This window comes from Helicoverpa zea, chromosome 17 (assembly GCF_022581195.2).
Source record: "Helicoverpa zea isolate HzStark_Cry1AcR chromosome 17, ilHelZeax1.1, whole genome shotgun sequence".
Classification (NCBI taxonomy): domain Eukaryota; kingdom Metazoa; phylum Arthropoda; class Insecta; order Lepidoptera; family Noctuidae; genus Helicoverpa; species Helicoverpa zea.
The window spans coordinates 5,560,364-6,080,436 of record NC_061468.1 but is presented as its reverse complement, the minus strand read 5'-3'; the positions used below and the strand labels follow the sequence as shown (position 1 = coordinate 6,080,436).

The window sequence follows — 520,073 nt, the reverse complement described above, 5'->3', positions numbered from 1 at the left end:
TAAATATAAACCGTAGTTAAAATAAAATTTTAATAATTAGTTTAACTTGAGCATTTCTCCTCAAACATGACGGTTAGCTAAATCAAAACGCCAGCTTACTCTCGCAACACATACTTTTCACTTTAGACAAAGGGTCTTTTTTTTTTCCGACGTCAAAAATCATCAAATGACCCCTCCCGCTGTGGCAGCGGGTCGCAGCGGCGAGGGAGTGTCAGACTCTTACTGACTAAAAACCGTCGTGTTCCGTCATAGGCCTTATGTACCAGGGCCGCGGTATCTCTTTCGAACAACCCGCAGCCCCGGCAGGCCTTGGCCCTGCTGGGCCCCGCTGGGGTTGTTGACATCTCTTTGAGGAGCGCGTGGAACAACGCGCGCCGTCGACACGGGTCTGTCGTCTAAGCAGACAGAGGGACGATGAGCCACCCAAACTCACCGCCCACAGACCCACGCCTACGGTGGCCGGGAGTCATCACGCGACACCCGGCGCCCATGGTGTCTACCTGGTCCAGCGCGGCGGCCGGGATGAGAGGTGCGTACTCTCTGGCGTTCCGCCTCCTCCTTCTCGAGCATGACCGCTTCGCAGAAGGAGGCGACGGCATCCCATTCCCTCTCGCCCCGGACCATGGCCTGAACCAGGGCCGGACGCGAGAGGTCGCCGCCGCCCAAAGCCTCGACGAGGACCCGGCGGTGCCCCTCCCATGCGGGGCACACCTGGACTGTGTGGTCCATCGTGTCCTCGGGGCTGTCCGCACAATGGTGACACCCGGGCGCCTCCTCACGACCGATTCGGTGCAGGTACCTCCCGAAACAACCGTGTCCGGTGAGGACCTGCGTCATGCGGTACGTGAGGGCGCCATGACTCCTCCCGAGCCACTCCTCAAAGAGCCCTGCACTGGGTTGCGACAGTCGCTCCCTCCAGGCCACCATGAGATCGCGCCGGAGCTCTGCCCGCTGCGCGACAACTTTCCCCCCGGCGCTGAGCCTCCTCGCGCCCGTCGTACAGGCGCAAGAAGACTCTCGCCTCCAGATCCCACGGTGGCAGTCCGGCTAGTAGGCCAGCTGTTTCGCGGGAGATCGTGCGGTACCCCCGGATTAGCCTGATGGCTATCACCCTTTGGGGCACGTTCAGGTAGTGTACGGCCCGCTTCCGTACCGAACGTGCCCATACCGGGGCCCCGTAAAGGGCCATGGACCGTAAGACTCCCGCATAGAGTTTACGGCAGGGGGCATTTGGGCCTCCCAGGTTGGGCAGGAGCCGCCTGAATGCAGCACCTGCCTTCTCCAGTTTGGGGCCCAAACGTCGGAAATGCTCGACGAAGTTCCAGCGGCTGTCGAGGACGAGTCCCAGGTATTTCATCGCCCTCTCGACGCCGATGGGAACCCCCCCCCCCACCGTGACTTGGGAGCCTGAAGGTGGCGCGTTCCGAAGCCCATGAAAGCACATGGCCTCGGATTTGTGCAAAGCCACCTCCAGGCCCAGCAGCTGTGTCTTTCTAGACGACAGACCCGTGTCGACGGCGCGCGTTGTTCCACGCGCTCCTCAAAGAGATGTCAGCAACCCCAGCGGGGCCCAGCAGGGCCAAGGCCTGCCGGGGCTGCGGGTTGTTCGAAAGAGATACCGCGGCCCTGGTACATAAAAGGCCTATGACGGAACACAACGATTTTAGTCAGTAAGAGTCTGACACTCCCTCACCGCTGCTAACCCACAGCGGGAGGGGTCATTTGATGATTTTACGTCGATAAAAAAAAAAAAAAAAAAAAAAAAAAAAAAAAAGGCCCAGCAGCTGGATCCTCTCGATTACTGTCGCAACCCCGCGCGTCATTATGTCGGCCGCCTCCTGTGCGACCTCCCCTGTGCCAGAACCAGCGTGTCGTCAGCGTAGCAGACCACGCTGACGCCGCTAGGGAGGTCGGCGCGCAGCACCCAGTCGTAGCCGATGTTCCACAAGAGCGGCCCCAGAACCGACTCCTGCGGAACACCGCACGACATCTCTCGCCGGTTCTAGACAAAGGGCCTCGCATAGACCTGCCGCACGTAGCCTCGCAATGGCTAGGGCCGCCGCTGTACCTAAATAACTTAATGTTAATAGTTAGTCCTATTAACTACTACCTACAACTATGCGGACCTCTTACTTAACCACAGTTATTAAATGTAGGCATCTCATTATCGGAATACTAGATGGTTTAAGAAAATATGTATGTAGTTTTCGCGATTTAGTTGGAACGTTTGATGGCCAAAAGTTCGGTAGATTTGTGTCTTCTTTTTAATAATAAAAGACATTCAAGTGATCGCGAACCCCTAGAAGTAAATTACGAGACCAAGAGTATTTTATAAATACGAACAAACAAATACCTTAAATTCTTAGGCTGAATGAATGCACGTTATTTATGGAGTAGATACGGAATTATTTACCATTCAAATGCAGAGAAGGCGACATTCTATTGATCATTAATATGTAGTTTATAAATTCACCGTTTTTTTTGTGCAAGGCAGAAACATTCTAAAAGAACACAAAGTAGTTCTATCAGTACCTAAAGAAATGATCTAAACTATCCAATTCAACATTACCAACAGCACTTACTGGAAGTGCTCAAGCTTAAGCTCTAGAGAATACCACACAGCTATACATTGCACTTGCATTATACGGCACTTGTTGATCAAGTAGCAAACAGCTGAGAGCTCGGGGGACATGCTTCGATAGCGAACTTACTAACTGTGATTGCCTGTAATTACGACGCGGTGGCGTGGCGTGGCGTAGCGTAGCATAGCTACCTATGTATCTGTTTAAAGGATACTGTTTACTAAAGTGTTGGCCAATAGTTAGCGCATAGTAGAAATAGATAGCATAGGTTAGCCATCTTTTTTAGGGAATAATCATCAGCAATTTATGGCAGCATAATTTAAGTTGTACTTTTATCGTTCTTCGTTCGTTTATTATAGTTCTCCCGGGAAGCTTTTGAAATTGAGGGCGGAAGCTAGATCAAAATATTTCAAGTTGATAAGAAAGTAGCCCAATAATTTTCATACTTACCTGATGTCCATAAACACTAGGAGATGCAGAGGAACTTACCTATTTTCAAAATCAAGTATTTCATCAAATACCCTTCAGTAAGGACATCATAAAATAACTGAAATAAGATAGGTTTTTGCGGGGTTTTGCGTAAGAGTACCTAATACCACATCAACTGTCAGGTATGTTGAATTTCCACATAATTTGTGCAAATGTGACTGACAAAATGCTAGCGTGTCGCGAATACTGAAACTAATTTGAATAACGCGTCGGAATGTACAATTTTATGTCAGAAATGGGTTTCGAGGAATGTTTTCATTATTATTTTATCATGGTGGTACTTATAATACTTACTTATTGATACTAAAAAGTCGTGGTGGCCTAGTGGGTAAAGGACCAACCTCTCAAGTATGAGGGCGCGGGTTCGATCCCAGGTCAGGCAAGTACCAATGCAACTTTTCTAAGTTTGTATGTACTTTCTAAGTATATCTTAGACACCATTGACTGTGTTTCGGATGGCACGTTAAACTGTAGGTCCCGGCTGTCATTGAACATCCTTGGCAGTCGTTACGGGTAGTCAGAAGCCAGTAAGCCTGACACCAGTCTAACCAAGGGGTATCGGGTTGCCCGGGTAACTGGGTTGAGGAGGTCAGATAGGCAGTCGCTTCTTGTAAAGCACTGGTACTCAGCTGAATCCGGATAGACTGGAAGCCGACCCCAACATGATTGGGAAAAAGGCTCGGAGGATGATGATGACTTATAATACTTACTTGTACTAACGTTTACACGAAATCTAAAATTAATAAATTATGATAATTATAGTAACTATCTGGTAACTGATAGATCGACGCACAGCTAAAGATACACATTTTAGAAGTCTGAATTCAAGTGCCCTTGGGTTAAGAAGGATAGATTCCAAAAGATAAGCAAAGGAACCGGGAAATAGCTTATCGCATATTACTTAGTGGAAACCCCATTCCATCTACATTTGTGTGATTGCCTATCTCTCATTATGAAAAGCAAACGCGCGCATCACATCAGTACTTTTCGTACACAATATTGAAGAGTCCGATTTCTTTCATTTCCCTCTCCACTATACAGTTTCAAAAACACTGAAGCATTAAACAGCCCCTTATCAATAAAAGAGTCAATCGACAATATTTTAAAGTAATCTTTGTGAATGAAACATTAAAAACCAAATTCCTTTTCATTGACGAGTCAGTTTGTTACGCTTGTTAATGTTTTGGCTCTGACAGGGTATTTCTGCAAAACAGTGTGTACGATATATCGATTTCCTACCTCCTTGAACATAACAAGTGTGCGTTTGGGACCTCTGACGTCCCCATAAGGGTCAAGAGCGCCATAGTACAAACATTAACCCGTATTGGTTTCGCTACACGCTATTATTGGTTGGGGACTCCGCACGTAATTGACCTCAATTTTAAATCGTCTCCAACGAAATGGTCAGAGAGCGTGTAAGTCAGAAGGTTTACAAGTAAACATGATTGTGTGCTAGAGCCGTGGTAACTGCTCCAAACAATCCGGTAGTTCCGGCAAACTTGGGCTCTCAAAACGCCCTACAGAGTTTGCCGACTGCTTTTTGTAGAACACAAACAAGAATCTTTCGTCACTAGCGTGACGGATTGCAAACAGCCCGTAGGCCCATCAACCCGACCCTTAATTATAACATGCAATTATTACTTACGAGGCTGTGATAACACAACAGCGTTCAAGCCTCAAACAAAAAAAAAATAAGTAATAAAAAACTTTTTTACATAAAAATTAAACCGACTTCCAAAAACAAACTAAAAACCAAAAAAAAAAAAAAACAAAACAAATTTTAGGTGCATCGGCTTAGTTTGTTTTTGGAAGTCGGTTTAATTTTTATGTAAAAAAGTTTTTTATTTACAGCTTTTCAGTGATACGAATAGTTGTCACTATCCATATAAGTGGAAAGTTCTCATGAATACAAAGAATATAAGCCCAAATACAAGGTATTTTACATATTCAGTTGTCGAGTTCCCTCGAACTTTTCTGGTCTCCATCATCATGTCAGCTCCAAACCTTCACTGTTGCAAAGGTCTAGTCAATACAAATAATATAAGCCCAAACACGAGGTACTTTACATATTCAGTTATCGAGTTCCCTCGACCCTCTCTGGTCTCCATCATCAGGTCAGCTCCGAACCTTCACTGTTGCAAAGATCTAGTCAATTCAAACAATATAAGCCCAAACACGAGGTAGTTTACATATTCAGTTGTCGAGTTCCCTCGACCCTCCATCTCCATCATCAGGTCAGCTCCAAACTTTCACTGTTGAATAGTGCTTTCAGGCATACGGCTGAGTGTCAAGTTTTTACCTTATATATGTATGCCTACAACTTTCGAAGGTTGCCCTCGATTTCTCAGGGTTTCCATCATCAGATCCTGATCTGATGACTATGGGACCAACTGGCAGCTATTCCGCGTCGAACAAAAAAAGAATCACGTAAATCGGTCCATAAACCTCGGAGTAATCGATGTACATACATAGAAAAAAAAAAACATACCGGCCGGATTGAGAACCTCCTCCTTTTTGGGAAGTCGGTTAAAAAAACACCGACACCTGAAAAAATCTTCATTATGTCACTGCAATATCGTGTTCGATCGAGGCATTAGGCCTCCAAAGCTTAAGTCCGTTTTAGTGTTTTCCATCGACTCGTCAAAAAGTAGAAGGATAAGACACTCAACGAAAAATCCATAATAATTTTTTTTTTATTTGTTTATATTTAGTGATTTATTTTTAGTGGAACTTTTGTGTTCCTTGCCCAACAAGAATATAAACTACATTATATGTGTAGCAGAGGTTCTAAGCGCGTCTGTCTTGGCGTCAATTTAAAGCTGCTTGGTAGCTACGTGATTATATTGTAGCAGTTGCAATACAACTACATATAGGGAAATTCTTCTTTTTCCAAGAAGGTAAGTCAGATATACAGAGGCTAGGTTTCAAGAAGGTAGGTTGGATTTAGAGCGACGTCCTTTATTGCATTGTATGTTTTTTTATCAGCCGCGTTTTCCTTATATTATATATTCAATAACTAACTAGCTTCAGCCCACGGTTTCATCCTCGATCTACTGAAACTTCTCCACGCACCTGGATTTTTGTCCGTTCTAGTAGAAAGAACTTTCCAAATCGGACCCTTAGTTCCTGAGATTAGCGTCAAACTAACTTCAGTTTTATAATATTAGTCTAGTATGTACGTAAGGTATAGATTGCGAAACATGGAGTTTGCCAGATTATTAGATATATTTATGCTACACAAAGTTTCAAAAAATATGTATGTTACGTTTATATGGTCGGATATTGCCTATATTCTTGCAATTTCTGTTTAATAATGGAAGTATAGGTACATCTTTCACATTATTTAATATCCTGTAATAAAGATATTTTTAGTAACATTACTTTTATAGGACAGATATTGTGATGCTATTTACGTCTTATTGATTTTAGATTAAATATACGGATAATGGTGAATTTATATAAGCAATCCATCCGTTCATTGGCGATTAGGGATTGAATTTTCACATAAGCTCCTATAACCTACTAGTTATATTGAACCTCTTCCTATACCCGGATACAATATACCTTTTTACCTTTTTTTTAACGACGTCAAAAATCATCAAATGTCCCAACGAAATTAGCGCGCCAACATGCGGTTGTGAGGGGGACGAGGAGCGTCGTTACTAGCTCCGCCCTCACACGTTTTCTATGGATCCCGCCTATTATATTGAAAATAAAATCAATCTAGACCAATCTTAGAGCTTTTTTTAAATATGGCAAAAATCATCAAATGTCCCCTCCCGCTGTGGGTTAGCAGCGGTGAGGGAGTGTCAGACTCTTACTAACTAAAAACCGTCATGTTCCGTCATAGGCCTTTTATGTACCATGGCCGCGGTATCTCTTTCGAACAACCCGCAAACCTATTTTACTTGGGGATATGTAATACCCAACTAACAATTTAACGTCGTTTAAAAGTTTAATAAACGTTATCTTAATTCCATCGATCGTAATACCTAAGTCGCACTTACGTTATAATAACGTTTACTAAACGCGAAAATGGCCCCAGTTATATGACCAACATTGTCGTATAACGGACATACAAAAGTCACAAGCTGACTTCGTTAAGTCATTCAAAAGTCGTATGAACGTTATGGAATTACCACTTTTGTTGCGCAGAAGTCGCATCATAACTTTACAACGGCTAGTTTGTTGTATTGTCGTCATAAGGGCGTTTTTGAATGATTAAAACGTTTTATTTGAGTCAAGGAACAACACCTGTAAAACTTATTCATTTTTCTTGATAGTGACGCGGTGTTTGTGGTTTTGTAATAAAAAATACAAGGAAATAAAAGGTGATGAGTGTTATTTAACTTATATTTATATATCTCGCTAATAAATGTATCTGTCTCTCATGGCGTTTAGTTCGACTTGGTATTAAAGTTTTATGATACTATACCTATATGTATTTATTTCAGATTTTCATGCCCCCTCGCAATTTTGTGTTTTAATGATTATATTTTTATTAATAAAAATATTTTTATTTCTAAAAATGTAGGACATTGTTGCTTTTGTCACACAATTATCTCTTTACGACGTTTTAAAGACATAAAGTCGTATTAAGGTTATTTCAAGACCATGCAATACGCCATGACAGCTAGTTATCCAAGGATCCATTAAGGAAATCTCGATTTACTTTCCTTTTGAAAGTTCCACTACGTTTAAGTCTACTCCACATTTTTTTGCTTCCATTTTTCGTAGTAAACTTAATCAAATATTCCGTAAATAGAGCGGCCTAGCCGTTTTAAAGTCAAAAACTGACTTAAATGCGACTACAAGTTTGATTAAAGTCAGGGCATGACATTAAACGGACATCATGTAATATATATGTTATATTTGAGTATTAAATAAACAACCAAGTCATTTAAGAGTCTCCAATTGACCGCTGTAAAACAGGATAGTGATCGTTATATAAACGTCACCGTGAAAACGTTTATACAACTGCTACATTACATAGATGTCATATAAAGGTTTTCAAAGACCTAATTTGGTCAGTTCAAAACGTTTAATATACTATAACGTTAGTATGACTATTGCGTTGTCGTAAAAACGTTTTAGCTAAGACTGTAATATAACGTCGTTTAGTTTGGTCTTATCAACGTTGCTAAGACCAGCTTATTATGACATATTCGTCGCACTACTATAAAAATATATATAATAAGTTAAATTAAAGACGTCTACAGGACCTAGTAGTCATCTCACTATCATTATAAGACTGCTATCCAACTTTATGTCGTATAAGTTAAGACTTATATGACGTTTTTGTTTGTTGGGTAGAATGTGTGTGAAAATATTACTTTTTAAAAGAGTGTCTATGGAGTTTCTTGCCGGCTCTTCTCCATGAGACCAACTTTTTGGAACCGTGCAATTAATTTGACGTTTCATAAGAGCCTGCAAAGGCCTATTTGAAATAAAACCAATTTGATTTTGATTTTGAATGATAGTCTATCTAGCTTTCCAAAAAAATAATTCTTTCTAATTGGTTCAACAGCTTGGTGCCTTATAGGTACAAACAAACGTGTAAATAAACAACAAATGTTTCCTCTTTATTATATCTATTACTCATAACTTTCCTAGTATTTATATTCTGATGAATTTACACGTTATTGATTTATTAGATTAAATGTGCGGCTAAAAGAGCGATCGCAAACAGTCTTTTTCCTTAAGCGGAAGAAGTAATTAGTCTTGGTGTCCCTTCCCCGCTGAGAAGGGATAACTTAATTAAGTGCGCTGGCTAGTGTCGTACATAACTTGTACCTACAGATGGCTCGACGGATTTAAATCAGTCCTGCGATTCTATAAAATTCGAACAACAACTCGCATTTCACTTCGATTCGAAATGTCATTTCATACTTTAGGGGAGGTAGGGGAGGGATGGGCAGTTTTTCACATTTATTGCATAAAAAATCAGATTTTACAGATAATCAACTTTTATTGCCATTTCTTATGTTTGGCTAGATAAAATCAAAGAGCTATCCTAAAAATTACAATCAGTTTCAACATTACGAGATATTTAAACGGTTTAAATAAAACCGTCGACACGTCAAAATTTTGTTTAGTCTGACATGCTTTAGTTGGTACTTACGTAGTGTTTAAAGTTATTTTTTGCTTTTTATAGGGTTTATCGTTTATAACATTTTGTCATAATAATTGCGTACTTTTTTGGGTCGGGGGTTTTTTTTAATTTATAATTTTATTTTATTTCATCGTTTTTTAAAGGAGCTCCTTAATTTTTCCTTCTTCTTATGATGGGTTCGCTATATGCGATCTCAGCCAAAGGAAGCTGTTTAACAATCCTCATGACAAACTGGCTCTGGGAGAATTGCACAGATTGAGAAACAATAAAGATTGACCTTTGTTGATCCAGGGTTATATACCATTCTAGGGTTTCATCCGCCACATCCCATTTCCAGCATTAGGTTCTCGTCAATTAGAAACATGAAGAAAACTAGTCAAGACAAATTAAACGAGCCCAAACTCGATGGGTTTACTAAAAGGCAGTTCAGGGTTACGTCTCCTATCTTCGTGTTCTAACAGCAGACCAGCTCAGTGGTTCCAGAAGACATTAGTATTTCAAATTTTAGATCCCACATATGCTTGCAAGTAAACTGAGCGTGTAACATTCCTATCACACCTAACAAACGAGCTGATGACCTTGAAGACCTGAACCGATTTCCACCAAACATAGCTAAGAACACTCCCGAATGACATTCCTTTTAAACAAAAAAAACGCATTACAATCGGATCATCCGTTTGGGAGCTACGATGCCACATACACACACACACACACACACACACATACACAGACACGTCAAACTTATAACACCCCGTCGTTTTTGCGTCGGGGGTTAAAAAGAATGGTTTGCGACGGGAAATTCCTAAAGATTTAATATAACGAGCAATACAAGAGGTATCAAAAGGTTAAAAAATAAAATTAACAGCTGATAAATATGGAGTCCCTAGATCAAGTTGGCAACGGTACCTGAAACAAGATTCTATATTGGATATTTAGCGCAGATTTATAACCTCACAAATTTTCACTGACGAAGAAGAACAAAAATTTACAAATTATACATTACATGGTATGTCCAAGCCTCCCTACCATAGGGAGCATTGGACACTTTTGACTTAGTTTATAAAAAAAAATCGGTAAAAAAACTTTTAAGTAAAACGGTTTTATCTTATGTGCACTGAAAACTAGAAAATAAAAAATAGTTACTTATCTGTCAACCTACGTAGGTGGTCCCGGTCATATTAGACTAAAATAAAAACGTGGGGCCCATAAACTATTGCTGTAGTACCTCTTCTAGAGGTATAATAGGTGTGGATTGCATCGACTTACAATAATCGTAACTGGAGATTTTGACAATCAATCATTAATAATAGAAAATACACATACCTTCATTAGTTTTCTCTTTATAACGATCCGAAACCGCAACAAAATATTTAAGTACTTTTACGAGTGTTTGTTCTTGACAACTCACAGAAATGACAGATAGTCTATGGATGAACACCGTTACCAGTCGGTAACGTAAACTACCCAATAAAAAAAACAAAACTAGAACAAAAACAAAACTTTGATCATAGTTTTGTTTTTTTTTATTGGGTAGTTTCTATCTCTCCCCTACCTCCCCTACTGTCAAAATCTCGAATTTAATTTAGTTCAACTTGTCAACACGCTCGAAAGAGTAGCGCTAGTGTAGTTTGACAATGTCAATCACGAAACTTTAAGGTAGAATTCCGTGGGTCGCGATTGTCGCAGCCGCGCGCGACAATAGTCAACCTATGAAAATGTATGGCACCGCAGCCGAGGGCCGCGACAGTCGCGCGCGGCCGACGAATCTCGTGAGCCGCTCGCGGCCGTACGCTTCTCAACATGGTCTAGCGCTTAATAACATCTATAGAATTTTAGTAAAACCAGAATTAAATAGTTGACAATGCCGCGAGCAGCTTACGAAAACGAACGGTTAAATTAAATTTTTCTATGAATTTTGCTGTCACTTTAGCTTTGAAAAAACAAATTTGACCGTTGCTTTAACTTTAGACATTACTTTAACTTTAACTTTTGATGAAAAAACTGGCCGTTAGTCTCTAAGCTTTCTGTAAAATGAAATAACATGTTATACATAATATTCAATCGTTATTTAAAGCAAGTCCAAATGTATTGGGAAATTCGAATGAAATTCATAAAATATAGGTCAGCATTTAAATGAACGTTTTCAGAAATATATTTGGCTGTGAAATACCATATCCGCTGCATTCAATACATCTGATTGTTTTCCATTTTCTAAATAGAATTTTCTATGAGAAATGCGCGGTATGCATTGATATGAAAATATGCTTAGTATATGGTTTTATTTTTATAGCTAAAAAGTTAAAAATGGTAATGACGTATCATTTGATAAACGGATTTTAGAAATATTACCTACTTCCCATTTTCCCGCGGTTTTCAGCCGCGTCTCGCCGGAGCTACTGCAAGTACCTGAATAATATCTAGCCCGTATTATTTGAGAAGAGTCTAGCTTTCTAACAGATAAAGAATTTTTAAAATCAGTCTAGCAGTTTTTGAGTTTATCCATTACCAACAAACAAATTTTCCTCTTTGTAATATTAGTATAGATACAAAAATAGCATATGTATCTGCGTATAATAACGGTCATAACATATATTACCGCTTAAAATATATTTTTAAATCTATAGTAATATTATAAAGCTGAAGAGTTTGTTTGTTTGTTTGAACGCGCTAATCTCAGGAACTACTGGTCCGATTTGAAAAATTGTCCTTTTCCTTTCAGTGTTAGTTAGATATCGAGGAAGGCTATAGGCTACTTTTTATCTGGGTTCGTGCAGAGGTTCCCACGGGATGCGGGTGAAACCGCTGGCAGAAGCTAGTGTGTTATAAAATACGTCGTTATAATTGTAGGCAGGTAGTATAACCTTCAAAGTTAATTGCAATTCTAAATAAATACTGCTAAGTTAATATAATCTCCACAATGCAATGAATAAATAAATATAAATTATTATTTTGCATTGACTCAACAACAAGCATTTTTTTTAAGTCCCCAAGATGAAACTTATAGTTTCTTGTGGATTAATTGACACTAAATCAAAGACCAGAATGCATAATTGAATACACGTCGGAATTTAGAGATATAACAATCTTGATGTGCCAAAAACTAGTCCTTTTTGTGTAAACACCAATTTATTATGACTTTTTCTAACCACATAATGTAAAAACATTCTGGTAAGTTCACGCTTCTTTTATGTGATTTACTATTTCTGATGTATTTTTGAAAAAACCAAGAATATCTGTGGGTTCATTCGTCTAAGTAGGTATATTTGAGTTCATTCATGTGAACTATGGATGGTTATTTTATAGACAAGGGACTGATAACATACGTAGAATTTAATGTTTATTAATGTAAGTTTTTCTCCTGTAGCACCTCTGTTGTGACAATAAGGTATTCTTATCAGGAATATTTCGAAAATATCTCAGTTATTTGAAGTGACATGTTCAAAATATCCTCCGAGCCTTTTTCCCAATCATGTTGGGGTCGGCTTCCAGTCTAACCGGATTCAGCTGAGTACCAGTGCTTTACAAGAAGCGACTGCCTATCTGACCTCCTCAACCCAGTAACCCGGGTAACCCGATACCCCTTGGTTAGACTGGCGTCAGACTTTCTGGCTTCTGACTACCCGTAACGACTGCCAAGGATGTTCACTGACAGCCGGGACCTACAGTTTAACGTGCCATCCGAAACACAGTCAGTGGTGTCTAAGATATACTTAGAAAGTACATACAAACTTAGAAAAGTTGCATTGGTACTTGCCTGACCTGGGATCGAACCCGCGCCCTCATACTTGAGAGGTTGGTCCTTTACCCACTAGGCCACCACGACATGTTCAAAATAATGGTCCGTAAATGGAGTTGACAAAACAAGAAGTAGGTGCTTCTTATAATAATTTGTATGCAAGCGTCATCTATTTGGCACTACAATGGAAAAATAATTCAAAAATATCTAGTGAAAGAAAAACCAATGCTAAAAAATATTATAGCTGCAATTTTTTGCAGCACTTTACTGCTCTTTCCTTTTTATTTGATTTAAAACGAAACTTGTCAATCGAATTCGTTGCTTCATATGTCTCACTTTTCCAATCTTACAAGTGAACAGTCTATAGATATAGTTCATTATACCTATTGATCAATTTTTATGAATTCAATATAGTTCTCGCCTCGATAGTCGATAGTCTAGTAGTCATGTAGCGTAACTATTGTGTACAGGGTTTTATTCCCGCGTCATGACGGGACAAAAATGAATTGTGGATTTTACCTCTGTAACACTTTATTAAAGCTGCCTCTTCTATCAGCCTTACTACAAAAACTTAAACATCTGTTGAACACTTGTCTAAAAAAAGTGTGGCTGCAAAGTGGACCATTTCAACGTCATAATCTGTATTTTTTTTGTCTAAAAAAATTTAAACACTTGTCTAAGTGTTTAATTAAGTGTTTAATTTGTCTAAATAAATTTAAACACTTGTCTAAGTGTTTAAAAGTCGTGGTGGCCTAGTGGGCAAAGAACCAACCTCTCGAGTATGAGGGCGCGGGTTCGATCCCAGGTCAGGCAAGTACCAATGCAACTTTTCTAAGTTTGTATGTACTTTCTAAGTATATCTTAGACACCAATGACTGTGTTTCGGATGGCACGTTAAACTGTAGGTCCCGGCTGTCATTGAACATCCTTGGCAGTCGTTACGGGTAGTCAGACGCCAGTAAGTCTGACACCAGTCTAATCAAGGGGTATCGGGTTGCCTGGGTAACTGGGTTGAGGAGGTCAGATAGGCAGTCGCTTCTTGTAAAGCACTGGTACTCAGCTGAATCCGGTTAGACTGGAAGCCGACCCCAACATAGTTGGGAAAAGGCTCGGAGAATGATTGTCTAAGTGTTTAATTTTTTTTTGTGGAACGACGGTATGAGTCTAGAAGTTGGCGATTAAGTCATCCGTGCATCGGAAAAATAAACTTATTTGGAAGAAACTGTATTTTGCATACCTACTTTGCATTTTGCACTGAACAAACATATAATACACATTTTGAGTGGAACTGCAGAAAAACCTAGTTGCCGAGGCAAAACATTGGAAGGACCTGCAGAAACTTTCATGCACTCAATAAACACAAGGAAGACGTATTTCGTTCCACGTAATCTATATTTAAACAGGGTTCAGTTTTGATTATAGGCTTTCTCCTACCTTTCGTAACGTAGCTATATCACTATTTATAGGTACGTTTAATGTAATCTTTTTACTGCTGGTACTATGGTTTCAATTCTGGTATATAACTCTGAACGACGGAATATAATCTGAATCTCGGATATAGTTTCCACGATTTTACATGAAGTTTAGTATGCAGCGTTTTGGGCCATGCATCGATTGAATTAACGTGTTATAAAAAAAAAAAAACTGAAAATGAAGATGGACCTGGCCTTCTTTCTAGTTGTACAAAATAGCTTCCAAAAGGTCAAAGTGTTTCTGAAAACCATTAAAAGCCTGCTGCCAGAAATTCTCACAAATTGGAGGTTTACAAAATGAGATTGTATTATGACGAATACCTATGTATATAACTATGCAGGTTGCAATATTGTGCAGAAATTCTAGTCTCCATATTGCGAGTTACCTCTGGTTTCTGGTTATTGTTTAACCTTTGATTATATATATGTCTAGATGGAGTGTCACCATATAATCCCAACAAAGAAGCAGAGACAAAATTGTTATGCATGTGTGCGTGTAGATGTCATTTTGCACTGCGCGTTGACGTAAATAATGATACCAGCTTCTACGATTCTCCCATAAATAATAAAAAAAAATAGACTAATTAAATAAGTTTGTATACATAGTGTTATTCGGTTTAACTATAACTTTATAGAAAATTGAACCTTGCTTGGCACTGCTCCTTTTGTAAGTCTTCGGCGCCTCATCTTGTCGACGGTACTCATGTCCTTGCTACGGAAGTGATCGGAACACACTACGGTATTTTTTGTTGGTGTCCACATCGCATCTCCGCGGCTTTTTTTAATGCAGTCTATCCACTGACTCCTAACAATAGGATTACTTGGAATTCTATTAAAAAATGATGTTACGTTGATGAGCATAATTTACTAATCAATTAATAGTAGATAATATTTTGGAGAATCAGAAAATGTCTATCCGAGCAATAAAAATAGAAATAATACCTATTATTTTTTTGCGCAATGCTTAAAAAAATATCCTTTATACATAACATAAATACGTGAAGTTGGGAAAATGAAAAACAGAAACTGGCAACACTGATACAATATGGCGTGATTTATAACTTCGGCCGTTCAGAGAATGCGTTCCTGACACCTATCAGTTAGTCACGACTAGTGATGGGCACAACATAACACTGAGTTCGTTACCGTTCCTTCAAAATGAACCGCCGCATTATTTTAAGATTATTTTCGTTTTAAATTGGCGGAATCATTTGTTTTATATTTTAGTTATTTAAGTGGAAACCAAAAAAAGGTAATATTCATATAATAAAATTGTTTTATTTATTCTTTGTTACAAGTACATTGAATTGAATGTGCGAACAGAATATTAATCAGACTCCGATTTGCTTGAGGAGGTGGTGTCTTCATCATCATCTTCGCCTACATGTATAATTATATTATTATCAATAACAGAATCAATCCTGATATCTCGGTCTAACAAAAGCCGGGTAATCAAATAAAAACAGATCGAAAACACTTGAAAAACGTGGTCTATGCGCACGAAACGACAACGGACGACTGTTTTAGCGTCACAAAATGGCGGCCCATAACGCCATTTGGGGTTACCATTTTTAATCTAAGTATAAAAATGCGGTTTGGTCATAGTTTTATTTTTATATTTCATAAACGTTATAATTAAGTCTTATAGTCCATTATTTTCCAATTCTTAAAAAGAAAATCAAAACGTATTATTTTATATTATAACTGTATAAGAACAGATTACGATACTTGCCTGTTATTTTTAGCACAGCACTACAAAATATAAACCGCTGACATAACCTTGTAATAGCGCAGTATAGATTTAGAAAAATATTGTTTACCAAGTTATTTGACACTCAGTTTGGCACAAAATTATAACATTCATTGATTATTGATATAATAATGTTGTTTTAATGCTCCTCAATTGTTAAAACGGTAAACAACCAGCAAAAATATTTTTATCGTAACTGCAACGCCATTGCAAAGTTACGTCGTCAGTTCAATCGCGACGTGTCAGGAACGCATTCTCTGAATGGCCGAACTATAGTAAACATAATTACAAAAAACAAATATTTATTTTCTGGGTCAGTTACCGATGATAGGTGATGTTATTGGAACTTTTTAGCCTTCCTTTATAATTCCGGCAGACTTTAATTGCACATGTCGTCATTTTATCTCTGTTATATGTATTTTAGTTAGCGCGCGTAATACGTTTTGACAGTTAAGCGGCACGATCTGTTCTGATTGACAGGAAAGCTCCTGTCGATGAGCAGTTCATCGACATTTTTTTTCCACGCTTGCGTGCACTCGACGCTACATCTAGACATATATATAATCAAAGTGTTGATGTCTCGCCACAGAGTGTCTTTGGTTAGCACGTGTGCCTAGAATTTTCAGCTGTTTTCTGTGTTTTTGTGACCTTTTGTGACTTAATTTTGTGTCTGTGTGTTGTCCCTGTGTTTGTTATCAGTGGTGTATTGTTATTTGGGTAAATAACTAGTTTTAGTAAGCACTATGGATTGGAATAAACCCCCCGACCCCGATCCTCCTGACATCTCTGTATTTGCTCCTCTTTCCCCCAATTATCCCCTGTCCCAATTCGCCGATGTTGCTTGCAGTATCGCGGACTCCCACACCTCATCACCCTCTAATGCCAGGAAACGCTGCGGAGATGACTCAAACATTGCCGTGTCAACCCCGCCACCAAAACAACAAAGAAATTTAGTTGGCCGCAGCAGGTACTCTGCTACAGATAGGGCACCGTTCATTGTCCACGTCTCTCGATTGGAACCCCAGCCTAACGCCGGTACCTCTCTCCATCCAGTTACTTTTGGGATATTTCTTCAAAAGCACAATATAACAAACATTGTCCGCGATGGCGTTAAAAAAGTCGGCAGGAATCGTGTATCAGTAGAATTCAAATCCCCTCAGGATGCGAATTCATTTATCATTAATAATATCCTTCCCAAAAATAGTTTTGTGGCCTCTATCCCTACTTTTAATATTACTCGCATGGGTGTTGTTACTGGGGTGCCCACTGATCTGAATGAAGAAGAAGCGCAAAGATACCTACAGGTCCCTTCAGGTTGCGGTGAAATTCTTAAAGTTAGACGGATAAATAGGAAAGTGGTGATTGATGGAGTGGCCGAATTTAAGGCTACAGAAACATGTGTCCTTACCTTTGACGGTCAGGTATTACCGCAAAGAGTATTCTGCTGTTATACTTCCCTTCCAGTCCAACAGTATGTTTACCCCACCATCCAGTGCCGTAAGTGCTGTAGGTTCGGTCATGTGGAACTTGTGTGCCGGTCTAAACCTCGCTGCAGTAAATGCGGCCATGATCACCCTGGTGATGGTTGCAGCATTTCTGAGGCGGAGGCATTCTGTGTGCTCTGCTCGGGGAATCATTTTGCGAATAGCAAATCATGCCCAGAGTTGGGCAGACAGAAGGCCATTAAGACCGTTATGGCTGAGAAGTCCCTTTCTTATGCTGAAGCTAGCAAAACTATCCCACTTGTTTCTCGCAACTATGCAAATGCTACAAAAGTAGTTCCAGCTCCCACTCAGTCATACCGCAAAACCGTTTTTCTTAAGCCAAAGACCCATGCCCCTCTATCCCCCTCTTACGATAAAGCTGCTCATCAGCAAATCATTAACTCCCCTGCATCTTCACAACCTGATGGCTGTGCTCTAAATAACCCATTCATTGGCAATAATACATCATCACTTATAGATATCCTTATTAAACTTTTGACTACAATTTTATCTACTAATAATGCTGAAATACCGTCCAACGTTGCCTATCAACTAGTTAATCTCCTCCCAAATATTAGAAATGGCGTCCCGCCAAATATTCCTGCAATGGAATGTGAGGAGCGTGTGGCATAAGAAACACGACCTCATATTCCTTCTAAATAAATTCAAGCCTCTGGCTTGCTCAATCGCTGAGACTTGGCTCACACCGAGTCTCAGTTTTAATATACCACTTTTTAATATTCTCAGATGTGACAGATCTGATGGCTATGGAGGGTCGGCTCTCCTTGTTAATAATCGTGTTCCACTGTCGACCTTGACACTTTCTGCTCTGGATGGTGATATGAATATAGTCGCAGGTAGAGTAGAAGGTATCACAGTCCTATCTGTATATATCTCCCACCCACAGCACAGGTTCTTAGCTACCATTAGGGAAATCTTAAATAATATTGTAGGACCCGTCCTTGTCATGGGTGATTTTAATTGTCACCATTTTAGATGGGGTTCCAATCGCTGCGATTCCTTTGGGGAAGGTTTAGTAGAAATCTTGGATGACCTAGACCTTTGCATCCTTAATGATGGTAGCCCTACTCGTAGATCCCTTCCCGGACAGCAAAAGAGTTGTGTAGACCTCACATTCTGTTCAGTAGAGTTGGCGGCATCAATTCATTGGCAATGTACTACCCTTACGCATGGTAGCGACCATTACCCCATTGTTATAACATTTCTTAATAAAACCTATTTAGAGAAAACTTCTCCTCCACTATTGAAGTACAACTTGTCCAAACCCGATTGGTCGAAGTTTTCATCTTTACTGGAGGAGAAAATCAGTATACTTCCAAATTTAACTTCAAGTTACCAAGATACTTCTGGTCACTGCCATGCTAAGAGATGTTACGATGACTTTATCTCGGCCATTACTTCAAGTGCAGACTCATCCTTCCCGTTGCGTAACTGTGCCAAAAATAAAATTCCGTCTCCCCCTTGGTGGGACCAAGAATGCACATCGGCTGTTAAAGAAAGGAAAGAGGCCGAAAAACAGTACAATGAATCGATGAATAGCGACAATCTGATACGGTACAGACGAGTGTTTGCTCAATCTCGGCGGCTTCTTCATAAGAAGAAACGTCGTGGTTGGGTTAAGTTTTGCACTTCTCTATCCCCTTCCACTCCCATATCAGCAGTATGGAAGAGCATTAATCGTTTTAGGCGAGGCTGCTCCCCACCTATCTCTTCCCCCATAACGAGAGAAACTGCTGAATCCTTCTTCGACAAAATTGCTCCAGCCTATGTTCCTTCATTTCCAGAACTTCTGCTACCGTCTGTAAATATTTTGGATGATCCTATGGATGAACCATTTTCGTTGAAGGAACTTGATGCGGTGTTACGTCATGTTAAGGATTCCGCTCCAGGCATGGACGGAATACCGTATTCATTTGTAGCTCATTCCGGTTCTAAAGCTAAGCAATACTACCTTGACATTGTTAATTATTGCTATCAATATGGTTGGGTTCCTGACCAGTGGAAAGTACAAATAGTCATTCCGCTCCTAAAGCCCGGCAAGACTGCTGATGACCCGAATGGCCTTAGACCAATTGCTTTGTCCTCCGTGTTGGCCAAGTTACTGGAACACTTAATTAAAAATAGGCTTGAGTGGTTGGTTGAGTCTAGGGATTCACTGCCGAGCCATCAGTTTGGCTTTAGAAAGGGGCTTAGTACCATGGATAGTGTGGCAATTCTGGTAACCGACATCCGTACAGCCTTTTCTAAAAATGAATCTGCTGTAGCCGCATTCCTTGACATATCTTCCGCATACGACAGCGTTCTTCTTCCAGTCCTCAGGCAGAAATTGCAACAGCTGAGGATTCCAGGTAAGATGGTACAATGTATATGCGCACTCCTCATGTCTCGCTCATTAATGCTCAGAGTGCAGGGGGAAGTATTCGAGATGAGGCAGACGTGGAAAGGCCTTCCGCAAGGCTCTGTTTTAAGCCCTCTACTTTACAACCTCTATACGGCAGACATTGGCTCCAGCCTCAATGCTGATTGTCACTTACTGCAATACGCTGATGATCTGGCGTTATATGTTGTTAATCCTTCCATAGAGGATGCTGCCTCATCCCTCTGCCTCTCCCTGGACTCTCTGCACACATGGCTTCTGGACCATGGTCTCTCATTATCTGCCCCAAAAAGCTCGGTAGTGATTTTCTCCCGAAAACGACTGATCCCTCAGGTCTCAGTGAACATCCAAGGACAAGGCATCCCTATAGCCCAAAAAGCAAAATTTTTAGGAGTTTATTTAGATTGTAAATTATCCGGTATTCACCACATAAATTACCTAATCAAAAGATGCGAACGAGTTATCTCCATTTTGAAAGCTCTCTCTGGGGTCTGGTGGGGGGCACACCCCTTCACTATGAAATTAATTTACAATGCTTTAGTCCGTAGCATTCTGGATTATGGGTCACACTTGGTGATTCCTGGCAACAAAGGTGCCTTGGCCGGCTTAGATAGGATCCAATCTCAATGCCTCCGGATCATCACAGGTTGCATGAAGTCGTCGCCTATTAACGCCTTACAGGTTGAATGCGCTGAACCTCCTTTAGCCCTGAGACGTCAGTACCTTGCTTCCCGTTTCTTGTCCAGGGTAATTCCTAAATCATCCCACCCTCTCATCCCAAAACTCAGAGAGCTTGACACTCTTTGTCACAGCTCAAAATATTGGGAACATAAAGAAATCCCCTTATTCCTGAAAGCATTCCGATTTTTTCAAAATTTAGAATCCCCTATTGCATCACATCCCAGACTTCCTTTATTTAATTACCCCTATGATGTACTTTGCTTCACCCCTAATATATTTTATAACATTGGCATATCTAAAAACTCCCCATCGGCAAATTCGACCTTTAATGCGGTTTTGGGTGAACGATGGATTGGGTTTCAAAGGTTCTTCACGGATGCTTCCAAATTGAATGGTGGTTATACTGGAGCCGCGGTTTATTACCAGAACTCGAAAATTATTATGAAATTCAGATGCCCAAAGGAGTCTTCTATATTTACAGGCGAGTGCGTGGCATTATTGGAAGCTTGTCACTTTATAGAGTCCCATGAGATCAACTTCGGAGTTATCTTTACTGACTCCCTTAGTTGTCTCCAAGCCCTATCCCAGAATCCCTTTAGAGCTAAACTCCATAGTCCTATTATCCTGGATATCAAAAAGTCCCTTTTCTCCTGCTCTCGGCAAGAGAAAGTTGTTCACTTAGTTTGGATCCCTAGCCACTGCGGTATAACGGGAAATGAATGTGCTGACGCATTGGCTAAAGATGCATGCACGTCTGAATCAGCGGACCTTGCACACTTCTCCCTTCAAGGGCATGACCTACTAAACGTTCCTAGATTGAGTCTTGAGACGTCGTGGCAGGAATGGTGGAATATCTCCAGCAGAAAGAAGGGTAGTTCATATTACACTATCCAACCGGTTGTAAAATCAAAACCGTGGTTCACTCATTTTAAAAAATACCCTAAACAGGTTATTTCAGTCCTGTGCAGAATACGATTAGGGCATTGTTGTACTCCGGTCTTCTTGCGCAAAATTCGGGTGCAGGACTCATCCCTCTGCGAGTGTGGACTGGATGAGGGTACCCTGGACCATATATTCTTTAATTGTCCCAATAACTCATCTTTTGATCTATATGGTCGTCTCCAAAAACTTAAGATTCCTCTCCCTGCTAATTTCCGTTCCCTCTTAACTTACTCCTGTCCAGAATTGCTCCAGGCGCTATTGATGACTATCCATCGAAATAATATTAAATTATAAACGGTGGCCTAGTTATCTAGACCACTGTTTGTATGGTTGTGGTATATATGTTATTCGTTTTATGTTACTAACATATTGTTATTATTTATATATGTAAATGTATTTCTGTTTGTTTCAGTGCCGTCCTACTAACACGTTAAGTTACACAAGTTTGACTTCAAGATCAATTTAATTTTATCCTTTGCCAATCACAAGCACTACTTGCTTCTCATCCCACTTGTCATTGGCAGAATCGTCGACGTATGCATCGACATGGATTGCCATAAATAAAAATAGAATAGAATAGAATCAAAGTGTTTAACCCGAGGTTTCCTGTGTAAATTCGGTACCGAAACGGAACGTCAACCATTGAGATAGAATGCAGGTTGAAATTAATTGATGTTTGAATATTTTAGGTATGCGACGCAAATTGTAATTAAAGGAACCTTACATAGATTGGATTATGAAAATAATAAAGAGTCAGCTACATCAGGTAAGAGCCCATTGCGAAGAAACCCATACATTTACTTCAGTAAAAGTTTCGATGTGTAGAAAAAGTGTCACTCTTTCGGGTGAAAAACATGGAGTGGATTTTGATGGCCGCACAAAGTACCTATCAAGGTTTAGTTTTTACGTCAACATAACAAAAACGCCCATTCTTATCCGGATGCGGGAAACAGGAAATCAAAGCGAACAGCTACGACATAACATATTTACGTTTTTCTAACAAAGTAATAATGGCGGGCTCGAAAGAAAGCTGCATCCTTCACACAATTTCTCGCCAACAAGCAAATGATTAATTATTATCACCATGACAACGGGTATTTTTGAGCTTCCCGCCTTTCACGGCTTATTAGTTTTTCCTGTCGCAACAGGACACAGAAATACTTCGCCAAAGTTAGGAAAAAATAAATGGGATATTCCAAGAAAACTGTTTTCAGACATTTAATAAGAACTCACTTATCTCTTAATGACAGTAGGTACATCCTTCGTCCTAAGTGGACAAGTTAATTTCGGAATGTGAAAGTGATTTTGAGAAGAATATAAATATTTTTTCCTTTCTTTTTAATTTCATAGCTCTATGGTGTGATATTGGTTGTTATTTTGGTTATTTACATAGTAATTTAATCACTTATTCCAATATCCATTTTTAAAACTAAAGGTATTGCCAGTAAGTACCTTACCATTTTATAACGGCTAAATTCTAAGTCTAAAAATAAAATATAGGTGTACATAGTTGATTTTATAGTATACCTTCTGAGTTGATAAAGGAAAGCCATAACCGCACCGGAAACTTTCAACGTTATGATTTTAAAAGCAATAATAATAAAGTGCGGCTGAGAATGCTTTCAGAGATAAAAATAATAGGGAAGTATATAAAACTATCTATTTCGCACAGTTTCCCATACATTCTGTAGCAACTACCAAAATCACTCGGATCAAAGTAACAGCCTAAAGTAATTTGACAAGGTCCTAACTATGTCTTGACCCTTGTTTAGTCGTTCAAACGTGAAAGCGTAACAAACAAACTCCTATACACACTAAATTAGAGTGCTAATTAAACAGGCTTCTTTTTCATATCATTATTCGCCCCCAAAAATGTATGTTGCCTTATAAATTACTAAGTCAGCCACAATTAACGAGCATCTAAATAATACTATCTTAGCCACTAGTTATCTTCTAAGTAAACCTTATATTTGTAGCATGCATTCTAACTATTTCCCATTAAATTATTAGTAAAGTGTTACTCGAACATTTCAGTACTTACTGAAGGTAAGTGCTTGAAGTGTCTTGTTGATTATTCCGAATTCCTTATTTGTACATCTTTCGTGGAAATCGGTCAAACGTGCCTCCTTCTCAATCCCTGTTTGAATTTCAACGTTTGTCGCAAATATTCCGGGATTTGGAAATTGTTTCGCAATTATTCCGATAATTCTATATTGAATTCCCGTAATTCCTAACTAAATATGGCTTTATTATAATTATGTACCAAAATATCGCTTGAGTTTATCAAATCTCTAAATTATAGGCCAGTCCCTGGCTACCGGCTACGTGTTTCGCAAGGCACGTTTTTGTGGGTCTTACCTTTCTTTTGATCTTTAGCCATTACTACGGTACATCTAGAAAGCACGACTGGTTGTCAGACTTTAGTCTAGGGGTATCCGGTTCACTGGGTAACTTTAATGATACTAGGTACTGGTATTCAGCTGCATACCTACTCATCCTCCGAGCCTTTTTCCCAATCATGTTGGGGTCAGCTTCCAGTCTAACCGGATTCAGCTGAGTACCAGTGCTTTACAAGAAGCGACTGCCTATCTGACCTCCTCAACCCAGTTACCCGGGCAACCCGATACCCCTTGGTTAGACTGGTGTCAGACTTACTGGCTTCTGACTACCCGTAACGACTGCCAAGGATGTTTAATGACAGCCGGGACCTAAAGTTTAACGTGCCATCCGAAACACAGTCAATGGTGTCTAAGATATACTTAGAAAGTACATACAAACTTAGAAAAGTTGCATTGGTACTTGCCTGACCTGGGATCGAACCCGCGCCCTCATACTTGAGAGGTTGGTCTTTTACCCACTAGGCCACCACGACTTTTTTTTTACCACCAGCTGCATACCTACTGTTATACTTCGGCCGTTCAGAGAATGCGTTCCTGACACCTATCAGTTAGTCACGACTAGTGATGGGCACAACATAACACTGAGTTCGTTACCGTTCCTTCAAAATGAACCGCCGCATTATTTTAAGATTATTTTCGTTTTAAATTGGCGGAATCATTTGTTTTATATTTTAGTTATTTAAGTGGAAACCAAAAAAAGGTAATATTCATATAATAAAATTGTTTTATTTATTCTTTGTTACAAGTACATTGAATTGAATGTGCGAACAGAATATTAATCAGACTCCGATTTGCTTGAGGAGGTGGTGTCTTCATCATCATCTTCGCCTACATGTATAATTATATTATTATCAATAACAGAATCAATCCTGATATCTCGGTCTAACAAAAGCCGGGTAATCAAATAAAAACAGATCGAAAACACTTGAAAAACGTGGTCTATGCGCACGAAACGACAACGGACGACTGTTTTAGCGTCACAAAATGGCGGCCCATAACGCCATTTGGGGTTACCATTTTTAATCTAAGTATAAAAATGCGGTTTGGTCATAGTTTTATTTTTATATTTCATAAACGTTATAATTAAGTCTTATAGTCCATTATTTTCCAATTCTTAAAAAGAAAATCAAAACGTATTATTTTATATTATAACTGTATAAGAACAGATTACGATACTTGCCTGTTATTTTTAGCACAGCACTACAAAATATAAACCGCTGACATAACCTTGTAATAGCGCAGTATAGATTTAGAAAAATATTGTTTACCAAGTTATTTGACACTCAGTTTGGCACAAAATTATAACATTCATTGATTATTGATATAATAATGTTGTTTTAATGCTCCTCAATTGTTAAAACGGTAAACAACCAGCAAAAATATTTTTATCGTAACTGCAACGCCATTGCAAAGTTACGTCGTCAGTTCAATCGCGACGTGTCAGGAACGCATTCTCTGAATGGCCGAACTATAGAGTTAAAACCGACTTGAACAAAGTTAGGAAAAGGGTGTTCAGGTGACAACGATAATTAAGGATTTATCTCATCTATAATATTGATAAGTGTATAAGATCCATAAAAATATTTAAGTAGATAAAATGACATTACATGTCACTAAACATTCTTTGGAGAAAATGGTCGTGACATAATAACACGTTACTGAATATGCAACAAAGTAAATCCAACATATTGTGTTTTCTACGATTCAACTTATTCCCAACTTTAAATAAACTGTATGTTGTTTTGACAACGTCCACAATGTCTCTTTGGAAGAACATCTTAAAAATAAAACTACACGAGTATTATGTTATCACGGTTGAACACACAAACAAACTTCTTAGTACATTGAAACTGTTCGCAGATAAAGAAAAACATAAGATTTTCTACGACAAAGAGAAATAAACTACTAAAGTTATGGATAAGTGAAAAGATATAACAAATCCACTTTGTCTTTACAAATATTTTATTGGGTAGTGATGACTTATGTTAGGTATTATTTATTCAATTTTGAGTAGTACAAAAATATAATTTGACCTTTTTGAAATAATAAGCATTTCTCTCTCTTTTAAAAGTTGTATTAGGAAAGTTAAACACGAGTGTGTTGCTATCGATTTAACATTGAAATCAGATTATATTACCTAATCAATAAAAAATTACGCTAGCTGCATATGTTTACATGAATATTTACTAAAACAAAAATTAAACCTGAATGTTGTCTAATTTTAGTATTAGAATTAACATTGAGTCTTGATTGTTTTACAATCAAGCCAGCTTCACAAAATATAGAATTCTAAAAATATTTTAATAGGTCTTGATAATCCATAAGGTGTGAATCAAATATCAAATTCAAGCCCCATTGAGCCGTAAATTGAGCAATTATTTACAAGAGCGCCTGATATAATTCATAAACACAATATTCACTTTGAAGTAACTGTAGAGAGTGAAGAGGTTCAAAATTATAGTAGGAGTTTCTACAAGAGGTCCATAAGATACAATCATTACGATTATACTAATACCTTTAATATTATAGTAGCACTGAACTTTAGTGTTAATTATTTATTTTGAGTTATTTATAAGTATTATCATCCACAATAGTAGGGATTTCCTTTTTCCCGTTTCTCGATAGAATTTTGTTTCGATATTTATGATCTATCTTTCTAAGCCGTGTAGCGACGGCTTAAGAATACATATGTCGCTACCCCTTCGTTCTTCTTCCAGTGGGTGTCGTAGAAGTCGACTAATGGAGTCAAAAATGCACCGAACACCAGTGCGAGAGAAGGAAAACTCGAAAAAAAAACCCTCTATCAACCCGTCTGGCCAGCGTGATAGCAGTAGGCTAAATACCTCTATGAGCAGCTCAAAAAAGCCACGGCCCCTAGTTCCCGGCAGTCCCGCTATTCCCGGTCACGGTGGCGACCGTGGTTACGGCGGGACAGGGGGTGCGAAGAATCTCCGGGTTACGGGAGGCCACCAAACACAACTGACTCTTGCGACGTACAACGGCCGCACGCTACGGCTTGACTCGCATCTGGCGCAACTCGAGGTGGAACTTGGGAAGATTAGGTGGCACATATTAGGGTTATGTGAAGTTCGAAGAGAGGGGGAGGACACCATAACCCTCGAATCAGGTCACCTAATGTACTTCCGAGAGGGAGACCAACAATCCCAAGGTGGCGTTGGGTTTCTGGTTAATAAGTCCCTAGCTGATAACGTTGTGGAGGGAGTGTGTGTCGAACAGGGTAGCGTAACTTATCATAAAGCTCACCGACAGGTAGGAGTGTTGTCGTCCTGTTCTTCAAAAAGGGAGACAAAACCCAGCTGAAGAACTATCGACCCATTTCCCTCCTAAGCCACGTCTATAAGCTGTTCTCAAGAGTGATCACGAACCGACTTGCGCGAAGACTCGACGAATTCCAACCACCGGAGCAGGCTGGGTTTCGGAGCGGATACGGCACCATAGACCACATCCACACAGTGCGGCAGGTTATACAGAAGACCGAAGAGTATAATCAGCCCCTGTGTCTAGCATTTGTGGACTATGAGAAGGCCTTTGACTCGGTTGAAATCTGGTCTGTTCTGGAGTCCCTGCAGCGTTGTCAAGTAGATTGGCGATACATCCAAGTGATGAGATGTCTCTACGAAGCCGCTACAACGTCGGATGTCTTGGACGGCCAAGTACAGAATCAACAAACAAGGCCCATACCGTTGCATCGAGGAGTGAGACAAGTGGATGTTATTTCCCCGAAACTGTTCACTAATGCAATGGAGGATATGTTCAAGACGCTGAACTGGAAAGGACGCGGCATCAACATCAATGGCGAACACATCTCTCACTTGCGATTTGCTGACGATATCGTCATCATGGCGGAAACGCTGCAGGACCTACAACAGATGCTGAACGACCTGGCTGAATCTTCTCTACGCATCGGCTTACGGATGAACTTGGACAAAACCAAGGTCATGTTCAATGAACATGTTCTACCGGAACCGATTGCGATACACGGCGCCGTTCTCGAAGTTGTTCGGAAATATGTATACCTCGGGCAGACATTGCAGTTAGGTAGAAACAACTTTGAGGACGAGGTGAATAGGAGAATTCAGTTGGGTTGGGCTGCATTTGGGAAGCTACGTCGAGTCCTAACATCGTCGATCCCACAGTGCCTAAAGACAAAAGTCTTCAATCAGTGCGTCCTACCTGTCATGACTTACGGAGCCGAAACGTGGACACTGTCGGTACGGCTGGTTCACAAGTTTAAAGTCGCTCAGCGGGCTATGGAAAGGGCTATGCTCGGCATTTCTCTGAGGGATCGCATCAGAAATGAGGTAATCCGTCAGATAACCAAGGTCATCGACATAGCCCACCGAATCAGCGAGCTGAAGTGGCAGTGGGCTGGCCATATTAGCCGAAGAACCGATAACCGTTGGGGTAAACGAGTTCTAGAGTGGAGACCACGCCTCGGCAAACGTAGTGTAGGACGTCCTCAGGCACGGTGGAGTGATGACTTGCGCAAGACGGCTGGCAGGAGCTGGATGCGAAAAGCCGAAAATCGATCTCAGTGGCGTGCACTTGGAGAGGCCTATGTCCAGCAGTGGACTGCGATAGGCTGATGATGATCTTTCTAAGTACTAACTATTGAGAAAACACCGTCTTCGGCTTATTTAAGTAGGTATGGTAAAAACAGGGAGTTTTACCAGGGCTACACAGTGACCGGGGCTGCGGGATTGTTCGACAGAGTTACCGCGGCCCTGGTACATAAAAAGCCTACGACGAAACACGACGGCTTTTAGTCAGTAAGAGTCTGACACTCCCTCACTGCTGCTAACCTACAGTGGGAGGGATCATTTGATGATTTTTGATGCCGATGAAAAAGGGCTATACAGTGAAATGTAAGAAAAAGGATGATGGGCAATTTTGTATGAACCCTGGCCTGATAACCAATAAAGTTCTAATGAATATTATATTATTGCTTATACCCTATAGTTACTGAAATAAAACGGTTCATGTCAAGAATCTACCGGAAATAAGTACAGTCGGGCACAAAAGAGTTATACTTTTTGCACCGATTTTTTTTTGTTTAAAATAAAATCCATACTAGAAAAATTCATTGTATGATGTATTTTCGTCAACTTATCACTTTTTTAAATAAGCCTAGGGTAGACTATCAATAAAAATCGGTCTTAACTACGCATAATTGTTTTAATAGCAAAACAAAACATAAAAACTTTTACTTCTACCACCGTATACTATTTCCATTATTGGAGATAGCATTTCCTCGTTCTGCGGCACCAGGATAGTCGGCCTTGGGTTGTCGAGTTATTAGAAAAGTAGCGACCCACCCCAGCTTCGCACGGGAAAACAGAATTTACTCACTATTTAACGGATGTTATTACACATACAAACCTACCTCTTCAATCACTCTATCTTTGAATATAATAATATATTAAAAAAACCGCACGGGTGGTCAGGTCCGCAAAGATAAATGAGGGGTTTAATCAGTATTCTTAGACTAAAGTTATTTAAGTTGTTTATCAGCTTTCACAGAGTTCTCATCATATGGCACATCAGGCTTGTTAGCCAGGACAGTCGACAGTCATTGATGATGATAGCTTGATGCCAGCACACCTCCAATTCCATAGGATTATATTTCAAAGCAAGATTATTATCCTGGCCATTAGATGATGTCATGCAAGTACTCACGACAAGTATTTGCATGAAATGGGCTACGGACTTGACTGAACTGATTTGAAAAATCTTTCAGTGGTGGAAAAGCTTCGTTATTTATAATAAGAAGATAGGTAGGTTTTCTTTATATACCATACGTGCCAAAGTGGTTTAATTCCATAGGCAGTCGTAGGCTTACAAGACTGATATATTCCTTCCCCAGTGGTTAACAATGTTCCACCCATAACAAAAATTGAAGTTTAGGGTATAAGCTATCATTTGATGTGCAAATGGATATTATTGGTTATGCCGGTTAGACTCACTGAAACGGCGGAATACGTACACCTTATGTTGTGAATGCTGCCTGTATTTTTTTTAATATGGACACATGCACCTTCTGTGATACGTCCTGACTGATATTGGCAATAATAATGGCACTTAAACATCTCTCCCATACAAAATGAAGTGTTTCAAGTCCATACGCTGTGCCACGCTACCAAGTGTCATATCTTCGTTCTCCGGTGGTTCACAATGTTTTGCCCATAATAAAAAATGAAGCTTAGGATATGCTATCATTTAGCTATCATTTGATATAATCTTTTTTTTTTTCAATAAACTTGAAAAATATGGGCACAGACACTTTCTGCGACTCGTTCTGACAATTATTGACAATAATATAATGCACTTAAACATCCCTCCCATACAAAATGAAGTGGTTCAAGTCCTTAGGCTGTCCTGTGCTATCAAGTGTCATATCTTCGTTCTCCGGTGGTTTACAATGTTTTGCCCATAATAAAAAATAAAACTTAGGGTATCAGCTATCATTTGATATGCGAATTGTTTTTATTGGTTATGCCGGTTAGAGCCACCAGAACGGTGGAGTACGTACACCATACGTTGTAAATAGGTAATACCTGCTAAATAATCTTTTTTATAACCTTGGAAAATATGGGCACAGACACCTTGTGTGATACGCCCTGACTAATATGGACAATAATAATGGCACTTAAACATCTCTCCCATACAAAATGAAGGGTTTCAAGTCCATACGCTGTCCTACGCTACCAAGTGTCATATCATCGTTCTCCGGTGGTTCACAATGTTTTGCCCATAATAAAAAATGAAGCTTAGGATATGAGCTATCATTTGATATGCAAATGGTTTTCATTGGTTATGCCGGTTAGACTCACCAGAACGGCGGAATACGTACACCATACGTTGTAAATACTAAATGCTAAATAATCTTTTTTTTTTCAATAAACTTGGAAAATATGGGCACAGACACCTTCTGCGACTCGTTCTGACAATTATTGACAATAATAATGTACTTAAACATCCCTCCCATACAAAATGAAGTGGTTCAAGTCCTTAGGCTGTCCTATGCTATCAAGTGTCATATCTTCGTTCTCCGGTGGTTTACAATGTTTTGCCCATAATAAAAAATGAAGCTTAGGGTATAAGCTATCATTTGATATGCGAATCGTTTTTATTGGATATACCGGCCAATTTTACCCATCATCCTTTACCGAAACATTGAAATTGGAAAAGAGTCTAAAAGTATTTCGTCGTTCATCTCATTTCAGTGATGTGCATATTTTATTCCAATTGGATTTCAATTTGTATTTCTTTCAAAACATCTCTATGGAAAAAAGTTACTCTAAAGAATTCCAAAAATAGGTCTCTCCCTTCCTGTTTTGTGTCAAATTGCTCCATTAAACTTTTAGGTATAAGTAGGTATTAAAATGCTACTTTCTTCGTCTTTACAGAAACTTTAGGTTATAACACCAAAGACGAGTGGGAAGTTCTGAAACAAAGTTTTTCAATATTAATTTTTCACTTTGTGAAACTTATTTCAAGTATTAATTGAACTTGCCGCTTTTGGGTATAGAGTGTAAAACAATCATTATGAGGGTTACCTAAGTTTTGCGGGTTTTCGTAACCTATATTTATTTTGAAGATCTAAGTTCTGCGAATCGGGTCAATATTTGTTGCGTACCGAATATTGTTTCAGATCAGAGATTAAAGTTTATTGTTCACGTAGATGGTTCCCTTGAAATATATTTGTTTATGTCGATAATCGTATCTCTTCATGATAACGGTGATTCATAACATGAAATTTCTATAAACCCTACAATGTATTAGGTGTTAGATCTTAGAGCCTGATGTATTTTAATTTAAGAGAATAATAGGCATGTGCACAGTTTTGCCAGTTACACACACATTGTTTTGTCAGTTATTTACAACTATTGACATGAAATGACTGAAATCCAAAAGACTGGCTAATATACTAGCAGCCTCCAATCTGGCTAATTCTATGTTTTATCCAAACCGGCAGCAGTTCTTACGGGACTCGGGATGCAAGTGAATCTGCGGGAATACAGCTCGTGGTACATAAAACGGCAACGTCCATATTGTACCTACATACAAAGTGACATGAGGAAGTGGTAAATATATCGATATGTGTAGTCAATCGATACGTTAACGAAGTTGCTGGTGGATATTGCATCTGTCGCGCGAGGGCGGACGTCGAACCACACTGCCGGAAAATGTATATTGCCTTGCAGAAAAGTTATTGCTCTTTCTTAGCTGGCGTGTTTGTTTATTGCGTGTGTGTTATGTGTAGTTTCGTATTAACACGTTTTGCTCGAGGCTTTTTCAGAGATGCCGTCCTTAAAATGAATGTATTGAATAAATTGAATGGACTGGAAACAAGGACGACTTGCGTAAGTAAAGTCTACTTATAGGATATGGATAAAAACTTGAAGCAGTAAAAACGTAACATAACATAGTTGATAACTAGAGTATGGAGTGCCTCAAGGTAGCGTGCTAGGTCCCTCGTTATTTTTGACCTACATAAATGATCTGCCTAAAGTTTCACAGCATCCAATGATTCTTTTCGCGGATGACAGCACAGCTATATTTACTGGTCAAAATACTGATACTTTTGAAAATGAGATAAATTCTACTCTTTGCAATATAATTAATTGGCTGACGTATAACAATTTAATTATAAATTTAGAAAAAACGAAACTAGTAAATTTCGGGCGTAATACGATAAATAACAACTTTAATATTAATCATAATGGGACGAAAATTGAACAAGAGAACTGCGTTAAATTTCTTGGGATATGGATTGATAAGGATTTGTCTTGGCAGGCACACATTGACACTATATGCAATAAACTTAATCAGTACTCATATGCTCTATATAAATTATCCAAAGTAGTTGATCAGTCAGTTCTTTTGACCGCATACCATGCTTATGTTTCGGCGACACTGAGATATGCCGTCATTTATTGGGGCAATGCAACTAACAGGGATTTAGTGTTCAAAGCGCAAAAAAGATGTGTACGTGCATTGGTTGGTATCCGTGTTCCAGATTCATGTAAGCCCTATTTCAAAGAATTAAAAATATTGACCTTCCCTGCAATTTACATCTATGAAGTAGCTGTATTTATAAAAACAAATGAAAATCTATTTGATAAACTTAAATCGGATAGATATAAGTTAAAAATTGCTAATGTGCCACATAAAACTGCTCTATTTAACAAAAGCTTCTTTGAAATGGCATCAAAAATATACAACAAAATACCTATTAAAATACTAGACACTAAGGAACTTCCAGTATTTAAAAATAAATTAAGAACATTTTTAATTGATAAAGCGTACTACACGATCCAAGATTTCTTAAACTGTTGACCAAATATTAATTGTAGTGCCAATACCTACCCATGTAAATTATTGTGTGCCTATTAGGCAGGACATATTGATACTCAAATATATTGTTAAGATCTGTAACTTACATATGCCCACAATAAAGATACTTTGACTTTGACTTTAGAGAGAAACGTTGAAGACCATTTTATTATTTTCTACTGAAAATGCACTGTTATTCACAGCCTAATAAGAGATATATTCAATATACTTATGCAATAGATTTCATTGAAGTTACTAATATTAAAAATAATAAAATAATGCAAAAACAAAATCACGCAGTGTGGACTAAGCCAACAGAACAAAGTTAGTACTTCCATTTTTTGCGGAGTTAGAAATTATCTTTGTAAAGGAGATAATAAAGTTTGTAAGGAAGTTTATTAGTTTTGATTCTAACTAGTTGTTATCTACATACACGTGAAGTGCTCACTATAAGTTCGTATTGTAGTTTCAATACTTAAGTTTTCAGTGTTGAAGCAACTGAGCTAGTTCTCACATTATGAGCACGAGGGGCTTCTTTATTTACGTTGGCTGTTTAGTCTTTTTGAATAAAGTATTGAATTGTGGTAAAACATAATTATAAAAAAAGCTTACCTTATGTAAAATTGCACGTTCTTAGACACCACAGACTGTGTTTCTGATAGCACGTTAAACTGGCAGTCGTTACGGGTAGTCAGAAGCCAGTAAGTCTGACACCAGTCTAACCAAAGGGTTGGGTTGAGGAGGTCAGATAGGGCAGTCGCTCCTTGTAAAGCACTGGTACCCAGTTACATCCGGTTAGACTGGAAGCCGATCCCAATATAGTTGGGAAAAAGGCTCGGAAGATGATGACGTAAGAGATATGATGACGTCGGTAGATAAGTATATTATTGCAAGCATCGTAAGTATTTTATGAGTATTATTTATGGGCAAAAATCTTAACATCTAAGTGCTCAGGTATATTAGTGAACTGCTGTGACCTACCACTGTTTAACGACTCGTTTTAATATAATGTGCTAACATTTAACAATAAAAACAACTAACAGCTATATTAGTTATTAAAATCTAAGTAATTACTTACATTTTATGGCATCAATTAGATTAATTGTTAAGTGATTTCACTCTTTGAACATTATTACTACTTGACGCATAGAGAGAAAATAAAAATGTCGTAAAGGCAAATTATTGTACATAGCTATGTACCTACATAATTTGCACTTTTTACACCTAGAAGTTTCTAAAATATGAGATTTACATAATAATGGCGTCCACGGCCAATTTCGGCCATGTCGGCTGTTCTCATGTAAGAAGATCAGCAAACTCCGCAGGACATATTATAGTGCACAAGCATTTGCGCAGACACAATTGCATTCACTATTCCTTCACTCTCATAACCCGATGGGACGGCAATCAGACACGACCCGAGAGAGATTTACATACATAAAATGGTAATGGTAGCATTGCAAGGTTGCATAGATTTTGCATGTATTGCAAGCTACTCTTACTACTATCTATGTCAGAAGAACAGATAAAACTAAGTCTAACTTCAGCTTGACTAAATCCAATGCAAAACTTCGTACATGCTTCATCTTAACTTCATTACACGACATGAGAGCTCTCCTTTTGATACTACGTCTAGTTTCAAATTCCCTTCGCTGTCATAAAACTTTATATCAAGTTACACTCATGGTTAAACTATCCCAGGACGACAATACATGTCAGTCTTACTAGAAACGGTAATAAAATTCAATTTGAAAAGTAAGGAATACTTGGTAAGGGAGACGGCAATACGGAGATTCCTAGTTGTAACGTGTTCTTCAGAGCAAAGGTAAATATGAAAACTGTAAAAATAATACATGAAGCATTTAAATTAAAACACTGAAAAACAATCAATTCACAGCATACCCTAAGCAACATCCTTTACCAATGAATATTTATATCAGAATTGAACGTAACAGAATGTCCAAAGCATTTAAGTTGGGAAAGACTTGCCTAAAGCTGCAAAAAAAACTAGTTAATAACGTAATAGAGGTCGTTTATCCAATGACGTGATTCGTTTAACCACCTCTAACAGCGCCTTCCTAAAGGCACTCTCAAATTAACACTAAATGAAAGAGAGCAAAAGGTATTTATTGCCATAAAGAGAGTTTCAAACTTCCAATGGCACGTGGAAATATCATTACTTTACTCAGTTCCCCCTTGCTGGGCCATTCAGGTACGTTGACGGAAAGCAAAGGGTGCTAATGGACGAAATTGGACGGAAACGTAATTTCAAATCTCTCACAGCCCTCGTGCGAGCCCGCTCGATAACTCATCGGTGTAAAAGTGGATGACTATCGAATACTCGTGTATTTGACGTGATTTCTTATGATATGATTCTGTAAATTATACCTCGCCCTAGATATTTTGGAAGAATTTTCTAAGATTTTTGTGGATTTGGAGGTAGAGTCTGAACCCACAGCCGATTATTTCTTTTTGCGTTCAATAAGTTACCGAAGTTCTCCGGAATCACCATCTCCAGTTTTCCGGAAATTTTATTGACTGGGAAAAAATGGGATCAGCACACAACTTCATTTTCACAAGTGCAAAATTTAAAGTAAGATTGTTAAAGATAAAATGACCGGGAATGCATGATGTAAGGAAAAAAGTTTTTTTATACACATACTAAACTCTGGCGTGTGTGACAAAAGCTATTAACCGAAACACGAACAACTATAAAATAATGATAATCACAAACCGTCATCGGTTCACTCGATAAAATCGCCACTCGATATCTAGTATCGAGTAAATTATTCTATCAATCGTCGTTAAGCGGCTGTCACACGAAAATCGGGTCGCATCGGTTCTCATTGCCTGTCGAAGCGGACTACTGAACTGTCAAAATACAATTTAGTATCATCATCCAGCTTAATGGGCAGAAATCTGGTCATGATAAATGGGTATAATGAATAGTGACGGTTTTAGACAAGCGAATTAATGAAGTTCCCTTTCAATTAATTGTTGTTGTTTTTTTTTTTTGTAGCGTATTTTAAATGGCTTTGGAAAAAGGAAAGAGGTTGGGTTACTAATGTTTTGATCTTTTTTTCTGGCTGTCAGGCGTGTTTAGCAAATATTCGATGAAGCAAATTGTTTCAAGTTAGATTTACTTAAAATGCAACTTAATTATTTTGTCATTAACTTAATAATGATAATGGTTTAAAACACATCGGAAAAGAAAAATCTTCTAATGTCCATCTGTAATTTGACATCTTTTTAGGTTACTTTGAATTGCAAAATTTATGTTAATTTATTATTTATTTGTATGTGAAATTATTAAACACACAATTCTTATGTTTAGAGTGAGATTTACGTCTCCGTTCAATATTCCCTAGTGTCTCACAAATCGTTGCGGGTCTAGAGGATACCCCAATGTTTCAAAGTCAATTGAAAGTTTGGGGCCAAAAAAAAATCCATGCTTACATACCCCACTGCAATACATATCGAATGATCTTTAGAACATATACATCTGAACATATCTTTGAGATGAAGAAATATTTTTAAGCTACAAATGTACACTAATCTCCATATAAACCCAATATGTACCACAACATTTTAACGGTATGCTAACACGAAAGCCCAAACAGATCTATTACTGTATTTTCTAAGGCCTCCTTGAACTTCCCTAAGATAACAACCCTTATAATATTGCCGATTATATTTAGCTCTGTATACATAGAATCCTTACAATATCGAAACGCCTGAACTGTTCTAGATAAAGTCTATGTATAGAAATGGAATACCTCGTTGGTACAGTGGTCGCATAGGGTGACTGTTGTGCCCATCCTGGGTCCGACTGAAATGACTTGCACAAAAAAGCCCATAGTCTGGAAATTGGTTATGATAAACCCATGGATCGGTCAGTCTTGTGAATGATCTCTTTCCCCGGCCGTGACAGATTACCGTCCCATCGGGCTATGAGAGTGAGGGAATGGTGAGTGCACCTGTGTCTGCTCATTCGTAGTATATGCAGGTTTGTCCTGCGCAGCCAGCTTGTCTCCTTAGGTACAAGAAGAGCCGTGACCGAAATACGGCTTTGACGTTAACATTACAAGAAATACGGGTACATTAAATCTTAAGGAAAGGCAAACTAAAGATTTTTCGGGTAACTCTTTTCGAATGAAACGGCAAAAGTAGTGATAGAATTACAGCGATGAGTCATGACATTTTCACAAGGCTTCTTACTAGAACATAACTCACTTATGATCTAGTCTCGAGTTTAATATCCAGGATTCCCTGATGCGGCAGTCTTTATTAATGTTATAAGAAAACTCATTTTTCAAACGCGGAAAAGGCTCTTTGATACACACGTAAAGGAAATGAATCTATGAAAGGATGGGCGGATAACTACGTACAGATTATCAATCAATTTTTGAAAATGTTTACGAATGGTTCAACATGTTTGATCGTTATTTGCTGATTTACCGGAAAGCGAAGGGTAATGAACGATAAATAAACCAACAAAGGTAATTCCACGGTATTTTTAAACGGTTTTATTTAGCTTACCCTGTTTGTTTTATTATTTATTCTTGGGTCAAATTTAGTAATTCAAATTTAAGTACCTTGCTGTTGTCAGATTGATCTGAAATTTGGTACACACCTTTAATTCCGATGACAATACAATATACTAATATCAATAACACTGTAAATCCAAGATGGCCGCCGGTACAAAATGGCGGATTACATATTTTTTCCACAACCCCCTCAATATTTAAACGGTTTTATTTAGCTTACCCTGTTTGTTTTATTATTTATTCTTGGGTCAAATTTAGTAATTCAAATTTAAGTACCTTGCTGTTGTCAGATTGATCTGAAATTTGGTACACACCTTTAATTCCGATGACAATACAATATACTAATATCAATAACACTGTAAATCCAAGATGGCCGCCGGTACAAAATGGCGGATTACATATTTTTTCCACAACCCCCTCAATATGGGTATCAAATGAAAGGGCTACTCAAGTAGAATACTGTCAGCAACCCCAGCGGGGCCCAACAGGGCCAAGGCCTGCCTGGGCTGCGGGATTGTCCTGGTACATAAAAGGCCTACGACGAAACACAACGGTTTTTTTTAGTCAGTAAGAGTCTGGCACTCCCTCACCGCTGCTGACCCATATATAGAATGAGGAATATTCGGTAGGCATTTTCATTAAATACTAAAAACTAGAAAATAAAAAATCGGTAAAAAAACTTTTAAGTTAAACGGTTTTATCTTATGTGCACTGAAAACTAGAAAATAAAAAAAAAACTGTTGCTTACCTATAAACCTACATAGGTGGTCCCGGTCATATTAGACTAAAATAAAAACGTGGGGCCCTCTGAAATCCTACCTATGGCAAAGCATATCTTTATACTTTGGTAGATCGTGAGCTTGGCGTTCGCTGGTGAAGCCGCTACGGCTGATTATTGATTGTCAAAATCTCCAGTTACGATCATAGTAAGTAGAAATCCACACCTATTATACCTCTAGAAGAAAGTATTACAGCAATAGTTAGGTAATGGGCCCCACGTTTTTATTTTAGTCTAATATGACCGGGACCACCTATGTAGGTTTATAGGTAAGCAACAGTTTTTTTTTTTATTTTCTAGTTTTCAGTGCACATAAGATAAAACCGTTTAACTTAAAAGTTTTTTTACCGATTTTTTTTGGGATAAAAAGATAGCTGTTTACACGGAATACGAGCACATATTACGAATCGTTTGATCAGGCTGTGCTTGCTGCGGTCATTTTGCAGATGAGAAATCACGCATTTGGTATGCTTTTTGGTTTGCGTTGCTGTGTTTTGGTATTGACTTTTAAAACTGTATTTCATGTTTTGAAAGCCGAGTAAGCAAACTAAGTAAAACCTACAGCGGGGGGAACCTTTTTCAGAAGCCATAAGTATGTTGAGTCTCTAATTTCAAACTCGCTATCCAATATGTCGGTATATTTATTTTCTATAAATAGGTATTGGATGAATATTAATAGATAATTCTTAAAATAAACCTTCCTTAAGTAAAACTTAAATTAAAAACACGGATCCAAGTAATTACCTAAGTGTCTTCTAAGAAATGTGACTTTATGAAAAATATTTCCATCTAAAAGAAATTAAATAGGTTCTAAATACACCACAGTTTGCATTCAGACTAATTTTCTTTTTAAATTCTAGCTATCGGGAAGATCTGTTCTCAAAGGAAATACTTGGAACTGGGTTGAAGCAAAGAAATAGATTAAAATGGAATGACTTGGCAAAGGGAAAATGTATGGGATTCTACGCAGAATTATCTTTCTTATTGCATGTCATTTGTCTACTAACATTTTGAAAAGAAGTCATGGTAGCTTAGTGGCCTTGTATTTGCTATGGGCCTAGACCTAGGCCATAATGTCTGGGTTCGATTCCAGATCAGGTAAGTACTGGACGCGTGAGGGAAGACGCCAAAAGCGCCGGGTGTCGAGAGATGACTCCCGGCCACTGTAGGCGGGCGTATGTTATTTTAATAACTGTCTATTAGTTAATCTATAGTATACCTACAACCAAAATTAGAAATTAACTACTCCTACATTTATTAATGTACGATGTGACCTAATCTTCCATAAACTTTATTTCCGTGTTCTGGCTCGATTCTGCCGTACCCGAATGTCTTCACCAGACGTCGTTATTGTAAAACTTTTCTGCCTACCAGTATGTTAGCAAATAATTTAAAAACTAGACCAAATATTAGATTGAACTGTCTATCTATTTTATTGATGCCAGTTTAACTTTATAGGCTCGAAGTTTTAACATTTAATGGCGCAATAAAAATAGAAACGTATAACTTATCGCGCTTGTGAACATCACTTTCTTTGCACATCAGTCTATAAAAACCTAAGGATACGTATCTTAGTTTAAGCTGTGTGAATTTTATTGGGACAGGGGAGCACATAAACAAACCTGATTTTGCAAAAGTGACTACAAAGATTATGTATATACCTACCTAGGTAATATGTATGTATATATGTCTTACGGGACGTATTCCTCAACTCAACTAAAAAGTTTTCACTTCAAAAATGACATTCTTTTCACTACATTTACTAGTGTAGCAAACCTATATTTCAGAAGTAAAATGTCACTCAAGAACCCTGAATCTTTCTATACAAGAGAATATTCTATTGTATAGAAATATAGCTGTCAGGCGAACAAGAAGTAGACACAACAGCGATTTGTGTGTTGATTTATAGAGAAAATTTAGCGCTCTCAGGAATTTCTGATCGTTTATTGTTTGGTTATGACGTGGGTACCTTTATCTAAAACGTTTAGTATGTTAGTATGATGCTTTTGTTTCTGTTTTTAGTAGTAACCACAGAGGAAGGAAAGATAGCGGAGATGCTATAGGAAAGGTAGGCCAGGCGCCTTCTTGTAGGTCAAGCAACGTACGGTAGGCGTGATCATTTATTTATAAGAAAACTGAAAACTAGGGCTTGTTAGGTGATTCAAAATACACATAAGAATATGTATACGTAGAAGAAACTAAATGTTGGCTGTTTTGTTGTAAATACATAACTAATCAAATTCTATGAATTGCTATTTTAAACTTAAGTACATAAATGACTAGTTTATTTTAAATGTTTATAGTTATAAATCTTTTTGACATGTTGCTTTATTCTCAACAGTAATCAAATTCTATGAATGACTATTATAATTAAATCATGGTACCTAAATACTCACTTAAGCCTCTAGGTTTTAGAAATTCTACAAAAAAACAAAAGATCTTTCAATGTCAACAAAATTGAACTAGATTGAACTTACTTTAACATCTCAATTACTTTTGCATGTTAAAGACTTTTTACGACCGAATCACTTACGGCCTTCCCAATACTCTATCTATCTTTTTTGCTAACTAGAGATAGGTATAAGAATTTGACATGACATTTATGGGGCTTTTTTTAATTGTATGGGGCTAATATCAAAATTTTATCTCTGGTATACAAATCAACGGTAGATAGAATACTGGGATCGGCTTTTGTAAATCTTAACGATATGTGTCTGTAAATGTCCCCAGTCATTATCAAAATTAAATTCAGAGTACAGACGTGTTCACGTCGTTTTTCGTTTAGACTTTATGTGCGCGACAGTACCTAGAGGAAGATAAGTCTAAATAAATGACTTTCCACCTTTTCTTCTCACCTGTACAGTCGTATAATCTCGGATCGTAGTATTGTTATTAATGTCTGCTATCAATCGTGGGGCTTAAGATTTTAAAAATACTTTCGGACTGTAGAGATATTATTATATACTGGTCTATGTACTTTCAAATTGATATGGAGTATTATTTTTCAAATAACGTTCAGGCCAATTATATGTCCATTCCTAAAAGTTAGAAGGTGGTATCGGTTTAGAAACATCAGTTAGCAACAGTGCATTCCGTAGTTTTTTTATGTGACGCATAAAATGTTGGAAAGAATCCATTAAAACCTCAAACAATAAGGCACTAAGAAACAAAATCACTTAAAATGCTCATTAGTGTACATACTAGTCATTACTCGCTTATATATTACATATTATTATGCTATAAACTTTACGTCTGAAATACTAAGTAAAGTCTATTGTACAGAAAATCATGATGTCATTCTGACTAGACTTTCGTCTTATCAAATAACGCGTTAGTTAGATAATAATGTGAAAGTAAAAACCAGAATTATTAGGGTATTTACAAATGACAATGGTTTACAAGCATAGATGAATGTGATATTTACAGAACTTTTTATTTAGGCTATAAAGTGTCATACGTTGTTTGCGCGCTGGCTCTATGAGTGTCTATGAATCATTCTACATCCATCGTAACACATAGTTTTGCTTTGTGATTTGATACTTATGATATTTATTAAAAATATATATTATATATATATTTATTGACGACCTCGATGGCGCAATGGTCATCATGCCGGACCGCCGAACCTGAGGTCCCGGGTTCGATTCCCGGTTCGGTCGACATTTGTGTGATGAGCATGCTTGTTGGCCGTGGTCTGGGTGTTATGATATGTATTTATAAATATGTATATATGTAGCTATATGTAGTTTATCAGTTGTGTTAGCACCCATAACACAAGTTAATTAATAACTTACCATGGGGCTAACCGACCGTGTGTGAAAAGGTGTCCCGACAATATTATTATTATCTTGTATGTCTCTACCAGACCTCGGGACTATAGAGTCCCGGATTTTTGGGAGGCGAACGTGGGGCCGAAGCCAACACGCTGAAGCCCTTTTGAGACAACTTTAATGAAATGGTGACACAAAACCGACGATTATCCCTGTATACACTATAGAAATGTACCCAAGGACAATCCCCGGTTCTGTGCTAAACTATTGCTAACTATGGATGAAAACTACTTGGGCTATTGTGATGGGATGCTAGTGGACTAGGAATGGGGAAACTACGGGAACTATGGCACCTGCCGATAACAATGTAATAAATACACGTAAAAATGGCAGGTGGAGACTCGCCAACTCACTTACTGGGCCCCCGGGAATCAGTCGCTAAATCGCAACAAGGGGGCAACAGGTACATGAGCGGCTGAAGGGTGAGGATACCTCAGCGGACTTTAAACGCAGATCACGCGCTCCCTGTGGGTCCAGCATCACCGGCCCACTCGCCACTTACCACGAGGCACCTACCCTCCGAGTGGGCTGTTAACCCTGCTCTAGCGACTCCACTCTGACCGGCCGATGAAGGCAAGCCAAGAGGCGGGAGACCTATCCCCCGTCATGCTTCACTCCGGCAGGCCGGAGATGGGGGACAGTATACTCTCCCTGGAGCACTCGGATATATAGCCCCGCGGGGTCGCTACTCCCCGTCATCCGCCTCAGATGCCCTGCGGGGCTTATTATTATTATTATTTCAGGCATTCATTAATTTTAGCAGATGTACATAAATGTACGTTCACGTACGTATATTGATAGCAATTTTTACCTTATTTGTAACTACTTAGCTTCCACCCACGGCTACGTCTGCATCCCGAAGAAACTTCTTCACGCACCCGAATAAAAACTAGCTTACACTGAAAGAATTCTTCGTTTTACCCAATCATACACACAAAGTCATTGGATAAATCAGTTTACAACTTTCTGTAAAAGTTAAAAGGACGTTTGATACGTGTTTTAAAAGATGTATGCGAATTTTCTTATTTTTTATTTTTCTTACTTTACAATTTTACTACCTATTTACATCTTGTAGGTAGGTAGGTACATTTTTAAGCATTGCAAATACAAATACTGAAAAAATAATATTTCGATGCAAAAAAAGGCAAATAAAACCTTTTAGCCCCACGTGACATTAACGTTTAACACAGAAATCTGCATGTAAATAGATTTATTTGGGCCTGCATTTGAATTCAAAAAGAATCCTACAAAGGTCTACTCCTGAAAAAGGTTCTATCGCCAAAGTAGTGCGATTGGTACCTATTACATGACGCGAATTTATTAGGACCAACACTTTAAGGGTTTATGACATGTTAAAAGGTTATGAAAAATTGGTTTGTTTATGTATGCATTTGTGGCAGTGATTTTTATGATGGCCACTAGGTGGCGTTGTGTTTCTATGGTTTGAGTCTAATTAGATAGGAAATAAATACAACGTGTTTGACACTTGCCTTTATTATTCACAAGGATTATTTAATTGTTTGTTTTGGTTAATGGAGTTATTTTGGCAGTCTCTTTAATTAAAGTTGCTCAATATGTTTCACTCTCTAAAAACCCTTCAAACATAACATAAATATCTTGTCCTATTAAAATATCTTATTATAATTTTAGCAGTAGACAACGATTTCTTATCTGCAACACCAAAAACCAGATTTTTCCAGACACAGATAATTAAAATTACTCTTCAATTAGACAAGGTCATATCTAATTCCACATTGTTCCCATAGCAACACATACTCAAACAAAAGAAGAATTTTCGTCTACTAGATTGTTGCTAATCGTCATCACTTCATACTATTTGCAAACAGATAATAGAACATTGACTTGAGTTCTCATCTAAATAAACAAACGACTACACAAATCCAAGATAACAAAACGTATATTTCATAGAGATTTCCTTTTATAATTGTTTAATTAATTACAACAAGTATAACATAGCACAGTCTTCGCTTATTTTTCTTTTACAAACACTTTTTATTTAAACATTGCACAATTAACGCAAGACGGACTTGCTTTTACATTATTTAGAAATTCTTTTTTATTTAGTTTCCGCCATCTAAACAGGTAAAATTGAACAATACATTTTGAAAAAAAAAAATACAAGCGTTCCCATAAAGGTTCTCATGAAATCTGATACCTCTAATTTCAGTCTAAATAAGTTCACTTTAAATGCAACTCACGAAAGATTCAGAACTAAATACATAGTTATTTTAAGAATTATAAAATCACGGCAGACAATAAAGTGCTAAACCTTAACTAATCTACTTATTTACTAACTTATGGCAATTTTACAAACAATAAAACATAAATTCTTTCATCTTCAGATCATTCATTTCAAACTAACTAATAATATTAGCATAATAATAGTTAAAAACGAGACACTTCATTAGATCGTGCAAATTCCTCTTTCTTGCTTGGATCCGTGACTGTAGCTCTGATTCTTTTCCTCACCAACACGTATATGAAACTGCAAACAAAAAGATAAAAATCTTATTATTTTTCTTGTTATCGAGTGAGCTGCAGGTTTAATCACCTAGCTAGCCCTGGTGTTAGAGTTAGTTTGCTCAAATCCGCCTGACGGCCGCTGACGTGGATTTTAACAACGACTACTACGGAGGAGTAGCATTCGGGGAATCAGATTTTACGTTCCCTCCCAGTCCGAAGATCCCAATTCTAAACTCCGGACTGCCTTACGAAAGTCCCTAAAACCCACAATCTTATTGTTGAAATCAATACATACAACTTGCATACAAACAGGACTTATTTTTTATTTCCAAAAGGACAAGAAAATATGTTTTTTTTTTTTTATCGCAGATTTAAACAAAAACTGTGTCTTAGAAACAGTGGGTCAAAGTAAAAACGATAAGGAAAACGTTTTTGTGTACAAAAAATATTGTGATTAATTGCGAAAATTATGAAACGCGTTCATTTTAGGTATAATTTGTTAATTCCTGGTTAGAAAAGATCAACCAGTTTTTTATTTGTCTGGTCCAAAGGTTTCGTGGCTATATTTTCTCCGGGTACAGAGAAACCGTGGAAAAATGCTAGTCATCAATATAAGGATAGTCATAAAATGCAACAGTGACAATCGCCGCTGAACATAGATGATCGAATGAATTGAAAAACCATAGGAGGAAATTATGAATTGCCATGTAATAATATTTTATACTGCCTAAAATGAAGGAACTTAAGGATACTTTTGGAAATTCCTGGCATATTTTGATTGCTAGGATTTAGTCATCAGCAAGCGGTATTTACTCTTTGAATAAATAATGAGTAGATTTCTGCTTCGCTTGGGTTTACCTAAATACTTGCAACTAACATTCTAGGTTTATGTAATTAGGACATCCTAAAAGCCAGTCTAACTAGTCATAAACTTGTGTATATGCACTGTAGGATATGTATTTTACATTCAAAAGTTGTCTAAATAGGATATAATGTAAATATTATGTAGTTTAGTACCACCATATTTCGTACAAGCAATCATAGAGATATAGGTACCTAGAAATAAAATAAAGAACAAGAAAATAATGCTATACATATGTAACTAAAACTTAGTCTGTTTATTTGAGATTTCTAAAAACTGAAATATTTATTATCATTACATTTAAACCCAAATGAAAAGGCGTTCCATCTAAATATATGGCTCCACCTATTGTTTTTAATACTCCCGACCCCACGATATATACATAGACTACCATTTTTAGCGCTGTATAATATTCAGTTTTTCCCTCAAAACAAAAAAAAAAAGCCAGTGTTATCAGTCCCACCCGCATGCAATTACATAACCGATAACCGAACTATTTCAGGTTAAATCGCAATTGCCGAAGCCAAAAACATGAATGGATAATACTATCGAAACACTTCGAACTTCATTACTTATCTTTATGCGCTGAACATAATAAAGATTTTGTTTTAATTCATTTTATCATTATGCAATCAAAACAGTTTTTTTTTTCACAATTTCAAGAAATAATATCAGTGATGAATGTCAGAAGGTCGTGGGTTTTTATTTTGAATGGATGCGTAAGAATTATTTTTACTAATAAAAGCATGATTATTTAATGGTACTCATCAACACCAATTCAATTAAAATTCATAAAAAGCTAAATAGGATTTGTGGTCACTTTTTGTCCTAAGAAATATTTACGGATAACAACTAATGCTCTTAACTCAAGGTTTTCCAGTTTTATTGACAAAAGTCCACAAATCTTTTGATCATTTTAAATTCTCATAAAACACCACAGCCACTGTAGAATTGGGTGCTAACCACTTCGATTGTCAAATGTACGAACCAACCTACGGTATCAGGAACCGCATCCAAAGTAATCATAATAGCTAGCCGTTTCTCTGCGGTTTCATGTCCATATATGTTACTTGATGATTTTTTCAAATCGCTTAAGTAGTTTCCGAGCCTCTAGGGAACACTAGGGAACAAACAAAAACAAAAATGATCCTCTTTAGTATTAGTAGCTTTAGATAATAGATATTTACCCAAAAAGTCCTAAAGCGACGACAGTTAAGGCGGCATCGAACATGTAGAAGGCACCAGGAAAGCTGTCGATGGTCATCATGTAGATATGACTCGTTGCTGGCATATATATCGACGGGGCTACAGCCTCCATCACTCCTACGAGGGCACTCAGTTTGGCTGTCGGAAAAGATTATTGTTAAGGTATATCGTAAGTTTTTTTTAGATTTCTGTACATCTGTCAAAATTTTAGACAAGAACAAAATAGTATTGAAAATATAACATCTTGTAAAAATTCAGTGTGGGTATGGAAGCACATAAGGCCCTCAACACGCGGGCACGGCACTGGTAGTATCAGAAATCAGCGAAAGAACCTATTGAATATTTTGCTTTATGCCACTTATAGGACCTCAACAAGGAACTTATAGTGTCAGAATGTACTTAAAATGAACTGCAAATTTTCATGTGACCCTGACCTGAATAATAATCAAAACAGAAATTCTTAACTGGAGATTTTCTTTTCACAAAATTTCTTAAAATGGACCAGCTAAAGTTAATCAATGAGGCGTGAACCTCGCAATCGAAACGGGACCAAAGCAACGTCTAATTCCCACGATTCTTCTGATTCATTAAGTTTGTCTACAAAAATTTAAGCAAAAAGGAATTCTATGACTTAATAGCAACAGGTGCTAATCCTTTGAAAAGGCTACTCTGCCTTTTGCAAACTGCTGTTCTCGCTTCTTTTAGCAAATTTTCTCTTATCAAGTCGTTACGTTTTATTGAGCAATTCCTTCCGTCATTTGTTTTGTGTAAACGCTCCTGGTCGGTTTGCTACCAGATAAATAGAGCAATCAAAGATTCCCCGGATTGTCTTACTAAACAGAAATTCAGAGATAGGATTACTACGAAATACTTCAAATTCAATTAAGGAATTAGAGTTGTTTAAACACAATTAGCCTTTTTGGTTGGAAAATTGTAATTTAGTTTTGAAATACACGTGCCGAGGTCAACGGAAGATGTTTCTGAGGTAAGCTACTTACAATAGCTGCGGAACTAAGCAGCTTACCTGCAAAAGGCTGCAATACGAATTTACTCTCTATGGTAAAGAAAAACTAATTAAGAGATACCTATCTATATAACGCGGAGGACGCGTTCTTATTTTATCGTGATGACAGATCAGTCACGGGTGTTCAGACAAGAATGACCGAATGGCTGACTATTTATTTTTAAGAAAATAACGTTAATTTGGAATGCACTCTTACTAGATACTACTAATGACGCAGCAGAGTTCACGCCTCACCAGATAAATTAAAACTATTGAAAAAATAAACTATTATTGTAAAACTTTAAAACATACTAGACACACTCCCAAAAACCCTCTTATAGGAGCTCCACTTTTTCGAGAAAGAGAAACTTATAAATAAATGATCTTACCAACTTCCTCAGTAGGAACACTCTTCGTAATCAAAGACCTGACAGCCGTCAAGCCAGTATGACTGAAGATATTCAGCAGTGGAGCCGAATAGTACCACGGTCTCGTCGGCGCAAACGCAAACATGAAACAGCTAGCTATCCTGCTCACTCCTGCGAGGACTCCTATAGCGCTGTCCTGCACTTTCAGTCTTTTGCTGAGGACTGATATACAGAAGACGGTTCCTGGGGAGGAGAAAATAAAATGTATTACCAAAAGTTGAAAGCATCGTCAGTAGGAAATGGCGTCATGTAGTATCTAAGGAAAGAAGGGCCTAGATACCATAATGCAGGTAGATCAGGCGCCTTCTTCTAGGTCAAATTCGTGTGGTGGCGTACGAGTTCTTTGAGACATCTGTCAACTATTTTTAGAAGGTATTACAAAAAATGGTCGGGTCCAAGGAGTATAAGGGCGAAAACAGTAACATTCCTCGTCCCCCGAACAAACGCATTTTGGCGCGCTACTCTCTTAGGAGATTCTCCGTTATGGCACCTCCGCTAGTAATTTTGTTCTCCATGATTGGTTTGATTGATTGTGTACTTAATTTTTAAGTCTCGACGGGAGATGAGTAGTGTTACAAGTTTATTATATACTTTCTCACATATTCAGAGCTCCGATAACATTAAAATCCAGAACTAATAAAGTGCATAAAATGTTAAGGGTCTTAATAAGATAATTTTATGTTCTGAGACCTAAGTAAGTATTCCAGCGCTTCTCAAAATTCAGAATAAATTACGTACATTTTGTAAGCATTTTAGCATTAATTCGCGGATTTTAGGTAAACGACCCCCAGTTCATTGACATAAGGCGATTGTCTTTTATTTTAAAATATTTTCTTGTAGTTTGAGTCGAGTCTTTCAACTAGTTTGTCATAAATCGATATGGAAATTCCTTGAATTGAATCGATATAATCTAGTATCGATTCTGTTCTGCAAGTCTGTGCTGGACTAGTAAATAAACTGTTGCTAGACTCATGCATTATGCAGTGCAGTATTTGGACACCAATGATACTACGCAGAATAAGTACAGAAGGATTGCTATGAAAGTAAATTGAAAATTGTGAGAAAATAATTAAGTTCCCAAGTTCACCAAACGTGACAACGATTATGATGTGGTCGTGAAACGGTGGTCATGTCAAAAATCAAAGTAGTGTTATTAATTTATTAATGTAACTATGTATCATACATTTAATTTGAAATAAGTTACTTATAGGTTAAGGCGCAAATAGAAGGAGCCACACCGACTATAGTTCGGCCATTCAGAGAATGCGTTCCTGACACGTCGCGATTGAACTGACGACGTAACTTTGCAATGGCGTTGCAGTTACGATAAAAATATTTTTGCTGGTTGTTTACCGTTTTAACAATTGAGGAGCATTAAAACAACATTATTATATCAATAATCAATGAATGTAGTTACGTCGTCAGTTCAATCGCGACGTGTCAGGAACGCATTCTCTGAATGGCCGAACTATAGAGCTCTTAAATTAAAGAAGGAGAAGGTTTTTGCCTACTCAACCTTCTGTGGGTTACATTCTTAATATTGATTGGTTATAGATTAGGAATTATTAGTTACGCCAAGACTTTCAACTGCACCTGTTTTTGACTTGATTGCACTAATTAATCGCCTTGATCGAGCAGGAATGAATTTCTAGGCTAATTGTTGAGATTTATATTTAAAATCATTAAATCTGAATTAACTTAAAGTACCTTCGTGATCAAGTTAATCGATAAAATTGATCTTTTTTTAATAAAGCAATGCAATTTGAGTTCTAAACATTATTTATAGTGCTGAGATGAATTGTTAATTGTTATTAATTGAAGGTAAACATTAAAAGGTCTGAAAGGGTTCAGGGATTATTAGAAAACAAAACTCTATTTGAAGAAATGTAAATGAGTATTTAGTCAGTAAGAATATGATACTAACGCACCATAGTGGTAGGAATAATTTGACATTGTAACCGAAATTCAAGCAGAAGTGACCTTAGTAGGAAAAACAGATAACAATAGTTTCCCCCAAACCTCAATAACACTACTGAATCGCTCACACATCGCATACAAATGTACGTAGTTTACAGAACTTCATCATATAAATCATACATCGTATCGTGAATTTCCGTACTTTGGGAACTGTAGTATTGCATAACGCACATGATATATGTATTATCTGGTCAGCATACAATATTGTGAGAGCCAGGAATATGTAACGTATGGGTTAAGCACGTGATTCTGATATTCTGCTCTTATTGAACACATCATCTTCCGAGCCTTCTATGTTGGGGTCAGCTTCCAGCCTAACCGGACTTCCGGACCACCGGGTCGGACCTCGGTAACTTATTGAATACCATTGAGAAAAAAAAGAAGCGGAGATATCATACTAACAGTATCATAGTAGCGCGCCAAAATGTGGATGTTTATCGATGAGGTTACTGATGCGCTCTCATGCGCCTTCTTTGGAACACGCCCATTTTTAAAACGGGTATAATTTAGGCGATCACCAAAAATATTTTTAAGACTCTAAGCTGAGGCACCAAATAAAATAAACAACTCCAAAAAAAATAAATTGACTTTATTAAAAGGGCACTAAAGTATATAATATTATGATCCAAAAAAAATAAAATAACATCAGAAAAATCGCAAATCTCGCACAAATATTATTTTTGGTTCCCAAAATGGATTAATGGTCACCAAATTCTATCCAACTAAAAGATTAATATTACTACCAAAATCAAAGTTAGTGACGAAAACGAATCGCTGCAAAACCGACTCCACGTAGTCTTGTCTGCCCTACCCCTAGAGTGCAATTCAAATCCGCGTAGGCGCAGAGGGGCGAGGCGGCCTGCGAGCTGAGGCGCAGGTAGTTTTTAAGGCTCGCCGCCGCGGCTGAGGCTGGCCGGCTGAGCCGGCCAGCAAGCCGAAGCTGCGGTGGTGAGCGTGAAAACCATCTGCGACGATAAGCTCGCATGGGACCGCCGGAGCCCCGCAGTGCCGGAGCCGTGACAGAAGCCATGCTTGCTGCATGTTGCGTGCTTACATTTTACTACTGAGTTACACACAAATTCATATAACAATAAATAAGCGACGTACGTTTGGGAACCCCAGTATATTAATTGGTATTTGGGAAATATTTTAGCGATCGTTAGTTTTTTTAGTCTAACAAAAATGACCAAATTAGGAGTCATGGTATTACATAATTGGTAACATCTAAGTAGTGACAATATATAATATTTGGTCTAAAGTGTATTTTAAAGGCGTCCATATATTTTTTTAGTAGTCAATAATACGAAAAAATGGTTTTACCTAATAATATTTTTGGAAACGTTATTTGGTGACCATTTATCCATTTTGGTAACCGTTTAGAATTTTTTTGGTAGTAAAATAGGTACTTTTTTGGGTGGTGTTTAAACACAAGCCTTTTAAAACCATATCACCAATCTTTGATACATGTCTCAAGGAACCCGAACATCTCTTTAGTACACCTAGTAACTGATCGTTTTCATGATGCCCACTGTACCTAGTTGGCCTAGAAGAAGGCGCCTCACCTCCCCTTACTTATGGCATCTCGGCTCATCTTTACTTCCTCCGTGTTGAAAACGAATAAGCGTGAAGTATTTATGAAAAAGGTCCCAAGGTTAACATTATCTCTCATTAAAACTAAAGAGATAAACATTTTCAATATAAGCGTAAAAAATCTGTGCAACACAAACGCAAGTAATTGCATAAAATCACGTTATCATTAATTAAAACTTTAATTCATGCCTATTCCGCAACAATATTTATTTAATGATAAACTTATATAAAAATACATAAAGATAACGTATTGAACTTGCGTCGACCTTTCCGCGTTTAATGCAACATCTGCGTTTCAACAATATTTTTAATTTGTAGGCAATTTATCAAAAACATCGTAGGTAAGTTGAAAAAAAAACAAACCAATAAATCCGAACTAGGTAGGTAATAATCGATATTAAACAAAATTGTAATCTGTTATGTTAACTAAAGTTCAATAACCTCAGCTGCATGTATATCCATTTAACTGGATGTACCTACCTATGTATGCATATCCTAAGTACCTGCGTAATTAAAGGCACCCAGTCAACGACCCAAAATTAGGTTCAACATTGAAACCATAATGATTTTAAGTTAATTTGTAGAACATCACCTGTTCAATACATAAAACCAGTTTTGATAAAAATAATTAGTAAATTAATGAACGTCAGCCTGTGTAATGAATAAAGTACCCTATGTTGTGAGTTATAAGGTTTATTTCAGGATGGCAGGATATCGGTTGCGTGATAAATGCACTGCTCTATCGCGATCCGCAATCCTTGACCTAGGTTGATAAAGATGGCGTTATACCAACTCGCACGCAACGAGATGCGTTTCTTAATTTGTTGTAAAATATAGTGAAGTACTTATAGTTCTACGTAAAAAGGTCACTTTGAATCCATCAATGTATGTTCGGTTCTAATATTGTCAATTTGGTTCACTTAATTTGGTATCAAAATAAAATGGCATTTGACTTATTTCGAGTCAGCGATAACAAGACTTGATACAAAATCTCATAATATGCACTGAAGTGTAACAATAACATTACGCTCCGAACTTTAGTATCGGCATTAATTTAAATCAATAAAATTGAACCCGAATGAAATAAAATAAAAAGCCCAATCAAGGATAAAATTTTACGACCAACATTACCTGTACCTTTGGTGCGTATACCTTTAAAAAGTAAGTATTAAATTCAAGAATGTGTTAATTGTACTTACCAAAGAGTCCTAAGACGATGTTTATTGTACCATAAACGCTGTATTCCACCTCCGTGAACCCGAATTTGCGAATCACGTAAAGATATGCCACTTGCGAGTCGCCTGAAAAAAAAAGGAATAAATATTTGCTCTTTTGTTTAGCTACTGGCTGGAGGAAAGATGAGTGGAACGTCAATAAAGAAAAAAAAAATGAGAGGGAAATGCGATCAAAAAGGTTGTAATAAATAGGGTTGATGCTGAACCTATCTTGACGTTTGGTGAACTGGTTACAAATTGTCGTTAATCAGTATGTTGCTTGCAAAATATATTTTGCAAGGCAGTTTATGTTTGGCTCACCCAGAAGTGACTTCTATGTAGGTATCTACTTATAGGCTTACTTTTATATGTGATTTTTTGTATATTTAAGTTAACATTAATAATTCGGAATGATTTTAAGTAAGTACCTATATAAGGTGCTTTAATATTACCTGCCAGGACTTGAATGGGGGGTAGTATTGCGTTTATAGATTACAATAGTGAAGAAATTTCGTTTCCCGGAACAGTCAATTCAATTTGAGACATTAAACAAGTTAAATTAACATTGGCTCTACTCTGCATAACGTGGTTCGCAAATTACGCGCGTAGTGTCGCTTCGTCAATGAAAACAATTGCTATCTCTTTCTATCTGTTCTGCAAGAGTGGCAACGCGCAACTCTACTGGATGGTTTTAAATTAATAAATTAGGTCAAATTTATACGTATTTTTTTTGTATGAAAAAAATATGACAAATAATCAATTATTTATCTTTACTATTGTAATCTATAAACGCAATTCTACCCCCCATTCAAGTCCTGGCAGATAATATTAAAGCACCTTATATACAGTGGATTTGTAAATATATTTTTAGGTCATTTAAAGTGATTCACGTTTCACTATTCCAATTTCTACTTCCAATGGATTAACTACATAATAATCACAATAGGTACGTGTTGATTGGCTTACGCACTTATTTTTTATTATTTTCTCTATCTGGCTGACATTAAACACATAAGATAACTATAGTAACTGGGAAACCCCAATAACATACACCTTGTTGGGAGTCGAACTGTAGGCTCTTATCACAGACATGAAAATAAAGGTGAAGGGCAGTAATATCCTATACTCATTTATTTTTGAAGGTGTGATTGCAAGCATGTATTTTTAAACGACTTCAAAAATGGTAAGTTCTAAGTTTGACCCCATTTTAAACCGAATTAAAAAAAGGAGATTCTCACATTATGCTGAACGGATTTTGATGCAGTTTTCAGCATAGTATTTGACAGACATAGGAAAAGGTTTTAGATACCTACATTATTGAAGTCGTTTTTGTTTTTTGGAAAAAAAAAATCTACGTAACATGTGTGTTCTAATTACAATGTAATCAATTAATTCTAACTGAATTGAACAGAATTTAATTTGAACAATTAAATGATGCTTGCATTGCCAAATAATTAATTCGCCACAACTGTGTGTAATTGCTAATTTCGCTGTGGGTTACTACGACTAATTACCTGGTTGATACGTTCCAATCTAGTGTGATTTTAATAGGATTATCATTGCTTATTACACAAATTATTATTATTACTTGAGGAACATTTAGATACTATATTAATTTTAAAGCAAATATTTTCTTATTTTTTTTTTATGTATTCATTGCTGTTGGCACTTAGAATTCAGCAGATAAAAACAAAGTGGCTAGGAACGCAAAATATTTATTTTATCCAGCGGGCAATTCCAATTTCTTAATGAATTCCGCAAGATACTGCTACACTTTTGCTACACTTGAAATAATTAGGTATAGAAGATTCCATGTTAAAAAAAAGTGAGATTTTAGGCTTCACAAGAGACAAGCCAGTTATCCAAGTTACTGAAAAAATAATTCTCCCTGACAGATCTACTAATATTCTGAATGATGCAATACGTCAAACAACTCTTCGCCCTCTATTGCAAAGAAGGACACAAAACAATTGAATACAGGTGTACAAACATGTTTCTTTTATGTCAGCAAACAAAGAAATGTGACATGAACAATATCAATATTGGCGTCGCTTTACATTTAAAAACTAATTATGTTGCTACATCTATGATCAATCATTACAGATGTGAATTTATTCTAAGTTAATTAGCCAGTAACTAAAATATCATTTTACATGATTATTTATTTCCATATTTTTTTTATTTTCCACAGTACTGTTAGAGAGTTGTTCAGAAATATTTCGAATTATTGGTATCTTAATCTTTATTCCGCAGGTGCGATTCTTGTGCAATTTTAGATTCCACCGCAGATAGTGGTGGTAAATATGACAATTATCATGTATGTGGGGAGCAAGAAATATAGTATTTTATTTTCTGAACTGCAGCTCTCGTAAAAATAAAATATTTTGTACGCTTAGGTTTTACGATTTCTATGATTTAATTCGACAAACACCCACAAAGATTTCATATTAAGTAAATTCGGGCTAAAAGATTTTGTTAGTTTTGACGAATTCCAAACTGGGCAGTTTTAATATTTTCTTATCAGCCAGCATTATTATTTTGCTAGATATACGAAAAAATTAACAAGAACTATTGTAGTATTATGTATAAATGCACCACGTCCAAGGTGAGTGCTGGCCACAAGAAGACTTTTAATTTTATTTGGAAGGTACAGAAAACGAGTTTATAACAAAAATGGAATTTATTTTAAACTTTCATTTTTTTCGCTTCTCGTTTAGGAGTATTGCATTCCGATTTACAAAAGTCGGTCATTACTTATCATGCGTTGAAAAGTTGCTCTTCATACGACTTGGAACTTTGAATCTTAGAGTGCTACTTAGTACATATATATCGATGGTTGAGTCCTAGTACTATGACTTTAGGGTCTGAATTAGTCTTGTCATGTCTCTGTAACAGAGAGGAATTATTGTCTCGTATCGGTCAAGGCCGAACGCACTTTGTTTCACAAATGAGGTTCTGTTACATGCACGTGGCGGAAATTTTAACTCGACTCCCCTACTTCTCACGGGCAGACACCTATTGCGAATAATAGTAATGTCACACGTCAATATTAGGTACAGTTGATATGCTGCGGGATCGAAAGAGTTACCGGGGCTCTGGTACATAAAGGGCTTAGGAACATGGTGGGTTTCAGTCTGTTAGAGTCTGATACTCCCTCATGCTGCACCCACAGCGGGAGGGGTCATTTGATGATTTCTCAAAAAAGAGTACAGTTGATAATCCAAACCCAGGACAATGATATCAGGCAATGTTCCAGGGAATTTACCACACCACTTGGTTTTAATCATCATCATCCTCCGAGCCTTTTTGCCAACTATGTTGGGGTCGGCTTCCAGTCTAACCGGATGTAGCTGAGTACCACTTGGTTTTAGTGGTGCGTGATAATAGAATCAGAAAATTGTCTTTAGTGACGCACGAAGGGTTTTTGCGCGTATTGCAGTTTGTCATCTAGGACACATGAATCAAACTATCGAAGTGCAGGTAAATAATGAGTACGTCACCGCTGCGGGATTTTTCGAAAGAGTTATCGCGGCTCTGGTACATAAAAGGCCTACGACGGAACATGATGGGGGTACGTTTCCCTGGTTTTACTTTATAGTATTCGTTACGTTTGATGTTTTGAGGACTGAGATTATGATCTATTCTGCCTGTCTATCTATCCAGCTGAGTGGTTCCCAAAAGGACCGATTAACGCATTCTAATGAAATCGATCTGCGGAAGGAAAGATAAGGATCTAAGTACTCTATCGAACTAAAAACATAGGTACCTTGACAGCCAAAATTAATTTGAAAAAAAGTAGGAACAAAAGAAAGAACGATTAACATTATAATTTGTCATTCAAGAAGTAATCAAAGAGTTTCCTTCGAACCTTGCTTGTCAGTTTGCAAGTCAGCGGATTGTCGACTTGAACCTTTTTATTTATTCAGCTGTCCTTACAATGTTTTCCTTCATCATTAGTTTGTGTTTAACGTTCGAGATAAAAAGAGCATTTAGTTAAAAACCTCGTATTTTTATATTGAAAACACGTTACGAGATGACATATACGTTCGTTATTGAAAGCGGTTTTTTATTTATGTTTTTTAATAATTCAATTTATTATGTACAAATTGATTATGTAACTCTTCAGACGGTCTGACATTTGAGAGATTTTATTTATTCATTCGTCAATCTTCTGCTTTTGTTACACAACATACTTGTTCCCGTTAAAAAATAAGTGAAAGTGGGCGTGTTTTTCGTGATTTTTAGGGGTCCTCGATCGAATTCGAAAATTGAAAATTTATTACTTTTCCTCGTAATTTTAATGTAGGTAGGTAGGTTTAAATTACATTTACGTTGTTTTAAAACCTTTTTCAATCATCATTTAATCAAAAAGTTTAGCTAAAGAGAAAGCATATATTAAATAAAAACACTAATGTTACTAAACGCAAAAAAATAAACACTCATTTAAATACTGCTGCAACTGTACATCAGTTTAATAGTTTCTGGAAAACAAATGTGGGATATGTCGGACACTTTCTTGCTACCTACAAAGTAGTTTACTCTTAAATGGATACGGAGCCCTCATTGCGAAGTCCAACTTGCACTTGACCAATATTTTTTAACGATTCTCAATTAATCAGCGCAGTGTGGTCATAAACGGAAGTCGTGAAACCGAATCGTTCGTTTAGTTAAACATTGGTACATTTTAAATGAGTAGGTAATAAAAGGGTAACTGTTTTTTTTGCTGTAACTTTGTTGGTGACCGTACAACCGGTTTATTGTTTTGAATTTTTCCCCTACCTTTGTTTTCAGTACATCAGTGTATGCAAGTCCCACATAATGAAATTGCAACGATTTAGCCACGAAATAAAAAGGAGTATTTTTTTTTAACTTTAGACTTGAAAAACCCGAGATAAAAATTAAATGTCGTGATAATAAAATAGACTCTTTACTATTCGAGATACATAACTGTTGCAGTAACAACTGCAACTGATTGCAACTGACCATTTGTTAATTTAAAGAATATTTATTTTTTGGCGCTTTTTAGTTGTTTGTTTTACTAGGATAGTTTTTAAAATAAAAGTAAACTAAATATTATACATAAAAAAAAGAATATTATATAGCCGAAATTGTTTTTTTTTTTTATATTATAATAACTACAACTATTATGACTAAATACTAACAGGACTTAAACAAAACTGGTTTAGTGTCAATTTATAATTCGTATTTGTATAAAGTGCAAAAAAATCAAGGATACGAAGTCAATGACTTGTTTATTCCTAAATGTTTAATGTTAATAAAAAAAATTACAAAAAACAGACAAGTAAATTATGTAAATACAAAAACCTGCTTGTAACACGAATTTAAAATATTCTCAATCAACAAAAATTTAAAACGTTAATACAAGCCATATCACTTACATAATTCAAGCACCTACAGGCTTATCACGGATTCCAATACATAAAAAAATATTAAGAGGTTCTTTAGTTTTTTTTCAACGTTAAAGTAAGTTAACAGGAAAGCAATGGGAGTCAAGGATGGCCAGTTATTACCGGCTTACCTTCTAGATACTAGGCTAGTGAAACGGGTCGCACTGTACGTATAGACAATGTTCGATTGAATTGAACCTTTATAATATTACCTGTAGTTCTTAATGGCCAGCATGAGTACTTTTATTTTTTAATACAGTTGAGGTATTTCTGCAAGGCGATTTTTAAATGTCGAATTTAATGTCTGGACTTTTTGGAATTGCGCTTTGTTTTTTTTTTACTTTTTATATTTCAATTGTTTTTTATTGAGTACCTAATTGAGTAACATCGTTTAGGTATCTGGAGTTTTAAAAATATTTTTTAAATTTTTATTTACCTTTTTTTTATAAAATTTTGATTTAGCATAAAGGTTTTATAAACAAGTAACATGTCAGGTATTGTACCGCAATATCGAATAAATATTATTACCATATTTTTTCTGTTCCGTTTTAAATAAACGAATTGCAAAAGGGCCCACATCGGCCATGAATATACACACTCAACTCTTAACGAAAATTTATTAACTGAGAGCCAAGAACAAATCCAGACGGAGTAATGAGTTAATGACCCACTTTCGACGTCTCATTGTGGCAACAGCAGTCTTTAGTATTTTTTTAACAATACGTTTATAAACGAACTTTAAGTATTCAGTAATTTTTATAAATAATTCTTAGGTGATGTCAAACCAGCTCACTTGTCAAGAAAAAGAAAATGCTCTTTGAAAATGTAGAAATAAAATTATTCAACGAAACACTTACCATAAAGAGGTCCAACCATAAGCAGGTACAATAGTAACACACAGAATATCTGAGTCCTCCCTGCAAACGCACGAGGTTTCACAGCCACCATCACAGTGTTCCCCACAAGTTGAAACACGTCCTTCAAAACATTCCATTCTTGCTTCTTTTCGGGAGCAACGTACCTCGCCTCCTCAGGATTTACTACATCTTCCAGTCTGAACAAGCCATATAAAAATGACATTGTATATAGCACTAGCAGTAAGGAAAACACCCCATAGTATCCCAGTGAACGCAACAATATACCACTCAAAGCCGTCCCGGTCGGTGTCCCCGCCGTCACACATATCGTCACGAGCCCCAGTCTAAAAGTCCTGTTTTCTATCGTAGTTCGGTCGGTCATAAAACTGAACATTCCCATAAATATAATAATGTACCCGCCGGTGAACGCCGCGGGCAACGCTTCGATCAAAGCTGTCGCTGTCAGTGATAATTCCTTAAAAAAGTACGTAGCGAACAACAGTCCTATATTACAAATTATTTCTCCAATAAATGGGAACAGAATGCATATTTTTCGCTTTTTGTACTTATCGCTCCATGCTCCAACAAATAGCACCATTACTGCAGGTATTGCTGTCTGAAGAGGGAACTTCCAGGCCACCACTGCAGCGACGAGTGATTGAATTTCCTTGTCTTCCTCATCGAGTCCAGTCGTATTTCTTCTCGAGATGCGATCGCAAATATCAGATCCATAATCAAAGTTCACCCTACAGGCTTTATCCAGGTGCATGTTCATGACAGCTAGAGAAGATATCGCGGTGCACAACATGTAAATAAACAAACATGGTTCCACCGTAGTCTCGCGGAAAATATTCTTCACGTATTTTAATATTTTTTTGGATTGCTCCTTCCATGACGTCCGTGGTGGAGCGCCCGTCAGACGTATGTTTGATCTGGTGAGCTCGTTGACACTGCTTATGTTTTCAGTGCTCGTGATCATGATCGCTTGGCGCCAGGAAAGTGAGAGTCAGTAAAAGTTCTGTGGCTCACTGCTTATATCACACACTGCACTGTACAGCACAGGAACCCGAAGGTGACTATACGTTTAATCCGAGTTTATTTGTCTGTCGTTTCCAAAAACCTGAGCAGTAAATGTCAGGTTGTAAAATTAAGCGCGATATGAGAGTGCGTCGGCGCATACGAGTCGCTCGCATCTCGCCCGATACGATAACACAGGTCTCACTGTCGACGACACCACTTTTAATAAATATGTAGCTCATTTATCTTGTACCTTGAGTTACGCATCGGCCAACATTGTTCCGATAGCTGAACGAGTTGCAAGCTTAAACACTAAATTAGTAATCTTAACGGTTGTGCAAACACTATTTGTCAAAACGTCTAATTTTAAACTATTTATTATATTTAATTTTAGACACCCGATAAGCTGGTAGTAAAATTACTGATAGCAGTCATTAAGACGTGTTGACTTGTGTAGTTAGATATTGTTAGCGTGGTAGTGGCATTAACGGGAGGTTGTTCACCTTTTTATGATTCAATAACCATTGCTAGACGAAAGTCTTTTACAGCTATTTGGCAGATTTTTAAGATTTTTCAACTAGTCATTCTATGAGTGTACCTACTTTTATAAAATGGAGGTGTTCTAAATTAAGAAGAATGGTTCCAGCCATGATTTTTTTAAATCGGTTCTGTGTAGTGAATAATATTTTTTTTTAATATAAAAATCGTATCGGTGTTTAATTAAGTAATTCAGAAATTATTGCGTACTACTTTGGGCAAATTGGATGTGTCAATTAATATTTTGGTACCTATACTTAAAATAGGTTTGCTCATAATAGCATATTGTAAAGAAAAATATTTATTGTTATATTCTTAACATTTTATTGAAGCTGGACGTCGAATTTCAATTTTAAGAAAAAAGTAATTTTGATTGTATGTATTACGTAAGGAGATTGAATACTGATTTCGAAAACCAGTTGATAAAAACGGAGCTATCATTATTTAAATGAAAAGTTTTTTTTATTGAAGTGAAATAAATTAGACACCAGATTAAAACATACATTTTAATAATTCTTGTTTTATATTAAATAAGATTTTTTTTGGGTCAATCACGATTTTCAAAATTGACACTGTTTTCATCACACTTCAACTTTTATCAGGTTTTTCCCATCATATTTAGTATAGTTTTGTTTTTATCCGGGTTCTGGAAGTGATTACATCGGAATACAGATAGTTTCTATTATATAGATAACTCTACTTTGGGGTTTACACGACTTACATGACTGGCGTGTTAAAAAGTATAATAATATCTTGTAGCGTTTTATTCTCACTAGCTTATTCCTTGTTACTGAAGAGTAGTTTTCAGTGTACCAATTTTACGATTTGATCCCAATTTTTACGATGTAATACGCTTTATGTTAGTACTCGTATTTAACTTCTTAAAGTCTACTAATAGGCATCGTTCACACCAAACGTATTGTCCGCCGCTGACTGTGAGCGCGCGTTACGCAGTTTATTGCTTTTCCATATATATTGAAATTGTCGTTCACACCGAACCGACTATACGCTGTTACGTCGTCTGTTGTAGCTGACTCTCAGTAGCCGATTATTTTACTACGCGACTATGCACGGCGGACGCGGATTGGCTACGCGGACGCAGTTGCCGAATAGCGCCGCTCCGCCGCGTACGCACCGCCGCTCCGCCGCGTCCGCACCGCCGCGCAGTGATGCCAGATTGGGGGGATTCCCCCCAAATTTGGGGGTATTTTCTGCCCACGGGGGATTTTTTGGGGGGAACAATCCTTTGGGGGGATCAGCGGGAAACTACACAAGAAACTGTAAGAATTTTCACTGTACATGAAATATTTTTATTGAGCCTAAGTTACTATGGACGTCTGACATTGTTCTTTTCGCAATTGTTTAAACGTGATTGATTTGATTATAATAAATAAGTGTTGATTACAGTACAAGTTGTTTTCCTCTTACCTTAAAGTAATTGTCAATCTTTCTTCTGGCTGAATAGCACGTCGATAATTAGTGTCCCTTTTATATAAACTTATACGTATTAAAGATAGTAACTCATCGAATGTTTTTACTGTCATACGAAAATATTTCTTGAACTTATTTGGATAAAGTCTATATTCGAAATATAAAGTATGAAATTGACCAAGAAAACATCTCTTCAAATTTAAGGGATGTACCCACAATCTCTTCTTTTTATTATTTTCGTCTTCCTCTAGAGCTTCGCAAATGGCAACTATCTGAATGCGCATCATTTAATTGAAATATCAGTAAACGTCCGATTTTTTTTAAAAATACACTAGTTTTATCGTATGGGAACCACGAGTGATCTCAGAGATCGTTTATAAAATACTACGAGCAACTTCAAATACTGAGCTCTTTTATGTGTAGAATAGTCGGCCGCTCAGCGTACGCATCTAGTGTGAACCTACACGAGCGTATTCTTTTGTTCACACATGTAGCGCATCGTACGCTATAGCCTATTGTCGGCTTGGTGAGTACGCGTACTGCAGATTGAGTCGACGTTCACACTGAGGCCGACTGTGAGTATACTCACAGTCAGCGGCGGACAATACGTTTGGTGTGAACAATCCCTGGCATCGTTCACACCAAACGTATTGTCCGCCGCTGACTGTGAGCGCGCGTTACGCAGTTTATTGCTTTTCCATATATATTGAAATTGTCGTTCACACCGAACCGACTATACGCTGTTACGTCGTCTGTTGTAGCTGACTCTCAGTAGCCGATTATTTTACTACGCGACTATGCACGGCGGACGCGGATTGGCTACGCGGACGCAGTTGCCGAATAGCGCCGCTCCGCCGCGTACGCACCGCCGCTCCGCCGCGTCCGCACCGCCGCGCAGTGATGCCAGATTGGGGGGATTCCCCCCAAATTTGGGGGTATTTTCTGCCCACGGGGGATTTTTTGGGGGGAACAATCCTTTGGGGGGATCAGCGGGAAACTACACAAGAAACTGTAAGAATTTTCACTGTACATGAAATATTTTTATTGAGCCTAAGTTACTATGGACGTCTGACATTGTTCTTTTCGCAATTGTTTAAACGTGATTGATTTGATTATAATAAATAAGTGTTGATTACAGTACAAGTTGTTTTCCTCTTACCTTAAAGTAATTGTCAATCTTTCTTCTGGCTGAATAGCACGTCGATAATTAGTGTCCCTTTTATATAAACTTATACGTATTAAAGATAGTAACTCATCGAATGTTTTTACTGTCATACGAAAATATTTCTTGAACTTATTTGGATAAAGTCTATATTCGAAATATAAAGTATGAAATTGACCAAGAAAACATCTCTTCAAATTTAAGGGATGTACCCACAATCTCTTCTTTTTATTATTTTCGTCTTCCTCTAGAGCTTCGCAAATGGCAACTATCTGAATGCGCATCATTTAATTGAAATATCAGTAAACGTCCGATTTTTTTTAAAAATACACTAGTTTTATCGTATGGGAACCACGAGTGATCTCAGAGATCGTTTATAAAATACTACGAGCAACTTCAAATACTGAGCTCTTTTATGTGTAGAATAGTCGGCCGCTCAGCGTACGCATCTAGTGTGAACCTACACGAGCGTATTCTTTTGTTCACACATGTAGCGCATCGTACGCTATAGCCTATTGTCGGCTTGGTGAGTACGCGTACTGCAGATTGAGTCGACGTTCACACTGAGGCCGACTGTGAGTATACTCACAGTCAGCGGCGGACAATACGTTTGGTGTGAACAATCCCTAAAGATTCAATTGATTATGTAATCGTTAAATATTTTACTATTTACATTGACTTTTAACCACATTTTATTTTTAAACCGAGTCTGAAATAAAAGGTCATACCAAGATTGTTTATCTATTTCTCAAATAGATATCAATCACGGAAATCAATTCAAATTCGACACTTCTCCTTTATTTAATTGCCTATTAGATACTCTCAAATCTGTTACAAGGTAGATATAGAATTTATACCTATGTATATTTTTTATACAAATAACATTGATTCTCATCCGCATTCGTAAATGTACATTGTCACTTGAGATATGTACCTTAACCACTTGTCCGCCGAAACTACTGAACTAATTTTAATTAAAATGATTACAGAGATAGCATTGACCTTGAGAAAGAACATAGGATCGTTTTTATCAAGTACTTCTGAAGAATTCTCTTGGAAACGCGATATAACCGAACTCTACGCGGGTGAAGCCGCGGGTGGAAGCTAGTAAATAAATATGTAATGCAATTATGTTCTAATGACTTTCACTAATTTTAGTTGTTTTTAGTGATAAGACTTCTGACGGAAATCCACTATCAGTAACAATTCCTTTATTGGTTGTTTGCCTAGCAGTCAGTGCTTCAATCATAATGATAAATTAACGACTAATCGGTGATTTCAACGTTTTCAAATGGGTTCGTTTCAAGGAGGGTTTTCTATAGGTTAATTACTATGAGACTAGCAAGTAACTAAGTAGTAAAGTAACATAATTAGTTATTTTAGAAAAAAACAATTTTTCAAATTACACGGATAATAATGATAGTAATACCTAGGTATCAAGGACCTCAACCCAATTATATCTTTCAGTAAGACTGCTAGGCGTTGACTTCTGACTACGACAGCCGAGGCCCACCGTGCCATCCAAAACATCGAAGAACTTGATATGACGTAGTTGGTTATCCATGGACCGTACGCGCCAAGTGTTGCAGCTCCTAAGCACATAGTTAATTGCATCCAAAAGTAACTTGAAGTCCATTCACAGGAATATCTTACTAATGATAGGTTTTGATCACCATTATACCTACATGGTTTTCCGTTTTGTTTTCCCTTAAAGAATAATAAATAGTTAAATTACCTATGTGGGTGTTCCGAAACCATCCATAACAAGATTAGTGTGTGGCCACACTAAACTCTACGAAAGCCTAATGACTCAGTTAGGTACTCACCACTAGATTCCAAAGCAGGTATAGGTTAGGTATACAGCAAATGGGTAGGTCCATTTGCTGTTTCAACACTCAGGTGCGTGTAACTAACTTAATGGACCAAACATGTCACTGCACCCAGTAGACATGTAGACTTTTAGTGCTTAATATGTCCAAACGTACGTACTTACGTATTTTGACTATGTTTCAAGGTTGTCAGAATTTTATTTTTGATGATAGGACATGAAAAGAGTTTGAATTATAAAGTAGGCGCTCACTTGCGGCTTTTGCGAAATTTAAACCCCTAAGGGGCAAACTTCACTTCAAGGGAAGAAAGTCGCGGGCAAAAGCAAGTACTTAATCGTATTAATGAATAATACGATTCTAAACGAACTACACAATATTTCATCACATATTACAGTACCTATATCATGCAAACATATGTTTAATTCCGTCCCAATTGTTAGTAGCCTTGCAAAGGACTCAAATCCGTCGCGCCTAATTTCATTTGTCACTCGGTATTGCAATGAGAAAAAATAATTTCATCAAATGAGATCAAGGCCGGCTGCATCGTTTCTTGCAATATTACGTATGTAGGTATTATTATCGACTGCACATGTTGTGTTGCCTTTATTTTTAACCGACTTCATTGATAGAGCGTTTTGCCGTGAGATATTTTGTAGGCGTTTCACTCTAACTGGCGTCAACTTAGTTTCGTATTAGGTACCTACTTTAACAGGAAGAATGGAAATAAAACATTTAAAAAAATACACAGTAAAGTTCTCTAAATAATTTCATGACACAACACTTGAATCATAATCTATTCCAACATATAGAAAACACTTCAGATTAAAACCTGTAGGATAGGTATATCATATGCAATTTGAAGGATGATCTCATTTTATTGTGTACTAATTAATTACTTAACAAATCTGAGTTAAAAATAGCACGATAAAAATATAAAACAAAACGATAAAGGGAGGATCAATGGCCAGTGTTGCAAAGGGACCAACAGAGTTGATTGAATCGAGACCTTTATATTATATTCACTAAGCGACCGATATTGGGTTGATTGTGCTCCCTGACGTTAAAGGCTGATATAACAGGTAAGTAGCTAAGGGTAGGGTGCACCATGTAACTATACCGATAAACAAACCATAATCAATCACCAAATTGCTATCAATTTGTTGAATCGGTGATTTTACGTCTTACGGCTTGGTTATCGTTATAGTTTGATGTTGCAACCCACCCTTGATGGATGTTTACGAAATTTTATTAAGGCGGATATTAAGCATAGACCCGCCTTTATATCGTCCATATTCGCCAAGAGCCGCGAACTCACTGCGGAAAACTACGTTCGAGAAAAGTGATCGTTGTACGTCCACACTTGACGCCGCAAACAACGAAGCCGAGAACGGCTCCGCTTGTGCTTCGCTCGTGCTCGGTTCGTCTAGCGTAAACCCGCCTTTAATAATTTTGCAGTAGCCGCTGCTGTTGCAACCAACCAAGCCCTTTTTTAAAGGGCGTCACAAGGGCAAAACCGACAACAGGCGGAACGCAGCCGAGCACGAACGAAATGCTCGCAGCGCGCTCGTAAGAGGCTTGTAAGTTGGTCCACACTAGACGAATTGTGTTCGGCTCGTGCTCCGCTCGTGCTCGGCTTTTCTAGCGTAGACACAGCTTTAAACAAAATTGCCATCGTCCGTACTCATTTTGGCTCGTTTCCTAGAAACTGTACTTAAAACCGATGTTCTTCGAAAAGTTTGTCATTCGTATCGACGTACCATTTCCAGTATTTGCGTTGAGGTTCTAAAATTCAATTTCAGCGGACGTATCGAGATCCGTTCCGACTTTGATACGAGGGAGATCCTTAAAGCCACGTTGTATTTCGAAGATGTGATTGAAAGAAGGTTATTTTTGAAAGAGGTTTTTATCACAGTTTATCAATAAAGAGGATGCATACTAACTTTTTGAAAGTGGTAAGTATTGCAAGTAGAATTGTATAAACCTGGTGGTCATGTTTTCCAAAAAATCGATAGCCTTGTAATGTTTGTTTCTGATAAAACTAACGACACCAATATTTGCATATTCTAACTCGATGGCAAGTGTTTGTAGGCAAATGCCGTCATTACGAACGAACCTTATCGAAATATTCTCACTAAGCAGTCTAGTTGTCTTTTCGATATCACATTTAACACTTGTCGAAAAGGTTAATGTATAGGTAAAGGTTAAGGTATATAAGACATTTAAATGAAACTACTTTTACAGATTTTATCGCTGTTGTATTAACATTATTTAATCCCGACGCTTAGGATCCTTTACAGCATCCATGGTCACGGTAGGCTAAGGTGTTGATCGTCTTGATATTATAGTTACAAACAGCTATCCTACACTTTGTTGATTATTGGCAATCCAGTTCACGTAGAACGAGCTCACCGTATCATTAGGTCTGGCACAGGCAGTTTTCGGCTTGAATTTAGATTTAAATTTTTGTCGAAAATGTTTTGCCACACTTGTAAGAAGATGTAGGCAGATTGATCGCAGTGAGCAAATAGTCGATGCAAATGCAATTGGTCCGAGTAGGAGTGCAAGCAACTGGTTGCGATTACACTGGTTTGCTATTACATTTTCGAACGTGGTTTCACTCATGTTAAGGAAGTTAGGTACAGTAAAGATTAGTTTATTATAAGATATTACTATCACTTCCACTTTATACTTTCTTTACCATGAAAATACACCTGACCCAACCTACCTTTTTATTTTTACGACAAATCATCAAATGACCTCTCTGGTCCCTCAGTCCCTAGATGGAGCGGGACTACGGAAGGTTGTGACAGACTTTTACAAACTAAAACTCACCTTCGTCACTTCTCTCTTTGTTTACTGGGGCCGCGATAACTCTTTCGAACAATCCAACAAACCCGGCAGGAAAACACAACTATGTAAGTACCAGAGTGTGAAAAACGGGATCAGGTCATGAGGTCTAAAAAAGAAATGGTATACCTTTGTATAACTTGACAACCTCACAAACATTTAAAGATAAGTCTTAATGAAAATAATGATCTATTTGCCGTTCTTTATCAGGATACCCTAGACGCAGCTCGAAGATGACACTGCTTGCACCATTGACATTGTATTAAGTAACATTATCCGCTCATTAACCTAGGGAAGGATGAATAGAGGTGTCTTTGTCCATAGAGTCAATGATCACATGGGAATCAAGCGCTTGATTGCTAATTAAGATAAAGGGACAGATCTGATTGCAAGGTTTCGAAATATAGATAAAAGTGAGAATGATAATACTTGGGTGGTTGCACTATTTCAAGGACGGTATGGATGATAAATTGTGTTTTAATCAATTAAAATGCATTTGATGGGTTACGAAAATAAGTAAGTAAATAGTTCCATCTTTAAAGTTCAAAAGAAGTGATGGGAAGTTTGTCAAATCCTTTATTTTGAAGTGTTGTATGTAACAGAAACTGTCTAGGCTTTTTTGACTATTGAAGTTGTATTACCTATTCTACCATTGGCCTAGTACTTCATTAGCTTTGCTAAATATGTAATGTTTTTGGAAAAATGTCTAATAATTAAGTATCATATTTAATAACGTTAGGGTGTTTCGCTGGCTATCGCGATTAAAACTTTTATAGGTTTCATCACCAACAGAATTAGATGTGCAAATAAACGTAATAAATAACTTACAAACACAACACTAAATCAAAGTTGGAATAAACGCCCATACGTATAGCACTGGCTATTTGTTGCGTGGGTGCAGTTCAATATTTCTAACCGAGTGCATTGTTTTGGCAGCACCAAGCATGCGCTGTCACGTAACACTTACATGATTGTGGTGATGCACTCGTAAATGGCACATATTTTATGTATGAAGTTCTATGATCTATAGAGAAACAGGTTTTGCGTGGACAGACCCCCATGAAATGGGCGGACGATCCTGCCTAGGTTGCCGGGAAGCAGTCGATGCGGGTTGCTGAAAACGGCGCAAAGTGGCGAACTTTTGTCTATGATTCTGAAATCACCTGATTTTGAAAATGTTGGTTATATTTAATACCGGAGAGAAAATTATTTGCGTTTAAGTACTTGTAACTGCTTTTTTGCCTGTGCCCATATAAGACTTTAGTCCTTTGCCCTCTGTTACATTATAAGACAGTAGGTATTTCTTGTTATAGAGGTAAAGGAAATAATAAAATTCAATCCAATTTTAAAAATAAAACCTTATCTACAACAAGATTTATTAACAATATCATTTTGTTTGCATAATTATATAATAATCCTAATGTTAATCATTCAGGTTTCTAAAACCTGTTACAATATCAACCGTGACTAACCGTGAAAAACTAAAAATATTATAAGGTTTTTTTATTTATTTTTATAAACTAGATACCCTATCTATGATATTTAAAAATATAATTTATCACAAATTACTTACAATACAAAATATCTATCCATGTTACAAATATATGTTAATATAGGTACAGACATGTCTTTTACCAATCGATCATTAACCTTCCGCTATTGTGTGTATAAGGTTGAAAAGCTATTGAAGGAATTTGACATGTCGATGTGCTGTCTATACATGACTTGTTATATCAATAGTGTGTCGAAACACTGAAATGTGACAAAAAAATTCAACATAAGACTTTGTACCATCTGTCCTTAAATTTAAGACCCTTCAAGGATTGCTTATCTCAAGCAACTTTAGGGCCCCTGGATTCTTATGATGACGAAAATAAAAATTAGAACTTCTAAAGACTTAAAATTAATCAATTCTCAGATAGTTAATTATGGCGGTATTTTTTCTTACTCTATATTATTATGTATTTGTATGTTCATCTTTACGAAACTATAATGCGGTGACGTCGTTGTCATGAGCATACATCTCCTTCGCAGCTGGGTTCTTCACTGTGTCCCTTTCTTGTCGCCTGTGCATGACGTACAGAGCTCTGGAAAACATCAATTTAAAAGTTTAAGTATTATACAGAGATAGTTGTACTAAAGATAATCATTTTTCCGTCTATAGATTTTAATTAAAGTAATACAGGTAGCTTTAATTAATTACTCAAATACCTAAATGAGCAAGAGTGACTTTTTTTCAAACGGAATGCGATGTTTTTTGAATAACTTGCTATATTTTTAAAGAATTTAAGCTAACATAAATTTATTCAAATATTGGTCCTCGCGCATCTTTTAAACCTTCACCTTTTAACCAGTTACTCCGACATCATTCTGCACTTACCGCAACTTAAACCATAAATCTCAATTATTTTCTCCACCACATACACCCCTAGAAATAATATTTACCTCCATACATTAGAAATCTGTCCATGAGATCGGCCTTTGACCGAATAACGTGACCAATTTCAAATGACGTGAGTTCTCAAAGAGCTCGGTTGTCGGACATTGTCATCACAAATCGCCAGCAGAATTCCATCATGTATTAAACTGATTACGTGTTTGAAAACAACCTCGACCTTTTCAAGTCTTTGAGGTTTTTCTTAGAGCTATCAATCGGTTTTTGTCGGTTAAGAAGTAGCATTGTTGATTAATTTGTGGTTTTATAGGCTTTGGTTATTATTTGAGGTAATGGTGTAAAAAATTAAGTGAGCTGTGGTATTTAATTTCCTTAACAACTCTCTCGTCTCAAATTCATTATCTAAGTGTGTTTAGAACTAAAATTGATATAAGCTCTTGGACCAACTTAACACAAAAAAATCTGTTTGTCCAGGCCTCAAATACAAATATTTTACATGAAAAATCTGTCCAGCGGTCTAGGTAATGGGAAATATGGATCTGCCGTATTCTAAGAGATAAAATGTTTCTGAATTAAGTACATGTCATACGTTTTGACTGATTGTGTAACGAGATCTGGAATATGAGGCACGTAGGATCCTGAAAAGCTATGGCCATCTATCTCTATACCGACTATGACATTGTGAATCCAACTTTTATATCATGGCATAGAATTAAGCTGAGCGATGGGCAAAGGTGCACGCACGTATTAGATAGTAAGAATGGTTTGTACTTTTTAACTGACTTCCAAAAAAGGAGGAGATTTAGAATTCGTATTTTATGGTTGCACGTTTTTTTTTTTTTTAATTTTAGATATTTTATAGTTGCTCCACACATTTATACGTTTTTTTCAGAATGCCGCTGTCGCGTTATTTTTCTCGTGTCGCAATAAATGTGTCAGAATTGTTTACAAACAGACGCTTGCTTGTTTGCACAACGTATAAGGTTTCTGATCTTATTTCGCAACCCTGCTTGGCATGAAATGTAAGCCACTTCAAACGGTTTTGGCGACTTATATTTTTACACACGCCTCCAATTTAGGCCATTCTATTTAATGATTAAACTAAGTATACAACCTGCTTGAATTTTACAGTTCAGGATACGTTTAACTTAGGGACTAGACTAAATGTCCCACTTCAAACTATTATAACCAGGTTTTTTTTTTCACCCAGCTCCAGTCTAGGCCATATTTTATCACCTGACTAAGCTAGAATGAAACATTTCTGGTCATGTTTATTTAGGTTCTCCCAATAAACCATTTGAATCTTCTATAACCTTGTCAAACACTTACTAACTACGTAAACCTATAGAAATTAGTGTACCATACTTACATAAATATCAAAAATGCCGGTATAGTCATGGTTCCCCCAAGCAGGTACACAGCTCCGGGCAAAGTTTCCACAGTATTGGAGAATAACTTGCTATACAAAGGTATGTATATCACAGGAATCAGAGTTTCCACGAAGCCAATCAATGAACATATTTTACCTGAAAACAAAAATGTGCATACAATTTTCTATGCCGAACAGCAAAATCTATTCAGCCATTGTCGCTTTGACATATGTACTCTTTTGTTTACGAAACAAATGAAGTCTATGGAAGCTAAAGCCAAATTACATGTAACCGCAGGAATGGTAACTATTTTGGTGTAAATTAAACATAGGTATAGACTGACATTAATTGATAAAAAAAAATCTAAAAATATCCTTTATGAATATTAAATACATAGTACCCAAATTCATATAACTTGGTCTTTCTTTCAGCATTGTAACTCTTGACAAACGATGCAATTAATATAAAATTCGAAAAGGCATCGTGAACTTAATTTTGGTATATTGTATCTAGACAAATGGCCAATGAATCACTGAAAGCCGTTGATTGAAACGACTCGCTTTAAATCAATCTTATATGGCTTGATATCATCAATTTAAGTGGCTTTCCTCATAGACTAAAAGCTTCGAAGGATTTACTTCGGGGTTTTGTCTTCTAAAAATAAAATTACCCATGTGCTGGGATGAAGGAAGTCAAATATTTTTAGAAGTCTTATTTATTTACTTTCTGTAGTTCATTGTTTTCGTCATCCAAATGCGTTGGTATAAAGACCTAAGTTTAATTGTTTTATTTGGAGATCATGGGTTTTCTCATTCCTGATCTTGGGTTGTCTCCATTTATGTAAAGTGGAAAGTTTTGATATCCTCAATTACGGAATTAACCATAACTGGTGCATATAAAGATACTTAGGTCTCAAAAAACGACGCAAAACTTCAGCTAACTCTTCATAAATCAAAGTAGATTTTTCGATCTTTTTAATAACTGAAATATTTCACCAGCTTTGATATAATCTAGGGAGATCCTACGTGGCAGGGAAATGCAATCCACTGGTGCATAAGTTAAATTCTCTCAGCTGAACTGACATGCAGTGTCCGCCCCGCTTGGCAAGAGCAAGAATTTAGGCCAAACTTTAAAGAGACGGCCAAGAATTTTACTTAGCTACGTACGAGGGTTTTTTGGGAGGAGCGCTGTAATTTATTGTTTTAGGGACTTGAAAGTGACCTTGCAGGCTAAAATACTTACACGTATTTTGATACATTCTATACTGTGTTTTTGGTTATTTGTACTCTAGAGGCTACGAAACTACAAACCTATGTTGGAAAGCTACATAACCTATCTCTATAATGTTTTCGGGTGCAGGAAGTATTTTCATAGGGTGAGGGTGAAACCGCGGAAAACAGCCGGTTTCTCAAAAAATACTTCAGTCAAGTGTTGTTTGCTACACTATACTATGCGAACAATACTGATATACCTAATACATTCATAAAAACGTAGGTAATAATTAAAAAATATTGATGTTCTACTAAGCGTAAATGTACCTAGTATCTGTCTACAAAGTCATTAAATGTTGTAAGCGCGTAATAATTATACTCATTGATTAAAACAACGTGTTAACGTAAATAATACTCCAAACAAATTAATACCACATAATACACGAACTTAATGACGTTCCAAATTATATTTCGTTAGATCAGTCTTATAGAATCCGGTTACGTTTTATGTGGTTAATGATTATATTATAATAATAATAGATTTCCCCACACACCTTGAAGCTGACATCAGCTTTACGGTAAAAAAACACAAGCTTTGATTTTTTAGAATTCCGCTAGGAAATGAGGCATCCTTATTTTGTTGATAAATATAACTTTATTTGCTGGTTCTTCTCCATGAAATTCGCTTTTTAAAACTATGTAACTAAGATCATATTGTGTTCATAAGATCCTGTAAACTTTTCGATATACAATACACGAGTTTTACGTTTGGCGCATGAAAGAAAATCAATGACTATCTTTGTCCTTTTACGCGCCTTTCTTAGCCTCTATTACTTAATTCCCACTAACTTAGCTTTGAAATCAATGAAGCCGCTAAAAGCACAATAATGCTTGACAAATGGTGAGATTTTATTCTAAATTCACTTCAAAATGTTTAAGTAAATCACGATCCCACCAAAAACATTAAATGTAAAATAAAGCCAATCCTCTACGCAATTCCTCCACCGTAAAAAGTTTTGAGATCGCATAGAAGCCAAGTCCTGTTCTACTTTATTTGTAATAATAAATCAATATTTTGTGACTATATCAATAGTTTCGTTCACTTTACAATAATATTGACTGATAGGTATAACAAATTAAATTAACTGACATGCAACTAACTCAATATATAACAAACTAAATATGTACACCTAAAGTAGCACGTAAACAATATTTTTTTAACCTAAAAAAATTCGAAATTGTCGATTTTTTTAATCGAATATCTTTTAGAATAAAAGAGATTTATTTCAGAGGTAGATGACGCTATCACATGAAATTATTTGATTTTTTTAAGTACTACTTATACTAAGCTATGTAACGAAACCATAGCGCGATTTAGACCAGGACAACGCCATCTATCGAGCGAGCATGCAGTGTTTATCGCACTGCATTAATATGAAAGATTTTATCATTATTCATTTCATTTAAACCTAGCTTTTTTATTCATATGTTGTATATTTAATACATAATAACAATATACCACTACGTAACAATAAAACAAATAGTAACATTTTGTACATAAATAAATAACAAAGTTATCAATGCAGTCAAAATTCATACACAATGTTCTTGAAAAACCGCAAATATAAATTTGTTTCCTATTTTTTTATTAAGTTTTAAGGTTTTTATAATTTTCCCTTTATATGTAGCTAATAACCTATCTTGGTGCCAAATTTGAAGGTTCTATGTTTTCTAGAAGTACCTTAGACTTTTGATGATCGGTCAGTGAGTCAGTGACAAAATGGTGTAACTATGATCGCTCATAACTCGTAAACTATTTATTCAAATGTCTTGTAATCTTGAGACTGAGCTTGTTCTAATACTTACTCTTGGTCATCGAAAACCTAAACTCCTAGCTTTGTTCACATGGAAGATACAGGGGGCTGAAATAGCCGCGAAACGCTTCGAGAAAAGATGGTACGGCCGTGCCCGCTTTGCTCGAGTCTTGGCTGGGGCACTGCCGTGCCCTCAGATAATTTCAAAAGATATTTAAAAGCTTTACTTCTCTAAGGAACCCCTTCCTTGCATGGGCATAGACTTGACTGGTTTGAGAAATGCTTTTTCTACCCACGCTTTGTAATTTTTTATGTATCCAAAATCGTGTGAAGTATTTTTTACTATCTGTTATTATAACTAATAGGTATCCGTATAGTCTCAATTATTTTTTAATTATTCTTATGTTCATGAAGGTTTGTTTACAAATATATTTTTTGCATTAAATAACAACGAAACCCTTATTATTCAAAAGTTTTAATGCAGTTAAATTCAAAATGAAATCAGTTTAAAATCGCTTCTGGTATCAAATTCACGAATCACGAATAGATTAAATGCCATGTTATGGTTTTCATTATAGATGCAACGAGACTTAGTACAATAATTTTAGGTAATAAATTAGCGAAATATTTAATTATGTGTAATAAAACCTGAGTCATAGGAGAAAAACAATACCGTAAAATTGGAGTGGTAAATATAAAATAGAAATTTAAATAAATCTTCGAGTAGGTACTCAATATTAAAATGCAGATTTTTTTTTTTTTATAATATAACGAATTGCAACTAAAAATATTTATCGTCTTATCTCTTGCAATTCGCTAAGTAGGCATTCTGTATAAACGTTTTCTTAAGTAATCCCTAATCTGCAAGCTTTCACAGTCATTTGTCTTTCAGAGATTTCTGCTAAAGTAACAATTCTTTGCAAATTGTCTGGAATTTGGATTAATCAAATTGCTTATTTCATATTTGAGACTAAAAATAATAACTTAGGGTCCACAAGTATAACTGTTGAAGTCTAAGCATGATAGATATTGTTTTGTTTATTACTTTTTCAAGACATTAATCAAACTTTTTAAATTACTTGTAGTTCTCATTACGATTCAAACTCTTTGGTCCTAAGATCTATCACACTCTAGGGGAATTCTGAGTCTTAGCTCGTACTTAATTTATTTTGTGAGACGAATGAATATTTGGGTTCTAAATGTAATTAACTTATTTCAAGAGTGTCTGCTGAATACAGAAGTATGGGTTATGTAGTAACCGAGATAATTTACGATACTTTAATGTTTCTTAGAAAATATCAAACAACTAGCCATGCCGACATACTCTGAAGGGTATAATTTAAATTATTTTCTACTCAAAAGTTTCCTTATTTATCCGACTTTTACCCATCCTAGCACAGATATTGTGACCTCCTAGGACAAAAAAAAAAAACAATTTATATTGAAAAATAAAACTTACCAACTTTATCCTGCTCCACAACTTTAGTACCAAGAGACCTGATGGCAATAGCTCCAGAATTGCCAAAGAAATCGAACACAGGAGCTGCATATAACCAGTTTCTTGTTGGAGCCAGCCCGTAAACGTATGCCGAGACTGTCTTGCATGCTGTGGCTATGATGCCTAAGAGTGTGTCATGCATTTTCAGCTTCTTACTGAATAGCGTTACTGCTACTGCTGAACCTGAAAGGAAAGATTTCTCATAATAAATTGGAGTAAGATTTATTAGACCTTGCTAATCACGGGGCTGCAGGATTGTTCGAAAGAGTTACCACGGTTCTAGTACATATATAAAGGACTTAAGAAGGAAAGTGCTGAGTTTTAGTCAGTAAGCGTCTGACACTCCCTCATGCGGCACCCACAACGACCCTCGCTGGCACACGGTTGCGAATGCTCCCACACAGGAGGGCTCACTTGTTTTCCATAAATAAGGCCGGGCAAATTAATGGGAGGAATTTAATATATATATTAAATTAGGAAAATAGAAATCATTGCTTTTGTTTGAAGTAATGTCCAGTATTTAGGTACAAAACAGCCATTTTAAACACTAGCTAAGTACAATGTGGACTGCACATTACGACTACATTTATCGACCTCTCCAACTAAGACTAAAATGCTTCTTTCTTGAGGACGTCAATAGTGCAGTGTGTGGGTATCGAACCAATAACCTTTCGACCGCCAAGCTTCAACTATTGGGACGCCTTGTTTTCTTTAGCCAAAATAATATGTTTTATGAAAGTTTCCATGAGAATAAAGCTCTAATTTATAGGTTTCTAAGATCCATATTTCTTTCAAACCGTCCGTGTGATTCCGTCCTAATTGGTATTGAAACCGGTAAGTCCAAAAATATTCCTAAATATTTTTGGAGATATATGTGTTGGGTTATCCCACTGCTTATTAATATTTTATTTAATGTCATTTATTAAAAAACGGACCCACTTAAGGTTAATAGTTTGCAGGTAGACTTACATATATTTTTTAACCTTTCAACGTCCTATAGTTTGTTACTGTGTAAATAGATTTTCACTTAATATAATAGCATTTGTAATTAAATCAAGTTCGCCATTCAAATCCTAAATGGATTTATTAGGTTTAAGATAGGTTCTAGATGCAAGCCCATTTATCTATATTTATTTAGGTATAATTCTATAAACTTCTGAAACGCAAAATTGTGTGAAGGCGAAATTACTGAGAAGGTCTACGTTGAGTCGGGGCCCAGCAGGGCCAAGGTCTGCCGGGGTTGCGGGATTGTCCGAAAGAGTTACCGCGGCCCTGGTACATAAAAGACCTACGATGGCACAGGACGGTTTTTAGTCAGTAAGAGTCTGACACTCCCTCACCGTTGCTAACCCACAGCGGGAGGGGTCATTTAATGATTTTTGACGTCGTCAAAAAAAATATGGTCTATGTTGAGTAAATTATTGATATGTGTTTTTTTAATTATTTAATTTCGTTACATCATCATCATCATCATCCTCCGAGCCTTTTCCCAATCATGTTTTGGTCGGCTTCCAGTCTAACCGGATTCAGCTGAGTACCAGTGCTTTACAAGAAGCGACTGCCTATCTGACCTCCTCAACCCATTAATTTCCTTACATTATTACTTTTTTACTTTGATATTTTTAGTAAGTGTAAGTACGTTCTGTTTATATAATTAAGTAGTTACAAAATAGTTTTGGTCGATGTTTTCTTAGGTTGAAAAGCATAAAGTTATACGCTTCATTGTACAAAATAAGGTACTCGTTCGTTATAGTTATGTATTAATTTCTGCCAAAGCGTGCCAGTAGTTTCCATAGCCCCTGGGTATATGAAACAATTTAAATGAAATAACATCGTGATTTAACTTTTTGCTTATTATTGTTGCTAAATTAGATTTTGGCTTGTTTCTAACCACATAATAATGTTGATGATACTCAGTCAAGTATATTCAATCATTTTTGATTAGGTATGAATGTTTTGTTGGAAGATTATTTCTTTGTTATATAGGGCTTATTTTACGCTTATTTTATGTGATAGGTATGTTAATTGATAGGCTGATGATGATGATGATGATGATGATGTTAATTTCCAATTATTTTACTATAAAATATATAAAGTCAATAGGAATATGAAATTGAATAATTGGTAATTGATATAATTATTTATGTTGTTAAAGTCATAGTTAATAACGAAAAAGACAAAAAAATATCTTACCTGCAGTGCCCATCAATATAGAATAAGTACTAAAGAAGCTGAGATCTACGACACTCATGCTAAACTTAGTCAAAGCATACAAGAAAAGCACCGCCGATTCACCTGAAAATAAAAACAATACTCATGTAATCATATATTAGGTAATCAAGGTTATATTTAATTACGACACTTAATTATATACAAAAGCTAAAGAAACAATTATAAATAATTGTCCGTTTGATGTAAACAAAGTTGTATTTGATTGGAATACATTAAATGTTGGAACCATTAGCATAATTTACTAAGTAAACAAAAACATTTTGACTGCCGAAGTTTCGGGTCTTAGGCTTACAGGTCAGAGCAAAACGTGTTCAATTTTAGAGTAAATTAACAATCAACAAATTGTAATGACTGAACTTTGATTAGGTACCGAGATTAAATATCAGATATGTGGCGAAATTAAATAATTCCACTCTCTTATTTAATTTCGCCTTTAGATTAGCCCAAGATTTCTTATTAGAAAAAGCAAGTAATGTTACATCTAATAATTAGCATCTTAATGTAGATAATATACCTACATGAAATAAACATTGACCACTTTGTATTAAAATGTAGCAAGGGACATATTATAAATAAACCTTACCGAAAACCGGTCCCATGATGACGATATGCGCACAAATTACCAGAATTATTTGTACCAACTGCTTCCCTCGAGACATGAAGACTAATGATACCGTATCCCATACATTTCTGGGATGGAAGAAATCAAGCAATTTCTGCATCCTAGTTCCTTCCAATTTAACCGTTCTCACATTGTGGATCTTGAAGTAAGCATATATAAACGCGAACAAGTATATACCCAAGTTGATGCCAAATATTCCATAGTAACCAACTGCTTCTGTCAAAACGCCACTGATGGATGTACCAAATGGAACACCTAATGTCACAATAATGCCAACTAATCCGATTCTAAATGTTCTCGATTCAACAGATGTTAGATCTGCTATGAAACTGTATGAGCCCATCAAAGCGATTGCATAACCTCCTGTCAGAGCTGAAGGCAAAGCTTCTATTAATGCAGTCGCCCACAATGGCCATTCTAGGAAGAAGTATGTTGCAAAGAGCAGACCAATTGACGAAATAATTTCGCCTATAACAGGTATCAGCATCAAAGCTTTTCTGTTGCCTGTCTTGTCACTCCACGCTCCTACATTCAGAATTACAATAGCAGGGAAGCTACTTTGTAAAGGATTCTGCCATGCTGTCATATCTGCTACCAGTTTTGTTGCATTAAGTTGAGCTTCTGTTCCCAGCGTGTCATTCTCACTAACATCACCATTCACTGCTCTAAGACATATTTCTTCAGACATATTCAAGTCTACGCGACATGCCTTCTCTATATTCAGCTTTTGTACTGCTAATCCAGAAATAGCTATTGGTAGAATGTAACATAGTAGAAAAGGTTCAACAGTAAAGAAATTGAAGAATCTTTTTATTAATTCACCACAAGACACTGGTTCTTTTTCCTTATCTTTCACACTATTTCCATTTGCTTCTACGTTGCTCTTAATAGTATTTCTAAGTTCTATATCCTTATCACTTTTTCCGTTCATTTTGATTATATCATGTCACTCACTAGTTTATTTGAAATATTCCGTCTAACAAGTGTGTTTGTTTGTAAATACTTGTATCGACTGGCAGCTCGACCGTAGGTCACCGAAATCATCACGGAAACTTGTTTCTTATAATCATGGCTTCAAGTATGTTGATTATGGTCATATACCTGTGAAGATCCTATTTTATGATTACGACCTTGAACCGAGCGTTATAAAAGTTTAGCCGCATTCTTTATCGTTTTTTTTTTCTTTCATATTTCTTGAAATGTCATCGAAGCTTTTAAATCTGTACTAAATCATTGTAAAGAAGATAGGAGAGACTTCGAAAAATATGAGAATGTGGGTGCTAAAGTTATTTCACCTAAGTGATATTTGATACAATCAATGTTCACCTAAGTGAAGGAAAAGCAATATTCTATCTATGCACAGGTAGTAATTTTAGTATGAACGAAATAAACACTTAACTTTGAAAAAATAAAACTTACTATTACCTAGTTGTCTAAAGGAAAATAATCCTCTACTACGTATAGTATAGAGCATAGTATACCTGTAATAAATTCCCCATTTTATTACCGTTACGACATTTCATTGTGCTGAAACTGATGCGATCACCAATTGTTCATTTGTTCAGTGTCATGTTATTGTTCAGAAATATTTTAACAAAAGGAGATCATGTGTGATGCTGTAATGAATCGATTTAATATGGATTGCGCCTGTTTTGGCCGACATTGATGTGACGGACGAGCCATTGATATTAGTAATGCAACAGGCGTTTAGTTCCAATGCGATACTTTACGGTTTTGTGTGAGAATTTTGTAGTGTATTTGATGCTGTATTTTCTGGTATCCTGTTACATAATGTTTTGTAAATTGTATTTAACATATATTTTTATACGGCGACATTATGGCAATAATTAATGCCTATTATTTGATGGTTTGCTTTGAAAAATACATTTTTATATGATCATATTTGTGGGGATCAGGGTTCGTGGAGTACTTGCGTAATTCAATAATAACCGTTGAATTTCAATCTAAACTATTTATTACTATTTTTTTACATAAAATCGTTAGGTACATCGTCTAATCTCTTAACTCCTCCATCTTTAAATCCAAATTTCCAAACCAATCTCTCACTCTCATTCATTCATTCCCTCTTACTCCCACTCATTCGTTTAGAAACGTCCATCATCTTACACACATCTCAATCGTTCAGAAACATTCAATCCCACATATTTTAAAACCGTTGTTAAACCTATCTTATTACTTAGAAGGAATCCTAAAGATTGTGTGTAGAGAGGTTTATGAAAAAACAACATTATATCGTGAGACTCTTGAAGAACTACAGCAAAACCTTGACTAGAGATTAGTTTAATCATATCAACATACTGCTATCGACTATTGAGCACAGGATCTACCCCAATGGGTCTACGGATTGTTCAAAAGAGTTATGGCGGCGGTACCCAAAAGGCTACAGAAGGAACATGGTAGGTATTAGTCAGTACCAAAGAATTTGACACTCAATCACGTTGCACCCACAGCAGGAGGAGACATACATATATAATCCATGAATGCAGCACATTGTATACAATCATGAAGTTTTAACATTTTTATCCTAATTGATTTTTAAAGTGTTTTTTCTTCAATTTAGATGTCTGGAACCCTAAAAAAAACAAATCAAATAGTGGAGTTTATATTTGAAGTCCTCTTGACAGCCAAAGTGCATTACATACGCTTTTATATTGACACCAGACTATTTATTTATTTATGAGTTCTTATTTCTACTGTCAAGTGTCAATGTGTGTAGCGAAGTAATTCAACAAGTCAATTTGTTCATGAATATTCGATTTTCGTTTTTAGAGAAAAAAAACTTACAAAGAAAACGTATCTTTGTGCCACAAAATATAGTAAAGAAAATCTGACATTGACTTAAACTTTTGTAATTATAAATTGGTTACAAAAAGGTACTTACGGCTCTAGACCAAATTACACACACAGACATTTATATCGGTTGTTATTTTCGCATTTATAATTTAGTAAGAAAGTGAACATTATTATGTAAGGCATTGTGAACACTTGAACACATTACAAGCACAAACTATTTCATACCATCGACTTGACCATTCATGAAATATAACAATAGGCAGCAATTTCCATCAGGTCATTGGACCACTTATATATCTAGAAGAAGGTTATGACCGCTTTCTAGAATGACCTTAACTCAAGGATAAGGCTTTAGGGCCCATAGGCTCAAATACGTGACTATCACAAAATAAGGGTGCGTCTACACGGTGCATGTAGCTGGAGCAAGTTAACATGCGCAAGTGACAAGTGAGAAGAGCACGCGGGTGGGTATTTTGCTTTGGTACATGTGCGAGTCGCTGGACCCGCACGTTTTTAAAATGCATGTAACCTGCGCATGTGCCTCAATATGCCCAAGCTATTTCACCGTGTAGATTCACCCTAACCAATTTCAGATATCACGTACTTAAAGTGTGTGGTTGAGATTACGTTTCAAGAACGATATTACCATGGGCCTAATACAAGTTATTGGTTTTTTGCAGTTGGCAACATTTAGGGCCGGCTACGTGATAGAGACGTGGTGCAACGGTTCATTTTGTTTGTGAAAGAATTGCAAATAACAACTTTGGTATTATTTGAAATTAGCCGTATTCCCGCGGTTGCACTCGCATCCCGTGTGAACTACTGCCCGTACCGGGATATAATGAAAATGCCTATATTACTCGGAAAGAGTGCGGCTTTCTAACAGTGAAATATGTTTTGAATAGGTTCAGTATTTTCATAGTCTTTAGGGTCACAAACAAAAGAAAAATGATTCCTCTTTACTACTTTAGTGTAGATGTATAAATCCTACTTCCTACTTATATTATAAATGTGAAAGTTTGTGAGAATGTATGGATGTATGTTTGTTATTCAATCACGCAAAAACGGCTGGACCGATTTGATTGAAATTTGGTATGTAGATAGGTGATACCCTGGATTAACACATAGCTAGGCTACTTTTTATCAATACACCACGCGGGCGAAGCCGCTGGCGGAAGCTAGTAATACAATAAATGTATTATAGTTCGGCCATTCAGAGAATGCGTTCCTGACACGTCGCGATTGAACTGACGACGTAACTTTGCAATGGCGTTGCAGTTACGATAAAAATATTTTTGCTGGTTGTTTACCGTTTTAACAATTGAGGAGCATTAAAACAACATTATTATATCAATAATCAATGAATGTAGTTACGTCGTCAGTTCAATCGCGACGTGTCAGGAACGCATTCTCTGAATGGCCGAACTTTAAATGAAGCCAAATTAACTTGAGTGATTGTCATCTTAGTGATCTAATAAGTGATAATTCTTTTGTTTTTCGTAATATGTCTCACCTACTTTTGCCCTTATTGCCACAAAGAAGTCAGCAACACAGTACCTACTATAGATTAATCATTAATTTTATGAAAATGTGCCAGTATTAATTTGAATCGGGTTATTCATTTTACTGACGCTAATACACAAAGAAATGAGTAGGTAATTTCAAATGTATATAACCACACAATAAAACACCAAAATACACATTAACTCAGTATACTTTAGTGGATCTAGTTATCAGTTATAAACCAAATACAAAGACTTAGCAGTATTTGTCACAAATATTTTACAGAATATTGCAAATAATTGTTGTTGTATTCCGATATAAGCACGAGGAAGCAATTTGACACCTGGCATAATAATTTACTCACTACCTTGACATGCACAGTTGTCATATACAATGTGTATGCTGCACCTATATAGTAACTAACACAAAGATTAGGCACATAGTCATTAATTATCGGCCTAGCCTTTCCCCAACTATGCTGCGATCGTCTTCCAGTCTAACTGAAGGCGGACGAATACGAGTAGTTTACAGGGAGCGACTGCCTGTCTGACCTTCTCAATTGAGTTACTCGGGCAACCCGATGCCTCGTCGGTAATACTGGTGGTCAAATTTAATCATGCCATCTATTTTTTATTTAACATTAGTATAAGAAGATACGGCAATATAGAACCAATATAATAATCCCTATGTTCTACTTTTATGGGCCTCGAAATCAAAATTATTTATAACATAAAGACAGCCACAGAAAGCTTAGTATAGGACGATAGGTGTTTCTCAGAGTCTATCCTACTTATGAACGCTGAAAATTATAGTAAAAACATCCCCGATCAAACATCTAAAGGACATCTGATGACAGATTAATGATTTAAACGGTGTTAACCAGAAACATTACTGGCCTTAACCCCCTTAACACAAAACGTTTTTGACATCCACCATCATTTGTGACATTAAAACAATAGGCAGAATTTGTAATAAGGTGATTATGTTTATAATAACCGATGCTTGATTTAATGGTATCGAGTGTTGTAAACAGCTTCCAGAAGAAACTGAATCCATAAAATAAGTGTTAAATTACATTTAAAATGGGAGGAAAAACTTGTCGTTGAATAAATTGTATTGTAGCTTGAATGCAAGGTGTTTAAGATCAGGATGATTATAATTATAAAGTGAATGAATCTAGATTATGAAATTGATTCTTCTCGTTATGATATTTCACAGTTGCATTTAAATAAATAAATGTTGTTTTATTGACAAAAATTCTTCACTACGACTTGATTGACCAATATTTTTTAACGACTTACATTTTTGATTTTTAATTCATTACAAGCGATGAAAGCATGGCAAGTAACTGCAGCTTTCAATAATTTATCCCTCTAAACATTAGCATATTATTAGTGGCAGATATTAAACCCATTCCAGGAATGTCGATTCCTATCTCTGGTAAATAAATCAAAATATAGATACGTTATTGAAATCATTATTTTGTTTTGTTAAGTCCTAATGTCATATCAGTACTAATGTTTTATGCGCCATTACCATTAATTACCTCCGACAGAAGCCATAGTATTTACATAACGGTAATCAAGATAATTAAATGAACCAGCAAAAATTGCTGTGAAAAATTTCCTTTTTACGAGCGGAAATAATTCTGAATGAACCTCGTTGCTTTGTGATAGCTAATAATATAACCGTCACAAAAGTGTCTAATATTAGATTATAATGAACAGGCAAAATATTGTTAAGGGATAGCATTTTTATAACGAAATAAATCAAATAATCTGACTTGAGGAAATCTTCAAAGGAGGACTGAAAGCATAATAAAAAAATTCGCCAAAAAGTTAGAAAATAAATTACTTAGTTACAAGTTACATTCTTCTTGTAAGTTAACAATAATTCACTTAAACATGTTTCGACCTAACTAAGTTACGCTTCCGACAAGAGGGTCCCTGTCAGTAAGTTTTTACCGTACTTAACAATTTACTTGTATCTTTTCACTGATAGACTTATAAACTCTGCAAATTTCCGATAGATGTCACTAGCTAATTCAAATCATGAATATAATCAATACAGTAAAAAAAATATACAGTAAGAATTAAGTAATAAATTAATCAATACAATATCTTGGAATAGGTACCATTACATTTACGTATAATAACATTATATTTTATAGCTTATAAATTCCCACTCACATAACATTATATGAAAATTAATGCACTTTTCGCGTTAATTTACAAACATACGCGAATCATCCAAATTGATATGCTGTGTTTGCCATTTATCCACTTTGTAAGATCAATAAGCGCAGCGTAGGACGTCCACCAACAAGGTGGACAGACGACCTTATAAAGGTTGCCGGAAGACGCTTTATGCAGGTCGCCTCCAACAGGTATCTGTGGAGATCAAAGGGGGAGGCCTATGTTCAGAAGTGGACGTGGACGAAGATCAATAAAATCAGTTAACATATTTATGTCAAATATTTAATATGAATATTGCTTCACTTGGAATAAGGATGTACATTTTGAAGAGTAGATGAGTTTTAGTCTAGAGGTGAAAGAGGTCAAATGCAATCATAGATTTTAGGAGTATTTTAGAATTTATTTAGTTTTCAGACTTAATTGAATAATTAAATCTGTCTCAATATGACACATAAGTAGTATCTAAATAAGGGCAACTTATATACTTTGACTTACCCTTCCTGAAATAAGGATCAAATATATACCAATACAATGAATAGGGAAACTTATGCCGATAAATACCACATGTATGTACATATGTGGTTCCTACTTATTGGGACAAGTAATAAAATTATAGTTAACTCTTTCCTATTAATCCTTTATTTACGCTTTGCGAAAAACATATGCAGAAGTAAGTACCATTACAAAAAAAAACATGGAGTACTTTGCCAGACTATTGCAACACCGTTTTGAGTTAAAGCCTTGAGACAAAAAAGTGCTTTTTGATTGTTCTTTCAATTATAAAATATGGTCATTGTCAAAGCCATCTAATTTATTCGATAATATACACATTACGCAACTCTGGCAAGCCTCTTGACCGAGATTTCGGAAAAATTGGAACGTATATATTACGTGCTCCACAAATGTCATTGGCTACTTTGATGGCGGGGTATTGTCCACTAAATGTAATTGAAAAATATAAGAAAAAGCATTTATTGTAATGTAGGTAAAATAGAGAAATGGGAATTTTATTAATTCTAGTGATTTTGGTTTGCAGTTGGTTTTCAGGTATACTTTGAAGAGTAAACTCGGAGGCCTTTATTTCACTCATACTTAAAAATTGAATCAAGTTATGTACTTACTTACTTTTATGTCTATAATATTGTATTCAATATTTATTATTATGTTCAATGATTATGATAGCAAGTAAAATACGAGATTATAGTAATTTCTTAACGATTAACTTCTGAAAAAGTTTTTATACTCAGACTGAAGTTAATTTTCACTTGTATGTATTGTACACAATGTATTTCGAGCATTAATCAACACACAAACCATCAGAATTAGTGTCGTCGAATTCGTCACAAAAGTCACAAAAGGTTTATTGATTCATATACAGTCGTGACTGATGCTCAAATAAACGAAGGTCCCAAAAATGTCCACAATAATTTTATTAATGACCTGATTATTATAAAGTTATATACCTACCTAGGTATTCTACGTAGACTAGTAGGCACGTCGACGCTTACCTAGACTCGACGTTTTCTGTTTATTGTTATTTAGAACATACAAATAAGTATCTCAATTGTGCACCTCCTCGTTTTTGGCAAGTCGGTCAAACATCTTGTTCAATTAATTTGTACTTTCTAAAATTCTAACATAGATTACTTATTTATATCTTAGTTTTGATTTACCCTTAACAGTTTATTATGAGAAATTATAAATCATATGCATAATAACCGCATCGCTACCTAATTAAGCATTGTGGAATATTCCTCATTATGTGAATTACTTATAAAAGAGTTGCGGTGAGGATTTGGTTAGCTTATAATGTTGCATATGATCAATTACAAATATTAATGGAAGTTTGAAAACACGCGAGTAGGAGCCCAGCACGGCCACGTGATAACATAATAAAGTACAAATTAAACTGTACCAACGGCCAGCTGATAGCCAGTAACAGAACTAGTGTCGCCCGCAACAGCCGCCGCGCGCTCGCAATCTGCCGTCGCACGCGCACCCGAACGCTCGCCCCGATATACGTTACGTGCTACTGTGATACTACACAAACAAAACATTTCAAATTAATTTAATAATAATAAAAAAAAAAACATTTTTTACTCATTTACAAACACAAATAAACTTTAAAACAATTCTCGTCTAAATTATGTTAAAAAACAAATGAACGATAAAGTGGTAAACTGTTGTCAAAATGACGTTACGGGTCGAAGTGCCCGGAGAAAAGATCGTGAGTGTGGAACCATGCAAGTGCAACAAACAATACGGCACCGAGCTCAAGAAAACAGAAACGAAATTGAGCAAAAGACTGAAACAATTCCTCAAAGAGTCCTGGGCTTTTAGATCTAAAGTTACAGTGGAACCTTTTGTTATTTGTTACGTGTTGCCGAGTGTGCTCGCCGGCTTAGCTGTCCAAAATCTGTGCTTAGAGAAATCATGTCTAGTAAATCTACAATACGACGAGCGGACCTGCAGGCATATAATGCAGGGCCGCACGCACAACTATACGGAACAAGAGAAAAATGTGCAGACCATGGTGGCTTCAATGACCGCTTGGAGCTTCCCATTGCAGACTGCTCTGCCAGGAATACTAACACTTTTCTTAGGAGCATGGAGCGATCGAACAGGGAACCGCAAAGCCTTTATGGTGTTGCCTATCCTAGGGAAACTGATATCCGCCATCGGTATTATACTGAGCACGGTGTTCTTCCTTCAAGTTGGGTTGAACGAGACGGCGTTGATAGAGGGTCTCCCACCAGCGCTGGCCGGGGGGCGCGTTGCTATGACGATGGCTGTCTACAGCTACGTCACTGACATCACGAATGACAGCGAGAGGACTTTCCGTTTAGGGATCATAACGGCAATATTAACTCTAAGCAGGCCCGTAGGGCTTGCGCTCAGTGGTATCATGACGCGTCGTTTCGGTTACTACGGAGTGTTCATAGTAGCGTGTGTGTTTTACTTGTTCGGGTTTGTTTACATCGTCTTAAGACTTAAAGAGAAAACAAAAAAGACGAAGGAAGTAGAGAGCGATAAGTCCCCGAGTGTATTGTCGTTGCTTTCCGTGAAGGACTTTGTGGCGACTGTGAATGTGGCGTTCAAAGTGCGGGAGGGATCTCGCAGACTACAAATAGTACTAATTATGCTTGCCTACATGTTCATCGTTGGACCCGTATTAGGTAATCAATTTTTAATATTATTTATCTATTGTAAAATTCTATAAAACTCATTTTAAAAACTTGAGATTCTTACCTTATCAAGCTGTTAAGCCCTTTCTTACTTATTTATTTATGCTTTGCGCACCGTTCTATTGTTATAAGATCAAATAAGTCACCGAGACAAAAAAATCATAACTCACATTGCTTTACTAGTTTCACCCAAAATTTTTTTGCTCAGGTCAATGCCTGTATTTCAGAACGTAAATGTTCAAATATTATTATCGCGACATAAAATGGAATTCACCATATGTGCTCGAATCGGTCGATTTTATCGTGATTTTATTGCCGAATGTAAATTTTCTTCTTTCTCTTGATATTGCAAATGCCGATCTAAAGCGATAGAATTACGAAAATGGTGAAATCTTTGTAATTTATTTATTTTTGTTGCTTATGGACTGCGGTACTCAGCTAAGTTCAGTTAGACTGGAAGCCGACCCCAACATAGTTGGGAAAAAGGCTCGGCAGATTATGCTTTAATCAAAGTGACCATATTAACAACATTTTCTTACACACAATATTACGTTAAATCTTTGTTCAATATTGCATAATAAGTAGTATCGCCATTGTTACAAAGTAGGTTCGATTTGTAACCATTTTTGATAATACGAGTTAGAAACAGCAGTAAAAGTGGGAAATATTCTGTATTTTTTTTGTATGTGGAATGTAAAAATCTTAAGGTTTTATACTACTATATTGTAATAAAATATAGCCTTAAATAACAACTTTAACTATTCATAATATGAGTAAATTAGAATTGATTAGGAGAATTAAAAAAAAAAAAAAAAAAAACATATTTTTAAATTTCTGAAAATAAAATCAATATACGACCTTACTAAATATTCCAAAACAATATTTTTTTAGTTTTTGCACTAGGTGTATTATAATGACCATAATTTAAGGCAGAAACCCCGTTCTACGCTGTAATTTTTACCCATGTATTTATTCATCTATGTAGGCAGGACAATATACATAATATGGACTTGATAGGTAACAGGGAAATATAATATTTTAGAAATATATAATTTCAACATAGTGGTTTAAAAATAAGACGTCAATATAATTTTAATATTCATCATTTTTTAATTAATTTCCGTGCGGAAGAAATTGTTAAAATATATTTATCGAAAATACGCAGATGTTCGGAATAATATATTATTAAGTAGGCTTGAAACGTTTAATGTTAACTATTAATTACATGTAGCCTTTATCGTTAATGATCTGATCAATAATCTAACTTTGTTTTGACGGCGACAGCAGCTAGGCAAGTACTGTTGCTGCTGAAAATCTTATTTTATGACTTATATATAAGAAGGCAATAAAATATTGAACGCCAAATTATTATCTACATGTATGTTTAGTAACAAAAATCCATTAAGCCATAGTTACGAAATTCTTGAACACTAAAATCTCCTAGTATACTTGACTGCGACATGATTTACATTCTAGGTAAACTGAAGACTTGTAAAAGACACTGAACACAACATTTTCAGTTGAGATTTTACTGTTCAGTTACTTTGTAAATAAACATGTTTAAATGAGTTAATGAACTTTTTTTGCTGACTGTACAATAAATAAAAATATTCTGTCATCAAATATTACATTTAAGCATCGACCGCATTATTCGCATCTCTCTCAGGGATTAATTAACGTTTTCACTGTAGGTGAAATTTAAATGAAACTAATTGGTTTGTTGAGCTTTCATGCGGCGAAAACATAAAATAATATAAATACGCCTGCAGAACCATTGCCATTTATACATCTATATATATAAAAATGAATTGCTGTTCGTTAGTCTCGCTAAAACTCGAGAACGGCTGGGCCGATTGAGCTGATTTTAGTTTTAAAATATTTGTCGTAGTCCAGGGTAGGTCTAAACGGTGAGCAAATAAGGAAAAAAAAATTGCGAGTAAGATTCCCGGGACGGGAGCGATTAGACAAAAACCAACTTACGGAATGCCGCAGAACCACAAAAGTAAAGTACTAGGACAGCATAATTCACCTTAGTAAAGTATACCAATAACAAAATTTCGATGCAACTGCTCACCATGTACCAGGGTAGCATAACTTATATGAGTATACCAATACCAAGTGTAGGTAGACGCTACTGCTCACCATGTACCAGAGCGGCAAAAAATACACCGGGCGCGGGTAATACCGCGGGGAACGGCTAGTTAAGAATACAATTTAAAATTTTATTGGTTGCAATCTTGTTTGTTTAGGTACTTGATGTATCATGAGTAAGTTACAAGAAACGCATATCCTTTCTAATATAACAAAAGGTAACAAAGAGGAACATTTTTTTATTTGTTTGTATCGTTAATTCTCCGAAACTACTGAACCGATTTGAAAAATTCTTTCACCGTTAGAAAGCTACATTATTTGCAAGTAACATTGGCTATATTTAATACCCGTTAAAGCAGTAGTTCCCATGGGATGTGGATGAAACCGCGGGGAAACGTTTAGTTTACTTATAAATAGATTATGTCGTGGTGTCGAAAAGTCATGGTGGCTTAGTGGGCAAAAAACCAAACTCTCGAGTATGAGGGCGCGGGTTCGATCCCAGGTCAGGCAAGTACCAATGCAATTTTTCTTGTATGTACTTTCTAAGTATATCTTAGACGCCAATGACTGTGTTCCGGATGGCACGATAAACTGTAGGTCCCGGCTGTCATTGAACATCCTTGGCAGTCGTTACGGGTAGTCAGAAGCCAGTAAGTCTGACACTAGTCTAACCAAGGGGTATCGGGTTACCCGGGTAACAGGGTTGAGGAGGTCAGATAGGCAGTCGCTTCTTGTAAAGCACTGGTACTCAGCTGAATCCGGTTAGACTGGAAGCCGACCCCAACATAGTTTGGGAAAAGGCTCGGAGGATGATGATAAATAGATTATGTATTACCTAAGCTACTTAGAACTTAACCTTATAGGAAAAAAAAATCTTAGTGAGTAATCGTTTTAATTGTATGCATAGTGCACGTGCGTATGTCGTTGATACTTTGATGTCGCATACTTTAGGTACTTACTATTAGTGATAGAGTATGTCACGTTTGATCCAGTCCTAGAACAGTTAATAGGGGGTCATGACGTAGAACAATAACCTGAGAATAGTGGATCTAAAGTTCATTATCATTAGTACTTTATGTCTATCGATCCGTGAAACGCATGCTACAAAGAGTGTGCTAAGTATGAATGTGGAAGGATGGAGAGGCAGAGGTAGACCGAGGAAAAGATGGATTGATTGCCTGAAAAAGGACGTGAAGCAGAAGGGAGTGGATATAAGTATGACGTCTGACAGAGAGGAATGGAAGAAAAAGACATGTTGCGCCGACCCCAAATGACTTGGGAACAGGGCAGGAAGATGATGATGATGATGTGATGATGATGTCTATCAAACTATAATTGCTTATTGCTGGGGAGTTTGTTCTACCATTTCTTCTTCCCATCAAAAACACATAGGAAGTGGTGAAGGGCGGGCGTTTTGGGGGTTGTTTTTCATAAAGGACAATGGGCACTTTGTATGGGATTTGGTACCCGCTCCAACAGCAACGTATTATATATCATTAGAAAGGTATTTACGTGAAGAATAATAAAAACTATGGAGCTTGCCTCAATTAGCTGTCCGATCCAAGAACGATAAAAATTGAATCGACATAGAAACAAATATGTCATCCATATATGCAAATTCATTAAGAGGCATTTATGTCGTCAGTGTAATAATTTTAAACTCAGTTAACAGACATCTTACATTGATTGATACACTCTATTATAATCTAAAGGTTGTAATAGTCTATGGAGTCATACTACGGAAACACAATCGTCATCTGATTTGACAAAAGTTCAAAACATTTCTATTCATCTTTTTTTAAGAAGAAATTCACCATTATCTCAGCACCTCTTGAGGAGCAAGATTGAGTCGTAATATGGACTATGTAAACATCGTCTCCTGACTTTTTAACCTCAATTGATTGTAAATACTGAAAGACTTTCATCAAATACATAAGCTGGTTCTGCGTGAACTGCAAAGGTTTGCACAGTCTTTTTTTAAATCAATCGGCAGGCAAACATTCTAAAAAGGCCAAATTCCTGTTTTTTTCTTACTTTACCAGTTTTTATTCATCATTTATTTTATTAATCTACGTTGATGATTTATGAACATTACACATTCTATTAGTCGATGTCACGGGAAATGGACAAGGATTTCGGACTAGTCGTCATAGTAAACATTTTTTGCCTTGCCAAGACCTACGCAATGGTACTAGATTCAACACTGTTGGACAGGGTACCAAAACGCCCATCGTCCTTTCACATTCAAAAAGTGCTGATTTTAAGCCTACTTTTAACAAATGCTTTTTTATCTTTATCTTTCATACATATGTAGTCAAAGTCACGTATGGATTCCTTTTTGCAAGACGAAGTTGTAACTCAATGTTCATTAAAGATGACCAAGAATATAATACAGCAGTTTTGACTCCTAAGATTTTGTATCTGTAAGATTTTTAACGTTTTGCATATAAGGGGAGATAACAGATAATCAATTTTTAATCGAATACCTTCGCTGCATCTTTATTTAAATTATCCAATTAGGTATCGAAAGTTTATGACCCCTTATAAGTTATTGAAGAATATTTCAAGTTATTTTTGGAACGTAAAAACCAGATGTCAAGGTACTAAAAATAAATATAATAAAATGTTGTCTGATAATGTTGCCCCTGCTTTTAGAGATGCATTGTGCCAGTTCTGCAATGCAATGGTAGTAAAAAACAACGGATTTTGTAATCATGAATGTCGATACAGTTACCTATAGGAAAATTTGGCGAACAATACCTACTCTCATTGTTATCTTAGTGTAGTGTGACACAAGACAATATTATATGAGTATGCCAATAGGTATATTTATAGGCATTTATCTATAAAGAGAAACTGCAGTTCTAGCACTAAGTTTTTGTAAGTAACTTTCTTTTGTTATTATTGATTTTGATCATGACTAGGTAAATATTACTGAATATTACATAAAGATGAAGACAGTTATAATATGCCTAATTAGATAATATGCAAGTATTATTGCATCGTTAAAACGTCTATCCAATTATTTTCAACTTTTAAAAGCTATAAAATACAAATGCAAGTATAAAAAATATATAAATTATACAAGATGCTTTTATTACAAACTTTTCGCATCCGGATTAAGGTCCAATCCTGTCAATTTATTTTGTCACTTTTTTGTGACAATAAATTCTTGCATATGCAAATGACATTAAAATAAAATATATGCAGTATTTTATTTCATTTGTAGTTAATAAGCAAAAGACGTATCTACCTATTAGTAGGTAAGTAGGTAAGCTAATATTATAGTTTGTTCATTAACTTCTTCACATAGAAAAAAAAATACTGTTAACCGTTAGACCTATAAATGTAAGGAGAATTTAGCAAGTCACTACAAAATAACAATCTTTTTATAAACTATCTAAAAGAAAAAAAGCTAAAAATGTTGTTCAAGTCAAACACGTTTGTCAAATTCTAAAAGTTGTCAAGAAATAGTTAAAAACTAGAAATGTATTTTTAGTTTGTACGTTAACGCGACATTTTTCTTCTTAGAAATCATAAATACTCTACCTACCTACTAATTTTGTATAGAAACTCAAACAAATTAACTTATGGTACCAAAGCACCTAAGTATTCAAAAATAAATTAGGTAGATCATTACTAATTACGTTTACGAAAACTATCAAGTAAACAAACATACAGAAAATTTTCATGTCAAAAACTGTCACGAATAACCGTGGTAATTCACCTCTGAAACTATTATTTCATAGTTTTTTTATTCGGTAATTTGGCTGAAACTGAAATTTTGAACAGCATAGGGCGTGGGAAATTTCATGGGTAGATTATTTTCAATTAGTACTGCTGCTTATTGTGATATGAATTCAATAACATATACAATTTATGAATTGCTAGATTGTTTTACAAAATTCTTCTACGACATAATGTTTTATGTCGTTTGCTTATCCATGGACCACAACTACCTTTCTATCGCCTGACTATAACAGGGGTATTATGTATTTACTGAAAAAATATAGTGAATAAAACATTTTCAGTTCAATAAATTATATTTCTGAGGCCAAAAATACACAAAAAAGGTTACTAGCAAACACTTCAGCAGTAATTCTGATTTGAGCTCAGTAATTCCCTGAAGTCATTTGTCACACCAAAACTCTTTAATTACAGCTAAGATAGAAAAACTTCACGATTGCAGAAAGATAAAGTTTCTGTGAGAAGATTAGGGCAAAGCCAGTCCATCAATTAATCCAAAGCCTGAATCCACTGACAAAATAAACGTCGGTTTATTCGAAAATTTGCTGAATATTTAAAAAATATTGAAAAAAAGAATAGAATGGAGAGAGTATATAGAGAGATAAGAATATTGAAAAAGTCGTGATAGCCTAGTGGGTAAAGAGCCAACCTCTCGAGTATGAGGGCGTTCGATTCCAGGTCAGACAAGTATTAATGGAACTTTTCTAAGTTAGTATGTACTTTCTAAGTGTCTCTTGGACACCAATGATTGTGTTTCGGATGGCACGTTAAATTGTAGATCCTGGCTGTCATTGAACATCCATGGCAGTCGTTAAGGGTAGTCAGAAGCCGCTAAGTCTGACAACCAGTCTTCAAAGGGTAACTGGGATGAAGAGGTCAAATAGGCAGTCGATCCTTGTAAAACACTGGTACTCAGCTACATTCGGTTAGACTACCCCAACATAGTTGGCAAAAAGGCTAAGCAGATATTTGAAAAAATGAGAAAATTCATAGCTAACCGTCGTTATGAGAAAACTGACGTTTATGTTGTCGGTGAAATTCAGCCATAGTTTATTATAATATCTAAGTTCATAATGGCCTCACTAATTTGTTTGGTTTCTATTTATTATCAACTTTAATAAGTAAACACTTTTTGTTTAGATAACGTGATTAATGGACGAAGTTTTGATTTGATTTTGACATACGTTTGCTTTTATCAAAATAAATAAATTATCAAAAGCCTATATGGTTATGCAAACTGTATATACCTCATGATAATTTGCATTTTAAAACCGCCTTGACGTTTTAAAATAATACCTTGTGCGTCACTAAACCATGCTACATTTGTAAATTAATTTACACTCATCTACATATGTGGGATATTTCAAAGAACAATTATTTAAATTATAGAGTAGTACATGTTTTTTTCCTACAGTTAACTATGTAATGCAAATTATTATCATGTTGTATAGTGAGAAATACCAACCACCCGCACCGCTCAATACATTAATATACAATACAGCATATTGTTTTAAAACGTCCCCAAACGAGACCGTCCTTCTATAAAACCATGTTTCAGTTCTCATTTGTTTTATTTGGTCCTTTATTGAGTCCATCTCTGTCACATATAGAGTATCTGACTATATATAACTTTGTTTAGGGTTGAAATTCGTTCTAATTCCACATATCTTCGTGAAGCTACATGAAGATACACTCTCGGATAAGTTAATAGCTTGAGTCTGTTGGTTGTGACTAAGCATAATTTATCCTTCGTGTATACGGGGTGCTTTATTGAGAAATGGCAGCAAAACACTAGATTTATGAGCGGTTTTCAAAGACTTTGATATAAGATACATAAGAATTTCATACTTAAACGCGAGGCAAATTATTGATTTATAGAAAATAAACATAGCTTAGTTCATTATTTTGGTAATTGATACAAAGATATATTTTTCTTTTCCTATACCTACATGGGATTCGTGGTATCGATTTTCCTTAAAATACTTGAATATCTTTGTAAATTTTCCGCCATTATTTAACTGTTTCCTTATAAACATCCTGTATTCACTTGTTTGGGGTAGCTGCACTCGTTAGTAGCGTACTCTTACATTTATATCAATTTACGTTCGAGCAATCTTGTTTGTCTCCAGACAATATTTCACTGAAATAGATTTCAGCGTTTTCATGAAAATACATACATACAATTAACTCTCTTCAATTTGGTTTGCTTGTTTTGCATTTTAAGTGGGAGTTTTCAAATAAACTTTGAAATCCAAGTTAATTAATGTTATAAATGTTTGCACTGTAAAATAGCTGAGCCAATGTAGGTATATTTAGATAAGACCTTAGATCCCGCTGTTAAACATCTTTGGCAGTCGTTATGGGTAGTCAGAAGCGAGTAAGTCTGACAACCAGTCCTAGCATGCCGTATTGGGTTGCCCGGGTAACTGGGTTGAGGAGGTTAGATAAAATACTGGTACTCAGCTACATCCCGTTAGACTGAAAGCCGACCCCAACACTGTTGGGAAAAGGCTCAGGAAACGATGAGGACTTTAGAGTCCGCTATCGGATGATTCGAGTGACTCCATAAAAAGGCGACAAAAGGTCGAAAATAAACCTTTTTTGCACTACTTTGTTACACGTGGCAATGACCACGTGTAATTGAGATGAATGATATAATGTTAATGTACTAAGTTATGTTTTCTAAGGAAAGTTTTGACTTATAATAAGTGCAGCTAATGAAGTGTATTATGATTTATAGAGACGTAATAATGTAATTGAGATTGATCTAAATTTATGTAATGTAGGTATAAGGTATAAGTTGCTTACAACCAAACAATAACTTAGGGCATTGTCTTGTAACGTCAATTTTAACCGTCTTTCAAATAAGGAGGAAGTGCTGAATTCATCGGAATATTTTATTATAAATTAAAAGAGACAATACAATCAATATCATTAACAGATAAGAATACCACTGGAATGAAAAATAAAATTATAAATATAATTAATATTTTTATATAAATTAAATTACCTATGTGTACTATCTATCGATATCGATTAAATAAAAATGTTACGTGACTAATCTATAAAGTTTGAAGGATTTGAAAATTTCACGTCGCTCACGTAAAATCATACGTGTTGATTATGAGATTATGCAAATGGTCGATAGATATTACTTTCACCTATTTTAAAATAAAAATTGTCTCTTATCTAGATTCTATGCAATGCTGACAAGGCATGTCTTGTAATATTGTGTGTGTACCGAAATAAAATCCAATGTAGGCCTATGTTAAAGGCATCATGAATTAATGCCATACGGGCGATTCGCTCCGAATCCTACTGGTCAGTGCACTGACGCCAATGAAAATAGTGTTTATCGCCGTATATAATATATACGTAGTACGTAACAATATATTTACTTAGCATCTTGTAACTCTTACAATACGTCATACCTTTAGCAATAGGTACAATATGGTGACGAATTTATGACGTCCGATTGACACTGATGATTATGATTATAATACTTTATATGATTATATGTGAATAGAAACGCGATTGCTTCCCATTTATAACACAATGATTTTGGTTACATTCCTTAATCCTAAACTCATTTTCACAACAATTATTGTAGTTTGACCTCAAGATAAGCAGTTATTTTGGACTAAATTCGTTCAGAAATTGAGTCAGTATGGCGTGTTCTATATAGCTTATCAGTTGCTCTAAATATGGTTAAAAACAAAAGACGGCAGTATTGAAATTGCTTGTATACCAAAAGGGCACTGCTCCGAATCTTTGCGGTTTATTTGTAGGTCCTCTAGAGATGTCCTTTAAGGCAATCAATAGTCATAGTAACGGAAAGGATAACTGGTACAAACATTTTCTGAGCAGCCTGCATCATTTTGTTTAATTTCTCACTTATGAAATTTAAATAAGTAATACAAAAAAATGGCTCCTAAATCGTCCTTCCTTCGTCAGGCAGAAGTAACGCAACAAACTCCCCAGCAATACATGCACAATAAATCCAAAATCAAATTAGGTAGGTAGGTATAAGAAAATAGTTATTTGTTATACAAGAGTGCAAAGTTGCTTTTTAACCGCGGGCTCAATTTTGATGACCGAGCAAGCGAAGGATTCTAAAATTAGAATCCTGAGCGATAGCGAGGGAATCAAAAGAGCACAAGGTGAAAAATCTTTGCACTCGAGTGCAACACGTAACTTTTCATCCCACCTCATCGAGGAAATTTCTAAATGCAAAAAACAAAATGGCGCGCACATATGAGTATCAAATTAAAAAATAGTACCTATTAAAGTTTATTTATTTGAAAACTCAGTTTAAAAATGAAACGAGGATAAAAATCTATGTTAAAACAATAATAAAAATTACTTAATTAATTGAATAATTATTTTAAGCAGTATTTTATTTTTTAATATGTATTTGTTTGAAAAGTCTTATCACGATTGTCACAAATGGAGTATTGCACACGATGTTCTAAATTCAAATCACTTTGCCGCTCTAGAGGATAAAAACGGCTTTTGCGCTCAGATATCAAAGGGTAAAACTACTCTTTCCGAGATGGTGGGATGAAAAATAATTTTCATACATTAACACAACTACAAACTCTTCTTAGTTGTTCAAATTAAGTCTACGCCATATATCATCTAAATCGATTCAACCGTGTAAGCATAACAAAAATCTAGAACTTACATTCTCGTAAGTATTAGTAAAGGTCCATTAGGTGCCTTTACTCAAACTAGATTTTTCAAAGTAATGACTAAAAATATGTGCAGTGCTGAAATTATTCCTAATGGCCTTACCATTGATACGTTTGTGATCGATTTAGCTTAATGACTAGATAATGATAGATTGATGAAAGCATTTTTTTTCTAATTTCTTTTGATTTGAAAATCGAACATCGTCTTTATTATAAGGCGTTTTCGTAAGTTTCATTTGTTTTTATTTAGGGCGAATACTTAAAGACTATTGGTTTTATAAGTAAAATGATTTACTGATTGACACCTACCTATATAATTTTAATTGTATGTTCTATGCATAATTAGCTTCCACGGCTCTAAGAATTATACATCGTGGCAAAAAATAAAAATAATAGTGAACGGTGAATCTTATCAGCTGTGTAACAATAATTTCCGTATTTTTATGACCACACTTACCTAAATTAAGTAATTATTATAACCTCACCACATTATAATAGAAATTTTACTATTTCAACATAACCAATTGCAATCCAAAATTATATTTCGATATTTATATTGGAGTGATCTATCAATCAAATCCCAAAATATAATGAGACCTCTTTTAAAAGGGATTAGATTAAAATTCCTGCCCAATACAAGGCTTTGTTGCCTAAAAGTCATAACTTAGCCACAATAATGTCATCCTTGAACATGACATATTACTCCGAAGACACGACGGTAGCGGTGAGAAGGTCAGTGATCTCAAACTTTAGGCTTAAGACGGAGGAAAAAAGTATTAAAAATAGGCTATGGATGTCTATAAACAAAACTATAGATAACTAACTTTTGCTATGACTACATAGGACGAAGTAGTTTGTTTTCATAATTATTGTAGGAAGTAATATTTACCATAACTGATTCTGAATAGATTTACTCATCACAAGCTTGTTGTGATCCCACGATTGGACTAGGCAAAAGTCTATGCCTATATAAAGAAATTATGGGTACTATATGGTCACTTGCAAGCAGTCTAAAGGCAAACTCTTAGCTAACTCTTAGCACGGGCCGATCGAACATAACATTAAGCACGTTATTTATGGATACATTTTTTGAAAAGCATTTTTTTGGCTAAGCACTGGTGTCCAGCTACATCTGGTTAGACTGAAAGCCGACCCCAACATAGTTGGGAAAAAGGCTCGGAAGATGAGTCAAAAGCCAAGAAGTCCTACAACTAGGTCAGTCTGACCAAGGAGTATCTGATCGTCCAGGTAACTGGGTTGAGGAGATCAGATAGATCGCTCTAGTAAAGCACTGGTACTCCGACCCAAGCATAGCCGTCTATAGGCTAGGCAGATGATGGTCACCCTACAGTCTGTTCCTAATATGATTTGAGATTTGCATTGGTATTTGTATCAATCTATAGTAAGTAACCACACAGTCGAACTTGAAGTGCAGGGGTCTACAACCTTAGGCTGCAACAAATGTTTTTGGTCTGACGGTTAATTTACATGCGGTCAAATTGCCTGCTCTGTGACCTCTTAAATGACTTAGGACGACTTAAAACCGATCTATTATACCTTTGTCTAATTTATTACTAACAGCAATTCTAGTCATTAGAATTCACAGAAAGTCTATCCATCTTAGGATTGATTAAGTACCTTTGGTCCAAATTGTTATTGCTCTCTGATTGGCTTTCAAGTCATTGAAAATCTACTTTCAAATGATTAATCTGTTCGAATAAATTGTAAATTTTCTTTTTAGTCTTGTTACGTTTAGGACGAAGTAGCGCAGTTTATAATATATCATTAATGACATGACAATGATAGTAGACTAGTGTCTATTTCGTTTTTTTTTTTTTTATAAGAGCATTATTATTCCAATCAAATCTTAGCAGGTACTAAATAATTTCACATAATTGCTATGTTTATTAAAAGGCACGAAGTTCGCGTCAACAAGTTACATTTCAAAAGTCTCGGGTTGCAACTGAAAATTCCACGAGGAAAATACCCAAAGACCTCATTTATTATTTTGTGATCCACAAACTTAATTAACCCTAAATAAACTTGATTTTGAATTTTTGATATTTATCTGATCTGAGAGGTCAGATAAAATCTAGATTTAGTGTGTGGTATATAACTTCATATTGCGTTGTATAATAACGCTATAAAATACATAGCAGATACTTGGTGTTTCTTTACTGAATAGCTTATTTATACTTCGTAAAACCACAGATTACTCAAATACTAAGTAAGTAAAACCATGGTTCACGATACTACAAAAATTTTCCCAGTCATATCATAGTATACCTACCTACACCTACCTATAATTATATTGATACAAAAAGAAGAAACAGTTGCTTAAACCATTTTTTTACCCACCTAAATTGGTGATTTTTGTGTTAAAATACACAATAATACGGTTGTCAAAATCTAATTAAAACTTACCGTCACGTGGACTTTAAAAGCCCTTTATGCTTTGTTCTTTTTGAAGGACAAAACGTTTTACCTGCAGGATAAGTACTTGCGTAGGTATTTGTACTAAAATAAAATGTATCGTGCAACGTAGGTAACTTAGGCACATCTATGAATGGCCCAAGGTTCAAGTTCACCGTCAATGTAAACGTAACTTTTCCTAAAAAACTGCTTTTAAGAAAAGTTACGTTTACCTATGAATTGGCACCTTAAATTACCAAAGTAAACAGCTGTTTTAAGAAAAACTGACGTTTTTGCTGTCGGTAAACTTCGGCCTTGGACTCTTCTGGCTAAATTAAGTTACTAGACATAAGATTCACTAAAGGTCTTTATTTTTTTTTTTTTGTAAATACTGATATATTTATAACTGTCTATCGAGCACTGTCTTAGGTTTGCTTTTCAGCAAACACTAACGCTTCTATTTATTTATTAACCGCATCACAGTGATTTGCACTTAAACTTAGGTTTCACTTATTCATGATTGACTTGTGCGCCACTTTTGACTTATACGACCAAGGTCAGATATTCTAAGGTTAATAAAAATTCATGAATTCAATTTCTTTCTGAAGTCTATTGTATAAGGTGCCATTTTTATTTGAAGTCAATGACACAAATATAGAGCTGCAGTTGTTTATACAATCCCGTTTGTTTGTTGTAGAATAGTAAGAATGATTTAGAAAATGATTTCGGTAAAATGTTACAATGGTGTGTACCTACCTTTTTGTAAAAACTCATTGGTACTGGCCGGCTGGTTTGACAGCTACGTGCTAGAAGACAAGACTTGTTAAACCTTTCGGTTTTTCGTTTCGTAGTGAGCAATGTATGTATCATTTTTTTGTTTTACTTTATCATGTAAATATGAGTTGTACATACAAAAGTTTTGTTTCTCCTACAGGTGTATTATGATATTTGAAATTTGACATTTTATGCTAGCAAATAAAAATTTCAAGCAATATATTGGTACCTATAAATCAATTTACAACAATAGTTCGGTCATACAATATAAATATGATGTCACAGATCCAAACTAGATTATACCAATGTGTGTTATGAAAATACGAAATTATTTAATCGACATGGTATTTGCAAATAAAGAGAATTGGTCAATAAAATAAATGTGCATGACAGTTGTAATATTGACCGATAACATCAATTTAGATTCGAGTATTAAATAATAGTATTATGATATAATTATGATTGTTTTATAATATTAAATTTTTCCAATCAAAATTGGTATCTGGTAACCCTCATGGCCTACAGCAATCATATATAAAATTAATTTAGCCTTTGCGAAACTGCAAGTAACTTTAATAACTTCTGGATCATAGGTATCTGGATATACCCATCTTTCAAGTCTTTTTGTTGAAACTATGTGCAATCATTTTTATTATATGTACCTATTTGCCAGATTTTTCTATATAGGTACTAGTGTGCCCCTATTCACCTATTGGGTAAATACAACTATTTGTTCCTATATATGCTCTATTTTCCCCTACTGTACAATGTATTCCCACTCAACTTCACCTCTTTCTCCAAATGTTTTCCACTTCACCCTCGGCAGTCTTTCCATCTAGAACAGAGCCTTTTACAGGTGATGTTTACAGATTGCCGTCCCACGGTGGCTGATAGACTAATACCTGTTTCGTTTGGGATAAAGGTGAGGCGCAGATGACCTACTGGTTCACTCGGTACAAGTTCAAATTCACCGAGGTCGACTACAGCTTGTTTCTCACTTACTCCGTCCTTGTGGGGAGCGTTGGTAAGTTTTTTTATTTGTTTGTTTTTTATAAGATAAGCTTAATTGTCGCCAAACTTAATAGCGACTCGCAACTAAGTACTAAGCTGAGGTATGCTCAAGAGATCCATATTAGAATGCATCTCTGCGTCCCGGAAGTATCTTAAGATGTGTTTTGGAAGTGAGCTGCAAATTATGAAACTGCTGATCGCACGTGCAGCATGTGACAGCATGAAATCCGTCGATATCTGAGGGTGACTGCACGTGCAGTTGCCGCTTCGACCAAAACAATTTCATGTAAATACATACAAACCAGACTGTTGCAGACAGAAGTTCGCTTCCAAAACGCACTTTAAAAATGGTGCCTGCGAAGCGAGGTTCCAAGCCGCCATTAAGTTTGGCACATTTAAACTAATGCTATGTTTATTTCCAAAGTGATAGTTATTAGTTGCATTTAGAATGATTTTCAATTGTGACTTTATATCTCTGACGTATTTGAGTCAGCAAGCACATTCTTTGTATCCCTACATTTTATTGTATGTTAGTAACTAAGATTTTTAATCTTACTAAGATAATCCATGGTTTCATATCATAAAATTGATAGTCATGTTTGTTTGTCTCTTAAAATTAAACAGAATACTGCTGTTCTTAGAAGCCAGTTTGAGTAAATAGACTTAGTTCTTTTGTAAAAATATGAATAATATAAGTTACAGCATTAAATAAATAAACACCTATCTAGATGTAAACCAATATCTTTTACCAAGAATAAAAACACTATGATTGTGATAAACATCTGAAAATAATAAAAAACAATAGCATTCTCAATGCCCAAAAATACCGATTTAAAAATTCGAACTCATTTATGACATGCATCCATCCCAATAAAAAAAGAAACCAAATTCAAAATTCGAACATGTCCAAACACAAAACGTCAGTCTTCAATTGTGACGTATTGACAGATGACGTTTAAAAAAAAGTACCAAGGCAATGAATTCACTGCGCACACCGTCTGACATAACATAGTGGTCTAGGCGGAAAAGGCCATAAATTCCGTTGCACGCACGTTCCATACATCTCTGTACTCCAAGGAGATAGATGGTTGCCCGTCTAGAAAATCGCTGCTATTTTTTTTCTATGAAATGGATATTTATTACTATAAAGAATTGTTTGTTTGTGTTTACTTAACTACAACGTGGTTAGTTTCAAAATTGACTTTCATAATGTAAGAACTGTCTTTTGGCAATGTCAAATCTTTACCCACAAAAATAACTTCGTGTGTTCGAAAGGGGCCATTTTTTTTCAAACAATGACAAAAAGCATACTCATTAGTATATTTTGCTACGTCAGCCAAAGTAAAGAGTTTTATCAAGGCACCCAGTTACAATCCTTGCGCAACACTAATGAAATAAAACTTGCTTAAACAAGAAATTTTACAACGCATAATTAAAATGCAAATATACCTACAGAGATTTTTCGCACCCCTCTTAGAGTTGAATCAACAGATAAACCGTAAAAATGGTTTCTTTATGGAAAAGTACACGGTGAAAAAGACTTATTTTAATTCTTACGATAATTGGAACGTAAATATTATGACAGCGTGCGATTTCAAGTAGTTCAGAAATACATATTTTTAAGTAACATCATTGTGTAGGCTCGTTGATAACGAAAATTACCTTGTTAATTATCACATAGTTACACAAAAATCTACGTATCGTTTTATTGATAATTTTATGAAAAGAGACTTGGTAATGTGTACTGTGAACACATTTTTGAGGCGTTGTAAAGAAGATTCAGCTTTTGGTAATTGTGAACAAGGATTTCTGAAGAGAACATCTTTATTTGAATTTGAAATTCAGTCTACGAAAATCGCTATAAAACGACAAAATGTATAGGTATCAACTAAAATCTAAAACAGCTACAATAGGTACATTGTCTTCAAATTCGTCTGTGGTTTTCTGACGGCATCTAAAATGCGCAATGAAGCAAAACTCATAACTTTGTAACAAATAAAATTCTGTTGGCGTACAAAACAAAAATAAATAAAAGAAAAGCCCCATAACGATGTTTCATGGAGTATTGCTTGTTTTGTTCGAAACCAAACAACACCGTGATTAAATATAAACAACGATTAATATTAATTTCTCTATATGTACCTAAATTATGTTCGTTCGTCTTTTATACTTCTCCTACCATGTGTTTTGTTTTATGTGTTTTTGTTACATGTTTTTTTTTATTATTATTTTATAGTTTACAAACTAAGTACTAAGTATATGAATGTCAAACTTTTTTGTTGCATCTAGTTATCATTAGTAAATGCTGTGGTTTCCTGTAATTGGGGGAACACAGTAATCAGTTCCTATATATTTGTGTTTAATATATGTGATCTGTGTATCTTCTGTTGGAAATCCTATAAATAAATAAATAAATAAACGAACAAAAAAGTTTTTACCGAATCAATTTTGTCAAAAAGAACAATATTTTCGGGAACCATTTTGTCAAGAAAATTAACTATAACGAACCAAAAGAATTATGTAACTTACAATAACGTTATTTATATTAATTTATGGTTATTTTGTTCTGTTTCCCATCAAACCTGTTCATCTGGTCAAATCACAATTAAAAAAATGTTTGAAAAATTCCACTCAGAACCAGTTATGCAATAAAATAAGGACACTTTTTTTAAATGATACCCGATAAAACAAATGAAGAAATTAATTTATGTGTGTATTCTGCGTATTAAATTGGTAAATTAACATTTTAACGACACAACGGCTGTTTGAGTTGCGTATAAAATCTATCAATAGTGAATACCTATTATATATTTATTTTAAGGCTGTATAAAACCAAAAACTGTATAAAAGCATCAGCCTTTTTACTGTCCCAGTGCTGGGCACAGGCATCCTCTCACACAAAGAAGGATTGAGCGTTAACCACCACGCTTGCTCAATGTGGGTTGTTTCAAAACTGTACATTAATACAATAATCACGTGTATAAGTAAGTATAAGTATTAATAAATTAATGAAGTGTACTGAAAGGTGTATAACAGTACTTTCAGCGTATCGAATCGAATCACACAAGTAAATCAAATTTCACAGTTCACACTCGCATCTACCGTTAAAAGTACTACGAAATTCGATTAATAAACACGAGGAAAATATTACATTATGGATATTAAAATTAATTAATAAGATTGTATAATACACAAGTATAGACAGTTCACCAACCTTCCTCAATCTGTATTACTTCAATAGATTTTCAACCTCATCACAACGTTGGAATGTTAATGTTTGATAGTTAAAATTTGACAGATTCCTGTTGGTTGACTTGCTGGCGTCTGTACTTTTAAAGTTTAATTAACGGGTAGATCCTTCTTAATTAATTATTATAAATCAATGATCACCTTGATTTAAATAATAGGTATATCGCAACTTGACCTTCATTTGTTGTCATCGTGCAATTTTATAAACTTGATAATCCACTAGCTGATTCTAAAATAGTGTTTATTGACAACGTATAAGTATACGTATGGTATAGGTAGGTACGTAGTAATAATTCATTGGGAGTAATAAATTGTACGTTTCAACAAAATTTCATAAATGCTCCAAACCCCTTTTAAAAAAACCCTTAGCCCAGGAAAAACAATGACCAGCTCTTAACATATAAAATGTCCTAAATATTAATTAACTAATTACGTACTAGCCTACATAGTCCGTCTTGCGTATCTTCTCTATGACATGACAGTTTTAAGCCCCGTTGACACGGGACAAGTGAGTGAGTAGGGGACTATGGGACGAGTGAGTAGGGGACTAGGATACGAGTTATGTCCAAATCACGAATTCTGCGTACGAGTGATTGACGTGTGACGACGATAGGAGATAGTTTTTTGCTCTATTCAACTCTATTGGATCAGTTTTTGTGGTGCGTTGTTTGCATTTTGAGGAAAGTTAGTTTAGGCTCATTGCAACGTGGCTGAAATTTGGCATTATTTCAGTAGTTTCCCCTGTCATCAAAATTAATTGCGTAAGAGTATATCGAGATACAAAAAAGTTTACCTATGATAAAAATTCCAAAGAACTTTAATCAGTTTATAGACTTAACAATAATATATTCTAACCTACAACAAGTCAATGTATAACTTCGCCGTCACTTAGTAAACCATTCAAGTCTAATATCGAGTGTACTGGATCAATGTAAACGCAGCATTAACCGACTAATTTGTCTTCTTCTGTCTAGCAGTGGTTCGACCTCAAAACAACCGCCCGTCTATCTTCCAACTGTCAACTCAAACTCGGCAAACAAAATGAGACAAACAACGCTCACAATTAAATGATAGTGAAAACATGGAGTATCTTAGATAGATCGAGAACAATAAATACTTCGTTGCCAAGAATTTTCGTAAGATATATTCGACATCCTATCACAATAGTACAATGATAGATACTGAATAGATAGTTTGCTTGCCTATCCTATCTATCCATAAATAAGGTTTTAATGTGCCCCGAACTGATTTAAAAGTGGAACAAATTATAAATAGAACTTTTTCTTAATTTATACAAAGTACACTTTGTAACCGGCCAGTATTGTGACACAAAAAAGTCTTGTTACTGTAAAACCTATTTAAATATTGTTATATAGATGTGACTTATCTTACCTAACCTGTCAGTCATGTTATGACAGAAAAATAATGCAGTAAAACAATACAATAAAAAAGACAATACTGTTTTATTAAAGCTAAGGTATTTATTTCCCACAGATGTGAATATTTTATAACACTTTACTTAATATCTTTTATGGAGTAAACTTTCTTTGTCTATGTTGAAACATATACGTTTTAAAAGTAAGCCTACTTTAGATGACCAGCTGTTTGAGTCTCTAGTTGATTGTTTTTCGTTTTTTTTTATCCTTAATATAGAAAGAACAATTTCAGGCCATATACACGCAGAAACAGCTCGGTTAAAATGTCGTTGCGGTTTGCAATGACTGATATTTTAACGTCGTTTATTGAAATAAGTTTGCTACTCTTCCCCAACAGCGTGCCTTTCCTTAGGCAGAACTGTCCCATTTCTGGGTAAAGGTGTGGGTGTGGGTAAAGTGGGTGTAAAAGTGAAATGGGGAGGCCAATTTCACTTTTACACCCACCGATCCTTCAAATTTAGTCTAGATTTGTTTTAGTCTCTAAAAATCAAAAGAAAATATATTATGTCATGATTTCTTTGTACAGGTTCCTTCATAACAATATATTTGTTCAGCAAAAGATGGAAGATTGAAGACAGCATCATTGGCGTCGTGGCCTGCTTCAGTAGGATAGCTGCCAGCGTGGTGTATGCCATGGCACCCACTAGGACTGTGTACTTCTTGGGCCCAGTCTTGGACATGTTCAGTTCCGCTGGGGCCACTTCTCTGCGATCAATCGCCACTAAGCTGGTCAATGATGATGAAGTCGGTGAGTACCTACCTTTATTTGTAAATTGCAAGATCGCGTTTTTCATACTACATGCAAACTTCAGATTGCATTGCTCTTTAACTAGTACCTTTTTTAGATAAATGGGAAGTATTTTAGAAATATTTTACTAATGTCTTCTGCGAAGTATTTTCTCTCTTTCTTTCTTGGGACGTTGTTGCCAGAGGTTCTGGCTTTTTACTAGACCTTTAAAAGAAGAGAAGAGAAGACCCGTAACTACTGCCAAAGATGTTCAAATTGTCTAAATAAGTTGCTTTGTGAACATTATTGACGGAGACATGACTCAAGTACCTACAAATCTTCTTAATGAATTTGTATTAGCATGGCAGCTACATATATTATTAATATTTGTTTATTGTTCGTTATCTCAACTTGAATAGCCGTAGAATTTCCTTAATAAATATTTAGCCTTTAATTAATACACAGAAAGTTAATTAACAACTCATTCTAATTTGCTTTTCGCTTAACGTACACAAAATATTGACATGAACGCATAATTATTATTTGTAAACATTCTATATCATATAAGAGCAAAGTTCAAAATAAATGCGTTGAAAGAGATTTAGCCTATCACATAATAACAGTCTCTCGCTAATGTCTCGCTATTAATTTATCGGAATCGCATGATTAATGTTCCTTCACTTAATTGGTTTCTGATTAGCGGATTTTGTCGATCTTAGACAAATTGTACATTAATCCTTTTGTTACGAACGTTGGAACTCGTGTTCACAGTATAACCACAGCAAGAAAGTTATGCCTACTTATACACATTTTTAATGAAGACAGATAAAATTGATGATCAAATAATGTGATGATCTTGCATATATCCTTAAAGAAATACAAAACTTTGAAATTATACTAATTAATAAACATTTATTCAAGACACCAATATCATATCTACTTTAAAAACATGTCTACAAAGGTAACATTTGGCTAGGTCCAATACATAGGTCAAAAACTCGTTCTATTCACGAAAACTATCTACCGTTTGACAGTCACTTCAGTCGGACCGTCCATCCGTTCTGTCCGTTGGTCAAGGTCTAACACCTTATGAAATATTTTCATTACAAAACCGACTGAAATCGATTACGATGCATGAATCAATGCAAGACAAAACTGCAGACAATTTATTTTGCTTACAAGGTACATTTTATCTGCCAAGCCTTTTCACAAGTAATGTCTAATCGGATGCATCTGAATACCAGCGGTTATTAAGTAGCGACTGCCTATCTCACCTCCTTAACCCAGTTACCCCTAAGTAAGATTGGTTATCCGAGCTACTACTGGCTTATTATTACCCGTAACTAGGCAGTGTTTCGGAGAGCACGATAATCTGTAGTTCCCAGCTGTCATTTGAACATCTTCGGCAGCCTTTAAGTACTTGACTATATTTTTCGATTTTGTTTTCAGCGGTTGAAGACATTCCGTGTAAGCATGTCGATTCATTTAAATCGATTCGTAATTCACTCGATTTAAAATCGTCGATCTAGAGAGACGGTCTTTGTGCCATCAACTATTATTCCATTTAACAAGTCAACTAGGGTAATTGCACAGTTTTACTGCATCCAGTCATTTACTACTCAAGAAGAATTAGTAAGAATTGTAATTTTAGTTCCCACGTACAAGAAAAATATTTTTAGTAGACTTTCATATCATTGTTGGTCCTTAGACCAGGAAAATATTCTATTACTGTAGGTATAACACTATCCCAACTAGGTTTTTATTATCTAAGTAGAAACGTAGATATCTTTAAATATAATAAAGTACTTAATCACGATGCTTGCTTAAATTACCTAACCATTTCTCTGAACAAATAAAAAACTATATCTCAGAACAATATTTTTAGAAAATCATGTACCTACTTAAAAAAAAAAAACGAGATTGCTCTATCGTACAATGTACGTCGTATACTTATTAAACTACTTTTGAGGTTATCATTACGGTTTTTCAATCATATTTAGTGTTAATTTGCCTCTTCCCATTCCAACATGCACGCTGAAAAATCCAGAAATTTTAGATAACCTAAAAATGTACCTATTCTAAAAACACTCACTAAGATATAGGTAGTTTTGTTTATATGACATACTGTTGGTGTACAAAAAAATAACAAATAAGTAAAGAATTTTACTTTACACTAAGATATGATACGAATATTCAAAATTGTAGGATCGATTATTATTTTTTTGGAGTTTATTAGGGTTTAAAATTAACATTGTAATTTATCATACAAAAGCTTTTTGATGCTATTTTGTATTTTTTTTATTTCAATGTATTTCATATTAGATGGTCGATGTATATAGTTTGAATGATAACAATGGATCGGAAATAAGTGCCTACACTTCCTATTTTAGATCATGTAACTCTTCAAGCAATTGATCTGACACGCTTCACTGGCTTTCCATTTCAAGTACCTAACAAAACAGTCGTAGACAATTTTAGACAAAGTTTAGAAACCTGCTGAATATTCATTCTACATTACTAGGTATATCTAACTGTTTCTTGCTACTTTGCCCACGTCCTTAAGAAACTTTTTGAAGACACGTGTAACTGCACAGAACCATTTTTTTCTTGCGGTAACTAGTTTTGCTAAACAAACAAACTCTCCAGTTATGCAAACCCTATCCTTACTTAATAATGTTCTAAATGTGTGTTTTTTCTGTCTAGCGCGCTTTCACGCCAAAATTCTGATCCTATTAAATTTTTTGTTACAATGATACTACAGCTGTAAAAAGGACATAGGCTTTATTTAAATGTACCTAGTTCTCTCGGGACACGTGTGAAACCACTGGTGGAAGCTAGTATTACTTAGTATAGATACAAATACACGCAAAAGTCAAAGGTTAATTATTTTTAAACAGCTAATGTTACAAGTGTTTGCACTTGGCATTGATAAGAAACTAATCAATATTGTGATTTTAAATTACATTATATTATGTCTATGTATTAACATGATATTAATAAATGATTGATAATGTACCTACTTATTTATTTATATAGCGTTGGTAATTATAACGTAATGTGTTTAGCTTTGGTGACAGAATAATACACACTGTAGTATTTCATCGCTCATACGTATAGGGTTTAAAAAGAATCTGGACAGACATTTTTATGGTTACCTGCATTCTTTGAATACTTAAAAGAAACCTTGATATCATTTATCAATGATACATACAATTTAACTTATTCAATATTCAGGTAAAATTAATATAGGTACTTAATGTTTGCTTAGTATCGGAACTAAAACCAACTAACCTATTATCTACTCACGATATTTAAAACATATTAGCCGTGTATTCCTACAACTACATAAACAATTATAATACAGTAATTATATAGAACGTGCCACATAACATCCTCAATCAACAAAGATTACAATAACCAGTTAAATCTAATTATTTATCTCTAACAAAGTTATTGTATAATAAGCAATAATAAATATGATTATAAATGTCTTTAGGTATGCATTTTGATGCGTCTGTAATGTTGTAAACTGCGTCAATTCACTTCAATTCTGTCTTGTTATTACATGAATTCATTTTCACTTTGCTGATAAACATACTTACATGACGTCACCACAAGGGCTGAATATTTTCAGCTACATTCACATCGTACCTTAGAGCATTTAACTAACCGGAGTCGTTATGAACACATACGGTACTTAGTATTTCGTACGTGTACGAAAAAGTCTGTCAATTTATGTGAAGCGAGGCAAAGTAACAAATAGTGACAGCTTACTCATGCATTTTTGATCTAATCGTTACGCACGCACACACGATAAAATTACAATGAAATAATATAATATACATATGAAAGACATGTAAGAGTAGCGCATTCGTTTCCTTAGATTCTTCAAATCTAGCCCAACATAGGAAGTGATAGAGGATAATTTTGACGTTTGAAAAGTGCTGTGTTTCGTCCTATTTTTAATACTTAAATACTTTTTGTCCTATTTTCAAGCATATATTTTTTGTTGGTATAATGGTGTCTCCTGTTGGTTAACTTCTCTAAGCTTCGTGTAGTCACATTTCATCTGTTTAGCGCGTGACGTGTTTGTGGTCGCGTGGCGTGCGGTTAATGTGTCTCGAATCTAAGGGTAATGGCTCTTTGGGTGGCACAGCACATTAAACACTAAAGTAATGCATTCGCTTCACTGGATTCGTATACCTATTTGTGTTAGAATAACCCTATGTGTTATCAGATGAAGGTTAACAAATGATTATTGTATGAAGTTATTTAACTGAAGGTGAAAATAAATTAATTGTAATCATTAAACGCGACATTTCTGAAGTACGTTTTTACACCTATAAGTACCTATCTCATAGAGTATTTTTATTTTTTTTTCGTTTTTGACAAGCTTATTATATATTTATGTGTGTAACTAATTAACTAGACGAGGTAGTAACTATTTAAACGAGTTAATAATTTTACGCCACAGACCTATCAAGTATGACTAGTTCTTGTAGTAAATGCTGTAGATTTTCCATTCACCAGTAACTGAGTAACAATACTAGGAAAATTTAGCTCATACCTTTATCTTCCAAGAAATAATAAATATACATTGTTTAACATACGCATAACTAAGTATCTAATGACTCAATAAGAAAATCTTTTTATCGTGTAATCACACCAACTGAAGAGGCAAACTAAACAATTTAACCGACCTTCAGTCATTTAGAGCATTTTTAGAACAAATATTTTTTCAAGATTATTCCAAGTCTCATCAACTTCCTCTGATATGAAACATTTTTAATGCGCTATTCACAAAACTTTACATGATTCATAAATGCGCAACGGAAATGTTCTAATAGATATATCATAAGTAAATAGCAAAAATGAAAGATGTAAGGTCTATGCTTTTAGTTGTCATTAACATTATTACTTTTTAATACTCATATCAAGAGGTTTTATTGATAATCTTCCGAAGTCTCCGTAATTTAGAAGGAAAATAAATTATACCTATTAAACTCTAAGCAAAAATGTTCCTGTAATAGCTAGATTGAAAATCTGTTCTAGTATCTTTACACGCGTTCATCAACAATTTCTTTGCATAACATAGAAAGATGCCGCTGTGTTTTGCCTTACATTTCTATATTTGTATAAGTTTTCATAAAACAATGATGTTTACCCGCAATAGTTACTTCAGATGCTGAAGATTGCACGTAAACGTGTCCTGCAGTCATAATTATGTAACTTAAGTGTGAGACCAAGAAAAGTTATCTAATTACCTAGATCTGATGTAACCGACCTACATATTGTTCACGGTAAAAGAAAATACTTACAGGTATATATGTATATAAAATTATGTCAAATAGATATGTTAAAAGGTCACAAATTACTATCCTTGACATATTTTTGTTTTAATATTTTAAAACTAAAATAATGACAACTTAAAATAATCATCACTTTACACACATAGGTAACTGAAATAGAAAACTTCGTAGATCAATCAATGAAAATCCAAGTGAAGTAAAACTTACATCGGAGGAAACGAACGGAATTTCTAATTTACGATAACGTGTACCATGCTTCATTAAAATTATAGGCTAACACAAACTCAAAATGTAATCTACTCCATAAGTATTTACTACTTGAACGACGCGTTGAAAAACCAATCAACGAAGTCTAAAGTTCTTATTTAGTAGGCTCATTATGTCCTACTACACGATTATTGGCCACGGCGGCTGTTCTCATATAAGGAGATGAGCCCGCTGCGTAGGACGTAGTAAACCAGCATTTGCGCAGACACAGGTGCACTCTCTATTCGTTCACTCTCATAGCCCGATGGGACGACAATCCGACACGACCGGAGAGAGATCAGGCGCAGGACCGACATTTATTTTACTTTGAGATGTGGGCCTTGAGCAGTACAAAAATCCACCATTTTTAACGACTCTAAATATACCTTCACACATTATTGATTATCATCAGATGAAAATTTACCTAAATGACCAAAAGCCGTGCCAATCAGTTTTAAAAAAGTTACTAAAGGCAGTCGATCAGTGTTTGCCGTAACTGCATTACCTAATTACCGAATGTTTACTTTCTTCCTTTATTGTTTAAACTCGTTACATTAACACTTGGCTAAACCCATTCATACTTTCTGCACAATGTTGACTGTTGACATCTAGTCTGGACGCACTTCAGCTTAATATGATGTCTGAGCTCTTAAGAGTTTTATCATCGCCAAACAATTTTTGGTAACTAGTTATAAAATACTTTAAAATGTTATTTTTGTAATAGAGTAAATAAGTACGTTCTTACCATGTACGACAACAAATGTTTGTAAACAGTTGTTTTTCTAGTTATGTGTGGTTTCTGACTAGATACTTTTGTCAGCGGTTTGGCTATTCATTTTTTAAGTCCTCAGTCACATACCATATTCATGCTGTTTCCTAGCTCTTGTACCGAGTCTGAGAGCCATTATGCACGAGTTAGGAAACAGCTGTGCAGTTTATGACAACTGTATCCTTAGTTTTGACCTCTATAGTACAAGTCCTTATTGGCAAACAATGACCTGATAACAGGTAACTTTAAGGACTAATAATTATATAAATTAATCATATTATTCCAACATTCTCACGCCATATTGTTTGCCATTTATCTACCTGCAATATTTACTGGAAAAAATGAAATACGCGCTAAACAAAAAAAGATACAACATAATTTATTGGCTACCCATAAAATGACAAGATATTTTTTATCATTTAAGTTTTGGCAAATATTTTTAATCAAATGCAAATAATATAAATACCGTGGCCTCATATTTTTCCCAGCCTTGCCAAATAAGTGACATAAATATTATTCATTTGATTAAAACACGTAAAATATTTGGAGATAATGTGTGGTATTTACAACAGCTTGAAAAACGAATATTTAAAATGAAGTTATACCTAATTTTTCAATTTCTGAGGTAAAATTAGGTACCTATTTTTCGGCTCCATTACACAAATCAAACCGGCTTTTCACAACGGATTTTCATATTTTTCAGGAATATATTGTGACAGGCTTATGAGTAGGTATGCGAAGTATTTTCTCCATTGCGAGTCGCTATTATCTCTTAATTTCGTTCATTATTTTTTATTCACTTATGGACGGAAAACAAGTTACTTACAACTTAATTCTACATATATACTTAAAGTTGCCGTAATCTCTGCACCTACTGCACAGATTTTGAAAATGTATTAACCAATAGCAAACTACTTTATATGTGAGTATATTGGGTTTTTTAAATTATTAAGTTCATAAAGTAGTTACAAAGTTGAACTGTCGCAAAATTATCCATACTTAACTTTCTTCTTCTATTCTCTCTTTCTTCTTTTTCTATTTCAACAAAATAGCGAAAAACCTCAGAAAGTCGTGCAAGATTTCAGTTTGGTAATTCATTATCAGTTTACAAACACTGCGCTATTGTTTCTACGAAACGTTAACTATTACTGGTACGTTTTGCGGGTATTTTGTATTTACTTACGTGCTTATTATTATGGTATTTCTTAAGACATTGAATGGCACTGATAACTGTAAAGATTCACTGATAAAAACTGTCATAGTTGTGACTTTTGTTTGCATAAATCGCTGAGATTTTATTCAGGCGTTGCGTAGTTGGAGATGTAAATAAAGTCTAAAGATAAACAATATGTGTAGGTATGTATCATAGGATTTTTCCAAATTACAGTTTTCCTCACATCCGGAGGAAATTGATAATAAATTAAGTCACTGAGCAAACTGTGATTGTTTAGCTGAAGTAAATGTTGGAAAGCATACTGACGAGTAATTTTAGCTTTGTTCATACTTATAGCTAGTTAAAATATCAACGAACGTACAACTTAAGTGAGTACGTAAGCAATTTTCTTGTAGCGTTTCAATACCGTACACGGTCTTTGTAGCTCGTTTGTGAAAAGGCTTGTGTTCTTTGTACATTTAATATTCTTACTCTCAAATGCTTTAATATCTTATGCTTTGGAAATTGTTAGTTTTAGCTGTTCTCTGTGGTTTCACTCACGTTGAAACTAACCAAGTCCGTTATCATGCTAAAATAAATCTTATTAGATTTTGCATAAAGAATTAGACAGATATTTTATTTACAGACTGACAGAGTAACTTTTTTTCGTCAAATCTAAAATTCCTGTATGATTCTTATTTGACAAAAGGATGGAAGTTATTGTTAATAGATCCAACATTTTGAGATGTCTGTATGTATAGGTACAGTGAACTATAGTTAAGTAAACTTGAAGATTAACCCCCTTACTTATAAAATCTCTAATCACCTTCTAAGCAACGTTTTAACTAATCACTACTTAACGTCTTAAGTAGTGATTAAATGTTAGTTAAGACGTGCTTAAGCAACGTTTAGAAGTAAGAATTTTCTTAAACAGCCCTTAAGTATTACTTGTTATTAATTCACGTTTATAAGTAAGGCTGCTAGTAAATAAATTGTTGTCTTTCGAGCAATAGGTAGTTCTAAGTTAGCATAATCATTAAACCGAGACAAGCGACACGTGGTTTTACAAGACATAATACTAAATGGCGATTATTTCCCATAATAATAGATGTATTGATTACAAATACTTGTTAAAGCAACAGATATTATGTCAATAATAATTACATGATGACTTACCACGTAGCTAGTTTAATAAATAAAATAATATTACGTTGTCACATCTCGCATAATCTCGTCTTTATCCTTGGCCTTGCAATATTAACAGTGAAATATAATAATTGAACTATTATAGTCATACTCATAATATATAAACATGATGTTTCCGACAGGTTTACTTACCAATACCAACCTAGTTAATATTAAGTACCAACCTAGCTAATCCAACCTTATATCCGATTTCCGTATTGGTAAATATTTTTTATGACAATAAATAGATTAAACACATTACTCATTATCCTGTTTTTTCTGTCAAATTATAAATATCTGAGTAGAGTAAGAAATCTAAGTAGTTTAAGAAGATAACATTACAACATGACGAAATGTGTCTAGAAATTACAGTTTTCATAAAGATTAATGTAAAATTAACAGCTAAATGATTCATTATTCTGTAAAATTGAATACAATGGTTAATTCTGAAATAGATTGTCGGCATTATTGTTAAATCAAAATAAGCCGCAATAGTTTATTCTAATTATAATAATTTCCTTGATTTAAAATGTTTTAATTGGTCTTAATCTCTTCATTAACCTTAGAGTCATTTGTGAATGGCAACACTGTAAACGTTCTATTGTTTCCATTCATCATTTCCACACAATAAACAATAATATAGATTTTTTAATCTGCATAAAGAACTGATTGGCTAATTAGCCGCGCAATATTGGCGCGAGGTCATTATCAAATTATGAAAGTATTTTTATAACAAAAAGTGTCCTAATAATACTGGAATTTTTCCATCGTCTTTAACTGCTGTGAATGAATAGATACCTCAAATATATTTTTCAATTGCAAGTATTTTATATACACAGTTTAAGGCACGTTAAACTGTAGGTCCCGGCTGTCAGTGAACATCCTTGGCAGTCGTTACGGGTAGTCAGAAGCCAGAAAGTCTGACACCAGTCTAACCAAGGGGTATCGGGTTGCCCGGGTTACTGGGTCGAGGAGGTCAGATAGGCAGTCGCTTCTTGTAAAGCACTGGTACTCAGCTGAATCCGGTTAGACTGGAAGCCGACCCCAACATGATTGGGAAAAGGCTCGGAGGATGATGATGAAGTATTTTATATACTCTCTAATTATTCACGTAGTTCTTTCCAAACTCCTCTAATAAACATATACCTAATAAATATGTACAGATTTAATACTGACTAACCTATAAGTACCTACCTACACGAATAAACATCAATTAAATAAATAATTATGAATAATCTATGTAACATGATATGCCTAGGTACGTACTTAGGTATATTTCCAATAAATAATCGTTTAGGAAAATAACCTACCAACAGGTTAGATGCAACTTTATTTACTTGCTCTATGATTACGATTAATATAATCGATATAATTGATCATTGTATGCATAATGTATTAATAGGTAATTATTAAGAGGAGTGCCTTGTGTAGGCATAATTTATAATTTAATTTATTACGGCTATTTATTTATGTAGGTAATTAGTATAGGTAGTTTGCAGAGGAAGATTTAGAAATGTTTCCTTTTATAGGTACTTACTTCTTATTGATATATTAGTCATAGATAATAGAACAAGACAATAAATTCAACTTCATGTATGATGTATTATGTACAATATATAAATAGTTCGTTCTGAACCATAGTCTATACCTCATCATCAGCCTATAGCAGTCCACTGCTGGACATAGGCCTCTCCAAGTGCACGCCACTGAGATCGATTTTCGGCTGCTCGCATCCAGCTCCTGCCAGCCGTCTTGCGCAAGTCATCACTCCACCGTGGCTGAGGACGTCCTACACTACGTTTGCCGAGGCGTATAGTAGTAGTAGTAGTCTATACCTACTAAAAAGAATATTACTTATTTTTTGTTTGTTGGTTAGTTTGTCTAAAGGGTCTAAAACTACTGAACCGTTTTGGAAAATTATTTGACTGTTAGGAATAAAAAAGTATAGGCAAGAATCTTGCTAATAAAATTATTGAAAATAATCTCAATCTGTTGACCTTTATTCCAAAGAAAGATTTGTAATTTGCCTGACATTACACGAGTAGGCACTTTATAGAGTTTTTGAGGTCATCTAATCTGGGATATGCGAACTTTAAAGGTTAATATAATTGGTGATAACCCTGTGGAATAATTTCCTAATAATATTAGGTCAATTAGTTTTAGCGTTCATTGTATTGTTTCTAAGTATTTTATTTTTATCTAGTTATTTTCCCGCGGTTTTACCCGCGTACTGTGGGAACTGCCCGTACCAGATTAAAATATAGCCTATTTTACTCAGGAATAGTGTAGAGCTTACCTCCAGTGATTTCTTTAAAAAATCACAATTATTATAGGTATCAGTGCCTATAGACATAGATCCTACTAATATTATAAACGCGAAAGTTTGTATGTATGGATGTATGGATGTTTGTTACTCTTTCACGCAAAAACTTCTGAATGGATTTTAATGAAACTTTACAATAATATAGCTTATACATCAGAATAACACATAGGTTACAATTTGTAAACATATTGTTCGAAATACTAAACCTACGCAGACGAAGTCGCGGGCACCAGCTAGTTATCTATAAATAATAATCTGTATTGTAGGCATATAAAATATCTGAGAGGTTTTTGTACGTTATTCCCGATATTTTATGAGTTTCTTTTTCAGTTTTTAAAATGAATAAACAAATCCAATAGTTCTTGATACAAAATCAACTTTTTGATTAATTGAATAGCTGAGTTTTCATCAAATGCCAATCCATTAGCAACAAGGTCAATGACATTTAGATCCCTTAGCCATATTTAAAGTCTAAAACCTGTTGTCTGCTGCATCACAAACAAAAACAACTACAATAATATTACAAGCTTAGCCATAAACTGGATATGTATTAACATATTAATAATTATTTTCGTATGCATGCACACACATACATTGCCATTTATTTTTATTAAACAATTATGAATAGATTCTGTATTGAATTAGCTTAAGATCACGTTTGTGTTAATCGAGTGGCAACTGGAAATTTATGATTAGCTAGTGTTTGTAAACAAACTAAAAATAACTACATAGATATAGGAATTATTATCTAGAATCTGAATGAATAATTCACCAGAACTTAGTCATAGAGGCAGAAGTATACTTGAGAACTGTCTTTTGCTCTCGTAATAAACAACTGGAGAGACTCAATTCAATTCAATGTTTTTATTTGTGAGCATACATTCTTAGTTATGTTTTTGATAAAAACATATAACGTTTTCATAAAAATCGATAGGTATGTATACGGTAAAAGAGTGCCTGTAATCTGGACATCAAAAGTTCGTAATGCAGATAAGACTACCTTATTCTGTCAAACTATTAACTACAACCTTCTCCTAAGTTTGACAACCACTATTCCGAAACGACATCAAAATCGGTTCGGACAAACGTGTGGTAACCACATCAATCCAACATTATGTACATGCAGGTTAAACCGAGAACCTCATTTTTTTAAGTCGATAAAAAAGACAGACTTCATGAATCACTATAACCCATCACGACCTTATCAAGCAACTTTTCTTCAACGTCCTTTCTCTCTGTTCCAGGCAAAACAAGCTCTCTAATAAGCATATCAGAGGCACTGGTGCCTGTGATATACTCGCCCGTGTACAGCAAGGTGTACCTGACTACACTGTCCACCATGCCCGGCGCCTTCTACCTCATCAGCGCCGCGCTCGCCGTTCCTGCCATAGCCATATTAATGTGAGTTGATATTAAGACTTTATGAAGAGTTTTTAGGTTCAGTAATCAGTGGGTAAAAGGGGACCCTATGGTCTTGACGAAGAGCTCACAAGGCAGCGCTAAGACTGCGCTGAGGGTCTGTCACCAGGCTGTGTCTTATGAACCATGATGGCCTAAACAGCCAAAACATTCACAGATGATGTTTTTGATGGGAAATAATTAAAATAAGTATTTTATTCCCCTAAACGGGATTTTATACCGAACGCTGCGTGCGTAGGTAAATCTACTGTAATTACTTTCTGAAAAGTCTCTAATAATCTGAAGTCTAAAACATCTTATTTTGTTAATTTCTGCCTCATTCTCAATCCTATTCCTAAGCTAATTACGGTCGTCGCAATATCTTTTCCCAGTATCTCAATTTTTACAACGAAATATGCTTCCATGTCATAGTTTCGCATCTGGTTTAGAATTTTAATTAATTTTGGATCGATTTTTACCGGATGGATTTAAAAGGTCCATCTAAAACCACATAGGTAATTGAAACTCCCCGAGTTTACCTACTTAATGTACTTTGCATGTCCCACACAGGACTTCCCAAATAGTTGGATACCTCTCGTAAACTTTTATCTTTAACACTATTTAGATAAAGAGGTTCTTGTGGTCAGATCATTAATCACAATAAGTACACTTACTAGACTCTTTGATCCTATACTTGATTGAAAGTATAGTTACAACCGACGTGTTTAGACGTGGTCTTTAGATCCAATGTTAAGGATTATCCTAAAATGAAGCAATCAGTGCTATAGCAATTTATAAGGCAGATCAATTTATGAATTTAGTAGATCTATCTAAAACAGTGGTTCTTAACCTTTTTGACATGAGGGACCATTTTAACCAAAGTTTGTCTTGCCGGGGACCACCTCATCGGTTTACCTAAATTAGCACTCAGTTCTTTATTATTTATCAAAAAAAAATCAAAATGAAATCTTTATCGGACTTCAACCAAATATTACGTAAAATGTAGCCCAAACATACATTTTCATGAATGGGGGTACTAGGTACGACACACCCGATATACGTCCATGCGAAAACCCCCGCTCGCAATCATAAGTCGATAAAAAATAAGTTAGATAACGTATAGCAACGTCGCGAAGCTAAGCTTCGCGGACCACTTGGAATGCCTCCAGGGACCACCAGTGGTCCGCGGACCACCGGTTAAGAACCACTGATCTAAAAGCAAACAAAACAAAACATTTTTGAAAACGATTAAAGTATATTTTTGTGTTTCCAAAACTCATCCTCGATTGAAACATAAAATAGCTCACAGTTTAAAAAAAGGTCTGTTGTTTATATTCATTTCACAAACGAGGCAAAATCTCACTATTTTGGTAGATTCTAGTAGACACGTCCCGTCTGCAACCGCTCGAACATTTCAACATCGCGACAAAAAATGACCTTGCGGTCAACTCGAGAGTTCGCCCTTACTATAATTTTGTCATCTGAGACCAATGATCGATTTCTAATCGCAGTAGTAGCCTTGAACTATTATCTATTTTCTATTTATTTCCCTTTGCACGACCTTCAAGCCCTACGAAATATTTAAAAGTAATTTTCAACATTTTTTTTCTACTTTTGTTTTTTTTCTTAAACCTTGGAACGCGAACCTCCATTGATCTTTCGATTTAATAATAAAAGTAGGTATAGGTACTCTTTGGTATTCTCGTAAACTAATTTACGTCTATTATTAACTGTGACTGGTGTACCGTAAAATAAAAGTAATTGTACAAACCTAATGGTAATAACACTTTTTATTCCCAAATTAGAAAATGATTTATTGAGTTCTAAAAGTTGGCATTTTCTTTTTATTTTATTTAAATTAGTGTGATTTGTGAATGGTTTTTCTTAAGCCTATAAAGAGATAGATGATTGTGGTATTAATTCAAATTCTAACAGGTTTACACGTATACCCAGCAGGTCGTCCTATCGAACCTCGAACATTCGAAACAATAAATAAATTGCTTATTTAAAAGTATCTATTATTACATCATGCCACAAAACAATAAAATTTAGAATATATCACTGGAATTCCGATAGCGACTGGTCGCAAAAAACTCAAATTTCCGTTAAAAAGATTCCCATAAATAAATAAATTACTGGTTTCCTAACAGTTTTAATGACATAACACCTTAGACATTAGGATTTCTTGTGCGATTCTTCGAATTGATACCGCTAAGGCCTTTCAGAGCGAACATTAAGTATTATTGTAGGTAATTTATTAAGAAATGTTGTTAAAAAAGTTGTTTTTGCAAGCCTGTCTAGTGTATGTCTATTTATCTTTTCTTATCTGCTCATTATACAGTGAAATCATCGGTCTTCCATGCTTTAAAACAAAAATTTTCTCACGCCTATTCTATTTAATAAATAATACTTTTTTACGGTTGTTTGTTTAACTGTTTGATCGTTAAATATCACTTACATACAGTTTACAAAGCTTAAATTAATTTTGAATCTTAAAGTTAAACCGGGGGTTTATCAATATTGTCCGTAGGTATCTACTGAAAACGTACCTTTTTCATTTGTAATAACTTTTTGATGTAACGAAATGTAAAGCAAGAGATCCTTACCTGAACTCTGATGACAAAGACTGTTAATTTAATTATGTGTAGATACATGTTTTCATTATACCTACCTAATATTTTACGATTCTATTCTTAGAATCTATACCTAACAACCAGTTTTATTTTTAATTTATTTTCTAAGCCAACCTCTTTGTTTTATCGTGGAGCTGTCACCATTCTAACTGGCCGGTAATTTGAACGATAACCTCCGGCTTTCGCTATCTTCTTTACGTCCAGCCATTTATCACTCGATTGTGTTCTATTTACATAATAATAATTTTGCACGAAAGTGTCGTTATGGATTTTGAAAATAATTTATCTTTGAGAAATTTTGATTAAATTATTTAATAAGTACCTTTTGTATGGATCTTCTCTAGTCTTTTTTCACCTGAAGCTAGGCTCAGTGATATGCTGTAATGTTGCCTTAAATCTGTTTTTTAAAGCAATTGGGTAGTTACCTCCAACCCATAATTGCAAGACATTGTTTTTACTGGTTTTGTTGCAAACAAAATAAATGAAGCCAACAGAATATCATGACCATTAATTGAGGTTTAGCTCAACACTTCAAAGTGCCAACCTTCATAAATTTCAAAATATATTATGCAAAACTTTGAACAACGGTTGCCAAAAACTATCCGTTAATAGAACATAAATCGCTCAACAGTCCAACTCATCCTCCGAGCCTTTTTCCCAATCATGTTGGGGTCGGCTTCCAGTCTAACCGGATTCGGCTGAGTACCAGTGCTTTACAAGAAGCGACTGCCTATCTGACCTCCTCAACCCAGTTACCCGGGCAACCCGATACCCCTTGGTTAGACTGGTGTCAGACTTACTGGCTTCTGACTACCCGTAACGACTGCCAAGGATGTTCAATGACAGCCGGGACCTACAGTTTAACGTGCCATCCGAAACACAGCCAATGGTGTCTAAGATATACTTAGAAAGTACATACAGACTTAGAAAAGTTGCATTGGTACTTGCCTGACCTGGGATCGAACCCGCGCCCTCATACTTGAGAGATTGGTCCTTTACCCACTAGGCCACCACGACTTTTCAACAGTCCAACTACAACCATTTATCTATAAGTTTCCTCAATCCGATTCAATTAACTGCACGAGTCATCCCACACTCATTGAACTACAAATTTTTATCGAGTGAATCGACAGAAAATCGTTAATTGAAATCGATACCTTCGTTACGTCCAAGGTTAATCTAGATATGTAGGTAAGCATTTCATACAAGAATGGTTCGTGTCACTCGTTTCATATTTGTAGGGACCTCGTAAACATGATGGGGGAATAGGAAATATATCGAATATCGATAGATTGAAAGTGGAAAACGAATCAAATCCTGCTTCAATCTCGTTTGGTTTACGTATCAAGAATGTTGTGTTGTTTTCTCATAGGTGTAGATAAAGGAGCTGGATGTATCTACTGCTACAATATCTTGACTGCGATCATACGATTTTCTGAGTCCAATAAAATTATTTCGAAATCTGTTATTTAAAAATAAGAAATAGGTAACGACTTCGTAACCGAGACGATTCTCAGCAACCAGTATATTCAAGTCTTTGCACTTATTAAATAATAAAGTATATAAGTATAAATAATAAAGTATATCTTACAATATTGTCACTACACTCAGTAACTTAACCTTCCTGTGCATAACAGTGATAATTAATTCAAATTCAAATTCATTTATTTGCAAAAACATGTGTAGATAATATACATACATAGTGTGATGCTTATTAAAGGTGTTACATAGTATTCTTTGGCTCAACATGTTTGACCATAACTGGTGTACAAATTAGTTTGAAACTATCATAAGATTATTAAAACAACAAAAACAAAGAATAATAATACAAATAAGTCAAAAATTAGGAATTAATTTAAAAAAAAAAATGGTATAAATGTCATGCAATTCAAAATACTTAAAATAGAAACGCTTCAGAAGGTGCATTTAGGTATAAGTAGGTAATTACGTTATAATAAACAAACATGTGTATTATTGTTCTACAACATTTAATACACGTGGAATGATTTAATATCGTTTCAGTTCAAAATTACAGATTTGTTCGTGGATGCCTCTAACACGAACCTTATAGGTAATTGGGGTGTTAACAAGACTTTCATAAAGAGAAAACGATCAGACAAACGTACCTTCTGATAAACCCAAACGTTCTATCCTTAGGTCCTCCTTTATTAAGACTTCCAATAATAATCAAGACTTGAATATTAGGTGGATCCTATACGTATTTCAACTTAAGAAAATTAAGTGACCTCAGGGTATTTTCAACTTAGGAACTTATTGGATACTCCAAAGATTTTCCCCTGTAAATACTGCATCTGAATGTATTAGGTAATGAATACCGTACATATAAGTATCTAACCATTATTTTTTTCTCTTTCACAGATCAATATTTCTTCTCCGGAGAAAGGACGAGCGCGAACTTGCGGCGCCCGAGCCTAAACCGAAGGAGAATGAAATCACTCGTTTTTGATAAATATTTATTATTGTTAAGCGTTAATGTTAGTTATAAATATGCGAAAAATCTCAATAAAATTAAGGTTTGTATAGAATCGTGTGTATTTTTGTTTTACGTGCCCGAACTAATAGGTAGGTTATCCACAAAACCCAATAAAGTTATCCAAAAATGTAATTGTGTTTTTTATTAAAAAATGTAATTGGTATATTGTATCGTATGGGAATCACACAATAATTGGGCAGGTAAGTACCTAAGTAATGTCGATATGGACATGATTTCTAAAACCATCCTTAGTGAAACCGCCCCAAAGAAAAATGAAGTCTGTGGTCTCAATAATGAAACGCAATACCTAGATACTCGTAAACTGTTATATATTTAGTATCCCATTGGGCTGTAAGAGTGGAGGAATGGTGAGTGCATCTGTCTCTAGCAAACGCTTGTGCACTATAATATGTCCTGCGCCGTTGACCAATCTCCTTAGTCCTTATGTGAGAACAGCCGCTATGGCCGATAATCGAGTAGAAGGACATCATCGTCATAATTTGGTATATGTAATTTTCTTGTAACTATAAAGTAGGCAGGTAAGTTAGCTTCTACGTTTACAGGCATAGTTTTCAATTCAAACACGACCCGGAAGAGCCCTATCAGTATTACCTATAGTAAAACATTTTATTTTAATTAAGTTTATTGAGTCTAACAAATTATCATTGTTAATAATGCTTTATTGAAGATAACCCCTCTTGATAATAGTCAGGTCATTGCCTTTTTTACACAAACGAGACCTTACATCTCGGTTGACAATAGGGTCCTTTAAATGTTTCCTACAAATTTATCGTACGTTTCCAATTTTCTATAATATGTAGGTGCTTAAAACAGCTATCCTATAACACCGGAAAATGGTTAAAGGATATTTCCCTTAAAATTAACTGAAAAACAAAGACCTTTGATTTGTAGAAATTCCTAATAAGTTGAATCTATGACAATTTGGTAATTATTACCGTATTTAAATATTACAAATAACTATTTGCCTAATTCGTGAACAAAGAAGTCAATCAGAAATGTACTCATTATACGGATAACCGATTCAAATATTTACACAAGATATAAATAATTGGGTCATTTAAACTTAATTTAATTGTAAACAGTATTACTATCAATTCGTTGCTTTATCAAGGGTTAGAGACACGTGATCAACATTTGTTTTAGATAAGAATTTTTAGTTTTTAGTCATTCCGAAGTAGGTTTTATGAGACCCCGATTAGGGTAGGTACGTGGAGCGGAGTTCTGCAAGTCTACCAACAGACAACAAATGTGTCAAGATGGGGAACGGCAGAAAAAGAATTAGCTTAGTATGGAACAAACCAATTCAAATGAATCACAAACTTAAAATTGCAGTGGCTACAATACTCCACCGATGAAGGAACGGATATCTTAGTCTACAACTGCCTGGTTAAGAATTGTCTTGGTGGGCTCTTTGATAACTATTGACAATACATATCTATCTAATTAAAACAGCTGGTAGGTAATTGATCGTATACAATTTACCTAGGAATAAGTAAGTACATAACAGGGTGGGAAATTTATTTTCGCGAACGTCAAAGCAATTTCGTATGATGTCCCCAGCTATATGGCAAGTAGACAAATATAGGTAGACTCTTACGTAGGCGTTCAGAACCACTAATTGGAAGTGCCTATCAGTAAATTAGTTCCTTAATCTAGATAATAACATTGTACTGTATTGAGTTGCCAAAATCCTTAGTACTTCGTATGTTTGCAAAGTGCTATCATATTTCAGCAGGAGTATTAACTCCGTTTGTCAAGCAATCCAATTTTCCGTCAATGCTATTAATTTGGAGAATGTATTTTCTTTTGTTTTATCCAATTTCTTACGAGAAAATCTACCTACTGAATCTATTTTAGGTAGGTACAGTCGACTTCAGGTCAGTGGTAACAATTTTATAGGAAAATCGTACTTATTACTATTAAGGTGCATGACAGTTACCACTGATGTGCAGTCTACCGTACAAGTAAGTAGGTAGGTATAATTAAGCGTGGTTTGCAGAAAAGTCCTCAAGACTTTTTATATCCCTTTTTAATTTCTTTCTTTAGGACAATCTACTAACATGATACAAAAATATAAATAAAAATACTCAATTTGTACTACGCTTAAGGTTTATTATTTTCTTTAGTCTACTTAAATATAGTACAAAATATTATATACACACGATTCTAAAAGGAACTGTAGAAAAATACTAAAACTTAAGTTTGAAGTCTTTAGACGCCGTCTTCGTGGGTTCCTTGGGCAACATGGTCTTACCGCCGGTTATGAGCATCTTGATGTACCGGCCCTGCTGGTCTGAAGGGAGCTTCACACCGAGAGCTTCACAGTTTCTTATAATCTCTGTACACCCGCGAATATCTCTGTTCCTTACTGTAACAAAAGAGAAAGAGTTATGTACTTTTTGTTTACGATGCTTAGACTAGACAGCTATCAAAACTGCCTAAGCTCATTCACCTCATAAAAATGGACATCACCCAAAAGTCGTTACCATTGTTATCATTCTATTATTGTCTAAGGCCGTCTAAGACCTATGTACCCCGCCTAGTGACCAAAGTACCACTATCTAAGGAATTGTCTCGCCAAATGTTATACCTAACATGTGTTGTAGGTATGATAAGGTCAACAAACAGATCAAGTAATTGTGAGTTCACGAGGGCACTTGATTAAGAGCAAACATTCAACATTATACGCAGTAGGTATACTTACTAATCTCTTGTATAAGTACCTACGTAGGTATGGTGTCATTCAATGCATTTAGTTCTTTGGTGCACTTTTTGTCTTGCAAAGAACACCAATTGAAATTCATAGCATCATGTACTTCTTAATCAAACTTTATTTTCTTATTTAATATAGGTAGGTACAGCTTTTTTTTTAACGACGTGAAAAATCATCAAATGACCCCTCCCGCTGTGGGTTAGCAGTAGTGAGGGAGTGTCAGACTCTTACTGACTAAAAACCGTCGTGTTCCGTCATAGGCCTTTTATGTACCAGGGCCGCGGACGCCGCGGTATCTCGTTCGAACAACTTGCAGCCCCGGCAGGCTAGGTAGGTACTGCTTGAATAAAGTTTTTTCTGTTATGTACAATAATTTTGATTTTCTGTCCATGTTTCGTATGCAGTATTTAGGTACTTTTTTACATATAAAAAGTTTTTTTTTCCTGTACCTATCAGATTTAATGTTCCGAGAATAAAAGATCCAATTAGTGCATATCTGTCAAAAATCGTAAACAATATCAATACAAATTCAGGAAATTCAGACAGGAAAATAATTATTCATTATTATTTTCATCTTGAACCATAATTATTATCGCGCAAAACACAAGGGATTTAGACAGACAACATAAATGCTAGGATGTTATACATATTATGTATAAAACTAGCTGTTGCCCGCAACTTCGTCTGCGTGGGCAATATAGAATAGTCAAAATACTACTTATCCCGTAGGTGCATTCTTTCACGTGACAGTATAATTATGATTAGCACTTAGCAGTCGCATAGATTCATTGATCAAGGTTGTGTTGTGGATGTGACCATTTATCTAAACAAAAGAAGTAAAGTTTGTGACGTTGTGAATATCTCTGGATCTAGTCAGCCAATTTGGAAAATTATTACGTATGGTGCGTAAGTAATTTTCACAGGAAACAGCTATAATCTATGTCTATCAGTGGCGAGGCGTCCTTATAAGCCGATTCCCATCGGCTTCCCTTTCGAATTTCAAGAAAGAAGCGTAGGTATAAGTTATAATATAGGTATAGGTATAATTAATATAATCATTTAAACCACACAATTTAAATATGTAGGTATAACAAAACGCCTACCACCGTAAAAAAATATCTATAAATTACTTGAAACATTTTGCTCCTACTAAACAAGCCGCGGCTTCCTCCTCCATACAAAACTACGCTTGCGTGACGTCATCCACGCCGCGCCGCGCGATGTTCGCGGCATATGGGCGAGCGGTAAGCCGGCTCACGGAGCGGCTTCCACCACGAGTGAACGAGAAAGAACGCGTCAAGAGTAGAGTAGCTATATCTGTCTACGCGCGAGTGACAGCGCTGAGCTCTCAAATATGTAAACAAACAAATCAGACAAATTCACTCTCATTGTTCTTATTTTGTTTTAGATAATACCATTAACAATTTGTTCTTTGTATTACTTAATTGAATTTATTAGTGTGTGTATCATTTGGAAATAACATAGTTCGTGTGTGTACAATATTTTATGTTAGTTTAAGTGTTTTAGTTACATTATGTCAACATAGATGGCGTTGTGCATTTTTATGCAAATCCTGAATCGCGGTGTTAAGATTCTCCGCGATTTAATGACCCTAGTTGGGATTGTTTTTTTTTTAATTCACCAAGTATATAATTTTGTTTAAGTAGTTGGCAGTATCATTACTCCCTACTAATCCCCGCGATCGCACTGTGTGACCTGGAACTCAGTACAAGTACAGTACTACAGTGTGTGTACCTATTGAAAATAGATTATATACCGACGTTGAATTGAGTTATTTGATACGTAGACAGTTGGCATCAGGTTTCTTTTTAGTGTACCTACTTTTAAAACTTAACTAGGATAGCATTTATCGCATTAGACTGTTTTCCGACAGATTATTTACTTTAGGAAGGAACTTATTTTTCAAGGTTAAGTTTTGAGAATAAAAACGTGTTATAAAACTCGGGCACGCCGCTCGGGTGAATTACCTACCAATATTACGTCTACATTAAAATTACTAACGTCCTGACGGATAAATACCTTCGATAAATATCAATGGCTAACAGGCCGTTGTAAATTAAATACTTAAAATGTATTGTTTCTAGTGCCAAGTTTTCTCAGATTCTAGTAGTTAATATACCTAACTAAAGATAATAAAGTTTTATAGATATTAATAATCTGCCGAATTCCTCGAGAAAACATGTTCAAACTATCAGTCTCTCAGTCAGTGCTAAAAGGTGGACTGAGAAATTACCTCCATCACCTCCCCCCCCAGTTTTTTTTTTGCTGCGGCTTCCCTATTTCATTAAACCACCCTTCGCCACTGATGTCTATATGCTTTGAGTCTGACAAAGCTGTCATTTGTACATTTTCTGCAGCTGCTGCGACTAATCAGAAGCCAGAAAGTCTGTCAGTCTTACCATGGATATCGTCTTGTGTAGTTGACTGGATTGAATATAGGTAGATAGGTAGTCGCTCCAAGCAAAATATTGGTACTCAAACAGATTCGGTGACTGGAAGCCAACACCAACATAGTTGGGGAATAGCTGGATGGATGATAAAATGAGTCATCATCATCAGCAGGCGCATAGGGTAGGATAGTTTCACTACTGGGGAGAAACACTTGTATGACGGGGATTTTCTGTGCACTTACTCACTATGGTAAGGCTGACCCCACTAGGGCATGCAATTCCGGTAAAATAAAAATTACCGGTAAAAATTCGGTAATAAAAATATTTTTACCGGTAAACCGGTAAAACGGTATTTTTTGTAATTTTAAAAATGTGATATTATAACAATAACATTGGGTAGTCTAAAAGCAAAAAAATAAATAAAAATACAGGGTATAAGGTGGTAACCATTTTTTGTGACGTGGGCCGTAACAAAAAAACATGTCAGTACCATCCGTACGCGATGTCGCCGACAATATGCAAGAGAAACGGCTGCGATAGCACGGACATGTAAAAAGGAGACAGCCTGAATACATCGCCAATGTTATGTACTCAATCTCGATATACCCGGTCAAAGGCGCACAGGCTGGCCGAAACTGTGGTGGTTGAGTGTCGTAATGAATGACATGAAAATCTGCGACCTCGAAGAGGAAGATGTCCTGGAAAGAACATCTGAATGAAATGGAAGAAGAAGATACGGAAAGCGGACCTCGTCACAAGACGGGATAAACGCTACGAATTACTGGGATTTTTTTTTTTCATTAAAGTAAATCCTAGGCATTTTCACCAGGGTCGGGGTAACTCTTTCGAACAATGTGTAAAGCTGCGTCTACGCTAGGAGAGCCGAGCACGAGCCGAACACAATTCGTCTAGTGTGGACCAACTTACAAGCCTCTAACGAGCGCGCTGCGAGCACTTCGTGCTCGGCTGCGTTCCGCCTGTTGTCAAAGGGATTTGCTAATAGTGATCGTTGTAGGTTCGTTGTGCGTCCACACTTGACGCCGCGAACGATGAAGCCGAGAACGGCTCCGCTTGTACTTCGCTCGTGCTCGGTTCGTCTAGCGTAGACCCGCCTTTACAACGCGCGAAGCCAACACAGGTCTGTTATCTATGCAGACGGAGGAACGATGAGCCACCCGAACTCACCGTCCACAGACCGACGCCTACGGTGGCCGGGTGTCGTCTCTCGACACTCAGCGCCCGTGGTGTCTGGTCCTCTACAGCGGTTGGGCTGAGAGGTGCGATCTCGCAGTCACTCCGCCGTCTCTTTCTCGAGCATGACTGCTTCCCAGAAGGAGGCGACGGCTTCCAATTCACTCAGGACCATGGCCTGAACCACGACTGGACGCGAGAGGTCGCCGCTGCTTATTGCCTCGACGACGATATGGCGGTACCCTTCCCAGGCAGTGCACATCTAGACTGTGTGCTCCACCGTGTCCTTAGAGCTGTCCGCATGGTGGTGAAGTAAAAGCCCTTGCTCAGCAAGATCATAGAGTAGGTAAAATAAGCATAAGCTACATTTTTACCTAATATGAGCTGACAGCTATGAGGGAAATCGGAATAACCGAATGAATAAAATTTGTTTAGATATTATAAAATAAAATGAGAATGAAGATTTGTATCTAACCTAGAGCTAGTTAAGGAGACACAAGTTTACTTTCCTAAAAAACAGCAACTTTAACACTCTTAGAATATGTAATGTATGCAATATTACATTATATTCAGGCTATATAATAAAGATTTGACGTTAAATGAACAATTGCTATATTTTATCACAAAAACGTAAAAACCGGTAAATTACCGGTAACATATTATTTTTACCGGTAATTTAAAAATCCCGAAAATGGGCGGTTTTACCGGTAAAACCGAAACCGGTAAACCGGTATTGCATGCCCTAGACCCCACATTAGGCGTGCGTGATCCTCGGGCGTGTGAGTAGCGCGGGCGTCGCGAGCGCGCTGCGTGAACGTCGCGTTTTGCTGCCCTGCGGCATGTGTGAAGAGTGCAAGCGACGCGCTCGCGGCGAGCACGCGGCGCTCGAGTTGCGTTCTTACCCCTTCGCCCGCTATCCCCGCCGCGCCGTCCGCTAAACGCCTTAGCAGTTAAACGTCAAGGAGAGCGGCGCGTGCGCGCCGCGAGCGCGCTGCAAGTGCCGCAGGGCAGCAAAACGCGACGCTCACGCAACGCGCTCGCGACGCATGCGCGGCGCCCGCGCTACTCACACGTGTGGTGGCCTAAGCCGGGACTCCACCGAAATGTTTGCATTAGTTCACGAATAGGCAAAATGTACGTATCTGTGCGAGTCCACTTCATGTGTTCGTACTTGAAACCTGCAGTTTTGCCAAGATTTTCAAAATGTACGCTCGCTATTTGCCATTTCTTGGTGGAGCCAGCAAATCAAAAGAAACATAAGTGTTGTATACTGTGCGTCACTACCGCACACCGGGAAAATTTCGCTCTTGCGGAGGACGTTTATATACCATATTTTGTGTCACACGTAAACAGGACGACAGTAAGTATCCACCGAAACACTTTCAAAGATCTGATGAACAAACAAATCAGACCTGACTTGGTCACCTGGGGCCAATCAGAGCTCTATGAAGCGATCATACGCTTTGGCTCCTACTGTTATTGTGGTTTCTGAAAATTTAATCACCTCATTCAACGATGAATGTAATTCTGATGGTTCTATTAAGAACACTTGCTTAGCGCAGAAGCTGACGTTAGCAGGTCAAGTCTTTTGACTTCTCGAATAGGATACCATTGGTTTTTGTGCAATGCACACCTGCAATGCATTCTGGATTAGGATAGGATATAGGTGGATAGGATTTGCAACAGAGAACAATTCTGTCTTTGTGATTAAATGACATCAAACGTAGTTTTATATAAAAGGTGTTTTTTAGGGTTTTTAGACTTGGCTCGGGTCTTACTGAGACTGTTCGTAATCGTGAACAGTGTATTTGCGATCAGAAGTTGAAAGTAAACATGTCTTTGGTATGCGGCGCGTAATTTGTACGTTTTCAGACGCATAAAGCATTTTACGTGTGTATGGTATTAAATCGAGAAAGCTCCCATTCTTATCTGCACTTTGTATCTGGGCTTGTTTTTAAAGCTACAGAATCCTACATTACCTACCTCACGCTTAGCAGCGCTTGCGAGAGATAGATCCTCATTTCTTCTAGGATTAAGTTTACATATTTTGCATCAGAAAAAATAATTAAGGTCTACTTAATACAACCCCAGCGGGGCCCAGCAGGGCCAAGGCCAGCCGGGGCTGCGGGTTGTTCGAAAGAGATACCGCGGCCCTGGTACACAAAAGGCCTATGACGGAACACGACGGTTTTTAGTCAGTAAGAGTCTGACACTCCCTCACCGCTGCTAACCCACAGCCGGAGGGGTCATTTGATGATTTTTGACGTCGGAAAAAAAGGTCTACTTAATACTACTCACTCAAAGTAATTTGTTTTAAGGTCACCACATTAGTGGAAGATAAGCTAAACTATGTTTATGAAAAAATCCTGATATGAACTCCATCTGTAACTTTAAATGATAATTAATTGTTCCACTAAAGTCATCATTTTTGACATTATGTTCAAAAAATAATTTAGATGGCACCGTTTTAAATTTGGCCGAGAACTATTTATTTTCCTTTCATCAAGGTAATAATATAGTTGGATTTTGATGTGGCACGGCAAACTGACAAACACTATTGAAATGTCTATCGAAAAATTACACTTCGTGTTAAAATATGGTGAATTACGGAAAATACACAACTCCATCTCTTGAAATAATAATCCTCTATAAAGAATGTATTGTCATTTACCACCTCGCTCCTTTGACAAATTGATGGTGTATTTTATTTACCACAGATGGAGCTACTTTAACCTTGGCTAAACAAAATTTTCATATTTTTTTTTTTCTTCCGAAGTTACTCATAAAGGTGTGATTTTCTGTGTAAAGATTAATAATAGGCCGATCAACTAATATAAGTACAACATTCAAATGTACAGTTTTGACAAATAGATTGTGTGTCGTAATATTTTACATCTTGAATTCACAAAATTAATCATATCTTTTGATAGAGTGAATCGATTTCGATGAAACAAAAACTAAGTAATACCCCAAGTTACGTAGAATTTTTGTATATAAGCATTGTCTGCATTTAATTCGTAGTTTTTACGTGAATCCCGAACAAACAAACAGATAAACAGACAAACAGACAAAAATGACAAAAATGATGGAAATGGGTTCTGTTAGTTATCCTTTAACATGCTGGCTATTTTTTTTGTCAATTTCTTCAATGTACAAAAATTACTTTTCTACAGATTTATTATATGTATAGATAATCCATGACTTAGACGTCAGGTCCTAGCCGTCATAAAATTTGAGGAGAGCTGTACCATTAAGTTAGTCCTAATATGATTAAAATTTTTGAATAGGTAGACAAAGCAACTCAAGATTGGTAGCCATCAAACATTAAATACTGTTCTACAATTAAATATAAAGTCCAACATTGTACCAGATTTATTACAACGTCGCTATAGAACGCCGGGATCACAGACCTGACATAAACTAGAACATGCTGATAGTGAATAAGTTTGCCTTTTAGATAATGTGTTGGAAAGTGACCTATTTCCATCTATCTATCTGCTGTGATGTCGTACTGACATTATCTTAGCTAATGTCTAGAGCTAAAAAGACCACCCTGGCTTTGGTAACTTATCATAAAAAACAAAACTTATAAATATCATGCATTCTCTAAAAGAGTTCTGTTTCTCATTCCCAGCCATAACGCTAGGATGCGGTGAAAGGGGTGAATTTTTGGAGGTGTTATCCAATTTAATTTGCAGTGTGAAAAGTGTCTTTTAATAAGCCTTATTTCAATAAATGAATTTGAATTTGACTTTTTGACAACTACTAAATATGGATACTTCAAACGTGCAGCGAGCGACTGTATGAAATCGGTGGATATCTAAGAGCACGTGCCGCTGCTACTTCGATCCAAAATAATTTCATAACTACATACAAATCAGTAGTTCAGCTGCGGCACGTGCGGTCGGCAGTTCCAGTCTGCAGCTCGATTTCAAAACGTACCTTATTAGAGGGGCATTTTGAAGAATAAACCCAATTGGTCAATAAAGGCTTAAATAGAAACTGCGACATAGAATGGCCTGAAGACTTATATGACGCATCAATGAAAAAGTATACGTCACACTTGTTGACAATCGAAAATAGCTTCTTTGCCAGGCCCCCAAAACATCGTAATTGCGTCGCATTTTTCTATATATTGTTGATAAACAACTTTCGTCATCTACCTTTTGCCAATATTGTTGATGTTGGCTTGTTGTCTAACCAGATACAGCTATTTGAGTCTGTCTAACCTGGTCAAACTTCCTTTGACAAAGGCTTTCTGGTTTCTAACTTGCAACATACTGCCTGTGTACAAATGACAGAAGGGGCCCGCAAACTGAATGCCTTTACAAATCATAAAGGAACTTTATGTGACATACTCCTTAGACTGACCGAGCCTAGCACTGCTTAACCTTATGATTGATTGACCTATACAGCTGTTACCCACCGCAACCTTTAAAATTACTGTCTATATTGCTCATAGAACATTTATCAACTTACACTTATAATTGAAAAATACTTGAAGAACGGCCACATACTCCTTCATCAAGTCATACTTGAGGAGCGTCTGCAACAGTCTGACAACTGCATCTTCATTGAAGTCTTTTAGTGCCATTATACTGAATGCTGTAGCTCTGGAAAGTAGAAACAGAAATATTTATGTAAACTTTATTTACATAAATTATCAACATATGAACTACTGTAACTATGTAATTATTTTTTTGTAATTGGGACTTTTACTAATTTAATTATTTTACATTCATCGTACTAGGTTTAATAATACCTAGGTGTAATATATAGGATTTGATACTTACTTGTCTGCTACAATATCCAGAAGGACATCAGACATCTCCAGAAGTTCATTACCCAACATCTGGTCAGAAAACCAGGAGCTTGCCCAACATATATGCCAGAAGCAGACCAGCGGGTAATGATCCGACCATTCTTCACTAAACTCCATCACATACTTCTTAAATATAACTAAAGACGCTTCCGATCTATTCAATACTGAGTCTTGTATTAATTCTCTAAATATTATCCTATAAAAACTCCTTAGACTAGTATATTTCTTATAGGAACTCTTTAGTATTGACAGCCCTTTTTCAGAGTTACCTTTGATACATTCCGCTTTTGCTAAATAATGTAAGAACTCTCCATTTGTTCTGTAGGACTTGGGATCAACTGTTGCACAATAATTTTGTAATACAGCTACCATCTGAGGTTTACCATTCATGCTGTAGTATCTAAAGAGCTTTTTAACTGTAGCATATGTGAGAAGTTTACGAAAATTCTGACATTTTACAACCAGTTCTTCAATCTCTTTGTGTTTGTTTTTAGTAAGTAGATCTGAAAATACATTCTCTAACTCTGTGCTGGTCAGGTTGGGTAGACTTCCAGCATCGTTGGCGGACGTGCAGTGCTGTAGTCTAGTCTCAGAAAAGTCACTGTTTTGATATTTTAATGACTTATGCCTTTCAAATATCTCGCTTGTAAATGCATCTAATGTAAATGTGGAGTAATAACCACAGCTTGGATTCAATCTCTGTAGCCTTTGAACGTTATTTATAAGTCGTACGTAATTTAGAAGCTGCTTTGTCACATGCAATCTTGTTATGTTCATTGTTTACCAGAAAGTGTCAAAAGAATCTCGATGACCTCTCCGAAAGTTAACCTGTGAGGTTCTATAAATAAATTTGTACTTATCTCGCTGTATTTTGTGGTTTTTGCTTCATTTTCTTGTTAGATCAGTCTTAATATTTATATAAAAAATAGATTACACTGGTAAAAATAGAAATTGAAATCGTAAACAGATAGGAGATAAGTTGACCGTGAATCGTGTATTGTTGCGTTTTGGTGACAGTGACAGCGGTCAATGACATTGACAATCACCAACAACTCATTTTAAAAAAGTTAAAAAAAAAAAACAATAATTTGATATATTTTTCATTTAAATAAAGCTATAATATATAACAACATTTTAAAGATTTTTCCTAACAATTAATATAGTTTTTCGTTTTAATTTGTTAATAATACTGCCATCTTGTGATAATATTTGAGACTGGCTTACTTGAAGTGCTGGTTTATACAAAGTAAATTTTGCTACTCGCCGACAGATGTCGCTATGTAATAAATATTCGTTTTCTTTTCTCAACTATGCTTTTGTTTTTTTTTATCATAATAAATATTGTTTTCATTCGATTCATATTAACTTTTTAAATTAACATTTACTTAAAAACGATTCTATTTGCAAACCTAAACCTAAAAATAAATTAGAAAGTAAATAAAAAATCACCTTTAGAAATAGGCCATTCAACCCTATCACCTATTTTTTTATCTATTGCTTATTTTGAATAGGTAAGTTGTGAGGTGCATACCTACTACTTGATATAAGTATCTAGTATTTTTTTTAATAGTCCCCGTAGTAGTAGTCATCATAGAAGCAGGTAGCTCTACCTACTTAAGTAGGTAGTGTATTTTTAAGTGTAAAAGCTTCATTCACACAATCGTTGATATCATTCCTTACTCACCTAGTTAGACTTTATTGATGACTTTGATTACAAAACAGACGGGAAAAAAAAGCAAAGCAACAATCGTGTTATATCTATCCATCGATATTCAATACGTGGAACGGATTACGAATTTTATCTTTCGAGATATCGTATGACGCTCTAGTTTTTTATTTTCCGAAATGATTGCCGACAATGATCGGTTGTCGATTAACATAGAGCTATTAGTCGTTAATGCCAAGTGCACAGCGGGGGTTTGAGGCAGACGCTAGTTCAAACTTACACGCCACGCTCCGTGTTTCGAAGCCAATTTTTTTGAGGCATAAATTAGTCGGCTATTTTGTTAACAGTGAGACACGTGCCTTATTAGATTGAAATGGCCTTACTACAAAAACTTTAACAAATGTTTTACACTTGTCTAAAAAAAATGTGTCTCCAAAATGAACCTTATGTCAACGTCATAATTTGACATTTTTTTAGACAAGTCTTAAACTGACGTTAAAAAGTTTTTGTGGTAAGACGGTAGATATTTACACTTTTGTAAAGTGACTTTAAAGACACTAAAACATTTTTTTTAATAGGCTGGCTTGGTTTAAGTACCTAAGGCATAGAGCATTTCTTAACTTTAGAATATTTTTCTAGGTAGGTACCTAGGTAGAATATTTGATAAAACATTGCCTAGGTACAAACAAAACTTGTAGAACAAGCTCTTATTGACAAGCTCTGCAACTAGCTAACAGAGATCATGATTAATTCACGTCAGTCCAATAATAAGCGTCATATCGATGTTAATTGGTTAGAAGTAATTGTGGTCTAATCTGTGCATCTCATTAATCTCAAATCGGTTGATATATCTCAGTTAACTTACGATTGATATCTTATTGAAACTCAATACACCTACGGTAGATAAGCTTTTTACATAAGTCACGATTGTAATACGTTCACCTTAAATAATCGAATGAGCATTGATCGATCGGTCTAAATATAGCACTTGCTTGAAGAATAGTAGCTGATAGGAACTTGCAGGTAAATACTACCTACTCTCTTCAAAAAACTAAGTACGACACGAAGCTTCATAAATATTAATAAATATATTATGGTACCTATGCATTTTTATATGCAAAGATATATTAGAGGAATCTAATTTTTCCTGCTCGAAAGCATTAAAAAGAACAGTCAACAAAATTCCGAAATGTAAATCTATAGACCTACCATTCGAAGAGTCAAATACGTAAGTCTTCTGGTTAAATTCTGAATCCCCAAAATTATTACAGTACCTACCTAGTAGTAGTATGCTGGGCACGGTTCGTCTGAAATAATTATTTTTAAAACACATATGTTTTAACGACACTAATTTTTTTAAAGTCTTACTAAGTCCACAATACAACCCAGTAAAAAAAAAAACATTCATGAACATTATATAAATACAATGACAACACTCACATGCAGGTAATATAGGCCGGCAATCACGTTCCTTGCAACACTGAACTAATCGTGCCATTAAACCTTACCTAGCACTAAAAAATAAAACCGCATACTACATGTACCATTTAGAGTCCCGCAAACTACAGACTAAATAGTCGGCCGACAGTTGACACGATAGTTGTCAATTTTTTTTTAAAGAAAATCTGGATTCCAATCAAAGCTTTCAGTCGGTGTCCGACCAACTAAATACCTGATCTTTGTAATATGCGTAGGTACCTACTAACTACCATTCATCTTCATACTACTTTGTCAGCCCAAACAAACTATCGGCTGACTAAAAGTTGGCAGTGTGTGGCTACTCTTAGATAAACACGAAATCACCCAATAAATAAAGTCGACTATATAGCTCGTGCATGTGGTAACAACACTCATAATTTATGACTTCTTCTTCTTCTTCTTTCTCCTGCCCTGTTCCCAAATATTACTTGGGGTCGGCGCAATATGTCATTTTCTTCCATTTTCCCCTGTCACTCGTCATACTGACACTCACTCCCTTCCTATTCATATCATCTTTCAGGCAATCCATCCATCTTTTCTTAGGTCTTCCTCTTCCTCTCCATCCATCTACATTCATACTTAGCACACACTTATGACTTCTCTATGGTAATTCAGAAAGGGGCGCGTACCACACTTATTTGGTCAATTAAACGTTTTATTAATAGGTTTTCGTTATTATTTTAATATTAAATTGCAGCTCCTAAGCGAATGTCAATAAATTATTCACACAGTATCTTTAAATTATTATAACTAGATTATAATTTGTGCAAACTTTGACGTTCGGACGACATCCCAAATCAGGCAATTTCCGAAGAATTGTGTTTAGGACAGTGGGCGGGGCACATTGCAAATGCACCTAATGGTTAATTGTAACGAGAAACGTAGTGTAGGCAGACCAGTACGAAATGTACCGATGACACAGTTCAGCTCTTGGGACTTGACCAGCAGTGGTCTTGGATCATACGATGCGAAAGAGAAAGTCCTGTTAGTTTGATTCGGAAGATCTTTTCTTCCTTCCAGATTAACTTTAGGTCACTTTAGAGGTCTCAGAAGGATTTTAATATAAGTTCGTTTTAGTTAGTTAAAGTCTGAGCTACTCCCACAGCGGGAAGGATACCTAACTTTTGATGATTTTCTAAAAAAAAGAGGTCACTTCGAGGTCTGTGTTAAATTAAGGAGCTGACGAAAAATAATAGAAGAGGAAAGAAAATCGGTTAAAAAAGAGATACCGAAGCGTTCTTGCATGAATTCATCTATTTTAATGCATTGCCAATGTATAATTACAGTGTAACTATGAAGTAAGTACACAAGTACTTTGACTAGATAACTTGGAAAGTTCAATTCTAAGGTCACGAGCCCGATATCTTTACTTCCGACGTCTATTTCATATATTTAGAACAGTTTTATGAATATCCGCTTGCCATAATATTATTACGTAAGTAAACTGATGTATTTTCAGATTATAGTGTAAACAGAACATTTTTGAAGGTGTTGCTGATATGCGATCGGAATTAGGAAAAAATATAGTGTAATCACTGAAAGTTAACTGACTGGTTAAAGGCAGTGTGATAGAAGAACGTAATCTGATTGTCAGTTGCACAAGCAATTACCAAACGATACGGCAAAACTTCATACAAGCTATAGGAATGCGGCAAAAGTGTTAGCTGATGCAGCAAAAGATAATAAACCTGCAGGAACTCCCCTCAAATGAGATGTAGAAATTGCGAATTAACACCTCAGTGCTGGGTGCTAAATCGTAACAAAACAGGTTTTATCGATCTTATTACTCCACAAAATGTCCTTCGTAAACACGAGGCACTACCGTTAGGTAATATTAATTGCACTTCCACCCACAGACGTGCCGGAGTCACTAGTCACCGTCAACTAAGAGACAATTAGTCATATTAAAATGGGATTAACACTTTCTTGGCGTCACTAATATCTGCTTAGTCGTCGCCGAAGATTAACGTAACCAGTTCTGTTAGAACCGTGAAGTCTGTCGAGATTAAGAAAGAATTAGCAGAAGATGCATCTTTTAGAGGTCTTGTTATGATGGTTTTTATTCTTCGTAGTGTTACAATTAACCCGACCCGCAGTCGGTAAACCCACAGTTTAATCGAATGAGTTATGCTTCGTTTCTCCCAGAATGCAGTTATCATTGTTAACAAGGGTTTTCGAGAGCATTTTGTTAATGGAAATGTTTGGCGTCAGCACCCCTCCATTATGTTGTATCGGCGTTAAAAGTCTAAATTGTCCGTTACGAATTGCTTGGTGTTTGTGAAACAATGCGAGAAATTATGGAGATTACGTGAACGGTGGCTGTTGGTGCGTACATTGAACAACTTGATTATTATGATAGTTATGGTAGATAAAGTAGGGCAAAAGAGTGGACCTGACAATCAAATTATAGAACTTTAACAAATAAATAAAACAAAGTTGGGAAATGACAATATGTTAACAAATGCTCATCGATTTTGAAGTATTGGGTACCTACTTAGATGTTTATATTTTTTTTTATAAAGTCATGTTTCTATAACAAAGAGTTTTAAGAAAAACAATAGGTGTCTCAAATCCAGACCCTAAAGTTCAAAAGTGAGTTCGTCTTGAATCTAGAATCTACGAAATAATACTTCCAAAAGATAAAACCCAAGAGAACTTTAATACGTACCAGGAAGAACCATCAACAACATACTCACTCACTTCAGACCTCGTAACATAATACATTTCTAATTCACTTAGTCGAATCAAGCCTTAAATTAAGTTACCCGAGATAAGGCGGCAGGCAGTATCACCATGAAATATAACGTTGTTACAATTTGATACTCGAGTCATGGCTGTATATCAGTAGCTAGTTCCTTTTGTTGATCATTATCTTCATCTACCAAAAGGATTTCTTGATGATTTCATTAATAAATATTATTGGGATGGACGTATTGTGTTTCTTTAGTGATTCGTGCTTTTGTTTTTGGTGGTACACTAATTTGATTGATGTTCGTTTGTTTGTCGTTTTGATTAGTGATGTAGAGTATGCGGTGAAAGTCTAATATCGGTTTGTAAAGGTAGGTACTTGTCCTTATTGGTACTTATGGCAGGTTTATTTGTATTTGTAAGTATTTAACCCGATTTATCCAACCAGGAAGTTTAACCATGGGTGTCCTTAGGTGTTATGAGATCCTATACCTAGATTTTTTCCTTCATCATGTATTGTATCTTTAGTTTTTAATGTAGCATAGAAATAGCAAAGTGTTTAGAAGTTCAATAGACGTTAATTTTAGCAGTCTACTTCAATTTTACAATGTGTACACAACTAACGCTACACGGGTGTATTTACTTTATCTATTTGGTTTTCTTTTATCGCTAAATTATGGTTCACTCGTTAAATTGAACTGTTAAACGTATAAAGATTTTTTTGAATCCTCTAGTTACGTGTGAAGAATAAAAGTTTGTAAACAGTAATTTCCGGTCTTTATTTACATAATCATCCTTTACGTCAGTGTGAAGGTTTGTCTCTTTGTACTTAGTATTATCTTCTACCCATTCATAAATTGTCCACTATTGCTGAATTGTACCTGGTATCTTTATTGTTTTTGGATATGAATCCTACTTAAATTGGTGCTGAGATCTTAGGTTTCATAATAATTCCTGATCAACAATCTTCACGTACTTATTCAGTAGGTTGGAACAAGAATTATTACACAACACTGGTAACCCTATTGAATATCCAGTACATTAAACCTATTGAAATCGACACCGAGTCCAACAATCGATCATTTACCACCTCAAAACATTACGCATAATCACTAAAGATAGAAATACCGACCATTTATCTACTAGACAACTATTAAGGCTGCCTGTCACAACTCTTTACCCACAATGGCTTGTCGATGTAATCGGAAAGGCTGAATATATCGATTAAAGATCGTATAGTCGATGGTACCCTTATTGTACTGTCTTCACCCCTATCATTGGAAACTGCTAAACTATGCCGCGCTGGAGATTGAACAAAAGGTTCTGTTACATCGTTGTCCACGGCGACATTATCCTATCTAGAGATTGTATTCAGATAAGCGTATCGGTCTTGCTTTATTTAATATCGATCAAGTTTATATTGGAATATATTTGAGTGGTGACTAGTTCGCCCACGTGGTTAGGTTTAGTGTTTGTAACAACTTTCTTTTAGGAGTTATGAAGAGAATTTATCATAGCGTGCTCACGTAGGCACAAGACAAAAAGATGACACGCCCTCGCAGTCATCATTCTTTACACACCAAAAATGTAACTGTGACTTATGATAAGTTTCAAATAACTAATGTCAGTGACCGACAATATTTTATGCAAATTAACTACACAACATTCGGTCTTATCTGATTTTGCAATCGGCTTATTTAAACTTCCTTCTTCCTCTTTGATCTTTTCGGTAGCTTTTGAAGCAAGAATTGCTTATACAGACGTAATATTGTTATTAAATGGTAGCTAGTTTGCATAAAAGATAATATTAATTTGTAGATTAAACAGTTATCACTGATTCTTCCTTAAATTGTGAATCCAAAAGTTCAAAATTGAATTCAATACTCCTAAGCCCGTATTTCTTTCCTGTTTTACGCAAACCTTGTGCGTAACGTTTTATCAAGATTGAAACCACGAGAAATAGGAAGTTAGTGATAAATATAATAAGTCTTCCTATATTTTTACTGAAAAATCTTCCCCTATATACATTCCCATACTGCACACACTCACTAAGAAATAAAGGAATTTCAATACCATCCTCACAGGACGGCCGACCCGCCTGCAGCGAGTATTTCCTAGCCCCGACACCTAATACCGTGCACAGATGATTTGTACGATTACCCGATGCTATCTGACTGATTGTCGTGTGTCTGACGTGTGTCTGCTAGCCATCCACTATCGGGACTGAGATCGAAACGGGACTCTTTGAGTGGGCTTGTTAGGTTATGATTTTGCAAATTGTGTTACCTACGTGATTAGTTTATTCAATGGGTATTAGTTATTATTTAGTTCAATGTCTGAAACTAATTTCAAAAAAATTAAGGAGTAGTTCGACAGTTCTTTTAACCGACTTAAGACCAAAGGCTTTAAACTTCAAAAGATACTGAAAAAACATTGGTTTTTCAAGTCAAATCTATTCAGTAGTCTTCAAGTACCTATAATAACAAAGTCCAATAAAATGATAGCTGTTTTGTGTACAGAAATGTTCTAAAACTAAATCGTTCATGTTGTTCTTTTGTTAAATCAAAATGGCTGACAGGTGAGAGTTATCACGCGTTAATGGATACCAATCTATTTTATAATATGATGGCTATTTAAAATAACACATACGTCTTTTAATAAACGGGCGGTAATAAACTTTCATTTTCAACGATATGTTGTGAAGTAAATTACGACTGTAGATAAGTAGGTATAGGTAGTGTAACGGTAGCGGTAAATATAATCGGGTCTGTTTTCGTTCCTTTGTTGGTTCTATTTTAGCAGGCAGTTAGATCAAGCTTTTGACAACTTATACTCCTCATTGGACTTAGGTTCATTCAGTGTATAATGATAGTATACTGTGCTGTATCTTGCCCGATCCCAGTACCGTAAGGACAACTGTGATAACATAATGTAAGGTACGCTACATTATGTTAAATTATTGTTTTTAATTATTCTTTTCATTCCCATGCCTAGTTTAAGTTTTAATTAGCGAATAGAAAAGATTTATACTCAGGCAGTAGTTAGTTTACTAGCTGATTATAAATCAAATCTGTCGCCTGTATTTAAGGCACCAGTAAATATTCACATTTCCGACCTTGGGCACTGGGGCATCTGGGCACTTTATCTTTAAACGTACCTAATTACTTAATAATAAATCTGTTTATCTGGTCATAAATCTTTTTCGTTTTTATATAACACAATGTGTGATCTTTTTTTCTTTATTAGTTTGATAACTGAATAGCCCCATTTTAGACGTAAATTATACTCAAAGGACAATTTCATGTTGATAAAATTAATTCGAATTTATTTTTGCCTTATAAAATGTGACCTGATCACTGCTTGACCATTATGAACTTAATTCATCACGTAATAAGGTTGATTGTTGTGTGGGAAAGAGTTATAGTGATGTACCAATAAATCTTCTGACGATGTTACTATAGAATCCCGGAAGTCCAGATGGTGACTTTTGTGTGATTTCAATGAATTTCGGACAATCGCTCAGAGAGTATTAATGAACTTTTGTTGAATACACTTTTACTTTGGACAGCTCTATTTTGACTTCTGTCACTAGAGTAAAAATTATTGTTACTGACCGGTTATTTATTAGTTTGCTTAAATGGTACCGTTTTGTATTTTAATGGTAGATTTTTTGAAATGAAGTGTCAAGCTCATAAATTGTAAATTGCACCCATTCGAGAACGTCACGAAAGAGAAGGTAGCAATTACATATCTCTTGTATACCTAATGTAATAAATGCTATTAGGCATTATAATTTTATTGCCTCAAAATCTTGTTTCTTAAGCTCGTAGATATTTTTCTAGAATTAAAAATATTATTAAAACAATATTTCTATTATTTTTTTTTATTTTCCCATCTTGTTTCCCATTCCATATTTATTCCCACCTTGTCACCTCACTAGTCATATCTGTCGTTCGGAATGTCCAACATTGTGTTGATCCACGTCTGAGAGGTCAAACCGCGGCGCTGCGGTCGCGATGTATCGCCCGAGCTAATAATAGACTGGAATGAGGCGAGAGGAATCAACCAATTGATTGGAAATCTGCGAAAATATTTATTTGTTTATTTTTAGGTTTTCGTCTCAAGGGAACTATTCCCGCATCCTGATAAAAAGTAGCTTATAGTTATCGGCACGGATAATGAGCACTCGGCGGAAGAGTGGGATCGCTTTGCGCACTGTACATTTAAGGCAATGAACCAATAAATCACTTCTGCGCAGGTGAAGGTCAGGGCTCAATATCCTTGCCGATGATTATACCTCCGACTCCCGAGTAGATGCCTACCTGCAAACAACAAATAAACAAACGTTGGAATGAGTACTTAGGCATTTTTGGTGTTTGGAATACACTTTGAGAATGTAGAAGAGGCTTTCTTAATTCACCATGACAGGTTGTAGCCTCCGATAAATTAACAGAACTGTCACCTATTCTGCCAAGCAAGAAGTTGGCAGTAACATCGTGTATTAACCCAAAATAAGTAGAGTCATGACAATTCCCGTGATGATTGTTTGCTCACTTTTTTCAGTACACACCAGAAATAAACGAACAATTAATACAAAGTTCATCAAACCCTGAACGGCATACAAGGTAGATAATAGTTCATATTAATTCCATGTAATAAGTAGTCAGAAACATCTTGATTTATTGACTAAATGAATTACGACCAACCACAAAATATCAGCTTGAAGTGAGTACTCATAAAAATCTGCCTAATTATTTTTAATTACTGGAATACCGTGTCTCATTTATATTCATCTATTGAAACAAAGTTTGGCCAACAGAACAGGAATGGAAGTGTTGCCATATTGCCAATTAAGCGAATCAGTGTTCCGATCATCGTCGCAAATAGAATTTCTCAAATGTAAGTAGATAGCATTAGAATCAACGCTCATTGTTAGCATTAAGTATTATTGATTAGTTGACCTGCATCTCCAGGAAATTTCTTCCCGTAGGTATCAGAATAGAATGTGACCTAGGTAGCTACTAATCCAGTATACATTTTATTAGTTAGAGAATTTTAGCTTTTCACATGTTCCTTTCTCGTTAACCCTATTGAAGAACTCTGCCTTACTGACTCTGAGTGATTATTTCCTCAATAGTTCCTTAACTCTCTCTCAAATGAAGTTATAATAACAAAAGAACATAGCAGCGCTACTTACACACAGCTACCATAAAAGTTTTCTTCACACATTTTTACTACCTCAGAAGTTTGCAAACACAACACAATCGAGTTATAAAGCTCTTAGATTTCTCCAAGCGTGCAAACTTTATGAAAAGGGCCGTTAGTTCTCTAGATTAGCGGCATATAAGACGAACAGTATTTCACCATGATTTGGTTAGCACCTCTTCTGGATCCGTCGCAAAGGCGCCGATCGCATAAACTGCTAAAGAAAACAGACCGCCCACAGACTTGCAAATACATTGCTATTAAAATGACGCTCGCTAACTGTTTGTTTTGAACCGATACTAAAATTTTATTGACAGTCCTTGAGAACTTTATGCGATTGATGATAGGAATCCGTAATTGATTCTTCAATAAAACCTAGATGACAGTATGTTTATTTGTCTTTTATTGCCCAAATCTGCGTTAAGTCAAGGCCCGTCAATGTAATGTATACAGGAAAATAATGCAGTGTCTTTAGATATACATCCTTTAAGTGCAATTTTATGCACCCGACACCCAATATAGCATGAAGCAGTAGCCATTAATTCACCATATCAAACGATTGTGACTGCAACCGTCAGCTTTGTTTATGACGCGGCGCAATCAAAGACATCGATAAGATACGAGATCGTGTAGTTAAATTAACTTAATTAATCGATTTCCACTCTAAATGAGATTACATTGAGAACTGTGGCATATTGTTTCACAATGATCGAGCCTTATCGATCACTATCTGAGAATTCGCATTGATTCTCGATATAAGAGATGTATTCACTGATGTCGGTTTTATCAAAGAAAAGATCGGAGGTCGTTAATTAATTGCTGAAACTGTTCGTGCATTAAAGAGTGACGTTGTGAGCAAAAGTTGGAAACTTAAACGGGCTTTATTTCTCTCTATGTTAATTCACTGTTTCGGTTTTGGGTATACCGAAAGTTTGTGATACAGTAAGTTGAGATAACCTATTGTATACTTATTATAACGGAATGCGAGATATTTTATAGCTTTGGCTGCATTTTCGTTGTTCACATTCACTTTACCACATGGATATATTGTAAGGGTAACCCTTAGACACAGACTGTAATTGTACTTTTAGATTTTCACCTTAACATGCTTACATATATTATTTTTATTACTTTGACCATTATTACCGAATTATGAACGCTGCATGCACTATCAAATATTCCGACAATTCATAGTGTACTCATTAAAGAGCCGACAGTTTATGCAAATGTTAGAACACCATTAAACGAATAACACGGCCATTTGTTACGGGTGTTTCGCGTAGTTCGTGCAAATTCTGTGATATTTAGAAATTTCAAATTATTGTCAAATAACTTTGTTTTTTTTTCTAATATCGTCAAAATATAGGTAATCCTTCAACTTTGTGTAGTTTCTACCTTCCTTTGATAGAAAACAATGGAATTACAATTATGTTAACTTTTCGGAGTGAGATGGTAATGAGAACTTCAACGATGGTAATGATTTTGTTTAGTTTCCAGAGGAAAATCGAGAAGTTAAGGTTATGAAAATGAAAAAAATCGACTGATATAAACTTGGATAAGAAAGATTTATTTTTATATTCAATAAACTAAATAAAGAAATTAAAATTAGACTTCTAAATGATCGGATACTATTGATAAGGGTATTTTTCTTGTCTTTTTTAATTTTTTACTTATTTTTCTACACAATAATCATAATCTTTGAGAATAATGAGACAAAAATCAGAAGCTTTTATTTTTCTTCTATAAGCTAAGAATTAGTATAATATGGAAAAGCGTTAGGGCCAGGTGGAATACGAGTGAAAGTGTGGAAGGTATTAAAGATGGATGGATGGAAATGGCTGACTTTATTCTTCAATAAGTGTTTGCAAGAGGAAACAATACCAGACGAGTGGTGCAATAGTTTTTTTAAGAACAAGGGTGAATCTGAGTGTTGGCCACTGAAAAAGGGGGATGAGAAGACAGTACATGTAGCAGAAATGAGAAAGTTGAGATGGATGTGTGGTGTGACAAGAATTGATATAAGTGAGGAATGGTTACATTAGAGGAAGTCTGAAAGTAGCGCCAGTTACAGAAAAGATGAGAAGTAAGAAGGTTGTCATGGTATGGGCATGTAATGAGGAGAGATGATACGCATGCAACATAGTATGTGCTAGGTATAAATGTAGATGGATGGAGAAGAAGAGGAGGACCTAAGAAAAGATGGATAAATTGTCTGACAGATGACACAAAAAAGCAGAAGACATATTGCGCCGACCCCAAATAAAATTGGGAATAGGGCAAGATAACCTAAGAATCAGACTACAAAACTAAAATTAGACTTCTCGCAATGTAATTATATACTTTTAAAAAAATATTTCGAAAATATGATATCAAAAACGAATGAATTAAAATAACTCAAAGTATTAGAAAATATGTTCATCGGAATCATCATCACAAAAATTTTGAATTTCTCTCTTTGCGTATACTCCTTCTACATTTTCTTTGGTATCATGCTCTGGTTCGCTATTGGACATGATAAATTTCCCTAAATCGGTCTGAAAATTTTTGTCAACGGGTTCCTTTATATCAACATAAAATTTTCTGTTTTCCCAATCAGTCACATTAATATCAGATAATTTTTTGACTTTCGGTGACTGCGGCCCTTTCGAACACTGATCTTCTTTATACTTTTCAGGACCTGCCTTAATTGCTGCATATTTTTTTTTCTTTTGAAGTCTATCGTGCTCTCGTTTGTGTTTAGTTTTTCTCGGCATTCTTAATTCTTGGTCCTCTGCGAAAATAAATACCTTACACGTAAGTAGATTCACAAGTTTATCAAAAGTAATTTATAATGTAATTAAAATTACTTATAATTATATTAAAAACAAAAATGAAGCACAAATCGCAATTAAAGTATTTATAGATTCTAAATACCATCGTTTTAATCTCATTACCATCGCTAAAAAAAACGAAGGTAAACGAAGGTGGTGAGGAAGAAGGTAATGAGGTTTCAATCCTTTTTTCAATTTATATCATAGGATATCAAACTTACGGAAATCTTAAATACTTTAGTAATCGAAGGTTATTATTAGAATCTATAATTAGTAACATAATAAACTAAGTCATAAATACCTACTTAATTATGGCAACGATAGGAGAGAGAACAATTCCAGAATAATCACCTCCTGCGCAACTTTACACGAACATATTTTATTATCACAAGCATGCGTGCACCTGCTGAGACGTTTACTGGCCGACTGAGGGATGTGCGCGGGGTGTGTTGTCGGTGTATCAACGTTAAGGGCAATACGCAGAGTATAATTCATAGATCCGTCCAACCCGATGGTAATGACAAAAAAAAAATGAGAAACATTTATGAAATAAAAAAAATATAAAATTGCGGAGCTAGCTTTGTTTATGGAGATGAAAAAGTTGTACTTTTTAATGTAGTTTTTTAGTACGGTTACTTATTCATAATTAATAATGATACTTTTGAATAAAATACAAGTATATCTAGGACGATAGCATATGGACACCGAAGGAAATGAGAATTAATTATGTTTTTAATTTATATTTTGTTAATTAGGTTACTTTCATCAGTAAACATTACATGCATAGAAGCCTAACTTTATAACTTTTGATTTCCTGTATAAAAAACATAGGTATTCAGTTAGTAAATTAAGCTTTTTAGGCTGGACGCGTAATATGCACGAAAAAAAAGAATCACCCTTACATGCACATCCTTATAATTTTAACCTCATGACTTGGAGAGCCACACACTACAAACTTTTAGTCGGCCGATAGTTTGCTTACACTACAAAATCTAAGAAAGTGAATGGTAGTACACATATTACAATGATCTGATACTTGGCCGATATCAAAACGACTAAAAACTTTGATTGAAATAAAAAAAATCACTGAAAACTTGTCTTCAACTGACATTTAAAATACTCTTTAAATTTTTTTTTTTACAAACATCTGGTCAACTGTCGAGCCGACTATTTAGTCGTCGGTCTGCGAGTACTCTTACTCTAGGAATATTCTCAAGCCACACGTTAGCTCTGTCAACGGGCCGACTTCGACGGGCTCGTAAAATATTATTTTAAAACATATCTAAGTTTCTTAGACAATGAACAATGTGCACGACCGCCCCAAGCTAGGAGAAACAATGGCTTGCCCTTAACTTTCATACGATTGAGTTAGATCTAGCAACGGGACAATTTATGCAAATATCTAGATTTTGTTGTACCTATAGACTTTCGTTGATTTAAGAGGCGTGGCTGTAAGCTATCTTCGATTGCTATCCTCATTCTAAGACGTGTTATATCAGTCATTGTTCTTTTTAAAACAATGTTTCGTGTATATGCACTTATGTATGTTCAATTTATAGTTGGGATTTACCTATTATATTTGCACATACGTTAAGTTTACTAACAAATAAATACCATTACGGATCTTTTCTTCACCTAAAAATACTTCTAGGTGAAATATGACCTGCTACTCCGCTTTTACTAGTCCCAGACCGATTTTATCCGTAAAATATGTACACATATTTATATTTTCAGCCAGAACGTGAGCACTATAACAAAAGGAACTCATTTATAATTATAAAACTAGCATATAGAAACTTAACATAGAGACGGAGATCTGTTTATGCACCAAAAACATCCTCGGAGCGACTGCGGCTTTGGTTTAGCTTTGTAACTTAACTAACGGGTGTATTCGTGACTTAACTTCAAACATTTGTATCAAGTTTTGTCTAATTGTGGTGAAGTTATGGGTAGTCTGAAAGGTTGGCTCTGGTTTTAACTGATTTCATCAACACTCAAAATTGTTTTTAAGCTCTCTGTATAAAAAAATATAAGTTATAGGTACATCTATAAGCCTTTAAAGTTTACCCAAAAAGAATTAGTTATAAAGTGGTCTAAAAACCGTCTTCGTTTGTGCATCAAAAAAATGCAATCTTTCAGTAAAACAAATTAAAATAGAGACTCTTGAGCGTCTATCCTACATATTTTCTTGTGCTAAATTAGGTATTCAAAACAGAGCATTTTCCTACAATTTATTATTTACACTTCACTAGTGCTTTTGGACCGAATTTTTAGCTCATCTTTCACAAATCCTACGCGCAAACGAAAATAAAGCGGTCGCAACGCTGACCATGTTTACAAGCGCCATGGCCGACCTTCGTATTCATCTCTCCAACATATTGCAACCTTTACACCCCGCGGTATAACTGCACACAACTCATTCCCTTGCATTCCTTATGGTAACGTTATAATTTGTGTAACTAGCAGTCTTTTTGCTATTTTGTTGCCGAAACTTGGTATTTTTGAAACATGTAGAGAAATGAGTGAGTTGGTAAAACATTTTATTTGAAACGAGACTTCACGAGTTTTTGATACTTAATTTATTGAATAGTTTATGGGTTGTGTCTATATCGTGGACAGTGAAGGCTTCCTGTGTAAAGAATATTTTCTTTCAATTTTTCAGGGGAAATAATTCAGGACATCTTTAGGGTACATGCGAAAGGAGATAATGTTTATTTTGTTTTTTTTTTTTTTTTTTTTTTCAATTACTGTATAGGCAGTGCCGTAACTAGGGCGGTGCCAGCGGTGCCCAGGCATAGGGCGCAGACCCTGGAGGGGCGCAGAAATGACCAGACCAGTATCTAGTTTTGTTTCATGCATGGTAGTTAGTAGGTACATTCTGTTTTATTGCGAATATGGTGTAGACGCGCCCTCTGTACTATCTATATCTATATGGCATTTTTCAAGCGATCTTGAAACAACAACACTTGTAAAGGTGGTTTTATATTTGTCTGATGTGTCGTGACGTGACGCGTCAGAACGGTATCGGTTTCATACATTTAGTACTAGCTGGTGCCCGCGACTTCGTCTGCGCAGGATTAGTATTTCGAACAATATGTTTATAAATTGTAGCCAGTAGCGGCTTTAGGGTAGGGTGCGGTTGGGCGACGGCCCAGGGCGCCGGACATAAGGGGCGCCGCAGGCGCCCCCAACCAATCCTTGATCAGAATTTTACTCCTATTTTTGTTTTAATTTTCATCAAAGATCGCAGCTTACAAGAACTGTATCCAAATGTATGGATAGCATCAGGGCCGCCTTAACCTATGGTGCATGGTGTGCGAATAACCCGGGCGCCGCGGGCTCAGGGGCGCCGCGGTACGCTCCTGGACCAAGAAATTTCAATTAAATTAATGTATTGTCAATGCCGGGCGCGTTAGATACACTACTTTTATGTCCCAAAACTCAAAAATGTTCGCGCTCGCTTCGCTCGCGGTTTCTTTGCACCTACGTTTTTTTCACATATAGCTACTTTGAATTTAATGTCCCAATACTCAAAAAAATTCGCGCTCCCTTCGCTCGCGGCTTCTTCACTTCACAGTCGCCTTTTATTATATATGTTAAGGACTTTTAGTAATCCAAATCTCAAAAAAGCTTTTTCGGGCTTGCTTCACTTTATAGTTGTTTTTATTTTTCAACATTTTTTTGTCTACCCTAGCAAAAAGGTAGCGTCGTTTTTAAGTCCTTTTATTAATTAGAAAGTAACTTCTAGTTTCTATTTATGGTACTACTTTAAGTCCCAAAATTTTAATTCATAGGCGCCAACACCAACAAAGAGTTATCTACGTTTGGGCAACATTTTAAGTCATTTTTGTTTTGAGTTCTAAAATATAACAAAAAATTTCGAGCTCGCTTCGCTCGCGCAATCAGGACCTCTGTTCCCGTGTTTTTGCATTCACCAACCAGCAATAACTTATGTACGATTGGGCTACATTTTAAGTAATTTTTGCTTGGACTTGTGAACTATGAAAAAAAAATTCGCGCTCGCTTCGCTCGCGCAATCGGTAACTACATATATTATGTCTCTGTTTTTCGTATGGGTTTGAATTGCGGTTGGGGGCGCCGTACAAATCTCGCCCAGGGCGCTAGTAGAATTAAAGCCGGCACTGATTGTAACCTATGTATTATTCTAATGTATAAGCTATATTATTGTAAAGTTTCATTAAAATCCATTCAGTAGTTTTTGCGTGAAAGAGGAACAAACATCCATCCATCCATGTATACAAACTTTCGCGTTTATAATATTAGTAGGATGGTAACGTTCACTAGTGCGTAACGTGTTGTGTTGTGATGGCTTATGTATGGAACCGATACAGTTCTGACGCGTCACGTCACGACACGTCAGACAAATATAAATCCACCTTGTCTTGCTCGCAATATTACATACACAAACAAAAGTACCTATACAGTAACTATGAGACCATTTCTGTCTATATTCATTTGGAGGGCGCCACTTCTAACTTAGAAGTTCAAAGCAAATCTGTCAATCTAGCTGAGGAGATGTACATATAGTTCACGTTACGCTATCATTGCTGTCAGCCACATTCATTGGTCCTCCCTTTATCTTTGATTTTATTCATTAAGTACGCGTGCGGCGTTACTGACGCACTAGCGTGCGAGAGATAGATTTTGAATAAACAATTTTTATCTTAAAGAAATTTACTAAGTACCTATACCTTCGTAAACAAAAAATAGATAGATTTATGTTTATGCACATTTGTCCACTTTATTGTCAGAGCCTGGTTAGAGCATTTTTCAAGGGCGCAGTTTTGAAAGCTCGCACCGGGCGCATAAAAGGCTAGTTACGGCACTGTGTATAGGTGAAGTATAGGATAGCTCGAGCTTCCCGGGACGCCTGTGAAACTGCGGAAACCGCTAGTTCAACATAACCAAAACCTCTTCGACAAAAGAGTCTTTGTCGCAGACAGCGGAAAGCTGCCGTTTCCTTGAAATTTAAAAACATCTTCATTGAATAAGTATTGAGCTAGACAAACAACAAACTTGTCGTCTTGTCCAAGCAATAATTTACGCCCATGTTATTCCGATGAATACAGCATTACCCATACATACGGGAACCAAACAGTTACTGCATAAAGGCAGAATGCACTTGACAAACTTGTACTTTGTTCATCAAAAGAGACAATATGAAAGTGAGAAGAAATACTATAGTTCCTAGAACAACATAATTACATTTTATTGCAAGCCAGTGTACTGATGGCTACAGGTATGCATGCAGAATATTATTGATTTTCCAGTATAAGTATGCATGGGTCATGGTTCAATTTTTTTTTTCATGTTTGTATGTATTAATGTTTGCCAGCCAGCCTTTATTACAGGTATTCAGGCCAAGGATAGGCTGAAAGGTTGGTCAGTCATAAAACCTAGTACTATTAATCAAACAATTTATAAAATGAAAAATTCAAATTAAATAATTATATTGCTTGAAATATGAAGATACAGGCATCAGAAAATGTTAGTGTAGTGTCTTCTTTTCTACAAAAAGAGTACGACATTAACTTAGTTGCCTACAGAAAAAGTTTTATCAACATTTGTTTATTGAACTGAGTTAACCATAAATACTACAACCTCTTTAGTGAGAAATACTTTTTTTGATCATATAAAAATGTTTTGAATAGGTACACAATACCATTTAAATGCCTACTTAGCATTCTAATTGTGATAATACTTATCTTTTGCACATTAAAACTAAAACCTTTGCTCTAAATTCGCAAAATTTTGAAGAAACACTAAAAATCTCTGATTATACAGCAATAAAAGGTTTATTTGGATTGGGTTTTAAATACATTTGTATTTCAAAATATGCCGCCAATGGATATTGGCAAATTCCTATGTTAATTTTGGTAAAACTCCTTTTAATAGCTTGAAATATATTAAGATATCGTTATTTCTCTATTAAAACAGACCAGTTGAAATGTGTGTAAAATATATCAATAAAAATAAAATTAATTGTACTATTAATTGGTTTATTATTTTAATTAGTTTGGGTATATCATAAGCTTTGTGTGATATATCCTATAAGTATTATTAGAAGATTTATTCAATTTAACTATAAAAATCGTTAAACAATTTCCGTGCTGGTTTTAAACAGGTCTTTAGCATGTCTAGTCTCCATTACAAGCATGTTGACATAGTTACAAATAAATTAATGTAAAATTAAAGTTATATTTTTTATCTTCTTTTTTTGCTTAAGAGTACCTGCAGACTAAACAGTCAGCCGACAGTTATTAACCCGATATTTGTATCCAATGAAAGTTTTCAGTCGGTCTGTTATAGTAAGTTCAATTCAGTCTTGCGCGCGGCCTTATGTGTGGGTAACCCTTGTACATATACAGTGACTTTGTGTGCGTGACAAGAGGTACAGTCGGGTTTATGAGTTTCATTATTTCCGTCTTATTTTGGTCGACATTATGCGAAGCAATATAATTTTTTAAAATTCCCCACACATTTTGTTTACATTATTATACTAGACTAACCGTTTTTCCGCGGTTTTACCCGCGTCCCGTGGGAACTACTACCCGTACGGGGATAAAATATAGCCTATGTTACTCGTGGATAACGTAGCTTTCGAATGGTGAAAAAAATTTTAAAAACGGCCCAGTTGTTTTTGAGCCTATTCATTACAACCAAACAAACAAAGTTTTCCTCTTTATAATATTAGTATAGATTATACGTCTTTTTACATTCTTAGTCCACACTTTTATTTATTGTCCGCGTACCCCGAGCTAGAAAATATGTAAGGAGTATTTAATTCATCTTAGATATTTCACCTCATTTATTTCTTAGATATTGTCAATGTCAATTTGAAAAAAACGTATGAAAAAATAATGAAAAACTGTAAAATGTAATAATAAAAATAAATGTTGTTTCATTTTTTGAAACGCTACCTTTTCAAAAAAATTTCTCCGTGAAGAACTAGACATTTTCGTAAACGACTGTACCCATAACAAAAAGCGATGCGAACACGTCATGCTCGGACGACGTCACTGTCACACGAATGAAAGTTGTATATTTACAAGCCGACGCACACATAGGGCCGCGCGCAAATCTGAGTTGAACTATCTATACCAGCTAAATGCCAGATCGTTATAATGATCAATAACGCGAACAAACTATCCGCCGACTAAAAGTTTGCAGTGTGCTAAAGCTCCAAAAGTAAATAAAGCTTTCAGTGAGTTTTATTTTCAAAATTGATAATTTTGAAATTTCAGTAGGAATCACATAAAAAAATGCCAATTTTCACAGGACATTCTTCGACAACCTATTTCATCAACGCATCAGCATGTTTATCAGAGACGTTCATCTCAAGTGCGTCATATGGAAATGGCAGATCGCATAGCGGGACAGTCCGTGCCATGTAAATGTATGTGTCGTGCGTAGTCTTATGGACACCCTCGTTATACGACAATTAGCTGTCATCGGCGCTTCTTGCTGCAAAGAGATAGAATCGAGATACAAGATGCGTGGAGTCGAAGGAGTGGAAATATTTGATTAAATAAAAACAATAGAGGAACGTTTTTTTCTTGCTATGATTTTTAGGTATCTATGTATTTAGGAATCCATAGGATGTCCTTGCCGTATCTGTTTACAAAAATATTAATTAAAAAAAACATCGTGCGTAAATCTAATTCTTATCTGCTTAATTATCATTAATTTTCGTTCTTCAAATTATACATTAAAATAAATTCAATCTATGTTGTAGGTATCTCTGTGTTTCGAAGTGTGATCGTGGGAATATTATTTCTAGCTATAAGTTATTACCAGTGCATTGATCCGAGTTAAATTAATTACTTCCTATATTGGTTTTGTTTATTTATTATGTAAATTAATATCTGTAGGTATAAGTTTTGGTCGCAGGCATTTGATGCATATTAGCGACTGCAAAATTAAGTTTCATAGATTTTATTAGAAAAGAACAGGTTTTGCTTAGAAAAGAAAGAAAAACTGTCCTCCTCTCTATAATTATAATTTTCAACACACAGTACTCAACAAAAAAACTGAAACAGCTTTTAAGGGCGCGTTCCCACTATGTCGTAACGACTAATTTATCGTTCGACGACTGTTGTCTCTACCTGTTCCCATTATAACGATTGTTCCCACTGTCACGACAAAGTGCCGTCACTGCAAAAATGTCGTAGACGACAGTAAATTGTGTCGTTCTAAATGTGAAAACCTCCATTTAAACATATAAGCCACGACGCTTAAAACTACACGATTATCTGTCGTCACGACTCGGTGGGAACGCGCCCTAAGAAAAGAATAATTTTACACAAGGCAACTCCACCCCGCTCCCTGTTCGATTCACGCACAGTCGGCGGCTAGTCGCAGCGCAACGCTGGCGTCACCCGCGGCGGCTCCTTAGATGCTGCTAGCGCGACTTTCGCGACACATCACCGTGACACCACAGTTCTACCCCGCCTAATGAACACGTATGCTCTGGAAGTCTGACACTCCTTGTTTAGCTTAAATATCTGATGATAGCTTTAATATTTTGGGCATAGGTACTAAACTTTACCCAAAAAAAAAACTGATATAAAAAAATAATATTACACAAGGCGACTCCACTACATCACCTGTTCGATTCACGCACAGTCGGCGGCTAGTCGCAGCGCAACGCTGGCGTCACCGCGGCGGCTCCTTAGATGCTGCTAGCGCGACTTTCGCGACACATCACCGTGACACCACAGTTCTACCCCGCCTAATGAACACGTACGCTTTGGAAGTCTGACACTCCTTGTTTAGCTCACATAGATGATAGCTTTATTTGATACTTGGTTTTGAAAGCTCAGGTTCGCATGGAAAATGCAAATGTCAAAAAAAAACTTTGGTGTATCTCCAAATGATACAAAAGTCCACAAATCATTAAAAAGGACTCAAAACTTACTAAAAAAATAAGTTGCAAAAGCAGGTTTTAAATTAGTTAGTGGTGATGAAAAGCGGTAGACAAAGTAATAGGTACATTACAAAATTTTATACGCACAACTTTGTTTTAAAATATTAACGTAGACAGATCGTCCATAATACTATCAAATTAGCTATAAAACAAAGGTTGAGTGACACACAACCTTGTAATTAAATGTTTTCGTCCTACTCTAAATCCGTTCCCTTCCTTTGTGAAAACAATGGCAATTTGCAACGATTGTAAAACTTTCATCTTAACATTAATTAATCAGAATTGAGAAGTTTGTCGCTTTTAATAGGACGCGAACAAAGAACGATCTGCTTTTCATGTAACAGTTCAATTAATTTCAAAACTCTTAATTTGACAATCTAGTTAAAATGTACCTATATGGTAAAATATAGAAGTAAAGATTTATTAGCCCTTGTATTGAGTAATTCACAATAACATTGTTAGCATACGGATGAAGGATTTTGCAGCAATCTAAGAGGGGAAGGGAATAAATAGGGGAAGTTTATTTTGCACTGGAGTAATCTCCGGAAACAGTGAACTAATTTAAAGTTTTCTTTCAGAAAGCCAAACTAAGCCGGATACTTATGCCGGCACCGTATAGGCAACCAAAATCGCGGAGAAGTAGAAGTATCTAGTTATATCACAAATCTTCCTTGACAAATTAAATCTTAATTATTTCACGTAAACCAATTATTATCGCAGATTAATATCATTCGGGATGAGTCTTTATATAAAGTTTTCCGAGGAAGTTACCTCTCGAACTCACTCCAAAATTGTGAACATTGAGTCATCTTTCAACTTCGATATTCAATTTTTATCCCACAAATCAATAATGTATCGATAAGCACCTACCTACTTTTAATCGACCAAGTACCGTTTTCCGAACTCCTTTTGATGCTTTTTTAAGTTCGTCACCACAAACCACAGCTAATGGTTATATTTAGCGATCAAAAGCACTAATAAGGTGTTGGAGAATTCGGTAACGAATGTGATAAATGATATCGCTCAGTGTTGTGTTACCCGACGCGCCGTGGGGCGTGAGAAACAACACGTCTTTGGGCTGTATCTCGTGTTTCAACCTACTCGTGTTAGAATTGGTTTGTTCTTTACTGCGCTTATGATACCTTGATAATTGGTCCAGTTGTTGCCAGTATATTTTTGACGTTTACCATACTAAAACTAAGAAATTAATCAACTGCCGTGATGGGTTTTGATGCTAGAACCTACAAAGTCAACCTGACCAGTTCGACGATTCAAATAGTCAGACGTCTCCTTGTTGATGTCATTCAAGATTTGTGAAATGGTCTACGTATAAGAGAAATATTTTTAACGCATTGCAGTTTGAATACATTGATGTCCTGGATAGAGCGAAGTGGAGGAAGAAGATACCTACGGAAAGCTGACCCCGTCACAAGACGGGATCGTTTATTCCGTCTTGTGACGGGGTCAGCTTTAGCTAAGAAGAAGAAGATTGCAGTTTAAGCACATCGGTGGCAAAAAAATACTTCGTTGAAATTGAAATATTCAAACACTCCAAGATACTAAGTAAAAAAGAAAAATAAACATGTAGTACAAAACTTATCTTTAAAAAATAAATATAAATAATGAATGAAATGATATTACTATTTTTTCCAGGAGCGCATTCAAAAGTCACAAAGCAGCACAAACCATTTAGTCCACAGAAACGTCACGATTGTCCAGCGCTCACGTGTCAAGTGACGATCAATTATTGTGGCCAAGTAAAGGCGAACAAACAAGTTGGGCGCACTACGGATTAGTTTACTGAACAACGCGCAGGAAGGAATCGACGTATTGACACACTGACCCTACAGTATCAGGTTATTGCGAACGACTGTTTTTTGTTTTGTTTTGCTATTTTTGTATTTTTACGTGAATCGTGTTGGAGTTGTGTATGTTATGAAATAAATTGCATTACATTGTCTTCTTCTTCCTCCTGCCCTGTTCCCAATTTTACTTGGGGTCGGCGCAATATGTCATTTTCTTCCATTTTCCCCTGTCACTCGTCATACTGACACTCACTCCCTTCCTATTCATATCATCTTTCAGGCAATCCATCCATCTTTTCTTAGGTCTTCCTCTTCCTCTCCATCCATCTACATTCATGCTTAACACACACTTTGTTGCATGCGTATCATCCCTCCTCATTACATGCCCATAGCATACGTACCGATAGCTATAAATAGATAAAACTACGTTTTTCAGTTATTTGGCTAAAAGATTTGTACATTAAAATCTTTCTCAGAATAAACACTAAATCAAATTTAATATCCCAGATACGATAAAGTTATAAACAATTACCTGTAATTTGCATATTTTTGCCGCAGATTAAAATATTTTCAGCATTGTAGCAGCCAGACGTTCCCAAACATAGACTTTATGATTTACTAGACAAGAACAATAGACAAGCTTCATTAATGAGGTTAAAGTTCTTATACCTAGACTATGGAATGGGTGCAATGTTCTACATTTATTAAGACGGTATATCCAACACTGTTTTTAATGGTTACCTAATTATAAATATTTTGTTCTTGAATTATAGTGTGCTAATATACTTTTTGCAGTCTTTACATCAGCGGATTTTCCGTTCGCTTTTTCTAAGCGACATCACTTGGTTCGTACATAACATTTAAAACCAAAGATAATAAACAAAAAATAATGAAAAGGTTAGAAATCTACATTTTTATTTTTTTACAGCCAATATTTTTTTTATAGAAAATGATTTCATGAAATGTGTAGGCATACCTATATGGCTTAGGTCATCCACACTAAAACAATAGGAAATAGTCATTAAACAATTTAATGTGACGGAGCTATGATGCCATGGTATTGTCATTTATTTAATGGCCCATCAGATGAATTAAAAACATACGGAAGAAAAGCGTTGATCCACGAAGTTAACATTTTTGGTCACCATGAGTAATTTGATGATCAGAATATTTTACTTCACTATTATCTCTATGACCCTTTGTACGCTTAACTCTTCAAAACTACGCAACCGATTTTCAAGCGGTTTTTTAAATAGATAGAGTGATTAAAGATGCAGGTTTATATTTATAATAACATACATGAAATAGTAGGGAAATACTATTATCCCGTGCGAAGCCGGAGCGAGTCGCTAGTCTAATATAAATTGCAAATTAGAATCGTCGTTTCAGCCGAAAGGCGTCTATTGCTGGGCAAAGGCGGGGTCTTTGTTTGGTCTTCAACAACACATCCACTGCTTCCCAGAGACCTTGGCTGGATCGTCCGTCCATCTAGTGGTTGCTGCTCACAGTTCGACTTACAGTCCAGATTAATGCCCTTATCCAGGTCATATTTACCTACGTAAAGTCTCCGTCGTTATTAATCATAAAAATGGGTTAAAGCAGCTAATATAAAACTAGTGTTCTGGTTTGTATCTGTTGTATAACAAAAGTATTATACTAACCTATTTATAATTATTACTGTTTCCTGCGGATGGAAGTAATTTTCTTAAAGATTGGTAAATTAAATGTAGGTAAACATTTAATTTACTAATTTTGTTAGTGAAAGCAAAAAGTTACAGTATTATTTGCCTTTATACTTACTTTAACAGATACCTTATACAAAAGGTGATTTTTATTAAAATCTGTAACAAGCAATTCAATATATTTTTAACTATACCGATTACTCAATCTCGTCAAATCTCAATCTATAGTAGCAATAATGTAATATTTATTGGCTATTGAAAATAAACTGGTGTTTGTATTTAATGTTTCAGAATATTTTATTGCCAACACTAAACTGTAGAGAAGAGCATTGCGATGAAAACAGTTCTTCAGTAATAAATTCTGTATAGAACCGTTAATGGCTATTTATTCTTGTGTGTGAGATTGATTCTTCACCTACATAGGCTACTTAAGAAGGTGTATAAACAATATAAAAGTCCGTATAAGTGTTTGTTAGTGAAAAAGTTTAGACTTTTGTCTCATGATAATTAGACGACAGCGAATTGAAAGACTGTTTCTTCGTCGGTTAATCTGAAAATCCTATGTCTTGTTCACACTTAGTGTGCGCAATCTTCTAAATCGTATTTGCAAAGTTTACTATGGTCTTTTAATACTTACGGAATCCAGTGCACGAGTTGGTAAAACTCACACTATCATAAAAAATACACATAATAAAAAAAATCCTTAACATTGTGCAACGCGAACGACGCTGCAGGAAGCTAGTAATGTAGACCTACCAATAAAATATCATCATTTCATAACGCGTTAAGTGTGCTTGTATACTATACTATACTGAACATCGCAAATTTTATTGGCAATGCCTTTATGCGTAGAATCGTAAATGCACTTAATAATTCAACAATAACTTCTTCATAATAAATGAACAGCCGCAATTAAGCTTTTATATCGCTTATTAACACAGTTGCGTCTTTTGTACGCTTCATATAAATCTTATGCGGTATGGCAAGATTTACATAAAATATTCTTGGACCTCTCCGGTCGTGTCGGATTACCGTCTCATCAGGCTATGAGATTGAAGGAATAGTGAGCACTATGTCGTGCGCAGTTGGCCAATCTCCTCATATGAGAACAGTCGCCGTGGCCGATAAAACGGCTATGAGGACATCATCATTGTTGAACGTAGTCAGTTGTTTTACAAGATGTTGAGGCAGAAGATAACCCTACGATATTTATCACAGAAAAAAAAGTTTCAGCCTTAAAAATATTTTGGATTAAAGACGTTCCTTTAAAAGGCGCCAGAGTTATCAATTACGCATAAGTATTACTAGGACAGCAAAAATTCGTCGTGTTTCATGTTCGCTGTAATTCAAACAAACAAAACATTTTTTCATAGACAAACATCAATGAACTGTTTGGATTGGTAATGTTTGGTAATTGATTTTATATCATATCAAAAACTTCAATCGAAAAAACCAAGTTAGGCAACTAAAAACTTTTAGTAAAGTAAACAAACACATCCCAGTTTACAATAAGGCGATTGACAATCCTTAAAAGTATTGAAATATTGACAAATTCCTGATCCATAAACTCGGATAGCACGTGCTCAAGTGAGAAAGTTATAACACATGTAACAATCGTGTACTATTAATTGACACGTGTGTTTACTTAGTACAGTCAGCCAAGAAAGTCGTCTACCAGAGTGCCTAGTGCGAGTTTTACAAGTTAATTTTTCGATGCGAAGATTATCATACCATTGAATCACGTAGCACTTATCTTAGAATTGTGTATTTAATAAAGACTGTCATCAGTACTTGGTCGTATTACACTTGAGCTCACTTTTGCGAGTGTAATCATTATTAACCGGCAAAATGAAAGAAGAAGTAATACCTAAATAATGTGACGTAGCATACGACTCTTTATTTCAATAGACTTATAATTACGTATCGAGTTGCGAAAGCTGTCAAAACTCGGAATCAGCACTCAGTTTGTGACAAAAGTGAGTGAGAGATGTTAGAAGGGTTTTTTGACTGAATTAAAAAGGGGTGTTCTCAGTTTGATTTGTTTTGTAAAATATATGTTTGTGCGCAAGTATATCACTTTTGGATGAATCGATTTTAAAGCAGTTTGTCATAGAATGGTGTAGGGGAGCGCGGGGCTGGTTTTAACGGAGGTAGGTATTAACAAGCTTATTCCCGCCAAACGCGAAGTGTCAAAAGTATGGGACTGGATTTAGATTACCCTTTATACACAGCCGAACGTGTCCTGACTTGTCAGTTTTCGACCGGCCGTCGCTAGTGATAGTTGTGCACAGGACCCTCGGATTTACAGGTAAACGAACTTTTCGTACTTCGTAATAAATTGATTTAAGATTTATTTATTCGCTTAATTGAATCAAAGTTTATCCTAAATGAATCTCTATTCTATTGACTTTAAAACTATTATAATTGTTTGTAATTATTTTTACTAGATTTTTTTCTGTAATTAATGAAGTATAAAAAGTGGCCTTGGGGCTAAAATTAACAGATTGAGTATTAACATGTTAATACTTACCCCGCTCAATCTGTTAATTTTCATACGTAGGTTTCTGATATTAAACGATTGTTTTGTGCAATAATTGTGTTTTGTTATAGGATGAGAAATTACAAAAGGAAGAGCACACGAGGTTCGACGTCTCAAGAAGTATTTGAGCTGGCAGCCGAAGAAATTCTGTCAAAAAATAGAAAATTTAGAGATGTTGCTACGGAATATGATATCTGTCATGTAACACTATTTAAATACGTGAAGAAAAAAAAGGAGGGGATTCCCGTTGAAGTGGGTTACAAAAAAAATCGTCTAGTTTTCAATCCTGAGCAAGAAAAAATGATAGCAGATTATTTAGTGAAATGTTCTAATATCTATTTTGGATTGCTACCAGATGATGTCAAAAAATTAGCTTATGAGCTTGCCATTGCATACAAAATAGATAATATTCCAGATTCTTGGAAAAGAGACGGAAAGGCTGGCAAAGATTGGTTCGCTGGTTTTATGAAGCGCAACGCATCCTTGTCTATTCGGAGTCCTGAGGCGACAAGCTTAAGCAGAGCAACATCATTTAACCGTACAAATGTTCATTCATTTTTTGAAAAATATCGAGAAGTTCTTCAACGATACAATATATCTCCGAGTAGAATCTGGAACGTAGATGAAACGGGAGTGACGACGGTGCAGAAACCCAAGAAAGTGGTAGCTCAACGAGGTTCCAAGCAGGTAGGAGCTGTCACATCTGCAGAACGGGGTACTCTCGTCACAATTGCGGCAGCAGCAAATGCTATTGGTAATTTCATACCATGTATGTTCATTTTTCCACGCATTAGATATAGTGATTTATTCATCCAAAATGGGCCGCCCGGGTGTGTAGGTCTAGGAAATAGTTCCGGCTGGATGTCTGAAAAAGAATTTTCGAAATTTATTGACCACTTTCTGAAACATGTTAAAACATCAGAGCAGGAACCAGTTTTATTGTTGTTGGATAACCATCATTCTCATGTCAATGTGGAGGTCGTCACGAAGGCAAAGAACAACCATATCATTCTTTTGTCTTTCCCTCCACATTGTTCCCATAATCTTCAACCACTGGATGTCGGTGTGTATGGACCGTTTAAGAATTATATTAGCCGACAGCAAACGAACTGGATGGTTAATCATCCTGGGAAGACAATGACGATCTACGATCTCCCTGGAATTGTGAAAGAAGCATTTCCTCTGGCATTCACTCAAAACAATATCATCAACTCATTTAAAAAAGCTGGCATTTGGCCGTGCAATGAAGATGTATTTCAAGACTGTGACTTTGCGCCATCATTTGTAACTGATCGTCCCGATCCAAACACTGCTTTGATGGAAAACCAGGGATCACTTCAGCCAGGAGATAGTTCTGTCAATCTAGAAGAAGTATCACTCAATCTAGAATCTTCAATTCAAAATGAAATTTTAGATAACATGCCTGATATACACATAAGTGTTTCAGAGGTTATTGATCAGCTATCGCAAGTTCCATCGAATGAGCCGGGACCATCAAATGAGCAGCGACTGTTGAGTGAACCAGGGTCGTCAAATGAATCAGCACCGCCAAATGAACCAGGACCGTCAAATGAACCAGCACCGTGGAATGGACCAGAACTGTCAAATGATCCAGGACCATCAAATACGAAGCCTACAGAGAAATTTAATATAGAAACAGTAAGACCTTTTCCAAAAGCTCCTCCACGTGTCGAATCTAAACGAAAGCGTTCAAGGAAATCCACTATTCTCACTGATACTCCCGAAAAAATGGCCTTAGAGGAAGAAGCAAAATTAAAATCATCTAAAAAGATAAAAACCAGTCAGACTGAAACTAAAAATAAGGGTAAAGGGAAAGGGACAGGTAAAGGGAAAGGTAAAGGTAAATCAACCCGGAGAGTAGAAGTAGAAAAGGTGAAGAAGCATATTCTTCAGGATGACAGTGAAGAAGATACCTGCTGTTGTTTAGTTTGCGCCGAGTCTTATAATGACGATACATCTGGACTTGATTGGATACAATGTATTTTATGCAAAGGATGGGCTCACATCACCTGTATTAAGGGTGATATCATAAAATACATATGCCTCAACTGTATCTCAGATGATGAGTATTCTGATTAATTTTTTACAAAAACAAACTAGACAGGTATATATTTTCTGTCTACTTTTAAGTACAAATTAGATAAAGATCATTTAAACTAGTGTAACTTAAAGACTGTCTGATACTAAAAAGTATTAATTAACGCTGTGAGAATTGTTGATAAATGTAGATTTAAATAGTTTATTGTTTAAGGTAACTCATTGTGATTCTTTAAAACTGTTGATACAAAAACTTTATGGGACTGATTACGTAATACTTAATTATTAAGTTTAAACTATTTTAACAAATGTTTGAAGGCTTAAAAGCTCAAATACTCAGTAGATATAGTGGTTAATTAGTATTGATTTATAAAAACTTTAAAGATTGTTGATTATGAAAAGTTTAGTAACTTTAAAACGTTGTTTAAATTGTGTGTTAACTTGTTTAGGCTTAATATATATATATATGTATAACTATACATCTATAATAAAACATTTTTATTCGTGTAAATGATGTTTTATTTAAGTATTTCATAAAAAAATTGTCTCTGTTAATAATTGCCCCTTAAGTTAATACGTACCCCAGCTCCGTTAATATTTGCCCCAAATGCGGGGCATGTATTAACAAATGACTTCTTTGGTTTTCAAGGCTCTCTTTCTGAAAGCACTTACATACCGGATGTATTTTGATACTAATATCGTAGCTGAATAACCAAAGCATGTTGTTAATAAAAAAATAAACAAAAAAGTTCATTATCAAAGAAAATATAAACTATTATACAAAATTTGTTAGTACCAGCCCCGCGTTCCCCTATTATTGAAGTCGTTTTTTTTTGGTAAAAAGTTTAGGTAAACAATTGCTATTGGTAGGTACGCGTTTGACTACAGTCTCACCTGATGGTGTGGTCAAAGAAGGAGCACTCTTGCCAAGAACTAACCTATTCATTCCTGAATTGAATTCTCCCAGTATTACTAAGGTTCACTAAGGAAAATCTTGTACTGTCATCGAACGTACAAAACAATGACTCTCAAAGTAAAGTGGTCGAGCATATGTTTGACTGACTGTACTACTGCAGAGGTGTTAGAAAACGGATTCGTTAGTATTGTAGTTTTGGTATTTGACAGAACCTAATTATATTTTATGATGCTGTGACATTTCTCGTGAATGGAAGCTGCGTTTTTGTATTCTAAGGATGGATTTTTTTTATTTGATGGCTATCTTTGACTTTTGTTTTGCTGGATTAATTACATCTGGCAACTTTTTTGATAATAATGTGGATGTGTCATACACACTGTAGAAAATATCGGGAATTTTGTACCACAGGGTTCAATGAACTCATTTAGTTAGACCAGACCTTCAAATGTCATAAATTATTAGATTTAACCACGGAATACGAGACATGTGAAAAATGTATGAAATCCATATCATTCATGTTTTCAGGGACAAGGAGGAGTAGTTGACTCATAATTAATTGCAAATCTCATAATTTTCATAACACTGTCCTTTCATATTATGTCCGTGACTTTGACATCTTTATAAATAAAACTATAGAGCTATTTAGATAATTTTTGTTTCATTAAATATACATGTGGTCAGAAAAAAACAAGATCACTTATAACAAGTAAATTAAATATATCTTTTCACCAAGAAAGCTCTAGAATACAATAAAAGCTTATTGTGTTCTCATATTTAGGACTAGAAATAAAACCACACAGAGCTATTAAGCATTAATTGAGGCGACAAAAAACTATGTAGTAATTAAAAAGAAAACAATATCTCGAGAGGAAATTAACAAAGACATTGACAGATTGACGGGAAACGAAATACTTGACGCGACACAACACGATGTTTAACTTGCGAAATGACTCTATATTGGCACGACCATGATCATTTCAGACATATTGAATTTCACATGTTCTGTCTATTACATTGTCATTGTCAATGACAAATAACAGTTGAAGGTGAAATTTAGATCTTCAACTGATTAGACGACTCGAAATGTTCTCGCGGATGTCTATTGTGATACAAACTAGCGATTCTAGTTTTGTGTAAAGAGATAATGCAGAACTTTGACGTTTCATATGAATAAAAAATTAAGTTACACCCATGAAAGGAATTCATTTTCATTTCACAACGAAAATTGTTGGAGTATACGTATTTTAAATTAGAAATTTCGTCGGTAAGTACATACATAGGTGTGCGTCGCGTACCAAAGTAAAATTCTAGTAGAATTTATGCCGCTTCATACGAGCCGCGGTCATAGTCGACGACAAGGCGCGTTAGTGTTAGGACGCGCCGCTCGACAACCCGACGCGAAGACCACGCGGAAGGCAACTTGCACGCAACTCGATCTAGTGATAAACAAAACAGACCCAAAAAAAATTAAAAAACTTTTTGTTATTTTTTGTTTTATGTAACAGTAGACATAGACACGACAGTCTGTCTGGTTTTTTTAGTTTGTGAATGAAACAGTGAATGATTTTTCCAGTGACCCGTATTTGAAAGGTTAGTATGTTTTTAAATAAATTAACATATTTTTTGAAAGCTTAAATTAAACACCGTTGAAAATTATCAATGGAAATGCGTTTCCAATCAGCGGCTAGACATGTACAGAGTTCAACGTATAACCTTAACCCTCCGCCAAACACAATACGCAGCCGAAGAATGTATTTACATTTCCTCGTGGTTATGAATAAAAACTGATTGACAACTGACATTTTTAGTGGAGAATTTTACTAATCACATAAAAAGTCTTCTAATTGAAATCTCACGGGAAGTGGCGTGTAATTAGCATTAAATAATAATCTACAAAACTGAACCGTAGCGTGGAGACGATTAAAAGTCTATCATATTTATTTAATTAATGGCATTCATTCATTAAAATGCAAATTTATTCAAACGACTTATCAGCCAATTGACATGTGCTAGGCATCGATATATCCAATCGATAGTTTTTATCGGATCGTTTTTTATCGATCAGCTGTGTGATCGATAATGTTTACGTCAATTTTCCCTCGCTATAATTTTATAGTTAAAAAAGTTTTTTTTTCTAACGGTCATTTGCCTTTTATCGATTTCTACTGATCCCTAATGAATGTGTAGTTAATTTTTTGCTCTTTTTGCAAACATAAATGAGATGTCATGACTTTATAAGTCTAAATTGATATAGTTATCAGTGACATTGTCATTTCTGATGACTTGTACTATTCCTGGGCAGGACAATGACCATTCACGAGTTCGATGAAAAAAACTAACGAACAATTATTTTTTGTCGTGTTAACTATGATTGTAATAATGTTCTATGAATTACATATTGTGTTGTGGAATTCCATTCATTGCAACTTTCAAAATATTATAGGCGCGTGTACTTCCTACTGAGAAGTTTTTTTTTCTTGTTTTTATACGTACGTCTGATAGAGCGGGCCAAAATAAAAGACAAGTTTTTGAGCTTCGGAATTGAAAGACAGTTTTTCATGAGCGTTTGTGTGTCACAGTAGCTACCTATATTATAACCAATTTTTGTGCCAAAATTGGGTTATAAATTCATTTAACCTCCCTTTTATACTAAAAACAGTTTTTATGTGCATACCCAATCCATTAGGGATCGCTGAATAGGTAGATGTATTTAAAGCCTTTTATAAGAAAACTTTTTATATGAGATCCATTTACGAACAACCTCATTTCAAACTTTTGAGACATGACTATTTAGACAAGGTAACTTTATAGACAATTTTATTAGGTACATAGAAACTTTTTATAGTTTACCTATACATAGTTACATGGCTAAGCTATTTTTATTGTACAAATGATAGTAAAATATACATTTTTGTTTATTATCTACTTAAATAATAAGATACTCTTAATAAATGGATCTCAAACTACTAGTTAATACCTAGATAGAACGTAAATGGAGGTACAGTCCACAACAGTAGTGCTTATTGTGCTGTATCATCATAAACAAAACCTTGTTTATATTTCCCTTTCTTCCGTTCCCCATTACCAGTAAGTATGCAGTTGTTAAATAATTTCTTAGCTCTCACAATTAACACCGCCTCCATGACGTCATACCATTATGATTCATAAATGTAAGCATTTCTGCTTAATAAACTTCGATAAAACTCGACTAGAACGAAACGGTACTTAGTAAACTTTACCACAGTTTTTACTTATAGTCGTGAAATCTAAGGTTAACGCACTATTGTAGGTCATTTAGCGATATTAGACCAAAGTTGTAAATTATTTAATGTATATTTTATGTAATACGATAAGCATCGGATGGATTTGTTTACATTTTCGAGTCATTATAGCCGTATTTTGTGCTCTGGTTATTATTTAATGTTACCAAAGATTTAGGGAAGCTTGGACAGACGGATTGCATAAACATTTCCCTCAGTATCGAGGTTGTAACTCATGGTTGAAGGGTCGGGGGTAAAATATTACGTTGGCAAGTTTGCAAACAAATGTTTCTGAGTCGTCAGCGTCTGCGAGCCTGCTGGCAATGTATGCAATCACATTTGTTAAAGTCGAGCACAGCCCTGCAGCTCGTGTGAATTGATTGCTCTTTAGTTTTAATTAGCGCGAATTTATTCATATGCACCTAGTTTTTATGGAAGGAAACTTTAATCTAAGGACAAATAGGGTTTACAAATCTTTTGTTACACAGAACATGCCTGAACTGTTAGAAATTCATCGAAATTGAAAACACGGATAGCATTTGAGAAAAAGATTATAGAGGAGAAGATGATATTTGAAGAGTAGCTAATAACTGGAAAATAGGTGTAGGATCTAAAATCGTTTTTGGCGAAGAACAAGACCTATTTACAAGCACCGAAGTCAACGAACTATCTCCAGAGTTAAAGCTCTTAACTTTATAAAGAGGAACATTCAATCTAAATGAGCACCACCAATTTCTGAACCAAACACTTTCAGGTCACAAGTTAGTCACGAAACTATAAATAGAATTTAAATTGATTCCATTAGTTCGCTTTGCAGTGTCCTGTGACATGTTTTAGGGCACCGATACGTTATCGACGGATGGTTTAACGTTCGATCGTGTGATTTTTCTATTGGACTCAGTTTGCATGTAGGTCGGCCGGTTACGATGCAGCCGATAAGCCGCGGTAACTCTGATAGAAAAGGGCAGGTTGCGTCTGTGCATTCACGCGTGTACTGTTTTTGTTTGTGTTTTCAAGGTTAGCTTTGCATTATTTCGTAATTATTAATAATGGATATTCTAAAATTATGTTTTTTTTTTTTTCTATGTAATGATGCACTTTCATTCATTCATTCATTAACACTGACCAAGTTGATCATAGTTTGCCAAGCCAAGCTGGCTTGGCTTTGATCATCTTTATTAAAAAGTTACAGCGATTTATGAGTTCTTAATTAATATGACAAACACCAAGTTATCAAGTCGGCTAATTTTAAGGTCAAGCTAAGGCCTCAAAGATATTAATGTGATCGCTAATTTAAAACTCAAATGTCACTAAACACCTATTATTTAAAAAGCTTCTTTGTTCCGACTGTCTCACTAATTTATTATACTTGATTATATTAATGTTCTGATGATTTTTAGAGCTCAATTTTATACGGAATAATAAATCACAAATGTCCTTAGGCTAAATACTTAGGCTGTCGGTTTTAGACACGCTATGTCTGTTTTGAACCTGTCTTTCCTAAATAGAAGTTTTTATTTATAAACTCTTTAAAGTTTCGTGATTAATGATTCTCGTCCTGCTGGAAGGCAAATACGTTAATTAGTAACAATATTTGAGCGTTTAAGTGACACCGTTTAGGTTACGTTTCCTTGTATGCAAACTGAAACTTATGTTTTAGTATAAAAGGCGGAATAGGTACTTGAAACCTCTGCAAATTATATACATTCGTAATCCAAGTTCACATGAACATTTCATAGATTTTTACGCCAATTTAAAAGTAAAATAAGTGTTAATTACACACAACAATATAACTATAATTAACGAGATGTCTGAGATATTTCATGTTGTGTATTTTTAGACGTTCTATATAAGCGATGGTTTGTCAAAATGGTCAAATTGGACGTGACTAGGTATATGACGTAATATAGCGGAGAAGTACCGTGATCCAACAGTGTAAACGACAATGAACTCTTTGGAGGAAACGTTTTACTTCTTGCAATCTGTCAAATCAGTTTTTTTAACGAAAGAGATACTATATCGATTACGTCCAGACAATTTGACACTGGCCGGAAAATTTAGTTTTTCTGCGACTTTTTTTCGAATTCTTAATTCAAATGCTGTTTTTAATGCTTTATCGCTGCTAACTCGATAAGTGAGACCCGTTAGAATACCAGTTGTCATTTATTTATCTAAAACCAGAATCGATCGTCGATTAAAATGCAATGTCGATGATCACTGATCAATTGATAAGTAATTACTCACTGATAGCCACTCTTTTCACGCCATTTTTATTTCTTAGAAAACTTCTGTGCGTGTAAGCTCAGTTAATTCGAAAATTATGTATACATTCAAAACTTACTGCCATTTTATAACACGCATGCGTATTAGGAACGAAAAACTACTTTTTAAACTACTTCATGTGTGGTCAAACGATGACTTTCAATATAGGGATAGAAACTCCAACTTTACGCAGGGAATAATGAACCCTATCCCATAATCAAAAAGTCTATTATTGTAACTTGATATCTGTATCGACGCTGACAGTAATTGAAAGGTGGACAACTGGTATAATTAGAAAAAAATCCCGTAAAACGTCGAATGAATAAAGAGTCCACTTATAGAGCACTTTCGTAAGGACTGGGCGTTTTTGCTTGGAACAACATAATTGCTTCGAGCAACTGAACGCTAGCCATTAAAATGTTGATAAATTGAAACTTCTTGTTTGAACCAATATAATTTATTGCCAAGATTTTTTACGTAGAAATCATAATAAGCATATAAAATGATTTGTGATATTTATAGACTCTCTTGCTACTTAATCTATTTATTTATTAAGATTATATTTGACATTAAAGATATCATATTTTTAAAATGACAGACACAAAAATGAAATAAATAGTCGCCATTTTTAATTCCGTTGTTATTTTTTAAATCTATCTAAAGGCGTTCCACATTCGAAATTTAAAATATTCGCTGCTCCATATCACTGTACTATGCACCTATATGTTACGAAACTCCGTCTGCTCTATGATGTGGTATATTTTTCTAACAATCTATTTGTTTACGAGATGGGTACTACATAGATAACCCAATTACGTTCGCTTATCGCACATTGTATTAGAATATTTTCTTCTTCGTTCTTACGACAGACCGTGAATGAGATGTTTATTTTTCGATCGCAATTAATGATCGTAATTCCGTTTTATTATTAAAATATGATCATGTAATTATTATCACATTAAAGTGATACCGACAGTGATAATAATTGTTATATGTTTTAGTTAATTGTGTGAATAATATGGTGTTTATTTTTAGTTTATTATAATTGGTTGAGGAAAACAATAAAATACGCCTACGATCATAGACAAATTAGGCTTGGGTTAAAATTGAATATGGAACGCGAGGATGGTATAAAATTATAACAAACGTTTGTTTGTATATAAGTAGGTATTTATTACAATGCTAATTGGTTCGTTTATTATTGTCCATTGTACAATTCATGGTTAGAATATAATTATTTCAACATTGATAAAACAAGGCTCTTTGAAAAAAATATTCCATACTATTTTGTTTTCGTATTACAAAAACATTATGTAAAATGTTTTGTGATATACTTACCTAATAAACATTTTTATATGCTTAGAATAAGATTTTGTACACTATAAACGAAATCTATAATAGGTATATTGCAAAGGTCGAAAAATTGCTCCTCCTGGCTCTATTTCTAAGTTTTTTTTTACATTTTTTTTTGCTTTTTCCTCTTTTTAGGATTCGGTTTTAAACCTCCTCCTTTTTGGGAAGTCGGTTAAAAATAGTGTTGAATTTTTTACTAGAAAATAAATACCTAATGATGTTTTAATGGGAAAAAGTAACCAGTACCTTCAAACGAAAATAAAAACAGTTTTCTAACTTTACAACATTTTTATCTATGTATGTTTAGAACCAAGTTTATTTGCCCATAACAAAAAATGCTAACTAAAGCGTGTCTATTGGCCCAATGACATCACCAGCTATCTTTACATGAACAGTTACAAAAGCACAACTTACTTCTAGGGTGACAACAGTGACTTCTTAACGACGGACACTAACAGTAGTAAAATTAAGGACATTTACAGTTTTCATCAAATATTTTGTTCATAATTTGAGGAGATCTGTAATGACCTGAGTTTTCTTATGGTACGCCCCTGAATATTTCAGTATGAAAGACACCTGATGTATCTCATGAATACAAAAGAATATTAACTTAACTAGCGTCCTTTATTGGTTTCACCTTTGCTTCGTGGGAACTACTGCACGCACCTAGCTAGCACCTATAAAAACACAGAAAATAAACGAATTTTGTTAAATCGCTCAAATAACCTATTCCACAAATTCAGGACTAATCCGGAAAAACTCTAACCGTTGGCAACACTCGTCGACTAGAGTGCAAAGATTACGTAGTATAATGCAATCTGGTATTTACTCGCCCTTACACCGTCAAAGTTAACATAAACAATGATAACAAGTTACCTAACTCTATGTCATCTGCATAATCGGCCATTGACACCAAGTAATTTACTCTTTAATTAATTGTCTATAGGTACAATGCTAGTGGTTTCCAGCAATTTTACCCGTGTACCGTGGTAATTCCTTCAAGTACTCCAATTTTTTATTTGTTTATTTAACTCAGGCATGCAAGGCCCATAAAAATACTATTCTTACATAAATATTATTAAATTAAATTTGACACAAATAGGGACTTACATATTTCACATAAAACAATGCACACGAAGTTGCCGTCCTATAAAATATAACCTATGTCATACAGGGATAATGCAGCTGCCAACAGTGATATAATTTTCATAGTTTCGGAGTCTTCGGTTTACGAACAAACAAACAAAAATCCACTTTTTAATGTTAGTATATATGTTATGTTAGTATAGATTTACGGTGACATTCGCGACATATTACGGAACATATAATTATTATAAGCGGCTTAGCCAAATATAGTAAATTAGAATTAAGAGTAGATATAAAATTGACATCTTGCAAGAATTTTTAATGTTTATATTAAGTTTTTTGGCGTAGGAAAATTTTGTCGTAACGCAAATGTGTGATTGGTTCTTAAACTAATTTAAACGAGTTCAATGTCTCCATATTTGTGCAAAGTAAGTCACTCAACACTAATTTATTACATTTCATTACATAAATTAAATGATTTTTCAATAATATTTTTCAGTAATCATATCTGTCTTACCTTTACTCAATAAAACGCGACCTGCCCATCTGAAACGCTAATTCCGGGCAAACAAAGCAACGCAGTAACTTTGGTACCCCTCGACCAGCCTGTTTTCGTATAATCTGGCTTTTGACTACCAATAACGATTTTCAACGATTAATAAGAACAGTCAGGATTCAACTATAATAATAAGAATGATATTTCAATTAAAATATGTTTTTTTTGAGATGAAGAAGTAACTTGTCACTAAACGATTAAAATATTTCAAAAGTACAGTTATAGTTCGTAGTTAGTACATACTGTGGCGTCTAAATAGTCGTATATTTAACGTGTAAATTGGTTCATGGCTCATATTTGTGCAGTTGTTACATTGCTTAGACAATTGCTCTGCCTAGAACGATTTGACACCATTTCTTCTAATTCCGGTCATGGATAGATATTTCAATAGAAATATTATGTTGAAATGTTATTCTGCTGTTAATTGGAATTGAAATTAAGTTATGTATATTAGAGACCTTCTAAAATGAGGTAGTAACTTTGGCTTCTTAGTTTTTTGGAGATCAGTGTAATTAATCTGTAGCAAAGTGTGAAACTAATTAGTTAGGTAGGTAGAGATAATGCATTTTTACAAAGACATTAATGCATTTTAGAGTTACGGTGTATTACTTATCTATTTCGTATAATTCTTTTCAATAATACACCTAAAACATTATTCTAACTTTATTTTCTTATGGATTGAAAAAAAGGTCATGTCCAAAACAAAACTTAAGAAATCATAATTAAATGTAATAAATGAAAACAAAATCAGACCAGCATCAACAAGATTAATACATATAATAAGACGTCTCGTTGATATACACATCAAAGTCACTAGAAAAAGATACAGTGAAAGACAGGTGAAGATTTATCGTCATTACGTGCCGCCGTATTATCTACACTCGTAACTATGAAAGATATTTATTAAGACAAACTCTAGGCAGCTTCCGAACGCATAAACAATGCTGGAAGATTAAAAACGTGTCAATATACAAATTGAAATGTCAGATACATTGATTTGTTACACCTATAGGTCGTGGTCTCGTGGTAGGAGTGAAATTCCTTGACCCAATACCCAGTTAAATGTATGTAAATAACTTATCAGCCATTTGATCGGAAAAGAAAGCGTTTTGTTTAGCTAAGATGATTAATTTTGTGATTTTATCTGGTGTAAATTGGACTGTGTGAAGATGTGATTGCTTAAGTCAATTATCACTTGGATCACAATTGACTAATAAAATAGAAAATAGAAGGTGCAACCTATGTCTCTCTTCTCGAGTCTTTTATTAGGGACACGATTAGGCAGATATCTTAAGGACCCCAAAGTAGCCCGTATTTATTTAAAGAGAAAAAATATGTCTCCTCAAATCGTAGGTTGAATTGAAGTAGGAACACCTCTGCAAAAGCTACAACATATAGTATAAGGGAAAGTAGATTCTATTACAAACTTAAATGTAGACAGAAATAGATAAAATATCCAAATAGTAGTTCATCTGAAATTACAAACCAGTGCGCCATTTAACACATTATTGTCCATTCGCGTGTCAAAGCGAACGAGAAAACCCGAAGTTTATTATCTTATGAAATATTAATATTATGTTTGCGTAGGACGATTTTTATAACGCCATGTGAATCTTTTATGGAGTCTCAATGATTAAGACAAAACCCGCTGTAGAACACTCATTAGTCAGGTAATAAATTTTATATGTTTTGAAGATAGTGATTTTTGTAGCTATTGGTTCAGACACGAGCCGTTTCCGTGTTAATATTTGGAAATCATCAACATTTGTAAGCAACAAGTTGGTACGATTATTGCAATATTCATTGACTACACCGATAAAGGGAATAGAAATGCTGATTTGAAGAAAGTAGAAAGATATATATAACAACGTAGATACATCTAATCAGCGGTTTGGTAAAAGGCGTGCCTAATTTATAAACGAACAAACGCCGAAAGTAACACATGAACCACTAGGTGCTTAAATTAGATGCACTCAATAAAAGTTACTCCAAATATAACACTCGATACGAGATCAATTGACTATCATTCTGTGATACGGAACTTAATAGATTAAGTCATTAATACCATGTCATATCATATTTCTAATACTCATACGTATCACGTTTCAATAAGTAATAATAAAAATTAATAAAAAAAAGTCTTCATCAAGCGTAACACCAGAATCTTTGATTAGATCATTATTATAATGGGGCAAGCAAACTGTTTATGAGATTGTAGAAAAAATGGCTGCTAGTATAATAAATAATGTAGATAGTTGTTTGTAGACCTGTTGTTAGATAATAACTTCTCGGAGTAAGTTCTGCGAGACTTCATTCATAGTTTTGACATGTATCATAGTTTATAGACTTTTCGAATGAATATGGCGGATACCAGCTGCCAGGCTAGTGCGATTACATAGGTGACGATATTGGTACTTGGTAAAGACACGTCAGTGTAATAATAATGTAAGTTGCACAATTATCCGAAAGACAGTCCCATTTTGTGATCGAATTCAAAGCTGTTTGCACGCGATATGACATTTCGCTGTAAGTTTCCTATGTTAGGTGTACTTGCTTCTTCTTTGAGCTTTGAGTCTATATTTGGGTCTCTGGTTTCTCATACTACCTAGCCTTAATGCTGGGCAAGTATAACGACCCAAAGAAAGAATGTTGCAAGGTATGCTACAGGTATTTCGATAGTCTAGCTGCTAGACTCTAGGTTAGTTTAATCTTTATTCATGCATTCAGAGTCGAAGAAACTCCGTGAAGTCTGATTTTCGGACTTATACAAACCAAAATGCTACATCCGAACAAAACGTTACTGCACATATGCGAGGCATCAAAAACTGACTTCAGAGGACCAAAATTATTTGACAGGATCTGCAGCATGTACGAACATTTGCAACTTCATTATTCGCTTCATCCTTTATTTAACACTCAAACGATACTTTGTCAGTAAGTTGGACCACGCATTAGGACTCCAAAAATAGACTGTTCACATTGCTATTAGTTGGCGAGTCTCACCTGTCAGGTCACATCGTCTGGAAGATGTCAGGCGAAGGCATCGGGTATCCGCCAAAAATGAACATACGGATATTAAACTGATCATTTGAATTTTGCTCGTCTATTTTTGGTCGGAAGTGTTTTGGTTATAAATAATTTTATTATTAGGTATTTTAATATGATCTACTTGTTACTTAGTAGTGAAAGTCGGATAATGTTATTTTCTAATACACAATAATATTTTTTTGGAAAACTTAGACATGGGAATACCTCTTTGCATCCGCTGGCAACTATTATAATAAAGAAATTAACTTTTTTGAAAATTTGCTTTCTGGCTGACCTGTCATTTAAATTATGTATTCTTCTTACCTACGACCGCACCTAATAGCTTTTCATGAATATAAATCAGGTAATACTAAGGTTCAACTATATTAACACTCCACAGGTAACTGACCACGCACACTATTACTTGTTACAGTTGTTACTAACTATTCTACTCGATTGAACAAACTCACACTAGAACTCATTTCAGGCTTGAACAAACGTACCTTCTATTTCATTTTTAAGTTTTCACGGAATTCCGTCTGCGAGAAGACATGTAAAATAAGGAATAGACAGATACAAACCTCTTTTTCAAAATAACAGATGAGAAAAGAAGAAAGTAGCTTTCCAAGAAAGGAAAATCAAATGAACAATGTCGTGATACATCAAGATTAATAATACGTTGCCTCATAATATTATAGTTTATTGTTATAGCATCATTTATGTAAAATAACTCATGTAAATTGTCTAAATATACCCATTGGTCAACATAAGAATCGCCATAATAAATGGTATTATGTAAATCTTTGACTTATTGTATAAAGTAGGTGAATTATTGCGGAACTATTTTAATAGGTTCAATCGATTTGGTCACAGCCAAACTTCGATCATTTTTATACAATCGACAGCAAAAAATAAACGCAGGAATGTGGCGAATATCGTTTATTTTTTTATGTCAATCATCGCACCTCCAACATCGATTTATCTGAAACGGATACTCGATAAAACTCACTGTAGGAAAAAATCGATGAAATAGGTAAAAAAGTTGGTTAATTATAGGTTTATTTTTTTGTAACTGCTACTTGAACTGTTATAAGATCACGTCCCATAACTACGTGGTGAATCATTGATAGGTATGTCTTTGATACCTTGTATTTTAATTTTCACTGACTACCTATTCTTTAGAGGACTTTTTGTCATTGCCTACATACAATAACGATGGGATTTTTGAACTGTGTAACAACTGATTTATTTTTTATGCCTCCTTAAATTTAAATGACTAGCTGAGTGGTTCCTGGTCCATTTAATTTTCCTGTTACATCCTATAAATAGAGATCTTCTATTCTAATTTTAGAATTACTACGGCCTTCGATTTCCGAAGTGGCGTTTAATTTATTGGTTTTCCTTTAAGGGTAAATTAAATGAGGATGTTAGAGCCTCTTAATTAAGTCACGGCCACTTGAAAATTTGTCAAACTTATATAACGGTCCATTTATAGTTGGCACTGTCGGCATAGAACATAGTTCTAAGCCACTACTATGGGCTGGTATGCGGCAAATCATTTATCATCTTTTAAGCTGCGATATCATTAAGAATCAAGATATATTAGCCGCCCTTTATGGCGACGGGATTAATTACGATAAATGTTATAGAAAAGAAACAATTGAACGATTATCACTTGACTTTTCTTAGTTGAGATATTTGGCTTGTTGAAACTGTGGTGTATTGATAGCTGCCCTTCAGTTAAAAATAAAATTTATACACGATTTATTGGTTTTACGTCACAGTGTGATATATCGTTGGATGTTGATTTTTTTCGCTATTTTTATATCAAGTCAAGAAGTACGCGGTATTCAATAATCTAGTCGCAACTGGTGTCTGGATAGACAGTGTTAATGCTTTATTTGATGTAGTACTACAGGTTAGGCCTTGGGCTTAGGAATAGTTGTTTGACATTCACCTTGTCCCTGTAGGTGTAAAAAGCTTATGTTTTAAGGGCAGTAGATGGAAGCCGGATATTATCAGTCAACTTTATCACAGACAGTCGCAAACGTTTTCCATATTTGGTGCTAATAATGTTTAATATCTGTCCACTGGCGCCGTCCCAGTCGTACTCGAAGACAGCAAACATTTAATATTTACGTTATTTTTGCATTCAGTGTCATTTTATGAATAATTTAGTCATTTTCTCTCTTCGCAGGTCTTTGGGCGCCGTGGAATTGTTTACGAGATGGCCGGCGTCACATGAACACGGAAAATGATCCTATAGTCTTCAGAACAACACATCTCAATACAGTTTTAACGGATTTCAATCAAGTGGAATTTTTCAATCTGATGGTAAATCTGTGGCGTGACTCAGTGGTACCATTTCACTATAAACTCGCTTTGAATAAGTGATATTTGGTTACGGTGATCGTGTGTGAACTGATACAGTGCCGCCATGACGTCACAAGCCCTGTTCTACATTCTGATAATGTAAGTACTGAACATCTGCGTCGAACAGCTTTAAGCGTATCTTCGGCAATAAATCCTTATTAAGCATTGTTTTATTGCCGTTTATTGACTTATCTTAACATAATAGGGCTATCAAAATGTTCTGGTACTGAGAGCCAATCAGCTTCGAGACTATAAAAGTCTCGGAGATTTAATTATGATTTACAAATCGCTATAAAATCGACGGACTATTGTAAATAGTCGCGGATCTGTCGACCAACGCCTTTGCTTATTGTCTTTAGAGATTTATTTTATGACTATAATACTTATGATGGATTTTATGCGGCGTCCCATCGTAAATTATATTTATGCAAGTAATAAGTTCTAGTGTAATTTTAACACAAATGTATAAGAGATATGATCTTGTTTAACTAGTTCAAACACTCGTTTGTATAGAGACAGCAAAATATCAATTATTTTATGTAAATACAATGTCATGGCCTGCCTTAGGCTGGTGTTCGTATTTAGATATATATTTTTTATTTTAATGAAATGCTCGTACGAGTCCATTCGATGTTTTATGTTCACCCGCAGGACGTTTAGATATTAATCTAATATGTTGATAACGTCTCTAGTTTAAACCTGCATCGATTAATAAAATGTATTCCAGTACTACTAGTAAAAGAATATTATATTTTATATCGGCTGCTGAAAAAATATATCTAATACCAAAATGATATACTACCTACTTTATTATATCTCACTGGTTCAGCATTGAATGTATGTAAGTACCTATGTAATGTTATACCTAACTGCCTCGTTGGTCTAGCTGTCGCAAGTGCGGCTGCTGAGCACGAGGTCTCGGGTTCGATTCCCGAGTCGGGCCGAAATCGCTTTGTGGGTTTTAGAAGACTTTCACAAAGCAGCCCGGAGCCTGGAAGTTGGTGATTGATACTCCCGTGCATCGGAGAGCACGTAAATGTCGGTCCTGCGCCTGATCTCCCTCCGGTCGTGTCGGATTGCCGTCCCATCGGGCTATGAGAGTTGAGGAATAGTGAGTGCACCTGTGTCTGCGCAAATTCTCGTGCACTATAATATGTCCTGCGTAGTTGGCTAATCTCCTTACGTGAGAACAGCCGTCGTAGCCGATAATCGGCTAGGAGGACATCATCATCAATGTTATACCTACATATTCATATTCATATTCATTTTAATCCCACGAAAACTTTCCGTTATTAAAAGCACTTTGTGTAATGGATGTGTTTAGCAAAAATATCAGTTACTGCAAACATATCTAGGATTATGAAAAATACCGTCATAAATTTAGTATAAAAAGCTTACTTACGTCAATAGTTTTTAGAATATAACACCTGGAATATAATCTAGTGTTACGAAAATTGCCGTATTTAACTAAATGTTTATGTGTATCTGTACTTTTTATAACCATCTGAAAATAACTTGTGGATAAGCTAGATAGGTAAGTCCTAAGGAACGCGACCTTACGACATTTGAGGCTCGGATTGAAAAAAACCATACCATCAAACAAATATTAATTTGTTCTATAAATAATATTTACTTAGTGCGATAAATACTTATCATTCTAGGTACCTACTTCTTAGATGACTGCATAAAAAGGCAAAATGTGGTACTTATTCGAAATTCTAGAACAAGGAAAAGCTTCTTATGAAAAATGTAAACACTTGATAGATTTGACAACACATTCATTTGCCAACAAACTTTAAAAAAATATTACGCTATATCATATAACTGCACGTTATTTTCCTACACAGATCTCCGTCAGCAATCCGCAATAAAAACTGCTTCTAATGCTAAAGAGCACAATTTATACAATCTGTTGTTTATAACTTCTGTAATGGGTAAAACGAAACCAGAATCAAGTGGCAATAATCTACGATATTCATTTACCATACGATTATAGATTTTATTCGCATAGCAATAAACGTCACAGGCTTGAACGCAAGAGTTTCTTAACCTTCATCCAGAAATATTCCCGCAATCTCTTATCTCTATTAAACGCGTTTTAATTCAGAACACCATTACTAAGTGTTAATCTAAATTGCGTAATTGCGTGGTCGATATTTATGAATGGTGCAGTGGTCGGTGGGCGATCCGGTCCGATCCGGCGAATTCTGTGTCACCACCAACCGGAGCGGCCTCTTTCCCAACTTACCAGAGAAATGCTCGAAGGGTGTCAAATGTACGGCTTATTTATTGCTACTACCTTGAGTGGGCTTAATCTAGAATTTAAATATTGAAGATCTCAAGAGAAAATAATAGCTATGAAGATGGAAAATAATTTTGATGGTCGGTCATTATTTTTCCTGAGACTGACAAGAAACAGTAAATCTATAGTTATACTAAATACTAAAAAACTCAGAAGCTGACCTCAATAAACCAAGCAATAATTGTCAAGCGTGTACAAAGCGTCAATACGTAATATATTGGACTTGCAGCTCCACTTACCACGAAAAGGAATAAAGTTAAACACAAATCAATTTAGAGGTATATGCCATCTGTCGGCAGTGAACACAAATGTAACAATGATTGAAACGTCGAAACATATGTCAATGTTGCCTTGCCTCACCTCAATAAAGTTAATTGAAATCCCACTTCTAATACTACAATGCTTGACAAATGCGTGTCTATTATTATAAAAGTAGTTTTACAGTAGGCAATTGATTACATTTCCTGTACGACTAATGGTATGCGATGAACTGATGTAGCGATCTGTACCAGTAGATTTTTTATCAGTAATTTTATTGAGTACAGCACTATTGTTGAATAAAACCAAATGAATTACCAAGAAACTGTAGCGGATATGTAGCTGTTGAACTCAAACACTAAATAAAAATTAATAGGATTTAGGCGAGAGACAAACATGAAGCAATTGAAGTTCTTGATTAGAAATGGGGACATTGTAGTGTAATAAAAAATAGCGATAGACAACATGATATTCTTTTATCTAGACAGATAGACGAGACATGACATGACAATAGAAACTAACATGAAGCAATTTGAGATCTGAAATAGATGCAAAGGATTTTGTATACAGCTTAAATGAAATCAAATTATTGGTACAGCAATTTATTAGAATCGATTGCTAATTCAATAAACAAAATGCTAGTCAAACCAGCCGATTATTCAAACGACTTTATAAACAGAGATAATGAAATAACTCAATCCCTTTGATGACCTACTAGCGCCGAAGAATAAACAGCCGAACCTTCGAACTAAAAAGAAAACACTTATGATGCAGATGCTGCTAATTTTACATCGTTCAAAGAGCTCATACATGTCGAACTTGAACCAATTTCGAGATAAAAGAGCGCATATTTAGGCCGCTTGCTTTAAGTATTACAATAATATTGAAATCAGAGTCTTAAGGACCATTTCGATCTGTTGGCCAAGACGAGGCATTATCTTCCTCCAGTCTTGTGGCTAGTCCTTGCGTTTTCTATTTGCAGTAATTTAAGATACACATCTCTTCTAATGATAAATGATAAAACATGATCCTTCACAAAATCCTATATTTTGTTCATATTTTGCATTTCGTTACTTACACGTTACATTGGTTGAATATAGAATACATACCTAGGATAAGGATGCATTTCTGTAACTGTATACATTTTGCAATAAATAAATAAATAAATATAGAAAAGGGACACCTTTCAGGAGGCTTTACTGATTCCGTACTTAATTTCAAAAAGAAGCTTAGATATTGGAAAGAGCATAAGTACACCACATAATTTTCCGTATTCACCTCGACTAACTCCTTAGCTCGCCGGTATGAAAGCAACTTTACAGCAGCTTCGAGAATTACTCAATGCGACGCATAATCTGGTATTTGTTGACATTATACCTGGATGATATAAACTAAATGAATGGCTTATTTGTAATATCTAGTTTGGTCAGTACTTGTTTCCGGAGTATAATACTATTCATTGACATAAAGTTATGGCTGGCAGGTACATTGTTCGTTTACCGCGTGGATTATACCAGCTTTCATGAAAGCTCGTATATTGATGATTATGATATTGTTGGCAACTACGTATTGTGTTTCGAGACTGCTTTCAGGTGTTTTGTCAAGTGATATGGTAGACGTTGATTTATTAGTTTCATTATTGTCTTTTCTAAGCTTAGATGTTTATTGTAAGTAAATAACATAAATTAGTTTATACAAGCAAAAGTCCAGACTCAAACTACTGTTATTATAATAAACTAGTGACACTTTATGCATTTTGAGATCCATCTCTCACTGGATGTGAGGAGTCCCCAGCTCAGTGGTATACTGAGGCAAGATGACTAAAACGCAAAAAATACGATGAAGAAATAAATAGTTGGAAAGTGTGAAATAAGTTTGTGTGAAACATTATTTTTGTTTCCATACATCTTATATCTACGGATGTAAATCAAGCTGTGAGGACTATAAAGCGATATGATAATTGAGCATTGTGTAACACTGATACTGTTATTCTAAATCCCGTAAGAAACTGGCCAACAGCCAGCCTACTTACTGTCTTAGTTTACTAAGTACTATCTGTGACAGAAATTCTCTGGTACAGTCAAGAGCACTACGATTATTTCATCTCCGATTTCATTTTATCTTCTCAAGTAGCTTAAATTCTAACTAAAGTCTTTGAATTGCCTTGACAGCGCCCGTTTAACTATAATTCTGAAGGTATCTCACTATTCTGGTAAATAATTATGTTGTTTAGATTGGCAATGACTGTACCTTAACTTAATAGACAGCTTAAGAATATACCTACCTACCTTCTAAAGCAATTGGCTTTATCTTAATATTATAAACCGCGGTAGACGCGAATGAATAACGAAAGAAGTATTTGTTGGAAGGACCAAGTTCAAAATAAATTACGAAATAATAAAGCTTATTCCAAACTTCGAAAGCAGGAATCGAAGCAAGACTGGTTACTTCGAGAGATATATTACTGAGAAATGTAACCGAGTACCTAGTACTCAGTGGACGATTTGAATCTTGCTTGTTATCGAAAATCTTTTAACGTGTTTATGTCTTCCTAGTGACAATTAGAAATATCAGTGATGTAGTGCCGTGTTTACATCGTGTCAACGTAATTTGATATCAGTTCCTGCTAATAAGGGTGTGTTTCACTAATGCGAATAATTAATTTTGACTCGATGTTTGAATTTATTTTGATGAGCTTTTAATGTAGATTTCAGTTTTATCATATTTTTAAGTTTAAAAATGGCATTGGAAGACAGGCAAATTTTTTAAATTTGAAATTATATTTCAAATTACATAATAATTTTGACATACTCACATAACACAGAATATTGTATTCAAGTTAGAACATACATAGATACCTATTATTTTGATAACATTATTATACAGTTTATATAAATTACATCAGAATCTTTACAACCAACATCATCGACGGTAATGATAGTTCAACAAAACAAAAAAAAAAACAGAAATAACTTCATTATTATCTCGAATAAATCGGTAACTATTAACGCATACGAGCTCAAGTGGCAGGCTGGACATGCCCCGACTGAATAGGTGATAAAATTATTAATTATAATTATTAAAGGCTAAGTGTGAGACTTGATTAATGACTCTACGATAAAGTTAACTTGTACCCTGCGCACGAGTGGAACGCTCTCCGCCGCGACAGAAGCAAGCAACGACTATTTACAGAACAATATTTTTAGATCCAATTAAAATTTTACACGACAGCGTAAACAGTTTTCTATATTAGGTAACATGTGAAATTGAATATTTAAAAAAAGAATTCCAAAATGGCGGATCAATCAAATAAAAATAACTTAATATTTTTTTATAAGTTATATATTAGTATTTTATTTATTAGTTTTGCTGATTAAAATAATATTAATATTAATTTAGAAGGTTTCGCCTACACAATACATATGTTAAGTTTTTTTAAGTGGTTCAAATTAACTATGCTTCGTTGTAAACTGGTTATCTTTGTCATAAAGTCGTCCAAAGTAGACGCAAGAGATAATGGTGCTAATTAAGTAAACTCCAGTTTTGTTCCGTAGCCATTACAAAGCCTTTTTTATAAGTTTTGGAAAAAGTTCGTATATAAGGACTTTAATAGGTATTAAAGTCTTTCTACCCCGCAAAAATCTTCGGGATATCAAATCTATACCTAAAACAACAAAGTAGGTATCCAACACTAACTATAAATAATATTATGACCTTTGACATTGAATACACAAAACTCTAAAATCTTGATCTTGATCTAAATAAAACTTCCTTACAGGTATTATAAAAACTGTTACCATTTTATAACACTGTAAAATACTCGTACCTACTAACAGAACACACGATATTACCATTTCAGTTCCATCTTAAAGTAAACACATCTAAATCGGATTCTTAGTAGCACATAATGTTACCTATAGATAAACCGGTAATATCATTATACATTTAACCACACTTTAAACTATCTCTTTTACTGTACAAACAGTAGACACTAAGATATCCCTAACATTTATTTATTTATCACAAACACAGTTATCGTTACAGGTGTATAATTTCCCAATGCGGTAGTGCAGAAACATAATTTCTGTTCTATCATTAACCATGTTAAAACCCGATGTTTAGGAATTATCAATATCTTCGAAATAAACCTCATATAAAACAGAACTACTACATAATTTAATATTTTATTCATAACACTAAAACCTTGAAATAGATAGCGATTACCTCAATATGTCCTAGTTTAAATATAACTTGTCGTGTTCAGCCTTATAGAAGTCATGTTATTACAATAGCGTGCTAGGCTTGGACAATACAGTAATGTTACTGAATTACTAATTTTATGTTCAGAGAGCACACTGCAGACTAATAGTCGGCTTACAGTTAACCCGATTGTTCGCAATTTATTACAATCAAAAATCTTAATTACAATCGGTGTTTACAGTCGGTCTGCTACCGGCTAAATACCTGATCTTTGTAATGTGCATACTACCACTAATCTTCATGCTGATTTATGAGTCCAAACCAACTATCGGCCGACTTAAAGTATGCAGGTTAGAATAGTAGTGAATTACTATTTTCATGCTAAAGGACGTTAGCTCAAAGTTGGGTAGTTTCAGTATAATTTTCGATTGAGACAGTTACCAATGGCAAAGGTGAGGAAAGGAATGAATGAATTGGATTGTAGTAAAATATATTATTTGAAGTTCTAAAATGAACGTAAGTTACTAGAAATAAGAGAGTCAAGTTTTATGGTGCTTAGAATCGCGAAACAAGTTAAGCAACTTTTAATATAAAAGTAATAAATTGCTAATTAATAAGATGTCTACTGAGTTTCTCGTGATTTATGACAGATATAAAAGTAATGTTTTATGAAGCTGTATATTAAGTGATTATGCGAGTAAAAATGGTGTTTTATGGAGCTGTAGTCGGAATATTATCTGATAAAGTATATTAAATTATAGAAGTCTTGAAACTAAATGTTACGATACAACATTTAACATAATGTTTAGTAAGGCTACTTTGTTACTGCAAGCATGTGCAATTCTAGTACCACTACTGTTAGTTCTACGAGGCTTGATTGAACGGACACTAAAGCTCTCCTATTAATAAAATAAATAAATAATATCAATAAGTAGCTATTCCTTTGGCTTGCACCCTTGTCTAAGGAAACTTACGAGTACCATACCCACATATGTAAATAGCCTTTATTAATTAACGTCCCAAAGTTGATAGAACTTCTGACATCGGTCCAACGGTTTTTGAGTTCAATTTGTTACATACATACACACTTTTCCTCTTATAATAAAGTGTGTACTAAGATCGATTTTAATCCTAGCACGAGACAAGAACCTGCACTATATCAACAAGTATTCCACCAACGGCATCGGCAGTACCCGTACGTCATAGCATGTATTATATTATGCGGTTACGATACGATAACCTTTAGACTTGAAATGAGACTACTCGAACCGATTCGTTACGGTAACATTCTACTCCTATTATTTTCAACCAGCATGCCACAGAACGTTAGGGGTTGTTTAGACGTGCACGCGTAGACGCACGACTAAAAAACTTATATATTCTGGCCTTTTGGATACCTATTTGAAAGTGGTGTCGAAGTGAAGGTACTTTAGACTGGTGAAATTAAGATTTTAACATTTATTGCACAAATGTTTGAGCTGTTATTGAGGATGTAACCGGCACCTTTATTGTTTGAATTTACGTAAAAGGCGTGTCATCGCATATTGTGAGTATTGTGACAAATACGTGTAACAATGAACATTCAAATCCATAATTTCCCTTCTCTATGAATAACCAAACGAACGTCCCAAGACAGGCAGACTTTCGCAAAAACGTAAAATATTCGTTTTTGCGAAAGTATTTATGCAACCAACGATTTGCGTGAACACGTCTGAAGATGCCTTTAGAGTGGCATAATTCTTTGCTATGACATTAAAGTCGGGTTGGAATACAAATAAATTCAGCTGTAACAATAAAACTGTGCGGTATTGTACCTTAAGGTGAGTTTCGCGAATATTTTGTGCATCACAATGGGTGGTCTGTTTCGTCATAGATAAACGAACTTTACTGTTAGAGATAAGATAAATATAGATGTATTTAAAATAGTGCCGATGGAAATAGATCTTGTTAATGTTTCTGTTTATGTTTGAGAGTGATTGTTTTGTTTCGGTACATGAGGTCGGTCTTCTTTAATGTAGTTAGCTGGTAAAATGATTAACTTAACAAACACTACGTCAGTGGTATTATCACACTTTGATTTATAATAAGTACCATTCACTTTCCGCAATTAAGATTGCGTTCCGAGTGAACTATTTCCAACCGGATAAAAATACCTAAGTTCTCAGACTTCAGGGTTATAGTGTGTAGGTAGGTACCGAACTTTAAATCGCTTCAATAGTTTTGGCAGACAGGCAGATGCAGTGTTTACAGGTTATATTAGTAAGGATTAACTGAAGGATTAGAAATACTTTACTTTAACTCGTGTAAACATTAATTTATCAGCGAAGTGTTAAATTTGTGTTCCACCATTGTAATCACAATTCATCAGTACACCTACGTAATTTTTCACTTATGGTTGCCAATTAGCATCCAAGTGTCATATTGGTATTGTTACACCCACATGTGTTATCGATATTTCCAAAGATAGCAGCTACCAAAACTACACGATTAGGTATGGTTCTGTTCTATTGAAGCCATTCCTTATGAGCTCATTACTTCAAAGCTATGCAGAGCGAACTCTTGTCCTATTGCTAACAACACTGTGTGTATGAAGGTGTCACACCATCTCCAAAGATTAAAGTGTTATGATTTCAACTATAAAATTTACAGTGACATATACATATACCTACTTATTCAGGCTTTATCGCCAAGTCTAACGCAAACTGACGAGGTTCTATAATAAGAACTTTCCATCAATTGCGGTTATGATCTTGATTCGTCTTGTGAGGCCAAGTGTAACTCAATAACTAAAATTTGCATGCCAATAAGGAAGCGTGGGGTGAATCTGATCTGTATTATATTGTATCAAATGTTGGTGCTTGAAATAAATTAGCTGACGGGCCCAATGAGGCGTGCGAAAATGGCAACTCCATTGGTTTTATTATGTACGCTGTTTGTTACACGAGCGAGCAAATTAGATTTAAATAATGTGATGGAAATGGAACGTGATTTTGGATGTAATACAAGCTCATGTTCCGTTACACCTGTGCACAATTTTGATACTTTGACATTTGTTCTTGTTAGCGCCATTTTTTTAAAGGATCGTCATATTTTTGGCGATATATTGCTGCAGATGTGTTGATGTTCATTGAACTGAAGCTTCAGTATTTAGCTTTCAAAATGAAGAGTTTAATCCAGATTGTCAGATGTCTTTCATCATGAATCGACAGCCGTTCCTAACTGTATGGGTACTAAAATTTCACCAGATTTAGGCGCATATTTAGGTTAGCGATATGACTGGTAGAAATCCATTATGCAAATTATGCAATAAATATTATTGGGCAGGAATCCAGACTCTGTTTTACTGTGAAATTCCTGACGGAAAAGCGTTGAAAGAATTAGGCCAGGCTTTCAAATAACTATGAATATTATATAGGTAATATTAGATGCTAGCTTATTTCTCGTGGTTTGACTCGCCAATGGGGCCTATTGCCCGTACCCGGATAAAATTTTATGCCTGTTGAATGTAGCTTCCCAACAATGAAAGATTTTTTAAATCAGTAGCTTTGGAGCCTTAAGGATACAAAGAGACAAAAAAAGTTCCTCTTTATTAAAGGAGTAGGTATAGATTTTTGTTTGGCATGTGCACACAAGGATCAAGGATCTTTTTCTACATAACCGGTGTAATATAATATTGTTTAGATAGCTTCAAGCTTCATTGATTTGCGTAGATTTTGCTTAAGATTACGTGCAGACTGGACATTACCGTCCGGTTTATAGCGAAAATAGTAACACAAGTAGCTTAAGTTAATGATAATAATTAAACCTGTTTATTTCAATTAACTTTATATCCACACATTCAAACATTTTATTTTATTCGCAGGAAATCTTGCATTAAATGTTAAAATGTTGTCACAATTTCTTATTTTAGATATTAATTAGTTTTTAATCAGCTCCCACGATAAATTTTATAAATATGTATATTTAATTATTTATCAATAAAAAGTTGTAAAAGCTTTTAACGTTTAATAGGTATAAAATTAGTTACCATGTGTTTTAATATAATTTCCTGTGAAATTATTAATATTGTGTTTATTTATCCGAACATCGTAAATTAATACTATATATAATTATAGTTCGGCCATTCAGAGAATGCGTTCCTGACACGTCGCGATTGAACTGACGACGTAACTTTGCAATGGCGTTGCAGTTACGATAAAAATATTTTTGCTGGTTGTTTACCGTTTTAACAATTGAGGAGCATTAAAACAACATTATTATATCAATAATCAATGAATGTTATAATTTTGTGCCAAACTGAGTGTCAAATAACTTGGTAAACAATATTTTTCTAAATCTATACTGCGCTATTACAAGGTTATGTCAGCGGTTTATATTTCGTAGTGCTGTGCTAAAAATAACAGGCAAGTATCGTAATCTGTTCTTATACAGTTATAATATAAAATAATACGTTTTGATTTTCTTTTTAAGAATTGGAAAATAATGGACTATAAGACTTAATTATAACGTTTATGAAATATAAAAATAAAACTATGACCAAACCGCATTTTTATACTTAGATTAAAAATGGTAACCCCAAATGGCGTTATGGGCCGCCATTTTGTGACGCTAAAACAGTCGTCCGTTGTCGTTTCGTGCGCATAGACCACGTTTTTCAAGTGTTTTCGATCTGTTTTTATTTGATTACCCGGCTTTTGTTAGACCGAGATATCAGGATTGATTCTGTTATTGATAATAATATAATTATACATGTAGGCGAAGATGATGATGAAGACACCACCTCCTCAAGCAAATCGGAGTCTGATTAATATTCTGTTCGCACATTCAATTCAATGTACTTGTAACAAAGAATAAATAAAACAATTTTATTATATGAATATTACCTTTTTTTGGTTTCCACTTAAATAACTAAAATATAAAACAAATGATTCCGCCAATTTAAAACGAAAATAATCTTAAAATAATGCGGCGGTTCATTTTGAAGGAACGGTAACGAACTCAGTGTTATGTTGTGCCCATCACTAGTCGTGACTAACTGATAGGTGTCAGGAACGCATTCTCTGAACGGCCGAAGTATAATTCTAATGTCTTCATTATACCCTTGCCGTTTAGCACATTTAGTACGATAACTAGAAAAAATGTGGGTTTTCTTGGTAAATTAATGTCATTACAGAAAAGATAAAACAAAACCTCAAAATGTGCCTAATTCCAGATTCAGCAAATAAAATTGTAAACAAAATAAGTATATGACGTTTAGTATTTTTCTATAACCTGCGGGTTTATTTCACCTCTTTTGGTATAATATTAGTATGCATAAAAACTGGATTTTTATTTTCCAGCACGCGTTAAAATTATTAATATTATTCAGAACATTAAGTAGACTTTCATTAGTATTTTATACGCAAATAACCTAATAACATAAACGATTAAACTAAAAATCTGTGTCACTTTATGCGAACTATTATTCTATAAGATAATAATTTTTGCATATTATTTGTTTAGAAAATTAGTTTTATCGTAAAATATTCTGACGATTTAAATTCTAGCACCGTTTGATATTAATAAAATAATTTGAATAATTAAATATAGATAGGCGGCGCCAAGTCGATAGACATAGCAAAATTAAATTAATCATTGATGTCGGCCGTTGACGTGTTCACCAACTTCACATCACATTCCAGTTCAACGACTTTCACAAAGTTGACAAACACAAAAAAAAATATGTTTAAAAATATTCCTCATACAGTCATCACCGTATTATTGAGTATGACTCAATATTTTCTCATAGAGCTTTTGTCGTTTGTTTTTTTCTCTATAGGTACTTATGATATATTTAATGCTATGGTTTTGACACCTCATTCATGAAGGTGCGAATATTAGTCTGCTTTTAAAGGTATATCTACTTACTGTGTCTAATGCCACTGGTGAAGAAGCCTCTTCATGTTCTGACGAGTTGGGGAGTTTTACAAGTGTTTAAAAGCCTATATTATTTATGACAATTTCACAAAATCTTAATTTTCTAAAACCGGCGAGAAAGTTCCTCAGGCACTTTTTCTTCTTAATACTGCAGATATCAATTTAGGTATATTAAATCCAAAAGATAGGCTGGTAGTCTAAGTTAGAAGTTAAAGAGGCGCCAAACAAAATTACTGAACAAATCTGCCTATTGGGGATATAAAGTTAATACCAATACATAAGTAACTACATTAATTGAACGCTGAGTACAATTCCTGTGGGTGCCTCGATACCGCGCCGTAGTAACTCGCAATTAACTTTGTAGGGGCTCATTTATATGAAATTATAGCAAATGAAAGCAAGTCCACTACTAGTTCGTTGCAAATACGTACGGCTCATAATTTGTATTTAAATAGCCGATGAACGAGGATGTAAGGGATTAAATGAAAAACATTTTGCTATTAAAATCATTGGTAGCTCGTAGGAAATAGGCTTAAGAAATAATGTTGAAGTTATTGTATGAAAAGGTTTTATGCTGATTGTTTTTCTTCTAGGAAAAAATCCTTGGAGGTCATTGACCGAATCAGGTAAAAAAATTAACTAATGGAGTTTAGATGGCGACATAATGACTTAATATATACTTACTAATTCCATCATTAATTTAAGTCACCACAAAAGGTAAAAAAACGCCATTTGGGCTTTTCCATTTTCATTTTTTCTTTTAAATAGGAAACTATGACTGGGTATATTAAGTATCAAACAAATGTGGCTTAAATTGTGACAAAAACATGTTTGCAAAAAAGGGTTACATTCATAAATTACTTGACAAACCAATAGACTAACTTTCTACCCTTCTAACCAATAACTATTATAGTTATCGGCACGAATCTTGAGCTCTGACCTTCACCTGCGCAGAAGTAATCAATTGGGTCCCTTTTGTGGTATGAAGTGAGGCGCGGGGCGGGCTAAAGCGGTGATTGGCCCGCAGCGCATCGCGTCATAGCCGTCACTCGGGATTGGTTCTTTGCTAATAAGTCACTTCTGCGCAGATGTAGGTCAGAGCTTAAGATTCGTCGGTCGTGAGGAGGCGCCCGGGTGTCACCATTGTGCGGACAGCCCCGAGGACACGGTGGACCACACAGTCCAGGTGTGCCCCGCATGGGAGGGGCACCGCCGGGTCCTCGTCGAGGCTTTGGGCGGCGGCGACCTCTCGCGTCCGGCCCTGGTTCAGGCCATGGTCCGGGGCGAGAGGGAATGGGATGCCGTCGCCTCCTTCTGCGAAGCGGTCATGCTCGAGAAGGAGGAGGCGGAACGCCAGAGAGTTCGCACCTCTCATCCCGGCCGCCGCGCAGGACCAGGTAGACACCATGGGCGCCGGGTGTCGCGAGATGACTCCCGGCCACCGTAGGCGTGGGTCTGTGGGCGGTGAGTTCGGGTGGCTCATCGACCCTCTGTCTTTCTAGACGACAGACCCGTGTCGACGGCGCGCGTTGTTCCACGCGCTCCTCAAAGAGATGTCAGCAACCCCAGCGGGGCCCAGCAGGGCCAAGGCCTGCCGGGGCTGCGGGTTGTTCGAAAGAGATACCGCGGCCCTGGTACATAAAAGGCCCATGACGGAACACGACGGTTTTTAGTCAGTAAGAGTCTGACACTCCCTCTCCGCTGCTAACCCACAGCGGAAGGGGTCATTTGATGATTTTTGACGTCGTTAAAAAAAAAAAAAAAAAGCTTAAGATTCGTGCCGATAACTATAACTACTAGTACCTACTATAGTCAGAATCACGCTATTCCAAAGAAAATAGGCCCCCACCAAAACGTCCCACAATGTAAAGGCAATGTACACTTGACACTGAAAGTTGTAAACAAGCGTCAGTCACTACCGCCGTGTTGGCACTTGAATGCCAGTACTCACCGCCAGTAGCTCACCACTAGCGTGACAGGTGAGTGCCGACTTCAAGACATTATGTCCGCAAAACGCGTACGAATGTCTTGTGTTTGAAATATCCGGATACGTCAGTGTGAATGGGAAAGGGTCGCGAAAACGGAACGGGTGGGTGAAAATGAATAGGACAGATTTTGAGAGGAAATTAAGTGTTTTTAAACAATTAGCGATACTTTGAATAAAATAAGCAATTTGCAAATATTATACGTAAACAAACAATTTTTTTTATGGGAAATCAACAAATGACCGGCCCGCTTGGGGAGTGTCAGACTCTCACTGACTAAAACGCACCATGTTCCTTCTGAGCCCTTTATACACCAGGGTAGAGACGTAAGCAAACCTCTGATACGGGAGAGGTAAATTTAACGAAAACTACGGAATGCATTGAGCCATTTATACCTAGGTTAGAGAATATAACCTACACTTTTAGTACTTAACAAACAAAGAGAATTAGAATTACCAGACCAAAACACAATTCACACCTAAAAAACTCACCAACCCCAAATTTTACTTTCACACGGCATAGAAATATTCATAGCTATATTTCTCATTCACACACAATTACAGTTTAGTTCGCGTAAAAAGAACTATAAAACTGTTTTAACGTTCCGTTCCTCCTAATAATATTGTTACTTATACAAGTCGCGTGCGCCAACACTTAGAAGCTTACGTGTAAACTGTCAGAATATTAGTTTTGACACAAATCGTCCTTTTAATGTTAAAATACGTGTTACACGATTTTATTGGGTAATTGGAGCTACGGTATAACATTTTCCTGGAAATTTTAAGAAAGCAAATTAAAGGTACCTAGAAACTGTATTTCATTAGTAACTTTAACTGGCTGAATCTTGCTAAATTGCTCCTCATGATAGATCTCAAATAGTCTGATACTAAGAAGCAGATAATGAAAATAACATCACCACATCTTATGATTCCTATCTCGTACCCTCTACAGTCTTACAAAAATCTTGATTGTTAAGCTTATCCGAAATTTAGTTCAAAAATATAAATTACCTTGATCTTGACATTCCCTTACAAAGAAGTCAATAAAAATCGCCATTTAAATACAACAGTGTTAACAAAAGTTAATCCGCTGACCGCCAACATCCAAATATATTAACAGGAAGACTATCATAAAATCATATTAAGATGATCTCTATTTATAAAACTAAGGCCTGTGACTGTGAGAACAGGAACCATTAGTCACTTAAACAGTGTTACAACAATTTGTCAACAAGTAATTATAGTAGAAGTTATTAACAATCAGTACTATTAGAGCACACTGCAAACTTTTAGTTGGCTGACAGCTGACAGTTTGTTTGGGCTACGGAGAACAAAATGACTATAATAGCGGAGGTGCCATAACGAAACATCTTTTAAGAAATAAGCGCACCAAAATGTGGGTGTGTCGGGGACCGAGGGACGTTACTTTCTTCGCCCTTATTCGTACTCTTTGGACCCTACCTTTTTTTGTAATGCCAAATGACAAAAAATAATATATTTTGCCAACCATCGCAAAACTGTCGGCCGACTATTTAGTCTGTAGTTTGCGGTTACTCTTACAACTACAATACGGCCACACATCACGACGGTCGGATGTCATGTTTACAGCCGTTACTTGGATTAATTAAACAATGGAATGTAATTCCTAGAAGAACGTAGCCCCGTCTTACTATGAAACGTACGCATTTCTAGTCACGTTGTCAATGGATCTTAAATATTATTTAGGGCGAGCTGCCCGTTACATTAGAATATGGGACTTGGGAAATACTTGCACGTTTTGCTATAGGCTTTTAAATTCGATTTGTGTTTGTTGTTCGATAGCGATAGTGATTTATGGGTTTGTGATAGTTAATTTTTAACTTAACTTAATGGATGATTTTGGTTTATACATAAGTATCTAATACTTAGTTTGAAATTGTAGCGAAGCTTGCCAAAAAGCTATTAGGTTATGTTACACTAAGTACACTATGCAATTTTAATTTTAAGAGTACAATGATATTACAATTTATGGCATCAGTGACCTGTCATTTATACTCCTCTCTACTTTCTGAATAAGGCCCTGTTGTTCGTACGTTACGGTATAGTTAAAGTTAAAATTTGACCAAAGTCAATTTTGACCACGGTTAATTTGACGTTTTTACTATGAAATTTTAACGTTCGTAAAACTAACCGGTACTTCAACAACGCTTTTATTAATTTAAACCCTGTTCATTTTACTGCTACTAACCCTAACCCTAACCTTGACGAACCGAATTTCGAACAACCGGGCCTAAGTCGAAAAAAGGTGAAAGAAAACCACAGCAAATTAACTGCCAAACATTCTTTCAGCCAGACATGTTTAACAACTGTGTCATTTCGCCTAGCCTGACGTCACATCTAACAAGCATGAAGAAGCCGCTACTAATACATTACCGTTATTCCAAAAACAATACACTTCTTACGTAAATATTGGGACAGTTTGTATTGATAAATTATTCACAGATATATGGTCTGTTTTTGGCAGAATAGACGGACTGTAATGCTTATTTATTTACACCTAATTGTATATGGCAAATTTTTTTAAGGCAGTTTATCTTGAACAGTAGGTACATTTTTTTGAAACTAAGTGTCTGCACCTATTTCCCTTTAGTCTACTTTGGAAATCATACATGCTTTTTCTCTTTCTTCCATTTTATAATGTTTTTAGACCCGTAGGAATACATCTACCAGGTACACCTACTATATAAGATTTAAAAATGCACACCAGTTTTAGCGTTAAGTTGCCACTGAGACTTTCCACATGTAAATTACTAAACATTGCCGGACCTGGGGGTCAAACTCATGATCTGAAGTTCTTATTGTTTGTTTAATGATAATGAGTTAGTTATTAGACACTGCAATAAAGGTTGATCTCTTCTAGGATCTGTCTCATTTAGGTCATCCTACAATACCCATGTTACGTAACTACACTACACTACGATAATTACTCTAATTTTACTTTCTTAATGATAGTCGAGTTCTCAAAAGGAAAACATGTGACTTGTGTATTGCAATGTTAATTCCCGATTTTCATACACACCATTTTTCATTTGTTTCTAAATAAATACTTTAATAGAAAAGCAAACCGCAAATCTCTTAAAGAAACATTTGAAACAATAACATTCCATTTTCAAACTTATTGAAATTAATGACCAATGTATTTCCAATCGGTATCGAAGCCAATGAATCTGTTTCTCCAACGAATCTATCTTGTTACAATTGATGTTGTAAATCTAACCGTTTTCTCTTATAAATGCGTCTTTAATGGTCATTAAAAACCGAATTAAACAAGTTAATGGTTCTGTTTGGGACCAAGGTTGAACATTTGGGCACGATTCGGGATTCTGATCTACATTTTGACTTTAATCAATCACCTTGTTGATTGGATCCAAGATAGATACTATTATTTCTAATTTGTATCATTTCAATATTTTATCTCCAAAATTATTAGAAAAGCTCCGGGAGTTGGTGTTCAAATTCTACTCATTTATTGGTATCCGAAAACAATAAAGGGAGAGCAATCATTTTAAGAAGCACTAAAAGTTAATAGCGTTCTCGTTCCCCAGATATTACCAGCAAAGCGCTAATTACTTCATCCATTTTCCATTTGAAACATGGAAGTCTTCCATTCCTTCCGTTGTCCTATTTAGAATCACACTACCGTTACTTCGAGTCTCAGGATCTTTCCCTTCACAATTATTTATTCGTACATGAATATGCTTGCAAGCGCCTACATGCATCAAGAAATTCCATTAATTTCCATCTCCAGTCCTGAGCTAACGGTTACACATTACGCAAGAATACAAACAGCTGATAAACGGTTTCCCATCTCGCGTTCTGTTATCTCAGGACGTTTAACTGTGTTACTGTTACTGGCAGCTTAACTATTACGTTTGAAATAGCTGACGTCTTTTACATGAAATATTGTGTAAAGAGATCATGAGTGATATTGGCGATGGTAGATCTTGTTGCTGGTTGGCAAGTTTCGTTCAAATATCGAATATCATTTAAAATGGTTCGTTGCAGCAAGCTCGAAATTCAAACGTTCAAAATTTGGTCAAACTCAAATAGTAGGTCCTGAAACGACAAAGAGACAGTGGCCCTTTGTTCAGTGTCGCAACTGGGCTGACGGGCGCGACGATTCGGATCATCGGCTACATATATGGGACGCGTGTCATTCATGGCACATCCTGATTGAGATTTTTGGCCCACGTTATAATTAAAGCTGCGTTCCGTGTAATTTTTGGCCAGCGATGCGAGCTATTCGGAATATTGCGGTGTAGTAATTTGAAGCGCAAATTATAGTCGCAGTTTGCGGACTTGGAAAGGGAATCACAGAGTAGACTGCTGGATGATTTGCAGTGGTTATGTAGTAATCACTTTTATCAGTGTACAATCACAGAAAGGTTTTGCGGTTGTATAACAGCTTGCTGATTCAACTATTTTAAATATTGTAACGAATGCAGCATATTTTGCATTCATGGAAAAAATAAATCGGAGTTTAAATTTTTCCAGGATTGCACAATTCTCTTCGTTGAATGTACTCCCGAACATTGTCACTTTTGATTGAGAGCTCAATGCAAATAGTAGGTACTAATATATTGTCTTTCTGCTTTTAAATGTAAATGGAGACCAGATTTATATATCTATAACAGTATTTTTGTCATATTTCAACTTGCTCTTTCTAATGTGATGTTAGACTGGTAATTTTCTAGATCAATTTTATGTAATATGAACCATATTCATAAAACTAATTTCGGAAACCTAACCTTCACAGGCCTATTTACTTAGGCCACAACAGAATTTTCGTCATTGTAACATTGTAACTTCTGATAGCAAACTCGTGTTCACATCGTCAGTCCTACAAAGGATATTCGGTCACATTCCCTGTGCAAGAGTATTTAGACAGACCTATTAGTATGATTCACTGAGTTTGTGGTATCACGATCTTGTATGACTCCTGTTTTGTTTAGCCTGTAATAGGTGTGAGTCATTTGTCATAATTATGAGGTACGGCCTTTCAAAGGTGTAACGAAATGTAATAAATTGTTCTTGTATCTAGGTAATGCTAACTTATTCGTAGAACTAGTGATCTGCAGATAGATGTTTTTTAGCAATATCTTTTCGTTTATATTGGTGAAGTGTATTACTTACCTTAAAGCTTGTTTGATGTGTAAGTTCACGGTCTTCAGTTTGTCAATTATTTTAGGTTCAGGAATCATTGATTTGTGCTGAGGGATTTCGAAAGAGTTACCGCTGTCCCTAGTACTTCAGATGGAACATGATCGGTTTTAGGCTATAAGAATCTGACATTACTTCATGCTGCACCCACAGCGGGTGAAGTTATCTGAGGACTTCCCATAAAAAAAGTCTAAGGAGATTTGCTAGTCATTACTTTGGTACTATATTATTTTAATGACGATACATTTTTCATTTTTGTAAGTCACAAAGTTGATATTTTAACAAGAGTTTTACTTCAACGGAACAAAGTGGAGTGCTCTTGAACATTTTCCTAATGAGAGGTCAAAGCTACTTGTAACGGACACATATTCGATACATAAGTCAATTGGCACTTAAGTGTCTACTTCTTTGGGTTTGAAGTAGAGATAAAACCGTTAATTTTGAGCCATAATTTCCATTGCCGTATAATCTGTTTTTTTTTGTTGTATATTTGTATTAAAGATTGTTGATTCCTTATTATCAAACATGAAAGATTTAATGCAAAAGTAACTGCCTCATAATCTGACTAGCTTTTACGCACTACATATTTACATTGTGGTTGGCTTCCAGTCTAACCGAATGCAGCTGAGTACTAGAGTATTGCATGGAGCGACTGAATAGTGTCACAAAATTACCTAACTTCAAACTAAATTAATAACCTACAAGCCTCTATAGCCAAGATCGTGACAAGACATTTTACCTAGCTATTGATCTAAAAACAAAACACAAGCGTTAGACTCGTAAAGACAAAACAAAAGGCACGTGCTCTTCAAAGCGTGTGTAACTGGCTTAACTCTTGAATCACAATGTAAAGACAGATTACATGCGTGAACTAATCGCAATGATTGATCGACTAGTCGCACTGTTTAGTCGCGAATTGCGGCGTGTACAGTCGCAGACATTGGTGATTGAGCTACTGACGCTATTCGTAATTTAATTGTGTATATTGTAACTGGCCGAAAAAAATTAAGGTCAGGTAAAAACAGAATAAAATAATGTATGATTTACCTATCATTTCTTTAACAACTTATATATTAGGATGATACTTCTGGGGAAATTACGAAATTCCGATGGATCAGTTGGACTTCGTTTTGATCGTGATCTCAATATGATGTGAAAAAATACTTAAATGATATACTAAAAAATTGTTAAGGTATGAAGGTGCCTCAACCATTAGTGGCCGCGACAGTACATTGAGGTACATACTTTATCAAGGTGTATCATTAATCCAGCTTTTGCTGACCCTTTTGTGTACCGAAAGTTCATGCAAAGCGATGTCAATTTACACTGGATATTAGTATCTGTGTACCAATATTACGTATGTTTGGTAATTGTATGGTTTATTTGGCAAGCAAAGGACATTGTTCCGGCTCCATACATGTTCTGCCTAAGAACCGTTCGAATGGAAAGTGACTTCTATAAACTCTTAAAATTATATGGAATCCTATGAAATAAGTTTTCACGAACGGACACTTCAGGAAACTAAAATAATTACGAAAAAAGTTAATATTTTGAGGTTATAAATAAAAAATAACCAAGCTTGCGTGAAATATCAGAGTAGTATTATCAAACTACACTATACAAAAAATCAACAATACTATGTACAGCTCTATATGTTCTCTTCTAGATCTAGGAAAAGACTACTCTACTAGATACTAGGAAAAGAGATAGTAAATAGTCAAGTTTAAGATAATTCTTTGACAATGATCATTTTATAAAGTTGCATTTTCTGTCTGTCCCTTTGAATGCTTTAGATCTTTAAAACTACGCAATGGATTTGGGTGCGATTTTTTTTAATAGATAGAGTAGGTCAAGAGGAAGGTTTACACCAAGGTTTTACATTGCCACCGTGCGAAGACGGGGCGTGTGACTAGTTTTCATAAATGCTTAGAATTTTTATGAAAAACAACTACCTAAACGCTTTTGCTTTCAACGTTACGTTTCTTAATATATAGTGAATCCACTTTGGATTTGTGATAAAACGCATAAGTTTCCAAAATGGAAGAGTTCCATTCACCACAATTCATAAAATATCGATATTATTACGATGGAGAATTATTTATTTAAATGATTGTTACTACTTTTATATTAGACAGTTACCTAGCTATCTACATGCCATAAGGCGGGAATCGAACCCGCGGTCTATTACCAAGAAGGCACAGACCATACTAAAAATGTCATTACCACACAAAATAATTTAACAGTTAAAGTAAGGTTTACCAATAACAATGAAAGAGGTTTTCGAGGATGTGCAATAAAAACAATATTTATATTCAATTAAAGGTTTTTAATCATCAATATTTCTCAATAATATATCTAAGAACTGAGCTTTGGTATCTCGCCCAGCTTAAATACCAGATAATAGTCATTATGTGGGCACAACAGCCCACTGTTCTACGCCCAACGATACAATTGCAACAGTATGCCTGATGGTAGGAGCTTCTTACAAAGTACACAATTGCGTCCAACAGTGCATTGCATCTTATTATGCTCGACTGCTTCAGACCAACACGTCGTACATATAAGGTCATGAGCTTCAACCTGTAATAATAAATACAAAAAATCATTAGTAAATATCAAGTAACTTGCAATTGTGGCAATTGATTTGAAAACCGAGAAATTGTGTGCTTATGAAAACATAAGTAGGTATATAGTAACATTCTTATCAAAATTAGAAAAACACTTTCGTAGACCACTTACCATACGGGGAACAGTCCATTGTTGTATGCAACGAAGTATATCTTCGTTTTCTAATACCAAAGAACCTCCAGCAGATCCACAATTTATACAATATACTATATTCTGCATCCATTGTTGTAATTATAATATAACTAAATTCGATCACAGACAGAGCAATATCCGAAAATGCTAGTAAAATCCAGTTCTTTACACAAAGCCGAGTCTACCAAGCACGCAATCTAATCGGAGTCCGTAATCAAGCCAAAGTTGTTAGAATAAAACCATGAAACGCATAGAAAATCACAAAAGAAACGATAGTCGCAAAGCAATCAAACCAATCAAACTGACTTCTAGCAAACTGACTGAAGTACACCAGTGTTGCCAATTACGAAAACTATAATCCTACTCGAATGCCAAGCTAGAAATTCGCGATTCGCTCAAAACCATCTTAAAACATTATACAGAATACTAGCTTTTTTCTAGCTAGTCAGTTTAGGTATTTAAATGAATAAAGTGTTACCAACTAATTTTAATAACCGACTTCGGAAAGTAGGTTCTCAATTCGATCCGTATTTACCGAAATCCCGAAAACTTCCGAAACTGGCAGCACTGGCTGACGGAAACATTTTATAAGGCATCAATAATTGTGACCCTACTTTTTATTTGGAATTTATTTATTTGAAGTGTCCGTGGAATACTAAAATATGTTTCAAACAATATAAAAATAAATAAAAATTATAGTATAATTTATATTCACATCGGTTCTTAGGCCAAAATTGAACAATGTCCTTTGTTGATTGATGGTATGTCATAACTGCGGTTTAAGGTAAGGAGTTTAATGTTACAAATGTTGTGCCCTTCTTGTGTCATTAATGCGGTACTAATGAGGACTTTATTATGAAAAGCCATTTATTACTTGTTGCTGTGATTGCTGGTTTTATGATTCATAGTAGTGTCATAAAGAAGTGAAGTTTAATGGACTACGATTATGGGTACGATAACAAAGGTCAAATAAAGTCAGTATTAAGTATTTCAGTACCAGTAGATTTAGGAACTTGATGTAATTTTCGTTGATCTGGTATATTATACGAGAAGAGAACAAAAACAAACAAAATATTCAATGTGTTCTTGTCATGAAAGTCTTAGTAAAGCATAGGTAGGTATTTGTGAGACTCAAAGCATCGTCAAGAAACCAAAAATAAACGCTAAGTATTTCATGTATTGAAATTAATAATAATATACGACGTAACGCTAGATTCAACAAAATAATGACATCACTCCCATATCGAAGAATGGACTGTATGTCAAAAATATAGGTTAATTAAGGAGCAATCAATCAGATAATAGGATATAATTAATTTAGATGACATTAATTGAGCCAAGACTTGAGTTATTGCTGCTCAATCACCAAAGCTTTAATTGATATCATTCCCTTTCTTGACAAAGCAAATGCGGTATTTGTTTAATTGCATAATACCTATATCTAAAAGCGTCTTGCTCAAATTGGCGTAAAATTCATTAGGTAGTTACAATTATCGATGCCCTTTTTCGTGGATCCCTTTTATGAGTAGATTTACATATTATGCAAAATCAAGTTACTTCATCTATTGATTAAGGTGCCTATTACTTGATTAGTGTTAGGAATTTAATTTACGTGTTGCATTTCAATATTTTCATTTGCACAATTACAAACATGTATATTATAATATCCACCAAGTTCAACTCAAATTTTGTTCGGATTACTAATTTATCTGTTTCAATCGTTACCATAAAAAACAACAATCATCAATAAAGTAATGACAAGAGTCGAATAAAATAGACTGCTATTAACATTCACAGCATACTTCAACCTCCGGTTTATCTCAATTCCATAAAAGTAGCGTAAGTTTGGTAGCAGTTACGTAAACAATAATTACACGGCCAACGACGCACGCAGCGTGACACAACTAGTGTAGTGACCCGAGCACGTGCTACTTTACGTACCCGTCGTGACACAAAGCTTTTGACCTGCAAAATTCGTGTTTATTTAACGGAAGATATGCAAAAAGAAACACAAGTGATTTTTTACTAAGTAAACAGACAAACCGTAGGTGTAGCTTGAGCAATTGAGCGTGTTTATTTAATGTTTAAGCATTTCTCTGTCCTACGATAAAGCCGAGTGATTGATTAGTGACAACCACAGATTTGTTGGCCGTTTGACGTGTCAATTAGTAACAGGTTACACCTCTAGTCTGTAACTGACAACTTTAGCGCAAACTTTAACTTTATATCGACTAATAGCGCCAGGAAAAACTATTAAAACTCGTTTATCGCGCCGATAAACTTTCTAAAATAAAAAGCGAGGAAATTAATCACTGAACTAGCACCTCGCTACTTGTTTGCAACTTAGCACCTTTTTGCGAGGCTTATAAATTGTTACATTTCTACGGCAGCTAATCCTTAAACCAGTTGGATGCGTTTGATTGGTTCGCGGGTGTTGACGCAAATACGTCAGGCAATTGATGTGCCACCTTGTACTACAGCTTTAGTTAGTGTAAACCGTTGATTAATTTGTTGTGCATGTTTCTAGCTAGTCGTTTGAATCATTGAAGGCAAAACAGCGCGAGTTTGCTTTGGCACGCAAACTCGACAAGCTGAATGCAAATTGTTTGAAAATGGTGACACGTGTCTAAAGATGTGGCCCTTTTTTACTGTATCCTGAATGGATATTTATGACACGTTGAAAGTATTAGTTTTTATGACACGAATTGTCTACTGGATATGATTACTTATTCTTTGAGCGCATTTAATCACATGTAGTTTCTGCAAACTATTTTAGCGTAGGTATAGAAAGCCCAGCGGCGGCAGTGACTACATATTTCTTACTTATGTATATAGTTAGTTAATCGATTAAGACATTAATTAGTGTATTTTAAAGCAAATTACACACATAAAACAAAGATTATACTTCAATACATAAATAATTGTTTGTCATATAACAATCATATAAAACCTGTGAACATACAGCTACACCTACATACTCGAGGCGCTGTAATAGTTTTCTCAGCAAACAGCCCTTGGTTGCACTAATGCGAACTACAAGCTTGGCCCGTGTTTACACTGTTGTGACATCGCGTTGGCCTTGTCGGAAATGTTCGTAAATATGCTCTCACTGATTCTGAGTGAGAAAATCGTTCTACGTTTAACGTACTGGGACAGTCCGGTCTCGTAAATTTAGAGGGAGAGTTTGTATAGAAACTTAATATGGAGACACTTTGTAGGTGAATGGAAAAAGCTCCATTTATGAAGATTTCAAGGCAAAACCAGGAAACATCTTTGAAAGAAAAGAGAAGCAACATTTTTTTGACACTTTCATCCTAGCGGGTTATAGTCCAATCATAACTTTATTGAAAAAATGCACAAATTACTCTAAAAATAATTTATTTATTTATGGTCTAAAGACGTTTATACACACTTATAAAAACACATGTTTCACAAAATAACTTTTAAGATAAGTACCTACTCTCTTTTCAATTGCGTATTTATCAAAATTGTAGGTAATTTCTTTTCAATTGCTTGTACCCTTGTAATGAGGTCATTGGGTCTTGTTGTACAAGCCCCAGCAAGTCACTCCATTCAGACCATAGAGCTCGGAATTTAATTGATTCCAATCTAGGAAAACATGTCAGAGTTATGTTATCAGTAACTTGAGCTAAACGTCAGTACCTATAATTTGGGTCACTGCACTGAGTGCTAAGATATACATTATGTAATAGTGGTCTGATTGATAAATTTTTTCTTTGCTTTTATAATTATGCTAGAAACATTATTTTTATCCTCTAATACTTCGCTTCCTTCTCAAAGATCATTTTGCACAAAACTGTTTAATCATAATTATCAGTTTTTTTTCGTCCATCGATAAAAGAAAGTACGCCTCTACAAATGAGAGCCGACCATACCATCTTGTTACTTATATAGTGTGTACAGAAAATTTTAACTGAAATACATAGTAGTTTAGAATATAATAATATTCATACGAATTCACAGAAAAACTTAATTAAGTACTCCCACTTTAAAAACAACGAAAATATGTCAACGAGAAATATGAATAAAAACAAAAATTGGATAATCTTGTTACTAGGTAGGTAAATAATCTGCATATTTTTCAATCCACACTGGAATCCAGGCGGTCTAAACACTATATCATGGACAGTACTTTCACTGCACGGTCCAGATAATTAATTCGTTCTTATTATAATAATCGTGGTCCAACAAAGAATAATTCTTGCCATAAATTGTGCATTCCACAATTTCCATACACATATAAGGAAGTGAACTAAACTTGGTTAAAGTCGATCACGATTTATATCTTCCTGCTACAAATATTTTATGCCATAGATAATGTAAACATTTGGGCCAATGTTTGTCATATGCTGCGCGGGCGCCGGTCATTTGTTCTTAATAACAGTGCAAACATACAAAGTGGCCGTAACGAGACACATCTCAATTATACAATGTTGCTAGTGTTGTTTATTTTGATATTGAAATGTAGACCAATTAATTTTTAGAAGCGATGGAAAAAATGCATAGCAATGCATGCAAGCTGACGTAACTTTTGTAAGTTTTTATTTTTAATCTAGACACACGGCAGTGTGTCCGCCAAGTTCGAGCAAAAAAAGCGACACACCGGCCGTGGGTTATATTACACGAACCATTTCGGGCCAAATTCGACCCCCCTGTAACTCAAAATCTATTTTATTTACGCATATCAAATTTCTAGTATCTATTGAGACCCCCTCACTTATCTAAAATACAAAATTTCATTAATGTACCTATTGTAGGTCTTGAGATATTGACGTCAGAAAATCGCTATTTTTACTATACACTCACTGACTGACTCACTCATCAAAAACCTAGACCACTTCCAATGGTCGTATTGACTTGAAATTTGGCATGGAGGTAGGTCTTTATGTCAAGGTAAAGGGAAAAATCTGAAAATGGCCAAGTGTGAGTCGGTTTCAAAATAATGAAGGTGTTTTATACCCGGTGTAAATTTATACCCCTAAGGAACTAAAACGAACTAAATTTATCTATATTTATATAATATATCTTCGAATGGTACAAAGGTTTGTATTTAGTCAAAGTAAAGTAAAAATCTGAAAACGGCCAAGTGTGAATCACTTTCGAAAATAACGAATGTGTAACTTTGATCCACGAACATAATATATGATAACATGTCATGTCAGTCAGTTTGTAAATCTAGTCCATTTAGTTAATCTAGTTCATTTCTTTGTAAGAAACATAGTGCATATTAAAAAATCTAAAAGATAGTATAAATGAGACATTTCTTTAACTAACTTCATCATAAGAAAAAAATAAAATGAACAACCTTACAAAAATAAATGAAATCCCACCCAAAACAAAAATGTGAAAGACTGCCAAGTTCGATAATATGGGAATGCTTCGCCTATAGAAGAAGTGAGATCTGAATAAGTACCAAGTTCCATACACATACCTCAATTAAAAATAGTTACTTTTTAATGATGTTACTTGGCAAGTTTTAATAGAAAATTAGATACTTGATTCATTGCGTTTAGTAGATTTATAACAAGGTGTATGAAAACTTGCCAAGTAACATCATTAAAAAGTAACTATTTTTAATTGAGGTATGTGTATGGAACTTGGTACTTATTCAGATCTCACTTCTTCTATAGGCGAAGCATTCCCATATTATCGAACTTGGCAGTCTTTCACATTTTTGTTTTGGGTGGGATACTTATTTAACTAGAAACGTATTTAACAGTCTTCTGAGAACAGTAATAAGACTTGTCTACAATTGTACTTGACAGTAAAAAAGTTAAAATAAAAATCTTGATAGCAACTTTTGTAGAACTGTATCAGCTTTTGTTTTTTGGTTATCAACTAGTTTATCTCCCGTATCTGGCTGTCGTAGTTTCTTAACACTCGCACGTTTATGGTGTCACTGTATTTTGAATTGAGTAATATTTACATTTTCGGTATACGTCCTATTTTGTCACAGTGAGAATGGTAACTTTTATATCTTTGAAACTGTTCAAAATATGCCACCCATAGAGTAATTTTACATTTCCTCGTATGTATAATTTCTTCTGTTTTTATTCTTCAAAAACATCAGTAGTCTAGTTTAGAGCTTGTCCATCATTAATCAAGAACCAACTTTGTTTCTATAATAAACTATGTTGTATAATCTGCCTAATTCTGTAGGAAAACGAAACTACCCAAGATAAGTCCCTCCTCGCACATTGACCCAATAACTGTCAAATGTTTACTTTACGACGTTTATGATGTAGTCAAACATAACAAACTTAATGGACACGAGTACTATCAGATACTGTCAATGATGTCAGTGTCGCTGACCGTAATCTATTAATCAGAGCTTTAGGTCCACCCGAGTTCACGACGCACGTTAAATTAGCCTAAAATAGACCGACACTCAAACCATTGTACTTGCGACCTCTGTACGTTTCATAGCTCTATGTGTATCAGATTCCTAACTAAATAGAAGCAAGTCATTAATTTTGCCAAATCACTTTTTCGTCTCCTTGGCCGGCGCCGATGACTGCCTCTAGCTAGACTAGTTGTAAAACAATTACGTGGCCTCATATATTTCATTTAGCTATTCAAATTTTATGGGTGACGCTCTAGCCTGATGGCTACGCCTAATTAGAACTAGGAAAAACGTTTCAAGTCCGAGGCCAGTTCAATATAACGTCAAAATATTTTGCACCAACAAGTCTGAATATATGATCACAATTTGTAATACAAGCTAAGAAATAGATGCAATAAACTACGGCTTTCTAGTGAACTACACTTTATCGAACATGGCAAGTATATGGATTTATTGGGTCAATATTATTGAAAACATATTATGTGGATAACGTTTTTATCCACTCGATGGAGTTCTATTTCTTTAGGTCTTTTAGAAATGAAGATAACTCGATTTAAAACACTGGTAGCTGCAGACTGGGTTGATGATGATAATACCGAAAAAATTGTTACTGAGCCACAAAAACAAATGGCTAAGCTAATAATAAATAACGTATGGATACCATCGTCTCATATGCCAAGCACGAACAACCGTACCTAAAACGCCTAGATGTGAGACTAATAAGAAGGTAAACACCGTTTAATTAACCGAAAGCCAGCTGACCCGATTTCACTCAACCGTACAAACATACCAATCCTAATAAACCTTTATGATAGGATACACTGTGACCATCAGATTTATTTGATTGTGAACAGCACAGTTCACGAGTACAATATAGAGATTCGTTCTAATCAGACAGACTTCCATTCACGAAATGTACTATAAGTTAGCGTTACTGGGTCAAACGGTCGGAATGCACAATTCGCAACACGTGGGAGCTATAACCAAACGCTAGAATATGTCGATGACAGCATGCATCTATGACATAAAACGGTCCCCTACAGGGTTTCTGGCGCCATACACAAACACGCAGTGAATGCCCAAAGCCGCATAAACCCATTGATTTATGATTAAAATTCTATGCATCTATCTATGACTGCAATAATTGCATTCGCCCCAACCTGTTTTGCATAGTCCAACGACTGAGCACCTCCTATGGTGTTATGATAAACTAACTAAGGTACTGCGAACTTATTGTACTCGTGTTATTCCGAGAAGGCTATCAATTTATCGTTTCCCTTCCTATTTCGAGTTCCGCAAGTAAGGTGAAAATTGGGTTCGAGTTAATCGAGATCTTATCTCGCCTATGTCGTTAGACAAAGTGTATAATGTGTGATATACGATAAAGATTGCGTGCGAAAACTGGTTGGGACACAAAAAAAAATAATTAATTTGATATACAAAAGTAGCAGCTTATTAAACCGCATATTTGCACCGGACCAGCTACCGAGTAGGTATTTTAATTATTTTAAATTGAATATGTTGCAAACTAGTTGTAATCAGCCGTAATAAAAATGTACCATCGAGTTCGGACGACACTAAAATATCAGCTTAGTAGTATCACATCCCCATTTAGATAATACTATTAATCTATATTCTATATTTATGTAAATTTAATCACTGTATAAGGCTAAATGGCGGGTTAATACTGTAACTATATAGTAAGGAACCTGCGCAGTAACAGGTAATAATTGTGGAAGCTTGAGCGTGCAAGCCGACATTATGTGCGTACATAGTCCATTATAAACGTTCATATATTCGCTTATAATATAGTGCATGTGGCTATGTGGTGTATCTCGTCCTATTCTGGACCAGACCTTGTTAATTGCGGGCCCACTCTGTTACACGCCGTTATTTAGTTTGAGTATACGCACTATGCTTGATAGCCGCCGCTTAATAAAAGCGTTCTCAGCTTGATTGATTGGCAACTTGTAATAAAGTTACCAATATATACGGGGTAAATTCTCTTGTTTTCCAATTTTGGAATTGAATGCCATATGTAACCTAATCATCGAGAGCCGTCAAAAAAAGCCCATATTTTTTTTAATATATTATAAAAGAGTTTGAGTAAGAGTTATATATAAAGTCTCAAGCTCGGCTTTTTTTTTAATTGAATCCGCGTCTCAAAAACAATGGATAATATAAAAATCTCCTAGATAACTGCCATGACTAAATGATCCAATGGTTAGTAATTAGCCTGAAATTATTATAAAACCACTTTCGTACAGTTTCTAAGAGGAAGGATTATGTTAGGAGAATGAGCAGCTCCCACTTGAACACAGATATTTGCGAGCTCGGATTGTAAATGTCAAACAATACGAATAACCAGAAGTGTCGGAGAATGTTTCGACTGAAAATTCCTTACATTTGTGAGCTGTTTTCAATTTATTCGGGAACAGGATTCTTGGATGCCAAACAACTGACTGTTATGCTACATTTTGTATAGTAGTAAACAATTGACGATCTGGCAAAGATCGTGGACGCATGCCTTTTGACAATCTATAGGGGAGGACAATTTTCTTGAAATGTATGGCTGATGATGAAAATGTTGAGAAGACACAGTCAAACCATTGTCACGGTTTTGTGGAGCTTAGTATATAAGATGCTTAGGTACCTTTGTGAAATAAGATAAATAAAATAATAATAAAAAAAAGATGATAACAGTTAAATAAATAATGAATTAAAATGCAAACTGAAGGAAATATTTGGGTGAAATATTTTTTTTTTCAGTGTAGGTAATTTATGATAAACCATTTTTTCTGCTGTCTAAAAAGCAGCGTTTCTTTAATACAGTGAGTATAAATGGACCGCGATCTAGGAATTGGTAAACTGTTCGCACTATCCCTGTTATTGCGTTGAAATTAGTTGTTCAGATTGAAATATCAGATGATTAAACTACAAGCTTAGTAAAATGAAGTCGTTAATACAAACACCAAGTAATTTAGATAAATGTAATTGCTTTTTTAGTATCAGGACGGGAAGTTTTATGAATGCTACTGTATGATATATTGCTTTTGCAATCAATAATTTAATTACAGTGGTAAAGTTATTGGTAACTTGTTCAGACTCATGTCTTACTCGGTTGAAGCCTTAATGAGATGTATGGGAACTGAACATCCTCATTTCTTAGTTCCTCTATCGATAAAATTAATGTAACTTCACGGCTTAAAAGATGATCCATTTTGATTTTATTGCAAGTGATTTCAGGACTTACTCCTAGAACTATAATGGAAATAGTTTCACAAATAACTGAAGAATATACATACTTTATAATAATAATGTGAGCATAACATTCGAAAATAAATCAATGAAGACACCCAACAATAATTACCCAACCCATTAACGAATAGGAATCCGACTCTAAATACGTTTGCAATACGAACAAGCAAACGAACAGACATTGCATTACGTGTATATTACAGACATACAGACACACAGACAAACAGACAGAAGCATACGTCAATATATCCGGGTCGAGCCATATTTATCGTATGGACGGCATTCCCTAGATTATGGCAAGTTATTTTGACACGGAACACACGTCTCAAAAGTGGTTTTAGAATAGATCATGTTTTGTGAAGTTAGTATAATGTTGTACCAGAATCTGGTAGGTGTCAGTTTGCCAGTTTCGTTTTTGAGAGAAACGTCCAGTAGCGTTCTCTGTTTGAAATAAGGTTTATTTTTCTGTTTAAGAAAAACATGCAGTAACCATAAAAATCACTGGGTTACAGCTACGATCACTATCTCTTTATATTTTCCGTAATTTTTCATAAGCTAATTGTACCGTCGGCTAAGTTATAGTTATGATATTTGTATGGTAGTGGGTAGATTGTAACAATTATTAAATAAACCAGTTAGCTGCTAACCCTCGCCTTTCATTGACGCTGCACTAATTATCAAAAATACTTATGGCTTTGGTAAGGAAGCTTCAATCAGGTATTAATTACAAACGGATAATACTTATTAAAATGCCTTTTTACAACCATCAATACCACCTTTAGCAGACAATATAAATAGCAATTGTATAATAATTAAAGTAATTAGTCAGGACAGAGACAATGGCAGACATTGTCAGTCTGACCGACTTCCAGTGGCTTATTATTCTAAAGGAGCGGTCCTGATATTCGCGTGTACCTGGCCACACTGACATATGACGTCATCAATATGTGTGTGTGTGTATGTGTGAAGTTGTGATAGTGGAATGAAAATATTTATGACAGTGTTTTGTTTGTTTATGTGATTTTTGTACCTAAGGGTGCGTCCACATCTGGCGAATGCGCCGCGAATGCGCAGCACGCGAGCCGATCGCGAGCTGTCCGCGAGCTGCGCGCGTGCAGTCACTGCAATAGTTCGGTGCGCCTCTTTAGCGCAACTCACGCAAGGCTCGTATAGAGCGCGCGAGCGGCGCGCGAGCGGCGCGCGATCTGCGCGCAATCAGTTCTCGCCCTTACAGTTCCGTATATTGGCTCAGTACTATCGAAGATGTCAGACGTCGCGCGCCGCCTGCGCGCCGCTCGCGTGCGGCGCTTAGGTCGCGCGCGAGCTGCGCGCGGGCGGCGCAGAAGCGGCGCACGAACAAAAATGCACGCGCGCAGCTCGCGGACAGCTCGCGATCGGCTCGCGTGCTGCGCATTCGCGGCGCATTCGCCAGATGTGGACGCACCCTTAGGAAATGCAAAAGTGAAAAATGCTCTGATGCTATTTCTAGAATTCTTTTCAATCGATTTCCCAAAAAGAGGGAGAAGGAAATTTGCATGTAGGTATCTGAACTGCGAATTATAAATGCAAGTTTAGAATTATTTTTGGAATTGCTTTATTATATGCAGAATTTTCATTGGAGAGCCTGAATTAAAGCCATTAATTTTATATTGCCGTATCGAATATATCGAATCATCAATGTTAGCTTTACACTTAATAAAAACATTTATTCGTTAAAATCAATAATCTGAAAACCGTTTTAACTAAATATCTGTTTATTTTATTTTTATCTAAAACACCAATGTAACTGGCCAGTTCTAATTTTATCAAGGGCACCATAGATCTTCTCGACGCGTGTAATCTTGTCTATGATATTCCTAATCCCTGATTACTTATCAATGATTTAGATGCGAACGGATGGGATAAATTTAACGCTATCTATATTATCTTAATACTACATTTCTGGGAATTAATTCGATCAATACAATTGACGGTACACGTACCTACGTAGAACTTCGGTATGAACTTTGATTGTCTATGATTGGCGGTGCAGTTCTTAATTTGACTTTGAATTGCATTTGTCATTTCTTTTGCTATCCTTTATTTAAAAAAGGACGTTACAAGATTAGTTTCTACGTACACAGGTAACTTTTTATTTAAATGTTGTTTAGAGTTAGGGCAAATATTATTAGGATAGTCTGTTTATAAGGGAACGTTCTACTTACGTTAAAAAACAGGTCCCTAAAAATAAAATCACAGTTATTAACAAAAAAATCAATTCTCGACGACCCAGCCCATTAATCATGGCCATAAAAATTACGAAGAAATCCAGGTGCAATCCAACCCCAAGACTCAACCGTGCAATGGTCACGTGCTCGGTACTTCAGACCCGTGTTATAACCCCAATTTTACGACATAACCTATTGAGATGAATTACACCAATTACTTTTATGGTCGTTTACACAAAGGGCCTCTGTTATCCGAATTGTAAACATATTAATAATTCTGAGTGGGCTACCGTGCGGGCCTCAACGACCGACGCATTTGCATATTTCTCTCGTAAATTTGAGTCATGGTAATGTTGATAAGTTAATCTAATTAATGTTACTGTGTAAATTATAATTTTCATTTTACGTGTATGTGTCGTGGTTATGGTTGGAAATGTGCTGTACTAATTTGTTTGATTACACTACATGCCGCTTTTTAAACTTATATTACCTTCGTAATTAGCTTCGTACTGTTTGCTTCCTTCAAATTAAATGTATAAATAGTTGCATCTTTCACATCGGATATAGTTGCATCTTTACATCTAAGTATATAATCTTTTCTAAGGGTGTGTGTAAAATTGCGTAAATAGTTGGCGAGAAATATGATAATATGTCAACAAAATCGATCGATCAATAAACCACAAATTGGCTATCGTTAAAAATACCAATTTACTAAATTCTTTCACATCGGCGTCGTCAATAAATACATACATGGATGTAGCTTCAAACCTAACAGATAATGATGAACCCTACTACACTAAAGCAACAGGTCAGTTCTATAAACTCGATAACCGTAATATACCCGGAACCGTACTGGAGGGCGCCGGAACAGATTTTATCACCGGACTAACTAATGCCACTGCGTCTCGCACTATATAAATAAATTCGACGGGCGTTTTAGGGTTGTCCCTATCAACAGGTTGGCTTGAAAAAGTGGATATAATTAAAAACTGAATTTTCAAATTAATTTCTTCGTTTCATCTCGACTTGTACCTATGTATTGTATTCGCTTCAAAGGATTATTTTCTAAGAAGTCATATTTTGCAATATTTTTAGACACCAAACCGGAACAAAATTGGTGGCAACACCGAAAGAGAAATATGACTGTTTTGCAATCATTATTTTGGATAAAAAAAAATATCTTGCAAAACCACCTCTATCGCGTATTTTTTAATCAAAATCTTTCCCAAATCAATTTGATGCTAACCCTCAGACCACTCGTATGTGGTATAATCGGAGGTATTTACCGGCGCGGCAGTTAAAGCAAACCGAGCGGTTACCTTTGAACTGGAGTTGGTGAACTTGAACCACTGTCCACTAATTATAGGTTCAGACAACTATATCAATTCACTGATTCCGAAGCGAACCGCACTTGATCAGTAAACGACCTACTTGATCTATAAAACCTGCAACTAGAACCGGAACTACAGTTTACAAACAGAACATAATAATTCAAAGTCTCCTAACATTATTAATTTCTGAGCTAATCTAATTGCAACAAATCATTAATTAACCCTCTCATGTTAAAAGGGCAGCAAAGGAAAGCAACAAAACAGCAAATCCCATTCATTATTATTTGCACAAATTGCAAAAGCCAATTAACCACTTGCAGCCACAATGCAGACAAAGGACATCACTAAACGTACAACAATACTGATTTGAAACAACAAAAGAACAAAATAAATCGTGCACGAACGAGTGGTTTACTCCAATTAAGCTCGTCTCTCATTTAGTATCGATTTGGACCCGTGATCTCATTCCGATCCAGAAACCGAGTGATTTATCGTCAGATTAGGCCGTGTCGAAGCGCTGACGCAACCGGCCACCCATCCGTGACCGTCGAACACTCCTTGATGACTTGTACTCTTGTACCTAATGTGTCCTATTTTTACACATGGCAATGTGAACTGAAAAATGCCAATGATGTGACGCCATTGCAGTGTTTACTTAAGATTTGTGAACATTATTCTGTCAATATACGCCATTATCGGCGGTGGCGATGGTGGTCGGCGCCTGTTCACAATTTATGTCCACTTCTCAAATACAATGCATCATAATATTATCTAAATCACATAATGTATTCTTTTAATAATCATTTCAAACTTCACGTAAGGAACATGCGTCTTGTGACCTATATTTTGCCATAACAATTGCACTAGATTTTTTGTGCATCTACCCCAGTCATTATTTCCTTTTGCCTTAACGACATTTTGTGTTCCTAATGACCATTTAAGCTGCTGCTTTCGGTTTTAGATCCACAATTACTCCGAATTCTGAATTTTAATTTGTCATTTTCTTTCACGATGGAAGACATAGGAAATTGTTATAAATCTCTTTCGAAGGAAGTACTATAAGCTCTGTACATAGTGATAATGGTTCAGTCACGTCGCTGCGCGGGAAACGTCGACTGTAATGGATTATCCAAGTAAACGCTCGTTCTTCGACCGTTGAATGCATAGAGCTAGGTCACCCTTTTCTACTCTGTTCTATTTAGCTGAACTGCAAAGTGATCGTGCTTATAATATATGGGAGCTTTAAGTGCATGTAACCAAATACGATTTTGGTTTTCTACAGGGATATCCTGAGCGCCTTTGAAAATCATTTAGTAACTCTTTTTGGTATGCTGTTAATAGCCAGTTCGGTGGTAAGAGATCTTTCGGAACTCCTTCAGAAAAATTGAAAAGATGCGTCGCTCAAGCAGGTGATTAATTAAGTCATTCACGTAAAGAGTTCATTTTGCAAAACAAAGCCATCAAAAAGATACTTATTGTTGCAAGAGCAACTAACAAATTAATCAAGAAGCACCTTTACACCAATTCCTGTACTTCCCAATGATATACTAAAACAAGGTACAAACCTACAGCCACAGCGGTTGCCAGCCAACTCATAGTCGTAAAGGACTCTAAACCAATAAATTTTAATAGACAACAGCTCTCTTTATGCACTGGATTACGTATATTTTACTGCAAGTAAAATGTTCCTATCTAATCTCTAGCGAATCTCCGGAGATACAAACTACGCGGAAGTGAGACGGTTCAAATATTCAAATGCGGGTAAGATAAGGACAAATTTAATGATACAATAGGACAAAGACGCGAGTTATGTGGCCGGAATTCTGGGCTTGAAGGTAAATTTTTGATTTTAAAACCATTTTTGGTTGTTTCAGCTTTTTATGGAGCTATAACATCTACTTATTCATGCTCACTTATGGATTTTTCAGATCTGCGTTTAAATTGAAGTAAATTATATTATTTAATCTTTTAAGATTTTACATTATTATGTTGTTCTTTAACAACTAATTATTCACAATATACATATTTACATTAATTGAAAATAAAATAAAATAAACTTATATATATATATACAACTTAAAACTAATACAGTGCATCAAATGAATTATTTAATTCGAGCTCTCGTCAGGCTCATACCAAAGGACCATGGGCAAAAATGTATGAAGCCTGGGCTCACCCACCAACAGAGATGAGACCACTTTGAATATACTTGTAAAGCACTAAATATAAAGATTTAAACTCATTTTTGCGAAGAATCCATGGGGTTATTTTGCTATAAATATTTTTCTCTGACCATAAATAAACTAATATTCTGCAAAAAGTAGTGCTGTTATGGCAGTGTAGGTTTTGTTATTGAACACCTTTAACTAGTTTTAATTCCAGGTTTAATGTATACATAAAAAATAAAACAGCTGCTAACAGTTAAAATTATTTTTGTTAACATTTCAATCAATACCAATAATAATGTCGTCTAAATATCCTGCCGGTGGATAAAATTGTGAGGATAAATATCCTGCCTAACCCTAGATACCATATTATTGAAATGATATGAGCACAACTTCCTACTGAGCGTCTACCTGTTAGACACGAGCAGTAATACTGAGCGATGGCATCTCGACCCATTTCGTTTCTGTTAACCAGAATGTATACCTACGTAATATGTAAACCTATTTAGGTGCATATCTTTTTTTTGCCATGGAATTGAAGGTAGTGCCCATAGTAACAATTTTAGTACAAACAAAAACCTTCACAACGGCATATGCTATGACTCTGTTGGACAATGAGCCCAATTTGACTCATGGTCCTTTCTGCCAAGATAAAAATGAAAATGAAAGATTCCGAATTCCAGTAGTACGTTTTTTACTTCCAATAAGACTTCGTAGGTTCACCTTATTTCGAAATTTGAACTTATTCGTGCTTCAATTGTTTCAAAAGGGTACTTACATAATAAAGTACATATTAGCAAAACCCCTCACTATTATAGCACGCTTAACTATGAATGGCTTATTCTAATAAAGCATTAGTAGCTGATGTTATCGCTCACTTAGTATTCAGTGGCGCTCTCTATCGGCAACATGAAGTACTACGCTGTTTGTGATGGAAATTATAATTATCATTTGACACTTCCATAGGATATTAAGAGCCCTTTGTATTATTAAATATTAATTCGTAATGTATTGTGTAGTTAGTTTATTATGGCGCCGTTCTTAGAATTGGATTGCCGAATAGTAAGCCCTTTCTGGTGACGTCATAGTTAAAGGTTTATTATTAACATTAAGAAACTTGAAACGCCTATCTGATACCTTTATCAATATAGAACCCACATTTCACGCCCAATTTTATCCTTGAAATAGCAACAGGATATCTTAATCTAAACAAAATTGTCTTCGAGCTTCATACATTGCTTCTTCTTTCTTTGCCATTTGCATCTGAAATAGAGCCGATTTGTTCTCAACACAGTAAGTTTCCAATTGGAATGCTGAAGGTATACGAAGGAAAATACTTAACGTACAAAATAATAAATTCGCAACGTGCGGAATGCTTGAGAACGACCACCTATCATGGCGGACATGATCTGGTGCAACTTGATGCTATTGCCAACTTACTTAGTACATATTAGGAATTTCCGTACTATCAGTAGGTATGTATATAATTGCACCTTCAAGACTTGAAACTGTTATAATTTGACATGAACACGAGATTGAGCGACTCTTGATCAAAGCGATCGGTATTAAAGATCAAAAATTTAATGGAATAATGGAATAAGAACAGATTCTTGATCAATCAAATATACACAAAAGGGCATACTTTTTTTCTGTCGCATGTATAAAATTGTATATAGCAAAACGAGTTTAGGTACATTTTCTTTCAAAAACACTCGCAAGCAAAATATAATAATTTCTTAAAAAATATGATGACTCTAAAGTACAATTTTAAATAATAAGGGCAAATATAGCAGTCCGTACTTCCCTGCATAAATCCGATTAGTCATAGCAAAATAAAATACTTAAACATAATTCTGTAGTCCCGCACTCTGAAGACAGACCTATACTTAGCCAGCGCCAAGCCATTGTTTTCCCACATTTAAAGCTTAGCCGACTACAAATAAACGTATCATTACACAAAAGGAAAATCTAAGAACTAAAGACAGGCAGTAATAAAACCTGAAACGTGTTGTCAAAGCTTTTCAAAGTGAAAGCATTTCTTTGTTCAACCAGAGATGAGTCGACAATTACAGCCGTAGACTTATCTCCCTGAGCCACATTTTCGTCGTTTCGTAAATCCGTACAAAGGATTCCTAAAACCGTGTTAAATAAATGTGATACATCATGTGAGTAATGCTTGCAGTGTTTACGATTTAGACGTTGATTTGAATTGTTATTGTTTCAGGTTCCTCGCTTGTTCGCGAGACCCACTCATATACGCACAAACCACGAACACCGAGGTTGGTCGACCGGTGAGTAACTGACGTCATCAATTATAACCCTTTGATGTTGACTTACTCTGATCTCAGAGAAAGCTTTCTTTATACAAATTGCCTGTTGCAATGTATTGCAATATTGATAGCTTTGGGCTTGATCATTTGTTTCTGTACGCTTCTGTAAATAATCAAAGGTATTGTGTTGGTCGTAATCGCATCCTTATTATCCTAACTGATGTTTTAAAATCAAAGCACTGGTTTGACCTCGTTTCATGCCATAATGGAGTAAATGATTGTCTGAAGTCTGAAATCATCAATTGGGAGCGCAAAAATAAATCTGGTAATTATTGCAATGAAATGAGGCCTATCTTTGTGGTGATTTAATAAATAAACCAATGATGATGTCCATTTCGTTTTATATTAAGCAGCTGTATGCGCTACGTGACTGAATTTCGTTCCACCATTGTCCACTATACATAACAATTCAAACAATGTAGCCTATATGCCTGAACATCTGGGCCAATTTAGGCACAATTTCGACAATGATATAGCCAAGTGGAACATTTTGTACAACGTCAATGACCCATCAATCAATCCGCCATTCATTTAATAGAAATGGCTGTTTGTATTAGCTGAATCAAAGTTTCCTTGACTTCTATTGTGATTTCAAAATTTGGTACTTGAACATTCTAGAACAATTGGGCATAAATGAGAAATATTTACGAGAGGTCTTACGAGTAGGCAGTGCTATTTGAAATAGCCAAAGGAATTCGTTCTTGTATAAAGGTTGGAATTCAACTTTGAACTAAAAAGATTCCTAAGGAAAACAGTTTGGAAATTGTGTTTACAAACACGAATCAATACATCAAAGAATTCTATCGAGTCACGGAATACCAAGAAGAAATACAATTTATTACAAACATTGATCTTTTAGTGAGTAAAGATCTCGTTCAGCACAAAATAGAAGTCAAAGCAAATGAAAAATTCCGAAGATCGGAATTTCAACTAAAGGTCACATCTAAGAAAAAAACGTAGCAGACATTCCTTGCAAACACCACATTTATACTTTCCAAGCAATTCTTCATAGGTCAATCTTTTGAAATTGGAACACTGTATAGATACTCTTTCATTCGGGCTGTTTACGATGTTCATTGCTTTTCAGGTGCCAAGAACGACAGATGCGATCCGAACGAACGCGACAATGTACGCGTGGAGCTCGTGGGGCACTTGGAGTCCTTGCTCCAAGACCTGCGGGGGAGGAGTGGCTGTACAGGAACGACATTGTCTGCCAAGGGATCCTGCTAGGTAAGGATTCATCTATAAAAGAATCAATGCTTTTTAACACTGGAACATTAGAACGATCAGGATGATATGAGATAATTTTGGAATAACGAAAAGATAAAGAGTTAACTGCATATCAAAATTATCATATTAAATGAGGTGTTTGCTCATAACATCATCAAAACCTATAAGCCATCGCTAACTGTTCCCTAATTACTACCTACTTGAATAGATCTGACATTATGACATACTTTGCCAATTAAGATAAGTGTCTACAAAACGGTAGATCTTTAAAAGCAAATGAGTAAACTGTCCCATTAAAAAAACCGTTAAAACACACACAAAAAATTGCCCATTTAGAAAAAAAAAAGAGAATCAATTACTATCTCCCATAAAGGCGATTAATAAAAGCACAACACTTAAACAGCATTCAAGTGTCGATAAAAACGTCATTATTCTAATTTTTCAAAGGTCTTAAAAACCGTATTCGTGTTGAACCACATAAAATAAACAAGTTAACTCGTGAGGAAGATTAATGTTTTAAGTTTTTAGGATTCCATACCCAAAGGGTAAAACGGGACCCTATTGTTTTCGCTCCTCTGTCCGTCCGACCGTCCATCCGTCCGTCACCAGGCTGTATCTCACGAACCGTGATAGTTAAAGAGTTGAAATTTTCACAGATGATGTATTTCTGTTGCCGCTATAATAACAAATAGTGAAAACTAGAATAAAATAAATATTTTGGCTGGCTCCCATACAACAAACGTGATTTTTTTTGCTCATTTTCTAAATAATGGTACGGGGCCCTTCGTGCGCGAGTCCGACTCGCACTTGGCTGTTTTTTTGTATTGTTCGTGTGTTTTCGTCTTAATTGTTTCGTTATAGAGCCGGTATTAAGGTAAGGCTTGTATTAGTGATCGTGGTGATACTTACAAATACTTTTGTTTTACGCTGTAGAACTGTTGTGGCAGGTAAGGGTTACTTCTCTATAAAAGTTACCTTTAATTTGTGTTCTCATGTATCAAAAGATTGTTTTATTGTAGGAACGGAAATTGTACGTCCTTTGGGGATTACATAAAGTGCCATAAATGCTGGTGTCATTTTATTTCCTTTTGTGAAGGTGGACTTTCATAATTAATCAAAATTAGGCACTTAAAATTCACAATATTAAGACATTCCAATGAACATAATTTGTACAAAACAATTTAAAAAAAGTCACAACCTTATCACCATAACCAAACAATCACCGACCCCAATATCAAACGAGTGTCAACCCTATACTGTCGCGGGCGCATAGATCATAGATCACAATGATATCTAATGATAGGGCGCGTGATCGATAAAGCGGCCAGGACTGGCCACCGCAGGAGAGCTTGCGCGCGCGCCGCCGACAGGGCTCACCTGATACGGTACTCAGGGTACTTGATTGAATCATATTTTATTTTAGATTGAAATTGTAAAATGAATGGGTAGGCTTTCCTTCTTTTGTAGTTGGTTTTGCACGGTGAGGGTTAATGGCGGTAGTTTGAGAATAATGTTTTTGTCACTGTATAAAAAGAAATAGTACGAATGGTAATTACTTAAATCTCTATGTACTTCCTACGGTGTTAAAATCTTGCCTGTTCTTCTATGTTGTTTTTGTGAGCGAACACTGCGTCTGCAAAAATCTACACAATTAATGAATGTGCAAAAATTGAAATCGCAATCCCAAACCCTACTCTGAAACTAATTTAATTCTTATAAAGTGATTTTCTTCTATTCAACTGGCATAACATCTATACTAATAATTATTATAAAGCTGAAGAGTTTGTTTGTTTGTTTGAACGCGCTAATCTCAGGAACTACTGGTCCGATTTGAAAATTTCTTTCAGTATTAGATAGCCCATTTATCGAGGAAGGCTATAAGCTATTAGCTTTTTATCCCGGTACGGGAAGTAGTTCCCACGGGATGCGGGTGAAACCGCTGGCAAGCTAGTATGAAATATAGATAAAAGAAACAGTGTCAGGACCTTTTCTATGACTTGATAGCACTTCATAATTCAATCATCAACGCATCAAAAAATCATTCGCTTCCTAGAAGTCCAGTCATTAGGTGCTCAGTCCATCAATCTTCACATAGAGATTAGGTCCCGTCTTCCCACATCACGTGCGATCATCAACCCTCATAATAGAGGATCAAGTACTGACCACTAATTTAATCCATATAAAGTAACTTTCTTTTATACAACTGGAATAATAACTGAAATAGATAAAGAAAATACCAGAAACAGTGTCTGGGCTTTTTCTATGACTTGATAGCACTTCATAATTCAATAATCAACGCATCAAAAAATCTTTCCCTTCCTATAAGTCCCGTCATTAGGTGCTCAGTCCATCAATCTTCACATAGAGATTAGGTCCCGTCTTCCCACATCACGTGCGATCATCAACCCTCATAATAGAGGATCAAGTACTGACTTACTGAGACAAACGATGGCCGTGACTAATGGTCTATGGGAACAGGTCAGACAGTTGCGAAACATCGCTTCCTTGAGGATGCGACGGATTTTAAACGCTTTGGCTGATGGAAATTCATTTCTTTTGACGTTAATAGGTTATTATCGATAAATTAACACCAATTTCAATATGAATAGCTATGGAACCAGTTTTTTATTTAGTTCCAAGTGACTCCACGTCTAACTAGGTGTAGCGAATACTTAATCAATATTGCTTTCCCGACCTTTGTACTCAACATTAATGCACGCACAGATTGAAAGATACATAAATTGCACGTCGCTTGAACGTCATAGTTGCAATACAGAAGTCCTCTGTGTGTACATATAGACAGGGTACATAAAAATAATACTTCACATTCCAAAATCAAATATCGAACAAATGGAACACACTATCCACGCTCTTCAAAACTGACCCAAAGATCAAGCGTTCCATTTTAAAATCAGAATTTATTTATTTATTTACAATTTTCAATATACTGGCCTAATGTCGAGTACACACTATCGGCACATTCGAGTGAGATGTGATGATGAGCATCGATTAGACACGAGAATTTCGTCCGCCCATCACAACAATCGGCAGATTATCAACACTTTCACATTTGTGTCTCGTCTGGCTGTTCCTCCGTGTTATGTAGACTGAGCTTAATAACATTCCTTTTCAACAAATGTTTAGGTTGAGGTCAAATAACAGGTGTAAATATTTGTTTGATATAAGAACAACGTTGGAAACAAAAGCCCAGCAAAAGCTTGTAATAAAGTTGACAATAGTTTTAGTCCTCATCATTGAGGACTAAAACACAAGTTACATACAATTAGATAGGAATGCAAGTCAACTGACAAATGAAGCTCATTATACCATTGCATGAAGTGAAATGAGAGCTTCAATAAATATGCATCCAAAAATAAAATACGAGCTCTCCGAATGCCAAAAGTAAAATCAAACATCACTGTTTGTTAGAGCATTAATTTCCCATGGCAAAGGCTAACAAAATTCCCAGTGACCCTACAAACCTTACACATTGAACATGCCAAATTAAGGCAATAAGTATACAAACGGGTCAGTCGAACAACTCTGCGGTAACAAGACTGAACTGTTTTTCTACAAGCAATTTGATTGACGAACAAAATGCTCTTTTAGAACTACATGATTGTAATATATTGTTTACAAACTGTTTGGTACTGTGGGAATTACGTTTTGGCAAGCAGTCGAACAAACTTTGCTCACTGAGCTTGAGTGTTGGTAGAAGTTAAATTGCCTTTGTAGGTAGGCATTGAAATCGGGAACGGTAGTTCTCATACTTAGGGGTATTATAGGTATCGTGCACCTATGTAAAACTTATACAATTCAATAAGCTTTCCGAAATATTTATTTGATGTAATGATATTTCCTAGCTAGCTTTCAAGTTTACCTAAGTTAAGTATAAAATCAAATCTGTCACGTTTTGATAACTGCATATTTAATCAGCTTTATAGTCATGTCAACAAGAGACAACAAGAAGATATTGCTTTCCAATTTGTTATTAAAACATTTTACGAGCGGGACCGACATGTACCCAAAGCTTTACGATTGAAAAGCATCGCACACACATTCGTCGGTCACTAAAATTCTCATCAGGCACATTGTCAGAGTGTGTCGCCGAGATAAGTGAATATTTGACCTATTAATATGATGAACATTATTTACGAATCTGTTAAGTATATTCAAATATTTTGCTAGCGTGTTTTTGTACACCAATATTGATTCCTAACTCAAGTTACGTGCGAAAAAAAATTTACTTAAAGCTTAGTATTGACTGTAAGTTTATATTTCACTGTAAACTTTCTTCAAAATCGAAGCCGAATGCATTCTCGATACTCCAATACTTTCGATTAACAATAAACATTCCGAACCATCATTCGGAATCTCGATAAACAAATGACTCGCTCGGCGCGAACAACTAATTAAAACATATCATAGCAGAGAATGAAGTATCAATATCTGAACCAATTACTCGTAGGCGTAATATAAGGCGATGCGAGTTTCATAATTTTAATTACTAGACAAAAGTCGTGTGAGGCGCCCCGTAGCGGCCGAACCTGGTACTAATGATGAGCTGAAACAATGAGTTTCATTACGTAGAAGCGCGTGCCGCTATGTACAGTTGCCACATTATGTATGGCCAGGTACATGCTAATAGAACAATAGAGTAGGCGGTGGGTCACATTTTTAAGTACCAAGTATGATTCATTGAAAGGAGCGTGCCTTTTCCGGGTGTTGCTGACCAAAAGTTTGGTTAACTAACGTTAAGATAACAAGATCTTACCAGGGAGTTGAAGTGAAGTAGAGCCAACATAGCTGATGACATTTTCAAAGTAGCTTTTTTGTTTTTGATGGACGTGGAAATTAATGGACGATATATTAACAAAACTGAACATGTCCTCATTAGTCTTTAATCATTTTTCTCATTTATTATTTAGGTATATATTTAGATATACAAGTACGTGCTGACAAATAACAGACAATGTCAAAGACATGGCATATTTAAGGATCACCTATGTCAATATGTAAAGACATGCATATTTTAAAATTTCTTGCAAAAAAACTTTGAACAGCTGTATAGAATAAACACTCAACGCTGTTTGATGTTCTTAGTTAAAATTTTGTAAATAGTGGTAGAATGAGAATTTTCAAGTAAATAGCTAAGGAAGATAGGCAAACATACCTACGATATACAACCCATTGAACCTATGGAACAAGACAGTTGCAAAACAATAAAGTTTTAGTTACTAAAATTAGATCATGAACTCATTGGAAAATGGGGATATTACCCTTAACACTTGAGTTACACGATTTGGTCTCCCGCGACACCAATCCCGAGCTTTCTATACCCCCAATCTGAAACCAAATGACGTGATCAAGTACCAATCACTGAGCTCAATGACGTATGATAGTTCGGTATTCAGGATAGCTGAGATCCCAGCTTCTCCACTTAACATACTAAGTTTAGCCAGTACCTATTAATATGTATAAACATTCAAACACAATTAGCCACTGACATCTATCACATCAACTTCATGAGGGTTTTCGGAATTACAGAACGGATCTTGTGAGGAGACTGTCCCACTTTCGAAATGATGTACTCGGAGTGGACGGTTTTGGCTTTGTGAGTGTAAATGTTTAAAGCAAAGATAACTATTGTAGTTTATATGGAGTATCTCCCGTTTAGGCGTAAGTTTGGTAAATTGATATTTTAATAAGAATGCCTAAGATAAATTAATACATTGACGTAGGTATGGTCAAAGGGCACTCTGTCTTGTCATTTGATGACATTATTAATATTGAAACAGACGTGCAAGTCAATAAGCAAGTGTAACCAGATACAGATCTTAATATATTCAGGTGTCTAGCAAGGAAAATCCAAAACATCATTGTTATAGAAACAATTGTCTGCTTTTTCTTCTATACTGTTAATTATGTTCCGATGACCTAATATTGAAATTCATAATTCCTGTATTCCAATAAATGTGACCATTTGAATGTTCCAGATTACGGCGGAGCAGAAAAAGAAGGAAACTAGTGCGCAGTATAGACCACACGAGACGAGCTCGCAACGTCATCCACGGACCCGGCTCCTCGGGGCCTGACTGTCCCGGGTTAGCACGAAGATACCACGAGTGTAATACTACGGTGAGTCAATTTTTATCATGCAAATGAAAACTAGAAACCATATACAACCTGCTGAACTTATAGGTAACCAAAAGTACCAGAAGGTCACAATATCAAACATGAAAAAGAAAACCATCGCTCCAACCATTCTATCAAACATCAACAATCATTGATAGCACGTGCACAGAAACATCGCCAACCAAATTACAATATCGATAGGCTACCGCGCTCCTATTGTGTCCGTTATCAGGATAACTTTCAAAAGATATTAGACTATTATCTGTTCGCCTGGAGGCAAGATACTTGACCAGCGAGCGAAAGGGGCATGACGATACACAACGCTAAATAAATACAAATCATTGTTGAGCCGGCAATCTCTCTGTGAGGTCAATGACCGGTTCAACTTATATCAGTGGTTATTAGTCATGCGCGGATTGTGTGCCAAGGATCATAATTACCGCAAGAGACTCAGTATTGTAGGTAGTGTTAATATGTTTGACGGAGATATGATTGGCATATCTAGATGTGCGCAGGTAGATGGTATCTATCTTGAGGTTTATGTGACGAGTAATTTCCCAATTGAAGCTTTGCACTTGTTTATATTTCTAGTTAATTTTTGGCGTTAGTTAATTACACTGAGGAGAGGATGCGAATAGTTGGCATATTATTGCAAAGTCCGGAAAATAGGCAATTGCAGGTCGAGTATTAGTTTAAAGGCCGAGGACGAGGCGCGGTCTTCACTGATACCTACGAAACGAGACAGGCAATTGTCATTTCCGCCGAGGCATGTGTATGTACTGCATTTCTCAAAAGAATGCAGGGAAATAAACTCTGACTGGTGTCTGGTTCGATTTCCGGGACCAAATCGCTTTGTGGGTTTTAGAAACATAAAGCAGCTCGGAGTCTTGAAGTTGGCGGTGTAACATCCCCGTGCCTGGGACGACACGTGAAACCGGTGTCCTCGAATGCGCACACATTACATTACATACAGACTTCGTTAACATAACTTACATTTTTGTTCACAGCCATGTCCCGGCCCAGTTCGCGACGCCCGCGCAGAACAGTGTGCTGTGTACGACAGAAGACCATTCCGAGGCCGGTTCTATACTTGGGTGCCTTATGTTGATGGTAAGCTTTTTAATTAAGCCATTTTACTCCTCACAAGCGGTACATATTTTCCAGTATCATTTCCAAAATCCTTTCTTTTTTGAGACTAGATGTTACAGAAAGTTAACAAAAGAAAACAGTTTTGCATTTTTTACTTTGAGGTACTTGTAGAATAAAACAAACAAAAGTTTGCAAAAAGCTCCTTTCTGACAATATTGTCACTTGATTTTTTTTTTGTTCACGTAATAAAACTTTAATTCTTTTTCTACTTCCAGGTGACTCACCATGCACCTTGAACTGTCGTCCACGGGGACAGCAGTTCTATGCCTCATTGGCGCTGGTGGTGGACGGAACTCCATGCACCAAGCCAGGATTCAGAGCTATATGTGTGCAAGGAGATTGTAAGGTAAGTCATGATATAAGTACACCTCATTGAATCTCCAGATTCTGTGAAAGATTTCTTCTACTTCTAAGGTAATAACAACAAAAAATTCGATCAGAAACAAAACACTACGGAATTCTGAAATGTACGAAATAAGAATGAAATAGAAATGCATAAAATGTCTTGAAAATCCAGGAACTATACTTATAAACATCCTATGGATGCTTATATGTGTGAAATCGAGTTATGTAGGCAGATAGAGCTCGAAATAAAATGCAAGCAATGCGCGCCATCTAGTGGCTAGTAGTGTTGGTTAGTTTATCTATGAAATGAATGCTCGAAGTAGCAACTATCGTGGTTCGTTTATGTCGGTCTACTAGCGCCATCTATCGTTGAATAGACGAAGACAAGAACTTGTATCTTAAGCCCAAAAGTTATTGTTTCCTATTTATGTAGGTACTTAGTTTTCTTTCTACGATTATTTAGTTACAGTAGTTACAACTGCTGTTACCAGCTTTCACTGTTTATAAAGAAAGTTGCATAATTATAGAGAATTAATACAGACAGAACGTAAGGGGCACTTGCGGTATTTTTTTATCTACTTTTCCGTCCGTCCTTTATTACTTTCACCTATTTAACCATCAATTCAAAATTCACCACACAATTTTTCACAAAAATACCACCTAGGTACATACACTTCAATCTATATTCCAAATAACTAAACCTCACTAATAAAGGTATCTGCACAAACACCAATTACTTGCACTTACTTCTAACTATGCAGTAGCAATCAGCATGCATGTTGGAATGTCCTACGGGACGCGTTCGTGGCCCGCGCGGTACAACTTCCTAGCGTAACGAGACTGATGTATCATTGAGTTTGTTCCACATGCTTGGGACGCTGGTGCATTCTTTAAAGGTTCTATTGGGAATTAAGGGTGTTTTGTAGGTAGTATAGGGTACCGAAATATTGCGGGGTTGTTTGAAAGAGTTACCGAAGCCCTGGGACAAAATAAGCTAGAAGGAAATAGCCGATCTACCGATCCAAAATTTGACATGGTTTATATGAAGCTAATTTCAAAATTTAATCTCCAATAGCAAAGCAATGCAGGATGGGAGACTAGAGAGGAGGGGGATTATTTCCTACAAAAAAAAAAAAGGAATCACGAATGTGTAACCTACCTAGGTTTTAATATAAATGACTTTGATAAACTGATACCCGCGGTTTCGTGTGACTTGCCTGTACTCATGTATTTGTTTAGACTGGAAACCATACTTATTTATTAAAAGAATAGTGAAATCATGATAAAAATCCTTAACGGGCCCTTAATATTTATATAAGTCGGTTATAATGAAAATTATTACTGTTAATATTCGCACTGGTTAATTCATAACAACTGCAGTAGAAAATACTAATTACAACTGTGAAACACAAAGCCAGAACTACAATAATTCAGCAGCCCGAACACAAAGATTTGAATAACCTGTAATTAACGGGGTTGAAATCCCTCAGGCTACACTAAAACAATGACTAATTAGTGCCTACTTTCACGAGAAGTACTACCTCTACAGTCAAAACTTGGAACAAACTGTTGACTCAACTTATTCGCATAACATAAAGATGATCCTTTTAGAGACGGTTATAGACCTCCCAAAGTCCCAATTGTTTTGAGGAAATGGTAGGAGTTAGTACTATTTAATTGAAGTATCCAAACAGGAGGCGTTGAAGAGAATTTGAAAAAGTTTTATACCAGTTATTCAAATATAGAGAAGTCTTAGATAATCGAGTCGTGTCATTGATTGCCTTATAGGTATTGTCCTCTTCCACACCTGGTGCTTCTATGTCTTCAAACTTTTGGGGACTACAATACACTTTGGCCTGTAAACAAGGAAAAATATCACTGTGCAGTGGCTTCAGTAACAAGCTCGTAAATGAGTAGCAATTCACTATTTGCAAACAATACGCTTTATTCTAAAATACAACATACCACTAACCGAAAACGTTGTCGAATATTCAATTCTTCAAATCACAGCGGTAATCGCATTCAGACAGTAAAATAAATAAAATGACGCGGAGTATATTTAATATGAATTATGTTTAAATCTGTGTCCAGCTTTCAATACATGTGGCGTTAAGATGTGATCGGGCCGAGGCTACGGATTATGTGCCTAGCTACAATCCCTGACGTCATTCACCGATAATTTTGGCATCGTAATGTAAAAATCTGTCTATTGGGAAATTTATTTCACGGTTATTTATATATCACCTGCCTGATTTGAAAGAGAAAGTGATTCATGATTCATGTATCGTCTGCGAAAATAGAGCTACATTAGTGTGATCGATTTTTCGCGTGTTCTATTCCTAATGTTGGATATTCTCGCAAAATTCTATATCTAGATTTGTTACTTGGCAGTGTAGAATTCTTATAGCAGTTAAGTATCAAATACTTTAGATAGTGAACAACAAAATACCTATGGACATTCTTAGGGCCAGAATATAGTTAATGTCCAGAGGGCAACTGCACAGGCAGTATAGGTATCGCAGAATCTGGCCACACTTGACCGAGGGGCCGCGGGCTCCTAACGGTACAAAAGATCGGTTGCTATTGTTCTGACAGTAATTGTTGTCGATTGCCCACCAACTAGACAACACCAGTTTCAGCTGACCCCTACCTACCCTCTTACTCCTACAAACACACCTCACCTTGCCCAAACGAAAGTGTCAACGTAACTGGTGTTGTAAATCATGTGCACATTACAGGTTTTGGTCGAGTATCTTTTGAATTTATACTTAATGATATTTCTGTAAGTTATGACGTCGTAATTCTGAAGTTAGGTTTTGGATATAATGTCCAATCATAAACTCAGTTGACACTCCTTTAAGACCTGTAAAATATGTAGATTTCTCAACACTTACGATGTGTTAGAAGGAAATATTTCTTCGTGTGTAAATTTATTCAGGCGCAAAATGCTTTTCATGAGTACATGTTAACATTTGCTATCGGGACTATGTTTCATATGGCGCCGTAGCTTATGGTCTTACGTTAGTCATCGCTTGACAGATTAAACGGCGAACAATACAGAGAGGAGAGTACATGGCGGAGTTATAGTTCTGTAATGAGCCACAGATGGGCGCAAACTTATCGACCAGCTTGATTCACTTCAATGGCGCCCCGAGTGTTCCGGAGCATTTGATTGCTCGGTCTCCGATAGTTTGCCCACTTTGTATTGAATAACGATAACAGTACAGCATATAAAATAAACGTTTGACGCGTAGAAGACGGAAACTTCAAAGCATAGTTTAACTTTGTAAAACGAGCAGTTGTGCATAATTAAGAAAATAATGGGCATGAAAAAGTAAGACACAATAATTGGAATAATAAAGATTTTAGATCCCTCTTCTAATCTATTTATCTAGAAGATCAGGTTTTTACCCTAGAGGCATTAGAAAGACTTGCTAATGCAACAGCAAAGCAAGTAGATGACAATATTATTAGCAAAGCACCACTTACTAAAGCGACTTTAAAAGTAACACCGGTAATTTCGATATCCGCCGCTGTTGATAGTAAATTGTGTAGTGATCAGATCTTGATATTAAATGCAATACTAATGTAATGATTAATGTTATCGAAGCATTGCATGGTGAATCGCCTGCAGCCGTATTTGCTTTGCACGGAACGACAAATTAATTGTACAGTAATGACAAGCCGGCTCTGCTTGATGCTGGTACGACTTGTTAGTCGATTTCTATCGGTCGGTTATTACCAATCCGTCGGTACACTAACTACTAGTTATTTTGAGTGAGCAATTCCCTTTTTAATGTTAGGTCTTACATTATGTAGATGTTGCGGTGCAAATTCCTTTACTGAGCGATCCTTTGGTCAAGAAGTATCTTAAACTATTCCTCTTAAGTCTGTGATGAACATTTTAATTATTTTACGACTATTTTTATTAGTCACAAGTGCTTCCTTTGTAAACATCTCTGTGTCAGCCACGTCATTCTTACTCTATTTGTTTTCCTAGAATTTATAGATTTACACTAGTACAATCTATTTCAATAAAAACTACATCTGACATTAATTTGTTTACACAATTGGTTTCGCCGTAGTCGTAGTAAAAAAAGACATTTGTTAATTACTCATACTTGCTTAACAGTTCGTTTATTACTGAGTCAACATTTGTTTACTTGAACGAGCATGGTGCTATTAAAATAAGTTTCGTGTCTACATGGTTTTAATATACTTAGAAAATAATAGCATTAATCTCCTAAAATATTTGCAGAATCCTAAGGCTGGCACTTGTAATTTAAATTCAGGGAAACTTAGAAATCGTGCTAACAACAACTGCCATATAATTTGTCAAGTTGTTAAGTGAACTGATAAAAGTGGGCTCATGCATAATTGAAAGTGCCGCTAGAAACACCGACCACTTATCTGTCTTGTAGTGTAGGCGAGCAATCAAAGCGATGGTTTCACATTGAGGTCTGTTTAGATCAGACTAGCATGGAGAAAACTGAACAACGACTAGAACATTACGACTGGGATTGAACATCGTAATCCTGCATAAGACCCACTGTGTTCTATGGCAGGCTAGTGCTAAAAATTCGCTGCATAGTAGCAAATTCATTTTCGATCCAAACGCACCCTGAAGCTCTCTAGTTCGAATTGTTACAAATGAGGCACGCGAACTCGTAAACGTCGCATTTATTGCATCTGAACTAAATGTTTTATTCTTATTGCCAATTAACAGTGACAAATTTAAGCGGACAGTATTTACAATCTCACTTTGTTTATGTGAGTGAAAGAACATATTTGAATTCATTCGCTAAAGCTTTTGCTTTAAATTGCATATTTCTTTCGCAAATTGCTTATCCACTGAATGATACATATTGATATTTTTTTCTTTACACTGGATTGTCTTTAACAAATACACTTGAAATGATATTCAACTAAGGTTTTCACTCGTATCATATACCTACAGGTATAATTAATATATTATAACCATCGTCTAAAGTCACTACAAATGCACTATTTGTAGTTAGGATTGAATATATATTTTAATCAACCTTTTTCTGTTGAGATAGTAGACATATGAGATAATATAAATTATTTCTAAAAATATCTCAGTGTAACGTAATATTGAGCTGAAGAAATTAATCTTGGTCTCATTAAAATCTCTAGACATGAAAATCATATTTTAAAGATACAAATTCATATTAAATTGCAATTTTATTTGCAGACAAATTAGTAAACATAAATTAAAAATGTCTGGAGTTAAGAATAAAATATATATGTGATACCTTTGACTATGACTCAATCAATATAATGACTGTAAAAACCACTAAAAACTTAATTACCCTGGAATTGTGACACATTAAACTGTGGTTAGCCATTTTGAGAAAGTATGAATCAAATTCCTAGTTTACCTACTATTGAATTAAGTTATTTAAGGAAATATATTATTAAGCTGCTATGTGTAAAAGCTTATGTTTGAAACGCTTACATTAATAATAAATGGAAAACATTGAATCTAAATTAAGTGGTAGATATATAATAGGTATAATTTCAATAAAGGACATAACTTATTTTAATACGGGATAATATTTAACTTTATTTAAATAGTCTACAGTTTGCTTGGAAAAGTAAGCGTGTCTAAACCACTATGTAAGGAAAAGCGTTTTGATCTACTATCTTACTCAATGCTTTTCCACACCTTGAATAACAATCAGTAGGTAATTCAATATTCCTTCAATCCTAGTTTGACCCACTCACGATTGACCTTCACTAAATTAATATCCTTACAGGAATGACGTGATACGAGCTTCATCGATAACATTGTTAAACTCTAGAACATAAATTAATTAACGGTATCTCCTGACCTGTCATATGCGGTCTACTTAGCACGCCTCACGGATTCTAAGAACAGGGGTCGTAATCCAACAAAGAAAATGTGGGCAATTGAGCACACATTTTTCATTCATTACGTTTGACATAGAATCTTGATTGGAATTTCAGATTGTTAACGTAGACGGACAAATAATAAAGTATGATATAACTAGATGTAGGGTTACTGAATGTGACATCTATCAGTTTTCAAAGGAATACGGTGTGACCGCCGTTCTTGTCTGACAGTTCTGTCAATCAGTACCCTGAAAATTGACATCTGCACAAAGAACGGTAAGACTGTATGCTTAAGAGGCCGGCAGGTGGTTTGAGAAAGCGTTCTGAAGTCGGTAACAACGATTTCAGGGTAGTCAAAATAAAGGAACAAAATACGACTGCGTACGTGCGAGACGTAAAAGGACTGACTTGGGAGAGACTTACATATTTGACAAGAACTATACCTAAAATTTATTTTACGTGTTTTTTTTTTTAATAATCATGAAGTACCTATAATACTTATCGAAAATACGTCTTAAAACTCTTGAAGTTCGGCTTAATTATTAGAAAATTTCCATTCAATCTTGTAATGACGTTATTCCCCATATGATGTAAAAGACAGATCACTGTTGGTTCAAATATCCCATAGCGACAAGATGATTTTACCATAGATATGACGTCAACACCATGAAAGTCAAGGACATTTCGATGTAAATTAGAAAGAATGCGTGAAGAATTTAGTTAATTAGATTTTATTATGACATGTGGTTTAAAGATGTGATAGACAGATGGACATAGAGCTCTTTGCGGAAATTGAGAACAATGGAAGAAGAAGTTTTTATTAACCAACTTAATAAAAAGAAGTTTGCACTATTTCTATATTTTGTAATGTTTGTTTAGAATTATGAAATGCTTAAAAATATGATAATGCATTCGATATGATAATGATCGGCTACGGCGGCCATTCTCATGTAAAAAGATTAGCCAACTGGGAGTACATATTATAGTGCACTAGCGAGCAGACACGACACAGGTGCACTCACTATTCCTTAAACTTAAAAATATAATGTAGAATAAATGGATATCAAAAAACTAACGAGAATATAGCATAAATACTAGCCATGATTTTCACGAACTTTTCTCAAAATGAAAATAAATCAAAAAGTAAACACACCCTCGTCTATATTTAGATCTAAAAACACACAAGAGACAAGGACATTGCCATCTATTCGCCGTCTAGATATCTGACTAAAATAAAAATATTTTACAGATTAATATCAAAAGCAATCATATCAAGCAACTTTTTAGAAAATAATTTTAATAAATATCAAGCAGCTATTGTAGTGAAACTTTTCTAAAGGCTGCTGAGTGTTGACGTGTATTTTTGTCCTGAAATTTTAAATTAAAAAAATCTTTGAGAGTATGATGCATGGAGAACAAAAAGACTAGCGGAGGTGCCATAGCGGAATATCTCCTAAGAAAGAAGCGCATCAAAATGCGAGTGTGCGGGTGACGAGGAACGTTACTGTCGCTTTGGACTTGACCATTTTTTATAAAATATGACTCCAAGAACCCGAGCGTCTCATTACTTCACTCGTAACTGATCGTTTTGGTCATCTCCACCGTTCGTGTTTGACCTAGAAGAAGACCAAGACCTACCTTCACGACGGCATCTCCGGTCATCATTCCTTACTCCGTGGTTTGATAATACGACGCAATTTGTTGAGATATGAATAGAAGGGCCAAAATGCTTCATGTAAAGGGCGAGGTAGGGATTACACAGGTGAATGAACCGGTACATACAACATGGTAATTATAGAAATTTCCTTTCATGGACCGTCTTTGTGGTCTAGAGCAGGCTTTTATGTAGAAGGTTAGGTAATGTAAATAAGATAAAAATACACTTTTGCTCATCGACTTATTTCTTCATCAAATATCTACGCATTTTATTTTGTCTTTAGTGTCGGTAAAAATGATCCAGACATAAATATTCTAGCTTAAAAGTACATACTTGACTTAGGCTGCCTATCCACCGGAGCGGAGCTAGGCTGCGGAGTGGAGAAACTGAGAAATATTAACCAATAGGATTGCACAAAATCTCCGCTCCTCAATCTTATTGGTTAATATTTCTCGACTCTGCAGCCTAGCTCCGCTCCGGTGGACAGGCAGCCTTATACGTTTCTATACATTAGGTACCTATACTAAAGTTTGAAAAACATTATGTGAAAACAACGCGACTAATATATTTCACAACGGATAAAACTTTATTACAAAACATCCCTTTCCAACAGTTTAATAAAAGTACTAACATTTATCATAAACTTTAGTACCGAGTAACTCTAATGTACCACTTAACTGTAATTCCGTTTAGTAATTTAGTTAGCGCCAATTTTATAGCTTGTCGGTTAAATAAATCTTAATTTACTTATCTAGTAGAATAGCAGATTGGTTTGTCCATATTTAAAACGTGATTGATTTAAAAACAAAAGACATGTCAGTGACGTCACACACAAAATGATTAACATAGATTAATAGATAGGAAAGAGGAAAATATGTTTTCAATTTTCAGTGAAGACACATTCGATGTTTAAAATCAAAAGACATATCAATGACGTAATGTAGAAAATTAAAGAATGAGGAGGAAGACAATAGAACTATGCAGCAGCTATTCGATTTATGAATTCAAATAAAAAAAATATCAAGAAGGTTAAGATTGTTTTCTTTGGCCATTTGAAGCATTTGCTAAAAAAATACAAAGGCCTGAAAATCTTTAAGCTCAATTCTAACGCTCATATTTGTCTTATTTAGGTACTAACAAATATAATACTCAAAACAACACATCCCGCATTAATTCACTAGTCCTCCCAATAATGCTAGTTAAAGGGCGCAGCGTGAAACGTGATTGTCCGATCAGAGTGACTAATTGTTAAATTACAAGCAGTCAGTTCCAGCTGAACCTTCACCCGCCCGGGGGCGATGCTGTACAACATTATGTGCTTAGTACGTGTTTAGACGTTGCTAAGTTGCACTCTTAGAGTATTGACCAACCGGACCCGCCGTGAGCACCAATCTCTTATCGGCCTTATCCAAATATTGATTTGATTGCTAGCTATAGAATTTTAACTTTAGCTTCTTTGGAGTCATGTGAAACACTTATCCCTAGTAAGCAAAACAACAGATATATAGAATATTGGGAATGGCCGTAAATATAAAAGTTTGCCAATTTACGCGCAACAGGAGGCGAGGCAATGCGACAAAAAATAATACCTAGCTCACTTGTGCATTTTCGTTTACACATATACATATATTACATTGACAAAATTGACAAACTCAAGCATAAACTTGACGCACACTTGTGATGAGCGATGCGTGTTCATAGCTCTGGCAAAGGTGTAGGCTCGGTAATGGCGTCTCCTGTTATTTAAATGCTCTAAGGTTGCACCGTTAGGGCATAACGAGCGAACACTTAGGTTTTGCGCCAATTGTTGTGTTTAGCAGTATGGGTGGCATTGCGTTTATAAATGATAATATAATGACTACAGGTCAAATAGAATTTAATCGCAACGTTCTATGTAATGTACACAATAATTTTTGTATATTACCTATCACGAAGTTCTGATATAAAATAGACTGTAGTGATAGTTATGAGAACTATATCTCATCTTTACACATTAAGTAGATAAGAACTTAACAGCGGAAATTAGCTATAAAGTTAGATTAACTTCCCCAGAAAAGTTCGTTAAGGAACTGATAGAGAAATATTTTGTACAGACCATACAAATGAAAAAAAAAAAGCATAGTCTGCACCTACATATGATTGACATTGCACGGAGTCACGTAGTAGCGGTCCTACGCTTGATCAACGATAGCCCATTTGATAGACACCGGAATGTTGCTCGGGAAGAAACAATTAAAATTCCACAGAAAGGCAAACTTCTAACAATAGACAGTGTCCTTGAAATAGTAGGCATAGTTAAATTTATCGGTTTTCACGACAAAACAACGTACCAAATAAAAAGTCTTCAAAACGCACAACTTTTAAAAGTTAGAAGAATAGGTAACTAGATATCTTCATTAGTATGTCCTTGCTGAATATCCTAGAAATATTAATACAGAATAAACATAATCTTTCGAACAATGTTGTAAATGTCTACGTCATTATTTTAAATTACCTATACATACACAATAACCTGCATATACGAGAAAGGCAATTACACTAAACACACGGTAGACTTTTCTCAAGCACTAGATCTACAGTTAAAGTAAACAAGCTTCGAGAGTTTGAGAAACATAAACAATCCAGATTTGGAAACGACTAGCGTCTAGGAAATTTGAACAGGAAAGTAATTAGCTGCTGATGCAGACGCGGTCTGTGGGTTATCTCTCAAATGATTTAATTGGTCTGGCAACATTTATTGGTACAAGCTGTATTTATTTACTGGCAATACAGTGGGCGCTTTGGTAATAAAGGAGAAGTTATTTAATTAACTCAATTTTAATTTCATAAATTAGATCTCATAATGTTATTTAATTTATTCCATTAACGTTTTCAAAATGGCGTATAAAATATATAAAATGGTTCCCTGTTATGAGCAAAGGTGCCACAATGAAGTTAATGCGATGCACTAGCCGCATATTATGACCACAATGGACCATAAAATTTATGATTGCTGAAACGAGATAATTTTATAGAATTATCCGTTTAAAAAGGTTATTTTATTTCACCTAATTTTCTATAATCTACACCTTTCCATGAAAGGTTAAAGTATCTATTATGTTTTATCGTTTTGCAAGAAACTAAGTGCAGTGCATTTCATTAGCGATAATATTGATCAGAATTAAATAGCCTTATTTTCAGCAAAAAAATTCACAGGTTGGTATGGTACATACAAATAAGGAATTAATTTTATTTTATAGGTACAAAATCCCAGTAGTTCGTCCAAGAATTTCTAAGCCCAAATCATTTCAATAGTAAAATCAGTAATGTGGTATATTTACGAGACGATTTGAAGTTTACATCAAACTGAGCATTGACTTCAAAGGCTTGAAGGTTGGCGCATTACGAGCACTTCGACAGCAGTTTAGTCAAATGTCAAACATTATTGAAGCTCAAATGCCAATCAATCATTACTGGCTGACAGACTGTAGAACTGGTCGTTAAAACAGACTTTGTTTCATCGTTTAAAATTGCATTTTACCTACATGTTTTTGGTCTTACAATGTTAAAGACCGGCCTCCGTGGGGGTTCCGTGGCAGGGTGCGTGAGCAATTACCACCAAAATTGACAGTACTTAGCTTTTGTCAAAAGCCACATGTCTATCACTTGCATTAGAGACATCACACTACCGCCAGAGGTAGAGTTAACGGTAGTGATAGCATGCATTATTATAAATCAACATTGCCTTCAATATAATATTTTCAGCATAGCAAACAAATTTTGTAGATACACATATCAATCGCATTTGCAAGAGCTGCGTGAAAATAACATGAGAGAACTTAACCGTTTCCTAAGCTTCAATAAAACTTAATTACTATCCCACTTCCATATTTTTATGTTTGTTTTTAGGGAAACATAAAATACAATGACCATTACAAAATGTTTTAAAAATCCAACGCGTGTTTTCTCATCGACGTAGCCTAATTATGGCAATTCTCGTAAATCAAAACAGAACATTGCGTAAACACTAGTTAATGAAGAAAATGTCTGTTTCTGCTTTTGGCAATAAAACTTAACAGGTATTAGAATAAATTTTCCCAGTTTGGAAGGCTTATATGCTTTGCGGGAAGTGCGGGGAGCGCGCTCCACAAATGCGGGTTAGCGCAAACAAAGTCAGGGGCAACGCAATGCTAAGAGTTTCTACGAACTCACCTGCAAACCATCATAGTGGCATCTTAATATGAGTTTACAGTTTCCGTAAAATACCTCACTCAAACGAACCCAGAATGCGGTATAAACACAATCGTAAATTTCGAAAGAATGCAAAATATTTTGGATTGCTGTTTTAAGACTTTTAGCCGTCTGAAATAGCTTTAGTACGACGGAACGATATTTATTGAATCTGGCAAACCCGAATGTATTTTAAACTTCCCCCAAACTGTGTTTATTTGTCCTGTAAAATGCGTCATATTGCTCGTAACCCAGACTTTAATTCACATTTTTGCATGAAGTTTACTAAACATTTTACGTTCCGCGTAAATTATATCTCTAGTCAATTGGCGGCATTAATGGAATCCGTCGAATTAGCAATTCACGATACATTATAGATTACAAAATTACTGTACAGCACTGATAGCTTAATTTGAAAGATTATCGCATGCCCCGTAGCGCCGTTTATCCTTAAACGAGACAAACATTGAGAAATACTTGGGCAGTTTCAATGTGTATATTTACCTGATGTTTTCCCGCGAATTACTTTAGATATTCGTGTTAAACATAACTAAGACAATTATTGTCTTAAATTATTGAAATAATTTTCAATACTCCCAGGTATTACAAATTACATACAAAGTAACACAATTTATAAAGTGTAAAGTTTAGCATTCAACGTGAATAGATAAAATTAACTAGGAAAGGTTCCTGTGTCGAGGCACGGTCAACCCTGAACATCGTAAATACAACTTAACTTTGATTTAAAACCAGATTATTATTATTCGTACAGTTTACCCGCGCTACCGCTTTTCGACACACTGATAAAGTGAACACTATTTATTTGCAAGCAACTGTAAATAATCGGCATTAGGAGATCGACGCCGCATTGGGTATGGTCATGATAACGGATGCCTAGCCGAGGTTGGTGTCAAAATAAATTGTAGCCAGCCGATTTATTAGCAGAATCTAATGTTTATTTGTACTGAACAATGCGTCTTCGATAGTAAATTTTAATTAAGACTGTATTGTTGTAAGACGTGATAAAAGCATTTTGACACTGCAGACACAGTAGGGAATAACTACGCAAATTAGTGACAGCTGTCAAATGATTGCCAATAAGACAGCCTCTCTAAAGATTTCTAAATTCCTTCTACACTTAGTTTGCCTCAAATAATCCTATTGCAAGCCTAAGATCGTCCCAGGATGCTTATGTTTACAGGTTTAACATACGACAATTTACCGTGCAGCACACGCAGTTCACAGTAGTCAAATCTTTCTAAATTAATTTTCTTAATCGTTGAATCGCCAATAACCATGCGCAAGCAGAGTGATTGATTGCTTAACCATCTTTGCATTGCTACTGTTTCAAACTTAGTCGCAAAAAGTCTAAATTAAAAATAAACATATTAATCTTCCACATGTCATTTACTAAAATAATATTTACAACATATTACCGACAAATTGCACAAGCTTAAACCGCCGTATGATTTTGATTAATGTAATTCTTTACAATGTCTGATCGCGCCGGACAAAGTGAATGTTTAAGTCGTAACTTATCTTGTAATTTGACAGCTGCCAATCTTAATACAACAATACACCAATTGAGTTTGTAGGCACTGGTTATCTCGCCATCGGTACACAAATAAATGCTTTATTGACTTTTATTTTGTTCTGTTTTGAACTTTTAATTGTGTTCGACATAATGATTGGACAATTTTAAGTTTGCAAATTGTTTTTTTATTGTTAATCAATATTCTATTGTTTCCTTTTCGCATGCGTTAGATGCAGATATCTTTTCGTTTTATTGCCAATAAAGTTAAGGTAGGCAGTTAATTTGATTAAAAAGGCCTTCCTAAATCAATCCCTCGAAATTGATTCTTAGAATTAACTTTACTTTTCTACTCCATCAATCAATACTGATAGACTTTGCTAATAAATTTCTAAGAACGACGGATCCAATATTTAGGTCCAATGTTTACTAAAACACCTTTTGGGAAACAAAACTAAACAGACGAAAATGCTTGTTTATCTTCTCAACAAAATAGTGTCCATAAAAACCTTCAGGACCTTTCAGGTCTTGAAAGATAATAAATTTTCTACGTGCTTCGGTGAAGAACTTTCTTTGTGGTACACTTCGCTTCTTAAACATCTGTCCTTTCAACATGGCATGACGTGGGAACACGAACGGTTTCCTAATAAAACTTTAATAGCTCACTAAAGTACCATAGATTGATTTGTAGAACAACTATAAATGTTCCAAATTGATATTTATTCAAATACAATTATGTCATCAGCTGGCAGGCTCTCTGAACCGTCTTTTTATTGCTTGTTGCGTCTGCGCAGATTTACTGCGATATTGACGTGGACCGACATTTAAATAGATTGAATAGATATTTCTGAATACATTTTACGAACCTTAGGATTTCGTTTTATAATGATGCTATCAGTTTTTAAAATACCAAAGCTATTCCTTAAGTCACTTCGTTCCTCATATCTTTTCACACTTTTGTATGGAACTCTTTTAACCCACGGGACTATCGATTCGATATCTACAAACATCAATAACAGAAATCTCATTGTGAAAGTTTAAAACGATTTCATGATAAACACGATAACACTTACAACAAGTAATACACAGAAATAGCCTCAATTTTCTTTTAACTGAGTTACGATACCGCGTAACATTTAGTTATTTGCAATGTATGACAAATGCACAATTTGATTAGATAGCGAAATGTCAGCCTGTGTACACGATGCTTGTCTGGCGGCTGATATCAGAGGAATGCCAAAATATTTGCCATCGTGCTCTGCTGAAATATTTTGCTAAAAGCATGCCTGAATGCTGAATGACAATGAACTACTTTTAAAGTGTTCTGAAATCGATACTTTATCGGTTTTTTAGCGCTGTTAGGCATGACGTTTAAGCGCCACCTAATCTTTTTGATGTCATTTACTCATTTGGACAACTTGGAATTTTAGGGCATAAATCTTTTGGTTCTTTAGCAAGATATTAAGGGTCCAGTAGCTAACTAATCTGACCTTAGAATCAAAAATAAAACTTGACATTCATGTTGGTCAAAAATAACCCTAAAGAAAAGTTGTTATATTTTAGTTTCTGGCCTTTAAGAAGTTATTTGGATTTAAACATTCAGAGGTAGAACTAAAAATAACGGTTACCGATATCGATTGAAACGTTTTGAAATTAAGTAGGTTAAAATATAGGATAGTTAGAATGATGTGTAATGATATTAGAACATAGCCTAAGAGATCGCAGATCCTTTTTGCAATTATTGCTTGATTACAATTTAATGCGTAGCCGTTAAACATGTAAATTGATAAAATCTATGAATGACTGGAATGCAATAAATACTGGATCTCCTATTCAAAAGATAAGTTAATGATTTCAACACCATAAAGTTTCTAATCGATTATAAGCTGACGTTTTTTATTATAATATTGGAACGGTTACCTAGTAATAATTTCATTCAGTTAGTTTATTAATATCTAATAAATTATTCACACGTACGTAAACGTAGAGGTGTAAAAAGGTGATAAGAGGTTTCAGCTTTTTACTACAAAAAAAAATATACAAAAGGGAATTTACCTACCTACTTCGGATACTCTTTAGGGTCAATTCCCACTGAAAGAGCAGCGGCCGGCAGCGGCCGGCAGCGGCCGTAATTGCAAGGGATTGAGCGCGAGCGCGGCGGGCCGCGCGGCGCCGCCCCGCGCCGCGCTCTTACTTTTTCCGTGCTCTTACGGCCGCTGCCGGCCGCTGCTCTTTCAGTGGGAATTGACCCTAAATGTACAATTCTTATAATTGTGTCAGTATACATCGAGACCTACCTACAATCTAAGTAGTGCTAAATAATTTAGGTCACTCAATGTACTTCAAGTGTGCTTTACAAATTAACAACGAAATATTTTATTACGCCTATTGAGCAGCCAAAAACAGTTTCAAGTGATAATTAATTGTAACGCTAATTGTATCAATTCGACGGATTATTGACTTAAGTTTGCACAATGACTGCTACATGAAAATTCCGATGATGTTCAACGTTGGCGCCAAGTGTTAGCGCATTGACCGAATATAATCGTCTGAATCACGCGCGTACGCATGCGGCCTTACTTAACATTCCTATCGAATGTTATTCACATAATTACTCAAATAAATCATTTGATCCCATGCATGATCTATTTTTAATGCTTATGGATCAATACGAAAGTCATGGTATCACTTTGTGGCTATTAATAAATATAGGTTTATGATACTTTTAGATAGGTAACCGTATTTTGGTGATTGACTTATGGGCTCATTTCCATGTGCTGTGGGATGCGTAGGCATACATTTGCGACGTTTGTCTTATTGTTAAAGAATTTAGGTCGCTATTAGTAATCGCTAAAGCGGTTATACTAATATTTATTTGAGCGTGTAATTGATAAGGCTTATCAGATCGCGGGGTCAAAATATTCTTAGTTCTAACGTTCCGCTCGATGTTAATTCATTTGCATTTGTTAAGGACCTATGTGTAAACAATATTATTGGAGTGTCTTTCCAATCACCCTTCGGCATCATTCCTTTGTATATTTTAAGAGGAAACAAAACAAACTTGTATCTATTAATAAAAATTAACAAATTGCAGCCCTGGACATATTATCGATTCTTCACCATTATAATCTTGGACTATACAACCTTGTTAACTGCAATTGTAGAAGCACTTTATTTTTCAGTATAAATCCTTACCTGTGATTGGCAGCGTAAATAAAGGTCAGGCCCAAGAAGTTTTATTCAAAAAAACATCGTAGCTACTGGCAGGAAATAATTAATAAAAATAAAGTAAATAAGCATTGTTGACTGCGCATGATCTCCACATTCTCAAGTATGGGAAGCTTTTCAATCAACGTTGGAAGTGAGAAAAAAAACCTATTGTACAACAGCTGATAAGCTCTAAACAAATTTGTGTAAGTCGCGTGTAAATTTGGTTAAATTCGTTAAGCTATTTCTGACCAAGGTCTCGGGTTCAGTGCTCGATAGCTAAACTCGCCATTTTGGACCGGTAGGAATACAAAAAGATAGCTTACTGGAAGAAATTGATGATGGTAACTACGCTCTATAATTATATATTGAGATCATTCTAATACGTAGGTAGAATCCGAAACAGTAGAAAAAACAATTGATACGACACGTAATTTGGGCATCATTGTTGATTGAATATTTATGACATACCTATTAAATGGCTTAAACCTAATTCTATAATACAATGATCAATGGATCGATGAAACTATCCTTATAATTAAATGAGAACAATAAAGTATTTCAGTTCTGTTGTTTTCACATTTCTCAATTCATATTTAGGCAAATCGTATTTAGTTAAGCAAAATAAATATTTATCGATTTTGCCTACGCAAACGGTTTTAAATATTTCTATAGTCTAAATCACACAAATGGTCGCATATATTATTGTTATACGCTCAATAATCAGGCATACAAACATAATAACAGAAATTGTACCTTAATAATACATAAGTAAGTCTTAATGTACTTATGAAATGTCATTTACATAATGTATTATCAATCATAGTCATTGGTGACATCTCCGAAATTAAGATTATGTAATTTATGCGAAATTGCTTACAATGGCGCTGTCGATTGACGGATAATTATTTTGTAAAACAGGTCAGACGTAATTATAAAGCAAAAAATATGTTAATGAATAATGTTCTTACTTATTACGACGTCATACAACATGAGATATATATTTTTTGGAACATATATGAAAAGTACATATCATATCTGTGAAGCTTCAAAAGTTACTTGATGAAGACGTAAAATTCACACAGTGGTTTAACAAACAATAGTAACGGAGCTTACATAAAGAGTCACTGATCTCATGAATCACAAATTACAAAGAAGCGTTAATGTTCCAATGTGTGCAGATTGTAAACAGGCGTGAAAAATTCCACTTCCAGATTAATCTTTACATCCGTGGTATCTGTGAAAATGTATCTACGTACCTACGTATTACGTTCATGGGCACATCGCATGATTTATGGCCGAATCAGTCGACTGTTTGCTGAACCCTTTTATGGGAAATCTTGGTCTTTGTTGTCACCGCTCCGAGCGGCGTATCAAAAACATCGATGGCATAACAAGAGTTTTTTCACGCGAATCATATACGGCTCACCTACCAGCGCGTTCCGTTAATATGGTAAAATATCATTTATTTTTTTCGGTAACGTTTCTATTTGTATTCGTTGTGAGAAGAAAATGGATGGAACCTTATTAATCAGTTACGTTTTTTGCCTACATTTCGTGTTTTACGACCAAAAAAGATGTCATGAGACACAGCTATGACTCATCTTGGAAATATTCGTGGTGCGTGTGTAAACAGGACATTCTTTAAAAACAAGAATCCGCACAGAGGAATTTCAAATAAGACGTTCTGAAAATCCTTCCTTATTTCTGGGTACTGCGTGGTTTGGTATTCTTTAATACGTATCATTCATTATAAGTCCTTTGAATTAACCGCCTGCCTATGTCCTAATACGTATCACTCAATACATTTTATTGAAATCTTCAAATTCACATTTATTACTCCCTCAAACTGCTTTTCAAAAATATTTCTCGACCTTAACAAGCAACAACAACGTGTGCCAAAATACTTGACCATGTTTAGCAAATGATTACGGTTTAAGTTGAAAAATGCTTCAGACCCGCAGTGGCAATTTGCCAAGCTATATTGCCTATTACTTGTAGGACAGCCCTCCCCGAGTTGACTTTGACCAACAGCGTGGAATGAAACGTTGCAGATACGCTTCTCAAGCGAACTGACACATTTAAAAAATAAACTGGAATATTTATAATGTTATTGGGTTTTATGTAAGTCAGAGTACGTTGCTTGTGAGTAGGGCTGCCATCGGTCCGGGTTTCCCCGGATTTGTCCTCGTTTGGAGGCCGTCCGGGCGGGGTTTCAAGAAGTGTCCGGGGAAAACCCGGACACTTCATGTAAGGAAGCACCTCATTGAATTTAAGTATATGTTAATAGTAAATAGATTACAAATTAGGTATTATTTTGTTTAAAAAAATCGTACTCGTTCGGGGAAAAAATGCGATTTACGCCAAAAGTCCGGGTTTTTTTAATGTTTGTCCGGGTTTGACGAAATTCGAGATGGCAGCCCTACTTGTGAGTAACTATATTACTTCTGATAACAATGGGAGTTGAAATTATGAACATTATTCCAGACGCGGTGAAATCGCGGTGAAGAGCTGCTTAGTAATAGATAAAGATTGTTTTCTAATTATTTTCATAAAATGATACAATAATACTTTTCACTACTTAAATGTCTTACGAATGTATTAAAATTACTAATTATAAAATCTAACTCACTAATCAATCTTCAACGATAAACCAAGAAGACTTGCCCTCATACTCCGCCCTTTACGGCCTCTTAATCTTTTACCTTAAACATATTTACCTACCTTAGGTACCTAATCAAATCCGCTACTTACCTAATATCCGTTGACATAAATACATAAGCACGTGAATCGCATATTTTCGCCGATAAACCTCACAACAGACAGTGACGTTAATAATTACCTGCCGGGAATGCACTAAGCTAACACTGCTATCAGTTTGCCAAACTATTGCATAATTATTGTTCGTGGTATCGGACAAGTTGACACGGCGTTTGTTATTATAATAATGTCTGTGATTCCCGGGTTGTTAAACTAATATTGTTTTAATTAAATTGCATTTGATGTTGTTTTGTTTGCTTTGGATGTTGCATAATGGGTTTGGTTAGCGAATTTATAATTAAATAGCAGGTAATAAAAATTTTCATCAGCATTTTATCGACTCACTTATGGGTAAAAAGAAGGACTTAGCTTTAACCATCCCAACCGCATCGCTAACCCGCATTGAGCAAGCGTGGTGATTAATGCTCAATCCTTCTCCGTGTGAGAGGAGGCCTGTGCCCAGCAGTGGGACGATAAAAAGGCTGTAACAACAGCGTTAAATAATTTATTAAAAAACGATGGATGTATTTATAATTCTATTATAATTTTAAAGTCCATAACTTCGTAATATTTGGTATACATAATGCAGAATAAATAGGCCTTTTATTTCATAACCGACCTTGAATAATGCCAATAAAACAATTGAATGTCAAGTAAAACAAATGAATTACAAGTACAAACAAAGCTTCAATTAACTAGTTGACAATAACTATCAAATTATTATGTCAACGTAGTGGCGTTTCACGGTTTCACACTGACACGCCATAGTTTCGCCAACCTTTGACTAAATTTGCACCACGTGGCGACAATGACTTTGAAATATGATTCAAATGTCGAATCAGTATACTTGAAGAATTGAATTCCTATTAACGTAATATAATATTTCATCGACAATACTATTTATTTTTAATATACCTACTGGCATTGTTAAGTTACATATCGTCGTCTTAGAATGAAAACCTCGGAAATGCATTTTTTCTCAATATTTTTTTATTGCATTTCTTGGAAGATAATCGTAAAAAATATCAAATACCAATCCTTATCCTGAAAAGTTATCTCTTGCACTTACGAGGTTTTCACTCTAAGGCGTCGATATGTGGATGTGTTACCTACATATCAAAACCTGGTGAGGGAAATGATATGTAAAAATTCCTTTAAATTACCTGTTTGCACCTCTTCTTGAGGAAACATTCCAATCCTACCTTTCTACGTTAAAAGTGTTACAAACCAATTGACATTTAAAAAATTAATTATGATACCACATAATTAAAGTGCCGCGATTCCGAAACTTCCATAAACTATAATCTGGAACTTATCGAAAACCTTCTTACAAATTGCTAGCAGTGATTAGCAGAACGAGTTTTACTTATTGCACCTATCTACAAACGACAATATAAATTATGTCTAACGGAACTTACTACTAGGATTCGCGATTAATGTTGCTATCTCTAGTTACTTCTTAAGACTCAATTGTAGATTTTAGCTTATCTGTGGCACTGGATGACCTACAAACCTTCTTGTATGGTACCTTTATTCCAATTATGGAGACCAACTAACCAAAAAGTATATGGTACGCAGTGCTAAAGAATTTGAAAACGAAGGAGACATTAAAATTGAATCTTTTTTCGACACATTTTCTCAAAATTTTAAATACTTATAACCTTGCAAAGGATTAAGATTTTGCCTTATAATACACATTTTGCCGTTGCCTTAATTAAAATAACCTAATTGCCCAAGTACCTATGAAGAGAAATATTACGGTTGTCTCGCCTATATTTATCTAGAACCTTTATATGGTTATTTCAGTCCATTTTCTTACGCCAGAATGAGCAAGTAGGGTGAAGGAGACTAATCAGTACCTACCAATATGAGATATTGTTATTATTATAATGTTTTATGTGCGCTAAATTCCAATGTTCAAAAATAGCTGTATGCACTTCTTTTATCTAGGGATTATGCCTTGCTTGGGGATTTTCTTTCATTGGCATTGGCTTTTCACCGATTAATTCGAAGATATATCTGTGGAGGCTTGTTATTAGCAACTGGAAAATATATTTTTGTTACATATTATGTTATTAGTCTGTAAGCCTTCTTAAAATAAAATAAAATAAAATAAAAAATAAAATATTTTTATTACAATCGCCATCATAATTAAACCATTATGACAATGTACTTATGATAGGATTAATTGATGACACATTCAATTTTGATAACACTCCCACTAATAGTCGATAAGCTCGCGATATTCATCTTCATGCTCATTTTGCTAAAATATGGGTGTGACAGGCGATTATCGGTAACCAGCCTATAATAATCCAAATGCATTAAATTACGATAAAATCTAATCACAAACTGATATAACATCCATTAATTATGTAATAGAAAAATCAACACTAAGTCAACCGCTGTCGCCATTCATAAAATGTTGTCCATTCATATTTCGTACGATCGGTTGAACCAGTAGTAAGTCGTATTTATCCGTATCTGTACATTTCGCAATCTCACTTAACCACTTAGGTAAGCATGAGATGTAATCACGAAGGGCATCGTTGTTTATTCTGACTCCCGTCGTTATCATCACGCTTCCATTTGCCGGTAGCGACTAGAGTGGCTAATTACACCTGTCCGTCAAATACCAGCTATCTACAAAGCTTTATCGCACATTTACCCGCTACTGAGTTAAGACGTACACGTACCACTCTATATTTATTCAAATATCTGATATTGTCGCAACTACGTTCGATTTATGTCCAGTTTAATAGATACCGGGTACTTAGTTAGGAATTCGCTCCGACAAGACTTTCCCTGTCTGGTTCGGTTAGGGTAAAATTGGTCATCATTGTGTCTTAATTAAGTTAGAACAAGTTCCGAACTTTGAACACAATAGCGGGATTTGCAAGGCAAACTCTATTCACCTTAATTAGATATCCGATGTACCATTACCTCGGCTTGATAAAAGAAACACTCAATTTTAAAAAACCTAGACCAATTTGTACATTATACTATTTACGAAAATAGATTCAAATGTAGATCAATAAGCTGTCTATAACACTTTAGTTTTCCATAAAAAAGAAGTCCATTTTCATCCATTACTTTAATAGACGCATGCGCGTAAAACAGGTGGTAAGTAATAAATACAGAAATGCCTCCTGTGAAAACATTATTTTAAGATAATGTTGAATATATTTTTATAAAGAAAACTGGGGCAGCCTTGAACAAACAATCAGTTATACATTTCCACTGAACTCGTAACTTAAACACGTGCTTCCTTGAGCGATCGTATGAGTCGGCCGATGAGCAATTTGTTCACTAAATGGATCAATCGCACAATATCGTAACGTTTCTATCGGCTGGCGGAATCGGGCCAAGTTTAAGAGCATAATGTTATGACGAACTTTCATAACATTGTACATTTGTTTGCACTATTTCAATGTAATTGACGGTTAACGTTTTGCTTTGAATACTCGCTCTAAGCACCTTGATTTATTTATTTTCATTCGCTGTAAATGTGTTATTGCTATTATGAGCTATAACAGTTTTCACAATTTAAATTATGAATAAGATGTTCCTCGTTCTTATTTTAGTTAATAGGTGTTTATTATTTTATCTCATCGAGAGCATCTTTTTATTGCGGGATAATCATAATAACGCCTAGGGGAGTTAATGGATGGGGTTTGTAAAATAAACTTTGGGTATTTTTTCACTATGACGCTGACAATATAATAAGGCAACCCCTTACAACTAGAATAAGGCGAAGCTAACTTAATTGTTGTATCTGATAACAAAATAAGTACGTATCTATTATAGTCTAGTCATTGTACAAGACGTGATTGAAAAGTAACATCTATTACTATTTTTTCTCAGGCTCCTCGCTCTAAGATGAGGCACGTGGTTGTGGCCGCCGTGAGCGTCGCTACAAATTTTGTCCATTTTTGCGTCACGCTCATAAATCGTAAGGTAGTAGATGGGGCGCAGCTCGGCGCCGCCACAGTCCACGACGAGCGCGCGGCCGCGCCACCGAGCACCCGACTCGTTCCCGCGCGAACCGGAAAATTGGCGCGAAAATGCCGAACTGTCAAAACGCATGATCGGCGTTCACATTTTTCTGCAAACTCGTTGCAACGACGCGAACTTATACAGCCACGGACTTTACTGTGAAGTGTACGATTTTTGGATGTTGATTTTTTTTTTGTGTTCCGTTTTTCTTAAATCGACTTTTCCGAATGATTCATCTGCTGTTGAAAAGAATTTTCTAATTTCCATATAACAATTTAAAAAACAAACTGATACGTTTTTATTTATTTGTGATCAACAATTTTTCATTTGTCAAAATTAATCCTGGCAGAAGAAATGAGGATTTAACACGTGTTAATTTATATCGTCTTGTTTTGACAAGCTTAACGAGTTGCTCACAAATACAGAATATTTTTGATAAGTCGCCGTGATTAATACATCAAACACAGAGACGCGTGTTATGAAGAAAAAAAGGTTTTTAAGAAAAAAATATTCGCGGAGGGAAATGTCAACAAAACAAATTATTTGAATGAAAGAAAGATTTATCGCTCTAATCTTCGTACCACTTTTTTTTTTGTATTTATACCTTACAAGAAATACAACTTATTTAAAAAGCACTTCAGTGGAAATATAACTACACCAGTTCAATTTTCTCGCAGCACATTTTTAACAAAATCTAAATGTACATCACTTACAAAACTAGGCCATGCTGTTCCATTAGGTCTAAATCAAGATAACAGAATAATTAAATATGCACTTATCATTCTGCAAATAAGCGGCGAAACTGTCACAGTCTTGTATATTTGCTGTGGAACGGAGATGTTAAACATTAATCATTGTTTTTTCCTGAAAAATGTGAAGATTAACCTCGGCAACATTCATAAAAAGATTACAAAAATTCATACGTGAAACTTGCAAATTAATAATAAACACCGGTGTAATATTTACTTACTCATCGTAAAAAAAGAGTTTGCAAACAAATGCAATATGTTGCATCATAAAAGAAAAAAATGCTGTCTGGAAGAAAATGCGGTGTTCTTTTTTTAAGTTTATTAATAAAATGCGATGTTCTTTTTTCAAACTCATATTCGGTTTTTTAATCCAAGGTTACCGGTGTCCAATGTCATCGTAGGTAAGGCTTATCAGTACATCTATCTAGTTTTTCTTATCAGCCTAGTAAAAGAACTAGGTCAGTTCATTTAGAGTAACATGAGATGGAATTTGAAATAAATTGACTTCATGCCTTTTACAGCTGATATTTTTCCTTAGATTTTCAAGTTTTATTACATAACTTGGAAAGGGATATTTTTAAATTCTTCAATTCGAATTTTATATTGCATATAAACACATAATATTGATTAATACATCTGTTGGCTTTTTTGAACTTAAATTACATAAGGATAGCCACAAAGTCCGTATTTAATAAACCTGTATTTCCCGTACTTTATTCTTAGCGTCTAATACAAATTACGTTGTAAACTAAAATGTAAGGCTCCTACTTTTTAACATCCAACCAATAGATAGAATAATAAAATAAACTGGAATTTTATATTGGGTATCTCTGGAGTCGTGTATTTAGTGCTGTAGTTAGCTTTTACAACTGTACTGCATGTATTTTTAATAACTTTGCCGAGTGCTACCTGAGCAATATTCCGTACCAATCCGGGCGTAAATTTTCCGCAAGTACGTACCCACGCTCGTATTTTCAGTGCAATTATTTTTGAGTAATGATCTATTAAGGGCAGTTGCACACACGACGAGCAAACGTCAGCGTAACGTTAATTTGTGAACCCGTCCACGTAGAACATAACAGATTGCTATCCGCCACCATGTCGCAACTTACACTCGTTTATTATTTAATCTATGACAGCCGAGATAAAACGCCTCAAAAATGGGCCAATTACAAAATATAATAAATATTATAAAAGTTTACCTACATCGTCCTCGCGCCCTAAGCATAACAGTTTACTTGCCCTAAATTGGTTTAAAGGGACCGTATTATCTGCCTATGTCAATTTTGCGCGAGATATGAGTATCACAATTTCCTCCGTTGCCTACTAACCTGCCTTACGCATAAACTCATAGTGAAAACGTTCGCTCAATCAATTACACTAACGGAGTCTATTTAATAAACAATCGTGATTCATTTTGGTTATAAATCTTGTATTGGAAAATGTATTGCAAATTAAATCATATTTCAAAACTTTTAAATTCGTAGATCTCACTCTGGACTTCTATGTCGTAACTTTAAGCAACTTTAAAGTGCGTCTAAGCCTAAAATTATGTTGGTTTGAGCCTAAACCTCTAATAATAATTACGTAGACCACAAACACAGTATTTTTGTTATTAATTTCATTTACCTACCTCAATTAAATTATAACTGCTTTAAGTATGATTGTAATCTACGTTGCTTACGTAATCCATTGATAAATGTAATCCATTGATAAAGGACCAACCTCTCAAGTTAAAGGACCAACCTCTCAAGTATGAGGGCGCGGGTTCGATCCCAGGTCAGGCAAGTACCAATGCAACTTTTCTAAGTTTGTATGTACTTTCTAAGTATATCTTAGACACCATGGACTGTGTTTCGGATGGCACGTTAAACTGTAGGTCCCGGCTGTCATTGAACATCCTTGGCAGTCGTTACGGGTAGTCAGAAGCCAGTAAGTCTGACACCAGTCTAACCAAAGGGTATCGGGTTGCCCGGGTAACTGGGTTGAGGAGGTCAGATAGGCAGTCGCTTCTTGTAAAGCACTGGTACTCAGCTGAATCCGGTTAGACTGGAAGCCGACCCCAACATGATTGGGAAAAGGCTCGGGAGATGATTGATAAATTTAATAACTATCTCTACCTAAAACCTGAAAAAAATCATTATACCTAACCTACCCAAACTACAAGGGATTATTTGGTTCGTCCCAGTGAAATATTAAAATAGGTCAGTGTAAGGTCAAAATGAACAGACGGACATAACTTTCTGTTACCCTAGATTACTATCCGTTGGAAAAATAAACGGTAATGTTCCGAATTTACTCTAGACATAACTTTTATTTACCTTGAAGACTTTAGTTCTGAAACTGGTAATAGTTCGGCAAACTTTTATACAGTTACAGTTACAGCCTTTTTATCGTCCCACTGCTGGGCACAGGCCTCCTCTCTCACGGAGAAGGATTGAGCATTAATCACCACGCTTGCTCAATGCGGGTTGGTGATTTCAGACTATATAGTCCAGGTTTCCTCAAGATGTTTTCCTTCACCTTTTTATCAGCCATTGGTGTCTAAGATATACTTAGAAAGTACATACAAACTTAGAAAAGTTGCATTGGTACTTGCCTGACCTGGATTCGAACCCGCGCCCTCATACTCGAGAGGTTGGTTCTTTGCCCACTAGGCCACCACGACTTTATAAACTTTTATATGTCTTGATTAAATTGTCTACGAACTTTGATTATTGTCAGTCAATATCTAAAGTAGATTAGAAATATTCGTGGGTAAATAAAGTGTATAACTAATGGAACGAGTGACAATGGCATCAAACATATTATTATGATAACTCTATAATCTGATTGTTTTAATCGAAATAATTGATTCATTATTTAACTGTTATGTTTTTATAGATGTTACGCATGTAGTATGCAACACAGTACCTATAGTTTTAAAAAAATACTGTCCTTTTCTTCTTCCATACTCTTCTATCAGAAGTCATCTCACTAGTAACATTCATCTAGCCATGTCGGCTTTCACACAATCCATCCACGTTTTTTCTCCTCCTGGTCCTTTCTGATCCTCATTCCTCCGCATCACTTGACTTTCCAGAAATTACTATAATGAGTAATATTTTTTGTAATCAAAGAGGTTGATTGTTGTAATGAAAGAGTAGACTGGAGGCATGGCGGCTGAGACTGGAGACAGTGGGTTTAAAGGTGAGCAGGAGTAAAACCGAATACCTTCATTGTGATTTTGGCGGTATTTCGGGACCCATGACCATAACCCTAGCCGGCATGCCCCTACCAGTTTGCTCCGACTTCCGGTACCTTGGTTCACTCGTCCAAAGTGACGGTGAGGTGAACAGGGACGTTACGCATCGGATCAATACTGGATGGATGAAGTGGCGACAGGTAACTAGCGCTATTTGTGACCCGCGGATGCCCCTCAAACTGAAGGGCAAAATTTACAAATCCGTCATTAGACCTGTCGTCCTGTATGGATCGGAGTGTTGGGCATTGAAAAAGACGGACGAGAAGAGAGTGCATGTAACAGAAATGAGAATGCTGAGATGGATGTGTGGTGTTACAAGAATGGATAAAGTGAGGAATGATTACATTAGAGGAAGTCTGAAAGTAGCGCCAGTTACAGAAAAGATGAGAAGTAGAAGATTGTCGTGGTATGGACATGTAATGAGGAGGGATGATACGCATGCAACAAAGTGTGTGCTAAGTATGAATGTAGATGGATGGAGAGGAAGAGGAAGACCTAAGAAAAGATGGATGGATTGCCTGAAAGATGATATGAATAGGAAGGGAGTGAGTGTCAGCATGACGAGTGACAGGGGAAAATGGAAGAAAATGACATATTGCGCCGACCCCAAGTAATATTTGGGAACAGGGCAGGAGAAAGAAGAAAGAGGTTGATTGTTATTAGAAAATAAAAAGGTCGATATTGCGTTAACTATCATTTACAATATCATCGATCACGGGCATTCTTTAGGGTTACACAATATTCTGGGATAACCAATGTGACGTCATAAGTATTTCAATATCTATATCATACCGACCCCTAGTCCTTCTACTAAAAAGATTTACCTGGCCATCCAATAATAGCCTACAAAAACTTTTATCGGCTCAGTATAAAGCATGTGCCTATCTCAAACCTATTTATTTATAGATGTTAAAATGTTCGGGACCTCACAAGAAGAACGTCTTAAAATAGAAATAGTTCGTCTAAAATATCGATTGCAAAGTGTTTGTAGTACAACACGTTAATTAAAGCGTGTGTTTGGTAAATAAATTCCATTATAAATATTTCTATAGCGGCCCAATGCCAACGTTTAAAAACAAAAATAGTCCAGTTTAATTAAAACGTCTGTTCGGACAATATCGTCTCTTTTGAACTGTGACAACAATTTATTTACGAAATTTCCATACGAAAATTCCAACAACCGCGATATAAATGTTTTGCGCAGGAAATTGACAAGAATCGTGTAAGTTCATAAATAACTGCGCATCGTGAATGGTTTTTAACATAATTATCTCATTTGTAACAATTTATTGGCCTGTCATATTAAACTCGATCATTATAAAAAATGTAACCAAACTGGTACAATTCGTTATATTTTTTGGCTTTAGAAGAAATTGTTTAAGGATTACGAGTTTAATCTAATCCGTCTTTAATGATTTGTAAATCTATGATTAATATGACTATGATTTCGGTTAGGCGACCTTGTAAGACTTGTAATTGCTAAAAATGGCTAATGGTTTCTACCTACGTGATGTGATTGATAATAATATATATTTTATATAAACTGAAACAGTAGTTACGTCAGATTATAGTGTAACTACAAATTACATCTTTCAGAATGCTGTCAGTGACGTACTGTGGGAATAAGACAACACTTCCCTAGCCCTTCAGGGTTCACTTACGTTACGACAGAATGCTAAATTACATCGCTTCACTAATCTAAAAGCAAATCTAACACTTAACAACGTCCAACAATTTGTGAAGAAATCAAAAATAGTACAAGACTCCTTTATTGACGGCTTAAAAATAGGGAAGCGCGTATATTTTATAAGAAATAAATCTCCCGATAATTACGTGTAGTGTGGACCACACCTATCTGAGGGGCTATTATCATCCGCCGTCTATCGGGCCATCGACACGGCTATTAACACGCCTCGCTCTCTTAAGGCACAGTTGCACCAAACTACCGCGTACGCCTCAAACCGATTACTTATCTATTTTGTCATAAACGTACGCACGTAATAACATGATAACGTAATGGTTTTTAAACGATTGATAGCTTTTTTGCACTTCGAAGTTTACGGTTAATCGCCGGTTTAAAGTAATATAGACAATTACATACAAGCCGTGTTACAAGTTTCGTACGTATGCTTTCCAAAGTTGCCTTATTCATTTTTATAATTACTATTATTCAGTTTGGCGCGGTTGAGTTATGCTCATAATGATCTTCTTGTTAGTAAGATTTAACGTTACTTAATTGAACATATCGATTTTATTAACAAGCCATTATATTCTCATAACTACAACTATATAGCTGTAATAAATTCTTTAGAACTGTTAATAACAAGTTTAAAAATATATAGCACTGAGCCTTAAGTTAAGAGATGAAAACAATAATGGTGTTAAGCTCCCTCCTGTCGACACTTAACTGCGATAAACGCTACTTTACCCTAAAATCGACTATTAACGCTACAAAAAATCCTATAGCAACACACGAAAAAAGAACGAAGAAGAAATAATGAATGAAACCACTCGTTAAATGTTTGGGAACATAAATTTTAAAAGGTTTACAATCAAAATGAAAAATAACAGAAATAATGTTAATAAAACAAACACAAATTATTTAGACAAAGGTTTTAACAAACATTGAAATGTTTCCACCAACCACATGAAAATAATTTTACGATGATGGCACCATTAGACCTCAAAAAAGTAACAAACATTTTAACGCGCCAACGCTGACCAGAATTATAGGTTTTCGAAAGAATTCACTCTAATACAAAGAGATTAGTAATAGCGTAGTAAAATATTATGAGAATAAAGTAATCAGCGGTTTTGGACGCGAGCCAGCAAATAGTGGCCGAACCTCAATGAGATCCGTCATTCACAAGCCGGTACATGAGAATTGTTTCAATCACATCTAAGAAAATATGAACAAATCCCTGCTAGACAAATGTACAGACAATATCGTAAAATCGTAAACAATGAAGCTCGTTCCACAATTCAATTTGCTTAAACACAGTCAGGGTCTTTAGAAACCATGTCAAACATTATTTTCTGTGCCCAAAAATCGTGTTTGTTTATACCTTGTCTAATATGAACAACTGTTAAACAAGATCCTAACGTGTAAGACCCATCTCTAACGGTTCACGTATTTGAATTCTAATTTAAATCGCGATCTTATAAGCTTGGTCCGGCTAACCCGAGTACGTGATCAAACTATCGTTATACAAACGAAAGATAACTAAACTATTATTTGAACTTCCTTATCGACATGTGTGAATTATATCTAATGTAAAAATAAATTCGTGTGACGCAAAATACAAGATGAACTTCAAAATATGAACAGCTATATATAGGACGCTGTAAAAGTTGTTTGCTTTTTACAACACGCCCTTGGAAAGGTTTAGCACACTGGCCGACAGAAACATTTTATATCGTAAATTATTTACGATTTTATTTATAACATTTTCAAAAATACAGCCGTTTGATTTGTGGCTAATAAAAAACGTCACAAATTGATTGATGCGCCTCTGCCGTTTATTTCGGGCCTATGAATACGAACTATTAAAAATAATTACGTAGCAGCATAATGTAATACACAGAAACCAACTGTGATTTCATGCATCGAATAACTTATACCATGTTGGATACAGCCGCGTACAATGTATTCCACTCCACATACAAACTAAGATGAATCCCTCGTAACTATTTTGTACCCAGAAAGGAAAATGAACAGAATATAGAAACATCATACATATGGAAATGAGAAAACGAATTGCATATTACAACAAATGAGTTTGGCCATCTTATTACTGTTTGCCTTTTTTGCTCAAAAGCGTTGTTGCAATGAATGAAACCTAAAAATGTACGTAAACACGAGAAAAATGTGCGTCCCGATCGTCGGTATCTCATTCGAGCTCGTTATCTCGCCTTCAGATGTTTGCACTAGCTCAAAATGTTTTATTAACACGCAGCCTATCTAGCAAAAAAAAAAAATTACGAAAGAATGTATTTTTTTACAACTCAGGGGTAATCTTCATTGCCATTTTGATATGTTTGGTGAATTTGTACCACGGTCAGCATTTGTTAAAATATCAGTGTCTGCACTAAGTGATGGTGTAAAGACTACAATACGTATGCTAAGATAGTGTCGTGAATAATCTAGTATTGTTAGTCAGTGCATAGACCTTTTTATCTGCCAATGCCGTTTGTATACGTTATTGTCACGTTAAGATTTATTATCTTAGTAATTGGTAACCTAGAAAATTACTTACAAACTAATCTATGCTTTGAGATTCAAATCAGATTCGCAGATTCTCTAGTTGCTTGAGTAACTGCGACCCACCAATTATGATTTAAGCATGCATTAACACGTAACCAATTAATGCAAATACAATGTTCCACTGAATTACGCACACCTACGTATGTCCGTAACGAATTGTTGTTTGCGTATGACTTGTCCAATCTGTACGAAACTTCGGCAGTTGGAACAGATACCAATGTTTATTGTTGTTACTAAATAAACATACTAAAAACGAATGTAGGTTATCACCTGTTATGAACAAATCATAAACTTGTTCTTATCAATAACATTACATTAAGATATTAATTTATATCAATTTAATCGTTCTTGGATACAGAGATGTAATCATTCGGATGCTTTTATTTTCGATTTAGAATACGACGATCTTTTATCTTAATGGTGATTTTATCGATAAAAGATATTGTTGTCAACAAGACGACTCTTTGCTGACCAAATAACACGTTGGTCTAGTACAAGAAAAGACAATTTGTGAGTGTTAATAAATATTAAACGAACAATGAAAATGGTGAATTTACCTGTGATTATGTTGGTGTTTGTCTTGGTGAGTATAACTTCATATTTCTTCAGTTTTCTATAATATTCGTTTTTAACGCATTTCCTAATAGTATTTTTTAGGAAATTTAAAACATAGTTGGGTCATATTCAAAAAAAATGTATATTAAAACGTCCAACAGAGTTATTCTTTTTTAAAGAATAGCTACTAGCTAATTACTCTTAAAACAGAATAAACATTTATTTCAGCATTATGAAAAACAAAAATAACGCCCCATAATCCTCAATGAATGATTAATTTTAAAAGAAAACTACAACGTAGAACATTTGTTTTCATATAAGCAAAGCGTGTCCACATTCTTGGCGCGACATTTAGAAAACATTTTATTATTCAATATTAGTATTTTAACTGACAAATAATTGATTTCTTAGCAGAGCATTGTGGAACCTGAAGGAATTTGCTAAAATTATCATGAAATATAACACGCAGAATTCAGGAATAATTAATTAAAGCAAGTCTTGATTTCACTTCATTTCTGTTATTCCTGTCTGTTACATTAGTAATTTTAATATTTTTGTAGTAGTTATCAAAATTATTTTACCTAAAACATTAGCAACTGAACTGTCAAAAGAATCGACGAATCAAAAATGTTCGGTAATTTTGAGAAGCGCAACAAGCACGAAATATTGTGGTGCAGTGATTATTCGACAATTAAAAGTTACTTATTACTGTGAGACTTTTAAAGTATCGGTAAGTACTTTTACTGTTTTATAACTCAGCTTAGAATAAATGTATATTGACACTATCACTGTACTATACAAGTTTCGTATAAAGTAAGAATTAGCATTGAAAAAGAGATTTTTTTAGATTAGACACAAGCAATTTATTCATATCGGTTATCATATCGATTACTTTTTTCTGTGACGTAACAGATATGAACGGTTAAGGTTTGTTCACAGTGTACGTACCGAGATAAAAACGTATTTAATCAAACCTACCACTTTTCTTTTTATTTTATAATTTTATAAAGGTATCTTTACGAAAAGTCGACATGAACAGAGTAAATAAAAATCAATCCACTAATAAAATATAAAACTCGAAAATGTTTTCTATCGATATACATTTTTACAATCGATATTTGCAGGTAACATCATGTATTATAATGGGATAAGTTTGGGATAGTTACCTACCTACGAATGGCTTTAGTTCGGGTATAAGAATTGCTGTGGGGTTTGTTTTAGAATATTTAATATTTATGTATTAAGGTTTTCTTTTCTTCACAGGCAATATGCCACTAACACCAGGTGGACGACAGCGAAATTATAGAGAACAATTCGAATACTACTATCTACTTATTTTCTTTTAAAAGTACGTCGTTATATACTGACCCTAATAATTCGTCTCTGTTACTTTTCCGTTATAACAATATAGCTTTCCTATCTGTTTCATATCTGTTTTTTACAAATTTTTTGAAAACGACCCAGTTAGTAGTGATTATAGTTTTAGAAGCAGCCAGCTACGCTACTTGAGCAGCTGAGCTTACAGTAAACTTTGAATCATGTTTGTGACTTTTTATGCATTTGTTTTTTGTATGAGTATCGATCATTGCCAATTAAATACATCACCCCATTGGCAAAGTGTAAATTATAGTAAATTGCAAAACGTCTAGACGGTCCATCCCGAATGATACCGGTCACCTAGCGTTGATTAGAAAAATTGTACAGACGACATTTTAGATTCGACAATTTAGGTCAAACACGTACGCCAATTTATAATATTATTTTGTCATTGATTATTGATCTCATTTTAGGGGTCGCCCAATAACTTCTTCGTAAATGCGTTTTAAATGATACGTTGATAGTGATGTAGGTAGGACCCCGTATAAAATATCGTCCCCATCGTTAAACACGACGTTTTCTTTATAACATATCAAAGCAATAAAGCCTAGTAAAATACTACTCAAAGATTAAAGACGAACTTGAAATTCTTCAGAAAACATTTCTCGCGCTATTTTAATTTACCTCCTCGTAAAGTCTGACATTGGCAACTGTTTGTTCAATTTTATTACCAGGAAATCAGCATGATCGTTGAAAATTCTTGCTTGGTTATGGAACATTGGTCGGCGGTTATTTGGCGAGTGTGTGTACCTACATTGTACCTATGTACAGTCTGGTACATGTGTAAAGTAGGTACGGCGGCGGCATGGGCACGGAATGTTGGCGCCATTCATACCACGACGGTGTTTGGCTTAGACGACGGATATCACGTAAACGCCGAGCAAACCTCCAAACTGAAGAGTCACGCTTCTCCATTTGCCCAACTTTATGATTATTGGCAAATATTAAACAGGTGTGATATGTACCATTGCTAAACACCTCAAGTGCAAAAGGTTAGCATCTAGATGTGACTCCGGTTATTGTTGGAGTATTTATAGCTGTTTGTTCATATTGAATAAGAGCTGTTATGTTGCATGATAAACACGCCGCGACCCAGTTGCCCGTGCGCATATGGGTGTTTGCATAGTCGCTCCGGCGCACTCCCGAGCCACCTTTGTCTTAGTTACCGACTACGACTGAATGGCTAATTTAGAATCCCACTTATCTGATTCAGTTGTTCATTCGACCTGAATATTCCGGTTTCATAAATTTCGTGCTTACGTCATACTGATGGCATGCTATTGTCTTCGTTATACTATCAATAACGGTGCGACCCTATATGCCTGAAGGAGAACATAACTTTCAGACCTAATTTGGATCAAAGCTGATCAAGCGTTAACTTAAAAGTGAGTTAAACCAGAATACGTATTTGGATGGGTTAATGCGAAAATGCCTTTCAGGAGTCAGGTCCTTTCTGAGTCATTAAAACGTTAAACGTTAATGAAGATTGTAAGCTCGGTGCACTGGATACTGTCTGTGAAATTATTCTGCGGAACAGCAAAGAGACAAGCGAGCTAATAAATTTATAATGCCCAATGAGCGCACCTCATCGCGTATGATAATGGAAAGTCAACGACTGGTCCAGTTAGAATAATAAATGTAACCTCGGCAATTCATACTCTAGCCGTTGCAGGCGCTAACTACTCGCGTCTAAATTATTAAGCTAGATATTTTTATTATTTGATTCGCCTTGAAGATTTTTCCTTTTTTTGGCTCAGGTCTAACAACTCATTGTCCTATTTTTCTATGTTTGCGTCAAATTGCATGCCCTAAACGTTTCGGCCTTGCCAACGAGTGTGTCGGCCCATAAACGACAAACAATTGAAAGTAATAAAGTAACATATGCGTAGACTAGACAACTGATTGCACAGTGAAAATACAAACTTTGTACAATTGTGCGTGCGCATGGTACGCGGCATACGTACGCGGCATAAGTGAACCAATAATGATCTAGTTTTACAGTTCAATTTATTCAAAAGAAGATTCTATATTCCCTTCTTAGTCATCGGTGACTTTAAGGGCATTAACATTTGTGTTTTCCTATTTTCAGCCATTACGCCCTACGGCTGTTTTCTTTGATTTATGAAAGGTGTCAACGACTTGAATTGCTATGAATAGTTGCCAAATGATTGAATCATTGTTTATTATTGAATTATTAGTATTATTTGGATTTTGCCTTCTCTAAACGTTATTGAAAATACTTATTATATACATACATGCTTAATGCTTTGTCTTTTTAATACAATACTGAAATGTTGGATCATCATATGATTCTATATCATTCTATAAATAAATATTTTTTTCTTCAGTTTCACCTTTAAGATCACCCACGTGATAGTATACCTAGTAGCATATTTTTAGTTTCTGACTACATTATAAGCGATAGCTACCTAGGTTCTATACCTTCTATACCTTTGGAAATCTCGGTGGAATAAGAACTGATGTTGCATTATTTCTGTTTATTTAACTAAGGGGAAGTCCACTACGACCCTTTAAATTACTTGTTACTGACACTAATTACAGATACGTGCATTAAATAAATTAGAATAATATAATTTCATTTAACGATATCAGTGTACGTGTCATTGTCAAACAATTAAATGCATCTGCCTCTAATTGGAAATGTATTTTTACGAACGGACAGTTCAGGGCTCAAATGGTCGTGTACTCTATATCAAATACTGACAAGGCTCATATTTTAGACATTTAACTGCGCTGCTGAATTCGGCCGACCAAACAGTTATGAGTGGGTTTTTAAATAGGGACGTTACGCAGCACGCGTTACTTTAACTTCTTCAATTAGTTAAAAAGATTGGAAGCGTTATTTATTTTAAAGTTTTGACCTCCCGTAATTCATATCGGCGCCTCTACAAATCAACTAACGAGTAAAATGTTTTGGAGATGAGACTATTCCTTTATTTTGTTATTTTCGTGAAGCAGGCTTACGTTAGTAATTGTTGGACAAAAATGGTCTCCCAAAACCATTAAATCAGTCGGTTCCACCCTTGATTTATACAGCCTGTCCTGTCAGCTCCTCCGAGCCTTTTTCCCAAACTATGTTGGGGTCGGCTTCCAGTCTAAACGGATGTAGCTGAGTACTAGTGCTTTACAAGGAGCGACTGCCCTGCCTGACCTCCTCAACCCAGTTACCCGGGCAACCCAATACCCCTTGGTTAGACTGGTGTCAGACTTACTGGCTTCTGACTACCCGTAACGACTGCCAAGGATGTTCTATGACAGCCGGGACCTACAGTTTAACGTGCCATCCGAAACACAGTCATTGGTGTCTAAGATATACTTAGAAAGTACATACAAACTTAGAAAAGTTGCATTGGTACTTGCCTGACCTGGAATCGAACCCGCGCCCTCATACTCGAGAGGTTGGTTCTTTGCCCACTAGGCCACCACGCCTGTCCTGTCAGCTTTGTTCCTTTAATAATAAATAATGTACCTTTGTGTCAGCATAAAAACACTTCTTACTTTGTTAGCTATCTCCTGCAAGTCGTCTCTTTAGATTAAGTAAATTATTGCCGGCAATAAAACTGATTCAGTAGCACTTACGTGCGGCCCAATACATCAATGTCGACACCCTCACTCCCGTTAAGCACATGAGGTTCTCCACAGAGGGCGAATTCATTTACTGCCTTTAAACATGACTCATGTAACACTTCATTAAGAAACAGCCTTCTAACATTTTGTTCGACTGAAACAGTCCAACGTGAGATTTGGCCGACCTTATCTTGTAACCTCATAAAAGTGCACATTAGAGGCGACTAATGTTCTAAATGCATTAGTGTCACATTAATAATTACGAAATGTTTGTGAGTGCAGTTAGGCCAGATGTTGAGTACAGCACCCTCATTCCTTGTGTGACCCCGCGGCCTTGTCACAATGAGATCAAAATGTAATGTCCTACCGCAGTGCTAACTACGTGCTTTAAAAGGTTTCGTAAGAAGCGATAAAACGATTTCATACTACTCTGTTGCTAACGTACGTGAACAAAATGGTGTAGCAGCTTAGCAAGGTTCAATAAATCACACATCGCCTTAGTAGATTACAACGCATTAAGATTAACAATGGAGAAAGACATGAGACATTAAAAGGCGCTTACGTTGGTCAAAGGTCCGGTGGGAGTCGTTTCAGGAAATACGCAATCGCAGCAACATCAGCGATTTATTTATTACGCACTGCTCGGCAAAGGCCTTTTCTCGTGAAAAATCATGTAGTTTGATTACGTTTGCTTAGGGCAGAATGTATTTCAGACGCCAGTTTACAAAATAAACTTAATGTTATTTGGTAGCTTTTCGTAACGTTTCAAATGTTTCAGCACAGAAACAACAAGATTCACTTCATGTGTCCTTGTAAAGTCCACATTGTAATGCGAGGTTTCATATCCTAAGCACGATTGTGAGGGCTTGAGCGGTCTCTTTAATCTCTCGGCTACTCGGCTTACGCAAACACATTGGAACATTTTCTCAACCGTGTCAGTATCTGTATTCATTGTCTCTGTGACATGCTAATCAGCCATCTTCATTATAACATTGACCGGTTGTTCGATATGCTGGTATCGTCGCATTTGTCAATTAGCTAAGCTGGATGAAGGATGAAGCTCTTACTGGATTATTTATACCGGTAACTTTCACCCTGTTTGGATGCAACATTAGTTCAACGTAAACTAATTCACTCGCTCAATATTTACCTAGCTGTTTTAAAGTGTTACACACTATTATTGTTTCTTTGAAGTGGAGTTATTTTTGTGATCAATTTCAGTTTCTTGCTGAAAATTGTTCCATTCATATTTCTGTTAAAAGATTTTAATGAACATTTTATGTTTATGATCCATCATTTCCACGATTGATTTTATGGTAAATATAAATAGTAAGAATTTGAGACAGCTCATTATCTGTAAATTATATGGCTATTAACCGCTTGGCGGACCCGTAGTGTAACAATATTTCAGCTACGTCAAGAGACCTATTAAAACGCGATTAATCGTGCTATAAAATTAACATTAAACAAGATTGGAAACAACAATAACATTATATCTTAAAGACAAATAAATAATAACGACTCCCTGCTTTACATTTCAATGAATTGCATCTACGACTCGAGATTTATACTTGCTTGTAATCATCGCTCGCTCTCAAAACATCGATACCATGTTCCTGAAATAGTTTGATATAAGTTTATGAATATAAGTCGATGGTTATGTCATAATAGTAAAGTATCGTCTTATCGTAACATGGTTTGACTTAAGGTAAACAAAGCTATTGGTTTCCTATAGTGAATGTGGATTATTACGGGATCTCATACGTGTTAACTGGTCGAGATGGTTGCCCTATTTATTATCGAGACATATTCATTCTAAACTACTGCATTCATAACATAATTTAAAATTGTAGTTGGTTTTCAAACAGATGTAATTTCAAATTTATTTTAATAGAATCTCGCTCTACACGAGCTTAACAAGATTATTTGCTTTATGTTTTATTCTAATCTTCCTGCAACTTTGTTCAGAAATAGCCGTTAGCTAAGTTATAATAGGATTTAATGGAAATGGTAGATAAAGATTTTATTAATGGAAAAAAGTGAATTTAATATAAATACAAAAGGTTTCACACTGTAAATAATTAAATTCAACACCTCAGATATTGCGAAGACATTTTCTTTTAATTTCATGCCAGAACAATAAAGTCGTAGGCACTCGTACCTTTAGCTAAGCAATTCTAAAGTACTATTATACCTTTTCCCAGCAAGACATTAATTAAGGCCCCTATAAGAAAACAAAGAGCACGCAAATCAAGATCATACAAGAACGCGATGCTTTTGTTAAAAACTTTGAACAAACAAAGCTTTCTCCGTAATAGACTTACTCTCATTACGGACGTCCGCACTCCGTCTAAGTTAATAATATTGTTAATTTAAATACGAACCGAGTTTCTGTTATCATGTACCTACGATATTAAGTTGTAATGCTGGTCGGCTGGTCTGAAACCCGTGTAATACGGTGACAGCTTAATCCCGCCGTGTAAAACTTACGGCTCTATTATATGAAACTGTGACACATCAATTAGAGCGTGACTACCTTTTATTTGATGTGATAGGGGCGGAAAATTTTACCCGTCATAGTGACCCGACTTTTGCTTTGAGAAATAATAAGGTTGCATTAGACGTATTATATACTTTTCTTGATGTTATTAAGGGAGGTACTTTCTGATCATAGAAACTAAGCTTTACATCATCGATTTTTAGTAGTCCGCAAGAGTAAGCATCTTTAAGAGACCATGTAAAATTGATGCACGCATTGCAGCTGCTGAATTGCGTAATAAAACAAAATGCCTATTGCAATACTTAGGACAGCATCATCCATACAAAAAGGATGTCTTGCATCACTTTACATGTTGAGAGTTGGCACCATATCGTTACCTCATTTTTGGTACTCAAGATCCAAACTGCCTTATTAGTCTAATGGTCACATTATCACAAAGAAGCCGATGTCATTGTAAGTAAACCTAGATAGGCAAGTTAGAACTTCATACTCTACTGCAACTTTGAAAGCGGTAACAGTTGTCGTGAAAATTTCATTTAAGGGTAAAACAACTCTAAAGGAGCTTGTTACATTAGTATCTAAATCTACTGCCAACTTATTGGATATTAAGAAGAAGCTGTTCTAGAGTTCCCTGGTATATTCAAGCATCTGGACATTACCATTGTCTGATATTGTTAACGTTGTTGTTCAGGCGGTGGGTCGCGAGGGCGTGCTGTCGTCGGCGTGGTCGCGCGAGCTGCGTTGCGGGCGGCGCCTGGTGTCGGGGCTGTTCTCGCGCCCGCGGCTGCCGCTCGGCTACTCCTACGTCGCCACCGTGCCGCGCGGCGCCTGCAGGCTCAACGTCTCCGAAGTTACACCCAGTGATAACTACATAGGTAAATACACAATAAACTCTCGTACTACATTTCCAAATTAATGTGTTCAAAGTCCAAAAATTAGACACCGCAAGAAGTTCTCATTGAAATTATAGCTGGTGTTTTTATTGAATCCGTCTCGCATATTATTAATGGCGGGTCCACATAATCAAGAGATGAAGTGTTTGGTAGTGCAAAGATCGATGTCGAATCGATTAATGGAAATTGCACATGCGCACCGCGGCGCAACTCTTCAATAGAGGCGCCTACGCCGCAAATTGTGAGATAAATGGAGGTAGCCGTCTGCACAATTGGTGGTTAATTATTCGCATGACGCAGCCGCTAGCAATTTAGACGGGTTCAACAATTCGTTGAACGGTTGTTTATTCAATTACTTTCGTTTAATTTTGCTTATTCGATAGGTACAAATGTTTGTTTTTGTGTAGCGTTGAAAGTATCCAACGGGTCGTACATAATGAACGGCGAGTTCGCGGTGTCGGCGCCGGGCACGTACGAGGCGGCGGGCGCGCGCTTCCACTACGCGCGCGACGGCTCGCGTGACGCAGTGTTCGCGCACGGACCCATACACCATCCCATCGATATCATGGTATGTTCAGTTGTACCCAAAGTGGTTATGAAGTTCCGAGATAAGAACATAGTAATTAATATTTGCTACATTTTCAGATTCTATATACGCAACCTAATCCGAACATAAAATACGAATACTTAACTGACTTAGAACCAGACGAAACAAGTAACGATATTCCGACAATCAATCCTGCTCCTCACCACGCTGCGCAACGCCACCACCGGCATCACAACACAGAGGCACACCTCAGAGACCAGGAGACGAAATCCGACCCTTCATTGTCGAAGTTGCCAAATTTCAACAATTTGGAGAGTCAATCCCAAGTAGAGAGCAATGTGATAGGCAGCAGGAAATTCGTGTGGAAGATTCTAGAGTTCTCACAATGCTCACGTAGTTGTGGAGGAGGACTGCAGATTGGAAAGTTTAAGTGTGCTGAAATAACGGACAAGGGAGATAAAGAGGCGTCTCCCTTCCATTGTAACGGCGCTCCTCCCCCGGCGCGCCGGCGTCGCTGCGGAGGAACCCCGTGCCCCCCACGTTGGAGATCAGCAGCCTGGGGTCCCTGCCCTGTCTGTGGACCCGCTCACAGAACTCGAATTGTGGGCTGTGTACAGGACCATGCCCGCGGAATTACCAAGGTATGTAAAATACGAAACCAGATATTTAGACCAACATTGTTTAACTATTAGAAGCTAATTGAGATTCCCATTTTCAGATAAGCGACCAAAAATGTCCATTACCCATGCCTCCGAGCAGTGAGATGTGTGACATTCCTAACTGTGATGGTACGGCTGCCACGACGAGCATACCGCGACTAGACGCAAGACGTCAAGTGCGACCCAAGGACCGCACTGACACGTTCAGAGAAGGACCAGTGATATCCCTTGCTACTAACTTGACTGATAACGACATTGGAACTACCCCTGCACCGAGCTACAGTCACAGCGCTGGCGGGGGATGGCTGTATACGGAGTGGTCCCAGGTTAGTGGTCTTCTATGTAGATCTTGGAAGACCTTCAAATTTTCGAATTTCGTCATTAAAATATATTCAAATTCAAAATCAAAATATATTCAAAATTTAGAATGATCGGTGTAGGTACTAGTTTTCTAATAAAGGTTTTAATTAAAACTTACTGTGCGGGTTTGGTGGTTTAGCTTACAGTTGTTTATGACTGTATGACTAAAGCCGCATACCAAATAAGCTTCCTTAAGGTTCTATAATTCTAGACGGTTTATGATACAAGAAAGTTATACAGTTAATGTTATTTGTTCATGTTTGGTCATCTAGGTCTGATTTAAATAAAGCTCGTATATTTCAGTGCGTGGGCTGGTGCGTGGGCGGAGGGGTACAATCTCGAGGTGTTCGCTGTGTGGATCCGAACGGATGCACTACACATCGCGCGCCTGAACAAACTCAAACTTGTTCTGTTAGGAAGCAGTGTGATGCACAGTGGTTTACTGGTAAGTGTCGAAACAATATTAAAGCTATTGATTTTTATTAGACTGATCACACAATCTTTACTTCGGATCCTTGCTTATGGAGATACTTTGTAAAAACCTACACTAGGAACGAAGCCTAATATGGGGCAACAATTAGAAAAGTATTGCTTTTTTAATGAAGTAGTTCAAGTAGTTAAAACAAAACTAATTTGCTCAGGTGAATGGTCACCCTGTTCGGCAACGTGCGGTGGCAAGCAAGTCCGCGGTGTGATCTGCATCGGCGGTAACGGCAGAAGGCTTCGTGACTCCTCGTGCAGAGGAAACAAGCCTGAGGCTGAGCGCGCCTGTGGTGGCGCTTGCAGCCCTTCGTGGTACCTTAGTGATTGGACTGAGGTAAGTTGCTTTTGATAGATTCATTGTTTGCCATATTATATTTTGTTTGCCTGTTTCTGATTTGTTCGGTTTTTTATTGTATCCTGAAGACTGAGGCCGCGAACGTACAGGCAGGTGGCTTGCTTAGCGCCTAGTGCCTAGCGGCTTTCATCCTGGCTATTCGACTAGCTAGGCGCTAAGCGCGCAGTGCAGCCGGTCGCGTTCATTTTAGAACGTTCGTTTTACTGGGCTACTCGCTAGGTGACGCGCTATACACTAGGCGCTAAGCAAGCCACCTGCCTGTGCGTTCGCAGCCTAAGAAAACTACTTATGCACCCGAATATTTCATTTTTTTATGTTCTACCGGCTACACAGAAACAATTTCTGTAAAATGAATACAATAGGACATTAAACGTGTAGGTAGATGGCGCTTCATACAAATGTCTACTTGAAACTTGGAAAATTATTTATAAAGCAAGGACAGAGCCACCCTTTACGGCGAAGTCGGACTAAATTCATTTATCTAGACTAGACAATCTCACGGTCCAAACTTGCAGACAAAGGAGACAGACAATTTTCCTTGTTTCAAATGACGAAACGAGCTAAGTTTCGGTTTCTAAAGCTTAACAACAGATCTGGACATTGTTCTAGCCTGTAGTTTGATGCTCTACCCGTCAATTTAAATAAGGGGAATAATTGCAACCGCAATACCCCATTAAGTATAGCTTGCTGGTGATTTCACAATTTGTAACCTTTAAATGTTACGTCTATTTTAGTTGGTATGCTGTTCGTTACTTTCATCGTTTTACGAAAAAACAGGACCTCAGTAAAGTTGCAGCTTTATACGAGTAACGTTTCTTATACCTACGGTATCCAGTGACACAAGTTAATAAGAATTGAACCGTCCAAATAAATTGAGCAAGTTTTACGTTTCAACTGTGAATCATAGGTACTACTAGAATTGAAGATCAAGGTTCGTGTAGTGGAATGTCCGAGCGATTAGAGCAATGATTCCAAATATGCCAATGTTGCTGGGCCCGCCCTCGCTAATATGGCTAATTAAAATGAGTACGAAACAGATCAACGAATTAATCCATACTAATTTTCATGTCGTCAACCTTATCTTCAAACATGAGGCCATGAGTTATGGAATAATTTATTGTTATGAGATCCACCTACAAATGTTTATCCGCATTCACCGACTCAATTCACAGGATGTCTTATGATTCTGACTTATACAAAGTGAAAAAATGAAATGAAAAAATGAAAAAAAATGAAAATGAAAAAATGTTTATTTGTCTCAAACTGTCACAATAATTTTATAAATGAGACAACCCCAGTAAGTAATTAATAATACTTGTGTTGGGGCTATCTCGCTCTTTCCCTTATGTAGCAAAATTGAGACTAGGTTTTACAATTGAAGACTTAAAAGTAAATACAGACAAAATAAAGTAAAAGTAAAATTAAAAAAATAAACTTAAAATATGAAGCAAAAATCTTAATCTTAATCTTAGATTTTGAGTAGCAGCAGCTCTTTGTGTTTAAAGTGATTGTGTGTGTGTGCGTGTGTGAGTGTGTGTGTGTAAGTGTGTATGTGTGTGGAACGTAAGTGTGTTTGCCTATTATGTTATGTGTCGTATGTGTGCGTGTCTTCATTAAATGTATGTATAGTAAAAAATCGCTTACTGAAGTCTGTTCAAAATAAGTTCAGTCTCCTCGTAGGTGAGTGTTTTTAGCCACTCAGTTAATAACTTTTTAGTCACGAATGCAGGCTCATTGTGGAACCGTAGCTTAGTGTTAATTTTATTGTAGATGTAGGCTGATTGGGTTGCGTATTGGCGCTGGGCGAAGGTGGTTCTGACCCTTAAAGTGTATCATACAGACCTTATTGCTTTTGAAATAAGTTTAATTTGTCTTGTCAAATATTATTTCTTCTTTTAGTTTAAGCACAGTTTACTTAATACTTACTTCGAGGTTTTGCTAAGAACGGCAACCTTTATTTTGCTCGCTAGCTGGGGTCATTGACACTTACGTACTTTGTCTCTGCTTTAATGACGTTCTAATTATGAAAACAAAGAATAATTCCTGTGGCTAACCCACTAGATGGTTTTGATCAAATTTTTTGGAATGCATTATAGAATATCTTATTAAAGTATAGGATTTCATGTGATTAGGTACGACCATACATACGACTATCAACTATGGTAAATAACTTACCACGATAAACAAACTCTATTTATTTATTTTAAAAAAGTACTACCACATCACAAATTTTTGACATTCGATAACTTAAACTATTTACTTAGTTGTATTTCGCAGATGCTATGCAGATGAATAATTGTTTAAGTCTGTGTGCAGGAGCTTATTGTACTCTACTTGTTCTTCCGAATACTTCTATTGACAAAATAATGCTGCTATTCGAGTCCTTGATAGATTTTGTTCTCTATTCCAATAGTGCCAAGGTCCATGCGAGGCTGGAGTGCAATCCCGCACGGTGTGGTGCGCGCGAGGCGGTGCAGAGGGCGCGAGTGGCGCCGCGCGTGACAATGAGTGCGCAGGAGTGCGACCGCCGGCCAAACGCACCTGTGTGCCTTCTCGCTGCTCCACCAGACCGGCTATCAAGACTGCTGTCGTTAATGCACCTCCTTCAGGTTTGAATTCTACCAGACATTCTATCTTATAACCTTGAAATACATATAGTTTTCCTAGTGTTCTATCTTACCTGTTTTTATTCTGTTTTTGTGTTTTCGGTCTTCTTGCTTGACAATAGTTTTTGTTGCAGTTTCGGATCCACAACAACGTGTGACAAGACACCAAAGCCATGCCGCTCAGAATGTGAAAGACAGATCTTATGCTGATGGTAATTATGAAGAAGCCATTTAAAATCAATTATATCAAATATTACCATTTTCTTTTAACTCTTCAGATGTTTAAACACTTTAGGTAGCATGTCGTCCTTCACAGTCAATAAATCTTCTTGCCAGTACAAATCAATCTAAACTCGATCAGCTAAAATAATAATATCTAAGCTACAATTAATGTTAATGAACTTGTGCTTTGCGCAGGAGCATGCGTGGACAAGTTGAACAACTGCGCGCTGGCGGTGCAAGCGCGGCTGTGCCATTACCCGTACTACGCCGACTACTGCTGCAAGTCCTGCCACGGACGGTAAATCATCAGGAATGGAGTAAGAACTATTGTCTGAATATCCCCATTACATTTGCACATTATGTTCTGTAAATGAAAAATGTTAACTTTTCTTTGTACTTAGCCTTTTTTGGTGGAAAATCATCAAATCATCTCTCTCGCTGTGGGGGCAGCTTGAGGGAGTGTCAGACTCATTCGAACAATACCGCATCCCGGGTTCGTCCCATGCCTTTCAGTAATGATTTTGCTTCATACCATTTGACAAGTCCCTCTCACCCTCAGGTACAAGCAGTAACCACTAAGGCGCTATGACACGTATTGTGATACAAAATGGACGCATAGTGAGAATACGTTATGTTAACAAGTAACAAGCCGAGAACCGCGGAACACAGCCGTCACTGATCTACGCGATCAAATACTCACTGTTACAAAGAATCCTTTCACGAAGAAAGTGGAACGCGTAACTTCGCTTCGATTAATACGTTAGGAAAGGTATCAAAGCTAATGCACCGAGTGTTAAGTCTGAATCAAACCAAAGTGAAACAGACTAAGACTTAGATATCGGATTGACTTACCTAAATGACTCATTCAAATGCTCTATGAAAATGTTAACTCAATGTTCTATTGTGCTTCACACTAAAATGTTGACGACGAGTACAGCAGTGTGCGCGCGGCTCAATATCTAAGTGAACTGTTAACGTTCGAGTTTCTGTAAGTATTAGGAATAGTTTTGTGATCTCCAGATTGTTTAGTCGGGTTTTGGAGTCGATCTGTGAACTGTAGTACTCTCGAAATTATATTAAAAAAAAATGTTTATCTTTTACATTATACTGCACGACATGTTATCGAGTTCAGCACCTATTCGCGTAGATTTGTTTATAACATGCCTGTAACCTAGTAATGGAAACGCATTTTACCGAATTTCGTATTCTGTGTATTACATTAGAGATTAATTAATAAGCATGTTTGGAACTACAGTTCATTTTGCATTTGTAATGCAACTTAGGCTATGCTATCTAGATTAAGAACAAAATAGTATTTCTTATTGTTGTAATAGTTTCTTCGGTATGTACTTATAGAAACTATAATGCTGGATCCACACGTCTTCTAATTAAGTTTATAAACATTTGTCAGTGAGGGATGTCGGTGTAACATTGTAACAGTTGCGCTTGACGTCCCTCGCCGTGACGAACGTTCGCGGGCGTGTGGTGCAGGCATCAGTGTTCATAATAACTTATTACACCGATTCTATTGTCAAAGAGTCAGTTCTGTATTATTAAAGAGTCGAGTTGTGTAAATAGATAATTATTTTTATATGTATAGTGCATTTACTTACTGGCTGTTAAGTATTTATACGATTGTATTAGTTAAAACATTGTACCATCACAATAATGTATGTATTAATTGGTTTTTCGCTAAAAGTAACTAGAGTTTTGCCTACCGTTTAGTAAATTTTTGTCTGTACTAATGATGCATATAACAATGTACAAAAATAATAAGCTTTAAACACTGGTTGTTGTTATTATTTAAAACCCAAATTCCTTGGAAACACTACACTACATTAACCCACCCACTTCCACCATAGTTAAGACAGTCATAAAGTCGTTCTTACAGACCTCTCACACCAGTAGATTTTCCGAGGAGCAAAAAACTGCATGATGTCAACATGATAATTTATCAAAAAGGACAGCTATTACTTATATTACACCAATATTTTCTACAGATAAATGTCCGTCTACAATCAATTGTCTTAGATTTTCCCACAACTCACGTAATATGTACTTCAGTTATCAGAATCTCTAGATATTCTATCTGTCCTTGGCTAGTTACACATGTCGAGACCAATCGAGTGGCGATTTGGAGAGCAATATATTATTGTCTTTGCACTCTCTAAATGGCAATGTGCATTGTTTTGCTAATCGTATCGCACGACTCGCCATGGATACAGAGGATACAGAAACTGTAGTTGAAAATGGAACAGAGATTGAAAGAGAAGAGAGAGAAACTGTAGTTGAAAATGGAACAGAGATTGAAAAAGAACAAAATGATGTTAATAAAGAAAAAGAAAAGAGGAAGATTGAGCCTCATCCTTGTTACCAATCATTTAGGTTGGCGCTCAACCTTATTATAAACATCTTGATATGCCTCACAGTGTTTGTGTGTTTGTTGTACGCGTGCAGCGGAGAATTTGCCATGTTTGAACTGCACATCATACTGAGTGTTCTTGGGGTAAGGTATTGTTATGTTACTCTATGAGAAATTCTTCTGTTAGTGTGTTAGTAATGTCTACGTCAAAAATAAGCATAGCAACTATACTTGGTTAATTTTGACATTTTGATAGATTTTCTCATAATCTACCTGGTTTCTCAATTAGCGCCCAATTAGAATAAAAGAAAATTGAAGAAATAATATATGGCATTGCACATTTGCTTCACAAAGGGAGCAGCGTAAGTTAAGCCTCTTTTCCGAGAAGATTAGGATACTCATATCTATCACTAGAATTCTGAAGACAAATATTAATTTGGAAAGCAAATATTATATCTCTGTTTAACTTAAAATCAAAAGCAATATAAGCAGAACACATTAACTAGATACATCTCAAAAATCCTCCATCCAATGCATCTCCTTTTCCAGTACCAATTCGTGATGTGCCAAGCGACACTGGTGGTATCACGGTACAATAGCTGGTCGATGCTGATAAAGCGCCGGTATAGGAAACACATACACTGGGTGATGCAGGTGATTGCAGCTGCGATGGTCCTCGCTGGCACGGTCCTCATAGCGCTCCAGAAGAGCACACACTTCGACACCACGCATGGACAACTTGGTAAATAGTAAAGAAAGTTCTGGAGATCTTTTAAATTGGAATTTAAGAAATTAAGTTAAGAGTTAAGAATCAAATCGAAACTTTTCAAGAAAAGCAATGATGCCCCTTTTAGTAAAGCAATGTCTAATAAAAATATGAAAACTCGAGCGTAATATGATTGAAAATTGAAAGTTTTGAAATGCACTTGGGAAAATGTTAAATGACAGATTACGGAGTAGTTCAAAGTGAAAACCTAAAATTATAGAATGTGATAAAAATAGATATGAGATAAAGGCAAGACCACACTTAAAGCGGAGCGAGCTATACATCCGCGTCTTGCAAACTGCTTTCACATAAATTCGTACGTCTGTGTCGACTGGTCTCATAGATAAGCTACAAGACTTCTTAATAGCGATTGATGTCCACACAGTTAACGAAACGAACATGATCAGGAAATGGACAAGCGTGCATATAAAATGTAATCACTGTCAGAGCCTAATCAATATAGTCCAGTCGAGTTTTCCTAGCCTGAACCATTGAGTATAGGAAGATTCATATTAATAACAGAGATGAGTCTGTTACAATTTTGAAGTAAAAGTTTGATCGCTCAGCGCTAGCACTGTGACCTCAACCTATTTTGAGCTGCACAAGTTGTAAAAGTTAACTGAAGGAAATAAGTTATTATAGCACTTATTTATAGATAGCTTATGTACAAACTCCGCTATTTACAAGCGTAACTTATTGCCTATACGTGGCATGATTTCAAACGGTAAACGTATGAATAATCATTTACTATGTTGTGATATACTACAGTAGTGATAAACTTTCTTGATAGGGTTGAGGGTCATTTATTGTAGAGCCGAACGCAAGTATTAATCTTGAGAAAACATTCAGCACATCTTCTAACTACGGGTAACTATGATGCACGCACATACTCTCATTGTAACTGTCTGGGCTCAAATTATGACAACTATTAACGAATGCTAGATATTTAACCACTGCGTTTCCATGAAGGGTTTAATATTAGGTACAGTGCAATTCAGCCATATTTTCATTGACTTAAAATGCTGAATACCCAAACATCAACGTACTTAATTAAATCTCAGCAGTTTGTCTGGAAATCAGTGCTCATCACGAAACACCATATAGCAACGTGCAGCTTCATAAACATTGTACGTGAAGTGACCATTAGCCCCGTAGAATTTATCTAAGTAGGTGCCCAAAGTACCTCCCTAGGGAGTATTTTACACTACTTCTTATTCCCAGGGTCAACACTAGAACTTTTTAATGCTGAAATGTTTTAATGGAAATATAAATGTACCGTCCGGTGTACTTTGGTCATCTTATTCTCCTTAGCTGTAGCAAGAAGGCATGAAATATTCGTTTAGACTTGTTTATGTTTGGAGATATGTAGCTATTCGAATCAGTAGCGTGTACCTGTACGTGTATACGTGTGATTTAGAGTTTAGTATTCACCATAATTAATCTCTAACTGCAGATTATAGCCGAATCCATTCATTGTTTTACGAATGGAGATTGAATTTTGACATTCGTTTCATAGAAATTATGTCCAATCTCTAATCGAAAAGCAACGGATGGATCTGTTATTATAATCCGCAGTAAATTAATGAAGAAAAGTATTGTTACCAGTCATAGGTATGCATATCACTTGATAAAATACGCCAGTATAGATAAAACGATTAGATTTTTATGAATTAGGTCAGATATTTAATTTATTAATGACCGATAAGATTGTATTAAGGCATTTCTACTCATTCATTACTCATCATATAAAACCGGGGTCCTGGTGGTGAGCTAATTACTTTGTCCAGCAGTGGACTACCAAAGATTAGGACAATGCAATCTTTGGTAGCAGACTGGACTGCAAGCTACTTAGGGGTAACCTAAAAGATCAATTTCAAAATGTCGCGGTATTACAATGTTGTGCAATTTATATAAAATACAAAATGAACAAAAATATTGCAGTCCTTAATCATAATGCAATTTTATGTATTATGGTAAATGCACAATTTAATTGATAGTCCAGGCTGCACCTCAGTTTAACTATATAAAAGTGACTATTTATTACTCTACTTTTTTTATTCCAGCTTTGGCAGCGCTGCTCTGTTGCCTGTTAAGTTTGCTGAATGGGATCCTGACTATATTTGCTGCGAGAATATCTGAAAAGATAAATTTGTTGTGGGTCAGACTGTTCCATTACTTCACTGGCGTCTTCACCTTGTTCCTGGCTGCTGGAAGTCTCTGTGAAGCCTTCAAGTATGATTTCTTTAGAACATGGACGGGCAACGAAGTCTTTGTTCCAATCCTCATCTACATAACCTGGATATTCACAGCATTGGTGTCATTGGACTTTTGGATCTGGTGCGGAATAAGGATCCGTAAACGGTTCTAAACGGTTGTTTATTTCCATTTTTATTGGACTTTTGTATGTGACTTCTGTATTTTTTTAAATTGTGATATTTTCTTTGTTTGTGCAAATAGTATTGAATTGAATTAAATCTCAATTGTATTTAATTATTTATATGCTCACTATATAAATTTATTATGCTGACATCCCTTTTGCACGAACAGAGCCCAAAACACAATCCTACTATATTAAATTAGAAAGTTTGTATTTTTGTACCCCCTGTACGCAAAAACGACTGGATTTTGATTAAACTTGGCAATTACAATGTAGTATATCTATACTAATATTATAAAGAGGAAAACTTTGTTTGTTTGTTTGGTTGTAATGAATAGGCTCAAAAACTACTGGAGCGTTTTTTTAAATTCTTTCACCATTCGAAAGCTACATTATCCACGAGTAACATAGGCTATATTTTATCCCGGTACGGGCAGTAGTTTCCACGGGACGCGGGTGAAACCGCGGGAAAACGGCTAGTGTTAAATATAGAAGTGGACAACTAGCCGGTGTTGATGTTGAAAGCTTTAAGGTACTTTTTCCTGTTTCTGTTATTGAAGGGAAGTCTGGGGCTAAAAAAAGCTGAGCAGAAAGGAGAAGATAGGTAGTTGTAATATGGAACAAACCAGTTGGCTTAGCGTAGGTAATCTAATTGTAGTGTCGAACAAACAACGTTCAACAAGTGGGCTAAACGACGTATATATAAAAACACGTGTAATCGAATAGCGTTGATCAGTCAATGGACTGGCTGTTTTGATTGAACGGCCATTTCAACCAGTTAGCTAGCCTAGGCCTCTATCAGTTAAGAAAATTTTGCAACAATAACAGTCGAAATAACCAAAACTCAGATCGCCCAGTTACTATTACGCCATAGCTGTCGTCAATGTTGAAGTAGGATACATTAGTATCTGCCCAGTTATCTCAAATCGGAGATAACGTACAACTGATTGAACTGATACCTTTGAGCGTTAGTATTTGTGAGGATCGGAACTGTGCAACTACGTTAAAGATAATTTGGGACGAAAATTAAGTAAATATGGTTCCACCGCCACCCCCGCCGCCACAACCAACGACTTCTAGTATGGAAGAGGGTGTTAGATTCGGAGGACCTGAAAAATACAAAATGTCAAGCTTCGTTGTATGGATAAACGTGTTAACTACTGTAACACATTTCCTTCTGGGTGCAATTGCTTTTACTGGTTTTCTTATAGTAAATCCCTTCTGGAATGTGCCCAAGTTATCGACGCACGTTTATTTCGTAATGATAGGGGTAAGTAAAACTTTTGTACCTATTTTTTGTTTGTTCTCAGACTAAACAAACTTCATGCTTCTTCATTCAGGAGATCTCCTTGTTTATGGTTTTGAAGTGTGATGATAACTGTATGCGATTAATATTTTAAATTTAGTTCTATAATTTGAGTACATACAAGAATTATGCACGAATATATTATTCTGAAATGCACACACGACGGAGTAATTCTGTCGTGTGTAGTATCCAGAAGAATTAATAATGAAACAAAAAAATGAAACCGGGATACACAGGTCTACAATTATTTCTGTTAGATAATAGCAGAAAGTATTATATGCAGAGGTAGTTATCCGACACTCCTCCATGATTATCTAGCCTAAAATAGCGTTATCTCTCATGAATGAAAAATCCAATATGTTACAATTTTCCTCAAAGTTCCTCTATCTCAAGTTACCTATATCATCAACGACTACAAAAAAGTGGTATTTTTTGTTCTTCTTTTGCCTCATCTCTTCTTGCCTTTATCATTGACTGTAAGTGATGCTAATTTCAAACATGTAATGTTCCTGAACATTTGTAATCAAATGAGAAAGAACATATTCCCCATTTTCTTACTTTAGATCGTCCATTGCTTACCTCTTAATGATTGTAATATTTCTAGAAACAACGAGTTTTAAACAGCTAAAACCATTTACTATCCTTTGATGTTGCCAATGGCAATATAACAAACAAGTTCTTTTCTTCTGCAGTACATGGTGCTGATGAGCCAAGTGCTATTATCGTACAACCTCAACACGGGATTCACAAATAACTTGAGGTTCCCGCAGAAAAGGATGTTTCACTGGGTCATGCAAGTGATTGGAGCAGGAATTGCATTCATTGGGTGTTGTCTGGGACTAGCCGCAAATGCTGATGCAGATATTGAACATCTAACAACTAATCACGGAATTATTGGCAAGTATATAGCTCTCGCCACTCTGTCTAACAGACTGTCTATTAGTCCCGCCTAGCTCTTAAGATCTTAGAACAAGTCAACAGATTTTGGGATTATCCATTTAATAATTAATTATGTGGGGTTACAATATCGAGGAAGTGAATAAAAATTATCGTAGCATGAGCGGACTAATGAAACGAAAAAGAAAAATTTCGAAACTCTATTTTAGATTTTTTGAGATCGTGTAATGTTTAATTTCTATACTATATCAACGATCTCTCCTGCAGATACACCTATGTCAGATTAAGAATGCTTTCATTCTCATTTCAATGAGTCAAAACTGCGCGAACTGGCATTGATAAATAACTATCTAAAATTGTGACGGTACAAGTAAAAAATAGGACGAACAGGAAAATATTGATTTATTGCGATAATGCGCATTACAATATCGAATACTTGACGATCAAAATAGTCCTTGCATATTTTCACTGAAACGTTTATATCATCATTCAATTTTAGCACTAATGTTACTGTTGTACCATCGGTTGAAGTGATTTATGCTGTGTTGTGGATATCTACACAAGTAGCCTCTTGAATCGTATAGCCTTTGTTAGTCATATTGTCAACACTCTTATGAGTAAGGGGATTTATTAGGAAGTAGAAGAAGTATATACTTATAAATAGCAAAAAGTTCTAGTAGAGTTCCGTGTGAAATGTTAACCGAAACTGTGGTACCTATATCTATCATCGATTAATTTTACCATGAAACTGTTTTAAGGATACCAATATAATTTTTTCTAACATAACATATTTTCAACTTATTGGCAACGTATTTGTGAAATGTTAATAGGCCGTTATAGAATCGTCAATATGAAACACGTGTATATTTTATCTTCAAAATGCTTTCAGGATTCATCGCAATGTTGCTGACAGCCATGAGCTTCGTGGGAGGAATCATGCACATAATAAAATGGGAGCAAATGAGCAACAAGTTCTTCGAGGGGTTGTATGTATGCGTTTTTACTTTAACTCTCATCTTCGCCCACTCTGCATTCTGCATTCGAATAGCAGATTTCGGCAATGGCGTTAGCGAAGTAATGGTAATATTTTTCTCTGTGATCGCATTAATTTTGACGTTAATAATGACTTTCATTGATTTGTTGGTACGCACGGGTTACTTTATGTAGATTTTATTTAGTGTAGGATAGGGTGTCATTTCTGAAACATGTACACTCGTGAGTATCTAAATTGTTGGAGATGTGGTAAAAAATATTTTATGGCGTCTTAGTATTGAACTTGGGCTCAATTTTCGCACGGCTATCAAGTTTTCCTATTTTTGCTATACCTTTAATTGCGCTACGTTACTATGTCATGAATGAAAATATAACAAACCAAGTGTAAATAGATTTACCGAAAAAAGAGGTTGGTACCTTTGCCGACTTACCTAATGCACGAACTACGGTGTTTAAATTGAACTGTTTTTCTACAGTATTTTCATATTATTTAAATTACATTTGACTTATTTACTGGCTCACTGCCCACGAGTGTACATTTTCTGAAAATTTAATAGGATAATAAGAGAAATTGCATGCCCTGGTAAGTACTTTGTTTGTATATTTGTTCACATGTTGAGTTACCTGCAGACAACATTTATGTATTTCGTGAATATATAAAAATGATGTCATCGGTAAAGCAATTACCTATAGCAATATTCCATTATTATCTACTACTTAAGTAGGTTGATTAATGGAAAATATTATGCGTACCCATACTTTAACTTAATTTTTATTTACCATGTATAAAATTAATAAAACATTAAGTAAGTTACGATTTTTTTTTTGTATTCTAGTTGAAACCTTTCAGCGGCAGTCATAAACTCATAGGTAAGGTTTTAGAAAAACCCTCTTACTTAAAGCTCAATTCCACCATATCTGACTATTTTTGGGGCATTTGTAGTAAGGAACCTCTGCGGATACGCTACTTGTATTTTCAATACAAAGTAGCAAAATCCTATTCAACCAAAATAATTTGACTAACTTAGTTATTGAATCGATTGTGCGATAACTCGTGACACATAGATAAAGTGATTTAAACCTTAATAGTTAATTAGATCGTAAAGCGACCAAAAACAAGAGCAATAACATGTAATAAATTGATTGCAATCCATCTCACTTCATCTTGTTCACTTCAAAGGATTTAATTAGTACATAGAGTGGGCTTGTACATATTGCCAATGCGGTCATTGTCAATCGCAGACCACTATCTAGACAAAGGGTAAGGCAGGTCACTCCGAATCGTAGTAATTGAATATTATTACGTATTAACATTGTTTTGTTATCGGAAGGGCCCACCAGTGAGCCAGCGGTTGCGCTTGACTTGCAAGGAACTGCAATTAAACTATTATAGAATAGTGAACTGATGAAATCACTGATTGATTCAATAATTCAATATATCAAAGTACTTCTTTATTCAACAAATTATTTAGCTAATGTTTTTAAGCCGCTGAGCCCTAGGCACACGTTAGAGGTTAGCTGTGTACAATAGAGGAACATTCATTGAACACGGAGGGTATTCCCCGTTCATAGGCACGAAACATCAAACTCTCAACACACGATAGCGTGTACAGGATTCTTACAGACAAATTCATTGTCATACAAGACTAATGCAGTCTATTAGTAAAGAAACCGAACAGAATGAGACTAGTTGCTGATTTAGCATTATTTCTACCTGCCCGACTCTCTATTGAAAATGCTTCCAACAAGATTGTATTCCCAATCTATATTTGTATTTTGGATCAGTATAATTTTTTTTTTTTTGTTCTGCACATGAGGAATTTATGATGCGAGAAGCCGAAAATCGATCTCAGTGGCGTGCACTTGGAGAGGCCTATGTCCAGCAGTGGACTGCGATAGGCTGATGATGATGATGATAATGATAATTTTTTTAAAGTACCTACTAGTAGGGTAGGCGGCAGGGCTCTAACATTCGTATTTTGTGCTTAGTTGAAGTCATTCATCAGAGACTTAGTCTAGTCTTGATCTAACACGGGATTACGATGTAGGAGACAGGTATGATACATTATGTTAGGTAAAAGTAAAACGCCATGTTTTGTTTCAGTTTCATGTAGTCATCACTTGTTTTAATATCTATCTATTTACACTTACACATAAACTTAAGCTGGAGTACAATGAACACTACAATACAATATATTGATATTATCTTAGAAGCGTTGGTAATATCATAAGTACTAGCTTGAGTCATGATTTAACTTGTACTATAAATTAATTCATACAAAAATATACTTAAGTTTAAATATCACACCGAATAAGCAAAATATAATTAACGTGTTAATAGTAATAGATACTAATTGCAGTATATTTCATTTTTATACATTTTAGAGAGGAAAAATCATAAAACTTAAAAACTACATTTCTGATCAATTTCATGAATATCAGAAAATTTTAATGATGCCAGAGAGCATGCAAAATCATAAAATGTTCATTTAATTTATTTTCCTAATTACATCAAAGCAAAAACTAATAATACAATCATATAATATCCACTTATAAGCAAACCTACGTTATTATTACGGCAGCATAATATTTAACTGTGGCAGCATTATGTATTTAAAAAGTACAGGATAAACGCACACTATACATTTAAAAATTCTAATTCTCATCAAAACAAAAATCTAAAAGAAACGAGAACTTACATTAAATAATAATATTGTATTACCTTTAGTGTGCGTTCGACCTTAAAACTAAGTTTAAACTACGTCAGAATTTGCGACTTAAATGTAGGACCCGACCACATTCATCGGTGAAATTGGTTCATTTTGAAAAGTATGGTAAGTATTAAATGACAGACGAAAAAATAACATCCATCGTAATATATTTTAGAAGTTGGTCACCACTGGTGTTTTGTTTCGTAGTCTAAGCTTAGGCTTACTAAAAGTATGAAGGTGAGTTACACCATTTCAATATAACGAGAACTACTCACAAACTATAACCAGCCGTATGCGTACCAAACGTTAGCCAAATCGGCTGTTTGACAACTTCAAAAAGTTCGGTTATCGTTATAGTAAAATGGTGCAACTCACCGTAATATGTTTAATGTTCACCGACCGGCGCAGGATTGACAGCAGTTGTTAATATAGTAGTTGTAGTTGCACAGGCGAGCTTGCACCGCTAGGAAGCAGTTGTTTAACTTATCATCGCAGTTACCTAGAAGAAATAAAAAGTAAAAACATTGTGTGATTAACACTTATAATAAAAACTATAAAGGCCTCTCAGTTTCCAGGTTTAGGTACCTATCACAATACTTGGCAGCCAAATTATTCTTTAAAAAAAACTACGTTTTCATGCACATTTAACGGCTAAAAAACATGAACAGTGATTGATTGTGAATTCATACCAATTTTAACTGAATCATCAAAATAATAAACATGACTATTGATTATTATATCTTATCTGTTACTAAAAGCTTGTAAACCATTAATATTATCTGATAACCATCTTAGATACATAGACTAAAACACTAGGTTCGCACGACGATGTCTTTTTCTTTTACATAAAAGTATGGATCAAAGTAAATTTTATAGATATTTTTCTGCATGATTCAAAGACGTGTTTTACCTTTTGTCATATGATCCTTAGTTCTTTGTGAAATACTCCTTTGTTGAGGACTATCAGCGCTTGAAGCTTTTTGAGACTCTGCGAAAAATGAAAAGGCCTTTACATCGAAACTGATAACCTTGTAAAACTAAACACAAAAAGAAAGAATAGAAACCGTACACAAAATATTGTTTTACATTTAGTTCGTAAGGAGTTTATAGACAAATTCTACCTTATAATAAAATGTGGTCTTAAAAAAGTTCCGGCTTTAGTATAGCTTAAGTCATCGTCTCGAACAAACTTGGTACTTTTCAAAACCACGTTTTATAATAAGATGGATTGAGTGGTTGAGCACGAGTAAAAGGTATTGTTAGAGACTAAGTAGAGTATAGTATAGTATCATAGGTTTTATGAGCATGCTGCATAAGATTTCTACAAGAATGAAAATATTACGGCATCGGACTATTCATATTTGTTTTTACCATACTATTTTTTCTTCTAATCAGTTTGCTGTTTAGGAAATGTATTCTTATCTTTTCACGCAAAACATCACACATAATGTTTTATCAAATTATATGTCAATTTGGAGTTAGTTCTATCCATGTTCAAGGTCCGTACTTATCTCTCAATATCGATTGTGTTAACAAGCTGTACTAAATCTATAGACAGTCCTAATTTTACGAGGGACTCTACGTTCTATGAAATAGGTATTAGGTTTACACAAATATATCTACACTACAAATTGCGTACTGTACCTTGTAACTGAACTTGGTTTCTTGAAAAAACTTAAACACTAGTACAGTTTTAACAATATAATTTGTTTTAATCATAAATCATAATTAAAAAATCATTTCTAAGAGACGCAATCTAGTAATAATACTGTAACTAAAGGAAAAAAATATTTAGATTCTCTAGTTAAGACCGCTGAAGGATGAAATAACCATTACAAGTAAGTACGAAATAAACTACGGAGCAATAAAGATTTAGTTTTCTGAATTAAAAATTAATACCTACACAAAATAAAGTTGCCTTTCTTCCGTATAAATATAATGAACTAGATTGCATCGCGTAGACTTATTAATCCAATCTCTTTAACAATACTTTTAAATCACTTTAAAGACTTCAATTCTGGCACTATGTAAGTCATAAACACTTTCATTATATTTCTAGTTCCGCAAAAGAGTTCCTGAATACTTATTTACACTCAGAAATCAATACTGGTAATTTAATAACAATAAAGTTCGTATACCGTCATTGTCGTCTAAGTTTTAGAACATGTACGGTCGACCAAAGAAAGACTTCATTCTTATAAACCGAAAGCCTTTGTTGAAAGTTTTTCTTTTATGCTTTTTTATCTTTATGACATCAGTAAATCTAGAATAAGCGCCAGTGTGGAGGTATCTCCTGTACACTCGCTTTAGCAATAAAGGACTCCAAACGAATCGGCTTCCCACATAACCTCCGCTGAATATTGCGAAGTATTGTGGGCTCTCGTCCCGCGTCGTTTTGTTCCCTGCAGAATAACGTTATGCTCAAGCGCAGAATGTTTACGGATAGTTGGAACATTTAGGAATACAAACACAAGTTCGTTAGCATGAATCTTACAAAACATCATAGTTATACAGTTTATTCACGAAAGTAATAAAGGTAAAATATGAGGAAACATCGTTACAATTATTGTGTAGAAATTATTGTAGATTGAATTTCAGTTACAAGGCGCACGGTTACAAGTTACTGCCTGTTTTTAGTAATTACTTCCGAAGTACGATTTTTAAACCTCAAAAATGGATCTAACTATTAAATCATCGATGTAAAAAGGAACAAAATAGAGCAGTCTCGTCATAAACAGTAAAAAAAAAGACAAATCAACAAATATAAGAAAAATAAATAAAAAACCTTTTTTCATATTTATGACAACAAGACAACACACATTCCAAACAAAATTACAGATATACACATAGGGGTGCACATTGCCTTAACCACTTCCATGAGTAAGAAATACTTACCAATAACCAAAGGCTGTTGGTGCTTGATGTCAACAGCGATGGTCTTCGGGGCCGCAGCCGCAGGTCGCACAACGCAGTTGAGGTCACAAATCCGAGTCGCACGGCGAGGCTGGCTACACTCCCCATCACTGGTGATGGAATCACCTCTACTGCACACAGCTGTGCGGAGCTGAATACCTGAACTGCTTGTGTTGCAGTTCCCTGAACACTGAGTGACAAGGAATTGGAAATCAAAAGAATTATAGGGGCGAATCAGGCTAGTCCAATCTAAAGAAAGAACTCGTAAAAACTAAACTGCCTTAGTAAAAGCAGGACCAACATTACAAATTATATTATCAAAGAGGGATCATATTCAAACTGTCATCTGGATCTCGACTAACCAATTGATAGGTTAACACATTAATCCGAAACCTGAACATTACGCAAAACATGATCCTGTTGGAATTGAAAAGGTCGTTGTAATAAAGTAATTAAGATATACGCAGAAGCGTCAAAACGTTCTTCGTTAACTGGACGGTGGACGGCGCTAATTAGAATATCAATCACAAGGTTCGCTACATATCGTTCAATTAATCAAAACGTGTCCTTTTGCATGTTTATTTATATTGTTCAGGGTATTCTACAAGGTTGGTCATTAATAGCTATTTTTATCTTACTACAAGCGTATTAAAAAATATATTAGGGGACAATTTGTGAAAAAATATTTCATGTCAAGAGGAGAAATTAGTTTCTAAAGAATGGCAGGTTATCTACAAAATGCGAACTATGATAAAATATGATCATGGGAAAGTCAAGATCAAATCCTTACTAATATTATAAATCGGAAAGTGAGTTTGTTTGTTTGTTTGTTTGTTTGTTCCGCTTTCACGCCGTAACTACTGAACCGATTGCTTTGAAATTTTGCAGACGTAAAGTTAGAAGTCCGGATTAAATAATAGGGTACTTTTTATCCCGAAAAAAATAGATATTCCCGAGGGAAAACAAAAATATTGTTTGCTTGATGGATGGATTGTAGATGGCGCTGTGTGTCGTTTAAAACAAGGTAATATATTGCAAACGAATATAAACATGTAAATTTAGAAGCTAAATGATACGATAATGAATCCCCGAAAATGAGGAATTCCCGAGGGATGATGTACAATTTGTTTAATCGTCTAAACTGTTTTTTTTTACATCTACTTATATATTGCAAACGAATATGAACATATAAATTTAGAAGCTAAATGATACGATAATGAATCCTCCAAAATGAGGAATTCCCGAGGGATGACGTACAATTTGTTTTATCGTCTTAACTGTTTTTTTTACATCTACTTATCCTGAAATAACTATAATTCAACGAATTACTAATTGGTATAAGTATTAGTTAAGTTATTTAGTTCTTGAGGTATGCGATAGATGGCGCTGGGTGTTTTTAAAACGTGGTAACGATGAGTTTTTAAAATACGTAAGAAGTGCAATGATATCTCGCGCTTTAACCTGTAGCTCATTGTTCAATCGCGAGCTTCCCGATAGCTCGATAGATGGCGTTGTGCTTTTCTGTATCGCGGTGTTAAGGTTCGCCGCGAATTAGTCTTAAGGTGTTTTGAAATCAGTGGGGCCCAGTAGGGCCAGGGCCAGCCGGGGGCCGGGGCTGCGGGTTGTTCGAAAGAGATACCGCGGCCCTGGTATATAAAAGGCCTAGAACGGAACACGACGATTTTAGTCGGTAAGAGTCTGACACTCCCTCACCGCTGCTAACCCAATTCCAACAGACCTCCCATTTCAATTTAAAAGACTACAATTTCCTATAAGGGTTTCATTTGCAATGACCATTAATAAAGCACAAGGCCAAACTCTAAGGGTTGCTGGAGTACACTTAGAAAAACATTGTTTTTCGCATGGTCAGCTCTATGTAGCGTGTTCCTGGGTTTCCAGTGCCCAAAATCTGCATGTTTTTGCTCCACAAAGGAAAACGTATAATATAGTGTACCATTCAGTTTTGGTTTAACAACTAATCGTATCCAGCGTTACATCGCGCTTCTTAGATTTTTCCGTGGGAATGAGAAGTTTTCTTATAGTTGTGATTTATACCGCAATATAACTGAATTCCACGCGGGCGAAGCCGCGGGCGGAAAGCTAGTAAAATTTAATAAAGGTGTTCATTGTTGCCACGAATACGAAACTTCAAGTAGCTTTAGACCTATTCAAATTGCACTTTCGTAAAAAATATCATCATATTAAGACAACGTACCTGTCCCCAATCGCCGTAGTGCCACATAGCTTTACAATCCCCTGAACAGTCACGTTCATGAGCCGGTTTTGGCATACGACATGCCGTGTCCTTCAGATGTCGACCAGTGCCTCCGATACATAGTACTCCACGGATTTGCTTTCCTCGACAGGGAGATGAGCAAGAAGACCATTCACCTAAAGAATTTCACACATTTAGAATATTAGAAAGTGTACCAATAAAGATGATTTTGTGACATGAAGCTACAGTATTGAAGAGAATGCTTTCAAAAGGGGTAGGTAACCACGGCAAGCGAAGTCATTTAAAATAAAAATCCACGACAAAATATGAATATAAAACCAACATAATAATATGTATGTATGAATAATACGACTTTTGATTCTCAGATTGCGTTACAAGTAACTTCCTTCTTAATATAAACTCATAATGCTATAAATCATCTTAGCAGTTGACATTTACCTCAAAGATTGCAATATTTATCTTCAGCTACTTATGGGCATCAAGTTAACTCTGCCTTGCAATAAGCCGGCAATGTTAGTGGTTTACCCATAAGAAGTAATCAGATAGGATCTTTATAACAAATAGTCCTACAGATTAAAGTCATAATTGTTATCAGTCTAGTCTTTTTACTTCGAATTGCTTATTTTCTCGTTTGACTAGATTCTGATGACTGATTCAAGTCTATGGAAATCTATTTAGAAAATAAGTTCAGCTCATTACGTTTAGCTAATATCAAAGACATTTGCATTAACCAAAACAAGATCATTTATTAGAAAAAAGGTTCCTTCAAGGATATTCCCCAATTTTGATGCCTTTAAATGGTCAAGAAAATAACTAACCAAATTAATAGTTAATGATTAACCAACATTAACGATTTCTTGCTGAAAATGGACAAATGCCGGATGCAAATAAGGTATGGATGGATAAGTTAAAAGGAGTAAAAATACATATTTACCAGTGAACCAATTTCCATCAATTGGTGCGCATTCAGACTTCGGTTGGCAGGGGCGTTTTGATTCAGGCGCTTTCGAGGAACAACCTGATGGCTCACCGCAGCGAACTCCTCGAGTCTGAACACCACCACCAACACACCAGCCTACACACTGAAACATGACTTTACATTTAATTTAATTTACATTAAGTTGCAAGCGGCTGCAAGTTTTGATAGAACTTGGATACAATATATGAGGATAAGTAGCTTAGTTTTTAGTCAAATTTTTATACAGGTCTGGATTTTGAAAATAAATTGACTCTATAATTATTTCTTACTGTAACTAATTCCCGTTTCGTCCTGTTGATGTATTGTATCTTTAAGATCTACATAAGTGTTTACAAGTGTGTACGGTTTTATTTGAATAAAATTCGCGTTAAATTATTTCCGTCTATGTCTGGATAGTTCTCTCTTGTTTAATGATGTAGACCGTCAATTAAGTCTGTCAGTTTCACTTAAAAGCGTTCCTACGCGTGAATAAATTCTATCTAAAGCTTGCATTTCAAATGGTGAAAAGGAATGTTTACCATAATTTTCTTTGAATTCTTTATTCATGAATACAATTTCAGAACGCTAAATTTATTTTGCCTTTTGCACGTAATGGCTTTTCTTTGCAACTCGATCTCAAAATATTACACTAAATCAAGCAGGTGCTAAAACAAAAAGAATTTATTTTTGATAAAATACCGATAAATGGAAACATTTACGCGTTCCATTGGAAATTTATTCTTGAATAAATTGAGTGCACCATATGTTGCAGGAACGAGAACAATTTCGATCCATTTGTCAATATCATGTTAACAAGTAATATTTCACTACTAATAGTGATTTACGAGTTAAATCAATAGTATCATTTGAATAAGCAAAACTGACATGCTCTTATCTGCAATAAGTCAGAAGCCCACCTCCATTCAGCTATTATTCAATGCATTGTTGCAATAACTCCATGTGTTATTTCTATTGAACAAGACATTACTTACGAAGCAAAAATATAACAATAAACAAATGATGTACTTGATCATGACATTGACCATTTGTAAGGCCGTATAAGACAAACAATAACTAACTTTTGGCTCAGCCTAAAGCAATGTAAACGAAAATGTCAGTCTTTTTACATACGTGTAGATTTAGCAGCAAAAACACACGTTTCACATTTTAAATAACGGAATAATGCGATTTCTCCTGCTGCGCTATTCACAGTCTTCATTATACGTAAATGCATAAAGACCTGAACTTTCAGGCGCTTCAAAGACTTTTATGAATACATTCTGCGAAAAATTCTGATGTTTCAAACAAGTTGTATAACTTTTGAAGTTAACAATGAAACTGGTTAACACGTTAAAATTTTAAAATAAAAGTTCATGCAACTTAATATTTTACTACAGCATCAGCTTTGTATTTTTTGTTACGTCGGACTTTACTCATAATAAGCAGATAGTTTTTATATGATGCAAAATGCTGTAATGTTTCAAACCTAAATCAATTTTCCAAACTCATTAAATTGGTTTCCATTTATATAATTTTTAAATATAATAGAATCTTCTACTTACCTCCGACCAGTCAGTATATATCCAGCCGGCAGTAGATGCACTGAAGGAATAAGCTGGTCCAACATCTTGTACGGTATTATTGACAATGACCGTATACACTGGTCCTTCCTTGAAGGCGTCGGTATGGTCTCTCGGTTTGATCACGCGCTTGGATGTGATCTGCCTCACTTCACCACCAACTTGCACATTACAGTCGGGAATGACACAACTCTCCGATGTTGATGGCTTTGGTAGAGGACATTTTTGATCACTGATCTAAAAATGAAGGATTTTGGTTTAGATCCTCCAAAACTTCCATTTCTAATATAAAATTTGAAGTTGAAGTTTTGGACGATCTGCTTACCTTAGTAATGCCTTTAGCATGATCCTGTACGCAGCCAACGATTCTGGTCCTGGTAGCGGGTCCACATCGCGGACATGCAGTCCAGGCCGCCGCCCGCCACCGAGGGGGACAGGCATTGGTCCCACATTTGCGACGACTTGGAGGAGGAGTGGGACCCGCGCAGTGTGTTGAAGCAACCTCGCGCTTACTGGGATTGGCCTCCACGCAACGATACTTACCCAACTGAAGAGAATTTGTGTATCAGTCCAAAATGGTTTTATTGTAAAAATGTTATTTGCCATCTTTATAAAGAGGAGTGAGGAACAATGTTTCAAAGCATTTCTAATCAACCTAAAATAGGTAATACTAAGAAATATTTATAAGATCTGTGAAATTATGAAGGTTCGTGGAAAAAATAGCATCACATTACCAATTATCCCGAAATACGGTCCGACGTCTAACTGTGCTAGCAATAAAGCATTGGTACAGATTGATTTCAATTAGGTATTTATCGGTCAGACTGACTAGACGCCTCATTGTCCGATTGGCAGCATGTAGGCCAAAGTTACTGTGTCTAGAGTGTTTTATGGCTTGTACAAAATTTGACTCAAATTCCTAAAGATATCTCACTGTGAATCAAAGCCTCTGTAAATTGGCACTTACTTGAATACCACCTCCGCAGGTTCTCGTACATTGCGTGTAAGACATTATCTTCCACATAAACTTTCTGTTGCCAACGATAATCTCATCCGCGTTAGCATCTTCGGGGCTAATGCTTATTTCTGGCTGCCTTGGTCCACCTATACTTTTTCTAGAATGCATTTCATAACTGTGATGTCGTCGAAAATGAGTTGCAGGAAACGTGGACGGTGTTACGCCAACCAAATCAGTTTTCGTAACAGCTTCACTCTCCACTTCACCTGGTAGTGATTCCGTGAAATATTCATATTTTATACTAGGATTTGGTTGCGTATAAAGTATCTGAAAATAAATATTACATTCACTTCTTTAAAATTCGCTCGTAATGGATTTATCGCGGCAATATGTTTGCCATATGCTACGATCTTTGTAATTCGTAAATCCCATAATACGTGTTACCTATTTCACGAATTGAGAGGTTGTTGGATATACATACCATGATATCGATGGGATGGTGTATGGGTCCGTGCGCGAACACTGCGTCGCGCGAGCCGTCGCGCGCGTAGTGGAAGCGCGCGCCCGCCGCCTCGTACGTGCCCGGCGCCGACACCGCGAACTCGCCGTTCATTATGTACGACCCGTTGGTTATCTTCAAAGCTGTAAGTACATCCATGTCAAAGATCCATTCAGTACTAAGTATGTTTGCACCATTACCTTTGATTTGATCGACAATCAATTTATAATCCACGGCTCTATTTACATTGCTTCCCACAGATGTTTAACAACAGGCGTTCAATAGTCTGTACACATTAATTACCGAGAGCGACGTATTGTAAACTACCTGTCAACGATTCCGCATCACATTAAAAGCCGGGGCAAAGCTGTATTCATATCATTGGCACAAAACAAAGTGGGCGTTGGTATGTATAGCAGACTCAAATGATTTACAGTCCACTTCGTGTACAATGCTGATTGATAAGTGACCAACCTCACGTTCTCGGCCCATTAGGCTTTATCAAAGGACTATTCATTAAGTATTGTAGAACGATAAATAAAACTTCTGGCAAAGAGGTTACCTTAATTCATCAGTATTTCAATTTTTACCAACAAGACCAGACGGCCGATTTAAAGCTGACAGGTACATTAGCACCTGTTCGCACAGTCACGTAGCTATCATGACCTACCGTAAGGATGAAACGCGTGGTGTACGCCCTTCATCTTGATGCCACAATTACGCGAAGGAATTGGATGTTTATAGTCTTCATTGAAAAGAAAGAAATGCACCTTCAAGTAAGTTGATTTTACATAGTTCTTGAAATTCTGTAGTTACATTGATGTATAAACCTACCTATATAATTGTCATTGGGCATGATCTCTGTGACGTTGAGCCTGCAGGCGCCGCGCGGCACGGTGGCGACGTAGGAGTAGCCGAGCGGCAGCCGCGGCCGCGAGAACAGCCCCGATACCAGGCGCCGCCCGCAGCGCAGCTCGCGCGACCACGCCGACGACAGCACACCTTCGCGACCCACAGCCTACATAACAACATTAACAAATCAGACAAATGGCAATGAACAATTACTTGAGAATACCCAAAGAACCCTGCTCTTCATTAATAAGCTCTTCATTCTACAGATATTCTGATCAATAGGTATAACCATGTTCAGGAACCAATTCTTTTCGGGTGGGAAAATTATCAAAATAAATGAGCGGAGACCTGTTTTGTTAGACGGTTTCCATTCCAGGAGTGTGTAATCTTTTGCGACCTATGTCATGAGTCCAATGAAAGGTTTATCCAAAACGTGCAGCTCAGTATTTAGCGACAGTTTAAGTCCTTGCAAATGACGTCTCCCTGACCGTCATCAGCCTGGATTACATTTCAGAGATGTGATGTAATAAATTAGTACTTGGATGAAACCATATCGATTAGAAGCTGGGCATATCGTCTATTTTAAAGCGCTATATTTAAAGCGCTTCCCACCTCAACTTCTAATTCTAAAGTTAAACCACATTAACATGAATCGATATTAGAGGGTCATCTATTTAGAATGGATGAGCTCCTAATCTCGATAAGTGAAACATGTAGTAATTTACTTGTAGTTTTAGACCGAGATACCCAGTGAGGACAATCGTTACACAATGGACTTATGATCGTAATGGCTCTCTCTACGATGTATTGTTCGCCGTTGTCCACAACACTCAATTTCTTCTCATACATACATTGTACGCTAACAAAGTACGATTTACGATGTTGATTAGGAATTCTAACGAGCCGATTGGAAAGTCTGAGTAGGATGAAAATATTGTAGTGACGGATACTATCTTATCATAGTGGAAACACGTTCCTATTGATCAATCGAAATGTTGCTCGTACCAAAATGTTTAAGCTGATTGTTTTATTAATCATTTTGATTTGAAGAGTTTCTCGATAACACTGCTTTTAATTTTATTTATTGACGTATCTCAATTTAAGAAAACTCATGACACATTGTACAATTTATAGTGATGTAATTACATGACTACCATAATTATAGCCCTGTTAAAGTTAGGAACTAAACCAACATCTTTACGCACTGGTGGAATAAATAGTAAACACTTTGATACAAAAACAATATAAAAGAAAAGGCAATAAATTTCTCACTTAAAGGAGTGCTATCCTACTTATTGGACCACATGCTCCGGTGTATATTTACGCAAAGTGCTCGTTTAACGCCAAGACCTATAATATGCCTAAATGCGTCAAACCACTTACGGACAAACTGTCTTTATTAACATTTTAACTAGTAAAAGGATCATATGCGAATCAATGTTCCTCTATTTGTAGCTTCACACACGTTTATAGAGCTTAATTATGTTTCCTTCGTTACAAGAATATGAAGCATTATGCAAATATTTCAGATAAAGATAATATTAAGTTATTTACTTTGTAATACACTTGCGCGTATGCAATCGCGTTGAATATTATTATTTAGAGCACACGCTACGATATAAGCAAATGTTTAAATTGCTTTGTTGAGTAACGAAATCGAAAACGATTTAGAAATGTTTCCTAGGAAACAATGCTTTAATAAAATCATAGTCCAATTAATATTTATGTTCTTTTTAATGGATTGAAAATTATCTGGATGAGCAACAATATAATTTGGCGTATCTGTTTCCGCCTACGTTACTTTCTTATACGTTGGCTTGCTCCCAAACTTGACCAAATTCAAGGCAATTGAGCTTTCAAGTTTATGTTAATGCTACATGAAAGGACCACCACTAATGACATTTATTGCCTACTAAGTCTTTGTCCCAGATAATTTGGTAACAAAACGGACACCCTCCATAATGACACATTCAAGGATCTCCGTAAAAGGTTCGTTTGTATTTTATTCGTCGTTAATGTTTTCATAGGAAACAAAATGGACGTTTAAAAATACCAACGTATGACAAAGCGTCACCAAGCGCTAATAATTTGCGGACGACCGTAAAAGGGTTAATAAATGAGAGCGCCCGATGCTTACTAATGAGATAATAAACTGAAGTTTTACATAATAAAATATATTGAAATTAAAAAATAGACGCATTCCACAGTATTTTGACAACTCATGTTATTTTAATTTCAAGAAACATTGGTAAATAATTAATAGGTTTTGAAAACATTAATCCTATTTATTAATGTGATCACAATAATACCACAGGCATTAATCAGCAAATACTTAGTGTATGGTTATTATAAATCATTCGAAGTGGTAATTGAAAACGTCCACTAATAGTCTATTAATTAGGATTAAGCGCGAGTTAACGAATCACCTGTCAGTGAGCGGTAACAGTTGGCTTTGAACTGTGTTTTATGCGCCTCACAGATTACTGAACAAGTTGCTTAACTGCGACAAACAATTGACCCGTACAGACAACATCTGCGCGGCAAAGTACGCCCGTTGGTTTAAAAAGTTATAAAATAACGTTTAGCATTGTTCAGTAACAGTGGAGTGGGATTAATTACACAAAAACGCGATGTAAACGCTATAGATTCACAGTAGTTTGACTAATGAAGCGTGGGTGTAACGATCTTGACTTTTCTCACTGAACAAATGCGCGATGCCACAGAATGTGACAAGTCAAATAACGTCGGTTCACAACTTTACATAATAAAAGCGGCGAGACCATAAACTGTCTATGTAATTGGTCAGAAAACTTTAATTGGCCGTAATGTGTTCTTATAAATCAATTAATACACCAACCTCCTTTCTTGGACTGCACTGATTATATCTGGACTCGTCGACTTGCTCATTGAACTGGATCATTTATAAAGTTTACTCACAAATGTAATAAACATCGGAGCAGCGGCGGCTAGCGGGCTGTCATATTACTGTGTTTGTTAACGCTAATTAAGGTAATCCATCATGATATATGGCTTTAAGTACTTGCTTTACTGCTAATCTATTAATTTTGCGTAACTCGAGTGTTGTATTAAGTTAGTAAACAAAAAATATGTAGGTAAACGGTATACTTACAAGCGCGAGGAGAACAAAAACTAGGCCGGAAGTAGACAGCATGTTGCCGCCAAAGTGTGCAGTAGATAACTTATTAGATAGCACTGATATTCACACGCGGGTGATCTTTCTGACACGCTTGATAGATGTCTATCATTTTCAATGACACATGTTGAAATTCAAAACTAGTTTAATTTGCTGAATAACAAACGGTTCGATGCATAATTTTCATTTGACATATGGTTTGTTAGAAGTGTAACATTTAACATATTATTCGATAATTAAAATTGAACGGCTTTATAATTTTATGAGTAGTAAAATTACAGATGTGTGTCAACGTTACTGTTTATACCTACAGTCGTAAAACATCTAGTCATTTGAATCAGTCATAATAATATAATTATTTGGATAATAAAGCTCTACAAACAAAGTTCTCAGTGTTACACTTTATTTCCCACTTAAACCGGGATTATCTTGCTTGTGACGGGGTATAAAAGGTCCAAATTTAAATAAACTGGTAGCTTTGAAATATTTAGTAAAGCAAAACATACGTTAAATAAATGGAACATAACAATTCGCGTCATAAATTAAATTAATATCCATGAAGGTTAAACCGCGGGGAGACGAGCCAAAAGTCTCCCAGATATTTAAATAAAGTACCTAATTATTATCGGCGGTCGTGGTAATGATTACTTTATTGTTAGTAGTACGCGTCGGCAAGACTAACGGCCGCTTTGATCTCGTTACGTGAAATGAATTGAATTTAAACGAGTATTAACCAAATCCACGTTGATATCTTTATACGATAGCTTTGAGCGAGATCCGCCTGAGCGCCCTGCATTGGCTTCAACATTATTACTTATTTGCATTCGTCATAACTCTGTATTTTATATTTGCATAAGTCGGATTGTGCATTTTCCTGTATTTCAAGATAATACCATTATATTCATGAAACATTTACATTCATGAATTTTATTCACGTTTATATTTATCCGAAGAACACTGGGAGACAATTTTGATCTTTAGCATAGATTGTATTTAGAAGAGGAGATTATTAGCAGATACAATCTAAATACGATTACTGGTAAGCAACTGAGGTGCAGGCAACTAGAAAATCTAGAAATAGTGTTATTGCCTTTGCGTGGCACTTATTGGTGTACGGTTGAGATGGCCGGATTACTTTTGTGCCCTATCTAGATTATAGAATACAGGCATCGTTTTACATGGATATTAAGATAATGCACAACAACATACTTTTTACTCACTAGCACATTCAATTCAATGTCTACAAAGATATTACTTTTTAATTTATTTACTTTGTTTACGTATAATCGTGTAGTGGCACTGGTAAAGCCAACTACTGCGCATTCCGGCTGCATTAGGGGTACAAAGTGATATTGCCGTCACGAATTAAATTATTTTTCGCAACTGCAATTTACATGTATGAATCATACAGAGTGGCACGATACATATTAATGAGGACCCTTTGTATGTAAATAAGGTATTTTTTCCCAAATAAGTGAAACTGAAGGTTTCGTTGATGTATGGGAAAATATTGGACCTCTATGACAATTTTATTGAGGTTAATGTTATTCCTGTTTTATAGGTAAGTCGGTAGTGCAAGTGGCCGAGTTTTAAAAGTTTCCCATGCATACAGAGCACGGTACATAGTAAACCTGTATCGCAGGGATCGTATAGAAGCCAGTGGCGAGGCGCCAAGCTTTCGCGCCGCCTTTCATGAAGGTAACAGTTAACAACGTGCATTTTATACTAAATGCTGCAACAAAACGGTCACTCGCTCACCGATGCCATCTATCAAATCTAATGTTGCATTGCACACCTTGTTGCGCTTGCAAGCTATTCGAGTTTACTTTCTTTGATGACGTGCGATACGGGGTGTTGATTTACATAAGCTGTGAAAGCTAGGCTTTGTCTAAACCAGCTCTAGTGTCTACATATTTTATCCAATTGTTACAATTGTATAGTATTGACAAAAGCTTTTATATCAACCACTTTTTTCACGTCTTGAGCGTAAATGACATAAATGAAAATAGACAGTCTCTTCTAAAAAATAAATGCATACAAAATACTAGTCAATGTCAATACAATAAAAAATTACCAAATCAAAAGTAAGTAGCACTTCGTTGAACACATGACATTCGTAACGAAAATTGCAATAGAGTCACAACGTCACCAGCTGCTGCCAATGATTGTCTATTGATGAATGCTAATAGCGTTTAGGCACTTAGCACTAATACAGTATTTAGATTTCCTAGAATGAATCATGTTTTCAGGTTATATCTGCAACAAGTGTTCTTGCGTCAGTAGGCAAGAAGAATGCACTTAACTGACCTTGGATAAAGATTTAATACGTTTTTGCTGCTGAACACATGATGTAATTTTGTCTATGAGCAACATGTGAGTTCATCGTTGCAGTAAATATTCTTTATTAATCTGAATCATCCGTATAATAGGATAACGTTAAGATGAATTGGATGTCAGTTCTGTTAATGTTTTGGCAATTTTCCTGTATCGTGGGTGCATAGATACATTCCAATGAAGCATGTAACACTCAGACTTATTTTTCTCGCGTGAGAAAATCACCGTTCAATTCGAATCGCAGCGCGAAATTACCAGGCCAATAGAACTTGAACTATTTAAATACGACAAAACTTTAAATTATTTCAGAGCTTTTTGTCGCCGCAACGTCCATTTTAAACACACAATTTAAACTCACTCTGAAACTAAAATACATTTTCGTATTTGAGACTTACAAATTGGTATCGTCAAACGCCACCCTAACTTGCACACTTACAATATTTTTTTGTTTTGTATTCGTTTAACTTGTTATTGTCAGTGACATGTTTTAGGGTCATAAATCTAATGGGCCAGTGTCCTATTTAACCCCGATTTGGTCGCGTGTCGCCACTAAATATTTCAATTATTGTTATAATGATATTTGTCGAGCTGACGCGGCCACCATAAAATTTTTGGACCCCAGATAGTTAAGATAAATGGGCATTTTTGACCATTTAAACTTTTGAATTGAACTAATCTGTATGCCCCTAGATATAGAAAGCTTCATAGGTATATCTATTGAGGAATGACAAAGTTATTAAACCTGTCGAGGTAACATTGCCCATTTATCATATTTTTATGGTCGAACCACCATAAACCTTCACCAAAAGGTACCGATGTATATTTTAACTAATAAATTAAATTAACAAACGATTTATTAGTCATCAATTCTGTATAATAAATATCATGTTATTTCGTTTCAGAACTAGAAACTGTTTGACAAGACCACACCTATTACATAAAATATATTGACTTTAATATCTTTTCTGCCTGCATATTGACGACAGATTGCGTTTGACAGTACTATAATTCTATGAGTCTCTACATTCCCATGTGTTATCCGTGCTTTTACCATTATTTTATTCCTATGTAACAAAATAACTAATTAAAGAACTATTAACAAAATTATGCTACAGATCTCCTTACAGAACCGCATACAAATTATACCGCGCTACAAAGACAGTCTTTCATTTGCGTTTAGGAGTGGGCAGTAATCCACTTCGCGGGCTTCGGGCCAGTAAACAATAGCGCAGTCAATCCCCAATAACATTGTGAGTATTGTGACACATGTCTGCCAGAATGAAATTGTCGTGAAAGCCGTTCAATTTTACTACCTAACACATGTAGGTATATTTAATTTACGTTTACAGTGAATAAACAATCGCGATTAACACCATGTCAACATTGGCGGACGTCCAGACACTAAACATTACAAATAATGGATGCATCCTCAGATTCGACGGCCATCGTCATCAGTTGACATTACACAGGATGCTTCGAAATTTGAGTGTAAACGAAAGTAATGTACAACAGGATAAGCCCGATATATTTAGTAATCATTGAGTAAACAAGGCATTTTTTAAAGACAATAATTAAACAAACAAATAAAGCAGTTACAATTACATTACGTCCGCAGGAAATTATTCAATTTCAGCGTAAGTATATGCCTTATATTGCACGTCAAAAGGTCATTTCACGATTTAAAACGCACCCTTTATATACATGGTCCTTTTGACACGCAAGCTAAGCACCCTGTCAAAGACACATAAAACGTTTAATTTGTTATAAATGTTCAAGAATGTCATATTAACTAAATTATAGGCCGCGATGATCTTCTAACACTAGTTTCTACGAATTTAATTGCTAAGCCTGCTGCTATGATCACCTGGATTACAGTAATCCATAAAATGGTGATATGTGGTTTCCAGCCGTCGTTAAACCACGTAGATTGTTACTGGACGCAAACCACTCCTGACCTACATAACATCATCTACAAAGGAGTTCTACACTTACAGATTTCGTTGTTATTTAGTTGAAGTCAATTTCTTCTGTTGTTTATTTAGGGAACAGTTTTTGTAGCAGTTTGTGATTTCGTGAACTTTACAATGACCTAGTTTTAAGGTCCATGGGCTCTAGCATGAAAATCACAGACTTTTAGGTTAATGTCAGAAACATAACAATTGTTCATGACCATCAATAAACTGTGGTCACAGAACATAAAGCAAAGTACTATTGACATGTTAATAGCAGCCCCATTACAAATTTCAGAGAATAACAATGATGATGAATGGCAATAAGCCCGAAATAAAGATGTCCTCTATCTATAAGGAGGTAACCGACGTCCCCACTAGGGTTGTCAGGACAAATGTAGACTTTCGCCTAATTATTCAATGAAATTGCGAGAGCATAGCCTAGGTTTACGTTAATAGACCCTTCATCTTACAGTCTGTAGGAAATGTGACGCTAAACGATTGTATACGACCTCTTGAGGCGACTTTAATTAGCAACAGGCACTTCACTTGAGAAAATACAAGACACTAATTAGCGCAAGTACGTTTCATGTTTCAGTGCTTTGGCAGCCCTAAGGCAGATGTTAATCGACCTTGTAGTAACCCCAATTCGTTGATCACTGATGAAGCTTTTATAGCGGTCTTTTAATAATTTCTTAATGAAAAATTAACACAAGCAGTGTTGCGGATGACGCGGCCAAAAATTATTGTCGATCAGACGCCGAGATCAACGCACTGTCGCCGCTCTAATTAATGTGCTACTGTTAATTGTGTCCGAATCAAAGGGATTCCTTTCGATCTATTAGCTGCTTGGTTATTAGGGAAATTATTATGCCAAACCATCGAGCACTAATATAATAAGATTATTTAAATATAAATATTACCTATTTCTGAATAAAAAGTAAGTATATAAATATCAGGCAGCAAAATTTGTTAACAAAATTGTATTACAAATCCACTATTACATTTCAAGAAATGTTATGTTTACAAAATCTAGTACGAATTTCAATTGTTGTTGGGTGCCATGAAACTATCGCAAATAACTATACGTAAGTACTCTTACCTTCTAAATATTCTACTTAAATCAAAGTCCTTTATAAAATACTTAATTGAACCACGAACTTCACTTGTCAAAATAAAACATAGTAGAAAACAGGAAGCCGTAAATAAATAGCCGCCAAATGGAAAGATAGATTGCATTTAGTGCAGTTTCATGTTACAACCAACACACCGCACGACTCACGAAAATTAGTTACAATCGTCTTCCAGAAACCATTACCGGTTAGCTTAAGAACAATTTTACTGCATACTTAGCTTTAATTTATCTTGTCCTTTAACATTCGTTTGTTACATGAGAACAGCTGATAAGATTAGAGTAAGCATCCGCAGCGAACGGGACTTTCCGACCAGTTGCAGACCACTCGACAACAAACTTTGACAGCCATCAAATTAACATCGGATTGTCATTGACCGATGGTTACATCACTTAACGGAGAATATTATAATTGTGAACGATAAGAGATTTTAACGGAAATTAAATTATTCGCTTCGAATCAAACGCTAATGCGGACGGATGCATTTGTGAAAGCTCGCTTCGTTGAGCCAACAAATAAACATGTTTGTTTTTGATAATTATTTAAGGTTGGCATTAAATATTTCAATTTTCTAGAGATTAATAAACACACAATTATTGTTTAAGTTACAAAATGTTTCAAACAAACCAATATGTCATGAAAAAAATGCATTTCGTTGCACAATAACATAAACAAAAAAAAATACCTATACCAAACCGCACTTTTACTTAGAAAACAACTGCACTTATTAACGATTAATTTTCTAAAACTTTTAATTTAATAAATAAATATAAAATGAACCATGCACGAGTTTTCCCGGTATGCGTATGCGCAGCGGGTAAGTCGCGGCGCCGTGCACTACTGGCGCGTAAAGCACGCGTCTCCCGCGCATTCATACGTGGAAATCCGACAAACTGACAGAGTGGCCGGCCGCCCGTCTCATACCGAGAACACTCACACATATGCCAAATATCTGTCTCACGAGACAAATCACGCACCAACTATACAAATATTAAACATCGATCAACTCTGTTATATGTAGGTAAACAATGCTATTCTTTAGAAACAATCGATAACTGGACAATAATAGAGAAATTGTGTATAAAACTAACATGTCTATTATTTTTTTATGCGTTTTTCAACAAACTAACAGAAAGTGTATAAAGAAAGTATTTTGCTAATAATGTTATGATGCTATAGTTCGGCCATTCAGAGAATGCGTTCCTGACACGTCGCGATTGAACTGACGACGTAACTTTGCAATGGCGTTGCAGTTACGATAAAAATATTTTTGCTGGTTGTTTACCGTTTTAACAATTGAGGAGCATTAAAACAACATTATTATATCAATAATCAATGAATGTTATTACGTCGTCAGTTCAATCGCGACGTGTCAGGAACGCATTCTCTGAATGGCCGAACTATAGTTGGCCTATAGCCTACACACTGAAATATTTTTTCCGACCGGAAACTCCGAGATTAGCACGTGGCAAGGAAGCAAACAAACTCTTCAGCTTTATAATGTTACTACGAATGATAGTTTAAATTTTAATTATATGTTTATCTAACTCTTCCTACACAGTTTTTTTGCAAAATACAATCTTTCCGTCTCAGCTATGAATAGCTTTGCAATGCAGCCAAATCCTATATATTTTTTCCTGTTTGTTTCGCTTTCTTGCAAACACAAAAAAAAACTGTATTTTTCCGTGTCTCGTTGTGTCACTGCCTCAATACTAATGCATCGGACGTCATAGCTTCGAAGATTCAATTTCGTAAAGGTTGCGCCGAATCTAATGATTTATTCAATTGATCAACACCATTGAGCTTGTGAACTCGACACGTATCTTTTTATAAACAAGTCTTTCATCTTTCTGCAATAAAAGTTTCAATTTTTTATTAGGTTTTTCCCAAAAAATATATTTTTTATTTAGTGAATTCAATATCTAACCTTAAAAAGGCTTTTATTAGTGGCTTTACATTCTGTTACGTGAGTCTCATATCAAATAACTAAAATGTATTTTTGGAGATACTGGGTCTATAAAAATGTGAATCAAAATTCAGGTCCTTTGATATCCGATGGCGAGGCCTTAACAATTCTCAACAATATCCATTTCAGCTGTATAGTTTTGGAGGTACTTACACATCGTCGTATTGTCACATGATAAATGAAAAATCTGCAGAAGAGTCATATACACGGTGTTACAAAAAAGAGAATCTAAATCTAGGATTGAAATTAAGTGTCTCACTCACTATAAAAAGATAACCTTACAAAATATCTAGTCACAATATAAAAGTATCCATTATAAAAGCAAGTGCTCGAAACTTCATCAAATAGACCGCTTATTACGGCGCTTGTAAGTTTATTGACTACATATATTGTTCAATCTAATTTCATGTCATATAAGAATTATTTTACGTGTAACTGTTAAAGGATCAATTCGGAGCCATCATGGGCATAAATTTATATTCTTATGCATGAACAACTAACGTATTTTACGGTACTTTACACCCTTGTCTGTTGTCACATAAAACTAGTGGAGTTCATGAACACCAATTTCTCGATTATCTAGGATTCGACGCCAATTATTGTCACCTTGTAAAGATATTTATTGAGAAATCACAAGGCTGATTGAAACACAACTTTTATCTCTACTTATTCACACCGCCAGATGAATGAATGATGAATGGTACATTAATAAAAGAAACACTTAGAAGCACTTTTAAAAATGCAATCAATATTGATCCGCACGATCAAATGATAAGTCATCAATAACAGCTAGGTAAAGGGAACCATACCTACCACTAAGGGAATACAACATTTATATTGTTATTTATAGTGAATCATAAAATGGCTAATTCAGTCATTGACATAGTTTCTGGGTTAGTGGAATGGTAAACATATTTCATAGTTCAGTTTATTTATATGCGTATACAGTAAGATAGAGTTCGATAATTCAGATTTTATCATAAAAGTCGTGAACAGATTTCTATTGCCGTCAATTGCGTTGTAGTTGTAGTGTAGCAATACAGTAAGTATATCATAGTCTTGTCTAATCCAGCAATATCAGGTTAATGATAATGAATATGTTCTCATCAATTAACTTCAATTTTCAATGGAACTGTCAAAGATTAATTGAACTTCCTCGGCGGCTCTTGATAAGTCAATTATTATTACAACAGTAAGTATATTATTTTAGTATGGAAGACGAACTGCAATATATTCTATTCTCGCAAAACGGTGTATTTCAACATGACGATAATATCTCCGGGAAAAGGAAATGCGAAGACACGCGTCCATCAATCCACTACAGAAATTCACAAAGCGAGTTGAGTAACTTGAGACTTATGTTAGCGAAGTATACTTCAATTTAATAAGAATTTAAGATTGAGTCAACCAACTAGAATTAACTGCTGTTTTAATTGAACGTTTAACACTGTCAGCGTTTAAGTATTAAATATGGTACAATATCATAAACTGCTCATAATATTAACATTACCGCAAATAAATAACAGATTATAAGTTTGCTCATTTGGATTACTTAAATAGCAGGTTTCTAGGAATAGCTGTCAGAGGCACGGCAATTATATATCTATTACATACAAGTGTTATCTTGGGGCTAAATGTTGGGAATGAGTGACGGTTACCGGCCGGTAATTAAAGCGAAATATACAAATGTTCAGGCGCACCATTTGCAAAGTGTCAAAGTAATGCCTTGTGGGATTAATTAGCCTGTAGTGGCTCGTCTAGGGTATTGGATTCATGTCACACCGGCTCGGACGTCGGGCTCTCGACGTAAAAGGGGATGGAATGCCGGGATTTCCTTGCTGCGAATATTCTGAACATATTCTATATAAAGTCCTGTTAACCTTATTGTTTGCGTGTAGGTGTCTCAATGGTTCGTTACAACCAAAGTAAATTGTGCTATTTGTAAAGCTTTTATCTGCATTACTATAAATAGAAGCATTATCGCGAACATTATTAATTTTAAGATGTTTAGACGCCACCGTCCGGAAGCCTATTGTTACGCGGATATTACTTTAGTTGCCCTATTATGTTCATAATGATGGCGACATTATAAGCTGGAATATAATTTAATTTAGTTATAAAAGATAAAGCTATTAAGATAGACTATAGAAGTTAGACTAGTCATGATTAATACAGGTAATTTTCTTCTCATTCCAAATTATGTCTTACAACTTTATTTCAGAACCACATTTAGGTACTAAATAGATCTCTTTACCGTATTTAGACATTTGATTTAAGCACATATTATCATTTAGCACGCTCAGAGTTCCTAGAGTCCTAGATGAAACTTCTGACATAAATACACGTAGTAATAAAGTGATTATTTCAAAAGCTTTTACAGCAATTTTCCTAATAGGTATATTTTGCCCAGTTTATGTACACAAGCGTGTCGGAATAGGAAACTGTCGCGTGGCCCGCGGCGGTGGGTAATCACTGATCTCACGCATACCGACTGGCGCCGCCGGCTTCCGTCACTCACTAAACCGACGTAGTAAGTTTCTCTAGACCACCAGATCATACGTGAACCAGTACAAGAAAAAAAGGCCAAATGGAGCACCTACAGTTAGAAGAAAATAATCTGGTTAAGGTCTTAATAGGTGGTCTTTGTTTCCATTTTAATGTAGGTGTCAATGAGATTTGGAGCAAAGATTTTAAAACAATAGTTCGGTAAGCCTTTTATTTTAAGGCCTAAATGTCAAATAAATTCTTTGTTCCTATAAACCTTTAAGTACTGCATAAATTGACCAACCCATTCCTTTAAATATGTAGTTCTCAACAAAAGACAATACCGCCAATTAATTAGAAGCGAATGATTGAGATCAATAAATTCAATAGCCATTATAACAAATCTTAATCAACAATTTCACCATTACTGTAGTTTATAATGTTATAAAATATAACTGAACTCATAAAGCGGATTAATTGCTATTTAGTTAATGACTGCCAATTGCGTATTGAACCACGAATAAAGCTCTCGAGTTCATTCATACACGCACGAAGCACAACTAACTACTTAACTACGCAATCATTTAAGTTAAAGTTATTGATCATGTAACTAAAGGTGCTAATAGTATTTTATTTAAGTATCTCTTTATTTTTTATCACCTTTGCGGCGTCAGTAAGCAATTTTCAAGTCTATTGTGTCGGCCATCGAAACCTTTTTCGTGAAAAGGTCAACAATGTTTTCATCTTCGCTAATTTTTATGTCTAAGCAGATTAAGTATATAAAATCCCGCTATCTATAAAGTTGAATGCAGAGTTTATAAAAGCTGTTTATATCCGAGTCGTGAATATTCGCGATCAAGTTGTCTGTCTTGTAAGTGCAAAAGCTTGCGTGAATATCGCGAGCGTGTTTTGTTTTCAGCGCCTTGACAACAACAGGGGGGCAAAGTGCTACATGTAAACTACCACAATGAACAACCGCCACACGACATTATCACGTAATAAACAATACACTAAATAATTTACGATTACGGCGCCATCGTCCTTGTACCGCAGTGTTGCAACGATTGAATAGTTTATAGAGCACCGGGAGCAGACGGTACCCGCTCAATATTCAATAGACAATTCATCTAGCTTTATTGCGCGCGCGAATAATACCTCGCATATGTGCCGAACACACAAAATGTTACATAGTCTGCGAAATTGGCGTTTCTAGTATTCCCAGGGCTTACGTCACAGTTCTAAATGCACCTTACAATGCCGTGTTTATATCCGAATAGGATGCCTAATGACAAACTGAGCGGAACAAAACATACTCTGTTCGGTATGACGTCAAAACCTAAATATAGTTGTTACTGATCATGGTTTGTCCGTGACCGTAGTCCGTAGATAAAACTTCAAAGAATAGCTCAACCAAAAGAATGCTAGCGAAGGTTGGGTTATTTGGAAAGAAAAATATCATGGCGCAAGATTCGGATGGTACCAGTGGGCATTCATGCCTAAACATAGAGGGCCTCCGATATTTCTGGAACAGATACTGGTCACAAACTGGGATAACAAGTCCCAGCGTATGCATGTACCTCAGTGCATACATGTGTACTTGCCTCATTGATGTTTGCCTAATCACCTCAACTTGTACCACGGAAACTTGAAAGGAGTCTATTCTTATGTACTATGACCAAACTAGATAATTGCAGGCTTTACACTCATGTCTCCGCCGACCTAAGTAGACATTTTACCAAAACGTGGTCTGCTTGCCAATATGAGAAAATTGGTCGAACAATTTGCATTAATGGGACAACTATAAGTCTAAAAGGACTCAACGTATATTTAGAAAATAAAAGGTCTCTTAGGATTACGAAAACTAAAACTCGAACAGTTTAATGCGATTAGCTTAACAGGATAGTTTCGCAAAATTTAAACATAATATTTGAAGTCAATTTTGATGTTGAGTCTAGCGAACCCCATCAAAACATTCCAAACTTAAGAGAGATTAATTTTAATGGATTTTGTCTTACCATTTTACATTATTTATACCTTTTCATACAAATTGGTTATGTGTCTGCTTATGTGTGGTTATGTGTCATACAAATTGGTCTGGATCTTACCTTGCAAGTTCCTTGCACACATATAGCGCGGAAGCCTTGCCTCGTGCACGGGGTACCATCAGCTACGAGAGACAGGGACGCGTAGAACTGCTGCCCCATCGGACGACAGTTCAGCGTGCATGGTGCATTGCCTACATAGGGAAGATAATATTATAATAATTATTATTGAATATTATATAAGTACGAATCGCCTTGTCCATGAAACATTAGATGAATGATTTGAAATTCAGAATACATAAGTTACGAGCATGTCTCCTCAATAAAGTAAAAATTGATAAAATAATAATGCTAATATATCTACTATATTACTAACACAAGTTACAAAAAAAACTCGTAGCTCTAATGACTCCCACACCAACTTGGACACCATAGCTCTCCTACATGTCACAAAATATTGTCAACTTGATTACCTCATTAGTATTTCAACTGCCCAATTTCGATCTCAACAAAGAATCCGCAAAGCGATTTACAAAGTAGGATACGCTAATTGCAGTGCCACAAACAAACGACGACACCAATGTCCAAGTGTCAAACAGGAACATAACAGACAAAGAAACACTATAGTTTATTAGCCATCTCGGACAATTCAATTTTATCACCGATACATAAAACACGTAACATTACTGACAGATTATTGGCGAACAAATTGACGGAACAAGCGTATCAAATGTGTAGACAAGCGGTGTAATAACTTAGATTAGCTGTCCACACACAATTAGTTTGTTCTCTTTTTTGTCACTTTGTTGTTGTAGTTTGTTTGTACAGCTGAAAAACTGTCAAGATGGGACACATTTGTCAATAGTTTGATTTGATGAAATAAAAAATAAAATAAGTCTAGACTACAGCATAAACGGGACAAAGGATAGGTAAAGTTTAGGTGCCATAAGAATGATCACTTATTGCATAAATTTGTAATTCTTAAAAATCTAGGTAATCTTCGCCTTTCGGTATTAAGAAAATGAATTGCCTGCAAAGCATTTTACAATAGCTCGTGTTAGCTAAACTAAAATTACACAAGTAGATACTGATTGTGTGGTAGATAGAATGGAAAAGGCTACCAACCTTTGTTCAGTAAATAAGTAGCAAAGTTGGTGAAAAAATTACCGCTTTAGGCAATAACTATGTATTTGAGTAAATAACTGTCGTTATTTGCTGAACAAGGTGCGAATGTCGTGGTTTATGCGCGTTTGTGCATAAAATTCATGTTTACGTCATTTTCTATTCTGATAAACCACATCACCGCTTTATCAACAAAGTTAGCACGGGAAGGTTGCATTCAAAGCATTGCCAATATAATATTTACAATGTTAGTGAAATATTTACTTGTTGTGTTAGTATAAAATGTATGAAAATATTGAGACATCTGAATAATGTCATTCGGATTTAAATAATACAGTAACCAATACTTTTTACCTCCGTCTATTTTTCAGCCTACCTATTTATTACTCACCTATTATACATATAATCCTATGTGAATTAAAATACTAATTAGAAATTGGTTATCCTACCTCAACAAATGCAAAAGTTTGCGATTTGTTATGTAGGTATGTTGTGGTTAATTTTGTTGCTCTTTGACACTAATACTGCTTTGGTTCCATCTTTGATGAAACTTGTCACAGCCATGTACTAACTGCAGTTATATGCTACAAACATAGGTTCTTAACTTATCCACTTTTAACAGTTTACCTTTTTTTATTGATGGCAAAAGTCATTAAATGACGGTGCAGCGGTGAGGAAGTGTCAGACTTTTAATGACTAAAAATCCATCATGTTCCGTCGTAGTCCTTTTATGTACCAGGGCTGCGGCAACTTTTTCGAACAATCCCGCAACTCTTAAAACAGTTTACCTCGGAATTCGTCTAGAAACTACTACGGAATAAATAACAACGCACCATCAATATAAGGTACCCAGGTGTAGAATCGTCCCCGGAACGGTCTCCTGTCAAACGCCGCGCACTGCGCAGCGCGACTGCTTACCGCTCCGCCGGGACACGGCTGCAACAAAATACAGTTATTTATAAGGAATAAACTCGTTATTGGTTATTCGATGGCACTTGATTATTCGATTTTAAGCCTTATTGGCAAAAGTATTAAGAGTAAACGTAAAAGTACAGCGAAGGCTACATAAGTACCTAATATTAAGCCGCTTGAAATGATTTTAGCAAGATCTTTATTAGAAAGCTCTTTTATAAAGATTTCACCCTGCTTACACATATGTGCTACACCTGTATCACTTATGAAAACTTAATTGTTTCACGCCTATAACAATATCGAATCAACTCATAACGTGTAGGCAATTGCGGAGAGATACATATGTATATGCAGCTACTCTAACTTTCCTTAAACAAACCTTTTACTCGGGAGGTGACTATTTCCACAAAGGGCAATAACCTATTGTCAATAGGTTGAAAAAACCCCTCCTATTATAGGGCTGCTTTATTTCTCACCCCATTTTTGAGTCCATCAGCTAGATATACAACAGACACTAAGTAAACAACAACTTAGCTCTCGGTACCTTTCAAACCAAAGTGAAAGCCACACAATAAACGAAAATGGGTGGAAAAGACAAATGATAACGAGGGTGTTATCTCGAGACAAGTCAACAACAGATCTTTTACAGATCCGTAGGTATCGAGTGCAAAAATATTTATTTTCTATACTATAAACTTATAAAGACTAATATCAATATGAAAAACTAAATAATTGCATATATTATTGCTTGTGTTAATCAAAATTGTTTTAAGTAATTCAATAGTTAATTACCTATGTGCTTTTGAACATTTCGCCTTACAAGAAACATTCGCCATAAATGATCACTTATTGAATTGCAATTTGTTAGATAACATTCACATAAACATACACTGCATAGTGCATAACAATGGTGACAAAAAATGGTGTTAAGGCTTGCTGTTGCTTAATTATGTGAAAAGGATCCACTTAATCTTAATTGTTCTAAACTGAAGGCCCCAAAGTTTTATTACCTAATTTTCCTGTCTTAGAGACCTTTGGCTTATGACAGTTGTATTTACACCTATTTAACAAATAATGTTCGTGTCATTTTAACATCGCAGTAAGTAAACGCTAGGAGTCAACATTAATCGTCCGTATAAGCAAATTGAATAGAACAATAGTAATCAAGCAACGTTTACGATGTACTCACTCGTAAATCATTAGTAAGTTTTAAATGTACCCGTATTAAGTGGCTCAGTAGTAAGCTTTATGCTTAGCAATAGAACAAATGATTGCAAGCCATTACTCATAGTTTATTGACGAATGCGTGTGAAACGTGCCCAGTAAAGCTTTTATTTACATTTCTATGGAAATAACAAATTCATTAGCGGCGTATCAATTAAAAGGGAAATAAACAATGGTCATGATTCGACTGTGAGACTCAGATTGCTTTGTTCAAGGCGTATTTAGAAGAAAGGAAGGAAATAAAGGCTGCGTCCCATTACTACTCGTAGTTCTTATGTGCATGTTAAAGCTTTGCTGCGCTATACCTACCTACAGGCACATGTAGCCAATTTTAAGCACTTTAAAACAACGACTATCCCCGAAAAAGTATTTTCATAGATATGGACACACAGGCATAACGTGATATGCACAGCTAAAAAGAGTTCTGCACTAATAGTATAGACCGTGTCATAATATTTATATACTTATATACCCATCAATCAAAATGATGTGTTTACTTAATATAACATACCGTTAATCAAACCTTTTTTTTTCATGCAACTATTCTGCATGAAGAAAAACTTATATAGTTACTAGCTGGTGCCCGCGACTTCGTCTGCGCAGGTTTAGTATTTCGAACAATATGTTTACAAATTGTAGCCTATGTGTTATTCTGATGTATAAACTATATTATTGTAAAGTTTCATTAAAATCCATTCAGTAGTTTTTGCGTGAAAGAGTAACAAGCATCCATACATCCATACATACAAACTTTCGCGTTTATAATATTAGTAGGATTATAATGAGATGAAATAACCCATCCTTGTATACCATAGGATATCCAATTTTTTTAAAGCTGCTGGATATAAAGATTTTTAATAAAGATTTTTTTACTTTATCATTGCACTCGTGGTATCTCTTGTCGAGGCCCTGACAGTTTGGCTCGTGTGTCTCCCTCGTCACTCTTACGGTGATCACCGGGGGAGGGTAGGTGCTGTTCTCTGCAGATTCTGTGTTTCTTATCCTGCAACAATAATACCAATTTTTAATATTTATCATTCTGACTATTACCAAAACTAAAAAAACTACTTATAAATGCCTAAGAATGTAATGAAATATTCTCTACAAATAAATCAAATACAAATACGCACGTCAATATTAATTAAAAGCGATAAATCCTAGGTTATAATTACGTTAATATTTTAAGGCAAATAGAACAAAACGTTCGAGCGGCGTCAACACAAAAGCTCCTTTAATGAAATCAACGACGCCGCTAACAAATAGCTTCAAACACGTTAATCTAATTTGTTAGTAGTAAAAATAAAAACTAGTGATGTATACCCGACCAAATCGTTCCACATATTAGTAGTCAACTGTTACAAATGTTCACTCCTTTTATAAGGAGAGGTACATTAATTTTATGTAAACTCAACCACGAATTTGAATATTCATGTTCACGAAGAGAAAGATTAGTTCCGCTCGTTCTAACATTTATCTAAAGGTCTTTAAAAAGATAAGTACGACATCACTAGGTTTCTTGGCGCCATTAAAAAGATGACACCTGAAGATTACTTTGTAGAACATGTAAATGAAAACCGACCGTTAAAATATAAACAGTGTAAAGCACCGACCTGAAACTTTATGATACAAATTAACCGATTACATACATTTTATCATCGTGTTCGGTAGTCAGGCAAGATATAAAAGGGTATTCTTGTTTAACCACTTATTTACCAACGATGACTACGATTGAGCATCCAGGGAACAACAAAAATGTGATTAAAAATAAATTACCGAAAGAGTTTTAATAGATGCTAGGATACTCCGCAATTAGTACACACCAAATTATGTTCGTTCATTAAACAAACTGCCTTTAGCGATTCCATCATTCTTCGTCGTTCGCATCCGAATAAAAGTATCCTGCAGCCTTAGCCGTATCGGAAAAATGAGAGTTGTTTCTGAGATTAGCGAATCTAAGCAAAACTTCAGCTTCAATAATATTTATATGGAAGTTCAACTAAAATAACCCTGTAAAATCAAAAAAATAAGTACACCGAGTCTTGATAAATCTGTAAACTAAGTCAAATTTTCCTAAGCAGATAGGGGGCAATATTTCAAGGCCCGCTTTATTGCCGTCCAAATGAAACGCGTACGCGCCGGTGTGAGAGTCTCATGACAAACGACGTCCATCCTAATTTGTCGAGCATGTTGTACCGAGCGGTATCAGCAGGATACTGTCGACCGTCTGTCTGTGCGTCCGTTTCATAATGAACGAATTTATATAACTTATTCCACCAACTATCTGTATTACAGTATCGAGAAATTAATTTGATTAATCGTGTCATTAAAGGAAATATATTAGAAATGTATATTTATTCAGTATGGAATTGCTACAGGCTTATTTCGTGATCCAGATTATCTATGAATGTAAGGGCTTGATTGCTGAGTTATTTATAGGCACGTAATATTTAGAGGTCATTAACCTCTTTTGTAATTCAGATCCTGGTTAAGAGTAGAGGAAATGAATGTTTTGGCTGAGCTCGCTCTGATGAGGGCTGTCAGTAATTACTTAATCTTTCTGGGCTTTTTTCCACGTATTTGGATGAGTTTTCTTTTATATTTTTTTCTTTCATTAGTAGTAGGTTACATAAATGTTATAGCACATTACGTATGTATATAGTCTAGTCTGGTTCGAGACCGTTAAAGCTCGGCGCCGCTGGCGGCACCCACTAATTAAGAGTGACGGTATTTTGATTACCTACTTATCTATCTAACAGGACTCTGTATCTGACCGTATTAATCCTGGATCCTCAACTCGTTACAATTATCTCGGTTCAAGCATTCATTTGTACGTAAATAGCCTGACCTGATTACCAGCAACGGTTCTCATAATCTGTTTGGATTATTAATTATGATTTGACTGACGGGTGGAACGTTGGTATGTTAGAACTATATCTAATAACAATTAGCAGAGCCTTTGATATTCAATTAGAGGTCGTTTAGGTATGAATGTGTTGTGATTGCACATAAATCTTCAACAAACACATTCTAGCCCCGTCACAGTGACCCGTGACCAGCGCTCGAGTCATCTCGCGCACATAGCAGCCATGGGAAACGGCCCCCGTGCCAAACACCACATTCAACTGACGTTCTGACGTCAATTACCACATGTTAAAAAACCAATCCCTCATTAGTGCTGCAACTACAAATATGTAGACAAAAATGAAGTTTGTCTTCTTTATAAAATGGACGGTAATCGCGAGCTCATTACCGGCTATATCGGAGCTGATGCGTGTCAATCAAGCGCGCGAGTGCAAGCAATCAATGCTCCCACTACAATAACAGCTTGTTACAAGCCACGCTACGGGGTTTCCATTACCTTAATTTACTCGATAAAAACCGTACGAGCGGGTCGCGAGGGCATGTTTAACCTTTAACCTGCGCACACGATAGAAGCTTTTACACTTGGCGAATATTTAATGTTTGCCCTCGACTCGAGACCAGTTGAGACTTCGAGTGCCTAGAGCTTTCAAACAATAGAGTGACAAGTCATTTTTTAATTGAAGAGCAGAAACTATAAAGAGAATGCAATTAAACCACTCACTGATCTGAAAATAACATTTGCAATAAACTCATGGACAGACGGAATAACAGTTTTCTAAGAATTTGATAAAATAGATTATGTTTAGAAACTGTCAAGACCTTTTAGTGTTATTTGATTTAATGGGAGCTAGTTACTCTCGTGAACACCTGTTTTCTCATGTCTTGGAATATAGAGACAGGTACTCTATTTAGCAATCCAGGAAAGTTTCCGATTCCAAGTAAGACAGTTTTCTAGCAAAATCCAATATAAAGTGACAAACTTGAGATGCATTCGCATAAATAATATTAGTTGGATTATGTTGTCACAGCTAGACCACCAAGATCAAAGCTAATAAAATAATTGCGGGCACCGAACTGATTGAGGTTCAAACGCCGTCAGATTACTAAATTGCATATGTCAACGGTTTGATAAACGCAAATGAGCTAGATCTAATCGCCGACGACAGCCGAATGCCACCGAAGTCGGGGCCGAAACAGTCTTAATTAAACAGCCGAATATTTTCTAGTTGATTAGAATTCTTGTACCGGTTGTCTAGTAAATCATACGCCTATTTGCTACAATGGCCATTATTAATTACACGTGCTGACATTTAAGTAGTTTAGGAAGTGTGCTCATACGACGTAGGTGGAGTTTGTTTCAACGTCTTGCTTATTCATATTAAACCGCAAAAGTTTGAGAGGATGAATGGTCGTTTGTTAGTTTTTCTTGCAAAAACGTAATAAACTAATTTGACATTAGAAGTTCACAACCAGATTTTCACATCGAATGGCGAGCCAAGCCGCGGAGTACCGCTAGGATTTTTATATTGCAACCGACCCGATAAGTCTTTGAGTCTGATGGTGTAAAAGGCGCATAAACGAATTACGTTAATAGGCGTGTAAAATGTTAGTGTTTACAATTTTTGCTTTTATGTGCAGTGTATGATGAGATATTAACGTGCGTCTTCAAGCGCTGTCGGCGCCGCCTTGTGCGGCAATTTGTTACTTTACAACGATTCGCTAAAGAGAAATCATGCTATCAAAATTGATAGAAAATTGTTAACACGAATATAAAATAACAATCTGGTATAGAAATTCTAACTTCTATTTTCTACTTGTAGTAAATATTGGTCCGTTATATAAATAGGACAACATATGTTAAATATTCGATACGACTGAAGCTGAACCGGCTTATACAGCAAATCCCAAAATATAAAAAAAAAAACATCACGAACTCGGATGTCTCCCCAAAGACATTATCCCGATTTCTACAATAGTGAATTGTCAGCACAAAACCACAGACGCGCTTGGACGTGACACTGATAAGTGGAACCTAGTCTATCATGATAGTATTATATATATTTTGGGAAGGTTATCTGACGTACTTTTTAGAACCTACTGGTACTGGTGACTTACTGAACTTAAAAATATTTTAGCCTCAAGATCCCTATTTTTTAACCATCCCTACTATTCTTAAATAGTCTTTAAACTTTACTTATGGTATAAAGCTTAAAAGTTTGTTTGCTTGTTTACTTGAACACATTAATTTCAGGAGCCACTAGCCCGATTGAAAATTTTTCGGTAAGATAGCCCGAGGAGGTCCCTATGGGACGCGGGAGATGCAAACTAGTACTTTATATGTGATCACCTAGGTAAGCATTGCCTCTCTTGCACGGAGACTCCACCGCCACAAGTCCTGGAGCAAGCACTCCAGCTGCCCCAAGCACTCCACGCGTACTCCTCGCCTTCATCTGGCACCTCTGGAGCCACCAACTCGGCCTCCTGGAATACCTATATTTTGGAAATACATTAATCATCGAATAGTATTTATGTACCTAAATGAGTACATATTATAGGGATCTGTGAGCTAAGAGATTTCTCAGGTTTTTAAGAAATAGCATAAAATTTTTACTATATTCTACAATCATTATTTAAAACTCTTCAATTACCTGTGATGTCTCTGTCGTAGTCGAATTAGTCGCCGACGATAACATTGCAATCTCAATCATCACGAATACCCTGAAAACCAAAGAAAACAATACATTTTTACGAACAAGTTCAAGGAAAACAAATGGGACAGTAAATCAAGATCAGCATCACATATTTCGCTATAAATTGTATTCTGCTGGTGATGCCACGACAATTTAACGAGCAGTGAAAAAGATCTAACAAGGAAAGGTCATAATCATCTGTGTTCTCTAACAATTTGTCAGTCTATCCATACTTCACACAATTTACCGCTCTCACGGATAAACGGGTAATGAGAACCAACAACATTCACTTAGGTACATGATTGTCTAAAGTTTAACAAGCGAGCATGATCATACATGGCTAAATTGTGGGTGATGTTAGTGACATGGAAACATTTTGTTTATCACTACTTTCCCGATTTGGGTTTTAGTTTGTAGGGCTGTCTCTTCAGAAAACGAATGAAAGCTATCTTTTGTTATATTTTAAGGTTTTATAAAGCATCATTTGTTTCGTAGTTTAAGTTTTAAATCCGTAAGTATTCTCTTAATCATAATCGTTTTCAAATACGCTATATTGAATTCATAGTACCAACAATTACATCCTCGTTATAAAAATAAATAGGTCCAGTCATATACAAACGCTATGAAAATACACATAGATTGAATTCTTAATAAATACACAGTTTATTATAACAATGTAAGTCATGGGGTCACCGATGGCAGCCCTGTGCGGTCTGCGCCCACGCAGTTCTCACCGCGTTGCGCAATCTGACAACTCCATTAGACGTTTGTGGCTGGAGCGAGAAACACCGCCCGAATGCACCCGCAACGCACTCCACATTAAAACGATCAAACGACTCTGTAAAACGCCCTAATGAACATCTTAAGTGGTTTATTAAGTGCCGATCGCCGTTATTTTTATGTTAAAATCACTTCGTCTACCACTACCACACATGAGAAATTATTTCGTTTTTGAAGTGTCTCTCTATGACGAAATTTTAATGGCTTTAAACTATTTGCAAGTTTATGGTCATAAATTACAACCATGACAATTTTATTTCACTACAATTTATGGTTCTAATTTTAATTGATTTATTGCTCAAGTCTGCCCCAAAGCAAAAAGTTGGACATACACTAATCAACAATTTAAATAATTCAAAATAAATGTAGCGAGTTATTAGTCCACGTGATTGATACACGCCTACTTGGCACACGCGTGGTAGGTATAACCAATTAAATGTGCAAGTCGCTTCATCGCATACCAAGATACAAATCAAAATTAACAATGACAATTAACATTAACTAATGTCTTTCTAGTAAAATAAATATAAACATGTCAATAGCACTAATTAGATTTACGCCGGTAACCGCTGGAGGCGGCCGGCAGCCCGCGGCCAATTGAGCGCGGAAACACGCGCAAAGAATATCGCTTTATAAGGTGATGAACACATTTGAAAATAAACAAGTGAACCTACAAGGAATTATTAGGTCGTTAGGGACATCTTCACGATCTCGGTAAGAGCATGTTTATTTGACTGCCCCAGCATTTTGAGGAGCTGAAGATTAGTTTAACGGTATTTAACTTAGATTAAACAAACAATTTCAGTCAATATTTCGAGAATGTTCTAAAATAGCAATAAACTCTCAATAGCCAAGTGTAATAATGTTTAACAGAAATAAACAGAAACACACGCCGCAGACAATTTTAGGAGCGTCTTCAGATTGATTTATGTCTAATTGTTATGTCATTGCCACAAGTCTGTGTATAAAGACAAAAATAGCTCCAGGTCACTATCCTTGCACCGTATAATAACTCTGGCTATAAAACGAAGTGCCTTACTTCACGAAGTTTGTTCAAGAACAAACTGTTATCTAAGAATAATTGCATCTACACAGGTTACAAATGGACACAATTCAACACTGCTATAAACAGTTAGATGCAGTTGTGGTTCCGCTCCGGGATATTGGCCGTTATGGCTAAACTGACGGTAGTGAAATAACTTGTAGCTATACAATGTCGTTTTATGTGACTTATAAAGTCGTAATAAAGTTTCTAGTCAAAACAAACGTTGTCAGCATACAAGTCATTAAATACACATTCAGTAGTAAGCTACCATTTTCGGTATTCTGGTAAATGTTTGGGACACTCAAACATTGGTGAGTGTTGACGCACTGTCAACAAGACTTCAAATTAGCTTAATACGTAATTTATTCAATGCTGAAGCATAATTATGTGATAACTATGTTCGTCCCTAAATCCTTTCCCACTCAAAACCAGTTTGAAACCAACAAGTAAGGGACAATTTGAAGATCACGGGACTTTGCTCTTGACCTTATTTTTTTGGCCTAACGCAGCGCGTGCGCCTCACAGTGCCCTCGCAGTGAATGGGCCGTATAATTTCTATTTACTTTTACTCTCAAAGGACTCCTCAAGTAGTGATCATAAAAAGTTTACCGTTTGAACACGTAGAAAAACATTTATTGTGGACAAATGTTTCTACAGCGGTTATTGTGCATGTATTTAGTTGGTACATTGTAACTGCAGTTCACACACTTTATCAAGTGACAGAAGGGTCCTTAATCGGGAGGCCTTGGCTTTAAATTAAGTGGATAAATAAACTGTGAGACAGAGTTTTTATTTCATCTCTTTTTACATCTTGCGCTCATTTATTTTCCTTCCCGTTGGATTTGCTGCGTCATGTAGGTGGCTGCTTTTCACACATAGACTGGACCTAATGGTAAGCCATTAATGTCACATTATAGGTCACTAGCTGGGAGGTAATCTGGTGTAATCAGCACGCCTACCGTGACGCAGATGATCACATTGGTACCGTAAACAACAGTTACGTCTAGTGATGTGGCGTTCTTAGTAATAAAGGGGATAGGCTCTTGATTTACCATTAATGATGAAGTTAATGTTGAACTATGAGGGCCACAAGATGATAAAAAACATAATGTATCAGAAGACGTACAAGAAGCAAATATGCTTTCATAACTATTACATATCATAAATTGGCGCTCGTTTTTCCAAACATCCGCATACATTCGTAGATCATAAAATCTATTACTAAATAATTTAATGAAACTCGGAAATCAGCACAAAAATTCAATGTATACCAAACGATAGTGTTGGCAGTATGCTGCTAAACGTTAAATGAAATGAGCTAGTGAGGTGCCAACGGTCCGCACACGTCTGCTTCGCTCGTAAACGTAGAGTTCAAAGAGATTTATTAGGTATTGAGTTTGGTCTATGGTTTCAGGTCGGAGATACACGTTAATGTCTTAAAATGATTGTCTAAATAAAATTTTCTTTTTGGAAAATGAGATTTTTAATTTGTTGGGATATAATGATTATTTACGTTGTGTAAGCTCTCACAGAGCTTTTTCGATTTTCTCAGATTATTATTTTACACTTTGTTAATTTGAGTCTACACATATTGATACTGGCAGGTAATAAACTTCTACAACATAAAACATATTACATAAATACTTACCATAATAACTTTTTACTAAGAAAATATCTTTTCTTCTCCATTTTACGAGTTCACTGTGAATTTTTATTGCTTATAAAGATATACTTGTCTGTGTTCATTTTATTGAGTAACGACAACTTAATGATTATCACTTTAAAATGCGATGGATTTATGGCGTCTCAGAATATCTGACTTTTAACACCGAAAGTGAGTATCATGTCACTCCGCGATTGTGGGACGGCATGGCGAGGTAAGGTCCATTTCCATATTTCCACGCATGGTTTCTGAAACAAATAAACGCACATGTTAGGTATCTCAAAATATCATTAAAAAACTCAAAATATCATTAAAAAACTGAATAATATTATGACTAATTAGAACCTTTTACATGAAAATCCTTAGTTTTCTTTAGCTTTTGATACTAAAATAAATGCACGTACATGTTTTTCTTGTAGGTATTCTCCAACTATTTTACACAAACTAAAATCCTTATTATTTGCCAAAGTTATTCCTTCCATAAATTAAGCTTCTACTCTACTATAATTAAATCAGGACGCCTAAATCCCTTGTTTTCAACATTAACAGCATAAAGGCGGGAAGGCTAGGAAACGGAAGCAGGTACTAAGATAAGAAGCAAACAATGCGTTGCTAGTGAAACACTGACTCACTCAGCGAAGACAGGGTAACTGAAATAAGGTCAGTGCAGCTTTGTGCTTAATTAAAGCGACCGAGTATTCCAAAAATATCAAAAAAGATATACCATCACGGTGTGTAACCTATTTTTGTCAATGACGGTTAAAACGATACTGGCCATTATGATATAGCTAGCTAAGTTAACGCTATTAGAAATACGACTTAACTTTAAATGTCGCTGCTTAGCGCTTTTAACCAGAAACCTGATAAAGATCTATCCAGTCTTTGTAATAATAACGTTCCTATTTCTATTTAAAAAATAATCTTCAGATTTAACAGAAAATAACTCAAATCAAATGATTTAGATGAAGTATTATTCTGGAGGCGGAAAGTAAAGCTTTCCATGACATGGGAGGCTTGAAATCTCAGTGTTATGAAATTTATGGCAAGCAAAACATAACTCATATTTCTAAATTAAAAGAAGCTATTCCAAGGTGAAATGAATAAAGCTTGGGAACAATGAATTCAGATGGTACCTATTTGTATGAAATACTAGCTTCTGCCAGCAGTTTCAGCCTCGTCCCGAAGGAACTAATCAGCGCAAACAGTCAAAAGGTAGCCTAAACAATTTATCGATAAAATGGGTTATCTCTAACACGTAAATTAATATTTTTCAAATCGGTCTTGCAGTTCATGAAATAAGCACGATCAAATAAACTTTTTACCAAGCTCAAAGCTCAAAATTGACCATTGGAATGCTATCAAAACAATTCAGTCACACCATAATTGACAATTATTACTTCAATATGCGACTCAATAATTCCCAAATTCATAACAGCTGGAACAGCGCACGCATTCTAATAAACGCGTCCACAGTCTAGAAATTATACAAATTGAAACGTTCGCGCATTTCTCGAGCTCGCGTTATCTCCTTGGGAACATAGTCAATAATAAAGGCAAATATTGTAATACTGTTACGAAAGTATTACGACATAACTGCACTGTGTCACTGTGTTACTGTACCTGTTATCGGTAACACGTGTATTGAACAAACAGTCGACGTAGTCTACTGAGACGTAGAACTAGGATGTTCATGTACGAAGAAACTATAGGGTTTAGGTTACTGAAAAGATGAGTTTCTACATTGTAAAAAAACAATTGAGAATCTCCTTCTTAAAAAAATATGCACTTCTTTTCAATTCCAACAACGCTTATTTTGATTTTGATAGCTTAATCATTCATGTTAACCTGAAAAGTTATAACATGTCTGAAAGTCAACATTACGCGACTACAAAAAAAAACTGCTCTCTAAGTAATAACTAACAAGCATAAAAATTACTCCTAGACCTACCTAATAACAAAAAATCACACGTAATTTTACACACTGAGTAATTGTTTAGATAGGTGTAAAAATTATCACTATCAAGACGTTTCATGCGTAAAAAGTTTGTGTTCGTACATTGCCCTGTATCTAGAAATCTAGACGTCTGAAACTGTTTATATTTTTATCTTACGATTTCTCACCACTGATTTTGCAATGTAAACAAAGAATACAACTAATCGTTTAATGCACAAACAGTGTAGTTTTCAGGAAAGCTCGCACGTGCTCCGAATTAAGGCAACTTCACAATACCTTATCATTGCGCCCGCGCACTGAAGTTGAGGTAAATAAAAGCAATTAATTGGGTCATCACGCAACCAATTCTGACACACAAAACATACACGATTAACGCATTATAATAAAAATTACTCAAGTTATTTTAAGTAGGTATACTTCGTGACACTTAAAGTTATAAACTTAATGCTTTTGAGATTCCTACATAATTTTATGACACCCATGTAAAAATAGTCGTTAATTAAATTGAGATACAATCCTTTTACGACAAAATTAAATATTAAACAGTCATAAAGTCCAAATAAAATATTAATAAGTAAAACTTACCTATTCTACAATGATTGCCAATATAACGCCTACTAAAACAATAATGATCAAACTTCACAGTAATAAAAAAAATTGCGAGCGCCATAAAATTTTAAGTACGATTTATAAGTATTAATGAGTTATTTTTAATTAGTAATGATGTCAAAGTGAAGTTATCCGCGTGCTTAAGGGCGATATCCCGCAGCGAGCATACACGTCGCCCGATGTACGCGCGTGCGAGTTGCTTTTAGCAGACTGGACATTGAACGCATCCGTAACTTCCAAAGTGGTATGGATGGAGAGTACTTCGTTATTATACAAGGAAATCATTCCTGGCCCTTGCCAACGCCTGACTATTTATTAACAAGCGGGAATTAATTTACGCGGTGATCAAGAGATACCTATTTTGGTGACATCAACAGAATTCGATATGAAATGCGAATGATATGTTAATTTGTCGATAATATGCGGCTTTTATTATTTTAAATGGACCCATAGAGAGCTTCGTGACGCATATGAGTTCTGGAATAATAGAAAAAAAATTGATTGGCAATAAAAAATGAGTTCATGAACCGAATCGAGAATCAATCTTTGGTTATTCGCATTGCAATACTGTCGTTTATCATTCAATTGTTAAGCGGGCATTAATGTCGGTATCAATCGAGTATTGTTGTTTTGTGTGTAACATGCCTAGGCCGAGGCTAATTTTTGCGGTTACTAACTGAACCAATATGAGATGTATTGTGGAGGAGGCTACACCCGTTTATTTTTTATTTGCACATGATGTAACGGAGTCTTTAGAATGAAGATAAATTATTTTTACTCATGAGATGAATGGGCTCGTGGGCCAAAAGAAAGTGAATTGCAACCGTTTAATCAATCGCCAGGTGAATAAAAATTGCGATTACTGCACGATGAATCATGCACGACTTTTAAGACTTACTAATGCGCGTGAGCCACCTGTATACCGTTCCTGTATTATTTGACAACTGCATTCTAACGATTAACATAACGCTTAAATTTTAAAAAGAAAAAACTTGTTTACATAATACTGTCCACTATTACACCTAAGTACCAAAAAAGGAACACATCACAAAAACATTTACGTAAATACCCTTTATTAAAATACCTCTAAACAGAATTCCTAATTCAAAGAAAAAATGTAGCACACACAGCCGTCAATCGAACATTTCTCCCAACAAATTCCATTGATACCAAAGTAAAATCATGAAAACGCCATAAAATGTCCGAATCGCGGCGATTCATTCGTTAACAAGGCGATTGGGGTTCACCGTAGCTAGCTAGGTGGTCTACTAACACCCATACGTTTCATTACCACACAATGTCGACGTTAACGTGCCTCCGATAACTTTTATTGTCCTTCTATTTCACTTTATTCCATTACTGAAGAATAAATACTGGTCCAAATGTGGGCAGGAACACTCTTAGTTAATGTTTACAATAGTTAAGTTGGACTCTATCGTAGATATTTTGTAATGTATTAGTTTTTATCTGATATGTTTGATAGTATTTACTGTAGATTTATTTCCCACGTTACTATCAAGATCACTTTGTACTCATATATTTTATTACTCCATACTAAGTACCTACAAAACAAATTGTTTGCCTATAATTATTTATCTTTAACAAGAGAAAGCGACCCTTGAAAACAAAGTTCAAGTTCTAATATTATTTAATTGTAATTAATTTTGAGTACGCTTCAGAGATCAACATGACAATCAAAACATTTCGAGTGCTGTCCATGTCTTAGTTAACAAACCGACGATTTTGCTAAACAACTGAGTATGTACTTAAATTATAAACCAATCTTATCTCAAGATTACAATCTTTTCCGACAATATAAAAAGGAAATGCATGTTTATTTAACGTGATTTAAAGGCACAATATTTATTTCACAATGTAAGCTACCGCGACAACTTCGATTATAGTTTTTATCTCATAACTGTTTACACAAATAAAGTTCGAATCATGCGAATGAGTTGGATACGATGCAACTTAGGGTCCAATTATCACCTGTTAGCGGGCTTCCACTAAGGACGCCAACCTTTGACCTCATAGAGGGTCTCGATACACTAACCTACTTGAAGCCTCGCTATGTTTGGTTTATTGTTATATTTATTGGCCCTGCTTTCTTCCGTTTGACATTTGGAACGCAACCTACTTCAAGGACTGATTTATAAATTAGTGGTGGTGAATAAGATGGAGTATGGGATACAGCAACGAGATACCTAATTAAAAATAATTATTGTATGCTAAATACAGAGTTATAATGTATCAAATTATTTAACAGTTTCACATTTTCATTTATCGATAAATTTCAGGGCTTATTTTTAGATTATTCGGCTTACTATGCTGGAATTCATTTTACCGAACATTGACCACCGTTTCACATAGTGAAACTTCGTTCAATTTGCATTACATAAGCTTAGTTTTTCACCTACTTCAATATATCGTGGTGTGCATAGCTACTTGAGTGATCTGCAAGCTCACGTTAGGGCTACAAACCGCATATCAGCTACAAGTGGGTAAAGCGTATGACACACGTTCGCTTTCCTAGTGGTAAGGTAAAAGTTAAACCGCAGCGTGTCGTTAACTTGTAGTAATTTAGTATTTCCTATGTTTTAGGTAGGTTATATGCGCTGCTACTGCGTTCATGTCAGGTAAATATGCGAGTTCGGTAGTATTTTGTGAGGTAAATCAATTAAACCAAATTTAATGGTAGCAAGTAGATGCATATTTTTCCTATTGAGTATATATTATCTACATTTATTAAGTTCCTTCATAATTCTAAAACAATATCTGTCAGTAAAAACACCCAACCAACAATTTTAAATCCTCATACCAAAACACAGATACGAAAAATGCTTGGCCATTATGGATGATTCCTTACCCAACTACGAGTGAGCCATACAAAAAGCTTCACTCTAGCCAGACCCAATCTATCGCCATTAATCGGGAATGTATTCCGTCCACCACTGTTTACTTAAAATAACCTGTAGCGCAGAGCAAATACTAAGTTTTTCTATACACATCTAATGCTGGCTGAACCATATCTAAATAGCTTGGAGGCAGCTTATGAGGAAAGTAAATAGGAATGAGGAAGACTGCAAGTCTTAAGGTATGTTATTAAAACGATATGATTGCATATAGCGTACCATGTATTAAACAGAAAAGTATGTAATTTTGATTCCTAGCAAAAGTGTAAGTACAATTCTTGATCTTTCGTAAAAAATCTAAACTTATTAAGAAGATCAATCCTGCTTTGTTAGAAAAGTCCACAAAAGTCCTTTTCGTCATGACAGTAAATAGACCACTGATGATGATGATGTAACCAGACAATGCTATTTGGACGATTATTGGCACTAATTGGTTATTCAGAATTTAAATAAGTTGCCCAATTCTGAATTCCATCAGACATTTAATTTTTAATTTAACACCATGTGATGCCAATCAATAAATAGTTCATGAATTTTTACGACTTACGCTTCAGGCTCAAGGACAAAAACAAAAGGAAATAATTGAAGTGGCCGATAAATAGATAGACAAGCTACTTGATGGAGTCGTGGGGTCAACAGGCGACAACGATCGGCAACTATTGGACATAATGATATAACAGCTGAACACCCGTGATTTCAGCGGGTCAATGACACCCCACACACAGAGATGTGCCATTTCAACAACGCTACGTGTTCTATTCATTTAGAACGCAGATTTCAGTGAAGTTTCAGTATTTGGCAAGCCTGTGGCTAGTTTAAACCAGTTCGGCATTCGCATCAGAATGGACTCTAAGGCATACAACATAAAATAAATTACAATTAGTATCAACATAGCACGTTGTTAAAGTTGGACACGGATTGAGGAAAATGTTGAATATTACCAACCTCTACAAATTTTCTTTTGCTTAACACTTCCACATAGATGTCGACGTCATATTTTTGTGAATTAATTTCACTTTTTACGTTCAAATAGAATTATTTAAAACTAGCTTCTGCCAGCGGTTTTACCCGCATCCCGTGGGAACCTCTGCACGAACGCGGATAAAAAGTAAAGTAAAGTAAGCCTATAGCCTTCCTCGATAAATGGGCTATCTAACACCGAAAGAATTGTTCAAATCGGACCAGTAGTTCCTGAGATTAGCGCGTTCAAACAAACAAACAAACTCTTCAGCTTTATAATATTAGTATAGATTATTTGTTAACACTTTTTATTAATTTCCCGCTCACAAATCTTGTTTTGTATTTTTAGTTTTCCATTTTCGAAATTTAAAAACTGGAACAAAGAAAGCAATTTCATTCAGCCTATACCTATATTATGCCCTTTTTTTATACCAATGAAATCTATAACTTTTAGACTTATTTGTAATAGTTATTTGAAAGTGTTTTTATAGATGCGTTAATTTAATTGCTAAGTTGAACTTTCGGATCTCACGATTCCATTTTATTGGATTATGTTTTTACATTTATTTGCTCGCTTACTATGTTTCGTTCCATAAGTAATGAACCTACACAGAATAGAGCTACAAAGAAATGTATTTTAATGATTTTGGATTAAGATATTTCTTTAATTGCCGGCATAATTTTCTTTTATTATATACTTACAAAAATGCCAGAATTTTTCTTCTATTTAAATTGAACTTTTAATGGCGTAGCTCGAAAATTCTTTAACCAACTCCCGTCGTAGGTGTTCCAACACCAATATAACGAGATTGGGTCACATCGTGACCGCACTAACAATGTTCCGTCAGACTAACAAAACCCCAATTTGATATGGAAATTGGACACTGTAATAAAAATACTGCATTCGCTCCCTTTAAGCAAATTACTGTAACGGTCCATTGTATTTATGATACCTGTTTAAAAATCTGTAAGCCTCATTGAACAATCCAATTAAGCTTTAAAATACATTTTAATTTTATTGTGATGATAAAAACCAATTTTGGAAATGAAACACATCTTTTGTAAACTTGAAATTACTTCCTGAATAAATAAGAATAATATCGATGTTAGTTACATCCACTCTTGATTACAAACTAACTGTTACAAAAACATTGACACGCCGGATTAAAGTCACTCCATTAAGTAGATACACGTTTTATAAAGACAGTTATCCCATGTTCAATGACAGTATTATGTCTACGCTATCGATATTTTTTTATCGTTATTCTTGGACAACTCTATTATCGCAATTCCACCACTTCTATTTTAATAGGTGTAGGAATAACGATCAAGATAAAGAAGTATTTATTGTTACACAATAACTATTAGTTACCTCATAACCCTGTAAAAAAGAGAGCATCCAAAAACATTTTCTCCTAGTAAAATACCTAAAAGCTCGTAAAGAATACCATTGATAATTTTCCTCTTAATACTTTTATACGACTTTAATCAATATTACTTACGTAATCAAGTTATCGTGAAAATAATTAAATTATTGAAGGCATTCATGTGGAATGCCACGAATACTGTGGGTTAATGCCGGCGACGGCCAGGCCTCGGAATCACTCGACTATCGTATCTGTACGTAAATAAATTTAATTTTACAGTGCGTCGCCGGTTAATCGACTGACAGGGTTACGGCCATCGAGTTTGTATCGACATAGAGCTGTTGAACTTATGTGATGGAAATACTTTTCAATTTAGTGCATCCTTAATTAACTTCATTGCTTACATTAATTAATTTCAATATTTGATGACAATTAACGAGATATTTAAATTAGTTGTAAGTAACCAGTAACTACTTAAACCCTTGTTGTAACACAGATCTAATTTAAACTTATTCCTGAACTCCTAAAATAACTCCTCAAACTAATTTTAAAACTTAAAAAAATACTCAAACCAATAATTAAAATTGGGTAATTCTGCTCTATATAAATCCAAAGAGAGTTGTATAAACGTCATCAAAATATTGAGTGGTTGATACAGTGCATGACGTCGCATAGCCGCAGTACACGCCAAGAAAAGTCACACGATGGGCTTACATTATGTGGTAACTAGTGTAATGTAGGCCTTATCTTCGCGTGCTCTAGCTTAAAGTCCAGAAGTTCTATATACGATGTGATTTTTTTCCACCAAAAATAGGTATTCATTTTGTCAAAAAGATGAAATTTCAAAAGAAGTATTGAAATAAAAACTTTTTACTCTGACCATGAAACATTTTCCTTTGAAAACTCAAACAAATTCTACATACAGACAAACAATTGCTACAGGAGCTCAGTCCACATTCCATTTCAAACCTAGAATATCTGAAATCTTAATAATATACATTGTCTAGGGGGACAGTAACCCAATCCTCGGCGTGTAGCGAGCTGGCCGACGTCACAAGTTCATAGCGTGCCATTAGCAGAGCGGTGTCGAGTTCGCTTCCTGCCTGGGTTGCGCCCGCGCCGATGTCTACAACACCGCATATAACTAGATCTAGGTACGAAAAAAAGGTTGATAATCCCTGTTAATTCTGTGGTATTGTTTTAATCTTCCGTGAGAACATAGACTTTTTTAAATTTTTCTGAAGGACTTTTGGAACTTTCAAGTCTATATTTAGTTCGATAGATTTTTTTGTCATGGAATCATTTTTTCGTGTATTTTGTGTGCAAATAAACTCGTTGAAAGCTCTAGCTATATGAACTACGTAATAAACTCGTACGTTCGGCGATCTTGAACAGCCTTAGTAAAATGCATTTTTAATAGTAAATCTATAATTTTACTGTAATATTTTTTCAGGCTTATCATCGTAATATTTTTAAACGGATATAAAAGTTATGTCGCTTGGTAAAGCCATAAACTGAGCAGCCAAATCTATTTTGAATGTGAACTCGCGTAAACTGTTTGGACATTTCAACCTCAATGTGATTATAACCTTCAAATGTGTCGGTAAACGAAGATTTAATATTTTTTGTTAGTGAAGGTTGCTACGGAGGAACAGGATAAAACTACATCATAATCGTCATAAAATAAACTAAAAAAGTTTGGGTCAAATCCAATATTTGTATGCAAACATACGAATTCTGAAATGTTTTCATTTCTAACATTAAAAGACAATTATGGTAAGGCCAATTGATTAGATTCATCATAGCTACCCAAGCAGCAAAATGGTCGAGTAACAATTTGTTTACACAGCATTTAATTGTATAAGAGCCGAGTAACCGTTCTTAAAACACTAATTTATCGTATAATAGCGGTAATCTCGACTATTTGCTAATGTGTGCTTTAAAGACGTTGAATAAACGTTTACAGCACTATGTTTTAACATTTTTACTCCACCTTTTAGCAGATGCTGAATTAAATGGTCTAAAATACTCGTTACTCGATCATTTGATCTATAACAGTCGTATAATAGCTGTAGAATAGCTGATTCACTGAATTGGGTGCTTTTATACAGCCACTACTCAGCTCTCTTTTATGTTTCTATAAGAGCTCTATAAATGTAATCAAAATGCTTATGGCAAGATTGCTGCAGTTACTGCACACTTATAGATGAACTCGTATAAAAGCTTTTATACGATATTTACTCAGCTTAAAGTAGTATTGTAGAGTTCTGAGCAACAGTAACACCACAAGTCCGTCCATTGTGAATTTCTAAGCGCGAGTCCGAGTATTTTAAGTGGTTCCGTAGATTCAAGTAACACAATAATTTACAATGTAAATGACGACGGACGACATTAAGTACTAGGGCCGAGTCACACAAGTGATGTTGGAATAAGTTCAGATATTGAATGTACTGAAATCAGTTCTGATTCAGAAAGCAGTGAAAAAGACAGTGTCGAAGATAATAATTTTCAGATGAATTTAAGAGAATCGGCTCTTCAATTAAATATATCTCATGCTGCATTTAGACACCTGGCAACTGTTTTAAATAAATGCCTGCCACATGTTCTCCCTAAAGATCCACAAACCTTATTGACTGATTTTCTTCGGTTTGACATTATCTGATAATCGGATCATTTACATTTATCTGATAAATGAGTTTCCTTCCAAGCCCGTCCCAATTTTTCAAAAAAATAATCTAATTAAAATGATTTTTTTGGTCTCATACCAATAAGCGAACCCTAAATCCTGTTATCATGGCGATACCTTGTGCTATAAATGTGGTGACCAGCACTCTTACTCGACTTTTAATCGAATAAGTTCGCTATAATTACAACTAGATTACCAATATGGCCACAGCATTTAAAATAATTAATTAAAATATATTTAATTTAAAAAAATTGTCGTCCAAATTTAAGAAAATAGACAGCGCATGAATGTTTATGTAAAAATGCCTTTGGGTTTAACAATAAAGCTTGTTGCGCATGATGTTTTGAAGTAGCTACACGAACAGTAAAAATAAACATATTGCTCAAAACTTAATATAAATGTAATATATTATTCCTTGAAATGTAGTTTACTTTACAAATAATGAGTTGAAATTTTTAATAAATTAGGTAAGAGCCTCCGTAAGATCATTTACAGCACTTATTAGTCGAGTAAAAGCATTCTATATGCTGTTATAGAACTAAAATGGCGAATAAAAGCAATTCGCTTCGCTATTATAGCACAATTTACCTGTATAATAGCAAATCGATTGCGTGTATTGAAATAAATATCCTATATACGCATTTTGGTTGCTCTTAAAACACTCCTAGTGTTTTCTACCACTTTTACTCAAATCTTACAGCATGTTTTAGTTGCTTACTCAGCGCTTATTCCACTTTAATAGGACTTTAGGCTGAATAATTTGCGCCTTTTTCGCGTTGAGTAAACGTTTCGAGCACTTTTACTCGACTGTTTTTAGGACTTTTATTGAACTTAAAGGCGAAAACAGAACGTGCTCTCGACCATTATAGCACGTCTATTTGCTGCTTGGGTAGAAACTGATAAAAAAAATATGTGCAAGTCATAAAATTGCCCTTAGTTGCCTCACTGCAAACCTATCAACGCACTTACAACTTTAGAGCCTTAATATCGTAAACAATAATTACCTTCATAATTACAAATTACAGTCATATTAATTACGCAAACTGCATCATAAAATGTTGCATGTCTCCAAGCAATATGTATCATTATGTAATGAATTTAATTAAACAAAACTGCTATGCCACCGAAGGCAGGATGTCGTACTAAAGTCTGAGCGCCATTTTAAGCCGGATGGATGACATATTAATTTTTAATAATAGCTGTAAAAATTCTCATGTTCCCTTCACACTATCGCAAGTAGAAATATGAACTAGTTTGTCTGCGAACCGCGTGATAAAAAAGGCAAACTTTGTCTGTGGAACTTCGAGGAGAGTTTGGTGCTGCTCAAAAGCTTTTCTGCCAGACGCCATTGGATAACCATACATCCCTGGCATTTCTCTATCTAATAGTAAACTGCACTCTTTACATTTATTGTATTTACCAACATGGTAATAAGAAGTTTTTACTTTTGCAAAAAACTAAAATTACGACCACTTGTTAGAAACAAAGATCTGTAAAAACAATTGAAGATCTCCCTGGGTGGCTGCTCATTATACGACTACCAAGTCTTATCATTTGTTTTTACCAACAACAATTAATTCAATACCGGTTGCTCAGTACGATTCCGTGTCTATACAAGCTGTCGATTTGCATCCGTGCCATAGTCAAGGACGTAATTATACTAATGATTCTCAACCCAAATCAAACAAAAAAATTGGTACGAAAATTTTTTTTTTTTTTTTTCGGAAATTCGTCAATGTCACCTACCCGTTTTCAAACTCGGGGCGTGTGTTACTGGCCTCAAAACTGTGCTGTGCCCTCACACAAACGCAAGCACAAAGCATACGCAACGATTATTCATAAATTTCATTCATAAAATTGGATTACTTTGGAAATACTACGACATTACAATGACAAAAAAAGCAGTGCATATTAGCTATTTCCCGTCTACTGTAATTCCAATCGATTATTTACGTATTTTATGTCCTCCTCCTGAAGTATGGCACAAATGCAAATCAACACCTTGTATAGGTGAAGATTAAAATCTTAGAGTTGAACCTCGCGCCGTAACGAAAACCTTGTTTAACCAATGATAGATAAAATCGGCAAACACCAAAGTAACATGTCTAGAGGATGTAACGTTAATGTATTAAGAGGCACGTCATAGCCGCCGGCAGATTATCTAACATCAATTACAGGTGGGGCAAACTGAATCGGATAGGCTTATACCATAGTAAAATGCACGAAATATCAACTGCTGCTACTAAATTTTATTAAAAATATTTCAAAATTAAAGAGAAAATGTAAGAAATGCTCAATAAAGCTAATATACGTAGGAAAGAATCTCGATAGTTTTTCTAGCAGCAAAAACCGTCCTTTTTCGCAAATAAAGGTTGAATATCCATCTAGTCTAGTGTCGCCTAGAAAAATTCACCTCGCGTCTGCCCATCCATCCGTAAACGAGAGGTCCATTACAGTATGTCAGTCCATCAATTCAGTACGGTAGGATTGCTCTACCTCTATATAAACCAAAACGAAATAGGTATTTACAAATACAAACAAGAATGATGTACAGTATGAACGATGTAAACAAAGTTGGTTTTCGATTTAAATGAAATAGCTTTCAGTTGCAAGCGCATCTAGTTTATCCGAACCCTACTAGTTTCTCCCATCGTTGTTACTCATTCATATGTATACATAGAGCACGGTCTAACTGTGCACAGCTATCATCGGATTCATCTCCACGGGTAGTTCACAAGTCCGCGATCTGGCTGCTGGCTATGCAAATACCCGACCACCGTATTGGTTCATTCCTCTACTCTGATTGCAATCTTTATTGCCATGTGTAGGGGTTTCTTGTTGTTATATTCTATGTTATCTAAACGTTCCTAATGCTATAAATGCTGCAACGTTTTAACAAATTTCCCGCATTGCTAAATGAATAAATTCAGTTTACGAGAGTTTCATTAGTTAAATTTGTTTACTCGCAGGATATTTAAGCAATTAAGCGTATCTAGGCAATAGAGATAATCTGTGTAATTTGTCCGGCGCCCACGATTTAGTTGTAACTGTAGATTAGGGTGAATTTATTTAGAGTGACTCTGGGAGCGTATTTTCCGCTTGGATGGTGGATCGCTTCGCTCGTGGCTGTGTAATGATGGCTAGGCTGAATAACCTGTTATCGTGCACGTGGTGCGCATCACAGTGCAAACAGAGCGCCGCGCCGGTGCCGCATACTGCCAGCCGACCCAACGCGGACACGACACATGCTTAGGGCTGCTCTATAAACTATGCACTTTTTTGCGTTTCTATGGACTGATCTAAAATGGATATGTAGTCACAGGAGTGCCGCAAGTTTTGATTAATACCTAATAAAGTAAACCCATAAGTAAATGAGCGTTTGCTAAATAAAATAATTGATTAACAAAAATCTTTAAAAAAAACTGAAAAATATTGGTCATCGACGTAAGTATTTTATTTAAAAGGCATTCTACTTAATTAACTTGAATATAAATAAAGTAGAAAAAAAACTTTAAAAATCAAAACAGCATTTTAGTGATGATAACCCTATCCCGATCGCCGGCCCTACCGGCCGTCCGGTAACGTACTCACATGAGAACACGGCACTAACATTACAGTGACACTTGTGCAAATTCACGCTTCCGATCCGAAGGTGATGACATCTGAACTCCTTTGTCTGCCCCGCGGGACAATCAAGTTAATTACAACCGTCTAACGGTAAACGATTCAATATAGGAATGTTTGGAACTGTCAGCGATTCATGATTGATATTGGCAGCTGAGAACATGATCAAATACATTGACAATGACACACCTATGTACATACCTGTTTATCTATGAATAATTTGTGTGGTATACAATGTCGTAAATATATCACGCTGAATAAAGAAAGAAAATTCAGATACGCACGTTATTTGAACCCTCAATTTTCGCAACAAAAATGTTATTATGAAATAAGAATAGAATGTAATAAATCAACACGTACAGTGACAGACAAGGGTATTAAAAGAACGAATGTACAAAAGCAATCTATCAGGAATCTATCGAAGCTGAATGATGAAGGAAACTTTACGAAACGTTAAACATGTTTGCAAACAAATTGGAAATGTTTCTAATGGATTACAAAATGCTCTTAAAAAGTTTCGTTACACAGTTTTTCATAAAAGAAAATGCAGAATGGTCGCCTTCACAGTTAGGCTGCTGTGACGTTCAAGAAAATTTTTGCAAAGTGTCAATTAAACCACAATTGATCTTAACCATCACTATGCTTTATTAAGTCTAAAATATGATTTACTACTCTATCCTTATAAACAGATTGATGAATAATAGAAAATTGTAGTAAAGGGTTGTTATATTCACATTTGCAAGGTACCGTAAATGTCTAGTACCGCTCGGAAAATTACTGAATACCTACCTACGCGCAAAAGCTCTAAAGAACTGTCCAGAAGAATGTAGCTAGTAAATTCTTTACTCACCTTGTTTATGCCACTTTTTGCAATTAATTCACAAAAACACTATTATAATTTATGTTCTTAAAAAAGCTGTAACCTTTAAACAAATACTGCAAAGAACAACGCGCAACAAAAACAGCGAAATACTTTCAAAAGTTTTCTTAATTACTCCAAGTTTTTCTTTATGACGCAGCGTGCGCCCGCGTCGTTCCAACTGAGACCGGCCCCGGCTTTCGACTGTTTGAAAAAGGGCTCCACAAGAAGTCAGTTATTACCTTACCAGAGTGGAAAGTAAAAATGTTGCGAGTAAAAGTTACAGTAATTACATGACAGTGTAAAACTGCAGTTTGTCGGCGTTAACAGCTGTTTAATGGTGTGGGTTTCATTTGCTATGAAGTGTAATTTGTTTTATGTTCATGGCTAATATTGATTTTATAGTTAATAGCTAAAGATTGAAGAAAAATGTACAAGCTGAAGATTGGAAAAAAAATAGAGAAGAGCAAAAATAGGCATATTAATAGTCTATGTTTTGGCGTAACAAAATAACATTGTCCTGAAAATAAGCAAGTTCTTAAAGGACACAAATAAAAGCGTAAGAAAATTCTAGAACCGTTTGTCTCGTATTTTTCGTAGATTTATAAAAAAAAACTGACGTATCTGCAAACTTACCAGGTTCAATGAAACTAGTGTTTACAAGTATTAGAAAGACTGGAAATTTTATGGTTTACTAAATCTTAGAGAGCACAGCATCAATCTAGATAGACTCGTAAACAGTTAATGTTAGTCTTAGTAAAAATAAAATGCCTAGGTAATAGTTTTAAAACATTACGCGTGGTCTATTTCTAGCTAAACAGATGCAAGTTTTACAATAAACAAAACACATGAATACATTGTTATTTGCAGTTATTACGTGAGTCCTAATAAATTAATTAAAGTTTCAATAAAAGTAAAAACTCTTTGGTGTAAAAATATCTCATGTTTTTTCGTCAACTAAGCCATCCTTCATACCCATCCTTCAATCTCAACATACTATTTAGACATAAAAACAGTGTTGAACTTTCACATTCATCATAATTTCGTACAGCTAATCTAAACTCAATCAAATTGTCAACACCAGGAAGCACACCCTGAGAACTTGTACAACAAAACACGAATTAAAATCAATTCAATAACATCGTAATAGCGAATCGTTATTTCTAAGCAATCTGAAGTGATTTATTGCGGGCAATATAAAAAGTAGGAGGAGTTCCTCGTCAAAAATCGCTTGATGTTCCCTCAGGACCGAACGCCGGCATTTACTCATTCGCTACGGCACATCCTAGTTCTACACTATCGTACATTATATTTACACTAACATATAACCCGGACAGCTATATCAAATTGCACACTGCGAATTTATAATTATTGTCTTACGTCTATCGTTTGATAGTTTCATAAAACTGCAAAAGTTTTGCTTTGATGTTTCATTTGTTTTGAATCATAATTATTTCATGTGATAAAACTTAACATAATCTTATTACATCATCTTATTATAAAACAAACACTAGGTATCTCCCAATGCCCCTATATTCCTACTACATAATCATTATCTACACTCGATATAAACAAAGAAAAACAGCATTCGCACGCAACGGGTTGAAATTACCGGCAAACATAACATGTGGGTCACGAAAAACAATTATTTAGTATCCTCTAGCTTCGTAGACCTCACTGGATGAGGATAATCGTCCAACAACCTATTTGCTAACACTAGTGACACTCCACTACCCATTTATATCGATAGCTTAACAATTTACCAGACTATCTGAAAAGTAATAACAACATCGAAACTTTGCTGATCTTTTCTTACTTTTCTTTTTCTTAGATTAAACTTTCTGGTAGTCCCTGTAGGTTTACTTCGACATTGCAAGAATAGATATCAATGACAACTTGACTGTTGTAATTTTTATTTTGCTGTAGTTACTTAAAAACCATTGATATTCAAACCTTGAGAAGGTGTAAAGATACGCATGAAAGCTTTAAGAAGTCCTCTAGAGGATTTAATTACATCACTTATAGAAGTCTTTGTAGGGCTATTATTTATGTATTATTCTGCACTAACTACGGGCGCTCTCAGTCTCGGATTTATCGATACATCCGCAATGGTCGGCTGGACGGGACCACACATTGTGGCCGTGGCTATTACCCAGCCCACCCCCGTACTGCCACGGTTCTATAATCTCTATTGCTTTCTTATTAAGATATTAACTACTGGTCGCAAACGCTATATTGATGGCAGAGCACCACCGACCAATCGACTCGACGTTACTTACTTTATAATTATGATTCGGTTTCAATGCACCTTTTAGTTCATTTGCAGGGAATAGGTACGCGATCTGAACCACCACATTTATTCAAAACCACAGTATAATGATACTCGCTTCAATCACGTAATAATTCCTTATCTAACATCTATTTAAGATACCGCGTTGATGTCCCATTAAAAACTGTTATTAATTTCAATAATATCTCCAAAACCATTAAGAAATTACAAATAAATTCTAAAAATATACTCAAACGACAAAATGACAATAAATTAAAAATCTGTACGCAACGGTAATGGATTCCCGATATGATGCACTTTCGATCCACTTTAGTAACTCCACATAATTCATGTGGATTCTATAATTCACGATTATCTAGTGATGATGTAACATGCAGTGACCATAAAGAACAGTGGGAAATATTTTTAAATGCTTGATTGGCTAGAAGCTGGTATCCATACAACACCCATACATAAATGGATATTCCATTATACCTAGCCGATCGACCGAACCTCTCATTTCGATCGCCTCCAAAATAAACATCAACCGAATCAGCACGCGCTTTCAGACCGGAATGGCGTTATAAAAATTCTTTGTCAAAATTCGGTATTGTTGTTCAATAGTTGTTCGTGGCCGTGTACGGTAGCACAATAGCCCAACCTTTTCTACGACATTTTTCATAGAGAATTCTTTGTCATTGTACTTTTAGATTACACGTACCATAATGTTTGGCTTGATTTTGAATAAAGAACGATCCACGCGTGATCTTTCGTCGCGTCTGCGTCGCCCGGCGGGATGTGCTTGCGTCTGTTGCTAGCGATAAATCTAATGATAATAATCGAATGCAGTCGACGAGCCCGCCGCGCAGCCTCCATCGATTTATAATAATTAACAATCATGGGAATGACGTGAGGCGTGCAATACACGCGTTTGCCGTAGAAAATACAACAGATTTATGGAGCTCTAAATATTTGAGGGAAAAAGATTTCTTGGGCTTCAATTCCCGATTTACGACGCATTATATAGCATATTTTCAGTGACAAATACTAAGACTCTGTTACTGAAATGTGGGCTAGCTAGGCTTGTAGTTATATTCTTCCCCAATATATACGAAAAAAAAACTGCAAGTAATTATCCGCCGTAAACTAACGAGCAAGATAAAAACTAAAAAAGCACCAAAAAGAATATGATCAAGTGTATCGATTCACATCAGAATCAATAATCGTCTGTAATGTTACAGCTCAATCGCGACCAATCGGTTTATAATCACGCATCACATTGGAGTAATGACCGCGGTTACTCTTACTAGTTACTCCGTCTAGCTCGCTGATCTGTTCTATGACGTCATGATTAAGCGCATATTTAATTGGATCGTTATTTGCTTGCTTTCTTCCATCCTTTTTGTGATTATGTTCTTTCGGGAAATCCATGGCCAGGCTCGCTGATTGTATCTGAAAAAAGGCGTTATTGACTTAATTCGCAACTTTGAAATTTGAAATAAACAAACATGCGGGGCTAGTCCTACGGACTCTTTTCCTTAAGCATTAAGAAATCAATTTTTGAATAACTAATAACTTCATCATAATTATAAGAAACCTTACTGAATTACAATTAAGAAACGAACTACTAGTACTACTACTAAAATCCTCACGAGTTTCAGTGCAAACAAATTATTGATGTCGATACAAAATATTCATTATCCTTCACAAGGATAGACGACACTATTAAGGGCAGGTCAGTGCACCCGGCGGCTCTGCGTCTAAAAAGGCCAGCGTGACCCTCGTTATCACGTGTTGCGTTGACAAATGGGTTACGCCTCGCTGGGCGAACTAAACCCTCAGGTAGGAATTCATTAGCACCTTAATTAATTGAGAGGCGGACCTGTGCCTCCTTAATAACCCTCGGCAGCTTTGAACACCCTATTTTTTCTAGTTTCTCCTATTGTCTTTTTCATTTTGTTGTGATTGTTGTTTATGAAGGCTGTTTTCTTTTGTTTTTGTTTAATTTAACGGCTAACAGGACTTTCGGTCCACGCTCCAGGCTAGAAATGTACAGTTATTTCTTATTGTTTCCGTAGGTTTGGTAATTATAAGGTGCCTTGATTGCCGCAGTTTATTAAGACATCTACGCAACAACATTTCGTGTCATCGAAACGAGTTGAAAAAGTTTGTAATTAAATATGTTCTAGAATCTAGATCGTGTGATGGTAAACCATTTATGAGCAAGGTGCGAGTGAGATAAACTGAGCAGCAACCGAAATTATCGTCAAACATATTATTTTGTCTTCACATTTTTTACATACCTACCTACTACAAACATCGAAAATTATTCCGATGCAATAAATGGCATTAGTAGCGCCATCTATGCCATACCAATGTAAGTCCACTGAAAGCGCCATCTCGTATCCAGTAGCATCATTAATTTTCCTTAGTAATTGTTTTAGTTTCAGTAGTATATAATTGTTTTCTTTTAGAAAGATAATTTTAATGGAATAATTACGGTTTTATAAAATGTTTTAAGCCTACTTCTACTACTTAAGAATTCTATTTTCAGTAGTATTTTATGAAAATAGAGACTAAGATACTGATTTAAAATAGATTTGAAATGAATTACTTACTAGGCAGTGACAAAAGAGGATTTTTTAACTAGGTGTATATGTATTTTTAATGTCAAATTTTGAAACCCTGTTTCACCACGTACCTAAGGGATAGATTCAAGCATCGGGAAAGGGTGAAATTAATAGGAACGTGATTTATTATCGAATGAAAGAAAATAGTGTCAAAATAAATTGACGAGGGTCATAATCGTCGTAATGTGCCGAACACACTCCGTCTTACCACAAAAACTCTTAAACGTCAGTTTATGCCTTGTCTAAAAAAATGACAAATTATGACGTTGACATATGGTTAATTTTGCAGCCAAAATTTTATTAGACAAGTGTAAAACAGGGTTTAAAGTTTTTGTAGTAAGGCCCACTATGTCTAGATGGGGTTCGTACTTGTAAGGTATCCAGGTCACTTAGGTACCTATCCTACATACAAATCGTCCATAAAATAAGTGTTTAGCAGGCACCGAACAAAGCCAATTATTGCGGTGTTGTAAAGCGATATAGGCAGGTAGATAGGTACCCCCCAAACAAGGAAGTACTTATTCTCAAACAATGCTTTTATCGAACTTCAGTTCTTCAGAAGTTAACAGTCTCAATATAGTTACTTAAATATAGCCCAGTACAAAAGATATAAGCTCCTGAACAAGTGGACACCAATAAACTAGGTCACGATGTCAACGCTATTATATTGAATCACCACCACTCCTTAGGTAGACTACACAATTTCAACATTCCTAAAAGAACTGCCGAGATAAAGGCATGATCTAGGGAACAAATATCATCTCATATTATCGCTGCGTTACGCAAAATCGTAATCTTGAAACTGTCAATACCTCCAAGATAAGTGACCTAACCATCGAATTTTCTCCCCTTATCAAAAATAAGAGTACTATCGCTTATCTTCAGAAAATACTTTTGCAATTTAGTTCCTTAGTCGACGGGACTCGAATGAGAGCGTGTTAGTGCAGTATAGTTGAAGTTTTAAAAATTCTTGGTGTCTATTGAGACCAAGATGGATAGACCAAGTACCAGCCGACAGTCTGTGGAGAAAGTGGAGATGTTCGAGGTTCGGGAGCATGTGCCCTACCAGGCGGAGCTGACACGTGCCCCTGCAGCCTACGACGAAGAGAGCGGGGACATATATGACTCTTCCTGGTTGTCAGCGTTCCGGGCAATATGCCAGCTGATCAACCTTCTCCACCACATGCAAATAGCGATAGTGGTATTCTGTGTGTGGCACTTCGCCTTAACCTCGGCACCAAATGGAACTATCAGCAATCTGGAGCTACATATAATTTTTGCTGGAACAGGTGTATGTATTTGAGTATTTATTTTTATAAAAAAAGGCAAACAGCAACGAGCTTTTTTAATTTCTTTTTTCTGAGGATTTTCTATATATCTGAGTTTCTATCATTCAAGGCCAACCGAAACTTTGTCATAAATGTACCTAATGAATGTAGGAAGGAATTATTTTCGTACAATCTTAGTCACTCTTTATATGAAAGGATGCACAACAAATGATTATAAAGAACCAAAATTAAGGAGACAATGACGCACTTGAAATAATTAACCACATACTGGCACCTTTATCTAAATTAATATTAGATCGTTTCAATATCATAAGCCTTGGTACCCATGTGTTTATGCAAATATTTATGCAGTATTCACAAAATCATACTGATACCATAACACTCAGCTAAGTACCTCCATACCTACCATTTGACTAATGCCAACTTCTCTGATTGTTCCAGTACCAACTCTTCCTAGTTGAAGCAGTTTTGACACTGAACAAGCACAACGCCTGGTCATTCCAGTTGTCCAAAGATGCCAAACGAATCGTCCACGGATGTCTGCAGCTCATCGGGTCCTTATTTGTATTGGCTGGCACCTTCCTTGGATTGGCTAAAGTTGACATGGTTGTTTCAAGTGCACACGGCATCTGCGGTAAGATTTAAGATATTTTGTTTCTCTCTTCTTGATTTGCAAAATTATGATAATCAAGCATAAGCTTCGTACGGGATCCATAATTTTTTACACTCGTTGTCGATCTCCAAGTGTAGGTATTTTAGAAATCCAACTAAAAATGGAAGACAGGACGTCGAAAATATGCTATCGGCAATACATAGTGTCAACTAAAATGCATTTCTACATGGTAAAAGAAAAATGGATGGATGGTAAACTGATGCTGACGTCATACTTAAAGCATATTATGTGGTACCTAATACTTTGCGGGGTGGATACCTACAACAACGAGAGCGTTTCGTATCTTAGATTTATCAAACGCTTTAAGTCATGCTTTGGAAATCCCGAAAATAATGTTATAATAGTAATCACTATAGAATTACCGTCGATTTACTAAGTAAATAATAAGTGACTTATTACTACTACACTTGGCCAATTCATTAGTAAATCGAAACCAAGTACATGAGCAATGCCAAGTCCAAAAATGATAATTATTACAGCAGTAATAGGTGCACTCTTAGTTCTCTTGTGAAACTGCAAATAACACTTGATATTAGATAATTATGAGGTACCTACTTGCTTAAAAGTTTGTAAAAAAAAGTAAAATAGGTATACCTTTTATATTATTGAGGACACGTCAGCAATTTCTCAATTGTTAAAAATTTCGAGTGGCGTCGCTGCGGTGTGATAACATCGAGATATCTTGACACCACTTCATAATTCAAGAACATCAACAGCTTTGTAACAAAAATATAAACTAACAGATCATCTTCTTAATGTGTTTTATTACCAGTGAAAATTTTACTTTTTACAAGGGACGTAAACTTTTTGAAGTTAAGCACAGTCATTTCTACATTTTTAACAGGTTCAAAGTTTGTTGGACCATGTAGTAGGTATAGAACTATTTGAAGTGGGAAATCATGAGATCACCACCTCCATGACCTTGTATCCTTTTATCCCTAGATTTTACAGAGATGTATACAGAGTAGAGAGTTGCGCCTGTTGTAATGATTTCCATCTTTCCTTGTTACAGGTGTCATCGCATTAGCATTTACAATGGCAAGTTTCATTAGTGGGATCGTCGCACTATTTTCTGCAAAAGTGCGAATGATTGTAAAAAGTGGTCCAGTCAAGATCCTACATTTGGCCCTAGGACTGTTCTCTATTTCCATGGGTCTCATAACAATGGTCATTGGCTTCAATATGGACTACTTTGCTGCAGCTCAAGGAGGTTTGTCGACGGCGCTCATGAGTTTCACAATTTTGATTTTATTGTACGTAATGATCCAACCCATTGTGGATTTAATTTCGACTACAAAAAAATCGATGTGACTAGTAAAGATGGAGGGCCCACCTGACGACGACAGCAATGCGTAACATTATTATTAAAATGAGCACTTTTAGTTCGTATGCTAGCTTAGACAACACGACCCCATAAACCACGACCATCAATTCTATTAATGCTGCACTATGGAATTCATCATCATTCGCAAATTCATTAAATCCAAAATAATACTTTGTGTGAGGAATCAATGCGTGCTTGCAAAAGCTGATTTTTATACGTAATACCGTTGTTACGCATAAAAAATCCTCGATTGACTGTTACTAATTATGATCAAATTGTTTTAATTTATTAATATTCTTCGAACCATTAGTTCTTGGTGTAATTACCTATAGTTTGTAAGACATTTAACATTTTTTTATGTTAATAGTAGGTAGTTAAGAGTGTAAGTAATTTATTATTAATAAGTACCTTTTCTTCTTTACATTAATTTTAAGCGCCTACTTATATTGTTATTTTCTTATAATAATAGTAAGTATAACCTAATACATGCATGTATGAGTGTTATTGAGTTAATAAATGTTTGTATCAATGTATTTCTTTATTTAAACCTATAACATACATACCAATAAACAACTCAGTACAATGACGCATCACCGCCCGCTCACGCACACATACAAACAACGTGTCACCGAGTCTTCGACAGCAACGACAACAACGGTCGCGGCGACTATATAAAGGCCAGCGGAGGCCTACCAGATTCAGATTCTCTTCGACATAGCAAAGGCATTCGACAAAGTCTGGCACAAAGGCTTGATTTACAAGCTATCCCAACTCGGTGTCCCAGACCGTAGGCTTCCTCCCGCGCCCCCATCAGTCACCATGTTTGGTAGGCCGATTCCTTGGAAGGAGCATGCCAAATATCTAGGTGTAATCTTAGACCAGCGCCTCTCATTCGCCGAGCACATAAGTAAGGTGCGCTCTGGAGCAGCCTTTGTGTACGGTAGATTGCACTTCTTGCTCAATTCAAAGAGCAAATTATCTCTTAAATGCAAGTTATGCCTCTACGTATCGTGCATACGCCCCATCATGATGTATGCTTGCCCTGTGTTCGCACAGGCAAGACATCGCCGCCTTCACAGAATGCAGGCCCTTCAAAACCGTGCTTTACGGAAAATCACAGGAGCTCCCTATTATGTTCGAAATGAGATTCTTCATCTCGGCTTAAAAATCCCTACCATCCGCCAATATATGAAGCGTGCCGCCATACGGTACTTCGAACGCGCTGAGGAACACGATAACTCACTTATCGTGTCAGCCAGTAATTATACTCCCTCCTGCATCAGTTGGATTCGCCGCCCTAGGCATGCTCTCCTAGAACCTGACGATGAAATAACTGTCCTCCAAGAGAGTAGTAAACTCACTAGCACTCTAAACAAATACAAACCGCGTTCGTACAAACCTCGCCGCCGAGGTCCGCCGTGACGTCCCGTTCTCTGTCCTCCCGACCCTTGCTCATCGAGCCAGCCCGCGAGCTGAGCCAGTAGCTTTAAATTCCCCATTTAATAATAATGATCATATGATCCAGCCTGTCCCTTTGCTGCCTCCCCAGCGACGCCCTAAGCCGAGGTCCGACCCCACAGGGGGTACCCTTAGCGCAGTCGCTTAGTTTATAAGTTGTTTTACGCCCCTGGCTGGAGGCCTTAAATTCTAGGCATCCACAGGGAAAAGTCCGGTTAAGCAGTACACGGCCTCCTAGGCTGAACTGCGAGATGCCATACCAAAAAAAAAAAAACTACCAGATTCATTCGCTAACTAGACGGATCCGAGTGCGATAGCCCCGCAGTCCACTCGTATTCAGTAAGCACCCTCTTATTCGATAGCCTAGCAGTCTTTAAGAGTGTGTCTAGGGAGATTAAGTTGCGATACCACGTGTCCTTCTTAACTCTCACTGTAGGATTGTAGTTACATTATTAAAGTGCAAAGTATAACTTTTGTAAACACTGTGAAGAGACAATAAATCCACATAACTACAAAGGTGCCTTTAATTCTACAACCACAACTCCTATAAACCTGAATCTTCCCGCGGTTTCTCCATTCAGTGTTCAACCAACCTCGCGCGGCATCCAAAGCGGATCTACCGCAGTGGTTATTTTGGGCATGTCACATTAGGTAGTTCTTCTTTTTATGTACGGGCAGTTCGTAATGTACTCCCCGTATATAGGTAACTCCCTAACTACAAACTCGCATATGTAGAAATCTACTTAACTAATTAAATACCTCAGCTTCTCCGTTACGTGTAGATAGGATACACTCCCAAAATGATCCCTCCTTTATGTTTTTTTTATAATTCCTTATATACTCTACTTTTAAGTACTTCCTTTTGAACTACCCCCATGTATTCCCTTATGTAGGTACTTCACATATACATATAGGTACCTACTCTCTTAAGAAATCTTTTATGTACCTGCTACCCCTGTGAACTCTCTCATGTGCCTGAAGTAATTGTATCGCCTAGTCAGTAGGTAGGTCCTTTAATAGGAAATCTACATGAACATGAAACAATACTTATTTTGTAAAATAACTAAAACTTTTTGTTTACAAATGCTACTCATACCGCCATCTATTATTAGTTTCTTAAACTTTAAAAGAAAACCATCACATACCTACTATCCATTATGCCCACTATTCATCCAAAATATCTATCCGTGGGCTTCGTCGTGGGTTTAGTCGTGGTGGCCTAGTGGGCAAAGAACCAACCTCCGAGTATGAGGGCGCGGGTTCGAATCCAGGTCAGGCAAGTACCAATGCAACTTTTCTAAGTTTGTATGTACTTTCTAAGTATATCTTAGACACCAATGGCTGATAAAAAGGTGAAGGAAAACATCTTGAGGAAACCTGGACTATTAGTCTGAAATCACCAACCCGCATCGAGCAAGCGTGGTGATTAATGCTCAATCCTTCTCCGTGTGAGAGGAGGCCTGTGCCCAGCAGTGGGACTATAAAAAGGCTGTAACTGGGCTTCAAGCAACACTGTGAAATAGAATATTTATTCTTACCATGTAACTAAATTATTAAAAAAAACATTATTTCACTTTTAATACCCGCACTACACCAACCTTCCACGCACTGCCATAAACAAAAGCCGTTATAAATGCGACTAATGAAATCATCCTTGTTAGTAATTTACAGCGTGTACTATGCACGAAATCAAAATAAGAATCAAAGACGAACAATTTGATAATAACTAAATTCGCTGAAATAGCCGCAAAAACGCGAAATAGGACAGCAGCAGGCTTCTTCATCGTTCTATGGTCTATGGTGCTAAAACAATCAAAATTTTGTTGTCATCGCAGGTTTTCTGATAAAATTTAGATGTTTAGCAACCATTATATTGCTCTTTCTTTTTCTCTAAACGAAATTGCCTGAAAGCGAAATATGATGCCACAGATGTGAGAGCTGTGACTCTGGAACGCAATACGTTGTAAGTGTCAATTTTGATGTCATTTTCTCATGTCATCTTTGCATCGTCCGGCAAAGAAACATTTATTTCATAAAACACTAGAAATTATTGCATTATCAAAGTTATTTAGGTGAATAATACAGGATATAATATTTATACTTAACAAATATGGTGAGTTTTGTTGTAAATTAATTTCGATTTGAGTGAAAAACAGTTCTTTTCTTAGGTTAGTAATCTTGCTTGGTCATTCAATCATTTGGATTCATAACATTATTTTTTCTAGGCTCGGCGTTATGATACACGAACAACAATTTTCTCGCCGGAAGGTAAATATTATCTTTTATACTGTGCATTAAAAAAAATTGTATCACGAATCATAAAAATGTATTTCTTTTAGGTCGGCTCTACCAAGTCGAGTATGCTATGGAAGCGATCAGTCACGCCGGAACATGTCTTGGTATCCTAGCAACGGATGGTATCTTGCTTGCTGCCGAGCGCAGGAACACGAACAAACTGCTTGATGAGGTGTTCTTCTCTGAGAAAATCTATAAACTCAATGATGACATGGTGTGCTCAGTGGCGGGCATCACATCAGATGCGAACGTCCTGACGAACGAGCTCAGGCTTATTGCCCAGAGATACCTGCTTCAGTATGGTGAATCTATCCCTTGTGAACAACTTGTGTCTTGGCTGTGTGATGTCAAGCAAGCTTACACACAGTACGGAGGTAATATAACTGATAGATATACCCAAATTATATTCATGTTTTCTGCCTTTATTCCACTTACATGTAATCTGCTCACCATCTGTTTTCTATGCATGGATACCCACACTCATTTGCCTGATTGGCTCATGCATTTTAATAATATAAATAAACAAATATTGTTTCTCAGGTAAGAGACCCTTCGGTGTTTCTATCCTGTACATGGGCTGGGACAAGCACTATGGCTACCAGCTTTACCAGTCAGACCCCAGCGGTAACTATGGTGGATGGAAGGCCACTTGCATTGGAAACAACAGCGCCGTAAGTATTGTTTGTTTTAAAGCCTAAGCCAAAGTTCGTTAGAATGAAAGGGTACTAAATCACCTATTTCCCCTGGTATAAAAAATGAAAAAGGATTAGTTGTTTCTTACAGTTACACCTGTTCACTTCCAAGGGGAATTTTTAAATTGGTTCAATAGGTTTGGAGCCTGTTAATATGAACACATGTTGGTAGGAATTTGAATACAGAGGGAAGTATGTAATTAAAGAGTTATTGTAATATTTCAGGCTGCTGTATCAAGTCTGAAACAGGAATACAAGGAAAACGAGACTACCCTTGCTGAAGCTCAGGCCTTAGCCATCAAGGTCCTTAGCAAGACTTTGGATATGACTAAGCTAACTCCGGAGAAAGGTAATTGTTGTACTTCAATTCATTCAATTTTATTTCCTTTCACCTTCAAAAGTTGACCAAGGAAATCCAGTTGAATATCAAAGATATATAACACATCTATACTAATATTATAAAGAGGAAAACTTTGTGTGTTTGTTTGGTTGAAATGAATAGGCTCAAAAACTACTGGACCGTTTTTAAAAATTCTTTCACCATTTGAAAGCTACATTATCCACGAGTAACATAGGCTATATTTTATCCCGGTACGGGCAGTAGTTACCAGGGGACGCTGGTAAAACCGCGGGAAAACGGCTAGTTATTTATATAATTTTTACAGTGGAAATGGCGACTCTAACCCGCAAAGACAACAAGACCATCATCAGAGTTCTAACCAGTACTGAAGTGGAGAAGCTGATTGCCGACTTCGAGAAGAGTGAGGCCGACGCCGAAGCCGCTAAGAAGCAGCCCCCCAAGTCGTAATTTTTACTCCTGTTTGGAATAAGTGTTCTCATATTGGTACATTAAATATTTTACAGTAAATGTTTTGGTTTTTATTTACTACAACCTGTACTAGCTGTTACCTACACCTTTGCAACTGGCTGCTTAGGAAATTATTTCACACACTTAGATAGAAGCACTATAGTATTCACCAGTATTCTATGTACTGAGACTGTGAATACCAGTAGATAGATTATTATCAAAATTAAACATCTGAAAATATATATGAAATCGCGGCTGCACCATGTTCTGGGGGCCAAGTTAATAATGTCAAAATCGAATACAAATTGAATCGCAATAGCAGTTTTAACCATATCGGGCATTCTGCTACTAATATAAGACCAATCGTATTCCAACGACATTCGATTGGTCTGCTATTTTGGTGATTTTGGTCTATAGTACCGTAGTTTGCTCTACAATCATATTGCAATCGTAAATCATTTGCAGACAAAATGATTCATTATTGAATGACAGAAAAGGATAAAAACGTTTATTTCAAAGAAAAAATAGCGGAATGCCACATACGTTTCAATCGTAATTGAGTCGGGAAAGAATCTCAGTCGAACGTGAATCGTATGTATGACGCATAAGTAAAATTAGGAGAATCGGGCCCCTGGAGGAATTCTCATTACCCAGATTATAAATAAACTCCGACTAATCGCTTCAAACGTTTTGGCGTTTATGATACACAGATGGTCATAATATAAATCAAAATGATTTTTTTCGAATTTCGATAATAGTGGTTCTCGTTTCAAAGGAATTGTTTTGAAAAAAATACTAAAAAGCCAAAAAAAACTAATTTTAGGTGCATCTGCCTAGAAGTCGGTGTCTAATGGATGTTCCCAAGTTAATTTTGCCACCGACCTCTAGGCAGAAGCACCTAAAATTAGTTTTTTTGGCTTTTTAGTATTTTGGGAAGTCGGTTATTAAAAAAAAAAATAGTTTTTTATTTACAGCTTTTCAGTGATACGAATAGGTGTCGTTATCCGCATAAGTAGAAAGTGCTCATCAATACAAATAATTTAAACCCAAATACGAGGTATTTTACATATTCAGTTGTCGAGTTCCCTCGACCTTCTCTGATGGTCTTCATCATTAGGTCAGCTGTAAACCTTCACTGTTACAAAGATCTCGTCAATACAAATAATATAAGCCCAAATACGAGGTATTTTACATATTCAGTTGTCAAGTTACCTCGACCCTCTCTGGTCTCCATCATCAGGTCAGCTTCAAATCTTCACTGTTGAATAGTACTTTCAGGCATACACCTGTGTGTCAAGTTTTTACTCTATGTATGCCTACAACTTTCGAAGGTTGCCATCGATTTCTCAGGGTTTCCATCATCAGATCCTGACCTGATGACTGTGGGACCAACTGGCAGCTATATCGAGTCGAACAAAAAAAGAATCACGTAAATTGGTCTATAAACCTCGGCGAAATCGATGTACATGCATAGAAAAAAAAAACATACCGGCCGAATTGATAACCTCCTCCTTTTTGGGAAGTCGGTTAATAAATTTGGTTGGTACGTAATCACTGTTATCTCAAATTACTATAAGGGCTTGAAGCTCTGGGGGATAATAGTTATGATGAAGAAGGACGTAAAGGGATTGTTGAAGAAGATGAAGAACAAAATCTGTAGCAGTAGGCAGAGGCTAAGTAAGATGTTTACACGGAGACATGGACTAGTTTAGTAATTAGCATAGCATCATAATTCAGGATCACAACATTTTAACATTACTAGTGGAAAACCCGGCTTCGCTCGGGTGAAATTTGACTCATAATACACGTCTAGTTGCAAAATGTAGGTAGAAATTTCTGTAGTCATCGGGTCTCAAGGAATATTAAAGGAATAATCAAGGCATAGATTCGTATAGCTTCGTTCGTTATGTTTAATAAATATAATAAATAAAAACTGCAAAAGTTTTTACACAAATTATTTTTATTTCAAATTAACATTCAAAATAAACTAACACAAATTAACAAAACATATAATTTTTAAGGTTTACTCTGTGTAAACCTCTTTGTTTTAAGCACTCAGTCTTTTTCTTTACTTTGACAGGTAGATAAGTACTTACTAATTTTAAAAATAAAATATGAAATTGTGGTTCTTTATCCAAATTGGCTAAATCAAGAATAATATTAGGAAGTATGTAAATTGTAATTTTACAATGAGTACTTATCCGAGAATTTGGCAAAGGTACTTATAAAAAAATATTCTCTATTATACATCAGAGGTTGATTATCACAAAATTTCTCTATATATAACATTTTTCGATAAATATTTATCACCTTTCAAGCCTTGTTCAGTGGTATTGATAATTTGAATTTTTACATCATCGAATCTTCGAACTCGAAATAATTGCCGAGGAAGTTTAAAATCAATTGCTTCATTCAAACATCTTTCCCATTCTTGATCGTCAAAAAGGAGCCCTCTTGCTTGAGCAGCTTCTCGAAATGAGTTGTAAATAATATTTTTATAAGTTCTAACATTCAACTCTTCGTTATCGACCTTAAAGGAGAAAATATATTAGATAAATATTCAAATAATAATAACTGTTGTGAATGTATGTAGGTATATCCTCACATCTCTATCTGGTAATAAGTATTATTTTTCATTTTACAGCCACAGCACTCGCAATAATTGAAATTATCTGCAAAAATATATTATACAATTAATAATGTCTATTGTATAATAAGAGCCAGCCAAGTTCAAGTGGAACTTGCGCATGAAGGGGTTTATTTCATTATCGAGAAAAACGGTGAAAAAATCGTGTCTGTTTCTGTATGTGTTCATGACACCTCAACACAGGCTATGCGTGTGGTCATTTATTATTATTTGTCGAATTATAGAGAAAAAATATTGAGCCGCTTACCGAGTATAATGTTGTCGCATTCCACACATCGACTGCACATTTGCTTTTGTTTGCCATCTCTTGCAAATATTTTGCCATTACAAAAATTGCATGTCACTGGAAGTAAATAAGTACTTATTTTATTTTTAAATGCAGAAGGCTCACAATCCACACTTTAAGAAGAAAACAAAACAAAATTCACTTAAAAACACAACCTGCCTACATACCTACTAAAATACTACACACCATCTTTACGAAGAGCCCTTCGCTCCATCCACTTTCCACAATTGTGACAATGTTTACCAAATGCACGGAGATTCGGCTGTTAACAAAATGATATAGGTATCATCAAACAAAAGACTAAACGAAGACAGAGACACGACCAACGAAACATTTTATGAAATACTTACGATTTTCGGCATGGTGTGTGTAATCCAAACAAAGTAAATGACAATGACATTTGAACAACTAAATGACATTTGAACTAAAACTTCGACTTTGAGGTTATGGTTATTATTCTTCTTTCTATGGTTTTTATCGCAATCGGCCAATCTTATGCTACGTTCACACGCGCGCCGCGCAACCCGGCGGGCTGCCTGGCGGGCTGCGCGGCGTGCAGCCCGTCGCGGGCAGGCGGACATTCAAGCTGTTCACACGCGCGCCGTCGTGTCAGTCAGTGCAAGAATGGCGAGCAGCGAGGATCTCGGTGTTGTTGCTGTCATAGCCTTTGGCTTAACTTATTTTTATTGGAAAAATAATCAAAATGATGAACGACGTTAACCATTCCGCCATGTTGTTATCTTCGATCGTAGCGACTTTCTTAGAACGTTTAATCGTCACGAAAGCGCAGGAGAGACTGACTGCCCGCGCGCGTGTAAACAGTCGCCGGGCGCCCGCACATTCATCCTTTGAACTTTGCCAAAAAACCGACACTCGACCGATTCGCGGCGTTCACGGGCACGGGCGCGTTCACGGGCTCGGGCGTACCGTTTACACGCTCGTGAACGTGACTGTGCCCGTTGAATGTCGATTTGAACGCGCGCGTGTGAACGTACCATTAGGTTTAAAGAAAAAACACATAACAAAAAGTATATCATAAAAAAGTGTCAAAAACAATATTTTCGCGAAACGTCAACGACTGACGAAAAGTATTTTTTGATAAGATTCACTAAACGTTGGCGATGCGTATCTAAGCAACGTTTATTAACTACCCAACATGGCGACTGTGGTTTGCTTGTCAGTGCAATTGAAATTTAACGAAATTCTCCATAATCCGAATTTTGCGGATATATGTTGTCGACTCAAAATTAATATTTTTTTATGTTTTGTTATTCATATAAGGTTTCGATCGAGTCTACCGTACCCTTTGACGAAATTATTAATATAGATATTAAAAGAATTTATGTTAAAAAACGCCTCTTTTTTATTTATTTTTTTATGGCAAGGCAACATCCATTTTAATGTCAATTGTCATCGCGATGTACGTGCACGTCACGTACGTCAAAATTTCGAAATCAATCAATACTCGAAGTCAACAAAATACTTCTTATTACATTTTAATTAAGAAATTGTTTGATTCCCGACTGATTTTCTACTAATTGCTAGCCAAAATGGCCGTGGAAAGGCCTAGACCCTGTATGACTGTCCCGTCAAAGTCTAGACTGGAAATGAACGTGAGACAACTGCTAAACAAATGTGAGCTGATAGCTAAGCAAGAGCCTATTGATAACAATTGCAGGCTCAAGCAATATGTGGAGTCCCTTAGCGAGATGATAACAGAACTCAAAACTGGCCCTGAGTAAGTGGCTCACTAATAGTAATTTGATAAAAACTTTGTTGTTGTGAAGATGCTTTTCGGGCTTACTTACGTGGCTCAAGAGCTGATTTGAACTTCATACTATGTAGAATACTCGCCCCTAAGACGACCCACTGACCTAACTACTTTTTTTCTACATATACTCATGTGCCAGTAACTCCATAAACATTTAAGTATATTTACTTACCTGATACAAAGTTAAAAGTAATTCTATTTGAAACTCATGTTCTATTTTAACTTTTCCAGCAAGCCACCTAAAGATGAGTTAGCAGAATATACTAAAAGAGCAGCATTTTTGAAAGGTGTTGTCCAAACAGCTTCTTTAAACACTCCTAGTGAAAAGGTATATGAATAAAATATTAACTTTACTCCATAGAAAGCTAAAAGATTTTGTCTAATATTGTCAGTGTTGATTTCCAGTTGGAAGCAGTTCAGCAACTATCACATGGTGCTGCCACCATGTCTGCTGATGCTTCAGCTCAAGAGATACACCAAAAAACTAGGGTCAAATATGGAGTGGAGCTAAGATCTGAATTATTTGGATTAGGTTTGTTTTGTTTCCTATATTATTTTCTTGTTTTTTTTTCATAATATCCACCAAGTTATATTTGACTATTAAGTTGTACAAGCCGGTAAAAGCTGTTCAGCTTATTTAAGCTTTGTAATCTTACTCTTATAAACATTATTTGTAAAAGGCATACACTTATCAACATTATTTGTAAAAGGCATGTGTTGACCTACTGAATATCAACAGTACTTTGAAGACTCTCTTCTAAATATCTATAATAATTTTTCAGAAGACAGTGATGATGCACTTAGAAAGCGGAACATAATAAAGGCTCCAAACTTCACAAGTAACAGTAGCAGTCAGGAAGACATAGACTCACTCCTCAAATATCATCAGAATATGCAGGAGAAGGTTGCTGAAAACATGGTGATGCTTACAAAGAGCTTGAAGGAACAGTCGCAGATTGCCAGCACTATCATCAAAGGTGATACTGAGGTGAGAAGACATTATCTACACTAATATTATAAAGCTGAAGAGTTTGTTTGTTTGTTTGAACGCGCTAATCTCAGGAACTACTGGTCCGATTTGATAAATTCTTTCAGTGTTAGATAGCCCATTTATTGAGGAAGGCTACTACTACTTTTTATCCGGGTTCGTGCAGAGGTTTCCACGGGATTCGGGTGAAATCGCTGGCAGAAGCTAGTATTACCATATATCGGGTGTGTCGTTCACAATCACATTAAATTAAATGCATTAATGTACTGGTTAAAATATGACGATTAACACAAAGAAAAAGAAAAATACGTAAAAATAAAAAATTGAATTTTTCAAACAAAGTAAATACAATAAAAATGTGCGAAAATTAGAACACCATATAAAAGTCAGTCACTACAAACAACTGAAATTCTCCCTTGAAAACTGACAGCTGTCAACTGATCAAAACATTCGATACTCCTAACTTTATCTCTGCTTTACACATGATGTTGTAAATTATAAAAACGAAAAATGAATCCTGTGGTTAAACCACTGAATAGATTAGGTAATTTTTTTTACAATTCGCCATAGAATATCATAAAGTATATGTGATAGAATTTAATGTGATTGTGAACGACACACCCGTTATGCAGTCAAATAACTTGATAATTTTGGACACAAATATGATAAGATACTGTAGACTTCGTCATATTAAATGATTGCTCCCAATGAGTGCCAACCATTCAGGTTTCAGTGGATGACCTATCAATTGGTAAATTGCATAACAACGCTAAAAGATACTCGAGTTGTAACACTTTGGTTACTTATGATTACCGTAATATTTAGATAAAAAACTGGTCCAGTAATAGAAAACAAGTAGAAAGTTGAATACATAAATTAGGTCAAATGTTTCTTGTAGGTCAATGTTCTTAAACCCTAAACAACATGTTTATAAATAAAACCTTTTTACTTTCAGGCTTTAAAGAAATCCTCAGACCTCACAGATAGGAACTTATCTTCCTTGAAAGTGGAATCAGATAGACTGCAAGAGCACAGCAAGAGTGCATGGAAATGTTGGCTGTGGATCATGCTGGCAATTGTCATGGTTATATTTATTAGTAAGTAGTGTTTATTCATTTTTTAATGTTGCTATATAATATTGTGCTGTAACTGCATAGGTGATTTATGAAAGCTTCTTGTAATTGTGTATTGACTGGTTTTGGGCTTATTATTTATGTTCTTTTTATACATTGACTATACTTCTACGGCGTGAGTTAGTGCTGAGTGGAGGGTCTAGCTAGAAGAACTGGGTCATCCAGTTTTATTTTTTTCGTTGGAGAGTGTCCTCTGGACTTTCTCGCTTGTATCTATACAAAGTAATATGGTGCAAAAAAAGACACTGCGATGATGATTCTAATTTATATTTTTTTCAATTCAGTGTTATTTTATTTCACAGACATGGTGCTCTTTATGAAGGTTATGAAAAAGAAAACGGTTTGAAGGTATGTATTGTATTCAAAGTGATAAGCAGAAGTGACAAAGTCATAGTGTGTCTAGTTCATTCCTATTTAAGTAATTGTATATACACAATAAGTTTTAATTATTGTAATACAGGTAATTTTATTAAGTTATGGATGTTTTTTAAACTATGATATAAAATAAACATTTAACCAATAATGTCGTTTATGTATCTATTCTAATAATACATGAAAATACTTTATTTATTGATATTCGCTTTAAACAAATAAAACATCACTTTAAATTTAGATAAATTGATTTTCTAAATTTTATTTTTCTGTACCTACCGAATTTTTGTTTAATTTTTTTATGAACATGCCAATTTGGTCCATATTATTTAATACTATAATTTTGAAGTACTAGAAGAATCACTACAATATTAAAGATTGCGCCCTAGAAGTTAAGTAACTTTTTTGACAAAATAAATAAACATTTGCATTCTTACTGCTAAAGACGTTTGCACAAGAGGATAAGATATTATTTGAGGAAAATCAAGTCTTATTCGTTCACAGGAAGACATTGTTTCGTCTGTAGTTAGTTTCGTAAAGTACACTCGTCTATAGCAGTCTATAGCAGTCTATAGCAGTCTAGTCCCAATAAAAATAATGAGGGGTCAATTAATTTATTTTCTGTGCGTGTTTTTATATTGGCCCTTTAATTAATATTAAATAAACAATTCTCTTTACAACTATCATACATACATATTTTCGTTACATGAGCCAATATGGCAGGAACCTTTAAATATAAGTTTAAAGTAGTTTATGTAAATACTACAGAATCTAGTACATGTTATGAAGAAGCAAGTTATCTCTCTCTATGATTAGCCATGGTTGGGTGAGCTATCAAAGCATTTTGAAACAATACGCCTAACTTACAAGATCTACCAGATTTTTTGGTTAAATGCGGATAATTAATTAATACATGAGCAGGTATTACGTTCCTACAATCTTCATTTACATATCGCATCTCTTTCCTATATTCAGGCGAATTTGATTCACCGTCAAGCAATTTATCTATTATACTCTGAAGTTGATAAACATAGCTCTATATTTGTTCTAATAGACGGTTTACTTCTTATCATATACATCTGTCAATTCGAACTTCCAAATCTTGTTGGGCCCAATCTCTGTGACGTAGAGGTGAGATCCGTTCCGTGTGACAGCCAACGAGTGAGGGTTCGTGAATCCCTGAAAAAGTTACGGTCAATATATTAGGTACTACTACCTACGCAGTCACAATGTTCTATGAAGGATAGGCTAAAATAAGCCTTATTTATTTAAAAAAAGGGCAGTTGTATTTTTATCTTTTGTAGTTAGGCTGAATGTCAATACAATTTAAAAATAGTGAAGCGCAACATTGAATCTCGCTTAGGAACTGAAGACAGGTAAACTGAGGAACAAATGAAAGAACACTTACAGTTGTGGGTTCCCATGTGTCCAAGATGTTTCCATAAAGCGCATTCACAGTAAACCCTCGGACGGCAATATTCTGGGACGTTGGTCCGTTCACAGCATAGATCGTGTCACCATGCGAAGCCACAGCAAACACCCTACCCAAAGTAGGATCCTCAATCACAGTGGCCGGCTCAAACATTTTCACATAGCTCTTCAGACCTGCTTTCGGGCAAACGATCCTCATATTCTCCCTGTCTGCCACACACACAATGTCCAAATGCTCCAGCAAAGTCACGCTATGTGGGAGGTTCAAGGTCATAGAGTCCGAATATGAAGGTATAGCCAACAATAGTTTCCCAGCTGCATTGAACTTGAGTATCTGGTTGTTGCAATAGCCATCAGCGACGAATATTTCTCCGGTAGTGGCAACAGCGACAGAGGTTGGCATGCAGAGTAACACTCGTCGTCTGTAGGGGAAGCCAGCTGTAAACGCTTCTCCAATAGTCAGGCTTGGGTATTTGTGGTTGTTTGGGGTGTACTGGAATCAATAAAATTGTTTATCAACAAAAAGTTACGGCATAATTTAGATGTTATACGGGAATTTTGGCAAGGCAAAACGTTATTCAAAAGTTAATATTGGGCAGAAACCTTATAAATGCCATATGCCGTCTATTCAGGTGGATGGCCTTGACCTTTAAAGAATTTCATAAGGGGCGATAATGACACGTCATAATGTACATATCTTACCTTAAAAACTTGATGTTTGGCGACATCAGTGACCCAGACATTATCATGATGGTCTACGGTGAGACCATGAGGCATGTAGAAGGCATAGGCGCCCCAACTGTGAAGTACAGACCCTGTGTGAGGATCGAGAACCAGGATCGTGTCTTCTATAATAGGCCCTTTGTCCAAGTTCTGATAAGCATTGGATTCGTTGAAGGTGCTGGAAAGACATCACACAGTTAGACATTATAACTATAACACTATGGAAATTTCCGATCTTGAGCCTATCAACTCACCTCTCGTCCCATACTCGTTCAGCTCTGTGAAATATCACGGGTTGTCCCAAAGAGTTTATGGAGACAGCGGTTATTTGCCCTACGTTCAAAGATGTTTGAGGCCAGTCCTTCACTTCTTGAGGTCTCAAAACTATTTCATCTTTCGGCTGAAAAGAATGAACGGTTTCATCATGAATTGTCCTTTTTTATTCACTCGAAATCACTGCGCAAATTCACTATCGTCACGAAAAATATAATAGAACTTCCTTGATCACAAAGGTTCAAGTATGAGTATAGTGACTTACCAAATGGAGATCCAAGTTTTTAAGAATATCGTCATTAGAACCGTAACTGAAGTAGTCGAAGTTGTCCCTCACTGTTTCTGGTTCACCGTAGATTCCTGATAGGGACAGAAGAAACACCAGTGCTGGCAGCATTTTGATAAACGTCCGGATATTTGTTGTGGTCGACGTATTGTTAGGGTCCGTTTGCTGTCTGCTTCAGCTATTGATTATTCACTCTTAAACGACGGAAGATACGCATGCGCGTTCCAGCAATGGCTTCTCTTACATTCTCAAGGTCAAAATTGGGGAAATGAGGAATGAAAATCATAAATATCGAATAAACATAGATTTATTATTCACATAACTCGAACAAGTGTATTCAACAAAATTGGTCAAGATACGTGCGTCGTAAATGTTATAGTGGTTTTCTAAAATGTGGTGAAACAAAGGAAATGAAGTGCATATCTTAGGCTAAATATGAAAATAGAAGACGAAATTTAATTTCATTTTATACTGAATCAGTCTCAAATTAGAATCGTTGCAAGAATTTGGCACATTTTGAAGATTTCAGAATTTCGTAGAGACTTACTTTCTAAAGTAACAAACAAGAACGTTCAAGTGTTACAATCATATTTGGGACATTTTGAAAATATTTGTTTACTTATATTTTGATTACTGCGGGCGCCATTCCGAGTTGGGCTGGTCCCAGATGTAGCCGGTCTCTGTCATGGAACATATCGCATTGTAGTAGCGGCCAGGACTGCGGCAGTAAGACCACGATGGGCACTTACATCGGAACAATGTTTGGAATTCTTCCTTGCATACTTCGTTCCACCAGCATGTTCTCTACAACAATGTATTGATTTCAGTTTTCCCTCTTAAGGAAAATTCACGTAATTTTCATTTGAATACAAACCTCTGTGATGTAACCTCTCACCGACTGGTCCGAATAGCTTCGTTTCGTTATCGATGCAGCTTCATGCATTGCACTCAACAAAAGTATTAGCACGAACATAACATATTGCGCCTGAAACGTTCAATACACTTACACTGTGCACACAAACACGGTCATAAACACGTATATACTTCACTCACTTCCTTCTTTGGGGTCTTACCTTAATCATAGCAGGATTTTGGTCCAAAAATAGAAAATTATCGGGCGGCGTTGCCTTTCATTTCCACGCCCCCTGACGGAGCTTTCAGGTTTCCGACTAGGGTTGCGACTATTCTCACGTGCCTTATCGGTATTTATTATTAAACCTGTGGTAGCGGCCCGGATATCTTATTGATTACTTTTTCTATGTCGGAGTTGGGTTCGTTTTAACTTGAATACGGGAATGGTTAACGGGTATTTAATTTATCGTGTACAGGTTTAGGAGTATTTTACAGGTAGGAGTTACTGGTTTTCAATAAAGCTACTTTTATGAACTGTTAGCAGATATGGTAAAGTTAGGTTAGCGAGATTTAGTAATGAGTTCTCAATATTAATCTTCATGTTTAAATCAGAAATAATTTGGGTCTGTAGCTATTACTTTCTGTCGTCTGGTTAAAAAATACAATAAATTAGAATAATAAGTTATATTACTTAACTACTATAAATACATTACAATTTACAAAATCACTAGCTACTTTAGACTCACGTGTTTCTTAAATTAACACAACAGTGACAACAAAGATGAGCAAAATAACATTTATAAGTAAAATAAAAATAATTAAAAAAATTAGGGATACAATTAAAATCTAAAGAAATTCAAAAGAAAATCAAAATTATTTAACTAAACAAATTAAAAGCGCGCGGAGACACCTAGTAGTACTGACGGAAACTCAACAAACAAAACTACGCGCACATTTTACCTATTGATCATAATCATAAAGTGCACAAAACGCAGTTTTAATAGTTATAAAGTTCTTGATCACCATGTGTCTCCGCAGCCTTGAATGAAATGGCACTTAGATGTAAAAATAAATAAACTTTAGTACAAGTCTAATTACAAAGAGCTTTGGTCGGAACTACCACTACATTTGGGATTCTGTTGCTGGCTCTACGAGCCCAAGTTTCAGTGACATCACTGCTGGCCTACATTGCCTGCGTATCTTCTATTTTGTTTTCGACGTCGTTTTCGTGTTCTTGTCGTCTGTGCACGTCTTCTGCGTCTTGCCTGTGAATAATACAATTACAATCAGATATCCTTTTAATTAGTAGATTTTTTTACCTATTCATGCACCTGCTTTTAGCACGAAATCATCTTTATGCGTAACGTTTACAACACGGAACAACGCGCTTCGCCGACCTCAAAAGATAGATACAACGATGAAAGCTCATAAAAATATTAATGTGATCAACTTACGAATATTTGTTGCTAGATTGGAAAATGCTCTTGGGACATAATCTGTAATAAGGCCAACATTCGCCGTTCCCTTCGCCAGCCTTTTGGGCTTCTACGTATTCTTCTAGGAGATTCGCGTACGGTGATTTGCTGGGTCTGGAAGTGGAAATAAGTCGCTTTGTCATTTACCTTATCACCTATTTGATATTGATATACATAGGACATATAACACAACTGGGAAAAGCTGAGCATAATAAAAGAAATATATATAATAGTATAAATAAAATTACTTATGCACATCCATTCTTATTTCGCAGAGCAAATTAAGCTGTCGTCTATCACTAACTCAAAGTTGTGTCATACATAGGTATACCGAACGTACCTAAGCTGTCATAAAACCTAGAATGTCGACATGCAACGTGTAGGTAAGTCAACAACTAACCAGCCTTAAGTCTGAATGAGTATCAATTTAGACGCATCCGGATATAATGGAAGTTGCTGTGATGAAAGTAGGTACATTTGATAAAGGAAAAAAAAACCTTAAAACTTACGTAAAGAACAACTTCATCATTTCCCCGAACAAACCAAAGTTTGTGAGCGGGTGTGATTGTATTTCACAAATAGCACGCAGCAGACATTCTTTGCCTGATAGTCCAAAGTTTTCGAATAGATCCTCAGCCATGCCGTACAAAATTGCTCTGAAAATTTTGGATTGTAATTAATAAACATATATAGGTGTATTGGTTAACAACAAGTTTTTATAGTACTTATTTTTCAATTCCCAGATCCCCAGATTATCTTGTCGATAGTTTTCAAACAAAAAGGTACTCTCTGTTTTAAACTTATCTAGATTTAATTAGGAATTGGTGGTATCGGACGACAAAGGTTATTGTTTTAAAAACCAGGCGGCACTATTCTTATATTAAACGTAACTGTCTTTAAAAAAACACGTTAAATAATATATTGTTTACTCCAATTCTTCGATTCCTTGCGTAATAGGCGCCGGTTTTCGAATCACATAAAGAATTTCAAACACCTTTTCGTAGTAACTTCCTGCGTCCGTCGCCAACTATCCTTCGTGAGTGGAATTCCTGATGTTATGCATCGTGAAGGTGAAAGTGACGGCCAATAATTTAACCGCTACTGTTGCTAACCTCCACGTGGTCTCAGACAGAAATACGTGCCAACGTCTTTCATGTGTGGTCCCATATTCAGTACCTTTGTTACTTTTGTCGCTTTACTAGCCACTGGTTCTTAAACCTTCCGCAATTTGCATTACAAAGCGTGACTTAATTTATAAAAAATGAACAGCGTATTTAGTAAGTAATTGTGTATCATATTTTACCTTTCACCTCCGTGTAACCGATCCTGTATTTCCTTTTCAACCTCTGGAGCAATGTTGCTATCAGTAGACCGTTTGCCTCGTCTCCGATCTAAGTATTGTCCAACATAATCAGCCATCATGGAAACCGCCGCTCTACCCATAGATCGGGCCAAGATGGGTGGAAATGCTCCGTATGGATTTTCATTGTCCGTCAAGCCAAGTTTGTCAAAGTCAACTGAAAAGTGCAGATATTATTTTACAATGTGATCTCTTACGAAATTCTCTATACAGTTAGCATCTTCATTTATTTTATTAGGATACGATACTGTCTTATTGTTTCTACTTATTATTATTATATTTTAATATCCAAATAAATAATAATGAATAAAGGACCAATGTTACGAGTATCTCCACGCTATTTCTACACTGAAGTTCTGCTTTACATTATATTCTTGCTACGCAACTACATAAACAACTAGATACCTATCTACATAAGTGGATATACTAAATTACAAGTAAGTTTTATGAGTGGGTATACTAACTACTTATTAATATACTATTAGTGTCCAACACATTACACCTATGTCGACCTTAACGCGACCGAATCTCGGCATGATTACGCTTGCACGCAACTGAAGTTAGCGTACCTATAGTCAAACTTCGATCTGACGTAAATTCAGCGGCACATTTTTTGCGACCGAAATTCGGTTTGCTTTGCTGACGAGGATCGGGGCCTGAAACAGCGGGAGGCAGCATGCACTCCCCACACCCAGGGTGTCCGTCCTATGTGTTTATTTCGCCTCTGTCAGCCCCTGAGTCAGCGCATGGTGCTTTGTGGTGATATTTGAAGTTATATATTTTGTTGTTGGTTGGTACGTGTCATCTAGAATACACACATAGCCACGCAACCGAATTTCTGCCGCGACATGTTCGGCGCTTTTGGCGTGCCGTATCTGCCGAAAACGTTGAAGTCGGTCTAGTGTATGTTTGTGTTAAGACCACGAAGTTATTTAAACATATTTAACGGATGTTTCAGAATTATAAACAGTCTAGTTGTAATGAATATCTAATTAGGTACATTACTAATCGTTCGGAAAATCATTTAGGTTTTCTAATTTATTTCGTTATGCTACTATTACATAATATTAGGTGTGGATTACGTTATTACTATTGCTTTAGCTACTTATATTAATGTTCTACTCCAACTTCTAGTAGATCTGAATATACTGACTGTCAAATTCAATCTCGTACTTCAGAGTACCTGTAAATCGGCGAATGATGTTGACATATTCAATTATCAAGCATGGAAGAAAAGGTTATTAAAAATACATTTTAAATTCCCTACTATGCCACAATAAACGTAGAAAAATATCTTCAGTTTCTTAAACCTGCTGTTAATAAAAAAGGTGCGTTAAAATCAGAAATAGAGAAAAACATATTAAACTCTCAGGTTCAACTTAAGACTCTGTGACTTTTGACGACAAATCTCTTAAATTACCTACTAACTTAAAATTTATATAAAAAGTAATGGTAATGAGATAGAAAAACCTATAAAGTAATTAAAATAAAACTTACTTGTAAACGGAAAACTGACAGTCATATTAGACAAGAATCCTGGCGGTGGATGCCTTACGAATGGCATCGATATGGACGGCGTGATAGTCATTGTAGTACCCGGAGGCAACGCCAACCGACCGTCATTCGTGATCCAGAGTATCCTCTTCTGTCGCGAGTGAGGAATATCCTCCTTGGCCACGCCATCCTGGCTGTTCAGCGAAGCCATCGGCAGCAAAGCCGCTAATGCTATGCTAAGTATCACTCGAGGAACTGATGCATCCATCGCCTACCTGGAGAAATATCATCGTATGCTTTTAATACCTTTCATAGTTTTGCTGCCGATTTCGTTGGCTTTCGTTTTCCCTTGTCATTCATTAGAAAAAAAAACTTGGTGTGACAAAATGACACTTAAAGTGTCAAATCCTCACAAATTTATTATTATACACGAACATTAACAGTTTTTTATTAAGAATATATATTATTAATTGTACGATGTTACCAAAAAAATGCACTCATATACGTATCAGAGATTATAACGATTACACCACTGATGTAGAAAAATTAATTAAATCTATAGAAGATGAATACAAAATAGATTTTCGATCGTTACCGGATTGGAAGCATTTAGTGAAACGTTTGCATGTTGCAAAGACGGATTGTAAACAAAAACTTCGAGATGCACGCCTGCGAAAATCTATGATAATAGATAAGTTATATATACAGGCGACAAGACCATCACCCTTTGAACTATCGTCAGGATTATGCAGAACAGCCAGCAAATGGCGTAAAATAGAGATGGAACTGAAAAAACCAAAACAACCTCCGATTCCCTTATTAGATTTAATGGCTCTAACAGCTGCAAAAGAACTGCCCGAAACTCCTCATCAGAACACAGAAATTTTTTCTTCTGAATTTTCAACTTCCGCTGAATCGATAGTTTCTGTGCCGTCAAAAGTTAATGTAGAGGTCCAAGTGGAGTCACCAGTAGAACCGCCTCGATTACCAATTTGTATTTCTACCAATGCTCATAAGTTGTTTCCTTCTCCTGGGTCCAAATTTAGTCGAATTAGCTTTAGATCCATTTTCTCTGAAACTGGCGGCAGCGTCGTGTCAGATAGTGATAAAGAAGAGTGGCAACGTTTAAAACCCACGAAGCGAGTAGTATGTACTCCGACGCCTATTGTGCTGAAAGACAACTCTTTGAAAAAACAATCCGTTCAATTTACAGTAACAAACTGTACAGGCGAATTCATGCATATTAGATTTGAGAAAGTTATAGATGATTCTCATTTCTTAAAAACGAAGATATTGCCTGTTATTCCAAAACGAGTTTATCCTGGTATATCTGTAGTATATAAATTGATATTCACCCTAAAGACTCCAGATGAATTTGAATCGGGCCTATATTTTAAAGTTGGTCCAGATGTTTATGATGGTGCTGCTCCAGAAGCCTTTTGTATCCCAATCGTCAGTGCATTTACTATATCTCGCTGTGCGATAATGCCAGAATCAATAACTTTTCCATCAGTTTATCCTTGGCATTTTAAAAGGAATGATTTGTATACAACGACAAATATTGAAATAGCCATTAACGATCCTTACACTTACCACTTGCATATTTATAAACGAGTCGTTGACTTAGCCAGGGCATCAAACCTTATTCTTTCCATGGAACCAAGTGGGCCGCGCACCGAGAGTGTCCGTGAAAGAAAAGCAGATAAAGACATAGACACTTTAGCATCTTCATCAAAAGTTGAAAACAATATTGATTCGCTAACTGTTCAGGAAGCGATGGCCTTTATCGCCAACGGAATCATCGAGCTTGCTTTAGATACGTTTATGTTTGAATCAACTTATTTGTATTTGGGGCCGTATGAAAAAACGAAAATTCCAGTGTACTTTACTAAAATAGAATGCATAGGTTATCACCAAAATTACTATGAATTTGAATTTATTGATCCTGAAACTGAAATAGTTAAGATCAGAAAAACCTTAAAAGTCTACGCTGAGATACTTGCACATCCAATAACAATACATCCAGTTATATTAGACATGTCTAAATCGCCAGTTTCTCATGGCTATTGTGAAGATAATTTCGTAGTCTCAAACAATCATAAACTTTACCCAGTTACCGTTAAAATTAAATTGACTACTAAAATGAAGAAGATGTTCTATGTGGAACCCATGGAAGCTATTATCCCGGAATCATCATGTGTGCCCTTCGCAGTTAAATTTTGTTCACGAGACTTCTTGTCGCCTAAGCCTTCGGAAGATTTAGTTCATTTTACTTTCAAAGTTATAGTCCTTGGCTATAAAGCTGTATACGATAATGTACCGCCATTCTTTTACGAAGTGATTGCGCCTTGTGCCGTAGAGTTTAAGAGGGTTTATAACTCAAAGTATTTTCAGGATACTGAATGACTCACCCAAAATCTGTATTTTTGGAAACCATAGCAAGTTTCTACATATTGTATGGCATTGATTGATTGATTGATGGTAGAAGTTCTTTAGAGAGATTGATGAAATATAGGTATAAAGTAAAATCTGCGAAATATATTTTATTTTAACACCCAACCCAATATTGTAATCGATCTATAAAAAGTTGGTAATAACATATCCGGGGACGTTGAGTACCTAATGTTTGACAAGGATTAAACCTGTTAACGCGTCCGACTTGTTGTATGTAATACAGGTCAAGTGAGTTGATTGCCTGAACCCGCATAATATCCCAGACCTGATCTGTAGGTCGCACAACCGGTCCAATGCGACAATCGATTATAAATCAGCGACGATTTTGATGAAATCGATTGTGCTATAACACCTTTATTATGATTCGATCTCGAGTTACCTGTTGACTGCTCGTAAACTTCATATTAAATCATGAATCTTCACCCATAAACATGAAAAACTAGTCGTTGTTAATTGCTTTGAAGATTTAACGCATTTTGAATAATGATTGATTGCACATTAGGTGCGAAATAGCTAACTAAGCTAACATTTATGACCATTAAGCGCGAATATATCATCGAAACATTAAAAGTGTTGGCAGCACGGAATACAGCTTGTTAGTAAAAAATTGCAAATTGCGCTGAGACATTTATTTTGTCCTAAAATCATTAGAAAAACGGAAGATTTTATTTACTTTATACCCATAGACTGCGCTATTTTAAACAACTTCTAAATTATTACCTACCTACTGCTTATTCCCTGTTTCCATGCAATTTGATTGAAGGCTATCAGTAGCATCGATAAAGTTTTCTAATCGATCACCATTTATGTTGATGTCGGTATTGTAAACCCATTTCTTATTCTTGGCACGCGTGTGTCGTATTTATTTGTGTTGTGCACACTTCAGAATTGACGAGTACTTGCTCATTTCGAAGTTTAATCGAATCTATAACGTACCGATTTGTCATCAGGAATTCACTTAGCAATCACTCGAAACTTTCACGTTAAATTCGGTTTCTTATCTGATTTTGAAATGAATTGTGTCGAAAAGTAATAAGATAATAAAGATGCGCATGTAGCTACATGCGCATCTTTAACTTTTTGTCGTATAGAGGTTTCAAATGTTTTTTTTTTAATACCGTTTTGTTTTTGTACCTAAATGCATTAATATCTTATATTTCTTTAGCTGTTATTTACTTTAAGAGATTAAACGAATCTTCTTTATTATTTGCATTTTTTCTGTTCGGTTGTAATATCAAAATACTTTTGGTGGTCTTGCATCTTTGCCAATGTCGATAAGCTCTTAACGACGATGGCAATTTAACTTAGATCGAAACACCGCTATTGAGATAACTCCATCCGTAATAACTTGATGAATGTGTGCAAGCTTACTGTTATGTTACGTTAGATTATATCATAATTGGCTTAGGAATGCGAGCTATTTGCTGTGTAAGCGAAATCATGTTTGTTGACTTTTATGGTGATTATCTATCTGTATTCACTGCAGGCTTCATAGATTTAGATATTTATCGACTATTTACCAAAACAATAAATTTAGACTAGGGTTTGTGGTTTGACAAAAAGTGCTCTGCTCCCTCTAAATGGCATACCTACTTAGTTCAGTATCAAATCTACAGCAGATTTTGAATCCATCTTTGACGTTCTCAGATTCTAAAAAATAAGATTTGATAAAGATCTGGTGTATTTCAGCTGTATAGCAACATCCAGCTTAGATTGACCTAGAGAATTATCTAGTTTGACAGTAGCACTACAAAGCTGTGCAAAGAGTTAAAGCTCGTTGTGGTCCAAATCACCACATTTCATCTCAGGCAAATGTGTTATTGTTTTAACTTGTAGACCGTTTTATAGCACCGGCATGACTCTTATAACATACGGCCCGACCTTATTTAGTACCGCTGTGGTTTGGCAGAACTACATCTGAACTGATGTCCCACTTTAGATATGGTGATTCGATGGGAAAATTATAGTGCAATGTTTATTTACAAACTTGTGAGGCCGTTTCGCCTTCATCGCTTTGTTCGTCTGTATTATATACGCTTCATTGCTCAGTTATCGCATGCGATTTACCACAATCGTCTTATTTTATCTCATTACCATTTGATGAATATTTCTTCAATTACGCTAAATTGAAATTGCATCGTGAAGATCGCTCCATACGAGCTTCGGGTTAACAAACTTAATTCTTAGCAGTCCATGTAGATGAAGTTGAATGAACTGTTATTATTTCTAGTAACACGCTGTCTAGGCACACGTCATTTTCAAAGAAATTAGATTATAAAAAGCTGCTATAAAAAATTTTAACTAGGTCCATTTTTGATACCTAATTATATCTTATAGTTTGAAGGAATATAAATAATTCATAGTTTTGGTAGCTGGTCAGATAAATAAGTGCGTTAAAAGTTAAATTAATTCGTCTATTAGCACAGATTAAAATCGTTAATATTCATTTATTCGTGGTTTGTGCGATAAAACCGACACTGCCAAGTGATGTGTTAATGTACCCAAATTAATGAAGAGTTAAAACAGTGATAGATAGTAATTATAAATCAGGACGAATCTAAGAACACACTTTGCATGGCAGTTGAAACAGGAATTAATTGAGGTCGCATTTAAATCATTCCTACCCATGCCATGTGATAACAAATGTACACGCTCTGAAGCTAATTGAGAAAATATTCTAACGGACATATTATTCAAATTCAACTCACCTCAATATCACAACTGTTTCGAAGGAATAAATGTTCATCAGCGCACCACACCAAATATCGTCCTTGCAGAACTGTCGTTCACTATCAATCACACTGTTCAAGTAAAGGTTCTATTCCTGCGATCATCGCGAGATGTATAGGCTGATTACAGGTCAGCTGCGCGGGCGTCGCTCTTGCAGTATCGCTGCCAAAATTTCGCTAACTTTCAGGCACGGTGGTGCATAACAAACACTGTTCCACAAAAATGCGCCCGCGTCCGATATAATCCGCGACGAATTTCTTTTTGGTATCGACTGCTGAAGTTATGTTGGTAGCGTCACGTTCGTCCTCGAGTCCTTGGACGTCTGTAATTTCTTCGAGTGCCACTATATCGACGACGACTTTGTATTCACATGTCGCCGAAACTCTCTTTGCTAATTGTGATGCACGGCGCGTCCCCCGCTTTCCGCATTGTCAAACAATGGAGCGTAGCACCCCGGGGTGACAGGTGGGACCTCATCGCTTATGGCTGGCGAGTCATAAGGTCGCTTGTTTAGAGGATATGCGTTTAGTAATGAGAGTCAGTTAAGTGTCTGGTTGCGAGCGCTGGCGCGGCGATACCGGTACGGAATGGAGGCTCGGGCGGGTGTAATCGTTCGACGTCGCCTCGCCAGTTGGCCACTGGGTTAGCGGTGTTCCTTTTCCTGCTTCGTTTCTTAATGGGTAGCACACATTGTAAGTGAATCTGATGCGCACCAGCCCTTCGCACGCACGTGAAGGCCGTGCTTATTTTTGCAAATATAAATAACTTTCGGAGAAAGCATATGCACACACAGCCAAATATTCACATTATTGTCAAAAAACGCACGATGAATGAACAAATGTACTGGTATCATCGATTTGCACACAAAACGTGTATTTGGAAATAAATACACTGGTCTTGTGCCAATATTTGCAAGAGTTAGTCGTTCATAAATTAAATATTAAAAATCAACGTTGCGCGATCTGTAGATAATAGGTAATGTTATCAATTATGATCTCTACAGTATCAAAAACTGGTTGTTTATGCTTATCGGGATTATAAAATAAAGCGGAATCTAAGTACATCCTTTGTTTTGACATAAATTTACTTCGATATTAATGCTTGGGAAATGGCAAGACGATTCCTTTCATGATCACCCTACGCTTCCCCCCTAACATTTCTTAATTCCACAAAAAATAAACCAACCTTACCTAACAAAGGAATACCTTTTTCTAAGGGGCGCTTTGAGGTGCCAAAAGAAAATGATTGCAATCGAGATTTGATTATTTTCAACATCCGAACATTTGTCACAAAGAGGAAATAAATAAAACATTATTCTTCCAAAAATCAAAGTATGTTTGATTTTATTTGCAGCAGTCTTAACCTGAGAACGAAGTTATTTTTATTCCGCATTCATTAGACGCTGGTGGATGCAGGTTGCCTCCAACAGGTATCTGTGGAGATCAAAGGGGAGGCCTATGTTCGGCAGTGGACGTCCTATAGCTGAGATGATGATGATGATGATGATTCATCTAGTAGGTATCAGATTACACATAACTTATCTCGCAAAACAACAATGAAAGCAAAAACAAAGAATATAATAACCCACGTGAACAAGATAGTGATTAAACATAATCAAAGTGTTGTCGTCATAATAATATTGTACAGCAGAATCGGGCCGGAACATATCGTGAGGAGGGTCAATTACGTAAATTATGTAAACTTGCTCTATTGCGGTAATCATGAGGATTTTCGTTCGCTTTTCTTACCTTTAGTGGAAATACACCTTATGACCTTATTTTAACAGAGCAATTCTGGATTAAAGAGCAGTGGAACCAAATGCTCTGCGCCGAACATTTGCTACGAATGGCCACTATGTAGATATCTCACAAAGTAGTTATTGTTTTGTGACTGCGAGTCTATATATTTATATATAAATATGTGTACATAAAATTTATGTACGGAAAGTATTGTGAAATCCATGAGTGTCTGTTAAGTAGGCTATGATATTCCTTTCCAACCGTATTCCCTTTGGAGATTTGCTTTGTCATGATAAAGAGCGGGCAGCCTATAAGTAGTTCTACCAAATTGTCTTGCTACTATCGACGTAAAGAGTAGTTTCAAGTATCGAAAAAAAGTACGGGACTGCAAATTATGTAAAATATATGAGATAACTTGAAGGTGCAGCCCCAGAAAATCACATTGTTACTAGGTATTTGTCACGCATTCTTGATTTGTATTTATTATTTGCAACACAGTCCTTTATGGGCAATAAGTAGACAAATTACCTATTATGTTCTCCAGTTGTGTCAAGGAAAGCATACACATTGCAAAATTCAAACGCATTTAGTCTAAGGTTGAATAATTTACTACACGGCTTATTGGTTATGTCACCGTGATAAATATAGAGGAAGTTAGTGTGATTGCCAATATCAAAAACTCATCGTATTTTAGATAAAGATAATAACCGATACTTAATTTTATTCGTTCAATCGTTACCATTCTTCCGTGGTTGTCCAGAACAATATTTAATTAGTAAATAAAAATGGTAACTGTAAAATCAGTTGATTGATCTGTTCAGAAAATCAGAGAAACCGTGGTTTTGTTACGAGACATAAGTAGTTCTAAGAATTATTTATTATTTAATTTATTTACGACAAATAAAATGCCTAGTTTTTACAAGGTGTGATGTATGTGATACAAAACTTTGCTAAGTGTTTCAAATAAATCTCACCGTAAATCACCTATTGTTTTTAGATTTACATTTAGTTAATGTACACAAATGTAAGTAGAAACTCGACTTGTCTCACCCCGTGTACATATAAATAATGTATTTTACCAGTGCATTGTCATGGTAATTAATTTGGTCCGCATTCTTGTCCAGGGTGAAACTCGTAAACTGAATTTGTATGCAATGACCAGGGCGCACTGTTCATGGCCTACATTTTCCAGGAAGTATCTTTCATGAAATACAAACATTTTAATAACAATGAACCGAGCTGCCGTAGTAATAGCTCAATATTGTACATTGTCTTGTCAGTCAATCGGTGCCAATGTTTATTTATTACGCTCCGTCTAACTGGTCTTGAAATATTTTAAATTTGAAGAGGAACAAGCAATTAAGAAGTCGTAAATCTAGAAAGCTTTCAGGCTGTCAAGTTCATTTAGAAGAAATACTAGTGTACCTATACCTACACAGTTATGTAAGTTACCTACTTATTGCAGATTTCCTAGAGATAGGATTTTCATATTAGCCCCATGCAAGCATTGTCAAATTCCTATATCTATCCACGGGTAGATAGTATTTGAAATTCGGCGTTAATTTCCTACCCCTATTAAACATATCTTTACTCATTGGTGGGTAAGTACCTCTAGTTAGACTTCATAAGCCGTGATCGCAAGTAACTTGACAGTTTTATTTAGCTATTCAGATGACTTGTCAGAGGAGCATTAAATTATCGTATTTCTCAATAGAAACAACGAAGCCTGAAGTTTATCTTTTTCCTTGTCAAATCAGCATAAGTCACAAGTTGCAGGTCATCTGCATGCAGTAGGGAGACTTTGTTTTATTCAGCTCATGTCTAAAGGGAAAAGAGACGGATCACAATATTTTTTTAAACGGTGCCCATCAATGGCTTGGCGCCGTCGGCAGGAATTGTTAGGCTAAGGATGTCAGCGTTTAGCACACTAATAAGCATGAGTAATTAATGGGACTGGATGGATTGTCAAACATTATTCTGTGAACTGTTATTTTGAAGAATCAAAATACATACACTACCTACTTAATATATGGCCAAGCAAGTCAATGCTATGTTATGCGGTAAGACAAAATTTGGAAAGGACATGTATAAGGAAAACGCGAAGATATTTCTGAGATCATAAAAGTATGTACTACATAACATATATCTTTGTCTATGACAATATCAAATGAAGTCAAATCACGTCTAAGCAAGATAGAAGATGAAACCAAGAGATTTGGTGGACCGCCAATTTAAACTGAATATAAACATATATGTACTATGCCAGTAGTATAAAACACCTGCCTACTTATTTCCTGTTCATATGTAAGTAGTCACACAAGGACTTTCTAGATATACCTACTTAAAAATTAATGTTGTCTCTCGGGTCACTTAATGCTACTTGTAAACAACTTCTGCGCATCTCTGCGATATTTTTATTTTATGAAAAACTTTTCTTGGAAACTTGGTAGAAATATTTTTCGTGCTCACTGTGTGAAGCAATTTGTTCCACATTACTTGAGAAATGGGGGCCATTTTTCTGTGTCGGGGATAACAAAATTGAAGAGTGAAACTTCTGAAATTATGTCCTTGTCTTATGAAAAAAAATGATTTGTAAGCGATTACCTACTCATTCTCCTAATTTCGGAATGGTTTTACAGAAATAAATTATGAAAAAAAGTGCATAATTGCAACTGCAACTGTAATAATTTGCATATCCCTGTAATTCAGAAAATGTCTTTCCTTTCTGTTTATTCCTACAAAGAATGCGGGCTTTACTCGCCTCAAGTAGCATATTTATAAATCCAGCCTTTCACTAATTTGTTCATACCTTTCATTAAGTTTCCTCAAGATGGGGTTTTCCTCATTCACTTAGACAAGGCCCTAATGCGTAGTGCAGCGATCTTGATAAGGGACCTATTAGGTGCACATGTAAAAGGGATGTCTTACTGCGAAAACCAGCTTTACAAGCCGTAGAGAGAAAGAATGTGCAGCGTTTCGACGTTCCAAAGGTAAAAGGCTTTTGACTGGGAAATTATGGAAAGTAGGTAGGTAATTGATTTTTTCGCATACAATTTCTATATCGTTATTTGTTAGCTGTAAGGCAAACAATTAATATGGCCTAGAACAATTAATTTTCGGTGTTTCCCGGTCATCAAAAGTTACTAAATAGGTAGTTCATGCATGATTATTATCTATCTTTTTTGATAACGGATAACAGCTAAATATAATAAAGATTTTAATAAAATAAATAGCAAAACGACACATTCAGGTCCGGAAGGAGGGATTCCAGAACTTTCCTGGCATATCGTATGAGGCGCTGACGGTGAACTGGCAATCAAAATATGAAGAACTCCACTTACTTTGGAACTATGAAATCTTTAGCGTAAAAAGCGCACTAGTGCTAAGCGTATAGAGCTTAACAGACGCGATCGTATAATTGGCAGAATAGCTGCGTAAGCGCAAAGTTGCTCACCCTGATCTGTCGGATAGGCTTTGCAGAACTCGGTTTGCACATCTCTAATATTATCAGATGATCCTTATTGGATATGCATGCTTTATCTAGGCATCATGAAGAAGGTTAACACCTTAGGCGATCTATTTTTGATCAATTTAACAGGGTCTCTTTCACTAAAGTTGTTAAGCGATAATAAATATCTATGTTCTATTATGTGTATGTGTAAATAGCTTTATTCAGTTTTGCATAAGTAGGCGACTCAGAATGTGTGTTGGTATTTTCTATGTTGGTTTTTTCTACGTTAAAAAGACACACTCTTGACTGTGGGACCATAGTGAAATATTTATAAATACAATGCCCCTTAACATGTCAAAAATAGGTTTGATATTTACAAACTAATACAGAGGTAATTCCCTTATCTGTATAGCAGTAATAAAAAGCCGCTCACACGATTTGTTCGAGTTTGCAAAAAAGTGTAGCAGCTGGCCTCTAGTGGGGCGGGCGCATATTGATGCAATAACGACAGCAGATTAACACAATAATAAAATAGAAAAACATTGCGTACGCGAATGAAGAATACCAAACTGGTTCCCAAATGTGACCAAATTTGGCAAGGAGCCTCGGGCAGCATTTACTTCACCTGTTTTTACCGTTATAATGCATCGGCCTCCCCTAAAATATGGCAACCTAAAAGCCTACATTTATTTTGATAACTTTCTCAAAATTGCCATCCGTAAAGTACAATGCTGTTGAAGAGGATCCATGGTATTTATGTTCCGTTTTATTGCGATGCTAAAGAACCCAAGCCCCGAGCGCCCTCCACCGGTTTCGATTTCGCACGAAATCTTTTGCATGACATCGAATTTATTTTGTCTGATACGCGATAAACATAAATAAGTTTTCGAAAATAATCACATTTATCTTATCTAAGGTGTAGGTTTAATCAATTTCGAATCTAAAATATGGAAGATAACTACATAATTACCAGGGTATCTGATAATGATTGATACAATTATCAAAGTTTAATTATCAGTATTACTTTGAATGTTGAAGTGTCAAGTATATAATAATGGCAGAGAAGGTTAAAAGACCGCCGTTTTTTACCCTAAAACGTTGGCAAAGTACGAAGGAGAGTGGTTTAAAGGCTCTGACGCCCACGCCATCGCCTAACTCACAGCCTCAGGAGAACCCCCACATGTTCAGGTCACATACTCCGCCGGTGGTATCGAGGGCAGCCAGTTTAATTCCAGATTCAAAACCTAGAAAGTAAGTACTACTCGTATGTGGTAGACGTTAATTATATTCATCGATCTTATTACGTCTTGTCGTTGGTCTAGCGGAATGTTGTTATTGTCCGCTAAGTAGGTGGTGTCTACTTCTATATGACTGCAAATTATACCACAAAACAAATTGTTTTGAATTACAACGTTTACTCATTCATTAGCTCTCCAAAACCACTAAGAGCAGTCCATAAAAATAACAAGACCAATCGTTTCATTATCCGCGTCTTTACTTTTATCGTGCAAAAATAATGCGATCCGATGATCACGAACAGGTTATCAGCTGGCGGCATCAAAGAACTGATACAATGCGCACTGTGCCTCGAAGTACTGCACAATCCAAAGATGTTACCGTGTCAGCACACTTTCTGCACGGCATGCCTGTCTGTCTACATCGCCGGTTCGTAACTAATTGCACACCTGATTGAATATAACCATGTATGACATATATGACAGCTGGCAATTGTTTCCTTTTTCAGACTTAATCATATTCGATTGCCCCATATGCAGAACAAGGGTTCAAGTACTTGGACCCAACTTTGTGGACAACTTGCCGTCTAATCTGTATATCGATTCGTTGCTCCAGTTGGTAGGCATTCAGAATATCGTGTCTGAGTCTAGGAACTCAGGGACACCACCGACCACCCCAATCATTACCAGTCCTCCTCAGAACACAGATATGTTTGCTGCTGGAAGTAGATGTGTGCACTGTAAGAGTATGTGCGATAATGCCGAAATCACTCAATGCGATCATTGCAAACTGGTAAATAAATATAAATCACTTCTAGCATGTTATGTGACGTTACTTCTGTGTTTAATTTGATTTCCTTACAAATGCATATTTTTTTTTAGAAATTCTGCAAAGTTTGTTGGTTACAACATTTGGATGATATGCGGATCCAACTAAAATCTATTGTGAAACAGCTGGACACAGCTGCCAGTCATCTCGAACACAAAATTGAGCATTATAAGGTACGTGCCTCGAATGTTTCATTCAGAAAACACACATTATTTTCTACATTTCGCAAAATAAGGATAACTTCTCGGAAAAACATATGCTGGTATTCACAGTTGGTATTTCTGTGTAGGTAATAAAATTCCCTTACCGTGTTGCTATCTGCAATAATGGTGTCAAGCGATTATCTACGTGAAATCAATCTTTAAAATGATTCTGGGAACAAGACTAATAAATTGCTGGCTCTCAGAACACATTTCAGACCCTCTTAATTTAAACTTTAATAGCATTTGGGATTTGCCGAAGTTCTTGTGTTTTAACGAAGTTATTATTGTTAAAATTAATTTTCTATTTATTTTTTAAATACTTTTTACAGGATCGCTGCGATCGAATAGCTGAACAAATCAGAATAGCTGCGGACGAGAAAATCGCAGCTATTTTCCAAGCTAAAGACGGAATGTTCATGGAAGCAGCCAATTTGCAGAAATCTTCAGAAATGTCCGCATTGGCGCTGCAAGCCTCGTTGGACGAGGCCAGAGCAGTTGCAATAAGGGCTATGGAATCGAGTGGCTCTTCTAATGACAATGAAAGGGTAAACACATACTTATATTATTTTTTAGGATACGTAGATGCCATTAAGGAAGTGAATAAATGATGTGTCCGCATACATACGATGAAGTTTACTGATACTTAGATACCTAATCGAAGTAACATCCCATCAAAAATTATGTTGCAGGCTTTAATCTTTTCAACCGGTTTGCTATTTACATTTACGATGATTATCTTGCTAAATGCTAAGTAATTGAGTAGAACCTTTACAGAAAGGGATTACCCCTATAAACTTTAATTTTATGGGAAAACGGTACTCACACTATTCGCAAGGTTGTTAGTAAATATTGGGGTCTTAAAGTAAATACCAATTCATAGACAGTAAATACAAAGGGATACAATAGTTCGTGGTGGCCTAGTGGGTAAAGAACCATCCTCTCGAGTAAGAGGGCGCGGGTTCGATTCCAGGTCAGGCAAGTACCAATGCAACTTTTCTAAGTTTGTATGTACTTTCTAAGTATATCTTGGACACCAATGGCTGATAAAAAGGTGAAGGAAAACATCTTGAGGAAACCTGGACTGTAAAGTCTGAAATCACCAACCCGCATTGAGCAAGCGTGGTGATTAATGCTCAATCCTTCTCCGTGTGAGAGGAGGCCTGTGCCCAGCAGTGGGACGATAAAAAAAAAGGCTGTAACATATCATAACATAACAATAGTGCCTGATTTCTCTCATTCTGTTTTAACATCAACGACTGACAAACGTAACCATAGTTAATTTGTTTTTTTAATTAAAAATTTAATATACTTAAGCCGCTGACAGTACTTATAAAAAATTGTGGTCATTCGCCTACGCAATAAATTACATCCATTCCTGTTATTCGGCATTAGGTACACCTTATCGTACTAATTAAATCACGATAAATGATTCACTTGACTGATAAAAATGTAAATAGCAAATTACGTGCGATAAAATATTATCAAATTGTTACAAGAACTGTTTTCAGGGGCTTTTTCAGTTTTGGCAGAACCTTAATTTAAAGCATCTATAGATGATCTGCTGATATCATTGAAAAAGTGTATTTTGAGGTCGTATTTATTTATCGAAGTGTACCCAATAAACAAACTGTTCGAATTGTTTAACTGACAAAAAGTAGGTGACTGCAGCTATCGATTAGGTTTTTTTTTCTCAATACTTGTTAAAGTCACCCAAATAATTTGGCTCATTCAGGTGACCCCAGAAGGATATTACATTAAAAAATTGTTTACTTCTATTTCTACGCCACTCTAACTGGACATATTTTCTTAGACCTCCATTTTAAAAATAACTGTATTTTTTTTTATAGACGCACAAACATTTTGGAGCACTTTTCGGTCTACTTATCGAATAAATGTAACCGTTATTTTAATTCGCAGGTGGCAACCTTTATAAATCTCCATCAGAACGCAGTGTCCTTGCTAACGGACGTTTCAAAATGGGACACCGAACGTTTTGTATTCGACAAAGAAAACTTCACTTTGGAAATGGACTCAGCAACTCCTCTGGACGCGGAATCAGATGATCCAGTTATCGAAAACCCTAAACAAAATGATCCTTTAGAAAGTGAAGAGAGTCTCGTAATGCATTATAGGTGAGTATTTAAAATCAAAATTATCTTTAGTCTAGTCCGATTAAGACTACCACAACGGTATCGAGCTAAGCTCGAGACTCGGTTGATTGAGGAAAATTCGAACATTTCCGCATAGACTAATGTTAGCATGCTCGTATCTGATAAACTGAGATTAGTTACATTTCTAAGAAAGGTAGGTAGGAAGAACGGTACCTAGGTGCCTTATTGCGATCCAATGATCGAAATTAAACTCAGCGTAATTTTGAGCCCCTTTCTGGTTACCTACTATTAAAATGTTACTGCCAAATTCGCTCTAAAAAGGGATATAAAATCAATCTTTTGTATAAATGTTTTAACAAAAGATTAATTGGAAAGCTTTTCATTAGGCCTAACATGTCCACTAAACAAGAAGAGAATTTATAAAACCAGATATAATTTGCAATTGATTGATAAGCGGCGAGTGTTAAATGAGAGTCGCTTAACGCTCGCTGGTATGAATAAAACAGTTCTAGAGTCTTTGCAAAGAGTAGCAAAAGAAATGGGTGGTCTTGATCTTATGTAGTCTGAATAACTCGTCATCCGAATTTGTTATGTTTTACTTTCCTGATACAGTGTACAACTGTACCGTATAACTAAAATGAAGAAGAAATAAAAATAAATGGATAATCTTTGGTAGCACGACAATATTATTGGAAATGATGTCATTATGGCTGTCAGTTATTAATTTGGATATATGGGTAGGGTATAATGGGGCTATGAAGCATTAAGGTAATTTACTTTTTACACATAATTATGTAAATATAAAAAGATGGAGTTGCCGAGGTAATTCATTAATGTAAATTGTGCTAATCGTGCTCTAAATACATGCAATATTGCCTATATTTGCATATCGGCTTCTTTGATATGCGAATATTTTATCTGATTGATTAATATATCTGGGTACGGATGACATCGGTAAGAATTAGCGCAGATTTTAAAACGATTTAAATAATGACTTATATTCTTTACTAAAAGCATAAAAACTAAGATACATAGATAGTGTAACAATTTCTATTAAGTCATAAAATCAACCGTAAATCAATTATTTCAAGTATGCTGTAAAAGACTTGAATTATAAACGTCTATAAACTCATTCTAACAAAATAACGCAAACGAAAGACTATCGTCATTTAAACCACGCGTCTCGGCATCTCTGCTATCACTTGCCTACTGTAAACTGTTTCAATGTAGAACGAAATTAACGTGTTCACTGAAAAATATATATCGAATACCACGGTCGTTCTATAGGTACTTTACTACTTTTCTTTAGCACGGCTCCTATAGTTAACGCGATCTAAAATAGCCTAGGTTATGCTAAAAGTAAGAATTAGGTACCTAGGTACTCACCGCGACCGATGAAAATCTCCTAATACGAAAAATGTGCATGCATTCATTGTCGTTTCGCGTGCAGCAAAGAATTTATCCAACACACTGCTGTGTTTGTATATGTAAAATTAATTAAGCTAAAATTCCACTAAAATTACGTTATCTCATTATGTGCGAGTTTTCGTAATTTATTATGTCTTCATTTTTCAATTAAGTACGTACCTACATAGTTATTCAGTAGGTATAGATACCTAAGAGTTATGGTTATACCTATTGTGTAGATTTAGTTTTGGGGGAAATACCTACCGATATCAGTCATAAAAAATATTGAATCATATCTAGAAAAACATCAAATGTATTAAATCAATTCTCGTATTCTTGGTTGTGGTAAAAGACAACAGATTTAATATTTAGGAATTACCTACTGCACGTCGTTTGAGCCTAAAATAGGTACGTTCACTGCTTTACATTTAGCTCCCACAAGCTTCGCCACTTTTTGCGATCCGCAACCACTGCTTGCCGCTTGCTGCGCTGCTTGCAGCTTGCACCATCTAGTGGGAGGTCTGCCCACGCTGCATCTTCCGTGTCGTGGTCGCCACTCGATAACTTTTCTACCTCATCGGCCATCTGTTGTCCATTGCAAATACACATTACAAACGGCACATTGTAAATATACAAAACAAATACCATTATTAGGTATCTCTTCTTATACATAGATACATATTTTACTCTTCAGATCTCGCAACTTCATCCCCCACTTCGTATGGCGCAAGTCATCCCGTCCTTGCGGTATCGGCGTGGCTCCCTGGAGCAACCATCTCTACGTCTGCGGTATGGACAGCCACAGCGTTCTCGTGATGGAACGGGCTCAGGCCAAGATCGTCACAAGGCTGTCTTGCGAAGAGATGTTGTGTCCCGTTCAGATTGCGTTCATGAAGAGCTTGGGAGAGATTTATGTTACCGGTGAGTATCTTTTATAGGTCGAGACCTATAATAAACTTAAAGGCGGCTTGCAACTTATGTACTTCCGCACACAGATAGGCGTATGTAGCCATACTTCTACCTCTATCTAGCAATTAAGTTTGCCACTAACTACCCTAGCTATAGCTTTTATTAGATATTACCAGTTAAATTAAATGATCTATAAAAATCGACAAAAAGTAAGTTAAATCCAGAAAAGTTTAACGTACTTACCAGGTACTGTGCAAAGGTCTTCTTTTGGACTTAAATCACTAATTTGCCGTATTTTGACATTATCAAGTTTTTATTAAAACCCAAATTACCCAAGTTACCGATAGTTAGGTAGGTACCGATTCCAGATAAATAGCAAAACTGCCTGTGTGCCAAATCTTAGAAGCCCTACCTAAGTGCTTGCCTACCTACCTGAGAATCTCACCCCGCTGAAGATCACCATTATTTTATAGCCAGAACAAACCAGAGAATTACCTATAGTTACGTGGATTCCTAACCGAGACATCTACCTATCCAATTCCAGACAAATGGAAGCACTGCATCCACGTGTTCTCCAAGGACGGCGAGTATCTCCGCGGTATCGGCCAGAAGGGCAGTCGCGTCGGCACGTTTCGATCCCCTGAAGGCATTGCCACGGACAACGCGACCCAACTCATATACGTCGTCGATACTGGCAACGATAGAGTGCAGGTAATCACACATATTATTGTTATAAAAAAGACAAAAAGCTCAAGGGTTATGGTGAAACTGCGAGAATATGTATAGCTTACCTATACACTAGATTAATATATAGGCTACTTTTTGTCATAGTGCAGGAAGTATAATTCCTTTAGGAAGGTGGTGGAACTCCTGACGGGAGTAGTTTGGAATAAACTTTTATGTTATCTATCTAGCAATTATGTATTTAGCAGATCTACTAACGAGGCACCTTATTCTGCGCCATTCGCATTATTCAGAAAACAATAATCTTTAAAAAAAATACTGATTTTGATAAAGTTATAGTTGTTCGAAATACATAACTAACTAATCTAAAGCGGTTCTTGACTTATTTTAAAGCTAATCCTTTTTATCGCTACCTTGCACTTGTAACTTCGTTGGTGTGTAAAATCATTAACGATAGGCAATAAAAAAATATTAGGTATCAATTTTCCCACAAACCTCCTGAGATCCACAATGATTGTGAATTGTAATTCTAAAAAAATATATAAGTTTTAAATCCTATGTAGCACTTGTAATCTCGAACAGACATCAAATTCTCCAATCTGTAATCCTATTTGAATGATAATATTGGCAAATCCACTATAGGAAGGTCAATTACCATTCCATAAAACCCCTTATCTGACTACTAATTCTACTTTAATAACAATTGCAGATAATCCAACCGGACGGTAAATTCGTGGACCAAATCGGCGTCGCGAAGAAACATCAGGCCTCCCTTGCACCTTCAGTTTGGGAGACCAAGGAGATTCTATGTACCGAACTAAATGCACCAACCAGCGTCGCCGTCACCAATGACCGAGTTATAGTCCTCGACAGTGGAAATAGAAGAATTAAAATATATAACAAACAGGATAAGACTAAAATTACGGAGTTCGGATCCATGGGACAAAGGAAAGGACAGTTCAGACACCCAGAAGTGTTAGCAGTTGACCCAATGGGATACATCCTTGTAGGAGACTCGGGTAACTGCAGGGTCCAGGTGTTCAAACATTCAGGACAGCTTGTCAGGGTGTTCGGAGGTCTGGGCAGCCAGCCAGGCAAGTTCGGCTGGATATCAGGCATCCACGTCACAAAACAATTGGATATAATCATAAGTGACACTAAAAACCACAGCGTGAACTTTTTTTAACAGATGTATTAAAATTATAACAATTTATTTCAATATTGAACATTATGTCACAATGTAAAATAAATTAATATTATGATTGAGATGATTATAGCACTGAGATAAAGTGTACAAATACAATAAAATTAATCTTATTTAATCAGTTGTTTTAGTTTACAATTTATAAGTAATTTTATGTTATTTTATAAAAAAAATTAAAAAAAAATTAATTTACAGAGATTCTTATGACACGACTAATAATTTGACGAAAATATAATTTTCTACCTAAATTAAATAAACCACAATAATTTAAAGTGGTAAGAGATAGTTAAATTCAACTGATATTAATAACAGTGTTCTTTCTCGTACTTTAATTCAGTTTATTATGAGATTAAATGGAAAATCGAGACCAGCCTCAGTTTCTAAAAACATAAGACTTTTCTGAAATATTATTAGAGCATGGTTACCTAGTTACCATAATATTATTGATTAATTTAAAGATACAAGATGTTGAGTTAAGATCATTCTTGCATACATTTTAAAAATGTTACTTATATGCTTTTTAAATCAACATCAGTATGAGTAAGAATAAGAATAAGAATAAGAAATTTATTTCCAAAAAAGGTACATTTTCTGTTATCATTATTCAATTGCATATTACTGGACGTCACGACTACAATTCCATTAAATTCATACAATTATGAATAATGATAAAATATAGGATAAGTGCTAATAAAATAATATACAAGGTGTAATATGTGCCTACAGTATTTCAGTAAAATGAATTGATCACAATGTTTATGAAAAATTAACAAAATATTGCAGATTTACAGTTTTACAACTTCCTTATAGAAAGCGCCACAAATTGTTTCTTGCAAACAGAACTCCAAAATTTGCGTAGGTTACACCCTGTATATTGGTAATTTAATAACATACAACATTTATAGATATATTCTGTGGTCTGGTTACAACATTCAATACTAAGGGTATGGCTCAAATCAGTCCCGAGCAGGTGGTGTTACTATTAATCTACAGTTATTTACAATACCGAAACTGATTTTCGTAAATTTTACAACACTAAAGGAAACCAATGACATGACTACTTACATTTTAGATCTTAAAATTATAACTTAAAGCCATATTAATATTATCTATCATAGTCTCAAAAACATATTTTACATAAAACTAATGTATAATTTTAAGAAAAATAAACATTTCATTGCTGAAATAATTTCGTAGATCAATTAATAGTTTTATAATCTCAGAATTTAAACCTAAACGTAGTAAGTAATAATAATACCCATTGATGATAAAACACGATGCTTCTTTCCAAATAAAAATGTGTTTGAAAAGCGAAAACTTTAAAATGTCGGTGAGTCACAAATACATTGAAATAATTACAAATAATTTAGCTCACATAGTTATTGCTTTGCTAGTTTAAGGCCATTGTTTTTTGTATTATAGGCCATTATAACGCTAAGGCGCTATCTGTGATCGCAATAGCGAAATAGCAGCAAAACGACTTATGTAGCAATATTATGTAGTCATCGCGTGAAACAGTCAATGAGCCTAACATTCGAATTACGATGATTATCATGTTGCGGTACATATTAACAGCATTAATATGCAGACAATGTATTCATCCAATGCTGGTACTATTCATACGACATTGGCCAGTCTAAAATAAAAAATTAATAGGAAAAAACTATCTTTGTGACAAGAAATGAAGTCAAAAGCATAGCTAAAAATCACATGGCAAAAATAAAAATATTAGTCACCTCACACCAATGATTTTGGTGCAAAAAAGCACCATGTAAGGGACACAATGTTACACATTTGGTCAATGGGTAAATTAGATCTAAGACGATCGGCATGGTTGACACTTGGTTACCGAGTGACTTTCACCGAGGACCACTGAGTCTGACTCTGCTGGCGGACCTTCACTGTTGTCGTGTTGTCTCTGGAATTAGAAAAAAGAACTAAGTACATATAAGGGTCGGTTCATATCTGACGGAAAATGCGTCGAGCGTATCGTAAATGTATGATTGACGTACTAACGCATCATCGGTTAGGTGTGAATGATTGAATGTTTTATCGTATATTTGTCTGTTTTGGCGTTACGCGACCGAAAATATGCGACGTATGTTCCGTCTGATATGAACCTTCCCTAAATTATCATATTTTTTTCTTTACTGCATGTTTCAGCCATTTTTTAAACTATAGTGGGAGATTTTTCAGTATTTTGTCTGTGTTTGGAATTTCTTTTTATTTGAGGTACACCTGTGCCTGGAGCCACGGCATGAGTCGCACGAGTTTCCGCGGCCATGGCATGGTTTTAGTCAGTAATAGTCTAAAACTCCTTTGTGCTGCATTCACAAAGCGATCATTTGATAATTTGTCACTAAAAATAGGTACCTATTGCGGGAATCATATCCGCGACACGCAATGAGTTAAATAATTCTGCTAATCGTGTCGTCACCGCAAGTTATTATGACCAAGAGACACGTAAACATATCCTTTGGGAAACAAATATCAATACCAGTGACTAGTGTACTGCAGTTGTTACATCACCAACTATGTTAGAAACTGTAACAGAAGGTTTGACAAAAGAATTGACAAATTCATAATTATGTACTTCAAGGATAACTGTTGCCTTGACAAAGCATATAGGAACCCAAAATATAGTCATACTACATTGCCAAAGTTTAAACAACAGAAATTCTTAATTGAAAAATTCTTTCACACTCAGCAATGTACAAGTCAAGCATGAAACATAACAATAGCAGTTTTAGTTACAAAAACATGTAACTCTATTCAATCATGAAAGTGTTTCCTAACATTGCTTACTGCCCGTGACTTGAAAGAAATAACTAATACTCCTTTACTAAGTTGCCAATAACAATAGGTGCAATGATATCTTAATCCTATGAATTTAATGAGTAGGACTGCTAATTTGATAAAAGGATAATAAATGTATTTAATATAAAAAGATTTATGCAATTATTTAAAAATTACTGATGATGTTGATCTCATGATGACGTTTCAAATCATGATAGGCAGAATCAGTACAGAATTACACTTATAAAAATAAATAATTATTAGTTTCACTGTTTACTATTCTATTGTAACATTATTTGCAAGTCATGATTTATCTGCATCTTGTGTTTCCTACAACCTGGCAACTATCCATTGTATTATTGTTATCTACTTATGCAATTAAATATTATACTAGCTCCCATCAGAAGTGTTACTTGCTTCCTGATGGAACTACTTCCTACACTGATAAAAAACAGACTGTATTTTATTCTGATTATAGCCAAGTAAGGCTGTATTATAGCCAAGTTTCAACAAAACCTAATCAGCCATACCCACACTTAGTAGTTACAAACTAACACACTCTCACACTTATGCCTCTAAAATTTTCTTGCGTTATGATACCTTTAATTCTGTAGCCAAACTGCGGAATGTATCTTCAACATTAGTGTTGTCCTTTGCAGAGGTTTCCATCACAAACATGATCTCTGGTACGTAACGGCAGAATGACTGTGGTTCATCAGGCTCCACTTCTCTCTGGTCTGTCAGGTCACATTTGTTGCCGATGAGTGAGACTATGACATTCGATGAGGTGTACCTTCGTACTTCTTCAATCCATTTTTGTAGGGACAAAAATGTTGACCTTTTAGTGATGTCATATACTGGAATGGGTAAATAAAAGAATTAAATGGCTGAATGGCACTATGAATCAGCTCTATGAGGTAAAAAGTGAGTTTTGGTTTTGTAAAAGTTATTTTAATGGTATTTTATTTCATTCTGCATATTGAAATTGCAAATTGCATTATTTCATTGTAGTATATCAGATTGCAGCTAATCTATATTGGTTTTATCTAAATGCTTTTGTGAATAAATTACGTACTTATCATGTAATGTTATCAAGTTCAAATATAACATGATGAAAGTAACCATGAAAATATTGATTACCATGTACGAAATTAGAACATTTTATCCTTCACAATATTGATGGACTCATCCTACAGTTATGAGTCATACTACAGAGTACTCTAACCAGGAAATTTCATATCGTATGGGCGTACACCGCATACTTACCAATAATTACACCGTTCGCCGAGCGATAGTAACTCTGCGTGATAGTTCTGAAGCGCTCTTGCCCCGCAGTATCCCATATCTGAAGCTGAAAATACCCATGTTTATGGTTTTCTATGTTCTCTTACGACGCACATACACAATTAGATTATATAATTACACTAACCTTGACTTTCTTCCCATCCACTATCAATGTTTTCATTGAAAAGTCTACGCCTATTGTATTTCCGTGCCTTTCTATGAAATTACCAGATTTCAACCGTTGCACAATGCATGTTTTTCCGGTTCCACAGTCACCAATGAGCACTATTTTAAATAAATAGTCAAATTGCTCGTCCGGTACGCTCATTAATGTGTTGGGATTGCGGCTGCTCATGATTTAAATTTAATTAAATGCTCAATAAAGCTTTATGTTTACCTTGTTTACTTGACTTTTAAATTGACAGCCATTTTCTATTTTGACGTTTTACTTTTTTAATATTTATTTCATTTAGACTACTGGCTTTCGGCTTAATAGGGTTCTCCTTGTCAGTAAGAATACCGAGAATTAAAGTTTTATTTTTTAAGCTACCTGCGTCGACACCCTTGCACCTTCCCACCTTCCCAGTACGGCGAGCTGTGTCGGTGCAGCTGCTGCAGCCGCGGAAAACCTCAAGCGGCACAAATATGTAAACCTCACCGGCAATTGCATTTTTGAGCCGTTTGGGGTTGAAACTCTGGGACCATGGGGCCCAAGTGCCCACAGACTCTTTCGAGAAATTAGTAAGCGATTAGTGGAGTCCACTCGTGACCAAAGGGCTGGCCTATACTTCGGTCAAAGGATATGCATTGCCATCCAGCGTGGCAATGCAGCCAGCCTTTTGGGCACGATCCCAGCTGACAGCGATGCGGATGAATATTTTGATACTTAGTTTCCCTATAATAAGATCATTTTGTAAAACTATTGAATAAAACACTATTATCATTGTGTGAAGCTATGGTTGTTTATGGTATTTTCCAGCAGTTCTGCCAACACAACAACATAAAAAGACGGTGACACTGTGACAGAACTGACAGATGATAGATAGACAGCAGAGATAAATAAAAATATTGCTGTGTAAAAATGAAGTAGAGATTGTAATTTTTCTCGTTGATTAATTTTAGAATTAAAACGGATAACAAAGTAGTGCAAAATGTATCCAAGTCATAGAATATCATGTGCACTGTTTGCTATCGTGACCTTCTTATCAGTAACCTATGGAATAGAGGTATGAGAGCTATATAACAAAACAATACAATTCTATTGTCAGTAAGTCACGAACCTTATCTTTATCTCTATTAATTACTTACAGATACCAGAACAATTCCAGAAGTCAAACCACTCTAACAACTGGGCTGTTCTAGTGGACACTTCCAGGTTTTGGTTCAACTATCGTCATGTGGCTAACGTGTTATCCATTTACCGGAGTGTCAAGCGGTTGGGCATACCGGACAGTCAGATTATCCTGATGATATCCGACGATATGGCGTGTAACCCCAGGAACCCGCGTCCTGCGACCATATTCAACAATGCTCATGAACAAATCAATGTTTATGGTGATGATGTTGAAGTCGACTATAGGGGTTATGAGGTAATTAGAATGAGTCTTAACTACTCTTGATTGAAGGACTTAATTGTCCTCTTTGATATCTGAATAACCAATTAAACAATAGTAGACTTTAAATTCTTAATGAAAGCATAAATATTCCGGCATAAAAGGTGTATTTTTGCTTTAATATTACAAATGTTGCTAACTACTATCTAAAGTAAGACTGCTGTAATTGGCATATTTAAAGAGCAATTATGGGGCCTGATCTTAAGCTCAAACATTGTAGACAGTTAGAAAACAGTATAATATAGGTAACCTTAAATTCTTTGATTTATTTACAGGTTTCAGTAGAAAACTTTGTGCGACTCTTAACTGGTAGAGTACCACCCGACACTCCTCGATCAAAAAGGCTGCTGACTGATGAAGGCAGCAACATACTGATCTACCTCACAGGACACGGTGGTGATGGCTTCCTCAAGTTCCAGGACTCCGAGGAAATCACCAGCCAAGAGCTAGCTGATGCTCTTGAACAAATGTGGGAGAAGAGAAGGTACAGAGCAATATTTTTTTACCTGTATTGTATGCTCAAAACAAATTGTAGATAAAGATACCTATTCTATTTATTATATTGCTTTCAAAATACTTGTCACACCTATTTGTCCTAAATCATCTCATATCTATGCGAAAATAATTCAATCTGAAATTTCAATTGAATAAATAATGATAAAAGAAAAATAACTCTAATATTTATTTCCATCAATTGAAAATTGAATGTATTTTCAGGTACAATGAGATATTCTTCATAATAGACACATGCCAAGCTTCATCAATGTATGAGAAGTTCTACTCTCCTAATATTTTAGCTACTGCATCAAGTTTAGTGGGAGAGGATTCTCTCTCTGTAAGTATAACAATGCGCTAGTTTGTCTTTATAGACTTTTTAGTACTTCTAATTTTTTACATTCACTGGTACTCAACTTGATCATTGTCTAATCTTTATTCTCATTATAAATGAATCAAATCTATTTTGTAATAACTATCATGTTTGTTATTTGCAGCATCATGTGGATTCAGCTATTGGTGTGTATATCATAGACAGGTACACATATTATGTGCTTGAGTTCTTGGAAAATGTACACCCTAACAGTAAAAGGACTATGTCTGAATTTGTAAGTATCTCATTTTTTTATTTTTTTTATTTATGGCTCACCAACGACTTATTCACTAATACATTTACAAATCTTACCCTAATGCTTAAATCTTTTAAGTTTACAATGTTGACTATGTGATCCTATCCTTAAAATTTGTGTATCTGTTGCTGTAAAACTGTTTCTTTCTTATTTCAAGTCTTGTATAAGCTTTCATTCTATTCCAGAAACTGTTTCACAAAATATTTTTTTGCAGTAGGAATTCACTTCATGCCTCTCACAAGAATCAATACAATTCTTACCTTTCTTACAAATATCACGAATTTCTCCTGCTTGCAGTTGGCAGTATGTCCAAAAAGCGCGTGCCTATCAACAGTAGGAGTGCGGCGTGACTTGTTCAAGCGCGACCCCGACAAGGTGCCCATCACCGACTTCTTTGGGTCTGTACGACCTGTCATCATCACTACAGACCCTATTGATATATTGGACACGCCCAAGAGAAAGAGGAAGTCTGAGTAAGTAGTGCACTAATAATATCATTTCATTGTTTGTCTTGCAGTGAATGATCTGAAACTACTAAACTGATTTAAAAAATATAACACGCTTGGCAGCTATTGATTTAAATTAAATCTAGAACTAATAGAACAGCCCTTCTTTTAATTTAATAAGGACATCATCTTTTCTGATCACACTTAAAATTTGTATCTGCAAATGTCAATCTTATTTTGGTTGGTATAGTTCTATGAATAAATTATAAAATGTTATGCTTTATTTCAGGAACAAAACCAAAGTGCCAGTGAAACGAGAATATCTACCTCAGTTCCCAATGCATCTAGTCCCCAACACGAGGGCCGATTAGCTATGTCAGTATTGTTATAATAATTTATGGTAATAAATTTATTATTTAAAATCATTTTCTTTTATACTTCGGCCGTTCAGAGAATGCGTTCCTGACACCTATCAGTTAGTCACGACTAGTGATGGGCACAACATAACACTGAGTTCGTTACCGTTCCTTCAAAATGAACCGCCGCATTATTTTAAGATTATTTTCGTTTTAAATTGGCGGAATCATTTGTTTTATATTTTAGTTATTTAAGTGGAAACCAAAAAAAGGTAATATTCATATAATAAAATTGTTTTATTTATTCTTTGTTACAAGTACATTGAATTGAATGTGCGAACAGAATATTAATCAGACTCCGATTTGCTTGAGGAGGTGGTGTCTTCATCATCATCTTCGCCTACATGTATAATTATATTATTATCAATAACAGAATCAATCCTGATATCTCGGTCTAACAAAAGCCGGGTAATCAAATAAAAACAGATCGAAAACACTTGAAAAACGTGGTCTATGCGCACGAAACGACAACGGACGACTGTTTTAGCGTCACAAAATGGCGGCCCATAACGCCATTTGGGGTTACCATTTTTAATCTAAGTATAAAAATGCGGTTTGGTCATAGTTTTATTTTTATATTTCATAAAAGAAAATCAAAAGGTATTATTTTATATTATAACTGTATAAGAACAGATTACGATACTTGCCTGTTATTTTTAGCACAGCACTACAAAATATAAACCGCTGACATAACCTTGTAATAGCGCAGTATAGATTTAGAAAAATATTGTTTACCAAGTTATTTGACACTCAGTTTGGCACAAAATTATAACATTCATTGATTATTGATATAATAATGTTGTTTTAATGCTCCTCAATTGTTAAAACGGTAAACAACCAGCAAAAATATTTTTATCGTAACTGCAACGCCATTGCAAAGTTACGTCGTCAGTTCAATCGCGACGTGTCAGGAACGCATTCTCTGAACGGCCGAAGTATAATAGAACCAGTCTGTCATATCTCCTTAATTTCTGAAATATTGAAGTAGTGTGTCTATGCTCGAAAGGGACGGTTGAATAAAACAACAAAGATATTAAATAGTCAATTTTATTTTTCTATAAGTACTAAGAATAATTCTTTCAACATTATTATAAACACAACCGACACAGTTACCGTTGGAATCTATAACGCTTTACGTAATTAGTAACGATTGTGCATGCATTCGAATCTCACATACAGATATGAGATCAAAACTATAGGACTATAGCACCTTTGCAGTTACTTTCATAGGCCATTACTTTTTGGTCTAATTCATTCCGTATTAACTATGTATGTATCACTAAACCTCACTAAGAAAATTATTTGTAGAATTACTTCGTGGAAAAGGTTTATGTAAACGTATTCAAGGCTAATTAAATTAGAGTTAGCTACGACTAGTGAATTTATTTCTACAAAAAAAGATAAATAGGTTTTATTGTTACTGGCAACTTTGATAGTGATGTTGTTAAATGTAGCAACTTCTGCGTTTTGCCTGCCGTTTAAAAGTATTATTCGGTAGCTTTTTGTGAAGAAATCAGCAATCTAAATTAATATCGGTTTATGATTGTAAGATTTTTGTAGAATAATTTAAAAAAAAAATTATATTGTAGGTACGGACAAAAGGCAGCATTCGATGTCAAACTGACGTGTTCATGAATATATTCATTAAACCAGAGAACTATCTAATTATTTATCATAGTCTACTTAAATGACCATGACCGAATTGTTAAGTTATTATAAGTCAGCTATGGTAAGTGGGGAATTAGTGTGAGAAATTACAATAATGAACTTTGAATACTATAGATAAATACAAATACAATCAAGTGCTTATTGAAGGTAACAAATCCATTAAACGCTGGACAGGATTATTCTAAATACAAATTCTGTAATAATATTAAACCAGAATAAACTCTAATACACTATAACTTTATTTATTGTTACAAACGATATGCAGTCGACTGTACCTACATTTTGTAATACAACAACTTTAATTTAAAAGTGAAATCAATTCGCATTTATTCGTACTAATTTACCAATCTTTTGTACTTAATCATATGAATATTCCTATAACTAAATAAATTGTTAGGAATAAATAAAAGAAATCCTAGCAATTTATTTACAGGTGGCCATTAAAATTAGTTAAGGACATAGGATCTCTTTTATTGGTGTGATTCGTTACATTGTTTATGGACTTACCATAGACACTTATACTAAGTTTTCAGGTTATTGAAATTGAAATATCAATGGTAATAAATATTTTGAAGTAGTGCAGTGAATATTTTAAACAAAAAAATAAATAAAATAAAAACACACGAAATTATTTAAGTAACTTAGATGAAATAGGTACTAAATGGACCTTTACAATATAATGCAGGTTTTAACAGAAGTTATATCAAAAACAATTCTTAATATGAATGATATTAAATATTGGTGGACTTAATTACTTGGGTACTCAATTAAATTGTTAACTTATTCGAGTGTGTATTATTTACCTAGGTATTAACATTTTAACATAAAGTATATTGTTAACAATGAAAAAATTCAATTGAAATACCTACTTAAATCAACATGGCATATTGTTAGATATCATGTATCTAATTAATAAAATATAACTGATTATTAAAAAATACAGTATTTAAAAACCATTGATCATGCTCTTATGCACGAAACAGATAATAAAATTCTGACCCGTGCTTTGTTTTTGATTTTAATATTTATTAACAAATTAATGATCTCAACAACAAAATTAAACGTTTCAAAACTCTTTGATTCAAATTATCACATTTTATTTATATCATATTTATTTATTTACGTATAAAATGCAACGGTAGGTAACAATTATTAAGGTAGTTCCTAAATCTAGAAAGGCCATCTTGGCTCTTTGCCTCTTAAAAATAAAATAAGGTGCAAAGGAAACAAGCGAGCCTGGTTTAAACTTTAAATGCCATAACTAAACCTACTTTGTGAATTCGTATATCAATACATAGGTTACCTACAATATTTCCATATTTCTATAATGGAAGCACTAAGGAATTTTGTTCGCGTTACAAAACTAAAACATTATTTACATTTGTCCTATGCGTCGATAACAACTAAATTAGCTAATTACTTCTACGTATAATTTTGATTAGCTCAACAGTTCGTAATTTTTGTTATCTTAACACTTACACTTAAACTAACAAGGTGATTGATGAGGCGCCGTAAGATAAAACAAATGATTGATACAGAACCCGTTAACAATTTCCAGTTTGCTTTATCTATAACATTTATCTTATTTTCTCATTCACTCAGGCGTAGCCGTGTACGAAAACAGAAAACTGCGTTTTGATAGTTAAAAAAATCTAGGTTTTTATTCTAAAGTGCAATACAGAAACTACGAAACGCCGTATTACAAAATATATATTTGCAGCGATAACAAATTTGAGAATTGACGCATGGGGTGTACCCTTGGTGGATCAATATTACGTCCATCAATCATTTTGTGTTACGATCAGTCTTACCAGCCATTGATGAATAAACTTTATTCATCAGCCTTCGATGCCTTGCTGCGTTAATGATAAATTATCTTGAAGCGTTCAAACCGACCGACAGACACTTCATCCGTGGTTGCTTTCTTTATCTCCTTGGTTAATCATCTCGTAGTAGTTGTCTATGGTGTAATCGAATAGTTGGAAGTCATACCTAAAAAGTAAAAAAGAATATACCTACAGTAATCTGAACATCAACAAAATTTAAGTAGTTAATGGTTTTAGTTAAGTACCCAATTCTTTTATTTGGGAAGAAAACACGCAAGTCTCTTACTTGTATAAATCATAAAGGCCGTCGAGCTGCCGCCTCGTGAGGCGCGAGTATAGATGGTTGATATTATGCAGCGTGTTGGTCCCCTTCCCGCTGTTGCGCCATTCAGGCTTCACGATGTCTTGGAGGTGAGCCAACTGGATCAGGAACCGTTGGTCTTCCTGCCACAGACAAGTGAGAAAATTCAACGCCAAGAAAAATAACTCAACAAAAAGAAAACTGGTTTTTGTTTGGCAAAGATTTCAAAGCAGGGTGGTTCATCTACGACGTTGAAGGTTTCTATGCTAGAGTCCGCTATTAAAATGGAATTGGAAATGCTAAGCCGAACGGATGTGAAACCGCATTGGCAAAAGCGTGCGGTCGGGATCCAGTCATTATTTATCATTCCACTGTTGACCGCTTGCCCGGTTGCCCATTTCACGCTCACTTAAAACTTTGCCTTGTGGGATGAATTGGATCGAAAAAATGTTTAATGCACCATTAAAATAGTATTCGCTTCATCAGTTTGCTGGAACGTTTTTCAAATTGATGCAGGCTACATGCCAAATGTGTAATGAAATTATTCAAATGAGTGAGTCTATCCAATTTTATGCAGCAAGAAGATAAATTGTTTTTGTTCCGATAGGATATCTGGCAGTGATTACTCTTAAAAGTTATCTAGCATAGCATAAATATCGTAAGTTTACTTACATCCAGTGTCTCAAACTTAAGGATAACATCGAAATTGAACTTGCACGGTGTGCAGAATGTGGTGTAGGGTGTCCAGTGCATGTCGAGAGAACGTTTTGCTTTCGCCTCGTCCAACACGTACGACACGAACTCCTCAAACACCGGGTACTTCTCCGTGCGGCTCTTGTCTGATTGCTAGAAAGATAACATCAATAGATTCAACAGTTGAAGGAAAAGTTAGCTACTTAAGCTATCTATGTAGAATTTGTTGTACCTTTCTATATTTCTTAATGATCCTATGACCCATTTTATCATGGAAGGACTTTGGCCACGCGTGCACAATTTTGTCGTTGTAGGCTGACGCTAATCTTTCTAGCGGGTGTCTGACAATGAGGAACGTGATGGAGTCCCCTTGGGCCTTTTTAATCATTTCTGTGGTGGGCCTCGCGTATTTCCTTCTTGCTAATTGCAATGGTACTTCTTTTGTTTTGTCTAAGAAGGCAGCAGTGTAATTTGCCATCAGGTTGAAGTTGTACATCCATGATGTTGATGCTGCCTTGAATATGTTGCACCTGCAAAGAAAATCTGGTTAGTTAATTCTGGCTATTTGCCCGATGTTTTGTAATAATGCAAAACAGCTGAGACACACGCAAAAGCCAAATTCTCAAAACCCGTCAAATTAATTATACACCTTCGGCTAAGTGAATGAACTTGAAAAATCATTTCAGACTATACTTGGGCATGGCATGGAAACAGTAAACTTTATTAGTAATATCCCAGAAGTCATAAAGAGGCTTGAACTTTTATCAACTTCTATCAGCCCTGCTATAACCACTCCGATAACTAATCCTTGATTATCATAAACCTTTGTTATTAACTACTGGCTGTTATTGAAGGGGTTCATACTCAGTGTACATGAGCAAACAAAGTTACATTCAGGCTTAATATTATGTCGGCCGACGCTGGATGCAGGTCGCCTCCAACAGGTATCTGTGGAGATCAAAGGAGGAGGCCTATGCTATGTTCAGCAGTGGACGTCCTATGGCTGAGATGATGATGATGATGACATGTCGGCCTATTATTATTATTAATAATCTCTTACCATATAACATGGTACTGCCTATTAATGAGGAACTCCCAGGCGTTAGACTTGTGACTGGAGGTGTCCAGGCCAAGCTTACTGCACTGAGTCTTCAAGAACTCCCGTCGATCGTCCATTCGAGAGTTCACCTCCATGAACTTCTCCCGTGTCAGGAGTCCGTCATTCCGGGAACCGTTCTCGAATACATACTAGAACAAAAGGTTGAAATTAATTTCAAGTAAAGGCTGGAGTTTTCGGTTCGTCACTTAGGTAATTTTATTTTAGTATTTCCAAGCTTACTTATTAATTAAAGTTTATCACAATTAAATGATGCATTTATATAATGAGGATTATCTGTTAATGCAGACGATTGCCACGTTACTAAAAAAAGTTAGCAAGAAAGTCCATAGTCTTAAGTCCCTATTGCAATAAAAGTTCTCCAGGATATAATAGCATATTCCGTGTCACATAGCGGTTGAGGAAAGCGATGGAAACCAGGCCAGGAGCACGGGGTATTCTAGAAAAACATGCTGCATTTGTAACTGTCAACCCTTCGTGTTTGATGGCGCATTTACAGGTTTTTCTTGACTGTAGTTTACTTATCTAAACGAGGTATTTACGAAAGAATTTCATATGGTAAGGCGGTGAATACATTTGAGTTATTTTCTTTTTAAAGGAAGAAGGAAAAGGCCAAATAGATACTTAAGAGTATATGGATAGGTACTCGTAGTTGCCAAGTAATTTTAAGTGAAATTGATTGCATTGCAAGTTCACGGTATGTATTAGTTCCGTAAATAGCCGATAATTTCAGAGTAGGTAATAATACTTTCAATGCTTGAACGAAAAGTTATTTGAATAGGTTATTTAATTTGCATTAGCAAAAATGTTTAGTTTTTACGTTAATGCTTAGATCAGTCAGACATGTTATTAAACACGTACTTATTGATATGTAATACCTCAGATCCTAATAATCCTAATCCTAATCCTATCCATAATACCTTAAAATAACCGTGTGACTATCTTTGTGTATGCAAACTTCTTCTAAGTAAACCTAAGTAATCGTACTAAATAGCTGCAGTTGACTTACGTTGAAACCTATTCAAACAGAAATAACGCAGACTTAAATCGTTTCAAAACAATATCATTATTCTTAAAAGACAAGATAATTTATTGATCATTTACAGGCAGCTGTAGACAGACGTTTGTCGCGCCCTGCTATCTAGCAAGTCAATCTCCTTTCTAAATTGAATTGAATCTCAACAAGAATGCAGAAGCTTAATGAAAAATCTACGCTCAGTCAATAAATCTCGTTGATAGAATGATAGCATAATAACAAATATCTTCAAGATATAATTTTAAGCTCGAAAGCGATGTTGGCTGAAGTGCAGGATTCATTAAATGCGAATTCTGCCTTAATTAAAGACCGTGAACCAAGACATTCCGTGACGGATGCTTCATTAAAGAAATATCTCGGAGCAAGCGCTCTCAAGCCTTTTATTTTATTAAGATTTAACTCCCTTTGATGAAACGTTTATTTGCACTTACTAGCAGAAATAGTGGGGATATTTTCTTAAGCTGTGATGTATTTATTTACTGGATAGGTCTGCTTCTATTTATGATCATGGTTCACAAAACACAATTGTAGGACCAGTAATCGAATAAGTTAATAAGAATCAGTAGGAGGTGATTCGAATCAGTAGAAGGTGATTCTATTATTTATTGAAACAAATCGATGACGCTACAGGATGCGAAAAAAAACTCTGGCGGGCGTTTCTGCAAATATTTTAGACGGCTGACTGACATTTCACACAACACATTAACAGATGATTTATTTATACACAGTTTAGATTTATAGGTGTTTATTATTAGTCAGTATTTATTACGGAGATGTCAAAAATCAAAACTGAAAATGGAGCTACAAGATTTGTTATAGCTACGATAAAATATTCACGTCATTATTTGCAGGTTAGGTACATGTAATACTCGTATACATGTAGGCACGTCTATCAAGCTTAAGAACTTTAAGTAGCGTGTTTGTAGAGGAAAACTGAGCTCGTAAAACTGTTTGAATAGATCCTCAACCTCTATTGTGGGGGAGTATTTGTACGTAAGTAGGTATACGTTCATACTTTTAACATCCAGGCTTCCCCGCTTTATATTTTCCGAGACAGTTTTATTGCTATAGTGATAGACGTTACAAAAGATTTAAGGGCGTAGTTTTCTATATTATTTTTTTACTAGCTGTGGCTTGAGTGCCTTACCCAGGGTATTTTCGTCGTAGTTCTTAATTCGAAAGCAGAGGCTAGGATTTTCTTTTAAAAACCGTTAAAAATAGACGATAAAAAAACGTGTAGTGTGAATGATATAATCGTCGTTGATATGCAAAAAGTATTTTTTCCACGCCATGACTTCGCAAGAACTAGACCCGTTAAGTACTAGCGCATCTAATAATGGATTACGTTCAAATCTCCGTGTTGTCTATGGAACTTTGTTGTTTTTTTTTTATAATGAAAACTCATTGTTAATATGGAGGCAGGTATTACCTGGACCTTCTTTTGTTTTTATTATAGGTAGGCCTAGATCCAAAAAATAGGGCATGATACAAGTATTTAATTTTTAAATATCACATGCTTCTATCGAATGTATGTATGTGTTGCCAATTAAAATGTTATCATGACAAACATTGTCAACTTTCACTAATTAATTATTTGTCATGCCATAGCGAGCCGAGTGTTAATAATTTAGACTGAAACAACTCGTTGATTCGCGTGAATTATCAATTGTTTTTTACTAATTAATTTAATTAATGTTATGTTTGTGTAATGTTGTTTGTTCGTGTTTCATTATTCATTCATTAATCATTAGTAATCCTGTGAGACTATCCAACATATTAAAATATTAATTCGTTTCAGGCGCACCTATGTTTAACCGCACCTGCTTTTATAAGTTTATTTCAAAATACTATTTTACTAATTGCACATTAAGAGTTGTTTATATGTGTAAATGCTAAAGGCACTTTGCACTGCATGAAACAGAACTAGTAACTATAGGTATTCAGTATTAAAAGACAAACTCATTTCGCATTCTACACTAAGTGACAACCACGTAGCATTTTTCTGGAAAATATTTTTAATTATTGGCTTGATGCCCTAGTCACAACTACAATATGCACTTAAGTATGATTACCTTATGTATAGGTACATTGTATGCGTGCATGCAAATGATTAGGTACACAGAAGTACCTACAGGGTTATTTAAAAACGTCACTGATAAACGACAGAAGTTATTTTCATGGTACTGTCAAATGCAAAATCAAACGCAACAAATGATAAACTAAGCCCACTTTTAATTTAATGTTAATTTCAAGCCCACGAGGCGTAGCAAACTAGGGATAGGTTTTTTCATAGGTTAATTTCCTAATTCTCAAAGGTATACCTATTTATATAATAGCTTATCATTCTCCTTTGCTTCGTCTTACTAGTAAATCTAGTCCAAATACCCAGTGGAGATCCACTCCAAGACAAACACTAATTATATTACTTATCACTCTTTGATGTACCTACTTAACCCGTGGCAATGGTAATCTAAACCTGGCAAATGGGCGGATTTGTACAAAGTTTTATTTTTAAAAAATCAATGCATGTAGGTTTTTAGAAAACTGCAAATTTTCAGCCTACTTTGAATAAATGACTTTAACCTTTTTTTTATCTCAACTAACCGTATTCTTAGCCACGGCTTATAAAATGGTTAGATGATACCAAAATATGTACCAAGTTGAGCATATATTTCCAACTCGAAATACACAGCAGAAGATGACGAAGAAGTGACATGCATTGCGAATTGACACGCGATGGCCTATAACAAGGATATCTAAGATTGTCTTGATACGGAACATCAGATAACGAATGTTTGTATGTTTTCAGTAAATAATATATTATTCATGTAAATATTATACTGGTGACGTCAGAATTTATATAAATCTCGTTTACTTATAAACTCGTAAACAGCACTTGTGAAAGTCTAGTTACCTACTAATGATAATTACCTATGTTCATTTTACATAAATGAAGTCAGAAATTCAAGTGTTTCTATTGATTAGCTATTGTTTTCCTTTAAAATCTATTTTCGAACTCAACTGAAATACCTTTGAGTAAGTAAATAGGTAGGTACCTACTTATTTAAGATTTATTTCACCTATAAAATCTGTGAAATAAATCAAAGCATTTCACGCACTACACGTAGTAAGCACTTTGCTCCAAAGGGTCACGAAAATATTTTGAATTCCTTTTACTATGTATTTTTATTTTAGGAATTTATTCTGAACTGAACTTGGATTAATATTTCATTTCTATTGCATTTCCGCTGCATCAAAAGTGAGGAAACCATTAAAATACAACTTTCATTCAAGTTTACCATTAACTTTATGGTGGAAGGATGAAAGGTATATAAATCATAATAAATGAGGAACAATTATTTATTCTGTTATAGGTATTATATGGTGAACTTTCTTTAATCAATCCATAGGTGATAAATTAGCTTGTGAATTTGTTGCATTTTCAACTATTACTGGAATGGATGTAGGTATTACTATTAAAGTCAAATATATTTTGGAGTAAAATATGAATTTTCTTTACACTTTTTGTTATAAGCTCGTTCTGCGTGAATCGGGTTCGACCAACACCTTAGTCTGCTAGACCATGGATTCTGTAAAGGATCCGGAACGTCGGGATTAAATAATATTAATATAATCGAGATAAAATCCATGAAAGTAGTTTTATTTAAATGTCTCATGTTCGCGTAAGTGTCAGAAATTATAATGTCTTCCTATTTGCATTTGTAAGCGAGATGCACAATTGTGTTGCAAGTGAATGCATTAAACAGAATGACTTTCCATGAATGGGATGAATACGTTTTATCGCCGCTTAAAGTTATTGGATTTGTTTTATAACAGCCTGGAAGCACGCGAACTCCCTATGAAAACGATACTAAGTATTTTGTGCTACTTTTTGTAAAATTACAGTGAAATTCTTGGGTAAATTGGGTCATATCGAAACTTAGGTTTGGATGGATATAAATACCGATAAAACTATTCATCCGATTTTTTAGGGTATTACCTACGTCACGTCTAGCCATTTAAATCTATTCTATACTTATAATAAATCTGTAGAGAGGTCAATTCTGTACATTAAATATATTTCCAAAATATCTATCAGAGGGTGCTTAGTGATCGATACTGATGCCAAAAATGCAATCAGTAAAATTTTTGTCTGTCTGTCTGTCTGTATGTTCGTTATGGAAACAAAAACTACTCGGCGGATTTTAATGAAACTTGGCACAAACATTCTTCATACTCCTGGGCAGGTTAGAGGATACATTTCATCACGCTACGACCAACAGGAGCAGAGCCATCCTCCGAGCCTTTTCCCAACTATGTTGGGGTCGGCTTCCAGTCTAACCGGATTCAGCTGAGTACCAGTGCTTTACAAGAAGCGACTGCCTATCTGACCTCCTTAACCCAGTTACCCGGGCAACCCGATACCCCTTGGTTAGACTGGTGACAGACTTACTTGGCTTCTGACTACCCGTAACGACTGCCAAGGATGTTCAATGACAGCCGGGACCTACAGTTTAACGTGCCATCCGAAACACAGTCATTGGTGTCTAAGATATACTTAGAAAGTACATACAAACTTAGAAAAGTTGCATTGGTACTTGCCTGACCTGGAATCGAACCCGCGCCCTCGTACTTGAGAGGTTGGTTCTTTGCCCACTAGGCCACCACGACTTTTCAACAGGAGCAGAGCAGTGATGGGAAATGTTGGAAAAACGGGAGTAATAACTCCATTTTTTAAGCTTCCGTCACGTGTGTAGCTTTAGTTGTTACAGCTAAGTAGTAATAGGCTAGGTACGCATAGATTTAGATAATTAGATAGGCTGGTGATTATTATTTCTTCCTCTCTTTGCACAAAGTCCGAATCTAACGCGGACGAAGTCGCTGGCAGAAGCTAGTAGGAAATAATCATTAAAAGTTAGGAAAGTATTATTTTACGACTTGAATAATCCATTTATTTTTCATTATTGCATATAATATAGTAAGTATTATTTATATTTACAGTAACAGTAAGCATAAAGGATTACCGGTATCCGTTACACGTAACAAGCGGTTTCGATTTTGAATACAGCTTTCACTTATAAAGAGTCCTTATTACTGTTCCTACCTTTTCCTAAAGACGAAAAAAAAGTTTGTGAAATCAAAGGGTCCTATTTGGACCACAAATATTTGGCCTCGATTGTCTTTTGTTTGGAATTGTTTTTAATATTTATGATTTAAATAAGGAATTTATTTATTACAAAAGTCCTATCTCTACGTATGAGATGGAAGAATCTACAATTTGAATATTAAAAAAATATCATCTTATTTATTGAATAGAACGACGAGGTACTCAATTAACACGTTTTTATTTTTACCAGGTGCAAATTGTAAAAATGGACTGGTCGATTTACATAATTAAGTATGCGAAGTAGAATCCAGTTTTTTAGTATTTGTATTCTTTTAGTATTCATGCAATATTTATATACCGCCTCGAGGAGGCTAAGATGGAAATCTATAAAAAGAATAATTAAGTTAAAAAATATATACTTACATTGATTGCTTTCATACACGAATAAGAAGGGATTGAGTGTCATTATGACAAGAGACAGGGAGAAAGGAAGCGGAAGACGTATTGCTCCGACCCCAAATAAAATTGGGAACAGGACAGGAAGAAGAATTGCTTTCATATAATGAGTGAGATAAAAATCCATTGCCTGTAAAAGTTTTGTAGTTATACTAGCTGCCTCCTACGATTCCAGCCTCACTCACTCACCCCGTGGGAACTATTTCTTGCACCCGGGAAAACAGTAGCCTATGTACATTTTCAAGCCTATCTGTGTACCAAATCCGATACCAAACACTTTACTTTCGAATTGATAACATTAAGTAAGGATCCTGTTATTTTTGAAAGTGGGAACATCTGTTGTACTCAAATGGGGACAGGGAGAGTCCGTGTTGGAAAGTTTAAGTGAAAGTAATGTACATAAGTACAAGACCTACGCACCAAGAGTTAGTGCCAAGATGCGCCTAGAAAGTGTTCTGCAATTTCGCTACTGCTACTTATTAAGGTTTCTCGTGGACAGCTACGTTCCTAGGTAATGGCTGTGATATAATGGTATGCAGTTAATTGGTTGGCATGTTAGATAACGCAGGAATTTTATGTGTAACTACTTTCATTTAGTCCAGCTTTAAGGTAAAATGTTAGGGACTCTTGGCATGGCTCTTAACAGGACAATGAATTCAAATTACTATCTTGAACAGCTCTTTGTAGAACGAAGTGAAGAAGGAAAGAGGAGGATGAAGGAAATACCTACCTGAAGCAATATCCAAAAGAAGGATGGGAACATCATATTCATTATCTTCGTATTATGAGATGAAAGGTCTGAATTGAACTGATAGAGGCATTGATCGAATAAGTCATAGTAGAGTCATAAGCTCTTTTCTGCTGACATGTTACGCTGAAATGTTATATTTTCAGAAGTAACATATTTTTTTCAAAAAATGCGTATTAACTGTACTTACTATACGAGCTCTAATCAGAAAGATAGCAACCGTTGTTTGACTACAAATGTTTAGTTTCAAGGTTCTACTTTATTCACAAAGTGTGTACCGTGATTTAGCTTACACACGCAACGCGCATTATGCCTACAACTATAGAATATCTACGCTGTATATCTACATACGTGAACTATTCTCTGTGGGGCGTTGGCCCCGTCACGTCATTGTCTATGTTAACATGCCGTGCCAAAAGTCAGGTGCCTGCCTACAAAAATTAAGGCGTGGGGGACTGTCAAAATAAATTTAAAAGCGTTGGTGCCGTGTTTTATATACGAGGAAATACATGGTTGCGCCTTGTGCCAGGATCAAGATGATCTACCTACTTAATAATATCTTCTCAATGATGATGGGGAAGGACTCTTGTCCGAGAAAGCAAAGGTGACCCAATCCCCAACAATTGAGCTTCTTTCTTCTTAATGACAAACAGATTTACCATCGAGTTGAGTAATTTGAGAAGCCTAACGGGACCCAGGAATATTCCACGGGTTCGATTGCAAATAGCCCTAAATATAAATTAGCACTTATACTAGATGAGATGCAGCTGTTGTTATTTGTGTCATTACAAGGTCCACGTGGAACGAGTCCAAGACGGTTTGGTTCAGATACATTTGGCCAAAGATCACCCTTTGCACACAGTCATCGACTAGCTCTTGACTGGTGGACAAACGTTTGGTTCACTGTTGATAGGCAATTATTTCCCAGAAGTTAAAGTTTGGCCAGGTTCGAGAAAGCAGACAAACTTAGGTACCTACTCGATAGATTTAGGTTAGAGACCTGTTAAAGAATAAAGACCTCTATTATTATTATGTATGACATTATCCATAAAGTCAAGCACTACCAATTTGGAATGTCAGCAATTTCAATCGCAGCCTTGACTTTGTAACAAGTTCGCTGAATGGCTTAGCTGTTTAGGTCTAGTTGCCTTACTAATTTATATACATTTGTTAGACGATAATATCATAACAATGATTTACTAGGGGCCATGATTCACGGCCCACTGAATCGGTCGCTCGAAGGCCGGTCAGAGTATTTTATTTATGATTTGTAGGCCAGTACTGGGGAGCGCCTACAATCCTACACTGCACTGGTGAGGCGACAATGTGTTAAATTAACTGTGACATATATGTTTCTGTGTCACTGAGATGCACTTTGAACTGTTTCACTGGGTTTTACCCCCCCTGAGAGCATTTTCATCCATTGCCACCATACTAAAAAAGAACACCAGTATAAAATATATTCAACGACTTATGGACCATAAGTCGTTGAAAGATTCTGTCAAAACATATTTCTAACCACATTTTCATAAACATGCTACCGGTGTATAGATCATGTGTTTAGAATGATGACATGAGCCGTTATCAGACTGGATGCTTTAGAAGAGCATATTTTTCACATCTTTTAAGATAAATCGAGGCGCATATTTTATCAAGAGGAAACCGATTAGATGCCAACATGGGATATCCTTTTTAAAACGTGGTGACGAAATAGAACGAAGACGAAGTACCATGACGCATAGAGTCTAAGGTTTTTAAAGGAAAGAATAAATAAAGTATGACAGAATGCTGTGGGCAAATTAAGTAAAATACACTTCTCATAAACAGACCTGAAATACGCTGGTAGAAACAAATATTTGCTGAAACAGAAATCGAATTTTCAACACGGTGCGCAGTAGCCAATCTCTCGATAACATGTTTCATCGATAACTGTCCGTCTTGCTCTCGTAAACTATTATCGGTAAATTGGAAGTATTAATAGAAATTGAGCGGCTCTATTACCAACGCGACGGTTCCGTATCTTGAAAGTTGGGGATTAATCTCCAGTTTGATCCAGACTTCGATTTATTTTCTCGTTAATCGTTTTTGCTACTGCCCACTGTATGAGCTGTGAAGAACAAGGTTTGAAAATTCTTTAGAATTTTTTTAAAGAACGGTGGAGTTTTTAGCATTATCACTTTTATGTATAGAGAACTTCAGAAAAAAATACAACGTTTGTGAACGCGTTAACTGTACATTTCGATCAACCTAGAGTTTATCTAAGTTCTCAAGTATTCATGACCTACACAGAATGAGAACTTTTTCTCTTCGGATCCAAAAGCTACATAGGTAGGCACTAAAGCAAAGAAAATACTAAAGAAATCATTATATAATTATCTAGCAAATGGCAATAATATTTAAAAGACGTGTGACCAATAAAACACATACAAGCAGAGCAGGATTCCTTTACGAATTAATTGGAAACCATTTCGAACGTCTTTTTGCCGTCTCGTCCGCAGCGCGACTGTACCTTAAGTAGAAAGTGTGGAAGCGAGTTACCGACTGCAATCAATGTCATTGATGCAGCTTATCTCGCATCAAAAGTGGTTTAATCGTTAACTCGTTTAATGCAATTAGAACCTGTTTACTTACTCGATCATTTTCGTATCCGTAATCGGACTAGTTTTCTAGCGGTTCTTTGATATCTGAATTGGTATTTGATTACCAGGTTTGTTAATCTCTAACTGTATTTGATACTATACTTAAGTTTAGCCGTTCTGCTATCAAGAAATCTTTAGTTCTTGAGCTCTGAAATAAATTGGTGCAGTAGTTTTGGCGTGAAAGCCCGACAGACAGATAGAGATACTTTCGCAATTGTAATATGCTCTAGTAACGAGTCTACAATTTAATACAGGCCCTTCTAATTTGTTTATAATCCCATGTTCGCCACTATTTGCCGCAGCTACTTCGAAAGTACCTATTAACCTAATTTCCCTAGCATTCACTGCATTGTTCATAATTCATCTGTTTACTGTCGGTTAACAAAGTGTTCCTGTTGCCAAACAAGGTTACCGGGGTTACTTGCCATGTGCTACCAATTTAATACAGCGGGTCATTCATGACATGTAATGGTATGAAAATATTTTTGTTAGCATTACCTATATACAGTATTTGATAGTAGTGAAGATATAATACAGAACATTACTATAATGTACCTACTCTCTCTACCTACTAACCTTTGCGGTCAGTCTTTATAATATTTGGACCCCTAATTTTTGTAGGTGTTTTGTAAATATTTTGTTCTTCAATTCTTAATGTTAATTTTGTTTTCGATTGTATAATCTTCTGAATACATAATAGTTTTTGCACCTGTTCAAATACAAGTCATCATTTTTTATGCAGGCAACCTGCATAAAAAATGTTAGCTATTTTTATTTGTTAGGTATGTAGCCTTGAATTCTTATAAAGATATTTTTCGAAGATGTTTTCCAATATAGAAAATTATTAAAGCTCTAGGTGTCTTGTTCCTTTGGATTTCATGCTTTCGTCTTTGCTTAAATGTTAAAATAGCTGCATTAAAATCAGAAATGCTAATGGCTCAATGAGGCAAACATTTTTAAGATTTTCCTTGTCATACTAAATGCGAGTACATCAATTATATAGGTACTCATTATGTAATGTAGTCATGTAACTTGTCTAACCGACCGCTTATAGCTCACGGTCATAGGTTCAATCTTACATGAACATGACAAACATTTGCATGACCTACTACTTTTGGGCGTGTACAATGTTCAAACATGTCATTTATATTGTCATGGCAACTGGCACGCACAGATGTTGTTTGACAAACAAATGAAGCCTAATACAATGTCTTCTATTTTTGAAAAAAATATTGTCGTCAATCATATTGTATTTAAACAAAAGACGATCGCCTATTTGCTAAATTTTTAGAATTACTAAGCTCATTTCAATAGAGAGACGCCCTGCTGGCCAGCTTTTCTGAGCATGCATGTCAAAGGTGGTACTTAGTCACCTATATCAATAAAATTGTCGATGAGATTGCTATTGCACACCATACATCATTTTGAAGGAATGAAATGACTTTATCTCTATGGTATCATAAGTTGGTAAAAAAGTCATAAGTACCACTAGCAAGACATTCATTACCATCACACCTTATCAAGAAGATAAGTCAAACTCCATGTTTTACAAGTACCATCATAACATGGAGAACGTACAAAACACGAGCCATGATAAGACCCATGTCAGTCGTACGGAGGAAGTTGTGGCTCAGGCCTATCATTATGCGGATTATTATGCTAAGTTATGACAAACGGATTTGGGTTAGACGGAGCGAGGTATAACCGCAAACTAGGCACGTGTATCTTTTAAGCTATATGTGTGGGGAAGAATGGGGAAGGCTGTTGTTAGGTGAAGATATAGCAATTTCTAAGTGTTGTAAGTTCTACATACTTCTTGCTGGTTGAAACGACTTTTAAAGAAATTAATATATTGTAGTTTAACCACTGCACTGTCCATGATGTACACACCATAGTTAAACAATGGTGAGTATCATATGATTCATGGGACAGGGAAGTTGTTAAGAGACTATGTATCCAAATAGAGTACAGAGGCCACAGAGTGTGCGCATTCTTTAAAAAATAATGCATTGCAGTCCAACATGATGTTGGTCAATGTGTGTGAACTACATCCAACTGAAATTCGACATATCATCATAAGAAATTAACGCTCAATATTCTTGGATTGAGAGTAGAACAATTTTTCTTTGTAAGGCACGTGTTAATACGTGGCAATGTTGTGCATGTACATATTTTGTAATTAATTTACTGACTTATTTTAACAAACCCAGTGGGCGAGTTCGCTTGACTTCCCAAACCTGCTCGTTCTAAATCCTTTATTCTGCAGTTTTAGATAATACTCCCACAATGTTTTTAACCTTCACTATGAAGAGTATAAACTTGTTTACAACTGATAGTAATGTTTACCCTCATTATGGCGGGTTTAGCCAAAATCTGCTCGTAAAAATTTCTTAATTTCTGCATTGTTGTCCATTGTGGTTGATAACGAGGTTTATAATGCGGACCCAATGTTTTTTGTGGAGTCTCTATACTTGACATGATTTTAGGTCTCTGAGACTCGTAGATTGAACCGAACTCACAAATAGAAAATAAAGATATAGGTACTACACATAAATAAGAGTGAGTGAAGTTCAGATATCAAAATATGTAATCTATCAAATGAACACGAGCTTATAAGAAAGCCAAAGTTAGTTACACTCATAGCCGTTTGTCTCTTTCTAACACCTTGCCAGCATAAAAAAATGTTGTGATCAACAGTTTTGTCTTCCCAAAAAAACAATTGAATCACATATATTTTTATCTTATTTTAACAATTGTAAGTCAACAAATTAAGAAAAATCGCATTAATTTATTATACGAATAAATTATTTATATAAATTATTATTCTTAAAACATAAACAACATAAATTCTTATTTTGTTTTTTTTTTTTTTCTAGCGGTAACCCTGAACATTCTTGGCGCGTAATCAGCATTTAAAATGTTGTTTATATTTTTTGTATTAAATCAATTTAAACTATGTATTTAAATGGTGAAAAAGTGTTGCGTTTATACTTGTAAAAGTGAATCCTATGGTGGTCGCAATATATCGTTCCACAGGTTAGCTAATAATAACATTTTCGTAAACCAAACAACTAGGGTGCCCATGAATTCTTGTAATGAGTGAAAATATGGGTGATGGATTTTAAAACTGTTGTACTATTGTTATAGCTTCCCAAAAAATGAAGAAAGGCGACATAAATGGCTCATCAGTCTATATGTATATGAAGTAGAAATACAATAAAAACAGTCTTCACTTCGAATCTTCCTGCTTTTATACTGCTAATTCCCGCTAATTATTAAAAGCCTTTATAAGTATCTTAAGGTCACAAACTGCGTAAGTTAAAACTTCAATACCAATCTGCGTTTAATAATCTGAGCAAATTCGGATTTGTCTCACATAGCTTAATCTCATAGTCACCCTATTAGAAAGGGACAGACTGCCTCCGTACTAACTATTTCACTCGGTTCGTGTTTTGGATAAAGGTGCGCAGTCCTGTTTACTAATATTATGTCTATGGTTTTAATAGCGTCAATTGATTTAATTGGCTTTTAATAATACCGCTTTGCAAATAGATCGCGGAAAATATAGAAGGGTACAATAAGCTTAACGAGCGAGCAGGCTAACTTATCATAATTTTATTACACAAACTGCTTATTTTCTATTCGGTCGTTAATTTAATTTTACTATCTTCGTGTACAGTTTCTACTCTAATAAGCAAGGGCACGCCTTGTTTGTTTATGATTGAAAACGATTGTAATTGAAATATAGACCACTGCAAACTTATATAGTCGTAATAAAATAAACTTAACGATTTTCCAGTAAGTAATTGTAAGATTTTGATTGACCTCCCAGCAAACTCTCTACTTTTGTAGAAATATACGGCTGAAATAAGACATGTCAATTAGTTCCAGTAAAAAAATAATCTGAATAAAATAGGTATATCTCTGAATAAATAACTCAAAATCTTCAACTCGTGACCATAATCTTTATCATAAACGTAATGACCTGAATCCGGTGAAATTATCGTAAAACGAATGGCAGTCTAAACCATATCATAAAACTATATTATAAAGTGTTGTCCGATAGTTGTTTGCTAAAGGATAACAATGAGGCCTTTTTTGATGGAAAATCGTCATACGACCCTTCCCGCTGTGGGTTAGCAGCGTGAGGCTATCAGGCTCTGACTGACTAAAACTCATCATGTTTCTTCTTAAGCCCTTTATGTATCAGGGTCGCGGTAATTCTTTCGAACAATCCCGCAGACCCGGCAGGCCTTGGCCCTGATGAGCCCTGCTGGGGACTATGAACTACGAAACGGATCTGACAAGTGAATATGTAAATATGTGGTTACGTGGAAGAAGACGCGACAAATACGGAGACTTCCTTTGACGTGCGCTCGCGCATCCTTTGGCGATGTCTTGTATTTTAATGAGGATGAGTGTAAGGTGATATTGAATTGTTGAAACAACTGCAGGTTGTTAGGTCATTGTTTTTCTTAGAAAAGTGAGTCTGTCTTGGAAGTAGATGCTTTTATTACATATCATAATATTTTTGTTCAACGCTTAATGCTTTATCTATTGTTATTGTAGGTTTTCTGTAATGTTATTGTAGGTGTTCCTTGGGAAACGATTTACTGTCGATTGTCTTTTGCCACCTGCGACCAATGCAACTGCCATCTATCTTATAAACCTCGGGTGGGAGCTAGTAAGATGCAAAACATCAGTTTCTCGCCCCTTGCCCACTTAAAGGGGACCAACTACTTACACGCCAAAAATTGCTCGTTGCTTTAACAACAGAACATGACAAATATTAGTAAACCACGGTGCACTTCCTACTCAGTATTACATAACAGGTGTAAGAGCAACTGCAAGTGGGTCAGTGGATGTGCAACAAAAGGGAGCACTCCGGGCTTGCAAGCTTGTGATACGGAACCGCGTCCGGTCTATTGTGTTCTGTGGTCTGTGCACACGGAGGAAGGAAATATGACCGGAGATCACATGAGGCAGGTAGGTCAGGCGCCACTTGACACATCTATCGAAGATTTTTGACTTTGCAAAAAAAATGGGCGGTTTCCAAAGAAGTCGTTTGTTTGATTTGAGGGCGGAGACAGTAACGTTTCTCGTCCCCCGAACACTCGGATTTTGGCACGCTACTTTCTTAAGAGATTTTTCGTTATGACATCTCCGCTAGTCATTTTGTTCTCCATGTCTTTCACTATTTATGGCCGGTGACGTCATCCACTCTCTTACGTAAAGGTCAAGAGTAATTGTCACTGTTTTTATTCGGTTTTGACTGTTGAACTTTTTTTTGTTTGTTGTTTTCGATGATAGTTTGAATTATTGATGTCGGGTATAATTTTGTACTGAGTTAGGGCTTAGTTTATCGATTGTTTGAGGAATTTGAATTTATTTTTGGCTTTTTTGTTGTTTCGAAGTGGTTAGAGGTTATTTACTACTCGAAACACATTCCTTCGTTTCATTTATTTGTGAAACTGTTCAGTATATTTTCTAATCTTCTGCCTAGGTTTAAACAATTTCTTAATAATATCCTCATTACGAGTTTTCCGCTTTTGTCGGGTCCAATAAATACTACTTATATCTGGGTTCAAAAAAAAAGTTTATTATTTTTGCCTTTACTTTAATCAAACAAAACACTTCTGATTACAAGGATTATTAAGTGATAACTTAACCGTGACATATTCAACTTAGATAAAACACTTGATATGAACTTAATGCTTACTTAAGTGTAGGATTTGACACCTACAATGTATAATTTACTCCATAAAGAATTACTGCCTTCTAATGATTGATGGCTCTTTTCGCTAGTGGTTTGATGGTAGTTTTTCATTGATTAATGAAAGTATCAAGTTAAATTACTAAGCTTAAATAGGTGGGTAAGTTATCAAAGAAAATGTTTTCGAAGATTGAGTGGAAAGATACTAAAGGAAAGCTGATCAACAATACTTGTATAATTAAGAATCGTTTGTTTTTTTTTTTATATAAATTAAATTAAGTACGAGACTCTACCATCGGCCGTCTATAATTGATGTATTGAACATACAGTCAGGCAAGTACCTATACTATTTGAATGCTCAGTATAATTTAGCCAAAGGATTCGTTAGTCGTTGATCGTCCAGTCGTGTGTTGTTTGCATTTGTTTTTTTTAGATCTGGCTCGTGGTAGGAATTCCAAGGCCTTATAGTCAAATTCAAAGCTTAAAGCAAATAGACCTATTACAGGTTCTTGTGTTACGTCAAAAACCTGGTTTTTATAATGAGTGGAACTATGGAGAAGAACGTTTAAAAAACTTCTTGCATCTTTATTATGCAGAGATTTTTATCCATCTTTTGTAGAGACTTTGAACTTAGAAAACAGGGCAAGCAGAGCTTTTTAAAACAAGAATTTTTCGCTATATTTTTAGGGTTCCGTACCCAAATGGAAAACGGGACCCTATTGTTTTCGCTCCTCTCTCCGTCCGCCCGTCCGTCCGTCTGTCACCAGGCTGATCCGTCTGTCAGCTGTCTCATGAACCGTGATAGTTAGAGAGCTGAAATTTTCACAGATGTATTTTTGTAGCCGCTATAACAACAAATACTGAAAACTAGAATTAAATAAATATTTTCGGGGGCTCCCATATTTGTTGTATACAAACATGTTTTTGTCCGTTTTATAAATAATGGTACGGAACCCTTCGTGCGCGAGTCCGACTCACACTTGGCCGGTTTTTATTTATTGTTTCCGTAGAAAAAATAGGTAGGTATACCCATTCCATTTCACTGCTCTTTTGACACCGTATTGACAAGTAATAAAATTAACCCGTGACTACCTCGGTTCAATGAGTTAGGTTATGCTAGTATGAAAAACTTTTCCTTTGTGAAGCACTAAGAAGACTGCTTTTCAGTCAGTAGTGTTTGGGTAGAGAGAGTAATGACCTCCCACTATTCGTAACTTAATGTCGTCTTTCTGGTACACTTAAATGTGTCAGAAACTATTTTGTGAGTAAATTAAAAAAGGTGGTGTGCTTAAATCGAATCAAAAGCTCTTTAAACCTCATAAATTGGAGTAATCTTATTGTTACTGTGAAAATATGTTACTTTTAGAATTAATTTACGTCTGCCCCGTTTATGAAAGAGTCATGCAGCGCTGTTTCTTATGTTTCCCTCAAACAAATGACTATAAAATATGGACGTACGTACACAATGTTTCCTAGTCTATTTTCAACACAGTTTAGTTTCAGTTCAGCTGGTTTCCTGCATCACTTAGGTTTACCAGATTCCCGTATGTTGCTGAGGGCATCCATCTTACGTATTTATGGTCAGAAATTCTAAATGCAGCCTGCTGGCATGGAATGGAATGTAAAGTGTCATGTATGTATAATTTCTTACATGTAGTTTATTTTTTGGATCAAATAAAAGGGGAAAGAATAGGATGTAAAATGTTTTTTCGTTTTACTTGGAATATTTTTTACACAGTTCGACATAATCTCTATCAGTATCTATTTGAAGTACACAATAGAAAAACTACTCAGTCGAAAAAGCATCGCAACCTTAATGTTACCTCCCATTTAGTGCTAGGACCGGTTTTGAAACCTTGATTGATTCTGACCTAACGACATTGAACTTTGCCAAATAGTCCATTACTTTTTTTTCTGTCTTTTTTTACAATGTTATTTTGACTGAGTGTTCAAAGTTCAACACTGTTCGATACATATCAAGTTACAAATATATATAGGTTACTATTGTATTGTGTTAATTATTATATTCCAACGCAGCGTAGGATAGCCAGCAATAAGTTGGTCAGACGATCTCGAAAAGAAGCAAGCCGCTTCCAAGCTGTCTTAATGGAAATGAGAAAAGGAATCCTTAGCAGTGAAAAAAACTTTACAAATTTTAAATTGCCTTAAGTTTTCATCAGTCGATACTTTACTTTTTCGAGTAAACAGACGCTATACATTGAAAAATCTAGTTTACTTAACGATCACTTAACATATCAGTGTCATAATCTTGTTTTGACCCCACTTACTCAGAAGGAGGGTAATGCGTTTTGCGCTTCCATGGAAGAGATTTCGATCTCTAATGCCATTAGATATCGCTATGCGTCGTTGGTTTACTTATATAAATTGATGGCTATGTTTTTACAGCGGTTTTGCCTTATACCTATGATTAAAAAAAAAAAACAAAATCCAGTTTTAGACTGACAGATACTAATTAATTAATGACCAATCTTCCCGATAAAGTTGTTATTTTAACTTACTTAATTAAGCCTTATGGCAATTTATAAGTAGCCTATTTATGGCGACTGTAAATTATCCCGTTCACCAACTTTACTGCCCATTTCCCGCATCTAAGAAAAAATAAACACTGGAATATGGAGCTCGAACGATAAACAGCTCATTATAAAGCGATAAAGTGCAAAATAACCATAATTTAATGCCAACTTCCCACGGATATTATTGAAATTGCTTAAGTAAAGATAATTATATCACATAATTATGGTAAAAGATTGATATAAAATCGGTGTTCTGTGACATAAATATGATAATCCGTGAGGAACCGCAAACTGGTATCGTCGTTTGTAACATGAGATACAAATCTAGTTTGCGGTGATAAATAAAATACGTTGATGGATATAGCAAATTCTCAAATGTGGAAAGCAGAATTTCTGATGTAGGTTTATCTGTAAAGGCTTTCTGGTTTGTGGCTAGAAATCTGACTATAATTTACGCTATAATCTATAAAACTATAATACAGAGGAAACATTATTTTGTTTGTTTGTACCTAAAGACCGATTTAAAAAAAAAAAAAAACATTGTTGAAAGTTACATTTTTTCCGAGCAACATAGGCTGTATTTTATCGTAAACCACGGGAAAGCGGCTAGTATTGAATTAATGCAAGTATTTTTTTTTATTCTGTTGAGTATATGAATGGTTTAAAAGTAAATAAGAACATTTAGAAAAAAAGAGAGTTTATTAATAAATACAGTACAAAGGAACGTCTGCATTTATAAACAGTTACTGTAATGTTTGTTGTTTATTATCGTACTTTCACTTGCGAAGAGTTTAACGCGCTCAGACGATAAAAAGTGCTCTCATTTTTTACACAATTACTTATAATTATTATAAAATGTTACTTTTTGTATGCCAGTCATATTACGTGCTTCCATTGTGATAAGTGGTTTACCGAATTTATCTGATGGAATTGGGACACGTGAACGGCAAAGCTTATTTAAAAAGAGGAAGTTAAAATACTCTATTTGCCTACTTGTACAAGTATTCTTGTCTTTAAGGAAGTTTATCGCAGTGTATTGAAAATAGGTATGTACCTACATATGCTTGGAAATAATAAATAATCACATTTACATATCATGTACATTTATGTACATATACCGTCTTACCACAAAAACTTTTTAACGTCAGTTTAAGACTTGTCTAAAAAAATGTCAAATTATGACGTTGACATAAGGTTCATTTTGGAGCCACATTTTTTTTAGACAAGTGTAAAACAGTGGTTAAAGTTTTTGTAGTAAGGCCAATAGAGTTTAAATACTGGTCCGATAAAACTTATTAGCGTATGCATGATAAATGGTAGCGTGACTTTTATTGACTGTAATTTAAAAGAAGAATAAATAAACCGTATTAACTACGAAACGATAGAACATCAATAAAATTACCGTAACTTTTACCGTTGCTTAGACAAAAGAGGTTGATTGCTTACAAATCAATTTTTCTTTTCGTTTTTTTAATATTTCAATCTTTAGAAAGAAGGTTTTAATTCATCGTCTAGGTACGTTATGGTGAAATTATAGTAGGTATAGTTCGGCCATTCAGAGAATGCGTTCCTGACACGTCGCGATTGAACTGACGACGTAACTTTGCAATGGCGTTGCAGTTACGATAAAAATATTTTTGCTGGTTGTTTACCGTTTTAACAATTGAGGAGCATTAAAACAACATTATTATATCAATAATCAATGAATGTAGTTACGTCGTCAGTTCAATCGCGACGTGTCAGGAACGCATTCTCTGAATGGCCGAACTATACCTAGGTGTATTAATTAGGCAGCTTTAATTTGCCGTAATTGGTTCACATTGGTTCACACCTACCATTGTTCGAAAAAAGGTTTATCAACTTATGACTACACTACCCAGGTTGGCAAACCCTTAGCTTAGGTCACTTTAAGACTTTTGTTCAATTTAAGGCCAAATTTTTTGTCTAAGATTCAACAATTTTTTTTTAACTTTGCAATACATATACAGATCATTTCTTAGGCTATTATTTGAAGCCTATATCTTAGCGATGCAGTATACAGGGTGACGCATTGCGGCGGCGGGCGGGACGCTCGCCAACTGACAGTGTTCGATATCCAAAAACGAGGACAACGAGTGCCTGTATTGCTTTTGAGATCTTTTTGGTATAAACCAAAAAGATCTCAAAAGCAAAAGACCCATTTTTTGGATGAGTTCTTTGATAACAAAGAACTCATCCAAAAAATGGGTCTTTATTTGAATTTGCTCCTGTATTATACCCAAGTATGCCTACACGAGTACAACTCGAGTATGCCTACATGAGTATAATATAGCTTTTTAGTGTTTCAGGATACTGGCCGTAAGTTTAGATGGAACGATGTGTCTGTCAATGGACGGAATTCCTTAGTACGCACCTATCTACAGGTTATAAAAAATCCATTGTTTTCTATTTAAACTAATGTTTTATATACTCGTACGGAACTCAGAGTTACTCGTGCGTAAATTCTACCGAAAATAAACAACTACACTAAACAAAAACAAAAGCGCATCAATTTGTAAAGATACAAGCGTCAAGCAGTTGAGCCCAATAAGATAGACAAATAAGTACCTAATATGGATCAAGCCATTCGTTTCTATACATTTGCGTGACTGACGGCACTTTGAAGAGAACTTACCGATAGAACTATTTGACCCACTAAAAATGTATGTAGCGAAAATTGAATGGATTTATGTTTTCATGCTTATGGAATAATAATGTCAGCTAGTTATTTGCGGTTTTCTGTGCTATAAAGACATCCACCCTTTAAATGTCAACGATAGATTTGACATTCCGAAAAATAGGTAGCATGCGATGTTTAGCAGGCTTGCGGTTGAATCCTACTTTATTTACATGCTTAACCAGTTTACCTTTGAACTTTGATACTAAAATGTTACCAAATAATTTAATGTCAGATTTTCCGTGTTCGTGGTTATGAATACGAACAGCCAATTCGTATTGCAAAATTAAATAATATTGACTAGATATTTTCCTATTGTTATATTCCTAATATTGACTCTTGCCAAAAAAGCAGGTATCTTTTATTTTTTTAATACGAAAAAGGCTTTAGATTTAGATAGCGTTTGGCTTTAGATTTAAGCGTCATCATTGCCTACGTATAGAACTTCTATGAGACTTATTGCGCTTACAAATGAAAAATGTATGTTTATTTTAAAACAAACAAACAATCAAAACAAGCCTTTCCCTTTTACGCCTAACCAGTGAACGTGGGAAATATCGGAACTGTTACCGCAGAACTGTTACATTTGCAAGATAAATGTGTTCCACAGTGTCACGCACGGCACGAGCGTCACGTTCCAACGTTTAATTTGTAATGTGCTTAGTGCTAGAAGTGGTTCTAATCTCGATGCAGGAATGCGAAATGGTGTTGATCGTTTATTGGTACGCTTTTTTGAGCTTGATGCTGTGGTAGATCGGTATCTATTAGTAAAAAATTATTGTTACTTATTGGATGTGCTTTTTGTCTATTTCGCAAAATACCTATCTAACTTATTTCAGTGCATGAAGGGGCCCCAATTGTTTATTTAATTTAATTTGACAGTTTATAAGTTTATCACTAACCAAGGGGTATCGGGTTGCCCGGGTAACTGGGTTGAGGAGGTCAGATAGGCAGTCGCTTCTTGTAAAGCACTGGTACTCAGCTGAATCCGGTTAGACTGGAAGCCGACCCCAACATGATTGGGAAAAAGGCTCGGAGGATGATGATAAGTTTATCACTGTAACTAGGAAAAATTATAAAATTGCACAAAATTACTGCTCATTTTTAACGCATTCACCACCAGCAGTCCCGTTATTGATTAAATACGAGCCACATAAGTAGTTGAAGAACTTATGCCTTTGTATTAAGTTTTTAATAACAAAAGGTGTGAGACAGCTTGAAATGCAAATAAGCGCCGAGCTTACCTCACCATAGTCATAAACGACTCAATTGCTACCGTGGTGGGAATTTAAATCATATTTTATTATTGTTTCTGGATCAAGTTAATCGTCTGGTAATCAAATATACCGGCAGTTCTTATACATACCTACCCGTGTTATGGGTACGCCTCATAAGGGTATCTATCTTTTTTCTATAGAGATAATTTTCATATAGGTAGTGGTTCATTGTCTGTAGGTAATAAATAAAGAAGAAGTAAATCTACTGAATAAATAATCAATGTATGTATGTACGTATCTACTTCAAACAAGCACGGCCGCCAGTAGTGGAGGCGTACGTGACATCGCGGATAAAGTGCAAGAGCATCGTTTGAGATAGTTGCGCCATGTTGCACGTACGGCCACGAGAACGTGCGAATCTGTGTTAGGGGTTTTAGACTAGACTATAACAGGGTTACACTAAAATCCAGTGTAGCAGGATGACGTGTTGAAAATGTATAGAAGTTTGAATTAAATACAGATGTAAAAAGGAAAAAATATTTTAATCTCCTTTTGGGATGTCGGTTAATAATGACACTAGATACCTACTTACTTGCATTATTTTGACGGCCTCCGAGTCTTTTTTTTTAAGAGAAATTTTCCTTAATTTGTCGTTGACCCAGTGTGAATTTAGCTTAAGAACTAACTTAAGTTTAATGTTTTCAACGAAGCTCTTAATATTCCAACTACCACTTGACATTTTACTGTCTTATTGTATGGTCTTATTTTACGAGTTAAAGACATGAATAATTCGTTTGGGTATTCCAGACATCGCAAGCTTTACAAGGAAAAATCATATTAAAGTTGCAGCTTACTCGAGAAGTTGATTATTCAATCGATAACGTTACACCGAAGTCATTTCACAATAATTCTGACGACTAAGTACAGTAGGGATCGATAAAGTACTAATTTATTTATTGGAAATCATAGCTGTTGAGAAAATGCCTAGGTCTGTAGCTGTACCTACTATTTGTGTGCCTATTCAATTAAAGCTTAGAAATTAGTTTTTTCCGACTAAGTGCCTACATATTACAGTTTAGACAGAATCAAAAATGTATTAAATACATAGTACTAATGCGAGGTTATTTTGAGTGCAATGTCAACCTTTTGTAATGCCTACAATTCACACATGTTTAACAACTGTCTTACATTTTTTTGGAAAAAATCATAACTGGAAAATGCATGACACAAAAACACACTTAATGGTCAAATTATACGAGTATGTATTAAACAAATCAAGCTCGTTTTCGCCAAAATTTTGAGCACGCAAACCGTCATCCGACATTCTTATGACTCATCCTGCTATCCGGGTGAATCACGGCGTCTTTTTTCTTTGAAGGCATAAAAAGTCCAAAACTACAGACCACTTTTAAACACCATAAAACTGAACTCACGTTTATAAATCGTGCTTATAAACTATAACCGCTTATTATATTAGCTGTCTGACGTTTGTAGAGCCGCTAGCGATGGCAGAATGCGAAGTGGTCGGTATACTTTTTGCTCAAAATTTAATGTAAGCGCCGTTGTCCTCCCCTTAACCTTTCCGAGACAGGCATGAGTTTTTTGTTTGTTTGTAAATCTATTTGACGAATTTTTAAATGAGTCGCTTCATCGTTGTGCGTCTTCCTGCGAAGATTGTTATTTTTTTTATGAATTCTTGACGAGGGATTTGAGAAGGGCGTGCTTTTTATAAAAAAAATTGATGAAGAAGGACTTTTTTCAATTCCATTTCGAATTCGATCATATTTTGCTATGTTTTTTCTGAGTTTAATTATATTTCTTCATCCCAACCTAAATTAAGTTTGTATGAATAGTCTTTGTTATCATTTAGTATTCTAAGCAAGAAATAATTAACCCATTAGGTAATTACTGACTAATACCTACACTATTATAACTCATTATGATAATAGGATGCAGAAACAAATGCGGGCATTTATTTATACGGTCAAAGTCAATGTTAAAATATTCCGTAATTTATCATCGACATTGTCAACGTTTAATTCAATGTCATTGAATTTAAAAGTGCCTGTAATAAAAATAATAATTAACCTGTCAAGTTTAAGTCCATTTAAATGTATCTCTTCCAGACCTCGGGACTACAGAGTCCCGGATTTTTGGGAGGCGAACGTGGGGCCGAAGCCAACATGCTGAAGCCCTTTTGAGACAACTTTAATAGAATGGTGACACAAAACCGGCGATTATCCCTGTATACACTATACAAACGTACCCAAGGTAAGTCCATTTTATTATTATTTATTACATTTACTATTGGAATATATAATTCTATTTTCCTAAGAATGAAGGGAAACTGCATGCTTAACACTAGAAGCAAAGGTGTCGAACTATCAACGCGTCAGCAATCAAGTTGTAGTGCAATGCGATACAGTGGTGTACACAAGTGCTACTCGTGTTTACACGTCCATCCAACCCTTCACACTATGTAGGTACATGCAACGAGAAAGTGTTTCCAGAAATTATTTACTTACGAGGGAAGTAATTGACGAAAGTGCATCGGTGGATGTGGGTTTGCAAGTATGTATATGTTGTGAGCTCACCCAAACTTTGACATTAATCTAAATATTTCGGCGCAGCTTTGACGAATCTAGCTCTCATAAAAAAATATATATAAATTTTTTTTCTTCTTTGAAAATTAATTTTGCATCGAGTCGCGGGTGTTGAAGGTTGAAAGCTCACGTCGTTTACGGAAATGAGCTGACATTTTCAGGAATGTTATTAACAGTTTAGGACTTTTATCCTACAGACAACAAAACACCTAAACCGCAGATGCATCACAAAAAAAACAAATCTTTTCTCAATGTTTCCTCAAACAAATGTGGGGCAATGTCATTTTTTCCATACTGCAGTCATCGCATCATTGTCTTCGGCAATGAGCCGCTATGTCACGCTCCAAGTCAACACTTGCATACAGATACTACAGTTTGCTGACCAACTGTATATTGCGTTGTGTGAAGATATTTTGGAATATATATTGGGAACTGTTAGTTAGCATAGTTGCATTGTAATAGATCAGTTTTCTAGTAGGTGTTAATTTTTTTGAGACAATAGGGTATAACTCAATTACTTCAACAAAACATTTTCATTGCTTCTATTACCTCTTGGATATTGCTGGAAATATTAAGGTTTTTATTTCTAGTAACTTCATGAGGTGCAATGTTTTCAAAGCTGAAAGTTACCACGTGGTCTTTGCCATAAGCTGTAGTTAACTATAATGTAACAAGGTATCTTCTTGAAGCGTTTTACCCTCAGCGTTTACCGCAGTATCGTTTACTTGCACAATCTGACTCCTAATTGCTTTAATTATAACTTGCACGGAAAGCTTCACTCACTATTCTTTGAAGAAACAAATGTTTTAGTGCATAAAGGAGTTTTTTGCCCCTTCCTTGCAAACAACGTAGTTAAGTAATGCTCAAGTTTTTGCATGCAATTCCTTGCTATTACTGTCTCGTATCATGAATTTAAGTAAGTCTTTGAAATTGTATCTTACGTGACAACAAGACATATCCATCATTTGTTTTATTTAGGTTGGCAAGTGGTCAACCTTTTCATCCCCTAACATCGTTACGTGCCTCACGGGTAATCCCATACTAAAATATAATAGCCACATCTCGAAATACGGCCTTTTTCAGTACTTCCTTATTTAATGCAACCATACCATAAAATTGTCAAGCACTTAAAAGTTTTTGCGCAAATAAAATTTCATGGAAGAATTTCCGGCGTTCCGTTTTTTGCTATACAATATTAAATTACGCACACTTACGAGTTTCGTCGCAGTAATTTGTTATAGTAAAAAATTGTAATGACCGCTGGGCTGGTAATTTTGGACAGTTTAGTTCGTAGCCGGTGAGTCAGAAGCGTAGAGGTCATAATGTAGTCACGGCAGGAATACAGTTATCTAATTAGCACAGGCACTCAGACATACCTTCAACACAATGATATTTGGGAGCTGCTCTGAATAGTGATGAGGTGAATTGTTACGCACATTCTTTTAGTGTGCTCTCTTTGTATTTTTATAATACATAGAACCTAAATAATGCCTATTGTTTAAGTTAACTCTCAGACAAATGCCTAAGAAATAAAAATTCATACGAACTATTTTTCTTTTTCACAATGTTCGTTCATCATTCATAATAATCTCGTATTAAAACTTACCGTGACATCAGAAAGCTAGACAAAAAAACAAAACGATTTGTTAAAATCGATATCCCTGATATCGATACATTGATAAAAGTTGATCGAACTTTATGACTATGACGACCATCGATTCTAGATGGATTGTGTGGGAATCAGCGTCGGTTAGTAAGCTCGCGTGTCGTGAACAAGCGTGGCGGATCCTCTTTTACTATGTTCTCGGGTAAAATAGAAATGTGGCCTACATAACATGGGAAATCTTACAATGTTTTTATCAAATTCACTCCATAAAACAGTAAATACGAAACAATTGCTTCGCTGAATGATCTTAAAATCTAAACATTAGTAATGAAACCCATCCCCGTGCAAATCTAACACATAAAGGACACCTTAAAACTAAATTAGCTGTAATAAAGTCAACACCAAAAACAATCCCAAAGTTTAACAACGATACCCAACACTCAACAGTAACTGTTTAAGTCACAAACACATCTACAGTACCCCGAGTGTAAGTAGTGTACTTATCGAGTTAACGAAACGCAAACTTTTGCGTTTACGTTTCGTCGTCCTTACAAAACGTACACTAGGGGTACAGGTGCTCAGTGGCTCTCCCGTTGACACGGTTGAGTAATTTGTTTGTTAGTCGTGCACAGCCGTCTTTAGACCTTTGCATGTTTCTTATATTTTGTAAGTAAAGCGTGGGGTGCGGTGTTAGCTCAGGCAAACAGAGGGAACGAGCGTGACGTTAGCGGGACACTTGTGTCGTATTCTTGGCGGGATCATACAGGACCGCCTTGTTATCGTTAGATAAACATCAGCTACGAGGTTTTTTATTATAGAAGTTAAAAATAGCGCCCCATTTATATGTAGTTCTTAAAAGCATAGTTTGCAATATCCTTTGCAAAAACACATGCTTAGTCCTGTTTTTTTCCAAACCAAGAATAGGCATATTTAATGTCCAGAAAACGTTGCCGTGACGCTCTGCGTGCCCGCGCCACTGGCTGGGCTGTGTATGCGACAAGTTTGTTACCTTAGGCCTGGACATAGTAGGTGACGTTATCGCGGATATAGGCGCGTAATATGTTCCATTAATTTTATAGAAGTCACTCTGCAAAAGAAGAAATTTGACCTGAATTCACTTTCGTTTTGGTTCGGGTCAATGCGAAGCGAGGTTTGTCAAACATCCTTCATTATTAGTATTATTTCAACCAGCATCAGCTATTATGAGTCAAAATTTGATAGCGGATGTTCCAAAAGTATAAGATTAAGCCTTCAGAAGTTCGACTGTTACGAATCTTTAAACTCACTCCAAATTTTAGTATAGGTACCTAAGATTAGTTGTGTTTGTTGTAGGTAATTGTAAACGGTTCAAGGAAATATAGTTCTGTATAAAACAAGTAGTGTTAATCCGCATGCAATATTTCGTGATTTTAGTCAAATGTGGTGTGGGGGGTTAGTTTCGTTAGGCTTTGTGTAGACCGTCTTTTTTCACCATAGTGACCGTTTTTGTCTTCATGCTTCAGAGTGATTTTGTTAAACTTATTCTATGGATTGTGCGAAGAAATTAAAAGTACTCACCTCTTGATAGAATACTCTTTTGGAACTGTATGTGAGGTTGTATTGCTGGTCTGCCACCATCAGCAGGATCGTGAAGGGCAGCAAGAAAGCTGCAGCAGCGAGGAAGGCGACACAGCGCCCTAACCGCATCATGCTGACGTTTCTACGACCTACTACCATCGCGACACTACTCGACAATCCTAGACGCACTTACGATAGTCTTCGCGCACTTCATTTGTTTATTCCACGGCAATTTACACCATTACCTGCAAAAGAATAAAGCAACGTTAAAAATAAAAAAATAAGACAAACTAGTAAATAAGTAAAAAATACAAAAAATAAATAAGTCGTGTCAGTCTACGGTCTACGCAAACGAGCGAAACCACGTGGTACAGTTAGTGTGATCAATGAATGCAATTTCACAGTGTTTTTGTGGCTTATTCAACTTTTTTATTCGTGATTAGTACACAATTTAGCGTACGTGGTCACGAATGTACATGTCGGAAAATGTGATAAGTAAATCAACCGTAAAATACTTAATGAAACAAACAACTAGCTGAAAGCGCACGCAACGAGGTTCGTTCACACTCGGCCGTACACCTAGATATAGTCGTAATTTATCGATACTATCAATTAATGTCTCGAGACGTATCAAAACTGACGATCGATTGCAACAAATTAAAAATGGTTAGACACTAAACATGTTATGGAAACTACATCACCTCTATAGAGCTATGATAATAAATTCTGTGTTTATCATCATCTGACTTGTACGTTTCTTAACGAAACCCTCACCTCGGAAGAATGTTGTTTTATTAATTTTCAAAGGAGTTTAGTGCATTTTAAGGCTCATTATTTCTAGTCTTACGATATTCTTGACTTCAAAGATTGTTGACATTTCGTTTGAGATTTAAACGGAAAATTAACACGTTATAAAGCTTATTTGGATTTCACAAACACGCCTTACGCAGTGAACCAAGGAATGTTTACCAAATCAATTTTGACTGCAATCCTTTAACGTTTTCTCGGTTTTGTTATTTAAGATTTTTATATTATTTTGAGTTCTATGTCGCTTGATCTGTATGACATCTGAACCCATAAGTAGATATCATATTTATTCAGCAAGTTAAGTGACAAATAGTATGGCAAAACTACAGACAAAAATATTGAGGTCTACTGAAGAAGTATCAAGTCGCCATGTTATGGCGTTAACCTAACCCACCTGTATTTTTACTTTTTTTTTATTTGAATGACCTAGAGATCAGTCAGTCACAAAGCATAGTTAACTCATTGTCAGAAAAGTAAATAACATAACTATCAAATTATGTAGTTACTTAATCAAATGTAATTTCGACATCACAATGTGCTGAGCCAAATAAAACTGTTACAATTCTAAATTTAGACAGTCACCGCGGATGTTATTCATTGAATAAGTACGTAACTACGATGCGACACTTTTCATTATACGAATAGCCGCCATTTTGTTTGAAATGTCACGGTTAATGGCGTGACAAAAGGGATCAGTATGCATGACGGCGCATAAAATATAAACACGTAGAAATTATGATTTTATAATTAAACCATAAATAATTGCGGAAAGTTTATTAATTTAATACTTCAGAGGAAATTACTTCCAAGTAGGTACATATACTAAAATATTTGAAAAAAAAAGTAAAAGGTGAATATTTGAAATCGGTCCAGTACCTATTTCTTTTAATAAGCACTACATTTAAAAACCATTTTATTTACGAAGAATGGAATAATAATTATGTGCCTGTTATACAGAGTGATTTATTTAATTTGCCCGCATCGCATACAATTACCAGAAATAGTTACAGTCATTGTCACTAATGACAGTTTACTTATAATGCCTTCCATTCATAAAGGCCGATGCTCAGTTAGACCTAAATATGTTTACGGACTTATTTGAAGTTACAGCTATTAATAAGTGGAATTTCAACATTTCGTTGAACATTTTGCGTTTAAAAGAAAATAACTATCAGTTCTGAAAACATCCTGACTTAAATTTACCCAACACTTCGCAATAAAGGACGTGATTATCCAAATGTTCCGAACCATTGTCTAGCAAGTTGACCTTTTGAAGATCCAAGGCTATTCGCTACTTCGTCTGTTTTTCCATTACGCAGTATGACCGAGCACTACCTTTGTCAGTCAATACAGACAATGTCTAATCATTGTACTGTGACTCTCGCACAAAAAATACTCCTAAAAGCAAAAATACTCCTAACAGCATCTCCATGATTTATCATCTCAAACTTAATGTGAATATTCTCACAGTTTTTGTGAATATTTTTCATTTTATTTTGTATCAGGCCAAGGTCTAAATTAGGAGCTGAAAAGTTTAATGTTCTGTGACTCATGGTTTGGCCCGCAGCGTTGCCCGACACGTCAACGGTAATGGCTTTTGTAAAAACAGAACGAATTAAAATGATAATCAAAACAAATTAGTTTGGATATATGTAAATCGATCTCAGTGGCGTGCACTTGGAGAGGCCTATGTCCAGCAGTGGACTGCTATAGGCTGATGATGATGATGATGATAATGATATGTAACACAAATCACAATTCTAAATAAATTCTAAATATATTTGTTATTATCAATGGTGTATAGTTTATGTCACATAGGTACCTACATACTTAGAACTGTCTTATTTCGTATAAGTACTATTTTCAGTTGTATTCAAATTGTAACTTGTATTCACACGAATGTATGTATTTGCACATAATTTTCATTTACATATCAACCATTAAGTGGTTAGTGATAACTTCACACACAAATCGATTCTAATATTTAATTTATTTTCTATCCACGAGTATGTAAACGTATACATACCTACCTACTTTACATACTCTAATATTCCTTTAACGAGTAGTCCACTTATAACAATATAAGCATACAGTTAACTTAGTTAACTAGGTACTTCTCAGTTAATAAATGGTTAAAGGCATCCCGTTTCATAACGTTACAGTTAATATATAAATTGATACACATACCGGTCCGATCGACAACATGGTATGCTGATATTAAATTAATATACAATCTGTGTAAGGTTATTAAGTAAACCAGTAGCTGGTATGAAACTGTTTTTACACTGTTAGTTCTCAACTACAGATTATCAGATCTATTTTTAGTTAAAAAAAATGCTTTAAGTTGCTTACGATGAAGTATAACAAAACCCCATTAAAATATCTCAGGGTGCGATTTAAACAAGGCTTGTAAAGTAACTCTAAAGAGATAATGTATATTAGGAAATATAATTTTACTGGATATGGACAGCCTATGTAGAGAAGCCTACCCAATTTCTGAAAGTCAGTTTCGCAAAACCAGATCACAAAAAAACAAAAGAAATGCGGACCTTTCTATAAATATTCAGCACCTAAGGATTTCTAAGCGAAATAACCGTGAGTCAGACCAATTACTGTAAAATTTAATAACCAAAGAAAATCGTAAATGTTTACAACCCTGAAATGCTTTTCTAATCTTGAAAAAAAAACTGCAAAGAGTCTGTGGAATAAGCAGTTTAATTTTTAAGGGATTATCTACCTTCTTGGCCGGGAAAATTGGTTTTGCCTCGGATCCATTTAGCCGGCCCCCGTATTGTATGACCTCCGCATTCTCTAGAAAATGGCTCCGAGATTGCAACTCGATATTATGTAACAGTATCTAATAAATGAACTCCTGAATACAATATGAGAGGAAGGAAAAGTTAATAATTTCTAAGCGCTTTTGTGTGTCATGGCTCCATTGTTTTCTTATAAGGTTAAGTTTTATGTGTTCCAAAAAGGTTGCACGTGTTTTCTGGCCTATTGTGTGCCTATATAGATATTTCCTCCCATTATAACAATGATAAAAACATAAATATCGGAGTATATTTATAACATTTAATAGGTAGGTAAAAGCAACCAAACATTCTGAATCATAAACAAAAATAGGAACTACATAGGTATTCATTTCCTAAAGCAATCAATACCTGGCACGAATATCGGTTAATTACACTTATTCACCGCTAACTTTCATGTCAGTTTATAACTAATGTTAAATGCATAGACCATTACAATACATTGACGAGCTCCTTGCGTGATCTGCTCTGCTATTGTCGATACAATCTATACTGCAAACAACAAACTGGGCCTGAAATCGTGACATCTTTCAATAACAGTTTAAACTAGGTTATACTCGTACTATCACGGGAATATTTACATAGGTTAATGGTACCTACTGCATGTTATTAAAATAACAAAACGCATGGGACGGATCGGTCGTTTACATAATCTAATTCGTTTCGCCTCTTACAATATTCAGGGCTGGGAAATTGCATGGAGTCAGAATTTGTGCGGGTGTCGTTTTCCCGGGAAATAAAAGGTCCGCATTTTAAATTGACAGCGTCATCGGAATTTTTATATTGGCGCGGAGGCTTTTACCCGTAGCTCTAAAAGCCCATCAATATAAACTCAATTTATACGACTGGCTTTTGTTATTTTTGTGTTCGAAACAACTGATAGGAATTTTATCAACGACAGAACTTGGTGAAACCGGGGAAATCACATCCAGACAGATTTATCTGGATTTTAAGTTTCCGTTTTGATAGTAATGTTTATTAAAAATTGTTGCCACTGCCACCACTAACAAAAGTACAAAATTATGTAATTGATATTTTAATAAGCAAAAAGAGGCATGACCGAGTCAAGATTGTCAATTATCACGCCGAATTATCATTTAAAGTAGCTGATTCTAAGAGAATTACGCAGAAGTCAATCTAAGTACGTGATGATTTTTATAGTGAATGTCTATTGCTAAAGATAGGCTTCCGGACTTCGCTGATCAAACGAAGGTCAATGCCATAATCTCCTTGGCAAGCGGATGGTGATTGCATTTCGATGCTATCAGTCTAGTTTATATTGCTTCACATAATAAGTGCATTACGGCGGACGCTCGGGGCGTAAGTAAGTCCTATGTAGTCCTACAGGATGAAAGATAACATCTCTTTTGGTCTGTCTAGATTGGAATAACACTACAGAATTTACAGGCTTTGATCAAAATTAAACAGCCTTACTTATAAAAATCTCTAATCACCTTCTAAGCTACATTTTAACTAATCACTACTTAATGTCTTAAGTAGTGATTAACTGTTTGTTAAGACATGCTTAAGCAACGTTTGTAAGTAAAAATTTTCTTAAACAGCCCTTAAGTATTATACTTATTATTTAATTCACGTTTATAAGTAAGGCTGAAAGTCATTTGTTTAGTCGATATAATCGAAAACAAAAATAATAGGAGCATTACGGTCAAAAGGAAACTTACTACAATATAGAAGGCACTTTTAAACCTTCAACACACTTATTTAGACTTACTATTGTATATCTCACACATAATAATACAACATAATGAACTCATCTCAAACTTGTCATAATGATTATCGTTCAGACACAAAACGCTTTAGGCCAAAAAGTAATTAATCTTACCGCCTATACACATACCTGCCATGGAGGTAAAAACGCTACTAACGAAGCTATGCGAGTCTTTAATTAAAACTCAATTGTTATTAAACCAATTAAACAGGTTGCCGCCTCTAACGTTTTGTAGCTCTGGGACGTATTATAATACGTACAAACATAAAAAATAAAAGCAGTAAAACCATAAAAACTAAAACATGCCTCAATTTTTATGGATAATTTATTAAATAAAAATAACAGTTTTTCAAACATTCCCAAACCACGCGTTCATTTGAGAACGTTAACAATGACGTCACAAACTGCAGACTTATGAACAATTAAAGCTCCCACTCCAAACTGAGAGAGGTTTGTTAAACATCTGAACTATTCGAACAATGCTAAAGTTCATGATTCATTACCGTTTTATTATTAAAACGTAAGCTAAAAATAGTTGCATGTTTATCAACTACAAACGCTTTTCAAAGCAGGAACGTAAAATGTTTTGATGGAATCGATTCAATTAGTAGCTAATATCGAGTTAATCGAATTAATTGGTTCGTTGCTCGATCTCCCAGATGCTGATGATTACCTACATTATGGTGGCAAATTAGCTGAGTAACGTAATAAAGCCGCGGGCGACGCCGTACGAGTGTATTACACATAATAAAATAACATGAGGGTGACAGAACATTTTTATTGTACAGTATAATAAGATGTGTACTGTAATTCAGTTTTATTATATGCCTAAGATACTTCAGAGTCTGCTGATCAACTAACAAAATTGTATAGAGAAGATAGTTATAGTTCAGTTCATTTTCAATTTTCATCTTCGGAGCAAAAGTGTTGGATTGAACTGATAGGTTATCGATACCGTACTTTGTATCGATAACATCAATATGTATAGGTTATCTTAGCGAGGTCTCGTGACTTTTCTTTACGTCTTGCGGATTTCCGCAGCACATTTGGAATCAATCGAACTGTGTTCATGTACAATAATCAAATATATATATTACATACGAGTCAAACCTTTTAAAATAATATAAACATTTTATGCTTGCTTAATTTAAGTCAGAATCTTAATTAGATAAACGTTTTAACCTTACTACAAATACAACTCAAATCAGTTAATTCCCATTAAAATTATATCAAATACTTTAAGATGAACAGACAAGTACGAGTCAAATGATAACGAAGATAAAATATGTCTCAGTTTGACACAATTTTTGATAATTTTGTAACACGATATAAAGTTGGCATGACTAACTACATAGGTCATCAACCTATCATTTTTGATAAAAACTATGATAAGATGGAACAAACACAACCTTTTTATGATGACAAAAATCTGGAGAATAGTGAAACCACAGAGAAAATAAATAAAAATATAAACAGAACTTAAAAAGCAGTCTAAAAATGTGGACGGTATATAATAAACTATTCTGCAATCTGCGATGTATAGAGCTAAACAGAGCCAAGTCGTAAAATGATAAAGTAAAATCCAAAATGATTAGATTGTCAATGACATTGAATACTGAAACTAAGGAATTAGATCGATTGGCCGGCTTCCAAAATTTCTGAATGCGGAGTCAGACGGGAGATGTACGCCTTGTGCATCTTACGCCCAATCTATACTGAACTATGTACTTATTTATTTTTTTCACCTTCATTACCTATTTCCTTTATAATATTTTAGTTAGTAGCATATACAATACCACAAATGTTCTTTTTAAAATTGTTAATTTTGGCCTTCTACGATTCGATTCAGGGTCTTTCTGGATTTACCTATGTTTTAAAGCAATCTTTTGAAATAGTAGGAAACCGCAGAAGTGTACTTAGATATTGTTGTCCCTTAGTTTTATATTGACGCTGAGAAATAACCTTATAATCTGAAGAATGATAAATTATCTCCTCAAACGCAAAGAGCAGTCAAAAGTGCTTAAAAAGTTTTACAGGTGCGCCATAATCTATTGATATCTCGATGTGAAGTAATATATTGTTTTAATATTTAAAACAGATGGACCGGGTACCTATAGTTAGCACCAGTACTTACAATATTTCATGTCTGAAGCTATGACTGTAACAACTAGAGCAAAATTTTAATAAATGTTGGAAATAATGCCGCTGACTGAAAGTCTTAAATCTTAGACACACTTAGGGCCATATGAGTTTATGGGTCCCTGCCTGGCCAACATGATTTATTGTACATATTCGTCCTAAATATGATTGGGCTTTGTTCATCTTTATCAGCATTATCATCTGATGAACTTATGCTTCTGTTAATTTAATTACTTAATTCAAATTAGGCGTTAGCATTTCCGGCGAGAAAAAAATATACTTGTCAATAGTCACAGTTTTCTTAAAGCTTGCTTTCATAAGACAAATTGATTGTATACCTACTCATATAATAGGTAGGCACGTAGGTGATGTATTACGAAGTCTTACAAAGTGTGACGATGAGCTAAGATTACCAGTTTGTCATCTGTGGCGGTTGCCGCATTTCGGTCATTCTTGTTGCCGCACCTTCTGGCTCGTGAGGTAATATTAATGGTTTATAATAATTTAGGCTTTGCTATTGTCACGTGTTCTTTTTAGTTAAATACGAAATCGTAGAGTTTTACCAAAGGGTATCGAGAAGTCCGGGTTACTGGATTGTGGGGGTCAGATAGGCATTCGCTCCATTTAAATAACTGATACTCAGCTGGTAAGACGTGAAGCCAATCCCAACATAGTCGAGAAAAGACAATAAATAGGTAGATGATGACGAAATCGATAGTAAAGGATTTATGCTGGTGCGTCAAATTGACTGGTAAACAAGAAGGTTTAAAACTTACATCAATAGTACCTACCTATCTGAAAATAGTAGGTCATCTTTTGAATGAATTATTAGGTACCTACTAACACAAATACAAAACTATACGAAGCTAATGTTCAAACTTTAAATGTCACCCATAATAGTTTCACGAACAATAGCATCAAGCAAACTTCAGTAGGTATTCAGTATTCTTGGAAAACTTACAAATTGTACGTTGCAATTGTAAATTAGTGTCATTAGCATAGCTAATAGTTTCCTTGAGGCACTGAATTACGCTGCATAATATTTGATGAGTTGAATACATTAAATTGAATCTGAATCATAGCCTATAGTGCTTTATTTAGCTCATATTACACTTCATTAGATTCATTTATGTTATTCGATATTTTGCTGGTCATATGTTCTTGTTCTAAGAATATAACATCAATGAGTTCATTGATAAATAGGTGATGCACTGCTGTAATTAAATCATTAATCTACATTTGCATTTAAAAGGTTTAGTCTACATCTGCTCATTTTCTGCCTGCCTTACTAATTCTCGTGTTTGTATTACAAATATGTACTAGACAGCCGGGAACTCCGCGTTCAGATTTTGTCTGATGTGTTTTACATTTACATTCCAAGCATCCGTTTCCATGAACGCAGTTCAAAGCGAAGTTTCATGGAAATGCTTTTTTGATTTGCACTCATTCTCAAATTAGTGTTCTTAACCTAAATAAGAATCGTCATTTTGCTAACATAATTATGTTTGTATGACGCAATGTGAAATAAACCTACGCAGATATGAGCCTAAGAATAGCAGGTATTCTTAGGCCTTAGGCATCCATAATAATGGCGTCGCATTGAGCAACCCGTCACCGTTTGTCTATAAATATGACCTTTGACCCAACACTTAATGCGTGGTTATTATTGTTGCATTTCTCACTGTAGCTCTGTTAAATATTAGGATTGGTATGCATTGTGCTTAATATAGAACCTGTTTCATTAAAGGCGTTGCAAGCTTTTATTGATAACTCTTCTTTGATCTGCTTTCGTTCATTGGCTTTGAGATTCAAGTTTGTCATGAACATTTTTAGGAATAAAAAAATATTCAATATATCAGTTAGTAGGATGTTTAAAATTATGATACTGACACGAATGCATTCAAGTCCCCATTAAGACAAATTACCACATAACATTACCTACTATGTAAGTGTATTTTTAATTCTTGATGCGTCTTGAGTTTAGCATTATTAAGTAGTTATGCCTAGATTTAGCCCGTTCAGCATGGAGTCCGTATTGTTAAAAGTAGTAATTCAGACATTCTTTTGTTCTTCTTGTAGTACTTAGTTACTTATGTTTTAATTTGTCTCTCTGTAAGTTGACAATAGCAATAAATGGTTGATTAACATTATTATGGTTTTCGTAAGACTCCGTAGACTACGAGTTCTAGAGCAAACGGTTTCCCACGGCTTATGTTTTGTGTCTCTTGTGAAAACATGATGTTGCAAATATTTTCATTCACATCTTAGGAACTTTGGTATTTTGATTGTGACCTTTCTAAATCATTATAATTAAGTCCAATTTTATTTTGGTGGTACAATGAATTCAGCAAAACTTCTGTATACCTACTAATGCTGACATAATTATATGCTTTGTTATACATTACTACTATAGTTCGGCCATTCAGAGAATGCGTTCCTGACACGTCGCGATTGAACTGACGACGTAATAACATTCATTGATTATTGATATAATAATGTTGTTTTAATGCTCCTCAATTGTTAAAACGGTAAACAACCAGCAAAAATATTTTTATCGTAACTGCAACGCCATTGCAAAGTTACGTCGTCAGTTCAATCGCGACGTGTCAGGAACGCATTCTCTGAATGGCCGAACTATAGCTTATGTGTATTGATAAAAATCAACCGATGTATTTATTCAGGGTATCACCTATCTACTTACCAAAGAAGATGGCCAAAAAAACATCCAGAGTCGACAGAAACTTCATAATTACGTATTTGTGTATGATTAGATTCAGTATAAAGTGATGATTAAAAAAAAATCGTTTCACCTAAAAACCATGGGGTTCTCTTTTTATAACGGTTTTTTCGATCACAGAGAGTAGATAAGAGAGTACATTAGGGAGTACATAAGTGGAGTATATAAGGGGAGTACATAAGAGGAGTACATAAGATAGTACATAACAGAGTGCACATAACAGGAATACTTAAGAGAGTACATAAGAAAGTATATAAGAGGAGTACATAAGAGAGCACATAAGAGAGTACATAAGAGAGTACATAAGGGGAGTACATAGGGGAAGTACATAAGAGAGTGCATAAGAGAGTACATAAGAGTGCACATAAGAGAGTACATAAGGGAAGTACATAAGAGAGTACATAAGGGAAGTACATAAGAGAGTGTATAAGAGAGTACATAAGGGGAGTACATAAGACAGTCCATAAGGGAGTTCCTAAGACAGTACATAAGAGAGTACCATAAGGGGAGTACATAAGATGGCTTGTATAATGTTAGTGTACCTTGTTTTAATGTTCCTTGACATAAATAATCCTTAAAATCAACATAACATATGTACATAGGTAAGTACATACATAATTCCCGACAGCATAAATATTCCTATAATTCATTATAAAAATATAGGTGAGGGACGTCAAATGATTGACATAACTAACGACCATAATGAGTTCAACAAAAATACATAATCTAGCGATAATGACGTGACATTCACATACCCGATAACAACTGAATTAATACTATAGTTCGGCCATTCAGAGAATGCGTTCCTGACACGTCGCGATTGAACTGACGACGTAACTTTGCAATGGCGTTGCAGTTACGATAAAAATATTTTTGCTGGTTGTTTACCGTTTTAACAATTGAGGAGCATTAAAACAACATTATTATATCAATAATCAATGAATGTAGTTACGTCGTCAGTTCAATCGCGACGTGTCAGGAACGCATTCTCTGAATGGCCGAACTATAGCAGTGATGTTTCCGAAGCTAAACATGATTATATTATATAATACAATATACAGCTGTTTTCTTTCATTTTAATTTCTGTTTCCATTGTTCTTTACACACTGTCTACATCTCTTTTATTCTTCTTTCCTTTCGCAGGTATGCTTGAAGAGATTTCTTTAGAAATAAGCATTACCTACCTTTGTAAATTCTTTATTTCCTGTCTTCTTTCTTTATTATGTGTGTGTATAAAAATTGAAAATCAATTTATAAATAAATAAAATTATTTTTTGCGGTAACCAGCTTGAATTGTGAAGCTTGCCTGGATACTGCAAGATATTCGAAGAACGTAGTACCTATAACAATACTAGTCGTCCTGATATGTATATTGGCCATGAATCAGACAATTAATAGAGATGTAGCTGCAGTATCTGTAGCAGTTATATAAAACATCGTTCAACTGAATCATAGAATAAAGTCTAAAGTGTTATTTTTATTGGAACAGTTTGAAGTGAAACTAATCTTTAAGGGCCAATTAAAAAGTTCAATCGAATGTTGTTTTGTAAGTTAACTTGTGCTACAGTACTGCATTTTATTGAAAAATGTCGGTTAGTGAAAAAGGTCGAATTTGACTGTAAATGTTATCCCGAAAAAATTTGCTATTATGGAATTACGAACGAGATAACCTCGCTGGTTTCATATAGACGGATTAATAAAGACAATATTTTGATAATTACCGATGAATTAATATGATGATATGATTTAATATGCGTTATTAGCTTCAAGTGTTATGCGGACTGACGAAAAAAATACTTTCCTTGAAGAAGAAACTCTGGAGAACGATAGTAAAAGATATTATTAAATTCGAAGCCACACATAGAATGACACACTTGAAAAAATAAAATTATTAAGTTGGTCACGTGTGACAAAAGTTACTGGTTCCTATAATTTATTCAACAATTCGGAGTCAAGCATCAGTTGCGCAACGTTAATAGGAAATTTATTCTAAACCTACATATAATGCTCTTGCTCCACCTGCGTTAGCGTTAACGTTAATGTCAATGGCCAACTACACGTTACTTATTGCATTAAAAATGCGTGTTGGCTACACTTAGGTACAAGTACGCAAAGAGTTAATCCCTCATGAAGTAACGCGTTAACACACATTAAAGAGGTTAAACTCAGACACACAAAATAATTCTAAAAACTAAAGCTTTCTCATTTGACCATTCCATTATCGTGCTCGTAAAATGCAGTTACCGCTTAAACAAAGTATCTACACTCGTCCTTGCATGCGTGTACTGAGATGGCATTAATGTAGCCAATATCACTAAGCGCGCTAAGCTACGCACTAAAACCCTTTGATGTGTCCAAAAAACCGACACCCGAGTTATCGCTTAACGTTTAATGCTATTAATAATGCCATTTGTATAAAATGCCAATAAAACGTTGGCCACATCTGCGTAACGCCAAAATTTTACGCGTTAAGACGCAGGTGGAGCAGTAGCATAATAATAATCACCGTATTACATAATACTGCATTTGAAACTGTGGAAAATGAAAATGTAGCAACACGGCAATTTTACAGGGTAACAATATAAATTGTTGAAAAGACTATGACTATTAGGTATATGCTTTATAACATAAATAAAGAAGAAACATTTAGGGAATATTCAACAATTTGACGATCAACCTTGACACATTTGTCACAATGTTACCACTAACTTTTTACATCCGTTTGACTAATGATTTGTTTTGACTATAAATAAATTTGGACGCAACGTTGCATACGATTAATTTTCCAGTATATTCTGAAAGGTGAACAACTAAATGCCTATTGAAGATGGAGGATGACCTCGACCAGTATTGACTGTCATATTCATTGAAAATTATTCAAACACGAATTCCTTGCGAAAAAGAATTTGCCTGAGGCGGAATTACTTAAATCTGCACATGTAGCTACAGACTTGTTTTTTGCGAACGGCATCTTTTTCATCTTTAAAGTTGAATAGAATCGAACCAAAGAAATCAATATTTGTAACCAAAGCTTCTTTGATTCAATGGATGAGCAAAAAATTGCAGACCAAGCTTAGGAAAGTTGTTTATTTGAGAGTGAATCCTACTCAAATTGCTAAAAGCTGTAAAAATGTGGACAGAATGTAGTATGACGAATCTAAACATCAGATTCTGACATGCCGATAAAATGAATAATGATCAATTATTTATCGTGATTAAATACAATGTAAGTAAATAATTTTCATAGAAACAAAACAGAGTTTCATGCAGCTACTGATAATAAAAATTTAAACAAAAGCTCGGCACGCGAAGCAATCATTCGTATTTTACTCCACGTAACGTAAATAAATGCTTTTGAAAAATATTGTATTTCCAGCAATCAATTAAAAGTTTTCCATCCAATAAGCTTCAAAATATAATGAACTTCATTTGTTTACGATTCTTTTCAATTTAATTGCTTGGGCAGTTTCCTACTTATAGCTATTACATTACCAAATTATCTTAATCTCATCAAGTCAATTGGATTACGGAATTACTTATAATGCTTAATTGGTCCGATTTGTGTAATGTCTAAACACGAATTACCGATGCATTCTGGGGTACTATCATCATTATCATTTGCAAGTCTAGTCTAAAAAGCCTTTTCAAGTAATGACTCATCGGAATTGTTATTCATCTTATTTACATGATCAGATGTTTCGATTTCTGTATCTTCAATAGAAAAGCATGAAATGTCTTCTTTGCAGTATTCTAATTTATCATTGTTATACTCGTATGGCTTCTTAATTTGATTAACGCATGTGTCATCGTATTGGGACCGCGGCAGTAGATCCGTGGGCGTTTGAATGCTTGCTCCTACACTACCGATGTGATCGGGAATTTATCCTCAAGTGTCATGTAGGTATCACTTGTCAAATAATATCTCCATTGATAAATACTTATGTAACTGTCGAACCTTGTTTTCTACTCTTATCTCCACTTACAGCTGTTTTATTATTCTAGTTTTTTTATTTTATTTATATTTTGAATTGTATCATTGTTCACTCATTCATCTACAGCTATTGTGATAAATTGTAATGTAGTTCCTATCAGTGATCGTGCATATATAAAACATGTGTAAATACTTACTCATCAATTAAGTTGCAAATAAATTTGTGTCCATACTATTTAATATTTATGTAATAGTCTGTCGTCACGTGCGCTTTCACGTAAAATATTAAATAAATACGATATCTTCTTGAATGTCACTAATACTCCTCAATCAAAGTATTTAAACCCTTGATCATCAATGAAACTGGCGTTAAAAAAATATTAAAAGCACAGATAATTACAATTTGTTTATAAATAAAGGCTTCACTGTCGATATCAGTCGGTTGCGCAGTGCTCACAAATGTCAGACGAGCGGCATGAACCGACGGACGGTAAGCTACGACCGCGCACTACAGAAGGCGCGGCGACACTGGCGTATCGACCTCCCGCCATCACAATGAATGGTGAGCAAGCACCGCAGTCTGCCGCTGCAAGCTCACTACTGCACTGCAGCTTTATTTCTGGCAACCACCCCGGTACTTAACACAACGAAAACATACCATTTTCTTTGCAAAAATGTGCCAACAACAGGCCGTGACATGCGAAATTCCGAGCCACTGACCCGGTTCTGTACCGCGTTGAAGAATTCTGCGGTTACATTCAACCGTTTACATTTCTCTATAATATTTTGTTGTTAATTCTGAAACACGTTTGTCAATACGCATGCGTGACTCAGAGGTCTATCGGGAAACCCTCTTGGATCAGCTGATTAAATGACCTTGTTCCCACATTTTCAGTTCTTGTTATCTTTGAGATTTAATGTTGAACTTGTCTTTTCGTCTGCATGCACGTCTCTATCGATGGTATCCTATCTCGGATCCTACTTAAGAACAATGCTGTGAATTTCTGACATTTGAGAGGTTATTTATAAAGGAAGGAATAATGTGCAGACCTTTCAAGGTTGTCGTGTTAGGTCACAGTGATCCCACGAGCGGAGGTGCAGATAAAGTCGAACAACGAGGAGATATCGCTAATTAACTTGCCGTAATGAAAATGATTACCCAAAGGACTCAAGTGGGTCCAAAGTCCAGTGACTCAGCAGTCACTTCATTCTTAAATTAGAACCCTTGTCTGGCTGTGTTTATTGGGCATTTAGATTGTATGGTGATGATAAACCTACACTTTATTTATTAGTTTGAATAAGTACCTACCTATTTGAAGATCTATCAAGAGTCAAGGCTAAGGTGGAAATTACCTGTATCCTCACTGTTGTCTCGTGTTTATATTTGCCGTTTATATTATTTCGTGTTAAGTAGTAAAATTCGAATTACTTGCATCCGGCATACTAAGTATATGGAGACGACTTATTTATCGGTGCCGTAAAAGTAAGTCAAAATTCTAAGCAAGTTTCCTAAAGCCTAGTTGCTAGGCTAGGCTTTGATAAAAATAATGATCCCAATAACTTTTGCATTCCATTTCCATTTCAAAGAAAAACACTTAAAGTAAACCATTCTCATTTATACAAACCGTGCCACAAACATCCGTGACCGTGATTACAAATCTTCGGAAGCTTTGTTCAATTAACTTTATTAGTCAAGCAATTAATTGCAAATATGCAGACACATTGCTGGCGGTAGCTTAGACACACTCTGGAATGCTAATAGCAAATGAGCAATGGAAATCAAAGCCTAACAGTGCAGTAGTGTCGGCCCTACGTGACCTAACTACTGATGTGGTACGTGGCACAATCTGATCATTCCTTTGCTTAAGCCGTCGATATAAAATGCTTCCTGTTATCGATGAACGAATCGGTTTAATGATCAATCGATTGAGCCAATCGTTTGTTCATATCGTTACTTGAATCATCGGACTATATCTACTTATGATTAGGGTTCGTTAAATGGGGTCCATTGATTCCTATATTAGGAAGTAGCTTTAATAATTTTATTGACAATCCTTACTAATATTATAAATCGGAAAGTGAGTTTGTTTGTTTGTTCCGCTTTCACGCCGTAACTACTGAACCGATTGCTTTGAAATTTTGCAGACGTAAAGTTAGAAGTCCGGATTAAATAATAGGGTACTTTTTATCCCGAAAAAAATAGATATTCCCGAGGGAAAACAAAAATATTGTTTGCTTGATGGATGGATTGTAGATGGCGCTGTGTGTCGTTTAAAACAAGGTAATATATTGCAAACGAATATAAACATGTAAATTTAGAAGCTAAATGATACGATAATGAATCCCCGAAAATGAGGAATTCCCGAGGGATGATGTACAATTTGTTTAATCGTCTAAACTGTTTTTTTTTTACATCTACTTATATATTGCAAACGAATATGAACATATAAATTTAGAAGCTAAATGATACGATAATGAATCCTCGAAAATGAGGAATTCCCGAGGGATGACGTACGATTTGTTTTATCGTCTTAACTGTTTTTTTTACATCTACTTATCCTGAATTAACTATAATTCAACGAATTACTAATTGGTATAAGTATTAGTTAAGTTATTTCGTTCTTGAGGTATGCGATAGATGGCGCTGGGTGTTTTTAAAACGTGGTAACGATGTGTTTTTAAAATACATAAGAAGTGGAATGATAGCTTTTTAAAACGTGGTGACGTTGTTTTTTTTAAGATACGTAAGAAGTGCAATGATATCTCGCGCTTTAACCTGTAGCTCATTGTTCAATCGCGAGCTTCCCGATAGCTCGATAGATGGCGTTGTGCTTTTCTGTATCGTGGTGTTAAGGTTCGCCGCGAATTAGTCTGTTTTGAAATCAGTGGGGCCCAGTAGCGCCAGGGCCAGCCGCGGCTGCGGGTTGTTCGAAAGAGGTACCGCGGCCCTGGTATATAAAAGGCCTAGGACGGAACACGACGATTTTAGTCAGTAAGAGTCTGACACTCCCTCACCGCTGCTAACCCACAGCGGGAGGGGTGAACCGAATTCCACGCGGGCGAAGCCGCGGGCGGAAAGCTAGTTTAAAATAAAATCAAAGACATTCTAACTTATTATTCCATTCATTATAATATTAGTCCTAGTCTGACGGGGCGTCCCCACCATGAAATATGCGGTCGATTTCCTTCAACATTAATGAAACTATATTAGGAAGACTCCTATATCTTATTTTTGGAATGTTCATCAGCCGTTACCTTTTATCAAGGAAAAGACTCTGCTTTATGAGTCTTTTCATAGGTTCTTATTTAAATGAACATAAAATTGTAGCTATCATGTAAATTGGACACATTAATCAGTATGTATGTACCTAGTGCCACAGTAACTAAATTATAAAAATAAATTGCCCAACAAAATCAAGGACGAAACAAGTGACACAAAATTCCTTAACATCCTAAAACAAATTTTAATAAAAAAAGCATACTATACAATCAACGAGTATATTACCGATAAAGAAATAACTGAAAATTAAATAAAAGCAACATATAAAGAAAAATAACCATAAAATGTAGTTGTGCTACACAAAAATATACGCAATATTATAATATAAATAAATACTTGAATAATATACTACATACTACCTAATTTATTACATTAAACGCCTTCCTCTCTTCTAACTCTTTGCTGTGCCCATCAGGGTCCATAATTGTGACTACCTCTATTATTTATATTTTCCACCAAATGTACATTATGGAATGCAATAAATGATATGATATGATATGATATGATATGATAACCTGACACTAATAGGCTACTTCCATCGACTATTTAAATTAGTGTTGTATTCTAAGGAAACATGACGTCTTTCAATGTTTATTCAGTTGGCCTTTAAGTAACAAATAAATATTTCGATAAAAGGACCGCTTAGACAGTTTTGAATTTACAAAGAGAGTTTTGGGGAAAGAAATTAATTGATTAATTTATGTTTTTTTGGGGAGTAAGTTTGTCACTTTTTGGTTAAAAAATATATAGGTATACATGCAATCGAGAACCTCCTCCTGTTTGGGAAACAGGTTAAAAAGAGTTCCTGATGGTACTTTTTCTTTATACGATAGAAAAAAGTATTTGTTCAGCTTGACGTTCTTCCTAAACAGTGTTCCAATTTCACCCAAAAAGCGACACAGTTTATCTGGCTTTCGTGAGATAAGCCTTATCTTCAAATCAATATATACTTACATAAGTGTATACATTTAAGTAGGTACATAGCATATTTACGCTGTCCTTTTTGTGAACGTCATCCACTTTAGAGGACTGAAATTGATTTATTATATTTACAGTTTGGCACAGATTCATAGTTTGTGTGACCTAATGACCAATGCCAACAAAGATCTCGAAAATATTGTCTTTACAATTAGACAGAGAATATTTACTGAATATTTGTGTCTCTCCTTGCGGTTAGATATTTGTTGTAGTAAATCCCTGAGCTGAGTTATTTTTAAGTCAACGTGACAGCATAGACAAATTGAAGGTTTATAATGTAAATCTTCTTAGTTTCGGTTGATTTTTGGATGTCTTAATTAAATTAATAACTTCCTTTCCTGAAAGTATCTACAGATTACAAAATACTTGATAACATTTTTGTTTTGTATCCATAACTAAATTTATTCTAGCTTTCAGTTACAGCCTTTTTACCGTCCCACTGCTGGGCACAGGCCTCCTCTCACACGGAGAAGGATTGAGCATTAATCACCACGCTTGCTCAATGCGGGTTGGTGATTATTTACAAAAAAAAAAATACTTACCTAGCTAGTAGGTAAGTACCTACCTAATCAGTTGACAAAAGTAAATAAATAATTCAGTATATTTTAAAATAGTGTAGCTAGTTGGTGGTATAGAACAAAAATAAACAGTTTTGTATAAATTATTCAAACATCATTTGTTGGTAAAACCGCTAGGTATTGGAAATTCGTGTGTGAGTAGGTGGGTAAACCAATAGTGTAAATTCTGACATAATTTACCAAACATACAATTTATTTTCGGAATCACTACAATTACGGTCTAACACTGAACTTGATATATTAGCTTTTACACTAATTTGTCCACCTACTTGAGTATTTTATATCAATAAGGTATGTTTGGTCATCCAAAGAACGATCTTGAGAAGTTTCCTCTCTTAACTTTCGTAAAAATATTATAAAAGCTTAAAACTGCAGGATCATCTATCAAAGTTGAAGTAATACTAGATGTCATTGGTATCCAGGATATAGGATACAAATATTTTTAGGATGTGAAAAACCCCAAGATCAGACTGGTCGCAGTGGTAGTAAAAACACTTAGCTACTTCTTCCAGAATAATAATATTTATGTACCTATGTGCTCTCATGATTTCTATGAGAGCACACAAGTTATATTTTTTCTCCTAGTCTACTAAAAATATAAACTATTCTTTTGTTAACGACTTCACATGGCACGACCTAGTACATCTAAGTTCTTACATACTACAATTTCCAGTGTTTTCTATGACAATCACCGCGAAAGGAAGTAGCCATTTAAAGTAACTATTTTAAACTGACGGCGCTCACGGCCACGAACGCGTAGGTGACAGGACTCCGGAGGTCTTCTGAGCTAATATTAGAATAATCCAACCATACATGCATGCTTGACGGCCTGGAATATTTCCATGTCATACTGCAAGTATAGACACGCTCGTGCACTACAAATTATACAGCTGATTGTTTGATAAGGCTCATAAATCAGTATGGCGATGAACGGCAGTGCTTATTCCGTCAGACCGACTAAAAAGTTTAATAGGATTCACGATTACCTTGATAATAAATAATCAATCAATATTTGGACCAACTATCGCACTGCAGTGTGGCGGTTCTTCATAGATGCAAAGTTAAGATACCAAGACACTCTTTAGACTAGTTTATTTTATTAATGCACGTGGCGTCAACATCTGTTTGCTGTAGACTAACCTCCTATTTCCATACAGATCGAGACTTACATTGTATTCTATAATTAAAACATTAAGCGTTAAATAGATACCATCTGTGACCAATCATTAACACAGCTCGTCATTACTTTGCTAATCACATGACGAGCGAAGAATTTGCTGAAAAAGTGATCAGTCAACCGTGTCCCGAATCTATTTAGACGTGGCTTCGGACTCGGCTCGTGAACATGAAAGACGATGGATCTTCAAAATGTTACGTAAGAAACCCGCGAATTTGTCTCTGATAGTTATAAAAAATGTGTTACGTAAAACTGTTTACTTTTAGAGGAAACATTTACACTATTAGTATAAAGCTGAACGGATTGTTTGAATGCGAAATTCAGGAAATAATGGTTGGATTCGAGAATTGTTTTCAGTGATAAATAGTTCTTTTAGCGAAGGAGGTCATAGGTCATAGTCTTTTTATCCCGGTCTGGTAACTGGAATAGCTCCCTGATGACGCAGGTCACCGCTAACAGAAGATGCCCTAGGTACCTATAACATTGCAGAATCATACTGGAATAAAGTCTATTAGATTATATTATTATTTGAAGTAGAACTGAATAGATATAAAAGCATAACATTTGTTATATTTTATTGCAGCAGATGCTATAACAGGTAGCAGGTGTCTTAATAGAATAGTCATTGTATGGAATAACTACTCAATTCGGGCCTACTAATGAAATCACTACCTTCTTGTTTCTCACTACACTTAGTGGCACAATCATCGACATCAGAAAGATTACAATTAATCGACATAAATAAAGAAGTATAGTATCAAATATGGTCAACCTATCAAACAGTAACATCGAAACTCGCAAGTTATTAACTAAATCATTTCATTAATTTAATAAGCTCTGAAAATTGGACCGAGGAACACACTTGAAACACTTACAACAGTTAAACTACATTTATGTAGTTTCCAAACTTTCAAACTTCATTAAAAAAATAGTAACAATTACCTCCTAGCCCAGTAATACGATAACTTATTTATTGAGGACATAAACGGTGTCAATCAACACATGTAAGTTCTCATGTTAAGTCAACAACAATGATCGAAGTCATCTATTAAACATGAACACAAAAACTTGCCGAGCTCGGAACGTGTTCAAGTGCTTTCTGTTTCTCGCTCTCTTGTTTTATTTGGAAAATAGAAAAGTGAAATTAAAGTGGGTCGCTTTTTTTGCCGTAGAATCCAAGGGATAAAAAAATGTGTAGGTACCTATACAAGGAAATGTACTTAATCGTCGGTTATGTGTCGCTATTCTTTTCATTCTATCTCAAAAAATCTTTGTAGTTTTGGCTTCAGCGGGTCTGAAGAACTGTTACCCTTAAAAAGTCGGGATATAAGAAAAGGAAGTAAAAAAAAATACTACTTTATTAAAATTATTTGTAAACATAACATGATTAAAAACTGAACATTTCAATTAAAGAAAACCACTTTTACATTACCTGCGCTTGGAAAACCAGAGGTAGGTACACGCTAGACCCATATCAATTAAAAGTTAATGTATTTCCTCGGTAGGTCCTAACTTTAGAAGTGGGGTCTCTGGCTCGCAGCGGGAATGAACCGGTGAGCTTCCTGTGCAACTACTTTGACAAGTCCCGGCGGAATTGGCTCGTATCTAGAAGTACCTATAGCTTCTTTAAATTACTGAGTGCAATAGAAACCCCCCTAAATAATGTAAACATTGGTCAAGAGTTCCGACTTCAGTTCTTTTTGGCCCTTTTCGGCGTGCCAAAATTAATTTGCTTGTCCAAAAGACGCTTTTGCGTGTTTTCCGATCTACTTACGGCTAAGCTAAATTGGAAGATCGTACTGTAGGTACTGTGTGGGAGATGCGTGAATATATCCCCACTTTAGATAGGTTTGCTGCAATGCAATGCATAGCGTAGAATAGCTGTGACCTTGTACCGACGCCCAATTTTTCTTAACACGAATATTATATGTGTGCTTACTGTTGTAACGGTAGGTACCTGCCTACACTACACTATGCTTTAACTGCTAACAATACCTATAATATGGGCAGCCTAGTAAGTCGTCGTAAAGTCGTCATAGTTAAAATTTTAGATGTAGGTGATAAAATTTCAGTTATCGATTGAGAACTACTTGCTTGTGTTTATTTTTTATTTCATTTAGCATGTTTCGTTAGTACTAAGGTAGGGTCCTATTATGTCTTACCCGTGCCGATAAAGAATGGGATTAGAAATCGCGACAGCTGTATTCAACTCTCGCTCATGTGCTATAGTGTATGAGCGAGAGGTAAATACAGCTGTCGCGATTTCTAATCCCATTCTTTATCGGCACGGGTAGTAAATGCTTAAAGCGGATAAGTAGGCCACCTATTTATCAAATCCTGGTTCACGGATCGAAGGTTAAAATCTGATGTGTGTACTTATCTTCTCACTGAATTGCGGTCTTCCCACTTGCATAAACATAATATTCAAATTAGTCTTAGATTGGTGTCAGAAAGTTGAGGAGTCAGTTGTTAAACTCGGAGTCAGAGGTTTATCGTCATAGGTGTACCTAACTACCTAAGATTACACCTCTCTAGATAGTTGGACCTTGCATAACTTTGTGTTGGTATTGACATGTTGTTTTCAATTGTTTGTTTCGTCGTAGCTAACTTTATAGAGGTACCTACTATCCCCGGGTAACTGGGTTGAGGAGGGCTGGAAGTGGAAGCCGACCCCAACGTAGTTGGGAAAAGGCTCGGGAGATGATGATGACCTACTACCTACCATTAATGTTTTTATCATATGAAATCATATCTAATGTGCGAGCAATATTTTATTAGGAACTTATCCAGACAACCAGACTAGAAGGTGAATATGAAGGAAGGTTCAAAATGGAACGGGTAAGTAATCTTCGTCAGTTGTTTAGTAGGCCGCCAGTCTAGACGAGTTAATATATGTTCCATATAAACCTGAGCAAGAACTAGGCAAACACACATTTGTATAGGCCGGTGCATTATGCATGCGAGTCAAATCACTTGCATTGTATGCAGCCAGACTGTCACCGTAATAACAGGCCTCCGTGAGATGGGAAACGATCTTTTGTACTGCCGTATTGAAAAGCTACGGATCGTTGCTTCAAGCAGATAAGCCAGTATAACTTGACAGATGACAATGTACTGGATTTCGAAGCTTAGAACGCTGGCAGCGGTCCCTCAGAGCTCAAGTTAAAATGGTTGTATTCATGAAAACTGTCCTGTGAACAGTTAATCAATCATGCACTAACGTTCACATGCTCGTCATGTTATGCATGAGGTAACTGGTATGCTTAGTGCTTTGTATCATCTAGATGACGTAGCTGTTAAATAAAGCTAGGCTGGCATTCATTATCTCACACGATTTATCTGGGCTTAGGTACAGTTCCAGATTTTAATTTGCAGCTAAGAGCATTCTTGTACTGCATTTCGTATCAAATCTGGCCATTTTCTACCCAGACCACACAATTCCGAGATTGATTAAGCAATCGGAACTAAATATGATTAATGTATTTACATCTGGGATTTTTTGTTACCTGTTTATATTTAGATTTAAGTTTTAGAACCTATCTACATGATTATGTATAGGTAAATAAGAGAGCTTTAAATTAAATATCTAAAATAAATCTAATACCAAACATCTAAATTAAAAGAGCGGTTTCAGCCGTTTCACTGGGCCAACATTATAATCATAGATAGTCGTTGATTATGCTGCAAGTTTTTTTTTCAATTACACAAGGCTTTTATAATAATTGCGTCTATCTGAGATCCACGAAAAAAAAAATGCCCAAGAGGTTTGACATTGACATTTACAGTGTTGCAATTATAATAAATTTACCAATATTATTGGAATGCTTTTTAAACAAAAGTACGTAATGAAAATAAAATAATCAGTAAGGCTCTTTTTAGGAAAACAATATTAAACATGTTTACAACGATAATCATTAAAATAAAACTACATATCGACTTCATGTAAATTTTAACTAACAATGTTTGGGACAAACGCTGGGTTTCTATTCTTAACTTAAAATCAAACTTAATGTTAAACGGTTTTCCAACATTTGCCAATTAAACATTGAAATTGATCCATACAAAAGATGTAAGCAGTAGATCGCAGATAGACCTAATACAAATTGAAGAAAGGAAAAATGTACTTTGACTTTGGTAACCCTATTTTGACATTGACATTTGTTTGACAGTGACACCAACAATCGACGGGAAGCGGGAAACCGTAAATATTTTTATCGTAATAAACTTATTTTCTAAGATAAACGTGTAAATTTAACAGTGAATATGACATCTGAACTATCTGAAAATGTGCGGCAAGTATTAACGAAGCTGGTGCCAGCATCAGTTTTAAGCGAAACAAGTTGTTTTGTTCTCTACGATGAACATCCAAGTGATAACAAAAACATCGATGTAACGATATGTACAAAAAGGGGTGAAGTTAAAGAATATTACCGAAGAGATTTGATATGTTCAATAAAACTGCCAGATATTCTCAATCCTACAGAAATTAAGATAATCAGAAATACGGAATGTGAACTTTTTTACTTGGTAGTGGCAAGAGAAACAGTAACTATTCTGTCTAGGAAGGACAAACTTTTTATTCACCAAAGAGTTTCAAATGTGGCCAGGTACGATATAAGTGATATTACTTGCAGTGGGCAGGCAAGTTTGAGAGTATTTTGTATTGGAGATGCAGTACCACTAACCTTTGATGATAATTTTGAGAACTATAAGTGTCCTGATGTATCAATGGCAATTTCTGATGAGCAAAACGATGACACATTGCCATTAATAAACCATTTGAAAAGAAAATTAATTGAAGCAAAGTACAGTGTAAAATTTAATGAGAAAACATACAAAGACTTTTTGGATTTACATCAATCTGTGGCATTTTCTACTTATAAGAAGATACATCCTACTTTGGATGATTCTGTATTCAAAAGTGGCACAAACGAGGTAATTACGTTTCTTCTAAATAATTGCTGAACAATCAATACTTAACTTTTTTGTCCTTTCAATTTCCATCTGCAACTTCAGTAGATGAAAAGTAAATGACCTGGAATTAGTACTGTATTTTTTAAATGAATGTTTACAGATAGCAAGCGCACTAAGAATCAACACACAGACTCCCTGGATTAAAGTTTGCAATAAGAAGGTGGTTATAGTTTTAAATGTATGCAATTTAAACAATGAGTAAGTATTATTTCAAATCTTCCTTCAAATATTATGCTTTAAAAACCCTTTCTCATTATTGAACATAAATTTGCAGAAACCTCGAAGATGTTCACATGCTTATCCATGGTCAAACCGGCATAAACGAAAGCACCTCAAAAAATATCCTGCACTCAATTGAATACACTACCAAAATATTCCAAAAGTCTACCACCTCACCTTTTTGGGAAGAAAGAAGGTCACAAACAATTAAAAAGAATATAGATTCTGCTATTGTTGTAACAATAGATTTAGAGGAATTAAAAAATTCCATTGTAAGCAGGATTGAGTTCAATGGTATCATATTTTATAAAAAAAATGGAAAGGAATTCCTTCTGCCTATTGAAGATGTGTATTTATCCTCTTTGGATACAATGGGGGAGGAGTTTGATGTATTTTCTAGTGTGCCTATGGGTTTGTATTGATTTTTGTTATAGCAAGTGTTTTGTGTAAACATATTGCATGTTCAAAAGTATCAGGCAATATAAATAAGTTCAATTCAATCATAATGCTTCGAATATAAGGTTCATATTAAAATGTTCCTTGTTCAGACTTTAATGCAAACAAAAAACTTTAATTCCAGACTCAAACACCTTGCTAGCAATACTGGCCACTACCACAAAAACGGATCTCATAGCAAGGCATATAAAGAAAGACAATGATGAACCTTTGTCTCTGGATGTGTTCTGTAAATATTTGAAAATGGAACAAGTGCTTCACTGTGAAAATGTTGCTATTCATAGAAAGTCCCCTTACCATGTACTGAATGGATTAATGCTGGTTATAAACAATGGGCTAGTAAATGGAAATGAAGCCCTGACTTTAACTGTATTTTCAAGGTATAATATAATAATCTTATTATGTATCTTACCTTACTTGACTATTCATATTTAGAAGAACGAAAGTCAAGCCCCTAAGATGACCCACTGACCAAATGCACTCTTAATTTTATTTGATACTAACCTGTTTGATGTCTAGCCTAACGAAACTCTTTCCGGCTATGCCTAAAACTGGAACAATAAGTTGACAATTTTACCTGATCTAAAAATCTATATTTTATTCTTTTTCAGGACTCCCTCTCAAGTGTTGGCTTTCATACACTACATACAAGACGCCATCCCTTTAACAATAGTCATCACCACCCCTAACTATAAAATAACAGCCAAAGACAACAAACTATCACACTATAATGAAGATATTACAGAAAATACTCAACTCTTATCCAATTATCAGGACTATGGAACTTCAATATTGAATCGGTCAAAATTAGTACTTAAATATTTGGACCAATGTATGATGAAGATGGGTGAGTCCAAAGACACAGTTGTTCAAAGTAAAATAGGTAGTGAAATAGACCTCTTTGCTGCCGGACAGAGCTGTTATATGGATTTTAAAAATAGAATGAGGCAAGAAGCTGCCAGTGTTAAATTGTTGAATGATGATGTGCAAGATAGTCCTGATAGTGATGTCATGTGTATTGATTGAAAAAGTGTTGGACAATACATAAATGGCGTTTAATAGGTTCATGATGGGTTTACACGATATGGTTTGTACAAATATCTGTACAAACTTAAAGTCAAGAACATTGTGCGGACTTATTATTGGCTCAAACTTTTATATGCACCGATTTCTTGCGCAGAAAAAAATATACGAGTAGTCTGCGTGGACCCACCATAAGTCTACAACCCTCAGTAGTATTAAATAAAATCTGTGATAAAATGCGACAGCTACATAATTATCTGAATCTGTTAGAGAGGTAAGTACTAAATGATGTGCCATTAAAAATTTTAGATCTTGGTTTTCAGTAGTGTTATTGCCCCTTTTCAGTGGTGTTAATAATGTCTTAATGTATATAAAGTTAAATCTGTAATTGTCATATTCATTGTGGAGTGTAAAAAATAATAGCTGCAATTTGTGTCTCATTCTTTAATAATAACAGTACAGTAAATTGTTACAAAATGCCAACTTTTAGTTCAGGCTATCCTTATCAGTAACTTAATATGAACTTATTGGTGATAATAAAATAAATTAAGTATTAAATTACAACAAATTAGACTAATAAAACTAATATGTACAAACAATAGCCAATATTAAATACTGGCTGTAAAGAGAGCTTTTTGAGAAAATATTTTACCTACAAATAAAAAAATTACTTACTATATTTTTTTATTTATTTCAAATTGAGCATTTTACAGTTTTAATTTAACTAATACAGTTTTAAAACTATAAAGGAAATTAGGCATTTTTTGCCTGAATTATTACAATATCGGCTAAGGGGCACATTTCAATTTGAAAAGAGGTTGTCACCGATTCAACTATCTAAATTCAATCACGATTTTCAAAATACAAGAAGTTCAAGTGTAGTACCTACAATTTATACTGATAAATGAGTACAGCAGCATGTGTAGATCTTTAAACAAATATGTTCATAATTGCAAAAACAAATATTAGCATAACTACTTTAGAATTATATCCCAAACTTGGGTAGATTTATGTCCTTATTTCAGTTTCAATTCTGTCCTAAGGCACATAATTTGCATCTTGATTGCGTAGAAAAATAAATTACATAAACATAACAGCTTATTGCTACTTATTTTTGAAAGCTGTCTCACCAAATAAGTACTAACATTACAAATCTCAAACAAACATGTAAAACTTAAAACTATAAGTACCCGGTTTCCCCCTTTTGCGTTTTGTTAGCACCATTTTATCAGCTACTTTCTAATTTTACATAATAAAGTCAAGTTAAACTAGAATAAAAATAACCCATTACCTTTAAAACCCCTGACTGTTGGTAACTAACAATCCGACTAAATAATGAGTAAAATAGTTTAAAATATGACGTCATTATTCACCATGCTAAAATAAAATATTTGAAAAAAAAAATGTCTTTTAAAAACAAGAGCCTTGTACGGAGATAAGTTTTAGTGAAGCGAATTTTGAAAAAAATAAAAACTTAATTTTAAACCATGGATTTTTTATTACGGAAAAAAATATTTTCGTCATATTCCTACTGTTTTACTCAAAAAGCCAGCATTTTATGCCTCACGATCGTTTGTTCCCAACTAAAGTCTAATGCCACAACCAAAATATGTGTGCTCTAAAAACAACGGAGAGGATGATTCAATTGCCGATCCTCTCTGGAGCACTGTATACTGTCAGGTACTAGGAAGCTAAACATTGCTGCCTGACTCTTCGCACTTTGCCATATATACAAATAAAAAAATATCCTAATAAAAAAAAAAAACATTTCATACACTGTACAAATAAAAATAAATTAAAACTAATATTGCTTGCTAACTCTATTCTTGCATTGCACGTCCGGCCTCTTTAATTGACTAATTATTCTATTTTTTTGTTTCTTAAAAATAAATAAAATCGATTTGTAAGAGGTAATTTTAACATTAAGAATATACTTAATTAAGATATATTGTATTGCATTTTATGTCGTGTTATACACGTTTATAATACTAATCTTATTGCATTTTCTTTTAAATATAGTGTTAAGTAGAAGAGTATGTACAAAAATATAAAAATCGTCATAAAATATTATTAATCTAAGATTATTTGTATATAATTTATCAAAATATAATTTTAAACATTTTACTTATTGCACATGATATTGCACAAAGTTCATTGTCTACCTAAGTATTCTTATTGCACCACAACTTATATTAATAGGAATGCATTTTAACAGTCATCAGAAAGCTTCAACATTCAATAAACGATTCTAAAATAATAACTTTCTAACTGAAATTGTCCTCGACTTCAGTTTGCATCTTTCGAAAGCTATCAAAGTAAACGGAATGTGTCTCTATACTTTCAGCACCGGATTCACTTCGAGCTTCGTTTTCAGTGTCGTCACTTTCACTACAACTCACTATTTTAGCAACCACTAGTTTTCTAGGCACTTGTCTTGAAGACGTAGAGTCACTGCTCAAATATCCCGAATCTTGTACATTAAAACCTTTCTTTCTTCGGAACCTTGCTTTAGAATGTCCATCTATCTTAGCTCCTTTTACAAAAGTATCTGTGTTGACATTGTTACCCCTGCCTGAACGTTTTCTAACAAAAGTCCTGCTCATGTCGCCCGCTCTTCTGACGGACTCCATGTTTTCATATTCCGAGGATTGTGATTGGACAGAAGCTCTCAATGGACTGCAGGAAGGTCCATAATGCGAATCAAGAGTTATAGAACTATCGTGGGAGGAGTCAATAGTCATATTCTTTGTAAATATCCTCGGACTGAGGCTTCTGCCAGTCACATTTTTTGGATCGATTCCATTTAGTTCGGTCTCAACTTTCCTGGGAGGAAATATTGGCTGCTCGTATATTGGGTCCTCGTCCGCAGGCGGCAAAGGTGGTAACACGTCGGGCCTGGCCAGATTCTTCAATTGTTTTATCGTGGGAGGTGTGCTTTGCCTCTGCCTTTTGGAATGCCTCAATTCTAACGTTAATATTCTCCCTTCTTCTGTGGTCCACTCTTCGGCTTCCTGCCAAGTATCATCAGTACTTTCTTCAAGACTTTTGGCACCGCTGTAAATATTGGCTGATAATTTCGGACGCTCATATACATTTTTGCGTGGCTCGTATTCATGTCTGAGGCTGTTGAATTTATTCGGATGATCAACTTTGTCGCTCGTTTTTTGGAACGTGCCGCTACTTCTGAGTTGTATCCTATGTTGATTTGGCGGAACATCCTTATTTTCAATATGATTTATTAGATCTTTCCTACTAAAATATGTACTTTCTGAGTCTTTATGTTTAGGATGCTTTCTATCTAAAGTATCTGGCTCAAAACCATCTGACTCGTGAATTTTTATGTAATTTTCAGGAGGGTCTTTGACTTCAATAGTTAGACAACCCGGTTTTGGTTCCGTATCGTTAGTAGTCGTAACTAATTTACGACTTCCCATGGAACATTCAGAGCCACTAGGTGACGTTGGGGTGCTCCCAAAATTATAAGTATTATTTACATAAACTTCACTAACTAAACTAGCTTTTGGAGGTTCGAATGGAGGGGGTTGATTTTTCTCTATTATTTCATAATGATTTTGATCAATACAGACTTGTGGGGATGGTGTGTTACTGTTGCTGCTAGAATGAACTTTGTAGACAGCGTTTCTCATTGTGAGCTCTTCTTCAAGTGGCAATGCATTACTTAAACTTGGACTAGCTTGTGATGATGGTACATCAGGATATTCAGTCGGTGTTGATAAACCTTTTTTGTTTGTACTTCTTTCCAAACTGTCAGTTTCATAATCATTTCCAGAAGGGCTCTCAGAAGTGTTTCTCGAGTTAAAGTTAGTAGTTAGACTGTTAGAATTTTTATTACTTATCCTTTCTTCATCTGAGCTACTTTGATTGTAAGACTTTGTACAGTGATCAAGAGCTATAGCTTCATTCACCATATCAGGTAAAACATTTTTATTAGATAACTGTTTCATAATCCTTGCATTTTCTATGGCAGTTCGAAGACTCACAGTTCGATATTCACCTAAGCCAATGGGTCTGATATCATCAACACGAGCAACTGTTTGACAGTACAAATTAAAATCGATCCGTTGTCCATGTGTGTTTTCAAAATCAGGTAGCGGTAGATTATAATTGCGCATCGTAGGCTCCGATCTTACAGATAACGTTGATGATTTCTTGGGTACTGAAAAACTATCTGCCATATACATCGAGTTAGAACTTGTAAAACTGTTTTGCTTCCTCACTTTCCGCCGACTTTCACTGATAGGGAGCGATAAAAGCGATTCTGCCAAACCATTTTGATTTGTGGGTAAAAATTCGTTGTACAACGAATGTTGTTTTGCCGTGGGAATATTTTCCAGCCACTTTCGAATACTATTTTGCTTATCTCCTTTATTGGTAAGACAGTTAACACAGGCTGGGATATTGTACTTTGCTATCTGGTGTATATCATCACCGTCTGTCTTGCAACCTGGACATCCTATGCAGTTTTTCTTCCTGCTGTTTTCTCTTTTCAAACTGATGACACTACCACTTCTTTGGCTTCCCATTCCTTGATACATGTCTAAACTATTTCCATTGGAAGGGTATGTTTCTTCTTCTGGTATTTGGTTCAAACTTGGTTGGAATCGTTTCGCTGCCATTTTGTGTTTTGCTATTGCGATTACTTCACGGATTTTGACTAAGAATTCGAGGGCTGCTGCTGGAGGTTCCTGTAACATTTAGTACAATAATTGGATTGAGATTCCATTGCAACATTTACTTCGAGTAAATAGAAATAAGTATCTAACTCACCGCCATTAATTGTGGTTCGAAATAAGCTGGATTAAAGTACAATTTCCTGCGTGTTGTGCCAACTGGTCGCGCTATTTCTCTATCATCTTGTGTTTCTACGATAGACACGTGTTCGTCTGGTAGCTTCTCAATGCCCGACTCATCTCGATGACTTACTTCTGAATTATCATTTTTATTCACTTTGAAGTCACCGTAATGCTGATGGATTACAGCTGCTGTTGTTTGATTCTGAAAAGGTATTTAAGTTCATGTAATACTTCCGTTATTTCTAAAACACACTTAAATTGACTTTTATTTTGGTTATTAACTTACGTTATATAAATTATCTTCGCTTCGAGCACTATCACAGAACTCATCTGAATCTGATACATTACTCGAATCACTCGTAAAGTTTTTGTTTTCGTGGTGCTGACGATTGATGTTCAACAATGGATTTTTCTTAATAACTCCATCGTCTTGACCCATCGTATTGGGAAGTGCTTGAATTCGTTCGTTATTTACTCTGACGATGTCTCGTTCTGTTATTATAGAACCATCTTTCTTTATGACGCCCTTTCTTCTGTTTCCGTCTTCATCAGACATTGCTTTTCGTCGTTTTCGGATGTGTAGGAACAGGAAAACTGATGCAACGTAGATGAGACCTAGAAGTAGGGAGCTGATGCCGATAGCCACATACTCGGAGACTGACAGACCTGCAGAGCTTGAAGATCCTGATGTTTGTGCGTTTGGTGCGAATTGGACTTCTGTTATATCTGAAAATATGACCCTGTCAATAAATCTTGAAAAAAGAAGATATGTAAATGTAAATTTAAAGTAGCATACATACTGGAATAAGGTTTAGGCGGAGTTCCTTGCACCCTGAACGCGACACAAGGCGTGAACACCCCTCGCAAATCAAGCGGTGACGTGGGAGTCGCGGCGACATCACGACACAGCAATCGAACCACCATTACTCGCCCGGTCATTCTTGCACGCACATCGTTCTCCCCGCTCCACTGAGAAAATCACATAATTGCTATAAGAAATTTCTATTTGTATTAGTAACATAATTAACTGAAACAAATACTGAGTCTATGGGAAAATTACCTGTAGAAATGTTCTGCCTTCGTCACGAAATAGGTTGAAAGGGACATCGGCGTCCAAAGTGTTCCGTAGATCGAGAAAGCCTTTTCTTGTAAGAAATTGAGCACCTGATACTGCGCATATTGGTGTTTTGACATCTGTGGAAAGAAAGTATTAATAGAGAAATTGCTCATACATAACGAAAAATTTCGAAATAAGATGCCACAAAAATACATACCTTGAAAGGTTATCTCCCGTGATGGATGTATGATTTGTCCTTTCAGTGGCAAATAAACGAATGGTATCCGTTGCACAGCGCTGCCTGTCCCAAATGTAGCCAACGAACATTCTGTAAAACACAATACATTACACAATACTATTACATACTGACAATAACATGTAGCTGCAAAAATTATAAAAACCGACATTGCCAAAGGCTCAATACAAATATTTGTCAAATTCATTATATGACTAACCTCACCGGGACCTACCATTCGTAACATTTTATTGGACGTCTCATTTGTAAAGGAATTAAGACTAATACCCCACCATTCGGTAAAATAAGCTTCTTTCGAAAATCCGATGTGTTATTATCATTGTATATTTGAGACCCTTGCTTTTACACGGTAAGTGTGGATAAATGCGGTTGTTATCACGCCACCGCTCCTAAGTTATTTAGTCTTCGAACCCAAAGTGTAATTATGGCGTACAATTCTCTTAAAAATTGAAATTATAAACTGGAAATAGCCATCATTTCAGAGGAATTGGGATGTTAAGGAGTGAAATACTCCTAATTATATTATGTGTGATGGACTGAAAGCACAAAAATATTTTGCCAAATTGAATCCACGCACTGAGAATAAATGGTATAATGTAAATCTAAAAGATAACTACATAATTGAAAAGTTGTATGAATCAAAGCAACTCATGTAAAATGCAGAGATAGCATCGGAAAATCGGAATATCTATTCAAGTACGAGATAGCGGAGTACTTATCTAATTAAAAAGCAAGGAAAATGGAAAGCTATTCGATTGTTTTTCTCCAGTGATTTCCCACATGAGACCGACGTAACATTGCCATTGAAAAGTACGCCACTTTGTTGAGTAGCTCCCACGGGCTCTTATAATTTTTCTCTCGATTACCTACCTTACTATTAGCCTATTATATCGATTCCAAAGGAGGAAAAACTGTTTTTACTTACACTTTGAAAGTTTAATTCTGAGAAAACAAATAGATAAACCCCAAAAAAGTAAATACCTAGATGTTATTTATCATTTCTGTAGAGTGATACCTAAACATGTGACTCAGGCATTGAAAATAATAAGAAGTCCAATCAGAACCGATCTTTATATATTCGTATTAATTTAAATACCGTTAAATCAATCTTTTTGCGGCTTAAAATACATTTTTATGACTTTTTTTTCATAACAGGAACGTGCACAGCTAACACATACATATTTATGAACTAATTAGTAGCGAACGGTAAGCAATACTGTCGATCAGACGTGTGGAAACTTGAATTATATTCAGATAGCCATTCAAAAACAAGCTGAAGTCTATTTTCAAATAACCGAAGACACTTTCACAATGTGAGAGATATTGTTTTTGACATGAATAACAAGATAGATTTGCAAGGAGACTGATTTACAGATATACCTACATAATTGCATTTAAATATCCATTTTTTTATCAACAAATATAGAGTAAAAGAAAACTCAAGAACCGAACCGTAGCTTTCTTTTCCTATAGATGTCTACAGTATAAACTTGCGAAGTCTTGACGAAAGCTCTTTTCTACTAAAAAGTTTACAGTTTCACGACAGTTAGCTGGAATCTGGTTCAACGTAATGATACTCGAACTGTAAGTAACTAATACGTGTGTAGTTCATTACTGCCATCAATTTTAACTCGCACTTCGTCCAGCGATAAAAGTCGTCCTGTAGAGGTAATATCGATTTTCCAAAACTGTGGACGACTAGTTTTGAGTCGAGAATTCTAATAAAAGAGATAGGTATTTTGTGGCACGCGCTGAACTGTCTAAAATAATAAGCTACAGTATAATATTTTATTTAAAAAGAATATGCATGTTATAAAAGTCTTATGAGTTATTAGACTACATCAATTTAAATGTTCAGCTAGGTTGTCAAAATAACATAGTTTTAGATGTATTTTATGATTTACGCAACTTTTATTTTAATGTTACTGGTTTTTGATACTAAAAAACAAAACACCGATTAGGATACCTAATGTATTAGGAAAATAACATACCTATTTTGTAGTAAGGCACGTGTCTGATAAATAAAATACTAGAGTACCTAATCATTATAATTTGGAATAATAAAGTGCTTCCTCCATGCCCTCTAAGGGGTACGGCAAGTAGGTACGGCCCGTACTCAGAATCATTCCAAATTTCGTTTCAATCAAAATAATCTCTGAAAACAGCTTTAAGATAAAAGAAGTAAATTACACATCCGTGTAAACTTTCTTTACTCAGCTACGTTAGGCCATTTGTTACCTGGTAGATCATCGACGCAAAGTTCTCGGTCCTCTCTAAAGAGCGGCGCGCGCTGCGGGCACGCGCATGCGCAGGTACCGCCCGGCGCAGGCGCGCGTGCGCCGGCCCCGTGCTCCGCACATCGCGCCGGACTGCATTCATCTCCTGGAAATGCAAATTAATAATACTTATTGATTTCTGACACTAAGGCGAACATTAGACATTTAAATAAAACTACTTTTACAGATTTTATCGCTGTTATATTAACACTAGCTTCCGTCCGCGGCTTCTCCTGCGTCGAGTTCGGTTATATCGCGTTTCCAAGAGAATCCTTCAAAAGTCCGGGATAAAAACTATACTTACTATGTTCTTTCTCAAGTTCAACTCTATCTCTGTACCAAATTTTATTAAAATTAGTTCAGTGGTTTAGACGTGAAAGCGTAACAGACAGACAGAGTTACTTTCGCATTTATACCATTAGTAGGGATTATTTAAACCAAACGTTTCGGGCAGACAGATCGGGATGACTAATAATACTTGATCATTTAGTGGTATTAGAGAACCATTCAAGTATATACCTACTTTGTCTTGATCATAAACAGATGGGGTCATTTGTCAACTGGTTTTCGAGAATTGATTTTGAATCTAATGCCTTAGTTTAGTTCAGTGGTTCCAAAACTTTTTTCGTTGGCGGTCAATATTTTAGTACTTTCATGCAACGTCATTTTGTCTTAACTGGAGCGAACCCCTGACAAGACTAAATACTGTTTTATGAAACTCAGATGTTTGATAGGCTCTCTGGTAAGTAGGTTTCAGGTCGATTGTAGAGAGATTTCATTAGCATTAGGTACCAATGATACCTCAAAACGACTAATATGTCCCAATTAATCTTTCATGACTGGGTGGCCTAATTAAGTAAAATCATTTGTAGGTAGCAGTAGACGTTAACGAGTTTATAAACGAGGTATGGATATGGCATAGTACTTTGCAACTTAGTCTTGACTTTACGAGGTATTCGCAGGTTCCCGTAAATAGGCACTTTAATAGCCTACCACTAGTTACAGAATTAGTATCTCATTTTATAGCGTGAAGCAGTCCTTCTTTCTTTGAGAGTAAACTGGGTTCAAATGCTCCTGAGAAGACTATTGACGTTGCTAAATAGCTACCTATTGCAAGACTGTTCAAAACACCTGTAAAAATATTATTGGTGAATAAGAAAAACTGAAAATTATTATTATTAATCAATTCATCGAACAAAGGTCATCTTAATGTAGTGTATCTAACCAGTAATGGTAAAGATGTCGCCGGTGTCACGCCTCTCGAGCTCTCCAAGACGCGCGCCGGCCGCAGCCGTGGAGAGCAAAAGCAGCAGCGTGGCGGCCATGCTACCCCCCGCCGCCGCCATCCTCACCTCCTCCCGCCACCCGCATCGCTAGCACCACCTGGTGAACAAAGGAGACTTCATTAATAATAATATTGACAGTTTCTTCAATCGTTGGTCATCATCAAACACTTCGAATCGAAAACTACAGACGACAGTGAGGGAAACTGTCGTCAAGTTGGACAATACCACTATCAGACATGTTGATGATGCCGCCGTAAAACGTGAGGCATCTTGAAGGACAGTTAGTGGCTGTAATATTCTACGATCATAAATTAAACAAGGTCGTTAGAGCACACCAATAAACTTATACTATCATGTGAAAACTCGTTGGCATAGACCGTGACTTTCAATAAGAAAATCCTTTTTCACAAATTCGTTTTCTTTAACAAACTTGTTAGAATCGGGGTACGTAGTGAAACTAATAGTTGAATTGGTATTACAACATTTTACGATGTACGATGCGAATGCGACGTACCAATGAAAGCAATTTAGTGAAAATAGTGAATCGAAGCGATGTGGTATATAACAAGAGTGGAGAAAGCTTACGCTTCGCTGCAAAAATTCATAATGCATTGTTCGATGTTCACATGATATGGTACGGGTTAATAAAGATATCGCGAACTTTATGGGGATGTACGAGTAACGGCCAGTTTCTTCATCAAAAGTTAAACTTAAAGTAATGTCTAAAGTAAAAGTAACGGTCAAATTCGTTTTTTCAAGGCTAAAGTGACAGCAAAACTAATAGAAAAATTGAATTTAACCGTTACTTTTACTTTAGCCATAACTTTAACTTTAACTTTTGATGAAGAAACTGGCCGTAAGAGGTTATATAGATTTGTCAAACAATTTTACACGGAGTAATAACACACTATTAATGAAGCTGCAATGAGCGAATGACTTGACATGCAATCGGCAAATGCGCGAACAGTGTCAATTAACTGTGAATCTTACAAATATTGAGTAGACGCGTCATTTTATAGGTGTGTTACCGAGCCGCGTTAGTTTACCTACACTTGTAAGATTTCTCTGTTAAATCACTATACAACTGTAGCAATCCATAAACGACGCTGTTCATATTTGTTTTACTTTTCATCCGCGGCTGTGGGCACGCGTCAATACTGTTGACTCTTCATAATGCCGTGTTTCCGCGTGACCAACTATTGGTAGGTGTTTATCTAACTGTCGAACAAAATCGCACTTAAAACTCAAAAAACGGTATTAAAATTTATTATTGAAGTGACAATGTTAGGATCTAATGACACTGACAAACTCGCTCAGCGGTGGGCCCGCACATAGAGACACCCACTTTGTCGATTTAAGCTGGTTCCCGACTTGACAGTCAATCATTTCTCAGAATATCAGTTTGTAACATATTAACACTGAAGGTTGAAATATGGACACTCGTATGTCCGTTAGACGGATGTCGATTTATTGTTGTTATCCATCCCTCCAGCGCTAATAGGTTTCCTTAATCGCTACGGACCTTTGCAGTACTAGTTTTAGATAATTATTTTCGAAAGATGGGCTGTCTGGGCCATTTGAGCTTGCCACAGAAATTGCACTCAGGTACAGCTGTGCTAGCCTTAGTTCTAATCACTTTTAAAATCTTTGTGTTTCAATATTAGTTTGAATTAAAATATTTAAATTATGTCTATAAATTGTATTTCTGAATCGGCCACCTGTGCCATGAAATTCACTACTTCACTGTTAGATCCTGTTAGGCCTTCACCACTACTCGTCTAACTAAAATTCAAATTCAATTGCGTTGAGGATACGTTTAACTCAACTCAAGTAAATAGTCTATTGTATAAGCTTGGATATTTGACTCAAAGGTCATAGTGGGTTTCATTTAGATTTTACTGTTCGTCATTGGCAAACGTTTTCAGTAAAGAAAACGTGGTTTGCGGCGTACGATGAATAGTTTGAGGGCAAACACTTGTGCGATTTCAACGGAACCGTCTGGAGGTAAAGAATTAATAACGAGGAAATTGTTCTTATGATAGAAACCCATTGTTTTTGATTTACGTATGAGACGCGTGTGTTTGCTCTGTGGAATGTCTGCTTTACTGATGTGACTGCTAATTGGTTCTTTGTTGACGAGCAATTAATTGACAGGGAAACAACTAGCTATGTTATTTAGAACAATATCAGTGTTGGAGCAGATAATGTACCTACGAGTACATCAGTGTTCTGAATAGGCTTGTGAGAAAGTTAGCTTGAGCTTTGAAAGAATTAATTGTTTCTTAAATTAAAAATATGTTTAGTTATATGATTTTTACAATGTTGCATTCCCAGCTGCCTAACCTAGACTTAGTCAAGGAAAATTCATATTTAAAGCCTCGCATTACAATAAATATCGCCGCCGTCCAATAATTATAAACAGTAATGATTCTCCACAGGCTTATCATCGTTGGAAATAATTTTACCTTCTGACTGCCACTTAATATTGCTTGTACATACATTTATTGATATGCAAGTGGGTTTGTGATTGCCGTAATATACCCAATCATGGCGCTTGATTGGTATTGTCGCGCCAACATTATCATCAACATCTGACATTTGCAATAGCATATAGCAACATCGCAGTGCTCGATCTTGTGCGCGCATGATTGGTGTTTTTAGTCTGCGCTTACGTACGTCTAATGAGTGAGTGGTTGACTTATTTATTCTAAAAGAATAGTCAGGAGGTTTAAGCTTTAGTTATGCCGTATATGTAAAAACTGTATTCACTTTATTTTCTGTAAGTAGCTTTCGTCTTAATTGGCGACTGTGACAATTTGTCAAGAAATTTTTTGGTTGGAGTCTCTCAGTAAAATGGGAGTTACACTAATACTAATAAAATAATAAACGAATGCACTATAAAAGATGAAACACCCACAAGACCCAACATTATGCAGATACATGCAGCCACACCTGCGGAAGTCGACCAGTACAAATCTATGCAGATGCATCTATTGATTCCGCATACACAGATAACAGAATATAACGATTGATCTGCACCCATTACTGAGAACTAGCTCACGTTTGTCTAAATACACACATGGACACTAACATACGCATTACAGTTCTAATTACATATTATACTCAGGCAAAGGAATCCAGGTCTAAAGTTATTGTAATAAGGGCGACCGTTAACGCAGTAGGAATTTGGTCGTGCGTGCCATGTGTACCAGGATCGCAAAAATTGCAGAGGTTCGTTCAAACCCGTAGGCGCCGGGGACTGACGCCGGTCGAACTGGTTAATTGCCAGACATTATTTACTCCTAGTAGAAGCACTAGGTACTCATGAAGATTGATTACTGGGTTAAAAGACTTCTAATTCATAAGCAGTCCTTCTACCTCGAAGGGACGTTTAGTAACCACGCATTATGGCCAATTTTACAAAGTTGGAAGGTATTTCAGCTTCCTGAAATGGCAAGGAATGCTAGTACTTGGTGAATTATATGCGAATCACGTTGGGAGGCCCTTGGATACATGCCGCACTCATTAAACAGAGCTAATCTACACTATTCCTTATACGATCCTTTTGCGTTACTTAGCATTACTTTAATTAATTATTAATGGGGACAAAATTAGCAACTGATTTACCCTTGTGGTATTTATGTTAAGAAGTCAAATAGCGATACTAATTTTGTATTCAGTTAGTATGACGTTCTGTTATAATATACTCGCATTTCAGCCTGAAACGGGAAATCGAATAAAAAATATAAAAAACTTCACAGTTAAATTGTAGTGTGGTAAAAACCAAACGCTTTTTCACGAATTATTAAACATGATTTATATCATAAACTGAACATCACACAATTTATCGCACGAACGTCTTAATCTATTTATACTGTTATGTATCGGTCCCCCAAAGAATCCAGTTGCATACGCTTTAGCTTACAAGAACATCGTATCTGCAACTTTTTGCGTAGACACTAATGGTTTGATAAATTAGCAATGTCATTATTATGTTACAAGCAATTTATTACATGCAAGTTGGGAGCCACTGGCCACACAATGTGACGATGTACCACATAATTATAATCTGATAGGTTGTGAGCACCATTTATTATAGTCTTATACCGTACTTCAGCGATCAGGTCAGGAGTTACTAGAGCGGATACATTTATATCGTAAATTGCCTTATCATGACGTCCAGTGGCTATTCTATTGCCTGATGACTTTGAAGTTTGCTGAGATTTCTTAAAGATGGAGTTAATCTTATTGTTACATTTGAAATGCTTAAAAAATATTAAGAACAAAACAATAGAGCATGGTTCTGGTTGAGAGAAATAGGCAAGTTGCTCTTTTAAAATAAAACATCGGTAATAAATCTGTGAGCGAAAACCAAATGTTGCTACGCATGGATTTTGCTTCTTCTAAAGACGTAAGTGTGTATCCAACTAGTTCGAGTGGTCAAGTGACCATGAAAGCTGTTAAAACTTGAGCATTTCACTTATTTCGTGCATGTAGTGCACTCGATGTGTTTGCCACCAGCCAAAGATTTTTGTTTGATTGGGAAAAACGGATCTTCATTTTGTAACTGTACGTGAGCAAGTGCCTTGGAATTGGCAGTATGACGCTTTTCGCTTAAATAAATATGGAGCAAAAATGTAATCCGGGTTTGCATTGCTATTGTAAAAAATACGCTGCTTGATAAACATGTAATGTAATCAAACCACAAAAAGACACACATATGCGATTGAATTGAGAACCTCCTTGAATTAAAACCGCACAAGTTCTTTCAAGCTAGCCGAAAAGTAAGCTATAATAAAGTAAAGCCCATTTAGATCTAAGTCAAGCTTATCCAAATACTTGAGCAGGTTTACAAACAGAGCTTTGCTAGGCAAAGCTAATGAGGTCCTTAAGAGAAGTGTCTCTTGAGACAGTTAGGTCGGGCCTTTGGTATCCGGAGTTTCGCAAATATTTGTAGCTCCACCGGGATAGGCTTCTGAAGATCCAGTATTGGAAAGCTGAACTACGATTGAAGATGCCTTGGCTTTCTACGCATAAATAGGCACATTGAAAGTATCTGATAAATGAATAGAAGAGAAAAGTTGGTGGTCTTCCTTGCGGTGCAGCAATCATGTATGACAATGTCCGTCAGAACACTACTAAATAATAAAATGTCGAAATGTCTTGCATGAAAACCACTATCTATATTCACTATCAAATCACTTTATTTTATTACTTTTACATTTCATGCATTTTGTTAAATCCGGACTGACGTGGCGCTGAATAGATTTTTAGATCAGTACTGTTATTTGAAGTCTCGTATTGATTAAAAAGATTCGCAATTAAAGCTTTTGTAATTTTGCGCAATGTCATTTAAAGTACTTAGAATTATAAATGATAGGTACCTACTTGAAATTCGATACGTTTCATTATCCATGTAGGTAGGTACAACATGTTTGAGTCTTCTCTTTGATAATCAAGGATTTCGCTTCATGTTTAACGTAGATATAGTGTTCAGAACTTAATGTTTGTTTTCAACTCGTTAACAACAATTCTTTCCAGTTTCTAGCTAACTCTTAGAAGGTATGACGTAAAATATTTAACCAATTGTTTTTTACGCTGTATGTGTTGTGTGTGCTGATTTTAGACTGTTTGTTAGTGGTTCCTCTTACGTTCCTCGCCTCTACATAAAAGGTGATAAATATTTACTCTTCCCAAATACATTTTTCCATTATCTCTCAAATGACTAACTTTTACAGACGATTAATTATGCGCATCATAATTTAAAACGGTAAGTATTACGCACATCAATGGTAAGACAATCCACCAGAACACAGAAGCGAACAAATATACCAGAGGTTCACAAACCTCACAGCTAAGTAAATAGGGACACGTGCCAAGTACTTAGGTATTATTTTTATTCCTCTTAATTTCCATTATATGGTAGACATTCGGTCTAGTAAGCTGCGGACATGTAATGTTTATCAAACATAGATCGTCAAATAGTGGTGTTTGCTCGCCAAAGATTGCCACGCACCATTAGACATGTATGAACTATCCGAGTAAAGTTTTCGGTGAAATGTTTGTTAACCCTGCCTGTACGCTTTTGTGGAAGTTGTCCGACAACTTTACTGGGGACCACTTATTTCTACGAAGTATAGTTGATGTCCATGCACTTACGCTCGCTACATTTTTGAACATAAGTTGTACATGTTTTAGCAGTACCCGCCTAACACGTATCTTGAACGCGAGATGTAAATATTTTTGATCGACTTTTTTTGGATTTAAATCGTATTACTTACTTGTAATGTAAATGAGATTCGTTAAGTGTTTCTCGGTATGCGTTTTATGGTAATTGTGTGAACGATATTGTACACCATAATGTAAGGGAAACCAATAAGAGATGTCATGGCGTCTTCGTGGGTCGGTCCTTAAGGAGCGCTCGATATCCTTATCTGATCGTGGACAGCTAATTACAGCACTCGGGAGTACGATATTTAGCGTGTGGATCCACAGCTTCTTAAAATATCAATAAAGCGAGATGAGGCTGTAAAGTTTATCGATAATTTAATGCCCACCGCTGAGCCTAAAGGTCGATGATTGGATAAATGATAAAAACTTGGGGTCGTCATATTGGCAAATGTGTTTGCCACGTTTAGGAATTGTATAATTAGCATAATATTCAGAAATGAGTTATTAGTAGTAACGAGATTATAAACCGTTTCTGAATAATAAATTCTTTGCTATAAAGAAGTCAAAGTCTGTGACCCGGGTAACTGTATCGTTCATAAGTTTAATTAAAATTGTTAATAGAATGTTTAAAAGCTCAAAACTTATTTAAATTAAATCAATCACTGTTAATGCGCGCGCCGTGGTATAAACAGTAGTGGGAGCAATTACAATCAATCAACTGATCGTCTGATTAAACCTGCTCAGCCGTCATGTGTGTCCGTGATAATGAATTGCTCTCACTTACTTATATTCCTAAGTGAAATGGACATACAGATACCTCGTTACAATCAATCAAGATGCATAAATCTCTTTGTTACTGTATCTGTAACAACTCTTTTAGTAATTAGAAGTGTACCGCAAAGTTAAAGAAGGCATTCCCTACATACGTCAGCCGTAATTACTCAACTTAAGAACCTGAGTTCTAAACCATAGTGTTTACTCACCCATCATAAACTGCCACACTTTAAGAGACCTTTCGACTTCACAGGAAAAGTCTTGTCTTCAGTACAGTTCATCATGTTCCGAGCCTTTTCCACAGTACAGTTATTTCCATATAAAAAAGTTTAATTAGATACAAAACAATCATATGTCAGTTCGTCTAGTTATTATTTCTGTCAAAGTATGTGAAGACGTTACCGTGTGAACGTTGGTCTGATCGTGACGTGTGACGTCAGAACAATTGTCGATCGGTCGTTATTGTGTTGGGTGTACGGCAACTTCGAGGTTCTCATGGCGAAGCTGAGATTTCGCGTTTACACGTGACGTTGTGACTCTTTCTATAGACGTGCTGACAACTACCTACATTCCTAAGTTTTCGCAATTTTGTTTTACGCAGCGCGGTTTGACAACTATTTTAAAAGTCTGGGCTTAATAGGTACCAGCGAATTTTCCGTCCAGTATTTTTACACACGATAAATCGAGAAAATAATGTTGTTTCGCGCATACAAGGGACACTACCCTTGGGTACGAAAAAAGGAAAATCCGCTCGTGTGCTGCAGGGATTTAAAATCCGGGTTTTGAATATAATTCTGGTCTCGGTTTTATCGTAGATACAACTTCTAAATATATTGTTATCCAAAATTGGCTCACTAATGAGGATATCAAACGTCACTTAAGAAGGTGCAAGGTGGAACACTAACACTAAAATATCGTTCAATATAAATATAATCAAAATGTCGACCATCCCAGTCTAAAATTGACGATCAATAAAAATGTTCATCGTTGGTAACTCGATACCCTGATCAAAATCAAGTTTATCACATTTCGTTAATATACCGGCTGAAAGTTCTAAATTATTTATATATTCGTGATATACCTAAGCGATAATTCCTATTTCTAATCTGGAAATATTATAGATCCATCCAAAATTTTTTTTTTTTTTTTTTTTTTTAATTTATTTAAAGGGCTTTGTCGCTTAGCGACCACATCGCCCAGTTCGAGATAAACAATGATTAGTACTTATCACTAGCTTACGATCTACCTACTTATAACTAATTGATACAAATGTTTCGCTCGGTCGGATGTTGGATAAGCAAGAACAGCGTTACAGAAACCGATGTCATTCGTTCTTTGCCATCCCAAAATGTGGATCCTAATATTTTCATTCCGGGCACATTCCATCAAGATATGGAAGACATCCTCGACCACTCCGCATGAATCACAACATGGCGACGGAACTTTTTTCATTAAATAGTTAAACTTATTTGATGGAATATGTCCGGAGCGAAGCCTTAAAGCAATAGTGACTAAAATTTTATTGAGATCACAATCAATCCATGGAACCCGAGGAATCTCTGACTGGATAGTCCGATACCAAATCCCCTTTTCTTTTGACCTTTCATCAAAATACTCCTGCCAAAGATCAAAACACTTATTTTTTGCTTTTCTAAAATAGTCCGAAAACAATGGGGTAACATTCATGGTAACACCATCAACGCACGCTTGCTTGGCGAGCATATCCACCACATCATTCTCCTCATACTGTACGTGTGACGGAATCCATTGGAGACGAACCGTTCTACCACTGGATTGAAGTTTTAAGATTGATTCATATATGGCGTAGGCTGTCGGAATACCTCGCACGTGAGAAGTGTTCCGAGCCAAATGTTGCAGCGAACTTTTGGAGTCTGTCAGAATCACAAATTTATCGCCATTGACCTACAGAATATAGGATAAGGCTTCCAATATAGCAATCAGCTCAATGTGCATAATGGAAATATCTGAATCAATCTTAAACTTCAAATGGCTTATCAGAACTGGGTCCCAGAAGGCTGCCCCTCCCAAAAGTTTGTCTTTGGAACCGTCAGTAAAAATTGTATGATAGTCTGAATATTGATCTTGTATATATGAAATACATAATTGTTTTAACTGTATGACATTGTAATGACGTTTAGCTTTACTGATACTAGGGATTTTATCAATGACGATATGGGACAAATCTATGCTACTAATCCACTTATCGAGGGAAAACATTCCAAGTTGAGCACTAGAGTGTACAGGAGAAGAGTTATACTGTGAAAGGATGGTAATTAGTAACGGCAACTTTTTATTGTGCCAATAACTGGAACCTGTGACTAGTGAAAGTTTTTCTAGTAATTGTATAGTTTTATTGTTGAGAAGAGATTTTGATTTTAAAATGAATTTACTGGCTAAGTATCTACGACGTATAAAAAGTGGTGGAATACATAACTCGCTTTCCATAACATGTATTGGGGTGCTGCGTATAAATCCACCAATAACGCGCAATGCCTGATTTTGAATACGATCTAATTTAATTAATTTAGAGTTGCAGCTATTGTCATATAAGAAACTAGCATAATCAATTCTGCTTCGAATTATGGAAATATATAGACGTCTTATATGTTTTTGGTGGACTCCCCATCCCGGACCTGATAAAACTTTCAGTAAATTAATGAACTTTAGTATTTTCTGGGAGGTTTCATTAATATGCTTACCCCATCTTAACGAACTATCCAGCCAAAGACCTAAATATTTTATATTACTAACAACATTAATTGAAATATCGTCATCTAAACAAAAATTAATTGATTTCCTAAAACATCCTTTTTTAAAAACACATATCTTAGTTTTATTAGGAGACATCGTTAGACCTAATTTATCAATTAACACTATAGTGTATCGTAAAGCAGACCGAAGATCTTCAAATGCTAAATCTAAATTATTTTTGGTCGAATACAACACAAAATCATCAGCATATTGAGAGATACTAACCTGAGTAATATTATGACATATATGCGATGTAAGAATATTAAATAAAAGTGGAGCCAGCGGGTCTCCTTGGGCTAGCCCACGGCCAGTAGATCTGACAATTTCACAATCGTGCGTAACCACATGCAGATGCCTGTTTGATAAAAATGACCACAAGTAGGTACAGACTTTTGACCCAACCCCAAACTGATCCAAAATACGTACCAGGCAGGAGACATCAACATTGTTGTAGGCGCTTTCAATGTCAATGAAACATGCCGCTGTCACCCAGTTCTTTGAAAATCCTAGCTGTATTTCCGACACTAATCTAGAGAGATTGTCGAGAGAAGATCGTGCCTTACGAAAACCTACCATGTCCTCAGAAAATAAACCCTGCTTTTCAAAGAACCATTCTATACGCTTGGCCAAAATGGCATGAAAAATTTTACAGATGCATGATATTAAGGAGATAGGGCGCAAAGATGAGGCTGAACTATGCTTTGGGATTGGGACGACTTTAATTTGACGCCATTGATCAGGAACAAAACCCACAGAAAAACATTGATTATATATTTGAAGCAACATTTGTTTACCGGAAGGCGGAAGGTGTTTAATCATGGAAAAGGAAATTTGGTCTGCCCCAGGAGCTGTATCGCAATTCTTGATGCAGTTGATTAATTCAGGCATTAAGATTGGAGACTCTAGCATGGCATTATTGGAACTAAAAGAAGGCTGTGGAGGACTTACAAAATCTGGAGTGAGATCTTTAAGTAGGCGCTCGGCTTTCTCTTTGTCTACACTGGTGTTAGGCACTTGCCGACTTTTCAACCACCTCATCTTACGCCACATTTCGGATGCAGAAGTGGTCTCGTCAACAGATGTACAAAACTGTTGAAAAGATTTACACCGAGCCTTGCGAATAAGCCTCTGAGCAGTGCTTATTTTCTCCTTGAGGATATCTAAATTACGCGGTGAGGGGCAACCTCTCAGCTTCGCCAAAGCCAAACGCCGCTCCGCAACCGCCTTGGACAGATCTGGGGACCAATATGGTTTTGGCTTAAATGAGCTTGAAATGTTTTGAGGGATTCTTATATTTGGAATATACTTGTCAGCCGCTTTTTGCATTATATTATATAACTGGTCATATGAACTCTGAGGATCCTGGGATATAAAACAGCTTTGTAATTGTTCATCTATAAATGTGGCGTAAGAAGTCCAGTCAGATTTTTTAAAATTTCTTTTATGTTGATCGTCTGTGCTAATATTAAGCGAGCAGTTCAATTTAATTATTAAATGATCACTACCGAGCGATTCGTTTGTTGGCTTCCACGTAAATAACAGGGATAAATCTACAGAAACGAATGAAATATCAGGGCTAGATTTCTGGAGAACACCATCAACCATTCGAATTCTAGTGAAGCTACCATCGTTTAAATGAATGAAATTATAATCCAACATGGAGTCAAATATTTCAGAGCCACGTCGATCAGTTCTTGCAGACCAATTTGAGTGGTGAGCATTAAAATCACCTAAGATGAGAGTTTTTCTGTTAGCAATAGAAAAGATTGCGTCCCAATCACTTGGAGTGGTATGTACCGTCGACGGGCAATAAATGGAGATTACATTCTCAATATGCTGACAATTTAAAATTTTAATATGCAATAGTTCAATACCAGGATTACGACTTTGTGTTGGGCAAACAATAGACCTTACAGAGCGATGAGTCATAACGGCGACACCACCGTAACGATCTTCTCTGTCTAACCTATACGTATTGTAATCGTTAATTCTAAAAGAACTTTCGGGTTCCAACCAAGTCTCGCTTAACACGGCAATATGTATTTTTTCCTGATTTAGGTGTAATTCGAGTGAATGAGATTTGGGTCGTATACTCTGGCAATTCCATTGCATAATATTTAAGTTTGTATAAACATTATCATTAGCCATTTCCGACAAATAAATCAAATATCGAATCAATAGATAAACTACTTAAAATTTTTTGTGTCAGCCACTCTGTAAATATGGAAAGTGATTGTTTGATTTTAACTTGAAGAGATTCCTTACTTTTTATAATATTACTAATTTTTCTTATCATATGCCAAAAACTCAAATTATGTAAAGTCTTATCGAGATGTTCATTCTTATTTGCTAAAGGATTGTCCAATTTTTCGGAAGAATCAGAAGACTCGGGATTATGATGCCATAGTATGTTCTCAGAAGGCGTGGGGGTCACTGGTCGGCGATGCTTCTTCAGAGTCCGTTTTGGTTTAGCTCGTATATTTGTAGTCGCTGTATCTGGGTCGTTTATTTCCAAGGCTGTGCCAACATTTGCCTCCGCTGTTAGTGGTTTGGATTTGGTAATTGCTGCATAAGTCAGGCTGCCTTCGAGCGTTGGATTAGCAACCACTTGAGGAATTTGGACGGGGGAAGGCGGAACGTATAGGGTAAGCGCCTTCCTATAAGTGCAGTTAAATTCTGACATAATGTCGCGTAGCTTCTTTTCCTTCTTAAAAGATGGACATACTTTATCGAGCGCCATATGACAGCCTGAACAATTCACACAAGTGAATGAAGTGGTTGTGCAATTGAGGTGTTTTAATGAGCATTTGGGGCAAACAGGCTGCTTGGATGGACATCTTATCTTTAAATGGCCAAATTTCCAGCAGTTAGCACATTGAGTAACCGGAAATACAAACCGCTCCACTGGAATCCTCAAGTTGTAAATGTAAACATAAGCTGGTAAGGAGGGCCCTTTGAACCCTAGCCGAATTGTTTCACTCGGAGACCAGCCGTTGCCTTCGGGGTCATCCGAGCAACGTTTATTTAATCTTTTAATGGATGTTATCTCAGCACTGCTTGATAAATTACTTTTAAGATCCTCATCAGAAATGTCCAGTTCCATTGCTCTAATGAGTCCGTACGATACACCTACTTCCGAAGTCTTTTGGCAAGACCAACCCATGTCAGTAAACACCGAACACTTTATAAATTCCTCTGCACCCATATCATTATCAAACGTAATCAGCATTTTATACTTATGTACGTATTTAATCTTATAGATCTTGCCGCTAGGAATATTGCGTGTCTTAAATAGGCGTGCCAAAGCGAATTGTTTCGGCAAAGGATCTTTACATGTGACGCATACCTGTGTTCTCTCTTCTCTTATTCTCTCATCGTGCTGTTCCCTACTACATACAAGTTTGCTTCTCCCTCTATTAACTACACTCCATCCATCCTCTGAAGAGTTTTCATCCCTTGTCCTTTTCCCTCCTATCAACTCCGTTTCAACCTGTTGTGTATTGTCCTCAATATCCATGTTTGTACCGTCCTCTAACTCGTCAGCGCTCGATAATGAGTTTATTATATTTGATTCATTTACGTTCGACTCACTCATATGCACAAACAACAGCTGCAAGCCCGACCGGGGAAACCGGTTGGGCCGCGCGTAAACAAAATATGCGAAGAGCGCTTAGTTGAATGAAATAACTAATTAGTAAAACGTCCGATCACGAGGATAGCTCGTACGACACTGCCATCCAAAAATTCAAATAGAATTAGCAAAATGTCTGCTACATTTTAACGTTCATTGCACCTTTCAGTAGTTTTTATGCCATAGCAGACTTTACCTTCATATATTTTTTAATCTAACATAACTATCAATTAAGAAAGACTTTAAATTGTAAGGTCTAAGAAAATTAATTAATCAGCTACTCTCAGAGCTATAACTAATAAACTAAAATGCTGTTTTTAGTACCTTTTTGTACTTTTCTTAGGAACACTATTACCATTGTCGAAATATGTTTATAGCTTCAATACGATAGCAGTAATAGTAATTAATTCTTTTGGTAAGTACTTATAGATCGGTGTAAATGTCTGATTTAAAGCTTTCTTGGTCGTATGATTATAATCAATCAGTCTTCAATCAACTCTGGTGATTGTTGTCAAGATCAGTAGGAACTTTAATACTTATTGATCTCAGAAATCTATCATTTATTACAAACGTTTACTTTGTATTTTACCTGTGCTCAAACGAATTACCTACTAGGAGGAGTAGATAGCTAGTTTATAAAGAACTTTTTTTATAAATCAAATCCAAAACGCTTAGCAATACAATGTAATATAATGTATGATTGACACTGAACTTGATTATAAAATTGAGTAACATCTGCCACCTAAGCATTCACTTGTTATTCTTCCATAGATACGTTTGATCTATCAAGTTTGGGATCCAAAGATTATGTTATACATTTTGTTTGCCACCTATGATTGGTTGAAACGTTGTCAGATGTCCGTCAGTCGCAATATTGGAGGAAGAGGGTATGATACGAGTTAAGCATTTTCAAACAGCGTTGAAAGTGTCGACTTGAAAATCTTCAATAAGTAGCTTTCTACAGTGACTGGCGTAATTAATTAAATATCAGACAACTATAGTAAGACGTCAATTAATCGTATGAACATTGCGAGTTATATTGATTTCTGACACCTACGCGAATATTAGTCATTTATATAAAACTACTTTTACGGAGTTTGTCGCGGCTTCCGGCGTTTCGGATCCTTTAGACCTAAGGATACAGTGAGGTAGGGTAGCTGTTGGTAACTAAAATATCAAGGAAACGACCTAAACGACCAACACCTTAGTCTGCCCGTTACCATGGATGCTGTTAAGGATCCGGAACGTCGGGATTAAATAATATTAATATAACCGCGATAAAATCTGTAAAAGTAGTTTTATTTAAATCGCTAGTTATTTCGTAAAAAAAACACGTACATGGCGTCAATGGTGTCGCCAATTTTTGTGGTTCGACGGACACTTTTTCTTCTAACTCTACCCTCCATAACAGTCAGTAACAACACGTGTCGAGTGAGTTTGTCAAACTTGCAGTGGACAATGACCATCGTTAGTTTTAACCTCGAACTTCGGACATGTACCCCCGTGACCCCAGAGTGACTTTTCTTGGAATTCGTTTTATGAACGTTAGTACCTATTGGATTATTTCACTATATGCTGAAGATTGAGTTACTTAATTGCTTTTGGTGGAGGCTTGTTAGATATGTAGGTAGATATACTTTATTGGGTATCTACACCATTGGGCAATATTCGTTTAGGTCCAAAATTTATAGTCTGTAAAGTAAAAATTTAGAACATATTTTGGGTATCAGATTCATCTCACATGGTTTTATTGTATTTTACAAATTAATTGGTAGCCTACGATTCTCTCTGTTTCTGGCAATCTAGATAAGTGGCAAATAAAAGACAAGTCACCTTCTTGTTCTAGCAAAAGTAGGTCTTAACCGGTTGCAAGTGAAGATTTTTATCTTTCACTTTAAAGTACTCACGCACAGCGCCACTTCACGGTACGACAATGTTTGACTTATTTATTGTTTCTTTGTAAAACGAGAAATATCTTTTTTATTAAATGTATATTTACTTACCTACAAATGTTCTCCATTCTATGTTCAATATTATTGAGTAAAGAATATTGGCAAAATCCTGCTAATAAACTTAATTTATTCCATGTTTTCAAAAGCAGACATTTAGGTCCGTATTACAGAAGGCTACTCAAGTCCTGATCTCTGTTTAAAACTAGATTTGAGTTGAGATTTAATTTTAGAACGCTCCTTAAGCATAGATTCGGTGATCATAGTTCAGCCGAGTGTAGATCATTACTCAGTTGTAGATTACAGTTTAAGTAGAGATTTGAACTATAATCACGCAAGTGTGGTCGACACCACGCTTGAGCAGAGATTTCCTTGTCAGTTTAGCAAATAATTTGTTGTCGAATAGGAAGTTAAAATTAAAATACGAACAAAAAATGGATATTTTTGAAGAAATTGATTATTATGATAATATATTTCCAATCGATGATTCGAACAGAAGGTTGAACTTCAGCGTTCCTCTCAGATACCTCAGAGATGTATAGGTATATGTATATCCTTACTAATATTATAAATCGGAAAGTGAGTTTGTTTGTTTGTTTGTTTGTTTGTTCCGCTTTCACGCCGTAACTACTGAACCGATTGCTTTGAAATTTTGCAGACGTAAAGTTAGAAGTCCGGATTAAATAATAGGGTACTTTTTATCCCGAAAAAAATAGATATTCCCGAGGGAAAACAAAAATATTGTTTGCTTGATGGATGGATTGTAGATGGCGCTGTGTGTCGTTTAAAACAAGGTAATATATTGCAAACGAATATAAACATGTAAATTTAGAAGCTAAATGATACGATAATGAATCCCCGAAAATGAGGAATTCCCGAGGGATGATGTACAATTTGTTTAATCGTCTAAACTGTTTTTTTTTTACATCTACTTATATATTGCAAACGAATATGAACATATAAATTTAGAAGCTAAATGATACGATAATGAATCCTCGAAAATGAGGAATTCCCGAGGGATGACGTACGATTTGTTTTATCGTCTTAACTGTTTTTTTTACATCTACTTATCCTGAATTAACTATAATTCAACGAATTACTAATTGGTATAAGTATTAGTTAAGTTATTTCGTTCTTGAGGTATGCGATAGATGGCGCTGGGTGTTTTTAAAACGTGGTAACGATGTGTTTTTAAAATACATAAGAAGTGGAATGATAGCTTTTTAAAACGTGGTGACGTTGTTTTTTTTAAGATACGTAAGAAGTGCAATGATATCTCGCGCTTTAACCTGTAGCTCATTGTTCAATCGCGAGCTTCCCGATAGCTCGATAGATGGCGTTGTGCTTTTCTGTATCGTGGTGTTAAGGTTCGCCGCGAATTAGTCTGTTTTGAAATCAGTGGGGCCCAGTAGCGCCAGGGCCAGCCGCGGCTGCGGGTTGTTCGAAAGAGGTACCGCGGCCCTGGTATATAAAAGGCCTAGGACGGAACACGACGATTTTAGTCAGTAAGAGTCTGACACTCCCTCACCGCTGCTAACCCACAGCGGGAGGGGTGAACCGAATTCCACGCGGGCGAAGCCGCGGGCGGAAAGCTAGTACTATTATAAATGATTAAACACACTTGTTTTTCTATCAATAAAAGACCATGTAAAATAGAAAAGTAGTCACTAACTAAGATAGTTTTTAAAGATTACCATAAAAATAAAATCACAGTCATTTCAAAAAATAAAAGCTGAAATAAAATGTAGCGAATAAACGTCGTTCGCAAATTAAATATTCAAATAACCATAATAAATGCCCAGGATTTCACAAATAAAACATAAATAATGTATCAGTCTGGCACTGTCTCAAATTAAGTTTTAGGTAAAAAACTTAAAGCTGTAATCTTAATTTATTCAATATTCTGTAGTGATAGTCGATTAGTTATACAGTTATTTTAGATCCAGTAAAAAAATAATATATTCTAATACCAATAAGCGGCACGCGCCATAACCCGTTCAGTGATTTTATATTGAAAATCGTTTTATTATATTAATTTATAATCCGAGTAGTATGCGAGTAAAATGAAACGATTCGTTGCGCTCTTGAATTTAGTTACGTGTCGTTATTAGCTGTGCTTATACTGTTCATGTTCTTGGTGCAAAGCTTAAAAAAAACAGTAGAAGACCCACACTTTGAGTCCTTATGTGCACGTAAGCTGCGGGAAACTTATGAAGAAAATTATTGCGAAACCGATCGAAACATTCTAACACTTGGGTCCAGAGAGACACTTTATTCAGAAGATTGATCTAAGTATACCTCCTTGAAACTAAATAAATACTTCTGACCGTCACCACGTAGGGTAACGCTCAGATTTTCATTCCATTCACGTTTCTATTGCAGGTAACTTAATTAATATCAAATTGTCCAGATATGTTCAAGTAAGCCTTCTTCGCCTTACTCTCATAGTTACAACGTAACGGATGGATGCGCGTGAGTGTGCCGATTCGATCCCCGAAGCATAATCGACTGTGTCTAGATTACACACGCACCACATCCCGACGTGCCGCGACATCGGCTGGCGGCGCGAGCGCAGATGTCCGCTTCTATACAGATAAATGCTCATTCCTACTTGATATCGGAGTTGAATTAGAAAGACGGTTGAAGTCAATTGATTTATTACTAAAGAAGATCTATTTTTAAAAAGATGGTACTTTATGTCATACTAGCTTCTGCTCGCGGCTTTGCCTATGTGTTAATCCAAAGACATACCAAATTTGAACCAAATCGGTCCAGCCGTTTATGCGTGAAAGAAAAACAAACATACATCCTCACAAACTTTCACATTTATAATATTAGTAGGACGTACGATTTAGTCATGAAAGAGAAGACTGCTTGGTCTACCAGTTTTCTCGACAAATTGGGAACTAATACACATGATTTTCCGCTATATGTATTGCTTTGAAAATGTCTTGAAATTCCAATAGGTAGGTATCTATCATCAGATCATTGCTTCCATTCCTTCCATCAGGTGATAATGTTATTCAAACGTGCGTCACACTCACACGTGCCTATCATAAAAATAAGCCTAAAATTAAGCAAACACGTTTTTATGTTAGGCTTATTTTTTCACCACAAATGGACACTTACCGTTCTAGATTTCTGAATCGCCAATTAATGAGATTCATGTCATTTGGATCAATAAGAAATTCTTTGGAAATTTTTGGAACGCATTTCTGGACACCTACTTATTTTACTAAAATATTATTATTGTCTGGATTATATTGCTGCTTTCTTTTACTATTTTAAAGAAATTGAAAAAATAGACAATAATTTTTAATTGAATAATGAGGTAAGTAGATATTAAGTATTTCATGTTTTACTATAATTTACACCATAAAATGTAAATGTTTGTTTTTTTTTTACCTCAACCTTGAAATAAACTAACGCAAATATAAATTAATTTATAGGTATAATAATCCGTGCCTGTCTTCGGATTAAATGTAATAAATTAATAACATGAATATTCAGCACATTAGCGACTTTCTTTCTTCGGCGCCGAAATATTGGTTTAATAATGTACAGTTTCTAAGTTTAGATCTCTAATTAATGGGTTTACCTACGTCATAACATAAAATTATATAAATAGAGACATTTGGAAACTGGGGCTGTTTTATTAATTAACTTATGATGTTAATTTACATCCTTGTATATGCTGTCACTAAATTGTGCATATGCTTTGAGACTGGGAAGTGGGATTTATCCACTAGTAGATACTTTTTCCTGGAAACTTTGCTTAAGAGAACAATAAAATATTTACTCATTTCATATATCATTCGCCACCGAGTACCTAGGACTCAACAAGCTACTGTATCTACTTATTTCATATTACTTTAAAAACTAACCATCGATCAAAAATCTATAGCTTGACAGTTACCATACTAATACTATCTCTCATTGCAGCCGTTTTAGATATTTTTCTAGTACCTACACCTTATTCATTTGATTTGATTTGACATTGATTGCTATTAAAATGACATGAACAATTTCCTAAGGTCACGCTACTCCTTCGATGTGACACTACAATATTCTGAGATCGGCTTAAGATAATCCAATGCATGCTAACGGCTTGACGTGTAATAAGGGAGCCAGTGAACTAATGACTTGCCACTGTACGTAGCGCTTAAGATAATAGGCCGGTACTGCTATAATACTAAGCCGTAAGTGGTAAGGCTCTATTTATCTATCCCCAAGGCCGTGTAGGTACTGATGGAAATGTAGGTTCAAGAGTAGGTAGGTGCCTATTAACCAAAATCAAATCAAAATCAAAAACCTTTATTTTCAGGCTGCATTGGTCCATAGATATGAAGACTTGCCTTAAAGACTAGCATACATAGGTACATCAGGTGTGCATTGTGAATTTGATGAATGAATTTATTGTGAATTGAGCACTTTTTATTAACATATATATTAGACAACACCATAAAAGATGTCTTTTGAAAAGCACCAAAGCACAAGTATTTTCCTCTTAACCTGATAGGTAAATTGTGAAATTGATACTTAGCTATTCCAAATTCTAGTTTGCAGCACCGTAAAATTAATCCAATGCATAAAATGTATGAAGCCTATTTAATGTCTATACAAAATCCATTAAATTACAAGAAAATCTATCTAAACGTCTAAGAAACCGTCTATTAAGAAATAGCGAACTTTATTTCCATTTTCTTTTGCTTTTTCAAAGGATATGCGTATTAAAAACGTGAAAGGTTTGAAGAAATTGAATATTATTTCATCAGAAGCTCATTTCAATTTGTAAAGCTAGATTTTCCTTATAACAGCAATTTGATGACTTTTTAGGAAGCTTATCTTCACGGCTTCACATTGGCTGACACACTCGGTAAAAATGAAAATATTAATGGCAACATAAATACAAGGTGTTGATTTGCATTTGTGCCATAGTTCAGGAGGAGGACATACAATACGTAAATAATCGATTGGAATTAATTACAGTAGATGGGAGATAACTAATATGCACTGCTTTTTTTGTCATTGTAATGTTGTGGTATTTCAGAAGTAATCCAATTTTATGAATGAAATTTATGAGTGATCGTTGCGTATGCTTTGTGTTTGCGTTTGTGTGAGGGTGCAGCACGGTTTTAACGCCAGTAACATACGCGCCAAGTTTAAATAAGGCTAGATGACATTTACGGAATTCCGAAAAAAAATTAAAGAAAAAAAATTACGTGGTACCAATTTTTTTATTGGGTCGAGAATCATTAGCATAATTACCTCCTTGAATATGGCACGGATGCAAATCAACAGCTTGTATTTGTAATTTAATTTCAGACGCTGAATGTAGAATTTACCCAAAACTGTAAAGTGGAAAATTACCTATATCTGAAAAATCTTCGTAATGTGTTTTAAGAAAACACCGCTAAATTAAAAAAAAAAAAACCGCCTAAGTGCGAGTCGGACTCGCGCACGGAGGATTCCGTACCAGAGCAAAAATGACCAAAAAAATCGTTTGTTCAATGGGAGCCCCCCTAATTATTTATTTTATTCTAATTTTCAGTATTTGTTGTCATAGCGGCGACAGAAATATATCATCTGTGAAAATTTCAACTCTCTAACTATCACGGTTCATGAGATACAGCCTGGTGACAGACGGACGGACAGAAGAGCGAAAACAATAGGGCTCCGTTTTACCCTTTGGGTACGGAACCCTAAAAAACCGCTAAAACTTTAAAATGGATACTTTTGCATAAATAAGGTAGCGGCTTAGTTCAAAATTATATTGCATCTTTTTATTAAATGCAGCAAGCCCATAAATCCCAAATGTCTTGACCCTTGCGGCAAAGAGATTACAATTTAATAGTCAATACGTCGAACACAAAACAAAATTTCATAAGGCCTTCTGAATTATGTAAACACGAAACAAATTGCCGTTAAACTGTCTTTAATGAGACACTAACCGGCACTTAAACTGTGGTTAACTTTGTTCGAAGTAAATTATAGGTTAACATGAATGTCGGACATATCGTAACGCCTACTATTAGAAATGATTTGGTAATCTTATTTACACAATCATTAATGTGTAGATTGCATCTTTAACATCTATTCAAGTAAAATCTTAAAGCACAACTATTATCTTATATAATGACAAATGAAGACAATGAACGGACGTATTTTAGTATTGAAAACAGTATATCTTTTAATGTATAATACGGCTGTAACACTATATTTAAACTCTGTTATAGCTTACATCATGTATTTTTACAACTTGAAGCTTTTTAAACCTTTGTCGCATCAACTTTACTGAGTATTGACGACATTGACAGGTGATTAAGGAAGGAAGGAATGGCTCAATTATAGTCACGTCGCTAATCTAACGCTTCAAGATAAATCCATAAAATAGCCACACTATAAAGTCATTCAGACGAACTTAAAAACCTGAAAAGAGAAATTGTTCAGAATATAATATTGTTGTATAATAATTCTTCAACGACTATTAAAATACGCAGTAAAACCGCTTACTACCATCCACAACCAATTTCTTCCTTTAAATTCGTCAATAACTTTCCAACTAACAATTGTCATCATAAAATCACGGAAAGACTTACAGAAAATGCTTATGACTTAGAACAAAGTTTTCCTAAAAAGGTGTTTATAAATGTCTAAATCAGTCGGAACAAAAGTTGCTCATACATTTTAAAGGAAGGCTTCACTCACAGGTTGCGTCAAAGGCATCAAAAAGGCCGTCACATAAACAAAGTGCGCCGACATTCGGTAGCACAAACGAGGCGTTAGGCGTTGGCGAGGCGTCGACGTGCCTCGACTTATGTGCCTCGCTCACCATTTAATTGGATCATGCTTGACATGTTCACCTGTTGTTACCAGTTCTTTGTCCATGTTGAAGTGCGTAGGTAAGTGAAAAAACATCGGCCGTTATGATTTTTTTACATGGCTTTCTATGACGAAGCAAATAGTTAAACAGTAAGTATTTTTAATAATTATTTCGATTACTGGATAAACTACAAATTATTGGACTTTCTAAACGATTAAATTATTTACGTTTCTGATGTCAAGATACAATAGTTTATACTTGTTAGGTATATGGTTAGAGTCTTGTCGTGATTGCGACAACCTTGATTATGTAACGTTCATGTTAGCAAACTAAAGTTTGTTGCTTTTGTTTATTTATTGACGTCAATCTAATAAACATGGAACTGCAATATCTACCTATCTCAATGGTGACGACATCGTGGTGTCGCATACAGATTACAATTTAAAGTATCGATAGGAAGTAATAGTACCTTTGTTAACATAAGTGTCTTTGATATAAAATATTAATTTTACAATTTAGGGCCAAGAAGCAAAAGCTTTCAAAGGTGAGTTAGTTATGATTGACTAAAATTAAACGCATTTTTATGCCTTTCAATTTTGTAGAGGAAGTGAAGCATATTTGGAATACCAGTTTGTTCTTTGAAAATAAATTGAAGGAGAAACGGGATAGCTCAATAAAAAATACATTAAATTATTGTCAAAATATTAAACTTTAATAATGAGAACAATCAAATATAAAAAATACCAGATATATTATCAAAATGCCTATCAAACTAAAAATACTCCAAAAACGTGATTTGACTTAGGGTGCAGATAATTTGGAATATAGTATTCCAAATTATATTCATTTTTTTTTTCTTTGAAAATTGCTAACACTTTTTCTTAGAAACTAATAGAATTCTAATATTTTTATAGTCATTGGCTCTTTACAAAAAAAGAAACTTTTACAAAAAAATAAAACCGACTCCCAAAAAAACTGAAAAGCAAAAAAAAACACGGTATTCCAAATTAACAACACACCAACCTAACTTAAAATTGCATGTCAAATTTTTAATTCTAGAAATATTCACAAAATCATAGTAATATCTTAAACTAACAAGGTCACTCCGCAATTAAAATAATTACAATAAAGATTTAGAGTATTACAGCAAATGATTACCACTGATTGCATTCTTACCGAAAAAGTTTTCAAATCAGGCGTCTCGTTCGCTGGGGGCTGGTAGCCGAAATGTCAAGATGGCGTCCTGTTTTTAATGCTGTATGGCTTTGTGTATCGTTTGACGTTATGTTTACGGCATAAAAACTCAGATGGCGTTTATATATATTTAGATATCGAAGTATTCCAAGTTACCTGCAGTATTCCAAATATGCTGCAGTTCCTCTAATAATGACAAACGGTGCATCATCAAGTAAACCTTTAATTATAAATAATTAAAAGCAAGCCTATAAAATTACATTAGGTTCATCATAGGAACAGTACCTATTCTATCATTACGTAAAGAAAATGCATGGAATACAATGTTGGTACATTCTCGAGCATTTATGACCTCCAGTGAACGATTAAATATTAATTTATAATCCTTTCAACGTAACGGGACCAGCTAATGAATTGAGAAACCTCTACAGGATGAGGAAGAAGATGACAATAGTGAGATAAATTTGTAAAATTTCTTTGTGTTTAATGCGACCCTTCTCTCGGAACACCATTGTTCTGTAAAATTAAGAAAGCAATAACTAGTGATCATATTTTCATCTACCTAGTGTCATTTTTGCTTTGACTACTTATTTCCTTACAAGCACGTTCCTACCTATATGAACCTATTTCAGTTGCATAGATTTAGTGAGTAATTTCATAAGGTAAGGAACTCATTTGAAAAAACGCTCTTTACAGAAAGATTGCATAGATTATTTGGGCGTAGATTATTTGTTCAAGTGCATAAAAATGTAACAAGAAAACCGCATTGCAGAGGCTTACTAGCACAAGTAATACTTAGATATTTAATGCTTAGATACTTAAAAACAAAAACAAACAAAATAGAACAGACCAATCATCATAAAAACTATAATTGACTTAGTATTCTTACTAATAAAATTAGCGGCTACCTATCAGTCGAACACGCGTCGACGCTGAATCTCAATTAAAGCAACTAATGACTATATCTAAATCACCGACCTACCCGTCTCTAGATTGTATCGAGTGAGATAATTTGCATTCGCTTTATTACCAAGACACTGGCTTGAGTAATTTATGTCTGTCCTACGTTTCGGAATAGCGTGCTACGAAAATGCTGCAGCTATGTTTGTTTACAACTGTAACACTGAAATGATAGTTCTGGAAATGAAACAACACAATGAAAGAGTTGCTTTCATTGGGTATTTACTGCCTACATGTTATAAATAAATTGATAAATCGGAAAAAAAAAATATTTTTGACTATTAAATTGAACATCATCATCGTCATTTAATTGCCTGCTTTGTTGAGTGGAAAGTTCCTTGGTTATGACTATTTTGGTTTAAAAACAATTATATTCTTTACATACGTTTTCAATGTAGAAACACATTTATCCGTTCTCTTACAATAACATACAGAAGTATTAATTACTAAAGTGTCAATCAAAACCTGACTACCAATTAATAAAATTGAATCATACAAAGAGATACAACGCATTGAAAACTGTTTACAAGGGGTATAAATAAAATCAATCAAAGGTACGTCTCTTAAAACATGTGCGTTAAGCAATTAAAAAGTTCAACAGTAAAATAATTAAAAGAATCGATAGCTCACTGTGGAATAATGACACTGACATTTCGAAACGTCAATCAGCCGCCATTGGCTGCCATTGAGACGCCATCAAAGTTCCCACATTGATTGTGACAGTTGTACCTTCTACGAGCGTGCAAGCGTAATTTGCAGCGGTATCCGTAGAATTTATTAATAATTACTTTATTATTACCAGCTTCTGCGCTTTGAAAAAGAAAACGATACTTTTCTGAATAAGAGAATAATAAATTGAACAGATATTCATTTTAATTTACTTTAGGCTTAGGATAATATAACCGCTCAGTATAACGGTGTTTTTGTCCACAATTTATTGTTTTACAGACCTACCAGGTTCACTTCTAAGCGCTAGAACATAAAATTAAAAGCTAATCGACTGTTATTGCCGCAATATCCGCAAAAAAGATGGCAACAATGTTATTATTTACCTCATTACAATCCTCGTCTCGGACCTATGCAAATGGAGGTGCGTACGTAGGTAACGTCATTACAGTATCTTGCCCATTAAGCCTGATTGATGAACCGCCTAGCCGTGGGCTTCGAGACACATCAACTTGTTTATGTTCATTGGTCGCACTTATCACACATCTTTGAGATACAACCGATGTAATTAATGATCCGACGATATGCGAACTACTTAGATTAGTTAGGATTACAGCCTTAATTAACAAGTTTGTTTTACTGTTTGTAAGATCAATTGCTTAATCAACATCTCACTTAGAGCCGGTCTGTAGTCGACGTTCTAGCAATTTATTTTTTGTCTCTTTTCTTGATTCTACTGGCATCGGTTGATGTAGTAAAATCAATAAGCATACACTTACTTGTTTCCTGGTATTTCAATTGTAGACAATCGCCAATTAAGGTCCTGTCAATCCCACAAAATATATACTGAAATGTATTAATTTAAAAGCGCAACGGTAAACAAGTATGCGTAGATTGAATGGAAGAGACAATAGCGCATTCATTATTGTGTTAGTCGAAGTCGAAGCGCTTACTGTGTCCCGAGCGGTAAAAACGTTTTGTCGCCTCACTAGACAGACTGTTACCCGATTTTCGCTTCAGGTACCGACAATTTCGCCGTCAATTTTTTACAGACTTTGGACGGCCGTACGAGAGCTACTTTCCAGTACCGTATTTCAAAGAAGACAGAAACTGCACGTAGGGGCAAATTGTTTCAGTTGCGCTTAAAGGATCGGTAATGGGGTAAAAGAATTTCTAGATCTCGGATTCAGGTCTCGTGCCACAAATTAGATCCACATCTCCTTATCTGCTTTTTATATTCGGTCCATAATGGTCATGATTGATTTTATATGGCTACGTCAGCGCTTGATAGCATTTTTAATTCAATTGAGAAATGTCTAAATCTCAACCTATAAATTCACTTCAAATGCCAGTCGATAATTGCAGCTTTGGAAAAACCTAAATATACACTCCACTAATATAATATATAGAGCTTAAAGATCTGCTTATTAAGCACTTTATTCTTTCATCTGATTAAGACTTGAAGACCAAACTTCATAAGAACTATCCTTTGTTTAGAAAATAATGAAAGAAGGCGTTCATTTGCCGATATATTAATGAGACAACTGACGCACGGAAGTATCGACTATTATGATTATCACCGCCATTGAGTTGTAGTAAAAAATATAGTGTTAGGTACGCTAGGTGCAATAGGTTTAATCGTATCCGCGTGGCGGTTAACCAACGCTTACCGGGGCTTCTTGTAGTTTTGTTGTATGAAATTAAGCCCTACGATTTTCAGAAGAAATTGTTTTCCAGTTTTCTGTATATAACTTTTGAAGGCAAATTAATATATCCTGAGATGTTGGATTTGATACAATGTCTGTTACATTCATATTCATTTGCGGAGAAATTTATCTATGTACAGACATCTATAGATTTGTGGTCAATCTATCTATATGCTGTCAGTCAATGCATGTCTAGACACATTTACAATGCGCGGAACAAATTCGTATTCGAACTCATTGAACGTGCTAAAGTTAAAATTGAGAATTGAAAACTCATTGGTATTTACTATTTTAAGTACACATTTCTACAATCATAAAATCTTACACTCGTACTCCGCCATGGTGGTACTTGAATAAATCTTGTTATGGAAAACTTTCATTTGTCCGGTTCCAAATGCTAATACGTGTAGTTGACTTATTGGTATACAAGTTCTTCATTTGTAAACACAGTTTCCACATGCGGTTTCCTTGTAAGGATGCGACCAGCATAATAGGCTTGTTTGCCGGAAAACTGTCGAGAGTAAATTCTATTCAAAGTTACTGGGTATGCCAATGTCTATGATATTATACACTTTCATTTTAGAATCAAATTGTATAAAAGTGCTTCGTGTATACGCAACTCTTCTCTCGGATTAGAGTGAAACGAAATAGTAAATAATTCAAAAAGTCTGTATATGGCTTGTGAAGTCTTATCCGAGAGTTAACAACAGACAAATTGATAGAAATCTTAACATAGGATTCTCTTCTGTATCTAAGTTTGAATACAAAATTGTGTTTATCAAAGCAATCGCGCAAAAAAGTTGCTAAATAAAAATATCGGGGATTTTCAATGGGTTTGACCTTGACCTTAGTGATTTCACCATCACAATCAGTGTTAGTCTTTGTCTGTATCGTGGGTCGTCATCGGCACGCAGCTATTGTGCCGCGAACAATATTGTCAAACCTTGTTAAGAAAGCGATAGAACAACAATACAGAAACTTGTTCTGGAAATAACAGATGAAATTATTAATGCTGAGATTGTCTTTAGTGATGGCTCGGTGGTATTACAGGAATGTGACGTGAAGAGACGCGACACACAGTTTTGTCTGGAATTATCAAAGACTTTATTTACTTTATGGAAGTTACGAACATGAATTCAAAAGTTCATAAGCCGGCAATGTACTTGCTAAGTAAGTTGTATGCTTGTAATACACTTTAATACTAACTTCACTGACAAAAATGAAATATAATAAAAAAGATTTTTTAACGGGACACTCAATTGAAAACCGCTTGAAAGTTTAAACCTTAATCTTGATATAAATAAAGAGTTTAAATCTGCATTTACTTACTAAAACCTGAATACTATTTTTTTTTGGCTTATGTTTAACTGATCACCAGAAATAGTAACAAATAGCAGACAAAAATAGTAAATGATCACCAAAATGAAACTCGCATTTTAATGTAAAATGATAACCAAAGTTTTAACACTTTGCTATCCTATTTAAGTGAAATTACTCCAAAATAAATCATGCGCAAGCCAAAAATAGTAAATGATCACCAAAATTAAACCACCATTTTAAAGTAAAATGATAACCAAAGTTTTTACATTCTGCTATCCTATTTAAGCAAAACGACTCCAAATAAATCATTGTTATCCCAAAAGTAGTAAATGATCACCAAAAGTAGTGAATGATCATCAAAATTATACCAGCGTTTTAATATAAAATGATAATCAAAGTTTTTACATCTTGCTATCCTGTTTAAGTAAACTGACTCCAAAAAAATAAGTTCGGCCTGATACTGTTACAGCCTTTTTTATCGTCCCACTGCTGGGCACAGGCCTCCTCTCACATGGAGAAGGATTGAGCATTAATCACCACGCTTGCTCAATGCGGGTTGGTGATTTCAGACTTTATAGTCCAGGTTTCCTCAAGATGTTTTCCTTCACCTTTTTATCAGCCATTGGTGTCTAAGTATACTTAGAAAGTACATACAAACTTAGAAAAGTTGCATTGGTACTTATACAATACCTGCCTGATACAATAAATGTAATAACATTATGGGGACCCTTTTCCTGCACTAGGGTGGAAAATTGTCTATTGCATGCCTCTAAACAGTGCGATAAGAGTGTGTTTTCGAGGGAGTGAATTGAGAAACACATTCTTCTTCTTTCTCCTGCCCTGTTCCCAATTTTACTTGGGGTCGGCGCAATATGTAATTTTCTTCCATTTTCCCCTGTCACTCGTCATACTGACACTCACGCATGCATTGCAAGCCGGACACATAACTTAATATGGCATCATAATACTTTATTTGATAATAAGCCTACATTTTATGGCAATCACAGTGACTTATTTAGGCAAAAATAATACATTAATTTGGTCGTCAAGAGTTGGTGATCATTTACTAAATTTGGTGGTCGAATACAATTTAAAGTGAAGTCGTGACTAAAATAGCTGGTACTATTACATTTTTAGACTTTATTTTTCTGGTGTTCAGTAGATTTTTCTGGTTGCAAAACTAAGGGTATCAAAGCATTTTATGGTGGTCATTATATTTGTTCCCTTTTTTTTTTTTAGCTACCATTAGTTTCAAAACCTAATTTAGGAACAAACCGTAACAGTTTCCTAGAAACTAGGTATTTCTTTAGCCATTAATTTGTATTTAACCGTCTTCGTGGTAGATTCAAAGCTGCCATGTTATTTTAGATTTGACCACAATGTAGAATTAATAACAAATAGAGGAAAAAAACTGTTCGTTACTGTATTTTTTTTGAGTCCGTTCGGCTGTAATGTTTTGATGAGTGCGGTTTTAAAAAAGAGTGTCAGCTCAAAAAAAGATTTAGCTATAATTTCTTTTATCAACAACAGTAAAGCAAAAAAGCTTAGCACTTGTAATACTAGACTATTATCTAGCTTCTTACGGTAGTCAATAATTTCACCTCAACATTTTTATAGTAAGTAGTGACTTGCGCAAATAGTGTTTATGTTTTCGTTCTTTCTCTAGATAACTACTCACGTATTCCTATATCCACGTGTGACTGTGAACTCGTATAAAGCAGGGCTATAAAACACGATATAAATACATTCTCATCGCTGCACTGTGTCGAGACACCGTAAAAAGGCGAGCAATGCAAACACGTAGCACTGTGAAAGTATTCTCGTTTCCATTAAAGAAGTATTAAGCATTGCCTTGGCTCGGGGAAAGCCGAGATAGTTTCATATCGCCACAAATGCCACAATCATAGGTAATGTAGACGACATAAGGTGTCCAGGCATTCGTGTGAGCAAACGGCACTTTTATTTGCAATTTGCAGCAATTCCCAGTCTGTCGCAGAGCACTTGATCGGACCGTAATTGCGCTTGACGAGGCAATCGGAGACTTGGCAGGAGTTAGGAATGGACTCCAAGAGTTATCGCAACACGCCAACTAAAGTTCACCTTAGAATTGGACAAACTTTCTTGACGTAGATGACAAAATATTACACAGAAGTTACGAGCGTGTAATATTTCATTTTTATTCATAGTAGAAAATAAACAATTCATAGGTTGTATCATAACAATGCTTCTTCACTTACATTTCACTGATCGTTAAATAAAAATAAAATATTTATGAAGTAGTAGCAATATACAAAGTTTTACTTGAAGAATATTTAACGAAGCTATAACCAAAGTTAAATTAAAGATGAAATCGTTCTCTGTTATATTGTTATTTTTAAAACTTCAATGCTGAAACAATGAATATGAATTAGTTTTAGGCACCTACATAGTTCAATGTAAAAAAAAACTGCAAGCGTTTTCTAGTAGGTAGTCACTATAAAATGTTAATAGAATGCCTAGAAAAACCATTAATTATTGTTCGTTTGTCACACAGGGTAACTTGTTTACAGGAAGAGCATCTAACAATGTGCTCCGGCGCATCTTATTCTTATAAGAAAGTGTCATTAATCAATGGCAAGGGTATCTCCGTAATATGAATCTTTAATCGAATCGGCAAAAAATAACTCAATATAACCTAGTAAAACAGCTTAACCAACATTGCTGTAAGTACTTAATTTTATCATTCTCGTTAATCAAACGGCAATCATAGATCCATTAACGTGATTTCATTATTAGAGAACAATTATACCAGGAAAGTTGGTCGCAGTACCTTAAGAAATGACTTCTGACCTCCATTGCTATTGACCACCTCCGGACAGGCGGGTACACACTCGAAACTAGCTGACTCATTGTCGGCTCATATAAAGCTTTAAGTCGTTTGTGCCCTGTGTCTTATAAATGTGACAAACCTGACAGGTGGTGACAGAATTTTATGCTGTACCATACTGTTTGACTGTCATGCTTCTAATTCGTTTTGGTTGAGTCTGATCATATCTAAAATTGGAAGCAAGAAAGCATAAGTTTCATCGTTTGCGGAAGTATCAATTGTAACGATTCGAGCCATTTTTAGCAAGTTCGTGCTAAGTCACTGATTTCTATTTTGACGGATGACAGTGGATGATTCGATAATCAAGAAATCAAAGTCGGATTTCAAAGAAACTGGATTATCTAATCGATACTTAGGTATGTTCTGTTCTCTGTCATTAATTGATGAATGTGGTGGAATTTTCTGTCAAGTGAGGCCTAAAATTAACTAGAAAAGCGCTTCTTTACAAGCTGCTGACTAAGGAAATGTGAGACAAGCATATAATAACAGTTCTACATATGCGGCCGAAGCTTCTCTAGTAGCCATTTCCTTTGCCGCCTCGTGCAATGAGACAGGGTTGCATGTTACTCAATTATTGTCTGCGGCAGATGGGTGATGTGAAAAACCGCATACCGCAGAGTCGTCGGGCACTCGGCGCGTGCGTCATCCGCGATCCATGATACGCCGACCACATCAAACGCGCATTAGGTGCAAAAACGCGTGATTTTTTCATAGAATTTCTGCTTTGTTGTAACTTGCGATTACGATATAATTGTCTTGTATTACAGAGAAATATTGATTGATGCGAATTCCATTTTAGGTTTAAAATCATTAAATTGCTTTATGATTTCTTCAAGCCTTTTTGAGTTTTTGTACTCTTTGTTATCGTCCTACACTTATGGTGTCGTGAGGAATATAACTAAACAGGAAAAAAGATTTATGCATTCTACTGAATGGATCGCGCGATTGTCGGCACATCGTCGCTACAACAGATGTGTACGACATTGATCGCGTGCGCAGCCCGTGCGGGGATAATGCCGGCCATTTGCGGTTGGACACAGCTTTATATCCAGCAATACCTTTGTGGCGTAATGGTCAGCACTGTACTTAATGGAGGATGTACAAGCGCCTTAAACGATTCGAGACGCTCTGTTTACTGAAAAAAGTACAAAAAGGAATGTTGCGTGTTAAGAAGAAAGTAAAATGGCACCTGGAGATTGTCATTTGTTTTTTTAGAACGTCTTGATTTCAAGTGTTGTTTATTTTGTATTGACGCAGAATGCTCTATCGATTAGTTGGAAATGTTATTAGAATATTAAGTGGCATTTGCTTTGTTTAAAGTAAATAGGCAGTTAATTATTTATAGCTCCGCGATATCGTGTGGCTAGGCTAATATTGACAACGGAAAAACCATTGAATCTTCACAAGAAGTTTTATATTATTCATACTTATTCTAAACACAGATTAAACTCGCTTCATTCAATTTGTTAATACTTAAACTTCTCTTGAACTCTTAGAATCAACATATTCAGATGGGATGCAGTTATTTGAAAGTTATTGAAAACTTTATTTAATACCTTTACGAGTTGACTGATGCCTAATAGCGATTTTGCTAAACGACCTCTAGTAAGTGATTTTGCAAACTATTGCTAGATCGCATTAATCTATGTTTAGGTTATTCTGATAGAAATTGCGACATAAATGAATTTATAAGCGGTTTACCTTCCCACATTTAATTTTATTGCTTCTGTTGCGACACTCCTTTCATCTTGCTAGTAATGTCAGATGTACATACTGCAGGATATTTTCGTAAGCCATAAAGTAAGTAAGCTGTCGCGATCATTAGTTTTGGCCAAGGACAGAACTACGTAAGGCGACAAATTTAAAAATCTCTGATTACGATACTTACTACAATAATCGTAAATAAAATTTTAATGTCAAATAATGAAGCCGTTAGTAAAAGACCAAGACATTAAAATGCAAACATTGTTGAGACTCAGTACCTTGACTAAGCCTACGTTAATTGTATGTTTACGATGCGATCCTATAAAATAATATTACTACAGGATGACCTACTGTTTTATATTTTACTAAATAATGTAAAACATAAGTACCTACATATAGCTACTATGTGAATCCGATATCATTATGACGACAAAACTGATCAGGTAAAAAAACCTGTGATATAAAGATTGAGCGTGATATGATAAACATCTCCCAATCTTTCAAAGAGCTTACTTATATAAAAAACAACAAAAAAAACTGTCCAGTAAGAACTTGTCCTTTCAATAAAATCTCTAAATGGAGTTCCCTGCCTTGTCTTCTTCATAAACCGATTTGGAGGTTTCATGAGACCATAGTACAAAAAGATTTAAAAAATATATAGAAGCTCATTCCCAATGTAGGAAGGCAGATACTACCTATAAAAGTAATAGGGTACCTATAATATTTTTGATGAGGCATTTAGTTCCACCTTTACAAAGCCAGTATAAAGCAGTTAGCAACTTTGTCATTATACGCCTTTACGATTTTTATTAGACATGATGGTATTTATAAGTTTATGGTGTCCATAAAACGATGCGACTGAACTCTTGGATAGTAGCCGTACACAAGTTATGGTCTGATTAATTAATTGCTATAATTTGCTGGTCTACTGCAGTGGTCTTGTTGCTAGCTGCAATGCTGATGAGGTACCGAAACTTCATCTTGATTTTAATTATTTATCTCGCTAAGCCTAAATCATAAAGCACGAAGGCAAACTGTAAAGTTACTTTAATGAAGTATGCAGAAATAATTGAGATAAAAAGCCATTATTGAGCTAAATTTTACTTTATCTACAAGTATCGGATAAGTTTTTCAAAAGCCCGATCTTAAAATTTCATTTTAGGCATATCATTATTAAGGCTGAAAACATCACAAAAGTACCATACCTATCCTATTCTCATCTAAGACTTATCATATAATTGTTAACAGCCAAGCAACTAATTACTGCGCCAGTGGCGTGCAACTCGTGTACTTATTAAAATAATACACTAGTACAAGGTAGCTTAGGATCATTAGATGTTTCCTCAGCATTATGTCTTGTTACATGATCAAGTACACAACTTGTTTTAGCGGCTTTTCTTGTAACTAGGAAGATATAGTTATAAATCTATTGGTTTGCAGTTGGTAGACTTTTTCTCGATGGGTTATCTACTTGTGGTTAGATTCTAAAATCAAATATTTATCTTAAAGGTTTTTTTCTTAAGATGCGTCAGAAGCTAATAGTGCACGGTTCCATAGAGTGGTCATAAGGAAAAGAATTGTCTATATATTCTAAAGACACTCTTTCCAATATTAATAAGTATTAAAAAAGTAATCATTAAGTCACTTCTCAATTACTGTGAACCTATGAATTTAGTTCAGACAGAAAGATATGTGAAACCTTAAGTGGGAAAATAAGGATGTAAGAACCGATCCTTAAATATCGCAGCCTTAATAAGAAACGATGTATAACTAATGCAAAACAGAGTTACACCGAGACGATATTCTTGGAAGAACAGGTCTGCCTAGGTGTTCATTCAAGCATAATTCCAACATTTTATACATTCATCGCACTTCAATATTGATCTAGCACGCTAAATAATTATCTACAACTAATTAGAAATGTGAGATCCGGATTCCTCACTCTAACAAACACTGTTCAACTATTTGTCTGTACAATATTTATTTAAGACAAAAGACATCTTATTCTAGAAGTAATGAGGAAACAAAAATAATTCTCGTTTGTAGATGTAATAACGTCATATAAAAGAGTATGGAATCTGAAAACACGCTGCGCCGATCCCCAAATAAAAGGGGGATAAGACCAGGAGGATGATTATAATGATGAGGTACGCTATACCTAATTTAAGATCTGGGCCCATGAAAACTTAAATTTTAGGGAAATTCACGAAGTCTTATTTCTTGATTAAAATCCTCTATGAATCTTACTACAACGGACCTACACGATGCATATTCCAAAAGATTACAGTGTTCACGATAATTCAAAGCCGCATATATTGACCTATCATTTCACAGGCTGAACAATAAGGCAGCGGTTACACGGTCGTATTAATGGAAGTGCCTGTCAGACACGTTAAGCTTAGGCCTCGCTTTGTTACTAACTTTTCATTAGTCACTTGCAATTAGCTATTTACTTAATTGACGCTATCTAGATACGTGATAGCTTTCGAATAAAGGATGACGGAATTCTGAACGTTCTGCGTTGCCTTTTGATTATGAGATAGTCAGGAATTTAACTGAGTAACTGTCTGTATTAGTGAGACGCGTGACTATGAGGCCTAGGTTTTGTTCTCAGATCGGTTATTATTACAAAAATATTGTTTCGATCTTCGAAGACCAGAGAAGAAGATTGTGTGGTCGATGGCTCGATCTCTGTCCACTCGTAAATACAATACAAATTGATTATTTATTACAGTTTACGGTAAAATATGTCTCAATTGTCTTAATTAGTGAATAAACTTGAAACGGTTAGACTTGCAACGGTTCACTTGCATCAAGGAGATACCGTAACTTTTCAGGATGACCTATTCAGATAAATCAGAATCAATTTGTTCGTCAAGAGCATTACACACTCCAACTTCTATATTGATGGCTGACCACTATAAGAAGACGGGTTTATAATACAGCGATCGGTCATCAGGCCAAGTATAACCGGATAGTGAAAATAATCATAAATACGGCTACATGGATATTGAAATAATAAATGGTGTAGTGAGGAAATCAGTAACCCCTACATCTTTGAACTTTAGAACCACCCAGAGATGTACCCTTTAATGTGATTAAAAAAACTCCGCAATTTTAAATACCTAGGTATATCCTAAAGCATGAGTATTAGGAAACTCATTAAAATCCGAGTTTGATGGAGTAGATAGGTATCAGGAATGTATGTATACATTTATCTAAGTATTCCTATTAAAAAGATCGGCTAAACGACAACATATAGCTCCGTACAAACTGCCTAAAGAAAAAAATGATATCAAAAAGACATTTCGATACACTATGTACAATTAGAACGGGATTAACGCCAATGAGCGTATTGGCAGACCTGTCATACGTTTATCACTTTAGATGATTCTAGATTCAAGATAGAATCGTATGTCATTTAAATTCCGTACAGTCTGTGTTCTCGCATATCTGTGGGATCGCTTCTTGTCATTTTCCGTACTGTCATAACGTATTATATGGAAACTGGTTGCGAGATGTAATGTGCTACATTCGTAATGTGATGTTTATGGATTGTACGTATCGTTTATGTAACATTAATCATAGATATTTGCATGTTTTTATGAAGTGAGGTTTAGAAATGATGATCGTTTTGCGTAAATGATACTAAAAGTGTGATTATTTGAAATATAATTGTTACTTCTTTGTATAAATTAAAGTAGATATCTAATATAAATCATAGATGAAGAAATTGAAAGTCGATATTTCTAATTACAGGTCCCATTAATAACATTGAGCTCATCCGAACGTAACATTAATTAGTACCACCGCTATAAAACTATAGAAAGTGACAGTCCCAATATTTAAAATTGGCAACATTTAAACAAGGTAACCGAAAGTGGTTCAATTTAGTTTTATCAAAATATTCAGACTAAAATGTCAAGGCTTTGTAAAATAATATAAAAATTTTACGTCTTCCATTCCATTTGTTGATCGTAGTAGGATTTGTGAATTAAGTTTGGCAATCAATAATAAATCCTATTAAAGGCTAATGCGTTTTATAGTGAAACGGATAAAATTATCAATTAATTTTAGATTGTCTGACGTCCTTTAATGGCTGAGAACATTATTAGATACTAGCTGGTGCCCGCGATTTCGTCTGCGCAGGTTTAGTATTTCGAACAATATGTTTACAAATTGTAGCCTATGTGTTATTCTGATGTATAAGCTATATTATTGTAAAGTTTCATTAAAATCCATTCAGTAGTTTTTGCGTGAAAGAGTAACAAACATCCATACATACAAACTTTCGCGTTTATAATATTAGTAGGATAAAAATTCGTCATTAATTTCATCAATGCCATTTAATTGTGACAAAAGAGTATTTAACATCTGTAATTATTTATAAGAAGATAATGAGAGACAAGAAGTCTCTTGAGACGCACGTCTCTATCTTATCTGCATAACTTGGCTATCACCGACGCGTGATAAACGCCCGCGACGCTGCTTCATCGGATTATTATTACAATCTATAGCATTGTTAATGCGATCCGATGTTCAATATTTATTACTAAGATGTATCTCTTTAGGATTAAGTTGTTTTATATCAATTTAGTTATAATAAGTCTACACTCACCTTATGCATTCATCTTGCAGGGTTTGGTTTTCAACTGTAACAGAGAATAGACAAAATTAAATAACGTTCTAACTGTATATTTGAATAAAGAACACGAAAAGTAAACATCAATTGCTAATTGAATTTGGAATCTTTTTTCCAAAATCTTTTTTCCGGTGCCTAATTGATTAAAAAGAATAATCTGATCAAATTCGAAACAAAAACGATGAATGGCATTCATCGTTTTTGTTTCGAATTTGGAACGGACTCTGCCTCCTTTCAGATTATTTTTTTTAATCAATTAGGCACCTACTTACTCAAAAAATTGCGCTTGATGAGTTTTTCAATTTCGAATTTATTTGATGGATTATTAAATATATAAAAAAAGTTGTCGGCTTTCCGCAAGCAGCTCAAACCATGTTTTTATTACTTCTGCATAAAAACACATTGTAACTTTATAACAGCTTCTTCAAATAAGTAGTTGACCATCAATCACATGCGTGTCAACAGAGGGCGTGTAAGCAACTCCGCCCATTCAATGGGCATTCATCTCCATTTAGTAAGTACTTACAACGTCGTACGTATAAGTCAGTAACTAGTAAATTATTTACTTTATTAAATAAAATGCTCATCATAATCACCCAACAAAGAATTTCAATATAAGTTAACATAAAGATATTAAGAAATACGAGACTTCGGGCGACACAAATAAAATAATGTGCTATGCGATGTTATAGGCATTTTGCTATTTCATAGACCAAAAAGTCAGAGTCTTCTACGGAACCTTCCGCCCTTGCACGGCTAACGCAAAGCGCGCATTAAAAACAATATGGTTATGTGTTTATGTAGATGTGCCATGTCCCTATTCCATTCGACAAAGCAATACAAAGCAACTCGATTCACTGAAGGCCTCACTGTAAACTTGAAACGCGGAAAATCGGACATATTCTCACGCATTGTCGCAGGGTGGTCTCACAACATACGTCCATTCAGTAAGCATATGTTTATTTATTTGTTTAACTTCGGTTGTACACGATACCACAGCTAAGTAATATGCCGAAACCTTGTAATGTATTAGAACTTTCTTGGTGGGCTCGCTTCGTCACTGAAACGGAACGTAACCGCTAGAATAATAACGTTAGATAAGTTCACGTGCCCATAGTTTACCTTAATGATTGTTATACAAATAAATTAACTTTGAGTATGATTGAGATAAGCTTAAGGGCTATTTGCCAGTGTACACTTGACTAAGAGTAATGAGCTTTTTAAGTTCAGATTACTTAGGTACCTACTATTGCGCACATCTAGGTACAAAACTGTCGTAGGTATGCAACTTTTTAGTCGTTACAGATATCATCAGAATCATTTGAGCAGTATGATATTTAAACCGATAAAAATAATAATTATTAAACATCTGTATTCTAATTACCAACTATGATTTTTTTTTAGAAACCTTGAAATCTCTATTTTATGTGCAGTCGAGGCTCCAGCATTCATTCAGAGTAATATTTTTCTCCTCGCATTTCCTCTATTGTCATTACAAAATATTCACCCAAACAATCACACATTGCATCATTAATACCCACAAACAATAAAGCATCAACAATACACGCATTGCTCGTTCATTCACTTAGGAGCAATTACCCTCGGCCATAGTTCCCTAAGTTCGAACTCTTGAGTGTTACCATTTAAAGATGATATTCGCTAAAACCTTCGTGGTTATGATGAGTGCGATATGGTACGCTGCGTGGCACTGGAGCGTGCTATTAACTGCCCATAGCTACGCTACTTGATTCTTCCTGGTTATGTTTTTAGTTAGGAAATGGCTGCTCATGTTAATAATATTTTTATATATATTAACAGATTGTAGTAATAATAGGATATATAAGAATAGAATAATAGGTAGTGTTTCTGGAATATTTATTTTTAAATTGAGTGATTATAATGCGCTTCATATAACACAATAGGTTGTCCTGATTATTAATCTGTTAATTAGTCTAGAATTAAAAAAAAACACCTAAGGTAAGTCTATTTCTGTATGCAAAGATAAACTTTCTCTTAAAGTCTGCGGTGTTAATATGCATATTCTATTAGTAGACAATAAATTAGAATACAATACAACAACAGGTGTCACTTTATATAAAAAGTCTGCTTGTAACATGCTGTTTTTGACCACCTATGTGAAAAAGGCGCTACTAATGTAAATTATTGGCAAAAATACTTAGTGACTGGTTTATTCAGTACATGATCCTATAAATTATAATATACTAAAGTCTGCAGTTAGCCAATCCACTTAGAGTCTCTAAACAAATTCTAAGTTCCCACAGTTGAGTAAATTCAAAAAACCACAGTGTAATGCAAAGGGCAACGTATCGCAGCTAATATTCTGTAATAAGCATGCTCACCGCGTAGTAATGAGGGTGTATGCTCTACAGTCTACACAGGCGTAGAGCAGAAGAACAACTGCTCGTATTTTAACCTATATTTTTTGTAAAATGTGATATAGTTATCGGCACGAATAATGAGCTCTCGGCGGAAGAGTGGGGATCGCTTTGCGCACTGTACACTTATGGCAATAAACCAATAAATCACTTCTGCGCAGGTGAAGGTCAGGGCTCAATATCCTTGCCGATGATTATACTTATAACCAGTCTAATCAAGGGGTATTGAGTTGCCGGGGTAACTGGGTTGAGGAGATCAGAGTGTCAGTCACTCCTTGTAAAGTACTGGTCCTCAGCTACATCCGGTTAGACTGGAAGCCGACCCCAACATGGTTGGGAAAATGCTCGGGAGATGATGATGAATGTGATACTTATAAAACAAAATTTTGGAACACCAGTTGTTTTATTAAGGCTGGCAGGTGAGGTTGATCAGAATTTTCTTGAAGTTTATCATAGACCAAAGACATTCAATGTAATTCATATGCCATGTAAATATTTTATTCTTCTTATTTATTTTGTTATAGGTTTCAAGCCGGATACTGGATAAACGTACCTACGTAGAGAAGCGGCATTTGTGATATATAAAAGAAAAACTTTAATTTTACAGTTTGTATGCGTTGCGTACTTCCAGGAGTGGCAATATGGTCACGTTCCTGTTAATCTCATGGTTTAAATCGAGAGGCGTCAATTTATGCGTTGTGAGCTGAATCTTAAAGGGTCAAAGTATACCCTAGATTTGTTGATTTTTTTAAAGATTACCATTTTAAATGCCATTTACATAGGTTAAGTAGTTTAGGTCGAGATTGTACGTATGAACTGTGAAGTGATAAGCATGAAAGCTACTGAAGCTTCTTTCTGATAATACTAAAGCAAGAAATTATTTTGACGATTTCTTGACAAACTTGATATAACTGATACTACTGCGTTTTACGATACACGTACCGTCAACCTTCGGTCAAGAGCCCATGTCACCGTCGCGGAACCAAGCATTCACCGTGTTAGGATTTCTACCAATTTACTGCCAACCACTTCAAATCTAAACAATTTTAACTTAAAAACATCTGAGCTTGATAGATTATTATATTATTCTTATAGAAGATCAGTGTATACTTAATCTTTGTGTGTAGACCAGACAATAGGTATCGCCGGAAGTTACTAGTAATCAATATGGACCTTGAGACAAAAATTACTGACTCGGATACATTTGTCAGATTTGCATAATGAATTAATTTACAAATGCATAAACAAACATTTTATTTACACACTTAATAACTTAATAGATTGAAAGTGGTCCTTCTATGTTAATTAGCCATTTAATAGCTGCAACTATCTCGAATGCTAATTAGTTGTAAACGCTTAAGATTTATGCAAACCAATCAATTAGGCTTTATGATTGCAAAGGATTTTAAGGGATGTCATTAGGAGAAAAATGCTTAATATTTTTGAACATAGAACAATTATAGATAAAGCAATTAGCAATTCTAATCTCAAAAAAAAATGTCTAACCAATTTTATTAAGTGCCAGTTATTCGCATTGTTTCCTAACATTCCTTTTGTATTAGCACCTACTTTTCCATCCACGTTTCGCGATAATCTAGCATCTAATCACCAGTACTTATAAGTTTATCATTCGAACCACGGCGTTCCGTGATCCGAATACCATTGATGAGGACTTTCCGTCACACGTATTCTACGCTTGAAAATATTTGGCTAATTGTAAAACAATGATCTCAGTTTAAATGGCGAGACGATGTCGCAATCAATGTGGAGAATCCCGATAAATTATATAATAGACCGAGATATAAAAAAAAAACTACATTATACATATATTTACAATTTTCAAAACAATTTATGGTTGGAAACCAAAGAGCAAGAGATGTTGGAAGATTTACTCATTTAGAAAAGCTTGCAGGCTCAACATATTTGTTGGTTTGTTAAAAGTGTGGTAAACCTAAAGGTGGGTTCTAAGAAATCAAAACCACTGGTAGTCGTGAATTTACATTTCTGTTATCTCATCATAAAAAATAAAGAACATAATTCATTAAACTAGTTTAATTAGGTACTCAAACAAATTACAATGACGATTACGAAATCACAAAAATTGCCTACACTTCCCAAAATTAAAACAGGGGCAGACGAAACAATTATTATCGCATTTAGTATGCGAACTGCGCAGTGACAAAGTCGTGATGTCTGCCGACCCGACTTTTACTTCGTCTTATAACAACTAGACCGTGATTTGTCTAGCTGCACGTTCATTCTACCTCATTTCCATTTCTACGGAACATATGGAATTTTATAATGAGTACCAAGTTTTACTTCCAGTTCGTTTACCTAGTTACTCCATTTTTGAAGAGTTGATAACCGGCCCAGAGTTTTATTATCAACTCAGAACGAAATCATCACCGTATCATTTCCACCCATTCATGACTTATTTGTATGAACCTCTATATTATAACGCGCACTTATCTGAATTGTAACGTAATCGCCTCAAAATGTCGGACAATGTGTCGATTCTCGATACCTGCGACACGGTGACCATCAATTTCCGAGTTGATGTGAGTCCTGGTCGCTATGTAGACAGACAAGCAATTTTCCAACTCAATGCTATGACGCTGTTGTCCTGTAATGGAACTGGTCGTGCCCTTGTTAATGAAACGCATGGTCACCTCGTGTAGCGAAGACAGGCGTTTGTTTCGAGGACAGAGTGGAGGTTATGATATGGGAACTAACAAAGTAGAAGTTCATGAAAAGCAGCGAATCGAATTGCTTGTATAAATGTACCGAGGTGGGAATAAAAGTTTTGATTTATTGTCGTAATAAAATCTTTATAGACAAACAATACCAAAACTTTTGACGACGAATACAAGCTTTATATGTCAGGAAGGTATTTTTTTTAATATTTGAAAGCCCATAAATTAATAGAGAGGATATTCGGCAGCATGAATGACTACAATATGAAAGGAGGGATAGCCAGTTTCCAGGTAAGGGAAATTATTCATGGCGCGTGCGCCGCCGATCGCATACGACTCTGTTGGTGTTGCGAGCATAATCGTAAACGTGATCGCACATTAGCGTTGCCAGTTAAATAAACATGCGAAATATTTATTTATTGCCATGTTATTATAAATTGAATGGAGTTTGTATTTGAAAAGATGGGTACTTCTAATTCATTGATAGACAAAATTATTTAACAGTCTATTATGTTGTCATATAAACTGTGAAGAAATTAAACATACATTTTAACATTGATCTGCTCAACTGAAAACTCTGTAAGTATGAAATACCTTGGCATTCAATAATATGATTCATTATGATGTTGAATTTACTGTTCATAAGTGGATTTTCTACTTAGCTTACTCAGCTTTACCTTTGATCTCCAGCATTATTGTTGAAGTGTTTTATTCGTTTCCAGTTTTCTGTCCACTAAAAAAATAATAAATATTTTCTAGTCAAAGATAAACTTGCGTTTACATGCGGAATTGTAGACTAGGCGTCATTTGACAGACGACGTTATAGATATCGAAAAAAATATGTTGTCTGAAGTAACAACATGCAATTAAGAGGTTAATTTATTGACGTGTTTATTTTGTACACATCATCTTGGTATTCTCTTTAACGCTTTTATGTTTTATGCTGTTATCAAACTTATAACACCTATTCTGAAAATACTTACTAAGCAAAAATACATTATCTTTTAAATAAGTTCCTATAACCCTACTTGGCAATTAGGTAAAAATGGGCACGATATAAATGGCAAAAAATACTTTTAATAGAACATAATAAAGTAATAACGTGTCAAATATCTATAGGTGGGTACCTAACATGGGCGTCAATACTTTTCTCGACGAATTCAGAGAAACATTGCGAAATTGTCATTGTTTCATTAATACGAAGGTTCTTTATAAAGATTCCTCTGAAGAGCGGTCCTATACATCATTGTCCATCCAAGTTATATAATAACATTTTATATCTGTTACGTGATAACGAATCTATTGAATTGAACGAATCTAGTGACGAAGTTGGTCATAAATCATTCTTAGAGGCTTTGCAGTTGTAAAATGTTTTATTTTTATTATCACCAACCTTTTTTTTTCTTCGATTTTGATTTGTTTGAAGATGAAGTGTCAACATGAGGCTAGATGAATCAACAAACCTTAACTAGCTATAGTTCATTATCTTTTGTTAATGCATCGTAACTTTCTTCAGTAAGCTTAGGGACCCTAAAGTTATAATAGAAAATGAAAATCATTTTCCAGCCCATTAATTGTTTAGTCCCACTATAAAATAAGTACCTATTACAAATTAATGACAAATAAGGAACTTATGCGTGCATAAGAGAAGTGTACGTAGCCTCTTATACTAACTGCAAAGTCTTTCAAATGTCGCTCAATCATTTCCAACATCAGCGTCCGATGACTTCACAAAACTGTATGTAAAACAGTATAAAGTAAATCACTCGATCTACATTCCAAGTGGTTACAGAATCTCGCGTGTTATAATAAAGTATTGTCCGTTATCCACTCGTTATGATGCCGTTACCGAATTGACCATAATACGTCCGCCAAACGGCGCGTGCGCGTCAATCTCTCTTAATTAATTTGTCACAACCATCATCGACGGCCATCTTGAAACATTTGAAAATGGAATGGATTTTAACTGATTTAATTGCGATTTTCGAGCATCTTGCAATGCAAGGTTCTGCTTAAAGGAAATGTATAAAGCCCTAAACTAGAACTGTACCTTTGGCGATGGAAATTTGAAATGGAAGCTTGCAAACTAACCGGTAATTCCCCGTTACTTCCCGGATTTGTATTGTCTTAAGGGCATCCGTTTTATGAAACTAAACGAATGTCCAGTTTAATAATCCGTAAGACAAATGACTGGGACTGTTAGACTGTTATAGCAGTTTGGTAGCAACTATGTCAAAGAGACTATAACTCGCGAAATATTTAGGTATGTGCGTACCTAAGTACAGTTTATCGTTCGGTAGCGGTGGTCCAGCCGAGGTGGGGATCGAAACACCTCGTGCGACCGTTATGCCGGCCACATTGGCCGCAGCTAAGTGGTAACGCCTTCTGTACTTCGCAGAGGCGGTACGTAGACCATACTATGTGTTTACAGTTAAGCACATTATATGGGGGGTTTTCATCAGTTTTTGTGTCTACATTAACCTTAATAAGGTCCGGATAATCCGGTCATCGATTAGCGCCTGATGTGCCGTTTCTTACTGACATATAATTTTACCTGTGTAGTCGGAGGATTTTCCGAATTTATGATAAACTTCTGTGTTTTATGACTACCTAATTAGTTGTAAATTATACTAACAGCTTAGTGATTTTGTCATAATTGCGAGGAAGTTGAAGTATACATGACCGTCCGTTGCTAAATTATACTTTTCGAACGACAAAAAACATGGTCTTGTTTATGCTTCATTGTTCAGTCGAATCGTATCGATAGATTCACAGATTTACATTTAGGAGCGTGCGAGTCAGAATGACTATTCTTTCTCCTCGAAAGTGTCCTCAAAAATAAACGAAGCGAAAATAATTCTGGTACAAATTCAACGCATCGAAGAAGTATGTTTGCTGAACACACAAGTCCGGCTAACTTATTGGCTTTATTATTAAAATAATATTGATATTCTGTTATAATAAGGATATCCTAACAGACATGGTTGACTTGAAAAACAAACAGGTTTAATACATAATGATACCACAGACAATATAAAAAAGTTATCAACAGACATCATTAATATGAATGCATTTAAAATAGGCGTTTATAACGAGATTTATACAAATTCAATAATAACAGGATTTCCTAAAATATCCTCAGTTATAGACGGTCAGATCATTTTCCATAAATCGGTAGGCGGAATGTCATAATAGCTTTTCAAACAAAATTATAAGCTAAGCTTCTTAGAGTGCTAAGTGCTGGTTATCTATCCCATAATTTGTGTAACCCTTAGTTATTTAGTGACAGAATCTAGAATATACGATAACTGCCGACCTTGGCAGTGACTACCAGACTTACTCAGCAGAACCTAAAGACAGATTTCATCAACCGCCTAGACTAATGCGACGATTTATATGCAACCCGAATGTCTTGTTGCGTAAAGATCATAATCTTAATCTTTTAATATTTATATTAGTGTAACGTAGTATTCGAATGGCGGATTAATGTCGGTTTTATCAAAGTTCTTCATTTTTTTAATGCTTTAGGCAAGTCTATTTAGGGATCAGAAGCTATTCATAAATTATTATCTCGGAATACGAAACCAGATTCACCTATTAATTGAGATATTAATATCACAAACAAATGAATACCTAATAAAGAGTCGACATTGATACTATTCTTCAGAGTAAAGAAAACAAAGTTAAAACGAAACAAACTGCGCTGAAATATCATTTTAACGTAAAGATCATCTCAATTATACCAAACACACAACAAGACGGATAATAAGCAGAATTAGAATCACAATTATAATGCGCTAACACCACTACGATTGTAGAACACGATAATAATATGCGCATACACATTATAATCAGTGCAGTAATTAATTTTAAATTACATAAAAATGCAAAGACTACCATGGCTCGTTCATAATAGATAGTCACAGTGGTTGAGCTTGTGCGATCGGCTGGAACTGCAAACATTGCTGTAGCTAGGCGGATGACATGTCTATTAATTTTTATTAAATGTTGCAACTTTGTTTTAGTAGTTGCAAGTGTTTTTCTTGCAATTAATGCGATTACTTTTTAATTGTAGATGCTTTTGTAACTTCAATTTTGTAAAATCAATTTAATGTATGTAGTCAGTGTAGTTAATACATTGTTGTTATTAAAATTCATTTTGAGAACAATAGCTATAAGACTATCGAACAGAGTTTTTTGAGTTGATATTTTTGCTTTCTTATTATAGTTCGGCCATTCAGAGAATGCGTTCCTGACACGTCGCGATTGAACTGACGACGTAACTTTGCAATGGCGTTGCAGTTACGATAAAAATATTTTTGCTGGTTGTTTACCGTTTTAACAATTGAGGAGCATTAAAACAACATTATTATATCAATAATCAATGAATGTAGTTACGTCGTCAGTTCAATCGCGACGTGTCAGGAACGCATTCTCTGAATGGCCGAACTATAATCTTTGGGCCAATATCACTAAGACCTTTTCTGTAGAATGCACTATTCAGCGCAATTTCAAATAAATACACTGCAGTTTAAAAAGAACAAGTGTCAAGCCACCTGACAAGATTAAAATAGAAACCACAAACTTTAACATACAAAGAAAGAAACGATGAACATTGTAGCAACATCATTTGGCACCTCACACAAAAGAATACCGCTACAAATTAACGTCTATATCATCCGACCCTTGCTTGTTAACAAAACTTTTCATAAATCAAATTATAGCGATCAACATCGTAACGATGAGATATTGGTATAAAGATTATCGATAAACCACCGATCGATATATTATTTAGAAGCATCGAGTCTGTTATTACAGTTGTCTCATTAAAACTATATGAGGAACAGGCCTAGTCAAATAAGCGCAAGGTTTTTGTTACCTAGTTAGGTAACTGGGTCAATGAACTTTATGAATGCATATCGCCTGAATGATCATCATTACCAGAAGCTGATTATTGGTGATGATATTCAAATAAACCGATATCACCTATGACGTTCGTTTCTGCAAAATCATTAAAATAATACGGTCAATCAATAATTATACCATTCGAGGTATGAAGTTTTTAGATAAATGATATCTAAATTAATATAAGTTTTTATGAAATAAAATTTATACTCTTCATAGATCGATTTATTGCCAAAAACATATTGCGGTTCTGTGAAGACTTTGACGTAAAGATACTTCAAATATATGTAAATTAATTTTAAACTGATATTAACTCATTAACCTTTTAGCGAAACGGATTATTTGCAACTTGCGACATTATCTAATTCTGATGCACTCTGGCCTTTACCCTGGCGCACCATTTTTTTTCCAAATAACGCTAAATTAACCTTTCGTATGACAAAGTTTTACGAAATTTAAATCGATATTCGGTGAATAAGTTTCATTTCAATAAGTACCTATGTGCATTAAGTTATTAATCTCATTAGCCGACGGAGGATCTTATTTGGCTCAGCTTAAATAGTTTTTTTATTATTGATTTCTGACACTTAGACGCGAATATTAGACATTTATATAAAATTACTCTTACGGATTGTATCGCGGTTATATTAATATTATTTATTAATCCCGACATTTCGGATCCTTTACAGCATCCATGGTTACGGGCAGACAGTCTGCCGTAAAAGTCCGTAAAAGTAGTTTTTTTTATGAATCTTTATGTTATATTGATCTAGTTAACATTGATTAGGAGCTTATGGAAACGAAAATGTAAAAACTCTATTTTTCTCTATTATTCTTGAAAAACAATAAACTTTCGACCAATGCTGCATTTTAATGTTTGTGAACTATCTAATTTATTGAAAGATATAATTATGTTAAAGTTGGAATCTGAGTTTTTAAGACTATTTATAAATCGTTAAACGAAAAACCAGTATCTATAGCTTTCTTTTATTGAAATAAGATAGCATTTTTAGATAATTAATTACCACTGCAGTCGATAGACACAACAACTTTCTTAATGCATTTCTAAGTAAATAAATATGAATCAAACCGGTGTCAGATTTACTTTTAATCTCAGGCACATTATGTTAATCTAATACTTAGAAAAATACTGATAAATTGCCATGAGAAATACGTGATAGATATTATGTAAAAGTCTGGATTTATCATAGAACTGCAACATAACGTGTCATCATCATCATCTCACGAGCCTTTTCCCAACTAAGTATGTTGGGGTCGGCTTCCACAATTTGCAACATAATGTGTCAATAAACACATTTTTTTAGAAAGCTATAAGAATAGAATTACTAATTACAATCTAGGCGTCGTGAAATACCGCATCAAAATGTATAGAGCAGTGTGTGCGTCAATTACTCTGGTTAATTATCGAGAGCAGTTCTTTTTGCCTCCGCGTCTTGTGGGAACCTACCGGAACAATATTATCGGAAGCGAGCACGCCGCAACACACATGCATGTGCCGTATGTAATCATATGCACATACACACACAATCTTGTGAACATTGAATATCATTTAAAGGTTCTTAACACTCTCTCTTACACCCTATTTAAAAAAAAAAAACGTTGCATAGTTACGCAACTGTAGAAAAAAAGTTAGTCTAGCGCCAAAAAAGAAAGCTTTCTAGTCAGCCAATCAGTGTTAAAAATAGTTTTTGGTGTAACTTTATGAAGTGTTCCGACCATTTTTAACGTAACTTTCGCAAATGCAAATCGCACCGTGTAGATGTCTAATAGAGAACAAAATGGAAATTAACACTTTCTTCTGTAATAAGTATGTAAATAATAAAATAACGCGATACTTATGATGAGTACTTAAGTTAATTGGATGACGTAATTAAGTCGAGATTAATTATAGATAGCGGATCAATTCAATTAACCGCGTACTAAGAAATATAAGTAATTTAAAAAGCAGTGGCTTACCTAACGCTTCGTTCTTCAGAAGACCGTGTGAACACTTAAATGTAGGAACAATACATCGCAATGTTTACTGATGATAATATTTAAATCAAATTAAAATCTGTTCACATTGATAAAGTCCACTGTTTATATTTTTTTCCATAGACCACTTGGAATTTTTAATTTCAAATTTCGAATGTGGCGCGCATTTTCGGGATGAATAGGGATGTTCTATCAAACTTTACGTGGGCCATCCACGTTTAGTCGATTTTTTTTAACTCGATTATTTCGCAAACACGTGTGTTCCCGGGGAGTGCGCTCGCGAGGTGACTCGCCGGTACCGCGAGTGTCGGATAAATGGCGAGTGGATGCAGAGAGCACCTGTGCGGCTCATCTGCGGACATGTGGTATATTGCACCGGAGCGGTTACACACGGCCGAATTGTTTTACTATTTCTTTTACTTTGGCACCCGCGCCGTTAGAGAATGCTCTTTGTCACAAAAGTAAACGAGAAAATGTTAATACGCTTAGCTGGTATATTTTGTTGCATGAAGTTTCAGAATTGTGTTACAGTATAAATTGAAATAATTATTTTTTTCATTATGTTTCATAAATAAATTCAATTTAAAACCGTTATCTACAACAGTTTTAATGATTTATATAACCCGTAATGTTAACACAAATAACGGTTCAACTGCAATCCAAAATCGTTATTTATTATATTCACTTCCTTATAAGACATGTGTGGGCTCTTTCAAAAATATATATCAGCATTAAAAATAAAATTTCAAAATAAAAGACTGCTTAACACTAGTTTTACATTTAACATAGAAAAGTAATGAATTTTACGAGCAGATTAATTGGTGTGAAAGTTAATTACAATAGCTGTTCGCACTCTAATTTAAATACTATTGTATGTTGTTATTTATTTTATTTGGATTAAGATATAATTACAACTATTAGCGCCGAATATGAAGAAACGCACACTTGCAGGTGATGAAATCATGATAGCTCAATATAAATAACCAATGCAATAAAGTTACGTCTTACGATCAATATTTAATCCAATTAATGTCTATTACTCACAAATTATCAATACTCTACTTGGAGGTCCAATGCAGTTTAAATTGGAATACCTTCTAAATCGTCTATTAAGTAACACTAAATAATTTACACGCCCAATATTTATTATAGACAACAGCCATCTCAATCAGTTTTCTTTTGATGAAATAAACGTGCAGGCGCTAAAAAAAAAAAATTAATAAAATGATAACATTATAATAACCACAGATTACACTATAACTTTAGATTGAACTGAAGAGGTTACATTCCATAAAGAAGTTAAAAAAAAAACTGAATTTTAAAAATGGTTCTATTAATTCGAAATTTAAATCGCGTTTGATGATGATTGATGGCGTCGTATCAATTAACCGGTTTACCAGTATGAAGTAGCATTGTGTCGGGATTATAACTTGGATTGGTACATAGTTATTGGAAGTGCCAACTTTCAATATAAGTTATTAGCGCTTTGTGAAGTTAACTGCCGCGTGTGGGTGTCATATGGAATAGTGATGTTACGTGGTTTGACTTCTTAACCAATAAAGAAGATACTCGTAAATACATACTTTAAAGAGATACTTAATTATATAAGATTTTTTTCCTGTAACAATTTCATCAGTATGAAAATGTAAAACTTCACTAGACTTACAATTTGCTAAGTATGAAACATATTTATGCCTTTGTTAGCGTGATTCTTAGTTATTTACTGTCATAAACAAAAGTTATATCAAGTAAGTAGATATTTTATACTAAGAAATGTTGATACACGAACTCTTATGTGCTATCTATATACGAATTGTCTCCAAAACTGCAGAAGAAAGAAAATGAACAAGTAAATAAACCAAATAAATTATCGATCACCGTTTCACATCACTATTCTTAAGCCATAATAATTTAGTAATGATGAAGGGTTAACCAAAGTCGATTGATTTGTACGAGACGTCAAAAATGATGGATGTTTCAATAGCCGTTGTAATTGCGACAATAATGTATACTTATTGTGAATTTATAGTTTATTTTAGATACCTACGTCGGAGAAAATAACGTCGCGTAAGTTATTTTTATTTGTGGCTATATTTATACGTTACAATATGCTCCGGGAGTCAAATGTCAATTGCTTTTGTCATAATTTAATTATTTCAAATATTTACATGTTTCATTATATTACATTAGTGATACCAAAAAGTCTTGGCAGCGGTGGGATTCGAACCCACGCCTCCGAAGAGACTGGTGCCTTAAACCAGCGCCTTAGACCGCTCGGCCACGCTACCACATGCGGGAACGCTGAAAATAGATGAATAGATTCCCTGCTCTTTTATCTCTCTCTATTTATATCCGACCCCTTTTGTTAACGACAAGCAACTATGTCTGTCGCAATGCATTTAGAACAATGGGGCATAATTGGAAACGTTCGCTCTATCCACTGATTATCGCTATTGTCATTTAGCATACATAAGCATATCATTTAATAAACAAATGAAAACGTTATGAAAATGTAAGCCGGATTTTGTTATCATATGGAAGTTATGAAGTTACCATAAAATATAGAATAGAGCAGGATAAACCCGGAAGTCCTCCTTTAACATCTTCTTCTCGCCATGTTTATTTGGGATCTGCGCAATTTTTGCACGTTCCCATTCCGTCCTGTCAGCTGTCATCCACTGCTTTCTTTTTCATGTCATATTTCAGTATTTTCTTTGATCTTTTTCTCTCCTTTTTTTTTCTTTTTGCAATTCTGTCAAACAATAGGACAAACTGAAACTCTAAGGTGATGTAATTTGTTAGCAGTATGTAAAATACATAATTTTCTATAGAAAGCTGTAAAATGTGGAAGTGTCATTTTTCGAGATTACACCGTACAGTTCTTGTGTTGTCCAGTGAAGTTTTCCAAAATATCATAGTTAAGGCTATAGCGAATTCTGGGTTATCTAGCAAAATAAACATTTTCAACTTTCCAGAAACGGTTACTACAATTCAAGTCAGCTTTTATATAAATGTTAAATAGACAATCTGGCAACCCCTAAAATTCCCGTTATTTCAAAGTGATCGATAAATTACAAACATTGGTTACAATTTGCATAATCTGTTCTACAAATCAGTGCTAACACTATCTTTACGTGCGTCATAAGATGCTCCGATGTGGACGAAAGTGTTACTTACGATTCCTAAGCCTATTCGATTTGATATCAATACTCAATTGATTATCGAGTAAGTGGGTATTGACTTGTAAGTGTTACTTGTTTCGATGTTCTGTCTAGGATTTAGGTTTTGTTTGTTTTGTTTAGTCTGACTCTCTGAGCCTTAAGGTTCTACTTAGATGGTAATCCTTTCATAACTACGTTTATTACGTTTTTTTCCTTCTCTAGTGTAGGTAAGTTTATCTACGCGCATTCAGAAAGTGA

The 520,073-nt window shown here is 35.6% G+C and overlaps 24 protein-coding genes, 1 long non-coding RNA gene and 1 other non-coding gene across 34 annotated transcripts; 12 read left to right on the top strand and 14 right to left on the bottom strand.

Annotated features, from left to right (window-relative positions):
* Nucleotides 1-44,035: 44,035 nt before the first annotated feature.
* Nucleotides 44,036-60,811, bottom strand: LOC124638381. Its single transcript, XM_047175327.1, has 5 exons — nucleotides 59,587-60,811; nucleotides 53,307-53,408; nucleotides 48,502-48,723; nucleotides 47,091-47,247; nucleotides 44,036-45,063 (listed from the first exon to the last, which is right to left on the bottom strand). The coding sequence occupies exons 1-5, from the start codon at nucleotides 60,563-60,565 to the stop codon at nucleotides 44,964-44,966; spliced, it is 1,560 nt and encodes a 519-aa protein (XP_047031283.1). The 5' UTR covers nucleotides 60,566-60,811; the 3' UTR covers nucleotides 44,036-44,963.
* An 8,957-nt stretch (nucleotides 60,812-69,768) lies between these two features.
* LOC124638574 (proton-coupled folate transporter-like) lies at nucleotides 69,769-80,588 on the bottom strand. Its single transcript, XM_047175590.1, has 5 exons — nucleotides 79,513-80,588; nucleotides 78,891-78,992; nucleotides 76,659-76,880; nucleotides 72,174-72,330; nucleotides 69,769-70,496 (listed from the first exon to the last, which is right to left on the bottom strand). The coding sequence occupies exons 1-5, from the start codon at nucleotides 80,480-80,482 to the stop codon at nucleotides 70,397-70,399; spliced, it is 1,551 nt and encodes a 516-aa protein (XP_047031546.1). The 5' UTR covers nucleotides 80,483-80,588; the 3' UTR covers nucleotides 69,769-70,396.
* Nucleotides 80,589-88,025: 7,437 nt separating this feature from the next.
* LOC124638166 (proton-coupled folate transporter-like) lies at nucleotides 88,026-127,028 on the top strand. The gene is made up of 5 exons (XM_047175053.1): nucleotides 88,026-89,239; nucleotides 103,886-103,987; nucleotides 109,186-109,407; nucleotides 121,616-121,772; nucleotides 126,782-127,028. Exons 1-5 carry the CDS (start codon nucleotides 88,255-88,257, stop codon nucleotides 126,867-126,869), a joined length of 1,554 nt encoding a protein of 517 aa, XP_047031009.1. The 5' UTR covers nucleotides 88,026-88,254; the 3' UTR covers nucleotides 126,870-127,028.
* A 1,980-nt stretch (nucleotides 127,029-129,008) lies between these two features.
* On the bottom strand, nucleotides 129,009-139,089 carry LOC124638167. The gene is made up of 3 exons (XM_047175054.1): nucleotides 138,026-139,089; nucleotides 137,712-137,845; nucleotides 129,009-129,285 (listed from the first exon to the last, which is right to left on the bottom strand). Exons 1-3 carry the CDS (start codon nucleotides 138,829-138,831, stop codon nucleotides 129,107-129,109), a joined length of 1,119 nt encoding a protein of 372 aa, XP_047031010.1. The 5' UTR covers nucleotides 138,832-139,089; the 3' UTR covers nucleotides 129,009-129,106.
* An 11,682-nt stretch (nucleotides 139,090-150,771) lies between these two features.
* Nucleotides 150,772-152,487, bottom strand: LOC124638572. Its single transcript, XR_006985377.1, has 2 exons — nucleotides 152,208-152,487; nucleotides 150,772-151,862 (listed from the first exon to the last, which is right to left on the bottom strand). It is a non-coding gene; the product is annotated as an uncharacterized LOC124638572 (long non-coding RNA).
* A 14,071-nt stretch (nucleotides 152,488-166,558) lies between these two features.
* LOC124638383 lies at nucleotides 166,559-169,027 on the top strand. The gene is made up of 2 exons (XM_047175330.1): nucleotides 166,559-166,644; nucleotides 166,947-169,027. Exon 2 carries the CDS (start codon nucleotides 166,948-166,950, stop codon nucleotides 168,973-168,975), a length of 2,028 nt encoding a protein of 675 aa, XP_047031286.1. The 5' UTR covers nucleotides 166,559-166,644; nucleotide 166,947; the 3' UTR covers nucleotides 168,976-169,027.
* A 2,163-nt stretch (nucleotides 169,028-171,190) lies between these two features.
* Nucleotides 171,191-280,327, top strand: LOC124638061 (papilin-like). Its single transcript, XM_047174867.1, has 17 exons — nucleotides 171,191-171,439; nucleotides 183,591-183,865; nucleotides 223,935-224,001; nucleotides 225,128-225,270; nucleotides 231,267-231,408; nucleotides 232,413-232,515; nucleotides 232,770-232,900; nucleotides 273,105-273,288; nucleotides 273,714-273,874; nucleotides 273,952-274,494; nucleotides 274,572-274,838; nucleotides 275,176-275,317; nucleotides 275,514-275,689; nucleotides 278,124-278,319; nucleotides 278,451-278,528; nucleotides 278,734-278,855; nucleotides 279,098-280,327. The coding sequence occupies exons 2-16, from the start codon at nucleotides 183,831-183,833 to the stop codon at nucleotides 278,838-278,840; spliced, it is 2,475 nt and encodes an 824-aa protein (XP_047030823.1). The 5' UTR covers nucleotides 171,191-171,439; nucleotides 183,591-183,830; the 3' UTR covers nucleotides 278,841-278,855; nucleotides 279,098-280,327.
* A 294-nt stretch (nucleotides 280,328-280,621) lies between these two features.
* Nucleotides 280,622-284,249, top strand: LOC124638183. The gene is made up of 3 exons (XM_047175076.1): nucleotides 280,622-281,044; nucleotides 281,450-281,642; nucleotides 283,730-284,249. Exons 1-3 carry the CDS (start codon nucleotides 280,754-280,756, stop codon nucleotides 284,032-284,034), a joined length of 789 nt encoding a protein of 262 aa, XP_047031032.1. The 5' UTR covers nucleotides 280,622-280,753; the 3' UTR covers nucleotides 284,035-284,249.
* Nucleotides 284,250-284,796: 547 nt separating this feature from the next.
* Nucleotides 284,797-288,053, top strand: LOC124638454. The gene is made up of 3 exons (XM_047175424.1): nucleotides 284,797-285,313; nucleotides 286,042-286,246; nucleotides 287,136-288,053. The coding sequence occupies exons 1-3, from the start codon at nucleotides 285,080-285,082 to the stop codon at nucleotides 287,411-287,413; spliced, it is 717 nt and encodes a 238-aa protein (XP_047031380.1). The 5' UTR covers nucleotides 284,797-285,079; the 3' UTR covers nucleotides 287,414-288,053.
* Nucleotides 288,054-290,101: 2,048 nt separating this feature from the next.
* LOC124638446 (ADAMTS-like protein 4) lies at nucleotides 290,102-309,417 on the bottom strand. 4 transcript variants are annotated; one of them, XM_047175413.1, is made up of 12 exons: nucleotides 309,144-309,417; nucleotides 303,077-303,253; nucleotides 299,929-300,112; nucleotides 299,077-299,237; nucleotides 298,605-298,922; nucleotides 297,963-298,184; nucleotides 297,620-297,874; nucleotides 296,034-296,181; nucleotides 295,079-295,254; nucleotides 292,846-293,053; nucleotides 290,861-290,938; nucleotides 290,102-290,449 (listed from the first exon to the last, which is right to left on the bottom strand). In XM_047175413.1, the coding sequence occupies exons 2-12, from the start codon at nucleotides 303,116-303,118 to the stop codon at nucleotides 290,343-290,345; spliced, it is 1,899 nt and encodes a 632-aa protein (XP_047031369.1). In that variant the 5' UTR covers nucleotides 303,119-303,253; nucleotides 309,144-309,417; the 3' UTR covers nucleotides 290,102-290,342. The 4 variants fall into 4 exon arrangements, with proteins under 4 accessions (XP_047031369.1, XP_047031368.1, XP_047031370.1 ...); XM_047175412.1 differs by having other exon boundaries at nucleotides 309,202-309,417; XM_047175414.1 differs by having other exon boundaries at nucleotides 303,077-303,240; nucleotides 309,202-309,417.
* A 3,134-nt stretch (nucleotides 309,418-312,551) lies between these two features.
* Nucleotides 312,552-329,899, bottom strand: LOC124638487 (thrombospondin type-1 domain-containing protein 4-like). The gene is made up of 8 exons (XM_047175460.1): nucleotides 329,846-329,899; nucleotides 327,292-327,554; nucleotides 323,777-323,846; nucleotides 323,476-323,618; nucleotides 319,140-319,269; nucleotides 316,964-317,066; nucleotides 315,072-315,202; nucleotides 312,552-312,575 (listed from the first exon to the last, which is right to left on the bottom strand). Exons 2-8 carry the CDS (start codon nucleotides 327,330-327,332, stop codon nucleotides 312,552-312,554), a joined length of 642 nt encoding a protein of 213 aa, XP_047031416.1. The 5' UTR covers nucleotides 327,333-327,554; nucleotides 329,846-329,899.
* Nucleotides 329,900-348,072: 18,173 nt separating this feature from the next.
* LOC124638543 lies at nucleotides 348,073-350,991 on the top strand. Its single transcript, XM_047175546.1, has 3 exons — nucleotides 348,073-348,467; nucleotides 348,907-349,099; nucleotides 350,151-350,991. Exons 1-3 carry the CDS (start codon nucleotides 348,168-348,170, stop codon nucleotides 350,447-350,449), a joined length of 792 nt encoding a protein of 263 aa, XP_047031502.1. The 5' UTR covers nucleotides 348,073-348,167; the 3' UTR covers nucleotides 350,450-350,991.
* Nucleotides 350,992-353,875: 2,884 nt separating this feature from the next.
* On the top strand, nucleotides 353,876-355,775 carry LOC124638460 (proteasome subunit alpha type-4). Its single transcript, XM_047175431.1, has 6 exons — nucleotides 353,876-354,033; nucleotides 354,146-354,188; nucleotides 354,260-354,589; nucleotides 354,756-354,886; nucleotides 355,133-355,256; nucleotides 355,573-355,775. The coding sequence occupies exons 1-6, from the start codon at nucleotides 354,031-354,033 to the stop codon at nucleotides 355,713-355,715; spliced, it is 774 nt and encodes a 257-aa protein (XP_047031387.1). The 5' UTR covers nucleotides 353,876-354,030; the 3' UTR covers nucleotides 355,716-355,775.
* A 1,703-nt stretch (nucleotides 355,776-357,478) lies between these two features.
* On the bottom strand, nucleotides 357,479-359,262 carry LOC124638220. Of its 4 annotated transcripts, none has more exons than XM_047175119.1 (5): nucleotides 358,999-359,262; nucleotides 358,816-358,910; nucleotides 358,610-358,705; nucleotides 358,321-358,387; nucleotides 357,479-358,245 (listed from the first exon to the last, which is right to left on the bottom strand). In XM_047175119.1, the coding sequence occupies exons 1-5, from the start codon at nucleotides 359,046-359,048 to the stop codon at nucleotides 358,227-358,229; spliced, it is 327 nt and encodes a 108-aa protein (XP_047031075.1). In that variant the 5' UTR covers nucleotides 359,049-359,262; the 3' UTR covers nucleotides 357,479-358,226. The 4 variants fall into 4 exon arrangements, 2 of the variants coding, with proteins under 2 accessions (XP_047031075.1, XP_047031074.1); XM_047175118.1 differs by having other exon boundaries at nucleotides 358,835-358,910; XR_006985346.1 differs by lacking the exons at nucleotides 358,321-358,387; nucleotides 358,999-359,262 and having other exon boundaries at nucleotides 358,816-358,992.
* Nucleotides 359,263-360,082: 820 nt separating this feature from the next.
* LOC124638218 (vesicle transport protein USE1) lies at nucleotides 360,083-363,155 on the top strand. The gene is made up of 6 exons (XM_047175116.1): nucleotides 360,083-360,386; nucleotides 360,651-360,747; nucleotides 360,825-360,951; nucleotides 361,202-361,407; nucleotides 362,363-362,504; nucleotides 362,843-363,155. Exons 1-6 carry the CDS (start codon nucleotides 360,199-360,201, stop codon nucleotides 362,884-362,886), a joined length of 804 nt encoding a protein of 267 aa, XP_047031072.1. The 5' UTR covers nucleotides 360,083-360,198; the 3' UTR covers nucleotides 362,887-363,155.
* Nucleotides 362,792-365,807, bottom strand: LOC124638216 (peptidyl-alpha-hydroxyglycine alpha-amidating lyase 2-like). The gene is made up of 5 exons (XM_047175113.1): nucleotides 365,605-365,807; nucleotides 365,321-365,466; nucleotides 365,046-365,244; nucleotides 364,321-364,836; nucleotides 362,792-364,091 (listed from the first exon to the last, which is right to left on the bottom strand). The coding sequence occupies exons 1-5, from the start codon at nucleotides 365,734-365,736 to the stop codon at nucleotides 363,972-363,974; spliced, it is 1,113 nt and encodes a 370-aa protein (XP_047031069.1). The 5' UTR covers nucleotides 365,737-365,807; the 3' UTR covers nucleotides 362,792-363,971.
* A 107-nt stretch (nucleotides 365,808-365,914) lies between these two features.
* On the bottom strand, nucleotides 365,915-367,031 carry LOC124638219. Its single transcript, XM_047175117.1, has 3 exons — nucleotides 366,699-367,031; nucleotides 366,500-366,610; nucleotides 365,915-366,429 (listed from the first exon to the last, which is right to left on the bottom strand). Exons 1-3 carry the CDS (start codon nucleotides 366,705-366,707, stop codon nucleotides 366,256-366,258), a joined length of 294 nt encoding a protein of 97 aa, XP_047031073.1. The 5' UTR covers nucleotides 366,708-367,031; the 3' UTR covers nucleotides 365,915-366,255.
* A 115-nt stretch (nucleotides 367,032-367,146) lies between these two features.
* Nucleotides 367,147-376,632, bottom strand: LOC124638217. The gene is made up of 6 exons (XM_047175114.1): nucleotides 375,969-376,632; nucleotides 370,810-371,081; nucleotides 369,256-369,469; nucleotides 368,462-368,608; nucleotides 367,932-368,066; nucleotides 367,147-367,742 (listed from the first exon to the last, which is right to left on the bottom strand). The coding sequence occupies exons 2-6, from the start codon at nucleotides 371,072-371,074 to the stop codon at nucleotides 367,661-367,663; spliced, it is 843 nt and encodes a 280-aa protein (XP_047031070.1). The 5' UTR covers nucleotides 371,075-371,081; nucleotides 375,969-376,632; the 3' UTR covers nucleotides 367,147-367,660.
* LOC124638215 lies at nucleotides 371,284-373,249 on the top strand. The gene has a single exon (XM_047175112.1). It carries the CDS (start codon nucleotides 371,284-371,286, stop codon nucleotides 373,210-373,212), a length of 1,929 nt encoding a protein of 642 aa, XP_047031068.1. The 3' UTR covers nucleotides 373,213-373,249.
* Nucleotides 376,633-381,747: 5,115 nt separating the features above from the next.
* LOC124638206 (RING finger protein nhl-1-like) lies at nucleotides 381,748-389,880 on the top strand. Its single transcript, XM_047175105.1, has 9 exons — nucleotides 381,748-382,431; nucleotides 382,721-382,845; nucleotides 382,925-383,208; nucleotides 383,298-383,417; nucleotides 383,777-383,992; nucleotides 385,365-385,579; nucleotides 387,660-387,886; nucleotides 388,419-388,585; nucleotides 389,268-389,880. The coding sequence occupies exons 1-9, from the start codon at nucleotides 382,235-382,237 to the stop codon at nucleotides 389,742-389,744; spliced, it is 2,028 nt and encodes a 675-aa protein (XP_047031061.1). The 5' UTR covers nucleotides 381,748-382,234; the 3' UTR covers nucleotides 389,745-389,880.
* Nucleotides 389,881-390,469: 589 nt separating this feature from the next.
* LOC124638208 (ras-related protein Rab-43) lies at nucleotides 390,470-394,268 on the bottom strand. Its single transcript, XM_047175106.1, has 4 exons — nucleotides 393,988-394,268; nucleotides 393,825-393,909; nucleotides 393,159-393,415; nucleotides 390,470-391,680 (listed from the first exon to the last, which is right to left on the bottom strand). The coding sequence occupies exons 1-4, from the start codon at nucleotides 394,195-394,197 to the stop codon at nucleotides 391,579-391,581; spliced, it is 654 nt and encodes a 217-aa protein (XP_047031062.1). The 5' UTR covers nucleotides 394,198-394,268; the 3' UTR covers nucleotides 390,470-391,578.
* A 617-nt stretch (nucleotides 394,269-394,885) lies between these two features.
* LOC124638501 (putative GPI-anchor transamidase) lies at nucleotides 394,886-397,447 on the top strand. Its single transcript, XM_047175473.1, has 7 exons — nucleotides 394,886-395,068; nucleotides 395,153-395,431; nucleotides 395,731-395,939; nucleotides 396,173-396,290; nucleotides 396,448-396,558; nucleotides 396,877-397,052; nucleotides 397,315-397,447. The coding sequence occupies exons 1-7, from the start codon at nucleotides 394,994-394,996 to the stop codon at nucleotides 397,394-397,396; spliced, it is 1,050 nt and encodes a 349-aa protein (XP_047031429.1). The 5' UTR covers nucleotides 394,886-394,993; the 3' UTR covers nucleotides 397,397-397,447.
* A 1,025-nt stretch (nucleotides 397,448-398,472) lies between these two features.
* On the bottom strand, nucleotides 398,473-445,697 carry LOC124638272 (carbohydrate sulfotransferase 11). 3 transcript variants are annotated; one of them, XM_047175202.1, is made up of 8 exons: nucleotides 445,311-445,697; nucleotides 430,958-431,202; nucleotides 430,410-430,487; nucleotides 402,990-403,177; nucleotides 402,162-402,459; nucleotides 401,909-402,082; nucleotides 401,222-401,379; nucleotides 398,473-401,101 (listed from the first exon to the last, which is right to left on the bottom strand). In XM_047175202.1, the coding sequence occupies exons 2-8, from the start codon at nucleotides 431,114-431,116 to the stop codon at nucleotides 401,017-401,019; spliced, it is 1,140 nt and encodes a 379-aa protein (XP_047031158.1). In that variant the 5' UTR covers nucleotides 431,117-431,202; nucleotides 445,311-445,697; the 3' UTR covers nucleotides 398,473-401,016. The 3 variants fall into 3 exon arrangements, with proteins under 3 accessions (XP_047031158.1, XP_047031159.1, XP_047031160.1); XM_047175203.1 differs by having other exon boundaries at nucleotides 445,514-445,697; XM_047175204.1 differs by lacking the exon at nucleotides 430,410-430,487.
* A 9,598-nt stretch (nucleotides 445,698-455,295) lies between these two features.
* LOC124638163 lies at nucleotides 455,296-458,116 on the top strand. Its single transcript, XM_047175047.1, has 5 exons — nucleotides 455,296-456,061; nucleotides 456,201-456,298; nucleotides 456,375-456,730; nucleotides 456,900-457,155; nucleotides 457,387-458,116. The coding sequence occupies exons 1-5, from the start codon at nucleotides 455,390-455,392 to the stop codon at nucleotides 457,799-457,801; spliced, it is 1,797 nt and encodes a 598-aa protein (XP_047031003.1). The 5' UTR covers nucleotides 455,296-455,389; the 3' UTR covers nucleotides 457,802-458,116.
* Nucleotides 458,117-458,227: 111 nt separating this feature from the next.
* On the bottom strand, nucleotides 458,228-516,970 carry LOC124638161. Its single transcript, XM_047175046.1, has 10 exons — nucleotides 516,637-516,970; nucleotides 504,642-504,675; nucleotides 467,427-467,584; nucleotides 466,164-466,307; nucleotides 463,887-463,997; nucleotides 463,673-463,806; nucleotides 463,413-463,581; nucleotides 462,899-463,338; nucleotides 462,587-462,814; nucleotides 458,228-462,504 (listed from the first exon to the last, which is right to left on the bottom strand). The coding sequence occupies exons 3-10, from the start codon at nucleotides 467,545-467,547 to the stop codon at nucleotides 460,063-460,065; spliced, it is 3,789 nt and encodes a 1,262-aa protein (XP_047031002.1). The 5' UTR covers nucleotides 467,548-467,584; nucleotides 504,642-504,675; nucleotides 516,637-516,970; the 3' UTR covers nucleotides 458,228-460,062.
* Nucleotides 516,971-518,860: 1,890 nt separating this feature from the next.
* On the bottom strand, nucleotides 518,861-518,942 carry Trnal-aag. The gene has a single exon. It is a non-coding gene; the product is annotated as a tRNA-Leu (tRNA).
* Nucleotides 518,943-520,073: the final 1,131 nt, after the last annotated feature.

Coding starts and splice junctions, on each gene's coding strand:
- LOC124638543 (XM_047175546.1), top strand. CDS start 348,168: ATGGATAGACCAAGTACCAGCCGACAGTCTGTGGAGAAAGTGGAGATG. Junction 348,468..348,906: donor TAATTTTTGCTGGAACAGGT/GTATGTATTTGA, acceptor TGATTGTTCCAG/TACCAACTCTTCCTAGTTGA. Junction 349,100..350,150: donor AAGTGCACACGGCATCTGCG/GTAAGATTTAAG, acceptor TCCTTGTTACAG/GTGTCATCGCATTAGCATTT.
- LOC124638218 (XM_047175116.1), top strand. CDS start 360,199: ATGGCCGTGGAAAGGCCTAGACCCTGTATGACTGTCCCGTCAAAGTCT. Junction 360,952..361,201: donor ATCTGAATTATTTGGATTAG/GTTTGTTTTGTT, acceptor ATAATTTTTCAG/AAGACAGTGATGATGCACTT. Junction 361,408..362,362: donor TCATCAAAGGTGATACTGAG/GTGAGAAGACAT, acceptor TTTTACTTTCAG/GCTTTAAAGAAATCCTCAGA.
- LOC124638454 (XM_047175424.1), top strand. CDS start 285,080: ATGGTTCCACCGCCACCCCCGCCGCCACAACCAACGACTTCTAGTATG. Junction 285,314..286,041: donor TTTATTTCGTAATGATAGGG/GTAAGTAAAACT, acceptor TTTCTTCTGCAG/TACATGGTGCTGATGAGCCA. Junction 286,247..287,135: donor AACTAATCACGGAATTATTG/GCAAGTATATAG, acceptor AAATGCTTTCAG/GATTCATCGCAATGTTGCTG.
- LOC124638163 (XM_047175047.1), top strand. CDS start 455,390: ATGACATCTGAACTATCTGAAAATGTGCGGCAAGTATTAACGAAGCTG. Junction 456,731..456,899: donor ATTTTCTAGTGTGCCTATGG/GTTTGTATTGAT, acceptor CTTTAATTCCAG/ACTCAAACACCTTGCTAGCA. Junction 457,156..457,386: donor ACTTTAACTGTATTTTCAAG/GTATAATATAAT, acceptor ATTCTTTTTCAG/GACTCCCTCTCAAGTGTTGG.
- LOC124638215 (XM_047175112.1), top strand. CDS start 371,284: ATGTTACCAAAAAAATGCACTCATATACGTATCAGAGATTATAACGAT.
- LOC124638381 (XM_047175327.1), bottom strand. CDS start 60,565: ATGATCACGAGCACTGAAAACATAAGCAGTGTCAACGAGCTCACCAGA. Junction 53,409..59,586: donor TATGGTTGGACCTCTTTATG/GTAAGTGTTTCG, acceptor TTTTTTTTTCAG/GCGACTCGCAAGTGGCATAT. Junction 45,064..47,090: donor GTCGCTTTAGGACTTTTTGG/GTAAATATCTAT, acceptor TTTTGTTTGCAG/TTTCATATACGTGTTGGTGA.
- LOC124638446 (XM_047175413.1), bottom strand. CDS start 303,118: ATGCTGTCTACTTCCGGCCTAGTTTTTGTTCTCCTCGCGCTT. Junction 300,113..303,076: donor TTTTTGTTCTCCTCGCGCTT/GTAAGTATACCG, acceptor GTTGTTATGTAG/GCTGTGGGTCGCGAAGGTGT. Junction 293,054..295,078: donor ACTACGGCGATTGGGGACAG/GTACGTTGTCTT, acceptor CTTGTCACTCAG/TGTTCAGGGAACTGCAACAC.
- LOC124638220 (XM_047175118.1), bottom strand. CDS start 359,229: ATGTCCGCCTGCCCGCGACGGGCTGCACGCCGCGCAGCCCGCCAGGCA. Junction 358,911..358,998: donor CACACACCATGCCGAAAATC/GTAAGTATTTCA, acceptor TTTTGTTAACAG/CCGAATCTCCGTGCATTTGG. Junction 358,388..358,609: donor ATGCGACAACATTATACTCG/GTAAGCGGCTCA, acceptor ATATTTTTGCAG/ATAATTTCAATTATTGCGAG.
- LOC124638501 (XM_047175473.1), top strand. CDS start 394,994: ATGTATCCAAGTCATAGAATATCATGTGCACTGTTTGCTATCGTGACC. Junction 395,940..396,172: donor CAAATGTGGGAGAAGAGAAG/GTACAGAGCAAT, acceptor ATGTATTTTCAG/GTACAATGAGATATTCTTCA. Junction 396,559..396,876: donor AAAGGACTATGTCTGAATTT/GTAAGTATCTCA, acceptor TCCTGCTTGCAG/TTGGCAGTATGTCCAAAAAG.
- LOC124638272 (XM_047175202.1), bottom strand. CDS start 431,116: ATGGTAGTAGGTCGTAGAAACGTCAGCATGATGCGGTTAGGGCGCTGT. Junction 430,488..430,957: donor AAAGAGTATTCTATCAAGAG/GTGAGTACTTTT, acceptor CTTCTTTTGCAG/AGTGACTTCTATAAAATTAA. Junction 402,083..402,161: donor TCATTAAGAAATATAGAAAG/GTACAACAAATT, acceptor TTATCTTTCTAG/CAATCAGACAAGAGCCGCAC.
- LOC124638217 (XM_047175114.1), bottom strand. CDS start 371,074: ATGGATGCATCAGTTCCTCGAGTGATACTTAGCATAGCATTAGCGGCT. Junction 369,470..370,809: donor TGTCAGTTTTCCGTTTACAA/GTAAGTTTTATT, acceptor TGCACTTTTCAG/TTGACTTTGACAAACTTGGC. Junction 368,067..368,461: donor ATGATGAAGTTGTTCTTTAC/GTAAGTTTTAAG, acceptor TTCCACTTCCAG/ACCCAGCAAATCACCGTACG.
- LOC124638383 (XM_047175330.1), top strand. CDS start 166,948: ATGAGAAATTACAAAAGGAAGAGCACACGAGGTTCGACGTCTCAAGAA.
- LOC124638206 (XM_047175105.1), top strand. CDS start 382,235: ATGGCAGAGAAGGTTAAAAGACCGCCGTTTTTTACCCTAAAACGTTGG. Junction 382,432..382,720: donor CCAGATTCAAAACCTAGAAA/GTAAGTACTACT, acceptor GATCACGAACAG/GTTATCAGCTGGCGGCATCA. Junction 383,209..383,297: donor AATGCGATCATTGCAAACTG/GTAAATAAATAT, acceptor ATTTTTTTTTAG/AAATTCTGCAAAGTTTGTTG.
- LOC124638574 (XM_047175590.1), bottom strand. CDS start 80,482: ATGAACGGAAAAAGTGATAAGGATATAGAACTTAGAAATACTATTAAG. Junction 78,993..79,512: donor CATCATGGGACCGGTTTTCG/GTAAGGTTTATT, acceptor TTTTATTTTCAG/GTGAATCGGCGGTGCTTTTC. Junction 72,331..76,658: donor TGTGGAGCAGGATAAAGTTG/GTAAGTTTTATT, acceptor TTTTGTTTTCAG/GTAAAATATGTTCATTGATT.
- LOC124638166 (XM_047175053.1), top strand. CDS start 88,255: ATGACGTTACGGGTCGAAGTGCCCGGAGAAAAGATCGTGAGTGTGGAA. Junction 109,408..121,615: donor GGTCAATGATGATGAAGTCG/GTGAGTACCTAC, acceptor TCTCTGTTCCAG/GCAAAACAAGCTCTCTAATA. Junction 121,773..126,781: donor CCTGCCATAGCCATATTAAT/GTGAGTTGATAT, acceptor TCTCTTTCACAG/ATCAATATTTCTTCTCCGGA.
- LOC124638208 (XM_047175106.1), bottom strand. CDS start 394,197: ATGAGCAGCCGCAATCCCAACACATTAATGAGCGTACCGGACGAGCAA. Junction 393,416..393,824: donor GGCGAACGGTGTAATTATTG/GTAAGTATGCGG, acceptor TACCCATTCCAG/TATATGACATCACTAAAAGG. Junction 391,681..393,158: donor GTTTGGCTACAGAATTAAAG/GTATCATAACGC, acceptor TTCTAATTCCAG/AGACAACACGACAACAGTGA.
- LOC124638161 (XM_047175046.1), bottom strand. CDS start 467,547: ATGGCGGCGGCGGGGGGTAGCATGGCCGCCACGCTGCTGCTTTTGCTC. Junction 466,308..467,426: donor CGACATCTTTACCATTACTG/GTTAGATACACT, acceptor TTGCATTTCCAG/GAGATGAATGCAGTCCGGCG. Junction 463,339..463,412: donor TCCGCCTAAACCTTATTCCA/GTATGTATGCTA, acceptor TCATATTTTCAG/ATATAACAGAAGTCCAATTC.
- LOC124638219 (XM_047175117.1), bottom strand. Junction 366,430..366,499: donor TGAGAGGTTACATCACAGAG/GTTTGTATTCAA, acceptor ACATTGTTGTAG/AGAACATGCTGGTGGAACGA.
- LOC124638487 (XM_047175460.1), bottom strand. CDS start 327,332: ATGGAGAAGAAAAGATATTTTCTTAGTAAAAAGTTATTATG. Junction 317,067..319,139: donor ACCACGAGTGCAATGATAAA/GTAAAAAAATCT, acceptor ATTTTGTTGCAG/CCGTGTCCCGGCGGAGCGGT. Junction 315,203..316,963: donor CTGGGTACCTTATATTGATG/GTGCGTTGTTAT, acceptor TTCCCTATGTAG/GCAATGCACCATGCACGCTG.
- LOC124638216 (XM_047175113.1), bottom strand. CDS start 365,736: ATGCTGCCAGCACTGGTGTTTCTTCTGTCCCTATCAGGAATCTACGGT. Junction 365,467..365,604: donor AAAACTTGGATCTCCATTTG/GTAAGTCACTAT, acceptor CATTCTTTTCAG/CCGAAAGATGAAATAGTTTT. Junction 365,245..365,320: donor GAACGAGTATGGGACGAGAG/GTGAGTTGATAG, acceptor ATGTCTTTCCAG/CACCTTCAACGAATCCAATG.
- LOC124638167 (XM_047175054.1), bottom strand. CDS start 138,831: ATGAACATAACAAGATTGCATGTGACAAAGCAGCTTCTAAATTACGTA. Junction 137,846..138,025: donor CTGGATATTGTAGCAGACAA/GTAAGTATCAAA, acceptor TCTACTTTCCAG/AGCTACAGCATTCAGTATAA. Junction 129,286..137,711: donor AGTATTTTTCAATTATAAGT/GTAAGTTGATAA, acceptor CTTTTGTTACAG/TAAGGAACAGAGATATTCGC.
- LOC124638183 (XM_047175076.1), top strand. CDS start 280,754: ATGGATACAGAGGATACAGAAACTGTAGTTGAAAATGGAACAGAGATT. Junction 281,045..281,449: donor TCATACTGAGTGTTCTTGGG/GTAAGGTATTGT, acceptor CTCCTTTTCCAG/TACCAATTCGTGATGTGCCA. Junction 281,643..283,729: donor CACCACGCATGGACAACTTG/GTAAATAGTAAA, acceptor TTTTTATTCCAG/CTTTGGCAGCGCTGCTCTGT.
- LOC124638460 (XM_047175431.1), top strand. Junction 354,189..354,259: donor AACAATTTTCTCGCCGGAAG/GTAAATATTATC, acceptor TATTTCTTTTAG/GTCGGCTCTACCAAGTCGAG. Junction 354,887..355,132: donor GCATTGGAAACAACAGCGCC/GTAAGTATTGTT, acceptor GTAATATTTCAG/GCTGCTGTATCAAGTCTGAA.
- LOC124638061 (XM_047174867.1), top strand. CDS start 183,831: ATGACGTCACAAGCCCTGTTCTACATTCTGATAAT. Junction 183,866..223,934: donor CTGTTCTACATTCTGATAAT/GTAAGTACTGAA, acceptor TTATTGTTTCAG/GTTCCTCGCTTGTTCGCGAG. Junction 231,409..232,412: donor ACCACGAGTGTAATACTACG/GTGAGTCAATTT, acceptor TTTTGTTCACAG/CCATGTCCCGGCCCAGTTCG.